The 525,000-nt window shown below is 39.2% G+C and overlaps 6 protein-coding genes and 1 long non-coding RNA gene across 30 annotated transcripts in view; 1 reads left to right on the top strand and 6 right to left on the bottom strand.

Annotated features, from left to right (window-relative positions):
• The first annotated feature begins 70,750 nt into the window (after nt 1–70,750).
• On the top strand, nt 70,751–325,452 carry lrp1bb (low density lipoprotein receptor-related protein 1Bb). Of its 7 annotated transcripts, none has more exons than XM_069698693.1 (92): nt 70,751–71,146; nt 143,350–143,472; nt 164,364–164,501; nt 183,968–184,087; nt 184,723–184,851; nt 188,675–188,932; nt 189,501–189,663; nt 195,102–195,324; nt 196,765–196,957; nt 197,113–197,256; nt 200,003–200,239; nt 200,827–201,007; nt 205,304–205,523; nt 206,838–207,027; nt 208,213–208,335; nt 208,676–208,816; nt 211,361–211,486; nt 212,445–212,558; nt 216,693–216,773; nt 216,864–217,034; nt 218,211–218,393; nt 221,589–221,789; nt 223,466–223,711; nt 226,928–227,125; nt 227,870–228,074; nt 231,793–231,957; nt 232,267–232,511; nt 235,945–236,076; nt 236,316–236,543; nt 236,842–237,016; nt 237,331–237,425; nt 240,423–240,572; nt 249,045–249,185; nt 249,303–249,428; nt 249,592–249,723; nt 253,728–253,862; nt 254,202–254,331; nt 255,347–255,473; nt 255,617–255,768; nt 256,442–256,566; nt 256,774–257,145; nt 260,015–260,204; nt 262,439–262,643; nt 265,895–266,087; nt 267,869–267,994; nt 268,980–269,108; nt 269,274–269,393; nt 270,283–270,396; nt 270,592–270,741; nt 270,966–271,088; nt 274,463–274,582; nt 275,420–275,548; nt 276,004–276,126; nt 277,044–277,184; nt 277,422–277,609; nt 279,033–279,216; nt 279,305–279,390; nt 282,578–282,700; nt 285,698–285,879; nt 286,509–286,708; nt 287,069–287,257; nt 287,402–287,550; nt 287,811–287,904; nt 288,202–288,318; nt 288,934–289,053; nt 289,928–290,047; nt 293,926–294,042; nt 295,124–295,230; nt 298,055–298,187; nt 298,737–298,843; nt 299,036–299,168; nt 299,961–300,083; nt 300,274–300,396; nt 302,297–302,437; nt 302,721–302,855; nt 303,708–303,827; nt 304,032–304,273; nt 304,550–304,773; nt 305,450–305,556; nt 306,778–306,894; nt 307,150–307,323; nt 309,543–309,668; nt 309,997–310,161; nt 314,702–314,863; nt 315,418–315,592; nt 315,962–316,066; nt 318,596–318,709; nt 320,879–320,955; nt 321,605–321,695; nt 322,036–322,186; nt 323,306–323,380; nt 324,246–325,452. In XM_069698693.1, the coding sequence occupies exons 1-92, from the start codon at nt 70,885–70,887 to the stop codon at nt 324,384–324,386; spliced, it is 14,100 nt and encodes a 4,699-aa protein (XP_069554794.1). In that variant the 5' UTR covers nt 70,751–70,884; the 3' UTR covers nt 324,387–325,452. The 7 variants fall into 7 exon arrangements, with proteins under 7 accessions (XP_069554794.1, XP_069554791.1, XP_069554792.1 ...); XM_069698690.1 differs by having other exon boundaries at nt 302,294–302,437; XM_069698691.1 differs by having other exon boundaries at nt 208,673–208,816.
• Nucleotides 325,453–421,962: 96,510 nt separating this feature from the next.
• Nucleotides 421,963–445,120, bottom strand: LOC138620862 (uncharacterized). Of its 2 annotated transcripts, XR_011310906.1 has the most exons (5): nt 445,071–445,120; nt 444,113–444,278; nt 443,017–443,105; nt 442,800–442,915; nt 421,963–422,901 (listed from the first exon to the last, which is right to left on the bottom strand). It is a non-coding gene; the product is annotated as an uncharacterized lncRNA (long non-coding RNA). The 2 variants fall into 2 exon arrangements; XR_011310905.1 differs by having other exon boundaries at nt 444,113–445,106.
• A 15,814-nt stretch (nt 445,121–460,934) lies between these two features.
• Nucleotides 460,935–473,444, bottom strand: LOC138620981 (ras-related protein Ral-B). The gene is made up of 5 exons (XM_069698687.1): nt 473,333–473,444; nt 464,606–464,855; nt 463,738–463,946; nt 462,556–462,733; nt 460,935–461,915 (listed from the first exon to the last, which is right to left on the bottom strand). Exons 2-5 carry the CDS (start codon nt 464,717–464,719, stop codon nt 461,793–461,795), a joined length of 624 nt encoding a protein of 207 aa, XP_069554788.1. The 5' UTR covers nt 464,720–464,855; nt 473,333–473,444; the 3' UTR covers nt 460,935–461,792.
• Nucleotides 473,445–477,209: 3,765 nt separating this feature from the next.
• nepro (nucleolus and neural progenitor protein) lies at nt 477,210–481,106 on the bottom strand. The gene is made up of 9 exons (XM_069698668.1): nt 480,997–481,106; nt 480,651–480,805; nt 480,389–480,477; nt 479,625–479,753; nt 479,418–479,495; nt 478,994–479,289; nt 478,635–478,693; nt 478,309–478,523; nt 477,210–478,202 (listed from the first exon to the last, which is right to left on the bottom strand). The coding sequence occupies exons 1-9, from the start codon at nt 481,079–481,081 to the stop codon at nt 477,863–477,865; spliced, it is 1,446 nt and encodes a 481-aa protein (XP_069554769.1). The 5' UTR covers nt 481,082–481,106; the 3' UTR covers nt 477,210–477,862.
• A 494-nt stretch (nt 481,107–481,600) lies between these two features.
• On the bottom strand, nt 481,601–483,459 carry tex30 (testis expressed 30). 2 transcript variants are annotated; one of them, XM_069698447.1, is made up of 5 exons: nt 483,401–483,459; nt 482,468–482,747; nt 482,284–482,335; nt 481,980–482,197; nt 481,601–481,841 (listed from the first exon to the last, which is right to left on the bottom strand). In XM_069698447.1, the coding sequence occupies exons 2-5, from the start codon at nt 482,588–482,590 to the stop codon at nt 481,680–481,682; spliced, it is 555 nt and encodes a 184-aa protein (XP_069554548.1). In that variant the 5' UTR covers nt 482,591–482,747; nt 483,401–483,459; the 3' UTR covers nt 481,601–481,679. The 2 variants fall into 2 exon arrangements, with proteins under 2 accessions (XP_069554548.1, XP_069554547.1); XM_069698446.1 differs by having other exon boundaries at nt 482,468–482,704; nt 483,401–483,454.
• Nucleotides 483,460–484,783: 1,324 nt separating this feature from the next.
• Nucleotides 484,784–491,397, bottom strand: poglut2 (protein O-glucosyltransferase 2). Its single transcript, XM_069698667.1, has 10 exons — nt 490,958–491,397; nt 488,864–489,069; nt 488,554–488,759; nt 487,379–487,456; nt 486,903–487,075; nt 486,140–486,377; nt 485,633–485,842; nt 485,422–485,511; nt 485,203–485,304; nt 484,784–484,949 (listed from the first exon to the last, which is right to left on the bottom strand). Exons 1-10 carry the CDS (start codon nt 491,161–491,163, stop codon nt 484,932–484,934), a joined length of 1,527 nt encoding a protein of 508 aa, XP_069554768.1. The 5' UTR covers nt 491,164–491,397; the 3' UTR covers nt 484,784–484,931.
• Nucleotides 491,398–492,990: 1,593 nt separating this feature from the next.
• The window catches only part of stxbp5l (syntaxin binding protein 5L), a 129,763-nt gene continuing 97,753 nt past the window's right edge, over nt 492,991–525,000 (bottom strand). For 2 of the 16 annotated variants that reach the window (XM_069698669.1, XM_069698675.1), the window contains 10 exons: nt 518,561–518,698; nt 514,235–514,288; nt 511,241–511,420; nt 503,839–503,943; nt 502,249–502,488; nt 499,436–499,799; nt 498,475–498,640; nt 497,606–497,717; nt 497,156–497,376; nt 492,991–496,084 (listed from right to left, as the gene is read on the bottom strand). In XM_069698669.1, coding sequence (XP_069554770.1) covers nt 496,043–496,084; nt 497,156–497,376; nt 497,606–497,717; nt 498,475–498,640; nt 499,436–499,799; nt 502,249–502,488; nt 503,839–503,943; nt 511,241–511,420; nt 514,235–514,288; nt 518,561–518,698 — 1,622 coding nt within the window. In that variant the 3' untranslated portion in view covers nt 492,991–496,042. The remainder of the gene's footprint in view (nt 496,085–497,155; nt 497,377–497,605; nt 497,718–498,474; nt 498,641–499,435; nt 499,800–502,248; nt 502,489–503,838; nt 503,944–511,240; nt 511,421–514,234; nt 514,289–518,560; nt 518,699–525,000) is intronic. The other 14 variants (XM_069698672.1, XM_069698676.1, XM_069698678.1 and 11 more) reach the window with 9 other exon arrangements.

Raw genomic sequence — 525,000 nt, 5'->3', positions numbered from 1 at the left:
GAGAGTTTTGATACCACTCTTACATCTGAATGGTAAATACTGGAATACTGCAAATATGCTCAATTCTGGTTCCAAACCGCTCCGAACAAACAAAATGACGACGCCCGAAAAGTCAAACTCGAGGCTTCATAATCACAGTTCACAAACCAATGGGTGACATCACTGTTAACTGCTCTTCAGGAAAAGTAACGGACGTCTCGGAGGCTGCATCTATTTTTTGTATGCAGGCATGACTGGCACCACATCATGGTTTGTACTGGGGATTCTGTGATAGACTATTTCTTGGCCGTTAGTAGTTGCCAGTTTACGGCCAATTTACTTTTGTTGTTTTGGTGTTTGAGATATACTGTGTTTAGTAGTGAGCTTTGGAGGTGCTGGTAGGTAGACTTTGTTTCTTTTGGACAGAGCCAGGTTGAGTGTTTCCCCACGTTTCCATCATTTGTGCTAAGATAATACTCCCCTGGTGGTAGCTTTGTTAACTGCACGAACGTTAAAGTGGTTTTAGTCTTATCCAAACAAAGGAAGGTAAATTCGTCAAAATGTTGGACTTGTTCTTCAATGAAAATCTACATAGGTATCTTGAACAGAAGTTCAGAAAAAAAGGATGTACATTTTTTAAGCCCAGTCTAATTAAACATTGCCATCGGACAAAACACAAGCTAGCCACCAGCACCATTTGTGTATTTTTTTCCTCAACAGCTGAGGATGGTTTGTCATTTGTGGACAGGTTGTCACTTAAAAGAACATAAGTAACCGCCACATCACGATTTGGACCATAATGAAGGAACATTGTGTTACAATTTCTTGACATTTCACAACAACTCAGTGAGACTTTGCCAAAATTGAGGGAAACAAAATCGCTAATCTGCCTTATTTTATTTTTTCAAGCTGCAATGGCAATCAAAAACAGCAGGTAGCTGAGCAGGCATTGTAAGAGTAGAGTGGTTTATACTGAAATTGGAGGAGCATTTTGCTCTAACACAAAAAGGAAATTATTTGATTTCTGTCACCATTTGTACTGACTACCTGAAGAAACAGACACTCGGAGTTGATTGTCATAGGTTTATTACCGATGTCACCCTTTCCTGTGAAGATCTCCCCCGGTGTCCAACCGTGACACACTTATGTACTTATAACCTTCCTTCAAAAAGAACCAAAAAAAAGTCACAGTGAAGAAAACACATTTCCAAATCACAGCAAAAAACAAGTTGCTTGTAGGCAGAGTCGTGTTTATGATTGATTTATGAAACGACTCACACCCATCGCGTAGAAAGACGTCTTTCTTTTTTATTCCTCTACTAAAATAAAGGCGTTGTCACTTGCTTTTATGTGATGCTCCAGGTTTGTGTTATTGTTAGATATTGCACAAACAATAAGGATGTGTTTTGTCTTTGTCACTGATGAGATGAAAGGTTTGAAAGCCATTGAGCCTTATTGATTTCCCTTTTGAAAGCAGGAGATAAAGGTGGAAAAAAAAAACCCAGAGACTTTTAAGGGACAAGTGCAGTTGTGGACTGCAGCTCGATAGCAGGAGCATGTCCATCATATCTTGTGCATTCAGCTTCTTTTAGCTCATTAGGTTCTGTGCAGCACATCAAATTCAGGATATACAGTACTATCTGAGCTGGATCCAGTGAGTCAGTATATGGTTTAATTTGGTAAAAATACAAGTATATTCGTGTCCAAACTTTGATTTCACAGCAGAGTCGAGACTGCGTGTGCTGCTATGTGACATCTCTGAGTGAGGTGTTTGTGTCACTACTCAATTGAAAATGTACCACAATACTTTTGCACAGGCTACTTCCCACAGTACACATGCAATATACAGGGTCTTTCTCATACACAGGTCAAGATTATTTAAATTAAGCCAGCTTTATGCTGACATTTAGTATGTCAGATCAGACATGCTTTATGATAATTAATCATGGGGAATGTGCGACAGTAAACTTGGAACGTTGTTTCTACTTCTGCAGAGCAGCGACAAAAGAATTCAAATGTTTTGGTCCTGACTTTGTAGTGCGTCTCGGCTGATATTTTCTTACCACAGGGTCATCCATTTCTCTTTTTCATGTTGTGTGCACCTTTTTGTTCTTTCTATGCTGCTGTGATGACTGAATTTCCCCACTGTGGGATCAATAAAGTCCATCCATCCATTATCTATACCCGCTTTATCCTGAACAGAGTCACGGGGGGGCTGGAGCCTATCCCAGCTCACTTAGGGCAAAGGCAGGGTACACCCTGGACAGATCACCAGTCCATCACGGGGCCACATAGAGACAGACGGAAACAAAGACCATTCACGCTCTCATTCACACCTAAGGGCAATTTGTAGAACCACCAATTAACCTGAGACGCATGTTTTTGGATGATGGGAGGAAGCCGGAGTACCCGGAGAGAACCCACGCAGGCACAGGGAGAACATGCAAACTCCGCACAGAAAGGCCCAGGCCCGGATTCAAACCCGGAACCTTTTTGCTGTGAGGCGACAATGCTAACCACTGGACCGCCCCTAATCAATAAAGTCAAATGTAAAAAAAAAAAAAAAATAAAATCAAAATCCAAGTCAAAGCTAGCTTGCTCAGGATATGCACTGCATTTGTAAGACAGGGCTTTCATTTGCACTGATTGTTTCTCAGACCCATAGTTTAGGGGCCTATGCAAGAGGGAGGAGTGGTTGTGGCCCTAAGGTATCAAAGACACTATTCAGCAAGGCTCTCTCTGTTGAGTACACAGAAAACCTTTTAAAAGTCGCTTATTAAGGACTGAATGTTTTTCCCCCAATGCTTTTTCGCCGAAAGCTTTTCCTCATCCTTTTACACAGCAGATATGACACAGTCCTCAGATGGACATAACCCAATAACAAGTGTGAAGCTCTTCGGTTTCCAGGTAGGGTAATTTTTTAGATGGGTAACCAGATTTGACCAAACACTTAAAAATATGGCATTCAGCAACACTGTTGTTGTGAAACGTTACTGCTCCATTGGAGGGCTCTCATAGATTATCGCTTTATCTCATGGAAATTTGCACCTTTAACATTTTTAAGCAGGCAAAGATGAATCATGGTGTGATATATTTCTGCCATCTTGAAACTAATACATTTCAAAGAGCTCTTTTGAGAGCGCAAATGGCCGTTTATTAGTAAAATATGCCAAAAATGTAAATATGCAGTCATCAATTACCAGCACAACATTATCAGAAGTTTAAGATGCACAGTTGTTGTTCTAAATTCAAATTCAAATTCGTGGGACTGATTAGTGAATTACATGCTTCGGTGTGATACCGGGCTGCTTCCTCCATCCTTCTACCATCTTACTGAAAAAAAATCTAGAACACAAACGACACACCATGAAGAAACTGTTATCCATATTGTATAATCCTGACCACCCTCTCCATCACCTGCTGCAGGGACAGTGGAGCACTTTTTCCAAAAGACTCATCCAGCTCCGCTGTCACAAGGACAGATACAGGAGATCATTCCTGCCCACCGCTATCAGACTGTAGAATAACTCACCTCTGGTCAAATACATCACCCAACAATACCTTTGGTTGTTTGTTTGCTAGCTTAAATCCTTGTACTATTGTTCAGTTAGTTGAATTTAATATTATTCTATTTTATTATATATATTGTGCATTTTCATATTTAATATTTGTGCTCTGTTATTTTTTATTGCTTTACCTGTATCTATAATGCTGCTGTAGCAAAACAAATTCCCCTCGTGGGATTAATAAAGTATCTATCTATCTATCTATCTATCTATCTATCTATCTATCTATCTATCTATCTATCTATCTATCTATCTATCTATCTATCTATCTATCTATCTATCTATCTATCTATCTATCTATCTATCTATCTATCTATCTATCTATCTATCTATCTATCTATCTATCTATCTGTCTATCTATCTATCTGTCTATCTGCCTGCTGGCCAAAAAGCAGGAGTTGTGTTCAAAATAAAACACGTCTGCATATCATCATATTGGTTATATTATATTAGTTTTTGGTTAGTGGTATATTTACCATTCTGGTAAGGCAGAGGTATCATCACAGTGAGAAGGGACAGGCTGTGTTCCCACATTATTTATTGCCTCACTGGCTCTAAGACAAGGGAGGACACCTGCAGCATATCTAACTCTCACAGATGCCCTGCTCGCTGCTCTGCCATATCGTTACCTCAGAACAACCTCAAGTGTCTCGACCTAAGCCGCCTCCACTCTGCATTGCTTTGTCTACTCACCCACATCAGAAAATCAAAGGCAATGATGCCACTTGCCCTCTGAGTTCCACTCTATACTGACACCCTTGTCAAATTATTGTGGTGGAAATATCATTATGGTACACCAATTTATTAGCTGATGTTTTTTGCCGAATGAGTAAGTTTGGAGCGATTACAGTCACAGTGTGACATTATCACTCAATATCAGAGGAAATGTCATTACTCCTCAGTTATTCAAATCATTCTCTGGTCGTGAATCAAAAGAAATTGTTCAATGCTGAGTGAGTCAGAGGTATATATTCAGAATATTAGTTGAGCATGGACTGAAAGACCTCTGTTGGGGGGTATGCAGACCAGAATGTCCATCTAAACTGGATAGACTGGCATCTACACACCACTGCTGATGTTTGATTGTCCATTTTGTGCAATAAAAGTGTAAAATGTGACTGATTGTATGTTGTGTTTCAAGTTATCAAGGTGTTCATGCTGAAATGGGAACAAAGGATTTAAATTTGACTGTAAAAATCTGTGTAACAACATTTGTTGCTCACTGCGACCTTTTAACAGCAGTATATGATTGTTTCTCAAAATCTTTCAGTCAATCCTTCAGTATCACACCGAAGTTTGGGAAAAAAATGAGTGAACATACATCCATCCGTCCGTCCATCCGTCCATCCGTCCATCCGTCTATCCATCTATCTATCTATCTATCTATCTATCTATCTATCTATCTATCTATCTATCTATCTATCTATCTATCTATCTATCTATCTATCTATCTATCTATCTATCTATCTATCTATCTATCTATCTATCTATCTATCTATCTATCTATCTATCTATCGCTGAAATGTAAAATGTGGTATACTGTAATATACCACATATATATGTGGTATAATCTCTTTCTGCTTTGCTCTAAAATGGCTAACTGTCGCTCCCTTATTGTCCACATGTTGTGATTTCCATCTCTGTAACTACATTTAGTACCAGTGGGAAGCAATACGTATTTTATTGGTACATGATTCATAAAACATTATGGGTTGTACTATAAAGTGTTACCGTGTATTTTACCTAATTACATTAGGCAACCCTTTTTTCATGTCATCTGCACCGCAGAGAGCCCTACTCAGCCAAACAAAAGATATCTGAAGATCTAGTATGTCTGCTCCTCTACAGGATGAAGGATTTAAATTAAAATAATTGTTGCACAGTGTGAGCTGGGTAATCAGAATAAGTGACACGGTTAGCACCTCTGCAAGCCCCCAACAATTTCTGCTTTATCTCTGCTAGCTGATTGGCGACAGTGGGACTGAGCCATGCAGATGGTGTGTATTAAAACAGCCACTCCATAAAACAAGTGAAAATCCGACACAGACACAAATGTGCAAGCTCTCGGCAGCAGGGTCATTTATTAACAGAATCTGCATAATGGAGGACATTTTATTAAAAAAAAAAAAAAAGTAAAAATATCGAGGCAAACATTTACCAGATTTATTACACTGGAACTGGACTGTCAAATCAAGCATACGGATATTTTATTCTGATGCGAAGATGCTTATCAGATATAAATACCTTCAAAACCGTATGTATAAATGAACGAATTCTATTCTCCCAGTTCAAGACTTTCAAAGCAGAGCAAGCAAATTGTATGATGATTACAAAGGCATGCAATACACAAGGTCTGGGTAAATGATGTCAAGACCGGCTCTGAAGAAAGGTAGTCTTTTCCTGAGAGCCTATCAGCTGGATTGTGTGAATAGAAGAAAGAAATATCATGCCTAAAATGAAAAATGAGATGAAAATGTAAAATATGTAGTCCTTGCCCTCATCAGCCAGCTTCCATGACTATAAAGGTGAAACTACCCTCTTTTTGAATAAAACATTTTCTTTCCAAAGTGTGTTCTTGGACCAGCATTAGTGAATACATCAGGCTTGGCCAAAGGTTTTAAAATCTATACCCTGGTGTGTGATTTAGATTACTTCCTCTTTCTATTTCTGCATTAGAGGAGAGAAGAAGTGAAATGTGTCCCTTGTTGAAGAGTCAATTGATACAGTACATGGACTGCAGAGCCAAGGCTTGAAGAGATGCTCTGACTATACAAACAATTGATGGTTTTAAGACTTAGCTCTCTCTAGAGAATCTTCAGTTCAAATGATACATTTGCACACTTGACCTTTAGCTGCTGCCTGTTTTCTGCGGTTCAGGTAGCTCAAGCTGACCTGCAGTAGTACTAGATTTTAAATGGAGTAATTAGGTTTAGGTTTTGTGCCCAGTGACATTCGATATTTTATTTAAATAATTAAAGAAAGAACGATTAAGAAGAGGAGGAAGAATAAATGTGAGAATAACAGCTCAATATTTTGTAAAATAAGTTCAAGATTTTCTGTTGAGATGGTACTTTCCCAATTTTAAATGTAGATTTGTTTAATCTGTACACAAAAAGGGGAACAAAAAAAAGAAGAAGCTTGTTTTAGTTTATATATTGCTACACTATACTTTAGATTACACATCCAGCCAGCACTTCTTTCTTTTGAAGGGAACTCACAGTAAGACAACCTTTTGATACGTTACACAGTTAGAACCCTTCAGTAAATGGTCACATGTTGAAGCTGACAGTGAAATCATTGGTCTTTTCACAAGTATTTATAATTTTTGTCTCCCTTGTTTTAAACCTCTGTTCAAAAGTGGCAGGGCATCTCCTGGCACCACCCTGTGACAGTAAATGCTTCTAGATTCTAAAGTCCTGTTTATTTCCAACCATCACTCTGTCAATGGTTTCCTAAACACACTCGGGCATGCCGGCCAAAGGAAAATTCATCTGTGAAGTTCATGGATGACCACAGATTTTTAAAATACAATATTACAATCTGCTCTGGGCACCTTTAAATGCTTTGACAGATAACTACTTTTATTATGAAAGTCTATAAGACTTTGAAAGAGGCACCTCTACTACAACTTATAATAATAACAATAATCTTTTAACGAGAGGTTCTGGCACCATTTTGGAGATTTTCAATCAAATTCAGAATTACCGTTCAAAGTTGGCTAAATCAAAGTGCCACTTTACCTCAATCCTAATACCTGTGAGAGCCCCGCTTTCGTTAGCATGTGCTGACGTACTATAAACAGGAGGTACAGTCATGTCCCGTGTTTGGAAATCAAAGCTTAGCATAAATCCGCTGTAATCTCTCCGCTTAGATTGATAGCAGGCTATCAATCTTATCATGCCACACCTCAGTGTTTAAACAACCACAGACGAGAACGTCTGCCTTGTCAAATAATTACTGGTAACAGTCTTGCGATATGTGTGTGTTGTTTCTGCATGGCCATGTTAACAACACCTGTCACTGAGAGTATATAAACTCATTAAACATTTTGAGGTCGCCCTTCAGTTGTCAGGTTCAATTTTCATCATTTTAATTGCGCTCCAATTTGTCCAGTTGATCCTGTTGCATGTCTGGTTCTCTCAAATAAAAAAAAACCAACAACAATAAAAAAAAACATGTAGTGGACATGTGGAGTTAAAAAAAAAGATAAACTTTTACTGCACACTAGTTTATCATGGGAAGAAGGAAATTAGCCTATATAGATATTGGTCTAAAAGTCTATTAAATTATTTAACAGGGGGAGGGGGGGGTCAAACTGCATAGTATAATATCAAACAATTGCACAATATTATTTTGAGAATATGATTCAAGGATACAGGAAAAGAGGATATAAAGAAGGGTTGATACAGTGTGTCCAGTGTGTGTGTACACATGCCTTACAGTCACGCTGGAATGAGGTTCTCACCTGCAAATTCCCCTCGGACTTTGATAGGAACACAGACCTCGGATCAGCCTCATGGAGCGTGACCTTAGAGTCACAATCTTACTCTGATTTATAGTTTTGATTTAGATGGACTGAAGCACACCGAGGTAAAACTCTCACAAACATGAGTAACAACGTCAGCAAACTACATTAATGTTGTAGATCTTTTTTGGAAAACAGTTTTATTGAGTTGGTGATCAAAGCTTTTTTTCTTCTTTTTTTTATCGAAATGGAATATTGTTATTTAAGTGGTTGTATTAAACTCAGCTCATTACTTGAAATGATTGTGTTGTCTCTTTATGATAACATTTGCCTATTGCTGCAGATGAAGTACAGCAATATTTCTTTTATATTAAAATACACACAATTACACAGTGGGCACCATCTGTGAAAATTTGAGTCTTTGACAAACTACTCGTTAAGTTTACGGGTTTAAAGCTGCTCAGAAATATCCAGAGTTTTAAAAGCCCTTAATTGATTTCTCATAATACACCATAGTCTGAACAGAGAAAAACACCACGGGAACTTTCCGAGAGTTAGTGAACCTACAAATGTTAAGCAGTGGGAGCTTCTTTGGTCGCTGATGTCACCTGCAGATATCTCCCACCGAGCCTACCTCTTCAAATCCATAGCCAGAACAATCTGTCAGATTCAGCACAATAGATGACTTCACACACCGAATGTGTGCCCAGTGCTGAATGCTATGCTGTAGGGCATACATTCTGAATGTGATATGCCACTCCAAGGTGTGAGGAGCTATGCGCGCACAAATAATGAATGTGCTTGTTCTGCTTTAGCTTTACCGGTAATGACTGGCTTGCTGAGAATAATCAGCTGTAGAAAATGCTTCTTTCTTTCTTCTATATTGTTCTGCTTCTGTAAGACTCCAGAGGCCCAACAGCTTGAAGGAATCATAGAGCCGTCTGCAGAGCCAGGTTGAATGTCCGTATCCATCTTGAAATCACTTTAAATGTGACTTTCAAACTCCCAGATGTCGGCCGTACAGGAGGAGGAATACAGCAGTCGTTCAATAATTATATTTCTTGGCTGCAGTGTCGTATGAGCAGTCCAGAAACTTTGAATGTAAATTATCTTTTTCTGAGGCCTCATTGAAACAAATTGGTAGAATAGGAGAACAAGCTGCCTGCCTGACGCCCTGCTTAAAAAAAAAATGGTCATTGCATTAACAGTCCAGTACATGTTGATTAAGAGTCTATCAAGGAGTGACCTGATTACAAAAGATAACCTTCCAAGAGGGTGAAGCAATTGTTTTGCATGTAGGTTTCCCTCACATTTTCTTTGCATATACTGTACTGTGTCTGTGTGTGGACCTGCCTTTCTTTATCAATTTCCCTGCAGATAATCTACATCTGTGTGGTTTTTGATTGACTCTTTAAAGAACCGATCATAGCAGACCCCATGAGGCAGCAGGCTAATGAGGCAGGACACATTACAAAAGTTTGAAAAATACTACCGTACAGAAATTTGTTCATATCACCAAAAGCACAGCATCTCTAAAAACACTCCAACATTTTACAAAACACATGTAATCACATAAACAGTAAAACTGACATCACAGCAACAACACAGACTAGGTAAGAACAGCAATCTATATTGAACAAAGCTTGTCAATTGAGTGAATTGACCAGTAAATCAAGGTTTGGTCAGCAATGATATACACCCACACACACCTTGACTTGCATTGATTTGGCCAGTCATTTACACCTTTTTCTTGACCCTTCAGTCAGAAGGGCAACCCAATTCTTGTTTCCTGACTTGCAATGGTCTCTGCAGTGTTGCTGGATAATTATATGTTATTGACAATACATTTACAATATTTTACAAAAATATTTCCTTTTACACCTTTTACACATAAACTGTGTCATTATTCATCTGGTTTACCAGGTTTTTTTTTTTGTTAAATGAGTAACTAAGCAATCACATACAGTGTATTCAGACTCTGTGCATTGAGACAGCATACATTCATTTCTCCTTAAATCTCCTCCTACTAGTGTATTACTACATCAGGCTATGACAGTACATGTGATTCATGCAGTTAAAGTAAGATATCTGCCATAGCCTCTGCCAGAGGTGCACAGTTTTGTGCGATCTGTGAACCTGCCAAGGAGACAAAGCAGCCAGTCTTGCACCAAAAATAAATCTTCCAATTCGTTTTCAATGCTGGAGTCCACCTCTTACTGCAGACAGAAGATGCTTCGATGCCCTGTGCTCACAATCTCTCTGTCACAGACTCACAGAGCACTGATCTATTGTCTTGATATCCTTTGATAATTCTATAGAAAGTGGAAATATTTGAATAAGCCATCTTGCTGTTTGCAAAAGATTTGTAAGGAAGCTCATTTCTCTCGGAGAGTTTCTGGTATTTCTCTCCAGCTCCTCCAACTTACAGTTTTGATGGACAATTTTGCATCATTCAATTAATGCTGGGTGTTCAATAAACCAATCCGTTGGTGGATATTGATCTTTAAATGTCAGAGCTGAATATGTAATTTTGTCTCATAGCATTATTTATACACAAACCACCACTTCTCCTATGACCATATTGATCTTTATTATCCCCAGCTGGGAGAATGTGACTCTCGCATAGTTTCCTTTATCAACAGCAGCATCCAGTCACAAAGAAAAGCTTTTTTTTTTTTTTTTTTAAACGATTAAACCCTAGGAAGATGTATGTGCATTTTACATACCCTCCCAAAAATTGCTGTTTATCTCAGCTTGATATGTCTCAAATAAATACGTGACGAGCATGAGAGCTCACGGCCACAGTCACATAATGGTGCCAAAGCACTTAAATGCACTCAATGCATGCTGGAGCTTTTGCTTGGATTGCAAATGAAACTACAAATTAAAAGTGATGTTTCCAGCCCTAGGAGCAAATTTTTATTTACTGATCAGTAAACATCATGTCTGATTGTATCCTGTAAACCTTGTGTAGCTATAAAACCAAGTGGACAATTCATTTAATGTAAATGTTACTTCAACAGCTTTCTAATGACTTTAAGGTATTTTCTGAAATGTAATTGTACAGATGCTTTGAAGGAAGCCAACACTCTCACCCTGTAGTGCGCTTATTGGGTGTATTTGGACAGTTTTCCTGTCCAATTAATAGTGTAATATATATAAATGCAAGTGAAAATTACTCTGAAATACTATTTACTTCTGTTTGCTACCATTTCCTGTATCTGGAGGTTACAACCTGTCGGCCTACATTTGGCAAAATATACAAAAAATGACAACGAAAAAGCAAATGGATGTGCAGTAGATAATACAAATTCTATTACAATAAAACCCTGAATGCCTCGTGCACATTGTGTATTTTGGTCCAGTACTTACTTATTATAATATCCCAATATACTTAATGAGTAATTCTATTATATCGGCCCACAGTTGACCGTTTTCCAAAGGTTACAAGCGGAACAGAGGCATTTTTGTGCATAACTGTGACAAAGCTGGCATCATTTCATCAGAAAATATATAAGTAAGTCATTAACTTCTGGACCCCCAGAAATAAAAAGCTTCTCCCCCTCTGAGTGCCCCCTCTGCCGTTGCAACCAGATGTATTTATCTGAATCATTACAGTAAATTATTGAGCGTGCATATCGTATTAATAGGTGTGGTAAAACATGTGCAGCTTTCTGCACAGAAAAGAGGGCTTTTACTGCATGTTATGGGAGATATAATGGAGTGACGGTAATGTGCAATAAATTGATAATTGATACAAGAGATAGGGTGCAGTTGGTGGCTGTTTAAGAGCATATTGATTTATACTTTGCGGTAACTGCTTGGTGACAGATTGTAATGGTTGCACTGACAAATTGTCTCACTTGACTACATTTGGGCCTCTCATCTGTGTACAGTGCACGAGTCCCGTTAAGAGCCACTTTTTGAAGCAACTTGCTATTAGCAGAATGCTGACATCTGCAAAAAAAGACACGTGAGTACCATTTAAAGGAGGGCTGGGAACTGTGAGGCTGTGTGATTAGTCAAGAATAAGAGCCTGAAGTTTAATTAAAGTCATCAGGCAATTAGGAGCCCACACGATAGTGCTTTACAATGCATTTCTGTCTTGTCCATTACCCGGGCTTAATCAAAGAAATCCCTCTACTGATGTTATGAGCTATAAATGTTACGACAGTATATGGGTCAGCCACATGGAGACTGCTGTTGAAATAGAGCGTTTGTCAATTAATTGCAGACACACCATTTATTAATACTAATGCTGTGAGTCCGTCTTTTTTTAGAAAGCTTATGCATCCTCTATTCGTAGCCTGTAAGTAATTAGGTTGTACTGAGATATAGATTTACCTTTGTGAAATAGGTGGCAGAGATAAACATTGGGCCTTAGCGCAGCACATTTTAATTGGAAATCAATATTGAAATAGCTACCAATAGGTACCAAAAGTAACAAAAAATATTCACATCGTTTCTACATTTTTAAATGGTTGCATATTTACTGATGGCTAACATGTATCCGTGGTTGATTGATTGCAGGGTGTGAAGGATGAGGAACAATGGTGGGGAGGTGCAGACACCGTGTTCCAGACGCAGACATGCTGTAATGGAGTGTGAAAGTGCAGAAGATGAAACGTAACAGATGAGGAAAAATGAACTTGACCAAGTGCACAGCCGCCGCGAGCCCCGGGATTCATTGTAATGATTCAATAGTGCCAATATTTATTACTGTGGCTCCATTAGCAATGACTGTGGCTCATTAATATGTGCACAGCCACTTCCCATGACCTTCACAATCCCTGCGTTTTTTCTGTTTTGGTTACATCAGACTGAAATGAATATGTTAAAAATTAGGAGAAAAACTCTCTCTGCCAACGCACATGTGCAGTTAGTCCTTCACCGGAACAGGTCCCGATAAAGAATTGTAACACTTATCCTGGAGAGAGAAAAAAAAAAAAAATCAATACCTGAGGATACGTTATTGAGTTAAATGATAGTATTGGATGTCTCAGCTTAACTTTTTTATTAAAACATGCACCTTGTTGATTTTTTAGTCAGTCAAGATAATTGATTGGCAGAACAATGGACCCTAGCGATGAAAAAAACATGGCACGCTGTCTGAAAAGTGTTAAATGCCCCTGGCTTGATCTCTAAAATAGTCCTGAAATAACTCTTTAATTTGGATTTCATTAGAAGTAAATGAATAAACTTACATGTAAAAATATTAACTAGTTGCTTGGATTTCTTAGCTCCCTGGTCTCTTCTTCTGTTTTGTCCCTGATTTGTTTTAATGAAAACAACATTCCTCTGCAAAGAAAACAAATATTCACACAGCAGTCGTGATAATCTCGACTGTGAACTCTCTCCACTGTGCTGTTTTTACTGTTAGGAGTTAGTCACTTTGGCTTGTTGAATGTCAAAAAGCGAGCAGGCTGCCAGCTATTTTCTCAGCTTTTTTTTTTTTTTTCTGCTGTGCTTGTGGCTGGAATCCCTTAAAATACACTCCATTAAAGGCATGAACTGATTTTAATTTGATTGATTCTGCTCAATGTAATGTCGAGTGCCGCTGGTTTGCTCCACAGTCATGCTGAATTTATCTGTATACATCGTTTACAAATGATTGTTATGTATCAAATGAACTTGATTGGCACATGCCAGTTGTTTGGTACATGCGATAGTTTCATAGCCTACTTATGACAGGGATTAAAGTAACAATTACTCTCAATACTGTGACAAAGTTTATTTTTTGTGTACTTATAATTTTGTGGGTATTTTTTTTTTTAAAGACTGTAATTTCACTTGAACTTACATATTTTTTTTTGTTTTGGGGTATTTTATTTTCCCGACAGTATATACTGTATCCCTTACAGTCACAATACGAAAATGACGTAATTTATACGTCGCTTAGCATGGCACGGTAAATCAGTTCCGCATTCGACGCGTGGCGCTCAAGATGAAATTCGCGGAAGTAAAGTGGAGTTAAAAAAAAATATGAAAGACCTTAATGAAAGTGAATCCCAGTCACGTTCAGCGGAGGCTGAGGTTTAACAATCCTCGGCCACGTTTAAGGAACCAAATAAACAAAGTGCAAGAACACGGCTGCTTCCAAAAACTCTGCATCTGACCTGCACCAGCATGTACACGTGAGGGTTCATTAACTGCGCCCCCTGGATTTCTAATGTGTCCGTGGTAATAGCCAGTAGCTTTGCTGGTACTGTTCAAAAAGGGTATTGGTAGAAAAAAACCTGATGGATGCATGTGCTGTGTAGGAGTGTAAATAATGGGATTAAACATTTTTAATATGGCCCAATCTTTCTGGTTGTAACATTGGCTTGTTGTGTTTTTTTTTTTTTTAGAAGGTCAGTTCCCTTAAAAAAGCAAAAGTTATTCATTGTTTCCTGCTGTGGTCATTTCCATTCTGAAGATGACGGTGCAGTGATCCATCAGCTGGGCTGTCGGTTGAGGTGGCTTTGTAATGTTGCGCGCTGTCTCTTAGTCAGTAATGTTTGATTAGACTAAATTAATTTCATAAAGATGATCTGAAGTAAAAAAAAAAAGACCATGTCGTGTTGTATTCATGTCCTGCTTTTCCGCGTATAAATTTACACACATAATTTGACTTTAGTACAATTTCACCATGGTGAGAATGCTTTTGATTTCAGCAAAATATTTAAATTAATAAAGTAAATGAAGTAAAATAATATTACTCTTTACATGTCTGGCTCATAATGTTTATAGTATTGAAGAAAGATATGGATACTTACGGTTGTATATTTATTTGGAGAAATGGTCATGGGCACATTTTCCACCATTGTTCTTGGCTTTGTCTTTTCTCGACGAGTTCATAGCAAGACAAAAAAAAAATGTAATGCTTGAATTGCAGTAGGAAGGGACATACTAAGGTGCCGTTCCTTCAAAGCAGCAGCCTGTGTAGCATGTTCATGGTTTGAATATTTGATTCCTGTACTCTAACTATTAATGTGACAGTATACACAGTGAATGTTAATAGATTATCATGACATTTATCATAATTCATGAAGAGAGTTCAATTTTGAAGGTGTGAGCAAAAATGCTTGTTTTATATTCAGCTCAGCATTAAAATATTTTTCATTGGTTTAATTTTTTTTTTTTTTTTCTCCATCATAATCAAATGAAACAGCTGAACCACCTGCCTGCCTTCTGCATACACAAGCAGTGATGGTGTCATACTGTTACATGGGGGAGGGTTAATCAGGGCTGTGTTAAATGTGTGCGGATGACGTGCTGCGATCGGGTTTGCAGATTGATAAGGCTCATCGCGAGTGTCCTTCATGTTACTTGAGAGCAAGGAAACCATGTGTGGAGTTAATCCACTCGTGTCCTGTGTCTCAGAAAGTTCAGCACCAAAAAATTCTGCCCATTTAAATGGAAATGACCTGGAGATGAGTGGTGCAAGCAAATCTGCAGGTGAATGATTGGATGCACATGAGCCATATTTCCATTTGGATCACCTTGCAAGTCATGTACTCCCTTTTTTTTTTTTTTTTTTTTGGTCTGATCCTCATGCAGCTATTTTGGCCAATAACACGCAGAGATAGCTTCAGAAGTATAATTAGTACATAAGTCTTTGTGGCATTGTTGTCTCTACCTTGAAGACATGTTGGAGAGCATTTTGAATAGTTTATGCCAAGGCCCGAAGCCATGAGTCAATCAGTGTCTCGGAGCTCATATGGCAGCAGCAAGCTCTCGCATGTTAATTAGTGATGACTTTCCCTTCTGGCTGCAGAGCGAGACAGCTACAGCATAGGTGTGATACTTCAGGGAAATGTGCAGGAAACTTCCGAGAGCGCGGCTTGGCTTTTGATCTGCTGGAATCGTTGTTATCTATTGTTCAGTTTCATTTGGTGGCAGTAGATGGAGATGAAAGTGGAGCGAGTCTGGCATCTGCAGTGCTGACAGCATCTAAGAAGGCACAGTTCTGCTGTGAGAGTCTGAATTCATACTCACATTTTCAGTTCGGAGTTTCCTTTCATTTGAATATAATGTACAGTAAACAGTGTGTTGAACAATATCGTGGATTGGGGCGAGGCATGTTTCGACCAGATCTCAAAGATCAGCAGTGTTGGGGCCGATCAAAGCATTTAAAAAAATGTTTTTTTTAACTGATTGATATTGGCTACACTAAGCTATATTCAGCCCCTATTCTTTATTTTTTGTATACTGCCCAACCGAGGTCATGAGCGGAGAGCAGTTCGTGTCAGGATGCGGAAGTATAGTCTGACGTGTGGCTAAAATGTTTGCAGTGTGGAAATATTAAAAAAAAAAAAACTTAAAACTAAAGCAGCACAACAGCCACTTGCAATGTTTGTAATCCATGGCAGTAGTAACAGTGCTGCGTTCAGTACTACTAATTTGATATGGCACCTTAAAAAAGAAACACTCAACGAAATACCATGAGTTCACTCGGGTAAACTGTGACACATTGTAATTGTTATTTTGATTTGTTGTGACTGTGAATGTTAAAGTTAAGGTATCACACCAAATCGAAGTGGAGTTGTGATTATAATGCTACAATGCAACACAAAGTAGAATTGATAAGAGCTATTTATAAGACATATTTTACTTTTTTTTCTTAGTTATTGACATGAAAATAAATGGAATTGTGATAGAAAATATTTTTGTTAATTTACTTTGTGATTTTGTAAATAATAATACAAAATATATATAAATAAGAGTAACAAAAAACATTGAGGAACACTTTTGGATGCAAGCATTTTTTTCTTAATGCATTAAAGACCTATTAAATCGGCAAAAACTACACCGAACCGATTTTAATAACTTTATTGAAGTTGAAGTGTGCACTGTGCTGTTGTACCTAGGGAAATCCTAGTATTGGATAGAGATACTCAATATTAAATTACAAAAAAAACACTTGACTGGGACCTCCTAAGTGGGAATATTTGAGATATATCTAGAAAAAACAGAATAAGAACAATGAAGTATCTAAAGGAAGAATGAAGTGTGATTTCAGGGCTGAATATTTATTTTTGAAGTAGTTGTAGGTATGAATAGATAGGTGGCAATAATATAAAGACATTTTTTCTAAGCATTTCAAACCTATAAGTCAGCACTTATGAGCATGACAACTGAAAGTGACAGGGTTTTTTTTTTTTTTTTTTCTTCAGTGAGCAGTTTTTATCTGTACGAAGGAGCTCCCATGTTTTGACACCTTATCCAGTCGGATACCAAATTTTCTCAGTCAGGGAATCCAAACATGGACTTCTCAGGTCGAGAAATAGATGATTTCTCATCGAGGGCCCTGATACCAAAACTGCCCTGAATTTCAAACCTCTGATCGCTGTGAGCCCCTCAGAGAGCTGCCTGCCGCTCATTTTAATAAAGGCTCCGAGCTACACACGAATATAATTTAGAAGCCCCAGACATGCTGACCTTTCATCGTGCAGTCATTTTTCTCTCTCTTGTGCTCTTAAAGGGAATAATGTAAAAGCCCTTAAGACCAACAGGAATTTAGCTCTTAATTAAAGCGAGCTGCACGTGGTTGTCCAGTCCCTGTGGCAATACATTTTGTTAGTTGCAGATAGCAGCGTTGTACCCTCGCAGTTGTTGTTGTTGATTCTCTGCAATGAAGTGAATGTCTTAATACATAACAGGCATTAACCTCCCAAGCACACTGAAAAAGTCAACCAAGGCAATATTTATAACATGACACTGCACAAAGTAATAACTTTGATAATAACCATGGATCACTGTCAGTTGTATACCTTTCAGCCTGAAGAAAGGCACTTTCTGCTTTTTGCCTTGTGAGTGTGAATCTATTCATGTCATTTATTTCAATTTAATGTCAGTGCACTGTATTTATAAAGAACCTGCCTGTGTAATTAAGTTGTTAGCGCACCAGAGTCCGTTAGGTTAGAGCTTTTCAAGCCCACCCCACCAATGACGAAGCATGTTGCTGTGTCCACGTACACACGATACACGTGTGTGCTCTGCTTTCTAATGGTGACGGTGACTAACATCATTTGTCTTCGAGCCGCCTGCTGCTGCAAAGACTCTGCAGACCATAGGCATGAATGAATAATACAGTAAAATGCAGCGAACTGCATTACTGAGGTAGAAATGTGATCTGGAATGCACAATAGCATACAGTGAAAGATCTGCAAGACATATCTGCATGAAACAAATGTGGCCTCCGACTGGGCAGCCATGTAGGATTCAAACCGCGTTATGAATGGCATTGCATACAGTGGTTGTTACTCTGAATTTTAAAACTCTCTCGGATGATTTGAATTTCATACAGTATAATGAGGTGTTCATGAATAACAGCAGTGGTGTATGAATTGCATATTAGGAAGTATAGCACCGGTTGTAGCTGTACAAAGGGATAGAAGCACTAATGTGAGAAGTGGTGTCCTGATATTCTGAGTAACTCCAGCACAGAGGCGAAGGAAACTGTAATGTTAAACGGAAATTGTATGTGTATTGATTGACTTTTAACATGGCAAATCAGCAAATTAGTCTCTGAACCTCATTTTTTCGTCCATGAATCTTTGTAGTCAGCTCCTTTTAAGAATATTCACGACTCAAGGTTAACGTTTTAGATTTTTCCAGACCCTCGACTGTATACCCTGGTCTTCTAGAGCAAAGAGAACTTTCTTAGGTGTCATCACATGACCTAAACGTGGAACTTAGTTCTGTCTCAATGTCTGTCGCATTGGGCTGATTATATTAAAGAGTCATTTATGACAAAGGTTGTGGAGTGTGGTCTAAACTTTCTGGTTACCTGCAGTTTAATTGACGTCTTCGTGCGGTTCTTCTGGAGCATCTCTGGTCCCTTTTTTTTGTTGTTGTTGTTGTTTTCATTCTCCATCTCTCTTTTCGGTCTTTGAATGTACTGTGACGACTGAGTCTCCCAGCTGGTGACAGATTGTTATGCCACCTGGCTTGCTAGCTAGTGCAGTCAGCATGTCGTTCGCTAGTGAAATTTTGTGAATGCACAATTATCAGTACGTTTAGTATTCCTACAAATTGTTTATGTGTCACAAATTGTTGTGGCATGGCGTTTTACCCTGTTAAAGAGCTTTTAGTAGTTGTATTGTAAAGATATGATCGATTGGAAGAAGGGTAAGCGGTATGCTTAATGCTAATTAACACTCAATGCAGCGTTGCTGGTTACCTGGATATAACTTCAGGTCTATGAGCGTATATAGTTTGCCATTTAGTATATTGTTAGAGCATATATTGCAACGCCTGATTGGTATGATAGTATATGAAAAATTCATATTGTATGGGAATTAAAAACTGGTATATCACCAAGTACTCATGACAAGGTTCGGGGTATATGATATGGCGAGTAAACAGTTTGTTCTCATTAACTCAAGAAAGGACAAACCATGAACTGACTGACTGTATGGAACAACTCTGATCCATGGCAGCTACAACTTTGTAACTTACAAAACTTAAGCGATCTGCTGCTAAAGTTGAAAATTGAATTTTCCACTGTCCAGTGTTTATCCAACTGTGTCCTCTTTTTTTTTTTTTTTTTTTCCCCCACTGGGCTTGAGTCCAGTTTTAAAGTTGCTGTGCCTTCCATTAGATTCATGAAAATACTAATCAAGGGAGCCAACTTCACCAGATTATCCTGCATAGCTGGCATCAATAGCAGCATAACATCATTCACTGCACAAGCTGACTTTTACCTCACATTACAATCCAGATGAGTGCTGTTTCCGTAAAGCTAATTTGAAGAAAATCAATAAGAGCTGTAGGGTGAGCATTTAGACTGTTGGCTCAATCTGGGCTGTTGGTGGCCAATGAAAGACACAATGACCTTAACAAAGTGTCCAGATCATCAGAACCTGTACAACAATGACATTTTCCTTCATTAAAACTATAGAGGAAAAATAGCCCCAGACCAAAACACCCAAAAATATGGGCAGGACTGTCTACATATTTCCACCCATAAAGTGTGTGTTTTAGATGAAACGCCCTCTGGGTGTCTTTATTAATGCATTAGCAGCCTGTCATTTTAATTGCAAATTATAGTACATATAGTTAGTATGCAGAAAGCCTTCTTTTTGCTGTTGATGAGAGGTGATAAAAGAAAGTAATGCATCATGCATTTATTTTACTTAAACAAGAGAGCACCAGGTTTATAAATGTAAAGCATATGCATGTTTATTTAGATGGGTTTTTTTTTTGGTCTTAGCTACCTTAAGTACATTAACATTTCCAATATTTGTAGTGATTCGAATGGTAATTACGTTCTCGGCCAAACGTGTGGCAGCCAGTATGCCTTTGCCAACACGGTTAAAGGAGACCATGGAAGTGTTGAGTGCTGGGCGGTACTCATCTCCTAAAGTTGCACACAGTACAAGAGCAAAATAGCAGGACAAACACACACCATTTTCATTTTCACTTCGCTGCTCAGAAACTATGAGCCTTGCAGCATTGTCCCAAACAATTCCAGATGGCACAACAAGCGAGAGAGAGGCATATTGAATTCAGAATTATATGCATCCCAGCCTCTGACAATGCCCGTGTTCCAGTTTTACTTTGTAATTCGTCTGGATCACATTCTCATTTCATTTAAAATAGGTGGCGTGTGCAAGCTCAAAAGCTGTTCTGAAATATGCAAAGTACCACAGAAACATATTCATACAGTGACACATGCATTCTTTTACATGATATGCCTTCAGACTTTATACAGTGGTCAAAGTTATTCTTCAAGGTCTAAGAAATAGAAAGTAAAACCATCACAATTTTATGGAGGAAGGGGGAAGCGTTGGCAAGTATTAAATGAAAGCTGTATCGATTTCTAGACTGAAAAATGGGGATAAAATCATTGAGTTGTCAGATTTCCACCTGGTGTAACATACGAGGGAGGAGATGGGCATGAAATCCTCATAAACCAGGATGCAGCAGTCTATCATCAAAGTGAGATGAGAAGGAAATGTTTCATGCAAGGTCACAGCGAAGCAAATGTGACATTAAAAACAGCTCAAGACGTTAATTCACTCTAAATGTGCCATTTATATGCCATGGAAAGCTTACCCGACAATATATGTCTTGTAAAGCTTTGTACAAAGGTCAATCGGAAGTTTCTCTGACTCTGTTTGAAACTTTAAAGGGAATTACTTTGTTACAGTGTTGACCGATATCAGAAAAAAATCCTCAGCATGGTGTTGTATTATTTTTTTTGCCAAAAATAATTTAAATATTTGATCAGCTACTCAGAAAAAGACGTGATGAATACACTGCCAACTGATGGCTTATCTCTTAAGCTACTTATTTAAACTGCCAGAACAATAAAGACTCTGCATCTGTAGTTATTTATATAGTTATATTTAAGTTATTTTCCACTTTGCAGATTTGTAGTACTGTAATTTGGGGATATTGCAGACAGGTTACTCTGTAAGCAGGCTACGCAGAGTTAGACCGACGTTTATATTTGTGTTCATCCGCTGCACTGTGACTCCACTTTTCTCTCGCTGATAAGGTTTCTGCGTCCTACCCCGGACTTGTTGATCGGTCATGGCCAATGCACCAGCTGGGTTCAAAGACGTTTAGCTGTGGTGGCAGTCAGGCATGAGCGGTCGGACCTGGGAAGTCTGCTGTGTATGAGCAAGACAATACGCGACCTTGGTCTCGCCGTGTGAGCTGCTTGGCAAAGAAGGTGCTCCACTGTGAATGCAAATGAGGAAGACGAGCAGAGAACAGAGCAATCTACCTGGAACACTGAGTCACTATGCTCTATAGTTTGTACTTTAGCATGCTGCTCACTCTTGAGCTGTGCTCTGATATCACCATTGTTTTCTGATAAAAGGATTTTAGTCCATAAAAGGATGTGAACAAGTGCTTAATTTGGGGAGACAAAGTCAGGCAGTAGAGGGACTAAATGAATGATGTAAACTCTGGAATTTAAAAGATCTTCATCTCTTTTCTGTGGAGACCAGTGCAGAGTCTCTGGGGGGGTGCTCAGATTTTCTTTTTTTTTTTGCCAGAGGGGCCCCATCACTGAGTGCATGTAAACCATTTGTCAACAGCCTCCCTGTGCCCTGCTGCTGATGTGAGGTCTACAATACAATACATTTGGCACAATGCATGACTGAACTCTGACTCTCTGAGATTGTTCCTCTGTAATGCTGAATGTGTTTTGCTGATTGAGCTGTGCACGCGCTCCGCAGTGCATGAATGACCGACCTCCACGCTAATACAAATCTGACCATGTACAGTATATGCCTTTATGTTTCTTTTAAAGATATAAAAGCACTAAGATGTATCCAGACTAAATGCAAAATGGAATTTATTATTGTTCTCTTCTTCAAATCTGTCTTATTGTCCTTTTTAGTCTGTGCATGTTGATTAGCCACAATTTTTTTTGTTTTTTTTGTTTTTTGTTTTGTTTTATTGCTGTAGCTTGATAGCCACATGCAATGTCCTCATTTGGGTGTTTAAGATGTGTCTGAGGCTGTATGTTGTTGACAAATTTGCAGTACCAGTACTGATACCTTTACTTCTATACTGGTTCCTGAACAATACTTTTTTCGATAGAAATTTTATAAAAATGTGTTTTAAGAAAAAGAAAATTACATTACAAATTGCAAGGCAAATGTTTAGTTTTCAAGCAGTTTAGTGGGGGAGAGTGTAATCCAGGTTGTTCTCTTTAGATTCAATTAACAGACATTCCTAAAACAATCCAAATGGAAGCTACCGCTAGACGACAAAATTTACCGGCAATCCCTGAACACCTCGCATGCCATCAGTAGACGCGAGCCAGCCAGCAGCACACAGAGAAGACTGCAGTCCGCAGTCACTGCAGCGCACTCTACTTCAGGAGAGGCTATGTGCGGAGAAACGCTGTATTGGCTCACTGACGCTGAGGAGATTTACTCCTCCACAAACGTAGCAAAAGGTATGCATTTTAAAATGGCAACATTTGATTGTGGGTATATCGAAAATTTGGTCCCAAATAGCGAGGCATTTTTCAATATTAAATGGTATCAAGGCAATACGGTCCGTGTCGCAAATGTTTTGGAGTTGGGTCCCCGGCCCTTATACTATCTGTCTCGGTGTTCGACTAGTTTCAAAATGTACAGCAGCTCCTGCTGCTGTTGTTTCTGTTTTGTTCTCAAGATAGACCAGCAATTTAGTAAACAGTGTGCATGGTTAAAGATGCATAAACTCATTTCTTTGTTCAACTGGGGCAACTGAAATAGTCTGGAGACTCAACGCTGACATAATGTCCTTTAAAGTTTGATATGGTGAACTTGTTCGCCAACACTTCCCTATTTACACATCCAGCACATACGGAGCGACATTTGCGTTCACGTAGATTCGTTTTTCTTTCCAGCTGACAAATGTACATCCAATATTCACCCTTTGATATTTAACTTCTGTTTCAGTGGCGACCGACTCATTGCTAACCGTGTCTTGTCAGCTGTTTAGTGCTGTGTAAAAGCATACTGTGGGTTTTGAAAGCTTTTTCACCTAAATGACACAACTGACTATTTCCTCTCCTAAAACCTCTTCTACACCGACTTTACAGTGCTGGAAGTTCAGTGTGAAGCATAAAAGTTAGTTTTTTCCTGAGGCTTGAGGTCTTTTTCTTTCTGATTTACACATATCTGCAGTGATTGTGCTCTAGACTCTTAGAGGTGGCAAAATCCAGGTGCTGCAAAGCAGTGCTGTAGCTGAGAGCATCCTTTGTAGTAAGCTTCTGCTACCGCTGCTGTTTCACTGCTGAAGTGCTGTTTATGCAAAGCAGCTTATGTAAAGATGTAAGATAAGTGTGTTTATTTTCATGGTCACGTTACATTGAAAGGGGTCTAAGATGGGTCTTTTTATGTGATTGACCGTGGGTCTTATTCATTCATTTCATAAAATGAAAAAAATGATTAAGGACGTAGAATAAATAAATCCACTCTCTCTCAGTAAACTGTATCGTTTGTAAAAGTAGCTAAAGCATTTTCAAAGGAAAATGTGTGACGGTCAATTTATCCTTTAGGTATTGAAATTTGGGACCAAATAATCAGGAATATTTTTTATCAGCCATGAAAGACTCGATTTGAGTGAACAGATGGAGATTTTATTGACAAGCTCAAAAACAAGAGAGAAGTGTGAGTGGAGAGTGAATTGAGGAAGGATACGACTTGTGCTTTTAGCTCCATTTAGAAGCTGTTATTCTGTTGATGTCGTTAAGATATGGAAATTCAGTACACAGCCCTAGTTCTTATTCAATCAATCAGAAAAAACTGGGCAACATTATTTCACTAAAAGATAGCAAACAAACTAACCCGCTTGCTGCAAATTCCCTCTCAGACATTTGTTGTTTCGCTTGCAGAGCTCAGGGACTTTGTTGTGTGGATGCCATACTGCCGTGCCGTGTCACTTTACTGTGGAAGCAAGCTACTTGTGCGCCGTATGTAGGGCCAACCAGCCCTAAGGGGGACGGTTTCGCCCTCAGGGAACTACCTGGCTTCCAGCTTTAGCTGATTCACCACAATAGTGCTCTGAATGTATGCGATTGTCTTGTACCTGCATTTTTTTTTTTTTTTAATTTGAGAACTATGGGCACACCACAACATCCTGTTGTCCCCTCAGAGGACGCAATTAGAGTAAACTTCAGACGGTTCCTCGTATTTTAAATGGTTATCTGAAACGCATGGTAGGCTACATTTACTTATACCCGAATGTAAAGGTTTATGCTTCACTTTGTCAACATGAGAAAGAAGAAAGGTGCTACAGTGGCAGGAGTAAAACCGCATTAAAAGATTACCTTAAAATCGGAGTGAATTTGCATGGAAAGAAACAGTTGCAAAGTATTGATTATACCGTGGGATTAAGTTGGATTAGTGGCAGGATTTAGAGTTATACTTCCACATCAAAGGCACGCCCATAGCCTTTAGGGACTAGATATGACATTTATTTTTGCATGAGAAAACATATCTGTCCTCAATCTGAAGTATAACATAGACTACAGGATGACATTTCCGCACACGGAAGGGGAACGAAAGAGCTCCTTGGAGCTTTACATTTAAAGTAGACCCGGAGATCCCAGTGTGCCGATGCTCACCGGGGGGAAAGCAGGTCTTCACGCTGGCACACATTTACCGTCATACAACACTGCATGGCAGAGACACACGGTTTGCAGCCACCGATACCATAGCGCTATATCAGCTATTTCCAAGTTCCTCATCATAAAGTCCGCAGATGATTCATACACTTTAAATTATGGGGGCTTTCAGAAAGCTGACCTGGCATCAATTCATCTCACGTTTTTGTACTATTACAGTTTAAATTTTAAAGGGCCATACCGGAGGAGCTAAGCATTCCATTTACTCTGCAGACGTGCTTCTGAGCGTAGTTTTTACATTTCTGATATAGAACTGAGAAACCACAGACTGCAGGGATCTATTATCATCAGTTAACACAACATGAGATATATTTACTTTGACGATCACAAATAAATGCTGCTAAATATGCAGTACGTTTGCTTGGTGATGATTCTTCAATTGATGTTCAACAACCTTGTTAAAGCTGTGGAGTTGAAGATATCTGACCACTGCATGTATGTAATTGAATTTTATACGTGCAATAAAGTCCGGATGTATTTCAATCAATATGTACAAAAAAAAAGAAGCTCCAATTAATTGTTGGTTGTTCTTGCACGTGTCATGAATCATGAGCTCCAAGTGCATTGTGGTGCTCAGTGAACTGGCATGTTTAGCTTGGAGCCTGACCTTGAAAAATTGACAGTCTAATTGCGGTTAATTCTGAAACGCCTCCAGTGCAGAGTGGCAAGAACGGATGTAACGTGTTCTCGTGTCTTGGCTAATCTCTCGGATAACATGAAATCTGTCTGAAGCCTGAATTGAACCCATCAAACCCGTCAAATCAAGTGAAGGTAAAGCACGGACTACTTTTTCCAAGGAGCGGTATTACAACTCAACATTTAACTGACTTTATTTTTGGCTGTAGTCCTCAGCCGGAGCAAGTGTTAGATAATAACACACTTGAACAGCTTTTGAATTAAATGACTACTCTTTTGTGAGCGCTTTCATTATGCAAAAGGGAGACAGAACAGAAAAGAGCTCTGTTTTAGAGGTCATGGATATTAGTGCAATCAACAGGATTGCAGACATTGCCACACCTGGATGGGTTTTCAGAGTGAGGTGTGGTGAGAATTGCTCGCATATAGAACATGTAAACTCGGTATGCACTTCAGTGGAGAGAAGTGCATACTGTAATTCCAGAGTAAGAAAAAAAGAAAAGGCCAACCTTTTTGACTTTATATCTGAATATTTTTCAGGCTTCAAGTAAACAATGCAGTTGCCATAGTGAGGAGTGAAAGTAAAACGATGTAATAAAGGAAGCATGACAACGTATCACAATTGGGTGAAAGGAGGCCCAGAGAGACAGTACAGACATTTCAGATGATTTTTAATTCTTAGCGACAATGCTTTTACTGAGCACAGTACAGCTATATGGATGTATGGAAAAATCAAGGCTTTGTATTTTCAGGCAATATACGATACATATCTCTGTATTTTCTACAAAGTGGGCTAATTGTTCATTTGGAAGTCAAAGCCACATGTGAGATGTCAGAGGTACTGTCATTAAAACAGATAGCAATTAAAATATAATACAAAGATGGGCTTTCCTTCCATGGTTGAAAATATACAACTGCAAACCATGCAAATGAAAAATGGTACTAAATAAATAGCTCAATTAAATTAACTTTTAGTTGTTTTCATCATCAATAACAGACTGAAGTGTTGCAGTAAGCGTGTTGTCTCATTAGCGATTGTTATTGGTAGACGTTTTGCTGCTCATCTCAACCCAATTAATTGTCCTATAATTTTCTTTACACCTCCGGATTTGCATTTAAACTTCCACTGATGCTGCGAAAGCACTCACAGCTCTGTCCTTCTTTTAGAGACCTTCTCGTTTCTCCTGCTTGGCGTGTCTTGCTTAGTGATTCCTACTTTAGTGATAAAGGAACATGTAATAAATGTTTGCAGTGATTTGGAAACGCGGCTCTGCACCATGAGACCCCAGTTGTTAGCTGCTATAGTTAGCCCGCTCTCAGTAGTAGGTGCGATTCAAGCCAGCGTAGCTTTCAGGTTCCCCCCCGCCGGCCCCCGAGCTGCCAGGTGATGTTGCGAATGTGACGCAGTTCGAAGCAGAAGCGCAGGATTCACCGTCAACCAGCTCCGCGGGGCTGCAAGGAGATTGTAAGAGAGAGGAGATGCAAACGCTGACTCGGCTTCACTTTGTGGCTTATGTGTTATGTGGCGCAACATCCAACTAAATTGATGTAAGTCAATATAGCGCCCAGCCCTAGTTGACGGCACATGAACAGTGGGGATTTAGGTTGACATTAAATATAAGGCATGGAGCCCCTCCAGGTGACTGCAAGTTTGCAAAGTGAGCAAATTCTTCTCTTGAAAAGGCGGGTTAACCTAAATAACATTCTGACATTGAGAATCTAATGTGATGTTTTGCTTCATAAAACATGCAAGCACCTCTGGCAGGATATAAGGAAACACTTCAGAATTACTTGACACCAGTGTTAGTTTTGGACGGAAATGTGAATTATAGCCCTTGACGGTGGGCTTGTGAAGACAAACCTGGGCTGGGTTAAAGGCAAAAAGTAGATACAATTCCTGCTGTGGCGGCACATGTAAACCTGTACATAACTCTGTAGACAATGGAAAGGATTTTGCTTTTGAAATATAGCATATGCTTTATACCATAGTAAGGTAGAAAGTATGAATACAAACCTTTTCAGCACATTTTAGTTAAGTTTTAACTGACAGCTAGACATCTTTTTGGCAGTGCAGTCCATCACAAGTCTCTGCTCCATGAAATCTATTGAACCTACTCAAATCTTTTAATCTGTTATTAAATTCCTGGGTATGGTTTGCCTTCTCCAAACGGCATGTGTCAGATCTGTTCATATATGTTTGACAGCATTCAGATTAAGACTCATAAGGCCTCCTCAGAATAGTCCAATGTTTTGTTTTTGGGGGATATGAGCTTTGTGTTTTTGGTCCATTGTCCTCTTAGAGGATTCATAGCCAATGAACGAGACAGTGCTTCCTGACACTGAGCAGTAAATTTCGCTCCAGGTTGCCTTGATGGTCTTGACATTTCATTGTGGTTTGCACAGTTTCCAACACCCTGTGCCAGCACTGCAAAGTAGCCTGAAAACAGAACCGAATCTCCTCCATTTTTCACAGCGGGTTTGGTGTTCTTTTCCTAGAACGCTTCAGTTATTCTTCAGTAAACATAGAGCTGATGTTGGCTGCCAATGTTTTGTCTCATGTGTCCAAAGGACAGTCTTCCAGAGGCATTGTGGCCTGTCAATATGCATTTTTGCAAATCCCAGTCTTTTTATGTTTTTGTTTCAACAGTAGAGTCCTTCTGGGTCGTTTTCCATGGAGTTGCTCAGAAAGCAGCGGATGATGTGATCAGACACGGGTAGTTGGAAGTTTTCCTTTTTTCTTTGTTTGCCATTCCTACTATCATTCTGTTCAATCTGGGGTCCATATTCAGCCTGCTGCAGCCTTTAGGGAGATTGGCTAGAGTCCCGTGGACCTTAAACTTCTTAATAATTTACAACAGGAACCATCAAGCTGCTTGGAGATGGTTTGATAGTCGAGCATGTTAAAGGTAAAATCTATAATTTTCTTTCTAATCTCAGACAATTCTCTGCTTTGTTTTCTCCGCTTCATGTCTAGTTTGGTGCACACAATGACACCAAACAGTAGAGTTACCACTTTTCTCCATTTAAATAGGCAGAATGACAGATTACTAGATTGAAGACACGTGTGATACTAGTTAAAGAAAAACTGTCAGTTTTAAATATCACAATAATCCAATTATTTATAATCTTTTCTAGCGGTTGCAACACATCTGTCCAGGTCAGTTTAATATGTATCTCTTTAATGATTCATCTTTTAATGATCTAAAAAAAATGTGTCTACATCTCTTTGGATCTTGAGCAAACATTGCTATGAATCTGTAAAAAAATAGTTTAAAATATACATGATACCCAATACAAATCACTGAAGTAGCATGACATTAACAAAATAAGATTCAGTGCAAGATTTGGCATACAGGGTCCAATGTATAATATTGGGAATTTGTGTAAAATCTTATGGTATGAAGTGATTATTTGTGACGTGAGATACAGAAAAAGGGAAATAGGTGAGATTGGCGTCATTGGGCATATAAATGACTTGATCAGCATTTTTTTGTTATTTTTTTTCCATACTATAGTAATGCTTGTCATCATTATATAAGTAGAATACAAATAATTATGTAATTTCCTTAAGGCCTCTGGCAATTTGTTGCAGAGTTGGCATCATGTGTCACTGTGATTGTAACAGCTGATTTAGACCAAGGAGACCAGTGATGTGACTGGCTCAGAGTTAAATTTGCATTTCCATGGTAGAATTGGAACACTGGATCATATCTCCAGTGCTTAATAACACATCATCCAGCTTTTTTTTTTTTTCCCAAATGCAAATTTACTTGGCGAGCTCGTCTCCGTTTTTTTGTTGTTGTGATATCCACAAACTCTTGCATTGCAGATATTGTCAGTGCAATCAAATGTCAACGTGTCCTGCAGTGATATCTTCTCTCTGAAGCGGTAGGTTTGGTAAGTGGAAGGACAGACATCTTGTGCACCATGTGTCGATCAACTTGGTTTGGATGTGCCTTGCTGAAGTCCTACTGCTTCAATTTGAGTTTCTCTACGTGCGATTGAGTGCTACCAATCTCACCGAGACACGTGGATAGTTCCTCAAATTACTTCAAAAATAACAAAGACATTGTCAAGGTGTCTTGTGCACCATTGGTCCAGCGGACTTTTTTTTAAGCTTTCACCTTCGTAATGTTTACATGCTGGTTTTCTTGTAAAGTATGTTGCACACATTAGGGAAGGTCATCCTGGTCTGCTCCGCTGAGAAAACATGCACAACGAGGAAATGTTATTTCCCCTGAAGGAGCTTGCACCCTACTGAGAACCGTTCAAAAGAATGTGAAATACTTTTGAGAGAAGAGTACGTGCTTGTTCATATCTTATAAAAAAAAGAATTATTTCACATGAAGAAAATTTCAGTTTAAATTGTGACATTGTTGGATGTGAACGCTTCGCCACAAGCTGGCGCTTTGAAATTGTTGGGGGACATTTTATTTATGCAAACAGGGATTTATGCAGGGTTGTACCCTGTTGCCCTCTCTCTATAGCTGCACATCCTGTCCTTCAGATGCACTAAATTACAGAGGGAAAAAAGTGTTGTTACAAAATACTAAAAGATGAATTATAGAGTACACAGGGCTTGTAGTGAGTGAATCTTCACTCAAGGAAAACATGCTGTTAAAACTGCTCTTCTGTCTTTTTAGGATGCGGTTGAGTGTCTTTTTTTGGATAGTTTTGCTTTATTACAGAGGAAAACCAGTTAAATAGTATACAAATCACAGGGGGAAGACAGGAGGGCTCACCATTCCTACAAGATACACAGACAAAGTGGCAATTAACTATTCATTTTATTAACAGCAATATTGCCAGTCATCAACTGCTATTATGGGGCATAAATATCAAATAAAGTTTCAGATTTCCATGAACCGCTTGAATTTCAAATTGAAAAAGGAAACGATTCAGTCAGTGATGACTGAATCATGAGCCTTTCACGTTTTATTTATGTAGGACATGACCCTTTCAGTCTCGGTCTGTATTTGGTTACAGGCTTTTTATTATTTACCATTAATTGTCACCCATGCTCATAAGCTTTACTTGTTTTCTCTCAATTTATATGTACTACATGGACTACATTCGTGCCTATGTGTAATTATTGTAGAGGATATGTACTAATGAGATGGATTTAATGTTAAAGCTAAAGCTTAGTGGTTTTTTTTTTTTTTTTTTTTTTAATGAAATGTGTTTATGCAGCCAGCTGACACAAAACAATATTTGCCTTTGGTACCATGTTTTTGGCCACCTGACAAAAAAAAAACATAAAAAGTCTCCTGAACTTGCTGGCTGCTCCACTATATTTACAAACTAGTCGCCAACTGTTCTGTCTGTTGTTTGCTTAATACGCTGAAAGCCCAACTGACACAAGGAGCTAGATACTAAAGCTGCAAGCCAGAAAACCACCAAAATCACCAAAATATTAAGATGCTCTGGAGAGGTCATTTGGACAACACTTATCTGTAGTCTTATATGTTACCTGATCCATATCGAATATACAAATATTGATTAGTGCTGTAGTAATCCTGCCCTGAGACTGGTGTTTTGTTAATAGTTGGTCTAAGATGGTGTGCGTTTAAAAGTGTGTTCTCTGCGCTCATGTAAAGTGGCTGTACTTTAGCTTAGTACTACCACACCCAAATTACCATTAATTGCTTGAATATATGGTCCTGTCCCCACTCCATTGGGCATCTTTTCCAGTTGTTGTCTCCTGATGGGTGTATTTGTTAGGTTAATTTAAAAAAAACGATCGGAGCAGCTTTTAACCAATCACCATTGACCGCCATATGAGGTGTGTTGTCCGCCAAAACTCGGCAAGCTGTAAATAACAGACCATTTCCCAATTTGAGGAGAGTGCAACGCCATCTCAGTAAATGACCACTGCAGACTTCCTCTTGTTTTGTCGACTGTCTGAATCGCTTCATCTAGTCTACTATCGCCACGATTGTTGGAGCTACATTTCAAAACTAACGCTGGATTTCATTGCACGTAGCCTCATGAGTCCGCTCCTCAGAGTGACTGAGTGAGGCTCTATGCAAACAGGGTCTCAAGACTTTTTGTATTAAATCAGAAACTAAAGCATTTAGGAATATGCTAGGCTAGCTGTAGTCTTATAACTGCAGGTAGATGAGGCAGAAAACCAAAGGATGGAGTTAAAATAACAATAACTGTGTCGACAGGAATTACGCTGCACAGTATGGAAAACAGTCTTTAAGTCTGAACTCAACCATCACAAAAGTTTTGAAAAAGTTTGAAAGTTATTGACAAACTTCGTTTTGATTGCTGTGTGCCATCATGTCTACTCACACAAAAACATTACTCCTAATGAAGCCTGAGCAGAGTAAATAGAAGCGGGATCAACAAGATAATAACTTTTCAACATAATGAGTTTGCCCTAATTAGGTGGAAACCTTGTTCCACACATAGAAACAATTCCAGGTGAGAGTTAATAATTTGATGATGCGCTCTATACTTCTAAAAGAATTCTGTGTTGCCAGATAAACATCCAGTAATATAATTAGCTGAGGGAACAGTTTGAACTTTCCTTCTTCACAGTGAAAGGATGTTGGCAGCTGATGCAGGGCAAAGGCCAAAGTAAGCCAGAAGGAATATTATAATGGTGAAAAAAAATGGGTTCTTGTCTCTTATGTGCTGTTGAATTTTGTCTTGAATTGCTGATATTTTTTTCCATGTAGTGAATGCTCCTTGAATGTAGATACAGAAATAAGATTGAAAAAGTGGTCAATCTTAGGGCAAGATATTTCCACATTAACGGCTCATTTAAATCAAAACAGTGAATTAGACTCTGTTATTGTTTTCTGTTGGTTTGTCATTTATGACATCTCATTTCAGGTTCAAGTTCATTTCTAAGGGCATCTTTAATGTCAGTAAAATATGAATAAAGATTAAACAAAAAAAAACAAAAACAAAAAAGTGTTATTCTTGGTTTACACAGCTTCACACAAAGAAACCGTCCAAAGAAAACTAAAATGGATTTAAAAAAACAAAACTTGGCCGATAAAAGATGGGTCTGCCATTAACAGCGAAAACAGGAACCAGGTAAACACCCTTTTAAAGACCAGTCCATCTGTACATCTTATTAGACCTTCAGATTGTAAACCTCATGCCTCCTCAGGTGGGGTTGGCCATGCACCAAATTGCATGTGATTTAGGAAAAATTCATGCCATCCCTTAACAGGGGAGCATCATATCTTTGTTAAGCTTTATTAAGGTTTCTTCAGCATTCTTCCTTATCTGCGATCAGGCAATTAGGTGCTGGTGGAAAAATCTGACCAGACAGATAAGACATTCGTTTGATGGATTAATAGCAATAACAAAAGATACCAGTTAGTTTTGTTCAGAGAAACACACATTTCCTTTGTCGGTTTGTTTATTATTATTATTATTATTATTATTATTGTTACAACTGCAGTAATTGCCTGTCTGCCATTGTATATTGTATTTATTTTCCATTGTGTTCGCGCTGCACAGTGATGTGCACATGGAAGGAGAGAGAGCAATAACTTTGATGAGCAAGTGTTCTCAGTCACATCGCTTGGTCAACATGTGCAAATGCGTTATGCATGTTTTCGTGACCATTGGAACGTGTGCTGTTGCGATGTCACCATGGACACGAGCCGAGCGCCCGCATCAAATTCCGAAAGCTCACAGCCATAAAGCTATGAACCAAGCGAGGGGTTTTGATTGGTATTTACGTTTCAAGAGGGGCAGAATGGACCACTGACCTATGAACTGTGAATCCATCGCCCAGGGTCAGACTGTCAACACCAAATTCCACTGAGACGTCCAACGGAAAACACTCGGCACAAACGACCCGAACTCTGGCTCTTTGGTTCTCCAACACGACGGCTCACAGTACGTCGAAAACGCGCAACTTTTTCTCCCGCAACAACACAGTTGTCGTTCCACGCCACCGCTGCTCACCAGATTTGGCTTCCCGGGACTTCCTTCGGTTCCCCAAAAAATTGACTTCAAATTCAATGTGCAGTTTCGGTTTAAATTTCAGGCCTTTGGTGAAATCACAAATGTGCATGTACCAGTGGTGCCAGAAACACGTGTAACGCGCGTGTCGGCGTGGCTCAAGCGACACAACTTTTAATACTTACTCACAAAAGTTCTTTCTTCCTCCCGCTTCGTGCGGTTTACTCTGCTGTTCATCAATGAACAGCCTCTGAACCTTTGGATTGCTGCTCGTAGAAACCGCAGGTGTAAGTCATTTCTATCCAGCGTGCATTTCTGTGTGCACTTCAGCAGACATTGCCTCGTGGCGCTGTGTTCAGTGCTTATGCTACAACATCAGCCTCCAGCATTGCTTTAGTGAGGATTGATTTCTAAATGGGTATTATTCTCCCGGTAATGTCAAGGTTGAGCGTGTTGGAGAAACGCAGAGAATAAAGATAAGAGTAAAAACTTTTGTCTTAATTGTAAGCTGGTCCCGAGGTGGTGTCAGCATTACGCTGCAGTGTTAACAACTTCATGGATTATTCCGAGTTTTTAAGGTGAAGGTAAGAAGCAGTAATGAACAAAATGAAACAAAGCAGGAATGGATCATTTCGCTAATATAGGAAATGAGGGAAATATTCTGCCACGCCAACATCAGCAAGTTGACTTGGCATTGTGTAGACAGCCTGGCACAACGTTTGTCCAATCACCTTTTCGTTTCCAAATGTTCACACACCTGGGGCAGTCTGTATTTGAGCTGATTCTTATCAAATCTATCCAAAATAAAGTCAATTTATATGCTCAGTATAAAAACATTTCCACCAGCAGCTACATGTTGGATGTTCAGCAAAACAAAACACACACACACACACACACACACACACACACACACACACACACACACACACACACACACACACACACACACACACACACACACACACACACACACACACACACACACACACACACACACACACACAGTACACTGAGTGAGAAGGACAGTGCAGTGATTGATGCACTCTACAGCCAGTGACACTCTGTTCCTCTTTTTCTGCTGTGTCCAACATAAATCTATGAACATGTTACAATCAAAACCTTCAACCTTGTGGAATTTGATTGTAAACGGTAAAGACAGCAGTTGAAGTTTGGAAAAAGCCTGAGTTAATCTTTGACACGGGTCCAGTCGTACATTTTCGATGCAAGGCACATCATATGAAAAAAAAAAAAAATCCAATTCAGTGGAAGCCTCATAAAACTCAGCAGGAGCTGCACCCTCTGGAGAGACAAAACGGGGGAATAGCTAGGATATGTATTGTGCTAGAGTATGTACCCACCTGCTGTGTAGCATGCTGTAGTTTGCTAATCAAAGGGACAACCAGCAGCATCAATCGAGTCAACTCACTTTATGAACTCTTCATGAAAGGTTGGACTGTAGTACGTTTTCATACATAGAAATGAAAAGTTAGAAAAAGCTATTTAAATTATCACATCGAGACCAGCTGGAGACAAAAGAAGAAAGCTTTTCTCTTGCTGTGCTGCTTCTGTATGTTAATAAATGTTTGGACTTTATGATCAACAATGCCTCACTTGATCTCCATCCATCCTGTCAAACACACTTCGGTGACTGTGGTACAGTTATTTGCCACCATAACCTTTTTTCAATGAGAAACGCTGACTGGTTTTTACTCTAGCAATGAGAAGTCACGGCATCGGAGATACTGCTAATTTGCATTTTGTTAACTCCTGAGTGACTCTAAATTAAAATGAGACAATTTTAAGGTGCTAGATAATGATAAGGAAGAATGAAGTGATGCTAGATAATGATAAGAGAAACACTTAGATACACAGGTAGAACCATGAAATGATTCATTTAATTGATTTTTTTCACTCATTGCAGCCCTATGGCACATTATTGTTGCATATGAATGTGACCAAATTGAACTAAAATCTAAAGTGTTTATCTCTTTGGAGAAACAATATAAAGGTAACCAGAAGAATGGTCTCTTTTTTTTTATCGCACATTTCATTGTGTAAAATAATTGTACACGCTGTTTATACTGAGATTATTTTTACTGCTTTACATTGACCAATGTTCAAGTTTCCAGTAGAGGTGACTCTGGTAAAGGGAGATGAATGAATGAACCAGCATCGTTTCTTCATTATTATTGTCATCAAGGGCGCCCACTCAGTCAGGCTCCCTGTCATGGAGTGTTTGTTCTTGTTTGATTGCTCAGATGAGTGGCTCATTATTGTCATTTTGGGGGCTGAACATTTCACTGGAAGTGATCTTAGGAGTTTTCAAATGTGTTAAAAGTCTCTTTCTGTAAAATGCAGTCTCTGCAGCAGTTTTTCTTACACACCGTACTTCATCAAATAAGGATTTTTCGGAATTATGATGGTTTCATGTACGTGTAAACCACAGGAAAGCTCTGAACTGATTTTGTTTGTAACTAAATGTTAACAAAACATACTTGAAAGACTGGACGGCGTTTCAGAAAAAGTTGACCGCATGGTGCTTTTATTTGATCTAAGATGAAGGAATAAAGACTTTGAATTTGTTTCTTTTGTTTTGACAATACAGACGTACATTTTAGTCCATGAGAAGAGTGATTGTTTCTCAGGCAGTGTTGGGTATCCTGGCTGTGCCAGACTTTGGCTCACAACTTTAGTTTTCCGCTGTGATTATAGTCTGGGTACCCTTTTCGCATTTACGTTCACTCATCAATTTTACGAAATGTAGTTGCAGCGGCGTAAAAATGACCCCGAGGTCTATGCCCAGCAGCATGCAACGACTGCAAACAATATGGAGCGTACCCAGAACCGCATATTAACACAGTCAATTTGGATCAGGTAACACCAGGCAGTAGAAAAATAAAACATTTAAGTCTGTTGTGGACATTTAAGTCCACAACAGCACATCATTTAGCCTCACTACTGAAAATACCTGTCTTTGTGTTTACAGTTTTCATGATACTTTTTATATATGAACTGCCCCAGAATTACCATGCGGTGGTCAGCTTCAAGAAGTCGAAATTGACCAGGGGTTAAATCCTGCGTAGGAATCATGTATGAGTCGAAACCAAGGTCTACATAGTCTGTATACTCATAGCTTCAGTATCATTGGTGCCCTATAGCTTTAATCGTGAGATGAGGGTCATTAATTTTATCAATAAGATAGAGGATTCGGAGGGAGGGCAGGGCGATAAGAATAAGAATAATCGCTGGCAAATGTGTACTCCAATTAAAAAATTAAAAAAAAAAAGTAATTGCTATCCTTCCATGAATCAGTTGCCGTATGTTCGCCGCTACGTAAGGATCCACAACTACAGTGTATAATAAGTTTCAGTGGGACAGAAACAAATCAGTATCTTCACACATATGTCAAGAAAAAAAAAAAAAAAAGAAGTGACCAGGGAGCCTAAACTACAACCATGTTGTTGAGAGTTTTGTTTTTCATATGTGGAGCATTATCCATAATTTGGGTTGAGTTCTCCCTCACTGAAGAACAGTGGAACACAAGGGGAATGGAATACAAGCAGCATTGCAGGGCACACGGTAAACATTAATGCGATATGGCTTTCTGAATTTGTTTTTTTTCTCTGCCACAGTTGAATAATGGTTCTTATTTTATGCACTGGGATGCGTGTGTAATACATTTAATCAGTTTGTGCTTGCTTTGTTTGCCAGGTCATTACGTAGGATTACAGATTACTTTTACCAGCTGTGAACTGTGCTGTCATTCAGCATTCGATGCATTTAAATCAAAGCATTCTCCCGCGGCCAGTGGAAACTAGTAACTGTTTATAGCGGAGAATATTCTCTATTCATGAAGTTTCTCTTTATTGATTGTTGCAGCCTGCAGTGCTCCAGCAGAGGAGCTGCTGCAGCAGAGTAATAGGAGGCTGAAAGAGGACCTGAAGACGCTCTATTATGTCCCTAAAGTCATGCTCAATGTTCAGAAGGAGAGAGTTCAGTTTAATTAGGGGAGCTTAATGCCGCTTTTTATGAGGCCTGGAGGGGCTGCTCTTCTCCTCCTCCTGCTGCATATTCATAATTCCTGTTTTGTTCGAAGGACCAAAGGAGGAACATTCGGATCACAGCTGAGAGTTTGACTGTACAATCCAGTCTCCTCCGTGGAGGTATAATGCGGATTCATTTCAAAAACAATAAGAGTGCGGTCTTATGAGGCCTGAAATGTACTTTTATTGTACGGCATCGTGCATATAAATCAAATCATTTGCTAATTGCTGAGCCAATCTTAACAGTACAGCGGGTCTATTCAGTTCAGTAAAGAATACCAGAAACATAAATACGATTCCTTGTCAAGTATTCACTCTTCATAATCTCTGTGATGTATAAGTTAAGGACGGAGCATAAAATAATAGCGACCATGCAGTTGTTCAGCATCGTTTATGTCAAACAGTAACAGAATCTCAACTGTCCTCATATGTCTTCCCATGTTTGAACATCAGCCTGAAATATGTCAAACACAAAAACAAATAAACACATCCACAGGAGCAGTTATCACCAGCAACGGTTAAAAAAAAAAAAAAAAAAAAAGGACACCTGAGCAGACATTGTTGTTTTCAAAACTGATTAATGCCAAAGTAGCAGACTGATGGCAGAGTCGCACGAGGAGCCACGTTCACAACTTTATCCCGAAATAGACAGATTTATTACCGTAAAAGAGACCAGTGGATCTGGAGCTGAAGCCAGAGAGGTGGTTGCCACGTGTCAGGCAGACGACAAGCCAGGACGTGATTCTAATTGATTTCAATGATTTCGTCGGATTTTTAATCGTCACAGAAGTGCAGCGATAGGAGGGAATAAAATGTGCGTTTTTTTTTTTTTCTTGCTAGAGTTGCTACTTTTGGAAAGCCAGGGCACCGCTATGGGACAAAGACTCAGACTTAGATGGGGAAATATTTGCACATCCAAGGCGGTTATCTACGCGCTCCAGAGTCGAGGTTACGTATCATAAATTGTGGAAACTTTAATACATAAACTCTACTTCAGCAGACATGCAGTGTTTTAGTGTGCAAGGCCAGCAGCACTAAAACATAAGTTTTCCATTGAAATCAAGTAATGGAGTAATTGGACATGCAATCTATGGAAACAGTTATACAGTCATTTATTATGTCACTATATCTTCTAGCTTATTAATTATATCCACAATTTATTACTATACCAGAGTAATTTAGTCTAATTCTAAAGTATCCATTCTTTAGTTCTAGGATCATCCACATTAATACATTGATTGCTTTCCTGGCTAATGAATATAATCAATGATAGAGTTGGAGTCAAAACTTCTCCTTTGTCCCATATCTGTAACCGGAGGAAATATTTCACCAGCTTACGTGACTGTACGTCACAGACAGTTGCTAACAAAGAGAACTTCCCCCCCTCCATCTTCCCCCATCATTGCACCAAGATGTAGGGCTCCAGAGAGAGAGAGAGAGAGGGCAGGTTACTGTTCTTTTTGTTTTAAGGTTTTGTTGCACTTCACTATCGAAGCTTTTAACAAAGAAGGGACCCCGAGCACCATGCTCATGTCACCGCTTGCTCTTGACTGATTCACATGACGTGGTGAAGTCCTTCACCGAGCATCTTAGACAGAGCATCCAGGTCCCCGAGGAGGTCATTACGATAGGGATGAGCAGCTCAAAAGCAGTGTATGATGGACAGCAGAGTGACAGCAAGGGAGTACAGGACACAATGTGTGTGTGTGGGTGTATGTGTGTGGGGTGTATAAATTGGGATATGCTGAACTGAAATAGATCAGCTCGCTGTTGAAGAAGAAACTTTTGACAGTTTGGGATGTTGCTTGAATCAGCAGTCCTCCAGTTGAACAAATATGAACAGCACATCTCTCTGAAATGAAACCTGCAAGCAATGTAAATGACTGAGAATCATTTTATAAACACATGACTCATTCCTGGAAGGTTTTTCATGTGCTTTGCCGGTAAAAAAAAAATTACAGGAAACATCTGAAAAACGTCAAGTCCAGTTACCTTGGATAACTCATTATGCCATTGTAATTTGTTTGGAAGCAATAAAAACAGAATTGGATAGTTGGCGGTTTAGCACCTACTTGGTGTTAAAAGACACCACATTATTTGTAGGAGGAAATAAACGGCATCAGCTCTTTACTGAAACTAGAGGATGTTCACTCTGAGTGAAAACCCAAGTTTCGTATTCTTGAAGGTGGCAAAGTAACATGCCGTGTTTTTGTGCATTATGTTACACAAACTTCACCTAAATTCAATCTAACATATTTGGTTTCTTTGGAAACTTCTCCAGAATTTAAAATAAAGTTTTCGGAGTTTACATAATTTTTGCCCAGGTCTGGACTGGCTGACCTAAATGTGAGCTGCTGCTTTTGAAGGCGTGTTGAACAGTGCTGCTGATGTGTCATTCTGTCCATTCAAACTGATTGTTCATGAGAACAAACAGCCCTTGGTTTTGTCAAAGCAATAACGGCCCCAAATTGCAAAATGTTTGAACTGTGTTGAGTTTCAAATGAGTCACAATGAGGTGGGAAAAAGCGATTTGAAAGCGCTTATTATGTGTCACTTAATCAGGACACTGTTGAAAGTGAATGTAAAGCCTGAATGATTCTTCCAAACTCGGTGTGTTTTCATGACGTAGTATTCACATTAGGTGTCTGGACTATGGTGAAGTACTGATTTAGTTGTAACTTGTTTTATTTGCTAACAGGATTATGCTTTCCTTTGTGTGGGAAGTTGATGAAGATGATCTATTGTTTCTAAGTACTAAAGGAAGGAGAAGCGTGACACTGTTTCAGAATAATGTATTAATCGTGCTTTTAGCCTAACTTTAGTGATGTCAGGCTGTCAGTCGTCTTGAATTTAATACCCATGTTTATGGTACCAGGAGGGTGAATGATGTGAAATTACTTTTGACTTTTGTTTCTTTGCGTGATTGTCCCTATAGGTTTTGAAAGGAGTGCCATGAAAATGCAGTCATGTTTCCCTGATGGATTCATAACGACTGCTCACCGTGTTAAGTTTAAGGAAGTACGCGTGCATCCCAGAGGAATAATGGGCACCTGTGAATGTGGATTTTGATATGGACTCATCGTATTTCTAGATTAGCCTCCGAGGGGCAATCGAAACGTTCTGAGACTGTTCCTTTTGTGTTTGAATGGAGCGCAGCACAGTGATGCGCACAGGGCACGGGGACGCTAACCCTGCGCTCTGAATCGCACACTATTTCTTTTTACTTTTAGTACGGACTACAGCTTCCCTTAAAAAGTACCTACTGTTGCATGTAGTATGTGTACAATAGGGACATACTACCTTATCATCAAAATGCGTCTTGAACTTTGACCCACTTTGTTGTATCCATCGCGATCGGTAGCGCGACTTTTGTTGTAAAAATCCTGCGTCTAACATAATCAGTATTGGGACATACAAAATATTTTTTTTGCCGTACTGAATAGTATGGTAGTATGGATATTGGAACGCAGGGTAAAACCTTCTTCAACATCAGCACCCGTGTTCCACACGTTTTTGTGACCAGTGGTGTGCGAGCATCTCCATGTACCACTGGGTTCGTCTTTGGCTCATGCGACACCCTTCCTCCAAGTTTCCTGAAAATTAGGCTGGTAGTTTTTCAGTAATATTGCCAACAAACTAACAAACAGACAAGCCACACCAGGAATATAAACTCCTTGGCTGAGGTAACAAATAAAATCCCAATCAGCCTCAGCCATGCTTTGTGTGTAGGGCTAACTAGCAAATATAAACATCCTTACTTGCAAAATTTAGAGAGAAAAACACATGTTGCAAACATAACGGCAAAATAAATAATCAAGTCAAGTAACTAATTTAGATACTGGACTTGTCTCAATCATCAATTTGTTCACTGATAGACAGGATGACTTTCTCTATGGGTGTTTTTGGATGAGTTTGTTTGTCACATCCATAAAGTTTAAATTATGTTAATAGAGAGGGGTACAGTTAACAGTATAAGTAGTGCTGAAGGGTTACAAATAATAATAATAAAAAAAGAAAAGAAGAGGTAGTAGGGAGAAAGAGAAATAATTTAATACTTTCTTTGCATGTGCAGTCTGTCACCACTGACATGACATCATTTTAAATGTAAGGTCAGGAATTTTAAATTTGAAGGCACTTTAGAAGTTAAATATTTATCCTTTAATCTCAGAAATTGCTCACTTTTTCCATTTCACTCAGATTTGAGCAGCTTTCTCAGGGGAGACCTCTGATATGTGAAACTATCAGACACACAAATGCTTGAAATATTCTGGATTTTCCTGAGCTGCTGAAGTTGTGTAAAAATACCCAACCTATGTAACCCGCTGATGTGGGATACAACTGTGTATATGCAGATTTTAATACACTCGTGTATTAGTTGGATTTTAATTGTTTGGAAACTCCCTGTTAATTTAAAAAAAAAAGATTTCAGAAAAAGAAGCCATATTTAATCACAAATTAGTCTGTGGTTTGTTTTTGTTTTTTGTTTGCATCGTGGCTATACTGAATGTTTTTTTTACCCCATGAGTCCAGGGATTAATGGCGAGTAAAACTCGTATAAAACAATTTACGCACCTCGTATACATGCCATTCAAATGAATTCATAATTATAATAACAATTGTCACAGCTTATTGTTCAAGAATATTAATGGCATATAGCGAGAGTCTGACTTGTTACCAATGGCTGTATACTGCTCAATACTGGTCAATGGACAATTACATGTTCATCCATGTTCACTCTATCAGTAATGCGGTTTATTATTATCTGAACCGTGAAGGTTAATGGGGGGCAGCTCGTAGACTATTTCATGAGCTTTTATGCTGAAACCGACATAAAAACCACAAAACTCAGTTTTAGTTTTCTTTTTTTTAACAGCTAAATGTTCAAGTAGAACAGGTCACTCCTTTACTTTTTTCATTAATGTGTGTCAGCCCAGTTATTATATTACATATCACTGGAAAAAAAAATGCTTTGAGTCTCCTTTGAAGAACCAAAGGTTTAAAAAATTAAATGTACTTTTCTAGTTCCTTGAATGTTTATCCCTCTAACACTGGATACCGCTGAATTCTCCATTTGATTTTAAGATGTTGGGTGGTTTTCAGGCAGTGCATGTTATGGCTCCCAGTTACATCAGGACTCGCCTCCCAGGCTTACATCCTTAGGGTGGCCCCTGGCAAGTGTAGTCCAGAGGAAACACCAGAGGTGATTGAGATGTGACAGTGAGCTCTTCTAGGAAAGCCCTGCCTGAGGTGGTCCAGTGAGCAATTGTGATATAATCGCACATCTCCAAAAACTATTTCATGCAACTTTATTTTGTTCTTTCTGTGTTGCATTTGCATGATCTCTGTTTTGGTTACATCGTCTCATTTTATTACTTTGTAAAAGTTAAACGGTTCACTTGATCATGAGATGGTCATTTGTTTTACAGTAAAATGATATATCTTTGTTACTTATGCATCTTATTATGACAAACTATCAATTTACATGCAAAGGTTGGCCTTTATGGACTTGGAAGAGTATCCTGATGCTTACTGCCCTGCCAACCTTTCATGCCTGTCAGATTACATCCTGGGTGCCCTGGCCTGCGGTGATATGGAATTGAATTGTGCTGCAGGGATTTGGTGAAGGGAGATTGCTCTGTAAGGCTGGAGCCACACTCAGACTGCTTGATAGCGTTATGCCTCCATTTTTACCATTTCAAAACTGCTCGGGGATGTCGAATGCTTTCTGTCTACGATCAGTGGATTTTGTTGGCAGAGTTCAAATTAGACAGACAGGAAGACAGACGGAGATATGCAGCCTTATTTTCAACAGTAAAGTACAGCGAAACTGTTAATGGCAAGTCTTTTTTTTTATTATTCAAAAAGTGTCCTTATAAGGAGATAGGCGAGACCAATATATGAATATGTGGGTGAGTTTCATGCTAAGTAGATGTATATTTGTGTATCACATACAGTATACTGGATTTAATTAGTTTCATAATGCACACATTTAAAAACGAGGCACATGCACAACACAATATGTGATCGGGTCTTGGCACTAATTACACGTTATACTTTTGCTTAAATTTACCCTAGACTAATGACATTTATTGTGGGCAGGAACCATTTAGGACAGTGACCAACTTCATCTTTCAGTTCTTACAGACAACTGCGTTTGCAACAGAAATCCATTTCCAAAAACATGATTTGTATAATAAGTGAATTAAGTCCTCAGCCTTCATTTTACAGTGACATTTCATTTCGATAATTTAATTCTGCTTCTCGGCCGAAGGTTATTTTGGCGTCAGTATGATTGCTTTTTTGTCCTATTACACATTATGGTTGGACTGTTTTTCAAATGAAATATGAGGTTTATATGTATAAATGCTACAGTGGAATGCTGTATGAAAAAATGTCACACTTCATGGAAAGTACAGTGTAAACAACTGTAGAATTTTCAGGAATAAAATGTTACAATTTCTGAACTCTACACTCATGGACATTTGCCCGAGGTAGTACACTACATTTCTTTGCTAATATATATATATATATATAAACACATACACTCTGCTTTGTCAATGCTCCAAGGCTACATGTTCACAGTAGAGAAGAGGACCTATAGCAACGTCACAATTCGTGAACTCGAGGCTAATAGAATGTTTTGAGTACCGAAGTCGTGAATGAGGGGGCCGTTCATCTGGACTCTTCTAGTGTACACAGTAAATACGACCCTATTTGAACGCAGCGATACTCGATGTTAGCTACATTCCCTTTGCCGGATTGTTAGGTCATGTTGAGTCACCTCAGCATTCAGTTTCAGGTATGTTTAAGGTTTCTTTTTGACTCTGAATCTGACTGATATTTTGGATGCTGCTTTTTGTATTTTGTTTCTCTCCACAGCCATCGAGCCATCCATCCATCCATCCATCCATACATCCATCCATACATCCATTATCTATACCCGCTTTGTCCTGAACTAAGTCACGGGGGGCTGGAGCCATTCCCAGCTCACTTTGGGCGAAGGCAGGGTTCACCCTGGATAGGTCACCGTGCCATCACAGGGGCAACACTTATAGACAGACGGAAACAAAGACCATTCACGCTCTCATTCACACCTAAGGGCAATTTGTAGAATTACCAATTAACCTGACATGCATGTCTTTGGACCTGTAAAACCATCAGCTGCATTAAAAGCTTGCTTTTTGTCTGACCTCCTGTCTTTTGTGTCTTGCCTTTGGGTTTCCTTCCTGTGAACTCGTGCCACATCTATGGTGAAATGCTGTCAAGATTTTAGAGTGACATGTACTGCCCCAGTCAATGTGGTGTCTTCAATTTATGTCATAATTTAAACATTTTAAAATCCTCAAACTTTCAGATTTTTTTTTTTTTTTACAGGTTTACACAGCAATAGAGCAGATTTTTTATTTTTTATTATTATCTCAGGCCTTTTACCCTGCTATACATCATATTTTAGATATGCTCCGGCATTGCTATTGGTGTTATTAAAAGTATTTTAATCAAAAAGCAAAAATGTGTCCTTCAACCAAATTGTATCAGTGGGTTTAAGAAGATTCTGCAGAAGGGCAGGAACAATTTTCACAGACTAACAAGCACAGATTTTTATTGTCTGACTGTGGTACACGGAGGACTCTTGTGAGCCCCAGAACCTCCGAGCATTGGCTGCAGAATGTACAGGTCACGTCAAAGTCAGAGATTCGGTATGGGAAGTGATATCGGCAGCAGACAAGTCAAGTATACGAGTCTGTAGCACCGAGGCAATTCAAACTTTGTTCCACAGCACACAAGTAAGTTTGTAACCCTGATTAAGGTTACAATGCTTCAATTTATATGGCTGGATGTTAGTTTATATATAAAAGTTGAGAAGACAGGAGAAAGCAAGATCTTTTCTCATGTCAGACTCTGCTATTTCCTAGAGACAGTATGTCTGATTGCATGTGCAGTATGTGTCAAACTCACAAAAGCACCCATAGAAATGAATAGTTTTTATTTTTGGCCAGCACTACTTAAACAGAATCCCTCGTTCCAGCTACATCAATCACACACAAATAACATTTAGTGCAGTAGAAAATATTTATGCAAATGATGATGAAGGTTCACAAATGACAAGTAAATTGATCCTTAAATTGCATTTTGACTGTCGTTGAATGGTGATGGGTGTCGGTCTGTGAAACAAATTCAGTTCCCATGAGGTTTTGCTGCCATGTCGGATTCAGACTGACGTGCTATATTACCACAGAATTTCACTTACTGCCTTGTTTACAGTGGAATAAATGGACAGGAATAACCTAATATTGCGGCTGGGAATGTGTTAGTGCTGTGGCAGAATGCTGAACTCCCCGAGTTGGGGAGTTAAGTCATCTGTGTCACATGATGTCATCTGTTACGGAAATAGGCTTGAACTGTCAGAGCCAATGATGTTCGAGATGAAAACGTGAAAGCGCCTGAATGTCAATGAGGGATGATTGCAGCAGTGTTGCATCAAATTGATGTGCACTGAATAAGATTGTTTGAATAAATTCCATTCTGAGTGTACTGGCTGTCATTCACAGTAACTCATGACCCTGTTATGAGGGAATATTTCAATTTTGGGTTTTATTACAGTTAAGATTTTGTTTATATTTGAACCTTCTACAGAGCATACAGATTGACTAACCTGTCACTGAAAGTCTTTCATGTCACCAGACTTCACTACCTGATTTATTTTTTTTAAACATTTCCCAAGCTGCATTTGTCTATTTTAGATGGATGACTTTTTGGAATAAATGCGATGTGTCATAGCATTTTAGAAGTCTATTGTTACTCAAAGTCTGATGCAACCTGGTGCAAATATGTTAAAGAAGGCTCCCTGAAACTGATTTTCCTCTAAACTTCGTATGGCTCTTAATAAGTAAGTTACTTTGAATATTTTTCAGGCCTCATTGTTGTACATTATTGCATGAGAAAGTGTCTTGATTCTTTTTATCCTCTTTGTATCCTAAACAATTAACATCAGATTCTATGGCTACCAGCCATTTTTATTAATAGTGGTTCATAGCTTTGTAATAAAAAAAAAGTCAGTCTGGAACTTAATTTTTTATACAAATAAAAATACATTGTTCTAAATTCACATTAGCTTAGTTAATCTGTGACAATACTTCTGATGCAAGTGCCTCTGCCTTCCCACATGTTTACTTTGAACATTACATATAAGTGGGACATTGATTTAACCCTTGGAACTTGTTGGCATAGGCTTCACTGAAATGTTTTTAGGTAGGTAGGTAGGTATTTACTTTATTAATCCCCGAGGGGAAATTTTTTAAAGGGGTATATACATATACATTTTTTTCTTCTCTCCACATGAAAACAAATATGTAGAAAAATAATAAATATGCAAGATCCATTAATCACAGACTGGACTATTAAATTGAATGATGCTGGCAGTCAGACCACAGCGAGGTGTTAGACCCGTGGACTGTATATAAAAGTGGACGTAGTTTCTGGGTCTGAAAAATTAGGCTTATGCGGAAGTGCCTTAAACTGCATTACCACTGAGGGCGGCGAGGGGTTGGCTCTGAAAAGCCTCTGGCTCCATAGACTCCCATTCAACCTCTCTCATAAAATACAAAGTCAACAGATTTTTTTTCCACAATTTATTTCAGTGTTGTTAGCCAAAGTCCCCCCTTCCTATTCGTTTTCTGGTGGTCCATCTTAAAATAATTCTGTCGTTCTTTTGAAAATATGCCTCAAATAGCTGTGTTTTTTTGGGGGCGTGTTTAATTGACAGGCCTGTGGTGCAGTCAGGTTATAGCTATTGGTGAGTGAGACAGAGTATTGTTGGGTTTCCAATCAGATTGAGTCAGATCCCAGTAACGCAGTCAGTAACGCATCATTTGCTGTTGAAAACTCTTGAAACATGGAATCAGTTCACTATCATGCTAGGTTGCACCAACTTATATTGATTTAACATAGAACCCAACTGACAATCATTTGGAAAAACTTTCATACTGTTTCTTCGCTGTACAAAATGCTCATTCAATTTTGAAGTAACTAAAAAAAAAAAAACTTGACTCGCATTGGAAACTGTCAATACAAAATAATAAAAAAATTACTGCTTCTGGCAAGCAGAGAGAAATGCGAATGTCATATTATAACAGAATTATTTTGTTTAATGGTCAGAATTCTGTCATGTCTTTTTCAGAAAGGTTAATGTTGACTGAATGTCATTAATTAGTACAGGTGCAGGAAGGTTACAAGTGGAATTTGTCAGAGGAATTACATTTTCACACAGTCACTGTTTGTTCAAAATGCTCTCAGTTTATAGTCAAGAGATTTAATTGACACATATTTCCAGCTTTATCTTTCCAGGCAGGATCTTCTCAGAGGCCACAGAGGAACTGAAAGCAGCAAATAGGGGGCCACAGTAATAGCTCAAAGCAGAGAAAAAAAATTGCTCGTCTTAACATACTTGTATTTGTGTCTCAAAAAAAGGAGCCCAATGTCTCTGTGCTGTGGATTCACATTTGCCGTCCCGTGTCTTGTCTGTGGTGTTGTAGCCTCGGGGTGACTCTCCTCCTGTGGTTCAGATTGGATCTCTGTCTGGGAGGAAATGTTCCCTTACAGCGAGGCATGACGACAGTATGGGGAGGACACAACCCACCTGGAGTTACACAGACAGACGGCATGCTGGCTCAGCTCTGATGAAACTGAGGAGACAAGTTCATTTCGGTTCGTGATGTGTATCAGAATGTATGAGTTTGGCTGGAGTGGTGTTCCTAAGCTTCAGACAAAGTCGGGGTCACGTCAGGATTTGAAATGCTCAATTTGTTTGGTATAATACACTATGTCAGTGTGTTTGGTTTTACTGTGTCACAGCAGTAAAACACAGCACAGCAGCAAGATGATTTTCAGTGCTCTGCGCTAGTCGCGCTTTTCCATTCAGGCAGTCATCTGCTGTACAAAGAAGCAGTGAAGTTACGGGGAAGGGAGGGGGGGAGTTAGACATCATAAAACATAAACTTGTCATATTTTCATGTTATTTTATCTCCCAAAATTCAGAAAAATACCTAAAAAATGCAATAGGAGCATCCTATCCTTTTGGAAAATCTTTCCAGAAGGTGCAGATAAACTATCTGACAACGAACTGTTCTCTCTTATCTTTATCCAGTTTAAGTATTTAAAGTAACAGGAGTTTAGTTGTTGTTTTTCTTTTTGTCCATCAGCATTGATTTAGCTGCTACCTTATTTAATTATGTGGAATAACAAACTGAATTACCAAAATGTCAGTTTATAAGGTCATTTTCATTTACAGATAACAACTGGGGGAAATCAATTGCTAAACTGAGGCCCATCCTCTTTCCTAACAAAATAAAGACAGTTACCACTGAACTAAGCCCCTCAAGTCTGGATTATTGCCACTCACTGTACCAGAGTATTGGCCGGTCCTCGTTGTCCTGCCTGCAGATGGTGCAGAATGCAGCTGCAAAAAGACAGAACTATAAGGGTACTAGCCTTTGAGGTGGCAGCTTTGGAATAGCCTTCTGCTTTCAATCATCAGATGATCCCCTCAACTGACAAAATCTCAACATGGCCTTTTGTTCCTCTTAGTGGTCTAACTATTTTAGTATCTGTATTTCTTAAAATTTTATAAAAATGTTACTAGTTTTATTCATTTTCTCACGGTTGTTTTAAACTTGATTTAATTGGATTCAACTTTGGTTGTAGCTGAGGTTAGCTTTGGATATCTCCCGAGTTAGTTTTGACCCGCTTACTTTGACAGTTGTGAGAGGCATTATTTCTGCAGGTTTCTTCGAAATCCAGCCAGTGGTGTCTGTTACCCAGACCAAAATTAACCTCATGAATATATCAGTCTGGGTATGCTCTATAGGAAATTGTTCGCAGTAGTTCCATCCTACTGGGCGTAGACCTCGGTTTAATTCTAACCAATGGGGATGCACTTGAACCGGCCGACACTCTGCAACTGTTGCAACTATGTAGGGCCGCATCCACCAACATGTTTTTCCCTGAGCACAGCCTATTTTATAGATTTGTTTTTTTTGATGCGAGCGCCGGGTTTTTTCAAATGCCAGCAGCTTGTCGAGGCGATGAACCTTTATCAATGAGAGTTGAAAAATGTTTAACTTTGGGTAAAATGCTGCGCTTGTCACCGTCACTTTATACCGAGCTGTCCAATCACAGTGACAGAGGGGTGAGACAAACGCACTTAACCACTGACATTGGTCGTTGATGGTTGATTGGCCCTTCAGGGGGCTTCATGAACGCTATTTGGAGCAGCGTATAAGGACAAAGGTTAAATCACAGCAGAAAACTGAAGCTGTGAGCAAAAATCTGGTGGAGCCAGGCTAGTCTGAGGTATTGCACACACAAACACAAACAAGAAATACAGAACACGGCCTTGAAGAACTGTTAAACAACCAACTAAATAATAAATAATGACTACCTTAAGGATTTTATAATTTGCCAAAAAACATCACATTTGAATCAGGTTTAACATCAATACAAAAGTCAAAAGTGGTTCAGCCTGACCCAGACATATATACTGTATATACAGTATCCTGGAGACTGTAAATGCTCCAAAGCCAAAGAAATCTTTGTGGAAGTGCCATTGTTTAGGGATAATTGTGTCTAGAAACAAAAGAGCTTACAATACAATGATGAATGTGGATGCTCTTTTTCATTGAGCAGGGGAAGCACAAGCTGACCCACTTTAGACCCGTATGTGAAGGTGATGTATGGAAGGTGTTGAGAGAGGCACTGAGACGGCGTGAATGAGAAGAAAGTTGTCGGGATCTCTCTCCTACATTTAATTGCTCAAGTTGGATAATTACGACGTCAGGCACATCATCATCTTTCTTTCTTCATCAACAGGAGCTCAATAGACGGATAGTAACCCGTCTTTTTGAGATTACTGCACATCAAAAAAGATTGGGCAATGTGGTTTAATGATAATGTAATGAAATATTAAAGCTGTAATGACTTAGAGCAATGAATTATTGACCATTCTGAGCCCTGAGGTTACAAATAACAAAGACTCAATATTAGACTTGATATGGGTATGCTATGCTGCTCAATAAACTCTCCCACAGTCTGGTTTGTTCTTAATTTTTCTATTCGGAGAGAAGAAAAAAAATATTAAGATTTGAGGTCAAACTCTAATGTGGTGGCTATGTTTGGCCTGTTTGGATCAGCTGGGATTTTTTTCAAGTCCACAGATAGTTGCTGGGAGTCAATGATACATGATGCCTATAAGGATGCAGGGTAATTGCCGGTTATATTGCGAACATGACAAATTGCCTCCACCGCAGCGAGGTCCCTCAAGTGAAACAAGCCTCCATGAGGTCAGTCTCGGGTTAAGAGTGTTATCAGCTCTTGACCTTGACTGTTCATTCTCACTTGTGTATGGCAGCGGGTAGCAGGGGATTGAGGCAAGAAACATGAATGCACATTAAAAGTCTGATAGTCTAAATGTAGGATAAGAACTGCGTGTTCAGAGGGCCAACGGGCATTTCAAGCCAGCTGAATATGCTTTCAGCACAGTTTTACATTAACTTAAACGGACCGTCACGTTTCTTTATTCTTGCAATAATTAAAGAATCCATTGACATTTCATGAAGTATGCTTTTCAGTTTGCTTTCTTGCTGAGAGTTAGGAGAGAAGATGGATATCACTGTTGTATTTGTGCAAATAAATATAGAGCTGCCGCTATACCAGCTATAGCTTTGCACAAAGACGCAGCCATGAAATAGAACAAGTGACGTGCAAAAGCACAATTTGTCATTTTTAGACTTTTTTTTCAATACAAATGAAACAAGATTAGAGATTTTAAATGTGCTAGTGGACCATTTTATGGATCAGGGAAGCTGTTTTCCAAAGTTTTCTGCCTTTGTGCTTTTGTGTACTGACTGCTGTTGGCTTCATATTCACCGCTCAGACATAAGTGTGTGAGTGACCCTCTCATCTAACTCTCAGCAAGAAAGTGAATAAGCACATTTCCCAAAATATCTAACCGGTCCCTCAAGGCCTTGTTCAATGGCGTGCCTATGTCTGACAGCAAAGTGTTACTTCTTTCCTTATAGATGAGCGCCTATCTAATGACTCCAAAAATGTAACAGCTGACTCACTTACTTCTGTTTTTTTTTTTTTTTTTTGTGTGCCTTAATATTCATGTAGTTCCCCATCAAAAAAACAATAAATACATTATTTATCGCTTTTTGTGTCCCATCGTTCATACAGAAATCACATTCTGTGACATTAAACTTAGAAATATGAAACCACAGCTTTTTCAATGACCCATCAATATTTAATATGTCCACATAAAATTTGCCTTTGGAGCTCATATTTTTAGATCAAATTTGTTATGCCATATTTCAGTGGGTGGTACCCCATGTGTATCTAAATGGAAGATGCAGTGCAGTGGATGATAACTTGCTAACTCCCTTGATCTTCGCTTGGCTAGGCTCCACGGCTGAATCCTACGCGGAAATGGATGCTGCTATTTTAAACAAACCATCGGGGATGCATCTATTTTGCATTAAACCATTTCATTCTGACAACTCTCTCTAGAATGCTGACAAATACAAGTTTCAGAGGCTGGATAGTTGCACGCATCAACGTATTGGACAAGAAAGCCCCCGTAATAATTCATCCATGGCACTTTTCGCAATACAATAAAGGGTTTTACAATAGTGCGCTTGTGTGTGTGTGTGTGATAAGAATGTCCCGTCCTCTCATTTTTAATGATGCTTCGCTCACCACTTAAAGAAACAGAGAACACATGCAGAACATTTAGACACCAAAGTACCATTAAATCAGAGTTTTTCCCAAGGTGGATAAATACAGCTGAATCTTTGAAATGAAGTCTTTGTCTAAATATAACTCTCTCAGTCTTACCTTTCTTTTGTGTAAACAGGCAAACACAGGGCCACGGAGCCCCTGTGGGGTGTGAGAGCTAGTTATTTGGAGAAAGCTGCAATGTTACAGGTTGAGGGAGGGACGTTAATTACCTTAGCAGATTCACAAGAGGCTGCCTTCTCCCTTTTCTTTTGTTCAGTCTCTTTATGTGCTGATTAATTATGAAACAATGCTCAGGTGATTCTTCTGAGAGCAGGAAATGTTTAAACCTTTCTTTTTCATTTCACATGTACACGGCAGGAAAAAAGAAAGCTCTTTATCGTGTTTCAGAAAGGTGAGCATATAACTCTACATTATTTACAGGAAGCTTTTGATGAAACATCCTAAAGATAGACGGCTCACATCTGGGAGGAGCGTCATATCTGGCACAGATGTACAAGAAGTAATGGATTTCCAAGTTTTCATCGGTTAGAGCTTCAGACCAACTTAGTTATTTTATGCAATTATACCTAGATACTAAATGTCTAAATACTAAGTGCCTAAATGTACTGTACCTTGGGAGACAGAGATTATATAAATACAGAGTGCATTGCGTCGTTGTGAAGGGAAGCTGTTGTCACGCATCCAACCTGCAGCCACCAGCACTGCTGGGTTTGAATTTGAACCAAGTTGGTTTCTTGCCTTCACCATCAGGATTCCACATGGAAATATTCCATATTTAATATTGAGACCACTCACCCATGATGTGACCATTTTAGATAGATTACTCTTTTTTTCTACTCATCATAGCGACGGCACTGTGGGACAGCAGCAGTGGGTTGGAAAATTATGATAGCAATGAAGAAGATCTCACACATACAGCCTAAGTGATGGAATTCAGAACTTATTTTGCAGTTGAATGGGTGTGTTATCCCCACAGCAGACCTGTCGACTTAACTGTGATGAAATGGGGAGAAGGGTGATGAAAAATGTATAGAAACCAGTGTAACCCCCCGACATCCCTCTGGGCTGGATGTTGAACTTGATGCATCATGCTGCAGCACTTTTTTTTTTCACCCACCACTCCAGTCGGGAAGGCAGCCATTCAACTCCCGAACTACACCAAACAGCAGGAAAATGCTTTGGTACTTCCTGTACTGATGTGATGACCACCCTGACAGACAGTGGTGGCAGTAGTAGATTAAAAGAAGAACGCTTTGGACGGAAACTTCTTCATAACTAAATTAAAATTACACAGCAAAGGTATTATTTATTTCATTAATTATAAACCAGTACGAAGGAGGATTCACATGACCGCAAGATATGTTTAGGTCCTTTGTCTTCCCTGTATATATCCATACTATGCCAGCAAGGCTATTGAGATGTGATGCCTACATTCAGTAATCACATAGTTATTATTCTAAATATACACATCCATACAGCTTCTTCTAAAAGGTCATTTCTGCAACCGTATGCTTTCTATATCCTTTCATGATACCGACCTTTTCACACAGAAGGGAAAATTCTTTAAAGGGAAAGATTATTTGAATTTTCCACGCATCATGCTATCATATAAGATTGAAAGAACACAAATGCAATAAAATAGAGCTTTGCTGGAGTTCAGGCAGGTACGAAGACAGTTACGGTCACGAGCCACTTTCTGTCCAATTTCCTTCTGTCCTATACAGTAAGCATACTGTATAACTGAGGCAGCATCTATTCATTCACTATGGAAGTACCTTGTTGAGTGCTCATTTATTTGCATTTAACATTCTGCTGATCTCCCTGCATTTGTATGAGGAGGTCAAACATGTTTGAATATGCATGTTGATTCCTCCTCAGATTTGATTAGCAGGTGACTTCCCTCGTCTGCCCCTCGTCAGGAGCACAGGTCTCAGGGACCGTCTGCTTCACGCTTGTTCAGATTGTTCGAGACCATCACTAGAGAAGAGAACACAAACGTGTCATTGTGAAATAAATAGTTAAAATTGGACACAAGTGTTCTGCCCCAAGGGCATTAAAAAGTTAATTTACAGCTTTCCTTTTCTGCCCTGATCAGCAGCCAAACCTTGCATAACCTTAGAAATAGTTGTTTCGTTAAGTTGAGTGGTCCTATTGAGGCAAGCCAAAACCCTCTCGTCCAGTGTGGCAAGGTTTTATAATCTAGTTGGAGTGGATTATGCTGGAAAATATCTCTTTTTAAAAATGTTACGATGTTGTTTCCACCTCCCGCCCACCTTCCAATTCTGTTTTTCTCTGTTCTTGTGGTGCCCTGAAGGAGTCCTCAATTAAAATACGTATTGCTGGTGTTGTTGTTGTTCTTTGACATGGAGGATATTTACGGCTGATTGATTCATTTTGCTGCCCGTGTTTTTGTGCCCGCTGTCACATCTTTCTGACCTTTCACAGAGGAACCCAGGTTCTGGCTGGTAGAGACGTTTGTTGCCATATTAATAGTAGTGAAGGGTTTACGTTTTCATACCTAGCAATTTCATTAGAGTTACTAATCCCAGCAATGCTTTGTTGCTTTGACCTTTTGAGCCGTTAACTTGTTTGCTGTCCTTACGGCTTGGTGCAGGGACTAGAGAGGAGCTGGTAGGAGATAAAAAAAAAAACCAACAACAACAACTTGGTGTAGCTGTTTGGCTTCCAACGTAGCCATTTTTCCAGAAAACACCAACATTGCATGCATTGCAACAGGAAATCTTTTGTGTCAAAAGATGCATTACATGCTGTCACCTGTTGATGTTCGGTAAATACTTTGATTGGCTGCCAATTCGAAGACATGGTCTCCTTTTTTTATTTTTTATTCCTACACATCAAACTCGTAACATGACATGTCTTAGGTATACGTAGATCATTTAAAGTGACATGTCATCAAGAATATTACACAGGTTCCTATGTGTGCAGTTGTTTCACATAATATCAATGACCTATATAAGTACTGGTCATTAATATCATATATGTAGAAGCAGAGATTGTACAACAATAGTAACTTGTTTTAAAATGATTTAACTCTGCAGGCCCCCTGGGTTTTAATGGTAGACCCACAAAGTTCTTAAGACTGCTATGAAAACTAGGCTACATTAAAGGACCCAATATTGACTCAGCTGCAGCGTGACATCAGTCATTGCTGCCAGCTCACGTGTTATTTAGACACCCAAAGCTGAAGTCACATGTAGTGTATGTGTGATTACAAAGGAATAAACATGATTCAGCCGTTCAGCCTCCTGAACCTGAAAAGAAATGGTCCGTCTCTCTCTGTCATCTGTTGGAGGCCTGAAGCTCAGCCTTTAACTATCAGAAGGATGATGTGTCTCCAGAGACAAAGACGCCTCGGGAGACAGGCAGTTCTTAATCATCAGGGACACACTTCTCTGGTATCTCTCTCCCCGTTGCATGCTCACCTCTCTTCTTGCAAGCGGTCACCTGTCTTACACACAGCTGAATGGCTATGACTCACAAGCATAAATGCACAAGGCTAATTTAAGTGTGACGAATGTCGCTGTTTGACAATTCACATGGAAATATTTTGTATTCGGTTTTCCGCAATGCCTGGAGGAAGGACTTGGCAGGGAATTTGTGCTTTGTACCAAAAAAAAAAAAAGTAAAATTGGCAATGTAAGCTTTTACAATTTTTGACTGGTAGAAATTGAAGAGAAGAAACACAGTGGAAAATGGGTAAATCATTCAAACATGCTGAGATCCCCAGTTAATTTTTATTTTATTTTATTGATCAGCAATTTTTGGAAACAGTGTTACAATTCCACTCAAGTGAGATTCCAATACCAATCTATCACAGGGACACTGGGACACTGCCTGCGTAGTGGGTTAATTACCTTTGATGAGCTGCTCAGCTGCGGCTCGATTACGTGTGCGTGTGTCCACGCCGGCTTGCAGGTCGTACAATTGAATCACAGAAAATCTCGTTGATAATGGCCATCCGTATAAAAATTTTGAGGTCCGACAAGTGATGAGTTGTAACCAATGATGAGTTGTTTTTTTTGTTTACCCTCGTTCAGAGCGAGACACACACACAGTTACTCAAACTGAGACAGAGGAGCGATACAAAGAGGGAAAGAGAGAGAAGCGGGAAAATAGGCATTGATTCTATTTTATAAGTGAAACACTGCACACTTCTGTATGGCTCCATCAGATACTCGACTACTGGTATTATAGATTAGATTGTTTTAAATCTGCTTTTTTTTTTTTCTCCTCAATACCGCAAGTGGACAAAACATGCTCGAGTGGAGAATGACAGAGGGAATCCATCTCCAGTCCTCTCCTCCTCCATTTGATCCGTATGGGAGCAGCAGCAGCCTAGTGTGGGCTATTTAACACGGCAGAGAGAGCAGCCAGAAGGATGATCGTTTGTTACCGGTCAATCAAGAGAGACCGCTTTGAGACAGGTGGTGAGGCAGGAAGAGGAGGTGTTTGTGGCTTGAGTTTAACAGCCAGAGGTCACATGGGGATTTTGCCAACACTTTCTCAATCAACTTGCTGATAATTGTGACTGAAAAGAGGGAGATTGGACACAGATGAGGTATATAAGGAGCAGGGAAAAGGCAAAGAAACTGCAAAGAAGATCACAGATGAGTTCTGCATTAGTTAAAGTCCAGCTGCATGTTTTGAAGTATCAGGGTGGGTCTGGATCTATTTTAAAGTGTGAACAGCTTCTCACCTGATGCACAGTATAGCCTGCATAGCTTCATGCATTCAAAATATGCAATGTCTATTTCCCATGGTGCACTTATCCTAGCATTAACCATTACATGTGGAAATTAAAATCTAGAGATTTACACTAAGATTATAATCACTCATGAAAAATCTAATGAACAATCACCATGCAATATTACTAATAATAATGTGATGAATTTTTAATGAAGAGCAAGAGTTTAAAAACAAAATACAATGTGGAGTTGGTGCTGTTGAACGAATGACAATGACCAGAGGCAACAAGGACAATCCAAACTCCTCTCACCTGGACTAGATATGTATGGGCAGTTTGTGTTTGAGTCAGTCAGTTCATCTTGGACTACTTTATTTGAAGGGCAAGTTGTACAAGTAGAATTCTGTATTAGTCCAGACCTTGCTGGTGGCCCCGCTGAACAACAGACGTTGTAAACAGCACCTCCGCAAAGCCAGTCTTCCCTTTGGTATTCACTCATTCAGACTGAAAACTACAAACAATTATCTCTCCCTTTCTTACATGAAGATCCCCACGTCCGGCGTTGTTGTGTCACTTAAGACAAAACAAAAAGCTGTGAAAATGGTCTTAATGTGTCCTTTCACATTTGAACCCGCTTGATACAAGTTGGGGTGTGTGTGAGTGAATCATTGGGGATTTTCTGAATTTTCTTTTTGTCATTAAATCCTTTGAAAAGACTAACGATGAAGTCATCCTGCAAACAAGTGTTGGCTGTGTGTCTGACGGCAGATTTAGCTCCACTGTTGTCCAAACGAGCTGTGTGTCACTGCCACTGCTGTTTCAGCTGCTGATAATGTTGAAGGGGCCAAACTTCCTGCTGTTCTAATGACATTGTAGTGCACCTGTCCCTTCACCTGTGTCGCTTAGAGATGTGGTCTCCCGCCACATGACTTGGACTACAGTCCGACTGGAGTCATGAGTTTGATGACTTTAGACTTAACTCGATAAAATCGCAAAGGAAATTGAACTTCAACCCCAGTGACTAGTGACTTTACTTTGACTTTATCTGTTTGACTTGTAATGACTTGACCTCCTCCCATGTGCCCTAACCAAGTGGCTACCAGCAGTGACATTACCTATTGGTTTGTCAACGGCTGTTATGAAGCTTCGAGTTCAGATTTTGGCCAGCGCCATTTTGTTTGTCCCGAGCGGTTTGGAGCAGGTAATGACCATATTCGGGCAAACCCGGGGAGGGGGGAGAGCGAGTGGGAGATTTGACCCGATCTGGTTGAAAACCCGACATTACTATGTCCCGCCCACCGACAGCCGTAACCTGAATGCACCACAGGCCTGTCAATCAAACAGCCAAGAACACGGCTTTTTGAAAATGCTTTGAAACTTCATGTTATTGTTCAATTGTTATATTTGTAATTTTTGTATGATTGATATATTGCATTTCAGAGGAAACTTTGTTTTTGTTTTCATATTTAATAAAGTTACTGCAACCCTACCAAGATATAAGATCTCTTGGATTTACAAGGTACTATTTTACTGAAAAAAGTGTAACAGGAAATGACTGACATTTAGTTAAAAGACTGGGAAGGAATTAGGGGAGGGTAAAACCGCAAGCAAATGATGAAATGGAAAAACTGACCGACGTATTTAGACTACATTAAGACAAATGGATGAAAAATGGAGAAAATGGACAGTACAAAAGTCACAAATTGGCGATATTAGAATGTAACCTCAAATATCTACAGGGTTGTATGCATGAAGAAAACAGTTGTATTTCTCTGGCATCACTGTTTCTGACACTGTTTATTCTACAAATGTTTCATAGATAAAGATTTCAGTGGAAAAAAAGTTACCGTAACACTATAGGTCAGAGGTAATGGTTGATGGTGGGCATAGAAACGAAAGGATGATGATACCAGAGCACCCTACATCTGACATGCTGTTGGGTTCAGGCTAATAAAACATTTACCGATACTGATACATTTCTATGTCACATGGTCATTCAATATATGCGGTGAAAAGCATATTGTTGGAGGCTGTGTTTCAAGGCTAGTGTAACAAAGAATAGTAATTGCATTTCACTTAGTTTGCTCACGGTGTTGAAAAAGCATTAAAAAATTGGAACTACAACCTCTCTTTCCTGAATGAGAAGCCAATGCTGCGTATATATATATATATATATATATATATAGATAGATAGATAGATAGATAGATAGATAGATAGATAGATAGATAGATAGATAGATAGATAGATAGATAGATAGATAGATAGATAGATAGATAGATAGATAGATAGATAGATAGATAGATAGATAGATAGATAGATAGATAGATAGATAGATAGATAGATAGATAGATAGATAGATAGATAGATAGATAGATAGATAGATAGATAGATAGATAGATAGATAGATAGATAGATAGATAGATAGATAGATAGATAGATAGATAGATAGATAGATAGATAGATAGATAGATAGATAGATAGATAGATAGATAGATAGATAGATAGATAGATAGATAGATAGATAGATAGATAGATAGATAGATAGATAGATAGATAGATAGATAGATAGATAGATAGATAGATAGATAGATAGATAGATAGATAGATAGATAGATAGATAGATAGATAGATAGATAGATAGATAGATAGATAGATAGATAGATAGATAGATAGATAGATAGATAGATAGATAGATAGATAGATAGATAGATAGATAGATAGATAGATAGATAGATAGATAGATAGATAGATAGATAGATAGATAGATAGATAGATAGATAGATAGATAGATAGATAGATAGATAGATAGATAGATAGATAGATAGATAAGATAGATAGATAGATAGATAGATAGTTTATTAATAAACCTTACCTGCCTGATGTACCGGGAAAAAAACCACATCATTTACTCTATTAATAATTCTAAATGCTTAATGATGTTAATGGTGTTTTGTGATTGCTGGAGGAATTTCATAAAATAAAATTATCCAAAAGAGCATGGGCAAAAAAACTGCAATCAATATTGATTTGTCAGTGACATTTCACTATAAATGGTAAATTATTGATGTAACACATTATGTATTTTGAGAAAGGCTGAACTCAAGCGACATGCAAATTGTGGCTTTTATGCTGTCTGTAATGTTCATGTACCAATGTCACAGCTGGATTTGTGGAATTAACAGCCTAATGTTCACCTACGGTATGTAGCTACTGGATGTTTTTCATTAAGGAGTTTCTTTGTGGCTTCATGAGAGTTGTGTGGGCGGGGTGATAGCGAGAGCACAAAGCCTCAAAGCAGGTGTCTCACAGGAAAAAAATATATATTATATCAAGAGCACAAATTATTATTATTATTATTTTTGGTCCCTGACACATCCTGGGCTCTGTATATAATCCTTAACATTGACAGAAAGTTGCACCATTTATCCTTTATTGAAGTGCAGAACTCAGTGCTATATATCAGTATTATGATGTGGAGCATATCAGTTATTTTGTTGTGTCATATCCCTATTTAGCTGCTTAACTTATATACTTCTTCTTCTTCTTTAATAGAACATTAAACAGGCTTTTATGAGTAGAACCAAAGGTAACATTGGCAGGGATTGCTTGAGTGTACGTAAATTTCTCAACCGTTAACATAGAGTATGATCAAATTCAAGACCCACAATGTGGTCAATACTGCAGGGGATTGGCCTGTCACAGTAATTACATAATCCCGAATATTAGAGCTGACTGCAATAATTTTGCATAATAGTTAAAATAGTTTCCTTTCATCTGCATAAAAACAGCTGAATGAATCCCCCAAAAAATTCATACTGTATTTCCAACACTACGTGTCCAAGTTTTTCCCCATTTTGAGGTTTGAGTGGCGAATGATATCGTCTCATTATTGTCATCTATCCCCGTTCTTCTGCTCTAATTTAATGACACATGAGAAGAGAATTAGTGCCGCCAACTGTTTATCTTGAGGCGCCTAACTTTTTCTGTTTGGCCAACTGCATTTTGATGAGCATCTATTAACATTAACCACAGCCAGTAAATGGCTTTTCTCCTTCTTCATAAGTTGCATGTGTATCATTTAAGTATGACTGAGCTTATATAATAATAGTGGCATTGAATGAACAGAAAGAATCAATTAAATAGTACATTGCACTTATTAGTCGTCCACTAAAATGTCATGATTGTGACCGCCCCAACAATGGGTGCACTAGCTGTGAACAGGGCTTTGTTAAAGTAGCCTCTAACTCCACAAGCTAATGTTGGCAGGTAAACAGACCAAGGTCCCAGTGTTTTGGATAATGAACCTTAGATACATTATTATTAAAAAGTTGGCTAGAATCATTCCATAGGACTTTTACATTAAGAGAATGAGTTTTCTTCATAACATCAGCAATGCACACATTTATCTTTGTACCATTCAGCGAGAAATAATTGTACAATTTGTTTGCAATTTTGATAGCGTTTAAATGCTGCACAGAAGAGTAGCTTTTAAAACATGACGGAAGGCACTTTGCAATCTTTCATCTTCCTCCTTCACTTGTTGTCTTGTGTGTGCACACAAGCATTTTCTGAAGAGCAGTTGTTTCGCTTCACCTGCACTTGTCAAGACTGGTTTGTCTGACCTCAGTCTTAAAAACAAGAAGTGAAAAGATTATTTATAACTGACAAAAAAAAAAAAGACATGTGGATGGTGTTTGATTCTGACAAACGCAACTTTTCTTTCGATCACATGAATTTGCAGCAAATCTGCTCATGGAGCGATCATCTAATGTGTGTATAATGACAAAGCACAGTGCTGTGAAAACACCTTCTGACACATGATGCTTGCATTTAAGGCTGCAAAATGATCAATACAAAATATATTACGAATCAAAAACTCCTTCTGACCCATCGACCTTGCTCAGACTTGAGTCCAATCTGCATAAAGGTTGAATGCCAAAAATGAGATAGAGCTGGGAGAAGGGGGGAGGGGGGGGACTCCAGACATGGTAGACTTTTTCTCACCAGCCATCCATCAATCATAGTAGGCCATTAGGCGAGGCACCAAGCCACAGCTCCAATCTGTCAGCTTCCATAAATGCTATCGACACAACTCATGCAAGATAAACAACAGCAAAAGCAGAAGGAGTGAAGACAGCAAGGGAGGGTCTTGGCCAAGCTGTACGCTAATAGCGGAAGCGGTCATCTAAAGATAAAGTCTCTATGAATGTATTCCACTGCTGATGCAATATGGAGATCGTGTTACTTCTCAAGAGTACTTTTGACTTCCTTTCAAGCTTTACATGAATTTCATGAAACAGATGGTACCTGTCAGTAAATGCATTTTGTCTCAGTAATCATGCAATCCAAATGCAGACTGCAGTTTCCGTTATATATACATTTCCTGGAGGCAGAACTGCTGCTCAAGTAGGAACAATGGAATTGCTTGAATTAAACCTCACAAATAACCATTTAAATTTTTTTTTTTTTTATCATAATGAGGCAAACCAACATAATTTTGCACGTATTGCTCGTAGCAAGAGAATATATATTAATATATAGTTTATATCACTCCAGTTTTGTCATGTAATTGTAGACATTTTAATACCAAAACCATATAAGTAATTAAATCACCCCAGTTAAAATTTCGACCCACTGTAAAGAGGAAAAAACAACAGCTTAGGGGGATCAAAACATTGATATAACTTTCTTACATGTAATTGAAAATATTACAATGTATTTTCCATATTCATGGCTGGAATTATCTTATAATACGATTTCAGACAGACAAGTGGACCATACCATTTCCTACCCTTGATGTTCGATGAACGAGGTGTCTGCGTGCCTCAATTGCATCACTGCATTGGCTCGCAGCGTCGTTAAAGTCTGCCGTCGCGTAACCCACTAAACACACTGGAGGTTAAAGTAGCTAGCTAACTTTACTTTCATGTTTTGAACTCAATATAATGTTTATTATCTTATTTGCGGAATGTTTTGTGTGGCTGTGGTAGTCTTTTTCTTTTCTTATGCATTAGCTTTTATTATAGGCACCGCATCATGGGTGACAGGGAGGAAAGCTAAGGAGAGTCAACCCGAACCTCTGTGGTCAATTTTTCAAGGCAAGGTCACTCTAGCTTTGGCTTTTGAACCTCTAACCTGCAATCATTTCTTATCCCTTCTTTTGGTATTGGGACCAGCACAGGATCTATGTGGAATCTTGATTTATTTTTTCTATTGAAGTCTTTCACAACAGTCTTTCACAACAAGAAAACAGCTAACGACTCCAGCTTTTTGTGTGGTCTATGCCTTTACTGTTAGTCAGGCACAGTCGTTGAGACAGTATGGCACATAACATGTCTGTCTATACTGCTTTGGCATGTTGGAATGCGTCTTTTGTTCTGGTACCGCAACGCGTGGATCTGTTTGACTACAAACTATGTTCTGCTGTTGTATTTGTCGGCGAGTCTGACTTCAAGGCAGTTTTGCTCTACTTTGTTGGTGGCTCCAGACTAAAATAGTTGTTGTGTGGTATGTGTCCCATGAACTGGTAGTATTGGATTGGATTCAACATGATCTACAGACTGCAGATGTGATGTTAAATAAGTAAAATACTGTAACGATTGTAAGCATATGTGGATTACCTTCATTATTTACTGAGTAGTTCACAATTGAATTAAATGTCTATATTGAACAAGACAATGTTAGAGAAAAGATTCAAGGGTAGTTTGTCTTGCCAACACTGTTATTTAAGGTCAGTAAATAAAGAGTTCACATTCTTACTACAACATGTAACCAAGCCACTGATTTTACTCGCGATGTCAATTTTTTTGGCCTAAAAATAGCTCCCATAGTATAAAATCTGTTGTCGCTAAGGCAATTTCCCATACGATATTACCTCATCGTGCTTGTGAGTGCACATTAGTTTGATACACTAGAAGTTTAGTTGGGCACACTGACTGTAAGATTAGGACCTACATTCATTGTGCAAAGACCTGCATACACCGTGCTGCCACTGTCTGTTGAAAAAAAACTATTTAACCAGATGACCTAAAATAACTTTTTTGAAACTTTTCATCTATTTATCTCGTAGTATTTTTGGATCTTTCAGGCTTCAGCTTTGTTTGTGACAAAAGAAACCTCTTTATACATACATTATTTTTGTCATTAGAGCCATTATGAAACATAATTGAACAGCAATGAAAACTTCAAATGTCAACGAAATATACTCAGTACTCTTTAATCACTGCTCTTTGCCGTTCACCGTCTACTGTGTCTCTGCTTATAGGAGCTTTTTGTTTTTTCTTAAGTCTGATAAGACTGGACACACATGACATCATGGAGTTTTGATAGCAAATTACAGAATTGATCTTGGAGCTCAGCAGGCAATTATCAGTGTAGAACCACGGCGCATATCAATGAGCCAAGGCAAAGAAAAAAGAAAGGAAGACACTGTTCCTGCTGCAAAACTAATATTCATCATTACGAGCCTGTTTATATACCTGGGAGCTCTGTGAGGGGACATTTCCAGATTATAGTTGTATTTGATTTTCCTTACTGATCAGAGAAAACCAATTTCTGACCCTTCACATAGGTACTTTATGATAAAAACCTGCAGCATGATGGATTATTTCCTCTCCTAGGGACTCAAAAACCTGCAGATTCTCTCTCTCTCTCTTACTCTCCTGCTGTTTTTGCTTTAATCTTTTCTTTCTTCCTTTCAGAGCTGAACAAGTATGCCTTGTCTTTACAGGTACAACAAACGCAAAACCAATGTTAAAGAGGCCATAACGGAATTATTGGCGAACTCTTCCCTCCGACAAGGAGACGACAACAATGAAGCTATTCAGTAACCTTGCTGGGAAGTTGGTAGTCACTGCTTGTTGATAGGCGACCCTCTCTCTCTTTCCCTCTCTCTCCTCAGTGCTGTCTTTCCTTTAGTGCTTGTTGACTTGGAAAAGGCAATTAATATTCCTTTGCTGAGTAGAGGCTTTAGTTTTAGGCTGATCACGTGGAGCATACTGGCTGCCACCTCCCCGATCTTACAAGTCCGATAATTACCTATTTAGATGTTGCTGAGGAGATGTGTGTGTGTGTGTGTGAGAGAGAGAGAGAGAGAGAGAGAGAGAGAGAGAGAGAGAGAGAGAGAGTCCTGCACATGTGTTGGCCTGCTGCCACAGCTTGTGAAAAGAAGCACCATGAAGTGGATCTGTCACTACGAGTTAGAGACACAGGATGGCTGCACACCAGGAAAAAAAGAAAAAGCATAGGACACTAAACGGAACTATCAAAGTCACAGAAACAGACTGTGTATGTTCATGCTCTGTGAACAGATTCACTCACTAACAATTTCTTTTTTGTATAAGTTATGGGGGCTGTTTTTGAGATACTACACACGGCACCACACACATTTCATTAGTGACTTCCGTAATTATGGTGAATCTAATCAGAAGCTGCCATATTTCCGCGGTTAATGGGCTCTGCGTGGAGGGGGGTGAGGTGAAGGGCTTTCTGAAAGGTCAGTTGACTCACCACCGCTGCTGACCCCCTTCAGCTCTACCTACCCGCACCTCTTAAATCTCAATCAGTAATGGGAAGTGTGGCCATTCATTAGCTTGGCATCCAGCGGCTGTCTCTTTCATCTCACCCCTCACGCCCCCACCTCCACACAACTGCTTCCCCTTCTTTTCCTGAACCTCCTTCCCCTTCCTCAGTAGGAGTAGTTTGACATGGACCCTCAAAGGTATTTTGGGGTTGAACTGCTGGGAAACTGCTACTGAACCCTCTGGCCTCACACAGACAGACACGCAGCCAGAAGGAAACCTCCCCACTTCTCCACTGCTCCCTCGTCTATGCTGAAACCATCACGAGCCTCAGCTCTATGCCTGGTTTTTTTGTGTTTTTTTTCTCTCTCTCCTGTGCTGCCAATCAGAGGAGCATTTTTCACAAAGCTACTTGTGGCAGGAAATAATGATTTTGTGTGCGTGTGTGTGTGTGTGTGTGTGTGTGTGTGTGTGTGTGTGTGTGTGTGTGTGTGTGTGTGTGTGTGTGTGTGTGTGCGCGTGTGTGCACGCACGCGCATATGGGCAACAAAGCTTTGCACCAAGCTGAGGGCGTCTCCAAGGTACCCCCCTGAGGCAGAGCTGAGATTGAGTTCATTATTCAGTAGGAGTGGATTCCAGCTGTGTGAAGAGAGAGATGGTGAGCCGCTCTGTCTGTGTTGTGGCTCCTCCAACCCTGCCGTCCACTGGGAACCAGTGAAAAATAATGCAAAGAAGAAAGACTTTGACTGTTACATTTAGATGGACAGACAGCATTTTGGGCTATTTTTGCTAAGAGAGTGCCTGAAGGAACAGGCCTCTGCTTTATAAAGGAAGGGTTATTATTTTCACATTGAGTGTGATTTAGCATGTCCTTTTTAGGTTGTGGTTTTACAGTCGCAATGTGGATCATCCAGTGCTCCTCATGTACATACATGTACATACACACATGGAGCAGCACTTGACCACAATTCTTATGTATCCCTAGATGGCAGTAGTAAGTTAGACATCAGTGCACTGCCTGCCACAGGAAGGCTTGTGTCTTTGAATGTGTGTGAGCATGTGTCTGCTTGTTTGTTTTCCCTTGAGCTTGATAAAATGTGTTGGTATAATTTCAGAAATAAATTTAAGCAAAACCTAATAACAGGAAGACCAAAAAAAAAAAAAAGATATGCTATTTTCAAAATAGTTCCAGTGTCCTGCTGTTCCTCACTTATAGGGCGAGGGTTCAAACAAATTGCGGAAGTCTTTTTTCAGTTCTCACACAAAGGCAATTAACTTGAAATTGCTTTGTTGAAACTGCTTCTCAAAGAGCTCAGTACAAGCACAGGAAATGGCATCACAGCAACTCTGTATTTGTGAGGATTAAATGTATGATTTTTTTTTTAACTCCCCTGAGATTTGCATAGATTTGTATTGAGAAACAATCAGTTCTTCTACAATAACATGGTTGTTCACATTAAGATTTTCTGTTGACAGACCCTTGTGTGAAGCAAACCAGAAAACAAAAACATCCATATTTGGAAGAGAAAACACAAACACATCCCATTGTTTTATTTAGTGGGCTATATCCCACTGAAATACATACATACACACACACACACACACACACACACACACACACACACACACACACACACACACACACACACACACACACACACACACACACACACACACACACACACACACACACACACACACACACACACACACACACACACACACACAGAACAGCTCGACCGTCACATTACCCTGACTGACTATTCTGAATGCAACAAAAGTGCCATTTACATTTGCCTTTTCAAAAAATGCAAGTCATTTTCAGCATGATGGGAGTGCAGTGATTCATGCAGCAAATGGTCTGTCGTCCCACTGCTTGATTAACAAGCACTGAGACCCAGGGGAGCACCCGTGTATCTTCATCCCTTTATGGCCCTGGCAGAGGACTGCGCTCGCGCTCCTCAACAAGACAGAACCAACATCCATTCAGTACATTTCCTGCTTTCCGACTAATAACTGTCAAAGGAAACAAAATGCCCGTCAGACTAGATTTGTCAACCGATCTTTGCTCATTCCTCATTTCCTAAAATTGCTTTTGACATCTAAAACGAATCTTGTGGTATCCCGGCTTGGGAGAAAGCTGAGGATAAGCTGAAGGAAAAAAACCACAACGGCGGCAATATTATCCTGATAACAAGCCTGCAACTATGACAGGGTCAAGCAGGGTCAATAGCTGCTGCAAATTCGGAAGAATGGTATTGCCATCCGAAGCAGGAGTGGCAAAGTGCAGCTGAATGCTGTGTAAGAACTGGCATGACGAGCAGCGGTGCCATCACTCATGTCTATCGGTGAGAGGAGCTCCAAGGGCACGGTGCTCGACCAAAAAAAAAAAAAAAACGACCTGCAGAGCATCACTTCACACAGACGCCATGACCCTGATGTCACACTGGCGGTGCACTGTGTGACTGTGTGACTGTGTGACTGTGTGGCTGCATGTCAATGTGTACTTGTGACAGGTGAACAGGCCCCATCCAGTCCTGTATGTCAGGACCTGTACCGCAAGTGAGTGACACGTAATGCATGAGTGGCCTATTAGGCTGCCCTGGCCTCTGCCATTCAGGAGTGCGACTGCCACTACCCCTTTATTCCGTCTGACACGTCTGCACTCAAGCCAAGCTGGACCACGCGGAGCATTACTCCTATTGACAGCTGCATGCCTCCTTTACCACAAATTTACCAGAAGGGTGGTGAATTTAAGCTAATGCGTTTGTGTAGAAGTGGGTGACTCTGGGTGTTGGGTGACTCTAATTACGGTTAAAGGTGAGAAGAAGAGGGAGTTAAGCACGCCATATTCCCAGGGAACTCAGCTGTAGTGTTAGCGCATATGAATCATTCAGAACACAAGTAGAGCACTTCATCATCGTCAGAAAAAGTTGAAGCGCTTCAGTCAAACATATCGCCACTATGATTGCAACGGAAAAATGCAGTCTGCTCTCAGCTTTCAAAGAAAAAAAAAAAAGCCTCATGAAATTATTCATTTTTGCATTTTCTTTTCTCCTTTTTTTTTTTTTTTTTTAGTCACAGCAAACAATGCAATGCTGGCAGCGGAAAGTAGCAGAGACTCGATGCGAAACGTCCTTGAAGACCTGGACCTTTTAGTTTTTTGTGACAACTTGATAATAAAACACGACAGATTGTGTTGAGTCTTTGCTGCATTTGATCACTGATGTTGGAAGCACTACTTACTTCTGATAAGTACCCTGCCGAGGTTTTATGGTTTAAAGTGTAGTATTTGTTCCTGTAACCTTCAACAAACACAAGTCCATTTTGGCTCGTGTCAGAACTTCTTTTTAGTTTCAGAATTCATGCTTCACCTGGAATAATACCAGTGGATAACTGCTTTTTCCAAGCGCATGCATGAACTTTGAAACTCAGTGTGAAAAGCAGTATTAATTGTATTTACTTTTCTTGTTGTTTCTTTAAGCTTTTTCTTAAAAATTGGGGAACATTGTGACCAGCTGTAAAACACTACAGTATAAACATGTGATATCTAGTATAGTATAGAATACAAAATATAAAATAATTAGAACTGTATACAAGCAAACAAGCTCAACTGACTTACTCTCCCCGTAAAAACAATGCCACCTCTGCATTGGACTAAAGTTTAGTCAAGAAAGATCCTCATCAATATTTACATATTCTTTGCCGTTTACAGTGGCCTGCTTCATTTAGGTCTCTCGCTTTTCTTCCGCCATCATTTCTGCACGATTATATACCAACCCGCTTCTCTGAGATTCTCCCACACTCAGCTCAGATGCAGCATCCATACCAAACAATGGAAAACATTCTGCTACCGCCTCCTTTCGCTGGCCGCTGCATCGGCAGACCGTCAGTAGCAAGGTGGATAAAATCACAAAACAGTTTACCAGTATTAACATCAAGGCTCAGGAATAAATTAAAACAATTTAACGATTGAATTATTGAATAGTTTGGATTGTCATGTGATTGTTTTTGTGTTGTTGAATTGTTGAAGAAACAATCCTCGGCTCCTTCCAGCATTGCTGAGGGTCCACTATTCCTCTTTGTCGGTGCAGTTTTCCTGCTTTCTATCATTATTAAAAGCTGGTGAGTCTTTTTAATTTAAAAGTCGGTTTAATATTTAAGAGACATTCTGCACATACATATAATTATGTGCTGATGTAGTTGCTGCAACATTTTTATAATATAATGTCAGAGAGGAAGACCAGACATCTTCAGTGAAAATAGCAGGGCATGCCAGAATAGAGCAGAACAAAGGAGAAAATGTCAGACCAAATGGAGGTTCAGCTAGGTAATTTACATCCATTCAGTCAGAAGGCTTTCAAGGTACATTTAAGTACTGGACCTATTTTCTTTTCTCCAGTCAAAAAAACCCTCAAGCATACAAAGACAGAAACATAAGTGAATAAGCCTGCCCAGTTCTCACGTCTTTATGTTTAATGTATAACAGTAACCTTTCAGGATGGCTGTTAAGTCCTCTCATGACTTGCTGGTGCTTTACTGTAGCTTCATAGTTTTGTACGGCTGCCTTGAGATATTTTGATGTAGTCAGGTGTTACTACTTTTCGATCTATGATACCTGACGGCAGTGGTCTGTGTTGTGATGGGTTACAGTTTAAGGTATTTCCTTGAAGTAACTCTTAACAAGTAGTTGAGCCGTGTCCATTTGCACACTTCAGAGACTATTTTATACACACGACAGGCTAATTCTGCAGGAAAAGGTTTTTTTTGTAGAAGTCTACTATATTTGACTGTACCGGGAACAATGGTGGAGCTGAGTTTAGTCATTGTCGTACATTCCCTGACTTTTACTTCCTTTTTGAGGACCCCATCTGCATCCCTGAACCTCAGACTGACACCCTCTCCATGACTGTACAGCTAACCAATTAGATTAATTTCAGGCGAGCTGCGCCACCTTGACGGCATTTAATCATTGAGAAAAGACAGGAAACGTACTCATTCTTTATCTTCCTGCACTCCCACCCCGCCTTCCCTCGGTCCCTCTGTCCCCCCTTTGCCTCTGACTCTCATCTCTCCTGCCGTCTCCGGTGCGTCTGTTCGCTGTGAAGAGCGGCGGCGGTGTGTGCATGTGCCGGGGGAGCCGGGGGAAGCGCTGCACTATTCTGCGCACTGGTTCCGCTGGACATCACCGAATAACGGCGCTCGACAACCGGGTGCTGGTGGAGGGGGGAGACTGGACCCGGACCGGGAGCACCAGGAGAAGCACCGTGGCTCTTGATAGCCCGCTCTCCGAAAACATGTCGGAGTTTTTTCTACTCGCCTTTCTAGCGCTATTCTCGGGATTATTTCCGTGCGCCGAGCCCTCGGCAGTCTCGGACGAGGAGAAAGGTAAGGGAGAACCGGGCCGTCGGGAATGCGCAGTCCGATCAAACTTGGCACCACGGGCCGTTTTATAAATCAGTCTCATGTTGTTACTGGTGTCAGATGCTGTGCAGCTGATGGATAAGCTATACCTCTGTGATTTCAAAGGAATCATTTACGAACGATACATAGTTGGTCATCGTTCGCTCGTCGTTCTTCGCTGTCCAGTGCATGTCTCATTGGAAGTCAGCATCTCTTTATTTCTTGCAATTCAGGATGATAAAATGTCACATTATAACCGTAAAACCTCGAATGATAATACTACCTGTATTGAAGCTCATTGAATGTGCATTTAGCGCAGCTTTTGCATTTTCAGGAACATTCTTGAGGACGCAGGATAGACTCGGTGGCTCTTGACTGCAGGTGCGTAGCAGCGCTACAATGCAGCAGGTGAAAATAACCCCGTGCCAAAGTCTAGCGAGGCTATTTTCCGTCTCTCTCCGAGCTGTTGCCCGTACCGTATCTCTGCCGTGGGATCGTCGTAACGTCGCTTGAGGACGCAAGTGTAGTAGGACTGGTTGCGTGTGTGGTCAGCTCCACCGTGTCGGTGTGCCACCTGTCCTCGTGTCGGGGAAATCATTCTTGAGCAGCATATTGAATTTGGTTTCTGTCATGTAATTACAGCGTGCTCTGTCTGTGTCTAAGCAGAGAGCTATCCGACAGGCTTTTCACAATCAACAGTATCAGTTTGGGAAGTCAGAAGGGCTCTAAGGATCGCTGAGATGCCAAGCGAACTCGCTTTATCTATTAGGCTCCTGTTAGTCTCTATTATTTGCAGAATAGAGTTCAAACACATTTTTGATTGCATCTTCAGCCAGGGTACATTCATAGACAGCCACTAATTGAAACCATCATGGATGCAATATTTTGAATCTGCTTCCCAAAAAGAGGAGCAGTCAGTATTCTATTTAACTATGATGTGAATTTTTAAGTAGTTATCCGTCTGTTTATAAATCAACTTTTCTTTTTCAGAACTCCAATAGACAGGTATATTTATGGGCAATGTGCATAGATGCAGGCTGAGGGTTTCAAAGTAATTGCAGTCACATGAAGCATTCCTTTAAGAAGTATAAATCAGTACTTTTGTTAAAGATAATGCATGTACCTCCATTATTTTGTAGCCTTGAGGTCATGGTCGCACACTTATTCATTCTCCAACAGAGCAGTAAGTGTCAAGGCTGCTCTGCTTGTAGGGAGACCATCTCAAATGTCACCAGGCGACCCCCCCTCCCCCCAACTCCCTCTCCCCAAAACTACCTCCAACACAACAAGGACTTAGAAATTACCTTGCAATCACAGTGGGCAAGGGAAACACAGTTAACCTCTTTTTGAGCATGAAATGAAAAGATGGATTTGTTTCTTGAACTCCCTGAGAATGCCCTACTCTGTGGGGGGTTGGAGAAAGGCAATGGGTTTTATCAGTGTTTCCTGAACACACACACACACACACACACACACACACACACACACACACACACACACACACACACACACACACACACACACACACACACACACACACACACACACACACACACACACACACACACACACACACACACACACATAAATCTGAAAGTAAAGTTGGGACCTGGCTGCATCTCTGCCTGCTGTCTGGCTCCATTTGCACCGAGGATAAATGGAAGCTCTTGTAGCTGTGTCTAAATGGACGGTAATGATAATAGCATTTCTTATTTCTTTCAACACCAAAGCTGGTTGTTAGCCTAATTAGTTTGAAATTAATTTGCTGTGTGGTAGCAGCGTAGTTACATTGAATGCCAAGTAGTGAGCCCATGGTTTTCCCGGTATGAATTAGAAGCATTTCCAGAGCACATTCTTTGAATGGTGTTTTCTGTCTGAAATGCTTCCACATGTGTTTTTTCCTCTCCTTATCACTTGTGTCCATCTAACATTGAGGAAGCTGACATGGCCAGGCCAATGTGGCAGTACACTGCTGATCTGACAGAATGATACAACACAACACTCCCTGTTTTTTTATATATTTGAAAAAAAGCTAAATACCCTTGATTTAATGCAGTGACGTGAGCACCAGATAAGCATCATCAAGCGCAAACAGCTCAAGGTTGTTTGTAATGTACACCCTATTTAAAAATTGATAGTACTGTGGAAGACACAGATAGGTCCGTACACTTATGCAGGGAAGACTGTCTTTCAGAGCTAATTAAGTGAGATGGTGAGATAGTATCGCAGAAGTGTACGTATAAGTGCCTGTGTGTGCAAAGGGCAGCACACTAGTCAAGATGAGGAAGACGTCATTCAGTGTTTATGTGCAGTATGTAGTAACGATTAGTGTAAAAGGTTTCTGTAGGTTTTACAAAATGTAAAAGGTCTGTTAAGATAGTGGTAGAAATACATGTTGGGATCAGTCAACAATACTCACAACTACATATGATGCGAACTAAACCAAAACTGGACACATTTAGGGTCATAGATTATGAATCAAGTACAGATGATTATGTTAAATGTATCCAATAAATATAGATCTTAAAGTGCCCTATTGCAGTCTGGTTGTTTAGCACTTCATTTCTGCTATTGCTCTATTATTGTTCATTTTTATTGAAAAACACTGAACAAAGAGATTTTTTTTTTTTTAAATGAATTATGTGCAGTTATTTAATTGGCTATTTACTTATGAAATGTATAAAGAGGCACTTGGATTTTACACAGAGTCTACTCATCAACAAGAGTACTATTCAACCCGAGGAAAAGTTGTGTGCAGTAATGTCCTCTGTCGACCTGGCAAAGTTTTCTAACTGCTGAAAAAAAAAGTGCGGTGAGCATCAGGCTTGACTTTATGTGTGTTTGGGACTTGCATTTTTTAACTGATAGCCTCGAGCTGCATTACGGCAGCTCTAGGATCCAGTGTTTTTAGAGTTTGACCCATACTAGGGCTCAGAAGTCAGGATATCTAAGTCTGTACTGCTTTAATTTTGAGCATGTATCTCCTGTAAGTCCTTTATGAAATACTATATTTATCAGGATAAACGTTAGGCTGTCGCATTGTTTCTTTCCTCTGCAATGTAGTGTACTTTTTCATATTTTGCATATAAATACAGTACATATTTTTCAGGAGTATATAAACACACACGGTACGCTCAAGCAAATGTTTTACATATGTTTTAATATGTTTTTATAGACAGGGATATAATAGTAATCCAACATTGAATGGGCTGATGTTTGGCTCAGCATGACAACCAGGTACTGCTGCGACTATGAATATGACTTCTACTGCTTCCACTACATAGTAATGATCATTTTGTTAATAAATATTTCTTTGGCAAAAGAGGAATTTTAAACACCTTCCCCTTTCCTGGATCATGACGGTGTCTTGTATCAAGGACTGTCCTAATTCCATGGAATCATCAAAGCTAGACTGCCTGTATGAAAGCAATTGCCAAGGCAAGCACATGCTTTTGGCAGATGGAGGGGTCGACAGAAACGGCATACGAATATAGACGAAGCTGAAAGTGTAAAAAGCTCTAGTCACCTCATATCTTTTGTATGGATGTGAGACTTGGACCATTTATAGTTGCCATTTGAAAAGGCTGAACTACTTTCACTTTATCTGCCGGAGATGCCTCATCGGCAGCATCATATGCTTCAGATGCAAATACAAAGTTCTGAACTTTGAAGTGCTGAAGCAGAAAGAAATGCCGTGTAGTAGTGCCGCTTTAATGAAAGCACAATCAAGATGGTAAGGGCACATGGTCGGGGATGCCAGAGGAGCATCTGCCAAAGATTGTTTATGGCAAGCTCGTCCAATAGAAAAGGCAATGAATGTCAATGTAAGCGTTTAGACTGGCTTTAGTTGTTGTTGAAACTCTCTCATCAACTTATCATACCGGGAGAAAGCTCCTCTAGAACACAATTCTTGGTGTTGCCTCGTCACAAAAGGAACACTTTGAACCTCACAGCATCTGCGATGCAGCGGTCTTTCACTCAGCCACAAAAACTGATCAGGAACCACACAGGAATCTGCTCCTACTCAAAAACTCATCTGTGATCAGTGTGGGAGGCTGATTAGCCCTTCCAGACATCACCAAAAACCTACCCTACAGACCAAACGGGCAGTCAGCTGTAATATACCAACACAATCTATACTTTTGCTACCTTAGCACTGCGTAGTTAAATTAATTGGCACATCTTGTACAATGAGAGGACGGAGGAGGACTCGAGTGGAGACAGAAACCAAGCAGGCATGAACAATGTGATGCTTTTATCAACTAATGGGGGAAATTCAGGCTTAAAGGTAGGCGGACAAGCAGCAAAAACAGGAACAAACAGCTGTCAGATGGCAAGAGCTGAACAACTTAAGAAACCAAAAATGGCACATGACGATCTGACATAAAAAATAAGGCAAGATGGCATATGTACACTGGGACTAATGGGAGAATTAAAAATAAGTGAGGTGGGTGTGGGAGTCAGTTGACGGGAACCAGGAGGGACGGTCTGAGGGCATCTGATGGGAGGAATGACTGTGGCAGGAGGCAGAGGGTGGAAAAAGTGAAAACAAATGGTTGAGACAGCAACTGTGACACAAATCTTCACTCGACTTAATGTCACTATTGTATGCTTACTCATTTAATTCAAAGCTTGGAATCAGGAAATTAGTCACAGAATTGCAGCTGGACATGATAAACTGCAACAAAATAGAGTTTATTTAAATGTCTTGCCTCTCGCCCCTCTAAACCAACCTCTCTCTCCCTCTCTCTCGGACAGTTCACGGGTCTTTCAAAGACATTTGCCCTGCACTGAGTTGGTGTTTGTAGCATATAACTGTTTGGTGGAGACCAACAGTTGACCTTCAGAGGTTGGACTGAATTCTGTTTTCATAGCTGTTTTATGTGTTTTTCTGGAGGCCATTTACAAAAAATGAGGCCGCCAGCTGCGAGACCTCCGTTGCAGCTCAATTTTCTGTCCACATCCTGTTCTGACACGGCAGCAAAAGTGTCCACCTCAGCAACAGGGGGATCCTTAAGACTGAAAGTGGCTCACACTCACCCGGCTAGTCTATCTTCACCCAGTGATTGGAGAAACCACATGTAGATTCCAGTTTAAACTGGGTTAGAAAGAGAAAATAAAGTGAACGCAGAGGACTGGATGAAGGGGGAGTGTGGTCTTAAATAGGAGATGATGCCCGAGTCAGCACTGTGTTTCATGGTGGGTGTGTAGAAGTCAGCAAAGGAAAACTTGCGAAGTGGGCACTGGCTGAGTGTTGTTATTGGCATCCATGTCCTGCGAACTGTACTTCAGGTGCTTTTTATTGACTATTGCCTCACAGGTTTGTCTTGGCTTGAAAACCAGACGAGTTGTCAGAACAGCCTGTCAGCTCGTAACATGTGGACAAGGTCAGCTTCGTTTTGTACATGAGCAGATTAAGGACTTCTACCAAACCTCCGTGCTTGTTTTTCTTTTGCACCCCATAAGTACTTTAAACATCGTGGTAGACATGGACGGATTTCTGAGGTTCGTGAGAGATAAGTGCTTACACAGCATTCTTGCAGGATGGCATTCAATCTTTTATGAGCTATGAAAATACATTAAAACAGCTGACACATCTATCTGGTGATGTCGGCTAAGTGTTGCTGTCATTGAGCTCTTACATCTATCGCAGGGCGGAGGTGAAGTATGGCCTCGAGCTACAGAAGGAATCAGTGAAGCACCCCTCTTACTATGGCGTACAGTATGGTGGTGGAGCAGGCGGACTCCTAGAACAAAGTTATTGAATGAAGCCGTTAGATTTCTGATAGTGTCACCTTTAATATCACCTTTCACGGTCTTAATGGGTTACAATTGAATCAGTAATGGATTGGCTGAGGCTGTGAACGCCAGTGGGTGTAAATTGACTTGAGGCATTGATTACCAATATGAGGAGGAGCCACATTTTTGACCCACATGATCTGTTTTGGTTACTGTTCTAGGCAGACTTAATTATGTTGGTGGCATGGGATTTCATATTAGATTTTTCCCCGAAATGTTACATAATTTAAAAAGTGAATAATGAATCAATACATTTTTCTTCAAAGAAATCCCATCTTGCCGGAGTTGAATCGAAAAGCTGGGTTCAGCCTTATACTGAAATGGTTGCTGGTTAAAAAAAAAAGTGTATAAATTATTAATGGAGGAAAACATAACTGCTTTATTGCCAAATATGCTAATGGTTATATAGGGCTCATAAGAGCAGTGGTGGGATACACTGCTTCTCTCATAATTTGAGTTGAGTATGAGGTCATTACTGGGTGACGGATAAGATAGAATGCGTCATAAAATGGAATGTAAGGGTGATGTAATGTGCTTTGTGAAAGAGAAAAACCTATGCACATGCACAATTGAGACCATGTGCTGAAAGACAAAATTCAACAGTCCCGTGGATGGCGGTTAACATGGTCTGGCTGTACAGCAAAGGTTAAAGTTAGTGTGCAGCTGGGTGTGAACCTTGAGGCCTGAGTGAAGCAAACATCTTTCTTGAAGTATCTCGAAGGGGGTAAAGTGTCTCCATCTCAGACTAAAAGTCTTTCTGTCAGTTTGAAAGGGTGAACAAGTAGCTGGCTGGAGGCAGCACCCTGAGGAGGCACCTGGTGAATAATGTTATGTGCTCAACATGTACAGATCAACAGTTCAACGCCACTGCTCCACGGTTGGTTTCTCCATTATGTCTGGACTAGCCTACAGGAACTGCACATTCTCTTAGTTTATTTAACCTTTGTGTGGTTGACTAATGTATGAAGAGTGGTGTATGCGCCACCGACCCTCAGCTAAATATGAAGATATATTTTTCCTGCAGAGGTTGGGTTGCCATGGGAATAGGTAGTGTAGAGCGCTGTTCAGATGTGAGGGGGAACTGGAGCATTAGCTTCACTATTTTATAGTTTAACCTTACACTTGGCAGGCTATTATTTTTTTATCGCTGATGTGTGTTGTCCATAAAAAAAATAAAAATAAAAAAAAAGGACAGAGCTCTTTGATTGATTAGATGACGCATGCTGTTGGCTGACCTAAATCATTTTGGTGGAGCTGTCTTCTATTGTTTTGTACTTTAAGTCTCCAAACTGACACAGTAATGCAGAAAATGAATTAGTGTCACAAGCTGTCAAATTTAACATGTTACAGCATACTGTTAATTTAAAAACAGAGAATGTAATTTTATGGGTGTGTGTGCTGTGGCAGAGTTTGTTCTCACTGGTGGGAGCCATTCACCCTGCATGGAGGGTTTTCTCATTGCTGTTTGAACAAGCCGTTATATTTCTTGGCACGATCACTTTCAGATATTAAACTGGCAATATGGAGATCCCCTGGTTAATGTTTGAGCTTGTATGCTCTGAGATGGCTCAACCCCAACAACAAGCATCTCTCTGATTAATACTTTAAGATTCATCACTTTGTGTGGGCAGAGCACATTTGCTGCTGCTGTTTCAACCAGACACATCGGAAATTAGTTTAAATGAACAGACTAAAGACGGATGCTTCTACTGGGTTGCAGCACTACTTTGCAATTAAATGTGATCTGCGATGTGAATTATATTTAGAAAAAAAAAAAAAAAAAAAAAAACTTCTGGAAAAAAAAAAGAAAAAAGGTCGACACCAGCACTTCTGACCAATCTGTAGGTCAGAAGTGCTGGTGTTGAGCCCCCCGAGTACCAACGGTGATGGCCAGAGGACCAGAGAGAGGGCTGCCGAAGCCTAGCTGGGGACTCTCTCTCCCAGCTGCCACCTGGCACAGGCCGAGGGCTCAGGGCCCCGTCATGCAGACTTGGCTCAGGAAACCAGAACAGGGGAGGGATTCATCCATCCCCCAACAAGCCTCATTCAACAGACAAACCTAAGCCCAGTTGGTGATGCTGCGCTGTGTCCTTCTTAGAAGAGAAATTGGCATAAAGAGCAATTAAGAAATATTGAACCACTGAGGTGTTTTATTGTAAAGTACACTTCTGGAAAAATCCATAATTTTCCTTTATGGATTTAAACATAAAATGCTAATGCAGTTAACCAGAGAACTGGCAATATTTTGTCTTTTGGCAGATTTGTTTTTCCGTCGTTCTCACAAATCTTTGCCCTGAAGAGCTGTAATATAGGCAATAATGAATACACACAATTTTAAATGATCGTTATTAAAGATTCAGGGCAGTATTAGTGTACAATATTTACATAAGGCACACAGTGTTTATGTATTTTTGGTTGGCTTACAAGCCTAACAAAGACAAACACACACACACACACACACACACACACACACACACACACACACACACACACACACACACACACACACACACACACACACACACACACACACACACACACACACACACACACAAATGAAGCTTTACAACAATGAATGTCTGTGCCCTGTCTGTGTTGTGGCTGGCAGAGCTCACAGTACTCCGGTCCAGTTAGATGGAGGATAGAAAGGGAAATTATTGGCATCACTTTCACACCTTTGTGCAAAGCAATGAGTGGCTACATCAGTCGTGCAGCCGGTGAGAGTCTTGAGGCTACATTAAGGACACCTACCAGTCGGATTTCTTTTCAATATCACTTTTCAGTAGTCAGAATATGTCTACGTCCACGCTCGAAAATGCAATGAAAGAGCTTTTTGGGCCTAAAATATTTGTGAGATTGCCACTAAGGGTAAATTATTTAATGCACTTTCATGGCATAGAGCATGAATTGAAAATCAAAGATAAAACAGTACTGCTGCCCCTACCTACACCTGCAGCGAGAGCACACTTCACTCTTAACAGCTGTGATACTGTTGGCCCGCGAGGATTGAGTTCAGTCTTATGGCAGCACTATCACTGAGTTACTTTGTGTTAAAATTAGATTGCCAAATGCATCACCACTAGCTGTCATCAATCTGATTCAGTATGATTCCCTAACATGTTTCCGAGCTGCTATTGATCTCTGGTCCTCGGCACCCTCCCTTCTCACACAATGTTAGATTGGGAGTCCTATTAACTGCGCTCCCATCAATCACAGTTCACCCATGTTTGTTTGTAGAAGTCTTTGATGCGATTAAAGCAGTGCTCTCAAGCTCATGCTACGTTTTTTTTTTCATTTTTTTTTTTTCCCCTCGTTCCGTTCCTCGTGTCGGCTGGTTTGAAATGCATGCAGTCACTTTCTTCTTGCTATAGTGATGTGCCTCACTGCGCCGTTGCAGAAATCAGAGATTAAGCACTGGGGCCTCAAACGTGTTGGCTGTCACAGGTATCTCTCGCTGCTCAGTGCCTGATAAGGGCCACTTGTTCCTGAAACAGTCACTGCCAAGAACAAAACCCTAGAGAAATAAAAAAAAAAAAAAAACCTATGGACCTACTGAGATTTAATATGTTTCTCTTAGAGAATACATTCCTATGATTGCTCTTGTGGCCTTCTTCACGGCAACAATGGGAGATTACTGCCAACATTTTTTCTTTTTGATTGGACTTTTTAAAATATTTTTTTTGCCAGCATTTTCTGCCTGCTTTTTTTTGTTGCCTTCTTTTACATCGATACAACATGATATGAATGAGAAACCCAACAATCAGTTTGGAACTGATTTCCTCAAGGAGGTAGTTCTTTTGACTGAAAAAAAACAAATGGTAAATGGTCTGCACTTGTATAGCGCTTTATCACCTTTTCAGTCTCAAAGCCAACAACAAAACAATAAAATTGTAGCACAGTGATGAACAGCTATCAAGAGGTGGTGGATAACCTTCCCAAAATCAACCTTTTAAAGAATTCAGGTAACGTTCTCTGCAGTAATATTAGGATGTACTGTGTGTTGTTTCAGTGACGTCGTAAAGAAATTACATCCATGAAAAGTTATGTAGTTAATTTACTAAAATCTAATGGGAATGACGTGTGATAGGTAAAATATAACATTTATTCCAAGATATTAATCTAGATGAGATCTTGAGAAGCTTTTCAAATGTTTTGTAATTATAAATGTCTGTGCTCATCCTACGCAGCTGCATATCTAATTTGTTTAAGATACCTTTCGGCCATAGGCTAACACATAGACAACTACAATTTAGCAATTTAGGGTCTGTGCTTCAGACTTTGACCTATTTTAATTGGTAGGAAATGCAAACCAATTGAAAAAGAATACAATTGTTCAGACTTAACACTGAAAGGCCCCGTCAGCCACAGAACCAGGATCACGTTCAGATATTTGATTGACATATTTTAAAGAACTTTTGACCTCAGGCAAGTGAAAATCAAATGAAAAATACCACGCAATGCAAAATAAATGTGTTTCATCAGAATACATCCCTCTGTGTGTTCATACAAGAGCATTAATACGATGTAAACTGGACTTCCCTTGGTAGAAAGTAATTAAGTAAAGGTCACTGCTGGATAGTATTCAACTATTGGTAAAACATTAGTTCGCTGTCACAGCCATCATGAGTAAATACCTGAGGTCATGACAAGATGTAATGGACCCCTGCTTTGTTTGAGTAAATTAGGTCACTGAGGAGTGGGGACACGTAATGCATTCTTTTTTGTTTGCGTATCCAGTGATTAATGTGAAGAAACCTCTGACGATTTGATGTGTCTGTTTCATTTGGACCAAGCGGCAACCAACCAAGATGTCACCCATTGGTTAGTGAACTGCCTTTTTGAAGTCACCAGTTTGGCATTTCGGCAGTCGCCATCTTTCTATTTAGGAACCAGAAGTGACCATATTTGGACGAACTGAGGGAGGAGCGAGCGGTGGATCTCACTCGATCTGAATGGTAACCCAAGGACAATATGCTCAACTATAGCAGAAACCTGATTGCACCACAGGTCTGTCAATCAAAGAGATGCCCTCCAACATTTTGCTTTTTGATGCCAAATATCTAAATAATTTTTGAATTTTAGGGCGATTTACTGGTAAAAAAAACGGCGTGACTTTAGTAAATGAGACCATTATGACATCTGGAAACAAAAATGTATCCACTAGTGGCCCTCAGTGATATTGCACGTTATGGTGCTTCAGCATTGATCTCACTTTTCAGACCTGGAAGCTACGTACACTTTTTTTTTTTAATGTAGTCTATAATTTGGACACGTCATACTTTTTCTCAACAAAAGGGACTATGTTGCTCAATGCTCCAAATTCTGACATGACAAAAAGACAGAAAAACAACAGCAGTCAATAAACTTCTTCCATGCTGTACATATTAGATTGGCATTTGACTCTCCAGCCCTGTCGCAATTATTTTATAACCCCAGCAACAGTAATGCTGAGTGCTGCTTTTTTGAAATAACTTAGATTTTTGCATGTAGAGTGACCGAACATAATTTAAACTTTGACTTGTTGTTATATGTAATTTAGTCATTGCAGACTGGTTTGTGTTTAGCGTGAGGAACGTTTGAGTTTTATACGGTAGATGTGTGTTGGGTGGTCTCCTCTCCCTCTCTCTCCTTGTCTCTTCTTATCCATGTCCAAAAATCTTAACAGCCCTCAGTGGATAAAAATCAGAGGACAAATTCAGACTAGTGCTGTTAACGGTATTTTAGGAAAGTTAGACTGTGATGAGAAAGTGCAACATTCTCTCTGAAATGTTTTGCCACTGTCAGGTGACGGAAGCTTTCATGCTGAGGTGACATTTATGTTGATGGGCATTATGGACTGGCACTCGCTCAAAGCAACAGATTGCACGAGGGTTGTTTGGTGACATAGGTGTTATTGCTGTTGAAATGGGTGCCGTTCAATGCTTGTTTGCTGGCTTCTGAAGTAACAGATTGAAATAGCCCACATTGATGTACAAACAGCAGTTACCATTAATGTTTTATTTGGAAAAAGTTTGATGTTTGATGAATCATTGACTCTGATGAGACACATCTCTTCTGATCATTAGAGAAGCATTTCATCCTCAGTAACTTGGAAATGCCAATAGAAAGCAGATCATTAAAAAAAAAAAAAAAATAAGTGAAAAGCACACAGACAAAAAGCTTTGACCATATTTGGTCTTGATGATTTCCTGTAGTTTTTCTGTATTCATGTTACAGGTGTGTTTCTGGCATAAAAGAAAAAAAAAAGAAAAGCAATTCAACTAATTCAAAATTCCTAGAACCATATTTAACATGTATTGAATCACGGTTGTTGATTAACTTGAACATGAGTGAAATAATTTTGCATTCAGTCAAAACCACAGAATATTAATCTGTGATGTCTGTACGGAGTCACAGCAGACGCTGCAGCCTTGTGCAAACTTGTTGTGCAAACCTTTGTCTCTGACGTGCATGCTTATTAACTCAAAAACAGAATGGATAATGAACAACGTGAACGGCATAAATAACATGTCGATTACAGTTCATCCAACCTTGCAAACACACATCGTTTGCGCACCGAAGATCCTTGACATTGAATTATGCACAGCTCAAACAACTCTAGACACATTGTATGCAAGCATAATGCACACCTTTAGGCATAATTCTACAAAAGACTAGAATATGTTCAATGACAATATTTTTGATTATTCAGTATCATGTGCTTTAGATAATTGATTAGCCTATGAGGATAATGATTAATCTAAATATAGTTGTCTCTTTTAATTAATGATTGGTTGATAGGGTGGTCCAGACAAATATCATAAAGTAGAGAAAACTGCTGTTTAGAATTTCCTGTAGCCCACACTGTTGTAATCAAAGAGCAGGATTTGTTAAATAAATAGCCTAAATCCAAAGATAGTTAGTTTCTGAGCAAGAGGCAGAAATGCAGCAAATCTTCAAAACTGAGAAGCTTCAAATACAGAGTCATCAGTTTTTTTTTTTGCTTGAATAAATAATCACTTATCAAGATGACATTTCTGATGATCAACCATTCAATTAAGTGACTGTTAAACAACATAAAAATGTTGGTTTACCAAATTCATAGAAAATACCTTTTTTTTTTCAACATAAAGCAAAACATACCTGCCTAATTACTATGTTTGGTTATTAGCAGATAAATAACAAACACTCAAAAAAAAAAAAAAAAAAAAAGTATTTACACATTTTTAATTGTATTCAGAGCAATGATTCAAAAAGCTATGCCCAGTGATGAATTTGGCTAATATGATGAGTGTTGATTTAGTGCTGATTGTTATTAAAGTGTCTCATCTCGTGGCTCATGAGTTTAGCTCTATCAAACACAGAGCAATTACATTTTGCTCCATTATTAACCTCGGAGATTGTACAACAATCAAGATCGGTCTGTCTTGTGTGAATTAATGTCATGAGACACTGTAATGACAGTAATTGGCTATGTGACTCTTCTCCTAATCTCTTATGCGGAGGTAGAAATTACCTGACAAGCAGCTTCTATAACTGAGCGACCTCTCCCGAGATACAGCTCACCAAAGCAGTCTATTAACTGTGTTGACAAGTACGTCTTCTTGTCAGGTGTGTCAAGTCTTTTCTGTGAAGCTCCTTAAAAGTGACTACAGTACTTAAAAAAATTCATTCTAAAAATAAACCGTCTCGCAAAAAGAGCATCTTCAATTGCTGTCATCGTCAGTTGTGGCAAGTGTGACATGACAGTTCTCATTTTTAGATTTTCTCCTTTTGACCTCAGTCTTGTTCAGCTAACCAACATTTTCATGTCTGACTCATATTTACCTCGGTGCTCTGATTCAACATTCATAACAGTCGGTCAAGACAAGGCATATCAGCTCCCTGAAGTCTGTGATGTAGTGACCACAATCCAGAAATGAAGTCTGTGGAGACATTTGTAGGCAGCCTGTGTTTTTGGAGGGCACCAGTTTTTCGATTTCTCTGCCATCACGCCAAGCTCCCTGACAAAGTTATCAGAGGTCAGGCTGCAGCATCTGTCTGGCCGAGACACTCCTCACACAGGATATGTTGCTTATCTCTGTGGTTACAGTATCCCTAAAGAGGTCTTGAGGCAAATATTTTTTTTTTCCTGAACTGAACTTGCCAGATATAATTTAGACCTAGACATATAGAAACAGTACTATAATTGTGATGACAAAATGGATGCCCTGATTCAATGAATTGAATAATTTATAGCAGCAATACTGACCATAAGAATGGAGGTATCAACCATATGACAGATTGACAATAATAGGAACAATATGACATGGTGGTGAACTTGCTTATTTGCTCTCTCGCCAAGAGTTAAAGAGATTGCTACAGCCCTCATATCTGTCTTTTAAATGTGAGGCTAGAGCTAGGAGTTAATTATCTTAGCTAATAAGAGACTGGAAACAGAGGAAAAGCTAGCGTTGCTGTATTTATAATAATAAAAAAAGAAAGAAAAAAAAATCCATCTACCAGAACCTATAGGGCTCAATAAACACATTTTTTTTTTTTTTTTTAAAGTGAAAAGTTGTGGCTTTTATTGGGTAACTCCAGTTGGTCATTATGCCTGAGCAAGACATAAGCCCCAGCAGAAAACCACATGAAAAGCAAAGCTAATTGTCTTAGCTTGGGTCTCTCGGCTTTATATTTGAGAATGGTGTCAATCTTTTTTCTTATTTATGACAAGAATAAGACAATTTCCCCAAATTTGGAACTAATACTTTAAATACGGTCTCTTTGCATTTTTATTTTTTATTTTTTAACAAACAAACATTATACTGTAGTTGTGGCATTTTTTTCACCTTTATAGAAAATGATCTCAGTCATTTCTCTGCAATGTGGTATACGGATACAAAAGAAAAAGAAAAATCTCTGGTCTGATCAGTTTCGGTTGTAACCTGAAAGAATGTGTTGGAATTGGAAAATGTGGTGCTCTGGTGACAGACACTGGAAAGCAAACTTAACACTACCCTTTGCAGATTTAAATGCTTTTTAGTATAAAGAATATGAAACAAGAGGCAGCTGAAGTATGATAGGTGCTTATAAGTAAGTCACCTGACAGTCAATCCTTGTCGCTCACACTGTGACATGAATCGCTGCTTTCGAGCTGTTTGAGAGCACACTATGTACCATGTGTGCAACAACCAGCAGCGCAGCTCGGCTTCTCGTCTCTATTTCTACCAAAGCCTAGATTTGGATGCTCATTTAAAGGCACGGAGTCTCAGGAGGGACTCTGCATCTGACCAGTATTTGGTGTGTTCCAAGTCCTGTAGCTACATATTTCTGCCCATGGGGGAACTCTCTACTTAGTTTTGCACTTTTGTAATATATCTTATTTGGGTATAGTTTTAAATGTTTTCAATAATTAGTAGATTTTATTGTTGTTATGCTTTCACAGCTAGTATAACCTGTATTAGGGATGGGTCATGATTTTCACATTTTTGAATATTCATCAAACCATTATCTACACCTGCTTTTTCCTATATAGGGCTACAGGAGGGAGGGAGGGGGGGGGGGGGGCTGGAGCCAATCCCACCGAACTTTGGGAAAGGCGAGGTACAACCTGTCAAATAGTCAATAAAAAGTGAAAACATGTAATAGTTTATACGACTATTGTCTCATTTCTCTTGTTTTACAGGCGCCTGGTAGCAATACATTACTACAGCCAGTAGCTGGCGGTAATGCAACTTAAAGCTGCCAAACTACTGCAGGTTACTGCAGGCTGTGGTAAAACGTGTGTGGGCTGCACAAACAGCAGAAACACGCCAAAAATACTACAGTTCTTTGTGGAACTCTTTCTAAAATAAACAAAAATGTCGTGCAGCTCAAACTCTGGCCGGTAAAGCTAGCATATCATAAATCTTCCACAGCTGCGCGCAGCCACTTGAGAGTGAAGGACCGAGCGGACGGTCCCTCCGCAGATCAAAAATTAATGCCTATCTTTGTTACCACACGAAGTAAATTTGATGTTAGACCTGCAGAGCAAACAATGGCTATCATTTCAGAGATGATAAGTAAAGACGTGCTTGGCATCAGATTCCCAAGGCGAGGGTATTTCCAAAGTTTGGTGATGATTGTTGAGCCCGAGTTTACGGCATGAGCAAGTCTCCGTTTTCCTTTGTGTGTGTAAGTGTGGCGGCAGAGGGAAAGTCTTCAAATAATAGTCAGATAGTCCCCTGCGACTATCAAATAGTATTTTTGCTCGAAGTCCTCGTCTCTACGCACATGGAAATTATAAGTGTTGACTATTGGATCTGTGATTTTTAGAGAGCACGGCATGAGAAGTACAATATAAGGTGTGATTGTGGTGGACATTAAAATCCTGTCAACCAAATCAAACAACTATCACTTTAAGGAGTGTTAAGACAGCCTGTTTGTTTCAGAGTCGTTCTGGGACCTTTTTTTCCACCTGAAAATCTTCCATTTCTACAGCCTCTACATGGTTTGAAAGCCTGCTGCAGGCGATGGTTCCCTGTGGAACACAAGCGCTTCATTATTCAGGGCCCCTTGCCGACCATCCTCCACACTTCTCTGACCTAATGACTTTCTGGAAAGCAGAGCTGCAGTTTAAAGCTCATCCTTGTTTTGCTTTTTCTTTGTCTTCTTAAACAGCAGCCAAAGAGCTTTGATTTTATATTAGTTGGAAGAATACAAAATTTGATTGCTCTTTAATTTACATATATTCTCCGATGCAAGTAAGGCAAATGTTCTCTTTCTGATCATAAAATTAACAAGAGGAAACATATATTCAATACAGTTCAATTCTTATCATTTAATGGCGCAGTGGAAGTCTTATTTAATGATGGGGCTGACAGAACCAATGAATATTATTATTGTTATAAAGGAATTTTGGTGCTTTGGTTCTTAATTTCATATCACAGACTCTATCAATACATGAACTAATATTAAACAATACAAATTGTTTAAAAAACGATTTCAGTTCAATGATGTTAAGTCACCCAGACTTAATATATAATATTCATGCACAATGCTGTAATATTATATTATTATAATTAAAGAACAAATGCAAGATGGTACCAATTTGTTGTGTTTCGCGGTGTGTTTGTACCATTCATTAGCAGGTTTACGCTGAATTACATATCTGGCACCTTTTAATATTAGCTGCAGCTCGGAGCCAACAGACCAGATTCAGATGAGACAAGTGCCATGTTAGTATATCTGGTTGAACATCCTATTAACTAATCAAACGTTCGCTCTGCCACTCAATTTTCCTCTTGCAACTTCAACAAAATGTTGAATGCCAAAAGGAAACAAATATATCAGTTTGTCTTTAGTTTGCAAACATCATTTTACTACAATTGAAGCATCAGAACACATACCTTTTACATATCAATTTGAAGTGGGCATATCTTGTGCTTTTATGCTCCCATTTGTAACATGCCTCCCCACTCATGATGTCAATGAAACAGAAGAAGAGAAAGACATCTGCAGTTCACCCCACTCCTACGCTCATGCACAGAGTGTGACATTAGAAACACATGCTGAGTTTAAGGATTGTGGGTTGTGGCTGGATTAGATGGTTGTTATGAATAATATTATAGTAAGTGATAGTTCTTGTTAATTTTGCAATTTGCCAGTTCTGGAAGTTTTTGATAGCATTTGTGAGTTTATCTTTTGTCATCGTATTGGATCGTTGGATTGGATGCAGTTTTAGATATGGCTAGTTTGTTGTATTATACTGGCAGTCACAAGTTCATATATACGCACAGAAGGAGTGGCACTGAGAAAATGTTTTGTTTTGCTTACGTTAAATTGACTTTGTACGACATCAGAATTGTGGCAGAGGCAATATAAAAGGTTCTTGTTTTAATATTTAATGTGACCTATCATTTCCTTAGAGAGTGCCTCAGGCCATGCACATGTATTTCATGTCTGCAGAATAGTTGACACATTTTACCCTTTGGAAAATTAAACCCTACCTGTTTCCATACCAATTGGTTCATTGAGAAGTTGAAGAAACTGAAATGTAACTTTATTTGGAGCTTTTACATTAGATTTACAAAATTTATAGCAGCATGACAATATTTATTACAAAAAAAAAAAGGCACTGCGCAGGTATGGTTACAATTTTATTCACACTCTTATGCGGCCACTTCTTTATCAATACTCATATCACTTATTTTTCATTACCGCACAGTTGAGGTTTGTTTAAAAATTATAATTTAAAAGAAAAGAATAAATTCCAAAATATAAATCACACACAAAAAAAAAAAAATACAATAAATAATAATCCCGACATCAAAATACTTAATGAAATTTTGAAAGAATGAAAAACAAACATTAGTCAATCTTTCTCTCCTCTTTCCTCTCTCTACCTGCAGCACAGGGAGATTTGGCTGATTCTCAACTCGCAACTAAATGAACAAGAATTTGACCAGTTTTTAATAAATCTTTCAAACTAATCTGAACTCAGCAGGCAGACATTTCTCTGTTCTCGGTTTTGAAATGGACCGAGATTGTCACTAAAACAAGAACACCTGCGCCACCTTAAAGGTCAGTCGTCCACCTTAAAGGTCAGTCGTCCACCTTAAAGGTCAGTCGTCCACCTTAAAGGTCAGTCCACCTTAAGTAAACCAGGTCAGGCTGGGCTCGTGCATTGTTGCTAACTTTGCGGCTAACCCCCTTCGCTTTAATCGACAGGCGGCTAGCTCGACACGGGAACGTGGCCGGGGGCTTGAGGAGCATTTTGTCACCCACAAACAGCCCAAACTGTCCACGCACGTCACTGATGCATTCAAACAGCACGTCCTGCTCTGCTCCGTCAACATCCTCGCCTTCAAGGGCACGACCTCCCTTGCGCTTTCTAACTTGTGCACGCTCACTCACTGTGCATGCAGGGTTAGGATAGGATGGTTTTTTTGTTTTTTTTGCGTTCGTTTGACTTTTGCGATGTGAAAGAGCTTCACCTGTAACAAGTGTTATAGGGGGGAGGAAATGCTGAATCATGGAAAGACTGTTTCGCCAGAATGACGACATCGGCAGGGAGTAATGCAAATACCAAACACGTTTAACACAGACAGGGCTTGATAGAATACGGGGTGTGATAGGGTGGTTTGAAGGCCTCGCCCCGCTGTATGGTTGAGGTATTTTATATCAGCATGTATCTAATGGGGCTAAACAATACTGCAACAATAGCATATTGTGTATTTGGAGACTTCTCTCGTCAACACATTGTGTACCTGTAGCCGACAGGCTGTGGTTGATTGGCATCTGTCTCACACCTCGTGACGCGTCATATATAGAGAATAGACCCGGCGCCTATTTTTCCAAGTGTGTCCCGCATGGTTCCCAGCTAAGATATACACTGAAACCATCTTTGATCGAATGTGAACCATATGATCGTGGCAAAAAAAAACTAAATGTGGGCTCTAAATTGTACCATGGTGAGGCTCTACCTCCCCTCGGTGCAGGAGTACCCGTGTGTGTCATTGTGTCTCGCTCTGAACGAGGGTAAACAAAAAACAAAAAACAAAAAAAATCACGTGCCTGCATCTTGGTTACAACTCATCACCTGTCAGACTGCAAATATTCAACACTAATGGCAGTTATCACAGCGCAAAGTCATTAATTCAATGGAAGGACCAGCATGCGCAGCACCGCTGCTGACACACAGCCGGTGGGGACACACACACACATGCAACCGAGCTGCAGCTGTGCAGCGTCGGAAAGGTAACGCGCACACACACACACACACACACACACACACACACACACACACACACACACACACACACACACACACACACACACACACACACACACACACACACACACACACCACGCTGGCAGTGTGTCCCAGGCCTAAGGTTCACAAACACACACAAACATGTGCCTGCTTTACTTACATTTTTAATTTCTATATTCACAAGCACAAAGTACATTAATCTTAATTTCTGTGATCGTGCCACTGTTAGCCAGATTGGTCTTTTTTTTTTTTTTTTAACGCAGTGACATATTTGCTAATAAACATTAATGAAGTTGTTCAGCAAGGCTAGTTGCTTGCTACCTTTGTCTACTGCTTGTTCTTGGTGAAGTAGCATACAGTGCACGTGCCTAATTGCCTCGAGGAACATAATCATGCATGATTCGTGAATTTGTGAATGAAGAAGCACCCCTATTTATTGACGTTTCTTACATCACATGTACCCATTCTGGCTTTCCAATGTGTGTGTAGTGTGTGTAGCGTGTAGTGTGTAGTGTGTGTGTGTGTGTGTGTGTGTGTGTGTGTGTGTGTGTGTGTGTGTGTGTGTGTGTGTGTGTGTGTGTGTGTGTGTGTATGTGTAGTGTGTGTGCGTGTGTGTGTGTGTGAGAGATAAGGGATGAAGTTCAAATCAAATTATGCTTAAGGTCAGCATGAGGCCAGAGGCAGCCCTGAGAACAGTACATCCCACTGCTGTCTTCCGCGACAGAATGATTTGTCTGCGGCAGAAAGCAGGTCTTATCGGGAGAAAGGAGACTCAGCAGCAGTCAAGCTGCACTTATAATTAAAGGAGAATGTGGGAGTATACGTATAAAGCACCTTGCCCTGTGGGGAGCGACAGCATTTCATATTTCTTTTTTAATAGCCCGTTGCATTTTGCAAAAGACCTTCACCTGGCACTCGTGACTGACACTGATCATGGACTGTGGTCATTTGAAATTTTGAAATTTAATTATTACCTTGCCTGCCATATTGTTATGTAAAATGTGAATACCTAACTGCTGAGGCTGCAATTCATAATTTAAAATGATCATTGGTTTATTTGTATTTGATCAATTGAATTTGGTTAAGGAAAGAGCAACAATCAATTTCTAACCTGATTGGCGTAAAATGATCCATGTAGTTACAATCAAGCTATAATTGTTGTAGGTACATACAAAACCTGTATGTTTTATTGAAATCAATATTTTTTTCTACACCTCAATTTGACCTATTTAATTCAGTTTCTTTATTCTAAAAGTAACGGAGGAAGAGGGCATGCTGGGTGATGCAAATTTGTGTGTGATATGTCATGTGTGAGGGGTGTTCTCTAAATCACTGTTTTTGTCGGTATATCATGACACCCCTATTGATAATTTTGTTTAATGTCTTGTTACCTGTGTGATCACAGCGTGGGCTGCTGATGTTTGTGTGGATCGTATTCATGAAAATGCATGAGTGCAAATTATAAACTCAGTCCTACACTCTCAGTATGGTATCATAGTTGGCACAGGATGTGCAGTCAACTCTTAATCTCCCCCAGTTAGTCTGTGAACAAGTCGAGACACATTCAAACAGCTGGAATTGAGCTGTAAAAGGAGAAACTAGAGGGTGAAAAATATCTCTGAAGAGAGGGTGTTGAAACATTATAAACCATTTCAATCAGTCCATTGCAGCAGGGGATTGCAACTTCCACATTAAACATGGCCATAGGTGGGTGCATATGTGCAGCGGTGATAACAACAAACAACATCATGCAAAACCCTGCTGCTGCATGAGGACCCTACACTTTTCACATTCCCTTGAATAAGGATGGTGTTTTGTGTTTTCAACATGAGTAATATTTACTTACATTTTTAAGAAAAGCACAAAAATACTAGCCCATGTTGAGGAGAGATTAAAATTTCACTCCCTGAAATACCAAACAGCTCTTTTATTCACATTGCAGGGTGTCTTATTATCATGTTTTAGGCCTTTCTTATTTGAATTCAGTCAGAGTTCAGAGAGAGACAAAGAGAGCCTGACAGGGGAAAAAAAAAACATTTGAAGTATCATCAAGCTGTACTATAGACAATTGTGTGAAATGTCAGTCTTCCTGGCTGATATAAGCATCATTATTTCTGGTGAAAACTGATGCCAAGAAGTCAAAAGAGAGTGGTTTGTAGTTTTGGGCTATTTGCTACTTCAGAAAAGTGAAATTAGATCAGTTTGAGTTATTTTCTATTATGTCTTATTTTTAAATGATGCCAATACAATACAGTAACAACAGGAGAAGGACTTCATCAAATGTTAAAAGAGAAACAAACTTAACTTTTTTATATGGGTTAATTCAAGTTCATCTTAAAGTTTCCTTAATGAAGCCACCATTTATGATATTCAAGCTGAAATTTTGCCTCATGTAAGTTTTTTTTTCACAAAATCTGTGCTGTACAGTTATAGTGGTATGTTGTGACAATAACTTTAATGTTCCAGAGTTTAACAGAATATGATGGTTGTTTGATTTAGGTTACAGCAATGTGGTGTCTTATTTAGCCTTTTTCACATTGTAGAAATGTTGTAGTGGTGATTTTATGCAAATGTATGTATGTTTTTTAAAAAAATCTAATTGTAAAAAAAACAAACAAGATATTTTGTATTTATTTTTCCTAACAGACAAACAATATCTAAAATTGCAGCCTAGTAATATACAGAGTCAACTAATATCATTTTCTTAGGGCTGGTGTCAGTTATTAGTAATCAAGGTGGCAGATAACTGATCTGTTTAAATACATTTACACTACTTAAAACGTTCCACAAATGTTAGGTGTTAACATCAGGTAACAGGGAACTTGTCATTCTAAACTGCATCGTGTTCTGGACAGCCTCATCCACTGTCCTGACTCTCCCACAGAAACCTTCAGGCAGTCGGCTTTGTGCTGGTACAGAGATGTATCTGGTTAACCAGACGTTTCCCAAATTAAACAATTAGTCCTCGGTCGTTCTTGTTTTAAAAACAAGTCAGATCAGACCAGCACACGGCCGATTCCCTTCAACTTTTCTAGTGGAGAACTGCAGATAGGGTAATCCACTGCATGGGAGAGAGGGATAAACATTGCACAGACTAAACAGAGTAAAATTTACAATGTGTTTTTTTTTTTTTTTTTACATGCTGAAGACTTTGTTATGGAATGATTTTTGTTGCTAAGCCTGTCAATGAGGCTCAGTATTTTAAGACTGTGTAGGTGTCACGCTATATAGGCCTGTCATTTTGACTGACTGGAAGACAAGATATTGTCTTCGGTTGTGCTGTGACACAACCTTTGTGATTTCATCACATCATTTCTGGCACAGAAATATGCCAGAGGAGAGCCTAGCTTGGGGCCTTGCCACAGCCGCCAGCTTACTGCTCGGTGAGTATGATGGGATTTACTGATAATGTTAATGTAGTCCAAGAACCCCTGTGTACAACAGTGTCCTGACTCCCAACCCCACCAGTGCCCACCAATGAAAAAAAAAGGCCTTAGACTAGAAAATGGGAAGCCTGATACTCTGAGCCAGCATATTCAGTGTGAAACATTGTATTTACATTTAAACGGTGCCAATTTACTGCTTAAGAGCAACCATTATCAGTTCCATTGAGGCCAAGATAATTGACTGAGGATTTGATTTTCTCAGTTCAAACATGATTATGGTGTTGCTTAGTGGGTGTCTGCAAATGCTGATTTGTTGCAGGTTGTTGAGGCTGGAATTCAATCAAAGAGGAACTATTGATAAAGCTATTGACTGGCTGGATACATTTGCTCTTCAGCAGCTATTAAATGTTTCAACAAATAGATATCGGTGAGATAGAACATCAACATAATTAGTACAAATCAATTATTTTTCAGTATATTTTTTTTTTAGGAGAAAACAAAGACATTTCCCTCCCAGTCAGTTACAGTTCCTCCGTCTTATTGTATGACGTCAGAGGGTTTTCTTAAACAATTGGCTGCAATATATATGATCGAATTACATCATTTTTTTTTTTTTTTAAATGAAACTGATTTAGAATAGAAAGTGGAACACTATAAGAGTGACAGGCAGTGACTCTGGGTAAATCCTTGTCACAAGGATTCACATGTTTGAAAACTGTTGGGAGTGACATCAATATTCCTCAGGTCTAAATAAACACTTGTCTGTTTGTCATGACAGTGTGTTGTGCTTTCCTGAAGGAAACCAGTCGCAGCTGACAAGATGTCCCAGGTGGCATGCCATAAGGGCAGAGGCAGGAGGCAAAGAATCTTTGACATTGACACAGAGGAAAGTGCATGTTAATCAACGTGAAAGAGTCCAGCCTGACTTTCACACTTTTGTACTTGGCTGACTGAAACTGTTTCCTTTTCTTCCGAACCTTGCCTCAATATCTTTGCCTCCATTTTGTGCCAAACAAGACACAGAATATTGCTGCTCTCGCTTCACTGCAAACACACTTTCTTATTAACCTGGCAGTTGGTATTGCTTTAACTCTGCTCTAAGCCTCATGAACACACAGTTACACACAAACGGCTATATTACAATTTGAGTGGTGGATGGTTGAAGAAAGCTGCCTGACAACGACCCACACAAGGAAGGTACATAACCACCTGTATTACAATCTATTTGTGTTAAAGCCATGCAATGTTTCAAATATCTCATTGCGTTTGTGTGATGAACATTACATTCTATTTTGTAAAAACCCACATTTACATTATTATCAGACAAGAAGCAAGGACATTTTACAATCCTCAACATCCCAGAAGGACCACATGAGAAAAGATCTTCAGAAGTGTGTTAATGTAGTTTTGAATATAACGTTTGGTGCTTTAGGTTAATATGAAAAGGGGAGTTTTTGTAATCTTAATTATGGGTAAAAATAATAGCAGTGTTGTTGATAGATAAGATGAGAATGCCCACTTACTGCACTGAGAGGCACACATGTAAGGATAAAAAACACTAATCATTTGGAAAATGCTAATCTTTAAATTGGACCTGCTACAAACCAGGGACCAATCACCTCGGGCTGACTTGCCAAGGGGATGGCATCTGATGATTAAAGACAATACACACCCGTTGACCCCTGGTTCATCACTGATGATGTGTCCGAGTTGCACCAGGTGTATTGCAGAACCGAGGAAGATAATAATGCAAAATGCTAATCTGTAAATTTTAGTCTTAAGTAATTATTTTAAAGAGGAACTCTGCTGATGTTTCACATCCAAGTCTGTCATTTGATTGGCACCCAGTCTTGTGTCGGAAGAAGCCACATTTCTGAGTCTGACAGTGGGGTCTGCAGCAAAGGTTTTAGTTTGTTATGTCATGTGCCGAAGGAAAAAAAAATTGCTCAGTATGTTCTGTGCCTTGGCTGTAAGGCAGTGCCATCTTAGTGACAGCGGCATTTCAGTGAACGACTTCTAATCATGTCTAATGTTCCATGTAAGAGTCCACCCTGTCTCTTGTCCTCCCTCATCACAGAGGCCACACTATTGCTCCTGTTAAGTGTGTGTGTACATGTGGGTATGCGTGTTTGCAAGGCAGGGCTCGACAGCAGCACATTTGGCTTCCCAGTGGACCATGGAACTGCAGCTCTGACTTGGAAGTGCTCAGATGTCTCTTCATAGCCAGGTCTCTTGGTGCGTGACCTTATTCCCTGTGACATTTTCAGCCATTAATCTGCAGACTGGAAGTGATGGAGTACCACTCTTGTGTTACATTGTGCTCATGTCATACCATTTTCTACATGGCACTGAAGTCATGCAACCCTGTGGTGGTGGATGCAATTTAGCTTTTAACCAATCAGCTGCAATAGGTGGTTGCTGCTGTGGTATTGACGTTTCTTATTTCTTATTGATTGTATAAACAGAATATACGTAATGGTGCTTACATTTTTTTAATAATTGCTTAATTTGGCTTTTTGTTTCGATTTTGTGTCAAATTCAAGGGTGTTACGCCCACTTGGAAGAGTGCACGATAGATAGTTGGCATGTCCCCCTTTCTTTTTTCAAATCCAGATTTTTCTCCTCACTTTTATGGTTACAGATTATTATGTTTAATAAAGTCTCTCTGTAGTTTGTGCATGCTGTCCTGCCATCAAAGACCGCATCTGAGAACATCCCAGTTAATTATAAAAGATGGCTCGCTCTGAGTGGCCTTCAATTATTATTCTTCACTCAAAGCAACATGCTTAAATAGCAGAATGAGTTTTGTGGGAATTATTTTGCAGAACTATTTCCCCCATGCAGTTTTGGATCTCAAGTTGTACTGCCTTATTGATGGAGGTTGTTGGAGGAGCCTGAACTCAACATCTGCAGACACTGCTTTGGGCAAAAAAATAAATTACTGAAACTACTTGTTTTAAATCCCAAAATAAAATGTAATGTATTTTTTTTACTGAAGTATGAAGTGTTTTATTTGTGATTATTCTACTAAAAAGACTACAATAAACATCTGACAAAAAAATATACTAAAGTACAGAGCTCTAAATGATGCAAATACAAATCAGGAATACTAAAAAAATATTGTAATTTGAGTAACAATACAAACATAATATTGCATAACATTTCTAGATTTCAGTATAATACCCTTGATATTGAAACCAAACTAATCAATTTCACTATAATTCATTTGCTTGATGAATTGAATACATTTTGTGTCCCATGTACTGACGTGGGCACAGACTCACACCTCTAATAAAATACAGATACTTTCCAAATTTTGGCTGCTGAACAGACTAGCTCTCTCACTGTCATTTTTGCCCACGGCATTATTGCAATTACCTGGACTTTCCACTGCAGTGGAGTGGCATCATTTCCAACTGTATTAACCCACTAGTTCATTAAAATGTTATTCACTTTCTCGGTATATCATAAGCTTACCAGTTAGAGCTCAGTGGACATCGGTGGGGTGGGGAGGGGGGGGGGGGGTTGACTGCCTACATTCATCCTACATGCATTCCTGCTAGTATTGCCTGTAAACACCTAAACAACAATAGCAGCCTGAGCATTAATATTGCATCCACCTACACAGCCCTTTATATTATTATAATGTTAATGTTAGATAAATATAATATAAATAATAGCATGCTGGCTACTTGTTTTCACGTTTTTGATGTATGGCATCATAGTGTATAAACCTGTAAACTTATAAATATTAGCCAATACTACTAACAGACAGATAATATCAGTAAAGCCACAGATGCTACATACGCCTGCAGACAGCACGGTTAAGTAGAAGGCTTCGCATTAAAACAGTAGGTAGTTCATTGGTGCATTTGTTCGTCTTTCACATTAGGCACATTGTAATACATTTTGTGATATTTCATTTCCAAAGATTACTGTTTTTAGTTAGTTGTTGTCTTGTTGGTTGTGAAAAATATTTAACAAATATATATATAACAAAATTAAGGCTGTGTTTCATTTTAGTACTTCATTCACAATGTTAGTAGTATGGAAGAGAAAAAAAATGCAGTATAAAACAATAAAAGTAGCAGTAACAATTGATTTATAAAAAATGACCATTAAAAGGGGAAGTCAAATATGTCAACTCTTGTAAAAAAAGAAAATGATAGTAATTTAATGGTAGTACTTTCAATACATGTTTTTGCTTTAGATACAACAAAAAAATGGTTACATTTCAAGTATATTAAAACGTCTGTTAATAACAGCCTTATTCTTTTATAGGCAATTGTTCCACAGTTTTTCTATAACATACGTCTTTGTTGGACTTTGTACCCCGTAGCCAAGTGGTTTTCAAAAGAGATTAGTCATGTTGTGAATATTTATGAGGTTGCTTTGACAAAAGCGTCACTTCTGAGTTGTCAAAAATGTCATCCTTGGACAAGGACTGTAATCTTCACATCACCGACGACTTCTGAATGCCTTTGGAAAAGAACATCTTAACACAGCATTGAATAATTATCCTGACAGTTGCACTACTTTCTCTATTGACCACACTACTGCTGGTTTACAAATTCATAGCTCACATTTGTAGTCAGAATTTTTTCTGAGACCGTCCTCAAATCTGAGCTCAGTGGATGACTGCTAGTGATTTACTGTCTCTTGCAGGAGAAAAGCAACAGCAGGATAACTAGGGAGCGTAGGCAGATTTAGGCTGTCAGGTGTGTTTCAGTGAAAGGTTAGGCCTGTCACTAAAACAGGGGTGTGAAACAAAGCTGACACGCTGCTACAGCAGCACATCTGTCCCCTTCTATCGACACGGCTTTATCTGGAGCAGTAATAACATTTTATAGATCTGTTGACAGACTGTCAAAGGCAGTCATTAAATACTGCACCTCTCTTATCACAGCAGGCTGAAATTGCATTAATGTTTGCTTTCTCTTCAGAGGCATTACATTCACAGGTTGCACTGAACCATTGTCTTGTGAGTCCTTATAATGTGTTTTCCCAGATAAATTGTGAAGTTTGTGCTGCCTGGACGACTTCAGTTACAGACTTCAAAGCTGTGGCTTTGCATGGTATATTTATTTTTGTGGTGGCAGCTGTTGCTTCAGTCCTTAATAACACTTTGGCACCAAACAGTCTGTCAGTAGACAAAAATTCCTCCTCCCAAAAGGAGATATTATCTAACTTCCCAATAGTAATGTCTTTCTCCGTTTTCTCTTTCAAGCCATATTGCATGGTTTGCCTGCCCACGTCTTACAGCTTGACAAAGTGTACTTAGTGACAAAATTAGATCCTCTCCTGAGCTCTGTGTATATGCGTGACAACTTTCAAAAACTACTTTTGTAGTTTATTGTCAGGGGCATTCAAAAAAAAAAAAGAAAAAAGATTTGGATTCCACTGGCACACAGTTTTGACCCGACATGTGGTCTGCAACCTCCATCTTTTCTGGTGTAGGTATTGACATGCGGGCCAGAGAGAAAAGCCACAGTATTACACCTCCAGCTGTTCCAATTTCTCATCTCTGCTTCTGAATTGCTGCAGCTGCTCTGTAAGCTTGAAGCTGAATTAATAATGAAGAAAGTCAATAGGTCTCAGGATCCTATTCTCACAGGTATCACCTTGAAGTGACTTTGCCCAGGTTTTGAGAAGCCAAGTATGAAGGGAAATGCTGCATATTTACTACTAGAGTTGGGATCGCCTGTATCCCATTTCTGTGTAAAAATATGGTTGTCGTTGTGGGTGTTTGATCATGTTGCACCTGCGATTTTAACTTTTTTGACGCTTGGCAGCTTAAAGTGAAGGGCAATTTCCAGGAAAATCAAACTCATGTCTGACTGCAAGAGGCATCTTTATATTTATCTCTTAAAAGAAAGAATTTCTCCAACCATATAACATTCTTTATTCCTTTGCATTCATTGTAAAGGCCTTTTGTGATCTCTGCTGAGAGACGTTTGAGTTTCAGTGTGTAAGGGCTCGGAAATGAGATTGTTGTGTGTCTGTTTTCCTTTGTGCAAACTGATCAAATATGCATCAGCTGGATGCTATTTGGAACCCTGCCGATCGATACACTAGCCTGTTTTTTATGAAAACTCTCCAAAGAGAGTTCTTGTCAATCTGTCAGAGATCATTAGCAAGGCTGGAGGTGTGATAGATTCAGTCTCTGATGGGAAAGAAAATCAGGTAGGCCTGACATTAACATCCCACTGCCAATTTTCCATCTGTCTTGTTGTTACCAATTCATGCCACTGAGAAACAGATAGAGTAAAGAAAGGCTGCACTTCTTCCATTTTTTGCTGCACTAGCCCAGTGACTCTGTTTGATAAATACAAGGATATCCTACGATAAGCCTATATACAGTGATGCACGTCACATGCACCTATTTGAAGCATTTCCCATAATATTTTTTTTTATTTATTAAAAAGAAGTAAGGAAGTGCCTGCATGAAATGTTACCTTAACAAGAACCTCAACAATTTTCCACTCTAAGGTGATTCCTCAGAAATACTTTGTAGATGGACACTGAACTAGCATGATGTGGATGTCACATCTATTTACCTTCAATGAAAACAGCTTAGTTTCAGTGCCCCTGTCAATTCAGATCCATTTTTATTTCCATCAAATGTTTTCTCCCTCCGCATGACCCAAAGCTTCTTTAAACCTTATCATTTTTTTTTTTTCTCGGTATTTTCATGTAACCAGTTGGTGGAAATGTCACATCCAATTTGTGCTTCTGTTACACAGGTTTTGTTTCAATTATATATTTTTTTGCATGTAGAATCTATGCTTGTTCAGTGTATTATTTACTAATGGTTTCATCGAAACCAAATCAACACTATAATTCGACTGTTTTTATGGCGACCCACTATGAGACACAAAAACAAAACAACTGTTCATGTCTTCAACCAAATAAGGAGACAGATGGAGAGTTAAGTCTTCTCTATCTACAGATGAGCAGTGTGGTTTGGAAATTTACCTTTTAATTTACCAATGTGTGCCACACACCTCGGTGATCATCTCACACCTATGTATGATGTTTAAAAGCAGTTCATTAACGTCAGCATTTGCAAAGTAATTCCTTTAGCATCTGTTCTATTGTTACTGAATGTTGTTGTTTCCAGCTACTTAATCTCTGGCTATTACATTTTCTATCTTAGAGGGTGTTCTGCATTTTATAGTTAGAAGTTTAGCCTCTGTGCAAAGCTGCAAATGATAAAAACAGTTTTCAGTGTCTTGAATTTTATTATAACTCCTCTCCTATCTTTCCCCAAAGTTGCACATTAACCACAGGTATCTGTGTACCCATCTGCTGCTGTTCATGTCACTATTAATACACACAAGAAATCTACAAGGAATCAGGGCAGTAAATATATTAGTTGCAGTTGTTTATAGATACCAGACTTTTTTATTTTTTTATTTTTTTATCACAAGTGGAGGTTTAAGCAGATACACATTTGACAAATGTCTCTTAAACTTAAATTTAAATGTGCATGAAGACTGTAGAAGAAATGATTTGGAAAGTTAAAATACTTTATGACCATACCAGAGTGGCTTCTGCATGATAAAGAACCAAAACAGTGTCTAACTTGGCTACACAAGTTGATTTTACAATGTACACATTTTAATCTGAATACCCTCAAAAGTTACACAATAAAGATCACAGACTGCTGTGTATCTGACATTGGGGACAAAAAAAACTAGTGATAAGCTTCACTGGTTACCAGTAGCCGCCCGCATCCATTTCAAAACATTGGTACTTGCGTACCGTGCTGCGAACAGGTTGGGTCCAGTCTACATCCAGGATATGGTCTAACCTTACATCCCAGCCCGCTCCCTCCGCTCTCTGCTTCTACCAATCGGCTTGTCGCTCCCTCACTGAGCTAAACACTCTACAAAATCACAACTGTTTGCTGTCCTGGCTCCTAAATGGTGGAATGAGCTCCCCAACGACATCAGGACAGCAGAAAGTCTGTACATCTTCCGCCGCAAACTAAAAACACTCCTCTTCAGACTTTACCTTGAACAGTAGAACTTTAGTAGCGCTTAAAATGGCACTTACTGATAGCACTTTGTAGTTTGGCTATCTTGAAGAAAATTGTACTTTCTTGATTGTTGTTGTTCTGAATTTGTACCCTCATGGTTGAAATTAACTTATTGTAAGTCGCTTTGGATAAAAGCGTCAGCTAAATGAAACGTAATGTAATAATAATGTGAAAGTTACATGTTTCAGGGAAAGTTGTCTCAGATTTTCATAGATTTATTCATTTTGGGGGCCACATAAAAAGGCCTTCAAAATGGCCACATAAAACATCTGGTAAGATTTTTGCATCAGGTTGTACACAGTGTGGTAACTGAAGGCTAATTCTTTTTGCCTTTAAGGCCATTTTAATTTAGCATGAAGTAGAACATATTGCTGGCTGTGTAACTGTGTTCAGCACATGGTCTGTTTCAGAGATTGTGCTCTTATTATGCTTAATGTTGTGTCAGATTTGGATAGGATTTAAACCGTGGATATGTCATGGTGATTTACTTCCCTTTTTCCTCCTGTATACTAAATCCAGTGGACATGTCCACACACTATCCAGGAAAACCACGCTCTTCTACTTTTGGCCACTGAGCAACCCCAGTGAAGCAATCGCAGATACAGTGTTTTGCTTTAGGGCACCACAGTGGTACAGTCATATTTTATATGGCACTAACAGAACATAATAGCAGAGCAGGTTTACACTGTACCTTTACACAGGGAGATAGTGTGTGTGAAGAATTCCATCTTGGGACATGCTAATGTAAGACTGAAACAAGATGGCTTTGTGGATGGCATTTAAATTGCTAGGGTGTTGCAATGCATACATTCACATGCAAGCGTACAACAGAGAACGTGGGTGAATTGTTTTGAGAGTTTGTCAGTTTCAGTTAAAAGGGAATTTCACAACTGGAAAGTGAGTTATGTTACAAAACTAGGCCATCTGTGTAGAGGAAAGGAGCAATTATTTTTTAGATTGGTGGTCAATGACGAGTGAAAACTGAGAAAAAAGGGCAGTGTTAGACCCAAAGACTTAAAAGGGGAAAATCCTACAACAACCAGAATGCTTCGCAATATGTTCCTTCCAAGGCTGTTCCCCTGGCTGCTACTATTGGATCAAGTCTGCAGTTTGAAGTAGAGCCAGAACTCTGCAGAAGTCCTCCAAATCATGTCAGTTTTGCAGGCAAATAAACAGGGAGATCTCAGCACAGGCAACAAGATAGACTTCAGTTAGATATGATTCCCATTTTATGACAGAATGCCTGTTGAAAATCTGTGATGCTGCCCTTTGTGTGGAGATGCCAGGAAATCATTTTAAATTGGAAATTCTGGAAATAAATGGAAAAATAAATTTAAAATGATTTGTTTTTCATTCAAAAAAGCTGTTTTGGGATGGTTGGTGGAGCTTTCTGAACTCGCAAGTTAACTTTTGATTGTTCTTGGGAGGAGGTGAAAAGCTTTCACAACATGCCAGCTGGTAGGAGTGTTTATCAAGAGCACCTTACAAGTCCTGAGTAGTTTTATTTTTTATATACATGCACCCATTGGGAATGGAACTTTTAACTTTGGTTTTTTTTTCATCTAGTGATAACGCTGTGCTCTTTTCATATTTTATGCCATGATGTCTTTTTATGCCAGACCTTGGTTAGACTAACGTGCCTGTCTTAATTTTCTAGCTGTACTTAAAGCATTTCTTTTAAAGGATATATCGTAGACAGTATATGCAAATTGATCTTGCTTTTTTTTGTTTTGACATTCAAAGGTGTGTGTCTGCTGCTTGACTGAAAACACTGCTCAATTGGCCAGCTCAATTACAGTCTGCCTGGGTGACTCTCCCAATATAGTGTAGCAGGTGGGATGGGGTGGAGGGCATGCTCATTATCCATCCTACTACACTCTGCTTCTTCCTCATTACTGCTCCATACACCAGAGGTCTTCAACAGGGGGTCCGCGGAGGTACTGCAGGGGTCCGTGAAATTTTTGGTTGATTAGACAATTTTTAATTGTAATTGTTTTAATTGTAAAAAAAAAAAAATCAAATTTTTTTCTTCCACAAATTTAAATGTCTTTAAGTACACATTAACATCAATCCCACATATTGTAGTGAATGGATAAATGGAGGCAGAAGATGTTATCTTTCAGTCAGAAATGCACACATTCAGCGACACACAGGAGCTCTCTCTCTCTCTCTCTCTCTCTCTCTCTCTCTCTCTCTCTCTCTCTCTCTCGAGCTGGGCACCGGTTCACTCACAGCGGGAGACTAGCCTGGACCTGTCCCTCCAAGCCTCCTGCACTCCTCCAGTTTAATATAAAATAAAATTTTATACAATATATATAGTAGGGGGTCCCTGCTCCATCTCTCTATCAGTTTGGGGGTCCTTGGCCTGAAAAACGTTGAATACCCCTGCCATACACAGTTTATGGGTAAAGACACATACAAAATGTAACAGTGATAATTTTCTGTCAATGTTAAAAAATGAAAGGCTCTGACACAGTATATGGATATTTAAAAACTAGCAAATAATTGATTTCTATTATATGTAAACCTTTTCAAAGATGAACTGCTATATGGACTGCAGGGATAGTTTAAAAAAAAAAAATCCACAGGAAACTGTACCATAGAATATATTATTCAGTGCACATGATTACTTTTTCACCAGATGTCAGATCAAATTATATGAAAATCTTGATGGACCTCATTCATGGAGGAAGTGCACTATAGGTGATCAAATAAATCACCTCGCAACTCACCGAATAATTACAGAATGAATACAGTACAGTTTGACATTCAGTGTCTGATTGACTGCATTTTTGAAGTTGGATGTAATTTCTTCTTGGATGTAATTTTCATTGAAGGCTTATAATTGAAAAAGGATGACATAGTGACAATTGTGTCGCCTTTTTAAAAGGAGAAAACCTTGATGACTGCTCGACTGAGAATTCAAGATGAAGGCAAAAAGAATAGAACACAGTAGAGAAAATTGCTTTAAATGTGGCATAGCTGACACGGGGTACTAACATAGTGATGAGCGAGAGAGAATCAGAGAGGCTGCTAAATCCATTTTTTCACTTTATTCTAATGACTGAGGAGACTTGGCCTGCATGCTGGTGGAAACTAGTTGTAGAATGAAAGCGTGTCATTTCTGCAAAGGCGATGGGCTGGATCTATGATAACAACAAGAGTAATTTGATAAAGTCTTGATACTTCTTTAACTCTCCTATTACTGCAAAGCATAACAAAAATTGCTCAAAACTTCTAAAGATTCTGTCAGAATTACGGTTTTCTTGGTGTCATGAACCTCGATGGCCTAGAACGACGACAAAATGTCGTCAACTGTGTGCTGCACAGGAGTTGAAAAGGTTGTTTTAGTAGCCACACAACTTCTAACTGATTTCCTGTGAGATTAGCTGATCATTAAGCAGTGGGTGGCTCCAGGCATTCGAGTCAAACAGCCTGCAAAACACTGCTTTTACCCGACCAAGCTAGCCTTGCTCAAATTGACTTTTGTCCGAGTGAAACTGCTGCCACATCATCTGATATGATCTGCTGTCTGCCCTCGCAGAGATCAAAAGAATGATGTATTGTTTGGCCCTGGATCCTCAAATGTGTCCACTGGCTATAAGAAAAGTTAAGTTCAGAAAATTATCATAAAAAAAATGACATTGAACAAGTTTAAAGATTGTACATGTTTTGTGTTTATGTGTGTGTTTCCGGCTTGGAAAAATAACAAGCACTGCATAGCCACAGGTGGATTTGTGGTTGGGATGTCTGGCTTTCGTCCCACGGATTTATCTCCACAGCAAGGACAAGAAGGAACGAGAGGATATGCACTGAATGATTGGCAGAGCTACTGACAATTAAACTGTAGCTGTTAAGCAAAAGAGAGGCTTTGTATCATGAGAGATGTCCGCTAATGCCCCTGTGCGTGTCAGTCCTGCCTCGGTCTGCAGTGCCCCTCCAGGCTTAAACGGACAAGCTTCCCCTCCACCTGTGACGACTGTGGAAGGCAATTACACTATCGCAGCTCCGTGTCTCCTATATTCTACTGCTATCTTTTAATTGGAGGAACGGAGGAGTTATTTCATACCAAGGCTAAAGAAAATGTGCTTTACCTGCATTCAGCTTTCTAAGAATAGAGTAGAATAGAATATAATCTCAGCCATCTCTGTAATGTGATTTCACCTCTAGGCCACAATTTTAATAGTCAGGGATAGCTCTCCCATTGAGGTTACTTTCATTTCACAGGTTTCACAGGATGCTTCCTTTGTGCTGGCCTTGCAGAACGGGGATGTGGGATTTTTCAGCTCTGTCATTAATTGCCCTGTATTTAAAAACTGCCATTGAATTTCTGGAGGGCTTGCATTAATCATATCAGCAAAAGGAGCCAGTTTTTTCAAGTCAACAAAGGATACAAATTAGGTTTACAGTGACAAACAATATAATCAGATTACATATATGTATTTTCTAAGATGGTCCTTCCTTGCAGAAGGAAAATTCCCAAGAATTAACCACAAATCATATTAAATTAATTTTTTCAAGGTAAATTATGCATGACTTTTTAATTGGCTGGTGGCTAGAGGTTATGGGATTTCTTTTGAGAATGTGTGATATGAAAGGTGAGGCCATGTTGCGTCTTGTGGAGGCAGAACTGGAAGGTTTCCAGAGGTCACACAGCCGAACAGTAGGAGACCTGACTACCTGCTGTGCTGTCTCTCCTCTCCACACCACTGGCCACCCACCACCACCCCTCCACCCACCCACCAACCCCTACACTGCCTCTTGATAGAAGTCAGTTTACCCTCAGGCCAATAAGCAGGACATTTACCTCATATTCATGCAGCTCTGCTTCTCTTACTGTATAAATAGTATTATTATAGTCGCCCTCTTTACAATGAAGGTGTTACAGAAAGGACATGCTTTTGACCTTTATCGGTTCTTCCACAAATACCTTACTGGAAAAGGCCAAAACTCCCTCTGACTTACTGTTGGCATCTTCATACTTTTATTTAAATTGAAATACTTTCTATCCAATACAGTACAATTAAATGGCGAACACATATGGTCATTTCTTCATGTATTTTCACATAAGAACAAGGTGGGTAATTTTAAAGTTCAAAAGTAAGCAGAGCAAATTCCCAGGGACCTTATTGTGTTGTAGAAGATGTGGAGGTGGCACAACTTCTAGATCACACCAGAAATTACACACACATGCCCTCATCTGCAATATGTGCCTGTCAAAAAAGTAGCACTCTGATGAGGGTAGACATTTCATATAAAAATGTATAAAGTACGTTCATATTTTCCATACTGGGGCAGGTAGTGGATCAATGTACAAAAGGGTTTTAGGCGACCATACTGAAAGGGCATTTTTCATTTCACTAGACCTTTAAGTACAAACTACTCCTCCACTGTTGCAGTGAAAGAGTGTGTCCAACAGCATTTATAATACACAACAACCTTTGGGCAAAAGCTCCCTGTCAACTGAGAAAAGAAAGCTTTTACCTGCTGTAAAGTGTAACTCTGGCAGTACGTTGGTGAACTCCTTGGTGAGCCAGGAGATGTTATTACTGAGATAACCGTAACAAGTCGTTAAAAATGATTGCAAAATATCTTTAATGTGTAACACAAGGTATTAAAATGAGATGCAATAAATTTAAATTAACAGCCTTTTGATATGACTTCTGCCCCAACCAATGATTCCTTAGCTTTTCTACATAATGTAAAATAATGTGTCTGTAGTCAAGTAACAACCAGGTGTATCGATATTTACAGCAACAGGAAAAAAAAAAGTTAAAAATGAACAGCTGCATTGCCATGAGCTCAGTGGAAGATTATACTTATCTAAAGATGTTTTTAAAATCTGCAAGTGAGAGGTAGTGTTTGAAAATGGCAGTGAAGCGTGTATCCTTGAAGACCATTTTGTTGTTAATAATCAGAGCTTATTGAGTTGTGTCAAAACAAGGGCCATTTTCTTTAGACAAAGCTAAAGTAAATGATCTTGTGTCGAGCAAGCTTAGGCAGGAAGTGTAATTTAAACTGATAACACATGACTCATCGATGAGAAGTCATGAATAAAGAGTTACTTATCACTGAAATTTTGACATAAATAGATGTTGATTACCAATTAGTCCCATTTACAGATTTGTCTTCACACATATAAAGCCACAAGAAAGTGCCATCATTATAAATATCTATTACAAAGACTAACCATGTTTAAACTGACTTTTGTGGTGGGAATAAGAGCAACCACGTTTGTTGACCTTCCTTTTTGGGCAACTTGAAAATGTTTAAAGATGGGGTACTGAAAAGTACAGTGCGTCCGGAAAGTATTCACAGCGCTTCACTTTTTCCACATTTTGTTATGTTACAACCTTATTCCAAAATTGATTAAATTCATTTTTTTCCCTCAAAATTCTACACACAATACCCCATAATGATAACGTGAAATAATTTTACATTTTTTTGTTGTTGTTATTTTTACAAATCTATTAAAAATAAAAAATGAAAAAAATCATATGTACATAAGTATTCACAGCCTTTGCCATGACACTCAAAATTGAGCTCAGGTGCATCCTGTTTCCACTGGTCATCCTTGACATGTTTCTACAACTTGATTGGAGTCTACCTGTGGTAAATTCAGTTGATTGGACATGATTTGGAAAGGCACACACCGTCTATATAAGGTCCCACAGTTGACTGTCAGAGCACAAACCAAGCCATGAAGTCCAAGGAATTGTCTGTAGACCTCCGAGACAGGATTGTATTGAGGCACAGATCTGGGGAAGTGTACAGAAAAAAATTCTGCAGCGTTGAAGGTCGTTTGTTGTGGTCTGGTTTTGAAATAAGTTATGACTTCGGGGTGCGTAAGCACAGCCTTGGGCAGCCATGGATTCCACTGGGCTGCAAAAAAATTGTTAAAGGCCAAGTGCTTTTATAAGAACAGTCAAACATGCTTGTTTTGTCCTTAATGTCATTTTAAACAACAGTCTCACTGCCTAGAGTAAATTAATATAGCCATTAGTAACAAGATTACAATTTTTCTTTCACTAATTTTATTGCCTGCCTGCTGCAGTATTTGGCTATAGAAAAATAAAAGTAAAGAATATCATAATCGTGGTACCTGCAAAGGCATTTTGTAAAGGTTAACACTTTCAGAGAAGAACTTAAATAACATTGCAGAGCTTATACAATGCCTGAAAGCTTTTTCTCGATGGTTCATAATAGATTGAAGTTCCTTAGAAAATGAACATCTTTGTCATGTAAGCTGAAGGAGCCAAAATGCTTTAACTCGTGTTTTATTTATACAACGCTAAGTCTTAACAAGTCATCTCAAGGCAAGAGCTTGCAATATTATAAAGAGAAAACCAACAATTTGCCCTTGAACAGCACTGAGCGACAGCGGGAAGGAAAAACTGTCTTTCAGCTGGAAGAAACTTTCAACAGAACGCGACTCAGAGGTGAGCATCCATCTGCCTCGACCGGTTCGGGTGAGTGGCGAGCAGAGAGATAAAAGATGAGCATAGAGAGGCAACAAACAATAAACAATGGGCAGGAATATGGGGCCAGTAACCGCAGATCAGAAACATGCCAGATATACCTGCAGAAAAAGCACAAACTATGGGAGAGAGAAAACACTAGAAGGGTAAGGTAGAGACGGTGTTTTTCCTGAATCAAAATGAAGAGCGAGTTCCACAGCAGAGGAGCCTGAAAGCTGCCTCCCTTTCTAATTTTGGAAATTTTAGATGTGACAAATAAGCCTGCACTTCTGGTAGAGACCTACCTGCTGCAACGAGCTCAGTCTCACCTGGACGGAACCGGTGACTCTGTGAGAATCACTTTCTTTGATTTCTCCAGTGCATTCAACACCATCCAACCTCTGCTACTGAGTGAGAAGCTGCGGGTGGTGGGGGTGGACGCGTCCACCGTCTCCTGGATCACTGACTACCTGACAGACAGACCACAGTTTGTCCGTCTGGGCAGTGTGCTGTCTGATACGGTGGTCAGTGGTACTGGAGCTCCACAGGGGACTGTTATGTCTCCCTTCCTGTTCACCTTATACACAACTGACTTCCAGTACAACTCAGAGTCCTGCCATCTGCAGAAGTTCTCTGATGACTCTGCAGTGGTAGGATGTATAAGGGATGGACGGGAGGATGAGTACAGGGCAGTAGTGGAGGACTTTGTGGAGTGGGCGGGAATAAATCACCTGCTCCTGAACGTGGCCAAGACCAGAGAGGTGGTGGTCGACTTCAGGAGGAAGACGACGGCTCCACAACCGCTGAGAGTTCTGGGAGAGGAGGTGGACATGGTTGAGGAGTACAAGTACCTGGGTGTGTCCATCGACAACAGACTGAAATGGAAGACCAACATCAATGCTGTCTACAAGAAGGTGATGAGTCGACTCTTTTTCTTGAGGAAACTTCGATCCTTCAATGTGTGCAGCAAGATGTTGGAGATGTTCTACCAGTCTGTTGTGGCCAGTGCATTGTACTTCGCTGGGGTCTGCTGGGGGAGCAGCATTGGGGCCGGCGACACCAACAGACTTAACAAACTGGTTAAGAAGGCCGGCTCCATCATCGGCTACAAACTGGACAGTCTGGAAAAGGTGGTGGAGAGGAGGACACTGAGGAAACTGTTATCCATATTGGATAATCCTGACCACCCTCTCCACCACCTGCTGCAGGGACAGCGGAGCACTTTCTCTAAAAGATTCCTCCAGCTCCGCTGTCACAAGGACCGATACAGGAGATCATTCCTGCCCACTGCAATAAGACTGTACAATAACTCACCTCTGGCAAAATCCATCACATAATAACACTGTTGTCTGTTTTTCTTGTTGTTTAAATATAAAAACAAACAAACAAACAAACTTTGCACTATTGTTTAGTTAGTTTTAATTTAATTTAATTGTTCTATTTTATTTTATTCAATTTATTGTATATACTGTGCATTTTTATATTTAATATTTTTTACTGTTATTTTATTGCTTTCCTGTATCTATAAATGCTGCTGTAGTAAAAAAAAGTCCCCTTGGAGATTAATAATGTAACTATCTATCTATCATCATCAATCTAATATTGTACAGTTTGGTCTTTTAGATGCAATAGGGATGGTGACATGTGTATCACAAAATGTATTAAAAGCATTAATCAGTCTGTAATTATAATTATTTCCATGGTTAGATACCCTTCAGTAATGTGACTATAGTAGGGGCATACATATACTGAGGCTTAATCTATCTACATGTGTATTTACATTGCCGAAAGAAGCTGCATATTACTTTTATTAATCATACTATGACTTGATTTTCTATGAGCTTGTTGACATATGTCCAGTGTAAGTTTTATTGTCAAAAGTCAAAAAGATTTCTCCAATCATTTTGTTTTAATCTATTTATTTATTGTTATTGTTTTCTATCTAATATCTCACATAGTTCTAAAGATCACAGATGCATTTGAATGAAGTTCTTCTGCAGTAACGAGTTGCTTGAAATTCTTTATTAAATAACAAATACAAAGAGCACTAAAGAGAGCTAAACCTTTTGTCGAGTGGTTGTTGTAATAAAAGCACTGTCCGTGGTGCTGAAGCATGGGACCTTAGTTAGACAAGGATAAGAAGATATAAAGTATTTTGTGGAAGCTATTTTTTCATAATGATTGATTCCCTTAATTAAAATAAAACACAATCCACACACTTTACACAATTTCACTTAAAAAAAAAAGTAATAAAAAGATAAAATCACCTTTTTTTCTAGGTAAAAAAATCGCCAAATCAAATTCCCTAGAGTGAAAGCTGAAAGACTAAATTTATTTTGTTTTGAAAATGTCCTGAACCCATACGACCGTGCAGCTAAGGTGTCCGCTCGACACTATAGCTTACATTATTGTCATTTCACTGCACCTGGTGATTCATGCTATTTGGGCTGTATGTTGTTTTGAAGCAGCGGCTTTGAACCGTATTTCTATTGATGTTCACTGTACTAATGAGTCGCTTAAAAGCCAACACATGGCCTGCCCACCATGCTAACTGCTGCATAAACGGTGGACATGATGAAGGATGTTGTGCCAAGCTGCAACTGTTGCTACCTTCCCACCTGCTAGTGACATAGGTTCCCCCTATTTCTATTGAAGCATTGCATGATGGGAATGCCATCTGATGATCTTAGAAGAGTTTACAACCCATTTTTCTGAGATAAACCTCGGATGTATAAATGCAAGAGAGAGAGAAACGGAAGCGGAGTGTTATGGTGCCGTCTGCATACAGTTGTAGAAACAACTGAAACACTTTTATTGCATTGAGTCTGAGTGGCGTGTTTATAGTCTTTCCATTGTGATATCAAGCGATAATTCTGTTTGTCCATTTTTCCTCGAAAAAGGACAACATGGAGAACTTTATTTCTACCTGCTAAGTCTTGTGACAGAGCTAAAAGCACAGATTTGGATTTTCTTCAGTCGATACACACCGAGTGAGATGGCGTCTGTATAAGATATGTTATTTTTCAGTTTTTTATGTCAAGAGATTGTTATATTAAATTATTTCTCTGGGTGAAAAATATCCTTGCCGCTATCATCTGAGATCAAAAAGATTGATTTCCTAAATGCAGCAAACATCAAGATTGCACAGTAGCAATTCTGGAGACAAACTGATATCAGATTGTCAGGAAGCAGAGTGTGTGGGTGCTTGTTTGTATCTGTGTGGAACACTGATTAATGCTGATGCACAGAGGGAGGCCAGGATAAAACATTCATGCCCACAGCAGCCTCTGAGACCAAGCTAGCCTGCAGCCACACCCGCGAGGCACCAGTGCACTCCTTTCAGCATACCCGGAGGACTCAATGAGAGGTGTGACGACTTTATTCTTCGTCGATGCATCGTGACTCTGAGTGCCACCGTAGATCTTCCTTAAAATGAAAGGATCCAGTAGGGTAATGGAAACATATATTTTTCAATGAATAGACGTGTCTGCACATTAGTCACATCATATACCAATAACCTAGTGCAGTGAGACTGTGCGTGAGGAAATGCATTTCCACATAACTACCTAATCCCTTGTATTACAGCACTGATATTGGAGCCACTGACACCATGAACTGCATGTTCCCTCCAATACTTTGTCTCAATTTCTTTTAAAACTGAAAAAAATGCTAAGCAAAATGGATAGAGATTAACCTCTTGACACTCTGCCTTACTCATAATACCTTTGCAATTCCTGGTTTTTAGTCTTACATCCACCATTTTTCAATTTGCTCTTTGTGTAGAGGTGCGTACTCAGTGAGAAACATAAGAAATGTGGCAACACTGTATGTAGAAAAGTACAGCCCAGGCTCTGAGTGTTTGTACATTGAGACACATTTTGTGCTTAAGGCTCTTTGTTTCAACATTTTAAATTGGCATTAAGACAATGGAACTTACATTAAAGGGCCAAGCCCCAGCTTTAATTTGAGTAGGTTTACATCAGTATCAAAAGAAACCGTGTGGGAGATGTAACACTTTTAGCACACAGTGCGGCGGTAAGTGTGCACTTGGCTTCGAAATGCTTCTTGGGCAGCTGTGTGTGTGTTTTTAATGTTTAAAGTTTATGCACAAAGCAGCTCACATTCGGCTCAGAGTTGAGTGAAAGTTGAGAGTTACTATTTAGGTTGAACTGGAGTTGTCTGTCAAAATGATGGGGAAAGAGGGTGACTGCGCAAGTGAAGGAGATAATGATGAGACTCGGAAAAGAAAAGACAATCTCTCAGAAAGACATCAAAGGTAGCTGCAGTTTGCTAAAATCAACATTTGGGTGCGTTCTAAAAATGTAGGTGCACACAGGAAGACTAGAAAATGATGAATGACCTGATGAACCCTGCAGCTCAAGGCTTGTGGATGTGTGGAAAATCATTTGCATGGCGAAGAAAACTCTTTATTTTACTGCCAAGATGTGGCTTACATGTTCCCTTGTCAAGAGAAGACTTCATTACCATAACCAAATCCAATTCCTTGCTGATGATCAGACTAAAATGCACAGAGGCCCCACAACAAGCAAGAGCTGAAGTGGCTTCAGTGAACGTCTGGCAGAGCATCACCAGGGAGGATACAAAGCATGCGCTGTTGTCTGTGGGTCGAAGACTTCAGGCAGTCAAAGGATTTTCCACAAGATACACATTTTTCTTTCAGTATTGACACAATCCTACTCAAGTTAAAGCTGAGACTATTGTTACTAAACAATTTTGTTCAACTCTAGCACCCCGCTTTGTCCTGTTTCAAGTAATATGCCTTACTGTTAACTACTGGTAATGCACTATAAAAAAATACATTTAAAAAAAAGCTGAGACTTGGCACTTTAATGCGATATAATGAACGGCTGCAATTAGTTAGTTACTTAATCGATAAATTGATCATCAACTATTTTGATAGGGGATTTTTAACAACTAATATCTATTTCCAATTTCCTTTAGTCCTCCTTAATTCTCCAAGATAATAAACCAGTATGTTTTGATTGTTGACTGTTGGTCGGGACAAAGCAAGACATTTTAGGCCGCACTTTTGGCTTTGTTTCATGTCGATTGTTTTATAGTTTTCTGACATTTTAAAGACCAAACAGCTAATTGATTAATCGAGAAAATGATCAACAGATTGTCCAAATACTTATGATCTGGACTGTATATTTACTGTCCAAAAAGCCAGAAGGTAACTCTTTCCGTCGTTTTCCACAAAAAACAAACATTACTGCCTTGCTGATTTCTGTGGACCTGCTGCGCTGCGCAAATGCTTTCAGATGTAGGGTGCATTTCTACTGCATCAATGGAGACCCAAGGTAGAATTACTGTGAACCAAATTACAGGAACATCTCTCTTGTTGTCGGAAAAAAACAAAACTCTTTGTGGCTTATGGGTGCAGTTCTTGACGTTCGATAAGGTTCATTGATTGATTCCCTAAATGGCAAATGTTGCCTGATGGATGCGGACACTGCAGCACCCACGATTTAACTCCGTGTTTTATTTTACATAATAACTTGAGATCTTGACTAGTGTCTGTTGAAGGCTGTTTTAGTGTCGTAGGACCAATTATCGGCGTAACAGAGAAACAAAAGTGGTTTAAGAACTTTTTTTTAATGAGGTGCTATTAAATCCGCTCAAGAAGATGACATTTCATTTCTTTAACAGTTGTTGTAAACCGTGTTCACTGGATTCCTGAGGAAAATCTTTTTCCAAACCTGGTCCAGCAGTGCGCTGGGAAACATAACTTGTTGAGTCCTCCACACCAGGAGGTGAAGTTGTAAAGCGCTGCTGTTTGAACTAACGCACTGAGACCTGACCTGCATTTTGCCCAGAGACGACGGCTGCATCCTACACGTAGGTTGATCTTGTGGTAGAGAGCTAGCTGTTATCTCTTTATTTTGCTACTGTTTGTTGTGAACCGTCATGCACCAGAATTGGGTCTCCCTGGAACAGTGGATGGCCAGGACAGAAAAAAAAAAAAAAAAAAAATCCCCTGAATAGCAACAAGGCTTCGTATTACTGTCAAATTAATTTAATTGCATTTTGAAGTCTAGGATGGTGCAATCTCCACGGCACTGAAGTAATGCTTTTCAAAAAACAAAACAAAACACAGATCTGCGACACGTCAAAGATAAGTCAAATCACTGAGAACAAGTGCACAGAAAAGCAGAAAGATCCGCGTGTTTACAGATACTGTTCTCATTATTTCCATGTCTTGTTTTTCATTCTCATAAGCTTAACTGACCTTCAGGTGATACTAATCATCTGTAGGTAATTACTGCTCTACCTCTGTAAACAATGTTTTTTTTTTTCCATATGACAATCCAAACATTAATCATGACACACAAGTATTGAGTTGTAATGAGTAAGATAACAATAATTACAGTTTACAGTGTGGATTGTGTGCTCCACTAGAAAGGATACTCGTTGCATTGTTAATTATCTAAGTAGGTATTTTCTAAACAGAAAAGGTATCTTAAGCTTTCAAAAGGACTCTGTAGGGTAATTTTTTTTAAATGTTAGTTGATATTTAATCCCCACAAAGTCAAAGGGAGCTACAGATTCAGGTGATAATTCACATACACATGGTCATTTGAGAGACTGGCATTATGAAAATATCAATTGTTTTTTATTAGTTTGTATTCATACTGATAAATATAAAATATTTACCAGATTAACAAATAATTGTATATTAAAAAAAAATATATATAAATATATATTATACAGTTAATACGATTTTTTTTTAAAGGAAATATGTAATTTACAGTTTTCTTTATGAGAAATCGCATCAAAGCTCAAAAAACTACTGGCTCTGTGACTCAAATACATATAGTAACATCATTTCAGCTTTATATGTTGATTTTGAGACATTTGGGTAATAATTTGTGTGGCTTAATAAAAAAAAAAAAAAAAAAAAAAAAAATACTTTCTCTCCTGGCCTCTTAATCAGACTGAATAGCCATTTCAATTCACTGTATCTGTTGTAGTGTTTGACATATACACTCTACCTACGCCATTGTTATTTTTCACGCAAAAAAAACAACATTACAGTATACTGCAATAGGTGATGGTCAGATGTTCTGGCCATACAGGGTTGTTGAACAGAAGCATGCAGCAGAAAATTAAATTTTCTGGCCGCTTTCCAATCCAAAATCTTAAACTGATCCATAAACTGTATTGACTATACAAGACGTTTCATGATTTCTCAGTGCTGAAAAGGATATGGATATGATATAGACATTTGAAGCAAATAACATCCTGAATGTTGTGCTGCCAGCTAAGAATACACTCAGAAAACAAGGAAACAGCTTTTGCCAAGTGGCCAAGTGGTACAGATGGAAAGACATCAACAGATGGTGGATGCAAGTGGAGACGAATGGGGCAGAGTGTATGTCACGAATGAGGAGTGTTTTTCAGGGATTGGACTTTTTTTTTCTCCACCAGAGATTGAACCACTCTGACTTTTTTTTTTCATGTTTTAGAAATAGTTTGGTCAGTTCTTTGTTTGGGTAAAACCCATTTAAAACAAGGGCCCAGGGTCATTCAGGTAAGATCAGTGAATGAACTTGCACAGAGGCTCCAGATGTTGTGTGACAGATGGGCTTACTTGTTCCTCGTGTGGGAGGTGATCTGCATTCTTATAGCAAAAAAACAGGTGTCATGCTCAACAAAATGTCATTGAAGTTCTTTTTGGTCTCTTCAATTAAATTATTATTTTTATACTGCTATATAGTTGCTTTCTATTGTAATATATGAATAGATTCATTGGTATTTGATATTAGTCTTTCTTCTTAAACCCATCCAGTCAATCGGAGGAAGGAGACTGGAGATGGAAGCAGAGGTTTTTTTATTATTCCAATTGGAGTTTTTTTATTGTCAGTATTTCATTAGGTACGGGCAATTTCAGTGGAGGGACGTCGCTTGATTTGAACCATTCATCAAGTCTGTGTGGAGTGGATGGACATGATTACCAAAGTGGATTGTGTATTTTGTCTCAACACTTGAGTTTATTTTCACATTTGACAAACCTGCTTTACCAACCCCATTGATCTCGTTGTGCAACGCTGTATGAATGAGTCATTAAACAGTGAATTGGACTTCCCCTTAGCCCCTGGAAAACATTCAGACACATTTCTTATGAGGGATCAAAACAATTGCTTTCATATTGTCACTTTAGTTTCAGCCCTCTAAGTTTCCTCACAGGACTAGCGCACTTAGCGATTAACTAAAACATGCAGAATATTTTAATTCTAGACCGCTATCATTCCATTTCCATCCGTCCCTCTGAGGATGCTCATAGCTAATTTGCCCTTGAAGCGACATTTTTTTTTTTTTAAGACTGGAGGGCTTTTCTTTCATCTCAGCTTTTCCTGTATTGCAGATTTGCAGTATGTCTGATCTATGTGCGGTGAAAGGCCAAATGGAGCTTTGCATAGAGAAAAAAAAATTGGATGTGGCGTCTTATTCTCGCGCAGGAAGGCATTATTGTATATCCCACAGATTGGCTGCTTTGTTTGGCAAACATATGCCACCAAGTAGAGCAACATCCAGGAGATGCTTGTGTCGTTTGTCATATTATGTTTCGACAAAGGTTACTCCAAGAAGTGTGCACTTAAAAATGATGAGGCTACCTTTCTCTCCTCGCTTGATAGGAGGGTTGCTGTGAAGTGACGCTGTTCGGGGAAACACCTTTGCAGTTCAGTAAATTGAGACAAAATCTGTTGAAAATAAATGTGTGGGAAACAACTGATCTCCAGTACCAGCCCTATGAATAAATCTTAGGCTGTATGGTAATATCCACGACTCTATTATATGAGTATGAGTGGTGGGACATAAAGCTTTTGAAAAAAAATAAATAGGGACAAAAGAAAAGGGTTAAACATTATTGTAATTTTTAATTGGTTTCAGTCTGAGTGATTTCTTTGTTATGTTTCCAAATATAATAGCATCATAATGTTATTGCACTCATTAAATGGGCATTTTTTAATTTAAATGTATATTTTGTTAGTCTATTGATTTTATTAGTGGGAGACACAAGTCATTGGTTCTATAACCAAAATTGGAACCATGAGACTATATATGTGAATCTAACAGGGTTTTGAATTCTATAATAATGGTAGCTGAACAAACTGATGACAAATATGAAGTAGATTGTTGTTTTATTATTGCACTCAATGTAAATTCATTTGAAATGTCTGATGCTTCATGACTGCATTTGCTTTTTTTTTTTTCTAGAAAATACGCTTAACAGTTGTATCTTATGAATTTGGAGGAGGCTGTTATAATAAGATGTTGTCAACTGTTGTGAACAGGTTGAGGAGGCCACAGCGGTTTTTATGCCAGCGTGCCGGTGACACACATTGCTGTAGGCTTGATGTTTGCGGGTTGTTGGTTTATTCTATTTTTGTAAACGCTACTTCTCAGCGCATTAGAGGAATTCCTTTAAATTTAGCAAATATGTTTAATTGGATTTAAAGACAGATTCGAATTTGGTGACCTCACAAGACGTGTTTGTGGCCAAAAATTAACATGTGAATTATGACAGAATTTCACAGAAATGTCTAATAAAAATAATATGATACATTGACAACATTTAGATGCAAAAAGGCAAAAGCTAACTTCACTGTGATCAGAAATTGTTCTACAGTAACACATTTCTGGCCATTTTTCAACACCATAACTCAGGAATAGACGGGGAGATTGTGACCATATTTCACATTTGGTCAGATACGGAATTGGCGACACAAATCTTGTGTGTCCACCTTGAAACTGATGATCGTATAAATCTTCTGGGCTGTCAGGTTGAACATGTCTATGAAGCATGTTTGTTTTTTGGATTTGTAGCTTCTAGGAACAACATCCATATTTGAAACAAGGTCTAGTCTCATGGCTACAACTTTGTGTTCTATCTATTGGCATGTGAACAGCTACAAGGAATTTAAATCCCTGTCTTGTTTTTTTTTTTTTTTTTAAGGAATTTACACACTAATACAGTAGGCATATGGCAGAACAAGAAAAGGAAAGGTTAGCAAAGTCAAATCTGTATCTCAAAATATGGATATGAACTGTAACTTTACTGGTTGATGGAGACATTCAATCTCACAGCAGTAGTTCTAGCTTTCAGCTAACAGTAGTGTGTACTGTCACATAAAGCGACACCTTTTAGAGGGTCGGAGCAGCCTCTACTGTATGTGGCCTGAGAGCCAAAATCTGGGCAATAAAGTCCATAAAGCACTCCCGGCTGTTTGTGCCGCTGTGCGTGGGCAGTCATGTTGGAGACCAAACTAGATGAGCATTCCAACAGTTTTATCAGCTCACAGCTGTACAGTACTGTATAGTTCAGCCTCTCCGACACCTTGATTTGGAATGATGTTTTTTTCCACTGCAGCACCGATATGGGAGTCAAAGTTGCTTTGCAGAAAGAGAAAACTTAATGTGCTCGGTGGTTAAATTTTCCTGTTCAATGGTTAAATAAACCAAAGAAATTGGAGATATGGATTTCTCAGCTTCTTGTGCTGTAGATTTAGCTCCTAACCAAGGCCATGATATTGTGTGTGCACATTCGTAAGAGAAACTCAAAGTTCCTGCAACACAAAAACGCTTCCCAAGTGGACGTAACAGGGGGTAGATGTTCTGCTTTTGACAATGATAGATGCTGGATATTAGGAGCAGTTAAAACAAAGTGAATTGATGTCTGAAATGAAAGCACTGACTATTATTATTATTCATGTTTTGAGCTTTAGTCACTGAGAAACTGTGACAAGTGGTATTACGGCCATCCGCTCCTCAGAGTCTGCTGATGGGGTGATGAAGGTTCAACTTGCCAGGTGGGAAAACATTTCATGCGGGAAGAGTGGGAAGTGGAGTCACCTTGCCTGGGGGGGCGGACTTATGCAGTTTCTGGAGTAACTCAGTGTTGGTGCTGAGGACACGGAGCCAGTGACTCATGCTGGCCCAAGGCTGGAGTCTGTCACCTTCAGATGGCCATTTGCCCATTGGTGGAGAGACAGTTTGACTGCTGGTGCTCACAGGCTGGGCATCATATGAGCAGGTGGCACATGCACGCTGCCAACAGGGACGTTGTTTTTGGCATCAGTCTTTAATGAACAGAAATCTTATCAGACTATTTTTTACTCTGCATTGAGTACATGGACTGAACTGTTTTTAATTACAGATATGTGATTGACACATTTAAAGCCTTATACCAGGACGTGGAAGTGGTATATCTCCCCTGACGGTAAACTCTTGACTTGTTACAGTAAAACATGGTAATGTGGAACTGTAAAATGCACAAGCATGGTTTACAGCATCAATACTGATAATATAATGTGCCCCATGTGATAAAACAATCTATTGCAGCATAAAACAAAATTTTTCTTTGTGTAGTATTTGAGGGGGACCCCGGACAGTCTGTGATATCTATTTGTTGATATGCTGCAGTGAGCTGGACGGTGCATGTGTGAATCCTCGGTGGTGTGTCGGGTTATTAATTGAGAACATCAATAACAACAGGCCCTGTTTCTCTCTCTCTTGAGGAGAGCATTCATCATGTGAGGTCAGTGCAACCAGGCTAGAGAAAATAGGGCAGATTTGGTCATAGAGAATAGGGCCTTGCTGAACTGGAAATGTACCGTACCCTTTCCAAAGTGCCAAAGTGCCATAACATCAGCCACGCTTTGGTGTGAAATTACTACAGCATGTTTCTGCCTGTAGTCATGTGCATGGGTGACAAATCCAATCAGGTATTAGACATGTCTTTTTTTTTTTTTTTTCCCTCTGTGTCCTTTATTTGTCTTTGCACATTTGTGGTAAGAACTATAACTGGAATTACAACACGCATGACCTGAAACACAAAAGAGATTTAAGTTTTATGAATTATTAGTTGAAATTCCTTCACTCTGAAAATGAATGCACACAAGTAAACAATTTATACAAAATAATTATGCAACAGCCACTGAAGGTTTGGGCAACATTGCCAGCTGCCTGGGGTGGCAGTTTGCCGTCGGCGCCCGCACAATTTTTTTTTTTTTGGAATGCTGACATTTGCGTGATCGGCTTTCTATTGTTCATTTGAACGTCAATATCATGTCACTGTGTTGGTCGCCTTTTCGGTGTGTGCAATGAAGTTCTAGTTTGTGCGCTGGGCAGGTTTCTGCTTGAGAGAGTCTTTCACTCATTGGCTCAGTGAGTGATTAAATTACGGCAGTGTTTTTTGGATTAGCCGTAAGTAAAGCAGAGGAAGGCACTGTCAAGTTGGCTAATGTCGGAACCACCACATTATGGTTCAAAACGTATGAGTGATGTCTCTGAGGATGACTCAATTTTGTCATACAGTCTATGGGTTGGCAGAGTGTGCAACTTTCATCCTGTAGAGGAAAGTCTTCATTTTAAATTGAAGGCCTCTAGCATTGCATACACTGTCCTGCCATGTGCTAGGTTTTGACCTGGTCTTGTTTTCTGGCTTGCGTGAATTTTTTTTATAAATAATAAAAAGAAACTGTCAGGCAAGGTCAGGATTTTGATGACAGTTGTGCACTTTAGTTTGTGTGTTTCCTATTGTTTATAGTGCAATTTTTCTTTTTTAAAGAGTCACACATAGATTAAACATTGTTTTACAATTAAGAGAAGCATTTTCTAGTGTGATACAACCTTTAAAAATGTTTAAGTTAAAGAAGAGAATATAACTCCATTTTTGTTTTGACTCATTACATTCAGAGGCAGTAAAGTATGTGAATCCATTTTTTTTTTCAAGTCCAGTGAAAATATAGCTGCTTATATTGATGTGCCCATGCAGCTGTTACTATGTCAGTGTTGTGGCAATACTTTAGTTGTGGACAATACAGCTTAACTTCATAGTTAACTCTATGCACTACTTGACAAGTAAACGCTCATTACAAAGGACTACTAGGTATCCCTCTGCTCCAGCTCTGCAGGGAACTGCTGTCTATAGCACAAAAAGAGCAAAACGTGTACCAAAGAGACTTTAAAAGATACTGACCGGATTGACTTTTTAATCTCAAATTGGGGTGCATTTTTTACCTGATCAAGAGCTGTGCATTTGGTCCCCCAGTTGTGTGCAAGGAGATAAAAGCTTCAGCTCTAGAAAGGATAGTAGGAATAGTTACTGCAACTGAGACCTATATTCACATACACACCAGTACAGATTTATGACAAATTAAAAAATAATCCATTTCCTTCCTTTGAAGCTTCAACATGAAGAATTTGGTGCTGTTTTTAAGAATGACTCTAGGCACAGTATTAAGAGAATTTTGGTAGCTGACTGACAGTTTTTAAAGACTAAAAGTTTAACATTAACAAACAATTTAATAGTTTCTTACTGGTTTGAACTAACACAGTTACTTTACCTGCGACGGCTTGTCAACCGAAATTAAATTACTGGCACTGCATTATTTACCTAATGCTCTCGCATAATAAAAAAAACTTAAATCACTAGCATTCCCAAAACAGCTATTAACCAGCGAGCCTGTAGTATGTCTGTAACTGCTGACTGTGTCTGTATATTTTCTGCAGTAAATGAGGGATGTAACCCACCCAGAGATTTCCTGTTGATTCAGCCTGGGTGGCGTGCACAAAGTATAATCACTGCTGTGTGTGCCAGTAGTATTTACAGTATGTGCTGAGTTTAGTTCAAATCTAACTTTTAATATCTGATCTGATTTCTTATTGTAATAAAACGTGTACATATCCAAAATCCATTATGGCGGTTTGGAGGATGTTTTAGTCAAAACAAATCTAATTTCAGTGTGATGCAGTTTTTCCTACTCTTATGTTCTTGCACTTTGCTTTAAAGCAGGATGAATTTCTGACTGTCGCAATGAGTCTTGTTTTACAAAAAAAAAAAAAAAAAATTCGGCATCCTAGTGTTGTTTCTTGTAGTTGTTAAAATTTAAAAAAAAAAAAAAAAAAAAAATGCAGTTTTGTTCAGGCTTCACAGTTCAGTACTTGGCTTGAGGAGCGAGACGCCTTTTTAAGTTTTGTTGACAATAATTTTCACTGTTAAATTTCATTGTTTATGATTGGAAATGTTGTGGATGTTTTCCCTGATAGCTTTTACGAGAAACACATTATCCAGCTCTTTAAAACATCCATGGGGTATGAGGTAAAAAAAAAAAAAAAAGCTGTTCAATAATTATTTCCATTTTTCTAGTGATTCTGTTGCATGGTCCCACCAATGTACTGTAAAAAAAAAAAAAAAAAAAAAAAAATCCCCTCACAGCTATGTCAACTTACCAACTGGAAAGTCTCATGGTATAAACCAAAGTTGTTCATTAAATGAAGTCATATGTTGAGGCTGGTGGCACCACACCTGTTTCCTGTGCAGACGTTTGGTGAGACGAAACATGGCTGCAGAATTTAAGTGAGACAGCTCACTATGCCAAAGTCATTTAGAATGTCAGTGTAAGAGCTGTAACATAACATGGCTTTTACATTTTGTACCTAATGAGGTTTTTATCAAAGCTACATTTCCAAAGCCTTTCATTAAATATGTATAAGCTTAAATTCAAGTGTTGACATGTTGCCTGGGGAGTTCAATGAGCAGTATGTTATGTGCTTGAACCATTTAACATTGAACTTTGTTCCTTTGAATCTCCTCATATTACATCATCCCTTTCTTGTTCAGGCAGTATCGCCCACAAGGAGGATGCATTCGTACATACGCTAGCATGCGCTCGCCACTGTTTTTCCCCAACACTGATTTTCTTTGAACAACTTCAATTTTGAATGACTGTTTCATGTCTCTTTCCAACACCCCACCGTGTTTGCACCGCGTTGGCATTGCAACTGTGTCTTGGAGGAATAGCAAAATGCCAGCCCCTATTCAATCCTCACAAACAGCTACCAGCAATCTTGTACCTCTGAAAAGCAGCCGTAAAACAACCCATGGATTACATTCTGACATTGCTGACAGCCACGCTTTTAACAATCCCAAGGAGACATGAGAGAGGAACACACAGTACATTTAAATTCATGTTTTATTAAGACAGTTAATGTCACTCAAGACCAAATGTTGCCTTATTATTGTCTTGCATTATTTCTGCAGTTTTATTAATTCGATTTAACCCTAAAACAATTCCCAGTAAATGTTTGAGTACTTTTTTTTTTTTACATTTCTGCTCTCAGACCAGTATTTTCAGCCATTTGAGGTCAGCTGTTATGGATTTCTGCCTAAAACAAGAAAGTAACCAGAGAACCTTCAAAAAGAGCATCAACACAAGTCTGTCGTCCTAACATTGCATCAATGTAACATTTCATATTTTTCTGGTTGCCAGTCTGTGAATATGTTAAGTTCCCATACAGAGTACGTAACCCTCTCTTTGACTGTCATGTTTGAAAGTTTGAAAGCCTTTCTCATCCTTTCAAGAGCAGGAATTGCTGTCATTTGTCTTGCAAAGCTTGAAAGCTTGAAAGCTTCTTTTTCTGAGCAGGAATGGATGTTCATTGACCAATAGACAAGACAAAATGATAAAGAATCAGTGTTCAGGATTTAGTGGCATCAAGCCACAAGGTTGCAGATTGCGACCAGTTGAACACTCCTCTCTTCACCGTCCTTCTCAAAGTGTGCAAGACAATCCACGGAAAATACGGTGTGCTCCGTGGACGAGGACACACTTTCCATGATCACACAAAAATGATGTATTTTCAGATGAGTATACACACAAAACAATTACATATAATGTATATTCAATTTCTGCCAATAGATACCCATAAATCTTTTAAAAATGGCAGTAAAGAGTGCCAGAAAGAGAAAATATGTCTGTGCCGCAGTGCATAAATTGAAGCCAACAGATTGTCTAAACAATAATAAAGAAATAACAATACATATTTTTACAGATGACTCTCTAAAAAGTCAGAATATTTCCTGTTACTGTGTGTGTGTGTGTGTGTGTGTGTGTGTGTGTGTGTGTGTGTGTGTGTGTGTGTGTGTGTGTGTGTGCGTGTGTGTGTCAGTGTCAGTTTGTATTCTGTGATGGACTCTCTCTCCCTGAAATCATCTTCATATATTTTGTATGTTCATATATTATTGTACCATGTCACAAGGTTGCTTTGAATGTCGAGTTCTCCAGTGGCTCAATCAACTGCACTTTTATCTTTTTCGATTGAAGTGCCCCTATGAAAAATGATATGACAAATAGTACTTATAGTCTTTTTTTTCCTGTATTCCTTTGGTTTTGTTTAATTGGCTTTTCATCATAATCATAATCGGAAAAACGTAATTATCCGTCACAAGGCAATTGGAAGTTTTCTTTGATGTGGCTGACAAGCAGCCTGGTTTTCATGGTTGTCTGTATTGAGCTCATACTTTGTGTGACTTCTGGATGCTGTAAGTGAATGGTCCTTTCACAAGGCCCGGAAAGAATCCACACCTTTGGTAACACCTTGTCTGCTCAAATCAATCAAATCAAGTACTCGCTCCTAGCAAAGGTCAGGGGGCCTAAACCTGCATTGTTTAGCCAGTTACATTCAGAGTTCTTTTTTTTTTTATTTTCTATTATTCATTGAGCTACATGGCAAAAAGCACATGAACACAACATTGTGCTGATTTATTTAATTTTGTTTCATTTTACAGCAAAGCACTGCTGCATAAGGATTACATATTGGTTTGGTTCTTTGGCTGGTGTTTTATAACTCTGAGTCTGTATAGTTTTCACCTCACTTGGACCAGAATCCTCCGTTGAGACTGATCGGTACCACTGATGTGGTAATCCTGCTTTTCCACTGTGGGTCTGTAATGAATAATACGCTGGCAGTGTTGACTAGTGCACAGGAAAAGCCATTTTCTTAGCAAACTTTTGAAGAGGACATAGATAATTTTTTAACCTATGGACAGAATAAATAAATACATTGTATGTATTCAATTTTTTTTTAGTTACTATTGTAATATTTTAAACCTTTGCAATGTTGAAGGTTTTCTCAGGTGAAATAAATATAGAAATATGGTACATGGACTGAAATTGAAAATTAAATGAATGCAATTACTGTAAAGTAAAAATGTTTTATGCAAGACGAAACTTTAGATGTTTATGGTGGGCCTGAGACAGGGGTCTCCAACCTGTAGCTCGTGAGCTACCAGTAGCTTCCTACCCGATTCTGAGTAGCTTGCTGAAGGTTTGGGGATAGGCAGGGTTTAGCTCTGCCCTTCATGAAACACACAGAGATAAGAGAGAGTCTCACGATGCGATGGAAAGAAACATACTCATAAATTAGGTAAATAACATAAATATCATATTTTTTATACTGGACCGCAACAGCAGGGCCAGAGCTATAAAGCAAGTGTCTGTCACTGAGTGAGTGAGGGATCAAAGTTACACTGTAGGTTAGGTGAATGCATAACACATGCATGCAAGCCACAGACAGAGGGAATGTGAAGGGAAGCTATGTGATACAGTGATATGTGGACAGACAAAAAATGAGGACAAGTAAAGTAATAAACATTGTTTTCTTTCCTATGACAGATGTGAGCTTCATAAATTGAAAACATAAAGAAATGCATTCAGAAAAAAGCATCACGTGGTGTTGAATTTTAGCTGTTGTGATACAAAATGTATGTGAAGAGTGTAACTTATGTTATTGTTCACATAAAACAAGCTTCTTCAGCAGGTTAGGGTGGAGCTCAGCCAGGTCAATAAATGTTCATAAATTATATTAGTTATTTGCATACTGATACTGAATCTGTCTCTGTGTGTGTTGTGTTAAAGATCAGATAAAGTGGGAAGGGTGCATGTTTTATGGACTATAAAACAAAGATTTAGTCAACATTGACTCCAATGGAACCTAATTTGTAAAATTAGTTCAGTTTTAGAGTGACAGTGTAAGTGGTCAATTCTAATCAGCGTGGTGATGTTCCATTACTGCAACCACCTCTTCACATCAGTTCACATAATTAGAGGACACAAGTACATACGTGTGTGTGTGTGTGTGTGTGTGTGTGTGTGTGTGTGTGTGTGTGTGTGTGTGGGGGGGTTCTTTTAATTGATCATCTGCCCTTTAGAGGTTCCTGGTCACGTACCCTGTAGATATATCTTAAGCTCCAACCTTGATAGATTATCCCTCTCATTTTGATCATACCACGTCAGATTTAACAGACTGCTTCTCCCAGAAATATTTGCCTCTGTTGCCATGACAATACATTACTACTATGTTTAAAAAAAAAAAACTGTGGTTCCCAAGATATGAAAAGAAAATATTTCAGGGAGTTTATTTATAATTGCAAAGAGTAAAAAAAATAAGTGGTATGCTTATATGATTAATTGAGATTAAAATAAAATCACATCTCTGATGGTGCTTCATGGTGGTGCAGTGGTTTGCAATGTCGGTGCACAGCAAGAAAGTTCTGAACCTGTTGGATGGCTAGGTAGGGAAGTGTCATAGCAATTTATACTTTGGTACCAGTCAATACCAAAATTCTGAAAACGTGACGGTATTTGTTTCCTGTGGTACCTAAGGTACAGACTGAGCGTAAGTTAGATGCAGGAGCAGCTGCAGCAACAGGCTGGTTCTCACTCGTGTGTGCAGATATTTTTGCTTTGAATTCAAGGATGAGGAAATTATAGATGACCAAAAGCCAGAATGAAAATGGTGTCAACGGAGGATTTTAAATGAAAAGAGGAAACTCTTAAAACATATCTGAGCAGCTCAAAGACAGACATCTGGATCTGTACATATCTGTACCTCGACCCTGTTCAGAATAAAAATGGGTGTAGATAATGGATGCACAGACTAATCTGTGGCGGTGTTTGCATTTACTGCACTTCTTTTTAAAAACATGAAGACAAACCTCAAAGTGTCTTTAAATTTGCTTAGTGTGCCAATAGACATGAATAATCAAATTAGACATTGACATGGATACACACATTTATTTCACCACCCCGCTAACTGCTAACAAGTACATTGGGTCTCAATATATAAAACATTGAGTTCATAGTTGTTTGGTTTTATTAGGTAAAGCAAAGATAAATCCTTACATCCCAATTTGTTGCACAAAGCTTTTCTTCTACATAATTCATAGTTAAGTTTGTGTTGATGGTGATGTTTAACAAGGCGCCCAAAAGGTCACAGAAGTTGTTTAACTACCTTTTTTTATTTTTTTCTAATCAGTTTTCCCCATGCTTCATTTAAAGAGAGCATGTATGGTGCTGCATATATTACCCTAAATCCACAAGTTGCTGACAACCTTGTTAATTAGCTGTATAAAGGGCATTTCAAGTAATGAGGCGCGTTACACCATTGCACCACAACCAGACATTGTTCTAGGCAATTGTTAGCACGACTGCTGAACTGTTATTTTTACACTTTATTATATTGGAGGGTGTTTGGAAAAGTCACAGCTTTCATTAGATGTTAGCCATGTATGCGCATTGGTACTACCGTAGTTCTCTGTTGGGATGACGTTGCCAGATTAAATTAATCACCTAATGTTTTGTATCTATTTTATTATATTCATAAATAACACAATAAGCCCTAGAAAGCTCATTACATGTCACATAGTGCTGTTCAAAATGAGTGAAAGCATGACACTGGATGAAATGAATTTGATCTCACATGCAGCTTTTCGTTCTCATGTTATCATCATACCATGCCATATGAAAATAGTTGTATCACACTCGTTGACTCATATCTGTATGTTTTGCATGACGGACCAGAACTGATGACCTTTCTCTTTTTTATTTTGCTCTTAACCACCTGCCATGAACCGTAGAGTCATGGAGCTGTTATAGCCAGCCTTCACCCTCACATTGTAATCACTCAGTAGTGAGAGAGGAGGGGATGCTCATTCCATCACTCCACCTTCAGCATCGGACACACTAAATTGATTTTAATCAGGCAATAAAGTAGATCTGATCCTCCCTCTGTTGACTCACTTTCATGCCCCAAAGAGGCCGACCTGATCGACTTTTGTGATGGATTTTGCTCATAACTGCCTATAGCCCCGTTCAATACGGACAATCTCTTTCATTCTAGTTGCATTCAGAGACGACTGATGCTGTATCGGTGTTTGCTGTGAGCTTCCAACAATTTATTTCATAAATACCATGATCCTTTAATTCCTATCCTCCTGAGGTGCAAAAGAAATTATAACGTGAGAGCTTTTTTTTTTTAAATGGCTCTGAAATAAGCTTGGAAGGATACACTAGCACCAACGTGACACAGAAATAATCAGTCTGCCTTCCTTGCTTGCCTTTATTTTTACTTTTATTTCTATAATGATGCCTGTAAATAAGTGGCTGCTCATGGGATTTAAATACTAAAAATATTGTTAGAGCTGGTGTTCACACCAGACCAGACAGTTGTAGGGACGGGTGCGGTGCAAGAGGCGCATATTTTAAGATCTAAGTTACTGTTTCTACCCAAAAGGGAGAACAGACACTATCCAAGAATTGGATACAATTAATCTAAAGTTACCTCAAAGAGGAAGACTTTATTTATTTACTTTTTTGCATAATGTTCATAAATGAAAGTTGAGAATTTTAATCTTCAGTGTAACAGCATTCGGTGATGTCAGTTAAAAAAAAAAAATAGAAGTTTCCAAGCTCTTAGGTTTTTTCTTTTCTTTCTACAATGTGAATCTGTTGCTTATTACATATACTATAATTTTAACTAATAACTGAGGAATGCACTTATGAAACAAACTGAAAAATACATTGTAGTAAAGCCCTGTGATTTTGAGCGATCAATGAAAACAGAAAACAATCACCACTTACAGTCTGTCTCCTACCAACAGGATTCAAGGCTCAGACTGACAGAGAATCGCCAAAGCTGTGAAATTTCGTGTCCCTGTTAGAAGAATAATTTCCATTTTAAAAAGTGACCTTTATGCAAAGTGAAAGGGCAAATGCACCCTTCAGGTCCGTCGTTTTATTGTCCCTTGTTCATCTTTAGATCACATCGGGTTCCGTTTCCCCTTGGAAATGTGTGCATTAACTGAGCATTTGAAAAAAAAAAAAAATCTGTAGTTGTGATTTGCACGGTAGCTTCCTATAAATATGTATTTGAATAAATGTTTAATTGTGATCAGAATCTAAATGTTACATTTGTTTACAAAATATACTGGGAAAAGATAATTAGTGGTCATAGGTCATGATCGAAACCACAAATGACTGGATTTGCCTTTACATTTTTGGTTTAGTCAAGATTCTACAAGGGCTTGGATATAAGCCTATAATACAAATCACATTATATATCTGCAGGGCCAGAAGCCTGCTCTTCCTGTTTCACGGCTTCAGAAAAGAATTTAGATTTATTTCTCTTTTAGGGATTGTTAATGGAGCCAGATTAGTCTTTGCTTCGGGCTGAGATGCGGAAAGCACTCTGTTCTCAGCTTTGTTTAACAAGTAATATGTGTTTCTTATCATTTCCTTACCCTCATTAACTTTGGGACCTGAGGCAGGTACTAAACACACAATACACCCACATATGTGCGCATTGGCACGTTGATAAAAAAATTTTTTACACGTATGTATAGGTCTGCAATATTGTGTAAACACAACAGCTATTTCCATTTATTTGTATGAGATAGGGGGCCTGAACTGTGATTAGCAACAATTACTATGTACTCTAAAAATATACACAAGCAAAGAGCAACTTTTTTTTATTATTACTATTGTGTTCCCAATAAAAATGACTAACATGGGGTTTGTTTACAACTTGTTTTTCTAACTACTCACGTATTTTTTTGTGACGCTGAGTGAAAACGTATTATGACCAAAAATGGCCAGAACAACAAAAATAAAACACAGATTGTAGGAAACCATAGTTTTTTTAAGAGTCAAGGAAGAAATGAAAATCTTCACAAAAATCCCCGATAAAAAAAAAGCTACTACATTCTTTCAGCAAAAGATACTTGTTTTTCTTAGCACGTTAAATAAAACCGTGTATTATATTCCATTTAACATAGTATAGACTGTGTATTGCAATGGTCCTAAATCCGATACAGGTACACACAGATTCAAATCACTGTCTCTCCACCCTGTTTACTTATGTGGTGGAATTACACTTTTGCATTTTTTTTTTTCTGTTTGGTTATTTACCATTTTTACCATTTTACAACACATGGAAATGACGTGTTGGATTAAAGGATTGGTTCAATAGGACATAATTTGTAGAACAACTTTTCTTAAAGGAAATTGTTTTTTAATTTTGGTCTTTTTTTTTTTAAGGCAGAAAGACTTGCTTAATCAATGTGTCTTAAAATAATCATGTTACAGCTGATGCTATTGGTCAACAGGCAGAATCAGTTCTTCAGAGACACAGAGCATTGTTGCACAAGATAGCCACATACATCAGCAAACCCACAATAATTGTCACTTTTTGCTCAATACCAGTCACCCCACTGTAACCTCAGTGGCAGATGAAATGTTAGGCTGTCTAATCAAGCAGTCCAACACATAATCTCTGGTACATGCAGGAAATGATTCACACATTCAATTAGCTGGATATTTATTTCCGTCCTGAACTACATACTGTACACTGTGATTTTACTGTACTTTCTCCTACACTCAAGTCCTGGAGGACTTTAAAGCCAGCACAACCTATTATATTAAAGCCTTTATTACACAGCAATTATTTTTCACCTGCTGGTTCTTTATTTTGATTTTACATAGGTGGACAAAATGACCTGATAAGTTCCTTGAGTCAAAAGCAGCTAGCCAAATTGATTCCCATCCACTTGATTGAAAATTCATTGTTTGAGATAATATTACATCAAAGGCTAAACTTCCCTCGATTTGACAAAAATGTAAGCTATAAATAATAATAATAATAATAATAATAAGACAAATTTGAATATCTTTATAGAAATAGAGATTTGATCAAATCACAAAAATAAATGCAAATTTAAAGCAGGCCAAAAATAAATAAATTGAGAGCATCTGTCAAAAAGAAGATGACGAAAACCTGAAGGGACACGGAGAGGAAGCTACTTTAAAAACACAGAAATTCAAAGAGTGACTCAACACATGAAATTTATTCTTGATTTTAATGGTAACTACAGCATATAAATGGAGAGTCACAAATCTTTATTTGCACATCATACTGCTATCAAATCTAAAGAATGGAATACTTACTAGTTAGCTACTATACTTTTACATTTTGTGATGGAGAGTTAGAAACGTTCCTAAACCAACAATTGCAAAACAACAACTGGAATAGAACATTTTACTTCCCGGCTTTATAGTATAAATACAGCAACTACAAGAAAAAACTATGGCTACCTCTACTGAACAATGCTGTAATGGGGTGAGTTTGTTGAGGGAAAGAATAATGATCAGTTTGGAAGGGAAAAAAGTACAGAATGTACATGGTAAACACTAATAAGTGGTATTGTCTGCAACTCTTCGTAAACAATAATAATAATACGTATTTATTCCATACCCCAAAGCCAAAATGTTACATTTAACAGATGGTGTGTAATTTTCAGTGTCTGTCACGAAAAGATGACAACATCTATTTAGTAAATTTCTCAGTTTTAACAGTCGCGCTGCTATTATGGCTTATAAGTCTGGTTTCTGTTTAGAGCAGCATTGGAAGAGACATGTTTCCACATTTCTAATGGAACGAAGCTAATCAGATCTGTTTAAGCTGCCTCCCAGCTGTGCAACTTTGCAGAATTCACTGAGGAGTTGAAGTGGAAAACCTTAAATAAAGGGCAAGTCCATCTTAATCACATGCTTCTATGGTCCGGTGGCAAGCAATGAGACAGAAATGTCACATTAGCAATGCGAAGTGGTTTATTACACCATAAAGACGGTTAAACCAAAGTGTGCAGTGAAGATTTTGGCATTATATTAAATATTGCCTTTTACTAGTTAATAACCATTGGAGTACCTTTCCTTAAATTATGTTTACATTCATGGACAATTTAAAGCTTTGTGACAAAAGGAAATCATGATACATTATTATTGATATTTTTATTAAAAGGCCTACAGGTTTCCTGTGGACCTGTCAGTCAAAAATATCTGCTGGAAATAATTATAAATAATGAATAGAAAAATGTACCAGATGGCAAATCAGTCCTTAAGAAAATCCTTTCAATCTCATTCAGTCATTTATTTGTCAGGTTTTTAGTCAGATGTAAACAAGTATGCACGCGGCATGAGGAATTTAGTATTCATAGTTGATTAAAATCAGCTGCAATGGGTGATTAGGGGATAACAAAATCCTAAACAAAATCTCTCAAGTTTTGTGCTCTTATAGTTATATTTTTTTAACAAGCAATACTGTGATGTTTGAGTAATCGCTCTAATGTGCTAACCATCCTTCATATAATTCTTCTCATTAGACAGCCGTACCCCCTATGTGTCACATATACTGTAGTCTTAATCACCAGTTTCCAAATTAAAATGATCCCTGTTTAGGTGTAATTTAAGATAGTTGTGAGCTGTGTAGTAGTTAAACTAGATGATGGTAACCTACTGTTTCAACTTTCTCTGTTCAAGGGAGGTTTTTGATTTATTTTTACAATGTGGTAATCCATTTTAAGGTTTCAAGGTGGGTATGGAGTTATTCGATAACGGATGGGTCCTTTGGTGTCTGTAGTGGTACAGTGGGGGCCAGGGAGGATGTGATCCCTCACCATAACAGCTTTCACTCCACACCGATAATGCTGTTTAATCTGGAGGTTTCACCCAAGCCACTGGCATGCCCCACAGACTCAGCGGAAACCTTGACTGGCACTTCACCCCTCAGTGATGACAAAAACCCTGTCTGCTTAAGCAGCTATTACTCCACCTGATTGGTAATCATGACATGGAGTGGGGCATAAATCCCTCAGACTGCAGCTGGTTATGATAGAGGTCTTTGGAGGAACACAGTGATTAGGTGACCTTGGATGGAGCATGGAAAGGGTGCCAGGTGAATGGAGGGTTGCGGGGGCTGCACCTTTCTATTATTGGCAGTAAAATGACACGTTCTCATGCAAATGACATTCAAATACTGTACATAGGCTACACTCAACCCAGTGAGCTGTTCAGAGATCTTCAAAATGCTCTGAGTGCTTTCTGAGGAGGGTACTTTACTATTCACCTCTCAACGGTCTAATTAGCCTCAAACATAATGTGTAACTGAGAACCGTAGGCTCACTGTGTTTGTCCAAATCTAAAAAGCAAAGAGTCAAGAACAATTATTAGAAAGGTTGCTCACACACCGGGTTTTAGGATTACATTTGTGTCACATATACTCACCATTGGACCAACATAATTGCTCCACTTTCTACTTGCCACGCTTTCTTTAAATTATCTGTCCTCTTTGCTGAGGGAAAACCTGGAAAATATTTTTCAGACCGTGTACTTAAAATTAATTTGCAGGTTTTTATTAAGTAAAGTTATTCAGATAACTTGGCTGAACAGTTGAAATGGCTCCTGGTGGGGAATTTTAAGCACAACAAAACAAGATGCTCATGAATCATTTGCATATTGTAATTTCAAATATAGTGCTATATATGTGTATGAGGTCTTAACTCAACTATGCATGTGGTCTTATAATGCATTTATTTGACCTACTGTTATACTACCAAAATAAAATTGTCATGTCAATCAAGTACTTTTATTTACAGGCAGATATGAAGATTTTTTTTTTTAGGTACAGATTTCTTGGCTTGCATTAGGAATTGCAGAAGTCTGTCAACACAAGTAATAAACACAATATCCTCCTATATTGTGTCACAAATACTAAAAATCAGTCCTATTTATAGGTATACAGTGAACTGCACTCAAAAAAGTGAGCTATCCACTTTTTTTTTTTTTTTATCTTCTATGGTTTGCTTGTGGTTGATTTAAAATTTATAGAAACATCCTTGTTTTTTATGTACGAGTACTGTACCAACAACCAAACCCAGTAAAACGGCTGCCAATGACAAGCAGATACATCCTGTTCTTCAGAACAACAAGGTGAATGGCAGCTAGCAGATTAAACAAGGTGTTTCTGAGCGGTGTGAAGAAGAATCAAAACGTCGGTCATGGATATGTTGCTATTTAAGCATGTGTAACTGCAGTGCCATTCACATGTTGAAACACAGCATGTCTCCGTGTTTTGATAACACTTTGGAATTGCTGGTGAATGTGTTACTGAGCAGCTGCATTTGAGCTGGACCCATACGCAGTGGAATTACTAAAATTTTCTTCCACTGTAGTGGGAAGTGCTAAAAGAAAATAAGAGCCAGGGTGAAAATACAGTAAGTTGTGAAATTAATGATCCTTTAAATTGTGAAATTTGATAAGATTACTTGTCACTGTCATCTGTGTCCACTGACGTGCTAAATCATCTGGCAAATATATCCTAAATTTGCTCAATGTCACTGTTCATTAACTCTCAGATCAGATTTTAGAGCGGACCTCCCACTAATTGTAAGGTTGGTGGTTTAATATCTGGTTCCTCTGTCCACAGTCCAACGTGTCCTTGGGCAAAACATCGAACTCGTAGTAAATCCTAATGGCAGCTCTGTCACCATTGGTGTGTGTGTGTGTGTGTGTGTGTGTGTGTGTGTGTGTGTGTGTGTGTGTGTGTGTGTGTGTGTGTGTGTGTGTGTGTGTGTGTGTGTGTGTGTGTGTGTGTGTGTACATACACTGTAAAGCACTTTGAGGAGGTAAAACGGTGCTACTTAAGTGCAGACTTATAACCATGACTACTATAACGATGACCAATTTCCAGTGGCACCCTCTGATACAAAAAAAAAGCAGAATAGTTAATTTTCCAAAACAAAATATACTGTATGTTGGACAGTAGCAGGGATAGGCATACGGATGTCCGGCGCCATGGTAACACTAATAAACATGTGGTTAGTCTTGTAAAACAGTCAGTTTGTTTAGGTAGTTCGTTTTTTTGTTGCCATAACTTACGACTAAGACTTTTTTTTTTTTTTTTTTTTTAAGTGTGTTCGTTTCGTAAATTGCTTTACATAAGTTGCGTTACATAAGTTTTGTTCCGCACACGGCAAAAGTACAAATGCGTTATGTAAATTAACTGAAGTACATAAAGTAAAATATGTCAGCGATCACACAGACACAAACAACTGTCTCCTGGATGAAAATCCTGTGTTTAAGCCATCTAACCGCAACTTACTAACCTTATCACCTGACCTCCTCCATTGGTTACATCATAAATACTATGCCCACTAGAGGTTCCTTTCGTAAACATTGGTCAAATAATCGACCAATGTTCTTGTTTTCTGGTGAGATCAGGCTGGTTTCACACTGTAGACTTGCACATCTGATCCAACTAAGAGCAACACGTTTACCTGACACCTCAACCAAATCAGGCATAAACAAACAAAAAAACAAATTAGGGGACATTTAAACTCCTTACAGGCTATCAGAAGGCATTACAGGACTTGCATATGATGTAGTCATAAATAAGCCCACTGAATTCAAATTTATTTCCAAAGAAAATGTAAAAAACACAAGATCGCTGTTTGCATTTCCAGTTGTTAGAAATAAAAAGTACTCCAAGTGGTTTGGGGATTAATGGGGAGAATATGGATTTTTTTTTTTTTTTTTTTTAATGTGATCAATGAACTATAACATCACATGAACTAACTGTCCATGTTGACCTCTATTTTTTTGCCCTACCAGTACAGATCCACCACAGTCTTAAATGTATTTTCTTATGGCTGAAATGGAGCTGTAATCCGGCTTTAGATAATGTGGTTTGTCCCTGTTTTCCCAATGTCAACAAACCATTATAATATGAATGTTTTAGAGGCTATATAAGTTCCAGTACACTACTCCCCCTAATGTTCCTCACACTCTCGTTATTGTAAGATCATCTAAGTATGAAAAGAGGCTTTCATCCATGAGTAAATATTTGTGCCAACAGGGAAGTAACCAATTAGAAACACAGGTCCAAAACACCAGATTCGTTCAGTTAGGGCAGCTGCTGGTACAGAAAACCAAAAGGTCCAGGGTTAAATGGCAAAATGGCTTTTATGTATAGGTTTTTTAAGTAATGATTTTACGGTGTTCGCTCCCAGCTTGCTTGAACACCATAGTGCTCACACAGTCTGCTAGGTTTGTTCCTATATTTGACACAAAATAATACTACGCCGTAGAAGAGAGAAGAAAACAGCCGAGCATTTAATGAGAATTTTTGATTGATCACCGATTACACAGTTTTAGATGAAAACCCACCATCAGGAAAATGAAAAATCTGCCATACTTTTAGTAAACTGAAAAACATGAGCAGTAATGTTGCTTACAAGGATCGATTTGACTTACACAGTCTTTACGTTGCTCAAGATGTAACTTAATTGTCATAATTTGATAAACATAGAAATCACTCATATAATGTTTACATAATTCTTGCAATATAGTTGTTTCTTTGTGACTGTAATATGCTGTAATGCATTCCCGTGCATGTGGAATAAAAGGGTAGTAAAGAGCGCACAGCTTAAGATCGAGCTCATGAATCATTCATTGTTTACTGGTGCAGGGATTTATGCCACGGAGCAGGAGGCCATTCTACGATTGTCTTCTGAAACTTTTTCATATGGTGCTCCCTTTTAATAATTTGTGGACATGCCCCTGCTTTTGTTGAGAAAATAAAAGTGACCTCACTCTGTGGTGAAGGTCAGACAGTATCTAATGAAGGCCCCAAAGCCTTACAGCATTGATTTTTCACCCATCTCATGGCTAGAATGCAGAGTTGTAAGGCGTTGCCATGGGGGATGGCTGCGGGTACATGCTGATGTTTCCTGGAGCCAGTTATGTTATACCTCAAATTCTGTAAACACAATTACTTCTTTCTTAGTACATAATGATTTTCCTTCTCTCCTTTTTCTAACACAGCTCTCTAACTTGAGTTGGCTTACTGATTTCTAGTAAATCCTTTTTTCTTTTTTTTTTAAACAAACTTCTGGGATCCAGGAAAAAGTGATGGTGGAGTGCTGCCGAACCGTCGTGCTCATCTAACTGTGGGCATGCGTCCAGAAGTGTTGTGACATTCTGCAATCGCTCATCAGTGAGCAGAGTCACGGTACTCTCTAGTCTTTATATGCTGATCAGACTTGACGTGAATGCCATTTAAGTCCAAATCGCACATGGCGTGCGTCACTTCTGGAGAAACGCTTGTAATAAAGATTCATTATGCAGGTGTGAGGCATTATTGAGATGCATCACACTACATTGCATCTTTTGGCAGATTAAAGATATGAAGATTAAGGGAGAGACCGCATTATACTGTTGTTATACTTAATAACCTGCTTAGTTTGGCTCATGGCCCTATGCTCATCCATTATGCATATGACCCGCAGCTGGCCAGAACGCTAAGTCTGCTCTGACAGTGTGAGAGGGTTTAAATCACTAATCTATGTGAATGCATGTAGATGGAGAAGGGTTTGTTGTGTGTGTGCATTTGCAGATAGAAAGTCTCACAAGTATATTTGAGTTTCTGTTCCCCAGTACACTTGTCCTCAATAACATCTGAAGTATTTCTGTGATTCAATTGATGAGCCCAAACATTAGGACCACCTCATCCAAATATGCTAAATGCTTCAGAAAGCATTAGGAAATTAACCAAAGACCTAGGCGAGGTGTTTTAACTGGCATTCGCATCTGAAGGAAAGCATTCTCTGAAAAATGTTGCACAATGGCACTTGCGTCCTCCAAGATGACAATGTACCCACTGATGAAAAGGCTGACATTTTTCACCAGCAACAACACAATTGTTGTCAGATTTGGCTCCCCGTGCCTTCTTTCTGTTCCCAAAAAATGTGATGTGTTCTCTGCTTGAGTTTCAAGTCAATGTTGTATTTGCAAACGTGGGTGTACCAGTGGTCACAAAAATGCATCGTAAACAGATGCTGATATGGATCCACCAATGTAACTTGGAATACTTGATCACTTTCCCCAGCTCCACGCACATCACTGCGCTGTTCTCTGTTCACGCGCAACACGAACAGTCCTGGAACTTTTTTGATCGCCCTTGTACATCCCCTTTCAATCTGCCGCTAGTTCATCGGACCACTAGGTTGGCACTCACGACTGCTCACTGGCTGCACCTTATGAGCCTTGATGTTTCGGAGACCCTCCGACAAAGGTGTGTGGCCATTATGATGTGGCCCTTGTCAAACTAACTCAGGTCTTTACACCTAATGTTTCTCCCTCCACCAACACATCATTTACTTAACATGTAATGTATTCCAGAGCATGGCATGTGCTGTTAGCACAAGATAATCGATGATACAAGTGGTCATAATGTTTTGTCTTATGTGTATTTCAACATTTTGCTGAACCTGATGTTATAAATGTATCTTTGAGCAGAAAATACCACTTCATTATTTGTGTTTATTCTTGCACATTTCCATGTTCCCAGATATAGTCAGGCACTATTTTTGCTTTTTCTTCCACACTGGTTGTTGTCTGACCTTGAGCACCCGGAACGCAACATAGGTCTAATGGACCATCAATGCCCTGTCAGGTTCGCACAACGCTTCCTATGTAGCACTGGGCTAGTTGGACGCGCTGCAAATAGCTTCTTTAAAGAGCAGCGTCATGGATGAGGAATATTCTCAGATATGCTTTTTTTTTTTAGCTGTGCTACAAAGCTGATGTTTAATGCACCTTTTTGAGCTGTGTACTGCACTGCTTCTTTTGTAACACAGGCTTTGTTTGAATAGACCTGAAGCTTAAGACTTATCCAATGTACCATATTGTGAAGTGTGCGTCTGAACCAATACAGGGGATTGCAAGTGGTTAGTAACTTACTTCATTGGAGTATAATGTTGTTGAGAACTATAAATAAAGACCTAACCTCTCATGTAATTCAGAGTCTAATAGTACTGAGGACAACTAGGATGGTGGATGCATTATGCAAAATGCAGAATGAAGAGATTTGTTGTGCTGTCTGAGTGTTTGTGTTATAACATATTGGACATGTTTAGTCATTGGCTCAACACCCTAGAGTTCATAACTCATCTCAACAAAAAACGTCATCAAAATATATGCTGCAAAGACTGCTGGCTGGTCTTGCCTCAGCAGGTTTGCAAGCCATCTTCCCTCTCTGCCTGCCTCCAAATAACGCTTTGTTCTTCTGAAAATGTGGCACATTTCAAAGGCTCAATGGCTTTAATGAGCGACAATGTTGTGCCAGTAGTGACTGTTGGGTGTCAGGAATGAAGCTCATGATAATGTGCCTGGCTGAGTGCCACCGTGTGTTTCCCACTGTTATGGTAATGGCACTAGTTGGATTTTTCCACTTACGGAAGGCGGCTGTTGCGTCCTCTTATTTGCAATTCCTGCCATCACCAGTCCTTTGATGTGTGTATAGAACTATTTGAAAAGTATATAATGCTGCGCAGTGCTCCACCTTTTTCTTGTATGTATCTCCCTCATTAAAATACAGCAGAATATGGAGGTGGAACAAAAGAAGGGGTTACATTTTGTCAGTTGTGTGTTTGTCCCACTATTGTCCCCCTAGCAGCTGCAGGGACAGCGCAGTCTGTCAAGGAGAGGCTGTTTGGAAAAAGCAGAAGCGAAAGATGAAATGACACAACAGGTCATTTGCTTTGCTTAAATTTGACCCCTTAGCTTTGAAGATGAAGTGGCATGAAAGAAGGTAGAACATCAGTAGGTAACTGGGCTGCTCCAAGGTCTAGGGATAGTTTCTTTCATGGCTTCCTTCCTTAGCTGAGGAAATGGGCCTTCTGTCACCAGCCCTCTGCTTTTCAATGGTAATCAATTCAGCTTTAAAGGCGTAGGAGACATCCCTTTAGAGACTTCTGCAAACTGAGCATGCTTCTGCCAACCTCAAGCCCAGCATGTGCTTTTTGATGCCTTGCTATTTTGTGTAAATAATGTAGGTTGGTATACTGAATTCTTAATACTGCATAGTTCATTTGCTCTGAACATACAGATCAATGTTTTTCTAAAAAGTGAAGAGATGGCTAAACTACTTTTTTTTGTGTGTGTGTGTGTTAAATTGAATATAAAAGTTTGTTCTGGGTTGTAATCGAGCAGCAACCAGCAGTGACACCATCCATCGGTGTGTGAACGGCTGTTATGAAGTCTCGAGTTCAGATTCGACAGCAGAAAGTTGACTGCACCACACGGCTGTCAATTAAATAGACAAGCCCCCCAAAACATTGCTTTTTCATGCTGATTTTCAAATTAATGACTCGATTATTTCCAGATGAACGGCCATAAAATGAATAAGAAGGAGCGACTTTAGCCAGCAACACAGAAATAAATGTTTGACCTCGTGAGAGAAGCTGAATGGGAGTCTAGCAAGCCGGAGGGTTTTTGGAGCCAATCCCTAGTGGTACTCGGTGGTATTGCAGTTTAAGGCAGAAGCCTCATTTTTATCTGCAGTCTTTGGTCGTAACTCAAATGTTTTGTAACCCTAAATTTGACCATCAAAATGTCAAGATAATCACTGTCCATCGCATTACTAACTCTGGTGCTATATTAATATTTACTGATAATGGTAATTATAATATAATGATAATTGTATGATAATGATAAAAAATATAGTGATAATCTGTGTATCAGTGTCAGCTTGTTTGCCCAAGTGTTGCTAAGGTATGCTTAAAAGAAGCTCAGCCAAGCATCTTACCTTAGTAAAAAAAAATGTGTCATTATTATGAAGTTATTTATGAAGTATTTTGAGAAATATATGGCAAGATAACATTTTTTAGATTGGTGCTGTTCCATTGTTTAGAATTGTTTTTTTTAATTTTAAGAATTTCCCTCTCTAAAATCTCAGAAGAAAAAAAAAAAAAAAAAAGACTGAATATTTCAGAGGGGACCTTGATTTAAATTGTAAGATTTCAGATATATTGCGTCAGTGGGAATAGAAGAGCCACAATGGATGAGATGTTTGACCTTTTCAGATTTGTCCCTGGGTAGTGAATTTGCTGGAGGGTGTCGGGGCAGGGAGCAGCGGTGCGTTGAATTATCACTCCCACTGTTCAAATGCTGCAGACCTGATCGCCCACTTGCTCCACTCCCACCACTAATGGGTTAGGAACACTCTGAGAAAAAGATGGAGATAGCGATAGTGAGTAGGAGGGGGAGTCGGAGCCTGTCTGGTTGTCTGTGGGTTAAGCTTAGAAAGAAATTACTGTTTTTGCTCGACGCTGAGGAGCGGTAGCAGCAGGTCACATTGTGGTGTCAAATCTTCAGCAAAAGCTTGTGTCATTCAGCAGTATGATCGAGATGAGTCTGTGACAGCTACCGGCAGAAAACATGTCAACACTTTGATGGATGCATGCTATATTGAAAGGCAATGATGACTTTTTAGTTGACTGGGCTTTCACTGAACTCCCCCCGTTCCACCATCAAATGAAAGCACAACACCAAGGAGGCAAAACTATAAAAACAAACTTACCAAACTGCTTTGTAATAGTTTGCTAAGTAGCGAAGGACATTGTGTCTCTGTTAAAGGAGAGTAGCCGTCAAAATCACAATGCCTGGGCAGCGCCTTATTTTTCTGCAAAGAAATGTTTGGCCCTCTGTTCTGATTAAATTATTAAAAAAAAGTGGTTTGCGAAAGATAGGCCACTGACATTGTACTGATTGTCAACGTTTTAAAATGTACTGAAAGTATAGAGCTGTTGCCTCTTGAAAAATCTTGGCTTTAACACTGCTTCACACCACAAAAAAAAGACTCTTCACCAGATCCATTTGCTGCAAAGAAAGTCACATACTTTCCACTCACGCTCTTATTCAAGCGTACATCCAGCACATGTTTTCTGTTGAAACATGTGACGTGTCTGCACTGTACCATCACCTCATGCTGCATCTTTTCTCTTCTTTCTCCACCCCTCTCCTCATGTCATCCAGAAGCCATCTTGTGTGACGTAGGGGAGTTTCACTGTCACAACCAGGAAACCTGCATCCCCGAGGCATGGCTCTGTGACGGTGAGCCCGACTGCCCCGACGAATCAGACGAAACAGATCACCTTTGTAAGTCACCCATTTCCTCCATTCCTCACTAATACAGAAGTGTCAGCCATAACATCTCATTTGACAAAGAGTCTCACCTTTATAGTTTACTGACTCAAAATAACTGATATTCTACCAAAACAGTAACTTTTTTTGGATCAAACATTCCCCCCCCCTCTGGGCTGAATTAGTGTTAGAAGTCTTATGTTTCCTCTGTCACAGGAAACAGCTGCTGTGGTCATTTTGAAAACATGAAACTCCCTCAGATCTTGTTTATAGCTGCTTTGAAAGCTGGCTCCAAATAAAGCAGTGTGTTTCACAAGACTTTGTTTAAACTATGAGAGGACTCATACTTGGCAACAAGATGAATGGCAGGATTGTGGATGTGTGCGGCATGAAAAGTTGGAACATTTTCAATGGGCATTTTATTAGTCGTGTATCCTGTTTGAAAAAGCCAGAATATCAGTATATTGCAACTGATATCAATTGAGGTTGACCATAGCCGCTGTTCTCTGTGCTGAACAAATATACATACTACCATCATTCAATCCTATAAAAAAGTGTGAAGGTTTGATATTAAGATTCTGCACAAAATTGTCATTCAATCATTTTGCAATGTCAGGACTTCTTTGCCTCTGTGGATTTTCTTTGTATGATGCACCAGTCCAAGGACTTGCGGGCTACAGATAAATTGGCAAGACTAAATATTTATGTATAAGGGTGAATAGTTGCCTGCTGGTGACATGTCAGGAATATTCCTCTCAAGTGTACTTTTCACTCAGTGTATATGTATGTAGGTACCAGCTTCTCTTGGTGCTGCACAGTTAGAATGGTGAGAGATAACTTCAGTGGGAACAAATATTTTTCAAAATAATTCAACAACATCATCTGAAATGGTCTGACCACTAGATTTGAACAGAAAACTCATATGTAAACCCAGTGTTTGCTGTATTTTCTTTTATTATGATACAAGTGACTGGATACTCTTATTTTTTATATTGAATACAAGTTTGTCTGGCGTGGTCCTAAGGATGACATTTTCTGAAATCTAATGTAAGGATTTTTTTTAACAACTTTCTCTCTCTTAAAAAAAACGTATGGCACATTGTAACAATCACGCTCTGTGATTTGAATGGGAGAACTATATTCATCTATGAATAAGTGAAAATGCTATGTTATTCTCCTCTCAGTCAAGTAAATCTTTCATTTTTTTTTCTTTCACATCAGCATTGTTTGTAGCGTGTAGACTCCTGGGTATTATTATTTACACATTTCTGGGACATACAGCACAGTAGATTTGCTTTAATGGAGAAACAAAGCAGCAATTTGATGTTATTATGAGCTGAATGAGCCATCGTAAATCATGATGAGGCTGTCACTGTCATGCAGTCAAAAAGCAAAAAAAAAAAGACAACAAAACCTAATTATTAATATGCAGTCCAGGTTCCTCATCAGTGAGTTATGGGGTATAATCAAAGCTTTATAGTTATGGCAATGCCATCTGTGCATAAATTGTCCGTAGTGCGCCATAATTATTAATGCCCCACAGCATGGGGTCATATATCAAGTAGGCTACTTGTGGTTGCCTATGCTTGATGCAGAAAAAGATGGAGGCCTCACTGCTTATGTCAAAATGATAACATTATATTCACCATGCTCTACAATGTATGAAAGCTATTATGAGGTTGTGTGTTGAAATAGTTCTAAAGAACTGGGGACTAGAAGTCAGGATATCTGAATTTTAATCGTTATTTTTTGTGACTCGCAAATCCCCTGACTTAAAATTCCAATATCAAATCTCTGGTTTACTCCTTTACCACTCAAAGATAAACATAAAAAAACAACATTAAAAATCTTGTAGATTACAGGACATTTCAACCTGAAAAACAAGTGAGAGCTGTAACCTGAATTTGATTAGTTTTACTGGGTGTAAAATTGCACAATCTTGAGACCCAATTGACTGTTACTGATATCTCATATCCTCTTTGATTGGTTTCTCTGTCACCGATGATCTTTCACTCTCCCTGTGAGAGAAGTGTTTTAAATATAATAGATATAGACTCTACAGGGGTGCGATGGGCCAAGACATGTAATCTCCAAAAGGCAATTAATTATCACTTCAATTAATGCTGGCACCATTTTATTTGCTATGCCTGCAGACATAAGACCTTGCATATTCATGTAAGGAAATTGGCACAGCTCATTATCATGGATTATGTATTGATAGAAAGGGGAATTAGATCAGCTTTACCCTACAAATGGAAGACGGGTTTGGAATGTACTCTGCCTACTTAAAAGGTAGCAAGGACTGCAATAACCTGTGAAAAAAGGATCCTTCAAATCGGATGATGTTCGCTGAATTTAAATAATAGAAATTTGCATTGTGTGTAGCCATCACTACTTGGATTTGACTGTGAATATTTTGGGCAATATTCAAAGGGATTCATGCTCTTAAGAAAAATGCTAGGTCATATATTAAACGCTTGTTGTCTAGATTTATAAAAAATGTTGGTGCCACTGATGACCTCTCTCCTGCCTGCTCTGGCTTGGTCAGGGAGATGTAATCACTGCATCTTCAAGGTTTGCGGGTAGGAGGGAAGGGAAGGTGGCCTTGAATTGCAATACCTTGAGACTAGAAGGAGGCACCAGCTTATCCGCTCAGCTGCAGGCCTCATGGGACTGGCCAGCTGACGACAGTTATTCAGGGAGCCCGGAAAACAGCTTGCCTTCAGGAATGGCTTGAGTAAACCCAGCAAAATGGCAAATCTCCAGTTGTGTAGCAGTTCAAACAAATGCTTTGAGCTAAAAAAAAAAAAAAAGGGTCAAACCTTAACTGTGGGGCCAATTTACCATCTGAGAATCTGCCTTGCGTTAGATAATCACATTCTTAGTTTGTGCATCATACTTAAAAGGAAGTCTAAATGTCAAGGCGGTCTCGAGACACACAGATCTGCTGTTAGCTCGCAGACAGTCATAATTTATTCTCTGCTAAAGTATTTTGTTGTGTCATTTAACATAAACTTCCAGTGCTAATGGCTGTCAACATCCAGCTCTCTCCATGCATTGATGCTATATGCTTGCAAACAGTGTCTTAGAACTTAAACCCTTCATGAATCCTTCAGGAAAGGATTTCACGGACTTTTGGATCGTTTTAGTAGAGCTGCCATGAGGAGCTTTGTGAATCTGGTGGACATGAGACCAGTGAATCCTCCGGTTGAGTTGTCACTCCCAGAGGAAAAGACAATAAAAGGCGTCTGTGGCTGACTTAAAAAAACATGGCCACAGAAGCTGTGTTTCATGGTTGTAGCTCAGCTCGACCCAATCAAAACTAACGTTGATCTCAGTGTCCTCGAGGCACAGAGGAGGGGAGCTGTTCAAAGATAGCTCTCTCAGGGGTTCTTGCACTTAGTCCCCTTCAACGACAGGGGAGGGCATGTATCCACATGCCTTCCTCTAAAGGCCTTAGATTTTGTATCCGGAGTTCATCAGTATTGTACAGAGAGCTTGAAAACAAGCAGCATGATTAAAAAAAAAAAGAAGAAAAAGAAGAGAAAATCTCTCCCATGATACAACACACAGTCTAGCATGTGTATTTGTAGCTATATGACTGAGTATAATTCAGTTACTGCCTTTTCTTACAGCTCCTGACACTTTATAGCGAATAATTACATCTTGTCATCTTTATAACATCTTTATTAATAATATACTTGGGAGTCAGGTCATAGTATATCGTAAAAACCAGCGACAACATTAAGTGCATGTTATCTTTATTTATTTAGTTTCTGCTTTTCTGCTCAATTGTGTATGAATAGTGTAATAACTTGTTGACACTTGATGTGTCTTGTGTGTTGATTCGTTTTCAACATATGGTTGATTTCCACTCTAGTAGCTAAAGTTTAGCATTTACATAGGTGAGCACACACTGGCACACACACTTTTAAGTTGTGACTCATTTTTAAGGTTGTGTAACCACTGTGGAGGCATGTTTAAATACAATAGTCTATAAGGTATATTTCCATCACTTTAATTTAACCTTAAATGATACTGCTATTTTCACTTTTTGTTCTGGATTACTCATTTTAAAGGGTTGTTGCTCAATTTCGGTCACAACACACTCTTGCAAATGAACAATACAGCTTTGTTAAGAAATGAACGGTTTCTTACTGCTGAAATGCCAGAAGGCTTTCAATTTGAAATGGATACAGGAATTGTTGCGTTTGTATTAACGTGTAATTTAGTAACAGACAGAACAAATGGTTGTTGATAAAGACAGAGCTTTGAGTTGATGAGGCTGCCGTGCCCTCTGGCAGCAGCACACCTATTCTAAGGACTCAATATTTCACTTTGATTTGTCAGATGGTCAGCAACACGACTCCCAATTACTAATGATATTGCCTGAGTCATAAGGTGACAATATGTCATGTTTAAGCTTGATTTCAAATTGTTGTGTCCAAATGGCCATAATGATAATAGTTCTACAGTGTTTCCCATAGGTTGAGAATTTACTCATGGTAGTAGGTGGCACGGTGTGTGACTGATGTGTATACAGGAACTCATGCAATTTAGTTTTCCATATCTACAATTACCAAGATGTTCTTTAAATGACAACTGCAGTGCACGCAACTCGTGCGTCAAATAAGGCATCCTAATGTAACATTTAGTTGAAAGGAAATTGTGTCTGACCTTCAATTGGGAGCCCCTGTGCCTCCCTAACGGAACACATGTCTTGGCCAAAACATAGATCACGGCTGGACCAACGGAACTTGTGGCCTTCCTCTGACCAGCTGTGTAACCATAGTGTAACTGCGAACCCTGACAGACAATCAATTTATAGTTCTGGCCGCGCTGTTGCAGTCCTGCTGAAAATATTTACGTTAATTACATTATGAGCACACAATTCTTTTCAGCGCAGTGTCAGAATCTCTGCTGCATTTTGCAGGCATTGACACTCATGCTAGTTGCTCATTTCCGTGTGCTTTACAAAAGGCCGAGCTCAACCTTTCCTGGACTCACAGGTAAAGGAGAGCGAGGGGAGATTGTCAATTCTTTCATTGAACATGTCGATAGCTTTGTTCCCTCAGGCAGATAAATAAAGAAGTAAATTAAGAATGCTAAAATGGTTCGCCAAATATACTTGGGTGGCCACCAATATACCTGGGCAGCCCGCAAAGTAAAATCTGTTATGGGGTGTGTAGATAAACGGACCCAAATGCAGACACACAGCAAAGTCTCTTTGGAACCAGGTATTTATTTCTCCCAGGCAGTGAGAGCAAACAGGAAAACACTCCAAAAGTCTGAGTCCCAATCCGAGCCGGAAGTTGGCTCCTCCGCAAACACGGCTGGCAGGCTGACGGATGGACGGAGGGACAGGCAGGCAGAACGCAGCGGGGCGTGGCTTCGCTGGGGGAATCCCGTGGTTCTCCTCAGCAAGCGACAGGATGAGGTAGCTGGGTGGGCGTAGCTTCGCTGGGGAATCCGAAGGCTTCTCCACAGCTAGCTGACGTGGCTTGGTGGGAATCCCGCGGCTCTCCGCCAGTGCAGCTGATTGGCAGGATCGACTGTGTGACATCTGCGACTCTACACAGGATGGCCAAACCTTCGACGGCTGATCTCCGAGGAACAAACTGGAAGGTTTCTTTGTACAGGTGATACCTGTGGCTCGACACTGGACGGAAAGGCAGGGTCGACTGTGTGATGCTCGAAGCTCGACACAGGATTGCCAAGATTGCAGCAGATGATCTCCGAGGAACGATCTGTAATCTTCTTCGTTCTGATGAAAGGCAGGTAGGCAGGAAACAAAACGGGAGTCAGAACCGGAAACCCTCAATGATGAGACAGACGGACTTACACTACCATGCAGGTAAACGGACGGACTGACGATGAACAGACGGGAGACCGGGGTATTTGTATCTGGAGGTGATTAGTGGAATGCGATCCAGCTGGATCTACGGAGGTGGGCGTGGCAGATGACGGAACTCGGAGGAGGGTACTGCAGGAGAGACAAAAACAAACAAGCACATGGCAGACAATAACAAACAGACGGGGATGACAGGACACAGGAGGAGAGGTGATCGGGGGTAAAACAGAGGAAAACACACAAGAATCAGACAGGAATCCTAACAAAATCTGTGTGCAAAACACTGGTATAATACTAAAAAAATAATCATATGCCAATGGATATTACAGTTTTTAGTCTTTAAGCATTGCGTCCAATATGACACAGAGATCATGCACAAATGTTAAAAAAAAAAAATCATTTCTGAAGTAAATGTGTGCAGCACGGTGATGAAGTGGTTTAGTATAGCATTGTTGTCTCACAGCATAAAGGTTCTGGGTTCAAAACCCTCTGGTCTTTTGGGGCCTTTCTGTACTGTTCACACATTCACTGGCCATGCTGGAAGCAGTATGCCTGCAATGAGGCAGATCATAAGTGTGTGGAGGTTAGTTGTCCAGTGTCTTCTACCTAATTTTAATAACCATTAAAAAACAATTTGTCTATACCTTTTATGGTGACCGGGAAATCATTTGACAATCATAGGTGCAGTAGATTTGTCTAATCATACTCGACCATTAAAGCTGAATCTGAATGTAAATGAAAAGGTAATCACATTTCTTGACACTAAACTCATGTTATCATGGAAAGGTGTAGCTGACAACGCCCCACTGTAGCAACGGTCCTTAGAAGTGCAGAGTATACATCATGTCGGGCTGTCTGTAAAGAAGCTGCAGTAACTATTGTAATGCACTGGCTGCCTATCAATATCCTGCGGGGTGTTTTATCTGGCAAGTCCCATACTGAAATAAATATATCACAAATGTGCGTGGTTCCCATGAGAATTGGCCGCAGTAGGATGGAGGTTTAGGGGGTAATGTAGCGTACCACCTTGTTATTGAGCTGAAGGACTGGGACTTTTGCATTATGTAACATTTATTTTCCTTCTTCTCCATGTCTATCTCCCTGCTGAGATGGAACTCCTCTGTTGACTCATCAAAAAAACGTGAAGCATGCCATTATTTCAGAAGCAGCCTGTTTAGGTTCAGGCACCGTTTCTGGATATTGTGAGAGTCGTTTGCTGATCATGCTAATTCTGCTTTCACATCTTCTGTGAAGATTGCTTTCCCAAGTTATTAGGAGCACACAGGTTACAGTATATTACCATCATACTATTTCTACACGATTTAATATGACTGTATGCATTAGTGTAACACAAGTTAATTGGGTCTCATGCTTGTGTCTTCACTTCTGTGTCTGTCACCTGGGTTTAATTTGAGATCAAATTCACTCTTTGCTCTCAGCATATTCAACCTGCCACATGTGTCTTGTTTGCAGGCACAGTAATTTGGCACCTTTCTTTTTTGTTTAGTTTTTTGTAGCAGGAGGCGTAAGACTTTGAAATAAGAATTTTAATTTCTCTCAATCTTCCTCTCTACATTTGGAACAGAACCTATGTACACTTCCTCAGGCGGGTGCCATCTGTTTTACCAGTAGCAGGGAAAAGACACAACAAATATTGTGTGTATGTGTGTGTCTGTGCACTTGAAGATAGTCATTCCAACCAAGGCATGGTATGCTTTTAAAAGTCTCTGTGATTAAGACTGTCTGACAGTTGTATGAAAGAGAAGTCATCCTCTTTGCCCTTAATATATCATTTTATCAGTACTGTGCTTGCTGCATTGCTTCTCCTTCTGCAGTTTAATACATTTCCATATGTTTGAGCATTTGTCTTTGGCAAAACCATTAGTGCGAGAATTTTGTTGCCTGGTGACAATCTTGTACCCACTATGCCTCATCCTTGTCAGAAGTGATGCACTGGGAGGAGCACATTACTGCTTTGTCTTTGCTCTCACAGCTCCCATTTCAGCAGCTAAGCTGCGCTGACACATTTTCCCTTTTGTATTCCCTCTTAGTACGAGTGTTATAAAGGACAGCGTCCCAGCTTGTCACCTGAAGAGCCAAAGAAAAGAGCATATTTTATAAACTTGGCATGCTCGCTGTCATGTAACCAGTGTGACATTTAAGCACTAAAATCTGCATTATACCCCTGCCGCTGCACCAGAGAACAAAGTGTCACTGTGCTGAGTTTAAACTCGACATAAACACGGTGGCACGTACCTGCACTTACCATGACACCCAGTGAGAATAAATCTCCTGTTGTCATGATGAGTGCTGTTCATCCCAGTTATACTGTAGCCAGGACCTGACTCCTAATCAGTATGAATCACAGACAATCACCTTTATTAATTTATTTACAATGAATAATGGGTTACCTAATAGATAGTGAAATGAATGAGCTAAAGCCTTCTCCTATAGCCACTCTATAAACATAGTTCAATGATGAATTCAGGGAAGACGTGTTGATACCAGAGGATATTTAGAGAAAAATACATGTCCTCCAGATAGCTGTGTGTCAATTGGCCCTGGCCCTCATTATCAGAGCCTCTGAGCCAAATATAATTACTTATTTACTGGCTTATGATCACTTGATTTACCCTATTGGCCAGTGCTTCACTCTAGGTCCTAAAACTCATTACATAATGTGAAATATATATCAAGGCAAAGGTCAAGGCTTTTCACTATAACTATTATAATTTAATGGAGGAATCTGAGGCCACTGGATGGAAGAGCTGCTCTATTTTATTTGAAAGACATATGGTGAGTTTGCAGAGTCATCCTCATACAAAATTCAAACCACATTTTGGATTGTTCCCTCTGTGACTGCAATAACAACAAAACAACCGAAGCAAGAGAGGTGGTAGATTTCCACCTTCATTTATTGGAAATTGGTAATATAGTTTGAAAATTGTGAATATGTTCTATTATTCTTGTCACAGCTCCAAATGTCTGCCAAACTAAATGTTGTTTGTCACTGCTTTAGGAAAAAACCCAAGTGTTTTCTGATTTGGTGCCTCCATCCACAGCTTAAGATTTGGATATATTTGGATATAATAACTACTCGTACATGAGGTTGCTCATACTGATGACCTGGCGGAGATTAATCTCCTAATTAGGCTGGTAAGTATGCAAATAAATGCTGGTTCCTGGTGGACAGACAAAGTTGGTAACTAGCAAAGCAGTAAACAGCTAAAGAGCCAGATATTTGCATCCAAAGTTGGTGAAGACCAATTTGTATTATCAATTATTGAAAACAAAATTCTGTAAACTGTATGGTAGCATGTTAACCTTAAGAATTTTGTCCAACAGCTATTAGGTTTTAAAGATCGTTTTCAGTTTAAAAAAAAAAAGCAACAACACCGACAATCAGTAGGGGACGAGAATAGATGGGATGCTAACAGCGACCTCTTGTGTTGCAGTCGCACACTTCGCTGGGAACAAATGACCAATTGCATTGTTTTTCTTCTGGAGACGGTCTCTTTAATGAATAGCTTCACTTTTTTTTTTTTTTTTTTTTTCTTCAAACGATAGTAACATGACAGCCTGAACACTGAAAGGTTTATTGGTTGCTGTAATTGGTCCTCCTGTCCACAAAGAGATCCCTTTCTAAAGCAATTTCAGTGTAAGTGAAACCTAACTCCTCTTTTGTGCAAAAAAAAGGATTGTCTTCAGCAGAAGGTTGTGTGAGGCTTTGGCTGCCTGGGTTACACATGTCAAGTGGCCTTTTTTTATAATTTTTTTTTATAAAAGCCACAATATAGCGGTAGTTATAAAAATAGGGAACTCATCTTGAGGGAAATATTGTATGAAGTCGGGTTCTGTACACTGATGGCTTAGACATTTGTTGAAAATATCTTATGTTATGTGTTAGTTTAGCTTTATTTATTCAGGAAATCTAATTAAGATCAAGATGGAGACTAAATAACAGAGTATTCACAAGATCACAACAATTTAATTTTTCTCAAATCCTAAGCACACATGAACACACTAATTAAAACTGTCACACATATTTTGGAAATATAACCTCATACAGTTTTAAATTGTCTCAAAGGGATGAGAGCCTAATTACAAGCCGTGTTTCAGGTCACTCCAGTGTAAATGCACACACTACTGGAAACCAGTCTTCTCTAGATCCAAGGAACTTTGTCAATCTATCCTGTGATCTAGTGTCACGGTTATTAACTCCAGGATGTTAAATATCTTGACAACTTAAATATAAAAGCTTTCTAAATGAAAATAATAGTGTATGAAATGCCAGTGATGACCATTCAACCTTCTTGTAACAGCTTTTTTTTTTTTTTTTTTTTTTTAATGAATCTCAAATGGCACTCTAGAAATCAAAATACAGTAGTTTAGTGGCAGAAGCATGAGCATACAATGTATACAATCCAGTGTAGACAGTAGGGTCATTTATATATTTTTTTTTTTTTCAGTTTTAGAAGAAGATGCAAGCTCTGTTTGAGTGAAAATCTGCTATTTAGTTCGAGGTGGGGCCACAGTTTTGTGATGCTGCAGTGTTGCCTTGGAACGGAATAGATACTTTATCAATTAGCTTACATCGTAGTGCATGTATACAGGAATCATAATGCAGTGACTGGATGTGAAGTCAACATGATGCTGTGATAACAACTAATTCAGTTCCAATGAAACTTGCCCGTAATGCTGTAGACATGTCTTTGATGAAAGAATGCCAGCATTAAACACAACACTGAGTATTATACTTTTAATGAGATCATTATTCGCAGTGAATATAGGTTTGAGCCTCTCCAACTACAGTATATTGTATGTATTATTCATTTGAAGCTGCCCCCAGAACATTCAGATTATAAAATTTGCATAATAGTTGGTCACAAAAGTATCTCCACTGACTAATTATGTCGCTGTTTTCTAATTAATGATAAATTGGCCTTTTTGCTATTTTTCTTTTTTTTTTTAATTATTATTTTTATAGTTTTTCTGAAGTGCAGCTTTACTACATTGTCCCGAGCGTGCTCATTTCTCCAAAAAGACTGATGTATTGATACTTTGGTGCACAGCAGATTCAGGGATGTTGTTGATGCCAATACGCCACCTAATTCCACTGGAATGATACTGGGAATTTTTGGCGGGAAACAGATTCAACTCAGACTAATTTACAGTGAATAAAAAGTAATTGCACACAAGAAATGAGTCGGTAGGGCACATTATGATTTTGCTCTCATTGACTGCACTGAGTGTATGTATCATGTTGCAAATGATATTGCATTTTAGAGGTTGTTGATTCTGATTGAAACGCTGTACTATGCAGTTGAAAATCACTCATTTTGAAATATCATAGCAGCAGAGGAGGGATTGAATTTAGGGTTTTGAAATCGAGAAAAACTACTAATTTCTTCAGTGTTGAAATAACCCACGTACATATCAATATAAATGCTGCAAATCAACTAGTATGTTTATGATGACATACTATGCAGTGATGTATTTGCATATACGGTATACTCAATATTCGGTTTTTAACCTCCACCATTTGCAATTTAGACGGTTTTATTTTTTAAACCACACTCATCATGTGGCTCACAACAAATCATATTTTATAGACCAGACCTTTAACCCCTTTGAGCCCTCTATAATTGACTCTTACAATTTTGATGTAGACCCAGACCAAATATTTTTTTCATCATTTGTTGCATCTAATCTCTGTAGTTATTATGATGAATCTCAGTTTAATGACCTATGTGTTTCTATGCCTCCTAATATATTTTCCACTTTTCATCTGAATATAAGAAGTATCCCTAACACCTACAATAAATGTATCCATTATTTATCTTCACTCAAACACACATTTTCTGTTATTGCTTTAACAGAAAGGTCTCGAAAGAAATCTTTTAATTACCTCAATACAATTCAGTCCACTGTGTAAGACAGAATAGATCTGGAGGTGGAGTATCTCTGTTTATTCATGATGACTATGAATGTAAAATTAGGGACGATCTCTCTCTAAAGCCAGATAGAGGTCAGGTGGAGTATGTCTTTGTAGAGCTCTTTGGTGTCTCTAGTGGTAAAAATGTTATTGTTGATGTTGTCTATCGCTCACCTGACTCTAGCATCAAATATTTTAATGAAAGTCTGTCAATTTCTCTTGATTTGGCATATCAAAATGTAATTAAAGTTATTAGTTCTAGTTTTAATGACTGTTTTCCAATTGGTACTTTGACCAAGAAAGATAATCAAGACTTTTCTTAGTCAGCTGTTTTACTGAAACAATTGAGAAAAAATAAACAAAAAAATGTCCAGAAAATATGTCTCTACTCCTACTCCTCTTATCAATGGTGTTTATGAATATTATATAAATAAATATATTCATTCCATTAGATCTGCAAAAAAGAAATATTTCTGTGAAAAATGTAACACTTGTTCAAAAAAATACCAAAACCACATGAAAGACAATAAATCAGTTGCTGCAAAGGGAAAAGACTACCCCAAAGTTACCCTCTGTCTTTTGTGATGGTGAACATTATCTTAATAATGTATTTGATATAGCTCAAAAATGTTATTATTTTTTTGTTAACATTGGTTATGAATTAGCGAACACAATTCCTGCTTGTCATGGCAATCCACTGGGTTTTATTGCAAGTAATGTTCCTATTATCTCTTCATTCAAGACCCCTCAGAGCCAATAAATAAGTGACATAATTGATTAAATAAAACTGTCTTCGGTAGATCTAATCATACTCATAACATGTTGCCATATCGTGTCCATATTATTTTGCTTACAGTTAGCTGAATGTAAAATTCACTAATCCCATTACACGTATTGATCACAGTAGTGCTATGTTATTTCATCATTCCTGGAAACGCCTTGTTCACTTTGTGATGTCTTTTAAAAAAAAAAGTTAAATCTTTGTTTAATTTATTTGTGTATGTGACCTGTTTGGTGTGGAAACTTTATAGTTTTTGGAAAGCACCGTTGACAGAGTTCGGCAAGTATTTCCACCTGGTATGGAACGCATGACTTAATAGAAGAAAGACCGTGACAGTCCTATCATTGGACAGGAAGTTGGTTTCTTTCACTGTCTGTGTTGGACCTCGATCCTTGGAGGTTGTGGAAAATATTGCCTCTGTCTGTGGGGTCAGACACATACAGCAAAAACAAGGTCTTTTGGCTGAGTACAGCACTTCAAATGCCAAGGATGTAAAGGTCACAGGAAAATAATTATTTTAAAGAGCCCTCCCTGTAAGGACCATTGTGGCTTTTGAAAGGAGAACATAGCAAAAGCTGTATTTTACATCTAGTGAAATGTGCCTATAATCATAGTAGACTCTGCTCTTGTTTACCCCATTAGACTTTATCAGCCTGCATCTCAACCGTTCACATTGTTGCCATGGAAGTGTTTGAGGTCTCCGTGACAGACTTTTGATGGTGCATTCACTTGTGACAGGAAGTGCCACCACACATCTAGAGTTCATCTAGGGACTGTGTGCCTTTGAGATGTGATACAGGCTACTGGTTACAAACAGCCCAAGTAGTGAAATCAAGATGAGATTAGGGAGAAACGGCTCATCAGCAGCACAGTTACATGACAAATGTATCATTCGGTACCATCAGTTTTTGAAGTCAGGCAAATAAATCACAGCGCCCTCATAGTGTAATACAAGCATCCTCAAGCCTAATAATGACTTCACCACATACATGCCAAGGTGAAGCGTTAACTGTTTCTATGGATTTCAGATGCCTGAACTCACACAAAAACACACACAGACAGGAACACAAGCAGATCGAACTGAAAAATTCATGCCTTTTGTACTTGATGTTTATTCTTCCACACCAGCGACACATCTTATAAGCCTAGAAATAAATGTTAACAACATTTCACCACTTCTGCAACTTCATCTCTGACAGTTGATTTGTTTGAAGTGCTGGTCCATGGATGCTGTGAAAGTCAGCACGACTGTTGCTACAAGTGTTACTAAGGTAACAAAGCACAATACATGATAATTGTGGTATATTTCAACCTGTCATAAATCCAATACATGAGGCTGGTGTGGCTGTCATGCTGACGAGACACTGATGCCCTGCTTAGACACTCTGATCTGTACAGGTCAGTCCTCCCTCAGGACCGTCTTTTCAATCACGGTTTGACGCTAGTCACATCCTGCTTAGCTTTGGTGGCCTGCCTTTTCTATCACACATGTAAATACATTATAAATACCAATGTCTAAAAAAAAGACAAAAAAACCCAACAAAAAAAACCCTTGTGATGGCCAGTGTTTGGTTTGTCCATTCTGGCCTACTGTAGAAACCTGGCGGTGCAGCATGGTGCATGCATACACTGTATATATAAGTGGACGTAGCTTCCGGGTCTGAAAATTGAGGCCGATTGCCGAAGTGCCTTAAGTTGCAATACCAACGAGGCTCCATAGACTCCCATTCATCTACTCTCACACAATTATAAATCAATACAAATTCTCCATGAGTTATTTCGGTTCTTCTCATACATTTTCTGCCGTTCAATCTGAAAATAATCCCATCATTAATTAGAAAATAAGCCTCAAAAAGGCATGTTTTTGTGGGCATGCCAGTTTGATTGACAGACCAGTGGTGTAGTCAGGTTACAGCTATCGGTGGGCGGGACGCAGTATCGCCGGGTTTACAATCAGATCGAGTCAGATCCACTGCCCGTTCCCCCACAGCTCATCCAAAAACGGAGACTTCTGTCTCCGAACAGCTCTGAACTAGCAAGATGGTGCTGGCCAAAATCCGAACTCGAGGGTTTATAACAATGGGCGACGTCATTGCTGGTTGCCGCTTGGGTGCACTCCAAGAAAGAGGATTAGCTACCTATGTAAATATGAAGGGCTCATTCCTAGGTAATGAAAACATAAACATTCTAACATTGATTAAAAAAAAAAAAGAAAAGTTGTAATTATGAAAATTCTACTCCATCTCTGCTACCAAATCCTATACAGTGGACCTGTAAAGTTCATTCAACCAACTGTCTGAAAAAGTGAGAGAAAAGGAGAACAAGCGAGATAATGAGCGAGAAATAGAAAGCGTGTACACGTGAGCGATGAAAAGGGACTTCTATATTGACATGTTATTTATTTAGTGTAATTCTCAGATAAAAGCTCCAACCGGAGCTGAATACACATCACGCATGGATTGTCTGTCTGTTTAAGATGTCATACGCTGTTTATTTTTGTATCTGCTGACTAAGGTTTAATTATCCAACACAACTGCAAATCCTTCTCCCACCTACCATGATAATTACATGCTATTATTATTCCTCACACAGAGCTTCATTCATTGTAATTAAAAGCCACTGGTCCAGCTGGCCTCTGTCATTTCTTCAGTTTTAGGTAGATGAAATAAAATACTCCAGGATGAGAGTGGTGATAAGCACTGCAATATTATTTATTGTAGTTACAGTGGAATCACAATTGTTTTGTTGACATATATTATTATCTAATAATTAACAATTCCCAATCTCTGCAACAAAACGTTTCCTTCTCTGTCGGCTATGGAGAGAAGAGGCTGCCTTTTGGGATGGACCTGTTGCCTTTCTGTCTCTCCTTTGTGTCCCTTCTTTTGTTGGATGTAGCAGCTCTTTGTCTGTTTGAATACATATGGTCAGTCATCAAAGTGAAATAGTCCACGGAGTAATCCTCGATTGGATTTAGCTTTTTGAGCTTCCTTAAAAGATAGTATAGCCAAAGGGAAAGTCAGCCTCACATATGTAAACAAAGCAGTGTGTGTGGATGAATATGCAGGGATTAGGTCAGCTGGCAAGTTGCCTCAGATGTAGACCCCTAATGAATTCAGCACAATGGCTGTCCCGTACAGCTCCTTTTTGTGTTTGCTTTTGATCCGACGGAGAGTGTGAATGGTTAATGTTAATGAGAGAGAATGGTTAATGTAAAAATAATTTTAAAAACCTGCAGGACATCCGCTTTTTAGCCCCAATTTTCTGTATGCTTCTTTGCGTGAGCCATTGGTTCCTTGAATCTTTGCAGTGGTGGTGGTCAGTGCAAAATTAGCTCGACCCATTGATCCACAACAGGAAATTTTATATGAAATATGCCAGATTAAAATAAACCAGAATTATCCTTTAATTACACGTTTGTTTCTACCCAAGCCACCCAATTTACAATAATCATTGCTTGCCTTTTTGTCAGAAAACAACATACAAACATAGCTGTGACAGCTATTTGCTGTCTGTGCTGTTAGATGTTGGCTTTGGTTGAGGTTCACCAAAATGATTTGCACATCATCGAGCTCATGATCGGATTTTTTTCGTGTTGCATACACATACTGATGTCATTGTAATTGCAGTATTTACTACCAAACAGTCTAATACTGTTAAAAAAATATTATGGAAACAACATTACTGTTGCCATAGGTCAAGCATTATGCTTATTTGATCATCAACTTTAACTATAAATTAAGAAAATCAAGTCCTTATTTCTAAGGGATATGATGAATCCCTGTACGTACAAGTTCAATGAGTCTCCCCTGCTGATAGGTTCTCTGTTGTTTTCTTTCAGGAATTCATTATTCCACACAAACTGGCTGTGGCTTAGATTAACACATGATTATCATCATGACCATAGCATCTGAAATTTCCCTACAAGCCTTTCATTTTATTTTAAATAAAGGTATTAGTTTGAGCCAGCGGGTTCCTCCTCATTCACTCTGAAAGTAGATAGCAATGCGATTTTAAATAAACATGTTCTATAAAATTAAATCCTGCTAGCGACTTCTACAACCCACAGTGGATGAAAAACTACTCTGCCTAGAAATACATTTAATAAGGTTCAAAATGTAAACGTTGTGATGATAGTGTGGCGAGACGACAGTAAAGAAACTGTCATAAATAGAAAAGGTTCATTTGTTGGAGAGCATGAAGACACTGTACTCACTTAGCATAATCATGTTAGCATTTACACTGTGACCAGCTTAGTGTGCTGACATTAACATTTACAAATACATTAACATACATTAACAAATACAATGTCACAGAGCCGCTCACATGGCTGTAAACTAAACTGAACACACTGACAAAATGATGTATATGAAACAACTAGACCCCCCCCCCCCCCCCAGCTGATTAAGGTTGTTTTTAACAACAGGGAAAATCATGTCTGGTCATATCTTCTCTATGTGAGTTTACCAAACAAGATAATAGGCAAAGTGTGACTCAGCATTCATCCCTGAAGCTGACCTGCTGGACACCACAAGGGATTTCTTATCATCCACTTGCTGCAAATTATAATTTAACACTGAAGCTCATATTCAGCTCAACGGACCCTTTTTTTCACAGCAGCCGCTTTGTCTTGTCAGAGCAGAAAAGTCGCGGGTGTATTGATGACGGCTGCGTCCCACTTCGGGGTGGTCGTGTTGTTGTGGATACTGGCTCACTGTCACGACTTACCGGGACGCTTAGTGGAACTGAGTCATTAATGTTATTAATTTCCTTTGTGTGTGACAAGTGAAAATGTCTGCCATGAAAAAGGTGTATGGCAACACAAATATAAGACCGCTCGCAACAGTGCTAGTAATAAATGTGGAGTATTAAAACTCCATTGAAATGTTTTATTTTAATTTATAGTTGTGTTACTATAAAGCAGGAAGTTATAAATACTAATGCAGTACTTAAATGTTTCACGGTATAAACATACAAACATAATATTTCATCTTACCAGGGGAACATCTGCCTTCCACTTAAGGTGTTATGATTAAACTGGTATTTCCGTTGCGTTCCCATTTCATCACTGGACATTACACATTTATCAAACCATTACTGGGACTGCACAGTTTTAATCTAAAATGATTTATGATTTATAGATCAGAAATTACATATTACAACAGGGACCTGCTACAGTTAATCGGTTTTCCAACTCTTTTCATCTGTCCAACTATCTATGTAATCTTATGCAATTCAGAGTTTACGACTACCCAACGCCAACGTAAGCAGCCTTAAAAGAAAACAGCTGTGTGCATCTGTGTGTTGGCAGCGTAGGTTAATACATCCATCGGTCTCCGATCTGACCAGTTAGACACTGAAATGTAGACTGCACAGTTGTTGTTTTTTTTTAGATTGTCTTGTTTTCTACAAACAGAAACATATTCCTTCAAAATCATTTCAAGAGGATTCAAACAAACAGAACAAAAACAGCTGATTAGACCGTGACATAGGTCAAAGAGTGACAAAGGGTTGGTCTAGATTGGATCTGCCAGAGGGTCGCACACTCTAAACGTAATGCTTCTGAGTAAACTGCTGTGATTGGTGGTTTCACTGTCAGTCAACTGGTCCCCAACTCTATCAATGACCTTACCACAATGTAACAACCAATCACAGACAGAGCGTTCCTCCCACTGATCCAGTCTAGCACCAGCTGTGACTAAGTTTGTATCAGGAGGAAGGTCACGGGTGTTTATTGTTCAAACACAGGACTTTTATCCAGGAGACCAGTGTTTTTTTTCTCATGTAAGAAAAAAAAAATAGTAAGTTAGTATACTTTTTTTTTTTTTAACTTGTCTAGGTAAGTTATACATAACCCAATTAATTCATGCTAACTATGTCGCAAAAGTTATGTGACATACAGTAGGTAACGTCATTAATGTATCTATTGTATCCCAATCTTTTTCCGACTTTGATCACAGTGTTGCCCACGTGTTTATTATTGTTGCCATGATGACAAAGGTCTGGTAAGCCTGTCGCTGGTAATGTTTTACTATGTTTAATTGATGATGTCCACTGGTAGGTTCAGTAGATCCCTGCTAGTCCACATATTTAGGACAGATGTGTAATGATAACTCAGTTGTCTGATAATAGTCAAACCTGGTGAGAGAACATACTAGTGGTCTTATACTTGGTCTCTAACTCCAACTTTTTTGCCTTTAACTACATGAATTACAGGAATGCAGTTGCGAAATGACATTTCAGTGCAGCACAGGTATAATATTGCATAGATGACGTACTAAAGGTGATCTTATAATGCTAATGGTGTCCAGGGATATGCAATTACTGCTGGATTTTTGTTTGCTTTTTTATTTTATTTTTTTATTTTTTTATGAGCTAAAACTGAATGTATTCTGTGAGATTCCAGCTTTGGCCGAGCTGTAACTCAGAGCACTATTTTTTTTTAAGGGGATCTTTCCTGGACTGATCAGGCACACACAGTATGCAGGGTATTGGGGTTAAGTGTTATTAGCACACTAGAATGAGAGGCAAAGGAGGGAGAGGCTCCGGTGTAGCTGTCAGAGGATGAGTTACAAGACATAGTGTACTGTCCTGTAGATTCGACTTTGAGGGATCATCCAATATAGTAGAGTAGTTTGGGAATTGACACAGGAATTCAGAGCACCTCAACTGTAGAGAGACCATCTGTGCGCCCCTGCATGACAGATCAGAGCCACTGAATATTCATGCACCATCCCTCCCCTTATCACATTAGATTAGAACCCATGTGGCGAGAAAGCAAGGGGAGAGGCTGACAACACGGTTATGTTGTCACAGACCCTTACGGCTGTGTGTTAAAGAGCACATTGCCAAATGGATAGTGAATGTTCTGTGACAGTGTCCTTTTTTCTGAAATATTTAAAGTTGTTCTGTGTATTTTAAAACCTATGCCGTTAACTCTTTACTTTTAATAGTATAAAAACCTTTGATAAGTGACTTATATGATACATAGTTATAAGCTGGTGAAATTGTAAGTGTCCGTTACTGTGCAATATTTGTCAGTGATGACTTTACTTCTGTATGAAATGTTTGAAGAGGATTTTCTTTTTCACCTTTTTAGTTTTTTATGAAATGATTCCTTATACAAGTGTGTCAATTCATTATAAAAGCCTTTTCAGGACAGCTGGCAATATTTTTAAAATTAAGTCCTCGGTACAGAGTAATTATAATTTAAAAAGCAAGCTACTTCTCTGTCATATGTATTCTCTTATATACTGGAGGTACATTGGTTCACAAACAGATGAAGCTGCCAGTTTACTCATGTATGAAATACGAACTTTCAAAGACAAGGTCACTTCCGGTACATTTGACTTACCTAAATGTGTCGTAAAAATAGTGTGAATCATTAGTGCTTGAAACCAACACATATTTATTAAAGAAGAAGATCTCCTCCCACCATTTTGAGGCAATAAAATGCTTGGGAGGAGAAACTAATATGAGTCATTATTGTGCCAAGACAGACATACACCTATTTGTCCATGTCTCCCTTCTGTAATTCTGCATTGGATGACAACACTTTTTGTAATAGCCACATTATTCGGGTATCCCGTATCTTACAAAGTAGAAGTGGATGCTGTGGATAAGTAATTGTCCAGTCAAGATGGTCCAAGTGTGCTGGGATATAAGTTCTGAGGGTTGGGAGAACTCTGGGGGATTGTTACGGATCTCATCACATGGGTGATAAATCTTCCCATTAAGTGCTGGCAGCGGCACATTGGTAATTGATATCAATGTAGTTAAGGTGGAGATGTGACACATTTACAATGCTAGTGTACTGGTCAGCTGTGTTTTATGTGGTCTCGTGGCTGCCACATGAATGAGGGTCACCTATGTGCCTCATGAATCCTTAAACAGCTGCTCTCCGCTGTTTGCCTGGCTGGCAGGGAGAGTCGGGCACTTTGTTATAGGACTTCACGGCTGCGGTGCGGCTGCAAGGCAGTGTGGCGAACATCTGTTGTGTGTAAGGAACAATGCTATGAAGTATAAATACATTTGCATATGCATAGGTTCCTCCTCCTTCTCGTATACAAAAAGGGTCTTGAAGTATCAGCATTTTCAGAGGACACTCCAAAAATGGTTTATATCTTGGATAAAATGTGTTTAGCTGCCACAAAATACAAATGAGAATGACAATAAAATATGCAGATTATGTCATGTATTCTTTCCGACTCCCATTTTAAGTGCCTCTCTATATGCTGAAAACACATTGTGGAAGCTGATATGGCTTTTGCAGCAAACATGAATTATTAATGTTAAGATAAATGCAGATGTTTGATGCTGTCTTTGTTTCTCTGCTTTAGGTGCACAGGAGGTGGTGATCAGATGTCCCCTCAATCACATACAGTGTATTGGGACAAAAAAATGTATTCACTTCAACAAACTCTGCAATGGGGCTAAAGATTGTGAGGATGGGTATGACGAAGGAGTTCACTGTCGAGGTAAGAGTTAACAATGTTTTCACATCCTGATTCTTCTTGCCTTGGGTTCAGAAAACATAAATTAATAAGTATTCTCATTATCATGGTAATTAATCAGATCAGGCTTTATCTTATTTGGATTATTAAGATAGTAAAATTCATTAAATCAGTATTGAATTTGTGAAATATTTAGCTGCGGAAAATGCTTAACTTTTATTTCCTATTAATGGGATTTGAATTGGAAGTTTATTATTCCAAATTTAAATCAAGTCACTTTTCCTTCTTAATATGATGTAAAGGATCATTTCTACATTGAAACAAATATATAAAAACATTTTTAACCTTTTCTTTGTTTAACCTAATATAAACTGCATTATGATTGACAATGAAAATATCAATTGAAAATATGTTGGTTTGCGCTTTTCTGGTTAAACTGGTTGCCAAGGTGACTTCTCCTCATCCTTGCTGTCAGAGCAGGCAAGAGAAACAGCAGGACAGCAGCACCAGGTGTTGTGTTGTACACAAGTTTTCTGTTGTCACTCGCTTTCTTTGCAACTACACCAAGCTGCTATGGACACCTGGCTTCTGTGATAAGCCAGTGTGTGCTTCGTGATTGCTGCAGTCTTAGCACAACAGTGGTTCCAGTCTGGCACAACCCACAACCTTTTCTGACCTGTTAAGACAGTTAAAGTCATGCTGGGCTTTGTGTCTGTGTGATAGCTGGGTGAGAAGAAGTCATAGTCTGTGACTCGGGGCTGTGAAGACTCAGAAAGAAAGCTTGTTTTGTTGCACAGAGCAGAAAACTCTCTGTGCATACACTATACAGAGTGTCCCTTTTGGCTTCAAAATTTACGATGTTTATAGATCACCTAAAAATGGATACACCTACTCTATAATTAAGTGTTTACAAAACCTACCTTAGGGCTGCATGGAGGCCTGGGATTCAGAGAAACTGGAATGCAACTGCACCAGCATGAGTTTGATTCCCTGTTCTATTTCCTAAATGTACTGAATTGTTTCTGAACTGCACAATAATGTTTAGAGATAATACCTTAAGGTCTGTTTCTCTGACTAAACAGCAAAGAAGGGAAAGGGGTCTGCAAACCTGGTTCAAATGCTGTGTTCAAGTCATGTCAGATTTAATGAAAATGCAAAATGCCACCTGGGAGAGATGCTCAAGTCAGCACTGGAAGAACACGCAGGCAATATTTTTGCAGGCTCAGTATCTCCTAGTCCTTGGGCTTTGCTGCTAAAGTGTGTCAACACAGGCAGAAAAATGGCAGTTAATTCATCGATGCTGGAAGGACAAGGTGATAAAAATCTATCAGCTGCGATATCAGCGACGACATTTAACTATATGTTCAAGGGAAGGAGTCCTTCACACTACAGCAGGGATAAATACCCATAATGATAATACATGCATACCTCTTGAAACTTGTTAATTATTCCCCAAAAAACAATTATACATCATTCTAATATACATCTATAATTTGATTAGCATATGATAGCATTAGGGCTCACCTTGCTGTGAATGTTAATGACTCACTTCATTGACCAGAATCTCCCAAAATATAAGCGAAAATATGGAGTCAGAAAGTTCTTTCTGTTCTTTCTCCTGTTTGAGTAGGATGTGTGCTTGGTTTTTCTTTTCTGTATTTGGAGGGGGAAAAAACAGCACAAAGACTTCCTGCAATCTCATTCAAAAGTTAAAAAAAATTAACTTGAGAGACAGGTAAAATTGACAGAGAAGAAAAGATAGAGAAATATAAAAAAGGCTTTCATTGGACAATACTTCAAGCTTTTTAAATTCAAGAGAAACATGAAATAGCATTTTCAAACAATGAAAATTATAATCAGACAATTTGGTAAATTATTCTGTTCATCAGAAATACAATTCACACATCTCATTGGTATTTAGAAATATTTTAGTATTCTTACTTGAATAAATGAGCTATTTGATACCTTTTTTCAGGGTTTTTTTTTTTTCATCTTTTCAAGTTTTGTAGAATGCAAAAAGGGCTTGTGTGTAACTTTGTGTAATACACAAGCCTAAAGTGTTTGTACGGGCCATTGTTTCAAAACCTCCTACCTCCACTTAAAAATATAATTTTTCACTATAGTTTAGAATGCAGGATAACTGAAGGATAAAGTCACAGTTACACCCGAAGGCATGTGCTTAATTTGGATGTACTGCTTTGCATTTCAATTTTTTTGCACAATGTGTCAGGGTTAGAATGTCAGGTATTTTAAAGCCCACAACCAGGAGATATTCTGCATATTTCACATTTTATTATTTATCTAACATTAACCACAACTTTGTGTTGTGCTGCTTTTTACCATTAACATCAATTGTGTCTAACTTAGGACACAAAATCGAGAGTGTAAACTTTGTACATGTTATCTTCCTGCAGCCTTCAATCAAGGTGCACTGTAAAGCATTGTAATAAATCATAAATACATCATACACCTACATACCTATAAAATGTGTTCTTACTTGTCATTTCTATTTAAGAAGTACAAAGGGTCACTCTTGACCAGGTATGTGACAATCATAGTTGTAGAGCTGCAGGAGCGTACTGGAGCAATGCTCTGCCACTGTTCTTTCTCTGAGTGAGAAAATTACACGTTTTCAGTTCTCTTAATGTGCTCCCGTTTGCTCTTTTAAAGTTACTGTATTATGCTGTCAATACAAACTTAAACACCTCCTCTATCTGTTTCCAATTCAGAGCCCTGTTGCGTTGCAGAAACCTTTAATTTCTTAAACATTTTTTTTATTGTGAAACATTTGAAAGTGTTGTGACTTAAATTAGACTACAAGACTTTAGATGAGTAATCCAGAACAACTATTAAAAATAACAGGGTTACATTGATGATTGAGCAGCACCTGGAACACAGTTGTAGTGCAGCACAACATTTTCTTCCATATCAGAGTGTTTTGATGACAACATCAACAAATGAAGATGAAGGAATTTGATTTTATGCTGTTGATGAAAGGGATTTTATATTAGCAGAACCAGAGCATGACAATGACAAAGCCATTCAAATTTGCACACTCAAAATACATTAACTAGGCAGTCATAAGAGGAGTTAGGACTGTTGATGACGATTATATGCTGATCTCCTATAACTACCTCAACTGCAGAAGATCTCACAAGTACGCACGCTCATGGAAAACATTCCCTGCGTGCCGAGTCGCATACTATTTCTGTTTACTTTTAGTATGGACTACAGCGTCCCTTAAAAAGTACCTGCTGTTGCATGTAGTATGTGTACAATAGGGACATACTACTTCATCATAAAAATGCATCTTGAACTTTGATTGACCCACTTTGTCATATCCTTCTTCTTCTAAACAACCCATATATTCAAGAGTTAATTAACCTTAACCTTAACCTTGAACCAGGGCTTCATAGACCTTATGAAATTTGACCATTCAATTCACTAATTTTTTCACAAAATATTGGACTTATCTTCTAGTCTTTTACATCTCTTCTGTGGGTCCAACTGTCATAACTTTGTTAACTATACAACTCTTTATTTTCTTTATGATGGCATACCATACATTCCTTCTCATTGAATAGGTAACATCACCTCTGTGCTCTAAATTCCTAAAAAATGCATGTGTGTCTGATGCACCGTCTAAAAATGTCTGATCGGAATACTTACACTTCTCCTCTTAATACAACACTGCAGTCAGCTGCCTTTAAAACTTCCTAGCCTAAAGCGGTAAAATGAGTTATTCATTATCAGTGAATAAATCAATGTTGTATAAAATAGGAATCTGTTAATTGAATAATTAATCTATCATTTATTTCTGCAAATTTTTTGACTTCCTGTTAAACACAAGACATTATGATCTGATTATGTATGTTGCCATCCTTCTACTTAAGTTCAGCCAGGGACACATACTGTACAGGATGCTAAGTCCCACATGGACAGACCAAACTCATTGGGTAGCAGGAGAAATTGAGGTCACCAAAGAGAAGTTTTAGGCAACCAGCTGGGTCTCTTAAAACTTTTTTTCCCTCCCTTTCCTGCCCACCTCTTATGAATATACATGCTGAACATCCCGAGAGACCTTGATATGAAGGTGCCCAGATGGAAAACCACCAAACTCTTTGTGCTCACCTTCAGGAAACTTGCTCATTCTTAATCGCATGCCCCTGGCTGTGCCGTGGGATCTCTGAAGTCTCTGCTGCTTGCAATGAGGAAGACAAATGTCAGTCCTAAATAAATATAATTCAGCTTCAGGCCTCATATGTTATCTTTAGAGCAGTCCCAGGAAGTGAACATTAACAAATTCATTTTACATTAACATCGGTTACTCTTGCACCAAATATTGTTCCATATTAAAGTGCTCTTATCAGTCGTAATCCAGAAGACTTACAGTTCTCCTATATTGTGGAATAATTCTGGTTAATATCAAAACATATTTTTTTTACATCAATGAATGAAAGTATCAGTATTTGTTTTTGGGAAGAAACTGTGATGACAAAGTAATTCAACAGAAATATTGTTCAGTTTTAAGCTCTTGGGCTTGTGTCTTTCACTTGTGAATCTTGCTTAAGACTCTGTCATGATGGCACATTTACAGCAGTTTCATCAAAGATCATTGATAGATTAATGCAAGCTCAGTGCTGTCACATTGGTGTCTCAAATTTAATCTCATCAACTCAGCTATGTATAGTGTGGGAAGTTACATAACTAAACAATAAAATCCAGTGATCTCCTTTTTTTTTTTACACTTCATTTACTGTTCATTTCCTCAGTTATTTGATTATATTCTAAATTATTTTATGAGAAATGTCTTACATTTTAAAATAAAGTTTTGGCATTTTATAAAATTTAGATCCTAAATTGAACTTTTCTGTGCATATTGTGTCATTGCAAAAAGTGAATATGGAATTTATTTGTGTTCAGACATATCATCAGCATGAGATTTCCTCAGCCGGATACAGGTGATTGAAAATAATCATACCGTAGGCTCAGTTTTCATGGCTGTATGAATTCTGGCACAAACAAAGCTATGAGATTGGTTGCAATACAGTGCTTTGCCCATTCAAATTGTATTTGTGTGCTCTTCTCAGTGCACATGATTAAAGTGCAATTAACTGGGAGTTGCATGTAAATTGTAGTGCAACACTTTCCAACCTGTAATTGCATGTAAATACAGGTTACTCATCGGTTATAGTAAGAAATAACATATCAAAATTACAACTCTTACTGCATTTGATGTGCACAATCTCTAATGTGCGAGCATTTTTTTTTGTATATGCTTGACCAAAAATATCTAATGTAATTCAATTTCAAACACTATGAGATAAAACAAATTCTTAAGCTTTCTTATTTTTCATTGACATAACAATGAGAAGCCTTAAGCATTTTATTTATTCATTTCAAATTGCCAATAATACTATTGGGATATCGTCTACATCTGTTCTTATTCTAAAGTGATACACAGTTAATTGTTTTTCTTCTGGTAGTTATTTTCCCCTTCGATCAAATCAAACCAGTTGTGAGAGAATGATTCATTCAAATAACTGATGCAGTGCCTGATTAAAATACCTTGTTTGCCAGTATGATTGTCTGGCTTTTGGTATCGCTGTGTAGCTTTCTTGAGAACAGTTTGCTGTGGACGTAGGTGAAGACGCACTTAACTACGCCAGCTGCCGTGCTGATGTTCTCTGGAACTGTTGCTAAGTTAATTAATATTAAATGTGTCGTAGGTCCAAATCGCACTAAATGTTACAATGCACATCCTGCGGTCCCCTGCGATACCCTCACTTAGTTTGAAGCAGAAAGGATGAATGGTTGTTGAGATATGCAAGCGACAAACAAACATACATACTGTACATTCCTCGATTTCAGTATTTTGTAGAATTGGATGAGCAGTTACATGTACATGTAAACGGTGTCTGCTAATTTGAGAATCACATGCAGGTTGCATCATCTTTCACCTCTGCTGACATTTAGACAACACTAATTCGTACTCTGGTACATTTGTTCTGGACTTAGCTCGAACCCACACCATTACATTAATCACGAACAACCTTATATAATAAGAGCTCATGAATTCTTGACATTTACTGCAGAATCAGCTCATTTCTTAATGTTTAAGTGTAAAGACGAAAAAAAATACTAACACAGAACACAGATCTATTTTATGTTGTAATATCCAAAACAGCACCTGATAGATATAACTCATGGTTTGTTAACATTTCAGTCTCAAGAGTGCGGCCTATGAAGCTAGTCCAGACAGCTCTGAGAAAATCACACAATATACATACTTTATACACATATCTACACCTCTACTCTATTATGGTGCTCTGTTTAATCTGCCATGCATGTGCTGACTCTCTCGTTGCCAATCAAAGAGCTTCTTCATTGCTCACAATACAACCATAGCTGTCATAGTTATTGCTGCTGCTCACTATTCTATTTCATCCCTGCATGAGCTCTGATTCTTAGGTTTTCCCCCAGTAGGGAAGTTCGTTGCTCCCTGATCTCTCTCTTTGTGTTAAGCTTTAAAATATGTTCTCGTGTGGAAAGGAGAATCGATGTTCAACTGTTCATTTAAGGAAATAGCTTAACTCAATGCTTTTTGGCATGTGGATTCGACACGGTCAAGAAGATCCGCTGAAGCTCAAACCAAGCATCAGAATGTGTAAGAAAGGTGATTTAAGTGTCTTTCAATGTGGTCTTGTTGGTGCCACACCAGCAGATTTGAGTGTTTCAGATACTGTTGCTCCACTGGGATTTCCACACACAACCATCGGTAGAGTTTACAGAGAATGGTCCAGAAAAGAACAAAAACAACATTCGGTTATCTGAGATTCTCTGGCCAAAAATACCTTGTTGATGGCAGGGGTTAGAGAAGAATGGCCAGACTTGTTGCAGCTAATAGAAAGTCATTGTTAACTGAAGTAATCACTCATTGGAACCAAAGTATGAGGAAGAGCATTTCTCAATATGAAACACCTTGAACGTTGAAGCAGATAGGCTACGGCAGCAGGAGACCACACAGGGTGCCGCTATTGTCAGATACAAACAGAAAATTGAGCTTACAGTAGGTACAGGTTCACAAAATGTATACAATGGAAGAATGAAAAAGGGTTTCCTGGTCTGAAAAGTCTCAATTTCTGCTGGAACATTCAGATGGTAGAGTCAGAATTTGGTATAAACAACATGAAAGCATGGATCCATCCTTCCTTGTATCATCAATTCATGCGGGTGTTGGTAATGTCATAGCAAAATGACAGACTTTAGGCCCCCCTAATACCAACAGAGCATAAATGCCACAACCTACCAGAGTGTTGTTGCTGACCATGTCCATCTCTTTGTGACCACAGTGTACTGGTCTTCTAATGGCTACTTTCAGCTGGATTACACTGTCAAAAACCTCATATCATCTCAGACTGATTTCTTGAACATGACAATGAGCACCATTGAGATGTGATTGAATGGGAGATTTGTGTAGGTGCTGCCAACCAATCTGCCGCAGCCACATTATGCTATCATGTCGATTTTGGACCACAATCCCTGAGACATGTTTCCAGTACCTTGTTGAGCAGGGGTGTCAAACATACGGCCTGCGGGCCAAATCCGGCCCGCCAGGGGGTCCAGCTCGGCCCGCCGGATGACTTTGCTAAGTGTGAAAATTACAGAAAGACATAAATTGCATTTCTATGAGAATATGGAGGTTTATGAGTACAAACGTTTTGTACGTTTTTTTTTTAATCGATCCAGTAATTGCTTCAAAAACAGCGTAAATGCGACGTCTGCTCCGGAGGCAGCAGTGCTCGCTGCTCGCTTTGTGACGCGTTTGACGTCAAACGCGTCACAAAGCTAGGGAATCTGCAGAGGAGAGCCGGGGCAGATAAACAGTCGGCTGATGTCTGAGTTTTTGGTCTTTATGTTTCCTGTTTATTGTAGAAAGACCTTAAAATAGGGTTTATCATCCAAAAACCTTCACCAATGATTTCGTTATGTATGCGTTATTATGCTATGATTTTATTGGTCTGGCCCACTTGAGATCAAAGTGGGCAGTATGTGGCCCCTTAACTAAAATGAGTTTGACACCCCTGTTGTTGAGTCTATGCCACATAAAATTAAGGTAGTTCTGAAGGCAAAAGGGGGCCCAACCCCGTACTAGCAAGGTGTACCTAATAAAATGGCCAGTCAGTGTATTATGTAATGTATAATCTTACATATACATATTTATGTAATATGTATATGTATGTATTTGACTTGTCAAAAATTGTCAAAATGTGTGGATTGTAAACCTCAGCCCTACTGTTAAAATTAGGTTAGGCATAATCCAATTGCTTTATCAATGAACACATCAACAGCGTAAAAATATCTTTGTAACCCCATCCCTAGACTGAAAGTGGCGATTTCCAAAACCCACTGTTTTAATTATGACTGTTTATAAAACTACTTTACACTGGTGACTGTCAATATCACCCACCATAGCTGTGCATAATTGTGTCAGCAAACTGACTCAGCTGTATCTAATTATAATTCATTTTGAGAGTTGGCGAAACAACAAAACAGAAACTCTTGGCTGCTTTCAGGCTAGTTTGTTCTGTGCATGCTCGTGTCCGTAATATTTACAATCACCAAAGATAGTTATGTGGAACCAGAACCAGAATTCTGTATCATTTTTTTTATGTTTGGGCTTTGTGTTTTGTAAATGGTTTAACTAGCAGATACCTAAACAGATGTTGTAAAAGGTAGCAGGTGAACAGATTCTTTGGAATCTGTTAGTGATGTTGTTCAGCATATCATGTCATTAATTTAACATTATCTACAGCACACACTGCAGCTTGAGAAGACTATAGACACATAGAGAGAGCACAGCCAAATAAAGTAATGAGCTGTGAGTACAGGAAACACAACCAAATTCATAAAATTGCTGCTGATACTGAAACTTCTGCCAAATACTGAAATACAGAAAAACTCAATTAAATACAGAAGCATGTTGCGAATACAAAAACAAGCTACACATTTCAAAACATAGCCAAATACAGAAAATCTGCAAATAGCACAGAACTCAATGGAAATTATCCTAAGGGGCACTAAACAGGAATGGACATCGCTTGAACACAGTTGTTGTTGGCATGCTGAGCAACAATCCATCAATGATGTTTGGTAAATGAGTTAACGTGCAAGTTTTTTTATGTGTTTGTTTTTTTGTTCTAACTTTCAACGGGCATATCACTGTAGATATCATCCATTAACCTACTGTTGCCATTTTTATGTCTCTTATCCTTCCAATTAAAATAAATTGTCTCTGATTTAGATATTGCACTATTTTGTTTAAATATTGTTTATGGTCTACCTCAGATTCTGAGCCCTAATCTTGGTTTCTAAGTTAGATAATGTACATCCTGATTAGGGCTGTAGTGCTCTTTGTTGGAGTCCGGGAGGACTGCATCCGTGACACACACAAGAGAACGTACAATGGTGCATGTGAAGTCGTTGCTGTTTCTGAGGTTGTTTAACCGCTGTTCTTACGGTGGCAAAGTTGCATACAATAGTCAATAATGTATATTTCCATGACTTTAATTTAAGGAAGTCACCAATATAATCATACTATTTCTAATGGTTGTTCTGGACTAATGATCTAAACTGGAGTTTTAGTCACAACATGTTCTTGCAAATATTTCACACTAAAGCCTTGCTAAAAAATTGAAGCTTTAAAAGTTTAGACACTATGTCCTTGTTTACTTATACATGTTGAAAATTAGATCCATGGCAGACGCATATTGCCTCTGATCTGTGGGGAATCATTTAAATGAATGATAACAGCCAAACATTGTTACAAATTGATTCCTAGAGAGCATGGTTGGTTGTGCTTACTTATGTCATGGGATTTTCAGTGTGATGTGAACCTGTGCCAATCTCACTCAGTCCAACAGAAAAAATTGTCACCAAAAATAATCCTCTGAACAATGCTGAACGTTCCAGTGATGAGATGCATCTGCCTCTCCCAGCGCACTGTGTTGACAGGCTCTCTAATGTATTTGATCCCAAAATATATGGATCAATTTCTGCCTCATAAGGGTAATCTGGACTTTTATGCAGCAATTATGTCTGTGTCATCGAACAACTTGTCAAAGGCAATGTGTTTGCCCTCTACAGAAGAACACACTGATTTAGGTTATTTGGGGATTTGAATTATAGTTGCTTTCAGACTTACACCAGCTGAAAAGTAGCATAGAAAGAACATAATTACTGACATCAAAGCAAACATTGTCTTTGCAGTCTCCTTTGGTAAACACACACCGTAGTCACATTTTCTAATAGTCTATGATTCTGACATTCTGGTGATAAAAATAGTACAGAAAATATTAGTATACATTTTTCAAAATTCTTCTTGTGATAATGCCTCCAAAAAATAAACAATGTCAAACATGCATCCTCCCACCCTCCGTTTCTGAACAACATTCAATTATCTCACATGATTAACTTTTCATTATGACAACTCAAACAAACAAACAAACACTTTTCTCCAGGGTGAAGGAGCCTGTGATAAGTGATGCTCTTGTTCCAAAATGACTATCCATGAATACAGCTCAATTTTTTTTTTTTTTTTTTTTTTTTTTTACTGTTTCTCAGTAGGTTGAAAATGTGCCGCCATCCAGCTTTGCAGACTGAAACGTATTAGCATATTTATTAAATTTTTGCCCCTCTAATGGATGAAACATTTGCAGTAAGTAGTCAAAGTGATAGCTCTCCTCTCTCCTATTTTACACAGCGATGTGCCGGGCTTTTTAGTGTGTAACTTCACCGTGCTGCAGTCACTTTATCAGAGAATATGAGGTTGTAATTTTCTTTAGTGCTCTAGTTCCTGCTTCTGCTTTTGATACAGATGCATCTATCTGATGATTTGAAGGTCAGTTCCAAGGAATTTATCAAAGTATTACTTTCATTAAACTCATTTAATTTCTTAATTCGGTCAGGTTTTGTTTTTGAAAAGTTTAAGCTCCAATTTGTGTGGTAACACTGGTTACGACTGACTGCCAGGCCCCACTACACACTATATAAACAACAGCAGACACTGGCAATCAATATTTTATGCGTCTTACTTTGTTGTTCCACAGTCTGGCAAGATATTGTCACTCATATCATTACTCTCTCTAATATGAGGAAACAATCTGGTATCATCAAATCCTATTACAGCGGATTTTCTTCCTCAGGAGTGGTAAGAATTAAAATTTAATTGTTTGCTGGAAGATTTCGACACCCACACCCATGATGTTTCTTCCAATATTTAAGGGCATGTCAGAAGCCTGGCTGTGCACCAGTTCTCAAATCTCTCAGCAAATTGTGCTTTGAGGGATTAACAACGTTTACTGTCACATTTGAGGCCTAGTTTGAGCTACAGGATTATTATTTTTTTCTAAACTTTCATGTATATGTGCATGTATCTCTCAATTTCTTGGGAAAAAGTATACCTTCTCCGGACAGATCCATGTCACATCAAAGCTGACATACTTAAGCTTCTCAGATAACTTTCTAAAGACTTGCCAATAAATTATGTCACTGCAATCGTAGCACATCTTATACAAATGGTATTTCCCTGCTCGCACTTCTTGAATGTTTGAACCCCAGAGAATATATGACCCAATTTCACTGTTGTGGAATCAATCATGGCACTCTTGCCACCCAGAGGGAAGTAACTATAGCTACATACTTGGAAATGGGTAAAGGTTCTAATTTATGCTTGAAAAATCATTAAAAGGTCCTAGAGCCAATCATTGGTGCACCTTTTGTGTTGGGACTGCATCTTAATTTGCTCCCACATCAAATGCAGGCCTTGATTGGAATTGTGGAGAAAGGCTGGCTACTCGCAGACAAAGGCCATGGCTGTCCCTGAAGGGAAGCCATAATTAGGCCAGATGGGGCAATCTGAATGTTAGCCTTGGATTAGTCGTTTCTCGTCTTTGGTAAGACTTCTTGTGTTAGTACTGGCAAAAGAACAGTGCCACACTCACCATTCATAGTCTGCCATCTGTGTGGCTGAATGCGATAGGTCTTAGAAACGTCTGCTCGAGTGATCTGCTAGACAGTTGCACGACTTTTTGTTTGAGATGTTGTGGAGTGTTTTTTATGTCCCAAATCGGCAAATATCCAGCACAAAACTGCAGTTTTTCTATTACATAAAAAGGAATGTCATAAAATGACACGTTTTGAAATTACAGTGAAATAAATTCTCCTCACTTTGTGAGGAAATTAATAAACTATGTTGGTACTGCAGCTATTTTTCAAAAGACAATAAAGGATTTTGGATGCATTTGTAGAAACAACAAAGAAAGGCCTATTTGAACTGGATTTCCCTCTCTAGAAGAGGTGGGATGAGGTGACATAACCTATATTGATCGGCATTTTTAATACAGTTGCATGTAGCTCTGTTCCATAATATGTTGTTCCGCAAAGTCACTGATGTTCTTCAAAATCCCATCGGGTGATTTGCTTCATTGGGGTAGATGGTCAAGATATCTGATGCGAGCCAAACCTCTCACTTTATCGTTAAATCACTTTAATATTAAAAAAAAAACTACATGAAAATACTCGTAAAAGACATTAAGACATCAGTAACCTCAGTGGTCAGACCGGCAGTGGGTACTTGGTCATTTAGTGGAAAATCCCTTGGCTGCTGTTGATTGATGGTTGAGATTCAGTATTGCCAGCATTGTCAACCTCTGTGTTGCTGTACTGACCAGTATCTACATGAAAGCTCTTTATAGCCCACATTGATACAACATGTGTTTTGTGTTGGAGATCTTTAGACGTTTTGTTACGAGACATTATTTTTGCTATTTTGTTACTTTGTTGCAGATTGTCAAAACTACTAGTAATGGGTTATCCTCTATCCTTTATATGTTACACTAGACTTTAAATGACTAGTGTAGTATGACAAATTTGATTTAATAGTTTGCACACAAGATTTTTGGCATCTAATGGAACAAAATTACTTAATGTGCATAATCACTGCAACGACTGGCATGATTGTTCAAATGATGTGATTATATACTGTTTGCTGCAATTGTTCAGTGTCTTCGCTCTAAAATTGTCTAGTCACCCTCCCGCTTATCGAAAATGGACCTTGTGGTTTTTGCTAATTTAAGTACATGCTCCACTAGAGACATATTGACATTACAATTTCCAGATTACTGATTCAATTTGAGGGAATCATACATTTTCCCAAACCCATAATAAAAATGCTCAACATTTTTTTTTTCACACATCTTTACCAACCCTCCTTTTTTGTTTGTTTTTACCAAACATAATGTGAACACAGATGGAATTAATTTCGCACAATTGGTCGAATCATTCTGTTCTGATTATAGATAATTAGACTGCAGTAGACTACAAATTAAACTGAGCCTGCTGTTCTGGATGCATATGCATCTGTGTTTCAGACTGCGTAACATTTGACCATATATTTTAGTAATTTAAAGATTTTATGAAAGTTTTTTTTCACAAAGTGAAAATAGAGTTGATGTGTGGCTTATATTATATCTGTTTGTTCTGCACCGCACAGATAGTTCTGCTTCTGCTATCAGTCATGATACTTTTTAAGATAACAGATTAAGTAATGGATGCCATTTCTCACATCATCTTTGCTCTTACAATTCACATTCTTTAGAAAAGAGAGATCCCAGGAAATGAAAAGCTTTTGCATGTTTCTTCTTCCATATACAGCATATTTGCAGACCATAGTATCAAGGCTACTACATGCACTTTACTATTGACTCATGTTCTCAGAGGTAGTGCTGCACAGCTCCAGATATGTGCAAAGCATCTAGAAGGCTTAGTGGTAGATACAGAATCCCAGCAGCCCTCTGTGTTTGCCAAGAGGGAAAGCTGATCATCTGCCGTCTTTGAGCAGATATATGGATAAGCTTTGAATATCTTCATCCCGGTATGTAGTCATTTTGCATACTCCCTCACAACAGGGAAGCATGCAAGTTAGCATACTATGGGATGAATAGTAATACACGGAGCACATAGGGTCCACACACAAGCTTAACAATGAGTAAACAGAGATGCATGCAGTGCCTGTTTTTGACACCAAAATACTTTAACCAGCCAATATTAGAAACACTTGATTTTTATTTGAATTATTGTGCATATTTTTAAATACTATTTACTTGAGGAAATTGTGAAAAAAATTATGTTTTCTGCAGAGCTTACACATGTAAACACATTATTTGAATTGAAACGGTAATACAATTTTATTCTCGAACGTATATTGTACATCACTATTACATAGCCTGGAGAATCGCTTTCCGTCTTCTGGTCTATTTGAGAATTCAAGCATAAATAGCCTGCTGAGTTCTTTAGTTAGCAGAGGGACTACAGTTTCTGAAAGCAGCTCCTTTCAGGCCCCAACTACAGAGACATCATAACGAGCTTCTGGCCTTGAAGCTGTTTCACACAAAGCTATTGTTTTTCTTTGATTTCATTGACATACAGTGTATTCAAACTGTGTGGAAGTGAGAAGGGGCAGTCGAAGTCTGTTTATACTGAGCCATTAAAATGCTAATATTTGAGAAAGATAGCAGCCAATGACAATGTTTCCATCCAAGCAGACAACATTTACTGGCATGTGGCTTTTTATAGGTGTGTGTAATTCTGCCTGTGCTTTTTTTTTTTCCAGCAGTTGTATTGAATCGTATCATCATTTAACTGTACAGATTTACATTGCTTCACTTTGCCAGGATTGCCCCTTTTTAGTTCTTCCCAATATACCCAGCACAATTTGACTCAATACTACCCCAAAATAACCACAGCACATCTTCATCCTGAGGAATTACTCGACTACACGACTGCTTGGCTTTCCTGTGAGCTGCTCATATTCAAAGTAAAGTTTGAATGCCGCATCAGACTGAGTGATCTATGTTAAATTTAGCTCATACTTAAACTAGCCTATAGCATGTCGTTTTCTTGTGAATGAAGTGATGTTACGTGGATTATGTCTTGAAACCACTTTTCTGCTGTGACCGTCAATGTGCCGTTCATGACTCGTAACTTTTACTGTTGGAGTTTATTAAGAAACAGACTTTAAAAACATTCAGTCATCCTGATGACAGACACTCAGACAATATGACCAAGGTTGAAAAATAATATTATTATGCTTATCATTCAGACCAGGTTTCTGTATGAAGAGGGTATGCTCAGACAGATTTGCAGTATTCTGATGTCAAGCTAATTGTTTTCTATGTTATTTTGTTCTCAACACATTCCACTATGTAATGAATAAAGATTTTCAACTGGAACATTTCATTCATTGAGATCTAGGATGTGTGTTTAAGTGTTCCCTTTATTTTTTTGAGCAGTGTATATCTGGTGCTTGCTACTTTACTGCACATTTGTGTCGAACAGAAAGGGGAAATCCTTGTTTTTGACTGTTTCACACATTTAAAATGAAAACAGCTCTACAGAGCGAGGAGCTGCTGACAAATCATGATAAGGACTGCAAAGGCACTTGTCAGCAGCCAAACTACAAAAGGGGCATACTTATCGTGCACTCATTTTATTATGGACTCACATGAACACAAATAAAGTGCACACAAGATGATTTAGCCCAGGTGTAATTAGGAGTGCAAACGTCTGAATCCATGAGGCTTGTGCATCTTCCCACTAGAAAATACTTCAAAAATACCTGTGGCTATGATATCATAGTCTATTACAGGGCTGCTGCTTATAATTATTGATAAGACTAGGTAAGACAGTTACAGGCACTTAATGGCAACCGAATACCATATCAGTTTGATTTTTTTTTCAACAGGCTTGATCAAAGAAACCCTCTTTGCAGATGTTATTTACTGTGATAAGCTATAACTTCCGTATGATAAATTATTCATTACTTTATCAAAACAAAATTTGAGTTTGGTAGTATATCTGGTGCTGAAAAACCTATTGGCCATTTAAAATTAGTTGCATAAGAACAAAATACAGAGCTAGATCTCAAGTGTAACAGGAACAAACTTTAACATGGGAGGACAGTCTCTTGTAGGCAATAATGATAACATGTTGAAACTGGTAGGACCTTGCTAATCTTTCTGACTTGTTGATTTGAAAACCCACTTTCCAATGTAGACGTTACCTTTTTTCCAAAAGATAATTAAAGGTCAGTATGTCTGTTTTTGTGGGCGCTGGTCTGGCACTACTGTGATTTGGCTATGGGCATTACCAGAGATTGCACATACAATTTTGTGTCAAAATCAGAATTGTCAACAGACAACCTTGAAATGCTTCAGAAAGTCCTCAGCATTGAAGCAGTGATCCAGGCAAGGTTTTTTTGACTGACGTTCGCGTTCCAAGAAAGACAGAACGTAACTGTCCAAATTCAGAAAAGGAACATTATGTCAGGAGCGCAACAAGGTGTGTTTTCTTTGACATTTGATGGGATGTGCATCGTTAATCCGTCCCCCAGGGTCAGACTGTTAACACTGAGTTCAACTGTGACAGAGGGAAAACATTCGGTGCAAACGACCTGAACTTTGGTGCGGTGGTACTTGGGTTTTCTAACACGCCCACTCGCACTGCATTAAAAACAAATCGTCTCTACCGCTCCTACTCATAGCATTTGACTTCTTTCTGCTCTCCTAAAATTTATCGCAAACTTTGATGTGTTCTCTCTGCTTAAGTTTTAGTTCTGTGGCAAAATCGCAGTGTGCTCTCGGACTTGTGCTCACAAAATCAAGTGTAACTCAGGTGCTGATGTTGATTAAGCCACAAAACCCGTACTCATCAAGGTTATAGCTTACCCCTGGTCCGTGCACATCACGATGCTCTTTACCGTTCACGGGAGCAGACTTGGAAGTTTTTGATTGACCCTCTTGCAGGCACCGACCTCATCCTTGAAACTTGATTAACCTTGTAACACCAGTTTGTCTCCGTCTATAGCCATAACAGACTTTACCTTATGGCAGCACAGCGTTCCGGAGGGTATTGTGACTTCATAAGCTAAGGAAACTTGATGAGCCAGAGAGACCTGATTAATGAGACAGAAAGACCCAATAATGAATGAAATGTATTTCACAGGAAAATAATTAATGTCAGCCACAGTATCAACCCACTGTGATGTCATCCATTTGTTTGTGAACTGCCATTTTGAAGCCTCGAGTCTGACATTTGGGTTTTCTCTATGTTTTTTTTTTTGGAGCTAGTACTGAGCATATTTTGATGAGCTAGGAAGGGGTGAGGGGTGGACACTAGGCCCCTCCCACCTATACTAAAAACCTGACTGTATCCCAGGCCTATCATTCAAACCAGATGGGCCTCCAAACATATTACTCTTTGAGGCCTAATATCTAATTATTTATGAAATTATTTTTAGAAGGAGCACCAGAACGCTGATCAAGGGATCAATATAATGAATTACACCACAATGACTTGTGGAAAAATTATTTTGACCTTGTATTTCACGAGAGAAGTTGAGCCTTTTTAAATGAGAGTGTATTGGAGCCAGAGGTTTTTGGAGTCAGACCCTAGATGCCCTCAGTGGTATTGCAATTTAAGGCACTTCTACATTGGTTTCAATCCATCCATCCATTTTTATATACATTCTGTGATGTCAACTGCGTGTCCTTTGAGCACATTATAGCAACACCATTTAGCAACCTCCACTTTAGAAACAGCTGCCACACTTTATTTTAAGTTCATCAAGTTCCATTTCTTTGTTTGCGCTGAATCATTTCATCACTATTGCCCAGTGAGCAGTATTAATACATAAATTTGCTCATTTTAAAATGATTAAAGTCACTTTGATATTGTAAAACAGTTTAATAACAGTGAGGAAGCTTCATCGTGTGTGCAAATTTGTCAGAAGTACATTTTTCATGCTGGTCTCCAGCTTGTTAGTCAAGTCATTCACTGTATTTTTTTTGTAATAGTATTCTTTCCTTTCACTTTTGAACCACTTTTATGGTTATCAGTTGACATATTGGTCTATAATAAGCTCTCACAGATATTTATTTGTTGCTCTACAACCAATCAAACTGCACCATTCATCTTCATATGTCAGTGAGCTCGTACGAAGTTTAGATAGTATAACGAAAAAAACACATTTTTATATCTCAGTATGTTTAAATGTGTGATACACTGACATGACATAATCCCAGCTATTGAAAATCCAACTAAAGACCATAATTCAGAACGTAATGATAGCCGAAGCTTCAATTGCCATTCACTTCCCAGTATGCTATCGATCATAAATGTACCCTGTCAAGAAAGGATTTGGTCTGCTGCTGCAGCATTTCATGTCTTGAAAGGGTTAGCACAGGGAAGACCAAGGGCAATCAATACAGGCCTTTATCTTTTGGGCATTAAGTTGACATTAATTCATGTTCAGCAGTAGCATATCAATCTTTGCCCTATTTAAGCTTTTTTTTTTTAGGTTTGTTCTTTGCACTTTTTGACATTTATTCTTTTATTCTGCTGAATGTTCATCATGCCATAATTAGCTGTTCCACTGCTATGCAGAGCATCAGAACCAATTATAACATTCAGAAACTACATGGGGAATGACAAGGTTGTCACTTCCTGAGTTCTGCTACCAGTCAGTCAATTGAGCACTTTACAATGCGAGGTTGGTAGCACGTTTCAATTGTGCTCTTCAGAAGACTTAAGAGGAGAACACAATGGCGCTGCAGCGTGACATATGATGCATGTCAAGTGCCACTTCTAGTTCCAATAGGAAGCATAGCCCTAATATAGATAGAAATATTTTGGGACACCAGCTAGCCTCTACATTTTCTGGTTTCTCCTCATCCTTGTTGGGACAGTGACAGCAGGAGGTGAGGACAGAAAGTTGAACTGCAGTACAAAACAGTTTTCTCTGGGGAAAATATGTTTTTTCAGGTGCGGTGAGGCTGGAAATAGGACATTGGATGGAAGTGTTGTGGTGCGGCCCATCGACCAGCGCTGGCGAACACCTATAGCAGCCAACAGTGTGGAGTCGTACATAGGAAATGATAGTTAGGGCTGTTTTGACATGTCATTTTTCATCTTCATATTTTTGCCCTTAGACTGCTGGGTAACAAATTTATCAAACTTGCATTTTATTATAATTTAAACTTTAGAAAATTATGTTTTACTCTGAAACTGCCCCCACCGTTTGACATTTAATAATCATCACAGTGTCTTTCATATATTTTTCACTTCCTTCCTGTATTGATCTCATTGTTAACCTTTACTTAAAAAGTTCTAACCCAAAAAAAAGCATCCAAACGATTTTCAATTTGTTCACTCCATTTTAAACCAGGTCTAAGAACATGATCAGGTTTTTAATGGTCAGCTGGAAATTGTTCACTGAATGATAAGGGAGCAGTTTTGATGGAAAGAGCCATAACGAGATAAATTCAGAAAGTAATTTCCCAAAACAAAAAAGTCATTTTCACATACCCTTTCACACCCTTTTTTTCCCCCTCTTCTAGTCCTCACCCTTTCTCTCTTTCTCTTTCCCCCTGCAGAGCTCCTGTCAGCCTGCCACGAGCTCCGGTGCCGCTACGGTTGCGTCATGACGAGAAACGGCACCTTCTGTTTCTGCGCTGACGGCTTTGAGGTCGGCGAGGACGGAACGAGCTGCAGAGGTAGGAGTCTGAAGCGCTGGTGGGGGGGCCTCCTGCCATGGAAGGATACCCCTCTTTTCTCCCTCCTCCCCCCAACAATTTCTCCTTTTGCCCTCAGCCAGACTTCTTTCAAATGAATAAGCAGGAGTTGCTGTGTATATGAAAACAATCTGTCTGTAGGGAGGGCTTCATGCACAGCACATTACAACCCAAGCACAGTTACATGCGCACACATCGAACACCGTTTTTTTTGTGAGTCTTAGTCATTTAATGCTTTTCATATGTGCCACAGGCCAAGTTTCCGACAGCCAGCGAGGAAGACAGGATTTTGCTGTCAAAGTTACCTCTGGAGTTGCAGTGTCTATCTTGGACGCTACGCATACGTTGTACCAGTGACATGGCATAAAATTGCATAATTATACTGTTAGAAAAGGTTTAACAAAGTAGCAGTGCTTCCTGAATTTGATTATGTTGGAAAGACGTGAGAAAGAGCAGTTTACAAGGTACTGCAGCTTCAAAAAAAGGCTCATTGGTTATAAAAGTAATTATGCCTGAGGTGCCAGAGTGAGGCCACATTAAGTATACTTTATGTATTTGGGTCATGTTTGAGCACACCTAATTTGTTACAAATGACTCTCTTCCTTTTTTTCCATAAGATCATGATGAATGTGCCATGTATGGTGCATGCAGCCAAACCTGCACGAACACCTACGGGTCATACAGATGCAGCTGCACAGAAGGATATATCCTGCAGCCTGACAGGATATCTTGCAAAGCCAAACAAGGTGAGCGGCACACTTGCATCGGCAAACAATATAATCTGCATGGTTTGTATGTTTCATTTCTAATAATAAACAGAGAGGTTTTGTTCAAAACGGAGAGGAATTCCTGCTTATTGTTGCCTTGGTGTTCACCAGAACTGGTAGGGCAAGATTAATGTGGTTTAGCAATGACCACATCCATCACACACATGGGAATGGGTAGATGTGGTCAGGCCAGGATAATGATAAAATTAATGAGCATGAGATTTTAAGTGGGCTCAGTCTGGAGTATTTTGTGCTAAAACAATGCCCAGTATCACTCTGATTAATGTTAATGTCTGACGCTGGATACAAATCTGTCCCGATGACGAAAACAACCCAGTTTCTGAAGAAATCAAAGAAGCAAAAGGGATATTGGGTTTCGGTGGTCCACCATCCGCAAATAAACAATCCTAACTGTGTGCAGTATATATTCTGTCATACATGGAAACATAAATTGAAGTGGATATTTTTTCAGGGTGTTGTCACAATGGCATATATGTGTTGAAAATAGCTGGAGGCCTAAAACACCTTGTTGGAGAGAACACCACTGAACACCCTGGCAACACACACTGGCTTTTAATCACTGTGACTGGTGTCCTACTAGGAATAAACTGAATATGATTACCCATAAACTTAACTGAACCCAATGCTCACATGCATTAATATTAATTTAGCAGAGAGCGATAGTGGTACGATGATAACTATGGGGTTACCATTAGTTGTACAAGCTCATGAATATAAATTTCTGATAGAGCTCTCACAGGCCAGAAGATGAGGAGCAGCAGGGTAGGGAAAACACATTGACGTGCCGAGTGTGAGATTGAAGTTAAATCTCTGCAGCACACATTTTTCTTTTAGGAATTTAATCTTGATTTAATCTCTTTTCATTTTGCTCAGACCAGAGTAATAGGTATATATTTTTTTTCTCTTTCTACTCCTAACATGAGTTGGATAACACCATGATGGTTTTCATCTCTGCCTGATAATACACCTGAAGTATAAAACTGTAATTGCGGGGTGATTTGAAATATTTGCAAGATCTTGCAATTTTGTTAAATATTTTCTGCATAAAAGCAACTCAATAAAAACTGAAGGTATTACAGGAAAAAGTAAGCTTTCTCTAACAAAACTCACTTTATTAACCAAAAAATAACATCCTCATTTACAGTCAGCAAGACTTTGCAACCTCTCCTAATTATTATAAAAACAAACTATATGCTAGCTGAATGGAGAATAGCAAATATGATAATTAGGTTTTATACACTTCTAATTGTAAATCTGCTCAAATATCATCACAATTTTTGAAGAAAACCACCGTTTTCAGTGAAGCATTTTTGATCGCAACAATCACAAAAAAACTGAAATTGCAGAAGGATAGATATACATTGATGTCAACAAAAGACATTAAAACCATGTGTGAGTGAGTGTGTAAGTCCTTACCTCGATACTTTCTGACTTCCCTACACTGACATGGCACTCCACTCCAAGTCTCCCAAGCCCATTTGCTCCAGCTGAAAATGTTCAGTTGAACGAATTTAAATACTCACTTGGTGCACAAGTGAGTGTTTACAGCAGCAGGATGGTGTCAAAATAAACGAGTGCGGCCACGTTCATTGCAGTGAAGTAACCTGTAATGCCCGTATGTCAGGTGTGCCTCGTTGTTTATCGTTTTTATTTGTTTTTGGACAAGAATGGAGGCCTATTCACAGAGCAATAAGTTATATCAGGTTTTGCTTAGCCACACAGTCCTTGTTAGTCAAGTCAATTCATCACTGCTTTTCTGTCTTTTTATGGGACTTTGTGACAATAAGAAAAATGTGGAATATTGCTAGCCTTGTACAGCATATGGTCAGACCTCTATCAAAGTGTCTGGTCAAAACCCCGTCAACCCCCTGGTGTGGGAGAAAAATGTATCAGAGTCTTAGCACTGAGCACTCACAGTTGTGTGACCAGACATTCTGATGTATTGCCTATATTACGAGAGAAGCCCTTGACTTGAACTTGTGTGGAAGATTGGGATAAATAAGGGCCCTTTTCAGAGGGCGAACCTAGTGTCAGAGAATGTTCACGGTCAATTAAGCCCATAAAGCAGCTTATTTCAGTTTTACCACTGCAGACTATCATTCTGTGAGCACAAGCAGGAGGATGGGCTGGCAAGTTTGCTACCTGAGTTAATGCTTATGTTTCTCTCTCAGTTTGTTGTGTTAGTTAAAATTCGATCTGACAATCCTTTTTGGTTGCATCGATGCTTTGTCATTCAGTTAGAGTTTATTCACTAACTGTTCTGCTGAAGTGAAGTGAAGTTATCAGTACATGCATGGCAAGTAGTTTGCCTGTTATTTTTGTCTAATTATTACATTTAATATTGTTTGATAACTGTTATTCACACCCATTGGACAGTGAATTTTCCACACATTTTTCAACTCCTACTCAGCCTGTTTGGTGTGGTTTTAGCACAACCTCCTCCGGTTACAGTTTTGTTTTTTTGTCATTTATATATATTAATGTGAGCGAGATAACAATTGTTTATGTTTGGAAATATGTAAAAAACAAAATAGAAGCTCATCTGTGCTGTCGGCCATGAATGTCAAGAAAAACATTCACCTTCTGTGGTAATCTAAAGTGCGATTGTTCAATTTCAGTCTCAACAAATGTTTTCAAATGTTTCACAACAAAAGCCTTGTTATAAAAAAAATGAAGGGGTTGAGTGTCTACTGAAACACTTCAGGCCTTTTCATTTTAAATGGGTAAAGCAAGTTTTGAGTTTTTTACTTAAGCCTAATACAGAAACTTGAACAGGGCAAATGGTAGTGAATCAAAACGAGGCTTCGAATTGACATCATGAATCTATCAATATACCCTAAATGATAACATGACAGCTTTGACCATTCAATTAATTTGTTGGGCTCCCTTGCAAAACATACACTTTAATGAGGATTGTGTTTTTATTGTTGTTTGTTTTTATTAGTTTTATTTTATTTATTTACCATAATTCATGTTCAAATGAAATAACGGTATTGTGTAAACCGTGATGTCCAGTCCAATGTAATCAAAAGTAATGCATAGTAAATAATACATTTTTATCAATCAGCATTAATAAATCACACATAGTGCACAACGATGTTAACAAATATTACTTTGTATTTATTATTATGTGACTCGTGTTAAACAGATTTCCAGTAAACCTGGAAAAGATACGGACTATAATTAAACAAAGCAGTCATTTTTAGCAGAAAATACTTGGATTGCATAATTTTGGATTTCCAACAGTGCAGTTTTGGAAAGTAATTAACAGTAATTCATAGACACAGGAGGTGGACAAATCAATGAGCACTTTGCTTTTCTAAACACCCAAGAATGAATGGATTCATGGATGACTACACATGCTGAGTCTGAAATAGTCATATAACCTGTAGGGGATTTCTGTAATTATATAACTTTTAATAAAATAATTGAACACATGCACAAGTCTTTTGTCAAGCAGGGTTGGGGTTAAGAATTATTCTTATGAATCGACAATTGTATGATATGTATTTATTTGGTAATAAGCATTGTCATATTATTAATTAAGTTTTTGTAGAGATGTATGCAGGTTTAAGTCTTAATGGGTTAATTTAAATCACTCAAAGCATTAATTAACTGTTAAGTTGGAAGTTAGTTATAAGATATTGATGAAAAACTAAACATATATGTTCTTGTATCTGTTTATATTTATACTATAAGGTCTCTTAATGCTTCCAAAGTAAAAATTGTGCAACTGAAATACAGAAATGCTGAAACTTCCATATGTTCGTTTTCACTACAGATCCTGGTGAGAGCCGTCCAGTGCTTCTCATTGGTGGCCCAGATCGTATTCTTATCACCAATCTAAATGGAACAGGCCTTCAGCCCCTGAGGTCTCTGAGTATAAATGGAACACTGGCATTGGATTTCCAGCAAAACCAGGAAAGTGTATGCTGGGCCCTGTCCACAGAGTCTTCTGGGCAACTCCGCTGCGCCGTAACAAGAAATCTGCGTGGATTCACACGGGAACAGGAAATAAGAACACAACAAAGTTTGCAAAGTATGTTTATATCAGTCTATAGCTTCCTTCTCCTATACAGTCCTTTCTTTTTCTAACTTTTCCGATAATGGTGAACACTCTCACCTACAATAATAGTGGATAACTGCTTTTTTTCTGATGAGGCACACGCTCTCTCAAACACAACAGGCTCACCCCTTTGCTTTCTCTGTTCTTTATACTCGTACCTGCGAGCTCTCTCTTTATCTCCTCATTATCTGTGTGGTTTAAGGCAGGTTAGCCTCAGCAGTTTTGGCATTCACCTTTCTCCCACTGCTTTCATTAAAGCCTGCTGGCTACTGTAGCTTTGCTACTTCAAAAGTGCTCCTTTTTCCGCATGTAGCGTAGATTCTCACAAATATCAAATACATTTGACTTTACATTTGCTTTACTTGCCCTTGTTATTTGTTATATGTTCTGAGTTAAAGTCTAAAATGTTGCTGTTGTCACCCAGTTTAATACTGGAACAGCAAATAAACATCTGAACCAGAGACTACATACATATACAGTATGTGTATTTATTTAAAGGTTTTACTCAATATTTTAACTCTTAACTTGTTTTCCATTGTAGATGTGGAGCAGATGGCCATTGACTGGCTGACAGGAAACTTCTATTTCGTTGACCGTGTCACTGACAAGATATTTGTCTGTGACAGCGGAGGGGACACGTGTGTTACTATCCTACAACTAGACCTTGTGAATCCTAAAGGAATAGCTCTGGATCCTATCATGGGGTGAGTGTTCTGCTGCCTGGATAATACACCTTCTCTGAAAGCTCCATGAGGCTCATTCATCATGTTACTCCTGTTGAGGGAAAAAAAAAATCATCGAAAAAGCATTTCACTATTCATAACAATCGACTTGTCGGGGGGAATGTGAGTGAGTTACAATGAAGGGATTTAAATGATTTCCTGTCATTCGACTCAGCTCTTTTCTCTTTTTGCTGTGTAATCTGGTTGATGGCTGGTGATGCTTCAGACAGCTTCCTCTGTCCAGACATTCATTTGTATTCACGGATTTTGCCGCACACCCAACTGAAGAAATTCCCCTGCAGGACTTTCATTTACAGGATTTTTGTCTCTGAGGATCCCTATAACAGCTCAACAGTGGAGGAAAACATGTTTCCAGGCACACTGCTCTCGGTGAAAACTACAACACTTACAGGATGTGGCAAACAGATTCAGGTATCACAATGAGGCAAAATGTATTGTATGGTTTCCTGGGGAGAAAAACACCAGTGAACCAATTGTCAGCAACAGTGTTTTTTTTTTTTACCCTTATTTCTGGTTAGCCAAGAGCAGATCTACATTATGAGGACCAAAGGACCCGCAGCAGACTCAGAGTCAAAGTACATTTTTAATGATATACCTTTTGTGATAGGGATTTTGGAGATTATTATGCACCCAATAAAAAGCATACACATGGTCTTGAATACACAGTGTTTTTTGTATTGGGGTTTGTAGCATAGTAATGATTATCTACAAGTTTTAGCGAAAATGGGAGCATCTTGCTGCCCGACTGCAGTTGTGTTAAACTGTCATGGCCACCCTCCATTAGGTCATACAGTGTAAACCTTGCATATCAACATATAGTTAATTTAAAGGTGAAAGCAGAACTACCTTGCGGCTTTGTGGATTTTTTTATTTCAGAAACTGTACTGAATTTTATTCAGCAGCCTGGTTTCCCACTGTAAGCCATTGGGCCTAATGAACATAATTAGCTGCTGGTTCCTTAATGGCATGGACAGTTTTGGTTTGGTTGGCTGCGTCTCTCCGTTCTCATTAAATGCAGATCGGCCATTGGAAAGCAATATGGCTTATGGTAAATACACTCTATTTCTATTTAAGATGGCTCCCTGTGAATCTCAGTGTGATGCAAGTCAGGCTGGTTTTTCTGTGATTCTCTTGTAATCACACACACACACACACACACACACACACACACACACACACACACACACACACACACACACACACACACACACACACACACACACACACACACACACACACACACACAAGCCCAATCTTTATGTATAGTTGGGGGATAGTGTAGATATAGAATCTGCTGGCCCACAAGGGAGCTTGGTTTGCAGGTTGCTGGTTAGATTGACTATATAAGACAAAGATGTTTTCCAAGCCTTCTTCCTGACTCTAATTGGAGAGAAATAGGTACAGCTGTTTCTGAAGAAGCGAGCCTGAGAGAGGTCTGTCGGCCTGGAGCAATGGAGTGAAAACAAAATAAATCAGGGAGGTGTTAGGAAGCAGCACAGCATGAAGAACATTGTTTATAGAATATACCCTGGTATAGCACTTCATTTTTATTGTTATTTGACCGTCTCCTTGCCTCTCTTACTATTGGATGAGGCACTTTCACTTTGGCATCAGAAAGCCTTTTAATGGACAACGTTTTCCTCTTTTTTCTGGAGAGCTTTCTTGACAAGAGTTTGATGGATGACATGGTTTGTTTATGGGCTAGAGTTTTTATCGGCACTACAAAATTGAAACTTCCTGCAAGTCCCATTTTAGTCTACTTTGTTGAAAATTAATTGCTGTCATGCAAGTTTAGTGAAGCTTTAATAGTGGAAAGAAATGTATGTAACATTCTCTGGTGATTGCTGAGTGCAAGAATCTCATGGTTTTATTTCATACTGGCATTGCATCACTGACTAAAACTTGTCACTGGAAATTAAGTATTTATGCTTAATTGTTTTGCTAAATACATTTTGGGGAACCATTGCGGCCTGGAATATGATGTATTCCCAATGTCACTAGTTTTGCAGATATCTGATCACCACCCAAAGCATTGGAGAATTTACTATTTTGACCTGATGACGGTGCTAGATGAAGCTATAAGAAATAACCAAAGTTGTGGCAAACTTCATGGCAACCCATTCAATAGTTGTTGTGAGATTTCACCCATAACTGCTAATGTGGGGCTGCAGTAATTTAGGGGATCACCAAAGTCAGTAGGATTCATTTCTCAGCACCATAAATGTCAAAATGTAATGCCAGTCTTACAAACAGTGATCTAAAAGCCTTCAAGCTGCTGCCAGAGTCAAAATAAGCCACATTATTTAGGATTTTTACAGTGGGGATAATATATTAATTTCCTTCAAGAGGGAGAAATTCTGCCAGAGTTTTGACTGATTTGTATTGTAAAACTGCGTTTCAATCTGAAAACTGTTCATCTGAACAGAGCAGCTGAAGAAAATCAGTTATTCCCTGCCACAGCTGTATAAAATGGACAGAACTTGGAAAAAATAAATCACAAAACAACTTTGGAGTGTATAGCTTTTATTGATTGTCAGTTGTAACAATGTCTGCACTGCTTTCTGTTTCACTGAGACGTGCCATTTTTCACTGGTCCCATGCAGTTTATTTTATCCTGGGCGCTCATTTCCAGAATCCAACATGGATCTCATTGTAGCTGCTGAATGTACAAGTACAGCATCAGCACCATCCTAATCCCAGAAAGCAATCATTGGTATGCCACGTGGAGGTGCACCTGTTCGGGGAGTTGGGCTTCTTGCTGATGCTGACAGTTTTTCAGCGCAGCCAGGTCTCTGGTTCAAAGGGCAGCCCATCTCTCCCCGACTTGACTCGTGCAGATTAAGTCGGCTTCCAGTTGCTCTCCAGCTGGAGCTTGTTATCATTGGAAGCTGTTGGAGCTCTGTCCTCGCAGAGTCCCAGCAAGACAGCATGGCAAGCCTTCCATGTTAATTAGTGAATGTGCAGACCCGAGCAGTTTTGAGTAGTTGAAGTGGTATTCCATGAGATCTTTACTTTGGCTTACTGACATTTCATTTGTCTGATGCTTTTTTCGCACCTACGGTAAGAAGACAGATTACACTTGCATAACAACGCCTGTTTTCCACAGGTAACACTCCCTGCGTCTTTCAGAATTGATTTTCAAGTCTTTCTCGTGGTTTTGAGGCACAAAATGCTTTGGCACCTCTGTGCATCACACTTTGTCTATCATTTTATGTCTTACTCACACACCCCGAGGTCCTCTGCAGCATGCCGTCTAAATGTCCCCAAAATTACCACAGAGGAAATGGGAAATGCTGGTTTTATTGTATTTGCCTCCAGGTTATGAGGCTTCTATCAGAGATGCAGTCTAACTGGACGGTATTTAAATATTTTGATGCTGTTATCAGTTTGTTTGTTTTTTTCACGTAAGAATTACTCCCCGCCCATTTATATGTTTATATTTTAATTGTTTTAAATAATCACAGTTTTTGTAAAACAATTAAGTTGCATAATTTTATGAGACTTTATGAGACAAGAACATTTTATTACATTGTATTTTATGTCAGTCTTTTGTTTAGGTTTTCATCACTCCTTTTCTTTTACTATCAGTCAGGGTCCAAAGGAGGAAAATAATTTTTACTGACATTTTCTGATGATAACTTTGGAGTTTTTGTATTTTTAGAAAACTTTTTTGTTTCTTCAACCACGGGGCAACGAGTTGTCTAATCTAAAGGATAAAACCTGTGTCATTGCCTCCTAAAATGATTTATATGCGTGTCTTCTGAACTTGTGCCCCTTTTGTTGGCAACGTTTGGTTAGGTTAAGATCCCAGTCAATGTTAATGAAAATGAGTTTCAACATTTGGTAGGAAATTAATTGCAAACAGCAGCATCTAGCTATTAAAGTGACTGTCTTTACTGATCCAACTATTCAAATCAGCCTTGTCCCTAACATGTCAAGTGGTGCTCTACCAGATTTTGTTCCACCTTTTTCATACACGAGTCATGATTTACATTATATTGTTATTAGAGTTTAATCGTTACGGCTAATCTGCTACGCAGTTAATAGGGACTTGTGCAGTACTTAATTTTGCCTAAATTTGAGTTACTTCTAATTTCCATATTGTGCTTCTACAATATCGTTTTTTTTGTTTGTTATACTACATCCATTAATGTGGTATTTACTGCATTTTGTTGGTTGACTTTAGATATATTTTTAAAAACATTATGATCTTTACTGGTTATTTTGTTTTAAATTCATACATTTTACTTAAAAAAAAAACCTCATCACTTCCCTTTAGGGCAAACCACTGTAGGGTTTGTTCCAATGTTTGGACAAATATTCACTTATTATATGAATTCAGTCACATTTAGCGCTCACAAGTCGTACACATTTTTGAAAGAATGTGCCATTGATTGCCGAGAGAAGTAGACAAATGCAGGCTTCTAATTATCATGAGAACAGTCACTTGAAAATTGTAATAGCTTTCAGCTTAATTCAACGACCAAAATAAGGTAATGTTTATGTTTACATTAGCCTGGCAGTGGAGTTAAGGAGGCCTTCTCTAGCTCAGCCCTTGTTTATGTTTTAAAGACAAATTTTGTAAATGGGGCTTTCCATGCACCCCATTGCATAATACATGATATTATGCCAAAAGACAGGGACCAATAGTAAAATAAATCATCATTTAAACCAGTTGATGAACCACATGGGAGACATGGATATAAAAACAGTGTATTGTGTTGCAGTACATGGTTAAGTATGATGAATAATGTACGGTTAGACTGCATTTTAATTTTAACCACTTACCCTGCATACCTGGGGTTGAGGTTAGATTGTGTTTTATTGTTTATATGTCACTTTAAATGTTACAAGAGTGAAGGCTTGGAGATGGAACTTACCACTGTTTTTGGGAAAAGGTAAAGGTTAGGTAGACTCGTATCTCAGGTGGCATGTTTATCTTGGGGTTCCCTTGATCTCAACACAAAATGTAACAGAACCACTAATGTTTTCTACTTTGTCAAGGACTTACACTCAAGTATAAATATTGGAGGAAATTCTAACACTCAAGAACGTCTCTTCTCACAGTGGAGAAGAAGTGGTCAGGGGTCGGGATCAGTTAACAGTCAATTTATGCTTGGATTAACAGTCAATTTATGCTCGGATTAACATATTTTACGTTATATAAACAAAATGCCATCTTGCCAGGTGGCTTATATTAAATGCAACCTCACTCCAACTAAGCCAATATAATCCCCACGTGTATTGTAAGGTGAAATATGTCTGTACATATTGTGGTTGTGATAAACTTCCTGTCACAGATGAAAAACCTGTGCAGCAAAGAATGAAACTCTTCCCTCGGTTATTTAAACAACATATTTTACAGCATTTAATAATTTTAACACTTCCACCCTCTGCAGAATGCTCTTCTTCACTGACTACGGGAATGTGGCCAAGGTGGAGCGCTGCAACATGGACGGCACCAACCGGACCCGGCTGGTGGATTATAGAATCGAGCAGCCCACTGCTGTGGCACTGGATGTGGTCAAGAAGCTGGTGTACTGGGCAGATGCCTACCTGGATTACATCGATGTGGTGGATTACAATGGCAGGAACAGACACACCATTATCCATGGCAGCCAAGTGAGTGTCACATTTCACTTCAAGCGCTGCTTTTTGTCTTCCATGGACACACCATAAAGAGCCATTGTGGACAAATATCAGTGAGAATCTGAACATGGAACGAGCTTCTCTTATCAGTACTGTTCTCCTTCATTTGACAGACTAAAATAATTGCACGAGAGGGGGGTTCTTGTTTATTTTTTTTCTAATTTAAGGCCCTGTCTTTTATCTCTTAAAGACAGGTGATATATTCACTGCATGCTCTTGTAATTCACTCTTCCTTTTAAAAGAAAATATCCTTTTTAGATAACTTATTCACCCTTCACGAGGAAAGACACACTTACATATTAGGCACCTTATTGTGTGTACAGGTGTTGTTTGCATGATATTGCCTCATTGTCCTGTGCCCTCATTAGTTAGAGGATCTTCATGTCATTTTATCTGCTTTGCAGATGTCGTGCAGCTCTTTCCTGTCTTTTCCATGAACTGTGGGGGATCTTAAGTGTCATAAATAAGAACATTAGTCATCAGAATTATGTTTTATTCAGTTTTACTCACAAAATTACAACTTTTCAAATAATTTCAAGTGCATTCTTTTTTCTTTTCTCATTTCTTTTTACATGATTTTACTGTATATGGATTTTTTTTCATTTGAAGCTGGTTCCAGTTGACAATGTGGAGTTTTCTCAGTTTTGCCTCAATTCCCACACAGTAAAACATGTCATCTCAAAAATACTCTACTACTGTGAAGGTCTTTGAATTATTCTTATGTGAAATGGATTTAATATTGAAGTAAACATTGAGCCATGTTTGGCATCATTTCGCAGAAGATGGCAAAAATTCCATCCACTTACGAAAATCCTGCCTTTCAAATCCCCTTATATGAGTGAGATTTGTTGTAAAAAAAAGTAGTAAATAGTATACATTACATGTGCTGGAGGTAAAGAAGCGCAGTATATGTACACCTTTTGAAGTAGTGTTAGATTGCTTTGAAAAGTTCCAGTGTAACAGTGAAGCGCTGAGGCCGAATTCCATAGAGAGAGATGGTTGAGTGGTTTGTTTGTTATTTATTTATTTTTTCTGACGCGTGTTGCTCGGTGCCTCCGATGTTAAGGTGAGGGCCAGTGAGCTTAGGTGTACTTCCTGTGAACACAGCTCATCCAGCCATGTCGCTTTGTGTGGGTGTCAGCTTGCTAAATGTAGCATGGAAGGCTGTGGTGTCAGGGCCAGTAGCCTCCCAGTGGAATCCAGCTTTGGACCCTCTATGGGCTGCCAAACATACAGACAGGCCCACGATCATCTCCCACCCGCCTCATGCTTGATGCATGTTAAAAGTTAAAAGTTCTCATTAATTCATTTGTGTTATTGTTGTATTCTTTCTCTTGAGGTTTTACTTGTGTTTTGCTTCAGGAATGCTAAAAAAAAAAAAAAAAAGCCCCATGGATTTTTCTTGTTTTTCAGGTGTCGTACATTTATGCATTAGCTGTGTTTGAGGACTACCTCTATGCTATCCACTCTGACCCTTCCAAAGGGAGTTCCACTGTAGAGTTACAACAGATGCACAGGTTCAACATCACAGCAGAAAGCAGGACACTAGCCAGACTGGGGAATTCTAGAGGAATCCGTGTTTACCACAAACTCACTCAACCAAAAGGTAAAGGACATTTTCTACATAAGTAAACATGTGCAAGTATGTGTCGGCGTTGACCCCACATTATGACCAACAAGCTATGGTCTGTTGTAGATCAGAAAGAGGATGCTTCACTTGCTTACACAGATTTCTTTTGTCCATCGTGATTGTATCCACAGTCAGGAGTCATGCATGTGAACTGGATTCGTATGGAAAGCCAGGTGGATGTTCCCACATCTGCCTTCTGAGTGGCAGCTACAAGTCCAGAACCTGCCGGTGTCGGACCGGCTACAGCCTGGGCTTCGATGGAAAGACCTGTAAAAGTTAGTACATATTTCTCCTTGGATATGAATAGATGCATAATTGTGATTTTTAAAGAAAGTTATTCCGTACAAATCCTGATCTGAAGCAGTGGTTCTTGACGTTTTTACAAGTGTAATTCCCTTTTGAAGATGAAAATATCTCCCAGCCCCAGGGAAGTTTAGGAGTGCTAAACCTTGCACAGCCAGACCTACAATATCTCCACCTCCCTGTGCCAGTGCTGGAGAATGGTCTTGCTGCACCCATATATCATTCTGGCACAGGGGCAAAAAAAACTCTCTGGCTTGTTTGTATTTCTTTTAACAAGGCAAAATCATCTTGGGCAGCGTAAAGCCCTGCATGCAGCAATGGTACCCTCGCAAAATGGTATCAGGAAGGAACTTGTTTTGGCGGAACATTTGGCTGTGAGGAGACTAAATCCCTGCAAAACACAGAAAAGAACCAAGCAGGTTCGCCTCGTTGCATGATCCAAATATTAGTCAAAACTCGTTATTTTCAGTGTGTAGGTTGTTCGCTCTGAGGTTGTTGTTTACTGCAGCAACAGGGATTTTGAAAAAGGTAAGACTGAGATAGCAAAAAGAGAAGAATAATGTTTCCTGAGATAGTTGGCCAGTGGCAGGTTTATATACCCACATTCTGCATCTGGCGAGTTAAGCTCAGGAGCGCATATTGTAGGGCTGCTAACTAAAAGTCTTGTTATCTGTCAGAGACCCCTCAGTCGACTGATATTCTTCAAGCCGTGGTAGGACAGTGGAGTACCAGAGGCTGACGAAGGGCGACCAAGGTGGGATTAAGGTTAAGGTTTTGAGTGGCGGACCAGGACCAGGTTTCACTGGACAGGGACCCCACACCAGCCTTCATGTGAACCCAGATGTCAAGTCTGTCAGCCCTCAGAGCAGGCTGCCAGGAGAGCGTTGCTTAGGTGGAGGTTCCGGGGGGGGACAGGGTCTTCCAGTACAGACTATAGCGTGTCTTTGACCACGACACCCGAGACGGGTGAGACACAAGGAGCACTGGTCTCTGCTGGCCACAACCTCCACAAGGGAAGGTCTCTGGGAGCAGAATCACAATCCTCAGGAGACCTGCACGGAAGCCAAAAGCAGAGCGATGGAGGAAAAAGGGGCGATAAGCCATTTTTCTTCTAAAATTTTTGCAGCCTGCAGATTTTTTTTAAAAGCTAGAGCCTCAGCTCCTGTTAGACTACACAAAGCAGAAAGATAACTTTTCTACAAACTATTCTACACAGCAGCTGCTGGTGGTGGTCCTTGATCACCATCATCCAAGGTCTGAGTAAAGCCATAAACTGGGTACTTTTTGGCTTACTGTCTGCTTTTTTTTTTTTTTTTTTTCCCTCTGCTGTCCATCGTTTATTGTCAGCATCTTGAGATTTCACACAGCCAACGATTAGAAATTGCTCCACATCTCTGTAGTACAACTGGCAAAGGAACTTGTGTCATCAAGAGTTCTGCAATTACTATATTTGTATCTGCTCTAAAAACAAAACAAACAAAAAAAAAAGTATTTTAGCAAGCTTCCAATGAACCCCCGGGGGTACCAACCTCAAAGTTAAGAACTACTGCCCAAAAAGATTTTCACTGGTAAAGCTTTTTGCTCATACTCATTAAGAATCCTGATTTATCCCTGAAACGGATTTTCTGCATCGCTGCTCTTTTTGATATTGTCATGTGCCTGTAAAGGTCATGAGTCATATTAGCGCTGAGGGTGTTCCACCCATGCACAGCCTTAGACAGTCAGTGATAAAGACAACGGCTGATGAATACAAACCCATTTGAGAGTGACGTTCCGCTATCAACCTGCCGCGACCCGGATTGATTATTGCCATGATGAGGTTTTAAGTTTGTCTGCATTTGTTGGCTGTTCTGATCAATTGCTGGACATTGTGTAGTTGACAATAAAAGCAGAAGATCAAATTGATGACACAATTTGAGGGCCCACCACATTTCGATCGGGGTAACGAAGCATTGGGAGGCTTGGCGTGACACATTTGATTTATTCCCCCCTCATATATGTTCTGATGACACCAGCTATCTCTCTCTTGCTCGTGCTCTCCACCTCCCTAAGCATAATGAGATTTTGTGTTAAATGGTAGTCTTTTTTCATACAGCAGTCACAGTGGGGTTTGATATCTGGGTCTCTTGCAATGCTTAATTGTCTCCTGGGTAGTTGGTTTCTCCCTCACAAAATGATAAATTGAAGTGAGGCATGTGTGGTCCTCACCCCCAGCATCCCAGTCTCCTGGGTAGGGGCTGAGAGCGAGGAGAGGTCTGCTTCTCTCAATGGAAGCCCTCCTTCATTCCTCCTCTTTCCTCTCCAGAGGATCCCAAAGGGTTCGAGAACATACACTCCCCTGAGTGGCTGGCGGGCCGCCGAGGAGCTGCCTCAGCTTTCTAGGCCTTTCTGTTTGCCTTTCTATCCAGACACCATGCTATTTTAGATCAGAAATAGTGTTCATAGCCAAGGTAAGTATTGCGATTGTCTGTTTGCTCAAGCATTTTTCTCCTCTTACTCTAAAGGCACCCTTGTAGCAGGAGCGTGATTGAGGGTGGCGAGTATAGTCATTGGCACTGATTACTGGCTCCATTAAGGTGAATGGATGGCTCAGGCTCTGGCAACCATATAAGAACAATGTGGCCAATAAAAGGGTTTAATGCTAGGATCAGCATTGATGAATTAGGCCAATTAATTGACAATAACAGTAAAAAAGGCTCTGTCCATTCTTGCTTTTAGAGCCCAAAAACGATTTCTTCCTGTTCTACGGTAAGGGACGTCCCGGGGTCATCCGAGGCCTGGATATGAACATCAAATCCAGTGATGAGCACATGGTGCCAATTGAGGACCTGGTCAACCCGCGAGCCATTGACTACCATGCAGAACTGGGACACATCTACTTTGCAGACACCACCAGTTTTCTTATTGGGCGGCAAAAAATAGATGGAAACAGCAGAGAGACAATACTCAAAGATGGTAGGTCTAAATGTTTGTTTATACTAACTGTTGCATTTCAGCAACTATTTCCACAATCTTATGAGGGTTCCTCCTGTGAAATTGATGTAATGCTGTAGCCGTTTTGCTCATGTTTAATCTGCTCAACATACTTCAAATGTACTTTAAGAAAAAAAAAAAAAAGGTTTTAAAATTTGTTTTACTATTCTCGTTTAAGACTCTAGTCAGACAACACTTAGTTATTTATTATTTACGCAAATATAGTTTTCCTTATAATTTAGAATAATACAAAAAAGTGTTAAATAGATTTAATGTCACTAAATAACAACATAATTTCTTATCAATTAATGCCTTGTTGCCCACATAAATGTACAAAACATCAAAGGAAGTTACTGGATATCTGGACACAAATTATATTGATATTAACTGCATTATAATTGCATTTCTAATAAGTTTAAATACAGATACAAATATTGCCGTTTATAGAACCAATCAAAGTCATGATTCTGCATACACATTTTCTTAATACAGCCCTTGGAAAAGTTCAAATGAGATACAATTTGTATTCAGGGATTCTGTTGATTTCTGTGCTGCTAATTCTGTTGTAGAACTTGACAATGTCGAAGGAATCTCCGTGGACTGGATTGGGAATAATTTATATTGGACAAACGATGGATACAGGAAGACCATAAGCGTGGCCAGGCTGGAGAGAGCCTCCCAGACCAGGAAGACTCTGTTGGAAGGGAATATGTCACACCCCCGGGCCATCGTGGTTGATCCTCTTAACAGGTCAGGCAAGCAAAAAAAAAAAAAAAACACTGCCAGCAGCTAGTTGTTTCAAGTAAAAATGTTTACTTCTGTTGCAAGGGTACAGATACAAGTTTGGGCTTGAAATAATTAAATACAAACAGGCAGTCTTCAGTGATATATGAGAAAGGTTAAAAAACAATAGCAGAAGAAAAAACATGTTTACGCGTTGCAGTATTTTCCAATCTAATTTCTTTCAGCTCTGACAGTCAATGAAAAAAGTAATTATATTGCCACTCAAATCTATAAATCGGGTGTGGAGATTTTCTTACAGTAAAAAAATGTGGCACTTATGCTTTTGATTACCTCAAATTAACTCACTGGTGTGTTGCATAGAACTCAAAGTACCATCATATTGTGGATCTTGTTGCATCTTGGTTAAATTAGAATGATGAATGAAAGTACACACTGTTATTTCCAAGCAACCATGGTGTTTCCCCACAGTACTTTGGTGACACTTCATTTTCCCTGATAATGACTATTCATCAAGCCAATTTTATAATGAGTAAAGGTTGAGGCGGATCTTGAATGGATTTAGCAACAGGTTTGGATCGTGTGTTAGTTCTGCTGCTAAACTTTATGGGCATTAATTATGTATGGATTGGAAAATTTGACTCATTTCTCATGTAGCTGCATGGATGTATCTCGTTTTGTTTGTTTTTGTTTTTCATTAACTGCAATAGGCAAACGTCTGGTAAAATTGACAACCAGTAGTTAAACAACAACCCAAAAGTTATGATAACAATATTTTAGGGGTCTATTCAATTAAAATTGCATGGAAATCCTTAAATTGATGTAAATAAATATGCCATGCAGCATCAGATACCAGTTTTTAAAAACTTTCATCAATTTTTACAGCCAGATAAGCACAACCGATGTTGTCCATGAACCATAAAGAAAGAGGTGTGGCATTAGATGATTCATCCTATCCAGATTTCTAACGATATGTTTTGAGCTCTTTCACATCTTATCATAAATACATAAATTTTGGTCACAGTTAGGAAAAAACACTGGGCCATTTTGTCTATTGGTGTTGCTTTGCTTCAAATGTAAGTACCGGAAGTAATCTGTGTTAGCTGGCATTTACTGGGACTAAATGTGGGGAGCGTAGCCTACGACCACCGGGTAAACCCACATGGTTAAACTGAAAGAACATTTAGTGTTTCTCTGACACCCCCCCCCCTCCACCGCCCCCCACAGCCTTCTACAGATTGAAAATAAACAAGCAACTCTTCCACAACAACCAACTCGTTAACCACAATTAATCCATTAGATTATTCTGTGTAGTTTGCATAGATCCTCTCCTTAGCATTTCAGAGCAGATTCATATATAGAAGACCCTGCCAGCAGAGCTGGTAATTAACATACAGAGTTGATGCTGCAAAACTCAAATTCATTGAGTGTCTTATGGATCTTAAGGATTAACACTTTAAGGCTTAAATCGTATTAACACTCACCAAATCCATAGCAGTCAGAGATTAGTTTTCAAGCCTCAAGGGATTGTTCCAAACATTTTGCAATACACAGCTGTTTCACTGCAGTAGGCAGTGCACCAAACCAAAAACCAAAACGTATTCGTACCTCGTATCGATTTCTTTTCTTTCCCCTTATTTCTGACAATTTGGCTCTCTGTTCTCTATTGTGTCTCGTTCTCCAGCCTTACAATGATACTAATTCGAACATTAGTATAAAAGTCCTGTCTTATACAGTATGTCACAGTGGTGCAGAGTGGATATGGAATAAAATGGACATTTATTACAGTGATAAAAACACGCTGTTTGTAACCCCCCCACCCAAAAAAAAAAAGAAAAAGAAAAAAAAGAAATCAGTGTCATGCCATGTGTAAATAAAAAAAAAAAAAAACATGTGCAATGAGAGCACGGCCCTAAAGGTCCCATATTGGAAAAATTCAAGTTTTCAATTATTTTTTGATTATGAAGCAGGTCTAGGAGCTATAAATACTGAAGGTGTCAAAACACCCAGTCAACCAGAAATGCACACAGCTCACATTCAGCAACTGTGCTCTTTGGACAAGCAGTTTTGACTTGTGTAAGTTTGTGATGTCCAATCAGCAGAGCTCACTGTTGGAAGGAAACACAGTGTGGCCACTCTGTCGACGTAAACCTCAGATCAGAACAGAGGATCAGTGATGTCAAAGCGACTTAAAGACACAGAGACAAAACAGTCTGTTCTTGGTAGAGAAGACATAAGATGTCAAATTAAATTGAGATGGCTTTTGGTACTGAAAACCATTCAATTATATTCTTAGGGTTATCAAGCCTGAAAAAAACAGCGTAAAATATAACCAAAAACAGCATAAAATATGGGACCTTTAAACTTCTGAGACTAATGAGGAAAAATCATTCTGGCCTTTAAATCAAAGCTTCAGCCCTGACATATACTGTAGCAGCAGTGTTGGGGTGGCAACATATCATGTTATTTTTTGTATAAGGATTAAAAAGTTTTATTCCAACCTTCCCACTGACAGCACAAATGATTAGAAGAGCAAGTTTTGGGCTTCTGAGTGTGCATTCAGCCTGAACCTGACAGTCCTTTGATTTCTATCTTCCTTGCTGAAAGGGTCTTTTCAGGTGAAATGGATGCACCTCTCCAGATGATTTCGTGACTGCATTTTCAAGACCTTATTTTCTGCTTTGTTTGCCACCTCCAGTCTGTGTCTGTTGACATGATAAAGACTGCTAGTGTCAACTTAATAGTGTCACACCTTTCTTAATGTCATACATGTATTCACAACATCTGGTGAGCTAGGTTTACCTTTCCATGTGACGATCATCACTTATTGTCACAATTTACATCTCATATATTTAATGTAAGGTCATGTATAGTCCCTCTGAACATAGAATGAGGATTGCATTAAAATAAAACGTCTAAGGTGATGTTTTTAAATGTCTTGGTTTTTTTTACAGCCAACAATCCATAACTTAAAGATATTGAGATCATTGAGGAGTAAGAAAACACAAATATAGTCACGTTTTATAAGCTGCAACCTCAAACATTTTTTTGCCATTTTCCTACAAAATTACTTTAATGATTATTTTTTGTATCAACTCATCATTGCAGTTTTAAAGGAAACTTTGGAACAAGGATAAACATCTGTTATGATATTAAGTCTTTATTCAGATCAGTGGGTGTAGCATTAGCATTCTTGTTATGTCACACTGCAACTCATTGGTGTCCATCTCATATGGTGTCTGTGTATGTGTAGCTGTATGTAGGCATATGTTTGCACTCGTGTGAGTGTGAAGCGAGTGTGGTGTGAATAATTCATGGGGTCATAAAGATGACTTCGAGACAGAGCGAGTTTTCATTCACCTCCATATCCCATTCTGTTTCGTCTTCCCTTAGCCAGACCGCTATCATTGATGAATTACGGGGGGGCACATGGCTCAGTCAGCAACACTCAAACGGAACAAATCCCTCAGGCTTGGCTACAACAGAAAATATCGCGTCAAATCGTTGACCCAATCATGTTTCAGATACCACGGGCCCACAGAGAGTTTCGGTCTCGGCACACGCAAGATAGACTGAACGCTTGTTTTTGGTGGGGAATATGAGACACCTAACTTTGCCTTGATGTGCAGTCAAGCGAATCTTTACCTTGATAAGCCTGATTAGTTTCTTAGGCTACAATGCACATTCCTTTGACAAGGATGTTGTCAAACCTTGGGTGTCTGCTTATTTTTTTTACATATGGGAAATCCGGATTGCGGTTTATTTCTACTTCAGTTGGGAACACTCTTTGTGTGGTGGTAAAGCCAGTCTTTTGAACCAAGGCTTATTTGTCAGTACAGGTTGTGTTTCTCTATAATGTTTGCTGTATGACTTAAAGCAGTGTATGAAACACTCGGCATGAGAGCACGCTCATCCCTTCCGGTGGGGATCCAGAACAAAGCTCACGCGACACATTTCACCGTGATGTGGAATAGTTAATTTGCAGAAACGCTAAGAGCAACATGCTGTTACATGTGTGTCGATTGATAAGAAATGACAGAAGGTGGAAGGTGGTAGAGGGAGCAGCAAGCACAACCATTTAACACCAGCGTGACAGGAAGTAAGGGCAGAGATGAATGAGGATCAGACGGCTAAACTGAACCGCCGTAGTTTGAAGGTGAGATTTGATCAGTGTTGGTTTGGAGTAGTTTATGATCTACTGATAATGCTGCATGAGCCACCTTATCTAATACAGTGACTCAGGTTAGTATATTAGTGCAATAATTGCTGTGTTTATATTGTATTTGTGTCTCTCCTGTTTGATAGCTGGATGTACTGGACAGACTGGGAAGAGGATGAGGTCAATGACAGCATAGGGCGGATAGAAAAAGCCTGGATGGATGGATCCAACCGCCGCATTTTTGTCACGTCCAACATGCTGTGGCCCAACGGTCTGACACTGGACCACAGCACCAGCACCATGTACTGGTGTGATGCCTACTATGATCACATTGAGAAAATTCACCTGAACGGCACAGGAAGAATGGTAAGTTTTGACAGGTGGCAAATTATCACACATAATGAGGCAAACTTATCTGTAGGAGTCAGTTTATGTGTCATTCAGTAGTCATTTGAGAGTTGGTCAGCTTGTGAGATTTTAATATAAGTGGAATTTAAGATCTCCATAGAATATACAACTCAGAATAATCATGTCTATTTTAATCTAAGTAACACAGTTGTGTACTTACAGATATTAAGTATTTTGTACTGCAAAACTTACATCTCATGTAAGATTTGAAAAAAAAAAAATCAACAGTCATGTTTTGGTTAAATATGCATTTCCAAGTTTTTCTCATATTCTCTCTAAGTGTTAGAATTCAGTTAATTGTACATTATATTGTTGCCATGTTCAGTTAATAGTCAGAGAACGTTTACATTTTCTTTTAATTTTCTTTTAAACAAGTAATAAACAGATACGATTTATTTTTATTGGGAACCCGGCCAATAACGAAGTTACATATCAGGAGCTTGTTGATTAGATACAAACAATAAAGTACAAACAAGACATTACAAGTGTTAGAAAGTAATAACTAATGCCCACACATCACAGAATAAGATACATGTACACAGAAAATGTAATGAATGAAATTTACGTTGTAGCAAAAAACTTTAAGAAAAAAAAAAACTGCAGTAAGTTTTTCTTTGAAACTGGATACAGAGATGAGAGAGGTTAAATTGAGTCTCGCCTGCAGGTCATAATAAGACCAATGGTCATAATACAATAGACTCCTTTTTCCAGTCTCAGTCCACACAGGTGGCACCTCTCAGCCTATTGTTGAGCTAAGATTGTAGGTATTTTGTACAAATACAAATTTAAAACCTCATTAACTGTGAATTAAAATAATATCCATCTTAAGTGTGAGATCAGTGTTGAAAAACAGGGCTCAAACCTGCTTTTATATATTTTTACTAGTAATCATGCTAATCTGCAAAGCACTGAGAAGATTTCAAACTTCAAAATTCCGACAACAACTGCCAGCAAGACATCCCTTCATCCCCAACTGCACCTGTCAACTGTAGTTGTACCGGCATATTAAGTTAATGAATTATTTGCAAATGCTATTTAATCAATGCCACGATTCTAGAAAACATTATTATAAGCAGACAGCTCTGTGAGGATACATTTGTGCAAAGAAATCGAATCACATTCATCATATACTGTGATCAAATAATTTCTAAGCCCATATTCAAACAGCTCAACCCCTATTTGAGATGATTAATTTTTCTGTTGTTGATGGTTTCTCTCCGTGGCTCTCCTAATCTTTTGATTATACTGCATGCTTGCTGTTTGCTGTTGCAGGTGGTGTACAGCGGAAAAGAGTTGAACCACCCATTTGGAATATCTCATTATCGCAATTTCATCTTTTGGACGGAGTACATGAATGCTTCAGTATTCCAGCTGGACTTGTCCACGGGCGATGTCACTCTGCTGCGGAGTGAGAGACCACCACTATTTGGCCTGCGCGTCTATGATGCACAGACTCAGCAAGGTTGGCTGCTTTCCCTTCATTTAGTCCTTATCTAGTGCTGCTGAACCATGACTTCCCTAATACAGAAAGTGTCTGTTTTGCACTGCAACCTCCAGCATTTGTATCCCCTTACCCCTATCCCGAATAGAGAGCACTTTATATGCTTTCTACACCAGAGAGTTATGTATATGCCTACTGGTCTTAAATTTAATGGTGTAAACCAGTGCATTGATCAGCAGTGACAGTGGCTTTCAAATCACTCCGAGCTCTGCTTTTCGAAGTTAAATAAGGTGACCATGGTTTGGAGAGATCTGCTCACTTCTGTAACAAATTATGATGGATTCATGGTGTTAGGATGCTGAAAAGAGCAGATAGGAGAGGCATCTGATATGCCTGTCAGCAGAGAACTGGTGTGACCCTATAACAGGCATGTAAAAACAGTGTTCAGACAGACGCTCCATAGTCAAGGGATCTTATTGCTGTTGCTGAAAAGGTATACATTTTATTTTACACATTCCAAGGACAAGGTTTTAAAAGTGTGGCATGAGTTTTTTGCATTTCCAAAACAAGGTTTTTTTTTTACACAAGAACATTAAGATTGTGTATTTTCAGGAGAAAATTCCAGGCATATGACGCTAATAAATTGTTACATACTTTCTGCACAGCCTCTTTCACACTGCAGATACTTTTCTGGACATTTCTCTTTTGTTCATGTCACTGAATAGATGAATTGGCTGTCCGGTACTCTGAGTTTTACTGATTGGCTCTTACAAAACCAAAAGCTTTATCTCATTGGTTCAGGCACTGCCTTTGGGCTATGTGCTAAATGAAAGTGACAAAGGTGTGTAATGCCTTAACTTCATATGTGACTTTTTTCCATTGGAGAATGTCAGCTTTGTCCAGAGAGACAAATTATTCCACACAGACTGATAAAAATGTCAAATGTCTTTCACCCACAGTGTTCCCAATAATTCACTAGACGTGTGGTTATAGATCACATGTCATGCACCGGGCATGTCTCTCCAAAGCAGGAAATTAGTTTTGTATCGATGAGATGATTTATTTTGCAGAATTTGAAATGACTGAACCTCTTTGATGTTTCCTGAACATGTGGGAAAGTAGACAAAACAACAAACAGTCTGGGCTTAGAAAATGTAGCTTTAAATGAGCTAGACACCTCACTGTATTTGGTATTTCTTTCCCCAGGTGACAACGCATGTAGTGTGAATTATGGCGGCTGTGGTACCCTCTGCCTTGCCATCCCAGGAGGCAGAGTGTGTGCCTGCGCTGACAACCAGGTTCTGGAGAAGAACAATGTCACCTGTGCAGGTAGGAGGACATAATGAATCAGACGGAACAAGAGGCCTAGGATCATCTTTGTCCCAGTATACTCTAATCCTGGCTTCATCCTATGGGAGAAAGATCAAATAATAACCTTATCTTTTCACATGCAAATCTGCTAATAAACAAATAAATACAGGAAGGAAATGATCCCAAAGGTTTCCAGAAATATAAACCAAGTCCCAGTTCTTTCACATTGGGTCACGACACATTATTAACATGTTTTTTGGGCTATTATTGCTGTGCCAATAATTTCACCTAAACACCATTTTTCATTGAAGGTACGCCATTCAATTTGAATTTGTCTCACCACTGTTTCTCCCAGAAGGCTCCAGCGGTGGTTTAGAGCCAGAGCGATGTAAAAGTGATGAGTTCCAGTGCCACAATTATCGCTGCATACGGGCCTTGTGGAAGTGTGACGGAGACGATGATTGTCTGGATGGAAGCGACGAGGAGAGCCACAGCTGCTGTGAGCATCTTAAAATTAGTCTGCAGGAAACACACCGCATGCTAGTGTAAATATACAATACGTCACATAGAGGCCGTAACATGTGAATACGCTTACATGCACAGCACCACACCAAGCAAGAAAAAGCCTGTGCTTTTTAAGGATAATTCGCTCTTGCTGTCAGCTCCTACGTTCCTAAATGTCACTGTAGGAAAGCTGTAAAGTGTTCTTCCTCTACATTGCTGTCTACCGTTTTGCTCTCGCTGTAGTGACTTTGCTCTTTAAGAAATCACTTGGATAAACATGATCTTAGATGCATGCATGCTGCGTTGTTTTTTTTTTTTTTTTAGAAAGCTGTAGCAGCAAAGTACCATAATGTAATCATCTGCCAGGATGATCAGAATTGAAAAATCAATTATCTGCTCTGCTGGGATGTCTTATACTTAATAATCATCAAATGTGGTTTCTTTTAGTGGGCGCTGAGTCTTGAGCATTTGTTCGAGCAGGCTGAGCAACATTACAATTTAAATACAGAAAGTAATTCCACATGCTTCAGGGAATTGGTTGGTCTCTTGGGGCCATAAGAGTAATTTTCCTTCATACAAATACAACCTGTTAAATCAAAATTAGGTTTACATGATGGAAGCAGTGATGATTACAGAACTCATTTTACTCAAAAACTGGTCTTAGCTTTGTACTTTCTTGTCGTATCTGACATTGAGATATTGATACATTAGATCCCAACCAAACTCCTCTGCCACTGTCTTAGTAGTGTCAATTATAGTACAATATGCAGAGCAATTTGCTTGTTCATTTAGTATAATGTATGAGTGGTGAGGCTTAATGCATTTTAATAGTCAATGTATGATAAAAGGACAAAGCTGAAAAGAAGGAGTTTGGCTGCTACTTCCACTGAAGTGACTTTCATAAAGTAAAACTATAAAGACATTTTTACAAAACAAAAATCAAGGCCATGAAAGCACACAAAAATATTGAGATCATTCTGAAAATGTTAAGGAGACTTCATTAGTCTCAATTAAAGGACAAACCACCAAGGAGAAACGTGAGTGAGATTGTAAACGCACTAAAATATCATTGCCTTTTATAGTTTCTAATATGGTTTGCTGGTGTATCAGCACAAGATTGGTAACCTAATTCTCCGTGTGAATATATGGGTCTGGGTATGCTTCACAGGGAATCGTTTGCAGTCGTTGCATCCTACTGGGCGTAGACCTCGGGTTAATTTTAAACCTACAAGAGTAGCTTTAACCAATCGGTATGCACCGAAACATTTAGAAAACAACGCTTGACCTTAACGTCATCGCAATGAGCCACTGACACTGGTCGCTGATTGGCCTGCCCTTTAGAGTGGCTGAGCTCACACTAACGCGCACAGAGTTTCCAGAATGTAATCACAGTGAAAACTGAAGCTGTGAGCAAAAGTCTAGTGGAGCCAGTCTACAAGATTAGTTGGCTTGTGACCTTAATGAAGTCCCACTAAGAAGCTGTAAATATACGCTGTGAACATGCACCTATTTCCACATAGGACTGATAAAGTGATTTATACTTTAAATGTATTATTGACAATATTAATAATAAGATGTAGTGAAGCATTAAGAGGCCTGACACAATCCTCAGAAAAAAAAAAAAGGGTGTCCCATTGATTGGATGTTACTTTGTAGAAGTGGGTGTCACCATAAATACAATGACAATATTAAAATTCTGCATATTTGGGTCCATTTCCAGGCGCAGTAGGGTCCCAGTTTTGAATGACCTACTGTCTGTTAGACTTTCATTTTGTTGTGATTACCTCCACTGGGAAATTAAACTTAAAAAAGGTCTACCCTGTAGTTATCAGGTACCTGGCCTTTCTCTCACCCTTTTCAAAGATGAGTTAACACAGAAAATATGTCAGGGTTCAATATACATTGTCATGTACTTGGCCCTTTTTTCACCCATTTTAAAGACTATGTAATGTTAGTAGCAACAACGTCTTGCACTAAGTTACGTCCATGCAGCAACACACCCCTACAATAACAATATGGTGTAACCCTGATCATCACTTTCACTGTCAAAATGACTAAGTTGCAGGTGGCAGGGTATATCATGAGTAACTTCATTACAGACCAAAATAAATGGGCCGTTATTTTGTTTGTGTGGCATCTGCATTTTGTAATCTGGCAAAAATTGTTAATGTGGTGAAAGACACAACGCTATGTAACACTGCTGCACAACAGTAAGTAGACAATGTTTCCTTTGTGCCAACAACTCTATTAGAGTAAATTATTGCATCACATCAGTTTCAGGAGCATTCTTCTGTTTAACTTTTCTCATTTCATGTAAAAAAATTTACCTAATCAGTGTAATAGTTTTGTTCAAGGGTGTCACATTTTTGAATTTATATATACCCACTATTAAAGGATTTGGATTAAGATTGAGGCAAGAAATAAACAATAAAAAAAAAGGGTCACCACTCAAAACATTTGTTGTCATTCCTTCAATATTATTACCTTTTAGCCCTGTTTATTTACATTGTTGACTTTTTACTCTTTGAACTTTGTGCAGACAACCACACCTGTCCTGCTGATCAGTTTAAATGCAGCAACAATCGCTGCATTCCTAAAAGATGGCTTTGTGATGGAACAAATGACTGTGGTAACAATGAGGATGAGGCCAACACGACATGTTCAGGTATGGACCGTACCACGTTTAGGTTTGACTTCAGTGTAGTTTTGGCTGCAGTTTTATCATTTCATGATTCTATCACCTAAGTATGGAACATACTGTAGTAGTCATCTGTCATCTTTGACTGCCTCTGCACACTTAATGATTGATTTTCAATCATTTGCCTCAGAACATATATAATTTCTTTAATGAAGTCAATTTTTTGACATAATGTTGTTGTAGACCTAACTATTGTTCAGAAGACTAATGTTTTTTTTAAATTGATTTTGAAGCTTACGAAACTACAGTATATAGACTCTAAGAATTAACGATCAAGCAGCTCTCCACTTTATTAAGTTAGTCGTAAAACATATTTGTTTGATAGCTTTTGATCTATATTTTTGTTTTCCTTCAGATGTGCTGTCTGTATACGACTTGAACAAAGGTGTCAGGTTTTTTTTTTCGAGGGAGCCTTCACTGTTATAATGTGAGGCTCTTGAGTACTTTTGGTACATTGCAATCAATTTCATTGTGTGAGAGCACTCTATAGTATCAAAGAGTTGTAGCCACTATAGAGGCAACTATCTGTCAGGAACACTTAAAGTAAATCACATTGCCTCCCATGTCCTCAGTGGTGCCTCTCAGGAGCTTTTTATCCTTAGAGGATCAATCAATGAGCATTAGCCAGAGGGTGATGAATGTTCCTTCATCGGCTGATTGACATGAATATCTCACATCAGCAAGACATCACTCGTGTGCTGTCATGTGCATGAACACCAGCATGTAACTGACGGCCCATCAAACAACAGCACATTTTCCATGGCCGTCAGACTCGTTGCTCTCCTGTGTGATTGAGTGATAAAGAGTTTGCGCTGGCTGGACATTGACATCCTGGTGATCTAGTGATCATTAGAGTTGTTGCTCACATTCTGCTTTGACTTACGCAGGTGTGATTGAATTAAGTGGCTCCTTTCTTCTTTCTCAGCCCAGCCCTGTCAAGCCGACCAGTTCTCATGCCAAAACGGACGATGTATACCTCAAAGCTGGAGCTGTGACCGGGAGAACGACTGTGGGGATATGTCAGATGAAATATCATGCAGTGAGTCACACAATCACTGTTAACCACAAGCCATTCAAATGTCATTCTGTGTGTATGTGGCTGTCTGTGTTCACTCTGTTTGGTCAAGATAACAGCATAGAACAACTTAATGCATGAATGTAAGACAAACAGGGGTGTCTAGAGGAATCTGTAACAATATATGTCTCACAGTTGATAATGGTATGTCCTAGTTGGGTATATTTAAAGCTACAGTGAGTGTGATGTTTTTTCTGTACCTTAAAAATGTGTGAGGGCTATAAAATTACACTGCTGATTGAACGATACAGCATGCAGACTATGAAAATAATTGGATATATTTATTTTTATTTGGGGCTGATAAAACGGAGGCTCAGGTGACATCAGCTAGTTGCCTAGTGGTGTAGGCTAGGGCAGCCTCCAAGACACACCATATGTAGATGTATGAAAGACATAACACACACCGGTATGTCAGGACATTACATTAAGTCAAGGCAAAGGATTTTGTTTTAGTCAACCAATGGTGTGTCTTGAGGGATGGCAATGTCTGCTGGTTGGTTGATCGGGTCGATACTTTCATCTGGATGAAATGTTCCAACAGCTTTGGGATGGAGTGGCATGAAATGTGTTTTAGATATTCTTGCTCCCTTGTGGATGGTATTGGTGATCCCATGCCTATTCCAATATTCATAGTCTCCAAATGATGAAGTCAATCTATCCCCAAATAATGATTTACGTATAATAACTGTATGATACCATAACTTTCCCCATAATTGGGGCAATAATTGGGTAGTTACAGGGAACCCAAGTACCACGGTGTCATAGTTCAGGTTGTTTGCACCGAATGTTTTCCCCAGATGCCTTGGAACATTACAATAGAAATCGCTGTTGACAGTCTGACCCTGGGAGACAAATTCACAGTGCAAAACCCTACAAATGTCAAAGAAAACCCACCATGATGAATACCTGACCTGATATGCGTTTTTCATCTCATTACTTCATTGCCAAAGGATTTCTGAAAAATGTCAAGGGATTTTGTCATCAATTTCCCAAGTTTGACACAAAATTTGGTGTGCGCTTTCTGCTATAGTACGTAGTGAAAATGCAAATGCACAAAGTCCATTGTCACAAAAACTTGTATTGCACAGGTGCTGATGTTGATCCAGCAATGTAACTTGGAATATTTACTCACCGAAGTTATTGCTTCCACCTGCTCAATGCACATAACTGTACTGTGCTCTGTTTGTGCTTATATTGTGCTTGTACCAAGGCCAATAAGTAAAAAGGTTGCGCAACTTGGTTGCTACTTATACTTGTAGTTGAATGTACCTTGGGCTCCTATTTAGAGCAACTGTTAAACTAATAGAAGGTACTGATGTGTCTTGATAGATGATTTGACAAAAACCTACCAGTCAATCTAAAACTGTTTCCGTGGTTATTTTGAAACAAAGTATTGAGAAACTTAAGAAAACATCTAATAGTGTAGTCCTTGCTAGGCACTGAGGCACTAAGCTACTCACAGCTGCTTATCATTTTTTGTGACTTGTTGAATATTTTGTCTCTTTCGCATGCATTACTTTATTCATTTGAGTTTTATGACTGAATTATTGATGCTGTGTTCTTTGGACCAAGAACTAGACATGTCCTCACGGATGGCAGCAGCTTAGAGGGGTGGTGCTGAGTAAACTGCATACTTTTGTACAGTGGTTCACTGTTCTTAAGTCGTGTCTCAGTAGTATTATACAATCTGTCAGCTTCACTTAGTAAAAGTTGCAGTCTGTGTTGTGGATTAATCTTGGAAAACATAAATGGAAAAAAAAATACATGACTTGCCATGATTGCCTGAGCTTTTTAGAATTCTTTGAAGACGTATTTAACCTTTTATTATGCAAGGGAAAGAGTGTTTGGGGCTGCAAAATATGTTTTCAGCAGTGAAGTTAAAGTGGATGACTTACCAGCATACATTTAAAAGATGGGGGTAAAGGTTTTAAGATTCCCTTTAATCACTATTTGCATTAAATCAGCCTTTAACTGTGATTGATGTTTGCCAAATGCTGCTCTGTGCTGTATCGCCTCAGCCTCCCTTTGTGTGTCCTAAGCTGCTTCAATACGCAGTCACAAACAACCAGGGTGTAAGCAGTAATTAAAGTTCATGCTTGGCTTCATTCAATCATAATCAAGCTGTGCAGCAAAACATATTCTCTCACACACTGTTGTTTGAGATTCCTCGGGCTTTACTTCTCTGTAGGTACTCTAGCATGCAGCTCTGGCAGCTCACTTAGCTTCAGTGGAGCTACTGTGGGTTTTGGAACACCTGAAGCTCAGCGGTGGCCGCCTTAGAGATTGATACTAATTTGGATTTTGTTTGTCAGTAGTTTAGTACTTGTCACACAGTGTCTTCTATTGGGCTCTATGTTTAGTTGAAGCCATCATTATTTATGGATGCCGGTGTTTCATTTTTAGCAACAGTCACTGTTTACTTGAAACCTTCATTATTTATGCATGTTCTTGCTTCATTTTTTAAGAATGCTAAATTCCAGCAAGTCATGTGCTGTCAGTGAGACCGAACACATTTGAAGGAAATATACTGTCAAAGACACTTGTGTGATAAAGATATAATATGTCTCCTCCACAGTGCCTAAGGTATTCCAGACAGTAGCAGCAGATGCCAACAAATCAATTCAAATGTAGACTTGCATTTCATACTGAAGTCAATAACGCTTCAGGCACCCAGTATATACAGTATCTCAAAATCGGAAACAAGACGGGTATCTGATGGGAATACTAATGTCGATTCTGACAAAGTCATCAGTCCACAAAATGCAGTCAGATCTGTATTCCTATACTTACTGCAATACTGGTAAAGAATATTGATGTTTTAATGTAGACCAGAATAGTTTATGAGCTCATGAGATATTGGGTGACTACAGATGTGGAAATGACTAAATGTTTACAATATATACATATAAACATATTCTGTATCATCTGCCTTACAATGAAAATCATCAACCATGACGTGGCCACTGGGTTGCTGCTGTCTGTGGGAAGATTGCGTTTTGTTTCAGGGCCAAGCATGTTTTTAAATCTATAGTTTTGTGATTGGAGACATTGATCAAAAGATAAAATGTGGAAACATAACTTACTGTGAATAAAACATTACTGTTCAAAGTTCCCTTTAGTATGAGTCATTAATCAAAAGGAATTAAGGAAAGGAATTTCACATTATTTTCAACTTTCAGCCAGGGCCACCTACACAGAATGTGGCAAATATTTAGCACGACGTTTACAATTTAGATTGTGGATCATAACTTTAAAGGTCTTGTATGGAGGATTTGGGGAAATCTGTTGGCAGAAACAGATTATGAGGAATCCTGTTTTTGTTTTCGTAGCATGAGCCCTTCATATTTACATAGTGAGTGGTTCCTCTTCTATGGAACGCTTCTACAGTAGCCCAAATTGGACAAACTAAACACGGGCTCTCTCGCATTTGTTGTGAGTGTCTCAGCCATCGTAGATTCCCTTCAACGCTTCAAAGGGGAGGGTCAGGGGAAGGTCAGGGGTGGGGTATTCAGTTGGTTGCAATCTGCAATATGACAGTTAGATGCCACTAAATCCTACACACACTGCTCCTTTAATTTAAAGTAACTATAATAATGTGATCAGCACATATAACTTCATTCCAGAATCAGATATCTCAGGAACTACCAAATGAATCACTATTAAAGATGTACAGGTATCCTTGGTGTCCAAAGAATGACTGCTAGTGAGCTTTTGAAACTCTTTATATCTTTTACTTAAAAGGCTTAGGTGTTTGGTTCATTTTAAATTATTGTATAGTTAGAGATGACTCTCACAATAGCTATACCTTGAATCTGTGTGAGCAACCGCTACAACAGAATGGATTTTCTACATTATTTATGCCATTTTCAATGTGACTGGAGTTATTTATTTATAAACATTTATTTTTTCAAACTAACTCAGATGATGATTAAAAAGCACATTGGTGTAGATGTTGCTACGTGGACATGGAGAATGCTATTTTCTGTTAAATTTCTTAAACCACAGATTCCAATTGTTGAATTTTTGTGCACATATTTATTTGGATTTCCATTGGATTTGGTGTATTTTAGATGTTTATCTCTATGCAAACTTTTTCAGCCTTCCCCACCTGTGAGCCCCTCACTCAGTTCAGCTGCTCCAACGGGCGATGCATCAATGTGAAATGGCAGTGTGATTCAGGTGAGGGCAGCATCCTTTCGAGCACACTTATCAGCAACATACATGTTTGTGTGCTCACACCTTTTACGAGTGTTTTGTGCATGTGTGTAGATGACGACTGTGGAGATGGCAGCGACGAGGTGGGCTGCATCCAGTCCTGCACCAACACCCAGTTCCAATGCAGCAGTGGACGCTGCATCCCGGACCACTGGGCATGTGACGGTGACAACGACTGCGGTGACTTCAGCGATGAGAACACGACCTGCAGAGGGGGATCTGCGTGTAAGAATGCTTACGTTACTTTTTAAAAGGCTGTGCTGTGTAAAAGTGTTGAGTCAGATAAACCGAAGATAGCATGACTAACACGTCCCCTTCAGCATTAGACGAGCTTTGTTGATATTCATGTTTTACAACAAATGATTGGTATTATGAAGTCAGTGTATTTATAACTACCCTGTCATATGTCATCACAGAAGAGCTGTCTGGTAGCACCTTCGTGAGTTGCCCTTATATCCATTTTACTGTGCAAATTATTTTATTTGCAACGCAAATTAGTGTTAAAATGTAGGTTTTGTAATTACAAGTTTAACAATTAATCTGCATGAGTCCGCTATCTTTGTTTTTACACTCATGTGAGACAAAATCTTATCTAGTCTCCGTTCTGGAGAATTTTGCCATGAGGAGTTGAATCATTTAATCTAATTACCACAGAAACCTCATGCAAGCTCCTAGAAAACTCACAGCTCACTTGCTTGTCAGTAGAATGTGTAGACTATTCATCAAACCGTTTCCTGATAGGAACTGCCGGCTTCTACCCTCCCCCGTGTCTGATTCGGCTTTCCCCCCCGGGGGCTGGGATTTGTCTTAGCTTTGCTTCAGCTGTTAAGGAAAAAAAATTTTTTTTGGCTTTGACTTTTTACTATGAGGCAAACGGTTAATCACATCTAAATCATTATTATGTTTTACTGAACATTTTTCAATGCATCGTGATGATACAGACTGTTTGGTGTTATTTTCTTGGTTTTATTAGGCTTAGAATTCTGAAAAAAATAGAAATCATGCAACGTGTTCCCCACTGCCATTTAGCATGTACATTTTCTTATCATTTTCCACTGTATCCAATACTTGCAGTGTGACACACACATTGTACAACATTATAGGGCAGTTTCACCAGTTGCTTTCATTTGAAATGAAACCTCTACTGGTGATATATTGACCAGCGCCATTAAACAAGACAGAAACATCTTGGAGACATAAACCTTAAACACTTGTGAAACAACTTCCTTCATTGGAACTCACTGACCTATTATAGCTGCCAAATGCCCTGCTTGCGACCATAAATATTTGTAAACAGTAAAAGATGTCTTAAATAATAGAGAATTACTGTTGTGCTTTTGCCTGCATCGTTGTGCTGTATGGATCTGCGAAGCATTAATTGTTAAATTGCTTTTGTTGCAGTGCTGCCATCTGTGATTGAGTGCAGTGGAGAGGAATTCCACTGTGTCACAGATGGAACTTGCATCCCCGAACGCTGGAGATGTGACGGAGACAAGGACTGTGAGGATGGGAGTGACGAGAAAGATTGCGAAGGCACCAAGAGGATGTGTGACCCCAAGGCCAAGTTTACCTGCAAAGATACAGGTAGGGAATATGGTACTCTACTAAAACACACAAAGGTGGTTCTTTCTTACGACCATTGCTCATAAATGCAACAACACAACAAAAAGCCACTCATAACTCATACACATGTTCATTTGTTTCCATGTCCATTTGGAAAAAGTATAAGTTGACTCAAACATTGAATAGCTGAACATAAAGTGATAGTACAATCATAGATATTGTATCCAGGAGCACAGTTCTTTAAATAAAATTAACCATCAAATCGCTCTCCCTAAATGTATTGGAATTTAGAAGGAGGCGATTTTGAGAAGTTTAAATTGGAGACCGTTTTAACTTCTAAACAGGGCAATTTTACATTCAGTGCACTATGAACAAGCCACAGTGCCATCACACCATAGTACAGATCATTTGCACCAAATGTTTTCCCCTCAGGCGCCCCGGAACATCAAAGTAGATCTCTGTTGACAGACCGACCCTGTGGGATGAATTCAGGGTGCACAACCCCACGATATCAAAGAAAATCCACCTAATTTGCACCTCCTTCGGTCTTGAACAATGACGTTTTGGCCCTCTTGAAATGTCACTTAAAACACCTCTCCCGGCTTATTGCTTTGTTGCAATTACAAGGATTTCGGTTGCAGATTTCCTGAGTTGGAAACTAAATTTGTTGTGCTCCATGGTGAAATTGCTTCTGCGCATGTACAGCTGCTCCAAAAGGAGTGTAAGTTAGGTGCTGATTTTGATCAAGCGACGTAACTTGTAATACTTGTTCACAGTGGTTGAAGCTCCCAACTGCTCTGTGCACATAATGTGGCTGAGCTCAGTTCATGCGCAACAGGATCAGTCTCTGAACTTTTTGATCCAGCCTCATGTGATTAATTCACATGAAGTTAAATGGAGGTTGCATGCTTACCGAATTCTATGCATATCAATATTCGTCTTAACATTAACAAACCCGAACATCTGTGAATTTACTCATTCATTATTTACAAATAAATCTTCAGTCATGCTCAGAAGAGGGACCAGCTTCAGAAAAAAAAAGTTAACCAGCTCTGTCGTATGCTCAACTGTTGTTATGCTGCATGTTTGTTGAATTAAAGATGAAACTTTTAGAAACTTCAGTGAGCTTTTCTATTTGTAAAGAATATGAAAAATTGAATTCACACACAAAATAATAAGTACTTCTTCCTATTCTGTGCCTTCCACTCACTGAATGAAGTCTTTGGCCCATCCTCTGGGTCTACAGATGCACACACTCAAAACTCATCAGGTTGAAATTGTGTATTTTTTTGCTGTCTCAGTCAAGGTGAAATTGGTGGAATCAAGACTGGTTAATTCAATTACACAAATGATTAACCCCCCAGTCCATGTACATTACCACAAACAGTGTTGGACTGAGTTTGATTACACATAAAATGGAAAATTTCTGCTCCCCAAGTGTCATCTATATTTTAAGCATGGGAAGGCACTCAGTTTTATTGATGTAACTGCGGTGGTGATGTAATCATCAGGGGTCTCCAACCTGTCGCTCACGAGCAACCAGTAGCTCGTTACCTGTTTCTGAGTAGCTCATTGAAGGTTTGAACAATATGCAGTGTTCATTATTTATTTAATTATTTTTGAACCTCTCCGAACTATGCTATCAGTTCAATTGATTAAATAGTGGACAATCTCCTCTTGGAGTGGGAGTGGGTACAGGCCAGGTTGAGCTCCGCCCTTCATGAAACACACAGGACAGAAACTGCGACGAAACGTGCCTGCAAACGCAGCAGACTCTAACACTCAGCTGAAAAGAAACCGGTGCTCATAAAATTGGTAAAAAACATGTATACGATATTTTTGCTGGACCGCAACAGCGGGGCCAGAGCTGTGAAGCGAGTGCCTGTCACTGACTGAGTGATAGATCAAAGCTACACCAGTAGTCGGAAATCTAATTTCAGAACAAGACTGACAGATGAACATTTAAATAACTAACCCTAACCCTAATTTAAATGGATACAATCCAGCATACACCTCTCTTGTTGATTCCATGCAGTGCCAGCCATCTAATTAACTGTAGAAAGGAGTGAATACATAACACATGCATGTGAACTAAAGATGGAGGGGATGTGAAGGGAAGTGATGTGATACAGTGATATGTGAACAGACAGAAAATAAGGATAAGTAAAGCAAGTGATAACATTGTTATGTTTTCTACGACAGATGTGAGCAGTGTGAGTTTTATCAATTTAAATGTAAGGAAATGCTTGCAGAAAAAGCAAGCACATGCTGTTGTGATACAAAATGTGTGTAAATGTATGTGTTTCATAAAAGAAGCTTCTTCAGCTGGTTTGGGTGGAGCTCAGCTATGTGAATAGATGTTACTAAACACGAGTAGCTCTCAGACACTTTAATTTTGTCAAAGTAGCTCTCAGAGAAAAAAAAGGTTGGCGACGCCTGCATTACATTATGCGTTTAAGAACATGAAGGATTAAATCAACAGTGCCATGTGACTTTATTTTGATAGGGACAACTGGAAAGCTTAGAAGGGAGATAAAGCCAAATGTACAGACACACCTAAACACACACAAGATCCACATACCCTCAGCAGTCGCCTCAGCCTCCCACGTTAGTTTGCACTGATGCGGCAACCGGCACAAACCAGTGGGATCTCAAAATGCTATGAATTGTTTTGATGAAAAAACATCTAAATTGGAATATGCTACGATACAAGCGTCACCTGGGAGAGTGGAGAAATGTTGATAAATCCCAGGATCTGTGTTGTTTTCTTCCTCGGCTCGTCCGTGGTTCCACGAACCCTTTTCTTACTCCAGTGGGAGAAATACAAATTATTCTCTAGTGCAGGTATCAGCGTGGGGAATACTGATCTTCTGTCAAGTTGAACATTTAGCAGGAAACTGAGAGGGAGTTTGTTGATGGTGGCCCTCTGTGAAGCATTCTTGGCATTATTGCTGTCATGTGTGTATTGTGAGGAAATGAACTGAGAAATTAAACACTAGTCTAATCCAAAAGCGAAAGATATACGTATTGAATGTATTCATTAAATCTGATTTGATTCTGGTGAGGATCTTTATCTCCGAATCCTGTATCATATGTATAAAAATAATAGTATCAGTTACTAAAATTACATAGCCGGAACTATAGTGAAATGTTATGAATACTCAAAAGTGCTTGAAAGAGTTCACGTTTGTCTGCCTCCGCTTGTCATTACTACAGGCAAGTGTATCACAAAAAGCTGGGTTTGTGATGGAGACATTGACTGTGAGGACCGCTCCGATGAAGAGTCCTGTGAGTCTGCTGTCTGTAAGCCACCCAAGTACCCTTGTGCCAACGATACCTCTGTCTGCCTCACACCGGATAAGATCTGCAACGGCAAAGTAGACTGTTCCGACCGCTCGGACGAAGGACCCATCTGTGGTAATAATTGTCTTGTCTTTGCACATATAGTCTTTTTGTGTTTTGTTTTGTCATCCTGCAAGATATAAAATAATATATGCCCTAATATACTAAATGGCCGTACCAGCCATCGCTGTTTTAAATGTTGGGCACTGATTCGTCCCAAAGGTTTTTGATGGGTTTGATTGTTTGCTTGTGATTTGATTGAGGTCATGATTCTGCAGGCTAAAAAAGGTAGCGCATGCAGTTGTTTTGTTTCACGCATTGTCATGTTGAAACCCTTAACCAACCCTAACCTACAGGGATATGTTTATATGAGAATCTCTTTTAAGTGGAAAAAGTAAGAAAAATTGTCAAAAATAATGACTTCCATATACTTGAAGTTTGGACGGTGCAATGCTCCCACCGTGTTTTACTTTAACTGACATTTTTTTTACAGGGATAGAAGCATTGAAGCTTTAATTGGATGCTAAATACAACAATGACAAATAGATCAATGACATTGAAATCTTTGTTTCACTATAGCACTTTAATTCTCATCATTTAGCATATACCAGCTTAGAGTTGGAAAAGAAAAGAGAAAAATAATTGGAAACATTGAAACACATTTCCCAGCTTTCACCTGGAGGATATGTTACCTACTGAGGCACTTGTGCTAACTCTCACCCTCCCAGCGGAGTCCGTCTACATCCTCTCCTTCACATTGTGCAGCTTATAGCCCATTGACTCAGAGATAAAACAGACAAAACATAGAGAAAACTCTGCCCTCAATGATGGCCAATGTCTAAGTGTTTGTCCAACAGTCTTCAGAGGGAAGAAAAAGTTCCCATGTGACTAGCCCTAGCCATCTAATCTCTTAAATTGAGCAGTGTAAACATGAAGGTTCATTTTCTAGAGCATCACTAACCAAGCCTCAGGGGGGTCCTACTAGGACCCTCAAGTGTTATCATAGCTTAAAAGAGGGCTTCTGCGTCCTCATAGACAATTAGGTTGTGTGCACAGGGACTTTGAGGGTCTGATTGATTTGCATCAGTTCAGCAGGATTCCCACCCGCCATTAGCAGCCATGACTACACAGTCCATTTCCCCACATGTTGAGAGACTGCAGTTTTGTTCTTGCACACCTTGAAAAGAAAGTCATAATCACAATGGGAAAACGAGAAGCCGGGCTGGAGTTATTTTCACCAATATTCTTTTCCATCTTGACCCGGCGGCTTCTAACAAGAATCAGGTGTGTAGGGCAGAATAACAAGTTTATAACAAGATAAAAGAACATGAAGTCAAGGCATGTCTGTCTTTATAAAACTTCTGAAAGGAGCTGTGCATAATGTTCTTTTTCCTGTTTTATTTTTAAAGCAGTGATGCATATAAAAGTCCCACCTGAATCCACACAAGCTGCCGTATGAAGGCTTGCTCATTATACAGCAGCTTTATCTTTATCATCAGATTATTAACACCTGCTTGACTTATGACCTCTAGCTTTATGTTAAAAATAATGTATTTTATACTTGATTCGTTATGCTTAAAACATAAAACCTTTTGAATTCATACAATTGTTGGCAAGTAATGGGCATGTAAGCCAGCCATATACTAGAATCATGCAGAACTACCGCACATATTTTCCAAATGCTCTAAACCTCAGTTTTTCCTTTGGTCTCCGTACAGTTTCTAAGAATTTCTGGCCTCTCGTCACCCCAGATCTGTGTCTCGTCGCCCGAGGGGGCTGCACTCACCAGTGTACTGTGGCACCGGGGAAAGGAGTCGTGTGTTCTTGTCCCCCTGGGCTCCACCTGGATTCAAGTAACAAGACGTGTGAGGTGGTGGACTACTGCAGCCGTCACCTCAAGTGCAGCCAGGTGTGTGAGCAGTACAAGACCACGGTGAAGTGCTCCTGTTATCCAGGATGGATGCTCGACGCAGACGGAGACAGCTGTCACAGCACAGGTAACAGTAGCCAGCTTTTTAATGTTTGTTTCAGTGCTGCTTTCGGCTGCCGCGGCGGTGTAAGGCTATGGGGTTGTGACTGCAGTATTTTATTCTTAGGCATGGTGTACCTCTTCAAACGTTGATTCTGAGTTGAAACCATTGCCGCAGAGTTAGTGAGTTGGTGAAAAATGAGTTTCAAGTAAAACTTACTGGCACAGCGGACACTAAAAAGTGAAAAGGAAAACAATAAAAGTCAAACTACTAAACTGAAAGTATCTGTTATTTATGTCTGAGAAAGTAGAGGTAGTCTGAAGGATATTCGTAGATGTTGATTTAGAGTAACTGTCAGGTCAGTCAGTTTTAAATCTGAAGAGGCACCACTGCAACGAGTCCTGTCTGTTTTTATCTGCACTGATACTGAGTGACCGAGGCCCTTCTCAAACCACAGGGGCTTTGTCACTGCATTTAGCCTTTCATATATTCACTTCAGGCCTGATTCCACATAAACACAGCTGTTTCACCAGACTAGTACCACATTATAAATTCAAACTTTACGCTATTTTGATTGCTTTTACTGAATTCTCCATTCGATGAGACCGCTTGGAAGCGCTTGAAATAACAATAGTTACACACATGCTGTTGGACTGTCACTTTCAGATTTATGAACCTCATTTTGATTACTTGCGTCTCTATTTCACTTGAAGATCGATGGCAGTCGTAGCCCTAATCTTACATTAACACACAAAACAACACACAGTTTTCCCTGGAAGCTGATAGGAATTGTACAGCTTCATCATAAATCATAAATTTTGCATAGAAACACAAACATTCCAGTTTAATCTTAAAAAAAAAGGTGTTATTGGATTATTTGTGAAGCCCCGAGCACACATCGACTGCTTCGTTTCGTTTTTACATTTCAGTAATAAAAGATTTGTTCGGGGAAAATGGCAAGTACAAATCTTTTCTCCGGGAGCATTGCAGCTTGTTTGGTTCCAACACTGATGTATGTCATTGAAGCAAGGACACCGTTTTAATTACATTTGTGTGCAAACAGTTCCGTTCCCTAAAGTGTGATTTAGTGGAGAGTGCTGCAAAGATAAGGCTCACAAAAAGGCCAGTTTCTGAAATTGTGTGTGTGTGTGTGTGTGTGTGTGTGTGTGTGTGTGTGTGTGTGTGTGTGTGTGTGTGTGTGTGTGTGTGTGTGTGTGTGTGTGTGTCTGTGTGTGTGTGTGTGTGTGTGTGTGTGTGTGTGTGTGTGTGTGTGTGTGTGTGTGTGTGTGTGTGTGTGTGGGTGGGTTGTGTGTGTGTGTCTGTATGTGTGTGTGTGTGTGTGTGTGTGTGTGTGTGTGTGTGCGCGCCTGTGTGTGTGTGTGTGTGTGTGTGTGTGTGTGTGTGTGTGTGTGTGTGTGTGTGTGTGTGTGTGTGTGTGTGTGTGTGTGTGTGTGTGGTGGGTGGGTTGTGTGTGTGTGTGTGTGTCTGTATGTGTGTGTGTGTGTGTGTGTGTGTGTGTGTGTGTGTGTGTGTGTGTGTGTGTGTGTGTGTGTGTGTGTGTGTGTGTGTGTGTGTGTGTGTGTCTGTGTGGGTTGTGTACAAAGTTCCATGTGTGGCAGAGTTTGAGTTTTAGTTGTATAAACATTTCTCCGAGGAGGAGCTGCACTGGAGGCAGAAATAATCTCACTGATTGAGCTAAACCTCAGTGGGCGAGGCCAGAGAAGTTCAGTATGCAAGCGCTGTTTGCCAGCTTTATGACTTGTCACTAGATTTAGCAACATCTTAGAGACCCTACAAAATTGATTTCTCAAAAGAGACTACTTAGAAATGTATCTACTTTTTCCGAAAATGAAAGAATGTAATATGTTGATTCCCAAAGTATTTGGCTGCAAATTGTTTTTGGCTGCAACTGGTACATGCAAATGTGCACCACATTGCGGTATAAAAACAGTGAGATATGTTTGAAAGCATGTACACGGGGCGTCAAGCTCAGAGGAAGCTGAGTGAAAGAAATATACGGAAGCAAATTAGGCTCAATTGTTTGTATTCCAATGCAAATTTTACTTGCACAGACAGCATAGTTGTTACCAATAACGTTAATGTTGACTCCGCTCTGTGCAAGTGTCCCAGTGAAGTGTGAACAATACAGGATCCTCTAACTGACAAATGTAATTCAACCTTCAATAATTTTGTTATTTATATCTGCACTATTTCCCTTGAGACATGTCTACATTTGCCGTGTTACAAAGGCCTGTAATGTCTCTTTTTCTTGCTCCCTTTGTCACTGTGGGCCTCCAAGAATTATATGCAGTACAAGACTTACGTACAGTTAAATGTCTCTGCTATTAACCCTGTTAGAAAACCAAAGGACTGTGCTTTGACAACCTCCATGAAACAGGGAGCAGTCTTCTAGTGTGTTATTTCAGAACTTACTGCGATAACATTTCTTCACAGACATGCTGATTACAGTTATCTAAAGGGCTTGATATTAATAGTAAAGCAAAAAAGGCAACTCAAAATTGCAGGTTTTGAATAAAGAATGTGAAGGACTGTGATTTCGCTAACATAATAAACTGCATAATAATCATGGTGGGGCAGAAGGCAAGCTGTTTCATATCATTCGGTGGAGCTTTGATAGTTGGTGGTTAACAAGCTCATTTATATCTCCTGGTATGGTTGGACACATTTTAATAATAGAAACTAGCAATAGGGGTTTTCTCTGATCTCATGTCTGTTTATTTTCCCCAGGGTGAAATAATTGTATTTAGAGGGCACACTGTAAAACAATAAATGCTGGCCAGTTTAATAAGCACATTGCATGAAAAATAAACAAATCTAAATAATACAAAATGCACCGCACAGAACACACTAAATGTAAGTGACAGTTGTTCAGTATCAAACCCTGACAGTTTTAATACCTCTTCAAAAATGCACATCATATAAAAGCATATTATGGTAATCATGGTTAATTTTATTTTTCATATAATATTGTTACTGATGTATGTATTTTATTATTTTTTTTTTTTTAAACATTTAGCAATAGTAACCTCCAGAAAATGTGCTATAGCTTCATATGTAGTCACTGATACACATTAGTCAAACTCTTATTAAAGAAGACGACGGCCACAGTTTGCAAGCGAGTGAAATAAATTCTCACAATGTCCAATACAGGCTTTCACACATTGTCAATTTACAAAAAACAAAACAACATAGTGGTTCTTTCCTTTGTCTCTTCTTCACTAGATCCATTTGAGGCTTTCATCATTTTCTCAATCCGGCATGAAATAAGACGAATAGACCTTCACAAGCGCGACTACAGCCTGCTGGTGCCCGGCCTGAGGAACACCATCGCATTAGACTTCCACTTTAACCGCAGCCTGCTTTACTGGACAGATGTGGTGGAGGATAAGATCTACAGGGGAAGACTCTCGGAGTCTGGTGGTATGCGTGCACACGCGCACACACACACACACACACACACACACACACACACACACACACACACACACACACACACACACACACACACACACACACACACACACACACACACACACACACACACACATATAACTGCACACACAAGGACATCCGCAGGGATTTGTTATGTATCTAAAGGCTGCTGTGCTGTGATGTATCGGCTAGAGAGTCATGTTTTGCTCATTTTTACGAGAGCAACTGTAAAGGAAGTCTAAGACACTAACGGTGATAATGTTCTGTTTTATTCTCCTGCCTTTACACACACTCAGCTCTGATACAGATGGTTGATATCACCTATCCTTGATAATTTATCCCAGGATGACCAAACTTGAAAAATACTTCAGGACTGGAAGTCTTCAGCTGTTGTAGTACAGTATCTCCCCATCATAAAATGATGAATCAGAACTTCTGTATTTATTTTTGTGGGTGGCAGCACATTCAGAGGGTGCTCTTACCTTTATTTCCCTCTGCGAAGCTGTAGAAACTGCCTCTTAGCTGCACCTTTTCCTCGCTTTTGTGAGACATATATAAAAGCCCAGGCATCTGAGAATAATTGTAAACAGCTGAATTATAAACATAGTTTGAAAAGCCTTGTACCATCCTTTCAAGGAAACCTGTAGAAAGCCATATTTTTATACAAAAGAGCTTTTCTTAGGATTTGTGAGTTTCCTCTTCAATGCTCTTGTGTTGTCAATTTTGTTTCAGGGGTGATGGGGATTGAGGTCGTCGTGCAGCACGGCTTGGCCACCCCGGAAGGTCTCGCCGTGGACTGGATCACGGGGAAGCTGTACTGGATCGACAGCAATCTGGACCAGATCGAGGTGGCCAAGCTTAATGGAGATATGCGCACTACACTGATCGCTGGAGGCATGGAGCATCCACGGGCCATCGCTCTTGACCCAGGACAGGGGTATGTTTTATACAAACACCCACATATAGTGCCTCTGGTAGCTTGGCTTTTCATCAGGCACCTTGTGTTTCTCACATCTGCCTTTATGTAAGAAAACGTCTGCTGTCGTAAGGCAGCAGTTATAGAATGCATTACAGTGCTTTGCTCTTCATTGCAGTAATGACATCTGATGTAGCTAACAACCCCAACCCCAACCATCTCTATGGCTTTACATGCTTTACTACCTTTCACTCTTGTTCCTCAGAAATGTTTTTTTCTCGAACACGCTTCAACTGAGACCTTTGAATAAAAAGCCCAAGATATTCTTTGTTCTCTTTTGAATCATTACCCCGCTGGGCCTAATTTTCAAAATTATGTTCTTGTTTATCTTACCGAGATGTATGGAGATAGTGTTTGTTGAACGATGTGTGGCTTTGAAACAGCTCCTTTTGCCCCACAGTCAGCAAGCAAGTCAGTAGAGAAAACACAGTATTGCAGTGCAATTGATTTCACTTTGTTTTTGTTGAAGCAAGTGTAATGACAAACTTTTTAATTTGGTAAACCAGACTGTTGCGGGGTCAGCACTGACGTCACAAGCGGTGTAACAACTTTGGCTCCTAAGAAACAACTGGTGCTACACATTTGGGAGACTGTGATGACGCGTGTTGTTTTGGACAAGGTGGAACTTGCCATCCACCTTTTTTTTTTTTTTTAAATAAAACTGAGCTGCCAAGACAGAAAGAAAAAAAGGAAAATATTTATATGAAGCTGGGAATGCTCACATAGGGGCATTGTATTTTCTATTTAACATCACATTCTACCATTTTGTTCTTATTATAACATCATAGTTGTTTTTGATATCTACAAGTAAATTATTTTTACAATATGACATTGAACATTTATGTGGTATTCTTGAGACAGTATAAGTAAAAGCCTTACGATATGTTTTAGCCCTTAAGCATTATAAAAAATGTTTTAAAAATTAAAAAAAAAAAAAAGGCTGTGTGTATGTTTAGTATGCATGTGTGTGAAGGAGGTGCTGACTCATTTTTAATTTTTGTATTTGTTTTATTTATGTTTGTGTTTTTTCTGTAATTTCAATGTTAATGAGTTTACTGGGCAATAGATGTTCAGTAAATTTTGTTGGAATGGCCTTTGAATTTCTGTAAGATTTCCTGGTTGATTGAAGTATGTTGTTGTCATTTTATTTCAATGTTAGTCCATTTTTAGTGGTCAGTTAACAGTATTGTGGTTCAATGAACACAGATTAACCTAGTTTAGTTGAAACCAAGAACACGCTTTAATCTTGGGAAAGGTTCTTCTGAGAACGGGGTTGCTGACAGTGATGGAAAAAAGATTTTGGGATTCTGATGTCAACAACTTACTGTATCTTTAGGGGTTATGTTCAGTTTTAGTTTATGTGTATACAGTAAAAATTGAAAAATTAAGTTGAGGTATGTGTTTAATTTTTAATATACAGTATCATAGTTGTTGTATTTTCCCAGAGGTCGGCTTCAGTTGAATAAGTGTACTGTAGCTGTGTACTTTGGTTTTAGATATGCAAATATGTCCACATATATTCTTAATGAGTTCCTTGTGGAATTGTCGAAGATGTGTTAATATATCATGCAGGTAAGAGCTGTTGAAAAGCAGCATTTGCTGGAAGTCTGGAAATGCTGCAAGGAAAGATTCTGGGAAGATTTAAAAAATTTAGGGCCGTCTGAGTGGGGCAGTGAAAACCCACTTGCAGAGTCCCATGTTCGCTGCCTAGCAGCTACGCCTCTTCCTTGGCTGCATGTCCCATTATCATCACCGCACTGTGATCCCAATAGTTGGTCAAAGCACTTGGGTGGAGAAGGCTGGGGTCGGGGCAGGAGAGCGTGATGTTTTATGCACCCTCAGGTACAATTACATCAGCCTACTATTCCAGCACATTGCCCGGCACTCAGCCTTGAAAAAAAAGATGTGGCTGTTTCTGGTCTTTGTTTTGTGTATTGCAGGCATTTACTTAACAGTGTGTGATGTCTTGTGAAAGTTGTCTTGTTAAATTTAGCAAAACATAATGTGTAATTTTTATTTTGTTTGAGGAAAGGTATATTTACTGCAGACAGATTGTGGAAAAGCACAGGCTTTTTCACATAGTTTTGTGAGCATTTCAACAGGTTATATTATTTTGATATACTGATTACACCTTGTTCTCTGTAATGGCAAACAATATACTCATTTCTGTTATCATGTGGCAAAATGTTACCGACCTTCCTCCTGACAAGAGAGCCTGCCCCTGGGTGTAATAGGTCTAATGTTGCTGTTTGGCCCTTGTGAGTGTACTTTACACATGTAGCGTAAGGTTGGTGATAAGAGATTTCTGGCTGTTAGGCCTCTTCCACCCTGTACTTTGCTCGATGTAGGCAGTTTACAATGGGTTTTATTTTATGTGTTCACAAACAGCGATTGTCTCGGTGTCTCCCAGGTGTTTTACATCAGTAACTAAAAATAACCAGCCACTGAGATCTATCCTCCACATGTGACGCCAGCTTTGACCCACCAATGTCTTCCTACCTGTGTCATAATTTAAAATAATTCAAAGACAAAACAGTGTTTGACATACAGATATTTAACACATATTTGTTGAAGATCCAAATTAAATAAATGAGCAACCTTTATCACAGATTATAGACTAAGTCATTTTCAGAGTAACTACTGCGATGTTAAAAACATAGCTGGAAGATTGTATGCGCTCCCTATCTACAGAATACAGCATCAGTACAAGATGATATAGATATAGATCTGACGGGGCAAAGCAAACGAAAAAGTGAATCATACCTCTCTGATGTTGGTGTGTTGCTAGTATTTCACATTAGGTGCTTGCTTTGGCTTAATGCATCTGAGAACTAGCCACTTGTGGTATATTTTGGCCAGAATATTTCAGATTAAAGCAAAACCCAGACATTCTAAAAATCAATTTAACACTCTTAAGAAATGAGTAATCTGCTCATGCACTCTCCCCTATACTCTTTCACATTTGGGAGGATGACTACAGTACATTTCATGGCTGTGCAGAGCAGGATTAATGGGTGCTTTTGGTGCCTAAAGGCGCATTTCCATTACAGGGCAATAATTCTAATCTAATTACTTGAATCCACTCAAAGGAGTGGGTCATTGATCAGAGAGGCCTTATCAAGTGAATACAGCTATTGATCTGGACAAGGATATTTCTTCCTAACACAGTTTCGTTGTCGTCAGTGTGTGATTTAAGCTCGAGCACACGTTTTCTCCTTCGTTCTATGAGATGACTTTGTGGACCGAGGCAGGACAGAGACAGTATTTGCCAGGTTGGCGAAGGACTCAGGATGCTGTCGATGGTTACATCAATGACGGTGTTCATTTTCAGGCCTCATTGAGCTGTGAAAAGTCATAATAAAACAGATGGCCTCCCATTTCCAGGCCCGTCACAGATGTTGAGGGTTGCACTGGATCACTACTGCTGTCCTCGGACACTCTTCCCTGCCACTGTCCGTGTTAATACACATAGTTGCAAAAGCATTATATGTAATTACGATGTTTCTCTGTGTGCCCACTTTGACAGACAAGTACAAATGGCTGAGATGGAAATAAGCTCTAACACCCTTTTTTGTGGGTGTGTGGAAAAAATAATTGCGCTGTTTACAGTATATTGTTGCTTGTCCTTTGCAAAGCATTATAATTATGATAATGCTAAGTGCTGCCTTTCTGTTCCAAGAATCCTCTTCTGGACTGACTGGGATGCCACGTTCCCCCGAATTGAAGCTGCATCGATGAGCGGAGGAGGTCGACACATTGTGTTTAAGGATATGGAGATCGGGGCCTGGCCTAACGGACTAACACTGGATCATCTGGAAAAGAGGATTGTTTGGACAGATGCACGGTGAGAGTTTTCACACCTTTTATGTCTTTCAACGCATGTGTGACATTCAATACTGTAAAGGATTCACCATTCACTGAGTAAAAGTTTAACTTCCCATTCTCCCAGTGGGCATTAAATAATGGAGGACATGCAATATTTAGAGATCTGAGCACGATGGCCATCTTTGGTTTTAAGTGTGTCTTGAACAATTTAAAAGTTCCATCAGTGGATTGTTGGATTTCACTTTGATCTCGCTGCATCTGCTGTTTCCTCCCGATGTATTTGAAGAGTGGTTTAAACATTAATACGGTGTTGGTCTCTCTTGAACAGCTCCGATGCCATTTTCTCTGCACTCTATGATGGCAGCGGGGTCATTGAGATCCTCAGGGGCCACGAATACCTGTCCCATCCCTTTGCCGTGTCTCTCTTTGGAGGCAATGTCTACTGGACGGACTGGAGAACAAACACTTTAGCAAGAGCCAATAAGTGGACGGGGCAAAATGTCACAGTCATCCAGAAGACAAGTGCGCAGCCCTTTGACTTGCAGATCTTCCACCCCAGCAGGCAGCCACAAGGTGAGAAAAGTATTTCTGGCTTTACACTCACCGAAAACGAACAATTCATGTTATCTGGAACTTGTATATGTGCATATATATTTATATGATTTTAAAGTTTTGATTCCCAGTATATCTGCAGAAGGGGGATTCATCTCCTTTAGCGCTGTGGTCAGTGCAGGCTTAGAGGTTGTGAGAACAACACTTCATCATTCAATGTGTACAAACCATATAAAATCATACTATTACTGTGACAGCAGGGATTATTTTGTAACAGGAGTACATACAAAACATGAGGGTAACATTAAAAGATCTAACAGCTGGTTAAGGGGTTTGAGATGCTAAATGATCCCACTGTCATATTACACTCTAAAGAATTCAGATTGAATTTGTGTATAATCTTATAATATCACTCTATATTGACGAAGGATATATTGCCTTTTAACACAGAATCCAGTCTCATGTAGCAAAAGGAGCAAAAAATATTAAGGATAATTAATTTTAGCTTCTACCTCTGCTTTCATTTGGGCTGTCAGTCAACGAGCATGTGTCTGAATGAAAAAACTACTCGCGCAGAGAATTAGCTAGATTGAGTTAATGGCACCTCTGAATGTGTTTTTTCTCACCATCCAAATTATTGTAATTGGCTCACCACTATATTATAGCTTTTTCCTTTTTTCCTTTTTTTTCTTTGCGTTGAATGTGGATAAAGAGAGCTGCAGAATGGGAACCACATCTGCCAACGAATAACTGTGGCACATTGAATAAGGAGATCAGTTAGTAAAGTGAATAACGTGTTGTGATTACAGAACATTTATGAAATAGTTTTGAAACTTCATTAATATTCACTCCTGAATCTGTACCTGTATCTTGGTGGAATAGTTAATCAATTTTGTGAGAAGCTAAGTGAGCCAAGATTCTGACCACAAGAGATACACTGCTGATGTGCTATCTGACAGGAGCCCCACATATGTAAGCCAATTTTTTTTATTTGCTATGCAGATCAGCTTTCAAGATATAATGCCAAGCTTGAAATTAATAGCGTGAAATCAGTTTTCAATTGACGCTATTATTTTATTTTCCAGAAATAGCTTGAACTTATTTTTGGATTTATTTGTTAAAGAGATCCCTCAAATGAAAACACTGGATTATAGAATATTTTGTCAATGTGTGCCAAAACCACCTGATTTATGTACGGGTCTTTCTCACAATTGCTTTGCATTGCCAGGTTTCAACTTAACCCCCTGAGCTTTCTCCATATGCGAGCCACCATTCTTAAATGGGCATTATTACATCGGTAATCGGGTTTACATCTGTTCAGTGATTCCTCTACTTTGCCAATGTGTCACAAATTAATTTGCTTGTTTCCTTCTTGTATCTGCATCCTCATAAGTGTTCACCATAGATAAATGTGAGCAAATGGGACTGCTTTTCCAAAGATGACAGTAAGCGTGCCTAATCCTAAAGAGCTCAACTGGCACAAGTTGACTATTATTCCAGCCAAAACCAATGCCTAGAGATGTGACGCTCCACAAGACCCTGATAATACAGACCAGAGAGAAAAAGAAAGGGAGGCATGCGATGAAGATGGGGAGAGCTGAACACCAAGACTCTGCTCCTCTCAGGAGACCACAGTAGACCTCCACTTGAGGCAGAACCACATTACCTGTCATTTGAAAGAAAAGACAAGACTTAAAATAAGAATGGGTAACAAGTTTGCAAATTGAGAAGATGATTATCTGGCCTAAGGCTTGGCAGTTGTATCATATAATTGGTTGATTACAGACAGAGCAACACAATTTTTTTTTTTTTTTAATTGCGCCATTATAAACAGCAGATCGTCGAGAAAGTGTCGCTTTCAGATTTGTCAACCAATAAAATGATGGAATAATTAGAATATTGATGCATTCTTGGAGCACAGTGGGGAATTTACAGTAATTTCAGCCAAATTCATTCGACTGCCATTGTCAGTCATGGTTCCGCCAATATGTTGGTGGCATTTTTTTGAATATAACCCACTGTCTAGTATAAAGTAGGTGTGTATTTTTCTATGCTTATTGGTACTGTAAAGTTTTCAGTCTTAGTAGCACTAGTACCTCATGTTTATTATGTTTGCTTAAGTGAATGAGTGGTAAAAAAAAAAAAAAGGGTGGGGCTGATGACAATCCAGTTGGATCTTTTTTACCTTAATCATTTTTTATTTTTTTTTAATATGTGAAGCTCTTTACATAAACCTTAATAGCTATACCATTTAGAACCATTGGATTGAAAATATAGTAGTAGAATTTGAACCGCCTTTCCACGACAGTGGGCTCATTTTCGTATTTATTTACTGCAAATAAATCTGACAGTTTAGAGCGAACAAACATCCTGGCTCTGTTGTTGCTGCCTGTCACCCCTCAAGAGCATGATTCAGGTGAATGCAGCGCCGTTCAGCTGCCTCTCCATTAGCATACTGAGTCAGCTGGGTGTTGTTTCCAGCTCGCAGAGACAGAGTTGCATTTTTTATCTTAAATGAGACACATTTGTGATGCAATGGGGTGCTCGAATGTGTTCCTAAAGGAGGCCGGGAAATGAACTTTGAATGAGCTTGTTTGACATGAATCATCGTGACTAGATAGAGAAATGGTTGTGTTTGATGCATGAAATGTGACTGCAGCATGATGGGACATTATTGAACTGTGGGTAACTGTCTTTATTCTGGCTGAGGATTTATTGGAAGTAAAATACAGTCAGAAATAGTGAGAAACAGAAATACAACCTAACCCTTTGAGAGCGTGGCTTCTGTAATGGTACTGCTCAGTTCAGTTTGCTGTGCAATTATAGTAGCAAATGTCAGCAACTTAACGTCTTAACTTGGGTCTCCTGCTACCCTACAGTAGTAGGAGTAGTAAGATAATGTCACCCTTAATACAAGAGAAGTATGGTTTAATTTCTAATAAATAATATCCTTTATTATTTGTAATTATTTAGACATCCCTTAACCTCCTTGGAAACATTTTAACAAAAGAACAACCTGAAAACCCGGCATGGGCAGAAAACGTGAAAATCAATCTAACTTAGCATAAGTGATCCAAACCCAACATTTCTTCTTGTGTTTAAAAAGAGACATCCTAAAAGATTACACAGATTTTTGTTCCGTTTTTCTCACAAACAGCCAGTGACCTTTGCTACAAATTAATGTCAAAGTTTTCACATTTCTTTTCAGAACCGCCACGCTTTCAGGCTTTGTCTCTTGTTTGTTGCTATTATACTACAAGAACAACACTGTAATCACTGTTGTTTTCAGCTATGGTTTCTTCATCTTTTCCTTGTTGCGGCACACTCAGACAGGCCTGTAAATGTCATGTTGTAAAGGCTGTTAGTTCAGTTCACTTCCAGCATTTATCCCGGCCCATATCTTCGCATTCTGAAATGCCCCCTTTTTTCTTTCCCCTTCCTCCCTTCCCATCAGCCTCTAACCCATGTGAAGAGAATGATGGACGTGGTCCCTGTTCACATCTGTGTCTCATCAATTACAACCGCACTGCGTCCTGCAACTGTCCACACCTCATGAAGCTTTCGACCAACAAACAATCCTGCTTTGGTGAGCGAGAATATCTTCCTCATTTTTCATGCTCACGACTTCTCTCATTAGACTGAAAATATAGGCTACTATGTAAACAACAGGCGAGGTCTTTTCTTGTCCATGTGACTGGCTTCCCTTTTGATTGACACCAACATTTACATCTGGCTGTTATTATCACACCTTCACCTGGATCTGACAAAAAAAGAAAAGGAAAAGTCTCAAATCTCAAATGATTGATTACTTAATTATCTCACCAGCGTTGAAAAGGTTCCTCCTGTATGTGCGGCGGTCTGAAATCCGCGGAGTGGATATCGACAATCCTTACATGAACGTCATGACGGCACTTACGGTGCCAGACATTGATGATGTCACCGTGGTGGACTATGATGCTCAGGAGGAGAGGATCTACTGGGCCGATATCAAAACTCAAACCATCAAACGGGCGTTCATCAACGGCACCCAGTTAGAGACCATCATTTCTTCAGGTGGGTACATAACAGACATACAGAAGCCGTCTTAGAAAAGTTTTAATGCAGTACTGGATTATAGGCAATCTTCCCTTTTTTTATTTTAGTCATTGAGTTATTACCATTAATTGTATGGAAATTATTGTACATAATACCTGATATTATCATTATAATGCAACTAATGTGGGTAGAAGTACACATCAATCTCTATGATGCTTATGTTGGATGCACTGTAGCATATGTACCTGCAAGCTATTTATGTTGTAGTTTTGTAAAGCACCCAGGCGTGACAGCTTCTTCATGCACTTCCTGACAGATATAGCGAACTGCCGCGGTCTGGCTTTAGACTGGCTTTCTAAGAACTTATACTGGCTCAGCTCTGAAAATGACGAGTCACAAATCAATGTGGCTCGCTTTGATGGGTCCCTGAAGACGTCCATCATCCACGGCATTGATAAGCCAAGGTGCCTTGTAGTGCACCCTGCCAAGGGGTAAGTAGATTAGAGCAGTCTGTGCTCTTCATGAATACTTCACCTTCAGTGCATAGTATTAGAAAAACTCCCCAGTACAAAAGAGATATCAGAGCCCTTTTGAATTTGAACTATGTTATACAAGCGTGAAATGTTTGCTCAGCTTTTGACAAGGTTGTCGATGGAACAAAATCTATTGGCTCACATTGGATTTGTCATTCCAATTATAAAAGAACATAACATTCATTGATTATGTTGTGAACCTCATGATATCTTGTGTCTAATTGGAAATACTGCCTATTCTCTTCACACCTTATCACACACTTTTCACACAGGAAAATATTTTGGACAGATGGCAACACCATCAACATGGCCAACATGGACGGGAGTAACAGCAAGGTCCTCCATCAGAACCAGAAAGATCCTGTAGGTCAGTATGGGAGCTTTTAATTGCCTAGTCAACTACACCTCCTATTTAGCTGTTCCTGATTTGGTCTGAATATAAATAACCTGATTAAGGCATTCTCATGATTTTTCCCCAAAACTCTGGTGCACTTAATTTGACTAACGATGGGGCTACTGGTATCTGGGAGAATGTGTTCTTCGCACCACAAAGAGAAGTCAGAATATTTTGAGCATTGTTTGGCTATGGATGCAATTAATGATAGTTTAATTCAATAAAATCGTCCAGCATCGACAGCTATGCTGCTTTGCATCACTTTGCATCTGTGTTCACTTCATTCCAGATTCATTTGAAGTAATTCCCCTAATCGGACACTGATTTGACAAAGATAATGCATTTAAGCTTTAACATCAAAGTTATAATAATATCGGTTTATCTTAATTCATTTTTAATCATCTTATTTTCATGTGTGTACAACCAGTGACTCTTACAAAGTGAAGCAGATGTTATGTTTGTGCCTGTTGACATTTAATCTGTATGAACATCATCAACAAGAAAGAACACTCACCTCCTCGGCTGTGATGTTATCTCAACAGGCAACGTCAAAGAGAGTCACCAGACTTTTTGGGTACAGGTGTCAAAGTGTCTGTTGACCCCAGGAAATGTCAAAGTCTTGTTACATCAATCCAAGCTGAAGTTCTGTTGAACCCTAGACAAACTCTAGAAAAAGGTTAAACTGGAAAAAACATGTCTGTTGTGTAGACTTGAGTCCTTGACTATTTCTTTCTCAAAGAAACCACGTCCAAATCATTTAAAGAAAAGGTCCAGTTTTGCTGATTATAGTTCTGCTGATGTCGGCCAACCTGACAGAATTGTCACGTAGAGCGTATTCATCCATTTTGGAAACAACATTAAACATTGATCCGGGTTTATTGTGTTACAATATGTTCTCATCAAGACTTTAGTCTGCAGGTATAGAGTAAAAGGATCCTCCATCGTACAATGTCTTATCCAAAATTGCTGCTCTTCAATTGCTTTGTAATGGTAATGGTCTCTCTGTGGACTGCATATTGCTTCAGCCCGGTCTAGCCCATGTCTATCTGCCAAGTGTTGTCTTCCACTTTGCATGATGAGGTCTTGTGTTCCAGTTCATTTATTGTACACCGGCTTTGTCGCCTTTGAAAAGCTGTACAACTCTGCAGCAATGCTCCAACCAACCTTCCGGGCTCCAACAGTTATGTCGTTCTCTCTGACTGTCAGATTATTCTTTAAACTATTTGCAAAGCATAGATGTGGAGATGCTGCTGTCTATGCACCTGTTGGTTGTAGTGACACATATGCAAATAGCTTTTTATTTTTCAGCTCACAACAAAGCAACCAGTTTTATCTGCAATACATATCTGTGGAATAAAGATTGTGTGCAATCCATTTTGAATAATTACATTAAACCAGAGTTATAATTTAGTTTTTGTTACATGTGTTCTTCAGTATTGGTATTCGTACTGTGTGATTAAAGTAAAGTTAATCAAAATAAGAAACCATTTACTGGACATTTAAATTTAATTTTATAGAAAAACAGAATATAGAAATGAGAGAATACAAAATGTAAAAGAAAAGCTTAATAAATCTGACCAGGACAGTGATTAGCAAGATTGTGATTTTGAGTGTATCGAGGATTCATTATGCAGTGACTGTGAATGTCCTTCACTATGATGCACTGACAGGAAACTGATCTGTGTAGAATCGCATTGTTGACACGTCACTCAGTTTTGGGAGCCACCAGTATTCATACGTGTCAATATTTGGGAAAACAGAAAAGTAATTTGTCGAGATTTGGCATTTTGGTAACTTGCTGATATGATAGTGTGATGTTGTCTTACATGGCAATCTAGCCTAGCATGCACAACACTTATTCCCACAGAAATGATATGAACTATAATTCATAAGCCCATGAATTATCACTGCCGACATACTATAATATTTTTCTGCATGTTCATGAGTCTGATATTTCTATTGTTATACTTGACTCTATTATTGTAAACTCTTTCCTCACATGATCTATGCTTAAATAAGCAATTACAGCTTGATATAGCTAAAATAATCAGCTGGTCTTGATCTGTAGTAACTGTTTTTACACAGCTCAAGGTCACACTCACCATTTGTTACATGAAGCAGAATTTCCTTCGATGTATTTCTTTATTCTCCTAAGCCTGTCAGCAATATAGATAGCAGGGTGCACCGTATTTCACTGGCTTCATTTATGATTATGGGGTAGACCCGGGGACAAGAGTAAATTAATGACGCATTGTGACTGTGAATCTGCCAGACATAAATCCAACACATGGTGGGAGACAGTGAGTCGTCCAGAGGTACACAATTGAAATTGCTTTCAGCTCCCACCATTAACAGTGATATTCTATGAAAAACAATCACGTCAGCCAGGAAATGGATTCAAAAGCAGTCAGGCTCATTCTTGTTCATTTTTCATGCCAGCTGGAGTTCTTTTAAAGAGCTCCCCCACAAATGTACCAGCAAACGCATGAACATTTCTATTAGCCCTCACTCAATTATATGCATAGAAACTACACTATGTAAATGTTTATGTTATGTTTTTCTGAACTGGACTGTTTCAGTGATGTTTAAGAATTGCCAAAAGTAAACTTGTTTTGTGTTTACACTTTCTCGTTGCAGCATAGCCATTATAGTCATGTAACTTTTTTTGTCAATTAGTGGAACTTTTAAAGGAATAATTTGCTTTGTTTACTTTAATGTGCAATGATAATACTTCAATACTAATGAAACATTATCATTAACATTTAACATTAAAATATTGCATGTATAATGTGAAATGCACTTTTGATTCCAGCTCATGTACTATTTTATGATCTTATTATCAATGAATTGCATATTTTGTCTATTTCTGATGATGGGTTTAATTTTATGGTATTAAAGCTCTGTATCTGACCAAATCCTAGCACTCTGAGAGCTAACTTGGTGTCCTCTCTTTACTTGTCTCACTCGCAGGTCTCTCAATAGACTACACTGCTAACAAGCTGTACTGGATAAGCTCAGCCAATGGCACAATCAACAGGTGCAATCTGGACGGCAGTGGGCTGGAAGTGCTGGAGACTCTAAAGAGAGAGTTGGCCAAAGGCACAGCTCTGGCTGTGATGGGTGAGTGGAGCTTGTCACAAGTGCATCAGATTGCCACTAGGGATTACTCAGAGAGTGTGAAGGGATTATGTGTTTCACCAGTTAAGTGGCTCTAGAATGGAGCCATTTAGGCAGCCCTGGCAACAGTTGTGCTTCATTTTGTGTGAAGCAGCAGGAGCATTGGATAATTAAAACACTACACAGCAATGATTGATGATCGATTTTCTCACCTCTTTTATAATGAAAAGGGTGGAGGATGTTCATTAGGTGTTGATTGTTTGTATCAGCACTGAATCCAATGTGTCACACCATCCATCAACTCATAGGTTCATTAAGAATTCACCTGAAATCTAAGTCAACGTATTTAAACCTTTATTTTGAGCTTTTATTTTTTTTCCCCCTAACTATGTATCATCTACAAATTGGAACCAATTTAGTCCACCGTGCGTCAGCACAAATTGGTTATTGTCCATCCCCACCTGACTTTACGACCCCAACTGGTCAAGGCAGATGGCCGCCCACCTATGAGCCTGGTTCTGTTGGAGATTTCTTCCTGTTAAAAGGGAGTTTTTCCTTCCCTCTGTTGGAGGTATTTCTCCCTTGAAGGGGACTTTTTTTCCTCCTAGTTTACGTGATAATTTTTTAATTGTTGGGTTGCTCTGTATAATGATGTGAAGTTCTGTTGTAAGGACTGTCCTGTGTTAAGTGCCTTGAAAAACCTGTGTTGTGATTTGGGGCTATATAAATAAATTGAATTGAACTTTACGCCAGTCAAATATTGTTGCCAAAAAGAAACAAGAGCAATGTGTACAACCAAACCAGTACATGTTTTTTTTTTTTTAATTTTATAATGACCCCTCTTGGTCATGAAATATGTACTCGCATATACACATACATTTCATGTACTCTGGGCTGGACTGTAGTCACTAAGTGTCAGTTTTAGGGACTAGTGACTTAAGTGACTGTAGTGACTTTAGTGAACAGCTGACAGCAGCAGAAAAATAAAACATTTTAAAAATGTCAGCAGCAGAAGGATTGGAACAAAGTGTATGGGTTGTGGCCGAATCTGATGTAGTTACCGCAGAGAGAAAAGCCCGTCATCAGCATGTGTTGAGATTGGAATAGAGAGAAAGACCAAGCAGAGGAAAAAGATAAATATATAGTATAAGCATGAGACAGTCTTTGTGATTTAACTTCTCCTGAGCTTCATTTGTAGCCAAATGGTTACACAAGCAACGCTCACGGTTCAAATCTAGCTAGTGACCTGTATTGCATGTCATACCACTTCTCTCTCCCCTTGTTTTCTGTCTTCCTCTTTTCTCCCAACTGTCTGATTAAAAAGAAACAAATGCCCTCCAGAATATCTAAGAACCTTAACTTCAGTAGAAAATGAATTCTTGCAACCATCCATCCATCCATTTTCTTCTGCTTATCCGGGATCGGGTCACGGTGGCAGCAGGCCAAGCAAGTTGGCGCAGACTTCCCTCTCCCCTGCAACATTTTCCATCTCATCCTGGGGGATCCCGAGGCGTTCCCAGGCTAGCTGGGAGATATAATCCCTCCAGCATGTTCTGGGTCTTCCCCGGGGTCTCCTTGCAGTTGGGCATGCCCAGAAAACCTCCAGAGGGAGGCGCCCAGGAGGATCCTGATCAGATGCCCGGACCACCTCAGCTGACTCCTTTCGACGCAAAGGAGTAGCGGCTCAGCTCCGAGTTCCGTCCTGATGTCGAGCTCCTTATCCGATCTCTAAGGCTGAGCACAGCCACCCTACGGAGGAAACTCAGTTCAGCCGCTTGTAGCCGCAATATTGTTATTTCGGTCACGACCGAGAGCTCGTGACCATCGGTGAGGGTCAGAACGTAGGTCGACCGTTAAACTGAAAGCTCCGCCTTTCGGCTCAGCTCCCTTTTTACCAAAACGGTCCATTGTACTGCTGCAGCCGATCCGATCCGCCTGTTGGTCTCCCGCTCCATCCTACCCTCACTCGTGAACAAGACTCCGAGATACTTAAACTCCTTCACTTGGGGCAGGCACTCCGTCCCCACCTGGAGGGATCAATCCACCGGTTTCCAGCAGAGCACCATGGCCTCAGATTTGGAGGCGCTAACTCTCATCCCCGCCGCTTCACACTTGACTGCAAACCGCCCCAGTGAATACTGGAAGTCATGGTCTGAATAGGCCAACAGGACCACATCATCTGCAAACAGCAGAGAGGGGATCCGGAAACCCCCAAACCTGACGTTTTCCTCCCCCTGGCTGTGCCTAGATATCTTGTCCATGAAGGTCACAAACAGGATTGTGACAAAAGACAGTCGTGGCGGAGGCCAACACCAACCGGGAACGTGTCTGACTTATTGCCGAGAATACAAATACAGCTCCTACTGCAGTCGTATAGAGACCGGATGGCCCATTGCAACAGCTCCAGCACACTTCTCCAAGTCCACAAACCACATGTAGACTGGATGGGCAAACTCCTAGGACCCCTCCAGCAGTCTTGCAAGGGTAAAGAGCTGGTCCACTGTTCCACGACCGGGACGGAATCCGCACTACTCCTCTTGACTCTGAGGTATGACAAGTGGTCGGACCCTCCTTTCCAGCACCGTGGCATACGTTTTGCCCGGGAGGCTGAGTAGTGTGATACTCCGATAGTTGGAGCACACTCTCCGGTCCCTTTTTTTGAAAATGGGAACCACCCCGGTCTGCCATTCTGTGGGCACTGTTCCTGACCCGCATGCTACATTGAAGAGGCGTGTCAGCCAAGACAGCCCAGCAATGTCCAGTGCCTTCAGTATCTCAGGACAGATCTTATCCACCCCCGGCGCCTTTCCAGGAGCTTTTTGACTACCTCAGAGACCTCCGCCAGGGATATGAGTGTGACCCTGCCTCGTCTCCAGGGGGCATGCTGGTTGGGTTTAGGAGTTCCTCAAAGTGCTCTTTCCACCGCCCGACGATATCCCCTGTCCAGGTCAACGCTCCACCCCACCGACTCCAAGATGGCCGGATACTCCGAACTGCTGTTCGGTTCATAAGCACAAACAACAGTCAGAGCCTTCCGCCCTGCAACCTGCAGGCGCATGGAGGCGACCCTCTAGTTTCCCGGGGAGAACTCCAACGTGGCGGCACTGTTGCAACTATAAACTATATTATACATTACCATATAAATGACCAACCTTTGATATGCATATACTTCAGATAGGTGAGAGATCATGTTTCATTCATTTCTCTCTTTTATTTCATTAATTTATTGTTACAGCAGACTTAAATTTTAATGTTAAATTGTCTCACTTTCACACCGTTGCAATCTTGACAATTGGGTCTTCCAGTGAGCAATGCGAATGCATTTTGCTTGCCAAAATTGGTAATGAGAAGAGTGCAAACATACTGAGCAGAGAGTCGCTGGTTGTGTGCGTGTGTCCAGACCAAATTGTATTTTTTAAGGAGAAAATGAAATCCAAAAATAAAAAGAGTGTAGTCAAGCAGATTCTGTGTTGTTTAAGCATGTTATTAATCCTGACAGGCCTTCGTTTCCTGTGTAGTGGGCATCTGTCAGCATGTGCAGAGAGCATTAATTATAGTGTTACAGGATAAGAAAGCAGTGGCAAAATGGAAATCCCACTGTTTACTTAGCTGTTGCCATTCTGCTACTGTAAGCCAGCACTTCTTTCAATGAAGGCTTTGGACTATGGAGGCATGGACATTGGAGACTTCATTATTGCACTTCACAAATGGGAGATAGAATTCAAGGCGACATAGACTAATGGCTTGATTCCTGCACAGGAGCAGGTACAGCAAAACAGCAAAATTATGTATGCGGATCTCCATCAATCACAATTAATGACGTCTTGTTTTGTTGATGAAATTGAATGGTAGAATGAACAGCATTATTTTGGCATTTTTTAAAAGAGAGAAATTTGTCAGTGGTTTAACATCAGCAACATAGCTATATATAGAAGATATAGTATTTAAACATGCAGTCCAAACACTTGTCAACAACTTCTGCCAGTGAGAGCAATTATTAAAACACTGTTGACTTGTATTTACATCATAGATTTCACCGTAGCTTACTCTGTTGCGGCTGTAAAATGGTGGATAAATTGTTTTGAGCTTCAAAACCTCTGTGATATAACTTGCATTTTACTGACATACAGCCTCTTCAATAGTATTGGCTTTTTTAAATAGTCTTGGCAGGGGAATCTTTAGCAGATAATATTTGTCAGAAAAAAAGAAATGGAAAGCAATGTTATGAAGTGTGTCTCAAGACTAAAGATGCCTCATTCACTAAACACCACAGTTCACATATAACATGCATTTTGAATTTAATGTTGTTCGTTTGTTGTTTGTTTTTGTGTCAGACGTTCAGTCTCTGATACCAAGTTGCATTCCTTCTTTATTGTCCATTGAACATAAACTTTAATGGTCGGCTGAAAATGAGGCTGGCATAGACAGCCGGGCAGCCAGACAGGCCATTTTCTACTCCTAAGCTTCTTTTGTTGTTCGCAAGTGCATGGGAGCTGTCCATTACATAGAAATGTCCCCTCTGCAGATTCTGTTTCGTCCGCATGGTGTAAGATGCAATTCCGTGCATTTGCTCACCATTTACTCTGTTTCCCACAAAGTTCTCTAAATGTTCTCTGTTAGTCATCTTTGTCTTTCTAGTTCAGCAATCTCTGATTAAAGGTGATTTATAAGGTCTGTTGAATTTATACTCTGCTTTCTCAACAAATAAATAGCTGCATATTACTGGAAAGTCAGAGTGCCGGTCTCTATCATAGGAAAAGACCATCCCTGCCACTCTAATAGACTTATCACTCACTCAATATAGTGTAAAGTTTACTGTTTACAGTCAATCTGTGCTAGGGCAAAGTTAATGATCCGGTAAGGTAAAGAGCATTTTCTTAGTGTACGTTTGGAATTATTTTGTTTTTATAGCTGGCAAGGTGACATATTACTAATTGTAATGTTTCAATGTTAGTGCCAAATCAATAACACATTGCCAGTGCTCTATTAGCTAGCAAACTAAGTACCTAAGGATGGCAATTACCATTAATAGCTGTTTACTCATCAGTCGAGAAGAAACGTTGGGTAGCATTATAGTTCTTTCCAGTACTCACCAAGAGATGTCTGCAGCAGTGAAAAACTTTTTTTTAACTTGTTGTGCTTCTGTTTCTATCACTTTTTCTTTGCTGCTGAATGTGGCTTTTTGTCAATAAGGGAGTGGTGGTGGTAATAAGGGTGTCTTGCCAAGAGCTTCAGCCATTGCTGCGTTTAAGCTTCCATTCATTGATTAGCAGTTGTTAATTGGCTGAACCGAGGGCAGTACCTTCAACATGATTGAAAAGAGGTTAGAGTACTCCGTCTGGGCAGCAATACTTCCTCCTCCTCTAATGTTCAACTGAGGGCAGACTGAATACTGCATTGACTCACTATCACCTCTTATGGTACAACGTGGTATTACATGACAGTCGACCCAGGGCGAGCAGGTTGTCTTCACTAGATGTTTTTGCTGCATGATACAGCATTCTGTTGATACTTATTGTTTAAACTAACTTATACAACTATTAAATACTATACAACATAGATTATGAACAAATATGCATTATAACTAGCATTAGGATTACAACATCCATTTACAAATAAAAGCATGTGCGATATGCTTTGGCAAGGAAATAAATTGTTGATATAGTCAGATGAGTGTGGCTAATGAAGGGCTTTTGTGTCCCCTGTGTTGTTGTAACCAATCAACATTAATGAGCATAAATCTAACAATGATTGTGTTCTCTCCTCTGGTCTGGGAAAGCCTAATTGATCCGTTAGTCATGTTTGTGTGGTGAAGGTTACTCCAAGAGACAATCATGTGTAAACAAGGAAAGCTTGTTTACACATGATGGATCGGTAACTCCCTCATAGCAGGGGGTGGAGCTGGAGGTAACACAACAAGACACAAACCACTAGAAAAGGTTTTGTAAAGGTGCAGTGATAATCAGTGGAATGCTCTTCTCAGAGAGGAATCAAACAAGTTGTTTCTTGATGGGGTGCTTGTTTTCCTCTTTGCCTTCTCATGTTGTGTGTTTCCATGCTGGTTGTAGGAATAATGATGGCACTGTTAGTGACACAAGGTCAAGCCACTCGGGTCCTTGGGCTTTGTAATAATTGGATTGGCTTTTGGGAAAAGTGAGGGCTTCTATTTTGAAGATGTGGGTGATCCATCAGGCTGGACTTGCTTGAGGTTCAAACTAGCAGTTGAGGTGGAAATTGAATATGATGTGCCACAAGCGAGCAATCACACCAAGCCAGTGGTCCCCACGGCATCAAATTAACACAGGGTGCAAAGCTAATCTCAGCTAGCATGTCCTCCAGGGTGTAATGTTTTGTAAATTGCATATAGACTGTCATTCTTACTCATGGGAATTTGTCTGATTTGTGGAAATGAGTTTTACATTCCCTTTAAGTTTGGCAGTCAGCCTAAAGCTATTAAGACAAGTGGGAATTGTTTTTTATTTTTTTATTTTTTTATAAATCAAAAAGGGTAATGGAACAAAATAGTGTCTAACCTTCTAGTGACAAATGGTGTAAAATCTGAAGGACAAGTGCAATTTATTTTTGAAACAAAAATTATGTTGCTAAATTTCTTTACAACATAGTCTTAACAGCATTATGTTTTCAGCATTTACTGTAAGTTTTGGTTGCTAATATAATTGGAGAGGATATTGCACTGCCCCAGGATGTGTGCAGGATCAGGGCTCAGGTTGGTTGAATTAGCTCAAAACATGAAAAGAAATTTACTTGGAAATAACATTGAATTAAAAGATGCAGACATTTAATGAATTGTTGTTGCTGCTGCTGAGCAGAGGGTTTCCTCTGCGGAGAGTTTCTGTGCCTCTCCTGTGGGTGTCTCCACTCTAAGGTGACAATACAAAGGTTATTGCTCTAGACCACTGTAGCTCCTAAACTTTGAAAAAGGGTTTTTAAATATGAAACTTGAAACTTCAGATTTTTAACATTTCATATGTCAATCTGTTTTTATGTTGTTTTATTAAATTATTTTGTTGTTTGGTTCTTATTATTTTTTTCTTTTTTAAATGCACTCTATTAAAAGAAAAAAAAAGACTTAGCCTGACTTCAAAAGCACTATTATTATTATTATTATTATTATTTTTGTATTATTGTTAAGATCCTTTACTATAAAGGAATTTAATCAATTGGGTCCCATGACATTTGTAAAGTCTAGAAGAGCTGCACATTTGAAATATTGTATTCCCTCTTATGTTAGCAAAACATAGGTTAAACAAAAGTTAGCCAGCTTAGTCGCGTTCAGTCTCGGGTATGCATGCTCTGCCCAGAGAGCATGCCCAGCACGGATTCATCTGGCCTGTGTGGGAATGTCTTACCAGACACCCAATTTCAAAACTCCATGTGCTGTGAGATACGGAGATTTATCTGGTAGTGATTGGCTTTAACCTGTATTTTGTGAACTCATTTGGCTAAATCTTGAATATTTCATTTATATGTAAAAGTCACATGTTACAGGTTTAGACCATATCTTCTCAGAGTAATAGTCTATATTTACAGTTTTGGACCTTTCAAAACAGACTAAATTCATGTCCATCTGCACCTCATTTATAATGTTTATTGTGTAAGGAGAGAAGCCACCTCACTCATCTCCACTTTGTACTTCAGTGGGTTTTTAAAAATGTTGAGTTCCTGTCATGTCTGCAGAGTCTGTGACAAAGTGCCTGGACCATGCATCACTGATTCCTGCTGAGGAAAAAAGGTGGCATTTAGAGGATACTGTGGTGGCGATGGGCTTGGTGTGCTGGGGTCATGAGCCTATTGTGCATGGGCCTGTTTACAAAGACACACTCATCATTCATGCGCACAAAGACAGCGCCACCGAGCCTGGAGGGCTGTTCACTGTCACACAGAGCCAGACAGGCCAGCCACTCCTCAAAAGGGTAGAAGGTGAAACATCATGACACACAAACAACTACAGTACATGTTCTCAGATGCAACGGGGCATCTAATGGCAGGCATGGAGTTGAAAATCACAGCTGTGCTTATTTAATTTCATAATGGAAACGCCCTCAAATTGTTTAAGTTCATGGAAATTTCTTTGGTGAAATGAAAACCTTTCCAATCAAAGTAAGTATGATTCAAGGCTGCGAGATGCGCACATCATCAGAAGCAAGTGGGCAGAGCCGGGAACAGGGTATCCCACTCTTTAATCTCAAATCAGCTCAGAGAATGCCTCAGTTATTAAGGGGCTTTGTGGCATAAGAATCACCATTTGCATGTGGAATGGGTAATAAGGGGGGTATTTGATTGTGCTTGCTGGATGTTTTGAAAGACATGTTCACATTATCATGTGAATTCCATACATTTCTCAGTTAAGAAGACTGATTGTAGCAGTGTTACCACAGTGTACAGCGCAATTTTCTTTTTCACTGCAGTTTTACTGAAGTAAGGTCTTTTCGAAAATTACGTTGGTTTTTACAGGTGGCAAACTCTGGTGGGCAGATGACGAGTCTGCACAGCTGGGAACGGTCACCAAGAGAGACGGACGTAACCATGTGGTTCTGAGAAACAAGACGAGCGGGTTGGTTCATATGAAGGTGTACGACAGGGAGGGTCAGAAAGGTAAAACCACTCACACATATCGTCACACAAACCTTCAGATATAGACATAAAAGGTTGCACATGACCAACATTTGGTAACTTGCTATTTGCCTCTTGCTGATTGTGCTTAACATTCAGGAAGAAACCCGTGCCAGGTAAACAATGGAGGATGCTCACAGCTCTGTTTCCCGACTTCAGAGAACACTCGCAGCTGTTCCTGCACCGTTGGCTACAACTTGCGGAGTGATCGCATGTCTTGTGAGGGTAAGATTCCCATTTTCCCTTGAGCCTTTCATTACATTCAATGTGAGGTTATGAATCTATGCTTAAGTAAATAGTCTACACATGCTAATGCAAGGGAACTTATAATTATCTACGCTATAATACCTGTATTCCTGGTTTAATAGGTACTTCTGTTATTCTATAGGTGTTGACTCATTTCTGATATATTCCATTCACGAGGGGATCAGAGGAATCGCTCTTGACCCAAATGACAACAGCGAAGCTCTCATGCCTATCACAGGAACCCTGTTTGCTGTGGGTGTCGACTTTCATGCAGGTATGATACCACTAATACGGACGTATTTATTCTGTTGTTTGACATTGAGTATAAGACAGCTGAGATTCACTGTTGAAGAGGTGTTGTGTCTGACATAATTAGATGTACATATTGCATGTTGTTCCTGGTGTTTTTTTGCAGGCTTTGAATGTCATCTTTTGCTCCTGTCTCCAACTGATATTGTAAGATTTCAAGTTTAATGTAGTCTTTAATGTAGTCCTTCGAACCCAGGAATGTTTCAAATGTCTACATAACAGAAAGGCTTAACTACCACACACTTTTATAATGCAATGTACCGACCTAGACCTCTAACATCTGCACATCGACATTAAAACAAAACAATGTTCTGTAATTTTGCTGAATAGCAGCAACATTGGCCTCTGTGGCCTCAAGTGGGAATTACGGGACAGAGGTGCATTACATTTTTGTTGGACTCTAAAGTTCGAGTGGTGAAGGGTACTGGAACATAGCACAATGACCCACTGCAAACAACCAATTGCTCTGTCCACCCACGTCGGGTTAAAATAGGGCTAATCTAATTACTGTGACCAAAAACCTCTGAACACACAGCAGTTGTGTGCTAAAATGTTGTTGCTCAGAGGTAGCTTATCACTGACTGAGTGTCGAGCAACTGGGTCCTTGCTCAACAGAAATAACTACTGAATTGCCCAACATGTGAATATGTCCCAGGAACATTACAATCCAAAACCGTCCTGGCACGCCACAAAAAATAGAGTTTGGTGGTTGCTAGGATGTTGTTTTGGTTTGTTGACCTTGCCTTTATTTTTTTATGGTTCATAATGGTTGTCAAAGAATGAAGTGACCCATTACCACATTAATGCTTTTGCTTTTATGTTGGAACCTTTTCTCTCACCACGTTGCATGGGGAAATATGATGGTTTCTCTCGAATGGCACATCTTAACCCCAACTAAATTATGGTATGGGATGTGAATTAATACGAAAAGTTGCTCCAACTAATTTAATATTAGCAACTAAATTTGGGAGAGGCAGAGATCAACAGACCTCCTCTGTCACTTAAAAGCCAGTGTTATCTACTGAGGGGGACTATATTACCAGAATACAGTCCATTACAGACTCGGGGGACATATTGACACTGTTGACACTGGGACATTGTTTTCAATTTTTTTCAAAATCTGCTTGTCTGTGCGGGGGACACCACAGATAGGATTGTGTTCACTTAATGGAGTGTCACTTTGTTTTTAGCCATGGTTACTCAGACCACTACTTTGGTCCAGACTCAAGAATTGTTGGATGTATTATCATGGAATTCGGTAGAGATATACAGTAACTAGTGCCCAGACAATGAATCCTAATGACTCTGGTGTTCCCCAGACTATTACTCTACCCCACATTGAAACCTGGTGAAACAGGTCATTCCTAAATAAACTATTGTTAGTTAATGACGTAAAGTTTCTGTATTGTATATAAATCAATCCAGAGGTACATGCCCACTGCATTTACGTAAGCCTTATACTTTAATGAACTAAAAGGTTCCATACAGACTTTTGGTCTCTCAAAGAAAGTCAGTGTAAACAGTCCATCCGGAAAGTGTTCACAGTATTCACTTTTTCCACATTTTGTTATGTTACAGCCTTATTCCAAAATGGGTTAAATTATTTGTTTTTTCCTCAAAACTGTACACACAATACCCCATAATGATAATGTGAAACAAGTTTTTATTTTATTTTTGCAAATCTATTTAAAATAAAAAATGAAAAAAATCACATGTACATACGTATTCACAGCCTTTGCCATGACACTCAAAATTGAGCTCAGGTGCATCCTGTTTCCACTGATCATCCTTGACATGTTTCTACAACTTGGTTGGAGTCCACCTGTGGTAAATTCAGTTGATTGGACATGATTTGGAAAGACACACACCGTCTATATAAGGTCCCACAGTTGACGGTGCATGTCAGAGCACAAACCAAGCCATGAAGTCCAAGGAATTGTCTGTATACCTCCGAGACAGGATTGTATCGAGGCACAGATCTGAGGAAGGGTACAGAAAAAATTCTGCAGCATTGAAGGTCCCAATGAGCACAGTGGCCTCCATCATCCATAAATGGAAGAAGTTTGGAACCACCAGGACTCTTCCTAGAGTTAGCCGCCCGGCCAAACTGAGCGATCGGGGGAGAAGGGCCTTAGTCAGGGAGGTGACCAAGAACCTGATGGTCACTCTGACAGAGCTCCAGCGTTGTTCTGTGAAGAGAGGAGAACCTTCCAGAAGGACAACCATCTCTGCAGCACTCCACCAAGCAGGCCTGTATTGTAGAGTGGCCAGACGGAAGCCACTCCTCAGTAAAAGGCACATGACAGCCCGCCTGGAGTTTGACAAAAGGCACCTGAAGGACTCTCAGACCATGAGAAACTAAATTCTCTGGTCTGATGAAACAAAGATTGAACTATTTGGCCTGAATGCCAAGCGTCATGTCTGGAGGAAACCAGGGACTGCTCATCACCTGACCAATACCATCCCTACAGTGAAGCATGGTGGTGGCAGCATCATGCTATGGGGATGTTTTTCAGCAGCAGGAACTGGGAGACTAGTCAGGATGGAGGGAAAGATGAATGCAGCAATGTACAGAGACATCCTTGATGAAAACCTGCTCCAGAGTGCTCTGGACCTCAGACTGGGCGAAAGTTCATCTTCCAACAGGACAACGACCCTAAGAACAAAGCCAAGATAACAAAGGAGTGTCTTCAGGACAACGCTGTGAATGTCCTTGAGTGGCCCAGCCAGAGCCCAGACTTGAACCAGATTGAACATCTCTGAAGAGATCTGAAAATGGCTGTGCACCGACACTCCCCATCCAACCTGATGGCGCTTGAGAGGTCCTGCAAAGAAGAATGGGAGAAACTGGACAAAAATAGGTGCCAAGCTTGTAGCATCATACTCAAAAATACTTGAGGCTGTAATTGCTGCCAAAGGTGCTTCAACAAAGTATTGAACAAAGGCTGTGAATACTTATGTACGTGTTATGTTGTCATTCTTTATTTTTAATAGATTTGCAAAAAATTTAAACAAACTTTTTTTCACTGTCATTATGGGGTATTGTGTGTAGAATTTTGAGGGAAAACAATTAATTTAATCAATTTTGGAATAAGGCTTTAAAATAACAATGTGGAAAAAGTGAAGCGCTGTGAATACTTTCCGGATGCACTGTATGTGTAAGAGCAGTTTGGGTCACTCATTACAAAACCAGAGATATTTTTTTTATCCAATAAGAAATCTCAGAGGCTTCAAAGGTCAATAACAATCCTATAATGTGACCAGAACTTTTGAAAAAGAGGAAATAAGCTAAATCCAAAATTGGACATTCCCAAAGTACAGAACAATATTGTCAGTTGTCCTCACCTTTATTACTTTGGCTCAGTGAACCTGAGAATGTATTACTAAGAGCTGAAACTGACATCAGGCACATATTATTTACATGTCATTATCGAAGCCAGGTTGCCAGAGCAGAACGCTTGAAAGCCCTGCAGCTGTATTATGTCATATGTCATCTATATGTTAACAGAGTGTGAAGGTAGCGGGAAGGGGGAATTGCAATTATAGATACAATACCATCTAACCTCTTAACAACCTCTATAGAGTAAAACTGACAGTCATACAAGAAGATGCACTTGAAGACTACACTGTAAAAAATTGCTTACTATTTTATATACTGATTTGAGTGGGCTGTAAAATCATGAAGGGTCCATAAGAGTTTTACCAACACCATGTTTTGCATGAAGTAATATACAGCCCTGTAAAATTTGACCAACGATCGCCTCTCCTGTCCAGGCACTTTGTCAACAAAGAGCTGTGAGCTGTGGGTATTTTCACCATATTTTTTTATAGTGCCACACAACATCTGGCGAAATGGACCGTAAAATGTGGTTTCACGGGCTGCTTTGTTTGAGGGCATAAATACTTTTGTGGCAGCTGCATTCATCATCACATTTTCCCTCGTCATTAGCTGTATTGTGTATTTTGCAGGAAATGACACTGTGTACTGGACAGACATGGGGCTGAACAGAATATCCCGTGCCAAACGTGATCAGACCTGGAGGGAAGATATCATCACTACTGGCATCAGTCGGGTGGAAGGCATCGCCGTTGACTGGATCGCTGGTTAGTATTATGACTCCACAGGGCCTGGAGTTATTACAACAGGCTGTCAAGCTGGTATTGATTGCTAAATAGTGTCACTCTAGGTGCAATGCCTCTTGTTGTGGCATTGAGTCGAGGTCTTTGTTTTGATCCGGCTTGCCAATAAACATTAAGCCTCGGAGACAAAGTTGGGTATCATGCTGTAAAAACATTCACAGGACAAACATATGTACAAAACTGTTTGTAGTGTACAGTTATGTATACATTCATGATGTCAACTTCTTGAGTATCTTCTGCCCCTTGTGAATCAATAAACTTCTGCTGTATTTACACATCTTACAATTGCTTCTGTCTACCCAGGCAACCTGTACTGGACAGACCATGGTTTCAATCTAATAGAAATATCCCGTCTGAATGGTGCATACCGCTCCGTGGTCATATCGGAAGGACTTGATCAGCCGAGGGCTATTGCTGTGCATCCACAAAAGGGGTAAGGAATGCCTTTCTTTGTGCTTTAATGGTTTGTTTTCACTATTTCAATGCACTGTTTACTGAAATCAGTTGTATCCCTTAGTTTTGGTATTTAATGTAAAGAGAAGACATGTTTAATACATTTGCCTGCTGGAACTCTTTAAAGTGTAATGATGCATAGCAAGCCAATACACTTTTTGTGAAACAAAAAACAAACCAGGTGGTTGCCCTGTTGACGAATATAGGTTTAGCACATATAAACTCACCAAGCACTGTGTTAGGAACACCTGTACTCCCTCTTATTTGTGCGATTGTCCAACCAGCCAATAATGGGTGGAGCTGATAGAAAGGCTGCAGTAACCCAGATAACTATTCTTTACAACTATTGAGAGTGGAAAAGCATCTCAGGATGTATGACAAACAACACCTTGAGGCAGATGGGCTACAACAGCAGGAGACCCAGTCTGATTCCCCATCAGCCAAAACCAGAAAGCTGGCGCTGCAGTGGGCACAGGCTCACCAAAACTGGAAACCTGAAGACTGGAAACCTTAGTCTTTTTCTGATGAATGTAAACTGCTGTGGCACGCAGATGGTTGGCTCACAAGTCTGTGTCAACAGCAGGAATCCTTGGACCCAACCTGCCTTGTGGCAACAGTCCAGTCTGTTGGTGGTGAAATGACGTGGGGGATGTTTTCTTGGCCCACATTGCTCACCATAATACTAATCAGTCATCATTTGAATGCCGCAGCCTGTTTGAGAATGGCCGCTGACCATTTTCATCCCATTATAGCAACAGTCTACCATCTTCTAATGGCTGCTGCCAGCACCATAACGCACCACAACAAAGCAGCAGTCTTCAACTGCTCAGGGTTTATTTACTGTTTGTGCCATTGAAGATTGTTTATTGTTTAACTATAAAATATCTTGCCTCATGAGAAAGCTTTGTCACACTTTTATAATTTATTTTCTGTAAAATGGAACATAGGCCAACTAAATCAATCACACTGCATTTGGGTGTTATATTGCTGGACAGGTATCTCTTCTGGACTGAGTGGGGCCAGAACCCCTGCATTGGCCGCTCCCGCCTGGACGGTTCAGACCAGGTCACCTTGGTTAACTCGGGAATCATGTGGCCCAATGGGATTTCAATAGACTATGAGGTAAAGCTGCACACAGATGCATAAACTTCATCCTCCATGCCACTGTATTCCATACTTCTTATTTCCTCTTACTCTTTTGTGCCTGAAATATTACCATCCTAAGAGGTTTGGTTTGTGATATGCATTTTGAAATTCCCTTCCAGGAAAATACATTATATTGGTGCGACGCTCGCACAGATAAGATCGAGAGGATCAACCTTGAGACAGGTGAGAGCCGCGAGATTGTACTGTCAGTGGCCAACGTAGACCTGTTCTCAGTGGCTGTGTTTGGGGCTTACATCTACTGGTCTGACAGGTAATTTATTATTTTCTTCAATGCATGCACATGCATTGGTCTGCAAAGCCTGTAACCCAACAATAACCTATCCCTTCAGAGGTCCCATGTGAAAAAATATTAAGAACAGCAATTCCTCTTAGTGATAGTCACCACCTGTTTTTGTAAATATTTCTGACAAAATTCAATGGCAAGGATTCCCCAACCTTTTCTAAAAGTCAGGCACACAATACGGTTTTATAATGCCTTTATAATAACCAACTGACTTAATTTTCATGAAGTCAGTTGGTTATTTTTTGTTAAACTCTGCTGCTTTTCCTGTTGCTCCAATCAATGGACTGAGAAATAATTTTACTGGTGAAAAAAAAAGGTGGTTGAATATTCAGTCACATATGTCTTTCCTTTGTTTTTGCACGTTAAACATGTCATGCATGACATTAAGATAAATAATTTTATCCTCTCCAGTTTACAATCAGGGCAACAATGGAAATAGTTTTATTGTGTTTTTTCTTCAACATATTTAGCTGTATCAGGACTGAATGTTTGCAGCCTTGACTCTTGCATGAGTATTGTCAAATGAAATTATTTATTGCAGGATGTCCGTCTAACTTTATTATTACCCTTCCTTGGTGAAAAATCTGAAGACAGTATGCTCTCACTTATTTTTTACCCTGTCTCTCCTGATGTTATTCAGGGCCCACTCCAACGGTTCCATCCGACGTGGCCTAAAGGCCGACACCAGTGAGGCTATGACAATGAGGAGTGGTCTTGGGGTCAATTTGAAGGATGTGACGGTCTTTAACAGAGGCAGAGAAAAAGGTAACAATTTAAATTTTACAGTCCTATGCATTACAATAGTGACTTTTGCTATTGCGGTTATGCTACTTGAAAATGTTGCCTTTTAACAAACCCTTTCCCAAATGTGACAGCTCCACGGCTTGTGTGTTTGTCAATGTAATTTAAACATGATTGCACAAAACAGAAACTGACGCAAACCAGTAACTGAACATGTGTTGTGTTTTGGAGGCACCAACCCGTGTGCTCGGAGTAACGGAGGCTGCCAGCAGCTGTGCTTTCACCTGGGAAGTGGTCGCCGGACCTGTTCCTGCGCCCACGGCCGCTTGGCACAGGACGGCTTTGCCTGTCAGCGCTATGAAGGTTATTTACTCTTCTCTGAGAGGACTATCCTGAAAAGCATTCACCTTTCAGATGAAAGCGATCTCAACTCACCTGTGCAGCCTTTGGAGAATCCTGTTTTTTTCAAGAATGTTGTAGCGCTGGCCTTTGATTATAGTCAGAAGACAGGAGGGACCAACCGCATCTTTTTCAGTGATGTCCATTTCGGAAATATACAGATGATTAATGATGACTGGACAGAAAGATCTATCATAGCAGAAAGTAAGTGCATTTCATATTTTCTTCTACATTTTTGAATTTTGTTACGTAATAAAACCCACTGCGGGAATCCAAAGTTCCCCTACTGCAAATATGCACTAATATACATATGTATTCACTTACTATGTCAATTTCAAGGGCTAAACATGTCCTGCATCATGGTACTCCTTTGTGGGTTGGCACAATGTGGTAGAGGATTAGTAAGGTGTTATTTTTTTTAAATTTTAGTTTCAATTAAGGGGTAACCTTAGAATACAATATTCCCACATTGTTTATAGCATCTACCTTAGTTACTATCAACAGTGACATTTCTTCTTCCTTCCTTCATTTTTGTTCTCCTTTTTCTCCTTTTAAAAGACCATTTAATTCTAAATCATTGTGATATAATACCCATGTTTGAAAGCTTCCTGCTCACTGACTGCCACAGATTGTATGAGGACCAATCCTTCTCTATTACTCACCAAAGCTCAGCTAGTCCCGTCTTGACAAGCATGACTGGAGTCAGATGAACAGCAAAAGTCTCTGTTCTGCACGGCTAGCATCCTCTGCCATTCTGTGAAGTTTCCACTGGGAGCAGAGCTCAGCACCTTCCCACCCCCATCTCACACCGGGAGACTGGCAGAGTGTTACTGATCCATTCTCACCCATCCCCCAACACTCCTTCCTCACTCCTGCTGAGAGAACTTTCAGTTTATTTATTTATTTTTGACAAATGAAAAAGCATTATCAAGAACCATCTGTCAGGATCTGTGTCCTTCACACCTTAGCACTTACGAAATGCAAAATGTAGGTGGTGCAAGGAATGAATTTGAGTGAAATTTAAATGTTTGAATACATAATACGTGTCGATGCCTAATTCTTTTGAGATGGGCAGCAGATTGTTTGCATGCAGCTACATTGCAGCCAACTGTGAAAAGATAGTGTGACTGTCCATGTTTTCAATTAGATTAGCTGCTGTTGATTGAAAGCAGCACATCCATCTGGTCCACACTCATTTGATGGACTATACACCTCTCTCCAGTATATAACCCGGCACTGTACATAAAATCAAGACTGCCTTCTATTTTCTTCTAAAAGTTATTGCCTGAATCCCGTCATTGAGGAAAGGTGAAGATGTTAATCATCCATATTTCCCTAATTAAACTCTGTGTCCCCCCCATTAATTACTCCCTTTCCTGGCCAACAATTTGTGAGAAACTCCAAGCTGCCAGACGGCTTTTATTGCAAACTATTAATTAGTGGTCGGCTGACTCAGGTAGAGTCTTAAGTATTCTAGAGTATGTTTTATGGGTTTTTAGATGTGGGGTTACAGCCAACATTGGCCACATGTTCACCATTTAGACAAATTAGAAACTACAAAGACAGATTAAAATGTGTGCAAAAATGCTCACAAAATGCTTACAAAACAGAGATCAGGAAAGATCAAATGTGCAAAATGCCAAATGTTGGAAACGTGATATGTGAATACAAAAATATTGTTAAATTTGCGTTTGAGTTTTAACCCTTTTATTTTGTTTGTTTTGATGTTACCGATGTTAGTAGTTTCAATCTGAATCTAGACGAGAGGAATCTGACTTTTTTGCTGTACTAAATGGGCTCTCTAATGAAAGACAATCAATCACTGGTTTTATCATACAATAAACTAATATATTTACACACAAATGAGATAGATACAAACAAATTCATACAAAACAAGCAGGTAATCTTTCCAAAGCCAGCGCTTAGACAATTTCCTATCTGGTTGACAAACTGTTATTTATGGCTTTATTAAATTTTAGTAGGCGGGCTGTGTCAGGGAAGAAACTCAACTTTTTTCTTCTCTCCAGTGAAATGGTACGTTTCCCTTCATCTGTTTTGTGGGTCTATTCCCTTTGTATTGCACTCAGAAGGAGCATATGTAATAGGAATCAAATTCTATGTTGTTGTAGAATTTTCTGCTGGAGTATTTCTTCTTTCTTTTTTTCTTTTTTTTTTTTCCTCTATAGCAACATAATGAAGAGATGTTTTTTGTCCTGGTCATAAACATCCACAAATACCCTCTCCTAGTGCATTGAGAGCAGTAGTCATATTTGTTTTTGAGTACATGCCAACTCAACAATGCAGTTATTTTGACCCTTCTTTTTCAGACTGATGCTTGTGTAATATTGAAACAGTGAAAGTCATATTCAATAAGTAATTTATGAATCCACAGAAAAAAGAAACTACAGTGAATAATCAAACATGATTTGGCCAGATTTTCTATCAGTGATCACTGTCTCTCTCTAGAGGCTCCCTGGCTGTCAGTCATATTCCTGCAATAACATGAGGGGGTGCAAAGGCCTTTTCATATTCTGTGTTTAGGAAATTGGTTTGCGATGAAAACATATTCAGTTCCTGAGTGACTGTGGCATCAACAAATAGCTGTCTGTCCAGTGTAGTGAGGCATGAAGTTATTTCCCTGTCAATCACGAAGGAAACACAATCCCAACTCTAACACAATTGGAGACTGCCATCTGTTACATGCAAAGTCAATATTTTTACGTAAATCTACACGACAGACTACTTTGGCGTTTGGTGGCCTCAGATGACAGCGACAGTGGCAGCTAAAAAAAATGTAATTACACAGTTATAGCATAATATCAACAAACTTCATGAATCTAAGCCCTAAATATGTAAAAGAGAGAACTTGTTTTTCTTATTTAGCATTTTACTCAAGTTTCAGTTGGTTATTTACTCACTTGTGACATAGACTAACAAGAGAGTTGTATTTTCCACATTAAGTTCTTATCAGGAGCAGCTTCTAAGTGTCCTTCAGGCTCCTCTGCATTTTTGTGTCTGAATTAGGGTAATTGGTTGGAACGTGACCAGCGGTCTGATGTGTCTGTTCTTTTAGATGTGGGTTCAGTGGAGGGTCTGGCTTACCACCGCGCCTGGGACACCTTGTACTGGACCAGCTCCACTACGTCTACCATCACGAGACAAGCTGTGGACCAGACACGAGTCAGCGCCTTTAGCAGGCAGGCTGTGGTCACTCTATCGGAGGAAGACCACCCGCACGTCCTGGCACTGGATGAGTGCCAAAAGTCAGTAGCTCTTGTTCATCTCAAAAAACTCTTTCTTACACACTTTCTTTAAATATTTATATCGCTTAGTTAATCCCAAAATGTCTAGACATAAACTCAGCCTTTGATACTGTGATGCACAACATGTTTTTTATTTACAGTTTGATATACAACCAGCTCATCTTTTCTTGTTACGCTGTTGACGCCATACTCTACGTGGTTTTTGATCCTCATCATTGTTGTTCATGACAAATTGAATTAGAGAAAAAGTGCAAATAACAACATGAAACAGCATAAACAATCTGAGGTATTTAAAGACAAATATTGTTAAAGTTGTTTTATTTGTCTCTCTAAGATACAGAGAAGCTTGGCCATGCTTTTCCTCCATTATGCTTGACAAGTAAATGCATTGCTTTCAGGGTTTCCCAGAAAGTCTATAAATAAATTACACGTAATACAGTAGATTGTTGCCAGAGTTTTAACTGGACCCCATTACTGCTGTTTTAAAATACATAGACTGGCCCCCTATTAGTTGGAGGACAAATTTTAAGATCCTTGTACCTGTCTATAAATCTATTCATGGACTATATTGTTGATATGCTGCCAAGATATGCCCATAGTAGAGCTCACAAATCCACAGATTGTCTACTGCTCACCGTGACGAATATGAAATAGTCTCCTCCTGGATCTGTGGACAGGAAAACAAACTAAGGCTTTGAAATGTGTGCTGACCCTGCTTTTTGACCTTATTTTAACTGACAATTTAATACTACTCCCTTTTCATTATGAATCAGGTATGGCAGTTTGAACAAATAATGTAAAATTTCTCTCCATTTACATGTATATATGTATCCTTTTAACCTCTAAATCCCATACGTAGAACTTAAACTACCGTATATTTAATTATTCTAATGGATTTTTTTTTTTGCACCACGGGACACAATTATGAATCATGTGATTTAGTAATTGTTGTTTTTCAGCAATCATTTGGATTAATTTGTAGCTTGGATGCATTCATTGGCAAGAAATTGTTGCCTCATGCTGTAGACTGTTTGGTTGAGGGTTTTTTGCACTTTAGATGTTACTGGTGTGAGCTGCATCTCTTCACAATTTCAAGTTTCATTTGTGTGTCAGTTAAAACAAAGGCGTCAGGAAAATATGTATTTATATGTTCAAAAAGTAACACATTAGTATTCCCATTATATCTAGCTCAGACTGCATTCACAGCTTGTACTTTCATGAATACATTTTTTTTTTACTGTGACCGGTCTTAAAAGAGTAAGTATCTTGCTCCTCCTGTTATACTAACTAAATTAATTTCTTGACCTCAGACTACCCTTGGTTGGCAGTTTGGCTCCATATCTATCCCACTCCAGAATCACTGTCTGATAATTAGAATTCAAACTCAAGTAATTAATTAGTAGCCCCTGGTTGTGACTTCTGACCCGAATCTTTATTATCGCAGTGGAGTGGACTTCCATTACTTCATTACAGTATGAACTGAGAGCTCAGGGCTTGAAAAACATTTTTATACAATTTGAAAACATACCTAGCTCTTTATTTCAGCGATTAGTCTGCATAGCTGTGGATTTAAAATGTGCACAATCCCTCTTGCAAATCCCATATATATATATATCTATATATATATATAGATATATATATATATATATGGGATTATATGATATGCTAGTATGTGTTTAATATTATTAGATGTCTCCACACAGAAGAATATGCATAAATGACCTCTATCTCACAAACTGTGATGCTAATCCGTTTTATCTAATTGAAACAGAGCTGCACTTGATGAGTGATGAGCTTCTTCAGGGCAGAAATAGGAAGCAGATGAGGTCTTGGGAAGTACAGTAAGGGACGATGTTGATAATGGACTGACATGACTGCATAAACCTCTAGCAATTTAATTCAGTGAAGAACATTTTTCCTGTTCACTAGTGTGTCTTCTGCCTGCATGGCAGATAATTCCTTGAATCACATGTTTGCACAGCATCTCTTACAGAAAGCCATTACTTCAGATCCAAATACAATTTTCGATGAGACATATTTGTTTTGTTCTTGCTAAGGTGGTGTGCATTTTTTGAACTGCTGAGGTGAATTAGTGCTTCATTTTTAGAGAGTCTCTGATGACACCTTCCCATTAAGCTGAAGGCACTCGCTGTTGCAAAATTGTGAAACAAAACACTGCACTCTGATGACTCATATTTTAATGTTTTTTTTGGCTGTCCAATACCCATTTTTAGCCTGATGTTTTGGACCAACTGGAATGAGCAGAGGCCCAGCATCATGAGGTCCACCTTAGCTGGCAAGAACATGAGGATTGTCATCAGTTCTGACATCTTGACACCCAACGGACTGACTATTGACCACCAAGCAGAGAAGCTCTACTTTTCAGATGGGAGTCTTGGCAAGATTGAGAGATGTGACTACGATGGTTCCAGCAGATATGTGAGTATGAAAATAATGGACTCCAAGTAAAATATATTGATTGTGGTTGCACGTTTTAAGAAATAGCTGTTTTTGTTTGGTATTCAAATATTTTTGTATGTTTTTTTTCATACCCCCATTATTATTTGTACCACAATCCAAAATAATGAACACTTTCACTAATCAAAGTTTTCACATTTTTGTATCACACCATTTGAAATTGAATTGCTGAGATTGACTCATTGGTGCACCAGCAAACTTTTATTTCCCTGCAGCTTGGTGAGCCTCTTTATATCCACCTGAAGGAAGCAGGTATCAGCTCCATACACAGTCTCTAACAGGAGTTGTTTCACACTTTCCTTAGAGCAATTAAGCATGGCAGAACCTTTGTATAGATTTCATTCACCAAACACAACACTCCTGGAAAGTAACCACAAGAACCTCCATCCTTGAGGCAAATCAATCTTTTAATTTTGTTTAATTATTGCACTGTTTGTTCTGTAAATTCAGAGACTGGAAACAGTTCACACAGATTAATGAAAAATCATAGATCAGTCACAACTTCTCTCTCACTAATAACTGCCTCAGGACCATCCATTCCTGCCAGTTCTCTCCCAATGTCCATCCAATTTTAAATACAACACATTAGGTAACCGGGGACCACAGCTGTGCGCTCACTCTTCTTTTTAAAGAGTCTCGCCACAGTTTGAATTAAGATACAGGTGATAAGTAACTGTGATCAACATCATGATGTGATTGAGATCATTCAGGTTTGCGTTTGCTCCCTTAAATAAGAATTTGATTTTAGGAATCCTAATTTATTTGTTGATCATTAACAGGATATTTCTTTGCCAGACTGTCAGCAATTATTTTTCCACGTAAAGCAGTGAAATTTACATGAAAATATATATTTTTAATGGCATTACAGTGATATTTAACTGCACATGGTCATAAATCTTATATAGACAAATTAAATTGTGCACTGTTGTGCATGGAAAACATGAACCCAAGTGAATTCTACTGACAACAGACATCATGTATGTTTGAGCTACTGTATTAATATTTGTAATCTAAGACGAGAAAAAAAATGCTCTGAGAAAAACTTGACTTTCAAAGAAACTGTCATGTGTTTGATAGGATGAGACTACATTTATACAGTAGGTGATGACAGTAAGGAATGTAATTGGCTCTGCTTGCCACAGCCTCTAATACACCTGTACTGCATTTTGTCTGATCCCACCTTGTTTCTAAGGGCGCCTTGGGTATGCCAGTCCATGAAAATGCAGAGCTGCATTTGGCATAAAGCACATTCATGAACAGATTGTCAAATTGTCCTTTTGCTCTGAAATTAAAAAAAAAAAATTAAAAAAAATGAATCTCCCATTTAATCTCCCTTTCCAATTGAACTCCTGGAACAGGATCCTGTGTATAGCGATGGGATTTGAAATACCTCTCGTAGTTCTTTCTTATTTTGTCTCTGAGGGTACAGACGGTTTCCTTAATCACAAAAGTCATTCCTTGCTAAAGTAAATAAAACTCAGTGAGGGGAGTTCACATTTTGTCCATAAAAGTTTCATGCATAATGTATAACATCCCAACTGGGGCACAGCAGCTGTGTCCGAGGTGCGCAGAGGATTACAGTACAAGATAGCCTTTTTTTTTTTGTTGTTGCTATGGATTTCAGTTTTTGCTTGACGTGACCTATGCAACTCAGCACCATGGCCCATCTCAATTAGTTACCCATATGTTTGATGAGCTAGGTCACTAGGCTCAGAGAGCCTTCACCTGTGGGTCCTCACCTGCCCTTGCTGCAGTCTCGTCCTGCTAATGAAGGCTTTGCAGTGAGGCTGCTCTGGGTGCTGATGCTCCTTTCCAATTAAAATGTGTAAATTAAACAGAGATAGCTGACTGTCAACTTCAGCCCTTAACCAAACTGTGCTCATAGAAATCGTAAGACAACACATTGTATACAAGAAGCTTAGTATGGAAATAAAAGGTTAAGCCTCGTTGTCTCTTTAAAGACTTCTGATTGTTTTATTTTAATTTGGCATTGATGTGTTTAAATCAGCAGATATTGCCAATGGTTGCAGGATTTTATTTTGGAATCAGACAAGGCTCATGCTCCAGAACAAGTATGATAAAGCAGATTGTAAAGCACCAGTTCTGCAATGAGTCATGTGAATGTAAACTTTGATGGCAGTGGAGTATTGTGGAGGGCTCAGTTACTCCTCTTCACTGCAACAGTACCATTATATGATGACAGGACGGCTGGTGAGAGGAACAAGAGCTGTTGCATGGCTCTCTCCTCTGTGCCATTTGGAGAGTGGAGACCACAGTCATTACTGAAGGCAGCACTTTACAAAGGGCTGGGAAGGGAAGATCCCGGCATGTTCGGGTTGGAAAATGTGCCCTTTTTACCACGAAGAGAGAGACTATAAACACAAATATGTCTGTGGATGGTTCGTGTCGTTTGTGTTCAATGTCAACAGTGTTCTCTCTGGGCACGTTTGCCATTAAAACCGAGGCTCATTGAAGTAAACAGCGAAGCATCATATTTGAATACTGTTAAACAGGGAGAGACTGATGAAACCGTATGAACTAATTTCCCATTTACACAAAACACGAGTTCAGCACAAAAGAAATGCGTTGCTGGCTGTAAACCGGATGTCTCTCAAATCTAATTTCCTATCAATATGTTCTAACCCACCCCATCTGGCATTTCCCTCTCTTCCTCGCTCTGTCTCTCACATGCCTGATGGCCAGTTGTTGCCTTCGCACGCTGGGCTCCGTTAATCAACACCTGTCCTATTAATCCCAGTATGGCACAGGGCTAATGTGATGTCGCTTACAAGCCTGTCCCACTAATGGCTGAGACTACAGAGCTGCTGGAGTCCCTGATCCCCCCCCACAAGCCTGGAGAGTCCCGGAAGGAGGCAACTGATGGATTCCTGCCTCCCTGCCAATGACACTGTCATTTACTCACCCAACATCTGGGTTAAGCAGTCAAGTGGGCGTTCGGGTGATTTGTTGATTAATGAGTGGAAATTATTATTCTCCACATTTATTCCGGGGGTTGTATTTAAAATAATGTCAGTACTTTCTACCAGACAGATCTTGAAAATATGTTTGTGAGGGGTTTGTTGATGGAACTATAAATACCAAATCTACAAAGCTCATGTGCTAGAGCTTTATTATGCATCCGAGCCAATAGAAGAAAAAAAAAATCCCATAGCTGTGGAGCTAACAGCAGTGCTCTGTTCTACAATTTTTAGGTCATAATTAAATCGGGTCCCGGAAACTTCTACGGGCTTGCCATCTATGCAGATTTCATATACTGGTCAGACTGGACCCGCAGAGCTGTGCTTCGGTCAAATAAGTACACAGGTGGTGACACCAAGGTACTTAGAGCAGATATACCCCATCAACCAATGGGAATTATCGCTGTGGCCAAGGATACCAACAACTGTGAGTACTTTAACACCTAGAGATGAGCTACTGTAAATGTCATGGCCACTGTATGCAGAGCTGTGTATGCAAATATTTGTGTATTATATGTTTGCAGGTGTCTGCTTGTATTCATATGTGCTTATGGGCAGGAGTTTATACATGTGCATATTTATTATGTTAGTGTACCTTAGGACTATAGACCAAAATAAATATGTAGGTTCATGCACTTTCTGCTGTAGTAAAATGAAAATATGTTTATTGGTGCCTGTGTTGCACAGCTTGAATGCCCCTGTATGTATTCATGTTTTGTGAGACCCAGATATGGTTTCATCCCCAAATGGCTTGACATTTTTTCAATTCGTACAACATTTCTGGGAATGATAAAGGAAGACTGATTCTGTCCAATGTCAACATTTTAATATCAAAAAAGAAAATAATATGTTGCATTAGATTATATTTTAGATGAAACAAACATTTTAATGAATGTATTAATTTGATCTATAACGATTATTTGTGTGCTTTGTGAGATATGCTTGTATGCAGTGATTTTGTTTACAGAACAAAAATAGTTATTGTTTAAGATGAGTCAAGGTGAATGTTGAAAAATACATTTTTAACAGTAAACTTAAATTTCAAATATTGTATTCAAATTAAGAAAATTCAAAGTGAGATATCCTAAACAAAGATCAGTACGACGGTTACCAACTAATAGCAACATATTTAAAAGGGCATCTTATTTTGACTTACAAAAACTGCCTGGTTGATAAATGAAAGTGGTCTTATTTAGAATGGCTAGAAACCTAAGCCTCAGTGGTAATTAATAAAAAAAAGTAGCTTATGTTGAAGAGGGAGTCTCTTAAGTGTCGTATAAAGTTTAATCTCCAAGTAGGACAAAGGGATGTGGGCTTAAGTGTATCCCACTGGTCGGACTGAGATGCCAAGAGCCACATTTTTCCCTGTTAATTTTGTTACTGGAAATAATCACATCCCGTGACGTGCACGGGCCCAGCTGCTAGTCTACAGTATGATGTGCAGTGACCAGCAATGATGGATTTAAATATTTTTTTTATAAACACAATCACACGTAAGTAACCTGAGCTGCAGAAAAGATGAACGCTTTCTTCTCATAAAGTACTCATGGCTGGGAGGCAGGAGGTTGTACCAGAGGGTCTCCAATGGACCTGCAGGTCTCTGAACACTTGCACTTGATACTTGATAATTGATGTGTCTTGTTTTTAAGCATCTTTTTTTTTCCCCTCAGGGCTAGACAGGCACATACGTTTTCTTTCAGGGTGTATGGCTGCAGTTTGGTCATCTCACTCATTTTCTAGGAGAACAGCATGCTTACCATTATAATGCTGGGACACTTCACCCAAGTGTTTTTCTCACAGCACCTCAGCCAAATGAACAGAAAAAAAATATGTCTGCCCTCCAGAAAACAGAAGGAAAGCTCTGACAACTATATTAACTTTCTCACAGATTAACAGAAAAGATCAGGTTTGGTGCCAGACTCTTCGACTCAAAAAGCAACAACTCCTTTATTCAGAGAATCCAAACTCTGTGCCAACTTCCTATGAGATTTTTATGACTTAAATGAAAAAGGATAACATTTATTTGGAATCAAGCTAATAGATGAGGAAGGGTGAGGCAAAGTGTGCCCATCAGAAGTGTACGTTACAACACTTCCTTAGAAGATAACTCCAAAAATATTTTGAACAAGAGAAAATGTATCCCTGCTGATTTTTTTTCCTTTGACTACTTCTGACTGCCTAATCACTTCTGTTTGACTGCTATTGAAGGTGAGCTGTCTCCATGCCGACACATGAACGGAGGCTGCGGTGACCTTTGTCTCCTGACCCCGTATGGGAGGGTCAATTGCACCTGCCGCGGAGAGCGTGTGCTGCTAGATGACAACAGATGTGTGTGTAAGTCATGAGGAGCTTCAGATTTGATTATTCTGAGGTTACTTACAGCTGACCCTTCAAACATCTTCAGTATCAGGTATTGAATTTAATGACCCTTTTAATGGATAAGTAATTTAAAAGAGTGTCTTCGGCTACATTTATATGTACAGTGTAACCTGGCTTCTTTCTATTTTTTTTTTTTACTGTTTACATTACCCTTAAATATCTATAGATTTATTCATTTTTACACATTTTTACCGCACACAAAAAGCATGACTGACCTAACAGTAAATTTCAACATTGTACTTTTAGTGATTTCGGTCCACATCTTGGCTGTAGTACTTCATAAGTTTGAAATACAAAACGTCTTCCTGCTCTAGTAATGAGTCGTAACGGGATGTGGTAAAAAAAAAAAAAAAAAGAAGTCTGCCGTTCTCTGCCATGATGATATCCAAGCTACCATCCAGCTCTGAGTCCCCTGCCATGTTCAGCGGGGCCAAACTTCCCTCGTTTGAACAGCTCCTCCCACCATATGGTCTCTCATCCCACTGCATGTCAAATTCAACCAGCGATGTCAAATTAGGAAGAAAGAGACCGCCGTAATGCAGCATACTTGTAGCTTTAGACGGTAACTGAGGGAAACGTCCTACTTAATTCAAAAGCTTTGTCTGCTGACAGGATAAACTTGAAGTCATTCAACAGTATAGCTTTGTTCATTAATATTTATTTATTATTGAACTGTATTGACGGTGACTACTGGAATAATTAAAAACATACTGCTTATTAAAAGAGGAGGAAACAGTGTCTGGTGTACAACTGCTGAGCAAATGGGAATCAACTACCAGTGGAATATCAGACTATTCCAGGCATTTCCCAACTAGATAAATTAGAGTGGGCAGTTAATGGGGTTCTTGAGATCAGTTATGGCCGTCACTGGTATGCAGGAAGTTTGTTTAATGTACACTGACATTATTGGAATCATCACCCTCACTGTCTTCTTCTGCAGCAGAGAATTCCTCCTGCAGCATCTATACTGAATTTGAGTGCGGAAATGGAGAGTGCATTAACTACCAGCTGACCTGCGATGGAGTGGCCCACTGCAAAGATAAATCAGATGAAAAGATGCAGTACTGTGGTAAGGCACTCTTAACAAAATGAAGTATACAAAAAACGATGTGAAGTATCATAAAAACATGTTGGTTTGGAATTCTCGAAAAAAAAGAATAGTTCAAACCACCTGATGATTGCTAAACGTCCTCGACATTTCAAAACTATTTTAAAAGCATCTTGTTTTGTTTAGACAACAGGACCTGTCGGAAGGGTTTCAGGCCCTGCTACAACCAACGGTGTGTGGCCAACAGTCGCTTCTGTGACGGACTTGATGACTGTGGGGATAACTCTGACGAAGCTTTCTGCAACAGTGAGTCATTGACGTTTGATCTCCTGTTTTATATTTTCTGCCTCTGAGTCCAGAGGCAGTCACATTCAGTCACACTAATGCCCGTATTAATACGACACGCTAGGCCACATGCTGTGCTAAGCCTTCACTGTCTAATGATCCCCAAGATCATAGAGTGCACAGTTTCAAAGAGATTCACAACCTCTACCCCAAAATATGCTGCTTCTGGGAGCCTGGACCACATTTTCTGTTATTTTGATAAGGCTAGAGTGATTTTTATTCTTGATAGTACTTGTGATGTAATTTTACACTCGTGTTTATTTGACATGCTGTACTCGGTGCCGGTGGGAAAATGTTGAGGTGTGTAGAGTCTTAACAAACTTGACTGAGCCCACAAGGAGACAGCAGTAGATTCATAATTAATGTGGACCTTTCAACTCAGCAGTCTGGGATTTCAGGAAGAAGTTTATCTCATCATGTTGTGTCATCACCACCATTGCATTTTGAATGGGACATTGACATGAACTTTTTCTATAACCATTACAACATTTAATTACATACTGATAATAAAATGGAGAGAGGTGAAATGACCACAAGGCATAGTTGGTAAAAGAACGACAGAACCAGAAAGCAGTCCTTCTTATTAAGTGTGATTTGGTCTTGCACAGCCTTAAGAGGTGTCACAGTAATCAGGCAGCTTTTACAACACAATGAGTTCAACTACAGAGACACTGAACATCGTGAAATATTTTCTTTTCTCTTTTTCTGTCTGGCAGTTTTCAACCGGGAGCTAATTTTCAACACTCCCCAGAAAGAGCTTCTAAGTATTGTTGTGAGCTCTACCTGTAGCTGTCTCCGAGTGCTGTTTCTGTTCTGCTGTCTTTTTGAAATGCAAATTCTCTCCCCCCAGATGTCACATGTAGCTCATCAGAATCATCTTGCAAGGACGGGAGCTGTGTACCCAGCTCAGCCTGGTGTAACCAGGTCATCGACTGTGCCGATGCCTCAGATGAAAAAAGCTGCAGTAAGTCCCTCTGCCTCTGCTTTGCATTGCAGTTAAAATGAAAATATACACACAGCTGTATGTCTCACAGATCAGATGGATCCAGTAACTTGCTCATCTCTTGAATCAGATTGAATACTGCCCGCCTTGCCCTCACCTCCCTTGTCTGTAGCACTGTGAGGAGACAATTATTGTGCTGCTGTGTTTTGTATTCAGACCACACCGACTGCTCTCACTTTTACAAGCTGGGGGTGAAAGAGAAAGATTTCATCAGCTGCAACTCCACCTCACTGTGCATCCACTCCTCATGGATCTGCGATGGGGCAAATGATTGCGGAGACTATGCTGACGAGAGCAATTGCCAGGGTGAGCAGCAGCGCCACAAACACACACAAACACACATTTCTGCCTGTGCATTCAGAGGCAGATCAAGGAGGCCAGCTTCAATTAGAAAAGACTTATGACTGATCTCATTTTCAGAAATGATTATGACAATGGAATCGGAGATTCAGAGGGAGCTTCGGAAAAGATAATGACCTCAATCATTGCAAATACCCCGAGGATTGACTCGGTTGTGTTGTTTGTCCCAGTTTCCCATGGGCAGAGGTGCGAGGAGGGCCACTTTGCCTGTCCGAGTGGGAACTGCATTTCCAGTGTGTGGCTGTGTGATGGCCAGAAAGACTGCGAAGATGGAGCAGATGAATTCCAGTGCGGTAGGCCAGCAACTCTTACCTCTCGTTGAATACACTGGAATAATGTTTTATTTTTTCACGGTTAGGAATAGACGAGTTCTTTTGTTGCTGTACACAACACTGTCAGGTGTTGAAAGGATTTTTATTTTCCATTAACAAGAAGCTATTTGTTTTAATTTTTTGTCATTTAAATAAATCCAGACCTGCAATAAATAGTACGTAAACCATATGAGGGAGGAGACAAAAGGACAGGAGATGATTGTTTATTGTGCCGCAAGGCAATTTCCTCTCACTTTGTTTTGTTTCTGCTTATTGTGTATTTAATATTTCTAAAGTTGTATCAAGTCTCAAGGTGTTTCTGCTTGTTTGAAAGTCTAATTTCAACCCTGAATTCACAGCTAGGCAGTTAAGGACACGTTTTTCCCCGTCTCACTTTGAATTATAATATACAGCACTTCCATTGTAACAATTAATTAATGATCCATCAGTCACTGAAACGCTTATACTGAGAATGGAAATATGGGTTCGGTGGAAAGCGGTGACATATGAAAGGATTACACAGTACAATTGCCACTCCTCTACTTACCTCACCAGAGACAGCAAGTTCATTCTTACTTGTGCTTTGATGCATGCTAATGTATGCAGAATTTACTATGACAAAGTCAAGATCTCTCCAATTAAACAGGAGGACTGTAATTAAGTCGCCGTATGGATTAACATAATTTGCCCTCAAAACTAACAGCTCGCACACATACACGTCCACATGTCATTGCTTTTGGCTTCAAAGAGAAATGGGCTGGGTGCTGTAATGTAGGTGGTCAGAGTAGCTGTTAGGCTTCATCACCATCACACACGTCCAAGGTAATTGGATTTGATAAATTAGTCCACATGTCCACAGTGTAAAAACAACTCGCTGCCTGTGTTTGAGTAGTCAGCCTATTGTGTTGCTTATCTCAGACTGACGGACTTTATGGTCGAGCCTCGTTAAAGTGCAAGAAGTCATCAGGCAGTCGGCAGTCAGTGCTCCTGTTTGTGTGCAGGCCGAATTGTATTGCATTCTCTCTCACAAGGGAACAATTTTAATCAAACCCAAGCACATCCAATTCAACACACACATATGTTGAGAATACTTATTGCATCCTCGTTCCTTTTAACTGTCTTTTTGTTTGCGACACTACTAGCATGACTTTGGCAATGGCAGTGATGGTCTTAGGATGAGTCCTAATGACTCTGATGATGTCTTGGCCTTTCCTCCAGTGCTTCCACACAAATGCCATTTTTACTTTTTTTTTAATTTAGTTATCTGAAGAATTGCTTTTTGACTTTGGCAATCCCCTGATTTATTTATTTTTAAATTGCACTGCATACAGGTTAAACTCTTCATAGGTTTTCAGTCAATTATCTCAAAATTGCATTGGCACAAAATTGTTAACAGACAGTCATGATTTACAAACAATGTATCCTAATCATTTTGGTGAAGCAGTGACTTTTGCTTTGGCTGAATCACCGTTTATGGTTTTGCATCAAGTGTCCAAATTTGTCATTACTTTTGTTTATGACAAAATACCTGCATAACTAAACACATTCCCTCCAACCTCAGCTGCACTTTGTGTTGAATGCTTATGAGCACTTGGTAGCATGCTGTGACTTGCTAAACTAAGATGATGGTGAACATGTTAACATTGTCATGAGGAGGCCATGTAGCCATTAGCATTTAGCTCAAGGTACTGACGTGCTTTATAGTACAGCCCTCACGTAGCCGATAGCGTGGCAGCAGAGTCGTGTTTAGTCTTGTTTTTGTGTGATTAATTTTGCCTTTAAACCAGCCAGCAGACTCCATCAGCCTGAGAATGATGACATAATTAAGAGTGACAGAAATAAAATATGACCACAGAACTTATATACAGTATCTCTGCCTTTGAGAGAGTGCGACAAGATGATGCAGATCTGGTTTCCTCTTCCTGTATAATTAATAAGCAGCTTTGTTCACATTTAGACACAAAAGACAGAATACATCAGTTTCGTGCCATCCAGTTTACATATTCAATGCTTGACGAGTTATCTGATTTATTTTGTAAATTGCCCATGAATGTTGTTAGAGAGATGCATAACACATGAACACCTTTATTTTTCCTTTATCTAGAAATGTAGTTTCGGCTTGTGTGATATGAAAACATCCCATGCTTCAAGAAGGAACTGATATGAATTATGCCATATTTCTTTAAGAAGTTCTGAATAGCTTTTCCAGGACAAATAGACAATATTCGCATTGCTCTGAGTTAATTATCATATAAAAAGCTTTAGTTGCTGATAATCTGGCTGCAAAGGCAATGTGGTTTTAGGAAATGTCATTACATTTCAGAAATTTTAAATTCCTTATCTGATTAGACGAAATAGTAATTTGTCACTTCACAATGCATAATGCGCTTTTCTGCTGTGAAACACTATTGAAAATGAGAGATGAAAGACTTTCTTTGATACATTTAACGTGCTGTAGACCTGCTATTTTGCTACACACTTGAAGTAGCTGTTCGCATTTGAAGTGCAAATTCGATATCATACACAGAAATACTGGATACTTATGGTTTCCAGATTTAGCCATTTAATGTTTATCTCATCCTTATCTTACATCATAGTAGCAGCACACGTAAAGCCGGTGTGATGTCCAAAGTCTGACAGGAAGGAAAGTAACGCAGAGTGAGAGACCACCTCATCCTTACCCTTAATAGGATACATAATTCCCTGCATTGTGGTCTGACCTGGAGCACACATCCCCCGTCCTTCTCTCAATATCTTATCAAAGCTCTGGCAGACTTCACCCGGTCTGACATCTGAGAGAATGAGACCACAAACCAACTCCCCAGGGAGAGTAGGTGGCTCGGTGACACAAATTCAGCACAGCTTGTGAATATATCCACATTTTACACAATAGCTTTTACACAATAATCAGCAGAATACTCTCTTAGGTCACATTCCTATTGTCACCCTTAGAACCAAGTTTGTTTTGTTTTTTTGTTTTTTTTATATAAAATAAATTCATTTGAATCAATATTTAAGGGTTTTAATCTCCTTTAATTCCTTTGTGTTCCTTTGTGTGATGTTATCGTATTTCCCTGCACAGTAACTCTGAGTATTCATCAAATGTCTTCTCTCGTGGGGGTGGGGGAATTGAAAAAATGGACTCGTTATGGCAGCTACACTCATGCGTGCTGCTAAGCAGAAAATCTACAGAGAAAAACAAGCAAGCCAAGGGGCAAATAAGAGCCAGCCCACTTGTTGTGCTTTGATTAAAAATGCTCTGCCCCCTTCTATAGGGTATAGCGCATTTGTTGTTGTTTCCTTCTCACTGTGTTTGATTTATGGCATTGAAATTCCTCTTCAACTGCCCTCTGCAGACTCGTCATGCTTGTGGAACCAGTTTGCCTGCTCCAAGAACAAGTGCATTGCCAAACAATGGCTGTGTGATGGGGAGAACGACTGTGAGGACGGTCTTGATGAGAGCGTGCAGATCTGCGGTTAGTGCCATTTCAGATGTCATGAGGAATCTGGTGTTGATGTAATAGGTCACATTTGCTATGTTACAATGCTATACCTTCATGTGTTCCTCTTGTAGACCTGGAAATTAATGGACAGAAGTGAAACAATCCTAATGAGGCAACAAATGAGACCGCATACATTTCTGATAATTTGAATAAGCATTAAGGCCCAAGAGGCATAGCTATTTCGATGGGCAAATGAGATGTGTGTGTAATGAATTCTACAATAGAACAAAACGAATAAAACCACAATAAAGAGCCATAAATTGCTATGAACATTGGTTGTATAATTTGAATTTAATGGAGTGTCAAAAAAAATATCTATAAAATGGTCCAAAGGTTTCTCGGGTGCAATTCTTGTCAATTGCAAGAAGTTCATTTTTGCCACACATTCCTAATTGAACTACTGTATATACCTTTATTTCTCAGTGCAGCCAATTCATCTTTTGGTCTGTTTTGCCTTAAGGGCCAGTCCTAAGATAAAGGCAAGTATTGCTGACTTGCAAAATTCTGGTAAATAATTGTTTTCATTATGTGTTGGCTCCACACAAAAAAAAAAACTGCTGCGCAATGAAAATTTAATTTTTTTGGGGTTCAGTTCAAAACCTTTAACCCTTTTCTATATTCTATAATATCAGAGCAAGTGCCTTGATTTATTGAAATTGCTAATAGGTGTTCACTGATAACAGAAGGTAACATCATAACAAAAACATCTGCTTCAGTTCAGTGCTGTATCCTTTTTTCTGTTTTGTGCATTTGATCCATTATAATCTCTGGCTTTTGAAAGTACACCATGTGGCCCTCTTTTCCTCCCAGGCACAGTGACTTGTGCTCCAGGACTGTTCAGTTGCCCCGGGTCGTATGCCTGTGTTCCCAAACGCTGGCTCTGTGACGGTGAGAGGGACTGCCCTGATGGGAGTGACGAACTCTCTGCAGCTGGCTGTGGTAAACTCTGTCTGCTAGTTCAAAACAATCGATAGCTCATTGCAACCATAAAACAATTGGAAAACAATTAGTGATTGACACAATATTGCCCTTATATAATTATAGATTACATTGCCTTACACAATATCCCATAGAACATATATAAAAAAACACGAAACACCTACTTCAATCTGTGTGTAAAGTTTATTTTAAGCAACAAAAAGAAAACATGCTTATCGTAAGAAGTACGTGAAAATGTGTATTTCCACAGCTGCAGCTCTCACTTGATGCTGTAAACTGGATTGTTTCTGCTTTGATTAAAGCTTGTTTAATGAGGGGAAAACTATTAGAGAACCCAGAGATCAGTAAACTGGTATGAGGCGTAATGTTATGTTCTAGATATTCTGCATGCCATGTTGAGAGAGGAATGTTTATACATCAATTAGCACTTGAACCCATTTCTTTCTGTGCATCAGCACCCAACAACACATGCGATGACAGCTCCTTTCGCTGCCGCAACAAAGCGTGCATCCCCCAGCGATTCGTCTGTGACCATGATAACGACTGTGGAGATGGATCTGATGAGTCAGTGGAATGTGGCAAGTAGATTTATCTTTGCTGTCTTGCTGTTAATATTCACTGGTGGTGTATGAATATATTCTCATTGAAAGCAGCACTTGGTAAGTTTGAAGAAAAAAAAGTCAAATATAGCAAAGGTGGACAGATTTCCAGTTTGAGAGATAGATGACAACTTTAGGGCAGATCAGTAGGGAAGACACAAGCCCAAAATCACCTAGAATTAAAACATGAGTGGTATAAATGGCCACAATTAAACTATCTACACTCATTGCTGATGACAAACCATTTGTGGAACCATGCTGGTCATGTAAAAATTGAATATACACAAATTAAAAATGACAAATAATCAATTTGTTGGATAGTGTCACTGCCATTCCTTGGTTTATGCAGTTAAAAGATACAATAATGTATTTTAAATATTGATATTATTAGTTGTTATTATTAGTTTTGTATTAAATAATATTAAATAAATGAACTTCTTTATTATTAAACTTGTGAAAATGAAAAGCATTAAAGGTTGGTTCTTTTGCAGTCATTTTCATTATAGAGCAGTCTGTTTCTCAGGAGTGGGAAGAGACTTTAATTATTTTTTTTGTGATGACTGTTAGGATACTTATTTTCAGTGTCTAAACGCTCTGTTGCAGCCTTGATTTATGATGACTGGCTGACGAAAAATACATATTTATACTTGAAATATTGGCCAATGCAGCTGTGAACACTATTATACTTCCAGATGGCTTGAATTGTTGATCAGCAATGATGCTGAGGGTGCTTCATTATAATGTGAAAAATGGTCACGAAAATCTTCCATGCAGCTTTATTTTACATAAATGACACTTAATTCTTATAAAGTTATGCCCTGATCTAAAACGATGTCACTGCCGAGTCCAAGTGTAACTTGTTGAGAAAGTGACTTTTTTTTTCTCCCTTTTTTCAGTCTATCGCTCCTGTGGATCAGATGAATTTCGCTGTGGGGACGGCCGCTGTCTTCTCAGCTCCCAGTGGGAGTGTGACGGCTATGCAGACTGCCCCGACCACTCTGACGAACTGCCTCTGAACCTCAAGTGTTTGGCTGCAGGTAAGACTGCTGTTTGGCTCTCAGCTGGAATCTCTTCATCAGTGTCACCAGCAGCACAGCTCGCCCAGGAAACCTGTGGGTACATATGCCGGAAGCAAGGCAGCTCCACAACCTAGAGAGATCACCTGAGAGGAATTAATCTGTCAAGATCCATTGTCAGGTCAAAAACATTTCCCCGTCTTTGTTGAGGAATCGCACTGTGTCGTGCCAGTGACGGCCATGTCTTGCTCTTTTCAGGAAGCTTGTGCAATGGCTCTTTCTTCATGTGCTCCAACGGACGCTGCATTTCTGAGAAGAGTCTGTGTGATGGGAGAGACGACTGTGGAGACGGCTCAGATGAGAGGAACTGCAATGTGAACGAATGCTTGAACCGACGAGTCAGTGGGTGCACACAGGATTGCCAGGACCTTCCCGTGGGCTACAAGGTAAGTGACCAGTAGGCTGGTCACGGTTTGGTAGCATGAAAGTGTTTTTCCTTAGAATGACTTGCTGGCTACAGTTAGTCAGTCCGTCTAAAGGTAAAACGAAGCTCCAGATGGAAAGAAAACAACAAAGCCGGTATCTGTGGTTTGGTGCTAAATCAAATGCCCTTCAAAATACAAGCTCAGTGAGCTCAGTGAGCTCAGTGCACAGAGAGTCCATTTGTAAATATGAGTCACAGCTACAGTGTTTCCTGCTTCAGACCGTGTGATTTCCACTACAATATTCCAGTAGATTACCATAGTGTAAGATTGTGATTTACAGACTTTGCATCATTTCTGATTACCATAGTGTAAGATTGTGATTTACAGACTTTGCATCATTTCTGATTACCATAGTGTAAGATTGTGATTTACAGACTGTGCATCATTTCTGATTCAGTAGCAGGTAAAATGTGGAGCTCATATAAGTTGTAGTGTGTGCATGAATGATTAATGACTGGCAATAAACCAAGCCTAACTTTGCACAACATTAAACCGATAAAGATGGGCTGGAGCATATACATATACTGTACATGGAGTCACTCACTTTTAGAATATCCTTGAGCGCTGTAAAGGTCAATTTAATGATATGCCCACAACTGTCAGAGCTCCCTCACTGTGCCAGCCGATTGTGCTGTACATGGCAATGGCGGCATGTGAGGTCAGGGCTGAATCCAGGTCAAGGCCAGAACCGCTGAAGTGTCTCAGTGGCCAGCTCTGTTGTCGAACGATGTTCATTTTTTTGGTGACTTCTCGCCTGGATTTCTCTCTCATCACTCCTCCACGAGATGATGTTTACTGCATCAGAAAAGTGGCTGAAAGCAGAGAAAAACCTCTTTTGCTTGTCTTGACGGGGGCACAGCTGGACAGAGAGAGCACATCAATGCAGACCTTTAGCTCATCCATTCGTGGCTTGAACAGGAAGATCAGCAGAAAGGCCCTCAAGGTTATGACTTGGGATAAGAAAGGGATTTGCAGTGGGTTCAGAGCAGCTGATACAAGCACTTTGAGTTATTTTGGGGGTCCCTGGTCACTGAAGTGTGATGGAATTTTTGAGCCAAGGAATAGTTCGTCTCTATCATGGCTTTGATGTCATCATATATATTGGTTGGTTGGTTTTGGTGTATTTTCATTGCTGACTGGCTTTACGTTGAAGACAAAATACTAGAGCCTGAAATACTATATATTCTGCCTTACTGTACTCTAAAATCGCTCAAGTACAGTCTGCTTGAATGCGTTGCTTTTATATCATGATCCATTGTACAAGGGTAGAACTGAAATGTTTTTGGACATGAGTCAGAGCCATGAAAGCTAAACTGATGCTTCTATTGTGCATTTCCTGAATTAATGATCAAACATGTTCTTTTTCGTTGTATTTTTCATGAAGTGTAAATGCTGGCCTGGTTTCCATCTGAAGGATGATGGAAAAACCTGTGTGGATGTTGATGAATGCTCCTCTACGCTTCCTTGTAGCCAGCGCTGCATCAACACTTACGGCTCATTCAAGTGCTTGTGTGTGGATGGTTACGAAGCATTGGATCGCAACCCCAATACATGCAAGGCTCTGTCAGGTTGGACTACATTTGCAGAATTTCTGAACTTGCAGAATGTTATTGCACAGTTGCGAGTCCTTTAACGCTGCATATTTCCACATTTCAGCTGAAGAGCCCTTTCTCATAATGGCGGACCACCATGAGATCCGCAAATTGAGTGTAGATGGCTCAAATTACACCATCTTGAAACAGGTAAGTGATACTTGCATCATCTTCTGTGTCTGTGGTGAAACATTCCTTTGATAGAGGATTAGTGTTTATGAGATTTACATACTGCTAAGAGGCACTCCAGAGATTGTCAATCAAATTACTTTATCGTCCTCTTTTTGTGTTTAATTTAGAATCTCCCCTGCTTCTTGTACTTGGTCAGCTACATATTGAGGGAAAAGGGCTTTATATGGCTGTTTTTAAAAAACATTTTTAATTTAGTGACATTTTTAATTGCATTAACTGCTCAATGTGTGAAGAAAATAGTACATTTACAAAGAATAATCAAAAAACAAAGCAAATTGTAGCTCATTGAAATGTGAATGCATTATTTGTTATTGCAGAAATGATTTAAAAAAAAAACATTTGCTTTTGTTTCATTTCCTTAAATTAACATAATAATAACAATAAACTTTATTCATATGCCACCTTTCAAACAAGAAGTGCAGGTCAAAGTGCTTTACAGCAAGAAAATGACATGCAGTGTGTCACATAAAATGTTATTATTTATTATGACAGTAAATCTAAGTTGTGTATTTTTGTAGCTGATTCAGTAGGTAATCCCACAGGAAATGTCAGGATATATCTCTTTAAAAGAGATTTAGCATTACTAAAAAAAAAACAATATATGAAGGGGTATATTTACCCCTGATCCTAAATGAGGTATTTCAACAAGCAAGGTTTACAATTAAACCTGCAAATTGTACACAAACCTCTGTTAAGTATTGCTCTGTTTAAACAAGATGTGTGCTGTCCATTATTATTTGCCAGCCCCCACCATTAGAGTTGAAGAAAACCGGAAATTCTGATTGGTGAAGAGCAAAATCATCCTACTGAGAACCACATGCAAAAAGCAATTTCAATCACTTCTAGGTCTCATCCCTGCTGCTCTGGGCAATGCTTGATTCTGACTGTTGACTATCACCAATGGTTGGCTGTGATTCAGTGTATATCACCTTCTGGGTATCCTACAGTCTCTTCTCACTGTCATATTAACCTCTTGACTCAATGTACTCTGCTGTCTGTATCGGTGTGCTCATCAACCACAACTCACTTTAATCACAGCGTGTTAGCAGCAGCTGACCTCATATCACTTTAACACACCATTACATACCCTGTTCAGATTATACGTGTAATGAAGTTATGCAAATTTGAAATGAGCCAATCATTCTTTTTATGTATTGCTTTTGCTCTTTGCATAAATTTCTCTTTCCACCACAAATGCAAGTGACTCCTAATATTATTGTGTTATCTTTAACACATTACTAAAAACCCATTTGTGGTCTTTGGTTAATTAGAGCTGAAACATTAGGCTCTGGCTTTTAGAGGAAGATGATTACCTGTCGTGACATTTTTTTTGCATGAATTAACTCATGACATTTCAGGAAAAAAATGAGCTCATGGAAAGAAATCAGAGAATTCAGGTTACACTGTATATACATGTGCAACTGTAAGGCTGTGAAATCACTTAATGCTTGCGTTATACATGAAGAACAATAGAAATACATTCTGGCAGGTTGCTACCATTACATTGGCAGTTGTTACTATTGAAACTATCCCTGCTTCAAGGTAATGCTCGGATTGGTGGTCAAAAGTCAAAGCAAAGTTAGTTGATTGGGAAACTTTGGTGACGCAGCCACTGCCTTTAGGTTTCCCTGTCAGACATATTTTACTTTAGAAGTCAGTGGGATATTCATAGTGCTGTCAATGGAAAATACAAAATTGTATTATACCATATTTATAGTCTAATTTTTATGTGTATGGTTATTTTTTTTTTTTTTTTAAATTCTTGTCTAGCACTCGCTTCTGTTTCATTTGGTAGCTTCTGTGTCCAGGGAAAAAGGACCAGAAAAATGCAGTCATGGTGTAGAAGCACTGATAAAAGGGGAACGCAGGTTTCATCTCTGTAGTTGATGTTTGGGGTGGAGAAAAGTTCCCCCAGGACACTTTGGCGCCTGTCTGTGAGGGTGTTGATGATCTGATGAAGATGTCTCATTTCGCCTGTCAGATTATATGACATCCTTTCTCGGCACTCACGGTGTGAGACAGCGGGGTGGGGGCATTTGTTTGGTGTGCAGCTCTGTCTGACTGACAGTGGGGTCCTGTGAGCATGACAGAGAAGGAAAGTCCCTCACTCTTTTGCTTTGATAGAACTGCAGCTCGCCCTTCACTCCCTCTTCAAATGATCTGTGTAGCTGAAAGCACTGGAGCCTATGGGGAAACCACCAAAATCAATATTGCCTGTGCAGTTAAGATCAAATCACATAAAGATACTAAAGATATATATATATATATATATATATATATATATATATATATATATATATATATATATATATATATATAGATCTTCACTTGTAGGCATTTTAAAATTGTAAATTCAACTTTACTTCTATCATTGTTTCTGCTTTGGGGTTTTGCATGTTAACATAAAAATCCAGTTTTGCTTTAGGTGCCTTAAAATGATCCTTGACTAAAGTGTGGTTCATGGATTTCCTGTGCATAGGAAATTTAAAAGTCATTTGTAGAGCTACTTTTTTCATAGAACCACATATAATAGTGTATAATAGTGTGTGGAATTCAGTAATTAGTCAAGTCCATTTATTAATATTGCACATTTAAACACAAAATACGTTGACCAAAAGTCCTGCGCAACTGTAGACTGAATTAAAGCACATCAGATAGAGTTAAAACAAATTAAGCTATAAAAAAAAAATTAAGCACTAACGAAAGGCAGAAATAAATTTTAAAAAACAATATTACGCAAAAAAAACACCAGAGAGTATACATGAGCAGCCATTGATACTTTACAAAATGAATATGACAGCAGATTTGGTCTGCAGGTCTAATTTAAAAGAAGAATACAATGTAATACCCAGGTTGTCCTTTTAAGGTTTACAGTCACGTGTCAAAGAACTGAGACAAGATGAAATATTGGAAGGATAGACTGACTGATAACCAAATTAAATGTATACTCACTGTTAACTGTTGCACCTTGGCTGCCAGTGAAAGTGACAATGTAATACTCTCCCCTCCCACTCCCTCGCAGGGAATGCAACACTCACTCATGCTACTTAGTGAACCAGGGTTATGTAAATAACCTAAAGTTTCATTTTTATTCAAACTAAAATCATAACTTGATGTATTTTTGCTCTCTGTCTGTAATTCTCAGGGCCTCTACAACATCATCCACTTAGACTTTGACTACAAGAAGGAATTTATCTATTGGGTGGACTCAACCAGGCCAAGTGGTCGAAAGATCAACAGAATGCGCCTCAATGGGAGTGACCTCAAGGTACCAAAGACTTAAACTGCTGTGACTGAGTTCCATGTGGAGCTTGTACCACTGTACCCAACATTCATTGGCTTTATTTTGCTTTCTCACCTTTACAGCTTGTGTTCAATAATCTTTTCTAGCTCTTTCCATCTTGACTTTTTAAGTCTTTGGAAAGACACGTATGTTGTTTAAGTAGCTCATTGTCACTGCTCAGCTGAGGATGGTTTTCTGTTATATTTTTATATTGTCAACATCATGGAATGTTTTCTGTCAGCAGCAATAAACGTGTGTTAAAATAGAAATATCACAAATGGTTTTCAGATAAATTTACCCAGGCTTAATGATACAATGGTGCTCTCTGGTATAATCACCAAGGTTTGTCAGGGTCATGGGATCAGAGCCCAGACACAGGGGACACTGGGATACGAGCAGAACACCTGCTGGGCCCCCATGCCACATCTCATTAGTATTATTGTCTGGGCTTATTCAGCTCAATTGCTTCCACGGTCTCTGCTTGAGCCACCGCCACAGCTTAGCAAGAGGACAAACTGTGTGAGAAACAGATCCAGGATCTTCTCACTTCAGGTTAATTAAAAGACTCACTGATATCCAGTGCTACTCATAGGGGTCTGCCATATGAGGAAGAAGAGACCGGGAAGCAGAGAGTATTTCTGTGGATTTTTTCATTCACCAAGAAAACACTGGTTAAAGAAAATTTTACATTTTTCACTCCCTGTTGTTGAAACACGTACTTAAAACAAATTTTCTAAAATGTACAAGTGCGTGATTTTTGCCTACATTCGACCACTAAAACAGGAACTATTTAGTGTCCAGCTGTAGTCTGCCAACATAGAGGGACTCCACTTTCCTTGGTACTGATATTCCATGTGTGAGTATACTGGAACAAAAGATGATTGAAATTGTTAAAACATATTGAGATTGAGCAAACAAAAATATATAACACTTTTTTTTAACCAGTATATTTTGATAAATGCAGAGTTTAATTGAACTGTATCATTAAATTTACAAAGCTGTTGGTACATTTCAGAATTTGGTCTTTTACTTTGTTTATTTGAGCTGTTTTCTGAAATAAACTAATGTTGTGAGGGTGAAGAATTTTGCACTTGCACTTCTGCATATGTGATCAGTGATGTCAGCAGGTGTTTTACCTTTAATTGCGGTTCTCTGTAATTGAGTGTGCCCTCGGGTAATTCCCTAGGTACATTTTTTTTCCTGTTTCCATCCTAAGTCGTTGTTGAAAACGTCACTTTTACAAGATGCCATAGTTACCAAAAAAATGTAGTCATATACGCGGGAAAACACTAGATTAATCAAATGTACCAGCACCTTTGGCATACCTTCGTCTGAGGAACATTTCAGTTCTGCATTAACATGTTCGACTTGAAATGGCTGAAAACAAAAGGACTGTGTCAGCCCAAGGTGAAACTGCTCAGTGACTCCACGGATCAAAGATACTCTAGAATCATTGGGTCTTTTTTTTTTTTTTTTTTTTTTGTAGAACCATATTCAAATATTTTTCACAAGTTAACCTTCAGTTTCACATGAAGCAGTTATGAGCAATACAGTGAGATGCTCTGGAGAAATTCAACCCGCAGGGACTTAGCATAATGAGGAAAAACTCTTTCTTTTGCCTCAGGAGGCAGTTTTGATGGAGACTATTGCACAATGAAAGACACTGCAGCTCAGTTTAGTAATTATTGCTTTGGGGACAACTTAGTCCTTTGCCAAGGCTATATATTCCCATTACGTTCTTGCATCACATCATGCTCTTAATGACAGATTGCATGGGTGCTGGGATTTTGAAAAATATAGTCTGTTTAGGGGCATTGGCTCCAGCTACCAGCTGGCCCAAGGCTTTTTCTGAACAACTTCATTTGCAAACTCAAAGGCTAGACCATCTTGAGGATATTGATTGAGTTCTGTTCCTAGATTTTGTTTACAAATGTTAAATACTGTTTCTCACTGAGATCAGTGCAATTATATGTCCAAGACCAGCTTTACTCTGCTGCCTTTCAGACTCCCCACTTCGATTACAGTATATATATTAGATAGTTTATATTCTTACTAATGCCAGTTACAGCTATAGCCATCTTATAGCAGAAGGAAAGATTTCCATCGGCAGTCTCTAATTTGAGAAGTTGAGTTTTAAGGCACAGCTTCTTGATCTGACAATATAAATGCAAGAACTATTGTGCTTTTCATCACATCTGTTTTCTAAACCCTTTCACTTAGACTCCATGTGAAATCATTTGTATTAAAGCAGGTAACATTGGTACCTTGAGCGCCAAATAAGATGTTACTATATTTTATTTTTTAGCAAAACTCAATACACTGTTAGAATATGGAACCAGAGTTGTCCATTATGCAATAACAATGCAATATGTAAGGAGATTCAAGAGACGATGCTAGAAGCTTCTGGCATTATAAAAATACCAATGAAAACAAGTTTTTTCGTCATACTACTCACTGAAGGATCCTCATCTTACAGATATGATTAGTTTCTAAGAAAGTAAGCACCATAATGCACATACAGAAATTTCAGTGCAAATGTACTTTTCTTTTACTTTGTATCTTTTTGTCTCATCCGACCGCATGTCCTTAATGATCACACAGAATAGGTCTGTGTAGTTATTACCATTGCAACACAATGTCCTATTCACCACAGGAATGTACATTCGAGCTGTCGATGTAGATGTTCTAGGACTTTAAGAGGCTGGGGGAAAAAAATAGTTTGTGTTTGCCTTGATGGATGAAAAGATTATGTCTCCCATTGAAGTTTGTGGGATTTAAAAAAAAAAAAAGGTTCTCAGTAAATTACTTCTGTTCAAGATATAATTATTTGTTCATACCAGGCAGAGGAAGACAAAAACCATTGAACATACTCTTGTGTTTGTTTGTGGTAAACTCAAATCTCATGTATTACTTTACATTTGTTGTTGAAATATTTGTGATCAATATCTTTTAAAATTAAATTAACTCTACCTTCACTACTAGATAGTCCACCGAACAGCAGTGCCCAGCGCCTTGGCAGTTGATTGGATTGGAAAAAATCTGTACTGGTGTGATGCCGAGAGGAAAACACTAGAGGTGTCCAAAGCCAACGGCCTCTACCCTACCATCCTGATTAGCTCTGGCCTCAAGAACCCCACGGATCTCGCTCTGGACCCCCAGACAGGGTAATATTATTGCTGGTGTAGAGCTCACCATAACACTTTATTGAATTTTTAATAAGAATGGATTTCACAGCCTCAGAAAACAGGGGTTGAGTTACTCTTTCCAAACCTGGAAATTGTCAGATCTGTCTCTCATTTAATGGATTTAATATTTTTACAGTGTTCATTTTGATTCTTTCTTTCCGAGACAAGTTCTACAGAGGAAGCATTGGGTTTATATACTCTGCATATGTGGAACAAAATCCCAGAAAACTGAAAGTCTGCTCTAATTCTCAGTTCTTATAAATCAGTGCTTACGGTTTTTCTGTTTGTCGTTACCTTTAATTAATCTAAATTTGGATGATTTATTCATATCTTAGACGGCACCTGTATCTGCTCTGTAATTTGTGTTCTCTTTTATCTGTCCTAATTCTTTTTTACCATATTTTTATCTTTTATTTTACTCTTTGTGAAACCTGTTCAAGTGTGTAATTTTATATTGCCTCGTGTTTCATGTTTACCCAATGACTTTTCATGTCTTATATAATGCTTTCTGCCTTGCTTGTGAATGTTGTTATACAAATGAAATTTCCATTCGTTGCCTTGCCCAATGTAGTGTTTACCTCTTTGAACTGTGCTCTACCTCTGACCAGGTACGTGTTCTGGGTAGACTGCTGTGAACCGCCGCACATCGGCCGTATTGGCATGGATGGCCGAGGACAAACGGTTATCATTGACTCAGAGATCTATAGCCCCACTGCTCTCACTATCGATTATACAAACAAGAGGGTCTACTGGGCAGATGACAACCACATCCTGTTTGCTAGCATGGATGGCACCCAAAGACACAAAGGTGAGATGGAGGTGTTGTCCATGTTCAAGGAATAGTTTGACATTTTAAGAAGTTTTTTTTTTTTTTTTGCCAAAATGTACATGAAAAGATTGACACAATCCAATATTTGTCTGGTAAATAAGTAGCAAAAGTCAGCTGCTGATTAGCTTAGATCAAAAGACAAAAAAAATGTATTGATCAAATAATCTGATAATTACATCTGTTGTGGATGGGACTGATGGGAAGTTTCTAATGGTATAAAACTCCAAAGGAGTGTGTCATATATGTGCCATAGTTTTACAACTAGTGGCACCCTTCTGTATAAATTCAAGAAGACAGACTTTAATTGAAGCTCCCCATCACCATTTGTCCCATATCCAGTGTCCTATGATCACATCCAAGGAGTCATGGCACTGACTTTGTTTGAGGACTTTGTCTATTGGACGGATGGCAAGTCCAAATCACTACGACGTGCTCATAAGACAACTGGCACTCAGGGGATAGAGCTCCTCAACTCCTGGCAAGCCATCAAATCCATCAAGGTCTACCACTCCCTGCGCCAGCCTGAAGGTATGAAGTCCATCTGGCGTTCATGTTCAATCTATCCTCCCATGCCGAGCAGCGGTTATGGGCCTCCTTTATAGTTTTAGGAAGGAAATGGTTTGTGTGATGCAGTTTTAAAACCCGGTCATCTACGTCTGTCCTTCTGTCCAGTACCCAAGCACCAGTGTCAGATAGCAAATGGAGGATGCAGCCACCTGTGTCTTCTGTCCCCGGGTGGAGAACACAAATGTGCCTGTCCTACAAATTTTTACTTGGCTGCCGACAATAAAACCTGCCTCTCCAACTGCACCTCTAGTCAGGTCAGCTCCGTTTTCTCTTCTCTCCCACTTCTAAGTTTAGCCTGATCATGTTGTTTGCTTTTCCATCCTGATCAGTACTCTCCCCCTAAAGGCAAATTACTTTTCTCTGATAGGCTTTCCTTTTCTGACATGTACTGTAGTTCCTAGGAAATGGTTGTGTATTGATTTCAACGTTGGCTTTGAAAAATGTTGCAGCTGAAGCAGAGAGTCGAGTATTCATGTTGACTTTAAATTCAGCTTTATTTTTGTTTTCATCACAGTTTCGCTGCGGGACAGATGAGTGTATCCCCTTCTGGTGGAAGTGTGACACGGTGGATGATTGTGGGGACGGCTCAGATGAACCCTCTGACTGCCGTGAGTTTCATGTTATTCTAAGATTGGCTTTTAATTAGTACTAAACCCGAAGAAGTCAACCTTCTTTTCTGATGAACTTTGAGGGACGACAAAGTCAAATTAGGGCTGAAGAAACGTTTCTGTCTGCTGCTTATTTACTATCCGTGTGCTGACTTTTTTTTTTTCCTTTCATATGTTGAGTATTTTAAGGCACTCCTCTCAACTCATCTTTTTTTTTTATAATGTCCATATCAATTCTTGTATTATCTGATTAAACTCACAGCACATACACTGCGTTATATTTCCTTATATCAACAGCGGAGTTCAAATGTCAGCCAGGGCGTTTTCAGTGTGGTACTGGCCTTTGTGCTCTTCCTCCCTTCATTTGTGATGGCGAGAACGACTGTGGTGACAACACGGATGAAGCCAACTGTGGTAAGGAATAACATACTCTTTCTTTTTAATTTCTTAATTAATAAGTCATAAACTGTTTTTCTGTCTCTGCATTTTTACACGAGACCTGTTTTACTTCTAACCTGAGTGAGAATGTGAAGTGCAGTCTGTGGATGAAATGTGAGTTTGGGAGGAAGGTACTGATTATAGCGCAAATAATTACTCAAACAGTTGATTAGTTGGTCACCTGAAAATGCATTGAGCTGTTGCAATAAAAAAAACTAATTTAATAAATGTGTGAGGTATCCTTATAGGTATAATCATACCTCTCACATTAAAGTTCTGATCTGCCTTCAATTCACCACCTCACCACTTGTGTCACCAATTTCCCCTGTCTCCAGAATGTGCTTATGCGTGGGCCACGGGTTGCGTACAGGTGCACACATTCTCCACGTCAAATTTGTTTTTATAAATGCCGACTTTTGTGTGGGGAGTGGCCCACGCATCTGTAGGCCTCGGTTTATGTGTAAGCAGCGGCTATAAATGAGGCCCCTGTTACTTACTGCACAGCTCTAACAATATAGATGCTTTCCTTTGCTCATAGAAATTGCATTTTTGATTGATTCAGCCTCTCTCTGCTCCTGATTTCTCTTTTAGAGACGTACATCTGTCTGTCAGGCCAGTTTAAGTGCACTAGGAAGCAGAAATGCATCCCTCTTAACCTGCGCTGCAACGGTCAGGATGACTGTGGTGATGGAGAGGATGAGACCGACTGCCGTAAGGCTCTGCATTATTACTTTCACACTCACTGTCTTCTATGGCTTTATTGAGCTTTTAGACCTAGAAGCTTCTGAATACATATCCTATGTGATCATGCTGACCCAACATTGCAGGAAAAACCTAGAAAAACATTTAGAAAAATCCCTAGTTTAAGACTTGTGATATCTGTGTTTTAAAGGTATAATCTAATGGGTTAAGGTGAATCACCTCAATTGTGCTTTTTTGACATGGGTACATTGTTTTTGTGCTTGGACAAACTATATGAAGCCATTAACATTGCATAGTCCTGATTAAGTATTCCAAAGACAACCCTTGTTATGGCCTGTTCCTGTGAAAAGGGATTAGACGTTGAATCACACTGAGGATAAGAACAGATTTTCTCCGCGGTGATGTAACTCATCAGAATATCACACCCCATTCAAGTCTTTCAGAGCGCTGTATTTGTCTTGCATGTGATTGCAGGAAGGGTGAGAGTGGGGGGGACAAGAACATAAGAAAGTCAGCAGGAGACAGAGAGAGTTTAAAAAAGCTTTAATTAAAGTGAAGCTAATTACTTCAGCACTTCTTAGACTTCCTGCATGATTGGATGAGGTTTTGAATCTACTTTTCTAACGAACCACCAAAATTATAATACTCTTTGAAATAAGGTGAGGTTTTATAACAAGTAGCTGCTGCTACCGTTTTTTATAATATAACACTGAACAGGTTTGTAAAGGAGATGTTATGGAGACCTCACTGGTGTCTTCGCTGGTTCTTGCATCACAGTAGTTTTATTTATGATCACTCAGGCTTTTACTACAAATACATATTTCTTCTGGAATGATGGCATATATGTTGTCATTGTCTTTTCCACACGCTTCCATTCTCTCAGCTGAAAGCACCTGCTCCCCAGACCAGTTCCAGTGTAAGGCTTCCATGCACTGCATCTCCAAACTCTGGGTTTGTGACGAGGACCCTGACTGCGCCGACGGGTCAGATGAGGCTAATTGTGGTGAGTTAGCATTTAACCAGAAATCACACCACTTTACTTATTTTCTGCTAAAGGTCGAAGAATCTTATTAAATCCAAATTAATTTTACACTTGGCTTTACTCGGGTCTGACTCGGTCCTCCTACTACTGACTCGCTGCAGAGCCAGAATCCTATAAAGGACAGCTGTCCCTGTTGTCATTCAGAGTTCAGCAGCATGATCTCACTTCACCTGGCATTACACAAACACGCAGGCATAATACAATTTAGTTTCTTCTCAATACCGTGATGGTAAGGCAGAGCAGGTGAAAAAGCACTACGAAACCAGGATGATATTTGCTTGACATTCCTTTTATGAAGTGAAAGGGAAGAAGCCAGATGAAACCAATATTGCCTCTGAAATGATCAGAGATTAAATATGTCTTCAGTTATGAAAAATGGTGTAAGCTGCTCTATTGAACATATTTGGGTTGTATGCTATAATGACTCTCTCTTATTTATCTCATCACGTTGTCTATAAATCTTTTGCTCAGACTTAAAAAAAAAAAAATCCAAAAGTTGAAATATGTACATAAGCACTCATGCAGCACTCATCTGCCTTTTGACCCAAATTAAAATCAGTTTTCATCAAGCTTTTGATTTAATTTGCAGGTTTGAAAGGACATTTTTGTTTTTATACCTTTACTGAGTAATAAACATTGATAGAATTACTTAATTTAATGTAGACTTGACTTGACTTGTAGAATTGAACTACTCTCTATTTACTGTCAAACAATGTGCTGTGAGAAAATGTCTCTTTACAAAGTGATGATACTTCCATTTTTTTACATCTTTACACCAGTCCGGTAACCTTATAAAATACCCGGCTCATAAGATTCAAAAACACACTGAAGAGTCATGTAGTACAATTTATTTTTGCACCTTTGGTGGTGCAACAACCAACAATTGAGTGCTCTGACAGTTTGGTAATTTGTTACCCTTCAAATTAACTTTGTGTATCTATGTGGTATTTTGGTGCGCAGGATGCACAGGTGGCAGGAGAAGCAGTAACAGGTGTGAGGTTCATTCAAATGAGGCAGCACAAAGCAAGGTGGTATTTTGGTAGAAAATGTGACCACGTCTGTTTCTGGTTGCTCAAATGTGCATCATTGATGGGATAATGCTTCAAATGTAATTAAAACATTTAAATGAGTCACTTCCCAACTATTACATACTTTTAAACTGCCATTACAATTATTTGTTTGAATGTCTTTGAAGCAGCAACTGCTTGCATTGATCTATAAACAGTGTAAGAGATGTCCACAACCGTTTAATACTGCATGAAAAGATTCTCATTCAGTTCAACAGCGTCTACCTGGCCGTCTGAAGGCAGCACAGCACATATGTTGATAATTCTGCATCCTGTGATTTGAGAAGTTCCCTGCCAGAGCGTAGTGCCGTTATGCCGAACGGTCTGTGTTTACCTTTTGTTAAATCACATGCAAATGACAGCAGGCTCTGTGCAAAAATGAACCCAATATGCTACTACAATCATTAAACCTGGGTCTGTTAGGACTGCATTCTGTTTGTTATGTAGAAGAGGTCATATTACAGTAGTTCATCAGTCCTGTACGTCATTGCCTCCTTTGCAACTTTCTTTTTAGTGTCATTCCATGTTTTATGCTTGAAAAGTCATTATGGTGCAAATGCAGTCACATTATGCAGTATAATGTGACCATTTACATCACAAAATACAGAAGAAATAAAAGTGAAATCACTTTGATTGATGTGGTCATATAAAAGGCTTCATGAACATTTTTTATCATTTATTTCTGTCATCATTGTGCATGTGTAATAAAAGCCCTCAGCATCTGCCTCTGGCTGCAGATTGGAGGTGATGTGTGTTCAGGTCGTGCTGCTCTGCACTGTTCTGCCAGCAGTTTAATTTCCTGGAGGAGCCTCTTGCCATTTGTTGAGCTGTTTTCGCCACGTGCCGCTGTGATTGTCACCGCCAATTTCGAGAAAAGTGACAAGAACCATGAGATTCATATTCCACTTCATTCAGCCCTCATGCCTTCATGTTTGATGCCTAACACTTCCTCTAAATATATCCCTTTGCACTCGTAGTTTTTGTGATTCGCAGGTCTTTAATGTCAACTAACTTGAAATGGCCCTGAAGTTAGTCTATCCCGCTTTGTACAGTACACTGATGAGTTTCGCCTTCAGACTGTATGCAGTGTTTGTCATCTGATAATTCATCACCTAAAAAGTCCTCACCACTTCAGAACACACAGAGGACGTAATGCTGCTTCGTAGCCACTTTATTTTCACTTTGAATTACCTCTGTTTAGAGGAAGTTTTGCTTGTTAGTTTGGTAATGAGCTGTGACTTAACAGGGTAATATTGCTTTTTTTCCCCCTATGTCACGTCTTTTTGAACGCTATACGTGACTAAGCGGCTTCCTAATGAATTGCTGCCTTGTGTCCTCTGCTGCTGCGCTCAGCTTTCCCTCTTGATTCTCTTCTCCTGCTGTCATGTTGGAAAGAGATGCAGGCAGAATATGCCACCCTTCTCTTTTGACACATCTCTTCCCTAACTGATAACAGCGTTACCTTGGCCATTATCCCTGATGATGTCTGCACAGAAATTACTTTTTAAAAGGGAGCCCTCAGTTTGACTTTGAGAAGGCACTCTGACAAAGTGTTACTTGAGCAAATGTCAAAGCATCTGTTCTGTTTGAGACAAATACATTTTTTTTAAATAATTATAACTCTGGCCATTCATTTTTAACAGATTGACGCCTGATTTAAGTTTAACACTGACAAACTACTACTGTATATAAGAGGGATATTTTTTATGTGTGTTGTTGTTTTTTTCTCCAATGTGTGTTTGGAGCAGCTGGAAGCCATCCAAAAAAAAAAAAAAAAAACTGTAGTGCATCAGGCACACATGGTCAAATAAACAAATCTTGAATCTTGAAATACTCCATCACTTTGCAACTGCAACTGCAAGCCACTGCTCCCAAACACAAACATATACACACACAAACAAATATTTCAGCCAGTCAGTCAGTTGAAAAACAACATTTACAGAAAATAGAGTTGAAACAGTTCCATTCTAGCTATTTCATTGTATGAGTGACATTTTTAAACCTTGATCAACACCTCTGATTTGCTGCCCATGTCTCTGATCTTCTCAGTTGATTATCCAATTACAGATTATATGTTACAAAAATGTCTGTGGTTCAATTTACTTTTAGATTAGATAGACATTAGTTCCTTGAATACAAGCTATTTATTTATTATATATTTAGAAATGCATTGGTGGAATATTTTTCCCAGGATATATTCTACTGAAAAATCATGAAGATCAGTGTAATTTGTTTTTGCCCTCACACTTGTTGCAAACAGAAATTGTTGTTCGATAATACTTACTGCATTCATGTATTAAAGACAACTGCACTGATAGTCAGACTGCTAAGTAAGCTTCAGTCATAGTCTGAAAAAAATGCCATTTAAAATAGGTCTACCACACTGTCAAACCATCCCTTGGCACTTTCTATTTATTTGATAGGAACAGAAACACAGTTCAGATGTGGTATATAATAAAAGAAAACCACATTCTTCCGCATCTGTTGTGTCTGAAATGATCTTGGATGTTTTCTCGAAGAATGCTCAACTTTGCCAACTTCCCGTCACAAATTCTGCAGAGAAAGATCGGTAGCACAGTCAGGTATTTCATCTTATGGTGTGTTAGCCTCTTGAGTGCATACTGTGTTTTGAACTCGGTGTCAGACTTGCTGAGGGAAACCCTGAGGAAACGATGATTACACGTTGAAAATATGATAGCTAGCACACTATTAATATTCATGCTCTTTGAAGCCATTTTCATCTTTGTGTTTGTTTGCTCCTGATGAAAAAAGATGAAAAGACCTGCGGACCTCATGAATTCCGCTGTGAGAATAACAACTGCATCCCAGACCACTGGAGGTGTGACAGCCAGAATGACTGCGGAGACAACTCAGACGAGGAGAACTGCAGTGAGTACCTGCCTCCTTCCCTCTCGGTTAGCTCCGTTTGTTCCGTTGTGCACACATTTGTGACGTTCGACGCGCACTGTAATGAATTGGACTTCTCTGAAGACACCTGACACCACCACAACCACCTCACCACCTCGCTCTCACACACATACACACACCAGTGGAGGGTCTGGTTTCCCACTATCAACTCAGCCAAGATCAACTCGCTCTTTCAAGCCGCACTCTTCTCACCTGTGCTGTTTCTCTGAGAATAACGTGAGGCTCGTGATATCATCTCTTGTCTGTAATTTACCGAGCTCGTAGCTCCCTTTTGTTTCGATTTTCTTCATCGCTTGTGTAAGGAATTTTTTTTATTTATTTACCCATTAAATGACACTGGTGACCCACCTTGCTAAATTTCACACGCCATTGTGCACCCAAGTCCTTGCATGTGTGTCGCTGTGAGTGAAATTGTTTGCCTGTATGTTGTATGAGTATGTGCATGCCTACTGTTGGCTTTTGCTGAGTCTGCATAATATATGTGATTTATTAGATGCCTCAGTCCCCACACCTATTAATGTCACTTAAAATGCAAATAAAAACCAGTCAAGTGTTGGATGGTGAAGAATTAAGCAGGTGGACCGGCAGACAGCGGAGACGCTGCAAATCAGATTTTGCTGCAATGCCTGCTGGGAATCCCTTGTTGCAGCACAACTCATAACACACATCCAGAGTTAGCTAACAGTCCATGATAACAAGGGGAGGGCCCCGACAGTGGATCTGATGCAGCTGTTTAGCTGCGTCCTAATATTGTCCTCAGGGAGAGACTCGCACTGAATGCCAGATACAAGAGGTTTGTCTTCAGAGAGCATATTGTCCTCCTTATTATGAGAACAGCGATGAATGTATTTACATCTTGATCAGCTTTGCCAGTTTATCCATTTCTAATACAAAATGACTAATTAGATAATAGGATGTTTTATCCAATGCATTAGCATTCTAATCTTATCTGGCTGATAACTACATCTGGGATGACTGTGTGTTTGATGTGATGCTGGAAGAGCAATCCGTTTTGCATTGTTTTGTGTTTTTCTCGACGCAGAACCAGTCACCTGTAACCACAAGGACTTTGCTTGCTCTAACGGAGACTGCATCTCCTCTCGGTTCCGCTGTGATGGCGACTATGACTGCCTGGATAATTCAGATGAGGTCAGTGTTTGACATGTGAACCCTTTTGTTGTAAATCAAAGAGGGAGGTAAACCCACACAAGTGTTGCTAATGAGGCAGAGATTTGAGCAAGATTTTGTGTCTTGTGTTTTCATTAAGAATAAAATACTTCAAAAGAAGAACCCCAACACCCACATTTTGCCGAGTATGGCATGTTGCCATTTTTATAGCGTGAAAGAACTCATGCCAAGCTCTCTTATATCACCATGTGCTCGCTGATTTTATATAATTGTGCAAGCACAGATTATATATCCAAATTGGAAAAGAGAACTGAAATTAGAAGGGTATATTGCCGCTTGCAAAGAAAAAATCCCATTGTCAGCATAATTCATTGTGCTGATCCAAATCTCCTCGTCATGGTTGCTACACTCCAAAACAATACTGGACAGGGAATATCACTATGATGAATTATTGTACCTTCAAGTACATTGGTGCATGAAATACCTTGTCTTCATTTGCTTTTGGAAATCCTAATCCCCCATGCCTTTCAGCAAAACAAAGGCTGCTTGTTCAGTTCATAAAGATGCCTGAATATCTTAGCTTCAATTTGCTATTTTAAATTTACACTCAATTTGTAATATTGTAATATGTGAAGAAATTACTTTAAATGTGCTTTTATCTGGCATTACATATTATAAAGGGATTTTTTTTTTTTTTTGCTAGATTAATGAAAAAAAAAAAAAAAAAAAAGCCCCATCAGTGGTAATGATGCAGTGTGATGCATAATTCAAGGACAATGGGTTGTTATTACGATTCATTATTCTTGTTAATTTATCGCTCTGTTCAACATTTGCACAGTGATTTTACATATAATCCCTCTCCCTGCAAAGTGGTGCAACCCTAATTAACCCTTTATTATGTGTCTCCCCAGTGCCAGCTTTCTGGGTCAGTGCAGTCAAATAGTTTTGGGAAAAAAGTTGCCTTTCAATCAGCACTGATTATTAAATTCAGTCATTCACCGTGTCCATCATTGAGCTGAATGCCCGCCTTTATTTGTACAAATGTGGTTAATGTTTTTTGGAAGAATAATGTCAGCATGTGTTTTTATTCACACTGAATTGAGCATGCCATGAACTTAAACTATTTGATGTTTGGTGGGTGAATAGAAAAGTGCATGCATTTATTTTTAATTCCAAGTGGGCAAACCTCCAAGGTTTTCTCATGACTCTAAAACAGTGATGAATAACATTTTTTTTCCTGAAGGGGCTGCTGGCTAAGTTTCCGAGAGCAATGTGAATAATTTTAAAAAGAGGATTTGAAGTACACAGCAAAAAGCAGAACCTGTTCAACTATTAACTCTTTTCAAGCCCGAGTGAACTGTGAATTCTGTTTGGAAGATTGTATTTAACAGAAGTTATATCATTAGTTATACTTACACGTAATTCATAGTGTTGGAGGCAGTGTGTAGTCAGGATATTTCAAGACATGTTATCTTCCAAAAGGTAGTAGTTGGTCCGCAGGTTTGTCTTAAAACAACAGTCAGGTCGTCGTATGAACAATGTTTGCTGTTTATTCATTATTTGTGCTGATTCTTTCTTACCATGCTTCCAATGTAAGTGAAGGGGGAACAAATCCACAGTCCTAGCTCTGTGTAAGAATGCATTTCAAAGTTCAGTGAACCTGATATGAGACCTCAGCATGATGCAACATTTTATCAAATTTATACTGTTTTTATTGTAATATTCTCTCTTTGTGTTTCCTTTGAGACAGGCTTGGGAATATATTTTTTAGACCTGCAGCAGGCACAGGCACCGTGGAGGTGTTATCCTCCGCCTTACAAGTGTCTAATGAGTCACAAAAAGTGACCCATGTGGTATTTTGTGGCCTGAAAGCTATCTAAGCGGATGAAAAATGAATCAAATGACAAAAACGGCAGTTTCTCGCATGGCCACTTGAGACTGGCTCCAGAAGCGAGTCAATCCCCATGTTAAAATGCCTAACTTTACTGTTGAAATAAACATTTTTACAGGCTGATATGAGAAACGGATTTGGTCTCCATAGCTAAAAATCCCCGATGTACAATTGTACTCGGCTATGTTTATCTAAGACCAATTTAACTTGTATCAAGGCTTAAAGCTACACATAAAGAAAGGCAGAGCTGCTTTGTGTGACAAGTGGGTACTATTACTGTTAGCTAGATACTTACATGTTTCAACCATAGACTGTCAGCCTGAGCCAAACAGACAGACTCTCTACAGCACTGGTTTCAGCAGTCAGGCTTCATTTGGCCCACCTCACTTCCACCCACGCTCCAGCTCTTAGTCCATTTTTTGGATGAGTGAGACGAAGTCAGGAACTGCCAATATGGCGATAATCGGAGCCGCAATGAGCTTCAAAACCACTCTTCGGGAAACTTCTAGTTGACATCACGGATCATCATAGATCAGTTGGCCCTTGAAGTGTGATTTTCTTTTTCTTCCTCTGCCCATTCCCACCTATGATTCCACCTCCCACATGCCAGCTAGACAGACTGGCATGCAGTATGAAGTCACTGGTAGGGCAGTCTGACAAGTAACACTGTTCTTTGCTGAGTTGCAGTGGAGGGAATTTTAAACGAAAAAGACTTTAAATTTGAAAGGTACACAGTTGATTTTACTATCTCAGACTGTTAAACCGTTTAAATAATTTCAGATGAACTTAAGAATACATTTTTCAGTGAGGTAAGGACTGTTTATTTTAGCCTGCGATGATTAGAGCAAGTAAAACCATGTTTCAGTGTTCAGTGATATTTTTTCAGGACAGACTTGTAAACATTTCCTCAAACCACAACCTTTACTTATTGGCTTTTGATATGTTTGTTTACAGAAAGGCTGTGAGGCTCGCTGTGCAGACGACCAGTTTCGGTGTCACAACAACCTATGCATTTCACTGAAGTGGTTGTGTGATGGCCAAGAAGACTGCAAGATGGGGGAAGATGAAAAGAACTGCCAGGAAACAGGTGAAAAAGTAATATCCCGTAGTTTGTAAAAGGATGGCAGGAAGTACTACTGAGTTGTGCTTCTGAGCAACAGATGGTACATTGAACATTTCCTTTTTTGAAAACCTCATGCAGTTTTTCTTTTTTTATATTTCTGTCATAGGTCAAAAAAATATGTCTTCCCACTGTCAACAGTTGGAAGATGTGCTAACTGTTATTCATCAGATGATTTGGTGTCCTCCTGTCTCTGCTAAACTTAAAAATATAATGTTCAGCAATGCGATGGGAGATCATGTGTAGAGGAATAGAAATGGCCTCAGTCCTGCTGATTTGTGCTTTTTCAGTGCTCGTTGTGGGGAAGTACTGTGAATCCCTTTACTCAGCAGCCTGTAGTACACTGTATAAGCTCCACAGGAAAACTTCATATTGTATTTAAGAGTGACAAGTTTTAATAATTTCTTTTCTTTTTCTTGTTTTATTTTTATAACAAGAACCTGAGAAGGTATCACGTGCGTGATTTCGTGGTGAGACAAAGTCGGTTTGTGACTAATGACATTTTCCCTATTCCAGTTGTCCCCTCATGTTCTGTGAACGAGTATGTATGCGCCAGCGGAGGGTGTGTGTCAGCCAGCCTACGGTGTGACGGACATGACAACTGTCTGGATGGCTCAGATGAGGTCAGTTCAGCTTCATGTGACTCCAAGAATCAACCGCATAGCATAATAATGTAGCTTCGCGGTATTCAGCACTGAAGTGATGAGATGCTGCTCCTTGGATCACGGATCAGCTCATGTCAAAACCTGAGCCAGTCAGTCTTTTAGTTTTCTCTGATTGCAGCTTGATGATTTATGGTGTTTCTCTGCTGACAGGTCGGCTGTGTGAAGGAGTGCAGAGAAGATGAGTTTCTGTGTCTGAATCGTGCTCACTGCATCCCTCGGCGCTGGCGCTGTGATGACGTGTTGGACTGCATGGACCACAGTGATGAAGAAAACTGCAGCCAGGGTAGGTGTGAGTGTGACCTCAGATGACAATGAGAGATTGGTATATATATATATATATACACGTGTTTTTGATCTCCGGCGGAAAAAAAGTGATTGTCATCTCAAATCTTTACATAGCAAATACTATTACTGACCAGTGAAGTCGCACAGCGGAGCATTTCAAATATAAGGGACGAAACAATAGAGAATAATGCTGTGCTCCAAATGGCGTACTTACATACTAACACTCACTATTTTGAGTGCATAAGTGTGTTCAGTCTGTCAAGTACAGAAAAATGCAGTGCACAGGATCATGCAGTCAAAATGGTCCAAAAAGAAGTGTTAATCGGTGGACACTTTCCACCCTAAATGGTCACCAACTTGGCTACATAGAGGGTGATGTGTTCACATGACGAGGTCATTTCCGGTCAGTGTAGAACAGCAGTGTGCGATTTGAAACAACACTACTCTGTCAAAATTGAAGTACTACACGGGTAAGAGTCCTAACATGTAAGAGCACTATTTGTTCGTGTACCAGGGGAAGTCTGTCATTTGGAACGCGTCATAAAATTTAACAGCTAGGGGAGAGAACACGTTATATATCCATATAGTACGAATGAGACATTTAAGATGAGATGAAGGACAGAAATAGATTGAGACTTTTGTAAGGCCATACGATCTGCGTTGTCTGGATCATTATGTAAAATTGACTCTCATTATACTGATCACAGATGCATCTTTTACGACCTGGACTGCACACTTTTACCTGAGTTCGGGTTTTTAAAGTTTTGGGGACTAATCTGTGTAATTGCAGGAGCATTCTTCTGCCGGGCAGATGAATTCATTTGCAACAACTCCTTATGTAAACTCCACACGTGGGTGTGTGATGGCAAGGACGACTGTGGAGATAACTCCGACGAAGATACAGACATGTGTGGTGGGTTGAAATTGTCACTTGCAAGTCTTCCTTTTGATGACGATTGATGCATATTTTATAAGCCTCTACTTTTCTTTTCCCCAAGAGGGAACATTTCATTGTATTTTTATATCAGATTTAATGCACTTTTTTTTTTTTTTTTTTTTTTGAAAGACATATCCATTAGCTTTTTGTGTCTTTTGATCTCCAGCAAAACTTCCCTGCCCTCCTACAAGGCCATTTCGGTGTAGGAACGACCATGTGTGTCTGCGCACAGACCAAGTCTGCAACAAAGTGGATGACTGTGGTGACAACTCAGATGAAGAAGAATGTGGTGAGCACAGTATGCACTCATACAGATCTGATGCTATACTGTACAAGGCATTCTTTTCTTTTTTTTTTTTTTTTTTGTAACATAGAAATACAATTATACTCTATTTATTGAACAAAGTGCAGAAGGTCAAATGCTCCCCTGATGCTCTTGTCCTTGATACACAGAAGTGCAGGTGCTATTTCATCCTGTTTGACAATGCAGTCATCTTGAAAACGTAAATCATTAACTGGGGCCGGGACAGAAAAGGAAGAAAACAGCGGTTCCCAACCTTTTTAGGATGAAAAGATCTTTTTGAAGCTGGAATGTGGGACTTTTACATATACATGAGCATCTGTTACATTGAAGCCTTTGCCAAACAAGTTCACAGAACGCTGGTTAAGCCGATCACTGCCAGCTAAATATCTCTGTATTTTACAGTGTACACAGTTTTTAAATCTGGTGTATTGTATAAGATTCCTGTTCTGGTCAGATAAATATATGCTTGCTGGCAGAGCATGCACACCAGAGACTTCCACTGGCTGAGCCGGCTAACTTCTGGTTTAGCCCTATGCTAACTTGAATGATGTTAAATTATTCCACTGGGCAGCTCCTTTAGACTTTCAAAATGTTATCAGACCAAATTATAATATCAAACATGGGCAGTTTTGTCATTACTTATTTAATGGTGGATTAAAGTTGCACAGGCCTGAAAGCTGCCGTATCCTTTATACATGTGAAGAGTTTTAACCTGACCTTAGCTGAGTACTGACTGTCTAGGCTGTCCAATCATACAATTCTGCATAATTTTAGAACATTGAAAACGCAGTTTTTGTGTTCATGTTTGGGATTTACCATTTGTCTGTTTGTTAATAGTTTAAAACATGCTGCAAATCAAGCTAAAAGGTGAAGGGAATGTCTGTTTCTGCATTTAAAAAGGACATTTACAGGGTACATTTGTTGTACTCAACATAGTTTACATTTCGTTCCAATGGATTTTTGTGAAAATGAAAATGGCTTCTTTTTTTTCAAAGCCATAACTGCTGCCAGCGCTTTTATAGCATCCTGACATGTTGCCTCAACACAAGCCTTCTGTGAATGATCACACAGTGAACAGGAAAGAGGGACAAATCGCTTCTGTCCTCCATCACTCTCTCACTCTCTCACTCCTTCTGTCCTCCATTCATCTTCCTCTCTGGTTCCATTGATACATCCATCCATCGCTCACTTCAGTCCATTACCTCTAACCATTGTATGCGTCTTCCCTCTATCCATCCCTTCAATCTCACCTTAATCCTATCATTCCCTTTATCCACCTTTCCATCACTGCATTATGGTCCATTCCTTCTCGTGGTTATGTTGGGGACTATGTCAAAATTTCCATTCTTTCTCTGTATATTCTGCAAGGAAAGATGGCAACTGTACAAATAACTGAATTAAACTGATGACCAAAAACATAAAATAACCATTATATTCCCACAACATTTTTGTTGGCTAGATAATTAGCAAACAGCTTTTATGTGATCCAGCTACAAAATGACTGTTTATTCAAGAGTTGACATAATAAAGAGGCGACATTGTTTACATAATTGTTATGCAGCAAAAAAACAAAGGCAATTGTGGACATTGTGGTCGGGTAATATTGATTTTTTTTGTATATATATATTTTTTTTATTAATAAGCTAAGAAGAATAGTTTCCCCAAGGTTCTGTCCTCATTAGTGTACACTTCTATCGAGAAGATAAGGTAGACTACGGGAGAGGGCTGCTACTGAAACATTAAAATGACCCTAATGATCTAGAGATCTATTCTACTGTATCTTGTGAAACTTAAACCTGCATATTTACACTTGTTTTCTATACTGCGTGAGTTAGGTTATGATTGGTTGCTGTCTTTTCAACTGACACTATGTGTACCGAAGCAGAGGTGGTGGCTGGAAGACCCCGGCCTTGTGGGAAGACGGAGTTCACCTGCAGTAACCGACGCTGCATCCCAATCCAGCTGCAGTGTGACCTCTTCAACGACTGCGGGGACGGCGGCTCAGACGAGCAAGACTGCAAGGCATGTAAGTACGGCACCAGTTAACTTGAGCAGACAGATCAAAGAAGCATTCGGAAGAGATGAAAAGCACCAAATGTCACCGTGATGGTATCAGGATGCTCAGCAATCTCCTCATTTTACATGTGATGTTTTGTTATTTATGGTAATATATGTATGCCCATGTTTGCAGTGTGTTGTGTACTGTTTGAAAGGTGCCCTCTTGGCGTCTCCACATCAAAAGAAAAGCCCAGCAGGTGTCTAAGATGCAGAGGACTGATGTCTAATCAAAGATTTGTCTTTATTTGTAGTTTACAGCGGAGATGTATGTGGAAAGAAAGCAAATCCGTGTGGGGAGGATGCAATCTGCAACCAAACAAATGCTAATAGTATATGCCAGTGCAAACCCGGCTTTAAGAGGAGCCAAAAGACAGGCCTATGTGAAGGTAATGTTTTGTCAGACTTATTCATATAGAAAATTCTGGTTTGTTTGATGATTTAGTCGACCTAAGGTGGCATCACAGCATTTATGCTGGGTTTGGGAGAATGTGACAGAATAAGAGCTGGCCGACAGCAAATTCTGCTAACATTTAACAACATGTTCTTTTCTTTATAAAGACACTGAGGCATTTTTAGTTTGAGCAGCACATTGGAACATCTGTTCCCTTAGTTACATTTATCTCTAATGAAAATGGTCTACACGAGTACAAAAAATGAGACAATTTAAGTTGCGTAAAACATTGTGAAACTAAGGCCTCCAGTTTCCCGCCAATATACTGTCAGTTTTCCACATTGTGTGTAAACAACATCTGACCAGGACAGACATACAGGTCCAAAACAGGTCCAAAAGTAATATACAAATATTACTATATATTAGTATATAAACTAGAACACTGTGTAACTTATTGTCATTAATTATTAGTGTTTTAATTATTTAATCAACCCTGTGACCTGGTCCTTGTTTCCCGGTTCTAATTTTTTTTTACGTATGTACTGTAGTTATAAATCTTTTTTTTTACCAATGGGTTGGAGCACCACTTGTTATGCCAAAACTTGAAATGAAGTTGACACATGATGTCTTGCTTATTCACATCATGTTCTGGGTGTAGCTACTTTTGGCTTTGGTCTGTCCATTCATCGCTGGGATGGTTTTGGCAGTTTGGCAGTTTTTGTCTTCTTTTCCCTGCATATCAAGTGTTTCAGTGGAATAAATATGTACTTTGCAGCCTGTATAATAATCACAGAAACATTTCGAAAGCAACCTGTTCACAGGTAAATGATTCTGTCTTTTTTTCCAGAGATGAATGAATGTCTGCGGTTTGACACATGTCCTCATTACTGCACAAACACTAAAGGATCTTTTAAATGCACATGTGACCGGAATTATAAGGAGATTAACGGCAACTGTGTGGCAAAAGGTATGAACCTAAAGTTCAGTATTAAATATGCTTGTGTGTTGTCTGCATACTGTGTATTCTCTTTTGGTAATGAAACCTCACTACGAAATGACAAATGTTAAATGTATTTGTATTTGTGCTTGAGCTGTTGTCTTTTACCCAAAATTACATTTTGCCAATTTTCCTTTGCTTTCTTTTTCTTTAAATTAAAAACTCCCGGAGCAGGACCGGAGGATCGAGTGCTCTACATAGCTAATGATACTGAGATCCGAAGCTTTGTGTATCCGTATAACCAGAGTCACGGACACAAACTTCTCACTCACATTGAGGACAATGCCCGCATCATCGGGATGGATGTTCTGTTTCACCACCAAAAGTTTATCTGGGCCACTCAGTTTAACCCTGGTGGAATTTTTTACAAAGACACTCTAGAAAGAAGTCCAACTAAAACAAATGTCAGAAATATTGTAAGTACTTCTTTAAAAAAATGTTGTGTTGTTGTTGGTGTTGACAAAAACATCAATTTTTGTCTGTCTTATCTTGAATCTGCAATTCATATTTCCTGAACTCTTCAGTTCAGAAAATATGAATTGTAGATTCAAGATAAGACAGATACAAAAAAAAATTGATGTTTTTGTCAACAACAACAATTTTTTTTTTAAATGTTTTTGTCTTTCATTTAATCGAATGTTTGCAGAGAAGTTAAATTGAGCACCTGACATTATGAATGTTATTGGTTGCAGTGTTCAGACTTCCGTCGTCCCAGAGATGTTTCTGCTGACTGGATCACAGGAAACGTTTATTGGACTGACCACTCCCGGATGCACTGGTTCAGTTATTACACAGCCCACTGGACTAAGTTACGATATTCCATAAACGTGGGCCAACTTAAGGGACCGAATTGCACCCGCTTGATTACTGACATAGCAGGAGAGCCATACGCCATCGCTGTCAACCCAGCCAGAGGGTAAGTTGTCGTTTAGCTGTTCAATTTTCCTGCACAATTCTTAGACAGGAGTGTGATTAATAAAAACATGTGTCAAGTGCACCTGCTTTTCTATCGGTGGACCAATTTTTAAACCCTGTAGAGAAGCAGTGTTTCTTGGAAAATGTAATCAACTTCCCAATGCTTTATAGTCATGGAAAATGTAAGGAGATTAATTACTTATCTCGTCAGCTCGGGGTGAATCAGTCACATTACCTCTTACATCACTTGATGGTACCAGACCTGTTCCATCACAACAACTACAAAGCTGCCACACCCACATGTGACGGTGATACATCACCCTCACCATTAATCTCTTAAGTTTTCCAAATGTTCTCATCAGTCACATCACCTTCTACTACTGCATTTATTAAAAAGTAAAGTTGTAAAAACAGTATTTGTCGTCAGTGTTTATTAGTTTCAGAATTTAATGTTAGATATGACATCACTGAGGACAGACGGATTTATAAGAATCAGCGCTGTACCTATGACACAGTTGGACATTATCAGGCTCCATATATGATATTCATTTATTTAATAGCCTATAGTGATGGATATTTCTGTGAGTGCAGTGTTTTTACATTTCTATCTTTGTAGCATTTTCCAAAAAGATGGTTTCGGGGATGTACAGTATAATATGTCTCTTTGTCCCTTGCAGAATGATGTACTGGAGTGTAATAGGGGATCACTCTCATATTGAGGAATCAGCCATGGATGGCTCATTACGCAGAGTCCTCTTAGAGAAAAACCTCCGCAGACCCACCGGTAGGCATTTCTATTTCTATATACTTATTTCCTGTGTTTTTTTTCTATAAAAAGAAAATCATTAAACCGTGAATGTATGGATATACATTCACGGTTTAATGATTTTCTTGTTATTATACTTAAACTGTATATTTGTGTTGAATGCATTTCCTTTCCAATCAAACCTTTTGTGAAGCAGATTTTTTGAATATTTTGAAACATTCATTGTTAACATTTATGTCTACATCTGCCAACAGTCTTCCTCTTCCTCTTCCTTTGCCGGTTAGGAGTATTAAAGTAGTATAAAATTCAGTCTAGTTAGATGTAAACAATTATTCTCTACAAAGACAGTATATGAAAAAACATGTGTCTTTGTAATAATTAACTGTCTCTGAATATATATATATATAGGATAGATATAGATATTGACTTGGCTAACTACGTAATTAGATAATATAATACAATACTTTATCCAGAGGAGTAATTTTACTAGATTATTAGTTGTAGTGCTTCATGGTACCCACAGAAACAAACATAATTTGTATGTGTTATGATGCAGAGGGTGTTGTTAAAATGTGGTAAATATGCATGTTTTATACATACTACATGCCCATTATTATATCCTACACAGCTATTACAGTCACACTACCCTGTTAGTGTGTGTAAGTCTCAAGTATGAGCTTTAATATGGCAGCTAAAGATGTACAAAACAGCACGAAGAGAATTTACGAGCAAAGCGTACTTTACAGGCACTAGGAATGTGTTGGAGCGTCTACAGGGAGACACTTAGTGCTGATCTAGTTTTGAAGAGCTGCTTTGGCCTCCTTTAATTCAAGGGACCCATGCTCTGTCTTGGTCACAGACAGAGAGAGGAATTTATCATCAGTAGAAAAACGCAAACCTATTTAAATGCCACCGCCAGGTGTTCAATTATCTAGTCTATCTAGTCAGACTTTTGGGAGAAAGTAAAAGTGAGTCAACGCTCTGAACATGCACTGTGGGTGTGCCTGAACACTACCTTCAAAAGTGCAGAGCACAGATATGATATTTTCAGCACGGACTGTTGAATGTAAACAGTTAAAAGGATATAGAAACTAAAGAATAACTGCCTTCTTAATCTTGTTGATCTGCTGCATAAAGCATAACTGTCCTGACCTTTAGGTCTCCAGCATTGAGAGATTCCACAATGATCCCTGTGTAATTTGTCAGGAAAATAAATATCTTACCTTCATCCTCCCACAGGGCTGGCCATTGATTACTTCAACCAACGTATTTACTGGGCTGATCCCGAGCTCTCGCAGATAGGGAGCATGAGATTGGATGGCTCGGACCCTCTGGTGGCAATCAGTGACAGAAACGGTAAACCCAAATGGAAAACAAAGTGCAACTTATTTATTTTCAGTATGCACTGCACTGTCCTCAACTTTTTATCAAATAATTGCAACAGTAGCCAAATATTGTTTGTGTTTCGGAGGGCTAAACTTCTAAACACTGTGATCAGTCTGCCTACACAACACGTTCTCCGTCCTTCCACATCCTTCCACTCTCATCATCATACGGCTGCAACTATAAGAGGGTGCTTGATGTTTTTTTTTTTCTCTGCTTGATCTTTAGGAATCTCCCAACCATACAGAATTGATATATTTGAGGACTACATCTATGGGACTGGTCTAAAACATGAGGTCTTCAGGATTCACAAGTATGGCAAACAGTCTGTGGAATTTCTCAGTTTGGGGGTGGAGAAGCCCACTAATGTTTTCATCTCCCACCGTTACAAACAGCAAGATGGTAAGTTGTCTTGATAATCAGAAGTTGTGCTACATGCAAGTCATTCCTTTTGAGGAAACGAGAAACAGAAAGGAATCATATATAGATTTTTAAATTAGGATCATTTTTATTTCACTGATTTATTTGTCATTCATTTTCAAGTGTATTCATGGTTCCAGTTTAACTTGTTATTGTTTTGGAAATAATATTTTCGATGCCATTTTTAGATTCTATGTAGCATTTTTTTCAAAAATGTTTCTTCTTTTAAAGACGGATGATGAATTTGCACACTATACACACAAAACACCCCCCCCCCACACACACACACACACACGCTATTTATCAGACAATTTGTGAAACAGGCACAAATATTAAATGTAAGTCAAATTTAACCTTAGCAACTAACCACTTGTTAGACTTACCTTGAGGTCAACCACAGATATCACACATAATGCAGCAGTAGTCCATTCAGTAAAAAGAACCAGTAATAATACTGAATCATTTTCTGTTTTTCTGATAATCAGCCAAAGAATACCATGGTACATTATACACACGTATCTGGAAACTCCTTACCCTGTGTGCATTACACACATGTACAACGTTCATGTGGAGAGAGTTTGTACAACAGTTGTTAGAATCGGATGAGTTTTGTAAAGGTTTCATTTACTGAATTTAGTCAGTGTGTTTTTGTGGAGGATGTCAACAGCAACACAGAATGAAGATGTAGGATAAGGTATTCGTATACCCTTGTTTTTGTTATGGTTGTTCTCTTACAATACTATTGTTATTGGTAATAACACTGGCTCTTAAAAATATAAAATTGAAACCTTTAAAAAAGAAAAGAAATCAGTTACGTGGTTAAAGATTTTAGGTAAGACAAATTGTAAAGAGGGACATGGTGGGCCAGAACAAACACTCAAACAACACTTAGAGTAGTTTTATCCATGTGTAGTGTAGCTCACAACATGATCCACTATTAAATGTTGCGCACATACATAATCGTTAAGATGTATAGTTGAATGATTAGTGATAAACAGTCTGTCCTCATATTACTATCATAAAAAATTGGACTTACAATTTAAATTCAATGAATGATATTGGATATAGATTGCCTAGTATATATTTATATTATGCCTATTATACCCACTTTGAATAAACAGCATATGCTCTGTCAAAGCAATTGATTGAAGCTCAATCGAAGACATGATGCTGTTTCAGTCATGCAACATAAAAAGAAGTCCATCTGTTTTTCTGAGACACAGCCAATCAATAGCACCATGACCGTCCTCTAACTTTCTTCATGCGGTAAACCCAATGTCAGTTATTTGTTACATTTCTGGTGTTAATGGTTAGAGAGCATCAGACAGTTCAGTCTAGGTCAGTTTTTCACTTACAGGGTAGTTGTTCTGTTCCCCAGAGACTCATTAGGCCGGCCGTGTGGTGTGCAGTGTGAAGTCTGCAGGCAGAAGATGCGCTCAGCTAGCAAAAAGCTATAACATGAAGGCTTGATATCTTCAGCAAAACTTCGAACGACCATTTAGATTTTCTCTGTGAAGATTATCTTTCATCTTCATCCTCAGAAATCTGAGCATCAATTATGATTTAATATATACTGTATTATATGTAGACATATAATACAGTATACAGCATACGTAGAATGCAACTGTTGTGACTTGTTAGAGACATAAAGAGAGAAGATATAGTTGTATCATTTCATTCAAACTCTCACTTTACCTCTGGATCAATTTACTGGCACTTTGCCCACAGTTGAATCAAATTCAAACATTAACTTTAAAGAAGTGATTGCCTTTTTCATTTCTTACGAATGGTGATTGTCAGTGCTGAACCTAAAAAAATCCAGCCTGTGGAAGTGTTGTTAATTTTGATTCATTCAGACTAGGTTAACGTTATTTTGTCTATCCGCTGTAGGCAACATCAATAAGAGCACTTCAAAAAGCCACTAATCAATTAGACAACGGCAAATCCCAACCACGTTCCACAATCGTTGATTATTCAATCTGAAGATGCACGTGAAGTAATTCATACGCTTTAGCTCTGTGCCTCGCTGGGCTACAAGAAAATAACACTCTTCAAAACAGAAATTAAAACACTTGAAATAAATCACTTTACTCTTAGAAAGAACAGCCACACTTTTCACAAAGAAGTATTTTTCAGAGCTGGCCAAATTTACAGATTATCTTCTTGGCTCCTTCAATGTTTTTGTTTTTCTTTCTCCACAGCATCTAATCCATGCTTGAGAATGTCTTGTGATTTCTTGTGTCTACTCAACCCGACGGGTGCCAGATGTACCTGTCCAGAGGGGAAGGTGCTGGTCAATGGCACCTGTAGTGATGTCAACATCTTGGGTAGGACGGTTGTTGTGTCTTCAGTGATACCACATGATTAAAGCAGCATCTTTAATCATTGAAACAACAGCTCACTAATGATAATGAGAAACAGTTTTCACACTTAACATTTGAAGAGTACTGAATACAACACCAAATTATATTTGTGCTAACTTTCATAGCTATTCATAAATGCACTAAAACACCTTTGCCAAGACACAAGTCTACTTCAGGTTCACACCTCTGTGGCTGTTGCTGTCAGACATTAGCTGCATAACACTGTAGGATGTGATGTGACTTCTGCACAGTGCAGCGCAGTAAGTGATATGGGGCTTTTGATGTTGTGAAGGTGAACTTTGCCGCCCTCCCTGTGAGAATGGAGGCCGTTGTTTAGCCAATGAGAAAGGAGACTGGAGATGCTATTGCTGGCCTGACTTTTCAGGGGAGCGCTGTGAGGTCAACCACTGTACAGACTACTGCCTAAATGGAGGCACCTGCATGGGCTCACCACTCGGTAAGTCCACATAAAGATGCAGTGTCAACAATTATTTGCAGCATGACTCATACAAATGTTTCTCTTAATCCCGGCAGGGTCGCGGGCATCACAATATTTTTAAAATGTGTCTGTGACATTTACTGTATTTGTCAGTTACTTATCAATCCCCCCAAAAAATTATTGTGTTATTTATGACATTATCACCTCAGGAATCCAAGCATGTATGAATAGATGGTTCGAGATAGAACTAGAAGGACAATGAGAGGTGTGAAGGAAAGAAATGAAGAAAAGAAAATATAATTAAAGAAATTCTAAAAGTAAATATAAAAATATTAAAGTATTTCTAAAAGCAATTTTAATTAAAAGCAAGGTTGAAGAGGTCGGTTTCCAATGTACGTTTAAAAAGTTTCAACACTTTCGGCAGCTCTCAAATATCAACGTTCTTTCAAGTCATGCTCTCCTTTCATTATTTTATGGTTCGTGGAAAACCCAGGTCCTCCCAACAATTTAGGGAATGTATATGAATATGCTGAGACGTCAGCAATGGACTTGAAACAGGATGAACTACCCTATGAATATGCTATGATTGATTTAAAAGCCTGTATATCATCCTCCCATCATCGGAATTACCCATGTCATCTTTCAAGCAAATCCCGTGATGCAGAAAGTGTGGCTTGTGTTCCCACATCAATGTTTTATCATGGCAGAACCGTATTCAAGTAGTTTGAATTCATTAAATATGTATTTAACTGAATGACATCCAGTAAAGAAAATTAGAAGCCGAGCAATCTCTTCCAGTGTAAATGAGTCATAGGAGTTATGTCAACTATCAGGAAGATGAGAATGTGGTTTTGAGTATCCTTCACCCTCTACCACTGTATTTCAAAGGATAGAATAAAATCGGACTCTTGTTTGTTTTTTTCCTCTTGGTATTTGGGAAATGCGTGTTTTCATCTATTTTTTCAGACTCTATTTAGATTTTAAAACGGCTCTACATGACATGAAAACAAGCCAGGACTGCTGCTCATTAAATTAAATGAAGCCTGTCTATCAAGATAGCATGAGAATCATGGTATATGCTGTGGGATCATGCACGACTCCTACCGATGACAATCAGTCTTATTTTAAGCTTAGCCAAAATGCTACACTGGATGATGAATTGTCTCTGTATTTATTGCGGACAGCTGTGAGGAAAACAAGTGTTGTAAAACTGAATTTGTTGTGCTGCTGGGACCACAGTGCCTTTTTCTTCAGTAGAGCTTTTCCTGCACTGAGCACATGTCTAAAGCAAAAAGAACATGGTCTAAATGAGTGACCAAAGATAAGAGAGAGAGAGAGAGAGAGAGAGAGAGAGAGAGAGAGAGAGAGAGAGAGAGACATTATCCTATAATGGATTTCCCCAAAGCCCCTGCTTGGGTGATAAAAAAAAAAAATTAAAAAAAAATGGACTGAAAGCATCCTCACAATCAATTAGAGGCTGGACTTTTTCCAGTTTTGTCAATAAAAACAGCAGGTCTCGTTGAATTTCTGCTGTCGTGCCTTTGAGCAATTTACCAACACTTTAGGAACTTTTGGCAGTAAAACACACATTTAAACCACAGACAGCGTTGATTATATTCCTATATTTTTATGACATTAATGGCAACAAAAAGCTCTTTATACTCTGTGAGATTATGAAACAGAAACAAAATGCATGAAAGTAAATATATTCATTGTTCACAAGAGGATCTGCCCTTACTACCATTTTGCCAGAGTTATTGTGCCCATGGTAAGATTCATGGGTTATAATTATCCAAACATCTGTGTGCATCATTCCAGAGTTGTTGTCCTCATCTGACTTCATACCTACGCAGCTTTTCATTGAAGGGAGCAGTGAGCATACTTTCACCATAACTTTTCTTTTGCATGTATCCTAATTACATTTTTGTATTTTCATGTATTTTATGTCATATTTCTTCTCTGTTAGAGTATTACTCTTATAATATAAATAATCTACAATTATTTAGAAATAGCCATTTTAAAAGAAAACCAAATTATCCTCTTGCATGTATCCCTGTGGCATTTTAATCTGCACATCATAATTTTACAGTGTTACTAAATATGACAGTAGTGAATTCCCACCTCCACAGACTGATTCTGAATGAAGAGGTTACAGTGAAAGGTGAATGTATGCCTCACATCTAAAGTTTAATATGCATTTCATAAATTTGCAATGTTCAGCGATCATTGATAAACCATTAGTTAGTATTGTTAACAACATTATAAATTGCTCATAAGTAATGACATTTTTCTAAGCCTTAAGCTTACTCCAACTTTAAAATGAAGCACCAACGTTCGCTTGAGTTTTACAGAAGATAAATCCAAGAGCTACGTACACAATACGCAGTTTATGGTTACACGGCAAGACAGAGCTTTGCTGTCTTTTCATGAAGCTTAAAACACCCAGCATTCACTGAGTTAACAGAGACGTGAATAGATGGAGAATCATTTCAAACCACGATTATTTCAGCCACAGAATTGTGGAGTGTGAAATTACCAAATGGTGTTGTGAGACCTACATGGTGAGACCTGTAACCATGGCAACTTGGTTGTCTGTTTTGCAAAAGGTTGTCAAGTGTTACATTTTCTGAGCACCTCTTAGACCTGTCTACTGGTCCTGCTCGTCCAGCAGGAAACTGTGCCCACATCATGGTGGGGACTGTACTGTTTGAAAGACAATATGCAGAGCTAATTTGAAATATTTTCACATTAATGGCTGCAAAGTGAGTGAGACACACTTACAGTTTGTGTGCCTTTGTACTTACTGATCTATTCCAGTCTATGAAGAAAAAAAATGTCCTGCCATCAGTACATTTATATTAACAGTGAATCAAAACCCTAAAAGTACAGTATGTAAATGGTGTTGTTCATAGTGATACATCCTGAGAGGATTATCGTCTGACTTTGTAGTTCCCCTCAGATTTATGGAGCGTTTCAGGTAGTGTTTTTTTTTTTTACTTTACTGTTGTGGTTCACACTCTGTGCACTGCTTTTCTAGCCGCAGCATGCAGCTGTTTTGAGTGATAAAGCTCTGATTAACCCCCGCATGTACTACCAGCCCAGTGCCAAACTGCACACAGACAAAGTCAGCAACTTGCTGGCAAACACAGTGGCAGAGGACACATAGCAGAAAAAAAAACTTGTTCACACAGAAATCACACATGACTGAATGTGATTTCACTGGATGGTTGTGTGGATTTAGACCAGTTCAGTTTTTCAGCTGTCAGTCATTCGAGTGTTGTAACCGATTCAGAAAATCAAATAATAAGATCCAAAAGAGTTTTCTTTCCTCTCAAATTTGTATATAGAAATGTATAAAACGCTGTTGAAGCTGCTTGCGATCGTTCAGACAACTGTTTTGGAGGCTTCTCGAATGCCTCCCCGCTAGAAATATTTCAGACTTGTCTGACGAGGAAGAAAACTGGGGTCAGAATGAGAATACAGTGGAGGAATTATATGCATCTTGCATCCGGCCTTGGTACATCTTGGGATCCCCCGGATGGACCTGAAGGACATTATTGAGGAAAAAGGACACCTTAGCTATTCTCCATAGGTGCCAATCACCAGTCACCTTGACCCACGCATGAATATGTGTCTAGAAATGACAGGTGGAAGGATGGATCTTTGCTTTTCCTCTCACAAAACTTACGGATACTTTTTACTGCCTCTATTTACGGGTGTAATTTCCATACAGTTTAAATCTGAAGTGCAAGACTTTTACATATAAATTAATGTGCCTTACATTCAAGCCCTTGCCAACGAGTCCATACAATCCTGATTAATCCTATCACCGCCAGATAAATCTCTCCGTATTTCACAGGATATGACGTTTTTACATCTGTTGTCTGTTATGAAATCCCTTCACTGAATGCATTCTGGACATGCAGGGCCAGTACCACCAAAGACTTCCACTGGCCGAGCCGGCCAACTACCAGTTTAGTTGAACAGGGATTAAATAATAATCATGCCGCTCTTTTAGACTTTCCACATGTTATCAAACGGAATGGATCCGAGTTTGATAGACCCAAAACAATTTAGTTACCATTTTACTACTGCAACAGTGGCAAAAGAATAGTCTACTGCAGCTATGTTGATGGTGTTTTTGTAGTTACTGTCACTGGCAGAAGTGGAAGATAAAAGTTTTGCACTGCGGATTTAAGTTTTTACAAAATCTTTTAGTTTTTCAATACAGCTGCATCACAGATTTTTTTGCAAGCATTGCTCAAAGAGGAAGTGCATTCAGTGGTGTCTATTTTCATCCATAAGCAAGACAATGTATGTGAGAGAGACTCAAAGTAAACTTCCATCTTCATTGTAATGTAATAATATGTCGCCCAGTGCCACATTGTACACACTGATGTGTTTTTAATAACTTTTGAACAACAATGGTGGCCTACGGCACAGTTGAATATACTATGTAAGACTCTGTCGACACATACAGTACTTGTGGTCAGGATCAATGCATTGTTGGTTTTGGTCTTCTTTGCTCTTTAATCTTTCCTTTTCTTATTTTGTTCAGGAAAGCCTACATGCCGCTGCCCTGTTGGATTTTCAGGGCCTTTTTGCGAGAAAAGGATTTGTGACAATTACTGTTTAAATGGGGGAACATGTGACGTCACTCAGGGGAACCAGCCAGTGTGCCGCTGTATGGCGGAATATACTGGGGACCGATGTCTTTACCGTGAGTCCTGCAGCCGTTACTTGGCGGCAGAAAACACACAAATATGATCATTATCGCTCGCTTTGCCCTCACATGATTGACATAAGCATGCAATCACAGAAAAGCCTTGATTTGAATTCATTTATGCTGCATTAAATCCATAGAACAAAGCCTCTTAAAGTGCACACACTGAATGAAGAACAAAAGCAATCCCCTAAAGTGTTTTCTTTCCACAAACACCCCATTTGCCTCTATTTGCAGATAAACAAAATCAAAATACTACCATCAAACAACCTTTGGGTGTTTCTGTACCGGAGTGATAATGTATTTTCTTTTGCAGTGCTTTGACATAATGGGTTGTGGGAAAACAATTTCAGCTGCACATCATTAGTATTTTCCTACTGTTGCTTTCCCAAAGGGGTAATATGTTTTCATCTGTGGCTAAGATGTCATTTGATGTGGATAATTAAGTCCCATTAAAGCCCTGTACAATTCTAATCAAACCAGCTTAAACTGTGTTCCCAGTTTCTCATTATACACTATCCTCTGTCTTCATCTCTGTGACTGTGGAACAGACATATGTCATCACTACTGTGTCAACTCAAAGGCCTGCACGCTATCCAGCAGCGGCTACGTGGAGTGCGTGTGTCCCACCAGGTTCGAGGGAAACAAGTGCGAGGTGGACAAGTGTCTTCGATGCCACGGAGCTCCGTGCCTCATTAACGAGGAGACGGGAGATGTGGTTTGCAAGTGGGTGCTGCATATCCGCTCTCCGTTCCTTCACATCATCCCTTTTGCTATAATGCTTCATATTTCCTGTTTATTCACAGCAAAGCATTAGTGATATAGTGTCAGTTCAGGTCTCTGCTTCTGGCTGGATGAATTGATTTAAAAAAATAAATAAAAAATGTATTAGGCCACACAGCCTAAAGCAATTTAGATTTTGGTCATGTCAGCGAGTTCAGAAGCCAGGAGAACTCTCCCTCTTTACATGAATTAAGCATATGTTTCACAAAACCACCATTGAGGTTGTTTTTTTTTCTTTTCTTTTCTTTTTGCGTCATGTAAAAGTATAGTTTTCTGTTTGTAACTAGAATCTATTATTTCTTCACCCTCCAGCTGCACAAATGGCAGAATAGCACCGAGCTGTCAGCTGTGTGACGGATATTGCTACAATGGAGGCACCTGTCACCTGGACCCTGACACCAACCTGCCTTTCTGTCAGTAAGTCACTGCTTAATGGGCGAATGCGGGGGTGGGGGGGAAACCTAAATATTCTCCACTATTATTCACTCTCACACTACTCTCTCCATTCATATGCTGGCTCTGTGCCCCAGAAAGCCTGGCTTTAAAAGCAGAACTGAAAGTCATCACGGGGTCCCGTTTCTCTGCTTCAAGAACAAAACAAGATAGATGTCTTCCCCTGGAAAGAAATCCTTACATTGAGGGAAGGTTTGATGTCACTATGTGGAGACTAAGCAACAGCAGGGGGCTGAGTACCGGTACACCATCCTATGCTATGTGACACCTCACTGTGGCTTAAGGTTTTTAGGAAGATAAAAAATGGTTTCAAACTCCTTCAAAGCCTGCATATCACACTGTTCCTCCTTGCAGTTAAGAGCTAATGTCAGGCTATGTGATTCTCTTTAGGAGTAGGTTTTTAGAAGTTTTCTCTCAAAATGAAAAATCAGAGTTATGTGTGAGTAGCTGAACATGCCATGCTACTCAAAAACTTGTATCAGACAAAAGCTTGACAGGCACACATGAAGGGATCATTCTCAAAGGGCTGCCAATAAATTAATAGCTCCTCTGCTCTAATCACATGCACTGCTGTGCTAAAAAAAAAAAAAAAAAAAAAAATCTGTCCAAGGAGGAAATTGGAAATCCCTTTGAAAAGCCAACTCTCTATTTTTTTTTTTTTTTTTTTAAATGCCCATTGTCCAGTGTAGTTAAATTGAAATGTACGGTCACCACTCACAAATTCCAGGGGATAGAATCGATTTCTATGCAAATGACTCCATCTTATTCAATGAGGTTAACAGGTCCTGATAATGCGGTTTATTATTTGGTGCAAAGACCAGAGATTATGTGAGATGATGGATATGTCGGAGTCAAGAAATCATAATGTTTGACCTTAATACTCTGAGTAAATGTATATTTCAAAAATACTTCCCAAAGCAAAACCCTTGCAGGGTAAAACTGCTTCAATTGTCATTATAATTCTTGCATTGGTCACCTAAATAACAGGTTCGAGCGATTTTAGAAATATTATACCTCAGCACTGCAGGGAAGCATTGAAATATTCTTCTTGAAAAGCCCTAATATAATATTGTTGTTTTTTTTTTTCTTTGCAGCCCACAAAATGTGTTACTTCAGCAATTGTGTTGGCCAGTTAGATAAGTGAACTTCATCAGTAAGATGAAAACTAACACAGTATATTTGTAAGCATTAGTTTCCTTAGCTGACTTTGGACTGAATGTGCATGATATCAGGGGTATGTGTTCTTGATGTAACACAATGACACTTAGACTCTTTCTGCAATTCAATCTCTAAATAATATTCAGACAAACTAAGTGAGGTTTATGGTATCCGGGAGAGTTCAGGTTAACTAGGTCCTATATTCTCAAATGAAATGACATAATTGAGTTTTATTGTTAGAGTCAGTGGTTAGTTAGAGCCACAGCTGTCCAGATGCAAAGGATTTTGCTCACTTGATTACTGTATTGATCATTTCTCTGTAAAGTCGACACAAAGCAGGATGTTTTTGCTCACATTTTTAACTAGATACTGTACATTTAGTATTACTATATGTTTTGTTGTACAGGTTTACTATTCTAGCAAGTCACTAAATGTTTAACTAGTGGTTGCAAAACTCCATCATAATCACAGATACATCCTACAGCGTTTGCGCCCCTCCGTCCTGCTGTTATTAGAAATGAATGAGCTGACCACGGCTGTTCGACTCGTTCATGAACTTGACTCTCCTGGCAAGCTTTAACATTTAGGGCTTATAAAAAACATTAATAACAAATACAAATAAAAAAAGATACTGGATTATTTAGTATTTAAAAAAAACTACTCTCTTAGTAAAAGCATGAAGTGAGTCAAATTAAACTTTTCCCTTTGGCTGTGTATTAACACACGTTTTATTTATTCTCCAAACACTTGTGGTTGTGGTTGTCGATCAATTTAAGTACAAGGCATTAAAAGACAACATTATAGTATGTCTGCATTTTGTGTTTCTCTGTATAGCATGTGACATTTACTGCACAGAAACTTTTTAAATGCACATGTATGGTTGTATTTTTAGAACATAAAATGCATTCTGATATTTTGAACATATTAGCCACCTCTAACTATTTGAAGTTGAGATGAAATAGAAGTATCTTATGTTGTTCTGATTTGTTTGTGAATCTATTGAGCACAATTTCTTGCTATTATTCTTGTTATTAAAATCACTTATTTTATTTCTATATAGAATATACACATTAGAGGTGACATCACTGTAACAGATTGTTCCTTTGCAGATACCCCCCCCTCTCCCCTCACCTGGTGAGCAGTGAAGTTGATTTGTGTTCATATGATTTATTTTGCTAATTTGCTTGATGCAGACACAACATTGACTGACTCCATCTTGTAACTGAAGCTGCGAAAAGGGTGTAGTGTGTCAGTCTCCATTCATCAAGGCAGCCGACAGTTCAACTATACACGTTCTCTGGGCCCTTTTATCACTCCCAACACAATGTTTTGCAGCTGCACGTCAGGGTTCAAGAACCAACGTTGTGATGAGCTGGCCAACCCCTGCGATTACTTCTGTCAGAATGAGGGGATGTGCACATTAACAGCTCTTAACAAACCACGCTGCAAGTAGGTCCCTCTCACCTCTCCAGCTGTATTCAGAGCCCCACTCACCCCCTTTGTACACACCCCCACTCCATCTGGCTCCATCTCAGCCTCCGTCCAGTACATGGACTCTTTGTCACAGTGCCTCCTTGTAGCAACTTATCATGTAATACATGCTGGAAAAAGTAATGACTCATACAAGTACCGGTAGGTGGAAAATACTAGACTGAAAGATAGTGTAATGACATTAGACATTACATACTGTACATCTGGTATTATTATTTTACTCGATTATGCTCATGGCCAGATTTCTTTTTAGGGTGATTTCTTTCATTTAAACGTTTTTAACCATTTAGTTGTGTTACTGGTGGACTTCAGTCAACGGTAAATAGTGGCTGGTTACAGTTCTGCCCTGTGACCTTTGCTTTTTCACATCTGTTCTTTGCATTTAAATATTTGGAATTTTGTAATAACTCTGACTTTAAGTAAAGTTACTTAATACTATAAGATGACTTTATTAACTGTCATTTAGTAACTTTTACTACTTTGTATTGTTATTGTTTTTTATGTATGACATTTTGAGAAATATGTTTTTTTTCTGTAGCTAATACAAAATCCAAAACTTCCTAGGAACGGCTAATATCCTGTCAACTTCATAGTGACAATGCCATTTTAACCCTTGTGTTGTCCTCGGGTCAAAATGACCTGCAGCTGTGTTCAACCAAGTTCTATTTTATTTCTATATTTTTATATTTTTTGGGGGGATCATTGGTCATCATTCTTTAAAGAAACCCTCGCAGCCTCCTTGTCACCAATGATCCCAAAAAATATGAAAATAAAATAGAACTTGGTTGAACACAGCTGCGGGTCATTTTGACCCAAGGACAACAGGAGGGTTAAGAAATATTTCATTTAAATCCTGCCCATAAAACTAGAGTGTAATTGTTAATCTTCTGTTTTTTAACGAATGAATGAAACACGATATAAATTATTAAATAGTGAGTTTTAAAGATGTTGGTAGGGGGATTTCGTTACACAATACGTTATATAATACAAACAATTGTATTCCCCAAAATATTGGACCTCAAATTATTTTTGTTGTGAGGGATAAGGCTAGCAGCAGCTGCAGTTCAGATGTTTCTTATTTGTTCCTATTAAACGAACATCCTTTACTTTGAGCTTTGACTATGTTGACTTCACTTGTCAGCAGGTTTTAGCTGATGTGGCTCTTATTACATTATAAGTTGCTGCATGATTCTGCTCCTTTGTGGCCCCTTACTGCCACCCATTCACCCATCTCATGCAGTCGTCACCCTGCACACAGGAACCGAGGGGAAATTAAAAACATGACACTGTCTATGTGATGTGGGCATCAGTCTGTGCATTTGCAACCTGTGCATGATGGCAAGCTAAATATGTCCGTTATCGACTGGTCATTACGTATGCGTCTTAATTTACCGGCCCGAACATCATCATCACGAGTTGGTGTTTAACTTCAATGTCTTTAACACAGATTAATAGTATTCCTTCATTCTTGGGAGTATTTTCTTGGTTTATGCTTCCCGAAGGAGCTGAAACTCCACAATGCCCCCAATTTTCCATTAAAATTCATGTCATTGTGACATTTCATCCTACAAAGGCGTGATTCATTTCTCGTATGTATGGGGCTGCATTCTTATTTTTGATAGCCTGATGTTCTGATTCTGAGAGTGCATGTAATTTAAAATAATTTCATTCTGTCATCACCTTGCCGCACACACCAGATCACTCATGCTTTACAGACCCATCTGCGTCAGTCGTGTGAAATTAGATATCACCTCTTCTAACAAGGGTCATACATCACGCCCATCGGATCCCATTGGAACTCAAATGAGATGACGACTTGTTGTCCCGCTGTCATCCTTTTATTTTATTTTTTTATGTTTTACACACTCAATATTCCACATGTAAATTCACACTCTCTCTGTTTATGGACGCAACATGTATGTACATAGTGCTCTCTCTCTCCAGGTGGTCTTCTGTTTGTGTTGGATCAAAGCACTTCATGGCAAGATTGAATCATAATGTGTTGTATATGTGAGCCACAGTCACATCATGCCGTTGTTCATTTTGCAAAGGTGTTTTCTCAGTAGTCTGCCTCCTACAAAAAGTATGCTAATGATTGTTTATTTATACTGTCTTGACCTCCTTCAGATGCTCAGCCAACTGGGCAGGAACACAGTGTGAGAGACCCGCCCCAAAAAGCAGCAGATCAGACAATACGAGCGGAGGTGAGAACTTCAAGAAGCCTTATTATAAAACCTTCTGATTTCCTCTATGAATAAATGTATATAACGTGTCACTTATGCATCGCCCACAGTCCATTTCAGTAGAATGCAGACAGACATCTGTTTTCCCACTTTAATCATCCAGGGACTTTTACATTCAGCTTTATACTTGCTCCAACTCATGCACCACAGTTGGACTCGGTCCTGATTGACATCCTAAATAAAGAATAACTGAACTTCAGTCAACCTTGCCAATTTGCATTATTTGAACACAAAAGCCTTCACTCAGCAGATTTACCTCTCTTGAATTAGTGGAGCTGCTGATGCCAGCCCATGAAGGTTTAGTAATATGACTGTTCTGTCTTCATATACATTTTAGAAATACATTGAAACCTTCAAAGTAAAATCAGTAGAATGCAGATTTATGTTTGAGACTTCTTCTGGGACTTATTTTCTACGATTTTTTTTTTTTTAGGTGTTTAAAATTGTTGAAGTAATGCTGTGCAGCCCGGACAGTGTGTTCAGTAAAGGGTGTGAGAAAAGAAAACAAATGTTCTAAGGTGGCCTTTTTTTTTTTGGAGCCGTGGTCACTGTCTGAACTCATATCAGCTCTCTTTGATCATTTCCCATCTCATCTCTGTCTGTCCCCTAGGGAGCATAGCTATCATTGTGCCTCTGGTCCTGCTGGTAATCTTGATTGTGATGGTGGTAGCTGGTGTTTACATCTGCAGACGGAGACAAAGGTACGTAAATAAAGAAATATAAACAGATTAAAAAAAAAGAAGCTTCTAAGCCGCAACATATTTATCCAATTCAATCCTATACAGCTTTGAAGATGAATAGATATCTTTTCTTCGTATATAAAAGTTTGTTTGCTTATTTCAACATGTTGAGCAGAACATATGAAGTCTGCACCGAGCCTCTCGTTATTATTCAGCTTTTAGGTCTAAGCAGCAAATGTATGTACTCCAAGAATGGCAAGTAGTGTGATGTGAATTGTTGTGTGGAGTCATATGTACATACGTACAGCGTGTTGACCTGCGTGTTATGTGTCATGTTAATGATCGCTGGCTCCACACTCAGGGGGAAACGTGTGCAGAGGCAGCCTATGACAAACGGAGGGATAAACGTGGAGATCGGGAACCCATCATACAACATGTATGAAGTAGACCACGACAACCATGCTGATGCAGGCAGCCTGCTGCGACCCAACTTCACACTGGACCCTCACAAGGTGAGCGTGTTGAACTTGGCGTGTGATGTGTCCTTTTTAAACAAGCTACTTTTCCTGAGATATAGTTTAATGATGTAACAAGATAAAATGATGAAGCAGTGGGAAAAGTTTCTGGCAGTAACAAGAGAATATGCCATAATAGCTTGTTAAAACATGAAATTAAATTAACAAAAGAGAGCCTTTTCAAGTCGTAATGAGAATGAGCCAAACCAGTAAAAAGACCAAAATCAATGTTTTAGTTTGAGTTCGAAGAAAAAAAAATAATATTTGATTTAAAAATCAGTGAAGCACATTAATTGGGACTCCACAATACTTTTTCCAGAAATATGAATTGAACTTAACTAGCAGCATATGTATTTGAAATGGTGCATATTCATTTTTGGGAATCCATTTTAAACTCATATTTATGCTGCCATGTATGTTTATATCTTCTAAAGAGCCCTTGATAAATTCTACAGTGAGAAAATCTGATTTAACTGGCCTTGATTGGTGCCACTCCTTATTGCACTTACTAATTATTAGCCATGTTGCGGGAGCGACACTGTGTTGTCTTTAATTGCAGGATAGGACAAGTACACTAACCACCAATTCAAAACAAATTTCGAGCTTTTTGAAAATAATTTAGTGTTGTGTTCTTTGCCTTTGGTCCAATAGTTGTTATAATATGATATCTAGCATTGGGACACATCAAACGGAATTACGTTAGGCTTTGTAGAGATTTTGTAAAACCTGGCTAGTGTGCATGGAAATACAACTGCCATGAACCAAGAGGGTTTTCCATCTGGCTGCTGACATATTCTATTCCTAGCTCTCAACCCCACTTACAGCATATCAAATGAATAATAACACCTTCACGAATGTTGTTATCTAGCTCACCTGCTCGAGCTTCAAGCTTAATGCTCTTGCTTCTTGTGCTGCCAACTTTGACATCTGCTATTGTGAGTCCACTCTGGCTGTATTTTTACCCGTGCTGGTTTGAATCTAAACTAGCTACTTCACTTTCTCAGTGCTCTAACATTTTCTACTTCTTACATATCGTGCAGTTTTATTTTGATTTAAATCAAAGTCAACCTACCTGAATTTACTTGATAAACAGAGATGGTGCTTGTGTTGTTGCAGGGCTGGTGTGTAAAATCCAGTGATCCTCACACCTTGGGCATCAATTCTGTGCCCAAGGAGGTAATCCCTGGACAGGTGAATTTTACAAACTTTACTAAATGTTTGCCCTCAAGAAGAAAAACAATATTTTTATACTGACTGTAAGCAAGCAGTATGCGTTGTGCAGTTATATTGCAATCATTTTAAACAAGTCAGTATTGAAATATCATTAGAATTTCAGATCAAAATTTCACTGAACAAAATTTTTAAGAATTTAGATATAATAATGTGCTTGCATGATTTTACTTTAGTAAGAATTCCCTAATATGCATGAGTCATCTTTCTTTTTTCTGGGTGAAAATATTCTGATATTTTTACCACTCAGTCAAAACTTGGAATCAGTGAACTTTCCTCAAAGCTGCACTAATCAACTTTTTTTTTTTTATTTTAACTAACATTTTCTCAATTCTGCTCTCCCCTTATGTTCTATAAAGCATCTTGTTCTATTTGAGCTCATATTTTTGGTAGCCCATGATAGCTTGGAAACATTGTTGTTACCGGTTTCTTATAGATGTAGCAGGCAGCTGTTTTCAGCAAACAAAGTCTAATAAACAAGCTCTACCCAATCCGCCCAGCACCAAATAGTAACTAGCTGGTAAACAGGGTGGAGATTCAAATAAATCAAAGAAGTAGTGACGACCAAAACTGAGCAAAAAAGGAGAGCGGACATTGGACTTTCAATTATTTAAATGGTAGTTATCGTCTGATGGATTGGTAAACAGGCAACTGTTTACTCACAACTTTGTAAGATATCTGAGAATGTGTTTTCTACTGCACCCAAGTGGCCAAAAGAACAACAACAAATTAAAGCAGCTTTAGGACTCTCACTGTTGTAAAGTAAGTTTCTTATAACAATTATTCATTCTTTTTCTTACCTTTGTCTTCTTCCCTTTCTATCTAGCCCATAAACTACTCCAACCCGGTGTATGCAAAGATCTATATCGACGGGCAAAACTGCCGGAAGCCAGTCATCAGTATTGACGAGAGGAGAGAGCTACTCCCAAAGAAACTAGAGGGGACAATTCATGAAACCGCCGCATAGCCTAACTTTACACTTTTTACTTCTTTTTTTACCACAGTGTACAATGTATAATATGAAGGAGGAAACAAGATTTTTCTACTTCCTACGAGGCTATTAGGTTTTACTGGTTTAGCATCAGCATAACGTCCTTGTTGGTGTGCTGAAGATTTTTATTTTCCATTCACGGTTTGTTTTCTAATGTTCGTCAGAGACAAGTTATACAGCGCTATACTGTAAACTGTATGACATTGAAGTAAAGCTGCTGATTTGCAAAAACTTTATTAACACCATAAGCCACACTTGTGCACAGTTCAACCCTTAAAATGCAGTGGTAAAAATTGTACCCACATCTGTTTCTAGTTTAAGTGGAATAAGGACACTGTGTTGTGTTCATGTAGGGAATGAAGGATGGTTTGGCAAGGTTTTTCTGAACAAACGTCTCTATAGTAGAGAAGAGTTACGAAGGTTGTTTCCGAGGCTTTCCTCTTTTTTTTTAAAACATGTAATGAATGGACCACGTAGCTTCACAACTGAGCAGTGAGGCTTGATGTTTTTGAGGTGTTTTTTTTTTTCTTTCTGTACTCCACGAATCCACTGAAGACCATAATATCAACATGATGTTTTCTCACACACTATGTAATTCCACAAGTCTTGTGTCTTTTCCATTCCCACGACTTTCAAGCTCCATTCACCCTGTTTCACCAGTAATATGACACATGAACTTATCTTTTGGTGAAAGAGATTGAAGCCCACCCTGAATGTTCTCCGATCCGATTGCCAGATCCTGTACTGTACACTGAAAAGACAGATACTGAATACCATATTTTTCTAGGTCTCATATGTCGACAGATGGATAGAAGATGTAGAGAAAGAATAGATTTACCACAACTACAAAAATGGTTATTAAGAGTTATTATAAAAGACATCTGTTATTTCAGAAAAGGAAGATGATAAATATAAGAAATTTTATAATTTTGTATTTGATTTGTATGTTGTTTGGCTGCTTGTATTTTGAAGAAATGTATTAAATGTAAGTAATTTTTATATAAAATGTAAATGGATATTGAATAAAGGGGGCTTATTTCCACTTTGTGTCCTTTTCTTCAGCAAAAGCTTATCCTTCATAAAATATCAAACGGTAATACAAGTGCTCTCATCACAGGAAGTTGAGATAGGTATATTATAATTATACATTTTTTAATATTAAAGGAATTAGTGCATGCGTATTTATATCACCCTATTAAACCAGTGATCAAACTGGCAGAGTTGTTGCACATGGCCCCTGACCTGAGCAGTCAATCAGCCATGGGAGGTCTTATACCAGCTGCGCAGAGGAAGGTAGCTGATGAGAGATTATTGTTCTCCCTGTGCGAACGGGAAGGCCGGCACCATTCATTACCTGGAGGAGGGGGCACAGCGTCAGTACCACCTGCTGAATGACAATTCCGTCTCCTTTCACTTTACTTACAATGGCTGTCTCGCCACACATTTTACCTCCTTCCTCACCATAGCAACCAGAGGAGGTAGCAGCACTCCTGCCCGTTCTCCATCTATCTCTGCCATCGGCTGGATCTGCCAGAACACCACATTTTGATGATGGTACAAATAGATGCCACTGTTTCCAGCTTTCCCGGATTGCCCTCCACAGTAAACTGTTGTATCTGTCAGAAATCTGCTGTGATTAGACAGGTCAGTTCCAAAATAGAGTAATGAAAAGCGAAAGGTTCAGGGTTGATTATTTCATCGGCCAATATTAACTTCTGTATATTGTTTTGGGCAGAATTGTTTGAATCAACAAATACACCTTAAATCACAGAGACTATTTTTCAAAACATAAATTGACTTTTTTTTCCACATAAGAGCACTGTCTTTGGTAACATCATTCCAAGTCTCATTGAAAACATCAACTAGACACTTTATGAAAGAGTGCAAACGTAATGGATGGAGGAGGATACCACGTTTTTAATACTTTTTCTAAATTAGTGAAAAGTACTGAGGAATTGATTTGGTGTGGGGGGCTCTGCTGTAATTTTAGTCAAGCAATCTAATCCCATTACCTACTTTAAATGAGGTGTGATTTGTTGGTACTGATAACGATCTCTTATTTTGAACACCTAACAAGTTACATTTGTATGTCTTTTTTATTTTTTATTTATTTATTTATTTTTAAGAATATTGCCCCATAACACCAAAAGAGACTGTGGTCAGTAAAATTGGGAGAGTTGTCAACAGTGTATCCTGCCCACTTGAGGTTTTTTTCTGAGTTAAAAAGTTGTCCTGGATGCCTAATTACAGAATAGCTATTTTTATGACACTGGCATTTGGAGAATTTCAAGCATCTTCATTTAAAAGTAATTACATTTGTCAAAAATATCTTAAATATGTCTTTATAGCATGTGGTCCGAAATGTCCCCCCAAAAAAGTTGTCCATGTCCTCCAAATATAAACCCTCGTGCTATTGTATGTTCATGAAAACATCATAGTACAGTATGTTGTCCAAAATGTCTTTAATGTCTTGGTATACCATGGGGTCAAAATTGTAAAAAATATTGACAGAGTATACTATGTCGTCTAAAAACTCAAATATAATGTTATCCAAAATATCATTAAAATGTCATACTATAGTATGTCATCGAAAATGTAAAAAATGTCATACTATATAGCATGTTGTGCAAAAATTTATGAAAATTTCTTATGATAGCTTGTCGTCCACAATTTGATAAAAATGTCTTGAAATAACAAGTCATCCATAATTTGATACAAATTTCATACTATAGAATGTTGTCCAAATATGTATTAAAAAGTCATACTGTAGCATGTCTTTCAAAATTTGATAAAAAAAAATCTATACTATAACATTTCATCCAAAATTTCACAAAAATGTATTACTATAAAAATTATAAAAATGTCATACTTTAGCAAGTCGTCCACAATTTGTGATATGTCGAGTATGTATGAATAGTCTGTTCTCGTAAAAAAAGTTTTTTGATGAAGAATTAAGTTTTGGTGGTTTTTATGTGCTTCTGAATAAAGTCTCAGCTTTAAAACGATGTCATAAGGGTACCCCCTTATGTGTTTTATGCCTCATGTGACGACAAGCTTCAGTATGACTTTTGTTTTAATATTTTGGGCAACATGTTATACTATGACTTTTTTTATTTTTGTTTTTTATTTGAGACGACATACTACAGTGTGACTTTTGTTTTTGTTTTATCATATTTCGGACCACATCGTATAGGATGACTTTTTGTCATAGTTTAGATGACATACTATAGTATGACTTTTTTGTCATATTTTGGGCATGCTATACTTTGACTTTTTCTTCATATTTTGGACGACATTCTATAGTATATTTTGGACAATTCATTTTTAAAATTTTGGACAAGCTATAGTATAACTATTTTTTCAGACGTAAACTTTTCTTGCTTTTCAGACATAAGAGAATCCCCTTATGTTTTTTTTATTCTATAGTATGACTTTTTTTTCATATTTGAGACAACATGCTATATTATGACTTTTTTTCATATTTTGGACGAAAATCTATAGTGTGACTTTTGTTTTCATATTTTGGACAAATGTAGTCATATAATATGACTTTTTTTTTTCTGATGTAAGGGTCACCCCTTACGTTTTTCATCTTTTTTGGAGGTCTTGTGTTTTTCATGCATTTAGGACGTAAGGACGTAAGGATACCCCCCTTATGGTTTATGCTTTTTGGATGTATTGTGTTTTAAGCCTCATTTGACAACTTGTCGTATTACTTTTTCTTCATATTTTGGACAACATACTGCATGCAGTATGACTTTTCATTTCATATTTTAGACGACATAGTGTGACTTTTTTTCATATTTTAGACAACATACTAACAAATGACTTTTTGTCAACATACTAACGTATGACTTTTTGTCAAACGTATGATGTTTTTTTTTTCATATTTTAAAGTATGAATTTGTTGTCATATTTTGGACGACATGCTATAGATTGACTTTTTTTAAATATTTTAGATGACGTGCTTTAGTATGACTTTTTTATATTTTAGACAACATGCTATAATGTAACTTTATTATATTTTGGATGAAAAGTCATAGTCGTTCAGAATATAATTAAATAGTCATACTGTTGCATGTCATCCAAAATAGGAAAAAAAAAAGTCTTACTTTTATGTGTCTTCCAAAATATGAGTCATATTTAACAAAACATATTTTGTACGTGATATGCACTTCTCCAGTGGGAATTGAACCAATGACCTTCTCACTGACAGGCACCTGCACTAACCACTACGCCATTGTGCTTTTGATGCTGTCACTTTCTTTTGTGCCTTTGAAGACTTGCGACAGTATGACTATTTTTTAGATTTTGGATGAGATGCAAAGGTATGACATCCTTTGGACCTGACATACATGTCTCAAGCTGGAATTGAATCAATGACCTTCTCACTGAGGGACCAAAGTAACCATGTTATAGTATGACTTTTTATATATATATATATATATAAAGAATAACTGAGAGAAAGTGTACTGATTGTAAATAAGTAAACATAGAGAGACCTAAAGGTATCTCTATATAAAGGTCTCATACTGATCAAGACCGCCATGTCAGCCTTAAAGGAAATGACAAAAGGTCTGATGGGCCTCTCTCTCGGCCCCAACGTGCATCAAAAAAAGAGAAAAACACATTTGAAAACAAGACCTGAACTAAGAGATGCCTGACACTCCCCTCCCCTCACCTTGCCTATTGATTTTTTGTCTCTTTTCCACTTAGCAAGCATCACCATTCTCCTGCATAAACATCAGAAAAACCCAGAGGGCTCATCTCTTGGACAGAATCAATAACAGCAGGAGTCGTATTCACATTATAAACAACAAGTCCTGCATACTCATGCTATAGCCAGCACGAAGGAAAGCTGCTTATCGCTCCATGTGTGGTGAGTGGGAGAGAGACTTTACAAAAGACAGACGTGAACTACAACTAATCGAGGAAGAATGGGCTGATTGAAACTGCTACAAACTCCCCTCTGGTAAGTATTGTTAATAACATCTTAATTCTGGCATTGCTGGTTTGAGTTTGAACAAAGTTAACTCTTTCTATTACAAGTTTATAGGGACATGTGTAGGGTATAAATGACTGCATGAGTACAATTATGCTCACAATTAGAAAATGCATGTTAGAACAAGCTGTGCAGACAGCCATGCTAGCAGCTCTGTTAAACTGAGGGCACAAAACCAAAACCTGCTCAGAATTATTGGCACCAATCTGATGAATTTAGATAAATTTACAAATAGACTCACCTGTGGTTCATTTTCAGCGTTCACATGATGTGAATTAACCAATGAATGAAGGGTTTACTGCATTAAAAAAGAGGTTGGTTGTTTTAGGATCATTTTTCAGCATGGTAAAGACAAGAGAGGTGTCTGAAAGCATCAGCACACTATCATCAAAAAACATAAATCCTACAGGCTACAAAGCAATCGCCGAAGAGCTTAAAGTCCCTGTTTCAGCAGATTGTAATGTTATCAAAAAGGTTCTCAGTCGTAAAACTGTTAAGCCAACTCCAGGATATGGTGCTAAGAAGAACCTCAATGAGAGGAGACTGTAAATGTTGGTGTGGAATGTGGGAAAAAAAACAAAAACCCACAAAGGAGATCGAAAGAGCTTCAGGCTAACCTGAAGCAATGTGGATGGGTGGTTTCAGCCCGTACCATACACCACACACTAAACCAAGTGGGGTACCATGAGTGAAGGCCAAAGAGGACTCAACCATTGAAAGACAGACACAAAAAGTTATATATTATGTTTAAGATAATGTGCCGATGAAACCAAAGTAGAGCTCTTTGCTGTGCAGTTTGTTTATAGGCGATCAAATGAAGCCCGTGAGAAAAAAGAGCACCCTACTGACAGGAAAAACATGGTGGAGGCTCTATCATGCTGCGGGGCTGTGTTGCTGCCTCTAGTACTGGAGGCATTTGTATCAAAAGGATGGTAAAACCAGAATATTACCAAGGTATTTCGGAGCCAACTGTGTTAACCTGTGTCAGAAACGTTGGTTACAGGACAACAAACCAAAGCACACATTCAGCAGCACAAAAGAATGGTTGAAAAGGCACTGATGAGCAGTTTTAAAATGGCCAGCAAGATGTCTTGACCTAAATCCCACTCAAAACCTTTGGAGAGGGCTGAAATCTGCCAAAGCATAAATGACTGCAAACTTAGAAGGCCTTGAACACATAGCAATGGAAGAGTGGCAGAAAATAGCAGCTGAAAGCTGCAAGAAGCTTCTATATGGTGACAAGAAACATGAAGAGACTGTCATTGTTGCCAAAGCTTCTGCAACCAAATATTAGTAAAGGGACCCCAATAATTGTGTCCAGTGTACATTATTCGTTTATTTAATTCAAAAATTCCACACTTTGTTCAGTAGCCTTGGTCATTTTATTAAAATATTCTGGCTATACACTGCTTGGTAATTTGCATATTATATTCTGAACTATGTACATGAAATTCAAGGGTGCCAATAGTTTTAACCGGGACATAGAATGTCACCCTCAGTATACAGCAGACCGGCACATCCAGGAACACTGGCTTACAACACATCTTGCCCCCTTTTGGGAGAAATCAAGTGACACTCGCTATAGACTTCAATGTAAAATATCAGTACAAAACGAAACTATTAGAAAACCACCAGAGTTAAATTAGGTTATAAATGACCCAAATACACCATGTCAAGTAAATATGTTTCTGCCGTGGAACACTATAGATCTATTGTAAAGTTTAATTCGATCCCTCTTCAGTGATATACCTTTAGTCTCCCTGCCGGCATCAAGCGAATGTTACAACCCTCTTCAGGGGCCAAAGGTGTCCTACATAGACAACTGTTTTTACCTTACTGAGTCTCCAGGTGAGCTAATTACCAGTTAAATATTGACTTTTCAGTCCTACTCTACAAATTGTAGGCTCTCTTAATAACAGCAGTGTCCTCTGAAAACTGACCGAGCTACATTATAACCCAGAGCGTCCCGTTTTCTTCCCTTCGTATAGCTCGGAGCCATTAGGTCCTTCTATCGGGATCGTTTTTTTTTTTTAGATATAGCAAAGGAACAGATCCGAGATCAATGTTTTTGACATTATTGTTAGTGCAACTAACTACACAGCTACTTTTTGGCACACCATTTTTCATTTAAAACAGTTAGTTTAAAGTAAAAGTATGGGAAAAAGTCTCCACTTCGTCCGGTTGACTGTTGCAGTATGCAGGATTGTTTTATCTCAAAAAGGGGTGTGGTGATGAGAGCCAACTTTAGATGGCATGCTGCCAGTCTGATGAATGCTAACTTATTAATAATGGCAATTTACTTACAGTATAAAGAGGGAGTAGCTATTTTGAACGTCCTTGGTTCAGGAAGTAAGACTCTTTCATTTTTCCCGTAGAAAATGTGAAGTTACTCACAGTTGGAGCGCAAACCTCTCCCAGTTAAAACATTAATCCAAATAAAATAAGGTCTGATAAGAAGTTGAAGGTAGAAACCTTGTGTACATACAATTTTCTAGGGAGAACTAAAAAGACACTCTCCATGCGTGAAACATGTTGTGCCAGTTAAGGTATGAAGCCCAGATCAGGCTTAATCCTGGCAAGAGAAAGTGGGCTTTTGTTTAAAAGTATATTTTGGTGGCTTTGGAAATTATCACTTAATCTAGAAAGCTGTTTTATTATGCAAAATAGTCATTTACATAACCCCAAATGTTTTTGTTTTTTTTAAAACCACATATGTCAGCATTATATCTTTTCTTCATATCCAACACTAAAATAGAAAGCAAAAAGTGAGAGTGACTCATTATTCACACTCAGCTGAGGTGTGGAGGATAGGGTTGAAAGGTAGATGTGCTGACCTTGTAAATGGTTTGGAAATCAATAATATCATTGACAAGGGTCATGAATCTGTTTCTATCACCAAGTGTTTTTGAACAAGTCTGCTTTGCCCTAGAAATGCCTGTAAAATTTATCCTGGAGCATCACTATCGCTCACACTATCGCATGTATAAAAGAATAGGCTTTTCAAAAATGTTGGTCAACAACTTGTCGCATTTACATGCAGTAGAGACAGCCTGAAATGTTGTGTGTCCTCACAAAACCTGACTAATGACCGGATTAAGGGAGGAAATGGGTCTGAATTGTAATCCCCATGGTGAAAGCTGCACTTTCAGTAAGCTTAGCCAATAAATCTGTGGGAGGGTCCACGCTTTCTTTGGCAGCTTTTGTGATTCTGCAACCCCTCTGCTCTCAGCCCTTGATCACAGCAGTGTGCAGCATTACAGAGCGCATGCTGATTGAGTACTGCTCATTTTAGCGGTTTAATTCTGACACTTTGACACCTGTATTAACAATAGGTCATTTTACAAAAAACTGATTACCCAGCGAAAGAAAGTGAACAACGGATAAAGTAGCAGGAAACAAGATAAGTTTATACGAGATAAACATGCCAATTGCGCAACCAGCTCTTCCTACTCACCGATCTCATAACATACATGAGATATTCATCCCAGTAACCTGTTCAACACGTATATGCAGGGGGAAAAAAATACATGTTGCAAGAAGTACTCATTATTAACTTTTCACTACTAGAGGGATCATCATTTCTTGCATGCACAGTAAAACATGACCACAGAAAGACAATTGACAGGTCCAGAATCCAAAATGAGAAATCTCTCTCCATACACAGATAAATATATTGGTCATCCCTAGCTTAATTCAAATAAAAACAAATGTTATGTTCCCCGATAGAAAAGTAAAAAAAACAAACCCAAAAAACAGGCATATATGTATTGCCAAGCAAAATATTAATTTTAAGGGTTTTGTCAAGTACGAGAATTACTTGATATAGAAAAAAAAAAAAACAAGACCACCTTTTGATAACCACTTCGCAAACAAAACTGACCAAACCCGATAGGCCTTAGAAGGAGAACTTAGCGTGCATATCTGTATCCTCGAGATGTGCACGTGATTAAACAATAATTTTACTTGTCAAAATTTCAGTTTTATGTGCATATGGCCATTTGTCAACAACCTCTTTTGGTGAGGAACCCAACCGCTTCATCTCAAATTGCAAACAAATTGGGTATGTAACGCTGGATGCTTTTTACCCTCAACTGCCATGATGGCTACGTAGTAGAAAGCGAGGGACCACCAACCTGTTTTCAGCTGAGGGACACTTCTGCTATCGTGGAGCGTGACACTACACTAATTTGAGTTGTACATGCCCATATTTTGCACTTTGTACAACTACACTGCTGTTGGACTGAAGCTACCAGTACGTTAATTGTGTGCTTTACACAGAGGGCAAAAAAAAAGCGTTCAGTAAAATAACCCAAAAAAGCCAGCAGATATGTTTGCAGGTGCCGTATAATTTTTTTTACAGTCCTTTCCCTTTAAATGCAGAACAGCCAATCGTGATTTGAGACAACACTCCCACAACATACATTAGTGTACTGACATCTAAATGGATGAATTGAGACAGCTAACATCTTCATCCTACCAATATTTGCTCGGCCTCACATAAAACGAGATGACGGAGGTTAATAGCAAAGTAAACTTGACCTTCAAAAAATGTGATCTTTAGAACAAGAAAGCATGTAAAACATGATCTGAGATTGTTTTCCAAGTTGAGAAGTCATGTATACAATTTATTTATGCAAACAGAGATATGAAACGTTTTTGTTACCAATTTAACCTCAATCAGATCTTTGCTGCAGCCATTAGCCATGGTATGCATTTGAAAATAGCCAATGTCTTCAACTCTATTTATTCTCTTCCTCCCTGTAGGCTGCCTCTCAGTACTGAATTAGAGAGGGAGGAGGTGGGTTATGTAGCAGAACAATCATTCCCTACCTCAGCAATAAAGTCTGTAAATGAGAAATGAAAGAGGTGTACTGGAACAGAGCTGTCTGTGTACCTTGTTTGTTCTGATACAGTCAGGTATGCACGGCTGAAGGAATTGGGCACAGGGCGGACACATATTAGTTACAGACTGACCACCTCCATGGACCATTATGCGTGATAGATATACTGTATACTAACATGCTACGGTGTTTGCCAGGTGAACCGCAAAGGTATTCATCCAAGTAGAAAAAAATAAATAATGTTAACGTCCCAAAAGTAGCTCGGGGCTTGTTCTCTTTATCTCTCTGCTCCTCTGAGCCAAATTATCCTATCGCTTTCTGCGCCTCGATCTGGAACCTTGTGAGGTAGCCTGAAGTAGAAGAGCATTTGAAGCGTCTGACAGATGATGACCAGCAGCCTGGCTCTCTGTGCTATAATTGGCAAGTCCGAGTTCTCTGTCGCCGCAGCAATAATCGCCCTATTGGTTTAAATTCCCTTCATGTCAGTCGCACAAAGGCCAGCAAGCTTACAGGAGGCAAAAACCTGCTGTGGTGGCAGATGTTGAGGAAATGATATGTTAGCTTCTTTTTTTCATGCAAGACTGTGATATTTGAACCCCACAGCACGGCAGGAAGAGCCAGAGCTCCTGACCCTTTCCGCTGTGAGCGGAATGAGGGGTGACGGTCAGACGAAGTTCAGTTCAATTTAGTGGCGAGGCAGCATGGATACCAGAGAGTTGTGATTCCTGCCTATGACTCCTCAAATTCGTAGAACTCAACGCACGTCTCTGTGTCTGGAGCTGTGGGCTTAAATGGACAGGTGAAACTCTGTATTCTGCTTCTGATCTTTTGGGATATGTCAATGTGAATATGAACATTTTCATTTTAAAGCCCGCTGAGTTTCGATGTCTGTCTTGTTCTGGGTTGTTCGCTGTGTAGCTTCCTGTATGTTGCCTGTATTGCCACAACTGAAAGCTTAAAAGAGGCTTTCCCATAATCCACTAACTACTGCAAGAAAGAAAGACAGAAGGGAAGGAAGGAAGGAAGGAAGGAAGAAAGAAACAAAGAAAGTTCTCTAGCACTGGAAACCAAACAACAAGCAGAAACTGTGAGAAAAAAAAAGCTGCAACCTATCATCACGTCACCCATTGGTTTGTAAATTGCCATCTGGAGGACTCCAGTTTGGCATTTCGGCTGTCGCCATCTTTGTTGGTGCCATTGGTGACCATATTTGGACAAGGAGTGATCGGTGGATCTGGCTCGATAAGACTGGCGATCTGAGGACACCACACCTGCTGACCGACATCAGAAACCTGACTGCATCCCAGGCCTGTCAATCAAACCAGACACGCCCCCAAACATACCGCTCTTTGAGGCATAATAACACATTATTTATGGTATTATTTTCAGGTGGACCGCCAGAGCATTGATCAGGAGTGAATTTACCAAATGACAAAAAACATTGAATATTGTATGTCATTAGAGAAGTTGAATGGGAGTCTATAGAGCCAAAGGCTTTTTGGCACCAACTCCTAGAGGGACATGGTGGAATTACATTACATAAGGAGCTTGCTATTGGCCTCACTTCATTACCTGTAGGTTGAACATCCATTTTCATAAACAGTCTATGATTGCAACCTACCTGACAGAAAGCCCAGCTTTTGTTTGGCAAGACAATAACAATAATAATGGTAATTATAATAATCTTTTTTTTTTTAGGATGATTTTCAAAATAAAGTTACAAAGTGCTTTCCAGAGAGAACATCACATGAAATACTGAGATGAATGATAATTATTTTGAAACATGACGGACAAAGATACAATTAAAATAATGAATGAGGAATTAAAAACCAGTGAGATAAACAGCTCAAATAAAATCGGGATATGCTTCCTGATAAAAGTACATTTTTGGAAAAAAGAAGACGATGACTCAGATAGTCTAATTTCCTGAGGCAGTCTTACCAGAGCCTCGGGGCCCTGACGGGAAAAGCTCAGCCCTCTTTAGTCATCAGCCAGTTGGAAGACAAGGTTTGATGGGATGTATCATGTGAGGTGAGGCACAAACACTTCACACACACATCTGTCATGAAGCATAATTCCAGTCATAGTGTGCATATTATAACGTTTTATTATTTCGGGTGGATTATTATATAAGTAGTATTTCACTGTCATAACTGTGTCAAGAGGAGGTCTTTGTAACTATTTAATTATACGGTTAGGTTTGTATTTTTACTTTACAATAGTTCCCATGAATTCAAGTTTGTTTCTGTCTGGACTTGATTGGCCTCACTTCACCATGTTCCAGGGTTACTCTTTATTGCTTTTACAAAAAAATGTATTGTCTGAAAAGATAATTAGGTTGTGAGGAGTATCTCTGAGCTCTACATGAAGCAGCAACGTAGATCAATACAGGCAGATGCGGTCAGAGATGTAGAGATATTTGAATGTGGATAAGAACAGATAACACTCTAATTTATGGTAGAAAAGCCTTGGATTTAAAGTTTTAATCTGTATGTCATGCACACAAATGCGCATAAAATTAAAATGCAATGTACTTTAATTTGTGTTCTTTTGAAAAGAGATCAACATTTAAACTAAGCTGATAAATAATTGTAGCCAACCGAGCATGTTAATTTTCATGCAGACAATATGCCACATAAAGTAGGCTTTTTTATATATTTTTTTCTGAAAACATGTTATGTCTTTTGTTACATTGAAATGGAAATACAATTTATCTTGGCTTGTTGTGCACAGTGGGTAAAATATACAATCTAACAGGCTGAATCATCCAATCAGTCTGTTCTTGTGTTGTTGCTCAAAATAAAAGGACTGTAATGGGATTGCGCGCTGTTGGTTATCTTTACAGAGTTGGTTTTGCGCCGTTCTCATGCTACAGCTTTTACTGAATGAGCAATCCCATCACATGTATCGTTTTTTGTTGTACATTTTACATCCAGTACTTATGCTACGCTATTAAATGTGACAACGCTTTTTCTGTTCGCTTCCTGCAGCTGCACCTCCGCTTCAGAACTGCTGAAGTTGTTCTTCCTCTTAGAGTCTGCTGCTCCACCGTTTTTCAGCATTATTTACATTCCTCTCAACTTCTCTCTTCTCCTTCACTGTCTGTCACTTCGTGTGCATGCGGCACTGCAGTCTCATGCCCTTTTATGGTCACTGGCAGGGCGTTTACTTGTGCTAAATAGGATCACCTGGCACGCGCTTTCAATTTACGAGGGCCGCGGGATTCATCGAGATAAGACCACGGGTGCGAACACATCCGGGGTTTAAGAACATGTCGTGCACCTGACGTAGATTTTTGTTCTTAGGACATTTCTGAAGAACAAATTGAAGAAAAATTGATAAGAAAAGAAAAAGAATGATATTGATATCTTCAGATATTGTGATTATGAGAATGAGACGAGGGAGGAACGGATGGACAGACAAACCGAAAACATAATGCCTCCAGCTGTGGCTATCACCGTTGCTGAGGTGATAAAAAAAAATGGACTGTTACCATCACAAAAATGAAATGTAAGAATGTCAACTTAAAGAATAAATGAAAACTTATGTCACAAATACACCTTAGACGATATAGTAAAAAAAAAGTGAATATATGCTAACATACATACATACAAAAAGAGTTGACATATTGTTGTAAGAACAACAATTTGTAACAAGACACAAAAAAATGTAGGCATAAAGTATTGTCACTGTACTTTTGCGTGCTAAATAAACAAGCTGATAACGTGGGCAATGCTACAGCAGCACATTATAAAATCGTATTTGTGCTGTGTATGCCAACTGCACAGCAACACTCCAAGTAAACTTAATAAAGAAAATTAAAAATTCTACAGTAAAGTCATTAATGGAATTTTTAACATCATTCATCAGTAATTATGATAGCAGAAAGACGGTAATTTGATTGAAAAAAGATGAATATTCCCTTAAAGCGGGAAACAAACATCTGTTGAAGGTCAAAGGAACTTCTTCCCAGGAAGATGATTTTCTATTAGACTTTAACCTTTAATTATATTTGAATTTAACCTTTAGCACCCTAATTATTCATGATAAGAGCTAATTTATGGACCTCAACATTCATCTACGTTAAAACCTAACCTGTTCAATTTAATCGGAACACCAACAGACTGCACAGGAAAAGTGAGACTATGGCAACCAAGGCATATGATGACAAAGAGACATCTGCATAAATGGCATGTTTCATCTCACTGCAGGCACCATATGGCACAACCTTATTTTTAAATGCTTAAAACCCAGCAGAGGAAAACATGAATGTTCTTATTTCCTTAAGTTGTGTAGCTGTACTTAACTTGGCACAATATATGACACGCATAGCAGTAGTACAGATAATCAAAATTTGTATGTGAACTCTTCAGCTGGAATATGAACTGAAATATTTGATGTTTAAAAAGTCTCCTCAGTTGCCCATTTCTCAGTCACAGTGAAGTATTAATCATGAGTACAGTAAATTGGCATTTGCAGCCAAAGCAGATGCTCTGCAACATTAGGATAGATTTTAATCACCACAATTAGGACTGTTTGTACACAGAATATGTGGCTAGTTAATAATAATTCTGCACTGTGGCATCCTGGTGCCAAACTCACACAACATACTGCACTGCTGAACATAGAGGGTAAGGTTTATTACACTCCCAAGGTTTTAAGCAACACTCTAGCGGTCAGGCTCTTTTAATGTAAAGGTAAAAAATAAAAAACAATATGTAAACAAAAAGTTGGATTATCAGTTGATGCTCTAAAAACAACAATGCTGAACTCTATAGTTAATATATAACTGTGAAATTAAGTGTATTGTCTTGTAAATGCAAACTAAATAGGAAATAGTAGTATAAGACTGTACTACAAAGAATTACCGGCCTGTCCTGCTCCATAATTGTGCTCAAAGTGATCTTGGCACCATTTATTTATTTTACCAAACTCTTCTAACCCTTCTCTTACATTCTGAAATTGTCATATCATTAAATGGTAATAGCAAGAAAAGCAAGTTTACAATGAAATTATCATGAAAGATTTATCCCACGAATGTGTTCCTTTTTGGTGAAATGAACAGATTCATTAAGTATTTTTGTGTGAATCTGAGATATAAGCTAATGATCAAGTCACCTGCTTATTTCAAAACAATAAATTAGCCTTGATATATATATATAAGCTTATGCTTAATGAAAAGTTGCATTGAACGCAACCTTTTGCTCCATAAATAAGAGTTGACTGAAACAAAATTGCGTGAGATTTCATAGCATTGCATTCAAGTCTTTTATGAATTCATGTTTTTAATTATTTAAAAAATATAAGTCTAAAGGTTTTCAGCGCATTTATGATATAAGAAATGTAAAAATTAAAAATAAATTAAAAATAGCTGTTTTTTTTCTTGGTTTCTTATTAAAAGCATTGGAACCAGTTAATGCACTGGATCCATTTTTCCATTGTATTTGGCATTGTGTGTGTCAAGTATCAGATGCTTAGGGGTGGTAACAGATAGTGTAGTACAATACACGTATAAAAGCAAAAATTTACTTTTTGCCGCATTGGATAATTCTTGTTGTTTTCTGTGTTTGTATAATGTTCAGCTCTGGGGAATCTAAGCTGTCTTTCTTGCCACTGGCATTGCAAAAATGCACAGACCCTTGTGCGATAAAAAAGTTCAGACACTGTGCCTATAACAACCAATATTTCAATGTGCCTGCCATCCCCTTCAAAGCAGTGTCCTTCTACACTGCTTCCGCTGGAATCTCGTTTTATAAACGTGTCAAGCACCGTCTGTGATCAGCCGTGGATCTCCTCCAATGTCAAACGGCAACCCTTCAGCTGGAATGTCATTTTGGGGAACAGAAATAAGTCACAGGGAGTAGTGGAGGTGGAGAGCGACAGTTGTGTTGACCACGCACTGTGAGCGGAGGAATTGTCATGTTGGACAACCCAACTGCCATCACACCACAAATCAAGTTATTTGGGCCGAATGTTTTCCCTGAGAAGCGTCAGAATGTCCGTAGAATGTCGCCGTTGACAGCCTGACCTTGGAGGACAAAGTCACGATATACAACCCCGCAATTGTCAATGAAAACCTCCAGAATGCTCTTGGTTGCGTTCCTGACTTGACAGGTCTTCTTCAGTCTCACTTCAAAATAGCAGTTTTGAAAACAGAAGCTACCTTAAGTGAAAAGAGATAATGTTACGATGGTGAAATAGCTCTTCAACACATGACCGAGTCATGTTTGGTGAAATAATGTGTATTAAACATTTATCAGGCAAGTATTACAGTAAGATTCTTCCACACTGGATCACTTGGATAATGAGTCCATTGGGATTTCCAGCTGCCTTTCACTAAACCACAACAGCATGTATTTCTAAAACCAAATACGACAGAGGCAGAATTTGGCATGTGGAGCTAATAGGAGTTGATATTTCATACATTGTGGTAAATCGGCACCCTGTGTGTTGGCAGTGGGATTGGAGTAGTTAAAGGGAGGGTAGTTAGGTCATCAGCATCATCAGGTTGGTACACACTGCTTTTTTGATGATTTGTTGATTAGTCCACGACATCTCCAAAGGGCTGAACGATGCAACCTGGCATCCCAGGTAATCCCCCCCACAATTCCATACCCGCCTGTCTTCATTTTGCAGCCCAGCTGTTGTATTTCCATTTAATCCAGAGCCAGCAGCTGTTTTTTTCTAGCCTGGCTGCGGCGACTGTCGCTCACAGCTTCAGTTTTCTTCGCTGTGATAACAGTCTGGTTTCTCGGTTTGTATTAGTGTTTTCACAGCCACTCTGAAGGGCGGACCAATTAGCGAGCAGTGTCGGTGGTTAACCGCGTTTGTCCCGCTCTTCCTTCACTGTGATTGGATGGCTGGTGGTCCAGACCCATATATTCATATTGATATTGGGTTCTGGTTTACCAGGCTATCTTTTTTCTGCTTAATTTTTTTTTTTTTTAAAGACTGGACTGCTTGCTGGAAGGAGGAGCCCCACATCCCCACCTTCTTCAATAGACTGAATGTAGGTGTGGCAACAAATCCTTTGCATCCCACTTCTGCAGGAAAAATCTCAGTTTTCCAGATATTCTAGACAGCTCCGCTTACCTGTTTGGAGTACTGGGTCTTTTCCCTCTCATATGCTTCTTCAAAACCATCTTCACATGGTGCTATCAATTTCATAACAGGACCACTAGATCGTGTCTGGCCGGAGTGTTGTTGCCACAATGTCTGGGAAAAGACTCTTTTTCCTACCCACGTTTTTGCAATTCCAAGCAACGTGCAGAATACTTGCATCCTTTGATGGTATATGGTGCTCTGGAGGTTGGCCTGTTGGCACAAATGATGTGAGCTGACTTTTTTTTGTTACTAGTGCTGGTGGGCAAGCATTTTGTTTCCATTTCTAGATTGATGCCAGCTGAGAACTTGTCGCCAAGTGTAATGCCCTTGGGTGAGGCTCGTAGTGCATCTTGTTAAAATGAGTATTAGTGATGCAGATGCTCTCTTCTCATTCACTTTCCATGCATTTACATGTCACTGTTGTAGAGTGTTACCCTTTTTTCAATGGTTGGTGCTTTTTTTATCTGTCTTATGTCTCCCTGTGCCTTTCTGCAGGTATTCCTGGCTCCAGAGCAGAATGTTTCTGATTTGCAGTTAGTGGCCTCACAAACCTGCCATATTTATTGGTGGTTTTATAATCTAAAGAAACAAAGCCTACAAAGAAGCCATAAATGACCACCGAGTTTCTTACACACGACTGGTTCAGGAGGGTAGTTTGAGGTAGCTTGACTCTCTCTTAAATCTTTAGACATTGCAACAATATTTACAATCAATACATCATTATTTTGGACGTAAATATATCATCAAGAGCACAGTAACCAGGGAAACCGTGACGGCATGTGTCTATTTTCTGAACCTTACTGTGAATGACTGAACTGAGCAGTGATGTTTTCTCATATAACTTTAGATGCTACTCACTTACAGGTATATTATCTCAACTCCTACACTGTTCCCCAGTTAAGGCTTGGATGGTTACATCCTGTAGGAGTTGAAGTACTAAGGACTAAGTTTAATTTACTTGAAAATAATAAAGCATATACCTAATATACCTTACTATCCTCAGTGTTTGCCTGAGGGCCATATTACATACTATGAAAGAAAAAAAACATATTAAAGGGGGTATTATGTAGCCATTAGTAATCATTTTATAAGGGAAAGGTCTTGGGTCACCATGGCACATCTATTTTCTTTAGCAGTTAAGCTGAAGAAAATACACAAACACAAGTTTTTACTGGAATATTCTTGGTTAAACCAATTTAATTCACAGTCCAACATTTCAAACTAAGTTTTGACAAACACACGTCCTTCTAGGCATCAGACAGCATCGGAGGGTTGTGAAGTAGAAACAGTGGTGGTGCTATGTTCTCCACTCCACATTGAATCCCCAATGTTTTATGGTCTGTAGCTCAACCAGCTTTGAATGCCTTAAGACATTGAAACATGTACTCTTACAGTGCTGTGTGCCTGAACATATTCTAGAGTTTACAAACCATGCAGAGAGAAGGAATGTACATCAAACATCAGTTATTGTAAGATACATACATTTGCATAAATGCAAAGCTACAAATTTCTATTTTGCTGCCACTCATGTTTCAGTGATTCTGTTTTTTTTTCTTGAAATTAATTTGAGGTGATTGTAGCTAATTGTGTTCAAAACTGTTTTTCATATTTGTCTGTTGAGGTAGAAAGAATCAACAACCCTTCTCATTCTCAGTCAGGAATAATAATGTAATTGGTTTTGTGGCAGTCTCAGTTAATCATATAAATTTACTATTGACATTCAGTCTTCTGTGATTTAATTACTATGATTGTAAATAAGTGGTCAGAGCAATTATTGCAAATTTGTGTATCGCTCTGTGATATTTATTCTCAGCATTTTCCAAAGTGTATGTATAATAATCTAGATCCAGCCTGTTCATATAGTTGTGTTGAGTGAGTGGATGACTAAGTTGTAGCATCTAAACAAATGTGGGTTTTTTTGGCCAGTCTTTCCTACATGCTTTACACTAGCAGTAGAATTATATAGCTTTTCTCTGCTTTGGAGACAGTCTGGAATATCTAAGCAATGCATAAAAATGGATGATCCCCTGTGGGTGATTTTAGTTTATATTATTTAGTTTTAATTATTACATAAGTGCCACCCACAATGATAGGTGCTTCTCTAGCCAGGTATCACAGCAAAGGATGTAATACATCTGTAAGTCTACTACAGTAAACCTGGGCAGTGTAATGTTTTGCATTGCATAGGCGAGGTCCTGATGGAGGTCATTTAATGGAACACAAAAGCAATACAACCCACTCAGGAAGTTATGTCATAAGTGGTTGTATGATTCAAACACAGAACTTCCACCCAGGAGACCAGGGTTTTAGCCAGTGACAAAGTGTCATGGATTTCTATAAAGAAATCTTAACAAGTATTATTTGTGCCCAACTCTATTCAATTTTTTTTTTTTCCTAAAACCAACCATGTGGTTTGTGTTGGCAAAATTTAAGGCACTTTTTTTTTCTCACACAAAGCAAAAAGTGACACTGACATGGTAACCTGTAGTGGACGGACAGTTGTATTACATGCATTTCCATGATTCTTGATTGGGAGGTCATATTAGTACAAGCTAATGAGTATTTTCAACAGCCAAACTTGTTAACTTATTATTTCATAGTGATTAGCTTCTTGCTGATTTTAATTTCATTATTAAATCAACAAACTCTTGAACTAAGAGACTGATTACGTTCATGATTACAGAGTCTGATTATTGTATATTATTATTTATGTTGTTGCTGGGATTGTGGTTGGGAAATAATCACATGGAGTGGTACCAGATGTTACAAGTGGTGAATGATCAATTAGTTATTCATGCACACACTCATAATTACACTCTGTAGCGGATTAGATTCATATTTGGGGCACCACTTTCTGTCTAGCAGAAAGAATAAAGCTTTAATTTTAATAGGCTGTATCGGCCGATACGCAAGTGATCAGTCAACATAAGTTTGAACTGTGACCCCTGCATTCAGGGATTTATTTAAATATCTTCCAGGAAATACACAAAAACAAGTGCTTGGTCTATAAGGATATTTATTGAACAACATTCACACCAAGAATAAGCTATATGATTATATATTGTAGTGTATAGATTATGGATGTCATGAACAGGATTTCTAAACTATAGTGATGGTGGGAATACATAATAGTTAGGTTATTAAAAACAAAGTCATTTAGGATTGGATGAATCAGCTATGGTGGTTCCATCTTTACTGGAGGGTGGTCCCATCTTTACTGGAGGGTAGTCCTATCTTTACTGGAGGTAGTCCCATCTTCACTGGAGGTGGTCCCATCTTTACTGGAGGGTGGTCCCATCTTTACTGGAGGGTAGTCCTATCTTTACTGGAGGTAGTCCCATCTTCACTGGAGGTGGTCCCATCTTTACTGGAGGGTGGTCCCATCTTTACTGGAGGGTGATCTCAGTCGTCCAGACAAGCCTCTTTCCTGCGGACCTCCGTGCAGATGTCGAGGGCCTGGAGTTTGGCGTTGTGCTGTGTGTGTTCACTCCCGCAGCTGGCGTCCCGTCCAGGCTTCTTCTGCTGGTCCCGTTGGGTCTTGTTTAGCATCGACTACCAGGGTGATGCAACAGCTGTCAGCTTTGGCAAAATGGATTTTCTGAGCTTTGTCCACTATAACTAAAGTTAAACACTTTTTGATATCAGTTACACAAATACTTAATCCAAGTTTATATTGTTAGCCAATATGAGTAACTAAAGACAGGCGCAGAGTACGCAGATTAACTATATAAACAAGGCTTATAAACATCAATGATATGTACAAGTGTTATTCATTTGCATGATAAACAAACAGACAATAAAACATGTGTGCATTATAGTTTCAGCTTGGATACTGAGCTTGTCATTGTGGAGTTGTAACAATGTTCAACCACAGGGCAGCAGACATTAGTTGTCTGGATAGTTCATTAGTTGTCTGGATAGTTTCAACTTGTGGGGCTGACGGAAGGGTCAGAGGTCAGCTGGTTCACAGCATGAGACCGAGTCAAGCCTGAGCTGAGAGGGGAGTTCATGATTGTTTATTTGACCTGGTGAGTTTTATGACGTGAAAGCTTTTTGGAGTTTATCTGTAGATCTGAGGTGTCCTGCGTCAGAAGTTCTTGTAACTTTAGGATAACCTGAGGCTCTATGTGCTGAAGAGGATGTCTTGCTACAACAGAGTACATTTTTACTGATAAGGCATTTTATCAGTTGAAGGCTGAATTAATTAAAAAAAATTAAAAAATGATTTGTCAAAGATAAATCTTCCGATTTGATGCCGAGTCACACACAGTGACCTTTGCCATTTAGAACGTCAAAGTGAGCTTGAACTCAATTATAACTTGCCTTCAAGTGTGCACGTCCCCCTGAGAAAAGGTACTGTTCTGCAAGTCGTGCAAGTCTTTTATGACTATACAAAGTACTGTTCCTTGGAGTTGATGTGTTGTGAGAGTTGCAAAATGAAAACTTTAAAACTGCACTCCACTGATTCAACTCGTAAAGGTCAGGTTTCGATACTCAAACTGAGACCCGCTCAGCCTGTGAAAAGAGTTGTAAAATGTCCTCTGTGGCTCTGAAAGAGCAATGTCAAATCTGAGAAAATAACGTCTACTGTTATCACCAATGGTCCCTTCTGTACTACAGATTAACATTACAAGGCCAATGCAACAAACTGGAGGCGCGAGGTCAAGAGCCTGGGCGTTTACGACTGCAGCTTCAATTCATTTAAAGTGCTCACCATCCAGAAGAGTGTACTTCACGAAGTGTACATACACAGCTGCATGACTTGTACATACACAGCCTCCAACCACACATGGTGAGGGCAGCACTCCCCTCCCTCCTGGACATCTACAACACCCGCCTTAAAACCCGCCTTAACACCCGCGGAGCGGCGGTCAGCATCGTGGGAGACCCAACACGTCCCTCACACAGCCTCTTCAGCCTCCTGCCTTCTGGGAGGAGGTACTGCAGCCTCCGTGCAGCTCCTCCGGACTGAGGAACAGCTTCGCCCATGAGGCTGTCAGGATGCTGGGCTCTCCTCTCTCTCCCTTCTCCCCTCCCCCTCCCTCTCCTCTCTCTCCTCTCTCTCTTCTCTCTCTCCTCTCGCTCCCTTCTCCCCTCCCTCTCCTCTCTCTCTCCTCTCTCCCCTTCTCTCTCCTCCTTCCCCCATGAACTTTTGCACTGTGCAACCACATTTGCACTAACTTGTCTTTTTTTTTTATTATTTATTGTTATTTTCGATCCATCTGTATGCTTGTATTTCATATGGTGGATTGACATTAAAGAAGTTGAAGTTGAAGAAAAGATATTTTAGCAGACAGGGAGGGTTCAACAAAAGATTGCTGTTGGTTGCACAATGGAAAAGCTGGCTGTAGCATGTCAGTAGAAATGCTGTTGCACATTCACTGTGAGGCTACTGTAATGAAGATCAAATTCCGATTGAGATCACACTGCTCATATCAAACGGAAACAGACAAGTGTAATCTCATTACCATATTAGCTTCAGGGTACAGTACCTGTGGAGACAGAAATTAATATGAAATTCCTGTTTGAATCTCGCATCAATTTCACAGCAGGACTTTTTGACTCTGCCACTTGACATATTCCTCCACAGGTGACCAAACAAGACGCACCACATGTTGTGTTTGAGAGGAGGACTTGAGCAAAGTGTCACACCGGTGACATTTTCAAATTTGATTTCTGACACTCTCTCAATACCCGCTTGCCACTGTCACTTGGCAACAGCAACAACAAGTTAGAGCTTTAATAAATGTGCCAATACCATCACACACAAGGATCAAGAATGTTTAGCAGAAGTAATGACCATGCTGAGGTTGAATGCGTTGTAAATACAGATGACCACTATTACAAAAATCCATGCAGGGCCAACAGCTGCCTTTCCCTGGTCATTATGAAATCAACCAAGTAGCTGTAGTTAGTAACCAGGAATATTCTGTGCTGATCCTACAGATCAGTATCATGGCTGACTTGGGAGCAGTTTAAAAGACTGGTAGTGGTTAAAGTAAAGCTGATCAAAATCCTGTCCTCTCTTCACTGAACTAGTTGTGTTTTGTCAGCTTTTGCCTGTTTGTGATGCAGCCTGCTGCTCTCTTTAGTGACAGCCAGACACAACACCAGCAGCATTTTGCTCCCCATGCGAGTCCAAATTAGAATGAGCGAACGTGAAAATGTTTTATTTTGCCCTGGTAAATGGCTCTGTTCAAACACAGGTTGGAAAATATAATAAATGTATCACTTGGCTTAGATGGCAACGAGTCTCTTTCCTTTCTTCGCTCATATTACCCGATCAGTTTTGGTTTTGTGATGTCAAACCAAAATTAAACTTGACTTGTGTTGGATGGTTTGTGTCTGTACTCAGCCAGAGATTGTTTATGAAATAAAACAAGCATCACTCTGCATCACTGCTGCACAACCAAAAGTGGACTGAGGCGTTTTGCAGACAGAGTTGCATTCTCACTGTTAAACTTTCATCTGCATCAAATCAATAATTTAAGTTCATAAGCGTCATACTTTTGAATGAGACCCTTCAGTATTTGGATAAAGCGCCTCGAGAAAAATGACATGGGTCAAATTTAGACAGCTACATCTATATTTCAATCAACATTTAGGTAAATAGGTGTTAAAAGGTTGTGAAAAGGTTCCCGTTTGGATAGGTTTATATGGAAGGGTTTTGCTGACACGCCACAAAAAAACAGAATAAATATATATTAGTATCACATTAAAAAGCAAAAAAATTAACAATATATTTTTCATGTCATAACAACATTATTTTACTGTCAAAATAATGAGCCTGTCAGAGATCTGCCAGTAATACATACTGGGTTTGAATCTGGGCAGAAATGCCAATATTTACTTGAAAAAGTAATTAAAATAGGCAACACACAAACACTAATAATATACATGTGTACAAGTGAACAGCGGAGACTAACCATCCCTGTGACATCATCAACTAGCTTGTTTTAAAATGGCTGTGTCAAAAAAGTTAAGTACAATCAGGTTTTCCATCAAATCTGGGTGAATATCAAGTTGGATTGTAGTGTCATATCTGGCCTAAGGTAAAAATCAAACAAACCAAAGTCGTATTATTTAGTAGTTTATCTTCCCTATAAGTGCTGACAAAAATATTCAAGGTACCAATTTCAAACCTTATATGCACTTCAGTTCATTTTTTTTTTTTTAAGTTTGGGTGAACTGACACTTAAGAAGTTCCGCTTTTTCTCTGTTGTGGTTGTTGGAGGGGCAGATCATCGGTCAAGTGAACCGAGCCTCCTATAATCGAAAGTGTCATTGGCGGAAAGGTAGGACCTCTTCAGCTGCTGCCTTTTGGGAATCTTTAGGCATGAAAGGAGAATCGGGGCAAGTAGTTGGGTGGGCATAGTGCGAGAAAGCATTTAAGTAGTACACTGATTGCCCTGTGCCACACTGTGATAAATAGAACAGGTGCTGATTAAAGGAGCTTCTGATGTGAAGGCAGTGCTTGGCTATCAGTAAATATCAGTAAAGGAGATGGAGCACAAAACAAAAACAAAAAGATATGGGACCATCCGCAGAACAAATTGCCCGGTAATCAAATGTCTTCAGACCCCATCACTGAAGATGTAAAGCAGAGGCGAAGGAGGAAATGGATATCACCGGGGCCTTTCAGAAAGTTTCAGTTACTTTTGTGTCATGTAGTGATTTTCGGAGTGCTCATTGAGCTCTTGGGGCTTTTTGATGAATATTTGATGAATAAAGCACACACTGACACAATGTCATGAATTAATTATTTCATATCACGTTATGGCTCAGAGTATAAAAATAAAGTGCATCTTTCAATTACAGCAATTTTTCCATTGGCATGAGAAAGTTGCACATGTTTCAATGATGTCTAAATTAATAATGCATACATTTAAAATGTAGGTGGCATTGCTGCACCAGATGCTATTATTCATATATTGCTAAAGAACAGATCCCAACACAAACTTATTCTATATAAATTATTAAAATCTGTTTTGATTAAATGTAAAAGGTTGAATGTTTCCTGAAATGGATTGTAGACCGATTTAGCTCTATTAAAGTGGAAGCTCAAGTCTAAAGTTAAACACCTATATAAACTGTCGTAAACAAGCTCAAACTGATCTTATAAGCTTTTTCTCCTTGTGCTTTTTAAAAAAAAATGAAACTTTGAGATGGATATTAGAGATGGACATCAAACTGAGAAAAATGTGGGGTATTGAACATTCTCTGTCTCTATGCAAAATTGAAACGTTAATCCCATATTATGTATCATTGTTTGAATTTAATATAGATTACTGTAAATCCTCCGTGCCTACATTAAAACCAGTGTAATACAAGTTTAGCAGCATTGTCATTATGGATTATTTTGTATCTTTGATTGATGCAGACACTATGGAGGTGGAGCGGTACCAATGAGATAACGTTTTGATGACCTACATGCATATCGACAAATGAATGAAAGAATGGTTAACCATTAGCTTCGAAAAGTAGATGGTTTAAAAGGAGAACTGGTATCAGAAGAACAATTATTAGCTTTTTATATACTCACGGTTTCAAACTTTATGGGCACCACAAAGTAATTTGGAAATGGAGAAAATGAGAAAAAATATATTCTGACACTAATGGAATGAGTGAGTGATAACATAGAATATAAACGGCGAAGGGACAGAAGAACAGTTAAATAACTGCCTTATTCAGCTCTTTCTTTTTTACATTTTTTTGTTTTAATGGAAATATACTGCATTAAATGTCTTTGTGACAGTTGTAATCGTTTTAAGAATTTTAAGAATAATTGTGAAAGTTTGGGGCGGCACAGTGGTGCACTGATTAGTACCATTGCCTGCTAAACTAGAAATGAAGCAAAAGGAATGTTTTCAGTGGGATTTTTTTTTTTTTTGTTCCTAAGCAGGTAGGATAACTTTCTCTAAAAAGCATTCACACACACAAAAAAAATGTAAGGATGCTACCACAAAATGTTTGTATAATACTGTTAAAGCACTACTCTAAAATAACAAAATGTTCTAGGACCTTTAGAGCATAAAGATCAGTCAATGCTATGATACAAATCTCGCTGGGTCAAAGGACTAAGGATTCTGGGTTCAAACCTGCTGGTAATTTGGGGCCTGTCTGTGTGGGGTTTGTTTGTTTTCCCTGCGCAGGCTTTTTCTGGGTGCTCTCTCAGTCTAAAGTAATGAGTGTTGGGTCAGTGGGTGATTTTAAATTAGCTATAGGTATAAATGTAAGCATGAATGGTCGTCTTTCTTTCTCTGTTGGTCCTGTGATGAACTGGCGACCGGTCCAAGGTGTACTGTACCTCGCCTTTGCACAAATAATACCCCGCATCTCCCGTAAACCCTGTTCAGGATAAAGCAGGTATAGATAATGGATGGATGGATAGTGAAAAGGTAATTGACAATGTATGTTAGAACTTATGACCGGTAGACACTTTCTTTTATCATCATATTAATGGTGAGTCAGGTTCTGGTGAAAGAATGTGACATACATATACTGTAGGCTTCAGAGTGAGTCTAGATAAGGAAAATATAATTCACATCTATGTAGGTATAATTACTTTTGTTTTAATATATATAATAGATGCGTATATAGAACAGTCATGCCAATACAACAATGAATGGGGGATTATCAAAAATGGGAATTCAAATGGTTATAGGCTTTATCCTCAATATGTAACAGTCCTCAACTCACATGAATGAAAGCCTGTTAAGATCCTCATGTCAAGGGTGTCAATTAATCATCTGTAGTAAATTTTTAATTAACTGGAAGCATCTCTTGACCATTTGAATTTCTTCCAAATGACTGCCCTGGGAAGGACTCTCCAGGGCAGCAAGTTTAAATTAGCCCAGCCAGCGTCTGCTTCATCTTTGAACCTGAGGTCAGTACAGCTGAAGAATATCAAGGCCTATATATTACATATCTTTGAATTTGTCTCAACATGTACTTCCCATGAGTAATGCATTATGGAAGGGGAAGTGATAATCTATTATTTACACTGGATAACTTGTGATGCCTACATTTAGATAATATATAGTAAAGATATTCCAACAAAACAGGCATAGTAAATGTGAAGTAAATTAAAAAAAAAAAAAAGTAAACATACAAATAAGAAAAAGTAAAGTTCCATATTTTCCAATGTGTTATATTGCATATGATATGCATATATGGGAGTTTGACATTATGATTTCTCTGAGTTTCATACATAGGCTTTGCCACTATCCACTTAACAACAGTGCACTGAAATTTGTAATTGTTTAGCCGAACAGGACAAACACATGAAACCTCCATGGACATGGACATAATAGTATATGTATGCCTGAAGCCCAGGGTACACTCACAATCAAAAATAGCACAAGTAAAAATATGTTATGTTGTATAATATGTCATAAATATAATTATACGTGCATGAAGCATTTTAATGGTCTAGCTACTCAAGTACAGTACCTCAGAACAACACTCAAATGCATTACTTAAGTAAATGTGTAATAATAAGAGCAAATAGTGATTAATATATATATATATATATTTTTTTTTTTTAATCTGTATGCCTATCAGATGGGGCAGGGACAGAAGGGACTTGGCTAGGTGACATGCAGATCCTTCTGTCCAAACTGAAGTGACTTATAAATAATCTCCTTCATGGTAGACTACCTTATATTGAAGAAGCCACAGAGCAATCAAAACAAGGTGCCAGAAAACTTGATGAGAAAAGACACATTTCAAAGTTGGCAACCTAGACTGGACGCAATGTTGGATCATGCTAGTAATGTGAGCCACCAAGCAAATTAACCCCATAAACATGAGGTTGTCAACAACCTGAAATAAGTGCAAGTTAGACAATGTTATGCCTTTGATTAACACTGGACAAACGTGATGTTCGAGAGATACAGATTTTTCACATGTAATAAACAGTAAACTGGAAAGACAGTTGATCGATGCTGCATGTGACTGAGCTGAAGAGGCTGACGGAGTTTTGGATGAAGGATATGCTTATTTGCGGGATTCCACACAACAATTTAGGGGGAAGGATATTCAGAGAGTGGGATTTAGACCTGGTCAAAGCAACACTGTGCAGAGAGGCACAGACTTTCTGTTCACTAATAAAGAAAAGATGCACACAGAGCAGTTAAAAAAAAACAACCTGAGTTGGTAAAGGAAACAAAACCAGCAGAAAGAGAGGGATGGGATAGATGTGTAGTCAATGTTGTATGTAGTATTCTCGCAAAATATGTCCAGCATTTGGGAAAATATGTAACAAATACAAGAAAAAGAACCATTAATTGCTGTAAAAATAATAATATCTAAAAAAACAACACAGTGGATGAGAGTGAGGAAATCTTTGTGGGTGCAGTTATAGACAAGACAAAACAAAGTACTGGATAATGCCAGAAACAATGACATTGTAAATAAATGACAAACATATTGCAATAAAACTAGATACTGGAGCTCAATGTGATATCAGAGACTGAGTCGAAGAACATCAGACCTACACCTATACTACATGCAACAATATGGAAAGTAAGAGGATACTCGGGGGCAGCAATAACAGTGAAAGGAAAATGCATGGTGGATGTGACAGGGAGATAGAGAGCATAGACTTACATTGATGGTGCCAAATAATGTGCAGGCCATTTCAGGTTTATCCTCCTCCGAGAGAATACAATGACCTATTCTCTGGCTCTTGGCTGTCTTTCTGGAGAACACACAATTAAGCTAGATACAGCCAAAAAGTGCAATTTGCTCTTCAAAAGCTGCTGAGAGTAAAAGTGGACAGGATGGAAAGCCTGAACATGATCAAAAATATTACACAAGCTGACAGAGTGCGCAAGTTCCCTCATCTTTCTCAATAAAATGAATGGAAAGCCAAGATTTCACCATAGATCCAAATTTCTGAAAAGACCAATAAGGAATGAACTCTTCAAAATCCGTACAAAAAAAGCAAATGCAAAGTGCTTCAGCAAGCGAGATGTATCTTCAGGCAACTTCAGATGGACGATGCAAGTTCAAAACTGTGCATATTTAAAGAGTCCATTTGGCAGACACAGATTCCTTTAATTGCAGCTTGACACCACTTCAGCATTTGATGTGTATCACGAGAGAAGCCACATAATCTATAAGTACCCGGAAGGAGTGGACGCATCAGTGGATGACAACATAGTATGAGGAAGCACAAAAGCTAAACATGATGAGAGACTTGTTTCTGCCCTACTTTATGTATTATTCATATATATTAGTTTATGCCTTGTTTATGACTCATTTCTGCAATACATTGTTTATATATAGTGGGTCAGTGTATCAGCTTGTTTTACAAATTTAGATTTGTTCAGGCACTTTAGTTAGCCTACTATTATAATCATTGGTATAAACCTACTTCTAGTTAAATGCTCCATATCTATTTAACGCTACTTTCATGTACTTTCAGAGGAGTCAAGAAATGGAGCCCTGATTTTAGCTTTGTGTCTTTTGTCATTCAAATTGCAACAGGCTAGAAGGGTTGATCAAAAAGTTCTGACACTGCTCCTGTTGCACATGAACGGGAAGTAGCACCATAACTTCACTTCGAAGTTTCGTTGCTTGATCATTATTATCGCCCAAGTTATACAATGTTTTTGTAAGCGCCGGTCAAGTGTGTCTGCAATTTCACCATTGACATGACCAGAGGGAGCTCACGTCGAGTTTGGCTTCAAACTCAGGAAACTGGCAACCCTTGAAAAGCTTCAAGAAGCCCACATAAGTGAAGCTGAGAGCTGGGCAGTGGGTTTTGAATGGCGTTCGCATTCCAAAACGGGAAAAATGTCGAAAACCGGGAAAGGTGCAACAGGCAAGGAGCGCAACCAGGTGCGTTCTCTTTGACATTCACAGCGTTGTTTATTGTGAATTTGTACCCGGGGGTCAGGCTGTCAACAGTGATTTCTACAGTAAAATTTTGAGGCAACATACCTGAGATATACTTGAGAAAGCATTCAGTACAAACCACCTGTGGCCCGATGGCACCTGGTTTCTCCCTCATGACAATGAACCAACTTACAGCCCATTGAAAACGGGTTAGTTTCTCACCCGCAACAACACAATCATAGCTCCCAACTTTGAAGTGCACTCTCTGCTCAAGTTTCAGGTGCATGGGGAAGCTGCCACGCGCCCGGACCCATGCTCGCAAAATAATGTCAAAGTCAGGTAATGATGATAATGATGATGATGATGATGATCAAGCGGCAGAACTTGGGACACCTACTCCCAAAGACTACATCTTCCGCTGCTCCGTGCATGTAACAGAGCTACTTACCGTTCACGTGCAACAGGAGCAGTCTTGGTAACTTATTTAACGGCACTATGTTTAGTTTCCTCTTTAGCACTGCAACTGTATCATTTATTTCCACATTATAAATGCAGTGGACTTGTAATGACAAGTATGCATTAACTGAAAACCTTCATTTGACAGTGTAAATGGTTTAAGAGACTGAAAAGGTGCTTTCCTGCAACTTTTCTATCCACACAATAAATGACAATGATTGATAATATGGATTTACAGCCTTTCATACTGTAGATCTGTGAATATAAATTGCTAATATACATTCATGTTGTAAATAATGCTTTCAGTCTGGAAAAAGCTATTTATAATTGCTAGTAAATAAATAGTAGCTGTAAATCAGTTAGTGACAGCATAACAGGGCTATGCCTTTAAGTGTCTTTACCATGTTGTATATTGCGGCTTTTGAGTGCTACCAGCCTCGGCAAAGATAATTCAATTCTTGACAGTTCTAACCTGCTGTTCTTACTGTATGAATGTAAGAGGCTTTTTCGACAGGTGTCAACAGCGTGTTAAAAATGTTACCTTATTCTGAACATCCTTTGCAAAGAGCAGTGGGCTGACCCTATACTATACTGTAAGCAGGTGGTGTCTAAATGTATGCATGGTGTTCTTCACACAAGCATCACGCTGTAAAAGGCTTGAATAGTTTAGTAGGTCTAAACCAAATGTATTGTTGCGAGAAACAAGAGTAGAAGAGGTGTGTAGAACTTGTATATATATATATATATATTAAAGTTTACAATATCGATCACCCATTCCCTGGAGAGAAAAAACAAAACATGGAGGTAATTCAAATGTTAAACCAACAGCTGGTGGGTTTATTACACCAATTAATGCAATCAGCATCCCACAATTTACAAATTAGGAAATCATTGTGAAATGTTTTCTTTGTTATCTGGACATCTTTTACTAATTAGTTACTTCAGAGGTTAGTAAAACTGGCTATAAATACAAAGCGATAAAAAAAAAGAAAAAAGAATCAGCTCACAGAAAAATAATTGATCTGATAATTTATGATCAAATTAATAGTGGAGTCTGTGATTCTTATCCCATACACTTTTTGTCAAACTCACCAAAATATCTGCTCGGGGTTTTCTATCTGTCTGTTCTGTGTGTGCACTGAAAAAAATAAGTATTCAATAAAAAATGAACAATTCTCCTAATTAAAGCAAGGCATTGGTCTGCTTGCATCTCATGTTTTATTTAAACTCTTAAAAAAATAAAATAAAATAACAAGAAATGCATAATAAGTCATACACGATATTGATTGACAAAATTACATTTAACTTTTTATTATGAAAACCACTGGAGGTTTGCTGTACATGACGATATTACTTGGAAATATAAAACACTCTTCAGCATCCTGTGATTGGTCTTTAACTTAAAAACATTGAGACACTATCAAATAATATACTGTAATGCAAGCCAGTTTAACTAAAACAAGCTTTTAACTTCAAGCAAATTTAAAATAGAACAAAAAAGCAGAATCCCACGCATTTCTGGCCCCTTTTCAAGCTTACAGTTCTGACGATGTTTGTTATTTTTTAATAACATTCTTCTGCAGACTTCTGCATTATTTTCTCTTTTGGTGGGAGCTGAATATGATATTATTATATGCATATAAGGATTACAGGCACTCTGTAGATAAAAGTAGTCTTCTTCTTCGCATTGCGCTGTTTATTTACAAGTGGTTAGTGTTTGAATGTTAACAGGCCTTTCACACGTGACGGCATCCAGCTGTAAGCTACTTCGCACTTCAGTAACCTGCCACTCATCAGCATGCAAATAGCTCCTGTGTAATCTGAAGTTCATTGCTACTTACCTGTTGCTAATACGGAAAAGCTGCCGCACTGGACATTGAAATAGAAGATCTCTGTCTATCTGGACATTTAGTCAAGAACATATTTTGTTATGCGTTGGAAATTTAAAAAAAAAAAATGTATTGAGTTGATGAATAAAAACTCTTCAACTTTAAATGGGTTTTGAAGTTCAGCTTTTCAAGAATTTATTTTATTACATATTGTGTCATTTTTAGTCTACTAGAGTTAAAGCCACTATAATAGTTTGTGTTAGAAAACATTCAAAAAATAAATTTTAATTTATGTTTGTATTTTTTAAATTGAAGTATAATTATTCTACTAATCCTTGATCAAAGGGTAGTAGGCTACGCATCAAATTAATTTGTTCATATCAAGTGTCCCCTCAGACATAAAACTAAAATTGTTTGTAAGGAGGAAGAAAACTTTACCATCGTAGAAAGTGGCAAGATGCATTGAATCATACAAAATTGCCTACTTTCTGACACGGTCTCCTCAAAGGCATTCATGTGGTGCAGTCAGTTTGATACATGAAAAGTGTCACAACCTGTTGTGTGAAGAATGAAAAAAAAATGAAGAGAACATGAGAGAGAAGTTTAAAAAATGACTATTTTCTTAACTGTGTGAGATGGGCATGCTTGCTCGATTGTTGGTTTCAAAAGAGAACAAAAATTGTTGGACGGAAGCTGTCAGTGTCTGAAAGGTGTGAAGAGAGGAGCTTTTAGATGGTGTTCGAACACCATGTTGAAAGTACAGGGCTGTCAAGTACAACAATATTGCCAATGCTTTTGATGTTTTGATGTTTCTGCTGATCATTGATATTAGTGTGCTCTCGTGTCATTTTGACACAAAAATTTGATCATTGCATTTAAATGTAGGACTCGTGATATTCTTTAATCCATCTCCCAAGGTCACGATACACAGTCTTAATTACAACCTTAAACACGCCCAAGTTTGAGCTTCTGAAGCTTCTCTATAAAGCAATTATCTCTTTTTACCTCGTTGATTTTTCCCAGCAACGCTGATACATCAGTATAGTTGGTCAACATTAGCAATAGATCATCACTATAATTAAACACGAATCCTAAAGCTTTAGACCCACACCAAAGAACAGAATGTCAACATTATCTCTTCATTCACCCAATTTGAATGTTATCAGTCCATTGAATGGACTTTATCAGTTGTCATCACTTCCATAATTATGCTTCAGACTGGGCAAACTACATCTACTCTCTGACCTCTGGTGACCATAGTAATTAAGACGGGAGCAAAAGAGAAAGTCAGGCGAAGCAGTATGAAGTCAGGGAGGTGGTTGGATGGATCAAAAACAGGAACCAGCAGGCCGCTGTTCAAGTCACTTGTGAAAGCAAAAGTCCACATTAACTTATTTTAAGTTACATACCCACAAAGGAAAACCAAACCGCAACTGTCTAACAACGTTAACTATGTGTGTATTATTGTTACCATGGAGACAAAGAGCCAGTGCGTCTGTCACTGTCAGTTGGGTATATACTGTATGTTGTTGTTAATGGTCTACTGAGGCAATTAGAAGGTGGAAGAGGGCCCTACCAGCCACATATGGTCCTAATGACAACTAATAAGAGCATGTTAATGAGCTGATAACATTTGAAGCAGGTGTCATCACATTCGTTGGTTGCTTGCTTGCAGCACTGTCTTGAACTCAGTTTGATTTCTACAATAACCTTGTATTAAGTAGCACTGTTACCCAAGTGATGCAAGTGGCGGATGGCATGAAACCAGGGATACGGCATTGTTCAGTGTGGCCCCAATTTTAATCTGTGGTAAATCCACACTGGTGCCAGCTGCTCAGAAGGTTTTGTCAAAATTATGCACCCATGAAAGAGAGTGCAGAGCAATCTTCTACTTTATGACAAGGTGCTCTGCTGTTCCAAAACAAAGGTCACAAAGGTCAAATGTTTCTGACAAAACTTGCAGGAACAATGTTTTTCATGTTTTCATCTTTAACCTCTTTCTTGTCAGACTCACAAGCAACTGTGAATTCAAAAATACAGCCAAAGACAGTAAGCATATTGTGAGTAATTTTCATTTAGTTTTGAGAAGATGAAATATCTTGGCTAAATAAGCTAACATGATACATAACAAACCACAGATATAGTATACTATCATGCTGTGATGTGGACATTTACATAATTGTACAGCTTTCCTTGAGGCATGGTAATCACTTTAAATTGAACAAGGTCATGGGCTTGTCGTCTATAGTCCCCAAAATCCAAACCCTTCCTCCCCCCCTGCAGTGAACAATTGTAACAGTGTAAAAGGGGGCAAAATTAATCACCCAAGGACTTTCTACGAGGTTAAACTGTTAGTTATTTTGTGAAGTTTCAAGCAGGCACTTTAATCAGGCCCAGTTCAGTTTGATGTCTCTCTGTGGGAAACACAGGGGACTTTTCAGCTCAGCTTGTGTCTAGCTGAGGGCCTATGGGAGGCTAATCACATACTGACTAAAATAATACAATATAGAGCACATACAGCGAGGAGGTAAAGCCTATTAAATAATAACAGGAGAAACCTTCATTAATATTTCCTTGACTATTTATCATTCAGGTGTACCTCCTGTTATGCACAAGGGGCGCACATTATTAACATCGGACCATTGGTCATCCTCAATTTAAAGTAGATCAGGGAAGCTTTTATAAAGGTGGCATGCAAAAGCGAAAGCATAATGAAACCTTTTCATTTTAGAAATAAACCATCAAGACAGCTAAATCTCTGCCATACAAGTACTGAACTGCTTACTGGATATATATGTATTTACTACATATCCCTATATTTGGTATGTTTGTGCAGTTTTTGTATGTAGAAAGTTTCTGTTTTTTCTTTTTACTTTCATAATTATTTAGTGTGGTTAATTGAATGCACGTTGGGGAATTGGGTGTACGTGGGACAAAGGTAAAAGATATTTTATATTTAATTTAAAATCATCAAATAATATCTGTCTTCAGTTAATCATTTAAGACATTAATGAATAAAAAATAAAAAAAATCAATTTCCTACACCAAATACATTTTGAGGTAAACCTAATGCTGTTCACATTAGTTTTTTCTGTTGACACAGTGAGAAAATGTTAAGTAAGCTGACATTAATCTTTTCAAATTGCAATAAATTCATTGACTTCAAATAAAAAAATTCCATTCATGCAACAGCATATCCACTCACTGTTTTTATGGTGAACTAGCACTGGCAGCATTTGGTTAAGGTTTTACCAAATTGTGGTCTTGGTTTTAAATTTATACTATAACTAGAACCACAATCTTTTGTTTGTGTTGCCTATATATAAACCCTGCCAATCAGCTCAAGCACCTCCTTAGAATCTCTGTGCAGCAACTATTGTAAATGTAACACTTGAATTACTTGAAACATGTTTTGCTTGTGAATATAATACAGCTGGCAATTAAATGTGTTTTAATCACAGTGTAACTGGAAAAGCAAATTAGTATGATATATACATTTCTAGGGGCCAATTTTTGACCACAGCTGAGGGCAGGCAGACATTTCAAGGCCAGTTTCATTATAGGGCTGCAGCTTAGAATTATGTTCATGTTGATGTCTAGTGTCTAGTGAGGGGGAGCCAATATTCAATTAAAAATCGAATAGTTCCGAGTGAATTTCGAATAGCTTTGCTCGAAATGCCCATCTCTATGAAAGAGACACGTCAGTTAGCTCAGGTTAGCCTCACTGATGTAAATTGGGTCGACCAAACATAGATACATCAAATCAATTTAATGCAATACAACACCAAAAACTGTAGCCTCCAAAATGTTCATTAGGTGAACCCAAACACACACTAACTTTGATTAAACACAACTTTTAGATTGACTGAACATATGTTGAAGTTGCAACTAGAGTTTTGCTATGTTTTATATTTCTAAAAAATGTCAGGCTTTATATGTTTTGCAGCTTAAACAGAAAACCTGGTTTCAGACATGTTTTATGTAGCACTGTACAATGGCTTAAACACAGTTCTTCGCTTGACTGTGTAATGGCATATAAAGGAAGCGGCTGTGCTTGTTATTCTGGCCAGGAGCTTGTGAAATGAGAGTGAACAGACTTCTAACCTCACTGTGGGACCCATAAGGCCTGCTCACTCGACATTTACCATGCCCTACAGCAGTAGGTGGCCCATGGAAATGGCGATGCATTTACAAACCACTTTGGTGTGGCCACCAATGTCACTTTTTCTTCTGAGGATATGGAACCATTGACCAAGATGTTTTTTTGTTGTTTTTGTTTTTGCTTGTACTTTCAATAAAAGAAGGAGCAAGTCACAAGGCACTTCCTGAATATTGTCACTCACAAACTGCAAATGAATAACAATACAAAAGATTTCAAAGGCATTGCGATCCTGTCATAAGGATTTCAGTGGAGATTATCACTACGGGAACAAGTTGAAAAACCAAAGGATATAGTGAAAGCTAGGAATAAATCTAAAATGTAAACCCTATACAGAGTAATTGTGTTTGAATGAGTGTGGTGGAACCTTGCAGGTTTTGAGATCATGCGTCAAAGCATAGCAATGAAGCTAAAAGGACACACTTTTCAAGGTTGCACTCCAAAACTACAGCCGCACATAAATGAGTGTCTGACCAATGCTGCATAATGCGAGCTGATGGCATGGCAAAAGATAACACGTCCTCTAGCCTCCTCCAGCTAAATCCCCTCATCAATGTTTCACACATCAGGTTGTTGGGGAGGGATCCAGGTCAAAGCCTTGTTAGATCTCAATCTCAGTCAATTTACACAGGATGACGGCTTAGAATGATACAATCAACAACCTCCTGGCACTGTGGCATGGATTGCTAATTAATTAACTTAGCTCGGGCCTGACAAAGGAGAGCTTATGTGTCACCATTGTTTCATCAGTATTTAATAAATGACTCGGGAGAGACAGCAATATGCTGCCTGAGCCTGCACAAACAACGGAAATGACCACGCCAAAGTATAGTCATGGTTTTCACAAATGGCATCTTTGAAGTGCTTACATTAACTTTCGTCTCATATCTGACGATATGAAGACAAAAGGCCTGCGCTACCTTGTGTGGCACCGCACCATAGATTCACATTAGAGGCCTGACTGACAAAGAGGAAGTACGGAGATGTAAATTATTGCTATTGTTGCCACAGAGACCGTCTTCCCCTCATTTGAATTCACAGAGGTGTTCCCAAAAAAAGGAGCACATTTATTTCATTTCCATATACTCAATCCCATTCATTTACTCCGTCTCTGGTGTATCTACCCAGAACATGTGCCTTTTCTCAGTTTAACAATCATACCCTGTGCTTTGGGAGAGCCACTGCTGTGGAGAGCCTGAACTAGGAAATCAGTTTACACCAGTAATTAGTTTGCTTATTTGTTGCTGACAGTTGAACTGCTTTCATCAAAATACCACAGGCTGAGGTGCCTTGCATTGGCAGCAGTAACACACTAGCCTTGGTGGCTGGTGATTGCCAGCCCCTCCCAGAAAAACAAATCCTCATACCAGTATCATCCTAACTATCTATGTCATCCATTTAGCACAGGATGAAATTCCATCTCCTGTGCACATTTTTCCTCTAAAGAAAACAACCTCTCTGGAACAAAGATGTCAAACCTTCTGATTATCTGTGTAACAGTGCTTTGTCTGCAAGCCAAGGCCAATATTGTGAGTAATAAGGGGGAAAAAGGCGTTTGAACAATGTCAGCTTGTTTCCGCAGGTATCCACACTGGGTTTTTTTTTATCCTTTGAAAGACTCATTAAATTTATGCAAATGACATTGTCACCCCTTGAAACATGCAAATGTGGTTCTTACACTGTGTTATGAGATGAGTGCTCTGCAGAAAGTGAAATTGCATTTTGAATGCTGACAAAGTCTGTAAATATTTTTGCCTTAATCTTAATCCTTTCTTCTAACAGCCAATGTTGTTTTCTTTCCATCCTGAAAGCAAAGACGAAACCATATTGGGCCTTTAGACCTCATACAGATGCATGGATGGAAGACAGTGCAGCTGTAATCATCCTTTCAGCTAATTAGAAGTTATTCACTTAACATTTAGGGAGGTATTTGGAGTTGAGAAGAATTGATTATTTAAAAAAAAACAGCCCTTAGATATAAGCATTGACTGTATATAAAAGTGGGTGTTGCTTACAGCTCCAAAAAATTAGGTCAATGCGGAAGTGACTTAAACTGCGATACCACCAAGTGCCGCTAGAAGTTCGCTCCGAAAAGCACCGGCTTCCATAGACCCCAATTCAACTTCTCTCATGAAATTCTCAGTCAATACATTTTCCACAATTTTCCTGTGTCATTCGCTGAATTCACTCTTCCAGATTAGTGTTCTAGCCGCCCATCTGATAATAATACCGTCATTAATTATCAAATAAACTTCAAAAAGAGGTGTTTTAAGGGGGCACGTCTGTTTGATTGACAGGCCTGTGGTGCAGTCAGGTTACGGCTATTATTGGGTGGGACGTAGTATCGCCGGAGTTGCAATCAGATCGAGTCAGACCCACGTTAGTTTCCCCCTATCTCCCCCAAATATGGTAACTGCCGGTCAGGATCACCAAAGTCAGCAGTATCCATCATCTGGGGACAACCTAACAGAATGTCCGTCATCCTGAGAGCCACACTGCTGATGTGCTTAAAAAAAAAAGAGGCCTCAGCCTCACTGTTCTGATATATGCAACCATTTCAGCATGATATGTATGAAATGATTTGGTCAAACCAAATGATCCACATTACAACTTGTCGTGTTCATGTTTACCTATTTGTATGTTGCACATATTGGAGCAAACAACTGATTTTATTCAACATTTCTCCATTTTAAGATGTACCTCAGTCTTTGATGTAGTATGTGTAAAAGGGTCATGTCAGGGTTGTTGCAGTATAAAACGACATTGCAGCGTGGATTGCATTCCCTTCAGAAAATAAGGTTTTTCATGGTGTATAATTTACTTTTGTTGCTATTTAAAAAGACTCTTTATAGCAGTGTGCCTGAAGTGAGGTGAATACTTTGCAGTTTGCATGATTTAAGAAACCTATTTTTTGCCAACTCTTCTATGTGTGTTTGTTTATAAGATATTGCCCAGAATAACAGGGTTTGGTGTGGGAGCCGAGCCAACAAATGACTCAAGCTGTGAACTTCTAATGAAAATTTAACCAATCAGCACAGAATTTGGTTACTGGTTGATTGCCAAAGGAAACCAGGTTGTATTTGATCATCTATCCAATACATGCCACTGCATTGTGATTTGAAAGTTAAATCTTCCCAAACACAGCAAACAAATAAGCACTGGCAGTAATACCGCTTTACAAAAAGACCCCCTTTTCTATACCAGTTTGAAAAATTCAATGATAAATACAAATGTACTGCTATGACATAACAGATTTTTTTTTAAAATTCAAATCCTATATTCATCTTGTACTAATCACTTTTCAACTGGCCAGTTTATTTTCTACAGAGACACATCTTTTGCATGTTTTGTTTATTTCATCTTTCCCTAACTACAAGTCTGCAGCCGTATTTCCTCCTCTATAGAGCAATTAATATCAGTCAAAAGTTTTTACCAAGGCTTTAAAATGTATATATATGACATCAATTAGCAGAAGGGGGACAACCAGCAAATCCAACAATAATATATTCATTTATAAAACTTGATCAACTCTATTTTTGCTCTGTTTTTGGTTTCCACCAGCTCCTATGAAAACAATGTGTTTTTAGTGGCTACACTGTTCAATATGTTCACCAGGTCGCACCGAGGTTTTGTCTGCTGTTCAGTCTTGTACTAATAGCATGCAGAGGGTTTATCAACATGTTTTGGTGAAAAAATAATCTGCACACTATGTTTCAAAACAAGGTTGTTTAGAATAGTGGCAGTGAAAGAGTGAATTTGCAGTCTGTAAAACAAAAACTTAGGGAGTAACTTGGGGGAACTGTGAATGTGATAAGTAAAGTTCTGACACCAAACATAAGTCCTTTGACAATAAACACACATTTCATCTGTTAAAAAAATATTGTTTGATTATTTCAGCTTGAACTGTCTTTAACTTTAAGCTCTTCAAGCATTTTGTGTATATTGCTTTTACAATGTCGTTTTCTTATGATGTCTGGTTTACTACTTGTACTTCAAATTAATTATTGCTTGGGAAGAAAGGTGATTTTCCTTAACTGTGCACAGGGTAAGGTTAGGGTGTGCATGATAAATACAAAACAGAACCATCCTTAAAGTTTGTCACCAGCCACTGCAGCTGTCTTAGTCTAATTGGCCTTGACTGTCCTTTCTTTCCTTCTTCTGCCTTCAGTGCAGTTTATCTTCTTTTTTTTCCCACCCCGTCTGTGCCTTCCATGATCCCATCCTCGCATCCAGTGTTGGCCACACATAATGTATTTACAACTAGACTGTTGATGCCTCCAGTGAAGCTCCACTGTGGCACCCACTGAATAGCCCGTGAGACCATCTGCATCTTGCCGTTCGGCAACACTCCGTCTCTTTGGTCCAGATCTGCCGGGTCTAGAAGAGCACCAGCACCTCCAGGCTTCGGTTCTGACTGGAGTGGATATTTACCAGCTTCCCCAAGTCGAGCTCTTTAAAATAGGATTAGGCGCGCTTAGTGGCTTCTTTGGAAACACAGTTCCATTGGCTCACACTTATCTATAATGAACAGTCGTGAACTGATGGTAGAGGAATGGAGAACAAAATTAGCCTTCAGAAAACAGTTCAAACACTACGCAATCTGTTGTAGCTGATCTAGTTTACAGTATAACCTTGACTCATCTGATTATTTCAGGAATGAAGGACAACATGTATCCAAGTATCATGCGAGGGCCAGTGTTGCTGTGTTTTTCTTAAAGAGGAAATCCAGCAGCAGTGTGTAGGTAGCAGTGTAATTATATCAATCATACAACCCCTCACTAAGTATTATTTTTTTTTACCAAATGGGTCATCATACTTTATTTCACAAGTATATAATTGAAAAATCAAATTTCAGAGGTAATGATAAGAATAAGTCATGTCAAGTTCAAGATGAGTAAGTGGCATGTTTTTTGCAACTTAAGTGGTTATGTCTCTCCCATACCGAAGACATTTCAGAACTCAAAACAAAATCTTACTGATAAAAAATTGTAATTCAAGACCGAAGTGTTTTAATATTGTTAATCAATTATCTACAGTATCTTCAAATTACTTCAGTACTATTTGTTTCACTTTGGCTGACAAAATTAAACTGTTTTCACTTGACTTGGCAGAGAACAGATACATATTCAAATGGTTTCAGCTGAATTATTTATAATATTTACGTAAGAATGTTTCAAACAGTCAAAGTGATCGTTTATTTTAAAAAATAGTATGTAATTACTACAATCATATTTTTGTACAAAAATCTCTTTTTTTAATTAGCTAAAGTCTGTACTCTTAATAAGTTGTAGCTAAGAGGTACACATTTCAACTAGGTATTTGGAATCCAAAAAGGCATCAATCATCTCAAGTTAATTACTGACTCTTCATTGGCTAAAATACAAAATTAAATTATTGTTTGGATATTGTTGAGCCTGTTTTGTTTTTTTTACTTTGGGAATAGGCTACTCTCTGCATCCAGGTATGTGAAGTCTTTACTGTTCTCACTCAAACAAAATAGTCTCCTTGAAGAAGGAGATGCTGTGAATTATTATACGTGTTGTTTAACATTTAATGCCAACAAAAGAGTGTTGAGTCTTTTTCTTTGTTTGTTAAGATATGGGGCTTGCTTAAATATGAGCATTTTTTAAAAGTTATTTAATTAGTGTAATTGATTGCAACAAAGTGATGCTTCTAATGACACCGGTGACATTTAGAGAACTAGTTTAAAACAAGGCTTTCTTCATAGAAATTGTCTCTACAGAATCTTTACACAGGGCTTGTTAAACCACAGTACACTGTTGCTCATCTGATTTCTGACAAGCGACTTTTATATCTTGAATCTAAAATTACGTCAATATATAGAGTTCTCAAAATTATGTGGTTGCCCTTTAACAAATTAATACTTATATGCAAATATTTCACAGTGAGCAAGAGTTTATTTCAAGCAATAAAAAATGACATGTCAAAGGGAAGACAGCCAATACTTCATAAGATATGTGGGTAAAAATACACTTTTAAACAAACCTCTAAGGTCAAGAAAGGTCTGTGTTCCATTTGTCTGATCTGATCATATCAAACTTATTGGTCAAACCAGAAAATGACCTGCCGCTATAACATCCACATACTGTATCCACACAGGCATACCTGTTAGGAGCAGTAGCTATTTGGAGATATGAAATGGTGACAGCATGACTTGATTCTAATATATATGCATTTATAGATGAACACCTATACCTGTTGTAACAACGAACTCAAACAATATCACAAAAAAAAAGAAGAGAGAATTTATGATAAGAAAAGCTTGTGCAGCGTTGAGCTTCACTTTGCTCTGACTTCAGCACCCGGTCAGACTTTCTGTAGGAAATACATCTCATGCATGGCCACCAGATAGCTCAGTGGTTAGGGCAAATACCACATGGCCGTCAGCAGTGAGTCCCCGGTTTGCATGTCATCCTCCTGCTGCTATTCCCCACATGTTCTGTCTGTCTACACTGCACTCTCTGAATAAAGGGGAAAATGACACACACAAAAATGAAAAAGATTTTTTTTAAAAAACAAAAAAAACTAGAACATCTCATCCAAGAAAATCACAGACAGCATTATGCTCTTAGGTTTGATCTCTGACACAAAAGATGTTAATATCATTCCTTGTGCTAGTTCCTGTGAAAGCAGTGAATAAATTACTGAGATTCTCAAGGTTAGGTAGAATACAGCTTCCCAAATGAAATTCTCTTGAGTCTTTCATCCACCACCATGGGAAATCTTCAAAAAAAATAACCTGGGGATCTGTGGCTTGGTTGCAGTGACAGACAGTCACACAGAGTCCACGTTAGGGGTCTAAATGGCAAAAAAAACTCTTTGCTGCCAACTCGTTTGATGTTTTCTGGATCTCACTCATCTGCTCTATTTCCAAATAACATTTCCATTGCATTTTTAAAGGAATCTCTGTTGAATTTACATAAATGTTAGACAAATATTCACTGGAAAAAAAAAAAGATCTACAGCTTGTTTTTGATTTACTGTAACATTTTATCATTCATGTAATACTAGAATTTGTCAGATAGCTTTTTTGTTTATCCATTTATTTCTTCTGTATCTTTTTTGGTCTGATGTAATAAATACATAGAAGTTTTTAGATCAGGACATCAGTTTACGCTGTGCGGATGTGGAACGGATGTCCTGTCACAACTCACGGTGGACCTGTAGATTGCTTTTGTCTCGAGCCACCCGGGGTTTTATTATAAAGGCAGTGAAATCACCGAGACGACGACCTCAAGGACAACAGAGTAACATAGTTGAACAAATAGGCTATCGGGATAGTGAGCAGTTTACATAGTTTGCTTCTGGATTCATGAATACATCTTCTTTTTTTTTTCAAAGAATGAGCTGATGCAACATGGCAACTGTTGCAAATTTAAATCATTATTGATATGAATAGTTCTCATGCAAAATATTTGCAAGCGAGTTTTATATATTTTTATATTATATATTATCAGTGTGCAAAAGTCTTTTACAGTGGCAGCCATAGAGCCATGCCACGAGCACGCTGGAAATGTTTTAACCGACTTCTATACAATGTATACTGTGGTAACAGACTAAATGTACTCCACTTTAACACAGGGGGGTTAGCTTGTTTGTAGGCATAAATCAAAGTGTTTGCAATGTTTAATGAGTGCTTACCAATCTTTAAAACGTTGTGCTTTTTTTCTTTATGTGACGGGAAAACATGTTAGTTAAGCATCACTGATTGCATAATAAATGAAATGTCAAGGTTATATATAACAGTCAAGCCAGTGCAGTGCTAGGTGGTAAGGTCATTTTGATAAAGGACTGAGTGTTCAGCCCTTTCAGCTTCATTTATACAGCCGGGCATTTAGAAATCCTTCTTTGCATATGATGACATTTATGATATGGCCCAAAGGGAGCTTGAATAAGGAATAAGTAAAGTCATTGGGTAGCCTTTCCTGAGAATTCTGTGTTAAGCCCCAGATGAGAAGCTGTGACAGTATTTCTGCCAACATTTTTATGGTAAATGTAGAGCTTTGTGTGAAACTGGGGGCTGGATCAATACTGCTTCTCCGAGGACTTCTTCCATTCAAGATAACCTTATTCCAGCTGAGAGGGCGCCCCTACCCTCAGCACTTGATGTGAATGACAAGGAGCCACGGTAAGTAAGCAGACCTCTTTCCAAAGAGGCTTGAATCCTTTTGTCATTATAGTTACAAGATAAGAAAGGAAATTATGCATAAAAAATACTTTTGTCATCCTATGCTGCGCCTCATTTCTCTTCTATTACCCGATGTCATTACATGTGAAGCCAAAATATTCATAGCCAGCATAGCACTTCATATCAAAACAATGCTGCGGTTTACAGTTCAGAGATGGCTTACAAAACAGAGGAAATGTTTCGTGATGCTTTCTTCTGCTCATGGTCTTGACTGAATGACGGGCTCAATACAGCATCACTGGCTGCCATCAAGCACATTCAGTGTTTCATTCAACTTTATTTGATTCGACTGACTTGCTCTCTGTTGTTTTGTCTTTTCTCTTTAGTTGGCACACATACCGTCTCGATCATTTCTTAAAGCTGTCCATTAAACACGTCAACATTTAGGAGGAGAATATAGTGCCAATATTGCATTTAAAAAGATCATTTTTGGTGCAATGCTACCAATGACATTAAGATAAACTAGCTAACTGTGTGTTGTAGCAACAACTTAAATTTTAAGACCTCTGATGTTTAACTTATCAATATAAATGATGCAGGTTATTGCCAGTAATGTAGGTAATAATGTTGTATTCACTTGCCAAAAATGTTTACTACAACTGCTTTGTTAGTCTGAATAAAGCAGATAAATAAAACATTTTTATTCATCCAAAATAACAAAACACTTGTTCTCAATATAATATAATATAGTAATGGTATAATAATTAGCTTGCTACAAATTAAGCCCATGTGATTTGAATAAACTGGACTTGAAACTGATCTCAATCTCCACTGTGACTGTTACCGTCAATAAATATTGTATTAAGACACATTTTCAACAGCCACATTCAGGCAATGTTTGTTACAATCTATAATGTTGTAAACACATCAAAAACACAGACACCAGCATATTCTAACCAGGCACCACGACAATACCAACAACAGCCAGCACAGCGCTAGATCAGAAGAACTGATCTACAGTAACTAGCACAACTGAATATTAGCCGAGATATGTCAGGTTACAAAATCTTGAATATTTACGACACTTGCATCCCGTTGTCCATAACTGTCAACAGGAATACAAAAAAGTTCACCATAACATTTATGAAACAACGCTCATAAAATGTAAACAGATGCACATGTCTGTTCATGTCATACAATGACCACAACAACTGCCCTCTCAGTGAACCGGGTATGCCCGAACGTCCCTCTAAGCACAATCTCCAATTAATAGGGAGGCTGATGGTTTTCATGCAGAGCCTGATCATCAATAATGTTCCCCGTATCAGGACTTCCCCCCACCTTCCGTTGCCAAAGGAAGAGTTCAGCCCACTCTATCAGTCGATGAACATTTAACGGCTGACTTCATTATAGTTATTGTCAAGCTCTGAAGGCGAGGACTGAAATTTCCAATCTCTGATTGTGACTTTCACGATACGAAGGTCAATTCGTGTCAAAACCCCATGGGTCCACTGGTGCAGGAGGAACCTTGGCATAAAAAAATTGTATGGTTCACTCACACATATTTCTACTAAATACAGTGCTCTGATTTCTTCTGTTATTATGTGTATTACTGGTAAACTGTTGCAGATCATCACTCAAAATCTAAGGTGAAACAAAGGCAACCTGAAGTAATGCAAAATATAGGTTTTGAATGATAAATGTATATTGATGCAAAAAGGATATTCAATACCGCAATAACCAAAGTGAAAAAGTAATCGCCCACCTGAACCATCTTTAGCAGGACAACTGCAACCAAACACTTCTGATAACTGAAGACCAGTCTCAAACATGTGGTTGAATTTTGGCCCACTCATCTGTGCATAAGTGGAGCCAGTAGAGAGTTCACAAGCATGAACTTCTCTTTTTGGGTCCCACCACAGCATCTCAATAGGATTCAGCTTCTGGCTTGACATGGCCACTCCATAACTTTCATTTTACACCTTCTGAGCTATTAAGAAGTGGACTTACTCTCATGGTTGGGATCATCGTCTTGCTACATAACTCTGTCATGCTTGAGGTTCAAGTCACAGACTGATGACCTGAAGTTGAGAGTGTCTCTCATGGTGGATCTGTGAAGTCCTAGAATCTTACAAAATAGCTTTGTAACCATTTCAAGACACTTTTTTTTTTTTTTCAATCATTGTCCTCCTCATCCCAAATTTATTTTGGGGTGATTTTGGTCAAGTGTGCTGTTGGTGAGAGATTTTAGGCAATTTCATGCATCTGAAAATGGTCTATTTAAGTGATAAATTGATTGAAAAGGGCCTGTAGTTATCAAGGCTGGGGGTTCCAGCTGCAATTGATCATCAAGAAGTTGGGTACTTTTTTTTCCCAATCTAAAGTCATATCCAATCATCATGCTGCCAGGTTGCTATTTTTGAGATTTGGATGTGGTTTAAAGTCTACTGAAACACAGTAAATTAATTCACATTAAAACTGTGTTTGATTTTTGTCTCTATTTCTTTTGACAAGATAACAAACAAGGAATGCAATGAAAAGATAGATTGGAGGCCAAAACATAATACCAATATGTGAGGTTGGTATTCCAAAATCAAGGGCAAAAAATATACAGCACATATAGTAAATCAAGCTATAGGATATACAGTGAACCCTCGTTTATCGCGGGGGTTACGTTCCAAATAGAGACCGCGATAGGTGAAATCCGTGAAGTAGGAACCTTTATTTTTTTTACAATTATTATACAATGAAATACTCCATAATACATTGAAACCAAAGAACAAAACCTTTTTACAAGCCCAAGCATTTGTTTAACAAATAAAAGTACTGTATAAATGTTTTTTTTATAAATAACTACTGTACTGTAAAATAATAATTTGAATCATCAATACGAACTGAAGGCTTCAAATTGCTGAGATCGGCACCGCCCCACTGCGACCCGAGTCATTGGATTAGAACGGGAGGAAATGAAAAATGATTATGAAAACAAATACAAAGTACAGTAGGACAAATAGTGACTCGTGTATTTCACTGCTCTTCTGACTGAGCCGCTGCATCCTGACTCCGCTCTGCAGCGGTTCTTTCTTCTAAAGCCGGCGGTGCAGGTGTGGTTTTTCGAGAGAAGAACATAGTTATCGGTAGTTGTTGTCGCTCTTTTTTCTTCTGGGCAAAAAGATTCTTATAAACCGACATGCCACCATCGATTATTTTTTAATTTGGCAAGCTGTTTTACGTACGTGTACATATTAAACCGCAACGTTATTGACAAACAGGTAGAGAAGAAGCGGAGAGACTGTTCAGCCAATCAGAATGCAGAACACAATGCACGATGCAAATCCGTGAAGTAGCGAGACCGCGAAAAGTGAACCGCGTTATAGCGAGGGGTCACTGTACTGCATTCAAATACCAGTGTGCCTTTGATGAATGTATGTGCAAAACCAACAGATTCCTGATATTCCAGACAAATATGTATTATACATGTATTCAGGGCAATGAGAGCATGAAAATCCCTCTCTGTCATTTCAAATTCATAGTTTGTGAAAAGGACTTTTTCCAGCTCAAAATGAGCCTGTATGTGTTGCTTCTATCTATTGTGCAGAGCACTGGTTGACTTTAACCCCAGTCTTAGCCTTAGTTTGTGCTTTTGATGTGGCATCCAGGCTAACTGCCGATGTTTCAAACTGTAACTCTCTCAAAAGGGCCACAAATGTGCCTCTAGCGACTGTACGTGCTCCACTAGACTCCCTATCTTTCCATTGGAGAAGCAGAGACTCTGACAGAGGCTTCACATGGCTGGCTGGCTGGCTGGCTGGCTCTGACTACCTGCTTTGCAGTTCATGGTACCATGTTCTGCTGGTGAGTCAAGTCTCACTGTGCCCCCTGAACTCCAGCATCACCCACTACGTAGCCACAAGACCACGCCTCCTACATCATTGCTTCACCACTCCTTTGTTGCATTTAGTGTATAAAATATGATGAGATTATTCTAGCAGAATTTGAGGCTGCATTCATCCTTTATAAGATAAATGCACACATCATCGCAACATCTTGTGCAGCTGTAAGTGGTACTTAAACGCTTTGAATGGATTTGCATCAGTGTGGCTTGCCTCCAGCGAGTCATCTGACAAGCACACACAAAAATGCCAAACATCCTGATTTGATTGTCAGTTATTTCCCATGTGACAAACATGGTTGACTAATGGGCTTTATGATTAGCTGTGATTAAAGGGCGTTTTATTAGTTACTCCATATACGGAGTTTTATTGATGATGAGGTTTAAATATAATTCAATATGCAGGTCATAAAGACAGCTGTAAACTATGATACAAAATAAAATAAAATAAAAAAAAACGATATCTGAGGATGAATGTCCAGATCTCTGCATGCTTATTTAGGTAACACTTGGCTTATTAGAGATAATTTGTAATCAATATTTGTATTAAATGGTGATGATAAGTATTTTCTGTCAAAACATCAACTTTCTGGGTAGGTCAGGTTTGTAATTAGTCCTCCTTTTTTTTGTGCATTACTTGCTCACTAATTTATGTGTCTTCATCAGTGTACATGAATTATGACAGTTAATACAGTCCCAGCTCTGATATTTGCGTGCAGGCAAAAAGCTGGAGTGGCTGTTTTGAAGCATGATACATACTTCATGCATATTAATCAGCAAAACAACAGACACACCTGCTACTCTTTATTTTACTGACACTCTGTCCTGTGGACTTTCAATATTACAACGAGTGCCTTTAGAAGCCAAACTGCTACAGTGGAAAGAGTAAAAAGTGAGGTCACAATGCTCTGCTCATCTTAGAATAGCACATAGCATCTAATGTAACCAAACACATACAGGATCTATGTGGCAAAAAAAGCCAAGAGTCAATTCATTATATTATGGCAATTTCCCCTCAGAGAAACGGACAAAGCAACAGACACCACTAGGAGGGACAGGAGACAAAATAGACTCGTGAAAGGGCTGTCAGATATTAACTTGGACTTTGGGGCTACTGAAAGGTCTTAGTCTTTCATTCTACCCAAAGCGGTGCCTGAGCCAATGAGATAAAAGCCTCTGCGTTTGTGAGAGCCAATCAGTAATACTCTGAAGAGGCCCAGGCCAATTAATCTCTTTGGTGACATGCGCTTTGGAGGAATGGCCTGGTTAACTCCTGGTGGCATGCTGAGTCTGGATCGAAACCCTGCTGCTTTCCTTTCATCTCGCGGCAGAAAAAAAAGCAACGTTCCCTGCAGCAGAGAGCACTTTTGAGAGGTTTTGTCTCTGTTTGAAACTGTACCTGTTCTTTCAAGCGCTAAAAAGACACCCTCTATCCCGGAATCACTTCAACAATCTTTTGAAGAATTTGCTGTCAGAATAATTTATGCATGGGGAGTATGCAGACACTTACTGCCTCTTTTCAGGTCTGTATTCCTCTGTAGTGACATACAGACTAACTGGCAGACCAACATGTCTCCTCTCAAAGCTAAGGAGACAGTTGGGTGTTCCACACCCTCTACCAGTTCTGGAAGTCACATTGACTCTCACGCTTTCTGTTCAATCTCTTGCAGTTATTTTTTTTTGTATTTCTTTGAAACTGTTTGACAACAAGCATGCCAGGTCTAACTGTTTTAGTAGGCCCGAGGGCACAAGCATCCTTCCCATACTGTAGCAACTCCAAATTACACTCATTGCTGTCAAACCATTGGTGTCATTGGTGTTAAATAATGTGGATTAAAAAAGCCAAGGTTAAAGGCAACTATGCTCATTCATTGCTCGACATCTCTGCAGAATAACCACTGCTATGGTGTGTTTTTAGTGAAATGTGATTTGAAATAGAGAATGAAGCCAATCACCATCTTTTTTTTCCGGCACAGCTGTGGTTCCAACCCATGAAAGCAGCCAAGATTAATGCAGTGAACATACTGTAACGCACACACTGTTGTTCAAGGTGGTCTCTGTCACAATTGCCAGTATTGGGAGGAATAATATGTCATTAACGCTTGTGGTTCGATACGAGACAAAAAGTGGTGCTGGATGAGGAGGGAATATCACACTGAATACTAATACATCAGCCAGTTTTCTACAAATTACTCTGTTGCTGCAAGCGAAACAGTGCACAGACTGCTGATATTTCTGTTGAATCCTAAATATTAAAACCGTGCTTTCACTCATACGGCCTGGGCTGGGTTAATATTGAAAATACCGACTGTATCCAGAGTAACACAGTGAGTTTCAATTTGTATATAACAAAATACATATAATTTATTTAATGCAATTCAAAACTTAAACAACTCATCAAGTTTGCCCAAGAAATTCAATGTTAAGTGGCTTAATGAGTATATATTATTAATGAGAAAATCATTTATTTAGTAAGATACTTATATTCCACTGAGAATACTGCTTGGTTATTCTGTTAGACAACTATGAACCTGTTTTTTTGAGAAAAACAGAACAGAGTCATTTAGAATTTGAAAGATGAGAGAATTAAAAACAAAAAACAAAGCCAACAATGCAGACAAATACACGCTCAGGTTGGTCCCTTGTTTCTTGGTGGTGGGCAAGATTCATTGTCCATGACGCAGTGGCTTATTTAAACAACCCTTTTCAAGATAAGAGTTGTAAGTAACAGCAATCTGGAGGAGTTCATGACCAGATGAGGCAATGTTTTGACAGCAACCAAGCCCCCTGATAACCAACCATAACAGATCTGTCTGCTTTATTTGTCCATCTTTGCCATGTGCATAATCCAACATGTCTCATAGCCAAACGAGCCTCACTATCAGTTTGATACATGAAACAGAATGTGACAGAAGGGGTAATGGAGCAGGCGTGTTGTCTTCATGCATTCGGGCCGCATCCCCGAACACTTTGACACCGCTTGCTGCCCATCAAGCCCTTCTCTGCCTGCACACCATCCTGGACAAGACTTGAATCAAAGAGAGGTCAGCATGATTGAAGATAATCGTGTGTCTTATCATGTTGACTAAGATATGATGTGACTGCAGAAGAAATGGGGGATGGCGGTGAGTGAGGGGCTGGTATGGTTGGGGATGAAAGACGGAAAAAGAGACGTAAATAGTGCTTAAACAGGAATAAAAGCCTGTAGCTCACTGCGGGACTTTACTCCACAAGGGACAGATATACTTTCATGAAGGGTGTAACACAATTGGAGAGCTTAGTGTATATGCGTGTGTGTGTGTGTGTGTGTGTGTGTGTGTGTGTGTGTGTGTGTGTGTGTGTGTGTGTGTGTGTGTGTGTGTGCGCGTGTGATTGTGTATATATAGGGTTAGTGGGGATGTTTCCGAGGCTGCATTTCACAAAGCATAGTCGTGCCTCATCACAGTGTCTCCATTTTCAAAGCTATAGTTCTTCAAAGATAACTTGCATATGCTTGCTTTTCAAAAAGATTATTTGCATATTCAAAATTAATGTGGAGAGCATTATTAAAAGCACCACACAAGTAATTTAATTCTAATACATGTAGTCACAAATTGGCAATAAAAGGCCTTGTTAATACTTCGACCAGGCCATCACTGTATAGAGAACGGTTTGTGCATTCCCAGCATGCTCGATGTGGGCAGCCGCAATAATGAAACGATATTCAACCACAACCCCACTTGGAAGGGATGAGTATATTACAATATCTCTTCACCTCCCAGGTATATGTGATATGTTCAATAACACTGGAGCCCTCCACTCCGTCATCTGTGCAAAAGGCTAATCGTTGAATAAACAAACAACTCCAAAACTGTTGTAATAGAGGCTCAGCTCTCTGCTGAGGTGCGATTATGATGACAGTGAATCAATTGGCTTCAGTGACAAAAGCTCTGATTTAAATCCTCTGTAGCTATGGGCAGAAATCCCTTCTGTCTCAACGCAGGCATCAGTAACCCTTTTTTCACATGACAATGAATTATTTAAAGGGATTAAACGGTGCTGGTGCGCTCTTTATGCTCACAGCTCTGTGACTTTTAAATGTCCAAAGTCCTGTGATGGAGATGTCAAATGTACTTAGTGTTCCATGACCAGACATGGAAAATGGTTAGCGTGTTTTCACCAAATTACAACGGCCCACTGTTGTTTCATCATGTTGTTATCAGTCTGATCAGTCCAAGTGAGTCAATGTTACCTTAACAGGTGCCTAAAAACGTGCCTATTTGCATTATCCACACTGACAAGGGCGGGTGGTCAAATTACAACTGTGGCTGAACACTTTCTTTGATGGTGAGTTTGGAGCACTTGCATATGAATATTAAATACGTCAGGGACAACCTGGACCCTCAGTTTTTTTCAACTTAATTTTCATGATTAAACATGATCAAATCATGATTGAATTATGAGCTCCAGAAACATAAAAACACATGTCTGATTCTACTCATTCCTTTGTGGTTGCAACAGGCCATGGACAGCTGAAAGTTATGTTTTTTTTTTCTTGGGAGGGGGGGGGGGGTTATAGCAGTTTAGCTAGAGCATACCTTTCCATCGTCTCCTCTTTCTCATTCTACTCCTCCTGCTGCCTGCTGCTGCAATTTTCGGTTGACGTTCCAGTTCTAGCAGCTCAGCTTGTAACCGCATCTTTATGAGACTCATATCCTCCACGGTACGAGGGTGAAGGAGGTGCAACTGTACATCAACTTACGCACTGCATTACTTACAGCTCGCAGCTTGCTTTTTATATCCTTGATTAACTGAACTTCCTTGTCAGACACACTCAAGACATATTCCGTGCACAGCTCGAGCATGAAGGGGGAGGAGAAGGCAGCTGATCATGTAGCTTTTTCCAGACTGAATATCACCGAAGTCTCTGGCTGGTTTTATTGCCCTGTGAACTGCTGGCGGGGCATCCATGCCCCTGCTATTTTCAGGGAGAGGTTTTCGCTATTGTCATCAGACAGCATGTGTCTGACTCGTTGTTCGGAAAAGCTCTCTGCTAGTTTAGATAATACCGAGCAACGTAGTCTTTGTTAGGTTCAGAACCGTAACATAGCGCTGATAGGATAAGAATCAAACCCACAGTCAGACAAAAACAAGGCTTGGACCCAAATCTGAGTTTTACTTGCAGCAAGGGAAGTCCGTGCAGGGTCTTAGAGTTGTAAGCTCTTCACCTGGCATCAGCCAACTCCGAATCAGACTTCCCTCTTTGCACCTTTTATTGTACATATGGGGTTACATAACAGCACGTGATTACAGTCACATATAAGCATGTTCACATGTTGTGCAACGTGAGTGTGTAGGCATTAAATGTTCTTTGCACACTATATGGGTATGTTTGCTTTTAATTTATGTGCGTGCTAAACTAGATAAGCCAGTTCCTCCTCCTCCGAGGGGATGTGTTGCAGGAGAGGAATTCGTGATTTGTGCCTGCAGCAGTGACCTTTCAACTACAGTTTAATGCATAGACGAGATGAAACTTTACACACATAGCAGTAACTTAATTTACACACTGACAATGAGTTACTATTTTTCCTAACAGTCTTGTTGATTTCTAATGCATATAGAGGTATGAAAAACTGTATATTATTACAAAAAAAATGTCAAACTAGGGGTACCAGTTCAACTTGATGAATGATCAGCTCTTTCATTTGCTACAAGCTGCAAATGCACTATCCACTGGCAAAACAATAATTCAAGTTTTCCAGTGAAACCTTCAGTTACACATGCCCTAAAATTTCTGTGTCAAAACTGAATTCCACACACACACTTAACTGGTCGTGCAGCATTTAATACAGTAAAAAAAAAGAATGCTATCTTCCTTTAAAATAAATACCATTTTATCTATGGCAGGGGAATTCTTCCATTTTTAAGCATGGCTTAAGTTTCCAAATATTTATGGTGGTAACCTCAGATTTTATTGCATAAAATGACTGCCACCACCAATTTACACGATAAATAAAAATAATCTAAAACTGAGAAGTCAAATGTTCAGCTCAACTGCCTTCAACTAGGCAAGAACCACAGCTCTGCCTGTGGCAATTAGTTTGTGTAGATTTAGTTAAATATCACACTATACATTAGGCAGCACTGCAAATATGAGGGAAGTGACTGTGGAAAAACAAATGATACATTTTCCAGAAACTTCCCACATTTGAAGTGGCAAAAACTGCAATAAAGAAAGAATCACACCTGCAGAAGGACACGTAACAAGATGCTAGAAGTAACAAATGACATTCAAGTCCCTCTGGCATAGATATAGGGAGCTACAACCCATGGGGATAGGTGGGTGGTCGATAATGTCTTCCCAAAGGCCCAACGGAGCCCAGCACCCCCAACTCCCCCCAGGAAAGAGGATAGGTTCAGTTCACATACACAAACAGAGCAGAGTTACTCACCCAAGAGAATCCTGAGCCGTACAGGTGAAACCACACATGTATCACTTAATCATTCTCGCAGGGCAGACTTTGCAAACACACTGAAGCTGTGCTAGATCAGCTGATATGAAACGTGGCCAGATGCTGGCGTCCCGGCAGCTTGCCATCCTGTAATGGCAAATGTGCAAAACAGGGATTAGGTCATTGTGGCTTGGGGTAAGTATAAACAAACAAATAGCATCAGTATGCTTCAATGCAACGCTGTTATCTTTGCCCTGAAATGTGCAGTGACAACCTCTTTTAAAATTCTACACCCATACCAGTAACCTATGGCAGGACTTTCATCTTGACGACTTCAATTTCAACAAACCCACCACACTGATCTCAGTGTCAAGTATCTAAATGGAAAATTATTTTTGCTAAATTAAAACCTAAAACCATAATGAAGGCAAATAAAAGTTAAAATATTTGGCTCCTGTCAAAAAATAGATGTATGATGTTTTTTCATTTATGTTTTTCCCTTTGAAATCAAAGGAAACTTCAACTTGCATATTAGGAAAAGATACATTCATGGGGAAAGCAATTAACAATAGCAATAAACAAAATACGCAGTTCACTAGCAAGGACCCCGCCTTGGCTGGGGGCGAACCTTCATTGATTGGGGGAGATTAAGCCAGGGTGAGAGTTTCGCGGTTTGGGGGAAGGCTTAGTCGAGGATCCACTGCGGCTCCCGGGCCTTGCAGATCCCCGAGATCTCCATGTGGGACGGAAGGATAAAGGCTATGAAACATGATAACCATAAGTGAAACGGTTTAACAAGAGGGAGGGAGGGTGGGATGCGGAAAACGTGAACAGGCCGAGGTTTAGAGTGGATGGATATTTATAGAAGTGTGGCCGGAAGTGGGGGAGTGGTTGAGGCGTGGTGCTGCTCCTGAAATTCAGCTAAAACTTTACCTCCAATTAAAATGAGCCTCTCAAGGGTGTTGATATTTAACCGATACTTCGTGCTAAATTAATTAAATCTTTTTGGAAACCTCTGGAAAATTACCGACCTGCAAAACAAAGTATTAGTAATTAGTCCATGTATTACTCACTGTACTCTGGCAAAGGGTGACATGCTACGTTACTAGTATTACTGTCGGGATTCAGTAGCTTATTTTTATGTAAGATTTAAGTCCCATCTTGTAATACCGCTTTGTACCATAAGAGGAGATAGTGAGTCACTATAACATGCAGTTAGTCAAGAGTTCCGGTAGTTTTGTTGAATCTTGTGTATTACTGTCTTGCCATTTGTTAGGAGTTGGCTTGTTTTCCAAATAATGACTATATGAGGTGCAATCCAACAGTTCTGAGACTGTTCCTGCTGCACGTGAATGGATCGCAGCAGAGTGACGTGCACGGATCAGGTGAAAGCTATAACCTTACAAATCTAAAAAAAACCATTGTGAGTTTAGCATCAAATTGAATTTCTTTATTCTTCAAGAGCTGTCTCCAGCGGTAAAACACAAATCCAATATTACATTTTGTTTTGCTTCGACTTTGCCAAGAGCATGCAAACTTCAGTTGACATCTGTGCCACACAATACACAGACATAACTTGACATAACAAAAAAGCTGATATTTCTTAACATCCTGTTAAGTTCTGAGAAAGCCATTACATGATTATACTTGTCACTAAAAAGCCCTTACTGTAGTACTCTAATACCAAAATATTTCTGAAGACTGTCAAAGTATATACTGTACAATAAAATTGAAAGTGAAACATGTAGAATTAATGCTAATTTAACTAGTTTACATTTAGAAAAAAAACATTAACTTAATCAAATGAATTATGCTAATAACAGGTACATCCTGTTTTGGTGTCTTAGGTGATAAATGAGAGATCTGTAAAGCCTCTCCCAGCTATCACTTTTTTTCTTCTCACGTTCAGCATTAGCATCAATCATTATGAAGCAATCGCTACACTAAGAAAAAGAACTTGAAAGGGAATAAACTCAGCGAGCACCGAACCAAAAACTTGGATTTAGATTAAATCAGCAGATGATTAATTTATAAGGAAAGTAATGTGTTGGGGCCTTAAGAGTTCAGCTGGTGTTCAACAGCAGGGAAAGCTTCGGGAGTTCAAGGCCAAAGGACTCCATGTCTGACAGTATTAATTTGTTTTGAATCATCAAGTTTGCTTTCATACTTTAGATTTTAAAAGCTTTATTGGCATGAGGCTGTTCTCTATAAAGTTCACTTCACTATATTAAAATCAAACACCCACTACTCCCTGCACCAAATATAACAAAACAAATTGACCCCGGCATCAGGCATTGTATTACCTTGAAATGTGAGACAATACTTGGTCTAAAAGTGCTGGCAATCAGCAGCCGCTGTTTTGTTTTGTTTTGAATTTGTGATACTGTAGCAGTGCAGGTCTTGCTGTGTGCTAATGCAAACACAGCACACATGTATGATAAAAAACGGACAGTGAAAGGAGAAGCTCATGTAATCCATGTGAGACAAATCAGGAGAGAGAGAGAGAGATTTGATGGCCTTTGAACCTGAACACCCTCCTGGCTGAAGCAACTGTTACCATCAGAAAAAAAAAGAAGAAAAGTTATCTCTGAAAATAGGTTGTGCTCCATACGCTTCAAGTTACACCATAGTACATCATCACTACGGGGGTTTGATGCACCAGCCATAAAATAAACGCTTTTGTAGATGGATGTGGTTACACTTTGACCATTAAGTTGATATTTTTAACTTCTAGTGCTGTGATTAGCGTGGCACAGTGTATACTTTTGCTGAGCTTGTGACACATACAGTGCATTTCAAATCTCCAGGGTGGCTATGTCAATGATCCTCACAAACACTGTTCAGCTGAAGAGAGTTTTAACCTTCAACAGTATATCTTACAATATGTTGAGGTTTTCTAATATGGGGATGTGTGAAGCAGTTAAAGCAAATGGAGGGTGATCAATGTGTTCCTTATCTTACCTCTTACTGCACAGTTATTCTTAAATTTCTCTTGTTTTTCACTTCAGTGCTGCCAACTGACAAACCCTCTGCTCTCTCAGCCTTCTATTGTGAGACACAGCTGAAGCCGTATCTCACCAATTACAGTAATAGGAGTCTTGGAAAGCCATCCTGCTATGCCTCTTCACATTCCTGCCTCAATACTAGCTTCGATATGCCAGTGGTTAGAGGTTTCTGCCAAGAAAATGCGTGTACTGTTGGAAACATAATGACCAATAATTTGCACAGTGCTGTCCACAGATGATAATGCATTCACAGTAGCCAATGAAATAGAGGCATCACTACAAATGGGCTCTGTTCTGTAGGACTCATCAATACTTAAAAGCTCTCTATGAATATATAGGTACTGTATTGTGTTGTACGTGGAATTGCCGAGTTGAACACACTAGACAAGAAGGCCTTGTAAGATGGATGTATATTTTTTTCACTATATTATCATTTTATTTGGTATTAATTGGTAATGATATAGTGTACAAAACAAAACAACTGACTAGTGGTTGCAACACGCCCGAGGGCTTTGAATTTGAAATGGACGCTTGCAGTCGCAGCATATGTCTGCTGATGCTGGCTTCAGTGAGTCAGTTACATGGAATTTGTTCGGCACACCGATGATGTAACGTTATCATTCAGTCACTCTGTCAGTCGGTGACAGACATTTATGTTTCAAGGTCTATTCCCACTGTTCCAGTCCAGCCAATACACAACTGTGTTAAGCTTAAATCTAAACTAGTCCGTATTTTTTAATTATAAATGAATCAGATGACTATATGTTATCTAAAAGGAGTCACTTGTGCTGATATAATCAGAGAGACTCTGACTCTGCTGTTTCCTTTGATAAATTTACACTGTGCTACCTGCTCAGGACCAAATTGCACTGAAATTCAAGCACAACACAACACAACACAAACACAAACGAAATGCCATTTCTTCTTTGTGATAATGAGAGTGAGGAGTCATTTGAATTATAAATAAAGTTGCTTCACAGATGACCTTTTGTTCAGATATATATTTAATGCTGTTACATCTGTAGTGCCTTAACGTGCTCTTGCTGTCTTGTTGTGGTGTTGGAAAAAATGTATACAGCATTAGTATGTTTACACATCTGCTGTTTTGCCTGGGTTAAGTAGCTGTTTTTCATGAACACCTAGTGGAAAGTGGAAAAAAATAATGCGCCTCCACCACGTAGCATTTTACTGCAGGCATGCCATGGTCTTCAGATGTAACAAGTACTGCTTCGTGAGCAAGCATTGCGTAATTTAGAAATCTATCACTTTTTAAAAGAATTTCCTTAACTTTATACTCTACCAAGCTGTACTTTTCTTTTCATCTTGGAGGGTATGGTCACACAAAAGAGAACTCCAGGACATTGCAATAATAATTTAATCCAGAGACTTTTTTTCCACATTTGATAAAGCCCAACATCCTGGCCCACCCCTGCAGATTGCAGTCTTTACTAGCAAACTTTGGAAATTCAGCATGGGGCTTCCAGAGAAACTTTGCTCGTACATACATAAAGTTAAAAATTCGGAACCTTTGACCGCTTCCTTTTTTTCACATCGCGAATAAACCCAACACTGCCAGTTTACTCGCAATGCTTTGAGATGTGATTTAGAGCATCCCAGTAAAAACAAATATGGTGCAAAATGTCCTTGCACTACACTATAGCCAGTAGGTTTTCACCCAGATGTATTATAAGGCTACTGAAACATGGCACAGATGAGGAAAATCTCCAGGTGCCTCGGGTGGTCGATCGCGTTGCCCCCTAACCATGAGGTTGGCGGTTCAATTCCCCACCTACCCCTGTACAGAAACTCAAGTGTCCCTAGGCATGACCCTGAACCCCAAATCACTGCTGATGGCAGATGAGCACATTGCACGGCAGCTGTTGTCATTGCCATGTGTATATATGAACAGGTGGTGAATGAAAGGCAAAAACCTAAAGCAACAGGTAGGGGTGAGTGTTCTCTTCTGCCAAAGAGATGGTCTGAGGAGGAGGAAACAAGAGTTAACGCACAGTCAGTGACTGAAAACATAAAGGGTGCTTCTGCCACACATAAGTCCCTTTTTATTACTTCTTGTAGTTGTGCACCCCAGCAGGGTTCTTCACCTCAAACGTTTGTTTACACTGCCCAGAAGCAGCTCTGTGCCTGTATTTAATTATGGGTCATGGTCAGCTATTATATTAATGGGTTATGTGGGTCTGGAATTTGAATTAGCGATAATTGAACTCAACAGTGGTTCATGTTGAGCTTTGCTAGTGTAGGCGAGCACAGGTTTGGTGGACTCATAGGATTTGTTTTAAAAAAAAATTAATTAAGAAAAAAACTGACCTCGTAATATGTGAACTTGTTTTTAAACCATTTTCACAAACATGATTAAAAAAAATCCACCACATATAGAAGGGATTGATTTGACCAAAGATACTATTCCATGTACATAAACTATAGGAATAAATATTTTTAGACATAATAAAAAGTGACAAAACGGAAAACTCACTAACATATATTTTGGCTTGGAGATTGGACTTCTGCATACTGAAAAAAACAAAACAAAAAGTCTTCTCAAATTTGATGGAGTGAGGGCTTATTGTGGGGATATATACAAGATCATTGTGAAGTCTTTGCTGAAAAATGGCTTATGAATATGACATTTAGAAAATCACAGAACACATTCATTCCTGATCAACCCTTTTAATATCGTGGGAGATTTAACTAATAGCTGAAGTTGCTTCTGTGTTGTCCTTGCAAATTACAAACAGCCCCTCTATCAAGTCAGACTATTAAGGCACACATAAGGTATGCTGCTGTAAAGGCGAATGGTATTTACCTGCATGGAAAAGATCCGGCATACTACAAATCATTGTGGCTGCTCACTCATCAAACACAACATCCGTACTGAAGGTTCTTTTGAAGTGGTTTCTTTAAACTGAATTACACTCACGGATGACCTTACGGCCAAGAATCTTCCTCAATCATATTAAAAGTCATATATGTTGATGCACATCTGCAGTAGATGAAAAAAGAAAACCAGAAAAAAGCCAAATAAATTACAGGAAAAATTGCCTTGCTTTTGTAATAAGAGGTTGTCTGAGCAGGTTTTAATGTAAGTGAAATTTCACACCACCTACACCACCTAATCAGCATAAACTCAGGCTCAGCTTTGCCTCTTGTCCCACCTCACCGCAGACCCAAAAAAACACTCAACAATGACAGCAAAATAAAGACTTATTCCCCATGGAAAATTACAAATAAACTGCTTTTGCACTGGAGCTGCTTTTGCTCCTGCAGGTAAACATAGCTCATAAAGTCTTTTTTACCATGTAGAAAAAAAAATTACCACATGGAGTTTCTGTCACCGTTTCATAAACATCTTTGCATTTTGAGCTAGGTCGGTTTCTTCGCTGACAGTCCACTTTTTTTTCTCTTGGCATTTTCTGCCTTGATTAGACAATAAAAAGTGAATATTTCAAACCATTTTTCTATAGGGGATTTGAGTCCATTTATTTTTAAACTGCACCTTTCCCTCTCCTTTAATCTGGAGCTACCAAAATAATTGCTCTGTACCATAACAAAGTATCCCACACACGACACAAATTTCCACTTCTCCCATGCCCTGATTGGCTTGTTGTGGGTGGATCTTTGCTAGGATTTCAATGGTATTTCTGCTCTGATTTCTGACAGGCTTGTATATGGTGTATATATAGAGCCATTTATGCAGCATTTTAATGTCCACTAGACATGTAATCGGTAGCTTTATTTCTCACCCCGTCAATTCCCTTCTTCACACCTCAGCATGAAATGTGGACATCACATCTTCCGTCTTGTGAAACTTGTTTTTGCCATTACTAGTTCATTAGGATGTGGTGCTCGTTATCACTGTAATTCTGAGCTGACATTAACAAATGTAGCACTATCAAGATTCTCTGTACCTGGACACATAATGCCAATTATAGTGGATTAATCACAACAGTGTAGTTTGTGTCTGAACTGTTAATTGTTAAATGTCTTTCAGCTCCAAGTGTTAGGACTTTTGGAAATAATTACATAATTTCTGCTAATTGATCAAAATGACTTGACGGCAGTGATCTGTAAACACAGCGTGATCATAGTCTCAAACAAATGTACTGCTAAAATATTCAGGGTCTTATCTTGGATGGTTAATTTGCTCAGCTTTTCTTTCTCTTCCCGCCCCGCACTTGCCAGTCATTTTGATAAACTGTCTTCCTTTGAGGAACATTTTCCCCGAATCCATGTTCACCAGCAAATTGTTTTATAGGGAATTAATCATTGTAGCACTTCAAACTGTAAGCATTGTTGGTCAATTTCAGGTGAATGTAGATAACTACATACAGATTCCACGTGACAAGGGACTGAATATAGTAATTAAGCTATAATGAAAAAGAGTATTTATTGTATTTATTCCACACGGTATAGTGCTCAGTATATACTTATTTGCTGCGCTTGACTTTCAGCCTCACACCTACAGTACATAGTGCACAATGTCAGTGCATTACAGCACATTTTATATAGCTAACATCTAGATGACAAGGTATATAAAGCCAGTGAGATAAGAGATGTCGTGTGTTTTTGAAAATGGTCGAAAAAGTGGACTAACTTACTGTGGAACGGGGGGATAATATCAAAGGCTTAATGAAGAGGAAAAAAGAATGAGGTGAAACCCAACATCTTTTTTAATTATATGTCAACAGACCTGTGTGTGCATTTTTGTCTTTAGACACATTACCAAAAAGTGGCAAAGACACACTAAAATTGATCTATCTGAGCATTGCTGGTTTAACCTTCAGCTACATCCACCACTCCAACCGCTTTGGTGAAAACCAGTGAGATCATACCATGTCTGTCTTAGCTACATAGAGAATATATTAAGTTCTCTCCCAAAAGCAACATGTTTTTTTGCTTGAATAAAACGGTGAAGGTTACTACTATTGCATAATGCATTCTTAAAACTACATTAGTGTGAATGGTTTATGAAATGTCATAATTCGAGGAGTAAAACCTGCTCAAATCTATTCAGATGGTGTTCAAGGTCTCTTTGTGTAAGTGCAGCCTTTTGTCCCCCTTACATGAATTCTTGATCCCCCTTAATAAGCTGCAGTATGAGGCAGCAGCATGTTAAATCAAGATGATTGAATCTTTTTGTCTTGTATGCTGGTTACTCTGTGATGCTGTGTGGGGCTTTTTGAGCTTTGGTGTTAAGACACTGGCTCTTTCAGAAAAGCTGTGTGGTTAAAACGCGTGCTGAGAATACAGCCCTCTGCCTTTCCTTTGTTCCGCATGAATATAATGGCTGCGCCTGTCCTTTAGAGTTTACTGTCATGGTCACTGGGAATAAGAGGAATGAGAGGGCTTTTAGCTGCTGATAATCAGGCATTCTCTCCTCAAAATGCTCTTTTGGGATATTAGTCATTTTTAAGCAAATCCTTTGTGTAAAAGTAATCCCGTAAATAATACAAATTCAAATCTCCGGTGCCATGGTCAACTTGAAATTCTTTGGGGACTTGCTGAAAGTGGTAGGAGGCAGAAACAAAGACTAATTTACGGTAACATTTGCATGCTGATGCTGATGCTCTGCATTTTAAACAAGCTGAGATGTTTTAAGGTTAAAAATTCAGGACAGAATGCTCACCCTAGATTTCGTTTTTTTACACACAGTCCCCATAAACAAAACCCAACTCCAAACTATGTCTTTTTGTCTTTTGGCTATCGCAAGTATGCGAGAATAATTTAGCTGATGAAATGCAATGCAAGCAAATGATGGAAAGAAACAAAACAGGGTACAACTGTACAGCAAGTGGATAAGTAGACGAATATGTTATTTGTTATTTCGTCAAATATATCCCCTATAATGAATTTAAAACTTTTGTTGTAGTCAACACGTACTGGTGTTTGTCCTTGACACTGTCCTTGCTCCCCACTAGGGATTATGTGTGGGTGTTGTGCTCTCTGGGTTTCTGTCTCTCTTTGACATTTAGCCCACAGAGACTACACCGCTTATCCATCTGTCCAATTGCAAACCAAGACAATTTCTCAGGGACTTTTAAATGTGAGGTGATTAGGATTGTGCGTGCCAGTGAACTCAATCATTGCTAATTCTATTACAAGTTCTCTCTCTATCTTTCAGTGTCAGTCTCTCACACTCCCCCCCCACACACACACACACATACATGCACATACACCTCGATATGGGTCATAAACTCTAAGTAGCACCTGAGAGGAATGCGAGAGAAAAATGTTGTCAGACGCCATATTTGCATTCCTCTGTTAGCATAAAATACGGCAACACAATCTAAGAAGGATGGTGTTAAAGCCCAAAGACTGTCCTCCCAGGTGGGGCCATGGCTGGGAGATAAACACAATCAAACTACTCCAAAGATGAAATGACTCTGAAATCTAAGAAGAGCACTTCATTTATCATGACTTCAAAAGGAAACGGCAATCAGAAAGAAACTTCAAAGCCAACATAACTGCATGAATACGCAAATATAAGGTGGTTTTCAGTGGAATTGCTGTATTTCATATTTGATATATATAAAGGTCAAATAAAGAGAGTAAGTTGTCAAAATATCTCATTATTGTGAAGTTTCAGAAATATATTTCACAAATGCTTTTTTTTTTCTCAGCATAGCGATGCTCATGTACAATTATTGTCAGATGATATGCTTTACTGATCAGATAATTCAACAGTGGAAAAGGGTATTGTTTGGATTCCCTGTTTACGACAGGGATCCTTGTTCAGGACTTTAGTTAATACATTTTCTCATCTATGTTTCATATTGACTAGCAACCTGACCAGGGTGTACCCTGCCTTCGCCCAATGTGAGCTGGGATAGGCTCCAGCCCCCCCGTGACCCTGTTCAGGATAAAGCGGGTATAGATAATGGATGGACGGATGGATGTGACTGTTTTCTTTCTACTAAGGTCTTGCTAAAATCTGAGATACGTGAGCTGTAACGTAAACTATAGGCTTACTTTATTTTAGTTAATGCACTATTTGGTCCATGCAATCTGACTCTACAATTATCAGTTATTAAAAACAAAAATAAGCAAATCACTAATGGCAGGGCTAGAAAACACAACATTAAACCCAAAGTGGTATTACAAAATGGCAACTACATTTATTTAAGATAGTTTTGTTATCTATTCATGATTTACTAGCTTGTTTCTTGGTTTGTTGATTTGTAACCACTTCTGTATACCGCTCATGTGTAGTGTTAGCAAATGCTGTGAACTGAAACCAAATGCTAGAATCCTGTGTAAGACCCACAGGTGGCTGGTGAAACCCCTTCTGAATCTGCAAGTCTTCCCAAATGGTGAGGGGACTGTATGTGTCCATGTGTGCTTGGATTATCCAAGCATTGCCTCTGCCAAAGGGCTAAAGATTAAATACTGCAAGTGGCCCAAGGCCAACAGACTTGACTTAAGGGGCCAAACGAACTGTTATACTTGAGCCAGGCTCAGTCAGATCAGGGGAGATTTATTCCCGTACCCTTCCGTGGTTAAACTCAGGGGGCCACCTTCTTAACCAGCAATAAATCAACACTGCTCCTTATGTGGAAACCTTTGTTTCTTTGGGCTCCCTCATCTAATTCTTAATTTATCGTCAGTGAGACTTGAGGCGAGTAGTATGTTAGGGAATACCAGGGATCAGACAAACCGTCCCCAAATCATTCAGTGCACAGACACACAGGCACACAACTACACACAGTTGTTTCAATTGCATTAGTGGACATTACAGTGACACATATTTCCTGGAGGCTTACCTTAACCTAATTAAAACCCATCTAACTTAAGCTAAGATACACCCTGACATGGGCTGAGAACAAATACACAACTACAATGGCAGAAGGAGTAAAACGTTTGAGGTTTAAAAAAGTTGCTGAAAATAAATATTACCTCCGTTGTTGCAAAAATAAAAAGGAAATAAAATCTAATAACAAGCACATGTGAGCAGTGGCAGAGGTTATGTGCCAACAACTCATGTCAGATTTAGAGTAAAAACAAAGTAAATGAGTAACAATGGAATTGCACTGTAGAAATCAGGATCTATAATAATGATAAATGGATATTTAATGTGCAGTTTTCAGGAGCAGATCTGAATCAAGATATTTATGATAATTTATGATATTGTATGCCATCATTGACTAGCAATACATGCATTAACACCACAATTTAACTAATGGTTAAGTGCTATGTGTAGAATAAGTGATGATTATGTGTCATTAGTATCTGATCTTGTGTCAATCAATGGAAAACCATTGCGCATATCTAGAAATTAATCCTTTAGTCCCTGGTTCCTTCACAAAGTTCTTTGCATTCTGTGAAGAAAGCAAAAAAAGAATAATGGGACGAATGGAGAGAAAGTATGGAAAAGAAAAGACACAACACAAATAGAAAATTCCTTGAAGAATGTGGTTCAAATTCCAGTTACATACACTGTTCAAAAAAATAAAGGGAACACTTAAACAACACAATGTAACTCCAAGTCAATCACACTTCTGGGAAATCAACCTGTCTAGTTAGGAAGCAACACTGATTGTGAATCAATTTCACCTGCTGTTGTGCAAATGGAACAGACAACAGGTGGAAATGAGGCAATTGGCAAGACAACCCCTATAAAGGAACGGTTCTGCAGGTGGTGACCACAGACCATGTCTCTGTCCTCGTCCTTTCTGGCTGATTTTTGGTCACTTTTGCATTTTGCCAGTGCCCTCACCACTAGAGGTAGCATGAGGTGTCTACAACCCACAGAAGTTGCTCAGGTAGTGCAGCTCATCCAGGATGGCACATCAATGCACGCTGTGACAAGAAGGTTTGCTGTGTCTGTCAGCACAGTGTCAAGAGCATGGAGGAGATACCAGGAGACAGGCCAGTAAACCAGGAGAGGTGGAGGGGGCCGTAGGAGGACAACAACCCAGCAGCAGGACTGCAATCTGCTCTTTTGTGCAAAGAGGAACAGGAGGAGCACTGCCAGAGCCCTACAAAATGACCTCCAGCAGGCCACTAATGTGCATGTTTCTGCTCAAACTGTCAGAAACAGAGTCCATGAGGGTGGTACGAGGGCCCGACGTCCACAAGTGGGGCCTGTGCTTACAGCCCAACACCGTGCAGGGTGATTGGCATTTGCCAGAGAACACCAAGATTGGCAGCTTCTCCATCGGCGCCCTGTAATCTTCACGGATGAGAGCAGGTTCACACTGAGCACATGTGACAGACGTGACAGAGCCTGGAGACGCTGTGGAGAACGTTCTGCTGCCTGCAACATCCTCCAGTGTGACCGGTTTGGCGGTGGGTCAGCGATGGTCTGGGGAGGCATTTCTTTGGCGGGCCGCACAGCCCTCCATGTGCTAGCCAGAGGTACCCTGACTGCCATTAGGTACTGGGATGAGATCCTCAGACCCATTGTAAGACCATATGCTGGTGCAGTGGGCCCTGGGTTCCTTCTGATGCATGACAATGCCAGGCCTCATGTGGCTGGAGTGTGTCAGTAGTTCCTGCATGATGAAGGCATTGATGCTATGGACCGGCCTGCCCGTTCCCCAGACCTGAATCCAATCCAGCACATCTGGGACATCGTGTCTCGTTCCATCCACTGACGCCACATTGCACCACAGACTGTCCAGGAGTGGACTGATGCTTTGATTCAGGTCTGGGAGGAGATCCCTCAGGAGAACATCCGTCGTCTCATCAGGAGCATGCCCAGGCATTGTAGGGAGTGCATACAGGCACGTGGAAGCCACATACACTACTGAGCCTCATTTTGACTTGTCTTGAGGAATTTCCACAGAAGTTGGATCAGCCTGTGATCTGATTTTTCCACTTTTATTTTGAGTATGATTCTGAATCCAGACCTCCATGGTATAATGATTTTGATTTCCATTGATCATTCTTATGTTATTTTGTTCTCAACACATTCCACTATGAAATGAATAAAGATTTTCAACTGGAATATTTAATTCATTGAGATCTAGGATGTGTTGTTTAAGTGTTCCCTTTATTTTTTTTGAGCAGTGTAAATATTCAGTACTCTAGCTCTAAAGTCAGAAAATGTGTCCCATGTTGAAAATCAATACTCGTCAGTGCTGCCATTCTGTTTGAAGTATTTGTACCGAGTGTTTACTTTCTAGACTTCATATTACTCACGATTATTCTCACATCAGTGTAAAGTCTTGAACTTTCACATACCCAACGCATGTGACACTGACAACTGAAACATTCTCTATATGTTCATATCTCTGTTTTTGGTCTCCACCAACTTCTGAGGGAAACATCTGGCTCATTACCGGCTAAATGTCCCACTATGTTCACGAGCTGGTCGCTAAATGGATGTCTTTTTTAGCCGTCGCCAGACAATGCAAAGCAAAGTCTTTCAAGTCCACAAAACTAAACTAATAAATAAAATGAAAAGGTATGTTCTTGGCATAAACAGTATGTACATAAATATTAACAAAATCATTTCAGTAAATGTGGTCTGTTGTAAAATAGTGAACATTGGCCTCGGCTGATGAAAAACGTATTCCTGAACTGACCCGCGAATGGTATAACTATGTTTACTTTCAAAGTGCATATATCTTTATAATGGTGCATCACAGAGATGGGAAAATTATAGGTTGTCTTTTTAAGTCATGGAGATTAGAGGCACCCTAAAAATAAACTCTGTTAAAACCTTTTTGTACAATATGGTTGTCATTCTTAGTGCAATAAAGCAAAAAGCATCCGCAGGCTGTAGCAGCCACAAGATGACTCAAGTAAAAAAAAAATCCAAAGTGTAAATAGCTTTTAAGCCGTCTAACATGCCTTTTTCAATGGCTGTAGCCTTCAGATTCTGACTGGTGTGATTAGTAATGAATTGTGAACTGTAGATATGCTCCTACTTTCTTGACTAAATAGAAACACATTGAGGATTTGACATTAAAAGAACTTTGTTGACATGGCTCCACTTTGATTTAGGTTGGTTGGATTTGCGACATCACAAGTTTCATCTTTATTAAAATGCACCATGACTGTACAAAAACACCACCTTCCGTATCTCTGCTGGCAGGAGTTTGTGCTTCTTGTCAGTAAAACTATTAAACGAAGGAACATAATGATACAAATATCCATTTGTCTGAAATGAAGAACAAATATGTCAGCCCTGGCTCTCTTCCACAGTTTCACTCACCGCAAAATGTTACCTAGAGATTAAGGCATGAAACTGGGACATTAAAAAGGGATATCAATCAACAAGCCCGACAAATATTATTGCTTCTTGGCAGGAAAGCAGCTATTGTTTCAATCCTAAACCACACTAAGTGTAAATCATCTATATTAGCTGTTGGACAAGTCACTGTAGCCAGCAATGTCAACATGAATTTTCCAATAGAGACCAATAGCAAAATTCTCTGACATTTGCAGAGAGGATTAAATGTATTCTGCATTAAGCTGCGTACTTTTCCATCTCTATCAGTATCAGCTAAAAGCCGCTGAACTACAAAGGGTCCATTGGTGTGATGCACTTCAAACTATCAAATTATATCACATGGCAAACCGCAGTCATTAGACATATTCACCATGGTGTTGGCAGACATTTTATGACGCATACAAATCAGAAAAACTAATTTTTAAAATTTGGCTCGGAATAATTTTCTTGTGATTTTGTTCCAGCACACAGAGACTGGACAGATGGTCTCCCTTTACACTACAAATATTAAGATGGGAGGGGCCCATATGCATTATGCCAATATTCACAACACATGCACACACAAAATTGTTTTCACTCTGTAGCTGAACATGTTTTTGAACACAGAAAAAGAAATGAAAGTTATGACATATACAACCACAACAACTCTGAAGAATTACTCTCCTGTGAAATTTTACACAAAGGCAGGAGGAAGCTTTCTTAAAATTTGTCTGACCTCACATGGTGGAAAATTGCCCCGCTGACACACTGGAGCTGTGGTTCCATTTCATGGTTGCATGGTTACTAGAAAGCTGTCTCAAAGTATAATTTTCCTTTGCTCATCCTTGGAAAATCTACACTACATTCATGTATGTCAGCCACGCAGTGCTTATACCAAGTCATGCATATATGAATTAGATGTCTTCTAAAGGTAAGTAAATTGTTTCCAAAGGGCAGCAGTCTCATGGTCTTTTTAACAGTCTCCAAAAATAAGTGAAAATGCAAAATGTTTTATTAAAGATTGCCGATAAGCTAAAGTACAGTTAACTGTCTTTCTGTTTTAGTGAGACTAACCATTTCATCAGCATAGTCTTTGAGTCATGTGGTAGTTTGGGATATATTTTACACCGAATACAGAAAAAATCTTCCTTAAGAGAACGAAGATTTTTCAGGTTTAAAGTCATATTTTTAAGGTATTTTAATATACAATATATAACCTGACCTTAGATCAATTTAAGGCAGTGAGAGGAAATATGATGTGGGAGTTCTGTATGGCTCAATGCAAAGATTATACAGCCCGGGTGTGCAGCAGTTAGGGTAATTCATATTGATAACGATAGAGGAGCCAAAGTAATATGTGAATAGGACTAAGAATGTTAAGTGTTTCAAGTGGAGAGAAGGGAATTGAACCGTTAACTCTGAAGAGATGATGTTTCATACAGCTGTAGACTTAGCGAAGCGACTGAAATTCAATTTTAAATAATATGTTGTGTCTTTTATCACACAACATAGATATTGTCGTTATTGCACATTGTCATTTGCATGTGTTGGCGTAGTGTATCAATAATCTCAGTGCAGATGTAAAGGATTTATCGCCTGCCTTTGTTAAAAGGTGGCTTTGGGAGATTCAGAATGTTAAATATACTGTCGTATCACAGCAGAAACATCAAAGTATGTAAATTATTGTAAACACATATATTTTTAAGCTATAGTGAAACAAAGAAAAAGATCATAGAGGGCCAGTACACAAAGAACAGAGGTTTAATCCCATGAGACTAAGTAATCAGACAGTATGTCCTAGCACTTGGCAGTGAGGCACAAATATAATGAAAGCGGAGAAAACAGTGTGAACAAGCAACATCTCTACACCAGCTGCTTTTTCTTCCAAATATCTTGGGTTTTGTTGGCAACATGTGTGAGCGCTCTTGTTTCTTACCCTGTCTGACTTTTAAGTGATGTAGCAATGTTTCAGATCCAAAATGGTGTATACACGATGTTTGTAAGCTGGAATGATGGCCAGGCCACAAAAAACAGACCCGTGTTATCATTAAGGCTGAGCAGTGCTTTTTGAGAACACGACTGGGAATGTACCATCCAGTATATGGGAAAACAGCAGTGTTATACTTCTGTAAGAATGTCCTCCAAGCAAAAAACTGGTTGTTATAGTGAATAGGGAAAATATGCAGCTGAACTGAAGAACTCAACAAACAGCCTGTCTGAAATCTAATGTTAATGAATGTGTAAGTAATAAATTAGGACCTTACTGTAAATATTATAAGTAGTTCCTGAATAATTAATTATAGTTCCAAATAATGGTCAGCTCTTTAATATCCTGAAATCTTCATGCAGTTTCAAAATGTGCAAAGATGGCATATTAACAATAACTTGTGTAATATAGAGTACTTGATACAGAATCTTTAATGATGGCTTTTTTTTTCTTTTTTCTTTTACTTGTTAGCTATTAAATGGCACTTAATATTCTTACGTACTTGTTTTATGATACCTCATCAGGATTAGGTGAAACGTGCAACTTTCCCATTTTCTGGTACATGTTTTCACTGTGAATGCTTTCCATCTCTCTTCAGTTTCAGGGTAATGAAATTGAAAATAAAACTGAGAAAGGCTTTAATTTTGCAGGCTCAATGCATAATTGCTTTGTTCTCTACATCCCACGGAATTTTACACAATGGATCTGAAAATCATGTAAAATGCACGACGTGTTTCAGAAGGTCCAGCAGATACAAACCCTCCAAACCTTTTTACACGTTGTTAGTTATAGTGCCATTACAGAAGCAGTTTAGTTATCATGTGCATGCAAAAATAACATTCCAGCACAATAGAGACTAACATTGTGATTGGCCTTATTGCATCAGATAATGTTCATTTTGGCTGCATTGTTACACCTGACTAAGCTCTGCTTTACTTTAGCTCCATGATGACAGCCATTTCTACATTGCTATTGCCAGTGTGCTCACATTTCCTGACAGATGAGCTCATCCAAACACTTTTATGATGTGGAGTCTCTATTCCCTTTTATCTTCACGTAGCCGAGACATATTCTCACTCAATTGTTCAAGATCATGGGACTAATAGGGCTCTTGTAGAGCATCTCTTTAATGCCATTCAGAGAATCAGCTGCAAACTCTCTCATTAGTTCATCTTATAGAACTCACATTTCCTTTGCAGTTGAATTTGATTTCTTGTAAAACTATAGTGACATGGAGGATATGTAGTCCTGAATATCACAGGTTTAATTAAATTATATTCAAACTAATTGTATTGTAAGAAAAGAATGAGCAATGTCATAATCATCAGGGAGCAAAATTTATTCTCCAGCCTGTCAATTTAGCAAAGCTAATTGGTGATGATGAGCTCCTTCTCGGTGCATTTCAATGTACTCAGTCCTCATTTCACCCAGAGCAAGATAAAGCAAGTGTTGTTTTTAAAAACCAATTGTTCACTGCTCCTCCGCTACTGCAGGTGAACACACTAAAAACACAGGAACAGTTATGCAGCTAGTATGTGTGTGTGTGTGTGTGTGTGTGTGTGTGTGTGTGTGTGTGTGTGTGTGTGTGTGTGTGTGTGTGTGTGTGTGTGTGTGTGTGTGTGTGTGTGTGTGTGTGTGTGTGTGTGTGTGTGTGTGTGTGTGTTGTCTTTTGCCGCCAGCATGAAGCTACTGTTCTCTATAAAGATTTACAGCTGCTCTTTTTTTCAAACACCTGACCCACTCTACCGCCTTCACAAACCCAGCACTCTCACTTCTGTCTCCAACGGATCTCTCCTTAATGTTCTTAGGATGGCTCTGAGCAGTTAAAACAGTCATGTGTTACTGATCCTGGTCTATGAAGACACAAGTGCTGTCAAAAACTACAAAAACAGAGCACCGAAGGGATGTGTGGGAAGTTAGGCTTGCATAAAAATGAAAGGATTATGCACTCATGCCCTCTAGTTAGACACACTAAAGGGGAGTGATTTAGTAATTTACTGACATTTGTTTCATCTGCATGTATTCTGGGATCATATTTGGGAATAACTGAATAAGAGTTCACTATAGAACACGCAGCTCGGTCAAAACTTAAGTGCTAAGTATGAAACTGGTAGTAGTGGCACCTCTATTTGGTATTTTGATATGCAGCAATCTAGCAGCCTACTTGGAAATCATGGGGGAGGGGGGTATGTGTATGTGTGTTGAAGTATGTGTTATCATATATTATCACTTATCACTGTATCAATTGTGACCAAACACATCAGCTTGATCCATTTAAAGTAGTGCCTCATCCAACATGATGTTGAGTGGCTGCAAGAGCTCCAACATGGAAAGGAACATACCAGACCTAACACACAAACATATACAAAACATGTAAGGTTTGGTTAACAGCTACCATGTAGCTATAATTACTTTCCAGAAATAGGCAGACTTATTCATGTCACAACTTGTACGTACCTGTTTATTTACCCCATCTCGTATTCAGTCTTAATTTACCCTGTGTAACTGGTGATACCTCCGGCGGACACATGAAAAGCCTACAGACTGATAAGGCAGGTGGCTGACGAATAAGATCCATCAAAAGCAACACTGCATGCAGGATTAACCGGCTGCTGAAATCAAGAAGCCACACACGTTCAAAAATCAGCTGGTAAACACATTTGCTGCAGATAGGGTCACAGCCTTTATAATATTTAACAGGCGGTGTGACCTCCATGCAGTTAGGTCCATGCAGCAATGGGTCGCTGAATGTAAACAGCAACAAACAGGGTTCTAAACCTGTTAGGCCTCAAATGGCAGAACTGGATTTGCCACCGCCAGCATGTCAATGTACCTAATTAGATTCCTGTACATTGAAGAATATGAGTCAAAACTTTTGGTAGAGATTCATTGCGATAACCGCTTTAATGTATTATTACCTACAGGTTTGTGGTACGTTATCAGTTTAGAACTTTGGCTTGAGTACCTCACACAAAGAAACTTTGTGTCAACTGCCAAAAAGTAACAGATTTCTTAACAGTATTCAATGTGAGGTCAAAACCTTTCAATAAAAACTCCAGCCTTGCCAGGAATCTGTTTCAGAAAAGCTCTTTTCATACAAGTCCGAAAGATGTAACCCATTGCCAAATGCATTAATGTAATATAACAGAAGGAGACCTCTATAATGATGAAAAATTTACATGATGCCCACTACCTCTTCAGAGTTTTCTCCTTAGCATTAATAAAGTGGAACATTTATCGATAAAGAAATACAGATATGTCCTTTTAAGAGTGGGGAGTGTGAAAGCAGAATTAGTTAGAAGCTGTGGTTTATCATTGAGGGTTGTTGTACTAAGAGAAAAATATCCGTGACAGAATATTTTTTTCTTTGAGTCTTGAGTGTATGATGCATTTTTTTTCATGATAGGAGACAAAACCTGACCTGTTGATTAGAGCCTTTGCATACGAGTCTACGATTGCATTTTTTTGTTTATCTTTACCTGACTAAAACTAAACTAAGACTACTGTTCATTAATGATCCGACTGATATTAGATTTTAATTGCCTTTAGTCTGGGGCTGGAGACTAATGAAACAGCATTCCACTTCAGAGCCAATTCCAATAAAAATCTGCTGGATGAAACCAACACCCTGCAGCTTGATGTCTGGCTACTGAAGGATGTTACCACTGCTGCCAATTAAAACTCTCGCATCAGCATGAAATAGTGAATACCCTCTGGGCTATGGACTGTACTATGTCTAGCTGCAGTGTAAGCACATACAGACAAAGGTAAGATTTTAATATAACTTAATCAAACCCGGAGCTCCCGGTTCTGAGTACATCTGCCGAAGGTTTGAACAATATGCAGCGTTGCCCTTACTTGGGCGGGATCCATTTCAGCATTTAGCAAAACACAACAACTACAACTATTAATTAAGAGACTAATTACAACCCCTTTGAACCATGCACCTTACTTTGCGCTCAGGTTACCCATCGTTACTCGAGTGACAGTGGACTTGGACACACCTTAAATGCACTTGCTGCATCTACTTCAGACCATGCCCTTAGTTCGTTAAAATATAGCCTAAGGACTTATTTGTAGAGAACCTTGCCACGGCACTGGCAGCCTGTTCTATATGAAAGCGGTTTAATTGCAGTTTTCCATTTTTAAGCATACTAATCAGTAAAGGCAAAAGTCCTTCAAGTGCCTTCCCCTTTTACTTTATCTCTCATTAAAGATCAAGCTGATTTTAGCAGTCATATCACCTGTTTAGCTTGTATAGCAACAGGCATCCATGTCTCACTATTATAGATTAAGAATTGATTTGCAGTATTCTTATTTTTCCTTTTTTTTTTTTTTTAGGCATGGTTTACTATGCTATGCCTTTCCATGCTGTTGGCACTGCTTTTGTGACTATCAGAAGATTATAATTTACCTGAAATGGCTCGCAGCTACGCATACTCTGTTGCTCCTAATTCGGCACCATTGTGCTCGCTGCTCTCCCACTGTGGTTTCACATATCCTCAACTGGCCACACTCTAAATTATTTTTTTTTGTCTGCCAGATCTATGCATCGGTCCTCTGTGTGTCTTCACCTGACACAATGTTTATGTGTAACAATAATCTCAAAGCCGTCATCGTTCTAATTAAAACAAACAGTCTAATTAAAATGAACTTGACTCACCTGAGATTTGAGTTTGGAGTTTGTTTAGCCCTGAACGAGCAGTAGTAGCTGGAAATCAGCTTCGGAGGATCCGATTAGTTTTGTTTCATTAAAAAATTGGGTGCCACAGTGTGCGTCCAAGTGTTTGTTCACAGTCTGTGCAGCCCTGCAGCCATTAGTGCTGTGCTCATGTTGCATCATAATTGTCATGTGTAAACAGCTAGTGCTACAGTTGTCCAGTGAGAAAACACAAATAAAACTGCATTTCTTGGATTTGGTACACTAACATGACTTTTCGAAGGGCATTTGCTGCATCGCAGTTGGAACCCAATCCTACTCCATTGTTTGGCTTATAAAACATAATATGAAAGCGAAACAGGTTTTTGAAATGTGTTCTAAAGGTGTAAATGGCCTATTTGTCTGTAGTGGTGGAAAATATGGGTGCATTTAGGAGTTATGGTTAGCTTTCTCGATGAGTGAATCCCAACCTTAAACATTTTACTAATAGACTTCCACATTTCTTCATATGTCAGAGATGAACACAATGTGCCCCTGATTAAGGCTTATTGCTTCTTCTGTGTGAAATAACTCATCAACAAATGCCCAGCGGTGAAAAAGCAATTGATTTGGTTGGCGGGAGGTCTGAGCTCAAGCTGAAATTGGACATTAAAATGACACAGTCCATTGCTCCCGCTCGCAATATTCCTCCTCATGTCAAGGGAGTCACTGCGAGACTGTACGATTAATGTTTACAGACAAAGTCTTGCCTCACTCAGTCCCTAAACTGTTCTAGTATCCCTGCTAGAATATACAGAAGAAAAGACAGAAATCCCAAAATTTTATTAAACTCTTATTGACTTGTGACCGTATTGACAATTTGGTAAAAGTTATAAAAGATTAGTTTGAGGATATCACAAGTTTGCATTATATGTAACTGGAAAGATAAATAGAAGTCCAGGTTTTATGACATTTTTTTTTTAGCAATCTGATAGAATCAGTCTTTTTTGCATCACTTTGACAACTTGGCAAGTCCACTGTCATCAGTGGTTGCTGGAGGTTTCAAATATGCATGTATCCGTGTCTCATATATTGGCATTAAAGCAGTCTGTTTCCAGAAAATCTTTTCTCGTGGTAGTTTTAGCTAAATTAACTTGCCTGTCTTCACCAATCAGCAATGCACTACATCTGTCCTCACCACAGCTGCCTCTGACTACAGTTAAGCTCTCATTCATCTTCAGTTGAATGAGGCCACTCATGCACAGAGGCACTTTTCTGAGCAGCTTTATAGTGTCTATAATTGATATTTTTTAACATGTAATAAATGGCAATAGTTCAGTCTTACCTCTTTCATAGTGTAATTTTAAGCCACACAGAGTTTGCTGTCTCCATCAAAGAAGCTCTTTAAATCCTATGTACACTACCTACTCGGAAACCACAGCAGAGAGGGCTGTAATGGCTGGTTGGTGAACATAATGGAGCATTTAGCAGCTAAATGCCAGATATTTCCCACAAGAGTTAGTAGAGACCAGACATAGCGCTGAAAGAAAATATTACACTTGTTTTCACACTTGGTCCCTTTAAGGCCTCAATTTGAACAATTAGTCAGCATTTTTATGCATATGTGAACACTCAAAATGAACTCGGACCAATCTGAAGAGAACCGAACGAATTGAATAAAAAGTGAATTAAATGTATCAACATCTCTCTCAATCAGATTGAATTACAACTGAACATTACGGTCCTAATGAAGGCAGGATTTATGGCTGGGCTGTTGTATTATACGCTCGGGTAACACAACCGCCTGCCAGTGTCCCAGGCTGAAAATGATGCAATGTTTTACCAGAATGTTCATCTTAAAATTAGGATAATATTCTTTGAAAACATTCTAAGCATATGTATAAAATGTTACAACAAAACATGTGTATAATGCTTTTAAAAAAGCATGTTATCCTTTTCTAGAATTGGCCGACTTAAAGGGACTGAGTTTTGTTCGTTCAAAGAGGATCACATCTGAAATCATCCTTACATTAGGGTGGTCTGATACGCAACTCTAAATGGATGATAATGTTTTTTCATTACTGCTGGATGTAACAACTCTGCCAAAAATGTCATCATATCAAACTTAAAAGGTTATAGGTTGTTGCTCACAACTTGTTTCCACTGCACCCAGCATTCAGTTAATGGTTTGAGGAAAGCAAACAGTACGCTGCTATTTAAAAAAGAAAGAACTATGTTTGGGCGGCACAGTGGTGCAAGTGGTTAGCACTGTCGCCTTACAGCGGGGAGGTTCTGGGTTGGATTCTGGCCTGGGGCCTCTCCGTGTGGAGTTTGCATGTTCTCACTGTGCCTGCGTCGGTTCTCTCCGGGTACTCCGGCTTCCTTCCACCGTCCAAAGACATGCATGTCAGGTTAATTGGTAAATGAGGTCGCCTGTGATGGACTGGCGACCTGTCCAGGGTGAGCCCTGCCTTTGCCCAAAAAGAAGGCTGGGATAGGCTCCAGCCTCCTCCGTGACTCTGTTCAGCATAAAGCAGGCACAGATAATGAATGGATGGAAATTTGTTTGTTAGATGTCTTTGTAGGAACCAAAACATCCCAATATTTCCTCCCAAGATGAGGTCAGACGACCTATTGATATTTGTGCTATTCATGTAATACCAGTGCTTTTGTTTATCTCACACTACACAGAAACCTAATTTCTTCAGCTTTCTTGGTGATAAATTATGTTTATAGGAATGTGTGGAGGGAATCTATTATCTGGCTGTTTTCAATTGAATACAAAAACGGGAAAGAAAAAGAAAACTATTTTTTTTTCCATGTACAATAATAAGCACTGAGTGGCTCTTAATAGAATACAAAAAAAAAATACAGACACTCACACACAATACACAAACAGTCCTGCGAGACAGATGGTACATTAGTCTTCTGTATAGAATTTTGCAGACCTTAACTCTGTATCAGTGAAATACAAAGATTTTAAACGCATTTGCATCATATCTAAAACTCAAATTAAGGTCAGAGACAAAGACAAAGACGCAAAGATGAAGATTGGAGACTTAATATAATGCAGTTACAACCTGAACTTAATCATTGTATGAATATTTTGACATTCAGAAATGTGTGTGTTGTGTTTTTTTGTTGTTGTTTTTTACATCTACAGACAGCAGCACCTACTGAAAGAGGATTTCTAAAGAGTCCTGAGTATATCAACACACACAGAAGATTCTTGCTGTGTCATACTTTGCCAAGATGCAAAAAAGTCCAACTTTAAGGTTGGAAAGAAAAAGGAGGGCATAAAATTTCAATCTGCACAGTCAAATTGAAGGCAAACCCCTCGACGGCCTGCCATGGAACAGATGGTATTACAATATGAGGACAGCACTATTAACAGACCCATCCATTTTGTGACTGTGTTGGGAGTGTAACACATCGCTGCAGAGGGGTTTAGCGAGCCAAAATTGTCAGATGGTCACTCCACCTTTCATGTGAAGGGGGAGATGGTCTTTGCAGAAAAGAGCATACACAATGATTCATGCTGTGTTCTACCATTGCCAAGTGGCATATTGTCACTTTATGTCTCATGTTGTCCTTTGATTATCATGAGAACATGATGTGGAAACCTCACTCAGTAACAACTACATTGTGAGAGACCATATGCCCTCCATCTAGGCTTTGATAACACTTGTGACTGTCTTGCAGGAATTTCCACTATTTGCTTTGGCATCAAAACTGAAAAAAAAAAAAAACACTTTGCCACTTCTGAATTATATCTTGTTAAAAAAGAAAGGCAAAGTTAAGAGCTGCATGAATATTTTAGATGCCCATTGTCTAATTGCACTTAATTAGAGTGATTAAGAATTTAAGGGTTGCATCTACAGTAACTGCTATATTTTTTAGTGACAGCAAGAGATGCTTTGCGATCAAAAGCCCTATTTTTCATTGAAAAGGTAAACATTTGGACGATTGCATTTAAAGCTGGTAAGGTGGGTAAAAATTATTTTCAAAATGGATATTAATTGCATTACCTGAAATTGTTCCTTTTTATGGTTGCCTTCAAGCTGCGCCAAATATAGTCTGACTCAATGTAATCAAATAGTGTCATTCTCGAGACATCTGGGACTTCCTGTTGCAGTAGAGAGCATTGCAGTTAATGACAAATGATTACACAGATTCTGGTAGAAAGCAACTGCCATTAAAAGTCCTGAATACTATATGATATTATTACTACACTCGAGTGTCTCTATTGTCAAAACATAAAAGAGAAAACTTTCACATGTATATGACAAATTCTCTGTGCAGCTGGAGCTAGCAGCCAGTACCCTTAGCATACCTGACTTCGCATAAAGACCAGAAACAAGGGGACAGCTCACGAATAAGCACTTTATATTTGATTAACAAAAGGGAGCCAGGCTAGCTGTTTCCCCGCTATGCTATACTTACCAGTTGTTGGCTCAAGCTACATATTTATCATACAAACATTAGAGGGATACAGATCTTGATGCATGTTTGCAAATCATGAATTGATGTACACCCATAAAATACAGTCCCGCATCTAAGATAACCAAATCATAATTATTTATTTATTGCTCTGCATATATATTTTTTTAAATTCAAGGGATTTCAAAGTGTGAAAATAACCAGGACACCTATTTAGTATCCAGCAGGTCAATAGTAAACATTTTCTCAACAATAATTTGACAGTGCTGCCAAAAAAACACAATGTTAGGACATAAATTAAATACAACACTTGCAAAATCACTGTCACTATCTGTCACAATGCTTGGTAGTTAAAAGTTTGGCTATTTATCAGTGTAATACTGGTGTCATAGGAACACTGGTTTTATAATACATAACAATTAAAATTAGATCCAGGATAATAAACTACTTGGTTTGTTTTGGTTCAACTTATACTGTACCAACATCACATGCATAACGCTAATTTCACCAAAAGGACAAGATAAACTACTGAAGAGGGGAAGTTGAATGTGAAGCCTGGCACAGCTACAATGTTCCCCCTGCCCCATTGTAATGCACAAGCTCTCTTTTGCCCTGCTCTCGCTTAGCCAGGCCTCCAACCTTTTCACCTCACTCCTTCTCTTCATGCATGGAGAGTACCGAGCAAGGTGTGTGTGTGTGTGTGTGTGTGTGTGTGTGTGTGTGTGTGTGTGTGTGTGTGTGTGTGTGTGTGTGTGTGTGTGTGTGTGTGTGTGTGTGTGTGTGTGTGTGTGTGTGTGTGTGTGTAGACAGAGATGAAATACATCAGCTGGACAATAACACTCTCTCTGGAAGACCTTAATCCTATAAGACTGGGTCATCAAGGTCTTGTTTGGTTACAGACATAGGGTAGGGCATAAAACCAAGACACCAAGGTTCCCTCCTTTTATCTTCAGCCAAAATCTGCCCAACTAAATTATGTTTTTTTGTTTTTACGGTGCAACGGCTTGGTCTCTGCCTTTTTAAACACAGCCTATGGCTGGTGCCATCTTTTGTTCGCACGTTTCCTTGTTCCACTGACCCTGCAACCACCCAAAATGCTGAGTTTGGGCACAACTGAGCTTTAGAAGTAGCGATGGCTCAGTAAGACATGTCAACTACCTGGATTCGTCTGACCAATCAATAAGCAAGCCCACACAAACCCCATTTGCAACAGAGACCTTGAATCTCACTCTCCAATTACTCCATCTACAAATGCTGCAGTTTCCCCAATACAATCCATGACTTTCTAATTTAATTTCTAGTGTGACCTTTTCTGACCATGACACACTTTTAAGCTTCAGAACAAAGATTTTTATTGAGAGTGCATTCCAACTATGATTCACAAGATGTGAGACCTGCTTCATACTACTTGTGGGCAAGCATTGTAGAAGGAAACTGAAGGCTGAATCCTCATAATGCAAAAACAAAAAACATTGCATTTTAAAAACCTGACAGAAAAAGGAAAATTGAAATATATATAGATATATAGATATAGACGGTGTATCTCAGCACTATGGACGTGTACTACTATTTGACAAGGACTGGAGAAAGATCGATGGTGTATTTCACCACCATGGAAAACTACAACTCTTTGACAAAGATCACAGAAATGTGGATAATATATTTCAGCACAATGGACCGCTACTACTGTGACAAGGAATTCCGGCACAATGGACAGTGACTACTCTTTGACAAAGATCACAGAAATATGGACAGTGTATTTAGGCACTATGGACAGGCACTACTTTTTGACAAAGATCACAGAAATGTTGTCATGTATTTCAGCACCATGGAGATGTTTTATTTTTTATCTCCAAACTTCATATGGTTTGAAAGAGTCTTTCTCTATGTTAATGTGGGTCTTCCTCTGTAAAAACATCATTCTGACAGAGACTTTTAGCGTCACTGTAATTGACATAATCACAAAGTAACACAAAATGCTGACATTTTCCTTCAATATCACTCAGAGCCCAAACAAATTCCTTTAGCACGATGTGTGCTTAGTTAAGGTCATCAGTTTTTCTGGTAATACGTAGTTAATGTGGCTAGGTTTAGCCTATTGTCAGGGGCAATTAGCTTTCCATGATAATTTGGAACAGTGGCATTGCATTGTCATGCCTCGGGGCATGTGTTCTCTACAAGAAAGTGCTTGTTAACACTTGTTCGCTCAGAGATGATTTCAGAAAATAAAAAAATAAAAAGACAAAAGTATTGTTAGTATTTTACATTTAAACACTTTTTTTATTTTTTTTTAAGTTAATGGTTATCCTTTTGAACTTATAAAGAATATTAAATACAAGAGAGCTCAGAGTTGTTAGGGAGGAAATGTGTATATAAATCTCAACTACTTACTAACTAAACTTACTCTGAGGTCCAAAAAATATTTTGAATTCACAAATTGAATTCATTTGTACAAATTTCCTAAACCAAAATGTCTTTGAAAATGTATTGATTAACATATATGTTTACATTTACAAGCAAATTAAAGGAAGAAATACAACAATTTGGAAAATGCTGAAAAGTCATATTAATCTCAACAATGAAATGAATTGTACTTAGAACATAAATTAACAATTTAAAAACAGCTGGTGCAAATTCTTTGCTTCAAAAACAGCACCTTTTCAGAATCTGAACAAAAAGCCAATCAAATCAGAGCCTGCTTAAATATCTAATGGATTCAAAAAACCCAAAACAAACAAAGCTCAAGATTGAACCCCACAATAATTAATTCCATAGACTCGTATGAATAGTATTTTGGCTTAAAATGGGCTGAGGTAAAACATCGCCTTAAGAAGCCAGCTGGTCCAGTGACGCATATAACAAAAGAGGACATTGCAATTTGAGGTCGCAAATGAGAGGATGAATTGTATTTTAGGGGATGTATTTAATCAGTTGTTAATTTTTCTTGGAAAAACTGATCCACCCTTTCTAATTGGTTAATGACCCAAAAATAGTAGGCTTCCGTGCCAAAAATAAATGGATCAACTTGTTTGACAAGTTCAGCAGTCGTTGTTAAACTTTTGCCCATTAGCCTTGGTTCAAAGACTCTCTACAGTTCATTTGCATTCTAGTTTTGTTCATCAACCTTGAACTGTGAGACGTGTGAATACAAAGCAAGCTGAGAGCTGACAGCTGACTGTACTGTTGCAGCCCTGCTCCTTGGAGCCATGTTTTGTTTTGTAACTGGAAATCTATGTTGTTGTCCATACTGGATTGCACTTGTGAAAACAATGCAATCCTCCACACCTCACACTTGCAGTTTTAATGGACACTTGAGCACTGTTGGCAATTAAATCTGAAACACAAGTAGGAACCCGTAAAAAAAAAATCCACAAATCACAAGTGTGAGTGTTGAGAGAGAGCCAGGAATTCCATTTAGTACTATCATTGACGTCTCTGAATGTTCTCTGCTGTATTACTCTGCTGATTAGCAGAGCCGAAACCAATGCAGAGGTCATCCTTGATTTTTTTGCTGATGGAGTTTCAGAGAGTTTAAACAGCAAAAGTGTTCTGCCATCTACTGCATGTCTCTAATGGTCTTAAATCAAAAATCAAAGATCAATTGCTGTATTACAGAAGCCTCCTCATAAAAAAATGGGGGCTTACCTTTATATTGCAGTCTGAAAAGCACAGATCATCCTATTAGCTTGCAAAAAATGTCAACATGCGTTGGTCAAAGTTTGACTGAGTATAATGTAATGTAGTATTATATTTGCCATTGTTCCCTAATCTGAATACTGAAAACGTGTTTGAGTACACATTGGAGATACTAAAGCACCTCCAAAATGTCAGACAACTTCATTCGCCCCGTAATATCCCCCCCGGTGCTACATTAACCACGATTAAACACAGTCAAAGTAAAGACGAAGTTGAATTTCTGGTATCATCCAAGAGCCTTTGTAATATATTCCTAAATGGTTGGCTTTGGTATATTGTTTTTGTCTGAATGTTGAATGGCAATTATTTGACTTTTTTCTGTTGATAGTGCAGCTATATTATTTTCTCGTTCAAATAATCAAGGGTTAGGCACTTTAGGCAAATCATCCACTGAATACATAATCCCATCTTCACCGGCACAATACTCCTGAGATGTCACGCAGAAAATTTTAAAATGAAAAGATAGAAACACAAAATAAACTACGTGTGACCTAAGAGTATAAATAATAATTGTTAGAAAAGTGTTTTTCTACCAGGATACACACAGAATTTTACTCTACCTTAAAAAATGACAGAGCTTTGCAATTTTCCTATTTTATAAATTCAATATGAGAAGAGACTTTCGAAAGATGCTCACGTACTAAAACAATTCTTTCTCATGTACTCAATCATTAACATTTACAGTTTGTTTGCATTTTGCAAACAGACGTTGCTAGTTGCAGCACAAACAATATGATATCAAATATTAGTATGAAGACCTCCGACTCATAAAAATACTGGGATGGTGTCATTGGTCACATTATTGTTATCAAAAATCAGCAATAAGTGTATCCTGCAAAGTGTTGCCTTTGTACACAGTCTGATATAAAGGCGATAAAGGCCGTAAGGTGATGTATTGATTTGTATGGCATCATCTCTACCACAGCTGAATCCCTGAGAAGTTAAAATACACTTTACCTGCCTCTTTACTTTGACAAGAACAGTTTAATGGTGCCTCTTAGAAAGCATCTAACACAGACTTTGAACACCAGTGGCTGCATTTAACATTTCAGCTGAGAAACATGTTGTGCTCATGCCATTAGTTGAGTATATATTTTTACTGACCTCTAAAAAGGTTCCATATTTTCATTACTTTAGATTTCCATTTATTTTTGGGATATAAAGCAGGTGTAGGTGCTATAAAAAAAAAAATACAGTGAAAGTCTCAAAACGCCCAGTCCACAGACAAATGCATACAGTTCATATTCAGCAACTATCCTGTTTGGACATCAGTGGGGTTGTGATTTTTTTTTTATTTTTGATTTTATACACTTTATTAATCCCCGAGGGGAAATTTCTTCACTACAGCAGTGAATGTGATGTCACAAACTCAGGCGCCTGTCATCTGCCTTCCCTCAGTACCGCCCACAGTCCGACCTTGTGGTTGGCCTGGGCGTTCATCACTCAGAAAAAAGTTGGCCAATCAGAAACGAGGGTCACTGAAATCATTGCGTCATAAAGACACACACACAAATAGCCTGTTCTTGGTAGAGCTCAAGGGGCAACCTGCAGGGCTGAAACATAAAGCCAACGCCGAAGTGCCAAAACATGCAGTTCCTCGAACGGCCACTTGAGGCGGGCTCCAAAAGCGAGTCAGTCCCAGAAGACACCTACTTACTGTATGTCAAAATACCCAACTTTACAGCACAAATAACCATATTTATAGCCTGGTACTAAAAACTGTTTTGGTTTCGGGAGCTAATTTTTCCTATTCATGAAAACTGTACAGACTTGAATTTTAATTTGAGATTTCAATTGTATTCATCGTATTGCATAATTAAGAGCGGGGCTGCTTTGAGTAACAGGTAAATGGCATCACAGTTGGCTAGCTGCTGCAGTTTTACAACCAGGTTTCAATGGGCCATCTAAGCTATGGTTGAGTAAGACACTACCAAGATCGCAACAGCCACAGCCAATCCAGAACTGAGCTTCAAAACTGCTCTTGAGGTAACCTATGGATGAAGTTCATATGGAAGTCGAAGCATTTTTAAAGAACAAAATAGTTAATTCAGCTCACAATTCTACTTTTACAACCCACATCTTAACTATATGATTGATTTGCAATGCTCTTATCAGCAGCTGGAAAGAATGTTAATGAATTCTGCTTATGTTTTCATCAAAGAAGAACATCATCCAAACAGCATAGGCATAAACAGAGCTAAAAACATAAAACATGCATTTGTTTAGTGGCTTGAGGCATAACTCCAAAAACAAAAATCTATTAAAAATAATCATTGCTCTTACCTACTGTGCTTGGTTAAGGTTGAGGAACAATTATAATCATGGTTAACTGAAACTAATGTTGACTGATGGGAAGAAAGAGTTTGTTAGCCACAGTTCTTGGTGTCAAATGCACTAATTCTTTACATACTGCGCCTTGATATTTATATACAGACAGTAACTGGCAAAACAAAACTAAGCAAATAGATTCCAGATTGTTATTGCAATTTCTACTAGTTGCAGATGCAGCTCAATGTTCTTAAATCCTATATTACAAAATCATATTGCTAGCCTGTCCTGTTTGTAAATGATGTCTGTAAAATGTTGGAGCTACAGCAATTCTACCCTTTCTTCTGTACATCTCAGGTTTTGCATATGATAAAGCTACGGGGAGAAGGAGTCTCGGTACATTTGAGGGGATGGTGATGTCTGCCAGGCTGCCTTTCAGTATGACTTCATTTAGAGAATAGAGATCAGAGGGGGAGGTGCCTCATTCTCATCTCTCCACCCGTGAGATTAAAAACTGAATCCCAATACAGCCACCTTCTCTGGGGAAAAATCAGAGCGGAAGAAGTTCATTCCCCACAGTGACTGGGTGGTATGAACCACACCTTTTGATAAGCTATCACGAGCTGTCTCTGCTATTCAATCAGTGCCTATCCACCCGACTCTCTGCATTCTCTGCCTTAGCAAGGGATCGCAGCATCAATACTGTTTTCACCTCACGCTGCTTTTAGAAAAGGTAAATTTTCCCAAAAATCAAGTGAGAATTCTAAAGAAATTTAAAATTGAAACTCTGAACTGTCCGAAGAAGTAAAAGGCCACACAAATGTACTCTTTCTGAAATAGGTTTTGTCTTTAACTCTTCTCAAATTCGCAGCTTTGCAAAAGAAAAGTTTCTGTGAGTAACGTGAAAAAACTATTTGTTAAATCAGTCATTTTGTTAATGTTAATATGTTTACATGAATTGGTTCAAATGTCTCATTGGATCTCGAGACCTAATTCAAGTCATCATCCTTAAATTACAAGTCATCCAAAAAAGTGAATGACATTATAGTAACAGATTTACTTGTTTTATGACATGACTGTTTCAGATGAATATCATCTTTGTTAGGATTAAGACAAAATACATTGAAAATTCTTGCATATGTTTGTAAAGACTAATATTTTTCTTTCTGTCCTCTCTGTCTACAAAAGAGTTTGCTATTATGTCATATTAGCTTTGCGAAAAGCAGGAAAACAAAATGCAAGATTTGTAGTTGAAAACAAAAATTGGTCAGAAAAAGCAGTAGCATTCTAACCAGCTAAGCCACGGCCGCCCTGTCTTTTAAGTCCACCCTGCACCTCCATTTGTTATAATCAATGGAACAGTAAACACAACAATGGCTGAGACTTTATGCTAAATAGCAGCATAACAAGAGTTAGCGTTGCTGTTGCTTCCCCCCCCCACTGGAGACAGCGCTTGGCAAGGAAAGAAATAAAGTTTGCTGAATTAATGCTATGTACACAAATAAAACTGATTATTTCATTAGTCCAGCACCGAGTACTGTGGCACATGAACAAATGTCCAATGTCACAATGTGTGGTTCTTCAGCCGTTAATGAATCATTCTATATGAATAAAACTAAAGTGGCTATCACAGGATGTGATTGAATATATTAAATACACAGTACCAGATATGTGCGTGCCGATTAGTTTTCAAAGTTGGTTTATAGTTGTTGTTGTTTTCCGGTAAAAGGTAGCTACTCTGGACAAAATCACATCATATTCATTCCTTGTACAATAATAAGAAGCTGAGTTAATACTTTAACTGGCTTTCTTGAGATACTGGTATCACATAATCATTATTCTAGTGACAACATTTTCTCATATGGCAGCACTTTTTGAAGATGAGATTACGCTTGTAACAATATTAAAAACAGCCAGAAAACACAGTAAGAAAGCAACAAATCTTCTTCAGCCGGATTAGAAGCAAGGACACCACCAGGACCACCAATTGGCCTCAAGAAGTAAAAAATATATTATATTCACCACTAGAGTTCTCGCAAGGTACACTGCACAGGATGCCATGGAATAGAAAGATCACCTCAGGATAGCTAAGTCGCGCATAAAACCTAATTTGAGCAGAAACGGCCAAAGATCTGAGGCAAGGTGTTTCACAGATAGTACATATTTGAATTAATCTGCTCTGCAAAAAAAAAGAAGCAATCTCTCATTATAATGCACCCACAAAAAAGTAAAATAGGAATCAGTGAAATTCTGTTTTTTTAGCAAATAAATGATCAGAGTGGGGTGAAGGCATACAGGCCGGCTGTATAGAATCCCACAGTGATGAGCTGATAATGTCTGGACTTAAAGCTTTGAGAAAGTCTTTGGAAGTTTCTCTCCTTATGCCATTTCTGACTAAAATATATGAGCATTCACTTGTGTTAGATTGTTAATTATACTGTTATAATGTCCAACCATGCCAGTCTGATCCAGAAGTAAACAGATGTCACAACCAAGGACACTGAAATGAGAACTGTAGGTGTTGCACGTGTGCCATTACCTATAATGACGTTACATCTGAGCATTTGTGTCCCATTGACATTGAGGCATAGTGTGCTAAACTAATGTAATGTGGAATCGAATCGAACTATTAGCCCATTAAAACTTAAGCAAATGTAGAATCGGGCAGATGTTGCTTGTTAGTTTCACTCCGTTTGAATGATCCACAACAAACTGTGTGACACAGCTGTGTCTCCAAGTACAAGCTTTTAATAGAATTATGGCAGATGTTTTTTATTTGTGAGCAGGTTCATGATGGGAACAATATAATGGAAAGTAACTGAATGAAATTCACAAGATTGGTAACTACACCATTGGAAGACTTCCAAAACAACATGCAGGTGGATCTTAATTAGGGGTAAAATGGGTAACATAACCTTGTCTGTCTGGAAAACTAATAGTCACAGGAAGTTCTGGGAGTTCACAGTAGAGTACAAGAGAGTCAGCATTTCAACATACAGCACAGTATTTAAGCTATTAAAGTCACTTCAATGTAACTTTGTTTTTAATCACTACAATTACATCATGTCTAACTGGGTGGAAGATCATGTAAAACAGAAACTGGTATATTAAACTCCACATCTAAACTCAAACTTACTCTGCAACTACAAAATGAGAATCAGATTGTCATGACTTGAGGCATGAAGACCTGTCATCATTGTTTACTCGAGTGGGCCACCCAGCTACACTAAAGGTCGGCCAAGTATATTTGGTGACCCATTTTGGCAATTCTTTTTTTTTTCTCTATCCGTCAGAGAACAGCGCCATCCGCAATTGATTATCAACCGGACAATCTGGACCTGCTCAACCTTCTCATACTGGTTCATTCTGCTATTTTGAAAAGTTGGACGCTTTAGGTTGATTTCTGTCAATTAATACATTTATCTTGTTGGCTTTTAACACACTTTTATTACACTTACAGTAACGTAGGGAGTGAAGTTATTGTCACTTCCAGTAACGTCATCTTCACTTTACCCGTCTCACCTGTTTGTGTAGCGAGGCTGACTCCCGCTGAAATGGGCGCATTAAATTGGTTAAATAACATAAATACAACATTTCTCTCTGCCTGGACTGCCAGCCCTATAAAGCAAATGTGTGCCATTAAGTGTAGGAGGGATTAGATGTACACCATTGGATGCCAAATGCTGCAGCGTCCATTTCAAATTGTAAGCCTTCATTTCAAGTTAGAAGCCCTCTAACGTTTCACATATGGTTCAACCTTATACTTGTTCCTGCCTTTTCTAATAGATTGAGCAGGGGTGGAGCACATTGGTGGGGAAACCATCCAACCTGATGGAGCTTGAGAGGTCCTGCAAACACACACAGCCATTTTCAGATCTCTCCAGAGATGTTCAATCGGGTTCAAGTCTGGGCTCTGGCTGGGCCACTCAAGGACATTCACAGAGTTGTCCCGAAGCCACTCCTTTGTTATCTTGGCTTTGTTCTTAGGGTCGTTGTCCTGTTGGAAGATGAACCTTCGCCCAGTCTGAGGTCCAGAGCGCTCTGGAGCAGGTTTTCATCAAAGATGTCTCTGTACATTGCTGCATTCATCTTTCCCTCCATCCTGACGAGTCTCCCAGTTCCTGCTGCTGATAAACATCCCCACAGCATGATGCTGCCACCACCATGCTTCACTGTAGGGATGGTATTGGCCAGGTGATGAGCAGTGCCTAGAAACATCTCAAGGATAATCAGTGGAAACAGGATGCACCTGAGCTAAATTGTGAGTGTCATGGCAAAGGCTGTGAATACTTATGCGATTTTTTTTTGTTTGTTTGTTTTGTTTTTGTTTTTGTTTTTGTTTTTAACAGATTTGAAAAATTAAAAAAAAAAAAAAAAACTTTTTTCACTTTGTCATTATGGGGTATTGTGTGTAGAATTGTAAGGGGGAAAAAAAGTATTTAATCAATTTTGTAATAAGGCTGTAACATAAAATGTGGAAAAAGTGAAGCACTGTGAATACTTTCCAGATGCACTGTAAATAAGATACCAGTCAAGTGTAATACTGCTATCACACTTGTTAACTTCACTTGCTCTGGACCTCACACCACTGCAGATGTGAGGAGGATCAATATACACCAGAAACACCAGGGATTAGTCTTTTTCTGGCCAAGCAACTGATATTAAGGGTTTTATATGCATTTTATTTTTGTAATACATTATTCTGGGTTATGCATTTTCAAAATATAATGTTGTTCATTATATCAATAAGACAATTTTACATTGTAAAATCATATTAAAAGACCAAAACTTGCTTACCCTGTCTACAAACCCCATCTTAAAACAGTGTACGATTTTATTGTTTTATAAATAGCAAATGTGACTTAAAGAGGAGTATATATTGCACTTGATAGCTGGTTTCAGCATAATGAATTATTACACATTTTAGTCCAATCTTCAATTCAATACACAGAGATATTCGATTTAAAAGCGAATAGTTCCGAATAGTTTGAATAGTAGTTTTGCTTGAAATGCACATCCCTACTTAACAAGTAAGCTAAATATAACCCAATGCTCATTTATTTAACACATCAGTGACATGTAAAACACAGGGAGAGAAGAACAAAAGAACATGTAGTCAGGATAGGTGCCTGCATGACATAACAAGTGTTGGGTCCAGAAGCCAGGTAAACTGCTATAGTGTCACTTTTTTGTCTTTTTCATTACTTGGGGAAATTCTAATGGCTGATATACTGTAAATAATCCCATGTAATCATATGATTCTTTTGATACAAGTTGCAAACTGAAAGTAAAGACCACTCAAAAGTATCTCATCATAATGGCTACCTAACATTAATAAGTAGTTAGAGGTATTTCTTGTGAATAAATCATTTGAAGTGATGTTCTGAAGTGTAGTTTTTTGTTTGTTTGTTTTTGTACAGTTTTATACCAAGACTGCCCCTGACATTTTGCAAAATATCGTTGCTCTGTGACAGCTTTTCTTACTTCAACTTGGGACAATAAACATGTAACATACTGATAGAATTATAACGTTATTTTGTGACAACAACTAAAATGCCGCAAAACAATAATGGGTGCAAGAGGGTTGTGTGTGAACTCTGAGCAGATCAACTCTTCCTTTGTTTGTTTTCTGTTTGGATATAGTCAGTGGAAAGATAATTACCTACTCATTGTTTGTTGTCAACCCAGATAATGCCTGAATTTTATCAAGGGATAAATGTTGTTTACATACTCTTTTGGAAAAGAAATAAAAGCATCAGGAGAGAACTCAACTCAACCCAATGCATAGCAGAGCCACAAAAACATAAACATAATTGGAAAAGGTTGTTATAGTTACTAGATTTTTAACATCTTGACATGGAAATTGATCCAAAACAAAATTACATTCATCCATTATCTATAACTGCATAACAAATTAGAAACCGTCGTTTCTATGGATGCAGCCAAAATATTATTACACGCTCCATGTGCACTTATCTATTTTTCATTCATGTCTTTATCTGGGAAGACAGTCAGTAAAACCCACTACCTGAAGGCTGGATGTAGCTTTTGAACATACGATGCAAACTTGATGGGTTCATTTGATTTTTATTATGGAATTTATATATATATATATATATATATATATATATATATATGTATATAATCAATTTCACACTACTGAAACAGCAGTAAGAGTATCCTTGCACGGCAAGGCTAACCCCCAGGCTCAAAGGGTCAAAGTGCCTTTAGCCTGTGCAAATATAATCCATATTGCAACAGTTAGGTGTCCAAAGCTCAAAATCAACTGAAAAAAGAAAAGAAAATCCCTTTTAAAAGAATAAAACAGGCAAGCAATCGAGGGAATATTCTCAGGGCAACAGTGGTAGCAGTTATTGTATTTGTTTACAGTATTTCCCATTGTGCTTTATTATATCTGAGATGTGAGTGTTAATCAGCCGTAATGTTTGTTGTGTCTTATTCACTCTGACTATAAAATGACATTCTGTTAAACAGAAGCCAGCCTACATTAGTTGACAATAATGATTAAATGTACTGTGCATACCAATTAAATTGAAATTGTGCCAAAATATCCCAAGACTGATTTGTGCTTGGTTTGGTAACAGAAAATCTATTCACTCTCCTTTTTTGTACTGTGCAGTTTACATTATCTCCAGTGGACCATGCGAATAAAACAGTCAATAGTAGGAATGTATCAGTAAAGGCTCTTTGTGAAGTTCTTTGCCTTTAGCAACACTATAAAGCAACTTATTTTAACCTCATGCACACTTCTGCTGGTGGTTTCACAAGATTCATCTGATCTACAGGTGGCAATAACATGTCAAAACATACACAGTAATGCACTAACAGGTGAGTCAAAAGACACCTGCAAGCCAGTAAACAAATTTTGCAAGTGGTATATGAAGAAGGGATTGCAACTGACTGGTTAGAGCTGAAAGGTAAGCCTATGCACAATGCATTTTGGGAGAGTAACACATAAGACGCCACTTGGCCTAATGAAAACCCTCCCACCCCAATAAAATAGTTTTAAAGCAATTGCTTGCATCATCTTTCATAGCGATATTAGACAGGTGAACAGGAAATGAACAGAGAAAGTGGATGGATGATACGTTATTAGATCCAACCAGGGCTCAGTCGAGGAGTGTTGCAATCAAGTCGTCAGCACCGAGTTCAACTGGGGACTTGTGCTGCATTTTGGTTCTTCTCTTCTACCATCCTCTCCAGTATCAACATCAGAGAACAATTTGCCCTATATATTGCAATACATAAAATTAAATATCTACAACTTATGGAATAATCGATCTGCAGCTCTGTGGAGCTTTTTAGCCTCATGTAGCTTTTTGTTTGGATTCATGTTTCGCAATTTACTGTATATTTCCGTTTAACTGCACTCATGCTGTTGTCAGCAGCACCAGGACACAGTTTTCAGAAAGATGTTTATCTCAGGAGATGATGAAGAACAAAACAATGCTCACAGGAGAGTGAATACTGGAGAAATATGATGGGGATGTTTTTCAGACGTCCATGGTTTCTTCTCCTATTAACTTTGTGAAACGATAATATATCAGGTTAGTCTATCTCAAAGCTTGTTTTGAATGTTTGCATTGTGTTCTACGTGTTTCATTTTGTTTGCAAACATATTTTATGCCCATTGGCATTGTTTAGTTTTACCTACAAAACTGAAATGTAATGTAGGTATTTATAAACATAGCAGACAAATTCCAAAGGAACTTGAGTCATGCTAAATTAATGACATAAATATGCTCAGTGTTCAAGCTGTTTTGGCTGAGAGACACATTTCGTTGTTATCCTTTTTTTAAGAGGTTTGCTCTGAGTATGGAAATTCATTTTTCAGCTTTATAAGCAGCATATGTAACCTTTTCAAAATTGAGTTGCAGTTTCTCTATTTTAGCATTTTGCTAAGGAATGTGAAACGAGGGCATTATGAAACCTTAACGTGCACCATCATTTTTCAAAATATAAACATATATTACAACTCTGAAGTCAACTTTTAAATACCAAAATGACCAAGACACCAAAAGAAAACATCTACCAGATCAATTTTAGCAGCAATAAAACAGGAAGGTAGGGCTTGAATTGTCCAATAAAGTTTGACATTAAACCATCTGCAGTATTATATAGAGGGGATGTTTGCCGTCTAGAATACCTGACAGACAATCTCTGACAGCCCACATTTGAAGGGCAACATTAACTGTCAGTGCCTTCCAAAACATGTAAAAATCACTGTTGAAAATCGGTTATATCTATAATTATACACCTATAGAATTCAGGGAAAGATTATGGTTTGACTAAAAAGAATAAGCACTTAATTTTAAGAATAAGAAAACGTCATAGTTTGAGTTTAAATGACTACTCCATTAAGTTGACCATACTACTAATGAAAAATGCAACTTAAAGAAAAAACACAAACAAAAAAACAAAACACGAACCATCCAGAAGTCAGCACAATAACATTTTGGTTTAAAATGACAAACCCACTCAATTGTATTTTAGTGACAGACTGAAAGTTCTCAGTCATTAGCAACACACACAATAAAGGCCAAAATCAATCCAGGAGTCCTCCAGAGATGTAATCCCTTCTTATCCTAAGCTCTAATCAATGTAACAGGGACACATTTGCATTTAGTCCAGGTCTGCATCAAAACACAGTCTATTGTTCATCTGCGGCACAAACACAGCAGCACTTCTTAGCATCCTTTGTTTGTTCATTTAGCTATTATGTGCAGTAAATATAATGATGACGGATAATAAGATGCCAACCAATGGGTTTAAAAGGTGACTGTGAAGAATGATTGTAAATTAAATAAAGAATGATTATATTTCTTATTAGTTCTGCCTGACTTGAATGGGAGTGAGCAAGAATAGAAAAGGTAGTGTCAAATAAAACAGCATACAAAAGAAAACCAAACTAATTACTAATTAAACTTATGAGAGAAGCGGCGACTAACGACTAAAAACAAAACAAAGATGTCAATTTCCTTTAAACCCGGTGAGTCTGAAGGAACAAATTGTATGCACAGTTGCACAGCAGCCACATCTGGCCCTATTCCAAAATTAGAAAAACGCAGAGGACCAGGTAACCACAGGAGAACATAACACACAGAGCCAGAATCTCAGACAAAGGACAAAGCTCTTTTCTTCTTTTCTTTAATGGCAGGCAACATGGTGTGCACTCAGTCATTATTTCTGATTTAAGGTGGCTGCGGTGAATGGTCCTGCCATGTGTCAACCAATTTGTAAAAACATGGTTTTGTGTTAAGAGTCTTGGCCATATCACTTGCCCTCAAAACACAAAAGGTGATCCTGTGACTACTCTTCTGTGGTCGAATTTACAATACAACATGTGGTTGTACCCGAGCCAGCATTTTGTATATACATTATTTACAATGCTCCGATGTGCTGCAAATGTATGTGTGATTTTATGAGTCACTATCTTCAACCTCCATGTATAAAAAGCTGTATAAAGGTGAAGTCTCCAGAGTGCGATTGGCCTGTTGTATTATGCAGACTTCAGTGCGGAAGGTGCTGTGAATTTCTCTGGCCAACCTCCGTGATTGGCACCGGATGGATGAGTGCAGCCTGAGGCAGTTCGGTGTTGCTGGATATCAATCACTGTTGATAAATGGCCCTCTCCGCTGAAAACAAATGTGCTCTCTTTTAGCACTGATTTAGATGAATCAGCCAAAGGATATCAACATCCAATTGGTCTGGCTGGTGCCTCACTCATCAAAGTACATCTGTTAGCTGTCTTTTAGTGGCAAAACAAATGTCCTCTAAAACGCTGGCAAGCTTCAAATTTAATTTCCTAACTACGTTAAAAAAAAAAATACCACTGAGGACAGTCAGTCATTTCTTCCATGTGTTGAACAATGGTATGTCAGTTTTCCCTAGAGTTTATTAATGCCTCTGACTTGACCAACCCCTCCCACACACACACACTCCTCCTCCTCCTCCTACCCGCTCACTATCATTCACACACTGGGGCTCTTCTTCACTTGCAGCAGAAAGGCTGTCAGGGTGAAATCTAAATAGGTAATTATCTGACTTGTGTGGAGCAGAGAGGGAGAGAGAGAAGCGGGCAGCAGGTCCTCGTGACCGGCCTAAAATCAAGCCCACCTCTCAGCCCAAGAATATTAATTGCCGTTTCCACCTTGTGTCTGAGGCCTTTATTGAATACCCTTGTTTTCCCCAAACAAGCCAAAATGAGGGCAGCTTTTACTCTTCCCTCATTCACCCATTGATTGTTTACTAAACAGGTAAGCATTTGAAAGCGGCTTCATCTATGGCATTATTATTTGAGACCCTGAACTGACAATGAATGCTGATTTTTGTTTTGTTTTGTTTCTCATTTCGCTATCGTCATTTTCCTGCACGTGTGTGAATAAGAGTGTGTGAGAGAGCGAGAGCTACAGGGAGATACTGATTGCCCTATACTTATCCTTGATTCTCACTAACTGAATAGGCGCTTGTTTCTGGTGGCTTACTGCCCCCAATAGGCCTGAACAGTGAAAACCAGAGCGTGATTGAGAATTCATGCCTACCACAATCTGTGTTCAGAAAACACTGACATTGTGCAGGTATTATCTTGGAGGCAGAATCAATTAAAGCAAATCATTAATATAAAACCTGAAAAAGGTTGTAACCAGTAAAAAACCTTCATACAATGTGTTTGTATGACGTGTATTTGGTTGTAAAAACAAACCATTTACAAGTCACAACCAGGATGAATCTGCGAAACCGTACATACTGTAGTTAATATGTGCTGGTCGCTCTACTTTCTTTAGCTCTGAGGAGAAACGGATACGTATGGGGTCACTATGACCTCTAAGAGTTAGAGAAACCTCATGGTGAAGGATAATTCCTTCACATCTAATTATAGTGGGAATAATTCCCATGGAGAGACTCATTTATTTGTAGCTATACTGAATTACTTCAAATAATGCTGTTTCGTTAATTTGACGTGATTCAAACCGAAATGTACAATTAATTTGCCGCAGAACAAATGCCAGCAAAATACTTCTTGTAGCTAGTTATAACATTTTGAGCACTCACGGCAGCCCGCAGCCATTGTATGCATCACTCCAGTTGACGTTTGAGGATAGCAGCAGCCTCACTTTTGTATTCGCTGCATTATTTGTTTACGTCATGTTGCAGTAATTTCAATGTCTGTAAATGCAGATAACAAACTCAAGCTAGGAACCACAAACAGTCCGATAAGTATGGTAAGAGCGTCTTACCGATCGGAATCACATGGTGCAGCTTCATGTCAGTAAGATATACAACCCTGACACACTCACAGTTTTCATACAGTATGGCGCGCACACACATGATCCTTATTGATTACATATCATATTTAATTTGTCTCACAGTTGGTGTCTGTCAGATTTGCCTCAGGTCATACCACCTCACGTCTTGTCTTGACTGACTGGTAACAAATGATCATCCTCCTTGCTGATCTCCGCAGCCCGGCTGAGATAGCCCACAGAGGCTGGCTGCTGCTCCCATATAGATCTAATGTAGTGGGGAGATGACTTGGAGATAGATTCCCTCTGTCATTCTCCACTCGAGCATGCCAGACTCTATTTGAAGAGATGAGCCATGTTTGAGTTCGCGTCTCTAATTAGCCACGTAGGCCTTTGCCTTGTTCAGAGTTATTACACTGCCTAATAACAGCCGCTACAGAGCCGTGGAAGGAAATAACTAACGCTCATAGTTTACAGATGCCATTGTCTCAGAGTCCAAAACAAATGAGAACTCAGAATTGCATTTTGTAAGGATTTGAAAGTATGCAAATAGAATTATAATCAGATGCGGTATGTGTGCGCAAGTTAGAATGTGCCAGAGAAGTGGGTCTCAGATGATTAAGAGCTGCCTCTTTCCCCAGGCGTCTTTGTCTCTAGAGACACATCATCTTCCTGATAGTTTCTAGGCTGAGCTTCGGCCCTGCGACAGATGACAGAGAGAGACGCTCAGCTACTTTTCCTTTGTCTAGTTCAGGAGGGCAGGCCGCTGCATCTCGCTTTATTTATTTTACAAATGACCCTATCTGTAGGCATTGGTGTTTGACTTCACAGCTGGAAGATTGATAGGGTGTAGGACGGATCTGATCTCCACACTCTTCCTTGCTATCTGTTGTCATCCCCCCCCCTCACAGACACTTAAAATGTGTGACATTAGTTCCAATACAGGTATTTTTCATCACTTGCCAGCCCTCATTGAACATGCCGCTAATCACATTTGATCTGGTCTACCTTTCAGTTCCTATTCTATTAAAAGATACCTTTGTGTAATCAAGAAGCCTCTGTGTGTCTTTCATTTCTTTTTTCTTCAACAGACAAGAACATGATCCTTCATTGCCTAATTAACCAACACATGGGTTTGTGGAGGAGCGAAAATAAAATGAAGCATTGATTGTCCTCCGAGTAGAGGCAATTAGCATCTTTTCCTTTGTGGCACGCAACATCACAGGTTGCCTAAACAGTTGTTTCTTATTGTTGCCCTGGTGCTTTGGTTTGTTCTGTTTTCATTTCTTCTTCCCTGGACTCCTATGGAGACTGACCTATATGGAGAAGAAATGTCAAGCGTAAGGCAGAGAGCACATGAGAGAGACAGCAGAGAGAGGAGACAAAAGCAGACCAAAGCCTGCACTCAGATCCACTCATGCAGGAAATGGAAAGAAAAAATAAGCTCCACTCTTTTTCTCTCAGCCCCTGGAGAGATCACTCCTTCTCACAGTTACATGTGAAAGCGGTCAGATGTGTGTAAAGTGCCACACCTCTTCTCTGATTGTTAACCAGATCAAAGCCTAATTAAAATCTACAAGAACATGTCTATCTACGCATGTTCGATAGCAGAGTTGTGATTTACAAATTCCAAGGGTGGATTTTTTTTTTTTTTTTTTTTTTTAACTGTTGTCAAAGGCCGACTTTATAACAACAGACTAGATCAGTACAGGGCGATACCGGACTATGCATGCAGTTATTCATGCAGTTTCTTTGTTGTTATTCTGTTATCACATGCACGTATCGGGCCAACCCGTTCTTATCACATACTGCCATGGACACTGATATATTCTGACGAAGCCCTCTGGCATCAGAGAGACACGCACAAGGTTGCTTTAGTTTAGGCACCAAAACTACCTGGTTAGGTTTCGGAAAAGATCATAGTTTGGATAAAAAAAATATCCATGTTTTTTACATAACTAACGTTATTTATGTTAAGTTTGCGATGTTATGTTAAATCCGGTTTGCAAAGTTTATTTTCTTACATTACTTAAAATAAGTCCACACTTTTGCTTTTTTCATGGGCTCGAACACCCGTCTCCCGGGGGAAAGTAAAATTGTTTGATCCATCTAACTATGCGGTGTTTTGTCACTCATCATACTCCGTCACATGAACTCCTTCTTCACTTCAGGTGTTCACGGCACTGACGCTAAAGACCATCTGGTACATACGTCTGTGATGCCCTGGGAATTAGAACTGGCTGATTAGGCTCTGGCCTTAAAATTCAGGAAGGGAATAACAGCAGCCACAAACTCTGACACCTTATTAACAAGTCAAGCACATCTTAGAGGTCATCACAAAAAATGTAAAACTGTTGTATATGTTATATGCCAATTATTAAAGTCTTTAAAGCAGAATTTATCTGCAATGAAAATTAATCAGCACTGAGTTAGGTGTGGCTGGTACATCCGAGGTCAAGGAAAATAATTCATTTTTTTCTACATCACCCAAGGGAAGGCGTGATAGGTGCTGCTTCTACATATAGCTTTTGCTGCGTTCGCTTGAGTTAGCAGCAAGAGGTTGAGTCAGGTGACCGTTCAACTTTTACAGCCCACTGTTTTGTGTGCAATTACACCTTCAACGATCACGCTTTTGAATGAATTGTCTAGATACAGATCGTTTTAACTACAGATGACTTAAGTTAGTGACGTGAACCTTCAGCAGCAGAATCAAATGATTTAATACTACATAATCACAAACAAGAGGAATCTTATACTCAGCTTACACCTGGTATTAAAATGCAATGCTTTGTTTCAAGTCAAGGTAGTAAGTAGTGCATAAGAGCTATCATTCACATAAAAGCTGATCGTCAAGCCACAAAGCTTTTGCGAATTGTGTGTGTGTGTGTGTGTGTGTGTGTGTGTGTGTGTGTGTGTGTGTGTGTGTGTGTGTGTGTGTGTGTGTGTGTGTGTGTGTGTGTGTGTGTGTGTGTGTGTGTGTGTGTGTGTGTGTCAAACAAGCAGTGAGAGCAGTGTTTCAGGAGTTATACTGAGAGAACGATTAATGAAGACAGACGAGACAGACAGTGGAGAAGCTATGCACAATAATGACGACTGCTTAAGAAAAAAGGTGCCACTTCACCTAAAAATGTACATAATTGCCACTGGAGATAAGACGCGGAAGATTTTTGACATTTATGATGTACATCTAAAAATCACATCCCTTGTGATCCCGCTTTTGGAGATCATACTCACTTTTTAGTGGCGTTGGAATCTCTGCAGTATAAATGTATTTCATCATATTAATGGCAGAATGACTTTTTTTCCTTTTTTCAACTAACAAGACGGCAATAAAATCATGTTATTGTAAGTGTTTTCATTTGAGTTGACAGTAACTGAAAGAATTGACACTAAGCCTCTGGGATATTGTGTTCTGTCTTTACTCTTTGAAGATCTGGCTTTGATAATAGACACACATGCTGGCACTTATCCACAGCAAATACAGACTTCTTAACACTAAAATGTACACCGCACCTCGGTTAGCCCCTGTCTAAGCCAAGTTGTGCATACACAATGACTGAAAACACTTAAAGCAACTCCGATTACTTTATGACCTAAATATCAATGCAATAAGCTGAAAAAACAATTATGAGTTTTTGGTAATAATACAATGACCTTCAGTTAACCTTTGTCAGGCCCATTCAACTAGCGGCTCATGGGCTCGATATGGCTCCTTTGAATTTGTTCTGTGGCCTGCAAGAGGCAGTCTGGCATGTGAGTGATATGATGTCTTCGCAAAGTGGAACTATTTTGTCTTTAGACAGCTTTTGGAAAACCTTCGAAAAGCAGAGGTTATGTCTATTGCTGTGGACGAATCAACCGATTGCGCCGATATGGCTCAGCTATGCATGTCAGGGTTTTTGATGGAGTGCGCTTTCAGGAAGAACCTCAAGAGCTTACTCCGTTGAAGCGTCATGCTACAGACGAAGCGATTTAAAAAAAAATATATATATATATATATTTGTAAATATATATATTTGTCTCGTTGTTTTAACGCATGTAAACTGGATTTAAGCAAACTGCCTGCTGGTTACTGATGGTGTTCCAGCTACGATCACGAGATTGCAAAGCCATAGCCCCACATATGCAATTTTTACACTGTACAATTCATCAGTCTGTTTGTGGTTATCTGAAAAACACCATGCACACCGTCATGAATATTATGAATTTTATTCAATCAACCTCCAGCCTACAACATCGCCTTTACCGTCTGCTGCTTGCTGACATGTTTGCCTAACACACTGACTCGCTCATCCATAACGATGTCAGATGGCTCAGCAAAGGAAAGCTTCTGGATCGTTCCTGTAAACCACCATAAGATTGTGCTTTCCTTAGCACCTATAAACAAAAACAGACAGCCAACCTCTTGGAGCACATGCTGGGTGAACAGTTTGTGGCAGATGTTAACTTTCTGTGTGAACACTTCACCACTATGAATCCAAAAGACCAGGGGCGGAAAAGACAAGCACTGATTTGGTTAACAGACTTTGTGCCTTCAAGACAAAGCTAACGACTTTCACAACAAACCTAATGGCAACAAAATTGCTGCACTTCCCAAAACTTTATGCATTTATTCAAGGCAGGTAATGTCTTGAAACTACGGTGAAATAGAAAAATCAAGGCGGTGCAATTTCTCTCCCTGACTCAAACAAACTCAAAATGACGGAAGCCTGATATATATGATGGTCGAGTGGTAAATCACCTGATTGAGGCATATAAAGCTATGCTTGTAGAAATGCAAAGACTAAAAATCTGTTTTATGGTGATTCAAACAGGCCAGCTCATTGTTAGTCTGTGTACTTTTTCAGCCTTTTTACCTTTAAAAAGTATGGATATAAGCACTTTACATCTGCTTAAAATTGTTTTTGCAGTATCATGAACAGGTCCATTGACTGTTAGTCTGAGGGAACATCTTGTTTTCTACATTTGTGGAAATAGACTTGTCGGTAGAATACCTCATATCTCCTTGGTGTTTTTCCTTTAATCAAGCCTTGGAACCAGCTTTTTAATTCTTCTGTCTGCACCAGCTGCTGCCTGGATTTGATTAAATTAAAGTGAAAGAAAAGAGATATGCAATTTTCTAGTTTATTCCTTGTGGTTAATTATATGTTAACAGGAGCCATTTTACCCAGCCCAAGTTAAACTCAATATATTTCTTTAAAGAGGTATTTTTGGTGGCTGTTGTCATTTTCTGTTGTACTGTTGTTATACTGGATGTTCTCAATATTTAGTTTATTTTTGTTAATATCAAAAGGGTGACCATAATAGTGTATTATTCGGCACCTCACTTTAATGGGGCCTAATTTTAATTGGCCAGAAAACTATGGAGGTTTAGGTTGTGTGTTCTGTGGACTCGGCGACTGAGTGGCATCATTTCTGACTCCAGGTACTTTCATAGTGGTTCAGTGGTCTCAGATTAAAACATACAGTCTGAAAAATCAACTAACTTAATAACGTACATAAATATGTCCATTCAGTCTCACATTTGACATTGAGGCCAGAAGAAAACTGATAGCATTATTTTCAATTCATTTTAGATTCCATTTGACCTTTGATCCGTCACAACTCTCGTGTTTGTTTATTTGTGAACATCGACTCATGACCATGTCCATGAAGTAGAAAGTGTAAGGTCATGGCCATTGTCACCTCTGCTGGGTATCGACCGGCTGCTACTGTATGCACTGAACAATGTGTAAGAGACCAAGACCTTTCTAAAGGTAATTTGTCACATCCATAAGTAACTAGCTTAAATTCCACTGAGGGTCCATATTTCAGCAGCGTCTGCGGGTGAAATTTCTCAAGCTGCCAGATCGCAACAACACTTCAAGCGTCAAGGGGGACGCTTGAGGTCAAACGTGGAACTATACAAGGTGCTCTGTTAATGATCACCGTTAGCAGTGGCGCCTTTCCAAGTCACACCAGTGGTACTATTAATCCAAGCTTTGAAGGAAGAGTTGGACATCTCATCTTATTTACCATCATTTTAAGAATTAGATATAAAGATCGATACCAATTATGTATTTGTGTATTAAGTATAATGCTCGAGCCAGGAGGCTATTAGCTCAGTTTAGCATTAAGACTTAGAGGCAGGGAAAGACGCTTCTCTGGCTCTTTTCAAAGTTCAAAAAGATGCCAGACAAAATATACAAAGTGTTGGTAGTATCTCATTTGTTTAGGGAATGACATGCTTTCACTATGTCTTAAAAAATGGCAATGACCTTCTGGTAGCGGCAAACTTTCAGAAATGACAAAAAAAATGTCAAAAGTACTGAATGTCACCATATGAACAACAAACCTGATGTTTTGTCCATGTCTGTTGGCATACAAATGAGGTACATTGCGTTGTTATTTTAGATGGCCATGCTTTTGTTGTCTTTATCATGAGGTAAGCTAGTTATTTTGAAGCCTCACCTTATTTGCTTTCTTTCAACATCTGAATATTTCAAGGCCTATGCTGATAGTCTAACTCCTGCTTCTTTAATGCTTCTTTTCCAAATGACAGAAAATGTTATCACCTGTAGAGAACAGTTTGACTCCAAAAAAAGGCAGAAATGTCTGAAAGTATAAAATTCAGGAGGGAACAGGCAAAGGAAAAGGCATTACTTTGAAAAAAATGAAAAGTTTCAAAAAGCACAAACATTAAGCTGAACCATACACACCAACTCAACCAGTATCTTCCAGCAGTGCAGCAAACCACATGACAATATAAGAGAGCCACAAACATCAACTACCTCTATTTCAACAGCGACATCAGAATCACATTGCAGGTACCATTTAAGTGTCTGTGGCCTTAGTTGATGCTCTGCGACAGCAGCACACATACTGAATTACCAAAGTTCAGACGGAGGCTGACACTGTGTTTTGCAATCCTGACAACTAAAGCATGTTTTTGTGGTTCTGCTTATATAAAGACACACTTAAAGCACTTGGTAGGTTGGGAAAACCTGTGATGATGATAAAGCACTGAAATCATCAGTCTCCGGTATATCAAAGTAATGTGATTTTCATTGTGATATAAAAACATATAAAAAAAAAACCAACCTCTGCCATCATGTCTGCTCTAAAGCCTATAAAACAGAACAAATTAGTTGAATATGAAAATACTGGGTTGCTTAAACAGCACCTTTCTATGTTGTGCCATTTTTCAGCTGTATCTTTGTGGTCTTAAATTTGAAAGGGAAGAAGCAGAGGTGCTACAGTTGTTTTTTTATCCACATTTTGCTATCAAGCCAGTGTATATCTGTTTCCTCTGTGTTTGGATGCTGTGCATATTAAAATGACATTTTCAATTAAATACTAGAAACTAATCTCAGCTAATCAGACAAATGTGAAATACTCAACAGTCACACCGAAGCATGTCAACATCTTTAATTATGATCAATACGTAACTAATTGTCATTCTCTCTCTGTTGCTCTGAGTGCAGCGCTGCATCCTGGTCAAACAGCTAACAGGAACGACCTGCGGCCTGGATGTCAGCAGCTTCACGCAACAGTTCACCTGTGAAATAGTCAACATCTGTCAGCAACAAGAATCAGTTGCTGCTGTGACGAGTGACGATTTAGGTCTTTGTATTCTAATGTCTGCCCAACGGCAACTCATCACAAACAGCATCTGACGTAATGATTCCTTCACCTTCAATACCACAATATGCTGCAAGTCATCAGAGATGCGCACCGCTGCAGACTACGCACGATCCTTACTTTAAAAAGGCGACAGTCACAGAGGCTTAGAAAAACTCATTATGTAACTGAATTTACTTGCTATACGGTTTTAAAAAGCAGTTGGAGCTTGTTTTCAAGGTAAATCTCACCAATTGACAGAAAAGTCATGTCTGAAAAATGTAGTTTAAAAAAAAATAATAATAATAATTCTGTTTGGGTGCTTTTATTCCATGAGTAGTTTTTACAGTCAAAAATGACCACCTTTGCTGCATTGTTTGGCAGAAACAGAAATGACGTAGCTTCACATAAGCAGACTTATTTCAACCGTACTGTGCCAATGTACTAATGTATGTTACATTAGGATTGGGTAAAAATGCTCTGGCTGTTTTTTTTTTTTTTTTTTAACCAAACACAATCATCTTGGGCGGGGCCAAGCCCATGACGCAGTGACAGTGCAAAAAAGTGTCAGCAGGGAGGGGACTCCTTGCAAAAGATGAAGAAAACCCAGCCCGGTTGCCTTACTGTAACTCTAACCTTCCATTTTCAGCATGTAGGTTGCTAGCTCGGAGGGGTACGTTATTTCCCATTGCAACCAGGATTTTAAAAACAGTTGCACAGAGATAAAGGAAGGGGAGGACAATGTTCAATGGCAGGTTTATACCAACCATCATCTGGTGAATGAGACTTGAAAAGGTGAGACTTCAATAAAGAACAAGTGTATAGTTGTGAGTTTGGGAACATGTCCATTCATCAAATGGACATTTCCTCGCCAGACCCCCACACAAGATTTCACACGCACAGATCTCAACCCACTTTCTGAATTTTCCAGGAAGCGAAAGGGGGAATGGCGCCCTCGCGACAAAATATTATATCTGTAGGTTTTGGGAAAAATTGTCATTCTTGCAAACAACTGTACCATCGTTTCAATCTTAAAGTATATTTGTGTTGCAGCTCTGCTGTATAAAGCTTCCCTCGGTCCACGCTCACATTTTACTCTGTGACACGACAACGACTGACTCTCTGTGAGGCTCTTGATCAGAACTTTGATCATGACGCTGGTGAGGAGGTCAAACTGTCAGACGAAGATCAATCTGTCAGACGAAGACGCTTTAGAAGAGGAAGTGTCAGAAGTGGAAGACAACACAGAATATTATATCCAGACCATGATACAACTGTGAAGGAACAATAAAGCCATGATAGGGAGGGCCTTTATGAGCCTGTAATCTTCCGACAGAGAACAATTTAGAATTTGTCCTGGAGAGGCGGACTGTCAACTATTAGGTCATGAAATATGACCTGTATGTAATTTATTGATTAATTGTTGCAGGTTACTGGCAAACACTCATCTAAAAGAATGACTGTGTGATGGCCTCTGGTCGGGTTTTCCAACATCATAGCTATGTCAGCCTAAACTTTTTTTTTATAGAGTTGATGGAGGTGAATCCAGGATGGAAGCAGAAGAGGAGCTCGGAAACATTTCACTCAAACACTGCTGCTGCCTCATTGATGAGAGACCAGAGTCGGATCTTGATTGATGTTGTTTTCGTATTAGTTTTTTGCCAAAAATGTTTATTTGTTTCGGTATAATTTGATGCATTTGAGTTTAATTTGTTTTAATTAAGTTTTAGTCAAAACAACTGAAAACAAATGAATGAAGTTTTTATCAGGGACCTTTGAATTCTAGTTTATGCTTTTACATTGATGATAAACACAACACAGGCAAATTCAGCTAAATGTCATTTTAGTTTGCCGATGAATCACACAGACTGCAACTTACGTTAAACAAAGATAGATGAAAAAAAACAACAACAATATACCCTTTAAACCAAAGAAAATTGTCCTTAAATCGTATCAGTTGCCTTTAAAGAACTTTGGCTGAGTTTATGTATTTTGTCTTTATCTTGTGAATTGTCAGTGTTTGAGTCCGATGACTATAACAGAGGACTGGTCAAAATCCCTTTTGTTTTGGTTCAGATGAGATGTGGATGATTTGTGTGGTAAGTCAGAAAGGACTCTTTAAGTGTATGTTTTTGAGCCGGTACCTGTCCAGGTGACAGGCAGGATCCTTCCGCAAGGTAGATGGTTTATCCGGCTGTTCCCGGGTTGATGTAGATCTGGGCTCCTGAAGTTCATTCGTCATGAATGTGAATACTCGCCCTGAATTGTTGACCTTTTTCACTGGATCGTGTCATTCAATAGACCTGACCTGCATTTAAAAACGGGTTTATAATCTCTATTTTACTTTGTTATATTTCTTTACTCTTATGTTGTACAAAATCATGGATTTTGTATTTCTCTTTTTATTTTAATCAAAAATACTGCTTAACAAATAATTTAATCACATCAAGCAACATTAGGACTAAATGGCTGAAAACTCCACATAAGAAGGACATTTTATTGACATGTCCACTATTACATTGATATGAAAGCTTCAAGCATCAAAAAAGACACTGCAAGCAATGACGTTGTTAGGAATAAAACTGGACAATTTGGTGTACACCTTTCTAGGGCAGAGAATGAGAAGAAACACATTTTGAGGAAATGGCCTTTTATTTTACAATAATATTGTTCTAAAAGGTCATTTTAAAGTTAGAAGATGTTGACGGCAGGTTTGTATACGTACTAAAATAGCCAGATATATCACAATTTATTTCAAAAACCAAGCTTAAATCCGTCAAAATGCTTTGACTTAAACATGTGGAAAAAAAACAGGCTTTGTCCAATGGTTAGTTTCTTTTCTGAAAATGTATGCTAATTAGTGCAGGTTTATTTAGATAGAGCCTCATTTGTATATTCAAAGTAAGATTTCAGAAAACTTGTAACACACCAAAAAAAATTGTCTTAATATAAGTTATCAACTTGGAAAGTTTCATGGTTATATCTGCAATCTAAAACGTTCTTAACTTTCCGTATCTATGAACTCTATGAACAGTTTCACGGTTACATGATAACTCATCGATTTTAATAACCGTTTTGACATAGTTCAAACTGTTTCTAAACTTTTAAACAGATCAGTGTTGTTAAATGGAGTAACTAACTCAGGGTAAACATGACGACTTGGAGTGACTCTTCTCTCCGCTTTACGGCATTTGGCGACCAGCGTTACGACGCATTACTTCCACTTACTGTTGGAGTGTGGATCAAAGTTATCTGTCCTAAACCAACCAACATTTTAAGAGAAAATAATGATTAACTTGGAGAAACTCCCTTTGTGCCTGTGAACTGCACTGCAAAACGTCCTGTCAACTTTTTAAGAGAGTGGAAGTGGGTGAAACAAAATATTTCACAACCATAGTATTTCACAATAAATAAGCAAAATAATGCATTTTAAACTTAAGTCAGTACTTCACTTGTTTGGAACTCTATTTGTTCATATTTTAACCAGTTTTGTCCATCTAGGTTACAGAAATATTTTGAGAAGGCAGCTGTCAACATCTTTGTGTACGGTTACTACGGTTACAGTTGGTTTTCACATCTACAGCAAAGTTTGTAGAAAAGGTGTTCATGTCCCTTTGCTCTGCAGTGATACAGCCGATGGACTTCCAGTCATTTCCAAACACAATTCATTCAGGGGTTGATTCACTCCTCTGTTGAGCAGAAGACTGAGTACTATCTGGACTGATAATACAGCAATATTTCTTGAGCCAACATCTAGAAGACGATTTACAGTGCTGGCATTAATCCTGGGGCCTATTCAATCTCTCTGATATAAAATGAAAGATGTGCACCTAAAATAAATATTACATCACCATCGCTTTTACATCAGCATTGTTATGCTAATTTACAGCGAGCTGTCTGCATGTTTTGAATGTGTTTTGCTGCTGTTTTTTGTCGAACTCGTAACACGTAATTGTAATTTGTGCATTAGTTTACTTCATAAATGCGCTTTTTCCAAGAACTGTTTACAAAAGACAGCGTTACTGATAGACATATACCATTACTGTATGCACGGTGTTTCTTATTAACAATAGTATACCAGATCAAAAAGCTAAGCGAAGCGTTACTCTAAATATACAAATATTCCTTTCTATTATTGTTTTATTCTCCATTGATCAAGAACATTATTTTATTATAGGTTTTTTTCTCCATCATATGCTTCAAATGCAACACATTGATTTGCAAGCCGCACACAGAAAACATTACAAATTGTAAATGAGTGTATATTTACATATGCACCATGTGATGGCTGGTTTGTTGACTGATTCTGAACCTGCATTGATTTAGTAATGCTGTTGCTGTGTAATCGAGTTCAGATTTCCTCAGTCAAGTAAGGACATGGAAGTGAGATGTGCTGTTTGTATGTGATGTTGCAACAGAAAGTTAAAGACCTGTTTTAATAGCTCAGAATGTTGTTTCATTTCATTTGATCCCTCATTGTTAAAGACAATGAGGTCCTGCATCAATATGGCTTAAAACAATCCTTTGGACTTAGTGTTGGCACCGGAGAGAAATTATATTTCTGGACTGTTAGGTTTTTGGATGGAGTGGCAGCTAGCTGTAGGCCTGAACTGTCTGCCAAGGGACCAGGGCCTGGAAGCAGGCAATAGGCCCTAAGTAGCGCTAGATGGGTCAGAAGCACATGAGCTCCTCTTGAGAATGAAGGCAGCAAAGTGGGATTAGCCAAAGCCTCTTGCTGTCTGAGGCAGGTGTGACACAGTGTTTGCCTTGATATCAAAATTTACCTATAATAGGTGTAAAAGCCATCAAAGAGTAGCAGCAGCTCCATGGAGAGAATCATCCATGTAACCGGTGGTATCAACCACTGTATTTTTGTTAAAGGAGAAAATAGGATATCCGAGTATAACGCTTCAGGTGAAGGATTCTCGGACCTCAACAGGGTTCGCTCTGAACAAAAATGAAAGGTTCCTGTGTATGCAGGCAGTAGTAGGACCACAAACCTTGGAAATGTCAGACAAAACAGCATCAAAGGTTTAAAAGTACTTTGCAAAAGCAAAATGGCAAATATGGGGGCTAAAATCAGAAAGTCCATTTGTCTATAACTTAGTACTTTTCTATTCCATCTCAGGTTTAGGTACAAATCTGAATCAATTTCTATACGACTTCACTCACAACATTTTCAGTGGTAGCAGTTGATTAAAAGAGAATTTTTCAAACAATCAAATGCTTGAGATTTGTCAACAACATCCACACCTGAGTGGATTTGTTGAAAACCATAGTTTTGACGTTATTTCAGTTTCCAGATGATTTGCTCTCTCCGCCTTCATGATCCAATAAAAGAAAGAAAGATTTATTTATTTTTTAAACATTTTGAACCAAACTATGCAGCAATAAAATGAATTATGAGTAAGAAAAGCCTCTGTACTCTGTACTCTGAAATCTTAACTTTCTCATATCGATTAGATTTCACTAACCAGGCACATCCCAGTGACTTTTTTTTAATTCCACTTTAAATCCAATAAAATATGATTTCTTAAAATAAAAAATCTGAAATCAAATAATCTATTTCACCACCTGACAGCTTTCTTAATGTTACCTACTATATTTTGGCCATTCACCAGTATTGGATAAATATCTGGGATCATTACTTCTAGAATCTGACGTTTCATCTTTTTTAAAACAGTTTATTTTATCTCGGTCTTGTGGATGTCAGAATTGAAAGTGACATTAAAGCTCCTGCCACACAAGGCATGCTCGACAACCTGCTGGAAGGGAGACAGTTGTGCACTGTTTTGCCCAATGAGCCTGGCGATTATGTCTGTAAAGGGCCATCAGCAACGGCAGTCCTGACAAGCGACGGGATTAGCGAGAGATGCAATTAAGGCCTCAACAGGGAATCTGCGTCTGACACACACAGATAGGATTGTCGCTGCATCTCCGCACATACATGCATTATTCTCAAACTGTGAAGTGGAAAGCTCACCTTGAGTCACATCAGTTGACTTCGCCATCAATTTATTTGTCTGTGTCTCGGAGTTGGTGGAAAGCCCGGACGTTTGGTTACTGGCAATTACCTACTGCATTCACTGTTGCAAACCAATTATCACATGCAAATGAATGAAAGTGGTGTAGGATTATCTCTGGAATAATACATTAAAAAATGACTAAGATTAAGTAGAACTGACACTCGGAACCTTCAATACGCATTGGAATGATCCATAGTTCAAAGCCTATTTCACATTAGATATTCAATATGCAAACAAAAGTAGAAAATGAAAGCAATATACCTGAGCTGAAGAATAAGGTTAGGTATGTCTCATATCATATTCATTTTTGAATTATCAAGCAGGTCACTACAGGTGAGATTTCAAATGTATTCACTGTGCAGGAAAAACCAGCAGGATGGAAAAAATGTGGGATGAGTTGGAAGCACTGCGTGAACAAAAATGCAGCCATCTGACTCATAAAAGTGAGGCTGGTCTGATGGTGTAGGGTTATCAACACAGGGGGCACAAACAAACAAAAATGCAGGGTCATCCAATGTACACCCACATATAATCCTGTGTCAGAGTATTGTAAAAGTGCTGTGCATGAATCTGTTACTCCGACTGGACTGTGTTTCATATCTCACCAGTTTTTTTTTATAGCAGTGCCACACCAACAAAGGAGCCTGACAACAAACATTAACGAGACAAAATTCAGAAGATTCAAAAATATAAGTCATTTGTAGATAAAGCACAATTTTATGTACTGCAAAAAGCCTATTAACAAATATCTTCCCCTACTTATGAGCCGTAACACAATGCAGCATTGTCAACGATGACATCTGTACATATGCAACAAGAGGTAATTTGCACCCGTTCTTTTAAAAGACTTGGATGTGGGTAAGATTCAGTAATTTCCACGCTCTCTTCACAAAAGAGGCCTTCGACCTGCCAATTTATCCGATTAGGCCAAAACTTGCGTCATGAACAAAATTGCTGAAACTGTCAGTGCTTCAATGCTGCAAGCAAAAGATGCAGAGACTGGTGTCGATCTTAGACCACAGCCTGATCAATAAGTTCATCAATACAGACAACCACATGATGGTGAAACTTTACTACAAAGTTTAAGTATGAAGTAGGATCCATATTGAAGCAACTTTAACTCACTGCATACTTCAGACTATTAAAACTCTGCAGCCACTCAACAATAAATAAATCCATTATGTGGTTACTGTGGTCTACAAAAACTACTTGATGATTTAGTGAAGAGTATCAGGTCTTACATTTCCAGTTTGTGCAAGCAGATGAGCGTTCGCTGTGCTGCATATAAAATAGACAGCAAACATGGCTCTGCTTTCTGAGAAAGTTTTTTGATTGCATCCAACCCTATAAGTCTTCCATGTCCCCAGTGCTCCCAGCTCTGTTATGTGTGTCTCCAATTATGACTGCCTCCCTCCCTGGCTCACCCAATACTCCCATCCATGTCCCCTCTCTTCACACACTCACACTTCCACATTTTCTCAGCTAAACTGTCACTGGATACTCTATATAGTGTGCAGAGACTCTGCTCATCCCCATTGTAATGACCTCCACTGAGACCCGCTGACGCTGTTTGTAAATCCCCAGCTGTTTGTTCGAAGACTCTCCTTTATTCATAATAATTTGTGCAACAGCGCAGAGTGCAGATCAGCCGCTTGCTTTCAGTTCACATGCCTGTCGCAGAGACGCCAGCATCCAGATGAGGGGTCATTAACTGACGCTATAAAGGCCTATGTCGCACTGCGTCCCGAAACCTTTTCAAAGACCATCTCAAGCACTGCTGAAGCTTGTAATTAAGACCCCTGCAGAGACTTAGGAGATATTCATATCACATAAGATCTAGTGTGCACAGGCTGCCGGAGGAGAAAAACATTTACCTCAGCCTCATAGTGCTGATTAAAAGAATAATGTGGGGATTTTTGAAGGCTCTGTATCTCCCACCTGCTGTCCTATATTGCAAAAGTGTGTCAACACCAACAGTAAACACAACCATTAATCAACTTGAGCATGTCAGCGGTCCAAGGTAATGAAAATCCAAAATTATTAGTGATAATAAATAACACAAATAGAGCCAGTTCTATTTACAAAAATAGAACCGAAAGTAAAATCTTGCGCTAAGCTAGATTTCCATGTAAACTTCCATCACATGAGCCCTCATCACTAAGTTTAGCTGCAATAGAGGTCAACAACTCTTCTCCACTTAATGAGATGCAGTAATGAACAGAAACATACATACATACATACATAATTTCTTGAAAATGATAGTCATGCATATAACGATTAAAAATACTTGCTTGTTTTCAGTATTGTAGGTTTAGAAAAGTGATTGATACATGGTAGAGGACCGATATAAAGGAACACATTGATCAGCGATGTTATAGCGACACTTTAATGGAACAACATTCCAGAGCAAGAAGCCCGATTTTCATCAACATAATGTCATTTAAAGGACGTGCCTCAATCATTGTGCAATCAAAGAGCCAAAACTCACTTTCAATGAACATTTTCTTTCCAAATGTTGTAACTGTGAATTGTGTTGAAACATGATGCATGTGAATGCTCAATTATTCTCAAACTTTTAACATGTTAGATGTTTCTTTCTTTTTTTTTTGTAAAAAAAAAAAAAAAAAAAAAGATCAATATTTGATTCATCTCCAATATTTAACAAATGGGCGAATGATTCTCAGTATGTAATAAATGTTGAATTCTTTTCAAATATTTACTTTGTGTGTCTGAAGCATTCCACATTTGATGAATTTTTAATTTCTTTGCAATATTTAAGATATGTGCGGAGTATTTATCACATTTTGCTCAGGGAGAATTTAACTCATCTTCTGTTAAATGTTCATGTTCAACAGCAAATGTTTTGGGTCATGAAATTGACTTTCTCACTTCAGTTGATGGGCTTACGACTTAAGTATCAGTAAGTGGATAACAAAGCAATATACAGACAGTGTCTACGACTAAGGACAACAATTAGTAGGGCGACATTAGATTGGGAATCGGACAGTCTAGATAAGGGCTGTGGATAGATTTGTGTGTGTAGTTTTCAGTAAAAATGTCAGCACTCCTCTGCCTTCTTTGGTCTACGAGTTGTTCTTGCAAAGTTTTGAGGTGTTTTTGGGCTCATTATCCTGCTGCAGCATGAATCTTTCTCCACAAAGATGCAAACCACCACCGGGTGTACAGTGTCTCTGAAGAATGCAGCGCTATACTTCTCCTTTGTCACAGCAGAATCGATTCTGTGCAGGTGTCCAACTGCCGAGACGGCAAAACACCCACAGACTTGAATATTCCCACCACCCCGTTTCACTGTGGGTTTGATCCACTGTGGTATCCCTCTCTGCCCTGCTCGTCTCCTTACATACACCCTTCTGTAACTGCCATTAATCTCAAACTTGGAAATAGGATTTTTTTTTTTTTTTTCAGGCATCCACTATGACATGCTGTTATGTCTTAGCCCACCCCGAATGTTTGGCCTTGTTTCCCCTCCAGAGAGATAGTTCAGAGTCCTCTACTTGTCATCTGAGAGCACCACTAGACCGCCTCCTTCTGACAGTACTTTGTTGTTTTGAGTCTTGCCTTCTCTATTTTGAATTTGAATTCTTCTGAGGGTGTGGTCACTTTCTGTCTGCCTGATCCCACTTTGCATACAACTGATCCAGTTTCTGCAGAGTGCCATCCACCCCCTCCCCTCCCCCAACTCCAAACAGTCTAGCCATGGTTTGATAGTGAGAACGCCAGTCTTTGCTTAGAATAACAACTTCTGACTTCTGACACTTTCACGTAATTTTAATGCCATCGATCTTACTGTAACATTGCTACTTGATTAGCAATGTTCTGCTGGACATTTGAGGCAGAGCCGCATTTAAAACAAGTGAACAAAGGCTGTTGATTTAGTGGAACAAACCTCTGATGAGTAAATAAAATCCACCCGAGGATCATCTGAACACTGCATCAGCAGCTCAAGGAAATAGTGGAGAATCTTAATTAATCTTAATTCCACTTTATTATACATCAGGACTTTTTATATTTTCCAATTTTTGGAAACTTCATAATTATTTTCAGGTTTACAAGAAAATATGACACATTTTTGAAGTGGTCTAAAAATTTTGTGTCAAGGACTAATGATATAGCGGGGATTACATGTCCTGTTCTTCATATCCAGAGGCACCAGAGGGAGTTAAACTCAAGCAGCTGGCTCTGGTCGAGGCTGCGACAGTCTGTCTAAGAGTGACCCCTCCCACATTATACATACTTATTCACTACTGTGGATATGGAAATATCGCTAAGAGTATCTTTAAATAGATTAACAACTACGTTTTAACTGGAATGCATTCAAATTACAAAAATTACTCCGAAAATGTACAAGTACTACTAATCCTAAAAACCAGTTCAGAAACAAAGCATTCTTCAAGGATGTACATTGTATCTTCAGTAAATGTCACTGTTCCCCTGATGTACATGAAAAGCCTGCACTTAAAAGTTTCTAAAAGTGGGGAAAATTGGCTCTCTAATGACATGCTGTCAGCAATGACTGTCAGTGGCCAGATGCTTGCGTACAGCCTTAAAATGAAATTGGCACTTTACAGCAGCATTCCTGCCAGGCCCAAGGACTCGCTACCTCCTATTTAATCTGTCACACACAGCCATTACACTCAACAGTGAAAATTACGAAAAAAAAAAGACCCGCATCCTTCCAAGAGACTCTGCGTGCTCTGTTGTTGATTAAAAACAAATTCCACAAAGTCATTGAAACCCATTTGAATCAATTTGGAGCTGACATGTGGTAACCCTCAGTAGCAGCCACAGGTTCTCTGGCATCTTCAGGTAACAGAAGAGTCATCACTGTGACACTACGGTATTGCTGGTAAGCGATACTAATGGGAGACAGTGTCCACTGGTTCAAATTTAAAATTATTTATAAAAATTATTTTTCACTTAAAGAATATGAAAATCTATTGATGAAATTACATCAAATGCACAAACCATATGACGGCACTGATGTTAACGTAAAATTAGCAAACGTATAACTGTTTGTTGGCTTGTATCGTCTGCTACTTTCATGCTTTTTAATTTGTGATTCACTCATCAACTGCCTGGTAACCAGCTGATGAGTAATTACATATTCATACATGTGTAAAGCAATTCTATTTGCATTTATATGACTAATTACACCTTATATTGGCACTATTTTACCTAATTTCACAAAAATGGTGTTGATGGTTTCAATGGAATAGACTGAATGGAATTAAATATCACAATTACTGTAAATTAGTCATTTTCAATCATATTAACATGTTTCTTGGATTCTTTTAGATTACATATAGACAGCCTATCCAGAAAATGACCCATATTTTCTAATAAAATGGGATAAGGATGGTATAGATTGTGCCAAATTGGATGAGAACAAAATTACATCATCTGCATGTAAAGCCAGCCTGTCCTTTAATCTTACTAATTTAATTCCGGGAATATGCTAATGAGATGTGACAGCTACAGCAAACTGTTCTCTGGCTAGAATAAATGGCAACGGGGAAAGACAGCAGCCCTGACGACACCCACGATTAAGCATGAAATGATTAAAAATTATGTTTTTGCTTAAGACTTCCGCAGAGGGGGTTAACATACAAAATCTTCATCCAACTACAAGGCAAAATAAACATTTAACACTACGCAAATACAAGAAATATTGTGGCTAAATTGGGTTTTTCATTTACAGCATGAACAGTATGGACAACCCTTCAGATAATATGAAAAGTCCTTCATAAAACTTGAGTTAGTCCATGGATTCAAAGAGGCTAATTATAATTCAAATTATCTTTAAAGAAATATGTAAATATCTATACAAAGTCCATCTGAACCTGCTGCCTTTCCTCCGTTCACAACGGTTGTTACCTCTCGTACACAGCGTCCATCTCAGACTGTTTGTCCACCGATGAAATATGTAAAGCAGGCTCTGAATAACAAAGGTTTATATAATATATTCTAAAGGTGGTGGAGATTTTCTCAGGGTCGGACAATATTTCTCGTTGCTTTATCTTGATTTCATTAATTGTTTGGCAGCTCTGGAAGCCCTTATTACAGGCTAGTTGACCCTGATTTCCCCCCTGGTCATAATACGACTGTTTCACTTGCAAGAGAATTGTTAAGAGATCATTCATTAACTTGGTTTTTCACCTTGTTCTCAGGAACCACTCAGCTACTTCTAATTCTTTAAAATGTTCTTACCATTTTTTATTGTATAATTTATTAAATTACCTCAGACGTCAGATTTAAAAGTAATCTTTGTCTCATGGACAAAGTTGTTCGTTTTTTTTAGTAATCTCAACGTAATGCTCTATATTTGATTCTATTAAATTAAAAAAAGGGCTAATATAACCATCTAAAATTGGTTATTTAAAAAGAAAATTTTATTTATCCTTACTCTACTACAACTGTGTATAATTAAATATGTTTGACAGGGAATAAGACAAGCACTATGTCTAGGTTTTTTTTTTATTCTCTTTTGGTGTAAATTGTTTTGTATCATTAAGCCCAGAAAGAGGAATCATTAAAGGGTCTGTTGCTGTGCCACTGGTATTTGTGCAATACTTTTAATTGACAGACTCACACAATACTCACATTGCTACATCTATGTACTTATTTACACCGGTTTTTTTTTTTTTAAATCTATTGTACGCACCTTTAGACATTTATTGTTTTTATTGTTTATTGTTGTGTATATTTAATCTTCATATTACTCTTTGAGTAATAGGATTAAGTGTACGTTCTGAATACTGTCTATGCACCATGTTGGAGGGAACAATTGCCGTTTCATTGTGTCTGCAAAATGACAATGACGGTCTTGATAGCTTGATATCATTCTAATGTGCAGTTGAAGTCTCCACCCATTACTGTAAACCCATTAAGTGAAGACAGAGTGGGGAATAGACCGTCAAAAACTCTCTCTCATGTTTGGACTATAATGGTTGGTTCTCTCAATGAATGTGTTTCTACAACAGTGCTTTGTGCAGAAGGAGTGGATCTCTTCCACATACCTCTGGAATGACATGTTAATTAAGTTAAGGATATTGCTCACAGGGCGTCCTTATTAGGGAGATTTACCATCAAAGCCATGTGCTTTGAATGACACCAAATATCGCTTGGCAGCCATTAACTATGACCTTTCCTTTGGTGCTGGCTGGCTTTTATGATTGCCATTATTGAGATGTGCTATTATCATTGCTTTTACAGCCACATTTTTCTTCCAGTTATCTGAAGACATCAAACACTAAATAACCGTGCAAATGCTTATGCTTGCCCTTGTGAATGCGTACAGCAGTAAATCTAGAGTATAACGGGGATTATTATTACGGTAAGAGTGCAATTAGTGAATTAGCTGTATTGTCTGTTGTAACTAACCTATTCACTTTTTAACACAGATTTTTTTTTTTTTTTATCATCGAGATTTTGAAGAAACTCAAGTTAAATACTTTTGTTTTTCCAAACAAAAAAAGTGCTGTAATCTTAAGTGTGCAGGAAGAGGATGTAAAGAGCGGCCCCTCTAGGCCTCATAAAAAGCAACATTCAGCTCCTATAATTAAACTTACCTCCCCTTCTGAGTTGTGAGTGAGGTTTTGGGAACATAATAGAGGCTCCGCAGGTCCTCCATCAGCCTGATATTGGCCCCCTGCATTAGCTACGAACTGAACTGAAACTCTGCAGGCTGCAACAATCAATAAAGACCTACGTCATACACTGGAAATATCTCCTCTGTAAAAACAGTTACTGTTTAAAACACGACCGACCACAGGAGAAATACTTGACCTAAATGCATCAAATGCTGAATGACACGACAGGTGATGGTGTAATCCTTTTCAGTGGTCCCAGCAGACTGGCTCAGTCACACCAATTACCTGAGAAATCACCGAGTGTATAAAGTGAGAGACAGTAGGCAGGATTGAAATAAGGAGAGTATGTGTGCTTGAAATGTGATCTTTTTCTTTAGTTTCAGAAAATGTACCTTCAGATAACAAAAATAATCTATTTATGGTGAAAGTAAATAGAGTCGATATTGCTAAGCTATTTTATTTTTTATTTTTTTATTAATGGCATTTAGCTGCATTCAGCTATTTAACCTCAGGGGGGAAAAAATGAAAATCCAGATACTTCCAACTCAGTGCTGAAACTAGTTCAGCCCCGAGTTGTCTTTGCAGACAAATTTTGAGGAAGGTTGTAGGAGACACATGTCAGAACAACTTGAACATTCACTTTTTTTTACTTCAATCGTCTAAATTTACAGAGCAAACTCTTCACTGGAGGTTGGTATCAAAAATAAGTAGAAAATATCTAAATTTAGAGATCCTACAGGAACTACTGTATCAATATGGATGCGGCTGATGCAATGGCCGTCAAGTGTCAAGTGAAAACATTTTAAATGTGCTCTAAGACTATTTTTAGGGTACACAAATAGGCTGGAATGCATTTTGACTGTGGTGCAGTGTGCTCTTTGGATAATGAACAATGTATTAATAATGTGGGTCAAAACACAGGCACTGCAAAAAAAAAAAAAAAAAAAAAAAAACTTGGCAATCAGTTCAAATGCCAACAGTTGGTCCCTGGTACAGTTTCCAGTGGCCTTTAGCCTAAATGGCCCAAAGAAAGAGAAGAAATGCAGGACAGAAACTCTGCAAAAAAAAAAGTGAAGGGGAAAAGGTCACCGCTGCAATAGGAAAGCTGCTTTTAGCAATGTTTGTGGAAGTTTTGCTTCCAGTGGTGTAAATGATGGGCTACCAGGGCCAGGAAATGAATCACCGGTATTGATCCGTAACCCTATTAACCCCTTTTTCCAGTTAGACTAATCCAGATATATGCACCTTTAATGACCATTATGGTTTCTATGGAGAAAATAGGTGTCACTCACTTCTGAGATGTCCAGGGCAAGCTGGTGTGATGTGATGTATCCCAGGAGACAAACTCGTTTCTATCCAGCTGCTCTCTCTCCACACTCACGTCTCCGCAGCGTCTCCATCTCTGCTGCTATCAGTTAATGAAGCCCAGTCTGGAGCATGGAGCAGCACTAAACCATTCTGCAGGACACACATGAGGAGCAGAAGGGGGGATTTGTGGACAGCGAGACACTCACTGGCAGTTAGCCCGGAGGCATCAAACTTCAGTTTACAATCTGATATAGTCCATGTTTGACTCTACATACCAAATGGAAAAGCCTAAATATGGTAATAGAATATATTGCCCTGAGATTTACTGGATGTCACAAGCGAGGGCACCAAGGAGGCATGTTGCTGAAGTGTAAAAAACATCTGAAATTGAGTTGGCAGCAGGATCTCTAAAAGAAGCAACTGACAAATGTTGAAGATAGCTGGGGAGGAATATTCCCCGAAGGTGTCTGAATTGCACCAATAAGGAAGGAGTTGAGCCCTGTGGGTGGAAGGTGCAGTCAGGTTCAGTGAATTCCACACAAGCCTATCAGTCTGAATATGACTTCTCCGGAGGGAGTGGATCCCCCACGCTCAGCTGTCTGCGGTGAGCTGTTTTTCTCTCTGGGGGTAATTTGTGGCACTCTGTGGTGAGACATCAATTCTTTCTGACGTGTAGAGAACATAGGAACATTTAAAAGGCCTTTATTTGTCATTGTTTTTTCCTTAGACAAATTTATTACAGTGGACGTGGCTGGCCTTGAGACACCCAGCTCAGGATTATTGTACATCTTTGTCATGCTCATGTGAGTTGCTCTTTGAATTGGTAAATACAGACTATCTCAGTTGAACAAAAGAAACACACTGACCAGTATTTTGCATCCCAGGGCCCTCAGGTCTTTTGGTACTGGCCTTTTAATCACGTGCCAAATGAAAACTACAAACCTATGGTGAGGCATCATTTAGTCCCTGTGGTCCAGCCTCCCTGAAGACCTGAGGGACACAGAAAGTGTTGACATTTTTAAGAGAAAACGCAAGACCTACCGTCTAGCCTATTCAATTTTCTATTTATATATTTACCGGATTTTAATTCTTGGTATATGTTGTGTACATATGTGAGCGTGGTGGAGTGGGGGTGAATCATTTTTGTAAAGTATTTGTTACATGTCATTTGATTGATTGATTGATTGATTGATTGATTGATTGATTGATTGATTGATTGATTGATTGATTGATTGATTGATTGATTGATTGATTGATTGATTGATTGATTGATTGATTGCTATTCTGATGTTCTTTCACGTTATTTAATACCACATGCTAAAAATAATTGCAGCACTCGACTTTCTGACAATTGTTTTAAAATGCTTAAGGGCACAGAACAAAGTGATGAATGGCACACTGGACAAACTATCAAGTGGGCTGCATTACAAATTCATCAAATGTGAATATGACTGAGTTGAAATTCACAACACTGCAAAATATATTAAACATGACACCTAATTTATTTATTTATTTGATTTCATGGCAGTTCCAGCCATCTTGACAGTTGGCAGCAAAGTTAAGAATGAACACACAGTGCAGCCAGCTTCCATGTCAATTTCACTTGGTTTCTCAAACTTCCCGCTTGAATAAATACTCCATCTGCCTGTGCTGATCTCATCACCAACACTGCGTTTAATCCCCCTCCTTAGACAAATCAGACCATATTCGCCAATGATTCTCTTCCAAATCAGATGACATTCTGGATCTCACCAGGGGAATCAAACCTCACTAAGTCTTGAACAGCTTCCAAGGTGACATTTTCATCTGAGCCTTTTCTCTCAGTGTACTTCTCTTATCCCCCTTTCTCGGCATTGTTAACAGCAGTGGTGCACGAATCAGGCCTCACATGATATAATCAATTTTTTCTTGGCATATGCACATTTCTATGTACAGACAAATACACAAAGCTGCGTACATATGCACACACGTAACCCTAAACATAACAGACTTAATATCATCGCACACAATTGCATATGGATGTAGATACAGACATAGACAGACACACAATTTAACTTACGCAGACACAGAAACACACACATAAGCGTTTTCGACCATCTCCCAATCACTGACAAGGGTAGAGGAAGCTCACAAAGGGGTAAACCAGCACCGGGGAAAATGCCAAGTGTCTTATTAGTGGTTTAGTGGAGATGGCTGGGAATCAATGAGCGACCCTACTGGTCACAACACAGCACTCCCAAAGACACACACATCATGGCACTCTCTCTGCACTATCCATCACAACAATAACAACAACAACAACAACAAAAAAGAAAACTCCTTCACAGCTAAAGACTTTCTCTCTCTTATCCTCCTTCTGTTCTGTGCTTTGGGAGAGACGCGAGAGCGCTGCCAAGCAAAGACATGAGCAACATAAGGAGTCCCTTATTTTCTGCTTTGGTCCTCAGAGATGACTCTTCTATTCCACCTCCATACAGCAAAAAATGTTTTTTTTTTGTTTTTTTTACAAAACTTATTTTTTTCCATATTGTTCTCAGAACACTTTCACCAAACCAAAACTTTTTTTTTTTTTTTTGGTTTTAGTTGCAGCTGGTGAAGAAATTCTAGTTTATGTTTTATCCCATATGCACATGTTCTTCATCCACTTGTTTACAGCAACGAGGGAAGAAATTCTATCAGTGCAAAGAAACTGAGTAATCAGCGACTCAGTGACAGATAGTGTTTTTTTCAACCCAGTAAAGACACAAAACGATACCGTGTCATTGACACGATTTCCCAGACATGGGCTTCAGGTAAGGCACGAAAACTCTTTAGTTACAGCTCGGAGAATATCATGGCTAAAATAAGTCAAAGGGTTAGTATTGTTATGTACATCAAGTAAGTTACTTCACCCAAGTTAAACATGTTACGTTATGTAAGTAACTTGCAATTTTTCTGAAGAAATACACATCAAATTTGACTTTTTGACAGATTTGAATACTACTGTTCTGAAAGTCCTGACTTTGTTCCATTCAACCACTCCAACCTCCTCTCTACATGGACCTTATTGTTTTTAGTCCTTCTTCGACAGCTAACATGATTATATGGAAAATACATTGTATACAGTAAGAAGTGTATGTTACAAAACTGTTAATAACAGTGTTAATACATTTTAATTTAAAATGCATGAAAAAAATGCAGCTCTGACATTTTAAGAAACACTGTTAGTTGGACACCACTCTCATGTTTGTAGGATACATAGGAAGCTAAAGTTAGCTTGGATTAGCACAAAGAGCAGAATCTGGATGGAAAGCCAATTATGTTCATATCCTATACTGCTGTATTAATAGGCCCGTGGTCATTTAGATAAATGCACTTAGCTGTATTAGGTTTTAAAATGATGTGCTACAACTCTAAAATTATAGTAAAATCCCCCCATCATGAATCATGGGTAATTGATACTATTTGCAGTCAATTCAAGCAAATGTTCAAAAAGAAGAGATTATAATTTGCCCTTGGCCCATCAATGCCTTTGTTTTATTCCCTCTAATCATGCAAGAGGTTTCCTGAGTATCTCTCTTTCTTTAACTGACTCAATTACACAGATTTACTCCACACAGCTGCAGCAAAGAATGACATCCAGTGTGACTAATGAAAGATAGAAGTGGTGATGTGGTCACAGCCCAGCCAAGATGACACATTTCACTGTTTTGCCTTTCATTCCTCTGCCTCTTTTTAATCATTAGGCAAGCTGTCGTGAAGTTAGTGAAGGAGGTGGGATAAACAAGGTTATTCCACATGAAAGGTGTGCAGACTGCATGGCAGCGGTCTGACAGACAGGTAAACAGCTGGTGGCTAATGGTGTTTCTGAAGGAGAACCGCTGCGATTCTGACCAGCTTCCACACTGCACTCCTATTTTTTTTTTCTGCTCTTACTGACTGGGCTGCTCATCATGGCTTCCCTGCTTTACCTTTGCCTGTGCCTGCACTCAGGCGGAAAATGAGCTCTAAAATGCTGAAGTGGCTCAAGGGACCCACTGTTTGGTGTTACTAAGTAAAGCCCGGCCACTAAAATAGCTATTTGTCAAAAACGAATCCCTCAGACACTCACTGGCTGCTCCAAATAATGCTCTGCTCACCTGAAATATTAGTTGGGAATCTTTGTGCAAGTTGGAGGTGGTGACTTCAGCCCAGAGTGAATGTGCCATGGGGTTTCTGAAACAAGAATTCCAATTCAACTTCCATGCAATATTGAAGAGCAGCAAAATCATAACAATTTAAAACTATGGACTATCTTGCCTTCAGTCTATATCTAAAGGCAGAAATGTGATGTTTATTATCAGGATTTATTAGGTCAGAAATATTACCGCTAAAATACTTAAAGCGGTCGTCGTGTATTGTTCCCATTAAAAACAACACACAAAAGAAATGGAAGCTGTGGTAAATACATAGAAATGACTTCAGTGCAAACTCAAGATCCTAAATCAGTCACTTATCTGAACTGAAGAGTGATTCATCAACAACAATTTGAAATACAGGGTACACATTACTGTCTATTGTGTGAATTAAAGTACAAGTAAATCACTTGCTGATATTTACATTAAGGGAAGTATTTTTGTGAACATTGGTCGTGGTTGATGAGGTATTCAGATCCTTTGCTTGAGTAAAAGTAGAAACACAGCAAAGTGAAAACACTCCAATGCAAGTAAAAGTCCTGCATGGCAAAACCTATTTGAATAAAAGTACGTGACTAATATTAACAAAATGTATTTAACGTATAAAACTAGTAGTGTTATATTATTTTATATATGACATCATTACTGTTGTAGCTGCTGCAGGTGGAGCTACTTTGAACTACTTTATATCCTGTTTTACAAACAGGGACAGCCGATAAATCTGAGGGTGATTACTGGGAGAGAAAAACAGAAGAAACAAAGTTCTGATACACAGTTCTGTTTTCATTTTTTGGACTTTACCTCAACTCTTTGAACTGTGTTCTAAGCTCCAGGATAAAAGTTAGACTCTTGCACTCTTCCACCGGCCCAATTCTCAGGTCCTGCCTCAGTACATGAAGCGGCAGCAGCACCGTGCGTCGCCACTAAAACAAAATGGCACTGAATGCAAACATATTGAATACAACACTGAAACTGCCCAGCAAGCTGACAACCAATCCAGTATATACATCCAAAAAAAAAGGTCATCCGTTAGAAAACAAACTGGTGGGAACATACATCTCTATAGAGAGTGTGTAAATCCAGATTCTGGCTCAACCGTTAGTATGATTTCAGAGTATTCACAATAAGAATGCAACAAGACAGGACTACAGTCTGCTGCTTTTTCATCTTTCTCTTTTTCTATTCCTTTTAGGCCTCCGGATATAAAGTATAACCTTTCTGCTTTCTTTATCATTCTTTAGACATAAAAAAAAAAAAAAAAAAAAAAAGCCCTGAGTAGCTCTGCTCCCACGTCTCCTTTTGCATTCGGTTACTGATCCTACGTAAAGAAGCACACAGCCATTCATTGTTTGTATTGTGTATGTGGCGATATTCTTTTCTCACCTGACCTTCAGGTGACAATGAGAATCTTCTTCGTGCTTTCATACAGAAATTCATCTGTCACAGTAATTAGATCAACCGATACAATATGAAAGGAAGAATGCAGATTTTGTTCTTAAAAATCAGAGCTTGTATGTCAGTGCATTTTTGATATAGTTCATAGGATTTTCAGCTTCCCTCTACTGTTTCTGTTGACAGAACCCATTCTTCTGTAGTCTGTAGTCTGTAGTCATGGCTTGAATTTATCTCGGTCTCTTCCATTTTGCCAAATATCTTAATGGTGAACATACTTCGTTTTTATAGGTTTTTAGTCTGGCTCAAAGTGCTACATGAAATTAGAGAGAATGATCAAATTCCTCAGGACTCACGCTTTGGTAAACCTGAATGTCTGTGCTAAATTGAATGGCAATATATGCAACTTTTTCTATTCTAGGGTAAAGCGTTGCACTGATAGACCAGCAGTCACAACAGCCGCCCGGCGTTACCGTCCCTAAAGTCTTGCTGCTTGCGAGGCCAAAAAAGAAAAACCCCGCATGCAGGCGTACTGTGACAAAGACAAAGCCTTACAACACACAGGATGGAGGTAGTACAAGGGATAAATGAAGAGCTCATCCCTGCCATAAATCCAACTTAATCCCACTGTCTAATCAGTATTCTGCTAAGGCCCTCCACTCACATATTTTCATCTATTATAGTCACCTTCTGACGCGTGTTAGAGCATCTTAAGTGGAAAACATTGAAGTGAGTTTGAGGCTTTGCCAAAAAAGAAGCTAAAGTAGATAATGTAGCTAACAGAACCCAGACGAAGCAGTGATATTTCCAACACCACAGTATAAGCAAAGTGGTTTGCCTCCAGCAATTAGCGATGACAGAAGGACATTACACCGTGGTAGTGATAGTACCAAAACAATCTTTACACAGAAATGTCATCACTCAGTTATTAAGGGTCAACAGGGAAAATAAGAAGGACAAATGCATGCACTTTCCATGGTAAGAAACCTCTCATTGCACGTTAAATCTTAATAGAGCAAAAATGACAGATTTAAGCATGTTACAGCACTCGAAAGACAATAAGAAAATAGCAACAGTAGCAGTATCCAACTGTCCGTCACTATTGATGAGGCTTTGATTATTTTTTACTGCAGAACAAATTGGCCTTTAATATTTAACGATGGTGATGGGAAATGCATTAAACACATTTTTTGACTTCCATCAATGCAAAAAGTAAAAGCCTTCTCTTCACTTTGAATCCCAGATTAAGTGATCACAAAAAAAAGGTGACAGGACTATGTTTTACCTAAAATATCCAGTCATATTAGTCAAAGGAGTCATCCTCACCTGAGGATGATGAAAATGAACAGCTGTGTTGTTTGAAGATGGAAGACCTGGAAGACTGAAAGAATCTTCAATCAACTTTCCAACAGAAGTCAATTTGTTCACTTTGATTCCGCTTCACTTTGTTCTGGCCAGATGGGTGAGACGACTCTACGGTAAACAGACTTCGGAAGAGATCTCTCAGACTTCACTGAGATGCGGTACAGAAATAAGAGGGCTGCTACTGTGGAACAAGTAACCGCTGCATCACTAGTCATTTCCGTCAAAGACGGCTTTAATTCACTCAAAAGGTGAGAAACAGAACAGCGTTTCTTATGTTACCGCCCTGTTTTTCATTCTGTTGAATTTGACGATGCATCATTGGAATGTGTTTAGATGAGTGTAAATAAGAAAATGTAAACGTTATTAAAGTACGTCACTGTGAATTACTGGAGTCTGTGTATGTTTAATGAACACAAATAGACTCGTGAAATTAATGAACATTTTCTGAAACTGAAAATATAAAAGTCAAATCGTATGTCAGGCATGCAACAGGGCAGCAGATAGAGCTCAACATTTTGCGATGCAGTGGACTTTTTTGTTGTTGTTGTTGTTGTTGAAGGTCACCATAGCCTTTGGCTGGGTTTGATTGGCAGTGACCAAGATACTGGTGCAACAGAGAATCAAGCCTCCCATCGCTGCTGCTGCATCGTTGACATAATCTGAAGCCTTGAATATTCCATACCCCGCAGCCCTGTGTAGTCGATGCACCTTCCAGTAAAGATAAATCATGTTGGACATTACAGTACAAACTGGAGCAGAAGTTTGCCTATTCTTTGATCAAAGTCCTATGAGACCAAGACGGATAGCAATTTACCTGCAAAAGAGCAATATTGTATCTGAATAACTGTTTGATATCTTAGTTATACCTGACCCCACGTTACACAATTGCCATCTAATTTTCCAGCTTCGGTGCACCATGGTATGTAAATGTTATGCTTCCTTGAGTCCACCTCAATACCTGAGGGAGATTGCTATGTAGGTGTACAAAAGGCCACCGAGCAGCAAAGTAATTGGGAAACGGAAAGCCTGCTGATTAGTATGGAGATCAAAAGTGCTGCTGCGGAGCCAAACTTCAGCTAATCCCACGGCGGCTCGTTGGGTCAGCACCTTTCTAAACAAACACAATGAATGGACACATGGCAACAACCGGAACAACATCCGCTCACACGCCTCCGACAAGGCACGTAAAAATGCATGAAATACCATTCCTACGCATGATACACATATACATGGTGAAATGTTTGTAGAACATACACACCGATGTGCTAAAACACTGTGACCAGAGAAAATGAAGACAGTTGATTATCACATAACAATGGCACATGTCAAGGTCTGGGGATAGACGGTAAGTGAGTTGCCGTTTCTCATAGTCAGTGTGTTGGATGTAGGAGAGATGGGAAGCCATAAACGCCTCAGGGACTTTGCAAACGGCCAAATTATTACGGTCAGACAACTACGTCAAACTGTGAGCAACTACGAGTCTGATTCGTGACGACTCTAATTCAAAACTTACAGAGTTTGAAGAATCTGCTGCCAACATTTTAGCGCCAGATACTAGAGGGCACCTTCAGAGGGTTGGACCTGAAACATCAGCAGAGAGGACGCATCAAATTTGGTTTCCTTTTTTTTTTTTTGTGGGGTGGGAGGGCAGGGGGGGGGGACAGAAAGAAGTAGCAGGAAGCCAAGTAGGAGTGGGGGAGGGGCAAAAACCAGAAACTCGCATGTTCTCAACGCGCCGTCGGCGGGTGCGTTGTCCTGCTGGAGAAGCCAGAATGCCATTGTGCCACGGCTCAGGAACGTTTGCGCCACGCGAGTTCCCCTCAGATGAGTCAACACGTCACAGTAGAACTCGGTGCTGACAGTCTCTGATCAAAGGGGATGAATCCACGGTGCTCGACCCTGCAACATGTCAAAGAGAGACACCACGTTGGGCTCCTGACCCGACGTGTCTCCCCCGTTCTCAGACACTGATGTTTTGCCCCGCTTGAAACTTGAAAGCCGATAAAAAAAATAAAATAAATACATTTAAAAAAAAAAATCCTCATTGCTTCGTTGCTTTGTCGACTTTCTGAAGCAGTTCGAGGATCTCCGTTGGCAATTTTATAAGTTTGACCCAAAATTGAATGTGCGTTGTCTGCTCAAATGTCAGGTGAAATTGCCAAATGTGCTCTGCTCGACATGTGTTAATGTGCTGCGCTGCGTGCGTGCACAACAGGAGCAGGCGCTGAGCTTTTTGATCGCACCACGTACTCATAATACATCTCAACCTTGACTTAGATGGTCTTTTGAAGTTTGCGCAGGACTTTGTACAAGATGTAGTTTGCCACATCGCTCATATCTCATCATCCCTGTCAGTCGAATGCGGCAGCATTATGCCCACATCACAGAGGGGCCCGCTGTGTTTGGGTTTCTAATAACTCACCCCTAAGACCAAATATGCTCGGATTAAATTGATTCTTCTTTAATGGTACACTCACACTCACTCTCACACAACAACTTAAGTTCCTGATGCAATTATTGCCCATACACCTCATACAGATAAATGTGAGCTGTACTGTGGTATCCTGCTGTTCCCCATTATAAATAGCCTGTAATGAATTGTTACTTCAAGCCTACCGATCTGCCTTTGACGTGAGTTATGTGCTATCGTAACTATGAGAGCGCACTGCCAGGAATCATCAGATGGGGTAATTATTTCCTCTTTTAGTTTAATTTGCCAGCTCTACATGTTGCACTGAGATTGCGTGTAGGTGTTGGAGAGTTGGAAGAGTGTTTTCTTTTCTTTTTTTCTTCTTCTTCTTCTGACTTTTAGTTTGCTGGCTTATTGAGGCACTGTGGAGAGAGACCGGTTAGGCAAAAACCTTCTCTGGCTTCCGATAGACAACCATGATGACACATGATGTGCTTTTTGTACATTAGTTTCACCCATTAAAATGTGTACGCTGATTTATTGATGCAACAGTAAGTACAAAGGCCAGCTTTTATACATACAGTATATACTAGTTGTATACAGGGTTTCCACGCAAAGTCAAATGTCAAATTCCCTGACTTCCACTGACTAAAAAGCTGAAATTCCAAGACTTATTATAATGAACAGGAAAAAAAAGTCAGCTGTTGTGCTGAGCAGATGAGAAACAGCAACCTTTCTGTTAAAAGCATGCCCCTCCAGTTGCACCAATATTAAAAGGAATTCAAATACATGTCTAAATAATGGCAGCAGAGGCAAAGAATTTATCGAACAATAACGGAATTTAGCTCGCAACCTAATGAGCTACAATTTCAATTTCTGACAGTGACCACTAATGCTACCAAAAATACACATCGACAATATTTGTCAACTTGGACTTTCTCATGTTACTCCTCATGTTCTGAAATGGTCTTGCTTAAAAAAAAACAAAAAACAAAAAAAAACATACTGTACCTTTTTTCCACTAAGAACAAAAAACAACACTCGACTGAGAATGAGTCCACTTCAATGCACTCTTGTACCTTCCCTGCAGTGGACCCATCACGACCAGAAGCATTTTCTATGCTTATCCTAAGAGGGCCTGGTTTACTGCACATCTTGGTTCATTATGAAAGAAATAAAGAAAATCTTCAGAAATAAGCCCTCCTCCTCCTCCTCCTCCTCCTCCTCCTTCTCCTACTACTACTTTTGTACACTGGTATCAGAGGCGAACAGCATCTCGTTTAAACTGCTGACGGATGATGCCGTCATTGACGTCAAGAGAAAAGAATTATTGAAAACCTGAAGATATCTTGAGGCTTATTGCAGTAGCACAGTTGTAAATGTGAGCTGAAAAAAAAAAAAAAAAAAGGTTCATGGCTCTGACAAGGTTCAATAAAGTCAGTCACAAATGGCCGCTGACTTTTACTCCCCTGCTTGGTAAAAACGTTCATCTGCTGCGCCTCGGAGTTACAGTCACGTACGATGGGAAAAGAAAGCGTCTCTTGCTCCCTTTTCATCTGCCGTCCTGTACGGCTGGTTCAAATTTATTTTACATCTATTAATGTTGCTGGGGAGGCAGAACATATTTAAACACATTTTTATTGGGGCTAAATGTGTCCAGCACATTCTGAGTGTCGCCAACTCTCTTGATGATATTTACTGCATACATTTCCAGACTGTGCAAAGTAAAAAAAAAAAAACTCACAACTAACCCGTCGAATCTGCTCAGAGATTTGTTTTATTATTCCGCAACAGGCGGGAGCAGGTTGTGCGAGATTTAATCAAGCTAACCACAGCGGATATGGCGTACATAATTACACTTTGACTCTCAAATTGGAATCTGCACACACCTGATGGCTGCGTAAGGAGTTAATTAATCAGCTGAGAAGGAAGGCCTTCATATGTGCAAGCTGCTGTGGAAAACATCTGGTGCAAAGGATCAAATATTAATCTTTACTCTGACTTTCTGGCATGACATAATTTAACATTTTAAAGCCACATTTAACCATGTAATGCATGTATAAAGCAATATAAGTGTTTGTTAATGTATTTGTCCACAACTCCTACTTCCTATTGTGGGGGCACACATAAGTAGAGGATGCTGAACAAACGAAACTGGCAAAAAAAATATGTAAACTAATCAAAAAAAAGCAGGATTTAGGAAAACTAAGGATATGTGTATCCTGAATCCACGTACAAGTATCTTTTTTTTTTTTCACTGTGTACTTTATGCACTGGCCAAGCAGCTGTCATGTTTACTTTAGCAACTACTACTATGAGAGTAAAGGTGAATACAAGTGCAACGAGAAAAAAAAGGTTCAGTGAAACAGATTATTCTGCAGCCTGTTTGAAGCTGTAATGGCTGCAGATGGCGAGAGAACTGAAGCTCAAGATAAAACACACAAGGAGTACAAATACTCATTTAAATGCAAGGGATTTGTGGTTTGTTAAAAAAACACGGAGCGCGGTCAATGTGAGACCGATATCAAAATGAAAGGAATTTAAAAAAAAAAAAAAAAAAAAGATTTAAGCTTTTTCTTCGCAAAACATAAGGCTTAATTTCATAAGTATATTATGAATGTTATTAGAATTGTTGCGCCATTGACACTCAAAGGATGAACTTACCTGCTTGTCTACGATGTTTATCTTTCCTTTTGGTACGTAGTGTGCGCGATTCATTGCAACCGTTTCCTATGTTGCACGTAGCTTCAACAACAGTGACACAGAACAGCGAAATGGACAAATTCACGGGAACGTCGCCGGGACGAAGGGTCTCGCTGCAGTCCACATTTTTCTGGACACCTCGGGCGCATAAGCCTCAATTTGTGTGGCAGCTTTTTGAAATTACAGAGCGACAATTCATCCGCAAATCGCGAGCAACTCTATTTATACCACCTCTAACGACGTTGATGTTCATGTTTACATCCCCCCCCCCCCCCCCCCGACAGGTTAACTTGAACGTTCGTTCGTCTGCTCATCCAGGTGAAGGTCGGATGAGGTCAGCTGATCTGTAGCAGCCTCACGTTGTGACAAATCTTAGTTCGCGCCGTTTGATTTGCCGTCGAAACGGAGTCGCATCAGATGCTGCTGATGAGTTTGTGTCTCCCCCGTTGGTGATTATGGGACGACAGCGCTTAATTGGGTGTTAAACCGCCAGCGTCTTGTCTCCGCTGTGACGTGGGAATAAGGTCTGTGCAAGAAAATGTACGTTTAAGCGACTGCTCCTTATTTATTTTTTTACAGTATACTTTGACACCGCTGCTTCACAGCTTTCCTTTTTTTCCATTTCTGGCTTAAATCCCATTGTTCAACATTTTAGACGGCGGGAGCAAAGCTCGCCGTTACTCGTTTTTGGTCGATGCCGAGCCGTCAGAAAGAAACTGTCAGTGTGCGAGAAGCGGCAGCAGCTTTGTCCGTGTAAATCCGCTCGCCTCATAGCCATCAAATGTATTCTACAGGCGCAGGTTGACGCGTAGCCAACATGATACGAAGCCCTCTCATTATCAGTCGTTCAGTGAGGATTTGACATGCGCAGTGTGAGTCACTCACCTTTTTGACCTATTATGTAAATATAGTTTCTGAGTTGGGCACATTTGAGGAATCGGTGAGTTGTTCGCAGTTCCCCCAATTTGCAATTTTCCTTTTAAACTTAAGTTAATTGAAATTATTTCATTAATACATTTTTTTTTTTGAGACTCAAAGACATGCTTCAATTATTACACAAACATTTAAACAGATGCAAAAAAAAAATAGTCACAGAACATAGCAACAAATAGCCAAAGTAAAAAAAAAAAGAATAATAATGAAAACTAATTTAACAAAATGATTCTTGAATATGAACAAACATTATCCGCATCCTTTACTTCAAGTGAACTAATCGCAGTATTTGATTATCGACGCTTTAGACACAATTAAAAGATTTAACAGACTTGCACAAAGCGGCTCCACCAATATCAGCTGCGGAGAGCGGAACCGGGGGGAGCCGACCGCCGGGGCGGACACCAGTAAAAACATCACGGGTCGATGCCCGGCGGCGAACGGTACGACGACATCGTGCGGAGGACTCGGCTGAAGCGATCGCCTTACTCTTTATCAAATGGCGAGATCGGCAGAGGGCGCGAGGCACGGTTTCAAATAGCCTTTCTTTCCTCCGCCGGCGTCGCTCTTGTGTCGTACGGCGGAGCTGTTGACAGCTATCGCAAGCCACGCGACGTCGGCTGAAGGGGTACGAGCTGTTTTGGGCTCTCCTCCTCTCACGCCGGCAACAGCCGGAAGCTGCCTAAATGTGCCGGCGTTCTACGTCGGTGTGTCACACTGTCAACGTTGACACGTGAAGTGAAAAGTTACTGCCGACATTCTCATACGCATAACTTTTTTTTTTAAATTTTATTGATTTTTTTTTTTTTTTTTTTACAAAATAAGAACACCCCGTAGTTATTTCAAAAATTAACGACGGTCTTCGACGTTTTATGTTCCACCGCGGGAAAGCTCATCTGAGGTAAGCTGTTCATTATTTTCGTAAGAGTAGATTTAACTTTTATTACCAATGCCATTATAACGGAAAAACAAAAAAACCACATTATTATAAACTGATCATTAAAGCTGCAACAACTAAATGTTTAATAAGTGCCGTCGAGCTTTCGTTCAGTCAAGAGCTTTACCGGTTGAATGAAGCCTCGTGGCGGGACGACTCCTGGAAGCACTAATGATGCAGGAAGCAGCAGACCGGCTCTACGGAATGCCAAGACTGCCATCCCATGGTGGAAGAGTGAACGGGAGTCCCCCTCTTCTCCTCCCCCTCTTCTCCTCCCCCTCTCGAGGTGGCGCAGTCGCTAAAATAGGAGTTATTCTCCACCCGTTGCATTTATCTTACAGGTCGAGCACAATTCCGCCGAGTCTGTTTCTCTTTCTGTATAATGAAGGACCGTGATGGTGCTTCATCACTTGGAACATCCTCATCCCCAACATTAGCTCGGATATAATGAGGGTTACTCAGAGGACGGGGGCCCCTCTCTGCAGAATGATAAAAGACCCGAGAGTGCACCGGTGACACCGCATCGGTCATTAGCCGGGCTCGCTTTGCCCTTTCATGTATTTCTAAATAAGTGCCTTCCTGTGGGTTTAACAGACCACCTAATCTGCCTACTTAGAGGTGCAGGCGAAGAGCGGGGATCCAGAGAGAGGTGAGTGTCAGGCAGGTAAAATGTGCTTATCGGAGCGGTGACATGTTTCAGCTTCTCCGGCGGATGTGCCGCCACAAGGCTTTCACGTCTTTCACTGATGACGGAAATTACGGCGGATTAGTGGGTGGTTTTTTTTAACGTGGCGCATGCAGTAAAATGTGGAACAGCGGCTTTCCATCAGCGTTACAGCTTTTTTTTTTAAAAAAAAGAAAAAAGCCCAGTCTTTCCCTCTTAAAGCGGTGACCACCGGATTTAAGAATTCACCTGGCGTTGGCTCGTCTGATCGATACTCTCATGAACAGTTCTCTCCAAAAGAATCTGTGACGCCGCACGGCCATAAAGTCTGCAGCTGTCTGCGTTGCCAGCAAATCGGCGAGAGCTGCGAGGACGTGGAAGACGTTTGAGTGTTAATGATTTAAAAAATAAAAAAAAATTGTGCAGGAAAGGTCGAGATCTACATTCCCAGAAGATCGTAATAATATCAACAATCCCTGCAGGAATACTCCGGGAGATTCAAACTAAAGCAGAAGAAGGTCACTGCGTACTCACTTTTGATGAAGAGGGAGGCAAATAATCCCGACAGAAATACTGCAGTGAGTTTGTTTGGTCAATTTTAGCCTTCTTCTAATTTGGATCTACTTACCCCCCCCCCCCCCCTCACATTTAAATACCGAGGACATGCAGCCACACCACTAGTCGGTTGTATCCCCCCCCCCCCTTTTTTTCCTTTAACAGAACACCAAAAGCAGGCACTTCGTCTTATCCTTAACATGAAAACTATTTTCAAAGTGATATATGGTCAGTCTTGGCCTGGTGATGGGAGTCAACCCTGTGAAATGAATTTCACTAACCTGTCCACCCCGAGGGGGGGGCTTCACCACCCACGAGAAAGCCCAGGACTGGTTCATCTGGGGAGGGGGGAGGGGGGGGGGCATTACACAACTCCTGCCATGCAAGATAAGGCTGTGAAGTTAATATAAATGGTGGCAGTACATCACTGTCAAACTCAAGTCAAACAGGCCGTTGGCACTTTACTCGATGGCAGAAGAACAATCAATGCAAAGCGAGTAACCGCCGGAGCGTTCGACTAAACTGAGGCACGGGATGTCCCAGAGGAACCAAGACGTGACAGCCATAGCGTTTCACCTCGGTGGTCAATACCAACGCAACGGCACGGCGTCTTACACAGTAAGTAGCGAGAGCGGCGCCGTTACCTCCAGCGGCCAGCAGAGGGCGGTAGCGCGGCGCCGAGTCTTTCGGCGGCAAAAACAAAACAAACAAAAAAACGATTCGCAGCCAAATATTAAAAAAAAAAAAAAAAAAAAAAAACGTGTGGCTGCGGTTGTCGCACGAACAAATAAACGTAAAAAGCGGTGACAGTTTGTGGTGCAGTGACAAAATAATGCTCCGTACTTAAAAGAAAAGGAGAAAAAAAAAAAAAGAAAAAGCATTTATTCGGCGGCACTCAAGAGAGATAGAAGCGTACTCACAGTAGTAGGCAAGTAAAAGGAAAAGGAGGGGCATGTTACAAAGAATGGTTTTAGGCAGTGGTACAAACATCTCCTTTACTGTAGCACTTAATTAAACAACTGTTAAGACGTCGGCGCCCGTCGTCAAAGACACAGTAAGGTAGTAGGGTTTTCGGATAAATGTGTACGCGCACGCACACACACACACACACCGTTAATCAACATACACATTGTACATCCACAAACATAGTTGGATATTCATGATTTTTGTTGTTGTTGTTGGCACAAACCGTTTTAAAAATCTTCCGCACGACTTCAGCATCGAGTCCACCTCTTAGGTATTGCAATGTAGTGCATTGTTATTCAACAGACCGAGGAATCAAAAAAATAGCATTTAAGCTCAATTAGAAGGTTGCCGGTTACCATTGCAGACGCGGGACGGCCTCCGGGATTGTCGACAGCCCGTCCTCGCAGCGCGGAGCCGGCGAAGATTCGGGACTTCAGCGGTCCCGTAAAACTAAACCGATCTGCGCCGCCAGGAGGTCGGAGAGCACGGCTCGGATCGGCAGGCCGACCCTCTCCGCTCATTTACTTGCAGCACGGGAAAGTGCTGTGAACCACATGACCACCCTTTTTTGTTTTTCCCCCTCTCTCTCTCTCTCTCTCTCTCTCTCTCTCTGTCCACGGCCCCAAAATACCCAGGAACAATTTAGAATATCTACATGAAGCTCTGCGAGTGATACATGCCCTCAACGGAAATTTGGAGATTTTGTCTCGCAGCTTTCTTCTTGAAAAAAAAAAAAAGTGTTTCATGATTGAATTCCGGCAATCGTGTCCCCCCCCAGATACCTGACGATTAAGTACGATAAGCCTGTTTGGCAACAACTCCTCTGATTGCATTGCAGTGGAAGAATCTTCTGTGGTCAGGAAATTATAAATCCTGGGATTGAACAGTTACAAAACAAAAACAAAACAAACCAAAAAAAAAGCAGCAAAAGCCGCCTCAGTCCACGTCCAATTTCAACAGCGATTCAAAAAAAACAAAAAAACACACACACACACACACTGAAGTCAAAGACACGAGCCCGGACAGACGGACGGACGAGGCCTACGCGCTCGACGGACAGAACGTTGAGCGTCACCGTGAAGCATTACAAACACGAGAGACGGCAGCGTTAAGAGTTCCTCGTAAATGGACGAACGTGGACTGAACGGGTCTATACCGCGGCTTAAGGTTACGATTTAGAGCGGGCGGGGAAATTAAGGGCACCGTTGACTTGACAAAAACACACCGAACCAAAGTCAAAGGCAGTACAATCGCTGAGTTAAACAGTGGAGGATGTCTTGAGCAGCAGGGTTAGTGTCGGTGGCAGTTTGGTCATCGGCTTCCTGCGAGCCGTCGAGCACTGCGGTCCAAATCACACAGTGGTCATCTTCCAACGAGACAGTGAGTCAAGATTTCATTCATTAAAAATGGCGACAAAGTGGTTGAGATTGTTCTAGACACTAACTTATAACAAGCTATTTAGAAAACAACAAGAAAACACAAACAAAAGAAAATCAAATATCATTAAAATGACAATGGCGATAACGCTCTGCTTTGTTCCCCAGCTTTACCGTTGTGTTGTGACTTGTTAAGGTCCGCGAAGAGTTCAAAGTAAACAGCATCTCTCCCTGAAACTCTTCTTGTTCTTCTTGTTCTTTCCTTTTCCGTTTTTGTCTTTGTTCTCTGCCATTTTTTTGCTGCGGACTTCGCGCATCAGGTCAAAGAACACCTGGAGAGAAGTCAATTAAACTCTTTCAGTACAACCGTCACGGCAGGCAAACTGTGTACACCGATGAGAAAGTGAAATTCTTTAATAAATACAACAACAACAACAACAACAACAAAACAACAAGTTATAACCAAGTTCGGTCCGGTGCAAAAGCGTGTTTCGACTCTTATATCACATCGCTATCAGGGAGGCAATAGACTGATCCTGAATTCATTCTGCAGCATGACGACGAACATAAAGAATTATCTTCGGTTAGAGGAAGAGCGAGGACTCCTGTAAGTGCATCTCGTCCTCGTCGTCATCATCATCAAATCGGTCTGGGATTTCATGAAGAAACAGAACGACGCTCGCAAAGTTGCCTGGACCAACTTACCTGCCCAGCGCCCTGGGAAACTGTGTACAAGTGTAACTAGAGAAGCGGTGACGGGTTTAAAAAAAAAAGGCGAAGCATCATCACCGCTAATACGTCACCTGCGTTACTTATTTACTGCGTCGTATACTTAGTATCAGGTAACGGATAACTATTGATGACAATACTTTTTTTTTTTTTTTTTTTTTTGTTAAAGCACTTTACTATTAGACATTAAGACTCTTAAGAGTCGGTTCTACAAGCCAGTGAATAATCAGTAAGTCGTCGCACCTTGTCGACGTTGGCTCTCGTTTTGGCTGACGTCTCCACGTACTGGACGCCCCACTCCTCGGCCTTCCCACGGGCCTCGTCCACGGACACCTGCCGACGCTCCTCCAGGTCCGACTTGTTCCCCACCACCAGCAGCGGTATCTTGTCCTCCTCCGCCTTCACCCTCAAGATCTGCTCCCTGCGTGCACGGAGCAAACGGCTCTTACACAAGTTGACGTTGGATTTGGTTTGAAATGCAACCGGTTTTTTTTGGGCACTTCTTCTTTGTGGTCAGCCATTGGGATTCAGATACGCCCGGTATCAAAAATGCCTTAATGTTTTAATTCGTCAACTGTTTCACGATATACGGTATTAAACGCGTCAGACAACACTTTCCGGACCGGGCGAGTGATGCGGACGAGTTAAACTGGGACATTTTGCAGATGTATAAATAATTCGACAGTGTTGTTGACTAACACACAATATTTTGTAGGTTTAAATCCGACAGCACTTTTCTTCTGCCTCCTGAGGGTCTCTCGCTCAATACGCTCTCAGTGGTACACCGCTCTCTCCTCGCTCCCCCGTGAGTCCGCCGCCTCTCGCAGTCTGCGCGTGCAGACCTCCGCTGGCAAGTCGGCGGGGACACAAAAATAGCCTCCGTGCGGCTCCAATAGCCGACTCTCATCTCTCATCTCTCCTCCAAAGGTAGGCGGGGGCCGGGGGGGGGGGGTCAATGTCTGCGTGTAAAGTAATCCAGAACCTCGACTCGTCAGTCAGCTGAGAGGACTGCGACTGATGATTGGACTCCTCAGCTTTTACTGGGCAGCCCTATTAAATCCGATCTAAACTTTCCTGCCACAGCAGAACCAGACTGACACTCTCCCTTCTGTGAATATTACACAACACGCCATTAATGCCGAGCTGTGGCGCAGGTTCTATTTTATTTTATTTTTTTGAAATGCTGAGCTCCTAAACAATCTTCTCGCCTGGATTTGCGTAACAAATTCAGGACCCGAGACTGACGGATACTCGCGTGAAAATCCTTGGGACTGGGATCGGGTGCAGAAAAGAGCATGACGAAATACCTGCAATCCTGCCTGCTACGGACGTATGCTACAACACAAACGCAATCAATGACGACGACGACTTGAGTGACAGTCATCCGCAACCAGGTGCCGAACTTACAGACGTGCGCATCAGTACCTGAACTCAGCGGTGGCGGTGAAGGACTCGTGCTCTGTGATGGAGAAGACCAGCAGGAATCCCTCCCCGCTGCGAAAGTAGTTGTCCCTGATAGCGGCGTAGTCCTCCTGCCCAGCCGTGTCCAGGATGTCGATCTGGACCTCCTCCCCATCCAGCACCACCTTCTTCCTGTAGCTGTCAGCCTTGGTGGGCTCGTAGTCCTCCACAAACTGAGAGTGAAATGATTCCTTTCTTTAGATACGGGGTGGATAGGAGGTGCTAAAAGCAGCGTTCTCCCGCGTGAGGCGTCCCCGACTGTCCCGAGCTGTAATGCGGCGGGTGTAAACCGCAACGATAGTTAAAACGGACGACCGTCTCTGGTGAGACAAGAGCGCTGAAAAGCTCTGCTCGAAGGCAGAGCTGAGCCGCGACCGTCTCTGCTCTCGTCGAGCGTCGTCGCAACAAACGACATCTGTGGTCGAGCAAGCGGCGGACGAGAGAGAAGTGCCCCCTTTTTCCCCCCAAGAGCCCCTTTGGTAACCGCTTAGTAGCTTCGTAGGACCTCTGTGACGTGACGTGACTGTTGCTCTCACTCTCGTGCAACAGATGGCTGCTTCGCCGCTTTAAAAGAGGGCGTCTCGCAACCGCGTCCCCTTTGCAGGAGCAGGGGAAACGCGCAAAGGCGACTACGGCCATCCAAAATCTATGCCGGGGACGCCTTCGAAACATAAACGAAGATGAGGTTCGGTTCGAAAACGCTGCACGCGAACGGTTTCAAAATAGCAGTTTTGCTCGAAATGCCCGTCGTTCCCGGCCGGGCCGGCGCGCGCGCGACTCCCCGATCTGCGGTGGCGTTTCACGTTCGATTTAGAAGGGTGTGTTGACTCACCTCGTCGTACATGAACTGCAGGGTGAGGGCCGACTTCCCGACGCCACCGCTGCCCACCATTATCACTTTGTGCAGAGCCAGAGAACTCTGGTTTTTACTTTTGCTGGTAGCCATCGCTGGATTCTTCTTGGTGCCCCTCTTACACACTCAAACACATGTGCGCACATGCACGCACACACACACGCGCGCACGCACACACACACACACGCACGCACGCGCACACACACACACACACACACACTGGCACAACCTGTGAATGAGAAGAGTGGAAACATATCAGGAAGTAACCTCCGTACCAAGAGAACACAAATTTGTGTAACGAGTGCCCGGGACAGATGGCACTCGTTACTTGACAGAGCTCCCCGTGACACTAACTCGCCGTGCCAGAGGCTCTCGGCTTTGTTCCAACAAATCTTCAATCTTTACCCCCGCCGCATCCATTAAAGTGCCAAATTGCCTGCTCGTGAATCCTTGGACTTTATAAAGTTGGCTATCAAAAGGTCATTGCAACTGATCAGAAGTAATGAAGCCATCATTCTCCGCTGCCGGGCGGCGTTTACGAATGCATTAAAACGGGGCATGACGTTCTAAACTCGTTAAAAAGACAGAAGACGTGACCGGCCGTCTATCTGCTCTTTAAATGGCAAGGAGAGAGAGAGAGAGAGAGAGAGAGAGAGAGCTCAGAGTCAATGGATTTCTCCAGAGTTCACCATCCTCTGCCCACACAACTTCCAGCCGAGTTAGAACTGACTCCGTTGTAAAAAGCCCGGCTGCCATCAACTTGCACTTCATCTGGACAGAAATGTGACGATGGAGTACTTGTGCTGAGAGTCAAAGGGTTCAAAACAAGTCGTCAATCTGCAGTTATGTGTTTGCAACAGTGCGACCAGGAACTCAATGTACTATTTTGTTTATTTCATCTGCGGCCACCAAAGGTATCTCATCTGTTCGACAAGTAATTATGCATTAAAATGTCTTATCAATTCAGCAACAACTGTTCGTAAAGGAAAACTGCTAATATTTGAGACAATGGAACCTCTGACCGGTCAATCTTAAAACTACAGCACCAACGGGTCCCTTCGTTATAGAGAAAAAAATAAAATAAATAAAACCTTTCCTCAGATTAAGTGACTTCTGCATTTAAGCTGCCCTCTATTGATCATTTAATCCTGAGGAGACCGGCTCCGGCGCTTCGACCCTTTTTGTCGGCGGTTGTTATTGTTGTTGTCCGCGCCACAGGATGCATCTCAAACAAACAATATCCTGTGTTCTTTTGACTCGGCAGAAGTCAGAGCCCACAATAAGACCGCTGGCACGGTTCCACCGCCTGACGTCTGATTGCTACTTTAGAGATTTAGAGTTCCTCGGTTAATCCTCATCCGTGGGTTTGAGGTGTTATCACTCACTGGTGGTGTTGTTGTTGTTGTTGTTGTTGTTGTTGTTGGACAGGTCAGCAGTCATCAACCACTGCAGCTCACTCAGCCCATTTAGCCGTATTACAACCAGCTAGTCAAACACGGAGAATCTGACCGATGATATCACGGGGCCAGAGTTGTGATTAAGTATCCTGAAAGCCTCCCTGGCAAATGACTCAATTGTGTTGTTGCATCATGGGACCCAACCCTTTCTTTCCCCTTCACTTTCGTCCCCTGTCGTTTATCTCGCTCTGCAGAGAAAGATTCCTCCCTTCTCGTGGGATGAGCACCGAGATGATTCATCGTATTATTCATGGTCTCCTCCCGAACGGTAAACATCATATTTCAGCTCACGCGGCGCCACAAATGTGCATTTTTTAGCATTAAGGGTTCACCAGATGTGACAAAGGAGAGAACGTGTTGCTAAAGGCAGAAAAAAAAAAGGGAAAAAAAGAGAAGCTTTTCATTAGAAATGTAAAAGAAATGTCACGGCCTCACAGAAGCCCTTGCAACCCAGCCACAAACTCCCGGTGTCAAAGTTAATATCAACAAACTACATTAAAGCTTTAAATGCGCAATTGTGCACGCGGGAGTTTGCTGCCACGTCGTTTGCTTTCACTGTTCAAAAGCAGAACACCAGATTTGCGTCACATTAACCTCCACTTCATTATGCCGGCTGTTGATGCTGAGGGTTTGGCACCGTGGTTCCACTCTCCCTGACCAGGAAGTGAAGTCCGACCTGTGCTCTTCCTGTCTTTGTTATCAGGAACCCGGCCAGTGAAAGGGCCCATAGGAAGGACACCCACACAAACACATACACACAATTACACACCTTCTGAAGGAGCCTATGGCACACTAAGCACTTATGCATGGGACTCCCTCTTTGAATTATTCACTTGTAACCCACTTCCCCGTGCACAAGTACACACACGGACTCCAATGCTATTATTAAAGCAATAGCAGCCAATAAACTGAAGCCACATTTATTTAAAAAAAAAAAAAAAAATGCTTAGCACATGTGCTTAGTGCGAAGTTTCCAAAGGAAGTTCAGACAGATGGGGAGGGGTCCTGTCATATTTCCACTGCAGCACAAGTTGCATGCACGGCTAAAATGGAGGACACCCTCACACACAAAAAAAAAAAATGGGTGGGGGGGATTAATATTTAGGCATGACCCACATATGGAACTGCGGTCTGCTCGGTACTGGTCCTCTTTTTTTGGGGGGGGTTATGGAGAAGGAGGGGAACCGTCTAACTGTCCACTCTGGTTGCTTGGCTCCTGAAATATAGATGATGCCGGTGCAGCGTGAGTGACAGGAGTTCATTAAAGATGCCCCTCTGAGAATGGCCCAACAGTCCCTCCGTGCTTATCTTAACCCTTCGGCAAGGATGCACCGAGGTTCGCCGGGACTCACACGGACACTAATAAAAGATTACAGCAAACCGATAGCGTAAAAGAGCCCGTGTTGATGCTGCCAGGCTTTGCAAAGAGGGCTTTTTTTTTTTTCTTCTTAAATGGTATACATGACCACCTGTACGCTTCGGATTTTATGCTCGGTATGCTTCGATCAACGATATTAACATGTCAGCTGGTATTTGTCTTTAAAAACCTGTCCATACGCTTCTCGTGTTCACAGAAGAACAGTTGGTTGTTGTTTTTTTTCCTGAGGACTGAACCCTCTCTTAGCAGCGTAGACGACAGGAGTTTAACTGGTACAGACAAACAAAGTGTTAGCATAGTGCAGTGGCAGCCAATTTAAATGTCATGTGCTGATGTGCCTATAAATTCCAGTCTGAGAGAAGCAGAATAAATTAATCTATGTGTGTAAAGTCAAGACAATTAGAGCCATACTTGCAGAGAGCCTGAGGATGCTGTCTCTCTCTCTCTCTCTATCTATCTCTATCTCTATCTCTCTCTATCCCTGAGATCCCAGGGGTGAGAGGATTTCCTCTCCCCCCCATCTGATGAAGAAAACAGGAGCTTTTCTGGCTCAATAACAACGTTCTAAATTCCAAGGATCTGGGCAGGAGATTAGCTGCTTCTCTCATCATCAATAACGGTCTACCGAGTCAATCAAAACGCGGATTGCGGCCGAGTGACAGTGTGGCTGAAAAGAAACAGCGCGGTGTGGACTGATGCCGTGTGGGGAGAAAAGAAATATGTCGAGATGCCTCCAAAAATATTGCGATATTCATCTTAAACCACTAACTCTTGTCGTAGCTCGGCAGATCCTCCCTAATAATCCCGCTGCCAGCAAAGCAAAACTCTCCCGCTGACGCTGCGACTGCAAATCAAAACTGTTGCCGTGTCCTATCCATTTTCTACGACTGCCAGACTCAAAGTATTCTCCTACTCGAGCAAATATGAATAAGGAAGTCTTGGATTGTGGAAGGTTACGGGCTATAACTAGTCACAGTTGCAGCTGGCTGTGGCCAAAACAATATAACCTCGTTGAGTCACCTCCAGTCACGAGGTCAGCGCAAGAATGGATTTCCTGTGACACAAAATGACTGGAATTCAAGATTCCCAGGTTTGTTTATCACAAAAGCAACCAACAACGCATAAGTTAACAGCAAACGTACTGCAGGAAGCATTGCAGAAATGTGTTTAGCCTGTAAGATGTAGCGGTTATAATGGTTGCAGCTGGAGGAGATCGAGTAATGATTCAGTCCACTCAAAAAGACAGCACGCAGCAGCAAGAAAGACATTTTCAAAAAGCACCCCACAACGCATACTAACAACCTCCGGCCAGGGGAGTGTACAGAGGAGCCTTTCACGAAACTGGGCAGCAGGGACCTAAATCCTCTCTGTGTTACAATCCTTCCTACTTCAGCAAAACTAAGTGGGCTGCTCGCTATACGAAATCATGTTGTTCTTTCCTGTTCATATGGAAATGACCATCAACATGCAAATATAGTGCAGTTCTTACTGATCCCCCTCGGTGCCAGAAAAAGGATTCATGTAAAACATGGATTTAGCCAGTAACACGCAACAGATATCCTTTCCGACCTCCCTGCAGCCGATCTCAACCAAAACACTCATGTCTGTCCCATTACCAGAGCATTCCACTGGACTGATTCAGGATGGACAGAAAGACGAGGTCACATCTCAGCGGCACACATTTACTCACCAACCTATTTGTTTCTGCCGAGTAACTCCCAACTGCCCACTACTTATCACCAACTCGCTATGTATTTCTTTCATTTGCCTGCCAGGAAACGCAACAGGGTCAGCGGCGTACCGCCCCGCACCACAGCTGGGCCTCGTGGTGCCACCGTGGTTTAAAATTAGGGGTGCTGTGAAGTACCACTGAAAAATCAGCCCCGAATCCTCGCTGGTCTTCCTCCTCGCAGCTCAGATGTTTACACGTGGTGACTATAAATCGAAATGGTAAGGGGAGTGAACTGTTGTGTAAAATACTACGGTCCCGTCTCGGCCACCGGCATCGACATAAATGGGCACACGGCAAAACATGTATGAGATGAGGCAAGACTCTCGCTGGACGTTGGCTTTGCCTGGAGGACTACCGAGCCCATTCAGAGTGCAGGTGCGTGGCCACGGGTAGGCCGGCGGCCGGGCGAAGAGGCCGAGAGACGTGGTGCGAGCGCGATCTCAAATGTCTCCCCCGTGTAACATACGGCAACAGGCTCTCGATACTACCGTGGCGAAGTCAGTAACAAATGAGATATGATAGAGGAGTGGGTAGGCTCACTTTAAGGAACTTAAATCATTCAAATAAAGAGAAATCCCCTCATTCAAATCCTCCACCTAATAACATTGAAACACAGGCGCAGACAGTGAGCGCTGTCGCACCCAAGAGCACATAACCAACGGGAGGGAAATAAATTGGGGTCAAGGAAACACAGTGAATGCTGTGGTGCATCTAGCATAGAAACGTGTTGCACACATGGGATACAATAAAGACAATGATGGTGTCTTTCTTAAACTTCCATCATGTTTCTACATGTCTATTAGGATTAGAAACAAGGTGGAGGAAAAGATTTGCTGAAAACTAATTCAAGTAACCACAGTTAGCCGTCATTGTATTTTTAGTGGCTTTTTTGGCAAAATGTTTATGGGGTCAAAGACAAACCTCCACAGCTTGCCTCTGCAGCAGGTGGGTGGGCAGTGGGTGCCAGCTGTGGGTTACAGAAAATTAAAACTTCAAAAAAATCTGAATTCTCTTACTGTTCCGCAAACTGGTATTTGCATAACTTGTTCCTTTTTCTTATGTGAAACAGGATCCGATGCTTTGTATAACTGGTCCCTCAAGCGCATCGATCACATCTACTTTATATGTGCCAATGTGTCAAACTGGCTGCCTTCAGGGGAGAAAAATCACTCCACCCTTAAGTACTTGTCTAACAAGTTGTGAATTAGAGCCTACAGTATGTCAGATGACTGTTGAGAGCCAAAAAAACTGTTAAAAAAAATAAATATCTCATTAAGTAATTAAATGACAGTCACAAAATATATGAACCCTACTTCCTTCCTGCTGACTAAAGCAGACCATTGATGGCTGGGAGTGCACTTGCCAAGCCACCATCAATGGTTCCTGAGAATCACTCACTTTCCAAGTCGAGTAGAAAAAAAAAAAAAAGAAACTCCCATTACCCTCCACTTTCACTGCCAACATCATTAGAGTCCAATGTAATTACACTTGAAGAGCCCAGGTCATTCAGGAACCTCATTAGAAAATGTAAAACTGATCAGCACAACAGATGGAGCTCCGTGATAGGAGCCAATCAGACCGAGTCCAAAACAAAGGAAATGAAACGGAAAATGTTTGTCATATCCTAATAAGTTCCAATAACAGGACGAAACTACACGGAGCGATTATGAAAATCATTTCTGTGCGAAGATGAGGACGCGGTTAGTGTAAACATCAAGTTGGGGTGGGGCCAAAAAAACAACAACACAAAAACAACAGCAGCAGCCATACTAATTTACAATTCTGTAATGGCACAAATCATTTTGTCTTGTTGTGGATTGAATGATGACTGAAGAATGTGATTAATCCTAACGCACACCGGAGGAAGACTGCAAGCTAGTTACAAGTTACCTTAATAACAATAGCTTAACGAAATGTTGTGCCTTTTTAACTGCAGGTTAATCAAAAAATCATTAATCTATTCTGGATCAAATCATGGAACCAAAACATTAAATCATGAACATGCCAGAGTTTCCCACATCTACTATCCCGATAGCCTTGGCAGAGGGAGAGGGAGAACTGGGGGCCAGTTGAGCCTCATTCACAAGTCCTTCCTCCATCTTTTATATAAATTGTTTGCTATGGGTCTACAGCCATGTAAAAAAAACTGTAAGTGTATTGACTGTATATCTTTGCCAGATTCAAACACAGTCCAGTACCAGGTTTTTCCGTGAAAACCACTAAACAGCATTTTCTAAAAGAGGTAATTATAGGGTGGGGAAAAAAAAACACAAAACATTTGGACAATGCAGGCACAACAAATATCAGCCACCATATAGCTCCAAAACAAAAACATCAGCATTTAAAAGGCTGAGGGAGTCCTCCAACGTCTAAACTGGTTTCCTTGATCATATTACTGGAATCAGCATTGTGCTCATGAGCTGTTTACGACGTGTGAGTGCATGTCATCCTGGAACAAAGATTATAAAAGATTAGTCACCTTTAAGACACACGAATCTGGATGATGAAATAATATGTGTCACTTTCCCACAATACCAAAATAAAGTTGGTATTATTAATGAGATGGAACATGTGCGTGTTGCTTTGCCAACACTATCCTGCACCCCCCTTCTTTAAAAAAAAATAATTAAAAAAGAAAAAAGCACTGTAAATGTTACCGAGCACCGTCAGCACACTGTACAATAGGGACGCACAATAATATTGGCAGGTCGTCTGCATCAGCTGATAAATGCTTTAAAAAAAAAAAAAAACGTGCCTCTAACCCAAATGAAAATCTTGAAAAAGCGACACTTTGATTATGCCTACATACTCCAACGTCTGTGAGGAAACATCTGCACTAATCCGCTGCGAGAGGGTACATCCATTGTGAAAGAGGATGCAGCGATGTCTGCCGAGTGCAAGAGTCCAAAACAGATAGCAAAGTTGCAATGACTCTCAAAGGGAGAGCATCATCGTGTTTCGGTATGATGAATCCTATTGTTTTGTTTGACATAACCCAAGTTGACGCAGTTTCCTTATTAAATCCACTACAGGAGAGACGTGATGTTTTCGAAGTGAAAATAAATAAATATATATATATATATACGTGAGTATATTTCAGCATAGGTAATTGGCCAAGTGAGTTGGAAAATATTGGTTCAAAAAAAATAACCCAATATCATGCATCCCGACAATATATATGTAACCATCCTACACTATTTTTGAATTGTTGTATTTAACATAACGACTTTATGAAAAAGTGACCATTAAAAGGGTCCGGTGGTTTCCAAAGCGGAGTTGGGAGTTGGTCTCCCTCCCTACGTTCAGCTTTTAGATGAACCACCGAGGAAATAACACTCGACACCACACAACTTACATGAGTTTGACGCTGTTATTATGGAAACAGGTCATTTTGCTGACGGTTTTAAAGTACAAAAGACATCAGCTGAAGAAACCCTGAGCTCGCTTTGGGTGTGTCATCTCCTCAAGAGGGACAACTTTTCACCACATAACACTTGTGAGTGATTCTCGACGGGGGGTTGAGGGGGGGGGGGATGGATTACAACAGCTGATGTGAACAACTAGTCAAAACGTAACTTTAAAGTTTTTGGGGGAAAAACGCCCACGTGACCGCGGTTTAAGGCGTAAAGGTACGTGAACAAGAAAAGCCCATAAACGCGGACTTTGGTCCCCGTTATTGCCGTGAAACGCAGCTTCGCTCGAAAACCACAACGTCCATCACTTCAATGACTAAATGCATTAATTAATTAAAACACACGTTCATATCGTTCCGCCGACAAGTTAGTCCAAATGTCCACATCGGGGAGGCTAACCGACCGTCAGCGGTAGCTAACCTGACGACAACTTACCAAACGTTAGCGTCACCTCATGCCCGTTCAACACGGGGCCGAGACAACGAAACTCAAAACACGAACATGGCCGGACAGTTCAACTCGTCACTTATATCCAAAACGGAGTTGTTGTTGTTGTTGTTGTTATTTGTTTTTTTTTTCACCCATTTAATGTGAAGCGGTCAGTCCGCTGGTCGCTCGCCCTTCCTTAAAGCAGGTGTGGTAAACGTTACTCTGACTGTCTTTAAAGGCCTTGTTCAGAAACACACACACTTCTCTCACTCCGACAACAAAGTTCCGAAGCCTTACCAAAGCAGGACTCGTATTTCTGCCCTCGGTTGATGTTATCTTCTCGCTGACTGCGTTAACAGCGAAGCCCGAAGCATTGGCTCTCCAAATACAAACCGCTCCTACAACAAAAGCCCCACCTACCGGAAGTCAAACTGCACATGACAGGAAGTGACGTTTTTTTTTGTTGTTGTTGTTTTTTTCTTCGCGTCTCCCTCCGTAGACTTCCTCCCTCAGTGTCATATTTTCAATGAAGTAATTGATTTACACATAAACGGGATGTTAACATTAACTTGATACATGATGGGTTTTTTTTAACAACAGTTAAAAGTGTAAAATACTGTAGAAATACTAGATTACTCTAAAAGTAAAAAGTCCTGCATGAATCCTAACTAAGTTAAAGTCACTGGTTTGGTTTCTCTGACTAATATATTATTAAATATGACATCATTAAATGCTGAAGTATCAATGCGTAAGCAGCATGTTACTTTTGAAGCTGCTGCAGGTGAAGCAAGTTTGGACTACTTTATATGCAGTTTTCTTATACAGGGACACCAGATAAATGTTAGGGGTTGTCAGATGGTTACTGGAAGAGGAAAGAAGAAAAACAAAGTTCTTATACATAAATCTGTTTTTAGGTTTTAGACTTTCTCTAATCTTTGATTTTTCATAAGATGTTGGACCTTTCAAACATTTATTGAAATGAACCTGTGTGATACATCCAGATGGAAAAAAAACAAAAAAAACACGGCATTTGGTGGAGCCGTTAACAACTCAGCCATCTGTTGTGACCCTGCTGCTTTTTGTTGTTAGACATTGAGGCCAAAAAGGCTGGAAACCCACTGGTTTCATCTTTAACAATGTGTTGTATTCTAAAAGCTTGTTATATCATCTATTCTGTCAAATCTTCATCTTAAAAGTAGAAAGGCAGTTGTCACATAAATGTTGTGGAGTGGAAAGTACAACATTTAAGTAAAGTACAAGTACCGCAACATTGTACTGCAATACTTGTAGTTACTTTTGACCACTCACTAAACTAGATTGAAAAACACATTCAGTTCTGCAATACCGATTTTTGACTGACTTTCGGAGGCAAACTGTGAACAATGCTCATTACAAGTTCCAAGATCCCACTAAAAGTCCAAACCAAAAAAAATATTTAACTGTCTATCATAGGAGACCAGAAGAACAAATTAGAAAATGTGATGAAGCTGGCACATTTATTTTTTGCCAATTGTCCAGGCTGTACTGACAAATTTTCATTTGTATGGAAGCAAACAGAAATTAGTGGATGCTTGAAGTGGTACATGACGTGAATTTAAATTATGAAACCGTAGCAGCACTGTCAGCATAATGTGTGGTTGTAATGTTAAGAACAAGTGATGTGTTGTTTCTAAAACCCACTGCTCCCTAACAATACAATTATAAGTTAACTAGTGACCCTTGTTCTTTGGCTAAACATTAACACCAGTAAAGGAAGTGTCCCAGAGGTCCAACTTGACTGAGACTGCTTGCATCACTGCATCAAAAACACAAAATGTTACTGTCACAGTTTTTCGGCGACCTGTTTGAGATCTACAAAAATACCAAGAGTGAAAGAAAACTGAAAAGAGACTGTCATGATAACTGAGACTTGGTCCTATTAAAATATATATTGCAATTGACCTTCATGGAGCTCATAGTTGACAATGTTTAACACTAAAGGCAATGTACTTTTTTATAGTGCTGTAACAGTGCAGTCTCCAACTAAAGTAGAAAAAAATGGATGGATGGAAATTGTGCAACTGGGACTTTTGTAGGTCATATTTATGGAGTTGAGTAATAACATGTCACTGTGCTCTCCCAACAGATTTTAACATAGACCATTAGCAGTAAACATAAAAAGGAATATAAAGGTCTGCACTCCCCCCAACTTTTTCTTCCATGTTAATTGCTGCTGAGGAATGGTGCACTTACATCCCGTATATTTTGAGTCTCATCCCTGTGGTGTATATGCCCAGTTTTTTGTAGTTTTTTTTTTATCTTTAATCCTCTGGAGTGCAGAGGTATGCTCTCACACAATTTCCCACTTCAAACATCCACAGACATAAAAAGATTTTTTAAAAAAGCAGTGTTCATGAAACATGCAGTTAAATCATTTATATGTCCCAATAGTGTGAACAAAGAAAACGTATACATCTGTACGTTGAAGAGAACACTTGTTTTACTTCATGAGGAAATCTGAACTTATTTCTATCATCCAAATACTAGTTGGCTTGCTTTTTTTTTTCTTTTTCTTTGTTGTATCAATGATGTGATTGATTTAATGCACATCCGAGTGTAAATGTCGAGAATCCCATAGCTCCATGTCATAAAAAATGCTGAGCCTTGAAATATTGATGTGCTCTATTCCCCTTCTGCTATTAAGGTGGGAGGAAAATAAATTGAAGAACAGCGCATTGGGAATAGGGACTTTTATATTCTTTCTCTTCTTTTAGGTTATATTATGCCCAGAGGCTATTCAGAGAATCCCTGGAGAACCACAAACAAAAATATGTACAGTTGGAGCTCTGAACCACGTTGAACTACATCTTTACAATTATATGCTATTAAATACCTCTCGGCTGTCAGAAGTAGACAGACAAGGTGGTTTCACTGCATTAAGCAGTTGCAGCTCACAGTGGCAGATAATTGTGCAGGCTCGTATGGTATACCACTGAAAAGAACATTAACTAGAGTGGAGCTAAAGCAGGAACAAGTCCACCGGTCGGGGAAATGGGAAGTATTTTCTATGCTTTGTACAAAGACTTTTTAGTCTGTGAGTTTGCTGTAATTAGACATTTTGAAATCAGTTTAAGGTAAAAAAGAAAAAGGGCAGGGTTAGTGTTGTAAACACATCTAAATCACTTCAACACCCTATAAACACACATATCCCCACTGCTGTTGGACCATTTATGTGTACAGTTGGTACATAATTACCCACCAGAACATTTCCAAACTGCTATCAGTCTATTTTATATTTACTCATTTACATACATCTTATAGTGTATTTCTTACATACAAATAACAAGGTCAAAGTCATTGGTTTTGCATAGCATGTAAAAGTTTTGACCTTGACTAACTGGTTTAGATGAAAGCCATCAGTAAATCTACAGACTCGTACATCCAAATAAGCCTGTTAGGTTGATGTGAGACCAGAACTCAGGCTCTGCAAGTGGGAAGAAGACCGCACTGATTATGCAGACGGGTGAACGATGTTTTCTTTGGCAGAGGATGATAAAATGGTGGGAAGCAGAAATACTGGTTGTAACTATTCCCTTAGCTTCTAATTTGGTGCACAGCCTCCTTTCCTGAGCAATCACAGTTGCTATGGACTCCCAGTCCATGAGTGTTCACATCAGCAAGTCTCTGTGGGCACGAATTCAATTCCAGAGGAGATGACTGACAAGTCTGCTGTGTCATACTGTATCTGCCTGGGGCATTACAATTAACAAGGTTGAGGGATCCATTTCCTATTCCTATATCAGAGATCAGTCCTTGAGCGCATTAATCACCAACACCACCAGGTGGAGCAAGAAATACCACCAGCTGAAAGCTCGATTTGAAAAACATAATTTTACTGTCTCTGTCAGACACGGAATTTGAAAGATTGCGAGCTTTATGACCTGTACGACACTTAAACTGGCTCATTTGCTGCAGCTCATGCTTTGTTAAACTGATTTTATTTCCTCATGTATAAGAAAAACTATTCTACATGGTGCTATCTTAAGGAAAATCGTCCATTACCACAATTAACAGCTGTAACAATATTGTGTCACATTGTGTGTCCTGTCAGTAGCAGACAAGTGAAAGCCTGAAAGAGGCGAAAGCCATTTGGTGTGTAGTCCTATAAAGTCATGACTTCAGTGTGCAGGAACAATTCATCATCAAATTTTATCATTAAGCTTTGCATATTTAATTTCAAACATTCACATTAAATCAAAAGCCTATCCTTTTTTTTTTTTTGTACCAGTTTGATAAGTTTGTCTGTAAATGCAGATGTAATGTATCATAGTGAACATGCACAATACGGTATACGAGCTTTTGTTCGCAGATCCATGCATTGCATTTAAATGTGGAAAATCTCATTTGATAGTTTTTTTGTGAGATAAAAGTTTGAGATCGAATTGAACGTTGAAGTCAACCCATGGCAACATCCAAATCACAGAGACAGGAGCCATGTTATGCTAAAAGGTTTTATGACACAGGTGGTACAAAACACCACAATCTAGTATTAAAACAATTCAAACGACATCACAGCTCTGTTCATTTCAATTTGCTTTTGACATTATTTTAAAGTAACTTAACACTGGTTGAACTCTATTTTCCTTACCTCAGGAGATTGTGGTCCCGAAGTCATCAATATTCTCATTGCAGTATTTTGCTTTTCATTGTGGTGTCAAGTATAACAGTATACTATGCATTAAGCTACGCAAGTTTGGCACTTTTTTTGAACATTCATAAAATGAAAGATGGTCAGTTCCCATAACACATCCAATCAGTGGTTTGCGTCTTGAGTCTCATTCCAAAGTTTCATAATCCTGCATTGGCAAAAATATCATCGATGTCATTGTGGCTGTCAGAGTCGGTGGTCTGATGTGTCGCCTCGGGTGTCGTTCGGCTTCGCTGGTCATCCTTGGACAGTCCAGACACCGATAACTCGGCTCCTCTCTGTGCTCCCGTTAGGCGTTTCTTTTTTGCACCTGTTCTGACTGTAAACGACGTAAACCGGCTCCTGAGAGACTGACAACGAGTTTTCAGGCGAGCCTGTCTTCTCTTTACAGCAGGGGTACGAAAGGTCTTCGGCACAGATCCTTGAGGAGATGAAGCCCAGCAAGCTTCGTGTCTGAAGGTCCGCAACTTCCTGTGGACACTGAGGATGGGGAAGAGGTCATGTAAGCGTGCCCATTTAGTATTGCAACTGTGTCAAAGAATGCTACATTAAGTAGTAACTTCATATTCTGCAATGTTGCTCTCACTTGTAACCTGCTGCCTCGAGGCTTTCCATCCTTTGACACTTTAAACGCAGGAAGGTCAAGAGGCGTTTCTCCGTTTCCATCCTCTGGGATTTGCACCATAGAATCATTTCTTCTAAATGGATAGCCATGCACGTGAAAGTAGCGGCTTCTCTCACTTGTTTCTTGAACTTCTGCCTCTTGTCAGTCTTGTGCACTTCTTCTGAAAAAGATTTGCCCTGGGGTACCAAAATGACACAATTATAAGTTAAGTGGTAGCATCAAATAATTAAATATATAATAAACAATGAAAAAAGTATATCAATAATTAATGTGGTTTGCTCACATACCTCTGTAAAATTCTTGAAAGTCTTCAAAAAAGGCTTAATGCCAGTGTCAGGACCAAAAACTGGGAAAAAAAAAAAAAAAAAAATCAGGAATTGTAAGTAGTATGCAGAGATGTAACAGGGTTCACTGTGTGGTAAAAGAGACGGTGAAAATATTTCTAAATAAATAATTCACCAAGTAGGAAAAATCTTTCTTTAATCAAGTGACAATCATGTCAATTTAAACAATTATTTTATTCAACAATGGAAATAAAGATTGTGCAAAAAACATTTAGCCTGTTACGCTACTTTTTCTTGTCTTGTATTGTGCAGTTAAGGAGAGGTGATGATAGAAAACAGGAAAACATCAGGTGACTCCATACCTCTTTCAACAGCAACACCCAAGTCTTCTTTAATTTCCCTGGCCTGCTTCTGGTTCTTGACTTTCACTGAAGATTTTTTCCTCTTCTGCTGCTTTTGTTCTTTGGCCTGGAGATCATGTGTTGACTGTTTGGTCAGTAATAACGCATCAGAAGGACCGAGGAACTGAGCCATGTCTGCTGGCAGGGAGAAGTCCGTGAGAAAGGGCATGGGCTGAGCGTGGGATACATCTCGGAGGAGTTCCAGGAGCCGCCGGTACAGAAGGGACAGGCTGACCAGCATACCGCGGAAAATCACCCTGATGAAGCACAAAAGCAAGAGGAGTTAAACTGGTGGAAGCACTTTTTTTTTTTTTTTTTTATCCGAGGGACATTATGTAAACTTGTATTTTGCAGAAGACACAATGATAAAAAAAAAATGTCTCACCATAGACGACTGAGCATGCTGGTTATCACCACATTCAGTATAACAAACTCTTCCCAGTTCATCTGCTGCTTAGAGAGTCTAAAACAAATATCTGTTAAGGGAAACAGTGAGATCCACACTTGCAAAAATATTAGGTTTAGTTGCTTCTGTCATGTTTAGGAATCCTGAGCTTGACGCTCTGAACAGTGTCACCTCTGCAAAGGATACAAAAACGCTGTCCTGCATCGGTCCAACGTGCAACTCATCAGCTGGGCGGCTCCCAGCACTTTGAGACAGATCCACTCCAGCATGGGTTGACTGGGAACATCACACTCTCCAGCACTGATGCTCAGTCCTCTAAAAACACACCGACACAATTCATTGCAGTTCATACCCATCGATGTTAACCCTTGTACACTAGGTTTTTTTTCCCCGACTCACATTCGGACTGAATCGTACTTCGGTGCTTGTTTTACTCTACTTCATTATGCCTATCGTGTCTTTCTCTCGGCAGAAAAGCCGAGGTTTGATGTTTAAGGTCTGCTCAGCATGTTAAAGTCAAATACCAAAAAAAGCACATCACTCTGTATGGCGGGCTGTTTTAACATTCATATATGATGCAGGTATTCCCAATTGAATTCTTCCAAATCAAAGAGAACATGTCAGACGTCCAGAATGCCATTCTTCCTTGGACAAATGACATCACCTTTGTCATTCATGTATATTGGGTCACTTTGCACAAGTCCCACTGTGGATATCTGCAAGTCAATTGTAAATATTTGTAATGACAAAAGTGATGCCATTTGTTTATGGGAGAATAACAATGTGGAAATATGAAATGACTATCGTCAATAGGCAGAATGTCACTGGATATCCGACATATTCTTTTGACTGGAAAGAAAGTATTTGTATCGGCAATACATATTAAGTCTAGCTATTAACTCCAATCAAAATAACCATACACGCAGACACACTATCCAGCTACGACCTACCTTTGAATCCTATTGGGACACAGATCGGACAGGTCCTGCATAGCAGCATCCAGCTTCATGTTCTTCAGTCTGTTTATACATTGTTCAACCTATAAGACAGTAGACGGAATATGTGACACACAGCTGAGGGGACTTGTAATTTCTCAGGTTTAAGTTTGCTTCTTTACTGTTACCAACATGTTTTCCTGGTGCGCAGTGTATGACTGTCACATTTCCCACTCACTGTGTCACATCCTGGCCAGATGTTCCCCACAGTCCTCACCTGCTTTAAGCCCTTGAACGTCTTGTTGCCTCTGAAGCTGTTGTTTAAGATGTACAGCAGCTCGTACAGAATTCGTATCTCCGTTTGAAGAATCTCGCTGCGGATTAGCTTCAGCACCTTCTCGTTTTCCAACAACAGGGCTTTAACAGTTGCAGCTGCGAAACAGCAACAACACTCGATCACCACCAGCTTCATGAGTTCACGTCCACATGAGCACAAATCCCTGCGCTCCCACGTGGGTCACAAGCGACACATTTACCGTCATATTGCGCGAAAATTCTGCACAAAATAACGCACAGAAAGCAAAGATATTTAGCCAGGTAAGCATTGGAGCAAAGGGTCTTACCTGTTATTGAGGTAAAATGTACACGGACACAGGAAACGGCACAAGGACAGGGAATGTTTACCCTGTTCCACGGTTCTCCTGCCATGCTTCACCCTGCCTGGAGAAAAAAAAAAAACATATGCGGAAGCCAGCCAGCCAATTGTATTCGAGTAAATACAAACGTCATCGTCTGTGTTAAAGGTACAGTAAACCTGTCCTAACGTAACACTAACTAACCGCTTGAATTGACTTGAATTCACATCGAGTTCAGTTATCATGGTAATTGACACACGTTCAGGTGTATGGGCTCTTTTATACTAGAACTAGTAGCCTAAATTTAGAGTAGCCTAGAATCAGTGTCTCAGTTTGGCGATAAAATTTGCAGAAAATAAATTTAAAAGTGTAATGAATCACTTTTTTTTTTTTTTTTTTTTGCTGAATACTGTATGACAGGTTAGAGAACAAAAGTGTTTTTTTTTAATAGAATAATTTCAAATAAATATGCTTTGCCTTGATGACAGACAGTAATAAGCCTATTAATTTGAAAGGGCATAATTTTCACAATTGTTTTACAAATTGGCTCCTGATATTGCATTCATGCAACATTTAGTCACATACACATTCATTGTGTAAGAAAATATTCTTTATTCAAAAAGAAGAACAAAATAAAACAAACAAATAAGAACGTGATTACATGAATTAATCTATGCTCCGTGTTCACGGATCCACGTGGTGACTTTCAGGTTCACTTCCTCCAACACTGAATCCTCAGACCTTCCTTTCACCGCCAGCCCATGGCTGCCTCCTTGTAGCCAGAAAACCTCAACCTGAGCTTTCATTTCTTGAACCATCCCATTAAAAAGGACCTGGGCAAGAAACAGAGCACCAAATTACTTACGTGGCACATGTCATGTCATTCAAACTTAATGATGGGACAATGAAACAATCGAAGCACAACATATGCTGTATACTAAATTGCAAACAACCCAGCATACATTTCTTACCCTGTCACACATGTCGTCCTTAGTGCCCGACACGAACAGCACTCGCATGAGCTCAGGCAGCATCCTCAGATCTTCACTGCGCTGGTAATGGGCGTGTTTCTGTCCCGGCGGGTGCAGGGGGAAAGACAGGCAGATGACACCCTGCGCTGCATCCTCCTCTGATTCCTCCCCCAGCCGCCTCGCGAGAGCTGCAGCAGCTCTACATCCCATCGATCTGCCTGTGGATGAATATCTTAACTTCAAAACTTGGAAAAGTGATGAACTTATCAGGTCTTCTTTTAAACATTCTGCTATTGCTGCTTACCTCCAAAAAACACCTGTTTTATTGTAAACCTCTTTAGTGATTTCAAGTAATCCTACAGGGGAAAAAAAAAGAAAAAAAAAGTTATTAATGCTCAATCAAAAATATTACAGAACCACAGAAATCATTTTTTTGTACGTCGACTATGATGCCTTGTCTTTCTTTTTGAATAAATGAGCATACTCACCCACACTGCATGGAAGGCCTCCACTTTATAACCCAAGTTTAAACCTTTGCATGTAAAACGGCAGCAGAGGAAGCCACCTGATGCCAGAGCACTTGACAGAGAAACCAGATGTTTGAAGTTCATGTCTCCACCGGCACCGTGTGTGAGTATGACAGCTGTGTGAACATCTTTTGTAGAGGTGGGTACACACAAGGCAGCATCCAGATGCTTTGTCCCAAACGACACCTTCACTCCTTCCTGAGAGTCGGGGAGCAGTGACGGCGGAAGAAATATTCAGATCCTCAAGTAAAAGTACAAATACAGTAAAAGTAAAAAAAATACTCCATTACAAGTATAAGTCCTGCCTTCGGTATCGTAAAAGCTGGTGATCATATCCATTGTGTCAAATTTTCATCTTAAAAACTACAGCTGTTGGATTAAAGCAGTAACAAAAAAACAAAAACTGCAATATTTCCTTCTGAAATGTAGCGCAGTATAAAGTACGAGTCAAGTACAAATACCTCAAACTTGTAGCTACTGTACTTGAGTAAAGGTACGTTTAACCATCACGTCGTGCAGGGTACAGACGTGTGTGAAAACTGTTTAAAAGTAGTCAGTAAAAGCTGAATGAGCTCCTTCTTTTTATATCACACTGCAGCTTTTGTTCCTATTGAAAACGGCACTGCGCCATTAACCAGAGATTCACTGAGATGAGAGCCAAGTACATGAAACTGGAACCGAGTTGTCTCGTTGCGCATCTCCTCCAGCCCTGTTTGTGTCACTCGTGGACTTCCGACAGATGTATGCGGGTCGGTGCTTTTGCATCCTTAACGTCACCCCCACCCAAACTTAACAAGGCACTCCCCGGGTGGAGCTACAGTTCACTCCAAATTTAACTCTGGCTCGCATCTTGTTGAAGGTAATCGTGTACTGTCGTTCATTTTCGATATTTACCTCGTCAAATCTGTCCATTACAGGCCAAACGTTGCCGCTGGTGAATCCAGACAGCGGAGCCTGACCACAGAGGAGTGACACCTAGCGTTTAGGAGGCGTCACTACAGCTTTACTCTCCTTTCGTTTTTTTTGTTTTTTTTTACGACTGTTGGCATCCTTTAAGTTGTACTACTGCCTCCCTCCGGTTTTAATCATCCACTGCTGTACAATTTTGCTACAGTCTTGTAAGGTTGCGTTCAAAAACCTAAATATGAATTTCCACCATGTCCTACTAGTCAAGCAGATGTTTAACCACGGCCTCCACTTGACCTGACGTCTTTAAACATGCAACCATTTACCTTCTGTCCTCCTCATATTTCCTGCATTAAAGCAGGAAGTAGGCTACGCCACTGTCTCTGTTTCTTGACAGTAATACTAATGGCCACTTGGTTTCTCCTATAAAAAAAAAAAGACCATTATTCCAGTTACTATTCCTTAATGTAAATACTTGCTCTTTCCTGTTGGTTCCACTATTTCTTACCGTTCCCACTTTATTTTGTATGTCATGTGTCTTAATTTTGTCACACCGCTACAATACTGTTGTGATTATTTGATTATTTCCCTTCAAACGGTGCCTTCCACCTCAGATTTAATAAGTTTAATGTTATGCAAACTCTCTCCTGACTGCCATCTAGACTAACCTTTTGAGTTGGCAATCAATATTTCATAAATCAAATCCTGCTGACTTCTGGATGTGCCTGTCTAAATACTTGCTGACACCAAATCACATCCTATTAGTGTTTTTGCCGCTGCTGACATGTTAAATTAATGCTGATGCCAGCAATATGGCCACCAATTCACAACAGTACACATTTAAACAATCAGATGTTTTCTTGGTAACTTGGCACAACTGTGTTTGCAGATCCATTTGTAAAAATGTGAACATAGACTTTATACTTTAGGTCTCTATAACTACATTATTCATTGATTTAAACAGCACCGTTATTACTATGTTTAGGTTTGAATTTAAGCAATTTCAAATCTACAAACAGGATTTCTTATAGCCAGACAAATCTAACTGGCCACAGAACAGTCTCACTAAACTATTAATTATAGATTCTCATTTGATTTCCTGTCCTAACAAAAATTATTACATGGCACTATTTTGAGTACAGTACTCTCATTTTTCCAGCATGTCTGCAGCACTCTTTTTGTTTGACGACTATCTCAATGCCCCCTTTGATCAACTAATTGGTCATCAGTTGTAAACGACTACATCAATACTTCACGCCAAGTTTGAACCTGTTAAACATCACTTTAAAATGTTTTTGTATATGTAAATGATCCCAACTGGAAGAAAAAAACAAATCACTTTACAAGAAAAAAACCCTGAAAAACAGACAAAAAGTCAAAAAAAACAATTTATTAAAGTATGAGAAGACAATATTCATATCAGAGTCATACATTTGATCCACATTTAAAAAAAAGTATTTGGCAGTATACTGTATCACATATGAAGAATTGCTCTTTAACCATGTGACAGAAAAGTCGATCAAAGTTCATCTTTTGCCTGAAAAAACAAACAAAAATACTCATATTAGAAATCAGAAACGGGCACAGTTTTTAAACTAAATTATTAGCTAGGTTTATATTATTTCACATTTTATTGAAACTTGTTTCCAAAAAGTGAATCTTCCAGCGTTGTAAGTAGGTGCAGTGTCACTTTATGTACACCAGAGGGCACCACGCACTGTATAATGGTACAAAATATACAAAACAACTGCAGGTGGTGTTTGATGCAAAGGAACATTTATGTTTCTTACCCTTCTGTGGCAGGAACATGGAAACAGTTCATCAGTGGGCTGCTCTACAAGCTCCATGCCCTCACGGACCTTTGGCTCTGTCACCTGGAGTCTGGCATACTCCTGCAAGACAAAAAACAGTACAATGGGAAAGTACACTACCGTTGATGCTGTTTTTTGTAGTACCATGACTTTATCAATATATCAGTGTAAATAAATCTGCAACTGCAGAAATGTTACCTTGAAAAGTTTGTAGTAGTAACAAAATATGCTGTCTCCCATGAGATTATTGCGGGCAAACTGCCGGCCTGCACGTGCAATTTTCTTTGCCTGAAAAACAGCAAGAATCATTGTAACAAGACAAAATTGACTCCGTTCCAAAGAAGGTTAAAACCTATTTCTAGCAATATAGAAATTCAGGGATTAGAGTTCCACTACGAATCCTCATCACCTCTTCATCGTTGTCTCGAGCCCACTGGATCTTTTCCATCAGGTCTCCCAGGTCCGCTTTCACAGGGATGTAGTGCTCCCACGGCCGAAGCTCGTTGTAGAAATGCTCGTAGTAGCCAGAGTCCTGCTTTAAGACCACACTGTCTCCTGCCAACAGGTAAGGCAGTCGATACGCTGCCACCGTGCCGTCAATGTTTATTTGGTACTTGTGCTGATGGTGGACAAAAAATAAACATTAAAAAAAGATGATTTATTAAGTGACTTTTCGACTGTGTTTTAGTTGCTTTAATTTCATCAGAAGAAACTAGTTTACTCGAGCTCATTGCTGTTTTTTTTATGCTCCACTGATTGAGTTCATTACGCTTGTTTGAGTTTGCTGTAAATACTTGCCTAGTGAAGGCAATTCTCGCTGGGTATTGCAGTGGTAGCAGTTTTATTTAGCATTTTTACGTAATATAATTAGAAAAGGTATGATCTTAGAAAATACGCCACCCTGCGGCACTCTCACCTTAAAAAAGTCAAAGAATGAGACGTGTTTGACCAGCGGCCCGTAGAGGCTCTCGTCATGTTTGAAGAAGAAGAAGTTGGTAAAAGCAGCATCTATGACGTCGGGGTGAGCCCTCGACAACTTGACCAGCTCCAGACGCTCCTGCCGACTGTCCCGCCCCCTCCAGAAGGCCGTGGCGTTCTTCTCTGGCCAAGGCGGCCCTGTGTTGGCCTGAACTGACATCATGTCCAGGCTGACTCTGCTCATTGGATGGACACAGTGCTCAACGTCAACTGAAATGATGGCAATGACACCGTTCCACGGTTATGAGGAGCTATTTTTCTGACTCATTATAGATGAGGGGGAAAAAAAAAAGATTGCTTTATTGCTGTCAGACACAAATTAGTCATGTCACACTTTGCGCAGCTGCATTATATAATTCTTTAAAGGCAGAGAGGTGAGATGAGGAAATAATGAGCATCGTGACACGGGTTTATTTTGGGTCCATTATTCAGTCTGCATTGCGGCAGGCTGTACGCACATGCTTTGTCCTCTCTGTCATCGGCGAAGGAAAGCAGGACACTTTGGGATATCTTCATGACAAGAGTTTTGTGGTCGGTCTAACGTGGCGAATGAAGCTATCACCCTGCCCACTTTTACTGTGATTACATTGCTAACCCCTGTGCGAACTCAGTAATACTGAGTATGCGTAAGTGTTCATGAATCTGTTATCTTAATTGAAAACTGCTGACTGTTTTTTTTTGTTATTGGTGCAAATCCTTACCTTCCCATGGTCTCAAGGACGGACTCCGTCAGGTCGTACGTGGGCATAACAATATCTCTGGTACTGTTGGAGCCGCACCAAGAAAAGATAGGATGAATCTTCTCTGTGGGTTTCCTCTTCTCCAAAGGCCAGTCCCCCAGATTAACAAAAAACTCCATATCGAGGAGCCGCACCTGGACACACAACACAACCCCGCAGAGAAGGTCCTCTTTAACAATACAAAGAGGAGTTCTATCCATTAAAAAAATGATTGGGAAAATAACACTGCACAATAACAGAAGAGACCTTGCTGCATAACCCTGTTTGCAAATTAATGTTGTGCACAAAATTGAACACATTGAATCTTTATAAAGTACCATCAACTCTCAATAAACAAATAGATGTAATGTAGAAGTGACAAGTTCAGCATAAAATGCTGCCATGTGCGGAAAAGAAGACTGTTTTAGTGTTACCCAGGTAGTAGAAGAACAGCTTACCTTCCTGGTGAGTGACAGGAGGATGGCATCCATAAAGATTCTAAAGCCCACATGCTCTCCAAACGTTTTCACATACACCTGAAGAGAACAAAAAGCATTAAAAAAAAAAACACACACACAACAGAAAGTATTATTTTATAACAACATTTGGTCTTAGATTTTCCAAAGAAGAAACTAAATGTTCCCTTATGTCATTGGATTGTAGGCTTGATGTTGTCAATACATTAAAGGCCAAATGTTAGACTTTATCACTTTTATTACTTTTGACATTCAATTGTGAACTGGTCATCTGAAAAAAAAAAAAAAAAAAAAAAAAAAAAAAAGGGGGCTCAATGTTAAAATGACTACTTGTATAAAAAGACTAAATGAATGTGCATATAAATAACTTGAAATAAATTCTGCCAGCTAACGCCCAATGCTAACAGCCAGTCTCTACTTTTGTCTCGTTGTTTTGAAATTCAAATTCTTAAAGTAGCTATAAAGCAGTCTACACACATTTGGAGGTCACTGCATGAATTCCAATCGGACTACAGATCATCAACAACTGATTAATCACCGAATGTCCCCAAGTAATGCGAAGCTCTGTGTGAACGGGGCTTTAGACACATCACTGTTACAGCCACCGGGATTGACGTCAGCGTCGGAATTTTGAGAAGATTGTACCCTTGAACACCCGGCTGACACGCTCCTCTTGCAGCTCCAGGCCCTGCTGACTGACTTTACATTATTACATGGCCCTAATTACCATTCAGCCAAAAGAAACACTACCCTTTATTACTGTCCTGCCCTGTTGTTATAATTGTATTGGATAGACACACCTGGGAATTTTTGCGAAATGACTTCCGCGTTATTGTCAAACAACAGGCATTAGTTGGGGAGAGGGATTAAGTTTGACTTAACTTCAGCTCGACTAATATATCATCTCGCCAGACCTAAAGCATCATGTAATCCTCCAACCTGAACTCTAACCCCGACTGATTAGCATTTTGGAGCTGTATTTACAGCGAGAATTTCTTCATCACCTGGTCCGACGGTTGTGCGAGTTGTTATTTCATTGGCTGCAGTATAAAGAATGGATATTTAATACATTTAGTATAGTAAAGCTGATATCCATTGCTGATGCTGTTTGTTTCTTGCGTTTTTGGGTGTTTCTAATGGCCCCGGGTGTGGCGTACCTTGTTGTCTTTGATCGTGTAGTGGCAGAGGCTTTGCCGCTGTCCGAAGCGCTGCGGGATCTCCTGATCGTTGCGATCCGGGTCGACACTCGTATAAAGGGACAGGTCCCTGTCTATCTGGGGGAAGGACTGAGGACAGTGCATGTGGGTCTCCCATACAGAGCCACTGGGCTGGGGACAGTGACAGCCCTCATGATAAACTGGGCCTGCGGAGGAAAAACGTTGGTAACATACAGTATACGGATAAGAACGTGTTTAATATCTTCTCATCCCAAAACACATTTTGAGGACAGCTCAAGCTGTGTTCTACCTTTGAGGATAAACGGGGACTTGGCAACGTGCTTGTTGTTGAGCAAAATATGGACGTGGAGGTCGGTGTAGGTGGCGTACATTCTGTAGCGAACCAGGAACGACCCATCCTGACGATCGAGGACCTGGATCCAGATTCTGGTGAACGGCTCCACTGGAGAGTCGATCTTCACTTCGAAGGTCTTCTCACCGGGTGAAGTTGTTAAGCTGTGCGGAGGAGAAAAGGGAAAATGTACCGCCGCTGGGAGAGAAGTCAAACCGAGTCACATGCGCAACACCAAATATAATATACAAGTCAAATTCTCCATCTACAGAACATATGTTGATGGCTCCTGGAACTGTTTTTTTTTTCATTCAGCTGACAGTATATATATTCTTTAGTTTGTTGTGTTCTCTGTTTTAACTGACATAACCATTAATACAAATGTGTTTAGAATAAACAATGTATTATCATTTTATAAACTTCACAAGTGAAATCAACCTTTTGTTAGTTAGGTAAGTACATTATCTGAAGTCGTCCGTATGGTTTGTCACACCACTAACCCGCAGTTTGTGTTGTATTGGCTATGAACTCGTACTCTGTACCTTTAAAATAAAGTTTTAAAGGTGTTTGCAGACTTTGCTAGTTAAGGACGATGCACTGTTTTGCAATAGAAACTCCTGCTTGCGTTGTCTGTATGTTAACGATTATAGAGGCCTAATGAACTATCCATATTGTTGCTCTAATAACTTATGATGACATTGTCATTAAATATAACAACATGAGGTTTAAAAACAGTGCGTTGCTGATAAGATTTCGCTGCTCCATTGTGTTATCACGCTGATATTGTGTCTCCTCAGTACCAGACAGACAACAATACTTTTTTTTTTTTTTGTCGTAAGAGGCATGAATGGAACCGAACCGAAGCATGTGTGAAAGTGATGCATGCTGAGTAGGATAGTTTCAATGGGCCCTTGCAGCTGTTTCTTGAAAGAGGTCATTATAGGTTGTCTAACATTTTTGTGCCTGGGGTGCAAACTTTCATGTCTGCTTTCTCACTATTTACTAGTATACAATTTCAAATGTCCTGCGACACCCAGATGCGATAAGATTTACAACGCTGCCCTTTATTGGTGGTCATGCAGATAAACGGTGATATTGTCTTCCCTCAAAAAAGTGGAGGTTATTTTTTTTTTAATAAATAGGAAAATAGATCATGTTAACTTTAATAGTATTTATTCATTATTCTGTAGCCATCTACATTTCTAATTTAAAAGATTAATTAAACACAGTGTACTTAAATGTTTGTGGGACATTGTAACATAATTCCCTCTGGGAGAAGAAAGTGGATATTAAATGTACTGGCTGTACATTTGTACTGTAAAATGCCTCAACTACATTTGGACAAGCTGTGGGTCTCTTACAATGAATATATGAATTTCTTAATTGGAAAACAAGACATTAGGGCGGCACAGTGGTGCAGTGGTTAGCACTGTCACCTCACAGCAAAAAAAAAAGGTTCCGGGTTCGAATCCGGTCCTGGGCCTTTCTGTGCGGAGTTTGCATGTTCTCCCTGTGCTTGCGTGGGTTCTCTCTGGGTTCTCCGGCTTCCTCCCATCATCCAAAAACATGCACCTCAGGTCAGGTTACCTGGCGCCGCGCTAGTGGCAGCCTGCTGCAGCAGCTCCCCCCTGAGAGCCCCCCTGCTGTAGTGAAGAAATTTCCCCTCAGGGATTAATAAAGTGTATAAAATAAAATAAAAAAATTTAAAAAAAATCAGAATCTTACCCATATGCTACTTTTTTGTTTGTTTGAGCATAATTTTTTTTTTTTTTTAAAAAGCTGAAGATGAACCGGAAACATTTTGTGGCACACAAACAACAAAACTAAAACAAGTTATTCAACCTTTTTTTTTGTATTATTATTATTTCTTATTTCTAGCCGTGACAACTTGGGATTTGTGCAGGGCGAGCCTGGCCGCAGGTCACAGGGTTCAGTGTAACACCCGGAAAGATCATCATTTTTCAATAGAATACAACAAGGTTGTAAAAACACAAAAAACGCGTATTAGTCACCGACACAGGCGCCACAGCAGGCCCGGCTCGAGTTACTTACTTCTTCCCTGACGTGTCCACCGCCTGGATGTAGAAAAATCGAGCCGGAAGGACGATGTTCGCCTCTAGTCCGGGTCCCCACACCAAAGTTTTTGCGGCACTGGGTACCGAGCCAGCCCGAGCCCCCGGGAGCTCATGCGCGAACACACCCAGACAGAAGGGCAGCGGCAGCAGCAGCAGCAGCCACGGAACGAGCCGAAGAGACATACCGCCGACCGTCCCGCGTTCAACCCTCCGTTAATCACTCCTCTCCTCGAAGACGTCTGCTGTCCATCGCGGGTTAACGTCCAAATGAACGCGCGTCTTCAAGGAACTGTTTTAACTGAGGTTTGGACCGGTTCCATTTGCAGTTATACAAAGACAAGCGGTGGCACTGCCACTACTTTGGCTGACATGAGCTCATTGTGTTTGGTTATTCTGTTATTTATTCAGAGGAACCGAGTCGTGCCCCCCTCCCCTCCCTCTCCCGCCTCCCTTCTTTCAGCTTGCTCCAAAAAAAAAAAAAAAAAAAAAAAAAAAATCTTGTAAAGTCCAGTAAACAAGCTGGTGAATGAACGAGGGGGGCGGGATTAGGACGCAGCCCGTCCGAGGCTTCTTGGATCGCCCCTCCGTCTAAACTGGACCCGATTGGCCGAAAAGACCGAGCGACTCCCAGCTCAAAATGTGATTGGACGCAAACCCCGGAAGTTTGCGGGCTCTGCTGGATGCCAGTGGAAAACTGAGTGAATGTGATGGGATTATAAATGGTTTCGGCGATACATTGTTTTAAACGTATTTTCTATTCAAAATCAGTGCACACAGTCAAAACTCTGCGTGTTCTCACTGACCAATGTCTTACGGGGGCAATGAAGGATCCATATCCGTTTCTAAAGTGAAAGTGGGGAAACCAAACTGTAAAAGTGCTTCCTTATAAGTAGAGGTCTTGCACTAAAATTATAGTTAATTAAAAAGTACGTTTAATGCAAAAAATAAAAAAAAAAAAAAGGAAGCTACTCAATAAAGAAAAGGGCCCCTTTGAAAGTTATAATGCTGTTAAATTTTCATTTTGGAAGAGTTATAGGATTGTGAAAGATGAATGGAATATAGAAAAAGAGATTCACTATTAGGGTAATAATATGTCAAAGAACTGCATTTTCTTGCGTGATAATTTTCAGGCTAAGCTTTTCCGAGTGATCGAAGGTAAATTACACTGAGGATAAAATTGCGGTTACTGTAATAAAAGGCACTCAAAGAGTGCAGACCTCGACCAAGGCCAATAGTCCACTTAATGATATGCAATTCTGCACCGTCTAAAAATATCTGGAAATATTTACCATCGAGGTGATGTTACATTTGTAATGCTTGCACTTCTACTCCTATGAAAAAACTGCCCGCGAGTGCTCCACAGCTTTGTACGGGTAATCTGGAATACTGGGACAAATCCCGGTGGGTTTTTACAGGCCCTCTCTGTGTTCCTGTCACTCAGTGTGCGCATGAGAGCATGCTGCAGCGGGTTTGCTCCCGATGCAGGGCCGGATTTCTTCCCCAGAACACCTATGGCGCGCCATATAATGACTGCATGCTGCACTAAGTTTAGCAAGTGTATATCCCAGAGGATAATTCAAACCTGTGAATGTGGATTGTGATACAGAGTAATCATGTCTCCAGAATAGCCTATGTTTTGTCACTATCTAACTTTGCTGCCATCTACAGGATTTTAAGATATAGAATACAAGAGATAACATATCTCAGAATGTTAATGAAAGTAAAAAAAATAATTTGTCTCATCCGGTAGTTTTTTTTTCATAAGCTTGCTGACAAAGAAACATACAAAGAAACGGCCCCAAAAACATAACCTTCTTTGTGGGGGGTAATAATAATAATAATAATAATAATTAAAAAAGCTTGGTCTCTATATGCAGCTGGCCAAAATGGTCACTTACGGGATGGCCTGGACACACACACCCAACTGGTCCTCTATCATTCAGCAAAATCACTTCCATAACAACAAAATGTTGATTCTTGGTTAGGAACCGGTGAAACAGTGCTCTCAACTGTGTACATCAATCAATGTTTATTTCAGTTTGCTTTTGCATCAACATATTGTCAGATCTTTTTTGTCAAGTAATTTCTATTACACTAGTATAATATCAAGAAGAACAAAAAGTGGTAGAATCCATTTAAATAAGACAAACTTTGCTGCCATCCTTGAGAAACCCAAAGAAATGCGTTTTCAGCATACTACAGTGTGAAGAACTACATAGTTCCAGTGATTTAGACAGAGCCAGAATACCAGATACAGTACCAGCAGTAACAGGTACAACATATACAGAGAAAATATCCCAAGAATATCTTTTATGTTTTTTTGTTTGTTTTACCTTTCACCCAAGATTGAACTGTACAGTTGATATCAAAACCAAAAACATAGAAACTAAAAACATCCTAACAAAACACCCTGTCAGCAGAAGTCGGAATTTTTTTTTTTTGAATCTTATTTGGTTTTGTTTTGTTTTTTTGTGTTTTCTCTGCCATTGAAAGAACAACACTGAACACAAATTTGACGGTACGGAGACAGGAGAGAAATGTATCATTATTATTATTATTATTATTATTATCATCACCATTTTGACATGTTTAAGACACACCCAATTGAATCAAATCATGTAATTCCTGAAATCCACGGAGCTCGGCTTTACGCTTTCAGGTGAGTTAAAATAAACGGGTTTGAAGGCCATTTAAGCCTGAGGAATGTCTCAGCAGCCTGACACAAAGCAGGCAGGAATGACAAGCAATGTAGATTCACTTGTGTCTTTTAGGCTTTGAGTGTGTGTTGTGTGCATATTTTGTGTGGGAGTGATGCCAACATGATCAAGGCGCATTACTTCATACGAGTTAATGCTCATGTCCATTAAGGTCTAATGTGTGAGAGATGGATATCAACAATCCTCCGATTGATTCTGCAGATCAATTTAAAATACAGACAAATACACAAGTACAAAATGTCCTCCTCACTTGATGCTGTTTGCCCGTGTCGTGTGGCTACCCACTGACATACAACACAATCACAATGTGACACACAACCATGTATCATAAAACATTTGTTGTTTTTAAAATACAAGAGCCTTCAGTTAAGAGGCCATTACCATCAAATATAGGACTGCGACACAAGGATATCATAGTCATCAAGAACAATATTGAAAAAAAGAAAAAAAAAGAAACATATTTGCTTTCAGTTGAAATTGTTGCAAATGTTTTACACATGTACATAGTTTCTTCACTGACTCAACATCTGAACATCACAAAAAAAAAAAAAAAAAATACTGTTACTTCTCCTGAAACCATTCACTGATAAACAACTCACGAGAGAGTCGGCAGAGATTAAACAGATGTGATTCCAACTCCTCTTAGTATTCCCGACACAAAGACAGCGACAATCATCATGAGTATTGTCTGTTGTTATGAGGAGGGGACTGCTCGGGGTTTAACGCTGGAAATGCACAAACCACAAGACTGAGGTGGAGAGAGATGGGAGGGTGTCATTCATTTTAGATTGCTTTGGCAGAGAAAGAGTCCCATTGAACATTTGTGGCACTCTTTCTCCCTTTTTCTCTCTCTCTCTCTCACTCACTCACTCACACACACACACACACACACACACACACACACACACACACACACACACACACACGCACACACACACAACCTAATGCGCACATCTGACAAAGGCAGCTAAAGACTCAAATGGTGATCCAGTGACAATCAAATAAATAAATAAAAACACCCTCATATATATATTTTTTCATAAAGAAAACTGACTTATTAAACTTGGATAAATGCCCTCTATTGCCAACTCCAAGTATGAATGTCTCATCTGTTGTGATCAACAGGAAACCTGTGATGACTACCACACATTAGCTCTATGTTAGTTAGTTTGCAGTGAGTGGATTCCTCCATCTTGGTGTTTATGGCACGTGAATAGTATATAGTTTTATACTATAGATATAAACACACTGTTCAGAATATGCTTTTATCTCTCTCAGCCTTTGCTTACGTCTCGCGCTAATCTCTCCAGTATCTGTTTTCATACAACTGTAGCTGAGGGGTGCGCTATCCCTCATCATCATTTAATACTTTTGTAAGTAGCAGCAGCCAACAAGTGAAAAGAGATCAGTGTGATTAGACTGTGCAGAGTTAAGTGTTAATACTACTGATTTATACTTGCACTGTGCAGCTCAGAGTAATTGAAATGAGAACAACATTTTAGCATTATTAAGCTAAGTGTGTGTCGATAAAGTTAACTATGTGCATTTATATTGTGTCAAGTAATATTTGCTTAGACTAAGAAAACAAACTAAAATCAACCAAAAAAAAATAAAAATAAAAAAGGGAAAGTAACACAAGATTTGTCTTAATAGCAATGCGGGTATACATTTCCCTTTTATATATAGTTTTTTGTCAATATCTCAAAAAATATAAAGTTTTTCATAGTTTCTGTTGTTGGCTTACATCATAAATAAAACTTCTTTTTTTTATACTTTTGAATCTCCTGTTAAAGTAGCATGCTGCTTTTTAATATGGCAGTTGTATATTTTTAATAGTCATCCATTGTTGTTTCATGCATTTCTTGTTGGTTTCGTAACTTTTGAGTATCTACACAGTAAGGTCCAGAAAACCCAACCACGCGAGCACACACAAAAACACACACGCACACGCACACGCACACACACACACACACACACACACACACACACACACACACACACACACACACACACACACACACACACACACACACACACACACACACACACACACACACACACACGCATGACTTGCCAGATATTTTCCAGTTCCATCTTCAGACCTTCAAATGCCTCCATCCTATTTCTGTCCTTATCACTGAGTGTCTAGACAAGGAACAAGCCCGTCCTCGTCATTCAGCAATGTGACGGTGCCGTACATGTAGCCCAGTCCAGAAGCCGTAAAGACAAAGTAACTCTTGTGTCTCTCGTTTAATTGCTTTCATTTTAAAAGTGAAAGTCCCGCCGCTGCACGAAGCTCCCAGCAGTCCAAGGGCAGCCTCAGCCCTCAGCCCTCCGCCCTGCTATTAGAACTGGTACCACTTCTTGTCCTTGCACTTCAGCATCACCTGTAAAAAGACAAAGTCACACACTGTCGATGGAGAGGGATAAAAGGTTATCACAGCTTCATCGCCTGCTGGAGCCAGTTTCTTTTCTAGATTTCTTGGAATGACACCAAGTTTTTTTTTTGTATGCATCCTTTTTAAACATCAGTTTTATATCGTTTGAGTAAATAAATTACATCGTGAGATTACAAACATTATTTTGCAAAATCAATGCTCATCTCTGTTTTTAGTGGTCTTTTAGTTCATTACAAATATCTGGGCGCTGTAATTGACAACAAGCAGACCTTTGGACTTTGAGCTGATGCTGTGTTTAGAAAAGCTATCAGTGAATGTATTTTTATCAAAGGCTCTGTAGGTTTAACGTTGATAAGCTTTTATTAGTGATTCTTTCTTCTTTAATTAAATACGTCCTTCTCAGTTTCCTTTGTAAGCTGGTGTGGATCATATGACTCCAAAGTAGGAACAGATTGCATACAAAATTGCAGGCGCAACCTTGGATGACCTTTCTTATCTGTACAAGGTCAGAACACTGACCTTGGAGGCTCGTTCAGCCTTGACTAATCTGAGCCTCCCCCTGTTCAAAGAGTTCATGTTACTTCCATCTGGCACAACAAATAGACTGAAAAACTCAATTGCAACAGCTGCCATTGGCCTTTTAAATTACAATTCAACAGATTTTTATGTTGTATTTATTCTCCTTTTTGTCATTGTTTTCCTGATGGTTTTGTTGTTACTACTGACTGTTCAACTAATTGGCCCTCAGGAATACTACAGATATTGATCACATGAGAACAATGGAGCTTGTTTTTGTTTTTTTTACATCTTAACAGCGGTATTTCATTTATATAACTGCTATAATGCTATAATTAAGATTGTTTTTTTTTTAACATCAATTATGTTATATTTTCAAAAACACAATTAAAAATCAATATTTTTCTGCAGTTACAATTTATTTTTAGTTCATGAATATCATAACTTGAAAAAAATACATTTAGACTTTTTTAAAATTCTGAATATGTAAGGTGGGAATTGCTCATTGACATTTTTGGCAGGAATTTGTGGTCATGTTTTTACCTCGTGGGCGTGTTTGGAGAAGGTCTCTGCGCTGGTCATCATCAGGGCGGTTCGTTCCTCCAGCTCCCCGAGCCTTTGGCCCCTCTCATCCAGGGCAACGCGGGCCCGTGCCAGATCACCCACCACTCCGCTAGCTGCCACCTTCATGCCCTCCAACCCTGCCTGGCCGGGGATGTGCTGCGCCAGACTCCGAGAGGCCTTCCCAGCTGCTGCTTCACCGACTGTCCACAACATCAGATTAAAAAAACAACAACATGTAAATGACAGATATACAGCCATAATGCACATTCTGACATAACATTATGGCCTTCAAAAGTTAACCCTGGAGTTGAACTTTAAAACATTTATGTCTTGGTTTTCTATTATTAAAATCGTGTGGCATCTTTTCGGTGGGTTTGTTCAATAGTAGAATCAATTATTGTAGATTGAGGAAAAGAAAGACAAACGCACAGAGCTCTTCTCTGTCGAAATTGTGGGCGTTTCCTCCAAAGAAACCCTTTAAAAATCCTCTGTTCTGGGCCTCTGGTGTTTCTATTGGTGTAAACAGCTCTCCCAGCATTTCCTGCAGTGAATGAAATGAAGGAAAACAAGAAATTCTTAGTATTTGCACTCAAGATTTAACAACAAAACCGATTGGTCACCCGGAGGCATGGTTGTCTTCACTTTGACTATTGAACCCTTACATATAATTGTATGGCAATGCTGGTGTTACGATAAGTTTACTTGTGTGCATACACAGACAACATGTCCTCCATGACTGGCGAGAACCAGAAGCCACTGTTGCCTGTAGATGGCACTAAGGCAGCATCATGATACTGCCTCTACAGACATTTGTTATCAGTGAGAGTGCAGTGATGGTTCTTAAGAAAACCCATCTACCTATATACCCATGCGTACAGGCACGCACACACACACACACACACACACACACACACACACACACACACACACACACACACACACACACACACACACACACACACACACACACACACACACACACACACACACACACACACACACACACACACACACACACTGTGTAAAACCATGTCCATATTTAACCCAGCCGAGTTCATACCACATACAACAAGTGTGGCGTTTCACTTCAATGGCTGCTGTCAGCTCTGGACTTCGCTGAGGCTGCCAATCATGGCCTCAGCTTATTTATTGCACCAATACTTTTCTGAACTCATGACAAAAATGTGAGATAATTGTCCGAGTGCACAATACAAAATTGGGAAGAACTTTATGTTTACATCAATACACGCGTTTATGTCATGTATAGATAGACTGCTGGGCAGCGTGCACACGCTGACCTGCAGGTTGTCACACATCTCCTGGCTGTATGTAATTCTCTGGATCTCTGTGGGGGAGCTGAGATACAAGGCCTGGCCCCCGTTGGTGAAGCAAAAGGTTCTTGCAATGCGCATGTCTGTCAGAGGCAGGTAATTGACGTCCATCAGCGGTCTTAAACTGGGCAAACTGCGGGACAAATGAAAAGAGAGAGCAAAAGGCGTGTTAGACACCATGAATGTTTGCATTGTATCAGTTGTACTCTGCAAAATAAGAACATACCACACATCAGAGCCAAATTTGGGACAAACTGTTACATGTAAAAATATATATTTTTTAACTTTTGGTACATCTTCTGTAACAAAGCAGTTCATTTTTTGCTAACAAAACTGTCTTTGTACTGGCAAAGCACCTGTCACAACTATAAATAAAATAAATTTCTGATCACATGAGATTCCTAGACGGGGTATGAATTACACCAGACAACTGGTGCCACCAATTAGCATCCAAACAAGCAGAAAAGAGCCACATGTTCAGTAGTTTCAAGTCACTTGCAGACTTTCTCTGCTCTGAAAACGTTCTCGCCTGTATCCAAAGGCATATTTAAAAAAAGTGGTTGGTCTTTGCATGTTCAAATTCAATACTAATAATTAATCCCATTGTTCTTACCTGTGAATAGGAAACACTTTATTTGAGGCATCAGAGCAGGCACTCTAAATGCAAAGGGTCAATAGTGCACTCAACCGATTCCACTAAATTGTTAATCCAGGGATTTCAATTATTATACAGCTAATTGTGCAGCTTTAGTCTAAGCCAAAACTTGCAGACAAAAAAATATCCTTTGGCACTGAAAGATACATGAAAATAAACATATATTATCTAAATTTCATGAAGAAAAACTAAAACCAGTAAACGCAAACATCTAAAAGGTCAGTCAAAAGTAAGAGGTGTATGCAGAACTCTGATGAGTGCCTGAAGTCCTACCTGAGAGTCATGACATGTCCGTTAGCACAGAAGCAGGCCAGGCACACACTGTTACACACAGATACCACGTCGGCTCGCAGTACAAAGGAGGACTCTGTGATGTTGTGGACAAAGAGGCAGGACTGTGAGGGCATCAGGAATACTTTGGCCTGCCTCTCGGAGCACACCACTGCCAAATGTCCCTCTCCGCAGGCGTCCTGTGAGGACGACGGAGAAAAATGGACCAGCTTGCGCTTCCGTGGTCGGTCGGGGTCCTCGGCGGTGTTGGGGTCCCGCCAAACCTCATAGGGGCTCTGAATGAGAGCGCCCATGCAGTCCAAGAAGCTGAAGCGTGTAACAGAGCCCTTCAGCATTAGGACCCCTCCTAGAAATGTAGAGTATAAAGGAATCGGTGAAGGCACATAGTCCAAGGCTGAAACTTTCAAAATTAAAGCACACTACTTCCAAGAAAGTGCTGACTGCAATGTCACTGGCAAAAGCTGGAGAGTTGAGCTTGTCATGTACAGTTGAATGTCAGTATGAATGTATGATGCAATCAGAGGTTCACATATTCATATTCAAGAGACTAGTATAAGTTGTTATCTGCTTTTGGCTGCTAAGTAATTCATTACAGACACAAGCAACAGAGTCAGCTGACATTTAAAAGACAACGTCTGCTGGATAAAAAAAAAAAAGTATCCACTGGAAATCACAGAAACACACAGAGAGAGTTCAACAATACTTGCTTTCCAGTTTGCCAATTTTTCCCTCAAACAGAATTTGTGACCTTCCAGTAATAAGCGTGCTTCTTGTAAGTTTAGTATCAAGAGAACTGCTGCTTTAAAGGGCCTGGATTTACGGCTCTACTGATGTTTTCACTTTGAGTAGAAGACCTTTTTTTTTTTTTTTATCTCCACACTGCAGGATTTCCAGACTAAAAATGCAGCTTTGAACATCTCAGTTTTGTTTATTCAGACAGCAAAAACAATGCAGCGGCAAAATCTGTCGTTACTCTGAAAACATGAAAGATGAAAAAGAGAACGGAATTTTGGAAGATCATACCTGACTGATGTGAGCTCTCCCTGCTAACAAATTCCATCTAATTGAAACAAATGAGGTCTTTGAAGCCCTTTAAGCATGACTAAGACCAAAGGCTGTTCTTAAAGCTCAACACTGTGCACTTAATTCCTCACCAAATGATGACCTGCTGTTAGTTTAAAAGCCTTGTGCTACATCAACATTGCATTTTCTCTATGAGTAAACCTTTTGGGTCAATTATAGATTTCAAGTGGACTAGGGATGAATGATAATATTTCTTTAATCATATCAGTGTCCTGGGTTTGTAAAGAGGGCGTATCTTGTATTCATATAGAGAAATACTTTGTTCACATCAAAGTAGCATAAAAAATGAATTACATTACAACGATTGGATGGTCAAAAGGCTGAGCACTGTATGAGTCTTTTGATGTGGCATTGTTATAATTATTAGAAACAAACATTAATGTTTGATATGGATGAAAAAACAGTGTATTGTTCTAACTAATATTACCCTGCACCACAGATGAGCTGTGTAATGTGGAAGCACTTGTAATGACAAACCATTTCCATACCTGATTACCAATATGAACTTGATAGATTTAAGGTTGAAGGTGATATTTTGTTGGTATCTTGAACTCAACTTGCTGCCAACTGGGCAGAAATCAATTCATGCATGTTTAATGTTCAGAACATTAGTAATGCTGACTTAGTCTTTTATGAAAAATGATTTAATGTGGTCAAAAGTTTATCGAGTCTTTGTCAAATGCAAAGTACTTAAAGATGAGGTGAACAAATGTAATCTGGGCATTTTGTACTGATGAAAGTGATCACAGCTTTGAGTCAGGCCAGCAGTTAATAAGGCTCCATTTAATTCCCACTTCATTTCCATTAAATCCTGCTGTGCAAGTTACATCACAAACCATTAAACAAAAAAATTATTGTCCAGCGGTATAGTCCATTTATTATATTTCCAGGCGAGTGCATTCAAACATTAACAAGGCACATAGGGATTTGTTTGTCTGTCATGTGGAGCATAAAACCTCTTTTAACAGCGTCAAAGCCAGAGGTGAGCAAACAAATATTCAATAAAAGTTTCTGAAATGAAAATTCAACAGAGTAAAAGTAGGTTTATGGCTTGCCATTATACAGAGTTAATAGTTTTAGAATGCAACTAAGATTATAATAACAATAAAATGTACAATATATTCAGATTTTATTTTGTGGTTCTTAATGCCTTTATTAAACATTTTTGACATCTTTGTCTTTTTTGTTGGTGACAAAGCTGAAAACTGTTTTAAACCCTTTTATATGTTAATTAATGGAATTTAGGGTGGAAAGTGTTTTCTACTGGAATAACCTCTGATATATTTTAGCGGTTATCTGTTGTATTTATTTTGAGTTATGGGCGGGACTACTGATGTGGAGAATTTTCAAATCAAGACCTCCGAGTAAGCCACCACCGTTTCTGAAGTCACCACACAAAAGTGTTTCTTTTTCACGACTGCTGGTGGACAGAAGTCATCAGTGTATTTAATGAGTGTGTTAAACGAAGGGCACAAAAACACGTTGATTTCTGGCAAAATAATCAAAGCTGCAGATATTTTGGCGGGTGATGTGTTCACATGCTGTATTTCCGGTCAGTGCATATTTGTGCGGATGGCGATTTGAAACAGCACTACTCAGTCAAAATTCAAGTACTACATAAGTAAGAGTCCTGACATGGCAGAGCACTATTTGTTAGTATACTTAGGGAAGTGGGTCATTTGGAACACAGCACCAGTCTCACTGGTACTCACCGCTGGGGCCAATGGTAACAGCTTCCTCCATCCTCTCCTCATGGTCGGTGGGAATGGACATTGGGATGAGCAGGGCCACGCCTAAGCTCGTGCCCACCCACAGACACGGGGTGGGATGTGCATCACTCTTGCGCCCATAGGACTCTCCAAACTGCAGTGTGGTGATGGCCTCTTTGGTGTCCCGGTCAATGCTGGACACGCTGGAGCTGCGCGAGCGGCTGAAGGAGTTTTCACGACTCTCTACAGCAGCACCCGCCAAAAACACAGAAGCATGGTGGAGGCAGAAACAATGCAAGAGGACACAGACGTGAAGTAATGACAAAAGAAGAGAAGGCGAGAGAAAAAAAAAAGAGGAAAGTGTTGAAGGGTAGAAATTTATGGAAACAGTAAAAGAGTGATGGAAGAGAGCAGCAACATGGTGAAAGAGAAGAAAGAATGGAAGTGTAAGAGGACAAGCAGTTAAAAAGAAAAAAAATGTACAGTAAGGAGAGAGTGATAAGAAGTGAATAACATTTTTAAAGTTAAACATGGCTTGTCTGCAGATTGTGTCTGATGTAAAACACTGCAACAAATATACTACTGAATAGATGTGGTACACTGAGAAACAAAGTCATCAATCATTACAAAGAGACAGCTGGACAGGAACATATTTTCACACCACAACCTGTGTATATACACACATACACACACTTATGTCTTAGTTTATTGAGCCTGCTCTAGTTTTATTCACTGACAATATTCTGCTTAGTGACACACACACACACACACACACACACACACACACACACACACACACACACACACACACACACACACACACACACACACACACACACACACACACACACACACACACACACACACACACACACACACACACACACACACACACACACACAGTCAGTTGCACCAAATTCACTAGATTTGAGTGCTGCCCATTCAGGTCCTCCATTGTGTACTTAAAGCCTCCTATTTCTGTATTGCTGCATTTCTGAATAATTCAGAGCCAGAAAATGTGCAGGACCGCGTTCCCGGCCTAATATTACACAAAGTGAAGACTTTATGTAACATCGACTGCAGATGGGCAAAGCCTGGTGTGCAGATGTGAAGCTTAGATTAACTAATCTGCTAAAGATGCTTAATGGAGGTATTTTTGAGCAACACTTTTAAGCACTTTTAGAAATAATTCTATTTGATCAATTCATGTGTCTGATAGTTTGAACAGTTATAAAAGCCTAAAAAGGGAAAAGAATTAGCTTTAGCGAGTTTGTATACATTATATCTCTTGAATCAATTATCCACATGTCACAATTTATACCTGCACTCTCCCTGTTAAATAAAACAAACAGAAAAAAAAGACATCAAGTATGCGTAAGGCCTTGCTGGATGTACAGTGTGTTACTGTAAAAAAAAGATGTCATCACGCGACTCCTTGTCCTTCCAAGAAAAACAGAAAACAGGCACTTCTAGGCATGTTTTAAATGACACAAGGCCACAAGACGGACTGACATTCTGACTGATGGACGGACGAACGTAAACTAGTCAGCAGGACAGCAGTTGGATGGGTTTGTGTGGCCGAAGCCCCCTTACCTCTCTCACTCCAGCAGTAGGAGGTGGTGGTGTGGTGCTCGTCGTGGGAGTACATAGTGACTCCGTGTAACTGCTGAAGCATTGCCCTCCTGGATGCATGCCCTACTTTATCCCCCACAACATGAACCCGGTAGAACAAACCCCACCCCGCCATGACCCAGAGAGACAAATGCACACACGTACGCACATACCGAGCCAGGAAACAGACGAGACGGACAGATGAACAGCAGTACCAGAGAATGACAGAGAGGAGAGAGAGAAAGATGCAGCTGAGCGTGGAGATCGCTTCAAATATATACACAGACAGAGAGAGTGCCGCTGAAATAAGAGGCTGCTCGGCTATGTTTCTGGTGGCCACACAACCTTTACTCGCATATCCATCTTCTCTCTGAACCCCCTTTTCAGCACCATCTGCTACACTAAACACTGCTGGCAGGAGTAGCAGGTTTCTACGCCTCCTCTGATGCACCATCCCTACATGCAGTCCAGTGTGTCCGATGAAGAGCCACTGTACGGCACTGTTGCACGACAAGCAACATTTTGATTGGGGCTTTCTTTGATACTACCACCAGTGTGCATGGGTACAAAACAAAGACTAGGATTCAGGTACATAACCAATTTCACACAAAACTGACAAGAAAAACTCAACGCGGTACATAGACGAGGATGTCAAGAATGAAGCAATTCTGGATTTTTTTTTTTTCGGTGTTGGATTCACTTCCATATATTTTGATAATTTCTGTCAAAATTCTGATATCTTGATAACAATGCTGTACAATGCTGCTGGCAACCAAGAAAGACTAAAACAGCCTTCTGCTACGAGTCTGGGTGGCAGCAGCTCGGTTCTGCTGCGTGTCGCTGGGGTGTGTTTACGCAGTGTGACAGAGCCTGTGGGGTGCTGGCTAATGAAAGTCAGGCTCAGTGGTACTCTGACAGGACACAGGGACCCCTGGGGGCCCTTACAGAGAGCTAGAGGCAGGCGAAGCGGTGTCAGGGAGGTGATAAGGGAAGGCAGACAATCTGAAGTGGTGAGACAGACAAAGTGCTAGATTTTCTACAGCGGTGCGTGCATGTACACTCACACACATTTCAGAGAGACAAAGACAGACACCTGGAGACTATGCTTAACTCCTATTTCACATTCATGTACCACCAATGACTGTGAACTTAGCTGGCGCCAAGTTGTGTTTTAACAAATATAGACAAATTGATCAAACTGTTTACATTTTTTTTAACAAATAAGATGAGTAAGTAAACAATTTTAGAGCACCAACAGGAACTTCTTAAAGGCCTGCTGCTTCTGCATTTGTTTTTTTTCTGTCTTGCATTTAAACATAGCTGTGTGTGTGTGTGTGTGTGTGTGTGTGTGTGTGTGTGTGTCGACTTCAGTGTCTTCTGAAAGCTTCTTCAGCATCTTGTCAGGTAGTTGCTGAGTCACCTCGTTATTGTCTCTTTTATTTGTGAAATTTGTAGACTATGAGAGACTATAATGTGGTATGTGTGTTACACTCAGGAAACAACACCTCCTCCCTCTACAACTACAAATCAACTGCTAACACGTCCAATTTAATTTCCATGTCTAAATGTCAAATTTAACAGCCTCGCACAGTCGTATCTTTAATATTTAACCGGTCTTTTACCTAACCAGATGGAAGGTATGGAAATGTTTACGTTGAGTGTGGCTTCGCCTGCCATTTCCCTTCTCTGTCTCCTTGCCCAGCATGCAGGCCTCATTAACATCGCCCTCATCTCTCGCACTGCTTGTTGACCTTTAATTATTTCAGTGATCCTGCTGGCTCTTCACTGTGGTAACCCAATGCAACTGATAAACAACAGTGTGAAGGTAGACAGTAGATAGAAAATATATAAAGGGTTTGATGAGGATAGTGACTATTCACACATGATAAACGCACGTTATTGCTGCTCTAAGCTGTGGCTATTCTCGATTCTTTCAAATTGTTTACTCATGCTCTCAGTAAGGCATACAGTATATTAGGCATACAGATCACTGTATGACAGTACAGCTAGAGTACATCAAAGAGACTACAGTCATCTCTAGTGCGCCAAGTTGACATTTTGATATTTCAGAATTTGCCAAAGGAGGAAACACACTCGAATGACTTAGCAAACAAAAGTGCTGAAACTAAATAGCCGCAGATTCTTTAAAAACAAACAAACAGAAGAATCAATTTAATGTCATGAGGTATTATATATATATATATATTATAATTGAAGTGTTCATGTTTCAGGATTTCCTGTTAGCAGGTCAAACTGAGGGCGCCCCACAATTGTCTACAGACAAGAACACCCCAATAAAACTGTTCCCTCCATGATGAACACAACCAAACACACCTTCATTTTGTGATTATAGTTGTTTTCTTACAGAACTTTTACAACCCATCTGTGGGCTCGTGGAGTGAGAAAACATTCCTGACAAATTTCCAACAGGGTGGAAATAAAAGTTTATTTTATCACAGGAACATGCTGGGACTTTATCTTTTATTGGTAGGGACTACTTATTACAAACTGACACTTATACCAAAATAAATGAAAGTGTTGGTGAATTCTTTGTCAACAAGACAAATATGCAGACAACTACTTTTAGGACTTGTCTTGCTTTTTCTCTCCTCTGGTTTCTGCAGCTGAAAGACTCAATAGATAACAGATTGTAAATTACTTTGACTACAGAACATACCTCAGTGATATATACTGTATATTTTTCCACCCAGAGGAATTAACTATTACTGACTGATTTGAAGATTATTGGGGAATTTTTGCTTTTGTATTCATTGCATTAGAAATCATGCAATCTTTTGTTTGTTTCTCTTATAATTAATCAGGCCTTCTTATTGTGCTGTTGGTCATCAGTACTCCAGACATTTCAAGTAGGCAACTATTTATCAGCTAATTATGTCAAAATAGCCCCTTTGATCTTAATGTATTATTGGTATTAGTTATACTCCCAACCTTTCCTACATTCATGTTTTTCTTCCATCAACAAATCCTTGTATTTTGTTTTTGGTCATTTACATGTTAATCATATCCCAATATCATTAATTACCTTATTTATCCTTAATTTATAGATTATAAATCAAAAAAATATAAAACAGACTAAGTTGTTGTCCTGTATTTTCTTTTGTGTTTCCAGCTAGAAGATGGAAATCAATTTAATCGAGTCACAGTTTCTAATATTTGACTGAGGAATTTATGTCATTTAAAATAACATTTTTGCTCCTTGTAATTACAGGTGGTATCCCAAACATATAAGGAGTGCAAAGAATAATAATTGTGGAGTGGTGTTTGATCTGTTACATGCTTTTGGGTGCACATGGTATGTACTTAAAAAACAACTATGACAACAGAGAATAAAGTTTTTCCTCTCCACCCCAGAGTTCGTAACAACCTTTTTGTGCACAGAAATGCAGAAAAGATAAGGGACCTTCTTGTCATGTCATGTCCAATGCTGGATACTGCGATGGCCACTGTTGTTAATTAAAGCTCGAGCCCCATTTTTAAATGACATTTCACTACTGAGTGAGCAGGAGGACACTGTCTACTGCTGCGGCATACAGAGGAAAGGTGGTTATGCTTCTTGTCAGACAGTATCTGTAAAACTCTTTTTATTCTCTGGTAGCTTGTAGTGAAACAAGGCACTCTAGTTAAAAAAAAAATAGGACTTCACTAACAGTTATTTTTTAGTTTAATTTATTTCAATGGCTTTTTTTTTTTTTTTAATTCTGCCTTCAGTTTTAGGTAAAGCCTTTATTAACTGGAGATCTGACAGTGTGTTAAATGATAAATCAGGCCAAGTTTGAGTTTAGTAATCATTTGATAATTTCCAGGTTGTCAGGGAAATCTGGGTAACATGGCCATGCTAAGGGTGTCAAAACCTACAAGACTACAACATTTCTGTCAATGAGTTTGTTAGGGAAATGTCCAGAGGTCATAGACACATTAAATCAAGTGTGGAAAAGAGAGACTTCCACTTTTGTCTGCATTGGTCTGGTTGATAATGCACCTGTAGCCCAGGCAGTGGCTTTAATAAAACATTCATCTGATGCTAATGAAAAGTGCTTCCCACTTGGTTCCAGGTCATGGCTGTATAATGAGGTGGATGAAGATGGCAGCGTGAAACTAATTGCAGAGTTGATGTAAAAGGGTCAGCTGTGACTCAACAAACAGCACTGCATGTTTTTTTGTTTTTACTTAAAGTTAAACAAGGATGTCTGTACGGTTTGTACAATAGTAATAAATAGGAGCTGAGCCCAAAATAAAAAACTTTACAGCACAGCATAAATGTGATTCAGAAACATGATCTTACTCTCATCTGCCAACAGTTGCTGTTACTTTTTCTCTGATGTTCATGCAGGGTGGCTGCAGTAGCTCTGACATTTTGGGAACTGTCACAATGATGAGTCTCCAAGGGAGCGATGAGCCTGCCATGAGCTAACTTCCGGGTAAACTTAAAAAGCCCTAACTGAAAACAAATACATGGTACCCTGAGTGGACCGTGAGTGAGGGACCTGCAAATCCAGAGCTCTCCGGAGGTGCACTCTCCTTAAGGGCAAGAGTGCATATAAAGTGTCAACACAATTTGAAAACAGAGCAGTGTTAGTGGTGAGCCAGGTTTCTATGATCATTGTGAAGATTTGACTGACATACATGTAAATTTGCTCACAGACAATGTCCTTCTAGTCTGCACGACAAACTGCTCCACACTTCTTCTTTTTTTTAAATTAGAGCACTGCAGTGTTGAACAACTTCTGTGCCAGCAGGGACAGTCGTCATTCAGTCAGTTCTTCTGGATCTCCCACTTAAATATTATCCCCAAAACCTGGTCTCTTTGGACAGTGTCTGCCACCCTCGCTTTTATTTTTAGCACTTCCAAAACATCATCACTGCGCGTGTGAATAACTGCAAAGGTTAAAAATGCAGCTGAACAAGCAGATTGAGCTGGGTTTTTTTTTTTTAACCTGATGAAAACATAGTTTCAAGAGCAGGACAGATAAATAAAATATTCAACATGACAGGGCAATGCCAGCAGTCCTGTTAATATATAAAAATATATATATATATATATATTATATATATATATATATATATATTTGCCTGAGTAGGAGGATGTTGTTTATTCAAAGTCAATAGATGTCCTCCATTGGTGTCTTGATGTCTATCGCCTGGCAGTGACAGACTCTGTGCAAGGATTCCTACATAAGATGTAATTAAATGATGCTGTACAATCGTGGAAAAAGCCATTTGTCTGTCAGCTCTGAGGTCAATATCTCAAAATGGCACTGCTGGGAGTGTCATTTTATGTCATTATTTGGCAGCACTTTTGTCTATCTGTTTTTCTGCTTTTGTTTGGCTGTCAGTTGTTGTTTAAGGGAAAACTGGAAAAATATAGCTAACAGCAAGATTAAAACAGTAACATAATCTTGGGGTTTGGACTGATGTATAACATTTTTGAAATAAGAAAGAATAAAGCCTTTTTTATTAAAGCCTTTAGATGTTTGTCTTAATTCAAATTAACTGGTGATAATCTTGAAATAACAATCTAGAAATCACTATAAAAGCACAGAAAGAGCTTTTAACATTGCACGCACATGAACACAGAGAAACATATTTATATACCCACAAACACATTCCCTTTCTGTACACACACATTTCCACATTGACCATGGGGATATGAATCCTGTGTTGGGTCAATCCAAATTTAGGTGGTGTAAATTAAAAGTCAGAGTGTGAATAAAAGGAAGTTCGAAATGGAAGAAATAAATATGTAAAATTTGTCAAAGAAAATGTCAAAATGCCAGAATGCGAATTGTATTATTGCCCCCCCCCCCTTTTTTTTTTTTTTTTAAATTCTTTTTTTTTTTTTTTTTTATCGATATGAATGCTGAAAAGGGTTATTGGAAATAAAACAATGAGGATGTGGAATTGGATGAACTTAAAGAAACAAATATAGATTCATGAAATGCTTCCTAGGCTCAAAGTTTTGTGGATTATGAGAAAGTCAGGAGGTGTGGCCACACTTCATTAACCTCGAGTATCTATTACCTTATTTTTAAAAACAAAACAACTAGAATCTATTTATGAAAAGAGGAAGAAAAACGGAGAGAGAAACAGGCATTTAACTTCGCCATACTATGGGGATTGATGGTAAAGCTATGGTCGCATCCATTTCAACCGCAAAGAGGTAAATAGATGCCGTTTTGATGCAGAAGTAAAAAACAACAAGAATAAAAGTAAAAATCAATTGATTAAGTCACTCAGTACTGCATCAACCTTCAGGCCTGGGACATAGTCGACACAAGCAACAGTTTTCAGGGACACAATGCAAGGGCTGTTTCTTGCATTAAAAAGAAGCAGAACCTGCAGTCCAAATGTTGTAAGGTGATGCTAATGCAAGCTGCAGATATATATGATATGCAAATGAAAAGCAGTTACTGCTGGTGTGAATATAAAGCAGCTGTAGTTACCATCATATTCCTTTGGTCACTGCTGTCTTGATCCCCAGCTACCCAGCTAACGCATGTTTTATTAAAATATATATTTTGTATGGAAATACTTTGTAATAACTGTTTACATTTTGGAGGATATACAAAAAAAAAATACACATTTGCTAAGCTCCGCCCCTTAATTACTGTTACAGTTTTTAAATCAAGCTTCCTGCTCTAGCATTACAAAAATGACAATGGTGGCAGACTTACCATTCAAAATTCTTAGTCATTTGTGCTTGCTACTTTAACTAACATTAGCTCCATGATTTAGTTGAAGACAATGTATTTGGCTGATGTCTCACGGTTCAGTAGACTTGTACTAAAATGAGAATTTTGAATGCAAAATTCTCAGTAATTTCTGCGAGCTACTTTAACTAACATTACCTCCATGATTTGGTTGATAACAGTGCTAGAGTATTTAATAAGCTGTAGCAGACTTAAATATGAAATGGTCTGCCTGTTGGTGTTTTGTTCAGTTTTTTTTTTGTAAAAGACGCTACCCTCTAAGACTCCTAAGATTGTGGATGTCATTTTTACCACAACAACGGCAGAGACACCTCTTCATCATGTAAGCTTATCTAAAAGCTCGACAGTCCCGCAGGGCCTAGTTATGGTTGCTAAGCTATAATTAGACGATCACTGTTTGAGCAAACAGTCGATAATGAGATGTTTATAATGAATGTTACGTTAACTGTTCCGTGTTTTCACTCATCCGTTTACCCTGCGCCAGGATTTCAGGTTTTATGTTGCTAACTTGCATTAGCATGTGCTTGCCTTGTGTTAACTATGTGCCAGGCCTTAATGCACTTACCCCAGGGTGAGAGGACGGCATGCACTTTTTGAAAGGGGAAGGTATGTTATAGAGGGTTAAGGGATGGAGGTCTGGGAACACAAGCACACACCTTCAGTGTGGGACACAGGCAAAGAGATCTCCATGCAAGCAGCGGACTGGGCCTTGCGGAAGGGTGGTCGGCCAGGGCCTCTGCGGGTAAGCCGTGGCCCCTCCGGACCCATCGGTATGCGAGGCTTCCCCGCCGAGCAGGGCTGAGAGGTGGGGCTAGTGCAATGTCCATTGACATGATCTGTAACAACGGCAAAGCATTAGCAAACAACAGAAAGAGGGAAATAATCAAACTTTCAAACATGTTCTAATCCACTGCCGTAATATCCATATTCATAAGTCATTTGGTCTAATAATGAGCAGTGAAATCAGAACAAGGTCGGAAAATCGGACAGTGAAGGGAGAGAGTTTTATGTGTCTGTTCCAAGGAAATAGATTATATTTTCTCAGCGTAATGTGGGATAATGCAGATTTAAAACTTCCAGTCATTATTGGACCACATGACCTAAGAAGATGGATATTTTTTTAGTGTAAGAGGAGCAAGCTGATGTTGAAAATCTGATTGTCAATTAGTAAGATGATTGTGAGGGGAGAGGTGAGAGTGATTGACAAAGGTTTAAAGAGTGTTTTGGAGTAAGTATGTGCAGGGAGGAGAAAGAGTTGCTGCAGCAAAAGAAAGTTAAATGCAGAGGCAAATTGTGCAGCTTCATCCAGTCTGTGTCAGGATAAAGATATGAAAAAAAAAGAAAAGAAACATAAACAAATGGCTTGTTTCATCTCCACTTTGTGTCTTTTCATCTTTGTGAATTGTTAGAAAACCCTGTTTTTAGCATATTCTGTTTATTTCTATTCATGCCAGAAGCTTTATACCATTACTGGCAAAGCTACAAGTGAAGATCAAAGCAATATGAAAGTATACAAAAACTCAAAATATCTGCTCTTTTATTATAATGCAAATTAGCACTAAATGTATTTGGTCGGGCTACACCGTCATCCGATGGTGCTGACATGAAAACACGTGTTACTTTCCGGAGTGGTGGCTTTACAGGGCCTCTCCTCAGGGGCCATTGGAAGTCCTCACTTTAATGTAGTGTACTTCTGGGAGTGAGAATGTGTGAGCAAAATAATTTGTTTAGAACCAGACCTTATTAACGCAACAAAAAAAACAAAAGAAAAGCAGACTTTGTGGAGTGCAGTCTACTGCTTTTTGTTGCGCATCAGTTTGACAGAAAAGCTGCTAAGACAGCTGTAATTACCAGCTTTAATGACCTATGTCTGGGCACTCTCACTTGTCTTTAGAGATGAGTAAATAAATGCAGTGCCCTTTTCTTTAATGACATCCTTGCAGTAAAACCAAGGTTAAAAGCATTCGTGGTTGACAGGAAGGTCTGATTGAGGCTTTCCATTTGTTTTATTTTCTTTCCTCTTTAAAATTCTTTTATAGGCATGAAGCATGAGGATAAACAGCATTATGTTAATACAAAAATAAAATAAAATAAAAAACAGGACAATGCGCCCTTTTCACTATCCTCGTAGTCTTTGGCACTGATTACATGTCTGTCATGTCAAAACTGGTTTCCACTTCAGCTGGTTAAAGCACAAATGATTAAATTTCAAAGTGAAGATGAAAAACTCCAGGGTGCCACCCAGTCCGTGTGCAACACTCACCCAGTTTCACAGCAGGACGGACCGAGGCAGCGCAGCGACTGAAAACTGCAGGTAATATTGTGCCGACTAATGCGGAAGCCGCATGACGACGCTGCTGTGTGTATCCGACTTTATGTTTTGTGGTTGCGAATTTCACAGAGACGCAGTGAATCAGTCATTTGCCCCGAAATGTTCTGAAGGAAACTGGTGCATAGCAAAAAGAATGGCACTGTATACTCGGCCGTGCACACTTCCCCACCACACAGATTACGGCACATATCCTCATGTGCCGCACAGACGTAGAGCGACACACACACACACACACACACACACACACACACACACACACACACACACACACACACACACACACACACACACACACACACACACACACACACACACACACACACACACACACACACACACACACACACACACAAATAATATTCTCAGTAACAGACTGTTCCGACAAAATATTTTGTTACCCAGAGCCGCAGAGAGGTTTATGTTGTAGCTTTTAACGAGGTAGAGGATTACTAAATATTAATTTTTACCCCTTTAACTGACAGCATACATCGTTCAGGGGCATGTTTGCACCTCACAAGACATTTAATGAGATTAAAACACTTTCTGTATGTTACTAAATGTGTGATGAGGCAACCAAATAATTCTCTTCTAGGTATAATTTTATAAATGTAGTTTATAATGTCCTAAAAAAAACCAAGCACTTTGATACCTGCCAAATGAAAAAAAGGCAGTGAATGAGGTAAGTCACAGAAATAAGTAGGCACTGGCACATTTTGTCCTAAAGAAGCAGAGGTTTTTAGAGGGGACAGTATGTGTAACACTGCAGAAGAAGAAGCAAAGGGAAACCTGAGACTGTGATGTGTATGTAGCAGTTAGAGATGTATGGGGGGGACTCTCAGATGGTCCAGTAAAAATGGAGGAAAGACTGTTTAAGAGAGAAATGATCCAGTTATGATGAGAGGTAGCGAGTGATCCAATACTGCAGAGCAAGGCTGTCAATGGAGGAAAGATTGCATAAAATCAGAGGATGGTCCAATCATGGTAAAGCGTTAGAAAGCCTCACATTTAAATATGGGCATGAGTTACAAATCACCTTTATAAACACTTGCAAAATGTAGAAGAAACATATAGAGACGATTTAAATCAAATCAAAATACATTAACGGGGCAAAATGGACGAACACTTCAGGCCGACAGTTTCATGGGCTGGTTAAACAGGAGGAGAGAGTGACAAGGAAACTGAAAGAAGAAAGTTTGAGTGAGAATTTAAAAAACAACAACTTCTAATGCAACATAAAAGCCTAGAAACCATGACAAAGGCAGAAACTAAATGACTCAAAGGAAATCAAGTGAAAACTGCTGGCTTTCGCCTACCGTACCAAGATCAGTCTTAAGATCTGTTGGCAGACTTAACTTTCTGCCGGGTCCCTTTACTGAAACAAAAGAATAGGAAACAAAGCACCAGTTAATCCCTTCAAATAAAAAGTAATAAATCATAAAAAATAATAATAAATCATAAAAAAAATCTGTAATCTAGGTCAAACAATGACAAATTAAAGTGCAAAAAAACTTAAATCAAACAAAATGGAATTCACTCAAATGAACAAAGAATCAGAACATGCAAATCGGTGCAGTTGGACGCGGCAGGCATATTTCAAAATGCATGCTCCATTGTTGTCCCAGGCCAGTGTTCCCGGCTTTTTCTACAAAATCAGTGAGACTCAGTTACCAAGTCAGTGTCAAAAACTTGTCCAGTGGACTAAATTATTTCTCACATGAAGCAGGTGTTGTCTTTTGTTGATTATTTAATGAGTTGGCATAGTATTTCTTACAACTTAGGCCCGTTATCTTGTTGAGCTGCAACAAAGCAGGCAAGAAAAACAAACATTTGCTCTGAATGTCAAACTTGAGTCTGAGTCAGAAGTCAGTTTTGAATTATTTTTTGTTCTGTTTAAATGTCAGTATAAAATCTGATTTTCTGAGGCCTGGGATGTCTGACATGGAAGCACAAATAAAGAGGCTGACACCACCACAAGGTGTCAATACAAACATCACAGTCAGACACTGGAGGCAACCAAAATAACTTGATAAAACATTTTGCAAGCATTTTGCAGTAAGTAGAAGACTGCAAAGGTCGAACTTGAGGTGTTATGAGTCAGTTTCCACCTCCAAAAGAAGGCAATATTTCATTGTTTCTTTGTGCTGAATGATTTACTTGACATGGGGAAGACAAAAGGATGGTGCTTACATGGCACCTGATAAGTTTCATGACCACGAAGAAAACGGCATGACCAGGGATTTTTTTTTTTACTCCTTATAATTATGGTCAATAATACTTTAGATCTGGGAAATTTATCAAAGGAATCAGAGAGGGATTCCTTTAAAAAGTTATTGACTCAGGTTTCAAACCTTCTGCCATCAGGTACCACAGAAGAAGAGTATAGTTGAGGACTTGAGGGCTACTGGAGGCTGAGGAAAGAATTTTAATTTTATTTAACATAACACTATATTATTCATATTTATACATAGTATCGAAAATGTATTTAATTGCATAGGAAATAGCGGTAGTTTAATGCTCTAATTGAATTTCTTAATCAATTAAGTTCTGTTTCCATTTAGTTCCAGGAAGAAGCACGGCCTTTTGGATTAGTGTTGCTAATGAGATAATAGATGAGCTCTGTGTGCTGTTCATAACAAACGGTAGTGACCAGATGCTGCTGCAACCCTAAAAACTGTGCAGTGTTAGAGACACAATGACAGGAAAAGTGTTCCCATAATAAACATATTACACACAGATGGGTCCCCTGTTTAATAGCTCAGTGGCTGCATTAACACTTCATAAAATGTATTTTAATCAAAATCAACAGGTGGAACTGAACTGAGGAGCCAAAGGGTTGCTCATTGTGAAATGAACAATAACCAAATAAACACTGCATGTATTCCCATTCATTACTGCTGGTATTTAACTACAGTACCACTTTTTGCTACATGCTCACTGAACCTATATGCTGACTGTGGTCGGTTAACATTTGTCAAAATATGGAAAAAAAAAAAAAATCACATTACGCAACACATTTCTGTGCTATACAATCATTTATATGCATCTGTTTCACTGTTTACCCCAAGTCTTGTATGTTAAGTTGCTTATGTGACAATTTTAAAACACATATGGCAACAGTTTATGTTGTTATGACCACCTTTGTGATCTCAGCACTCTGTTCATCACTCCATAATTCAGACACAGCTGTTCCCGACGCAAAACAATGTATTTTTGACATTTTATTCAGCAGCGAGTGGCATTTTTTATAGTTGTGTTTATGACCCCGTAGGCTCCCACTTTGTCTCTGGAAAGATTCAAGATTTGCCTGAGGGAAAAAGCAATGTTTAAATGTCAATCAGAATGTCCTGCTCACAAATATTGTATCTTTCCATACAGGCAACAAGCACAAATAAGATCACAAAAATACCGTTGAGGAAAAGCAGGCGCCACGGTGGACTAATGGTTAATGCTCTCAGCACATAGCTCAGTATCACGCCAAAGTGTGTAATACACCCGTCAGCCCACTACACAACACGGTGTCAGTGTCACGGTTTGCTTCGCCTAGGCTTGAAAAGTACACGCGTGTATGACCAGGGTCGTAGAAGAAGGTCACGTGACGGGGGTCATGTGACGAAGCACAAAGTGTGACAGGGGAGGTCAGCAGTGGTTAGATAAAAAAAAAAAAAAAAAAGGACTTTAAGTTGCGTTAAAGGACTTTCACACAGATGAAAGGTGTTTGAGCCTTAACGTTAAAGCAAAGGTCAATGTGGATTTCTTCTTTAAGTAACATAAGTTACATACATAACGTAGCATATTTAACTCATGTAACATATGTTACGTAACTCACGTGATGTAACGTTTCATCCGTAAAATGACTTATTTTAACTCAGGTTAGTTTTGTTGCTCAACCTTTGTCTAACCAAATTGCGACTGTGTCACAATAAACCCAAGGATCTTTTCTAAACCTAACCATGTGGTTTTTGGTGGGAACCCCAAAGGCACCTTACTATTCCCCCCTAGGTAAGGCAAAACGTGATGCTAATACAGTATTTTCATGTGCACTGATGGGTGTATTGCATACTTAGGCATGATATCACGTTGTACCACATAACCACAATGTCTACCATTCTACTCCTATCTGTCCACATCTTTGTTGTGTGTCAACCCCAACTCTCTTTTCCTTTTTTCCTGTCTGTATCTCCAGTGATGATATCCAGTAAAGGCAAAAAGCCACGAAAAAGAGGATGGAAATATTATTATTAGGTTTGTATAGGAAATGCTATTTGACTGAATTACAGTAATGTGTGGAGTGCTGACATCCCAAAGGAGGCTGATGTAGGACTAAAACGCGGATACACTGATAAACAAACAAAGCAAGCTGAAGTCATATCCATCAGCGCCGCAAACGGCTACAGAGTGGAAACCATGCAGTTAGTTGGAGACGAGACAATAATGAATGTAAGCAAAGAGGACGATATGATAAGATTGTGGGTTTATCGACACAAAGTCAGAACGAGATGGTGAAAGAGACACAGTGTCACAGGTAAAGGAGCATGTTGCCTTTCAGTGGCACGGATAAGTGGTTCCAATGGAGGCGCAATGATTAATGTCACAGAAAATGAAGCACGAGAGGCATTGACGAGTGAGGAGAAGTATGGAATACAACCCCTCCTTCTCCCTAGGCACGCCAGCCTCACAGCATAGCTGAATGAAGGATCCAAGGTCAAAAGCCCAGATCCGGTACATACAACAAACATCACAACGTCTACCCTCCGCCCCCCGCGGCTGGGGCAGAGAGACACAATGCACCACCAGCAGTCATCTGCACAAAGCATGGAACACATGGACAAAGCAGCCGCAGACAGTCTACGCCTACAAACACAGCCCCTGTCAGCTTGTTTACACTGCAAGCAACTTGTTTGATGGGTCATCCTGTTGTGACCGATCGAGGTGAGAGAGGGTCCGATGGCATTTGCATTGAGAACTGCAAGCGATTTTGAAGAATAGATGTTGAAATGAATTTTGAAATATTCACAATCATTTTGTGGTGAGCACTTCCCCCGGCTTCTGCAGTTCTTCCAGCATTGCAATTTAAGTACTTTTACATTAGTGTCACCAGTGAAGCAACAAAGAAAAGAACCCTCTTCCCACCTGTGCACTCCGTTGTGTTATTCGTATTCAAAATATCATGTAAGTCGGGATGTTTGCCTTTAAATTTTATATCAACCCTAACAATTAGCTTTTAAATGACTGTTATCAACTTCTCTCGCATCCACCATTTGCACTAGCCATGGAAATCTGTTTTTTATTAAACAGGGGAAAAAATAAAATAAAAAAATCACTTTAGCTTGTAATGGTCAGTGACCAGGTAAGATTATTCCACAGCCAGCCTTATTTAAAAGCAAACAATTTTAAATGAATAACCGACGTTTCCCTTTTCTGTACATATGATAGGAATGAATAAACTTCCAGTATCTTGCTGACAGTGTTGCTCACAGTGTGGAAGCAGAGTTGAGCATGCAAGGTGCAACATTGAACCAACTACCTCCCCAAAAACGAATCCATCTATCTTCCTTGCTTGTTACATTATTGCCACACAATGAAAAATAAACACAAGCAGGTGTCCACGAAGAGGCTGAGATCCGTAAAACATCCCTCCTCTTACCATTGTCCAGTAAGTAAAAGACTGGACTGCAGTGACTGGCTCTCAGACTGGCCACAGGCTCTGGAAGGATGCGTGGGTCATTGTGAAGGGAGGTTGGGTAATGAACTGGAACAGGAGATCCAACAGAACAGACACAGACTTTTCAGGGCAACAGGGGAGAGACAAACACATTGGGTGAACTGGGGAGAAGAGAGACTTGCAGGTAATAGGCAGGAAACAGTTGAAAGGATATGAAAACAAAAGGGTTAATAAGAAGGTTAATAACAATATTCCACCAGCAGTATGATACCAAGAAGTTTGCATCTGCACAACTGTAGTTGCATTACTGCCACAAACAAGAACAACACTACGACAACTACTTCTAATGCCACAACTGTTAGTACACTTGATCACCACTACTTCTAACAACACAACTACTACTGTTTTCTAACCTCTAAGTCATGCATCGGTCTCTTTATTCTATTTCTACTGTCTCCACCACCTGCATACAGCCAGTCAGCCCATTTTATCACATATTTATCACTCTGACCTGAAGTGCCTGTTAAGGTTTCAAGGCAAATTCATAAAAGTATCTTGACATCTAAACATATGCAAAACTACCACCACTTTTATGTGCAAAATATTTTTTTTTATTTTTTTTTAATCCTTTTCACTCACAGTATGTTGGTGTGCCAAACAGATTACACATAATAACCCAACCCTTTCAAGTGCTTGATACGTTATAAAGACAACGGTTTGTTGAAATGTCGCCAGTGCTCGTTTGTTGCCCTGATGCCTTGTCTATATTGTGACTGCAGAAACTTGACTGATTGGGACCCGTGGGAACACTGACAGAAGACTTACACTGCTGACAGGCTGTCGGAGTCACGTGGCCAGTATAGAAACTGTAGTTGCTACCCCTTCTTTAGCAACTCTGAGAGTAAACAAACATTATATCTGAGGTCATATATGAGGTTGTTCATATGTGATAAAGAGTATCACAATACCTAATCTTGGGTCTTAACACTTGCACCACTCCTATACATACATACCACATATTCCACAGACAAATGTGACCACTTTCAATGAATACTAAACTGCTTTGAAATGCACAGGGCATTATTAAAGGCCCTATTTGTTTATGAACTTTTGTACAAAACAAACTGGTTAGTTGAGTAGTTGCACGACGCAACTCATTAGGAGTGTTGGAGATGGTGACATCATTGAGGTGCTACACCTGTTGAATCTATAATAGTTATTCATTTCAAAATTTTCAAATTTGATGTGGATAGACATTAGATATTAAATTAGATGTGGTAAATTATTTTAATTATGGGTGACAATTATGGGTGACAATTTTTTTAAATTGCATTCTTTTGCAAAGAGTCATAACTGCATTATGCTTTACTCCCAGTTTTAGCAGGTGTTGTATTGTTGTTATTGTTATACATATTTAATCACTTCGCAGAAGAAGCTCTTTAATTAGATGTACCACAACTAGTTGTCACTGTACAGCACAGTTTATTCGGTGCATTATCCTGGATTAAGATATTACAGCATAATCCTCATACATTTTACAACATGATGTCCAAACATATAGTTTTTTTTTTAAATTTATCACAAAAAGTTTTATGATATTATATAATACAAATGATACAAATATGTGAGCTTGTTTAATCTCATCATAAATTTGTACTTTTATGATTTATTAAAAACTATAGTGGTAATATGATGCACATTTACTGAGTGTTATACAAACATTAGGTGTAGAAAGTGCACGTGCTGGGTTTAGTTAAAAAAAAAAAGTTCTGAAGCTTATTTTAAGTTTTATCAAAGCTTGAGTTGCAAGGAGGTTTCAGCTATCACCTCACCTCACCCCTCAAGTGCCCACTGCTAAATATATCCTGCCGGGTCAGGCACTGTAACTGGCGTCTCATCTCGTTAGTCCATCTTTCAAAGGGCCCGGTCAAATAAGCCCTGCTCCAGCTACATGTGGCATAAAGCTCCCAGAGAAAATGTAACACAACCAAAACAACAGACCTGAGGACATAACAAAGAAGACAATGGGAAGGAGGTGGAGGGAGACAGCCTTCAGGCAGAAGAAGGGCCAATTACTGTGCCTAATGACAAAAGAAAGATAGGAAAAGGGCCGGGAAGAAGAGATGGAAAGATGTATGAAGAAGAAGAGGGAGAGATGCTAGCTATTATTGACACAAGGCGAATCAGGACGATGGCTGGCTTCCTTAATAAGCTGTCTGCAGTCTGTATGTGGCCTTGAACAGACAGAGCACACCTGGTGTGCCAGGGACAGTCAGACAGCCTCTAATGGCCATAGAGAAAGGTAGAAGTTGATATTCAGCAGGAGGAAACAAACCATGAACTCCTTGCTGTCAAGCCGAGCACAGCTGTGCAGCCTCATTTGTCTGCCGGGATAATCAGCTTCGAAATAACTTAATTTGCACTTGCATTAATATGGGAAAGTTTTTAATCTGAGAAAAATTCTGGAAAACCATTAAGAAGAAGAATCAACTTGACTTAAACTGACATTTTTAGTTAGGCAGCTCTGCTGTTTGCCACTGTTACCGTTTCTATCTTGTTATTCTGACACTGTGCCAGGCTGAATGTAACTGCTCCACAAGTCTGCTCCCCTCCTCCCTCCTCTCTGGGTAAATGTGAAAGTGAATCAGACACTTGATCACACTTTGTCGTGCTGTATCTGTCCCTGTGCTTTTCATCCCTTCTTCCATAATTCCCCTCTTCTTCCATCTCTCTAATTAGCAAATGACAGGCCTTTAATGAGACAGAATGACCATGACCTCGTCCACATCACAATGCTGAAAGACTCCCTGCCAAGACCGCAAAGAACATCTTGTCCTGGTTCTGTTACTCTGTTCTAATGATCTCCTCACGAGGCTCAAAGGCAAAAAGAGCACACATGTGAGAACCAACTTAAAAGTGTATATTCTGTATCCTGGACAATAAGATTAAAGGAAACCATGTAAGTGCAGTTGCTAGTTGCTGATTAAAATACTTAAAAAAAAAAAAAAAACAGACATCAGACATCTGAATTCATCGTGAACTGGTTCTTAATGTAAAAACTGCTCAAATGTACAGCAACATCTTAAGAGCACTAACAAGGACTTGAAACAGGGACAAGTCTCTTAAAACATCTTGTCAAATCAACCTTTTTATGCGTGCAGACCTAAAAAAAAAAAAAAAAGGTTACGTAAAAGGCTAAATATATTTGCTTTGCGATTCAGTTTGTCATTATATTTGGCTTAAAAAAATGTAGCTTTCTCAGTATTTGAAAAGCAATAATATCGCTCACTTGTATGTTTCACTGTTCTGCATCACAGAGCAGCTGACTATTTTAAGAGCTAAAAAAATCTCAGGACCTTTTGGACTGATCTCTGAGTCACTGCTGAGTCACACGACTCGGTCTCCTGCGGATACATGATACAGTTCCGTGCGAATGCACCAAAAAAATTTTTATTTATGTGCTGCAGTTGCCAATAAGCATCACTTGGAAATATAATGAGGATTATATTTTTCAGTTTGTAAAAACTTTGCTCCAACCTCAAAACTCAAAGATTTTAACTGCACAAAACAAGTTTTGAATTCCACTAAACAAAGTCGTTTTAATTTTTTTTTATATCTAGGTCTGTTTAATCAGAAGTTGGCTATGCAAAGCACCCCAGACATCCTTTATTGTAGCCACAACCTCCAGGTGTTCCTGGGTATGTGTTTGGTCGGCAGGGTCTCCTCTGATCTGGACATCTGATCAGATACGACTCGATACCGAGCTCCTAACCCTGTCCCAAAGGGAGAGCTCACATACCCCTCCCTCCGAGAATTGGCAGACTCTTAACGGGAAAGCTTTTGCATGTCCATGAGACTCTGGAACCAGTAATGTGGAAGAGAGGGTCTCCTGATAGCTTTTACCATAGAAGATTATGTCAGTTGAGGGGCCACAAAACGAGTCTTTGAGATTGTAGATTGTGGATATTGTGGATCTGACTAAAACAACATGAAGCCAAGTGGGCTCACCACTGTTAAGACAGTAAAGCTCTGGTGCTTTGCCAGTTGTCTTGGTAGTTTTGTTAATGAACCATGTCAAATAATAATTTCAATTAAGTGTTTTAGTGCTGGCAAGAATACTAAAAGCTTGAATTCTCTTGAAGAATTATTGAATAGTTGCATACAATGGCAAATACCCATGCTCCTGCGTTCAAGTTATCAATGACTAATGGATATTTATTACTAGATAATGATAACTTATTATACAAAGATCAGACATTATCTATCCTTGTTTGTGAGGAAAAAATAACATTTCACTGTACCTCTGCTAAGCTCAAAGAAATAATATTTTCAGTCCTCGAACATCCTCCACTTCCCCTTAAAGATCACAGTTTCACACAGAACGTATGTTTCCTAATTGCAAAGACTTTAAAAACTTTCAAATTATCCACCATCTGCTGGCAGGTTTACATACTGAGAGCTATTTCTGGATATTTAAAAAGATGCTTGAAAAGCATCTGAATCGCACAAATTGGCCATCGAGGCAACTGCTGGAAGGGACGTTACACAGCATGACAGAAATTTGTCTCAGGTCTAGTGATACTGAAATAGGCTCTTCTAAAACACCGCAGATTTTATAATGACAGGACACCCGATTGTAAGGCTGCAAAATTCTGGAAAAAATGAGAATCAGCTTTTTTTGGTTAGAATTGAGATCACGAGTCTCTCATCATTATTTTTACTATGTCAAGGTTTTTTGCAGTCATTTACCTGATACAGGGGAAAAGAAAAGAAAATATGTGATGATGCCTGATGTAGGACCGGTACATCAACTTTAGACAACACAAAGGGAACGCTATAGTTTTTAGCATAAATGAAGCAGCTTTTTGAATCAGACACTGAACATAAAAACAATCAGTTTCACTCTCTTGTTTTCTCTTATATGACACAAACTTTGAACATGTTTTTTTTTTTTTTGCGGTTCTCTCTTGCTGCATTTTCCTCTGCTTTGCATTACATGTTGTAACGCCGCATTGTCACATTTTTATGCAGCTGATGTCCCTGATGAAAATGCAGCAGAATTATTTTCATTTTAAAAAGCAGATTGCGCAGAGATCTTAATCAAGACTGCGGTTTTGATAGGATGAATCGTGCAGCCCAACCAGACTGAAAAAAAAATTACCTGACTCAATAAAAAAGTACACTTCACTAGAAATGATGGAGATGTTTTTCAATAAACAAACTACTTCATCATATATCCATATAACCCTTAAATAAGGCAGAAACTTGAATTATTAATTCATTAATGCATCACTAATATCTTATAAAGCAGATAAAGCCGTGAGGACACAGCATGCCTGTTTGGCAGTACCATTAAGCACAGATGTACACACTCACACACTTTCTACATTTGACCTTTAAACTCTGAATTCGCTCAGATGAAGCGTTTTTTCGACGACAGGTACAAAAGCACCAGCTGGAAAATATTATTTCTTGACTCCAAACACGTGGACCTTAACATACTATAAACAAAGCCTCATCTATCGTGTTACATTATCCTCTGCTCTACGATATTCAGCAGCCACGGTCAGTTCAAGGTCCGATCCCACCATCGTGTCGAACATAATGTTTTCAATGTCTGATCCTGGAAATTTTAAATTAACCACAAACATTAAAAACATTTACACCACATTCTTCATCAGACTGTCATCCTCTCAGGAAGCATGTTTATATTATTATAGTTCCTGCAGCATCCAATACAAGTCAAGCACTGCTACACACGAAGATACCAGCAAATATTTAATTAAAATAAGTGCAGAGGAATGATTTTTTATGAAGTATTAGGGATGATATAAAAATACATATTTAAACAGCTCTGAAAAAACAGACGTTAAAGCCTTGATTCTAGAAAATAATGAAGGAGACTGCAACACATTCTGAACTGTAGGTTATCACCACGGCTACCAGCTGTTGTATCAACATTAGTTTAAGGTAAACATGTCAGAGATGCATAAGGAAGAAGGGAGATATTTTTCCGTACCATGTCACCTTGACTGTGACAAAATGCATCGACCACAACAAACCACAACCATTCCAACTATATTCCATTTTCTCACCGATAACCTTGCACTGAGGGGGTTTTCAGCACTTCTTTTCAATACTTTGAATTTAAGACTTCCACATACTAACATTGAACATAAGTTGCCATTTTAAACCACTGCCATTCTCATCAAGTGAAGATGCTTGTGTGAAGGGTGAAGTGACTGCAGGCTGAAATTCAAGTTAACAGATGACAGCATCCCAGCGAAATTTGACAGTGCCAACGACAAGACATTTGTAGACAGGGGAAAAAGGATTTGGTTGTGGCTGGTGCATGTGTGTGTGTGTGTGTGTGTGTGTGTGTGTGTGTGTGTGTGTGTGTGTGTGTGTGTGTGTGTGAGCAG

Source organism: Brachyistius frenatus, unplaced genomic scaffold (assembly GCF_029030835.1).
Source record: "Brachyistius frenatus isolate BFR_SWC_R1_liver_20210118 unplaced genomic scaffold, ASM2903083v1 Contig_27, whole genome shotgun sequence".
Classification (NCBI taxonomy): domain Eukaryota; kingdom Metazoa; phylum Chordata; class Actinopteri; family Embiotocidae; genus Brachyistius; species Brachyistius frenatus.
Note: the sequence above shows the minus strand (reverse complement) of the source record. Positions and strands in the feature narration are given on the sequence as shown.

Coding starts and splice junctions, on each gene's coding strand:
- LOC138620981 (XM_069698687.1), bottom strand. CDS start 464,719: ATGGCTACCAGCAAAAGTAAAAACCAGAGTTCTCTGGCTCTGCACAAA. Junction 462,734..463,737: donor ACCGCCACCGCTGAGTTCAG/GTACTGATGCGC, acceptor CCGTGCACGCAG/GGAGCAGATCTTGAGGGTGA. Junction 461,916..462,555: donor CGAGAGCCAACGTCGACAAG/GTGCGACGACTT, acceptor ACTTCTCTCCAG/GTGTTCTTTGACCTGATGCG.
- poglut2 (XM_069698667.1), bottom strand. CDS start 491,163: ATGTCTCTTCGGCTCGTTCCGTGGCTGCTGCTGCTGCTGCCGCTGCCC. Junction 489,070..490,957: donor GTGGACACGTCAGGGAAGAA/GTAAGTAACTCG, acceptor TCCTCCGCACAG/CTTAACAACTTCACCCGGTG. Junction 485,512..485,632: donor CTCGAGACAACGATGAAGAG/GTGATGAGGATT, acceptor GCTGTTTTTCAG/GCAAAGAAAATTGCACGTGC.
- nepro (XM_069698668.1), bottom strand. CDS start 481,081: ATGGCAGGAGAACCGTGGAACAGGGTAAACATTCCCTGTCCTTGTGCC. Junction 478,524..478,634: donor CTTTCAAGAATTTTACAGAG/GTATGTGAGCAA, acceptor TTGGTACCCCAG/GGCAAATCTTTTTCAGAAGA. Junction 478,203..478,308: donor CTCGAGGCAGCAGGTTACAA/GTGAGAGCAACA, acceptor CCCCATCCTCAG/TGTCCACAGGAAGTTGCGGA.
- tex30 (XM_069698446.1), bottom strand. Junction 482,198..482,283: donor AAAACAGGTGTTTTTTGGAG/GTAAGCAGCAAT, acceptor ATTCATCCACAG/GCAGATCGATGGGATGTAGA. Junction 481,842..481,979: donor AGGACGACATGTGTGACAGG/GTAAGAAATGTA, acceptor TTTCTTGCCCAG/GTCCTTTTTAATGGGATGGT.
- lrp1bb (XM_069698689.1), top strand. CDS start 70,885: ATGTGCCGGGGGAGCCGGGGGAAGCGCTGCACTATTCTGCGCACTGGT. Junction 237,426..240,422: donor GAACCAGAAAGATCCTGTAG/GTCAGTATGGGA, acceptor TCTCACTCGCAG/GTCTCTCAATAGACTACACT. Junction 285,880..286,508: donor GCTCTGGACCCCCAGACAGG/GTAATATTATTG, acceptor ACCTCTGACCAG/GTACGTGTTCTGGGTAGACT.